This window comes from Monodelphis domestica, chromosome 5 (assembly GCF_027887165.1).
Source record: "Monodelphis domestica isolate mMonDom1 chromosome 5, mMonDom1.pri, whole genome shotgun sequence".
Classification (NCBI taxonomy): domain Eukaryota; kingdom Metazoa; phylum Chordata; class Mammalia; order Didelphimorphia; family Didelphidae; genus Monodelphis; species Monodelphis domestica.
In genome coordinates, this window is record NC_077231.1 from 108,561,220 (window position 1) to 109,137,935 (window position 576,716).

At 38.6% G+C, this 576,716-nt stretch overlaps 5 protein-coding genes, 1 long non-coding RNA gene and 1 pseudogene across 60 annotated transcripts in view; 3 read left to right on the forward strand and 4 right to left on the reverse strand.

The window, feature by feature from the left end:
- The first annotated feature begins 93,432 nt into the window (after positions 1-93,432).
- MICAL3 (microtubule associated monooxygenase, calponin and LIM domain containing 3) lies at positions 93,433-357,897 on the forward strand. 39 transcript variants are annotated; one of them, XM_056799040.1, is made up of 44 exons: positions 93,655-94,109; positions 94,402-94,590; positions 176,068-176,164; positions 205,901-206,231; positions 207,521-207,728; positions 210,610-210,726; positions 211,313-211,414; positions 211,995-212,150; positions 215,259-215,359; positions 217,806-218,063; positions 218,291-218,406; positions 219,809-219,935; positions 220,803-220,899; positions 225,870-226,017; positions 228,105-228,301; positions 229,220-229,326; positions 229,456-229,518; positions 230,023-230,199; positions 231,634-231,717; positions 236,760-236,855; positions 239,478-239,534; positions 242,518-242,625; positions 245,497-245,604; positions 246,266-246,452; positions 255,895-255,983; positions 257,549-257,636; positions 290,066-290,261; positions 296,757-296,998; positions 300,635-300,724; positions 302,846-302,983; positions 305,736-305,798; positions 311,082-311,204; positions 313,373-313,516; positions 315,018-315,097; positions 316,000-317,848; positions 319,958-320,052; positions 330,102-330,152; positions 332,294-332,404; positions 334,283-334,376; positions 338,520-338,570; positions 346,719-346,784; positions 349,556-349,655; positions 349,810-349,883; positions 349,969-357,897. In XM_056799040.1, exons 4-44 carry the CDS (start codon positions 205,968-205,970, stop codon positions 350,151-350,153), a joined length of 6,807 nt encoding a protein of 2,268 aa, XP_056655018.1. In that variant the 5' UTR covers positions 93,655-94,109; positions 94,402-94,590; positions 176,068-176,164; positions 205,901-205,967; the 3' UTR covers positions 350,154-357,897. The 39 variants fall into 39 exon arrangements, with proteins under 39 accessions (XP_056655032.1, XP_056655043.1, XP_056655018.1 ...); XM_056799039.1 differs by lacking the exons at positions 93,655-94,109; positions 94,402-94,590 and adding an exon at positions 124,069-124,194; XM_056799038.1 differs by lacking the exons at positions 93,655-94,109; positions 94,402-94,590 and adding an exon at positions 124,365-124,501.
- A 22,914-nt stretch (positions 357,898-380,811) lies between these two features.
- Positions 380,812-392,527, reverse strand: LOC103101881 (uncharacterized). Its single transcript, XR_472729.3, has 2 exons — positions 392,009-392,527; positions 380,812-381,330 (listed from the first exon to the last, which is right to left on the reverse strand). It is a non-coding gene; the product is annotated as an uncharacterized LOC103101881 (long non-coding RNA).
- On the forward strand, positions 390,737-442,708 carry BID (BH3 interacting domain death agonist). Of its 8 annotated transcripts, none has more exons than XM_056797308.1 (6): positions 390,737-391,425; positions 419,921-420,000; positions 426,788-426,977; positions 430,176-430,321; positions 437,151-437,369; positions 441,864-442,708. In XM_056797308.1, the coding sequence occupies exons 2-6, from the start codon at positions 419,992-419,994 to the stop codon at positions 441,873-441,875; spliced, it is 576 nt and encodes a 191-aa protein (XP_056653286.1). In that variant the 5' UTR covers positions 390,737-391,425; positions 419,921-419,991; the 3' UTR covers positions 441,876-442,708.
- A 455-nt stretch (positions 442,709-443,163) lies between these two features.
- Positions 443,164-546,149, reverse strand: BCL2L13 (BCL2 like 13). 8 transcript variants are annotated; one of them, XM_007503843.3, is made up of 8 exons: positions 546,098-546,149; positions 540,417-540,492; positions 517,932-518,083; positions 496,853-496,960; positions 494,650-494,806; positions 490,805-490,874; positions 461,654-461,797; positions 443,164-451,133 (listed from the first exon to the last, which is right to left on the reverse strand). In XM_007503843.3, exons 3-8 carry the CDS (start codon positions 518,050-518,052, stop codon positions 450,330-450,332), a joined length of 1,404 nt encoding a protein of 467 aa, XP_007503905.1. In that variant the 5' UTR covers positions 518,053-518,083; positions 540,417-540,492; positions 546,098-546,149; the 3' UTR covers positions 443,164-450,329. The 8 variants fall into 8 exon arrangements, 7 of the variants coding, with proteins under 7 accessions (XP_007503905.1, XP_007503904.1, XP_001373888.2 ...); XM_007503842.3 differs by lacking the exons at positions 540,417-540,492; positions 546,098-546,149 and adding an exon at positions 535,014-535,152; XM_001373851.4 differs by lacking the exons at positions 540,417-540,492; positions 546,098-546,149 and adding an exon at positions 534,108-534,188.
- LOC130454549 (centromere protein H-like) lies at positions 529,507-533,741 on the reverse strand (annotated as a pseudogene).
- Positions 546,150-546,197: 48 nt separating the features above from the next.
- On the forward strand, positions 546,198-569,857 carry ATP6V1E1 (ATPase H+ transporting V1 subunit E1). Of its 2 annotated transcripts, XM_003341986.4 has the most exons (9): positions 546,226-546,364; positions 549,275-549,340; positions 552,870-552,979; positions 553,232-553,298; positions 561,508-561,597; positions 562,638-562,706; positions 563,673-563,767; positions 564,887-564,974; positions 569,270-569,857. In XM_003341986.4, exons 1-9 carry the CDS (start codon positions 546,332-546,334, stop codon positions 569,330-569,332), a joined length of 681 nt encoding a protein of 226 aa, XP_003342034.1. In that variant the 5' UTR covers positions 546,226-546,331; the 3' UTR covers positions 569,333-569,857. The 2 variants fall into 2 exon arrangements, with proteins under 2 accessions (XP_056655058.1, XP_003342034.1); XM_056799080.1 differs by lacking the exon at positions 569,270-569,857 and having other exon boundaries at positions 546,198-546,364; positions 564,887-569,259.
- A 503-nt stretch (positions 569,858-570,360) lies between these two features.
- The window catches only part of SLC25A18 (solute carrier family 25 member 18), an 8,712-nt gene continuing 2,356 nt past the window's right edge, over positions 570,361-576,716 (reverse strand). For both annotated transcript variants that reach the window (XM_003341976.4, XM_007503853.3), the window contains 6 exons: positions 575,536-575,626; positions 574,894-575,012; positions 573,156-573,324; positions 572,640-572,794; positions 571,977-572,052; positions 570,361-571,254 (listed from right to left, as the gene is read on the reverse strand). In XM_003341976.4, the coding sequence (XP_003342024.1) occupies positions 571,113-571,254; positions 571,977-572,052; positions 572,640-572,794; positions 573,156-573,324; positions 574,894-575,012; positions 575,536-575,626 (752 nt within the window). In that variant the 3' untranslated portion in view covers positions 570,361-571,112. The remainder of the gene's footprint in view (positions 571,255-571,976; positions 572,053-572,639; positions 572,795-573,155; positions 573,325-574,893; positions 575,013-575,535; positions 575,627-576,716) is intronic.

Here is a 576,716-nt window from a genome sequence, read left to right on the forward strand (position 1 = left end):
GGATTAAGTATAAAAGACTGTTAGGCTTTTAAATCCCCTTATAAACTGACTTTTCCTAACTTTCTAATGTCCTCATACCTTATTACACTAGCCTAGAATCATTACACTTTATTCTGTTCCACATACTTTACTCTGATTTTGGCTTCTGCTGTTCCCTGAACAAGACTGACTCTAGATAGAGAAAAACAAAAACAAAAAAGCAAGGGAGGAAGTAAATAATTTGGAGGGGAAAGTGGTTAATAATCCCAAAGACAACAGATAGGTCAAAGAACTTTACTGAGAAAGGCCATCAATTTAGCAGGCAAGAGAGAACTGTTACAGAAGAGTCACACTGCAAGGGATTAAGAGATGAGTGTGAGGTGAGGAAATGAATGAAAGGGAGGAGAGATAGAGGATTTTGAGGCAATATCAAGGTCAAATGAATGTCTTTTTAAGGATGTTAAAGCATTCAATGTTCGCATTCAATGGGATAGTCAAAAGATAGGAAAAGAATGAAGAGAAGAGGCCTGCCTGGGCAGATGCCCTCTGTTCTCTCAGTTTCGGTTTCTTAAAGATTAATTCTTAGGATACAAGACCTTAGGGTAGACTATGACAGATAACTTACTACTTGTATTTCCTTTTTCATTGAACGAGGAAAGTAGGAAAATCAAAGTTTTACTCCAAATGCCAACTTCTGGGTAACCACGCTTCCTCTCCATAGTGGTCTGGGGATCACCATCCCTAAAGCTCAGGACTTGTTACCTACACCTCCTTGGGATTAGAGGAGTTAAAAAAGGCCCTGGGAGATGGTGTCAGCACTTGTCAGTAGATTGCCTTCTGTGTTTTTGCTGCCATGATGCTCACACTTCTATGCTTTTGTCCCCAGTGAAAACCTTCCTACTTATACTTCTGTGTCTGCTGAACTTTGAATTCCTTGGAAAAAAACATGCCAGAAAAATTCAAGGAAAGCTCAGTCTACCTGTCAGACTCAAGATCTTTTTCTGTGATTGAGGGTTCCCACTCAGGTTGTTTTCACCTTGGGGAATAGGTTTGTGCTACCAGAATGGTAACTAGTGTTATAGGAGAGCTATCTCCTCACTGAGTTCCCATGGTAGGTAACTGCTGCCAAAATATCCTACCACAATGCAGAAATTCTAGAGATAAAAACCTAGATTTTATCATATAAAAATATTTTTAAATGATCATACATACACATATACATATCCAAGCACAGGTTCCAATCTACGAGAACAATAAACTTGAACAATCATTAGCATTCTAGCTAGACTTCTTTTAGGCAACAATTGTGTTAGAATGACAGATAAATAATTCTTTTGCATGTTGTAATCTTGCATATGCCTCTTAGACGATAAAAGTTTAAAAAATATAAATCTATAATCCTAATGCTTCTTTCAATGTCATAGAAGTTGAAAAGCCTTGGTCAGAGAACAGTTATAATGCATAAGGTTAAGATGCATAAGCAATCTATAAACAGACTCTAGAGGTAAACTAAGTCAGATTATAAATTAAACTACATTTAGAGGGTTCACTAATAGGTTGACTGAAGAAGATTTACATGTGTTAAGATTAAAAATCGCCAAACTGTGGCAGGTAAAAATTAGTTTCTCTCTGCTATAAGTATTATATTTTTATGAGGTTTATTAAAGATTAAGAATTTAAGAAATATACAAGTAAGAAAGCACGTGCCTAGGAGGGCCAAAAGGCCCATTCAATTTCACTTACATCATGAGAGACACATCTGCTTGGAAGCGGAAGTAGGAAGAGAGCTCAGTAGGCTTTTACAGCCAGTTAAATAGAAATTTTTGATCCTGCCCAGGTGAAAATTTCAGTGATATTAGAGGGCATCTCGAGAACTAGAGCAAGGACTTCTGGGGATTGAAGTCCGGAGTTCAAATCTCCATTTTTACACATGTCACCAAGGAGTCAGAGTCAGGTAAATCCTTCCCCTCGCTTCTTTTCCAAGCCATGTTTAAGTGCCTCAAATAAATTTACACATCTCATGGGATAGGTTTCAGTCAACTCAACAACCTTGCAATTGGTCTTGACCTTCCCTTAACCTTATTGTTCTTCTTCAGTGAGTAAGGTGAGGTCAATATTAACAGAAGTTAAGGGCAGCTGGGTGTCTCAGTGTATTGAGAGCCAGGCCTAGAGGCAGGAGGTCTTAGGTTCAAATCTGGCAACTTCCTAGCTGTGTGACCCTGAGCAGGTCATGTAATCCCCATTGTCCAGCTTTTACCTCTCATGCATTGGAACCAATATATAGTATTGACTCTTAAGATGGAAGGTAAGGGTTAAAAATACACACACACACATAGAAAAAACTCCACACAAAAAAACAAACAGAAGATAGACCTTTAGTCAACCAAAACTTGATGGAGAATAAAAGTAAATTTAAAAATTCCCTTTATTTTCGGAATATTTTTCCCTCCGATAAAAACATCTGAAGACAGGAAGGGTGTTAGCTGAGCATCGCTGTGGTCAGCAGAAGACTTCAAAAGGGGAGTAACGTTCCCTTTCCATCTTGGAGCAAATCCCCATAGTAGTTACTTCTTTGCTACTGTTAACTTGGGAAAAACACAAAACTATTAAATAGTCAGAAAAACCAAGTCTTTAATCAGGAGAGGGTTAGTGCTCAATATTTAGGCGTCCACACAGAGTCAAGTGCCCAAACCCGCACAGAGCGGAAGGCTCTGGCACTCTGGCTACACTATCCCTGAGAGGATAACCTCCAAAGCACCATAGAATTTGGGGAACTTTTATACCTCCTGACAGGGGAGTATGATTGATTGGCTTTACAATGGCTACAAAGAAATAAGACAGAAGTATCAGGGAGAGGCTGATGCTTTCCAATGGATACAAAAGGGAAAGATCCAGCCAAGGATTGGCTACCTGGGAAAGGACTTTGGCACAATGAGAGAAACTACCAGGGCAAAAGGGTACTTAGCATCTGATTGAGTCTGCTAGCTCCACCTAAGGGGACCACCAAGTACTTTAAGGTTGATCGCTAGTCTGAAATGCTTGAGACAAGGTCAGACTTGGGTCTTCAGATCTCACACTGCTACAAACTTGGGGTTTCTAGATTTCAAGTTGACACTACTTACTTTATTCTCAAAAAGCAAATTCAGGGGGCAGCTGGGCATTGGATTGAGAGCCAGGCCAAGAGATGGTATGTCTTTGGTTCAAATCTGGCCCCAGACACTTCCCAGCTCTGTGACCCTAGGCAATTCACTTGACCCCCATTGCCTAGCCCTTACCACTCTTCTGCCTTGGAGCCAATACACAGTACTGACTCCAAGATGGAAGGTAAGGGTTAAAAAAAAGCAAATTCAGAGACCAGGACTGATGCCCAGAATTGAGGGTAGCCCAGGTACTGGGATTGGCTCCATATGTCAGTGGGAATTTCTGTTCTCTTCCTAACATTCTTGTTGTCATATATGCTACTTTTAAGTCCTTTGAAGCTACATCCTAACTCCCTAATCATTTTTCTACCAAAAAAAACCCCAACAACACTGAAAGCAAATTTTACCATCTCCACCTCCCCACAAATTGTGGTTTGGCATTTGGGCAAGAGTTATGTCTTCATGTGTGCCCCTCTGGAATCAGGAATAAGTACTTATGATAGATTTGTTTTAAGTGAGATAGTTATTAGATTAAAAAAAATTGCATTCTAAACTGTTTAGAACTCGGACCTAGATGTGAATGAATGAAAAAGCATTTATTAAGCATTTAATATGTGTCAAGCACTGTGCTAAACAGCAGTGATACAGGTATAAACACAAATAGCCTCTACCCTCAAAGAATTGATATTCAGTACCCATGAAGGAGGGGAAAGTCATACATTTGGAGAGAAGCTTACAGGAGGGATATTTTGGTCTGGAAAGTCATAGAAATGATGAGTGGCGATATAGGGGAACAGATACAAAAAAGATGCTTCATTATAGAGAGTAAAACAAATGAGACTATCCTCCAGAATTGAATGAATTACTAACTTAAACCTTTCCAGGCCACACAATTCAAACTCAACTCCCTCAAGATTAAGTATGCTGGCCATTGGAATAAATGTTTGTTTAACAACAACAACAACAACAAAAACTCTTCTGGGAGCAGAAGTGTAGCTTGGTTGGAGTCTATATACTAGACTCAGTGGGTAACTGAGGAAACCACTAATCATTGGTTGAAACTTCCCAGGGCAGGAGTTTTAGACTTTGTTAAAAGGAAACGTCTCCCCAGTTATATTGCTCTGAGAAGGGAGGGAAAGAAAATGAACCATGGAAAAATATTCTAAATTAATTAATTAATTAATTAATTAACTTTTTTTAAAAAAGGAAAAGTCTTTATTCAGGTTTTCACTCTGATTAGGGAGGCAAAATTCAGGACAAAGAGAATTAAAAGGAATTTATTAAAAATATATCCAGGTAGCAACACATTGGCAGGCTAATTCCTGGAGATCATCAAGGGATTCAAGATGGAGCTAGCTTTTACTGATAACTTTCGTACTGAGATAAAGGCAATTTAGATAGGTTTAGGTCAGGAAAAGGTGATGTGTCGTTGCATCTAAGTTTCTTCCCACTGTAGAAGATAGAAAGAAAATCAACTTTTACTCTGCCTAGAAAAAAACAAAACAAAAAACCCCTTTATTATTCTCCCCTTCTCCAGTAGATGGAAGCATACTCAAGAAAGAAGCAGAGTCGATTATCTTACTATATCTGATGACGTTTTACAACTAGCTGAGGAAAGGAGAGCAAAAAAGGAAAGGAGAAAGCGAAAACTATATTCAACTGAATTTCAGAGGATAGAGGGAGACATTAGAAGGCTATCTTAAGCGTACAATACAAAGAATTGTATTGTACAATTGTACAAACAAAAAACAAAAAAAAAAACAATAGAATGGGAAAGATGAAGAGATCTTTTCAAGAAATTTTAGAGATCTAGAGGGAATGTTTCATGCAAAAATAGGCATTATTTTAAAATGATAAAGAACTTAACAGAAGAAGAAGAGATTAAGAAGCTTCAAAATATACAGAAGAACAATACAAGAAAGATCTTAATATTACAGATAACCACAATGGTGTGGTTACTGATCTAGAACCAAACATCCTGGAGAATGATGTCAAGTGGACCATAGGAAGGCATTGTTAACAATAAGGGTAGTGAAGGCTACAGAATCCAGCTGAGCTATTTAAAATCATAAAATATGATGCTCTTAATGTGTTACACTCAATATGCTGGCAAATTTGGAGAATTCAACAGTGACCACTGGGTTGGGAAAGATCCGTTTATGTCCCAATCCTAAAGAAGAACAATATCAAAGAATGTTCAAACTACTGAACAAATGTTCTTATTTCACACATCAGCAAGGTTATGCTTAAGGTTCTGAAGATTCTGTAAACTAGGCTTCAACAATATACTAACCAAGAATTACCAGAAGTGCAGGATGGTTTTCAAAGAGGCAGAGGAACCAGAGACCAAATTGCCAACATTCATTGGATTATGGGGAAAGTAAGGGAGTTACAGGAGAACATTTCCTTCTGCTTCATTGACTACACTGATGCCTTTGACTATGTGGATCACAACAAAATGTGGCAAGACATGAAAGAGATGAGAGCAACAGACCACCTTACTTTTCTCTTGAGGAACATGTATGTAGGTCAGTTAGAACTGAACATAGAACAACTGATTGGTTTAAGATTGGGAAAGGAATACAAGGCTGTATATTGTCACCATATTTATTTAATTTACATGCAGAGTGCATCATTCAAAACACCAGACTAGGCAAATCAAAAGACAGAATTAAGGTTGCCAGGAGAAATTTAAATAATCTTAGATATTTGGTGATACCACTCTGACAGCAGAAAGTAAAGGGGATTTAAGAAGTCTCTTAATGAACATGAAAGAGGAGAGTACAAAAACTTGCTTAAATCTTAACATTAAAACAACAACAACAACAACAATAGAGGGGGCACCTGGGTAGCTCAGGGGATTGAGAGCCAGGCCTAGAGACGAGAGGTCCTAGGTTCAAATCTGGCCTCAGATACTTCCTAGCTGTGTGACCCTGGGCAAGTCACTTAACACTGCCTATCCCTTACCACTCTTCTGCCTTGGAACCAATACACAGTATTGATTCCAAGATGGAAGGTAAGGGTTTAAAAAAAAGTAAATCATGGCCATTGGTCCCATCACTTCCTGATAGAGAAGAAGAAATAAAAGAAGTTCCAGATTTATATTCTTCGGCTCAAAGATCACTATAGACAATGACTGCAACCATGAAATTAAAAGATTCCTGCTCCTTGGAAGAAGAGTAATGACAAATCTGACAAGCATACTAAAAAACAGAGACATCACCTTGCTAATAGAAGTCCATAGAGTCAAAGCTATGGTTTTTCCAGCAGTAATATGTGGCTGTGAAAGTTAGACTATAAGGAAAGTCTAGCACCATAAAATTGATGATTTTGAATTGTTGTTATGGAGAAGACTTCTGAGATTCCCTTGGACAGAAAGGAGATCAATTCAGTCAATACTTAAACAGAATTAATTCAGAGTATTCATTAGAAGGTCAAATACTGAAGCTGAAATTTATTTTGGTCACATCACGAGAAGAGAGAACTCATTGAAAAAAGACCCTAATGTTGGGAAAGATTGAAAGCAAAAAGGGAAGGGGGCAGTAGAGGAGGAGATAGATAGTAGCATAAAAGTAATGAATATGAGCTCAGACAGACTGAGAGATAGTAGAGAATAGAGAGGGTTGATGTGCTATGGTCCATGGAGTCTTGAAGACTCAAATACAACTGAACTAATGAACAACAACAACATGTCTTCAGGGATTGTCATCCCTGAAGTTCAGAGAATATATCCCTAGCAATAAAGATCATAGATTTAAAGTTGGAAGAAGACCTTAGAGGTCATTTAGTCCAAAGTCTTCATTTGATAGATGAGAAAAGTGAGAGATCTAGAGAAGTAATTTGCTCAAGGTCATACAGCAAATAAGTGGCAGGTCTGGGATATGAACTCAAGTCCTGTGCCTCCAAATTCAGTATTTTTTCCATTGTACTATGAAGCCCCAATTTCAGTACTCTCAAGTACATGGAGAAACCATGGTATTATTACTAGCATAATCAGAAGCCCAGGGATTCCCAGAAAAGAAGATGCCTAGGCTCATGTGAACCTACAATTTGTGGGGAGAGGGAAACATCTGACCCCAAAGAAGAGTTTCATTTCCAGTTCTTTTTAGCTTATTGCTTGCACTCTACAGTAAAACTTCAGGAAAATTCCTAAAACAAAGCTAAATACATGTCTTCAGTCTTTTTCCTCATGCTTGGAACACTCCCCTTCCTCATTTGTGCCTCTTGGCTTCCTTCAAGTCTCAACTTAAAATGCTCTGTTGATTATTACAGCTTTTTCTATATATACCTTTTTTTGTACAATGTTATTTGTGTATTGTCTCCCACATTAGATTGTGAGCTTCTTAGGAGTTTAAAACTGTCTCTTATCTTTCTTTAATCACCAACACTTAGCACAAAATCTGGCATTTTGTTATTGACTGTCTAAGTGATCAGCAGAGTCCCTTATTAGCAAAGGTATTTCATATACAAAATGGATAAGTGGTAGAAGAAAAACTATGGTTCTTCCACCCCAGAAAATATTTAAGATTCAAAGGAATATATATTCTCATTGCAGGTACTAAAAGATAAGACATTTCAAATAGAACATTACACTCGTTCATTAGACTTCCCTTGGGAGTAAAGACTTTGTGGGACTGCCAGACCAATATTTCACATTCACTTTACTCCTGCCCTGTTCAAGACATTTCCAGAGCTCCATTATCTCCTGGCCTGCTGAGACTTTGCTTTGATATTAAGTCCTTCTCAGTTTCAGAATCCTCCTTGTGGTGGCACTCAAGAATCATGCTCTTATGGCTCTCGCCCACCAGCTGAACTTATTCACAAATTCTTGAACTCATGAGGTAGCCACCAAAGCTGGGAATGTTTATTTTTCTGGATCACTCAGCACTAGCTTATGCTCAGGAAGTCAAGCAGCAAGGCAGAAAAAAACCAACAGGGACTCATTCTCACCTAGGCAAGCATGAGTTCATGTTGTCATGTGCCAGTAGCCAAGGGAGATAGTGATGGAAAATAGTCTCACCAGAGAAAAGACCAAAATACAGTGGGAGGAACAGTTTCCACTCTAGGCAGTTAGAGCCCATCTTCCTGACTGTCAGCAAACCTTTATCTTCAACACAATCTCCCTCTTCTCTCTCCCAGACCCAGGGACTCATGGAGAACAATCAGGAGTTGCCCTGTCACTCCAAAAAAAATGCATGCCCTTCAACAGGAGACCAAGTACACATGTCCAACTCCTAAGGAGGTGCTCCAGGCCAGCAAATCAGGGATATTTCTGATCATTCCTATTACATTTGGCTCATAAGAGCTCATTAGAGTTCATCTACTACAAACTCCTGTGTTCTACAGATGAATGCATTAGAGCCAAACAAGGTCACACAAGTAGTTAATGAGAGAGCTGAGATACAAACCAATCCAGAGATGCAAAAAAGGTGAATGAATTTTTTAAAAAGAAAAAGACATTTATTAAGTACTTATTATGTGCCAAGCACTGTGCTAAGAGCTGGTGCTAAAAATACAAAATATATTCTGAATATAAAATAATATATTATAATATAACTTATAAAATAGTCCTTGCTATCAAGGAGTTCACACACAATAGAAAGTTCGGGTGCTAGGAGGATGGAAAATCCCAGAAGTCCTAAGTGTGTATCCAAAGGGCAGATGGAAAGGTCCAAGACTACTTATATTAAGCCAGTAGTAAGTAGATATGTATAATAATTTAAAATTTAAATAAAGTCAGTAGATCAGCCAACTGGGGTGATGGTCAGCAAGAGTAAAGAGGAAGCATATGGGAAGGCTAGGGGAATCCTAGGAGGCAAAATGTTTGCCCAGGCAAATGGTAAGAAGAAAATAAAGGCATTTCCATTTCTCACTACAAGGAATGGTCCTGGTGATATCTGGTCCAAGTGGTGTCAGTAGTCAAGTAGCCCAGATGAGTTCTAAGTGGGTCCCCAGGAGTTGTAATGAATGTATTGAATTGTGAGAGGTAAATTGTGAGAGCAGGCCTTGACAGGATAGACAAGATGAAGTCTGTCTTTCTCTGAGGAATAATGAATGTGAGCAATTCCCATTGTTGTTGACAGTTTGCATTTATTTGTTTGTAATTCTTTAAAAAAGAATTTAAAGCAGTATGTAGAAAAATATGTGAGTACATGAAGAAAACAAGAGGGAAATGGCCAAAAGGTAGTCACAGAAAATAGATGAAGATGGGGGCGGGGGGAGGAAGAGCAATACAGAAAAATGTAGAACTTATACATCAAAGTGAGACAGAACACTGCCTTAAGCTAAATTCAAAATCTGCAAACATTGAGTCTTCCCACTTTCTAGTTTCTTTTCTGGCTAATCTTTGAACTTCTGTATTGCCTTCAAACTCTGAATAAGCAGAAATAAACTCCCACTCAACATTCATGCCCAAAATCTTATTAGCCAGTGTAGTGGTGAGGGATACTTAGAGAGGGAGACTAGTAAAATGATAACACAGGAAACAGTTGAGGTAAAGGACTGAGTTCAAGGTCACAACTTCCTTCTTGTTTCTCTGTGCTGGACAGCCCTAATAGAGTCTGACCTAACAGATGGTGAGTCACCCCTCCCCAAGCGTTCTCCTTTGAATATTTTAAATTCTCCCTCCTACTACAAAGTTTGAAGATAGTTTTTTATAGTTGAAGGTCTAAAGCCAGGTAAAGGAGGGTAAAAGCCAAACCACTTCTTTAGCCTTATTCCTTTAGAGAGGTTGGCCAGAAAGAAATGAAGTCAAGTGGTGAAGTGACCAGACCAGACCACAGTTCTGGCTAACTGTTCCTCCTCTTGAACCTTCTATGGAATTCTCCCTTCCCCCACTGGGTATGGAGAATTCCATCCATTCTTCCTGAGTTCATCTTCTTTGTATCTCATCTCTTTTCTTCTGTCTTTGTCCATTTCTCTCCATCACACCAACCTAATGAAGTTCTTTTGAGTGTAAAATAAGCAGCCATTTACCTTCTAGTCAGATTACATGAGACAGAGGAGCCCATTGGGTTTGTTCTGGTCCCACTATCTTAAGGCCAGCTAACTCCAGAGGGAATTGTGGTTCTCTTTTTTCTGCCCATATAATTGTATTTTTCCAATTTTAGAGATCAATGGTTTGTACTCCAGTTCTTTTCAATTAATTAACAACAGATTAGCTTTTACAAAAGAATATTTATCCCCATTACAAGTATTACAAAGCTGATGGCTTTAGGTATATACTTATTATTCTGGGGGAGGGGGAATTAAGTTTATTTAATTAATTGTTAATTTAGAATATTTCTCCATGTTTACATGATTCATTTTTTCCCCTTCCCTTCTCCCACCCCCTTCCCATAGCGAACAAGCAATTCCACTGGGTTTTACATGTGTCATTGATCAAGACCTATTTCCATATTATTAATATTTGCCGTAGGCTGATCCTTTAGAATCTACATTCCCAATCATATTCCCATCAAAGCATGTGATCAAGCAGTTGTTTTTCTTCTGTGTTTCTACTCCCACAGTTCTTTCTCTGAATGTGGATAGTGTTCTTTCTTAAATTGTTAAATTTGTTAGCATATAATTGGTCCAAAAAAATAACTCCTAATAATTGCTTTCCATTAGTGGTAAATTTATGCTTTTAATTTTTCATGCTAATGATTTGCTTTCTTTCCTCTTTTTTGAAATCATATTGACAAATTGTTTATTTTCTTGGGTTTTTTCCCATAAAACAATTCATTTTATTTATTAACTCAATGGTTTTCTTACATTCAATTTTATCACCTTTTATTTTTAGGATTTCCAATTTGATACTTTATTTTTTTTTTAGCTTTTTTCATTATATATCTGATTCATTGATCTGTTCTTTAACTATACCATTGATGTAAGTATTTAAAGATATAGATCTTCCTCTAGTTACTGCTTTTGCTGTAGATTTTGGTATGTTTTATCACTATTATAATTTTCTTTAATAAAATTATTTGTTGATTCTGTAACTTGTTCTTTAACCCATTCATTCTTTTAATATTAAGTTAGTCTCCAATTAATTTTTATTCTTTTTTCATGCTCTCTTGTTCAATATAATTTTTATTGCATTAGGATCTGAAAAGGATTAATTATATATTGAGAATTTTGTCAAATATATAGTAGTATGAGCCATTGCCCAATTGATAAAATGGTCAAAAGATATGAAGACAGTTTTTAGATGAAGAAATCAAAGTTAAATATAATTATATGAAAAATGCTCTGAATCATTATTGATTAGAGCAAATCAAACAATTTTGAGATATTATCTCACACCTATCTGATTGGATAAAATGATAAAAATGACAAATGTTGGAGTGGATATGGAAAAATGACTAATATATTGTTGGTGGAACTGTGAACTGATTCAACTATTTTGGAGAGCAATCTGGAAATTATCCTCAAAGAGCTATAAAACTTTGTTATAAAAACTTCTGACCCAGCAATACCACTAATAGGTTTATTTCCTAAGGTGTTCAAGGAAAATAGACAAGGACCTATATCAGTGATAGAGAAGCTATAGCGTGGGTGTCAAAGATGGCACTCAGAGTGCTCTTTGTGGGTATGCAGTCACCCTTATACACACACAAAGTTTGTTACTAGAAAGGCAGAGGGACTTGGGTGGAGCTGCTTCCCTCCCCCTCTCCACTGGTTCATTTAATAAAAAAAGGAAAGAAGAAACTCAAATTAACAGTTTCAAAGATGGAAAGGGTGACCTTACCTCTAATGAAGAGGAAATTAAGTTCATTATTAAGAACTATTTTGCCTAATTATATGGCAATAAATACAGCAATCTAGGTGAAATGGATGGCCAATATGGCAGAAAAGGAAAATAATAAATGTTGGAGGGGATGTGGCAAAATTCAGACACTAATGCATTGCTGGGAGAGTTGTGAATAGATCCAACCATTCTGGAAGGCAATTTGGAATTATGCCCAAAGGGCTTTAAATGACTGCCTGCCCTTTGATCCAGCCATACCACTGCTGGGTTTGTACCCCAAAATGATAATAAGGGAAAATACCTGATCAAAAATATTCATAGCTGCACTCTTTGTGATGGCAAAAAAATTGGAAAATGAGGGAATGCCCTCTGATTGGGGAATGGCTGAACAAATTGTGGTATATGTTGGTGATGGAATACTATTGTGCTCAAAGGAATAATGAACTAGAGAAATTCCATGTGAACTGGAATGACCTCCAGGAATTGATGCAGAGTGAAAGGAGCAGAACCAGGAGAACATTGTACACAGAGACAGATACACTGTGGTATAATCAAATATAATGGACTTCTCTTCTAGCAGCAATGCAATGGCCCAGGACAGTTCTGAGGGACTTATGAGAAAGATGCTATCCACATCCAGAGGAAGAACTGTGAGCATAACAACACAAGAAAAACAACTGCTTGATCACATGGGTTGATGGGGACATAATTGGGGATGTAGATTCTAAATGATCACTCTAGTGCAAATATTAATAATATGGAAATAGGTCTTGATCAATGATACATGTAAAACCCAATTGAATTGCACATTGGCTATGGGAGGATGGGGGAAGAGGGGAGGGAAAGAATAAGAATCATGTAACCAAGGGAAAATATTCTAAATTAAATAAATAAATATTTTTAAAAACATTAAAGAAAACTGTAACTAGTTGGAGAATGGTAATATGGGTAACATTTCACTGTTCCCATAAAACCCAGCTAGGGATTTTGTTTCCAACACAATGTCACCCTCCCTTCATCCATTATTATCCCTACATCACACCTCTCTTGCCCCTAGTCTCTCCTGGTCATGTGACTCCCAATCTCTCCCTCTTTTTCTCTGGTCACAGAGACCTCAAGGCAATTATAACCCAACTATTGTGGATATATTCTTAGCAGCAGCAGTAGCAGCAGCAGCAGCTGTGCAGGCAAAATTTTCCCCAACCCCCAAAATACCCAGATCTTGATTCTCGCAGATCAACTCTGGCTATGGCAGATTTCTTTTGTCAGTCTTTATATTCCTAGGCAATGACTAGTTTAGTAACAGCCTCATCCCACTCCCTTTTTTGTTTTCAGTAGGAAGGCGAGTTGAACGTAGTGAGTAGGGATAGAAGGGTTTCTATTTTCATTGCAGATCTCATCCATCATGCTTTCTTTCCTCCCAAATTCTCTCCTTCCCTCACCTTCCATATTTTTGTTGAGTGCCACTCTCCTTTTGTTACTCAGATTCACAGCTTCAGTGTCATTCTCCTCTCCTTACTTCCCTTCACTCCACACATCCAATCAATTTCTACTCCATAACCTTTCTCCTATTTGATCTCTTCTCTCCAGCCATCCAGCTATCCCTCTCCTTCAGGTTCCCATCACCTCTCCCCTGAACTATTGCAGCTGCCTCCTAATTGGCCTTTCTCTACCTCAGGGTATCTCCTTCTGATCCATCCTTCACTTAGCTACCAAGTTGAATTCTATCTTTGTTTTGATGATATTATTGTTAGTTATTATGGCGTAAGGTCACCACCTTACATAGGCTCCACAATGCTTTTAGATGCTTTCAGGATATCTTTTTTTTTTTTTACTATTTTTGCAGTTAAGTGGCATGGTGGATATAGCATAGGACATGGAATCAGGGCAATGTGGGTTCAAATCTTGCCTCAGACATTTACTAGCTATGTGTTTCATGGCAAGTCACTTAACCTCTCCCAACCTTAGTTTTCTAATCTGTAAAATGAAGATAATAGCACTTACCTTGCATAGTTGTTGCAAAGGTCAAATATCTCATGTTTCAAAATGTTCTCTTTTTGTCTTTGTACATTATATAAGTATAAAAAAGTTAAAAGCTATTGTACATAGGTGCACATGAGGGGGTACTCAAAAATTTTAGTGGGATTCACAATTATAAAAGTTTAGAGACCATTCCCCCAGGAGAATGATTCTCCAGCTCACCTCTATTGGTCTAGTTGTATCTTTCTCATAATTTCTCAAAGGTTCTCATCTTCTATTGACTCTACTTGGCCAGATGACCAAGGAACCCATTCCTGAAATGCAGACCACTAATATCTTAATATGCTATTAATGTACTAATATATTTTCTTTCAAAGGAATGGATGTTTAAATCATTCCAGAGGGTACATTGTATTTTAACTATAGAGTCTGCCATTGTTCACTGGCCTCCTCCTGAATTAACTTTATATAATATCAAAAGATGTTGTGATTCCCCCATTGGATAGCCCTTATCTATTATGAAGCAAAAGAAGTCTTCAGAGTCTCTTACTTGAACTTTGAAGGGAATTCTCTGTTGAATTCTTCCTTTTCTGGTAGCTGAGAGAAATCATCCTCTTCAAATGGATACCAGTTTGACATCTCAGCCTTTGCCTCTTTCTTTCTTCCAACACAATGATCATTTTTTAAAAATCCTTACCTTCAGTCTTAGAATCAATACTGTCAACACTGGTGCCCAGGATCATCCAGCTAGGAAGTATCTGAGGATATATTTGAACCCAAGATCTCCTGTCTCTACACCTGACTCTCAATCCACTGAGCCGCTCAGCTACCACTCCCCCAAACCATCTTTATAATTATAGTATAAAGCAACATGTTTAGGAACATCAGCCCTAAAAACTGGGTTCCTTTTTAAACCCTTATCTTCTCTCTTGGAATCAATTGGTTCCAAGGCAGAAGAGTGGTCAGGGCTAGGCAATGGGGGTTAAGTGACCTGCCCAGGGTCACACATATAGAAAGTGTCTGAGGACAGAATTGAACCCAGGACCTTCCATCTCTAGGCCTGGTTATCAATCCACTGAGCCACCCAGCTGCCCCCTGGTTCCTTTGTTTTTATGAGTATACAGAATGACAGAGAGTCCCCTCATTAGGGTCCTTAACAGCAGGTGCTGCTTTCTCATCTTCACAGTTCAACTCTTCTACCTCCTTGACTGCTAATACTTAAGTAATTTTATATATTATATGTAATACATTCCTTTATATGACTTGTATCTATAGGGTGTTTACATATATGCATGTATATGTTGTACACATGCATGTACCTGTCACAATATTTCAGGTCACAGAATCATAGATCTAGACTTGAGATGGATCTCAGAGGTTATCTAGTCCAATCTCTTCCTCCTTCCCCCTGTCTTACAATTGAGGAAGCAGAGGCCCAAGAACACAAAGTGACTTGTGTCCCAGGTCACACAGGCTATGTCAGAGGTGAGCTTTGAACCCAAGTCTTCTGACTTCTGAGCCAGAGAACCTGCTCACCTCAAATAAAAGTTGACTTCCTCACTTCATCTTCTCAAGAAAGAAACGAATGTCGAAGGTAAATCAGACTTCATTAGCTCCCCTGCTTTTGGCAGAGAGAATGAGAGCTCTGGCAGATATCTATATTGCTACAATCCCAGAATCTCTGGCTTGGAAGGAACTTTTCAAGTCATTCTCCCAACCAATACAGAAGAAGGAATGTTTGTTACAAAATCCTTGGAAGTGGCAAGCATCCAACACCTGCAGAATTATTGGGGAGAAGGGATTATACTCCCCCCCTGAGGAATCCTGTTTCTTTTTTTTTTTTTTTGATTGCTCTGATTATGGGAGTTTTTTCTTATGTTGAGCCCAAATTTGCTTTTCTGCAGATTTTCACTCTTTGCTCATAACTTTCGCTATTTCCCCCCCTGAAACATTATGGTCCCAACCTAAGGTCTCCTCTGGATTGTCAGTTCCCTTTGGAAGATGGATATATACTAGAGTTAAAAACTCTTGAATAGAATATCAGAATGAAATCAGGACAACCTGAGTTCAGATCTCTGCCTCAGACTTTTACTGGCTGTGTGTCCCCTAGCAAGTTGCTTAACCTCTCAGAAAGACTATTGGATCCAATCCTTTGCTTTTTTCCGTTTAAACACCAAATAAAAGTAGTACTTCCACATACAATTTGAATAGTATAGGATTGCATATGAAACTGCTAATCTATTATGTAGAGCTTGCTTTTCTTTTCAAGTATATAATATATTCAACCTGTAGCTTTCAAAGCTGTCCTGCTTGTTTGTGATTCCTTCTGCTCTCTCTCTCTATTTAGTGAAGGGGAGGATGGAGCTATTCCTACCCTCCCTCTTTTCTCCTCCATTGGAGAAAAAAAAGAAAAGAAAGATGGCACAATGGATAGAATACCAGACCTGGAGTCAGAAAGACTCATATTCCTGTCAAACATATACTAATTCTGTGGTCCTGAGCAAGTTATTTAACCCTGTTTGCCTCAGTTTCCCCAATTATACAATGAGCTGGAGAAGGAAATGGAAAACCATTCCAGTATCTTTGCCAAGAAAACACCAAATGGAGGTTGACTCCCAAGTGGAGTCAACAAAGAGCCAGATGTGACTGAACCTTAAAAATGAAATATATATGTAATCTAGCAAAACAAATGCTCACATTGACCATGACCAGAAATGTATGTTTCATCTTCCATCCTGAGTCCATCCCTTCACTGTCAAGAGATGGCTGGCATGTCTCATTATTGGTGCTCTGGAACAGATTTATGGTGAATTGATCTGAGTTCTAAAATCTTTCAAAGTTGTTCATTTCTCTACAGTGTTGTTGCTATTATATAAATTTCCCCCTGAACAACCTCCTCATCTCAGGCCCAGAAAGGGAATATAATTTTCCAATGGTCACACTGGGATGGGGGCAGAGCAATATAATTGGAGACCCAAGTTCCTGTCTTCTAGTCCTCTTGTGACTCTACCCCATAGGAATCTCACATTGAGTCAGTGATACTCAGGGGTGCAACAGAAGCCCTACCGCACAGCCTTGCACTGTGCTAGTGATGGAGACACAATTACAAGTACTCAATTTGGGCCTTGCTTGAGGGACCTCCAGTAACTAGGAGCCTGCTCACTATCTCTCCATTCAGGGTTTTACACCTTTGTAATGGGAACCCTACACTGCCTTCTTAGCCCATATCCCTTTGTAAAATTAACTGCTCTTAATTGGATAAATGATATTGGGGCTCTAATCACTGGCCATCAACATTGGGGAAAACACACTGGAATGGGAGGTCAAGCCAAAGGTATAGAAAGGCATCAAAACCCCACAGAGGGACCCGTGGAACCCTGAGGGGGAGAGGAGCTAGCCTCATCTCTGGGGACCTGACTCATCAGGGAAAGAGTGGAGAGAAGGACCTTAATTTCTTTTAAGGCTGCACTGACATGTTTCAGACTACATTAAAAAATAAACATGTTTCTAACTGAGCACCTGTCAGATATAGCACCATGTACAAGCAACAGGAGGATGAATGAAAAATTATTAAAGTTATTTACTCTCTACTAGGAACTGTGCTAAGAACTAGGGAGACAAGTAGAAAAAGCAAGTCTGTTATCCTTGACCTCAGGGGGCTTCCATTTGAATACATTCTAATAGGGGAACACAACAACTATTGAGGATTGGTGGCCAAAGAAGAGTGTTTTGATCCAGGGAATTACAAGGATGGGGAATAGAGGCTGTGAAGATTCAATTAACTCTCCCCTGATTGTGAAACTGAAAATTTCTCTCCCCATTGCAAAGATTAAATGACCTCTCCCCTGCCCATTTTTAGATTTAGTCATCAGAAGTGTAAACACCCCCCTCACAATTGAGTGGGGGAGGTCTGTGACCCACGTGTGCAGTAGTAGGTGACAAATCAGAATCGACTAACTGCCTTCTGGGCAGTCCTAAGCAAACCTTTAGATGTAATTGGTAGATGTAAAAGTGGAGGAAGGCACAGGAAATGACACAAAAGAAGTGTCTTTAAAAAGGAGTTACAACTTTCTGTAGGGAGTTCTTTTGGAGTTCTGAGTTGCAGGCTGGTGAAGAATTTGCATACTGGACCTGAGACCTTGGACTTGGTGAGTCTGTTCTTAAACCTCTCCCTTTGGACTGACACGTGGTGAGTGAAAAAGGCTGCCTCCTTTCCTTGGATTTTCTGACCCCTCTGGCTAAGGACTAACTAGCCCTGCCTGGGTTGAGCCAGGGCCAGAGCAAAATGCTTAATGCTTAGGTTAGATATTTTACCCTATCTACTCTGATTTTTTTACTTTCACTCTTTCTATATTTTATAAATAAATAAATAAAATAAATCTCTTTGGAATTAATTAAATTCCTGGCAACCCTATTCTTAAATAATCCAGTCCAACCTTCTATAATTAATTCACTAAATGATTAAGAACCATTTATTTCCCCCAAGGCTCACCATCTGGGAGGGGAGACAACAGAGACATATATAATAACACAAAGTGGTATAAAATATACATCAAATGAATGGGAAAGGTAATAAATTACTATTTGAGTTGAGCAATAGCAGGTCAATAAAAGCCAAGGTTCAGGCCAGGGAAGTCAGGGAAGGCTTCCTCAGAAGAGGTAGAATTTGAACTGGGCTTTGAAGGTAGAAATAAGATAGAAAGAGGAGAAGGCAGGGCAGGGGTAAGATGGATCATTCTAGCATCTTCACCCTCCAAATGTTAAGCCACTAAAATAATAGGCTCATTCACAAAATGGCAGATCTCAAAGAGGGACCTTATAGATCAGTGGAGGCCTCCTCATTCTATAGATAAGGAAACTGAGGCCCATATTACTTCCTTTTTTCCCATTTGAATTAGTTTATTTAGTCAATTTAAAACATTATTCCTTGGTTAAAATCATCACATTATTTCTCTCCCTCCCCTCCACCCATCCTTCCCACAACCAACGCGCAATTTCTTTGGGTATTACTTGTGTCCTTGATTAGAACCTATTTCCATGTTGTTGATGTTTGCACTTGATGTTCATTTAGAGTCTACATCCCCAACTATATCCCTTCGATTCATGTATTCAAACAGTTGCTTTTCTTTGGTGTTTCTACTCCCATAGTTTTTCCTCTGAATGAGGATAGTGTTCTTTCTCATAGATTCTTTCAAGTTGTTCAGGGTCACTACATTGCCATTAATGGAGAAGTCCATTACATTCGATTGTACCACAGTTTATCAGTCTCTGTGTACAATGTTCTCCTGGTTCTGCACCTCTCACTCTACATCAATTCCTGGAGGTTGTTCCAGTTCCCATGGAATTCTTCCACTTTATTATTCCTTTGAGCAAAATAGTATTCCATCACCAACATGTACCACAATTTGTTCAGCCATTCCCTAATTGAAGGGCAATCCCTCATTTTCCAATTTTTTGCCACCACAAAGAGCGCAGCTATGAATATTTTTGTACATGTCTTTTTCCTTATTATCTCTTTGGGGTACAAACCCAGCAGTGCTATGGCTGGATCAAAGGGCAGACAGTCTTTTAGCACCCTTTGGGCATAGTTCCAAATTGCCCTCCAGAATGGTTGGATCAATTCTCAACTCCACCAGCAATGCATTAATGTCCTGACTTTGCCACACCCCCTCCAGTATTCATTACTTTCCTTTGCTGTCATGTTAGCCAATCTGCTAGGTGTGAGGTGATACCTCAGAGTTGTTTTGATTTGCATTTCTCTAATTATAAGAGATTTAGAACACTTTTTCATGTGCTTATTAATAGTTTTGATTCCATTAACTGAAAATTGCCTATTCATGTCCCTTACCCATTTATCAATTGGAGAATGGCGTGATTTTTTGTACAATTGATTTAGCTCTTTATAAATTTGAGTAATTAGACCTTTGTCAGAGGTTTTTGTAATGAAGATTGTTTCCCATTTTGTTGCTTCCCTTCTAATTTTGGATGCATTAGTTTTGTTTGTACAAACCCTTTTTAATTTGATGTAATCAAAATTATTGATTTTATATTTTGTGATTTTTTTCTAGCTCTTGCTTGGTTTTAAAGTCTTTCCTTTCCCAAAGATCTGACAAGTATATTATTCTATGTTCACCTAATTTGCTTATAGTTTCCTTGTTTATATTCAAGTCATTCACCCATTCTGAGTTTATCTTGGTGTAGGGTGTGACATGTTGATCCAAACCTAATCTCTCCCATACTGTCTTCCAATTTTCCCAGCAGTTTTTATCAAATAGTGGGTTTTGGTCCCCAAAACTGGGATCTTTGGGCTTATCATAGACTGTCTTGCTGAGGTCATTTACCCCAAGTCTATTCCACTGATCCTCCTTTCTGTCTCAGTCAGTACCAAATTGTTTTGATGACCACTGCTTTATAATATAGTTTGAGATCTAGAACTGCAAGTCCTCCTTCCTTTGGATTTTTTTTTCATTATTTCCCTGGATATCCTTGATCTTTTGTTCTTCCAAATGAACTTTGTTATGTTTTTTTCTAATTCAGTAAAAAAGTTTTTGTTAGTTCAATGGGTATGACACTAAATAAGTAAATCAATTTGGGTAGGATTGTCATTTTTATTATGTTAACTCATCCCACCCATGAGCAATCAATGTTTTTCCAATTGTTTAGATCTAGTTTTAATTGTGTGGAGTGTTTTGTAGTTGTGTTCATATAGTTCCTGTGTTTGTCTCAGCAGATAGATTCCTAAGTATTTTATTTTGTCTAGGGTGATTTTAAATGGAATTTCTCTTTCTAATTCTTGCTGCTGAAATGGGTTGGAGATATATAGAAATGCTGATGACTTATGTGGGTTTATTTTGTATCCTGCTACTTTGCTAAAATTGTTGATTTTTTCCACTAGTTTTTTGGTTGATTTATCTAGGATTCTTTAAGTAAACCATCATATCATCCACAAAGAGTGATAGCTTGGTCTCCTCATTGTCAATTTTAATACCTTCAATTTCTTTTTCTTCTCTAATTGCTATTGCTAGTGTTTCTAGTACAATGTTAAATAATAGAGGTGATAATGGGCATCCTTGTTTCACTCCTGATCTTATTGGGAAGGCTTCGAGTTTATCCCCATTGCAGATGATGTTTGCTGATGGTTTTAGATATATACTGTTTATTATTTTTAGGAAAGGCCCATTCCTATATTTTCTAGTGTTTTCAATAGGAATGGGTGTTGTATTTTATAAAAGGCTTTTTCTGCATCTATTGAGGTAATCATGTAATTTTTGTCGGTTTGCTTGTTAATATGGTCAATTATGTGGATTGTTTTCCTAAGATTGAACCATCCTTGCATTCCTGGTCATAGTGAATAACCCTTGTGATGACTTGCTGGAGTCTTTTTGCTAGTATCCTATTTAAGATTTTTGCATCTATATTCATTAAGGAGATTGGTCTATAGTTTTCTTTCTCTGGTTTTGACCTGCCTGGCTTTGGGATCAGTACCATATTTGTGTCATAAAATGAATTTGATAGAACTCCTTCTTTGCTTATTCTGTCAAATAGTTTGTATAATATTAGGATTAGTTGTTCTTTGAATGTTTGATAGAATTTATTTGTGAATCCATCTGGATATGGGAATATTTTCTTAGGTAGTTCTTTGATGGCCTGTTCAATGTCTTTTTCTGATATGGGGTTGTTTAGGAAATCTATTTCTTCCTTTGATAGTCTAGGCAATTTATATTTTTGTAAGTATTCATCCGTATCACCTACATTGCCATATTTGTTGCCATATAATTGGGCATAATAGTTTTTAATGATTGCCTTAATTTCCTCTTCATTAGAGGTGAGGTCTCTTTTTCATCTTGGATACTGTCAATTTGGTTTTCTTCTTTCCTTTTTTTTTAATTAGACTGACCAGTATTTTGTTTATTTTATTTTTTCAAAGTACCAGCTTCTAGTCTTATTTATTAAATCAACAGTTCTTTGACTTTCAATTTTATTAATTTCTCCTTTGATTTTTTTTAAGTTAAAACCCTTACCTTCCATCTTGGAGTCAATACTGTGTATTGGCTCCAAGGCAGAAGAGTGGTAAGGGCTAGGCAATGGGGGTCAAGTGACTTGCCCAAGGTCACACATCTGGGAAGTTTCTGAGGCCAGATTTGAACTTAAGACCTCCCATCTCTAGGCCTGGCTCTCAATCCACTGAGCTACCCAGCTGCCCCCTCTCCTTTGATTTTTAGGATCTCTAATTTAGTCTTCATCTGAAGATTTTTAATTTGTTCACTTTCTAATTTTTTAATTTGCATGCCCAATTCATTGACCTCTGCCTTCCCTAATTTGTTAATCTATGAACTCAAGGGTATAAATTTCCCCCTGAGTACTGCTTTGGCTTCATCCCATAGGTTTTGAAAGGATGTCTCATCATTGTCATTTTCTTTAATGAAGTTATTAATTGTTTCTATGATTTGTTCTTTAACCAGTTTTGGAGAATCATATTGTTTAATTTCCAATTAATTTTTGATTTACCTCTCCATGTACCCTTATTAATTATTATTTTCATTGCATTGTGATCTGAGAAGTTTGCATTTATTATTTCTGCTCTTTTGTACTTGTTTGCAATGTTTTTATGCCCTAATATGTGATCAATTTTTGTGAATGTACCATGGGCTGCTGAAAAGAAGGTGTATTCCTTTTTGTCCCTTTTAATTTTTCTCCACATATCTACTAACTCTATTTTTTCTAAGATTTCATTAACTTCTCTTACCTCTTTCTTATATATATTTTTGGTTTAATTTATCTAGTTTGGATAGAGGAAGGTTCAGGTCTCCCAGCAGTATAATTTTTCTATCTATTTCATTCTTGAGATCCACTAGTTTCTCCTTTAGAAATTTGGATGCTATGCCATTTGGTGCATACATGTTGAGTCCTGATATTTCCTCATTGTCTATACTGCCTTTTATCAGGATGTAATTACCTTCCCTGTCTCTTTTAACTAGATTTATTTTTACTTTGGCTTTGTCAGATATCATGATTGCGACTCCTGCCTTCTTTTTATCAGTTGATGCCCAATAGATTTGGCTCCATCCTCTTACTTTCACCCTATGCGTATCTACCTTCCTTATATGTGTTTCTTGTAGACAGCATATGGTAGGGTTTTGGATTCTAATCCACTCTGCTATTCTCTTGAGTTTTATGGGTGAGTTCATTCCATTCACATTCAGAGTTATGAATACTGGCTGTGTATTTCCCAGCATTTTGATTTCTACTCCTGGTCCTGCCTTTTCTTCTTTCACTATTTCCTTTATATCAATGCTTGTTTTTAATCAGTCCCACTAGTTCCCACCCTTATTTTACTTCCCTTTCTACCCCCCTCCCTTCTTATTCCCCCCCATATTTTCCCTGCAATCTTTCTAAAACTACCCTCCACCCTCTCCCTCCCTTGTACTGCTTCCCTCCCCACCAGTCCATTTGTTACCCTTCTACTTCCCTATAGGGCGCAAATCGATTCTCTACCCCAATGGATTAGATTGTTCTTCCTCTTTGGGTCAATTTCAATGCACGTAAGAATTGAGTATTTCCTATCTCCAACCTCTTTACCCTTCCAGTGTATTGATATTCTCCCCCCTCCCGCCATGAGCTTCTTTGTGACATATACATTTACCCCCTTTTGTTTCTTTTCCCATTTCTTTTAGTATTAACCTCTTTTTTTAGCTCTAGTTGTATATATATATATATATATATATATATATATATATATATATATATATACAAATGTATATGCATTTATGCATACATATATCTATATACCTATTTATGTCTTGTCCTTTCATCCTATACAGTTTGTCACTGTTCCCTCTAAGTGTAATTCTTCTAGCTGCCCAGGTGATAATAACAATTTTTAAGAGTTACCAATGACCTCTTTTCTTATAGAGATACATAACATTTTAACTTATTGAGTCTCTTTAAAAAAAGTGTTTTTTTGGTCTGTTTTGTTTGTCTTTTTTCCCTCTTTTTAAATTACCTTTTGATGATTCTCTTGAGTTCTGTGCTTGGATATCAAATTTTCTGTTCAGGTATGCTCTTTTTTTTACAAATTCTTGGAATTCTTCTATTTTGTTGAATGACCATACTTCCCCCTGTAAGAATATAGTCAGTTTTGCTGAGTTGTTGATTCTTGGTTGTAGACCTAGTTCCCTTGCTTTCTGGAATATTATATTCCATGCCTTTTGGTCCTTCAGCGTGGATGCAGCCAGATCCTGTGTTATCCTCACTGTGGTTCCATGGTATTTGAATGACTTCTTCTTGGCAGCTTGTAATATCTTTTCTTTGGTCTGATAGTTCTTGAATTTGGCTATAACATTCCTGGGTGTTGTCAGTTAGGGATTAAGTACAGGAGATGATCTGTGGATTCTTTCAATCTCCACTTTTCCCTCTTGTTCTAGAATATCTGGGCAGTTTTCTTGAATAATTTCCTGTACTATGATGTCCAGGCTTTTTCTTTTGTCATGGTCTTCTGGTAGACCAATGATTCTTAAATTGTCTCTCCTTGAACAATTTTCTAAATCCTCTGTTTTGTGAATGAGATGCTTCATATTTTCCTCAATTTTTTCTTTCTTTTGGTTTTGTTTTATAGTGTCCTGCTGCCTTGTGAGGTCACTTAATTCTAGTTGTTATATTCTTGTTCTTAAAGACTGGATTTCATCCCTGGTTTTTTGGTCATCCTTCTCCTTCTGGTCTGATTTTCTTTGGAGGCTGTCTTTCGTCCTCTTTATCTCATCTCTCATCTCTTTTGTCTCATCTTACATCTTCTTTGCCTCATCTTTCATCTCCTTTGCCTCATTTGCAAGCTGGTTGATTTTGGCTTTCCAGACACTATTTTCTGTTTCTAGATGACTTATCTTAGTTTTTTTAATTCTTTCCCCAATTGTCTCCAGCCTCTCTTAATTGTATTTTGAATTGCATTTTGAGTTCTTCCAAAGCCTGTATCCAATTCACTGGGATTTCTGTTTTATTGCTTGCCTCCTCCTCTGTTCCATTTGCTCTTTGTTCGTTGCCTGTACAGAAGCTGTTGATTGTAATTTCTTTCTTCTTTTTCTGTTATTTGCTCATATTTACCCCTTCTTTACTTTCCATATTTGAATGTGTTCTTGCTCCTCTCATTTGTTTGGTTTTGGGGCTTTCTGTCAGTCTCCCCTCTTGGAGCTTTGTCAGATCTCTCAGTGCAGTCTGTGGGGGAGGGGTGTTGGAGTTTGAGCTTCCCTGTCCTCTGGAGGCTTTTGATTAAAGTCCAGTAGTCAGTAAGGGAGGGTTGTTGGAGCTTGGGCTTCCCTGAGCTCTGAAGACTTTTGATGGTATTAAGTTCAGCTGGGTTGGGCTGGATGTGTTATGAGGCCAAAACCTCCTGGAAGGCTGGAGCAATATGGAGGGTCTCCACCGCTCTGACCAGGCTGCCCACTCTGCGCTCCCTCTCCAGCTCCTTCCCCGCCACCTGTGTTCTACACTCTTAGCCTGGCACAGCCCTGCCTGCAAGGTATACCTTCCAGACCAGCACCTTTGCCCGCCCAGAGTTTCCCCCTGCCACTGGAGGTTTAGCACTCTAGGTGGGGGGGGAGGGGCCCTGAGATTTTCCTTCTGCCTTCCCCTTAAACCCAAGTGTTCTCGGATTCTGGCTTTTGGGGGGGGGATACCTTTTGATTTGAGTCCAGCAGGAGGGTTCCTTGGCTATGTCTTGTTGTTAGGTTTGATTTTAATTCTCCTAGGAGCAGTCAGTTTGTGATTGGTAAGGAAGCGTTTTCAGAGGTCTGAACTTTCACTGTTTCTACACCGCCATCTTGATTCCGCCTTCCCCATATTACTTCCAATGCAACTAATTCTTCACTCCATCAAGGAGCTGTGATTTTATCTGTTTGAGAAACTCCTTCCACCACTACCAATTGTTAAACTGTAGAAAATAAAATTAACAGAGAATTCACAAAAAATTATTGTCAAAAAAAACCTTTTTAAGACATCGGAGGAGGGAAAATTAGACACAGTAAGCCAGGGTCATGCAAAGGATTGTTGTTATGCCACGCATACAGCACATCTTGTGAGATGGGATGAGATAAGCTTACCTGCTAGGTCTGGGACTAGAGGACATGACAGCTTAGAAAAAGAGTGAAAGACATCATTAAGGGATTAATTTAAGGATTCTGATATTCCTGACACAATCATCCCCCCTCCAGTTCTGTACATGAATGTCTGTACATGAATGTTTGTTTATGGTAATAATAGTGAATTGAGGGATGGTCCTCCAGAGTTGCTCTGGCTGAAAAAGTCATTTTCACTGTGGACAACCTGGTGATGAAAGACTCCATGCTGTTAACTTAGCTGGTCTTTGGATAGCCAACACAATCTCTTTTAGGCACAATGTTAGTCCTGGAATCAGAAAAATCCAACTTCAAATTTAGCCTTAGATATTTCCTAGCTATGTGACCCTTGAGTTTCCCCCAATCTTAATTGCCTGTGACTAGTACCGTGCCAGAGCTCAGTACCATTCATCAGAGGGACAGATTATAAATGCATGTAAGTCACTTAATCTCTATTGTCCTCAATTTTTTCAACTGCTAAATGGAGATGATAATAACACCTACCTCTGAGGTTTAGAGTGAGGATCAAAATATATTAAAGTGCTCAGCACGGCGCCTGATGCACAGTAGGCTCTGTAAAAATGTTTGTTCTCGTTCCTTCCCCCTCAACTGAATGCACACATTAGGCTATTGCAGCTCATTAAGACTTTTGCAGGGTCTCTATTTCCATATGTGGAACATATTTCCTCCTTACCTCGGCTTCTCTAAATTCCTATTTACCTTCAAAGACTTGCACAAGCTCTTCTTTCTAATTGATCTTTTCTGTTCTCTCTTTTTTCTCCCTCCCTCTACATTCCAACCCCTTGTCAATTCACTCTATTCTTCCCACCCAATTATTTTCTATTTACTTTTTCTTTCATGGCAGTTTATCTGTGTACATCTTATTTCTCCCCAGGAGAACATAGAAAAGCTTCCAGAGGATAGGATCTGCTTCCCTTGTGTCTTATCTATAGCACTTACAGGCCTGACACAACATAGGCACCTAAGATGCTTGAGAGAAGGGTCAGAAGAGACTGGCCAATACAAATACGGACATTTTTTCACATCACCGGCCTCTCTGCCCAGCAGCCCAATGGGAGCTCACAGGGGGTAAGGTGGGCAGCTCACAAGTGGCAGAGCTGGAGGGGAGAGGAGCACTTGTGCCACTCCCCTTCCCCTCTTTGCACTACCAAGGACATTCCTCACTTCACCTGCCCCTCTGCCCAGCAGCCTAATGATAGTGCTTTCTCCCTCCCCTGTTTGGGGTAAGGGAGAAGTGAGGTACACCCAGAACTTGGTAGGAGGGAAAGCCCCACCCTGCACTCCATCTCTAAAAAGTTCACCATCATTGACTGATATGCTCTAAAATATTTATAGCAACTTTCTTTGTGGAGGCAAAGAACCAAAAATGGGAAGAAGATCCATCAATTGGGAAATAGCTAAATGAGTTGTGGAATATGGTTGTGATAGACTACTACTGTATCATTAAAAATGAGCAAGTTAATTTAAAAAAAAGGAAAGACCTACATGAAATTATGAAGAGTGAAATGAGCAGAACCAAGAGAACATTATATACAGCAACAGAAATATTGTTTGAAGAATGACTTGTGTATGTCTACCTCCAAAGAAAGAACTGATAAACAGTAATAAGACATAATTTAAAGATACATATATCTTTTTGTCAAATGATGCCTTCTCTGATGGAGGAGGGGAGAGAGGGAAGAAGTTAATTTGGTACATTAGTGTAGCAAATTAATGAATTTTCAAAGCAAAGAAATATTAACTTCAAAGGTATATGAAGATCAAGAATACACAAGCATGCAAATATTTTCCCCAAGGGATATACCATAAGCTACACCACCTCAGTCTCTGGGGAAGAGAGGGGGATAGTTTCACAATTTAACTTAGTTAACCCAGCTTCTCAGGGTTCACCTGCTAAGCACATCTGACTTAAAATCTTGGGATCCAAGATCCTGTGGCTCAAGCTCCTAGGTCTATACACTTAGAAATGGAAAGGACATAATAAAGTGGAGGAGTTCCATGGAGACTGGAACAACCTCCAGGAAGTGATGCAGAGCCAGAGGAGCAGAACCAGGAGAACATTGTACACAGAGACTGATACATTGTGGTACAATCGAACATAATGGACTTCTCCATTAGTGGCGGTGTAATGTCCCTGAACAACTTGCAGGGATCCAGGAGAAAAAAACACCATTCATAAGCAAAGGATAAACTATGGGAGTGGAAACACCGAGGAAAAGCAACTGCCTGAATATAGAGGTTGAGGGGACATGACAGAGGAGAGACTCTAAATGAACACTCTAATGCAAATACTATCAACAAAGCAATGGGTTCAAATCAAGAAAACATCTAATGCCCAGTGGACTTACGCGTCGGCTATGGGGGGTGGGGGGAGGAAAAGAAAATGATCTATGTCTTTAACGAATAATGCTTGGAAATGATCAAATAAAATATATTAAAAAAAAAAGAAATGGAAAGGACAAATGAAACAGGCTAAAACCCCAAACTATTTCTCAGGACTGCCTGGCCAAGAGGAAGGGGGAAGTAGCCTTCATACTATTATTTTACCCTCTACCATATGATGTTATCTACTGGGAGTAAATGGATCCTTCTGCCTGAACTGGAAATACTGGAGAGTGGATGTATACAGTCAGGTAATTTAAAAGAAAAAGACAGTTGTGGCTACTTGGACAATGATTGAAAGCTCAACACAGAATGTTCATATCTCCCCTAGTCCTCCTGTCTCCCCAAAGCAGGACTCTTACATTGCCTATTGTGGGTACTTCCATATTAGGTGATCCCTGTTATATATTCCTTAGGTAATAAGTTGAGAAATCTGTGTACTCAACACATTTAACCAGGTTTTGGCATTTTGTTTACTCAGTGTCTTGGGTGGTTATTTTTATTGCTGTTTTTTGGTTTGTCTTTTCCCTAGAATATGTGCCACTTATATTTAAAACATAAACTTGATCCCTGTTAAATTCCCGTACCTCCGTGTGTCCCTTCCATTATTTCTGCAGCTTCCTTTTCATATGCCTAGTATTTGAATATTCATTCACATAGTTTTCTAGAGGTAGAGCTGGACCCGGTTCCCAATATCACATCATTGAAATAATTTCCGAATCCTAGATTCATCTCTGGTTTCTTCAAGGATTTAGTTAATAAGAGAGTTCTGTTCTCTCAAGGGTACTGTTTACCTCTATAGACCTTTAGTCATATATGTGTTGTTTTTAGTAATGTATCAATTTGTAGAATGTAAACTCCTTGAAGGGAAAGGTCAATTGGAGTTTTGGTTTGGTTTTCGGTCTTTGTGTCACCATTGCCAAGCACAGCACCTAACACATAATAAGCACTTAATAAACGTTTGGGAAAGTGATTTGGCAAAAACAGCAGATTAAGTGATGTCCATTTTACTCACTGTGAACCATAACCCTTAGTAAGTAAACCGCAATATTTTTCAGCTCAGCAAGCAAATCTCCCAATGCATCTCCTTGTGGATTCCAGTGAAGGCTTGATGTCTTGAATAAAATTTTAATTAGAGCTGTCCAAAAAATTAACTGAGCTGCATGATAGCTTCTCTTTCCTTGGAAGTCTTTATGCAGGAACAAAATAACCATGTCCTGGCTGTGTCATAGTGAAGATTCATTCCTAATAGGGAATTGAATTAAATCATGAAGGTACCTTCCAACTCTCATATTCTATGATGCACCTAACTTTCTAACAGAAATAAAAAACATCCCTATGTGCTTTGTCCAACTCGACCATCATTAATTCAATAATTCATTCTGAATACCTACTATATAGAAGACACTGTCTCAGTATTGAATCCTGGTTATTTCTAAACAGATTCTATTCTTTTGCACCATTGGACAGTAAATGTGATTCTTTTTGCTAATGACAGCTTTCTACCCAGAATCTCTCTAGTGAAATGTTCCTTTCAGAGTGAGGCTAACTTTTCACTAGTTTGTATTACAGAAAGTGTTAAAGGAAACAATAATCGGATATTAAAGAGTACTTTTTGTTGTGATGGCTGAATTTGCTGCTCTAACACCTCATTTTCTCAAGTTGCATGGCATTGCTATTCCAAGGGAAAATTCCTCTTTTAAAGGAATTAGACCAAGAGTTGAGAGTAGAAATAATTCCTTTTAAATGGATGTTCACTACAAAATAGGGCAGAAATCTTACTTTGTTTCTATGTTAATGAATGCAGGAGCCAATCCTCAAAGGGGCTAACAGAAGGGCATGTTGGGAACTTTCTAAATGCTCCCTCTTTATGAATCTTACAAGGTGATTACTGTGAGGCCACACTACTGCCACCTTTCTCTTACTACCAACAGAACCCTAAAGAAGACCAAACAACCCCCTCAAAGCAAGCTGTGCAAATTATATATGATGCCAGGCCACTAGAAAACATTTCCATGGTGAGAAACAAGGGGGGAAACTTCCCCCTACACTGATTCTCCCAGTCTCTTTTTTCAGTATCCTGTGGAAAGAGTTTTACCAACTACTTCCCACACAAATATTGGTATGTGATTGTGATAGGATACTATTATGACATAAGAAATGATGAGCAGGATGCTTTCAGAAAAACCTGGCAAGACTTACATGAACTGATGCAAAGCGAAACGAGCAAACCAGAAGATGCTACACAATGGTAATATTATACAACGATCAACAGTGAATGACTTAGCTATTCTCAACAATACAAAGATTCAAGAAAATACCAAAGGACTCATGATGAAATATGATTCACCTGTAGAGAGAGAACTGCTGGCGTCTGAATGCAGATAGAAGTATACTATTGTAACTTTTTTGTTATTTATTTTTGTCGTCTCTGCCATTTTTTCCACAACATGACTAATATGGAAATATGTTTCGCATGGCTGCACACATAAAACCTATATCAAATTTTTTGCCTTCTCAACAATGGAAGGAGGAAGGGGAGGGAGAGAATTTGGAACTCAAAATTTCTTTAAGTGAATTTTAAAATTTGTTTTTACATGTAACAAGGTAAGGTGGGGGACTTGGTCTGTGGTTAGCAGCAAAATTCTGGGTGTCTTAAATGATGCAAAGTGAAATTGAGCATAAAACCAAAATGTGTCCCTTTTTATTCTTGGTCCCACATGAAAATGGGATTGTTGCTGCTAGAAATTTGAGGACACGCAGTTCCTTCTGAGGGTAAATTTTTGAGTTTAAGGATTCAGGCAGGAGTCTTCCCCAGTTAGATTCATAATATCCAGTTAGATGCCCAATGTTCCGCCTGCTTCCTAGTACTGAGAGCATGCCTGTGCTGGTTTTGCTGGGAAAAAAAATATCACTAATGAAAAGACATGCTGTCACCATCCCTTCTGCTTTGTCTGGGTCTGCCTGGGAGAGCTGTTGCCCTGAATTATCATGTGTGTGTGTGTGTGTGTGTGTGTGTGTGTGTGGTTCTGAAATATAGCAGGCATGACAGAGGCAGATTATAGGTAGGATTACCACACCTCTTCCTTAATCCCTACCAACAAAAGGTGACTGATTATTGAGACTGACTGATTGAAGAGGTGAATGCAGAGCCAGAGTTTAAGGAACAACAATAACAAAAAAAAGAGATGTAGAAAAATAGGAATCACATGATACCATAGCTAATAAGGTAATTCATGTGTTCACAGGCTTCACTGAAACTGCTGTATTATTATTGTTGTTGTTCACAGTATGTAAGTAAACAGAGATGAAAACAAGTGTATCATTCATCTTTTTCTATATGTCAGCCCATCATTTGAGAGACCACATATGCCCTCCCCCTTTTCTTTCTTTTAAAAAAATATATTAATAGGGTAGCTGGATAGCTCAGTGGATTTAGAGACAGAAGGTCCTGGGTTCAAATCTAACCTCAGACACTGTGCTGTGTGACCCTGGGCAAGTCACTTAACCCCCATTACCTAAACCTTTGATTGTAAGACAAATATCTAAAAAAGGGTTAAGGATTTTTAAAAAATATATTAATAACTTTTGTTCTTACATCATCTTTATGCCAAAATATGTCTTTCCCCTCCCCAACCCAATGAGCCATCTCTATATCAAAGAATAAAAGAATTAAAAATTGAGAAGAAAAAGGAACACTTCAATAAAGCTAACCAACATATCAATCTGACAATATTCCAGAGGTCCCCCAACTCAGCAAAAATAGATTTTCTCTTCTCTTCTTATAGGCCAAACTTGATCATTATGATAACTTATCATTCAGCTTCATCTTTTGTTAGTTTCCATTTACAATATTTCAGTCATCAGCCATAATGTTTTACTAGCTCGACTTACTTCATATTGCATAAATTCATATGCCTTCCAATGCTTCTGTTTTACTTATATTCAACATTTCCTTCGGTTTAGTAATATTACATTAAAATGTATGTGTCAAAACTTGTTTAGCCATTGTCATAACAATGGACTTTGTACAAATGGACATCTATTTCAAGTTCTCATTTTAAAAGTGCTGCTATTAACATTTTGGTACATATAGGACCTTCTGGGATATAGTACTAGCATTGGAATCTAGGGGTCAAATGGTCGCATTTTAGATACTTTCTTAGCATAATCCCAAACTGCTTTTCAGAATGGTGGGACCAATTCACAGATGCACCAACAGTGTGTTAGTGTGCCTTTCTTTCCACAACCCCTCCAACATTGACCAGCTTGGGTCATCTTTGACAGTTTGCCAGATATGAGGTAAAATCTCACAGTTTACTTTTTTATAGTGATGGAACATCTGCTATTTTTGATTATGTTGAGGAAATACAGTTAAAATATTTGTTTCCTAACCAATCTATAGTTTTAATACAATACCAATCAATATATGAAAGGTTATTTCTTCTAACATGATAAAATTATAACAAAATTCTTCTAAATAGATGAATAGGTAAGCAAGAATAACATGAGCAGTGGATCTGAAATGAGTAGAGTAGAAAGCACGTTGATCTGAAATCCGAGGACCTAAACTCATTCTGGTTTTACTACATAAAATTGTGTGACCTTAAATAAGTTAAATTAAGTAAATTAAATCTTTGGGCTGCAATTTTCTTATATATAAAGAGAGAAAATTGGATCAGATAATGTCTAGGTCTCATAGTACTAAATCTATGAACCTATGATCCTATAAACTGGCCCTGTAAGGTTACAAAATGTTTCATAAAACAATAATCTTTAAAACTGCTAGTATAGACAGGATACAAAATAAACCCAAGTCATCAGCATTTATTTTTTACCACCCACAAAGTCCAACTGCAAGAGATAAAAAAGAAATTCCATTCAAGATAATTCTAGATATTATAAAATACCTGGGTGTATGCTTACCAAAACAAACTCAGCAACAATAAGAGCACAATTACAAATCATTCTTCACACATATAAAGTCAGAACTAAACAACTGGAAAAATATCAATTGCTCCTGGACAAGACAAGCCAATTTAGTAAAATTGACAATCCTACCTGACTTAATTTATCTATTCAGTGCCATACCAATCAAACTATTCAAAAATTACTTCACAGAGTGAGAAAAAATATCAAAATTCATCTGGAAGAATAAAAGGTCAAAAATGCCAATGGAATTAAGGGGGGGCTCAGGGGAATGAAAGAAGGAAGCCTAACCATACCAGATGTCAAACTATAAAGCAGTAATCATCAAAACAGTCTGATACTGGCTAAGAAAGAGAGTGGTGGACCAATGGAATAGATTAGGTGATCAACACATAATAGTTAACTACCATAGTAACCTAGTGTTTGATAAACCCGAAGATCCAAGCTTTTCAGGAAAGAACTCACTATCTAACAAAAACTGCTGGAAAAACTGGAAAATAGTATGGCAGAAATGAGGTATAGACCAACCTTTCCCACTAACCATCAGAATAAAGCCAAAATGAATACTTGATCTAGAAATTAAGTTCCCCATAGACAAATTAGGGGAACATGGAAACGTTTACCTGTCAGACTTATGGATAAGAGAAGAATTTATGACCAAACAAGACATGGAGAGCAGTATGAAAAATGAAATGGAAAAATTTAATTACATTATATTTAAAAGGTTTTGTGCAAACAAAACCAATGCAACTAAATCTGAATCCTAAAATGCCATAAAACAATAGTCAAAAATTGTTTCTATAGATAATTGAAAAAATAGATAAATGATTTTTTTAAAAAAAACTGCTGGTATAGGGAGCGAGAGAATGGGAATAAAATCAATAGAACAAAATAGAGAGCCCCGGAATAGAACTAAACATATATAAGAAGTTAACATTTGATGAAATGTCTGAAAAATACTCTAGAGAAGAATTAATATGCAATTAAGAACTTAGAAAAATTAGACAACTATCCTTGCCTCATATCTCATGCACATTTATCAGGGTTAATCAAGAGAACTTTCCTGAACTTCTTTTATTTCCCAATATTTATTTTTTTTTCCGTTACATGTGGAAAAAATTTTTGACAATTGTTTTTTAACATTTTAGTATTCAGATTTTCTTCCTCTCTGTCCTCCTCTACCAAAGGAGTGAATAGTATGGTACAGGTTATACCTGTAATTTATATAATACACATTTTTATATTGCTCATGTCAAGAAAGATGACATAACACAGTGAATAAAAATAAAAAATAAAAATCTCACGAGGGAAATATAGTGGAAGATGGCATGCTTTGATCTGTACTCAAACTCTAACAGTTCCTTTTTTGTCTATGGATAACATCTTCATCATGAGTCCCTTTGTGGTTATCTTGGAGACTAATTTTACTGATAATAGTTTAGAGCTTCATAGTTGATCATTATGATATTTCTGTTACTATATACATTGTTCTTCTGATTCTATCACTTTCATTTTGCATTAGTTCATATAAGTTTTTCCAGGTTTTACAACAATATTTGTTCATTTCTCAAGTGATAGACAACCAATCAGTTTCCAATTCTTTGCTACTACAAAAAGAACTGCTAAAAATACTTTTGTACAGGTAGATATTTTCCCTTTATATCTGCTCTCTCTTGTATACAGACCCAGTAGTGGTATTGCTGGGTCAAAGGGTATGAACAGTTTTGTGACCCATTGAGCCTGGTTCCATATTGCTCTTTAGAATAGTTGTATCAGTTCACAATTGCACCAATAGTGTATTAGTGTCCCAATTTTTCCACATCCCCTCCAACATTTATCATTTTCCTGTTTGGTCATATTAGTCAATCTGATAGGTATGAGGTGGTATCTCAAAGTTGTTTTAATTTGCAGTTCTTTAATCAATAGTGATTTGGAGTATTTTTTCATATGACTACAGATAGTTTTAATTTCTTCTCCCGAGAACTGTTCATATCCTTTGACCATTTTGTATTGTATTCTTATAAATTTGACTCAATTCTCTATATATTTGAGAATCAAGGCTTTTGTCAGAGATACAATGCACTTTTTTCCTCCAAAGTTGTTGTTTTCCTTCTAGTCTTGGTTGATTTAGTTTTATTTGTACAAATCTTTTTAATTTAATACAAGCAAAATTATCCATTTAATTTTTCATTGCGCTCTCTATGTCTTCTTTGATCATAAATTCTTTCTTTATCCATAAGTCTGCCAGGTAAGCTTTTCCATGTTCTCCTAATTAGTTTAAGGTATCACCCTTTATTTCTAGATCAAATATCCATTTTGACTTTATCCTGGTATATGGTGAGAGATATGTTGGTTCAAGCCAACTTTGACTTACTATTTTCCAGTTTTCTTAGCAGTTTTTGTCAAATAGTGAGTTCTTTTCCTAAATGCTTGGAACTTTGGGTTTATTGACCACTAAATTGCTATGGGCATTAACTACCATATGTTGATTCCATAATCTATTCTTCTGATTTACCACTCTATTTCTTAGCCAGTACCAGATTGTTTTAATGACTACCACTTTATAGTATAGTTTGACATCTGGTACAGCCAGACCTCCTTCCTTCATATTTTTTCCTTGATATTCTTGGTCGTTTGTTCTTCCAGATGACGTTTATTTTTTTTCTAGTTCTATGAAATATTTTGGGGGTAGTTCATTGGTATGACATTGAATAGGTAAATCAATTTAGGTAGGACTGTCATTTTTACTATATTGACTTAGCCTACCCATGATCAACTAATGTTTTTTCAAATTATTTACATCGTACTTTATTTGTGTGAAGAATGTTTTGTAATTGTGTTCATATCATTGCTGGGTTCTTCCTGAGCTTCTTGAATGAGGCTCTTCCCTTGGATTTGAGGACCCACTGAGATTCCTTTCTGGTAAAAACATTTGTCCTGGGCTCCTTTCAAAAGACAAATATGACCAACAGCTCATGATGGTCCATAGGTCATCATGGTGGTGGTGCTCTATCAAAGATGACTGGCAGTTAGCCAGAAAGAGTCATCCTTTCTGTGAGCCAGAAGGAGAAATAAAAGGTGGTTTAAGGACTTTTCTGAAATAGTCTCATGGAATCACAAAATTTGAGAATTAGGAGACCGTAGCAGTCCAGTTAGACAACCAAGTGTCAACTTTCTCTTAGAATTCCTGCAAAGGGATGTTAGAGGCAAGAATAGAACCCAAGGCTTCTTGACTCCAAAGTCAGAGATTCTATAATAGCTGACTCCTCTCTCCTATTGTCAAATCCAGGAAGTTAGAAGGGGCTCTTCCATAAAGCAGGGAGTTGAACTAAATAACCTCTAAAGAGGGACAGCTGGGTAGCTATAGTGGATTGAGAGCCAGGCCCTGGGTTCAAATCTGACCTCAGATACTTTATAGCTGTGTGACCCTGGGTGAGTCACTTAACCCCATTGCCTAGTCCTTTTGCCTTGGAACCAATGCATAGTATTAATTTTAAGGTGGAAGGTAAGGGTTTAATAAGTAAATAACCTCTAATGTGCCTTATTGCTGTATTATTCTATTCTTCCTTCTGCCTATGAATTTTTGTCCCTTCAATAGGAATAGATATCAGCTTCATTAGGGTTCTTCATGCAGAGAAGGTCCTTTTATAACATCCATACAGAAGCTGGAGGAAGTGAGAAGGAAGGTTGATGATACAAATCAGATCCATTTTCGTAACTTCCTTTTGGGGGGGCACGGGATAATATCATTTGAGTGGAAGGTCAGGTCCTTTTCTTTCAGAAATGAGGAAGCAATCTTGTTACTGGACTTCATGGAAGATGAGAGGTAAGAGATGATTTTTAAAAAATTGGAATGTGATACAGGAAAAGAAAAAACAGTCAAAATAAACATTTTTGTCTTTATTGCCAACTTTTATTTCTAGAATGTAGCTTTCTAGAGATAGTTCAAAGTGTTTAAAGACTGTTAACTATGTGACTCTCCCCTCTTTTTAATAAGATGAGAGGAAGCATAATTGCTCCCATCTTATAGATGGGGGAACAGTGACAAGCAGAGCAATGCATTACTCAGAATTACCCGGAGAAACCAAACCAAAGGCTGTGAATAACATCCACACACACAACTTTCATCCTATATTCTCTCCACCCAGCACCCTGCGAAAAAAGTACTGCTGTCTTGTTACAACAGAATAAAAGAGTCTTTACTTGCCAGAAACTACAGCTCCCAGCAGACTTCAAGAAGAGTGAGGGCTGTACCCTTCCTGCCCAATCCAGATTTCTAAATATGGAAAAAGCCTGGGTTTTGGAAGAGGAGAAGAATGAGGTAAGTTTAGAATATTTAACTCTATCACTTAAGCATGTGCTTAATCTTAACAGTGCTGCAAGGCTAATCAGTCAGTTGTTAGAAAGTCAGAATATGGGAAACTTATTTGTTTCATTTCAAAATTCATTTCCTGGGACCTTATTTGTTGCCTGGGACTTGGAGCTTTAGGGAAGGGATAAGGCATGATAACATGGAGGTACCCAGGGGACCAGAAATACTGTCTCTGATCTCCTTACCCATAATAAGGAGAAAGAGAGGTGAGGAGTTGGGGGGAAGGCAAGGAGGGGAAACTAAGACCAGAGGGTGGAAGGAATCCATCTGAGGAATAGCACTGCTGACCCAAGGACAAGGGGACATGAGACAACATGCCTTCAGAATAGCTGGCTAAGGTGGAAAGAGAGGGGCTGTTGAGAGTAAAGGCTGATAAAGAACAAGGAGTTTAAGTTAAAATCAAACAGGAGAGTTTCGAGGAGCAGCTATGTCAAAGCTGTGTATGAAAAGCTTCATTGAGTAGAAATCAGACTCAGTTAGGGGAAGCAGAAAAGGGTTATAAAAGTGCTTTGTCATATAGAAAGAGATCTTGAGATTTAATTGGACAGTGTAGAATCTTAGTAAATGAAGAGTTACATGGTCTTATTTATCTTTGTCTAGTTTTATTTGCCTTCCCCATAGCTTTGTTGGCTCTGATTTGATTTGGCAATCCTGCTATCTGGATATACTATAAATTTATGCTACATAATCTCAAATGGGCCATCACTGCAGCAAGAGAATCCTTTTACTATTATAACGCTCACCACAGTGACTTGTACAGAATTTTTCATCTTTCCACAACATCCCATGGTTTCCTCTCTCTACTCTCTACCCTATAAAGGAATTAAAAAACCCTTATTGTCCATCTTAGAATCAATACTAAATATCGATTCCAAGAACAACAGCAAAGTCTAAGCAACTGGTGTTAAATGACTTGCCCAGGGTCACACAACTAGGAAGTATCTGAGGCTGGTTTTGAACGTGGGTCCTCCCAACTCCAGGGCTGGTGTTGTATCCATTGAACTGCCAAACTGCCTCCTCACCCTTAACTCTTCATATTTCTTTGAAAAAATTGAAGCCATACACTGAGAACTTCTTCTGCTCCTACACTACCCCTATCCCTGACCTTACATCATTCAGATGCCATCCTACTCTTTCCACCATCACCCCTGTCCAGGGGTATGCTGGTAAATGTTTACCAACTAGCTCTTTGGGGAAGAAAAGGTACACATGATAGACATTTTAAGTTTAATCTACATTATTAACATTTTCTTCATCACATTCTTATTTCTAGACAATCAACAACAAAATGGTAAATAAAGCTCTGAATTGTAGTAGTTCCTGATTTTGAGGTGTAAATGCTCACACTGAAAGTTCAGCAATCATTAGGCCAGTTCAAACTGGTTCCAGCACACACCTCCCCCTGTCTCACATGAAGAACTGGCCCTTCTCTTTGCCAAGGCTAACCCTTGCCAAGGCAAACATGCACAAGTTATCCCATTCCAAACTATCTTTTTCGGCAGATTTCCCCCTCTGTCACCTATCCTCTCATTAATCATCAATCTTTCCTGTCTACTGATACTTTCTCTATTTTCCACATACACATTTGCACCTTTCCTTTTCTCAAAACACTCTTACTTGATCCATCCACTCCTGCTAACCTATATTTCGTCTCCTTTTTGTGACCAAATTCTTTGAAAAGGCCTTCTACAATAGACACTTTACTTCCTTTCCTCCCACTTTCTTCTTAATTCTCTGCAGCCTGGCTTCTAATCTCATCATTCAAATGAAACAGCTGTCTCCAAAATTGCCAGTGATCCCTTATTTGCCAAACCTGATAGCCTTGCACAGGATAACTTACTTCCCAACTCTGGGTATTTTCACAGGCTGTCCTCCCAGATCTGACTCTCTCCTTACTCATCTTTACCCCCTGGCTTCCTTCAAGCTTCTCCTAAGGCCCCACCTTCTGCAAGAAGGTTTACTTATTCCTTAATCTTAATCGGAGATTATTTCTAATTTATTCCACATAGATCTTGTTTGCACTTAATTATTTGCAAGTTGTCTCTCCCATTAGACTGTAAGCTCCTTGAGAAAAGAAATTGTTCTTCCTTTTTGATGTCATCAGATAAAGGAGTAGGAGGGTTTCTTGGCTATCCAATCAAGAAATACCACCAAGTCCATTTTTTTTTCAAAACTTGACAACCGTAATTTTTGGATTTCTTCCAGGACATCAAATCTCTGTAGGTTTATATTTCCTCTGTTTTTAGGTTTGATCCTTGACTAATGTCCTTCTACAATGCCTAAGAGTGACATGAACAGGACCCTGAGTCTCAAGGCAGTGTCAGTGAAACATATGTCCTAGTAGGTCCTACAAAGGTAGAAAGGCTTAGAGTATGGGCACTATGAAGTCTAAATTCAGGGGAACTAACCAGATTATCCAAAGGGTGATTCGTTTTCTTGGCCAAATCTGCTCTCCAAGGCCATCAACTACATTGTAGAGCATTTATAATAGAAATCACTGCACAGATCTTTGAAGTTTTGACATTGAAGTATGGTAATGTATCTAAAAATGATGGACTCTTAGAATTTAGAATAAAGTATAAGCTCTTTCAGTTTATTCCTCACTATCATGTTTAAATTATTTAAAAATTCAGAAAAACCTGGAAAGACATACACAAACTGAAGTAGAATAAAATAAGCAGAACCAGAAGAACATTGTACACAGGGATAAGAATACTGTATCATGAACAGCTACAAATAACTTAGTTATTCACAGCAATACAATGATCTAAAACTATATCAAAGGATTCATGATAAAAAATGCCATCTTCTTCCATAGAAAGAATTGATGGAGTCCGAATCCAAACCAAAGTCAACTTTTTTTAAATTTTGTTTTGGTGCGAGTTTCCTTCCACAAAAGGATTGACATGGAAAAATGTTTTATATGATTGTACATGTAAAAGTTGAATATAAAATTGATTACTATCTCATGGCAGGAGGAGTCAGGAGGGTGGGAAGGAGAGAATTCAATACTCAATATTCTTTGAAAAATATTGGAAACTTTTTTCATGTAATTTTGGGGGAAATAAAATAAGATTAAAAAAAAATTAAATCATGTGCCCACTTTGAAATTTAAAAAATCTTAGATTGGTTCTTCCATAGACAGGTCAGTATCTGTCATCTCCCACTTGGGTTTTGTTGACTCCAACTCACACACTGGGGTTTATACCAATGAATTTTTCCTTGTGATAAATGCTAATCTTCCTCATCCTCATCCTCTCTATTTATCTTAATCCTACCCAATTTTAATTTAGTTGTTCCATTAAACTATTTTAAAAACTAATCTTGTACTGGAGTGTAATCCTTTCTCCACTAACTACTCCAATATAATAATTATGCTCCCTTTCCTCATATATATATGTACATATATACATTTCCCATGTATATTATTCTGGTTAGAGTTTCCTTTTTTTTTTAGCCCTTATCTTCTACCTTAATTACAATTTAAAGACAGAAGAGCCACAAGAGTTAGGCCATTGGATTAAGTGGCTTGCCTAGGGTCACACAAGTAGGAAGTGTCAGAGGTCAAATTTGAATCCAGGTCCTCCCACCTCCAGGACTAGTGCTCTATTTGTTGTTCAATTTTCTGAAAATTGAGGTTCTTCAGGAAATGGGAGGAGAAGAGGTTTTAATTTGTCTGGTCTTGAAAGAACCTTAGGACACAAAGGAAATTCTGTATATGTTCTAATCCATCACCGTATTGTTTGGTAAACCAGTTTGGCACCCAAACCAGTTCATCTAAAGAGGAATTTATTCTACTCTTGAACCCACAGCCTATGACCCAAAATATCCAGGAAAGAAGAGCAAAGAGTTAGTTACATAGAATCCAGGCACCCCTAAAGTCCCTAAAGACCTATAAAGAGTCATAGTCACACATTGGTCTGCCCACCTCTCTTCCTTCCCCTCTTAACCTTTGATGAACCACTTCTACTCTACATTATCCTCTTCTCTCCAGTCCTCTGCCCCCTTCTCCTATCACTGATCTTGTCTGGCCAAAGTCTAGGCTTGGATTATTCTCACCACCTCAGTCGCACCTGGGATGGAATCCTTGGTTTCTAATCTATAACAAGATCATTCCTGTATCACTTACTATGCCGTACCTTTTGGGGGAAAGGCTTCAGTAGCAAGCAAGCCATTTCTCAGATTAGTAGTAGTATCAAGGAAGCTTAGATGAGTAGAAAGAAAGCTACCCAAAGAGGTTGTGAGAAAAGGCTTCAGTCAAAGACTAGATGATTCCTACTCCAAGACTAACCAAACACCAGAAATTTACTATTAGGTATTCATTCTTTGAAATGCAGCAATTTGTAGTTGAAAAAGTCCACAATCAATATGTCTAAAATTCCTGATACTAGCTATGTGACTATGATCAAGTTACTTAATTTCTAGGTATGCATCCCTGTCTAGGTATGCATCTGTCACATGAGAAGAATACCTGTAGCACTTATTCCATTGGACCTTTTGGAGGGATCAAAAGAGATGAGGGCTGTAAATGTTTTGCAAACTTTAAAACTGTTATGTAAATATACTCATTATTGAAGGCTTTTAAGCTGTTGCAAAGAATCCTGGGAGAGATAAGCTTTAGCTATTATCAGTAACACTCAGAAATAATTATTAACCGAGTTGAAGTCTGGGTCCAGAGCTTTGGCGGAAGGGGAGAGGGAAGCACAAAGGGCTAATGGACAAAATATAACTGCAAAGAAGCAAAAGAAAAAGAAAAAAATTGGCAGTTTCACAATTTTGCCTACAGGAAGGGGAGAAAACTGGGGGTGGGAGAGAGGAGTGAAAGAGATCTTTCTAGTAGCTGAGAGTGGGAACCACAGTCCAGTTTCTTATCTGGAAACTGAGGAGGTTGGACAAGAAGATTTGTTAAGTTTCTTTACAGCTCAAACATTCTATAATTGTTCTGTAGACTAGAAGGCTGCTCTGTAACTGGGATCCTCTGTGAAGTAGTAGGTAGCTTGCTCTGCTTCCATGGAAATCGGGGTGGATCTTAGGATGCTGGAAGGCAGTCAAGACTTCCTTCTTCTGATCAAATCAAGGCCCTCCTGCTCCTGAGACAGATGGTCAATGTGGAGCCAGTTACTAAGAACTCCAGACTGAAGGGTCCAAAGTCCACATTCACCATACCTCTGACCTAAGGTATCTAATTCTAGCTCCAAGCCTTCTCTCTGAGAGTAGTACCTTCTTTCTTACATAAAAAATGTAAAGAAATCAAAATTAACTGTAAAAAGAGATTTACTCGTGTGTTGAATATGTACACATTGGTTGGGAAGGGAGAAAGAATAGTAACTGCTATGCCAAGCTTAATCTGTTTGAGGAATTCAGGAAAAAAGAGCTACCATGAACAGTGTTTCTAGTGAGAGGGAAGACTGTTAATATGAAATGGTCCCCAGGGCAGCTGGGTTGCACAATGAAACAGTCCCAGACCTAGAATCAGGGGGTCCTCAGTTCGAATGTAGCCTCAGACACTTCCTGGCTGTGTGACCCTGGGCAAGTCACAACCCCAATTGCCCTAGCCTTTGCTGCTCTTCTAAAATGGATAAGGGTTTTTAAAACAACAACAACAACAACATAAAATTGTCCCCTATCAGATTCCAAGTGGGTCTGATGCCATCTGAAGGCCATGGGTCCTCTGCCCATAAAACAGATCCAGTTCTGACCTTGAGCAGACTAAGCTCAGTTCTGGTTGAAAGTTAATTTTAAAGAGAAGGAGAATCAGGTATGTATATATATATATCTATACATATATATATGTATATGTGTATATATATGAGTGTATATATCTATATATATATATATGGCTCATTATGCCCCCATCCCAGGATTCCAGGGGAAATCACTTTAGTATCTATTCAAAATTCAATATTTTAAATCTAGAATCTCACCAAAGGACCAGAATAGAGTCCTTTCCAGGAAAGTTATTTCATGTAAAGAAGTAATAAATAACAAGTATATGAGAGCTATTTATATTCTCTAGCCCAGAAAGAAATTTTTAAAATGCAAGAAAACCTCATAAGAGTGCATTAACAGTTATGGTTATTAAAACCATGAAATACTAACCCATGCCAAAGAACTCTCAAGAGTCCATAAACAGATACAGAAATTTGTCATTGTTTAGTCGATCAGTTGTGTCCAATTCTTCATGACTCTATTTGAGGTTTTCTTGGCAAAGGTGTCCTGGCTGAGTTAATTATCTTCTTTGGCATAACCTTTTTCATGCACTATCATAAGGACCACAGAACTAATTCAGAACCTCTAATGGCATATGTCTTTTAGTAAGAGGCCAAAATATATTGGTCCCCCAGAATAGTCTAGAAATGGGTCCATCTCCATAAGGGTCCCATAGAATAGTTAGTGTGTGCTATGTTGACATTTAGCATCTATTCCAATACCAATAACATCTCCTTTCCTCTAATTTTTCCTTCTTCCCTTTCATTTGAAATTATATTCTTTCATTTCCTATCCTATGTAAGGATGGAGTCAAAAACCACCCCTATCTCATTTTAGTCTTGATGCTATAACTAGAAAAGAAATTTACTCAATGAAACAATCACTCATAGGCCCTAGAATACGTTGTAGCTTTTTAAAAAAATAACTCTTACCTTCTATCTTAGATGGTTCAGAGTGGTAATGGCTCAGTAATGGCTCGGTAATGGGGGTTAAGTAACTTGCCCAGGGTCATAGAGCTAGGAAGTATCTGAGGCCAGATTCAAACCCAGGACCTTTCATCTCCAGACTTGGCTCTCCATCCACTGATTCACCTAGCTGCCCCTTAAATTAAGTTTTAAAAAGCCTTTGAATTAGAACAAAGCTACCCAAGAATTGAATTTAGATAGACCAAGAAAATTTGCCCATGCCCCAAGGATTGTCTACATATTATCAAGTGATCTGAGAAGAGAGAGATTTCTAGAAATTGTAGCAAATGTGACTTTTGAATACACCACTGAGGAGGAACAACTTTGGTGAAAAGAGGGTTTGGGGGAGACTTTGGTTTTAGCCTTGGCCAGGTTTCCTTCTTTCAGTCCTATTGGCCAGAGGAGGGGAAGACCAACAACCTCCAGAGTATTAGTACTCTCATCTTCCTTTTGGTGTTCTAGCATCAGCAGCCAAGTACAGACAGGACTTATAGCCCTACAAAAAGTCCAGCAAAAAAACTACACTACATATATGTTCTTCTCAAGTACACTACAAAGGGGGTGGGGCAGGGAACAACTTCCAACAATCATCAGCTGTGAATTATTCCTTTGCCACGTGTGTTCTCCAATAATAACATTAATAATAACTAGCATTTATACAGAGCACCTATTATGTGCCAGGCACTTGCTCAGTACTTACAATTATTATCCCATTTGATCCTTACAACAACCCTTGGAGATAGTTATTATTATTTCCCCCATTTTACAGAGTATGAAATTGAGACCTACAACGACTCAAGACTGCTTGGTAAGTATTGGAGGCTAGATATGAACTTGGGTCTTTCTTATTCCAGGCTCCCAGCTCTACCCACTTTTGCTCAAAGCTTGATCAAACTTTGCACTGGATATACTTATGGGAGAATGTGTCACAGATATTTAGTAGGATATTTTATAACAACTGTTCTTATTGTACTCCCTACGTAAATATCCTTTTCTAAAAGATAATTTAAACTGGCTGATTAAATTGATTCTTAATTAATAATCTCAAGATGTGAGGGGAGGGAGCATACTGGTCATGACTTGAACTGATTGATCTTGACCCCTTAGGGCAGTGATGGCAAACCTTTTGGAAATGGAATGTTATGCCCACCCCCTACCCCATGGAGTATTGTGCCCTCCCCTACACTGAGTGCAGGGTCTACACTGCCACCCCCTTATCCTACACAGGGGAGAGAGGAAGCACTCCCATCGGGCAGAGGGGCAGAGGGGCAACTGATGTGAGAAATGTCCTCTGAGAATGTAGAGAGGGGGAAGGGAGTGACTCAAGTGCTCTGCTCCCCTCCAGCTCTGTTACCTGTGAGCTGCCCACCTTATCCCCTGTGCAATCCCATTGGGCTGCTGGGCAAAGGGGTGGGGGTATGTGAAAAAATGTCAAGCACTGTGGAGAGGGAGAGAGGAGCAGTTCCACCAGAGTGTCTCTGCCTTTCTAGTAACAAATTCTGGGTTGGGAGAGGGTGACTGCATGCCACAGAGAGCTCTCTGCCTGCCATCTTTGGGACTCATGCCATAGGTTCACTGCCACTGCTTTAGGGGTACTTCTAGAACACTAAAAGGGAGATGCAGCCCAGGTTCTGGGGACCTGATCCAGTAGTGAGAATAGGAATTGGTCTAGGGTTCCTCAGACTATACATGAGCTATATCTAAATAGAACTGACCAACAACTATGAAAATTGCTGCCATACCATGTTCCACTACAGGTATAGTCAGGGACCAATGGAGAAAGCCCTAAATTAGTTAAATTCTCTCATTGTTAAAATTTGAGAAGTACCTCTGGATCTTTTGATGGTGTCTGTTAAACTTGTCTGTCTGTTTTTCATAGAAGGGCTATTATCAAGAAATATCATGTTAAAGGTGCTGTGTTCTTGATGTCTAGGAACTCTTACTCCTTTATTATTCCCATTATTGTGTGGAGGACTTTGCAGGTAATAGTGGTTCTGGGATTAGATAGCTGATGACTTTGAAATTATGGGTGCAATTGCTCGCTGCAGGCAAATGACTAAGCCCTGTTAGCTGCTGCTTTTCTTTCCCATCCTCTGTACCTTTAACTTTAGTTCTAGAGAAGGTCTTCATCAATCAACCAGTTATTCATCCAGCAAGTATTTATAGAGCATCTTTCTGAGCCCAATTATAAACCATGCAAAAAGCTTTGATTAGATGCCTACTGTGTTTGACGAGGCTGCAAAAACAAAACTCTCAAGTAGCTTGCATTTGCTAGGTGAATATTGCCATTCCCACCAACATGTACATGGTAAATTTTGAGGAAGGAGACAGAGCAAATAGGAAAAATCAAGAAAGGCTTTTCAGCTAAATTCTGACCAAAGCTAGGAATCCTAGACAAGCAGCGGTAAGGAAGAAGTGCATTCTAGGCATGGGAGATAGCCCGTGCCAAGATACCAAAGCAGGAGATAGAATGCCAAATTCAAGAAACAGCAAGTTGGCCAATTTGGCTGAAATTTTGCATGAAAGTGAATAATTTGAAATAAGCCTGATTTGACAGACTAGAGTCAGGCTTTAGATGTCAAACTAAGGAGTTCCTGGTTTATCCTAGTTTTCACTCTGCTTACTGGTGGGCCCACCTTTCCTTCAACACTCCTTTCCAACCACCACCAGCCTTTCAGGAGATGGAAAAGATCCAGACTTAATCTCAGTCTCTTTGCAACACCTGTTAGGGAGTGTGAGCTTTCCCCATCTGTTCTCCACCATGACTTCTATGGCTTCTCCTGTTTTTCTTCCCATCCCTGTAATATCTAATTATTGGCCATTAAAGAGAAAATCACCTCCTGTCCCTTTTTAATTATTTTATCCCTATACCAATTGAACTAACCCCACCTATGTCTCAATCCAATCCTGCTTTCCCCTTTCACTGGGCCCTCTGGAATTCCTGTTGACTAACAACAAACTCCCCTTCATCTTGGACCTCTTTCTACCTAAAGCTTTCACAGACACCTGGTTCTGCTTGGATGAAACGATAATCTATCCCTGGGTATCCTCTCCAGCACTGCCTCTACCTTCTATCAGACTGATCCTTGTTCTCCACCGTCACTTTCAGACTTTCCCTTTGTCTTTCCTCTTTTGAAGATCTCTTTTGAAGTTAATGTTTTCCACCTAATCAAAATTATGGTAGCTTTAGTATACAAACCCTTGATCATGTTTTCTCTTTCTGAAGAAGTTTAGTACCTAGATCACAATCTTCCTCTTCCTCCTGCCCTTCTGCTAGAAAACTAGTATTTATTTAGTTGTTTCCTCTAAATTCCTAATCTCTGATTTCCTCAACCTTGTTAAATCCTGTGATGTACTCCTTCAGTTGACCTCTACCCTTAGGGATGGTTACAAACTAGACATATCCATCAAATTTCCACTTCCCTAATTAGAAATTCTGACCTTCCTTTATCTGGTATCTGGCCATAACCTCCTACATCTTCCTATGCATCCTCCCTCCTACAACTTTTCTTCTGCCTCATTGAAATCTTGTTTCCTTCTACCCTTCAGTATTTTCTTTGACCATTACTCTTGTTCTAATTTCTCTTCTTTCCCACTCCAACCACATCCCAATATTTAGCCTTTTGTATTTTAAATTTAATTTTTTTTTGCCAATTAATAAGCATTTACTTTCTTTCCTTTCACTCTCCCACAATTGAACAAGGAAAGGGAAAGGAAGAAAATGTCTGAAGTCACATTTGAACCCAAGACCTCCCATCTCTGGTTCTGATCCTTAATCCACTGAGCCATCTAGCTGTAGCCCAGTAAGATGGTCTGTCATTCCTTAGCCTTGTTGGTCTATGGGCTATATTTGACCCCAATGACCACCCTTTCTTGCTGAATTCCACCTCTTCTCTCTCTCTCTCTCTCTGTTTTTTTTTTTTTGGTTACACTTCCTCTCTTGGTTCACCTTTTACATGACTGACTACTTATTAGTCTCCTTTGCTGAATCATTATGCCCCCTAACTGTGGATCTTCTCCACAGTTCAGTCTTAGGCCCTTTTCTCCCTCTTTATTCTCACTCTCAGTAACCTCATTGGTTCCCACGGGTTTAAAGAACATGTCCAGGGGAAAGCTGGGTAGCTCAGTGGATTGAAAGTCAGACCTAGAGAAGGGAGGTCCTAGATTCAAATGTGGCCTCAGACACTTCCCAGCTGTGTGACCCTGGGCAAGTCACTTAACCCCCATTGCCTAGCCCTTACCACTCTTCTGCCTTGGAACCAATACACAGTATTGACTCCAAGATGGAAGGTAAGGGTTTAAAAAAAAAAAAGAACATCTCCACATAGATGACTAAATCTATACATGCAGGCCAAATCCTCTCTGAAACTTCAGCCCCACATTACCAACTGACTGTTGTAGGGTGGATATCCTGTAGAAATCTCAAACTCAACACATCTAAAATTTAGCTCTATTTTTTCCAGAAAACCATCTTCTCTTGCAAATTTTCACTATTTCTGTCAAAATCACTAATCCTTCCAGTTCACAACCTCAGTATTATTCTTCACTTCTCATTCTTTCTCACTCCATGTGTCCAATCAGTTGCCAATCTTGCTAATTCTACCTCTGCAATATGTCTCATAGCCAATCTTTTTCCTATTTACACAGTTACTACTTGGGTTCAAGCCTTTATCATCCTTTACTTAGTTTATTGCAATATCCTCTTAATTGGTCTGTCTCTGCCTCCAGCCTCTCACCACTGTAGCTCACTCTCCACATGACAAAGTAATTTTTCTTAAGCAAAGATTTGATGATGTCAGTATCCTTCCCAGCTAATTCCAGTGGCTTCCTATTGCCTTTAGAATAACACATAAAGGGGGCAGTTAGATGTTCTAATAGATTGAGAGCCAGGCCCCAATATAGAAGATACTGAGTTCAAATCTGATCATCCCAATTAAATTACCAAAAACTTATTTCATGAACTAGAAAAAATAACAACAAAATTCATTTGGAAAAACAAAATGTCATTGTACCTCTCAAAAATTACTAGAAATCCAGAATCTAAAAGGTAAGGGAAAAGAACACAAATCAAAACAAACATTTCCTGGTTAAGCACCATGATTCAAGTGTCAGAATCTCCCATGAAGCCATAGAGTTCAGAGGAGTCCAGGAAGAAGAATAAAGGGCAGTTTGGGTCCTATGAATGTGTTTTAGCTGAAAGGAATTAATGGAAAAAAGTGAAAAGGAAAGTGGTCTAGCAGAACCATAATTTGACATATCACAAAGCAGCAATTATCAGAGCTATCTGGTATTGACTAAGAAAAAGAAAAGTATATCAGTGGAATAGAAAAGACATACAACAAATAATTGTAAAAGGTGATAGTACCTCATGTTTGACAAAAGTGAAGATTCAAGTCTTTGGAAAAAGAATTCACTACTTAGCAAAAATTGGGAAAACTGGAAAGCAGAGTGGCAGAAACTAAATAAAGACCAATATCTTATACCATTTACTGAGATAAGCTCAAAATGGATATATGACCCAGGCATAAAGGGAAATATAAATGTATTAGAATAGGAAATAATATCTATCTGATTATAGATAGAAGAAGAATTTATGAATAAATAAGAGAGAAAGAATTGTGAGATGTAAAATGGACAGTTTTGAATGCATTAAACGGAAAAGGTTTTACATAGCCAATATTAGAAATAAGCAGTAAATTGGGGGGGGGGGATTATAGACACATTCTTAGATAGAGGCCTCATATCTAAATTATATTGAGAACTTTGTCAAATATATAAGCATATGAGTCATTTCCCAATTGATAAGTGGTCAAAAGATATAAAGAGATGATTTTTGGATGAAGAAATTGAAGCTATATATATAAGTATATTAAAAATGTTCTAAACTATTATTGATTAGAGAAATGCAAATCAAAACAACTCTGAGATATCATCTCATACCTATGAGATTGGCTAAAATGATAAAAGAGCAAAATGACAAATGTTGGACAGGATGTAGAAAAATGGTACACTAATACACTGTACTGGAACTGTGAATTCATCCAACTATATTGGAGAACAATCTGGAATTTTGTTCAAAGAGTTATAAAATTGTGTATAATTTTTGACCTAACAATACCACTATTAGGCTTATTTCTTAAGGTGATCAGAGAAAATGGAAAAGAACTCTATGCTCTAAAATACCTGAAGCGTCTCTCTTTGTAGTGGCAAAGAATTAGAAATTGAAGGGATGCCCATCAATTGGGAAATGGTTAAACAAGTTGTGGCATATGGTTGTGATGGAATATTACTGTACCATAAGAAATCACAAGCTAGTTAATTTTTGGAAAACATGGAAAGACCTGCATAAAATTATGAAGAGTGAAATGAGCAGACCCAAGAAAACAAAATATACAGCAGCAGGAATATTGTTTGGAGAATGACTTGTACATGTCTCTCTCCAGAGAAAGAACTGATAAATAGAAATAAGGCATAGTTATAGAAATAAATAAGACATAGTTATATATATGTTAACTGTCTTATTTATTACATGCAAAAACAATTCTGAGCTCCCTGCTACACAAAAAATGGAGTCCATTTTTTGGATACCAAAGGGCCATATAGTTTGCTAACTCATAGTATAGAATATGAATTGAAGAAAAGACCAAGGAAAAATCCTGGAATGTTGTCTCTGCATACAATATGTGACAAGGATGTTGATTCAGCAAAAGGAAAGGACCTGAGAAGGGGGCAGCTAGATGGTTCATTAGATAGAGACCCAAATCTGGAGACCTAAAGGCCCTGGGTTCAAATCTAGACTCAGTTACTTCCTAGCTGTGTAACTCTAGGCAAGTCATTTTGCCCCCAAATTACCTAGCCCTTACTATTCTTCTGCCTTGGATTCAATTCTTAATATCAATTTTAAGATAAAGGGTGAGATTTTTTTTTTCTTAAGGAATTGAAGGGGGAAATAGTCAGGCAGGTAAGAAGAAAACCAGGAGAAAAATAATCCATGAAATCTAGGGGAAAGAGAGAGTAGAAAGAAGAAGGGAATAGGCAGCAGTATCACAAGCTCCTGATAGGTCAAAGATAAAGACAAAGAAAAAGGCGATTAGAGTTCTGTCCAAGAAACTTCTGATTCTGAATCACAGGGATTAAAAGAGAAGGAGAAGGAGGGAGGTTGCTAGTCATAAGACAGGAAAGTGCCATTTGGACAAAGTCAGAGCTCAAAGATTATTTAGAGATCATCTAGCCTCAGAATTTTATAGAGGAGAAAACTAAAACCCAGAGAGGTGAACCTGCCTAAGGTCACCATGGCTCATTAGTTCATGATGGATAGTTGGATCAGTTACATTAGTTTACAAGGTATGGTGGGAGTAATATACTTAAACTTTACCCTATGCAGTTTGGTCTAACTTTTCCTTAAAAGGTATTGAAGCTGTCCTTAAGATCTCATTGGCTCAAGGGATTAAAGCATGGGTTGTTGACATAGTTTCCTGGTCACTTGAGTACAAAAATAGCAAGACACAAAAATAATAGCTAGCATTTATGTAGCGCTTTGAGGTTTGCAAAGTACTCTATATATGTTATCTCATTTGATTTTTATAACATCCTTGTGAAGTGGATGCTGTTATTATCCTCACTTTACAGATGAGGAAATTGAGACCGAGAAAAGTGACTTACCTAGGGTCATACATTTTGTAAGTATCCAAAGCCAAATTTGAACTTGGGTCTGCTTGAATCTACGTCCAGTGCTGTATCTAAAGTGTTGCCTTAGGTTTCTGACTGTAGACCAGTAGCATAAACAACACCAGGAGGCTGTGTTCAGTCGAATCAAAGCTTTATCCTTAATGAATATCCTTGATCTCCTCTGAAAGTCCTTTGTCTGTCTGCTATGGCTAACCAAGCCTTTGTTAACTGTTATAAGTACCACAAATGTCTTGTCTCATTCTAATCTCAAACCTAACGTAGCAGTCTCAACTGATGAGGGGTTGACATAAGCCTTGGAGCACAATGACTAGAATGAAGGGACATTATGAGAGATGTTGTGACGACAGAAGTGATGAGGTTCCACAATAGATTGGATCTATGAGTTAAGAAACAATGAAGACTCAAAGATGATCCTTGGTTGTGTGTCAAGGAAACTGAGAGAATGGTGGCACCCTTGATAGTAATACAGAATTTTAAAAGAGGTGAAGCGTTGAGAAAAAGAATCATGAATTCTGTTTTGAACATAGTGAGTTTGAGATGCTTATAGGAAACATCCAGTTAGAGATGTCTCAGAGGCCGTTGGCAATGTGTGACTGTACCTCAGAAGAAAGTCTAGGGCTGGAAATATAGATCTGTGAATCATCTACATAATGAGGATTCCATAAAGACAGAAGAAACTCAGCTTATGTGTTCACCAAATATTATGCCTCACTCCCCTTGCCCATGCTTAGATGTATGCCTATTCTTCCCACAGATGCTGCGTGTTTGTGGGAAAGTGTGTCACAAGTTTAGAGGAAATGTTTTATAGCAACATTCTTACCATGACATCTTAGTAATTCCTTTGCTTTAAGCTAATTGTATCTAATGGCTGACTATTAAAGGTAAGCTCACTGGTGGGGGTTCATGAGCTACGGTTTTAGGGTATAAATCTATAAGAAATCCTAGACTATGTGAAAGTAGAAGGATACTATGTATTATTAACTCTAATTTACAGGTGAGAAAGTGAGCTCAGTGGTTTTCCCAAGATCACACAGTCAGGCTAGTGTCAGAGCTGGAAGTTAAATTCAAGTATCCTTGATTTCAAGACCAGTGATCTTTAGCCCAACCTGCATTTTTCACCCTCTTTTAGGCTGAATTTCTACCTATGAAGGGATGAGTAGACTGCTGGAGGTCCTGCCCAAAGCAGGATTACTGCTTTCTATCCAGGCTACCTCTGAACTAATTAGAAAAGAAAGGAAAAGGATTGCTTCCTGGAGGAGCCAGTTCACAAAATCAGTATGCCCTGAAAAAAAAATAAAATAAGGCATTGCCAGACAGAGTTCAGGGACAAGGGCTGCTTTTGTGGGTGAAGTGGATAATCTCTGAGAACTAAACTACTAGTAGACTGGGAGCAAAGAAGATGTCACTGAGAGACAATCCTCAGAGAATTGCTGTATTTTATTCCAAGAGGTTTTATTCGGGCTTTTCTACTAAAGATAAACTATGTATTAGACTTTACACACCTGAGAAGTAATAGCTTCCTCCTCCTCCTATCTTTTTTTTTTTTTTCTGATACAGCAGCATGTGGTGAGTTAGAGGCCTTGTCACTTTCTTCTCTGAGCACTTTCTTCTCTGAGCTTCAGGCTCCTCTTATGTATCTAGCAGTTTCCTCCCTAGGAAAGGGAAGTTATTGTCAAAGGGTGCCCAGCTGGATGTCAGGAAAAATAATCCCAGATAATTTGAATAAATCCACTTAGTGGGCCCTAAAGGAACTCATGGGGAACCAATCAGAGGGAAAGTAGGGTACTTTGTCAAGCTTTTAGGCTTGTGGGGAATGATGATATGAGTATTAAGGAATCAATAAAGGAGGCAGTGGATTCTCTCCTTCATCCAATCCAGTGTCAATGACAGGGATCTATATAACTATTAGAGGGCTAGTTGTGTAAACTTTTGAGACCAATTGTTGGCAGGAACAGTAGTGCAATGGAGATAGTTCAAAGAGAAGGCACTCAGTGTTTAAGGTTGTTTTTAAAAACACTTACCTTCTGTCAGACTCAATAGTGTATATTGTAGAAGAACAATAAAGACTAGGCAATGAGGGTAAAGTGACATGCCCAGGGTCACATAGCTATGGAGTCTCTGAGGTCAGATTTGAACCCAGATCCTCCTATCTCTAGACCTGGCTCTCAACCCACTGAGCCATGTAGCTGAACCTGTCCTTTAGTTTTAATGTTGCCACCATGAGGAAGCCTTGAAATACTCCCACTTTACTGTATCTTGGTACTAAAACCCAGTCCAGGCAGTGTGAGCTTTCCTCTAGAAAAAGGAGTTACAAATGCCACTTTCTGGGAGGAGCCAAGAAGTACAGGCAGAGTGTTGAGAGCAAATTATGTACCTAAAGAACACAGGAAGGAGAATGATATCACTCTTTACAAAGTATAGAAAGTTATTGTAAGAATTACAGATGTCACTTACTATAAATTAAGGAACAAGAAAAGGCTACTAACCCTATTTCATGTGTGACTATAAACTGAGGCAATAGTGGTCTCCAGGGAAGAGTTTCTGATTAGAAAATATCAATTTTTTTTCTTGAATTCCATTTGTTTTCTTTGAATTTTGTGAGCTATGGGCTTATGGGGTATTCATAACAATCCACCGGGTGATATAATACCCTGAAGTGTCTATAAGCTATGTGACTTAGAAGAGAAAGCCCTGACTTTGGAGTTAAGGAAACCTGTTTCCAACACTTATTAGCTGAGTGACCATGAGTGAGAAATTTAATCTCTCTGAACCTTAAATCCCTCATCTGTAAGATGGGAGTGGAGAGAAAATAGTATCTATAGAACTTACCTCATGGGGTTGTTGGTCAGTCTCAAAAGAAATAACAAATGTAAAGCCCTTTTAAAAGCTTCAAATAGTCTGTCAATCAACAAGCATTTATTAAGCAACAATTATATGCCATTGGGGGGGCAGCTCTGTGACTCATTAGATAGAGTGCTGGACCTAGAGTCAGGAAGACTCATCACCCTAGTTCAAATCTGTCCTCACACACTTTTTAGCTGTGTGAACCTTGGCGAGTTATTTGACCCTGTTTGCCTCTCAGTTCTTCATCTGTAAAATGAACTGGTAATTGCAAACTAGTCTAGCATCTGTGGCATTTAAAAGAGTGGGAGCCATAAACTGTAATAGTTAAAATGGTTGAGGCCGTAAACTGTAGTGATTAAAATAGTGGAAGATATAAATTGTAATAGATATAAGAGTGGGTGAGTAAATTGTGACCGCAGAAAATATGTTTTCACTACAGTGTCTTGTTTTAAATCAAATATAAGGTGGTCACCAGGGAAATATTCCCAATTATGAATATACTCAAGTCAACTGGGTTTTATAGAGAATTTAATTAATAATACAATGAGGAATCAAAGAAAGAGAGAGAGAGAGAGAGAAAGGAATAAATGAGAAAAGAATAGGCCGGCCCAGGCAGCCCTGGCCAACCCAGGCCTAAGCCCTAAAAGAAAAGATCAGTCAGTCCTTAATCACTCACCACAAGATCTGTCCAAGCAAGGATTCTAGTGACACCAGGCCAGCATCATCTCAGCTGCTTTCACCAGTTCAATCCTCAATCTGAATATTTCAGAATGAGTTTCTTGAGCTCCTATCTGAGCTCCTATTTAAAGGGAAATTTCTCCTATGTCACCTCCCCTAAGTCCTTACATCTACCAATCACAGTCACACCTGAGTAGACTAATCCTTTTAGTAATCCACACCTGAGTAGGCTAGAATCTCTGAGTAAATTTCTCACCTCTTTGTCCCATCTAAGTTTACAAGTTGCCTGACCTTTATAGGTACTTAGCACCCCTTTGTATTAATTCTAAAAATAGACATGGCTTAAGTATGGGTTTAAGTATTTTTCATTGTTCAGCAAGGAGTTTTCTCCCCTAAAGCAGTCTTAAGTATGGGTGGAGTAGAGGTCTTCACATTTCTGATCTAAGTAGAGTTCTCACTTTTTAGATCTAAGTAGCTTCACTGTTTAAAATGGGGAATAGTCCCAATAGGGAATTGTCCCAATGACTTTTTTAACATTCATAAGTCTGAGAAATTTCAAGATTCACAATCCCCCCTGATGATCCTTGGGAGACTAGTCTCCCCATTGATCATTTAACATAATCATCTTGTAATCCTAAATGCACTTCTAACTATAGATATACACAATATTCAATTTTCTAAGAGAAATTAGAATAGTGAGGGAGGAAATAGAAAAGAAAAGAAAGCAAAACCAATGTTTTGCTAGACGCATTGACAGAAATCCAAATTAGAGGCAGTCCCTTTCGGCATAAATGTGTACATTTACAATAAATGTTCAATCAAAGTTCAGTTCAATCAACCATATCCAAAGTTCATTCTTGATCTTCTTGATGTAGTGTGTATTTTCTGGCATCTTTCTGCAACAATTCATTCTCTGGATATAGGAGTTTCAAGCTTCTTTCTTGAAGATATTGTCTCGAACAAAATCAAAATTCTTGGATTTTCATAAAAATATAATCTCAAACAAAAAATCAAAATTCTCAGATTTTAAATTAAAATACAATCTTTGCCAAGAAAACCCCAAATGGGGTCACAGAGTCAAACACAATTGAACTGACTGAATGACAGATGTTATACTAAATGCTGAAATTTAAAAAAAGGCAAAAGATAGTCCCTGCTCTCAAGGAATTCATATATCTAATGCCAGATATGTACAATCAAGATATATATACATAGGCTAAATTGTAGATAATAGAAGGAAGGCACTAAAAATAAGGAAAAGTTTCCTGGGGAAGATGGAGTTTAAGTCAGGGTTGTTAATTATTTAGCTAAATTAATAAAGTTAATTCTAAGATAATATGGTGGTTGACGATTTAAAAATATATAGCTCAAGTCAAAATTACCTTTAATAGTTTTCTTTACAAAAATGTGGAAAGAGTGAAAGTAGAGAAATGTAAAAGAGGGTAGAGAAGATGTCTAGCCTATCACACTAAATGTTGCTCTTGTCCCTGACCCAACCCAAGCAGGGCTTATTAACCTCTCTGCTGGAGGACTTGGTGGTGAATTAAACAAGGATTCAACCCACACAGCCTTCTTTCCAAGAAGGAGGGGGGAGGCCTCTCTGAAACCAGTCGCTCTAGAAGCCAGGATAGGAGAGTCAGTTCCTCACTCACCCAAACCAAAGCTCCAGAGGAAAAGATTCAGGAGCAGTCTTATCAGAAGCAGTCTAAGAGCCAGAGTCCAAGATTGAAGTCCCAAGTCATAGCTCCAAGCCACAGTCCCAGTCCAAGATCCTTCAGGCCCAAGATTCAGGCCAAAGAGCCCCTTGGACAGGAAGTTCAGGACTTTCATCGTCCTTTTTCCACATTACTTCCTGTTCCTTCCTCCATTTTATGGGAGGCAATTGAAGTCTTTAAATTTGCTTAGCACTGCCCAGTTGATCCTATTGTCACAATCCCCCCTGTGATTCTTTAGGAGATTAGTCTCCCCAATGAATCATTTAACGTAAGCAGCTTATACCTCTAAATATCTTCTAGCTACAGGTACATACAATATTGCACTTTCTAAGAGGAAACTACAATAGTTAGAGATAAGAGGGAAATAGAAGAGAGAGAGCAAAACCAATGTTTGCTAGGTGCATTGACAAAAAGTCAATTAGGGGGCAGTCCCCTTTGGCATAAAGGTTTACATTCAAAATAAATGTGTTCAACCACCTTCAGTCAATCAATTGCATCCCAAAGTTCAATCTTGATCTTCTGATGCAGTGGAGGTTTCTTTATGGCACTTTCTCCAAACAGTTCATTTTCTTGATTCAAAGAGCTAGCAAGCTTCTTTTTCTGAAAATTTTTTGAAAAAAAAATTTAATCTTGGATTTTATGAAAATTATGAAGGGCTTAAGTGAAGCTAGGGAAGCCATAAGGTAGAGAGGAGGAGAGAGAATATTCCAAGCATGGGTGACAGTCAGTGAAAATGTCCAGAGTCAGGAGATGAAGTATTTTAGTAAAGAAATAACAAGGTCTATGTTACTGGGTCACACAGATTTGTAGAAGAGAGTAGGAAATGAGAAGACTCAAAGGACAAGATGGGGCCAAGTTATAAATGTCAAATAGGATTTTTTAATTTGATCCCAGAGGTGATAGGAAATCCCTAGAGTATACTGAACAGGAGTGATGTGGTCAGAGCCATACAAAAGAAAGACTAATTTGATAGCTGAGTGGAGGATGAACTAGAGAGAGAAGAGACTCAAGTCAGACCAACCAGCAAGCTACTACAATAGTCCAGGTATAAGGTGCTAAGGACTCCAGGTCCAGCACTTCCTACATAATTGGTGGTAGTATCAGAGGAGAGGAGGAGTTTTCAAGAGATACTATAAAGAAGAAAACAACAGGCCTTGACAACATATTGGATATGGGAGGTAAGAAAGAATAAGGAATGAAAGATGACACCTTGTTTGCAAACCTTGGTGACTGATGGGATTGTGGTACCCTTAATAGTAATAGGTAATTGGCAGCTAGATGGCACAGTAGACAGAACACCAGGCCTAGAATCAGGAGAACCTGGGTTCAAATCTGGCTTCAGACACTGCCTAGCTGTGTAACCTTTAGCAAGTTACTTAAATCCCAATTGCCTAGCCATTACCATTTTTCTGTCCTAAAATTCATACAAAGACAGAAGGTAAGGATTTTAAATAAAACATTTAAAAATAGTAATAAGTTAGGAAGGAGGAATATTTGGGGAGGGACAAAAGATAATGAGTACAATTTTGGACATGTTGAGTTTCAGGTGTCCACAGGACATTCAGATGTCTAATAGGCAGTTCAACATGTGACTTTCGAGGTTAGGAGAGAGGTGAGGGCCAGCTAAGTAGATCTGAGAATTATTAGCATAGAGATGATAATTGAAATGATGGGAGTTGATGAGATCACCAAGTGAAATTATATAGAAGGATAAGAGAAGAAGGCATGCATAACCTGGATGAAGAGTCAGCAAAGGAAACTAAGAAGGAATGGGCAGATAGGTAGGAGAAGTAGGACAGAGTAGAGTCAAGGAAATCTAGAGAGAAGAAGATGATATAAAAGACTGCAGGGAATCAAGAAGAATAAGGACTGAACAAAGGTCACTAGCCTTGGCAAGAAATCATTGGTGGGGGCAGCTAGGTAGCTCAGTAGATTGAGAGTCAGGCCCGGAGACAGAAGATTCTAGATTCAAATCTGGTTTAAATACTCCCTAGCTGTGTGATCTTGGGAAAGTCATTTAACTCCTGTTGCCTTGCCCTTACCACTCTTCTGCCTTGGAACCAATATCCAGTATTGATTCCAATATGGAAAGTAAGGTTATTTAAAAATAAATAAATAAAATAAATAAAAAAGGGAGATCATTGGTAATTTTGAGAGGGTAGTTTCAGCTGAATGATGAGATAGGAAGCCAGATTTTAAAAAAATTTTCAAAGAGTAAAAGGAAAGGAAGTGGATGGCCTCAATGAATTTAGCCATGAAAGGGAGGAGAGATATGGGACAAAAACTAGTAAGGATAAATGACTCAAGTGAGTTTTTTTGAGGAGGTTGGCATATTTGTAGGCAGTAGGAAAAGAAACAGTAGACAAGAAGAGATTAAAGATAAGTGAGAGGGGGTAGTAGTAGTAGTAGTAGTAGTAGTAGTAGTAGTAGTAGTAGTAGTAGTAGTAGTAGTAGTAGTAGTAGTAGTAGTAGTAGTTGTTGTTGTTGTTGTAGTGGTAGTGGTAGTGGTGGTGGTAGTAGTATCATCATCATATTCTGTGTGGAATCTAAGCTAAAGAGGTGAGAAATCCCCCAAAGTAGAACCGGGCTTTCTTTTCTCATGTAAAATAAGCCAGAGAGTTGGAATATGATATTCCAGAAGGGAAAGAATATCGGCTTACAATCAAGAATTTAAAAAAAATTGGAAAGGGAAGGAAATAAAAATGCACTGGGTGGAAGGGGGTGGGAATCATCTCACATGATCAGCACATATTTTTATTTAATAGAGGATGAAGAATAAATGAAAAAACCTTTATTAAATATCTACTCTATGCCAAGAACCAGGGATACAATTAAAATGGTGAAGAAAGTTCCTCCTCTGGAGGATTTTACATTCTAATGAGAGATACTATACACACACACATACGCATATGTATATATATGTCTGAATATATGTGTGTGTTTGTAGGAATGGCGTCCAGGTAGAGATATTTTGATCTGGAAAGTTAGAAAGATAATAAGTAATACTATAAGGGAATAGAGTAAGGAATTCTTCCCAGGAGCAATGACTGAGTTAATTTTGATTATGGTCCCAGAACTGGGAAGAAGGGATGGGAAGGAGAGAAGTATTCACTTGGCAGCATGATACCTTATAAGAAAATAGTCCCGGAGGTGAATATTGCTGGGGCTATGCCTAGAGGTGACTGAGACGATCTAGAATCAGGAGAGCACAGAAATACAACAAAAGTTCTGTGGGTGAAGGGTGACATCCTTACCTCATCATTGATAATTAAATGTTTTGTTGCCTAATATCATATAACATGGGTTGTGTAGGGTATGTGCAGATATTTCCTGCCTACTTTCAATGTGAAAAAGCTGCTCTCCTTTTATATTTCTTTTCCCTGAATAGATGATCTCTTAAGTTCAAAAGTCTCAGATGTCTGAGAGTTCAAGAGTGGCAGCCCCCACAGTAGAAGCAGGCTAGCCTCTGTGTCTGCATGAGAGAGAGAGAGTATGAACTGGAAAAAAAAATATTGATCAAGCTTGATTGTTAGACTGGACAATGCTCAAATGAGGTGCAGTATAAATTGCTTGATTAGTAGCATTGCAAAACAGCTTTATGCTTTGATGATGTATTAGCTTCCCAAACAATAGTGTACGTTGCTGGATTCTGTTGTAATAGTTTTGTTAATATGCACTTTGGTTTTTGTTTGTTCGTTTGTTTAGCATTTCTTTTGGTCAGTAGAAACAAATTACCTATCTCATTCCTGGCTCACATTGTACATGGAATGCCTTTGTTACTTTGTTATTTGGGGGGAAATCTCTGGACTTGAGTATCACTTGAGAGCCATAACTAATGTTATTTTGAGGCTGATGTTTATTAATGAGTCAATGAGTGTGAAGAAAAGAGAGGTCCTTCTAACAAGAGCCTAGGATCCCTAAGACTGAATTTGTACCAGCCTGCTATCTATAACTAGGTATAGAACAGGCAAGGCCAGCCAAGTGTTCCAGTCCCTGTAGATACAATGGTCTCTTGACACTAGGATTGAACATTAGTACAACTAGGACAGCTAGACTCATCTTCCTGAGTTCAATTCTGGTCTCAGAAACTTATTAGCTATGAGACCCTAAACAAGTCACTTAACCCTGTTTGCCTCAATTTCCTCATCTGTAAAATGAGCTGGAGAAGGAAATGACAAACCACTCCAGCACCTTTGCCAAGAGAACCACCACAAAGAGTCAGATATGACTAAATGACTCAACAACAACTAAATGTGCTTAGTAACTACTTTGAATCAATCTATTTCAACATATAAATATCATAGTACCTTTTTAGTCATTCCATCTAAGAAACCATCAAGATTATTTGTCCATCCGACCTAATTCATATTTTCTCATGTGGCCATGGTTAGAGTGTATACTCCATTCTTCTGGTTCTATTTCATTCCTGTGCATTATTTCATAAAGGCCCTTCCTTATATCTTTGATTTCACTTATCTTCTGATTCTGCATGGCTCTTGCCCTTCTCTTTGCCCTAGTACCCAGGAGGCCTCTACTCTTTCTCTCTTTTTAAAAACATTATTTCATGGTTACCAGTGTTATTTATCCCTTGCTTTTGCTATGACTGGACTACCTCCTTCCTTCCTGAATCACATATCTCTTTGTGCTCACTTATACCCACAATGTACCTTCCCATTGCCTTTTGGGTCACTTATAATTTTTATTCTTCTGAGTCAGTTTTCCAGGATTGAAAGCCATATAGCCTCATCAGAGTAGTAGAGTTTGGGGGAAAGAGTGGTTTTTGTTGTTGTTTGTTTCCTTCTTTATTTTTTAAGGGAGCTTTTGTCTCAGCAAACGGCTAGAGATCATTGAAAGCATAGTACAACTTCCTATTTGATTTTAGACCTCTTTACAATCTTGTCTGGAATCTTCTTGCCTCTTCCCCATAATTCTCTGGTGGTGACACTAGGGCTCTAGAGCTAAATTTTAACCTATGTTAAATGTTAATTCTATGTGTTAGAATGCCATTCTTCCAGCTATGTCAGTGTCTAGAATAATAGGATGGAAAAGAAAAGGGAGTTAGTAGTGAGGCAAATTGACTTAATCCTCTTAGCTCTACAACTCCCCTCCTGAGCCCCAAGGATAGCCTGATTGGTTAGTGATAAGATTGCTACACCCAGCTTGTATTGGCTTTCAAGAGACAGTTGTAAAATGTTCATAGTCCTACAATTGGGGCTCAGTTTATTGTTTTGTTGATTGCCTAAACTGAAGAAAGTGAAGGAGAAAATGTTAACAAGACAAATTCAATTTGAAAATGTGTGCTGTATACTTTTTGTGGTGGGGAGAGCTAGTTATTAAGCATTTACCAGCACACCTACAAGATGGGGAATTAATAGATGTTTCTTCACCATTCATTCTGTAATGAAGAAAAAGAATATAAGAAAGATACAGGCTCCCCCCAGATAATATAGTGTTTGTTTCACTTAGGTTGGGGGAAGAGGGAGGGCATTATCCTGAGTCCTCATGTAAGTAGGTTCTCCCTTAAGTAAATGATGCTCTAACATCACCTCACAAGAGGCTTATCTTTTCCAGGCACTTGTTTGCCTCAAGGGTTCATATCTATGTAACCCAAGTCTCAAAGTCCACTAGTATGGGGATTACTCCTCAATGGTAGAGATCAACATCCCCTGCTGAATGGGGGGCAGGGCAGAGTTGGTGAGAGCAAGAGGGCTCTTAGTCCCTTCAGTGCTTTTTGAGTCCCTATAGTATCTTTGTGTTCTGCAGTCACTTTGGATACTTCTACTGTCCAGCTTTGAGAGAGAATATGGAAGGTACCAACTTCAGTTCAGATTGCTGAAGGAAAACATTCTAGGAAAAAGTGGACATGAGAGGAGCTGGCAGTCTCCATCATGTCCCCATCCCCAGCTTGCTACACTAGACACTTTGGGGTATCTCTACGTGGGTAAGATTTAGGACTTTTTCTCTTGGTTGTGCTGAGTTACCTCACTCCCAGGGGGAATGTTCCTTCACTCTGTTGTCTGCTAAATATTCTCCCATGTATACTTTCTGTGAAAAGGGAATTACCCTCTCTTTGTTTTCTATTGAAGACCTATTGAGCAGAAAGAACAAAGCCTTTATGGAGTGGCAAAATAACCCAAACTCTGCTCCTAAAAAGGACAGATTCAAGTCTGGCGCAGCGTGAGATCAGGAAGATGCAAGACCGATGGTGGGAAAAAAAAGGCAGAAGAAATCCAGCACTTTGCTGATACAAAAAACTACAAACAATTTTTCAGTGCCCTCAAGACTGTCTATGGGCCATCAAAACCCACCACCACTCCCTTGCTATCCTCTGACGGCGACACTCTCATAAAAGATAAAAAAAGGCATCAGCAACAGGTGGAAAGAACACTTCAGTCAGCTTCTCAAACGACCCTCTTCAGTCGACCAAAGCGCCCTTGACCAGATCTCCCAAAACCGCACCATTGAACAACTTGATGTCCCTCCTTCAATAGAGGAAGTCCAAAAAGCCATTAAACAAATGAGTGCAGGCAAGGCACCCAGTAAAGACGGGATCCCAACCAAGGTGTACAAGGCTTTAAATGGAAAGGTGCTCCAGGCATTCCACATAGTGCTGACCAGCATATGGGAAGAGGAAGCCCTAGAACTCAGAGATGCCTCCATTGTAGCCCTATACAAGAACAAAGGCTCACGAGTAGCCTGTGACAACTACAGAGGCATCTCACTACTCTCCACTGCTGGAAAGATCCTCGCCCATGTTATACTCAACAGACTCCTGTCATCTGTTTCAGAGCAGAACCTGCCTGAATCACAATGTGGCTTCCGACCAGATCGCAGCACCATTGACATGGTCTTCACGGTGAGGCAAATGCAGGAAAAATGCATTGAACAGAACCTAAGACTCTACATTGTCTTCATAGACCTGACAAAGGCGTTTGACACAGTGAACAGGGACGCATTGTGGGTGATCCTCAGCAAGCTCAGTTGCCCAGCAAAATTTGTCAAACTGATCCAGCTCTTTCATGTCGACATGACAGGGGAAGTCCTATCTGGTGGAGAGACTTCTGATTGCTTCAACATCTCCAATGGCGTGAAACAAGGCTGTGTCCTCGCTCCGGTACTATTCAACCTATACTTCACCCAAATATTACGACATGCTGTGATGGATCTAGACCTGGGCGTCTACATTAAATACTGACTGGATGGCTCACTATTCGACCTTTGCCCCCTGACTGCAAAAACAAAGACAACAGAGAGACTCATCCTGGAAGATCTCTTTGCAGATGACTGTGCTCTCATGGCCCACCAAGAAAATCATCTTCAAACTGTCAGCTGGACTCAGGAAACAAGGCCGACCAAAGAAAAGATATAAGGATCAGCTAAAGTCCAACTTGAAGTGGGGTGGCATTACACCAAAGCAACTAGAACTCGCTGCCTCTGACAGAAGCAGCTGACAAACCCACATTAACCATGCTGCCACCACCTTTGAAGATGAACGACGTCGACGTCTTGCCGCTGCGCGTGAACGCCGACATCAGGCCACAACCGCATCTCCAGTAACAACTGGTGTTCCATGTCCATGTGCCACAAACTTTGCACCTCAGTCTTTGGATTCCAAAGCCTTATGAGGGTACACTGTAGATAATAATGCACAAAGACAATTGTCATTCTCGGTCACCGAGAGACTGCCACTATAATCAATCAACGGTCCTTGACCCTTTGATGTAATCAGTCAGGAACTTGAAGATCCTTTATCACTGAGATGTGCGAGGAGATGTGCAAATACACACTCCCAGTGAAAGGAAGTGAACACCTTCAGAGACAGGAAATTGATCCCACAGGCACCACATTCTTGGGCGGTGCCAGGCAAATTGAGGAACTATGATTGGTTCCTGAGATGTGATGCAGGAGAGCTGGTGGGTGGAGAAAACAGCTTATAAAGGTGTGACCAGAAGTCTGAAGACACATTCGTGAGTTGTTGGTGACAGTTTAGCTAAATATCCTAATTGGGTTCTGATGGAATGAAGTTCACCTTTGACTCCTTTAGGTCCAATCTCCAGTCAGAAAAGTGTTAGTTTCTTCAGCAAGAATCACCAATGCAGTAGTGTCTCCATCAAGAGTACCACCAACAACTCAAGAATGTGTCTTCAGACTTCTGGTCATGCCTACCTCTTTCCTACATTTCCCTCTCTTTACTGTCATTATTTTGATATAATAAAGCTATGAGCAACCTCATACATTTACATTTACATTTATATTTCTTTAATTTCTGTTTGGCTATTAACTTAGGTCAATGGATCTCTTTGCTACTTCCTATGTATATTTATTGGGGAACTGGTATTTGGTGTGAAGGGAGTCAAGCCTTAAATATAAAGCTTGGGTTCTTCTTTCCTCAATTAATGAATAGCTATCAAAAACTAGCTTGAAATTCAAAACCACTAGACTAATAACATTTTAAGGGAAAGTAGAATGGCCCCGGCCTTCTATTTCTCTATCTGGTGGGAAATAAAGTCTTCCTTGGAGAAGAGTTGTGGGGAGACGGTAGAGATGTCTACCTCCCTTTGTGTGACACAATATGCTAGATGTGTATTAGGTCTAAGGATTATAAATTATGATTTATCTCTTGACCCAAATAGAGAGAAAGACAGAATATCTTCTAGTTTCTTCCTACAGGTTTGAAAAAGTTGTGTTTTTTTTTAATTACCAAAGTGGTGAATTCTGAGACAGAGACCATTTGATCATTTCTAGAATCTGACATCTCTAGGATAACCCTTAATGGGTATTGGCTTGGGAGTAAAAGGGTTACAATTTATTTACTCATTTTAGGGTTTAATTGTATTTCTTTCTCACTATGTAATGTTATGAGTGATTAGACCACCTTAAAGAGCAATCAGTTATTTGTTCAGTTTTCTATGAGAATGACTTGCTCTTTTCACACTGTCCTAGATGAAGGAAGGGAGCAGCAATCACTTGCCAACCCTGAAAACTTTCTGTCAGCTGTAGACATTAAGAAATATGCCATCTAACCCCTGCCCTTAGGTCACCCTCAGCTGTCAGAATGGGGAACAGAATACCAAATAAACCAGGGAGACAATGAGGAACAGCTCATAAAAAATCAAATTAAAGGGTTTAGTAAAAGTAAATACTGCCTTTTTTTATTACTGGAAATTACAAGATCTTGGTTGGTAAAGGCCCCCGCAGAAGAAAGCTAACAGAAAAAGAATTATTTTTAAATTATTTTAAAAAGTAGAAACCGGGGGCAGCTGGGTAGCTCAGTGGATTGAGAGCTAGCCCTAGAGACGGGAGGTCCTAGGTTCAAATCTGGCCTCAGACACTTCCCAGCTGTGTGACCCTGGGCAAGTCACTTGACCCTCATTGCCTAGCCCTTACCACTCTTCTGCCTTGGAGCTAATACACAGTATTGACTCCAAGACAGAAGGTAAGGGTTTAAAAAAAAAAAAGTAGAAACCAAAGGAGGTTATGAGGAAGAGAAAAAGCTGTCCATCTTCCTCCTAATGCAAGGCTAGATTAAGAAGGGGGGAGGGGAAGATAGTAAGATAATGTTAAGGAAGGGAGCCTAAGGAAGCAGAAAGCATTCTATAAATTCCCCCCCCCCCCCAATTTTGTCTTCACTCTCATAATAGGAAATTTTGGTTTCTTTTTTAATAGTGACTCCTGGCCCACTAGATTGGTTAACACTTCATTTCATTTTTAATAATATGCAGTCCAATCATTGAGAGCTAATATTGTCATCTCAGACACTAATCCTCCATGCCATTCCAACCACCACCACTATCACCATCTTTCATCACTACCCTACTGGATATTTGCTTATCTTATCTTTTGAGAGAGGTAGGATTGCTAAAATGGAAGTAACAGGAAGCCCTGAAGCTAAGGTGGAAGAAGAAAGGCTGGCAGAAAAGCCATTGGACAGAGAAAGAGAGAGAGAGATACTTTGGTCCCATCACCTTCTCTGCTCAAAAAAGGGACTGATTATTCAAATCAAATATTTATAGAACTTGTACTATGTACTCACTACTCTTATGTGCCTTGAGAGACAGAACAAATATAAGACACAGTCCCTGACCTTAAGGAACTTGCTGTTTGACTGGGAAAATAGGCTTTTCACATATGAAACAGTCTGGTAGCTATAAGTGCTACAGAGACAATATATGCTATTATAATTCAGAAAAAGAAAGATATGGTAGAAAGAGGACTGATATTATTAAGGAAGGATTTGTGGAAGAAGTGGGCTAGGATTTGGCTTTGTATAAAGATTAAAATTAATATATTTTATAAAGTTTTATTAATAATAACTAAAGCAAAAGAACTGCCTGAATTCAGCCCAGTCTCAGGTCAAAAAGAGAGCATGGGAGGAGCATGCATCCACTTAAATACCAATAACATGATCTTGCCAATGTGGAGACACAGGAGAGATTATAGGGAATTTTGGGAAATACTAAGGACTTCTGGGGAATGAAATCAAAGGTTCAAAATCTCCATTTATACATACCACCCTGTGATCCTATTGGGAAATCATTTTCCTCAAAAGGATCATGGAAACATAATCAACTTAAAAATTGCAATAATTCGTGGATAAAAGAAAAAAAAAAGAACAAACCCAATGATTACTAGGCTGACAAAAAGCCAATTTGGGGGAGTATACATTCAAATTAAAGGCATTTCAACCCTCTTCCCTTCCCCCCCCCCCAATAGTTTAATTCACATCCCAAAGTTCACTCTGGATCTTCTGGTGCAGCATGTGGTTTCTGCAGGTGTTTATCTTCATGGCACATTCTGGATTCTGGGAGGTAGGAAGTTTCTTATCCTAAAATTGCTCAAATTTAAATCAAAATTAACAACAACAACTTGGCCACCCTGAGATGAATAATAACAAACAGGGATCACTCAGGGATGCATGGCTAAAAATAAAAAACATGAAAAAATCCAAAGAAAAAAGAAAAATAACTTGTGAATGAAATACAAAATGTAAAAGTCGTATGTCTAAAAAAATCTAAGTAAAGGAAAAACAAATCTATAACAGGTCCTTGAATCAAGGCCCAATTAGAATGATCTAAGCAATGATGCATTTACCCAATCAGTAGCCAGAACTATAGAAAGTTTGCCACACCATAAAAGACAGAAAAGGGACTAGATTTCAGCAGCAAATGGGAGCCTAGATAGCAGCGAAAAGGAGGTGCTTGATAGAATGTGGTTCAAGGAAGTCCTGCATTTAACACATGTTAAACAGCCGCAACCTCAAACCCCAAACAAGTTCAAGTCTTCTTGTCTTGGCTCAAAATTACATCAATCCCATTGGGATCTGGTCTCTTTGACCTTGTGCTCCATAGGCACTATGCAGGTGCTCTGTGCTTCTTTAGCACTGTACAGTGACTCTTTTGTATATTCCCTTCTAAACCAGGAGTGCAGGATCAGCTTTAAAAAAAGATCTGCTTGAAAATTAGAGGTGTGAGGCTCTTTCTTGACTATGTCAGGTTAGAAACACACACATGGAGTGTGGAAAGGGATTGGGATGGAAAGATTTTTATACGTCATCCTCTGTGGAAAAGAAAGTGGCTGAGATTGGCAGGCTCTTGTGGTGGATCTGGTCTCAGCAAGAGGCTCCAAGCTGGGTGGAGAGCAGTGAGGAATGCTGGCTCAAGAAAATGGATGGGTAAAACAGCAGGCAGTGGCAGGTGGAAGGGCTGCAAGCACACCTTCCACCGGACCCTCATGGGTCTCCATTTATACACTTGAAAAATGGATTGTAGGATCCCATGGACCCCAAGATCATGTGTCCAGAAGCTGCCCTTATATGTTTTATTACATATAGCCTTTTCTTTCTAATTTGGAGTTTCAATCACCCCTTTTTTCTCTAAAATCATATACAACTAGAACAATGTTTCTCAAACTGTTTCCCTTTTTAATTTTTTGCTTTCTTCTTCTTTGTTGTGAAGAATTATGGAATAATGAACAATTTAGTTGATAGAAAGGATGGAGTTCTAGGAAGTAGAAGCTTCACACCCATTGCCTTAGCCTTAGGATGTATTTGCCCAACCTCCTTACCTTCTTTATATCTCCAAGACTTACAGCATCCTCAATTAAGGCTACAATTTTGACCTTCCCAACACCAAGCTTGGAAGAACTGGAAGAAAACTTCAGCTATGGGTAACAGGCAGGTAGGGTGAGGAGGAGGAATGCAGGGTAGTCCAGTGAGAAGAAACTTTGAAATAAATAAAAGTTCACACCCACTCACAATTCAGAAAGGTGTTTGTTTTTTTGAGCCCTGTTGGTTCATAATGCCAAGAACTGAATTTATGATGATGGCCAAAGCAGGTAGTACAAAATATGAAATTTTCAATGGCTTTATAAAGAACAGAATTTTGTGACCTAACTAGAGAAACTTATACTAAGTCCTGCTAAGGTGCATTGCACGCCCTTTGACAACTGCTGATCTAGTCTCTTAATACACCCCAGAGAAGTCAAAACCTAAACAGTGCAAATGATAAGGAATAGCTAAATTCCCTTCTTGGTCTGACTAGACTGATTCACACGTAGCATCGATAGCAAACATATTTTTCAAAACATTAAAGTTGGGAAGGGTGTTTGCATGTAAACCAAGGGGGGAAAGTTGTTCTCTGAGAGGAAGCTAAAACAACCTTAACTGGGCTCCAGGTTGGAAGAATTCTGGTAAAACCAGAGATATTTCTGATCCCTCAAAAAATAGAGGATTCTTTCAGTCCTACCATTTTTCAGTCTCCTTTCTTCTGACAGGAGGAAAACATATCTTGCCCTATTAACTAATTGAAGAATGGGGTGATCAGTGCCAGTCTTAGTAACATTTGTTGGCAATGATGGAGAAGTAACACTAGGGTCCTCACTACTTTTGATAAAGCCTGACTGTCAAGACTAAGGAAGGTTATGGATGGAGAAGAATTCTACAGAGAGTTCTGAGTTCCAGGCAGGATAAGTAGTGGAAGGCCCTTGTTGGTACGGGTAAAGTTATTTTTGAAACTGGAATTTCTTGTAAGACAGCTTTCCAAAGAGGCAGCTAAACTCCTGCTTTCTCTCTGCCCACCCCCACCCCCATCCCAAGTTATGGCTTTCTGCCACTACTCTAGATTACTTCAGCCCTTCTGGGAGAGCAAAGTTCTCTATCATAACCTTCCTCCTCTCCTCTCTGCCTCCTTCTCATCTATCCTCTGGAGAGGCAGAACCAGGATAGATTGGGAAAAGTTACAAAAGAGCTTTTCTACCAGTACTGGGATATTTCTTCTCTGCCCTTAGCTCACGATTGTGTATTAGGATATAAAATTCCCCTAGCATATAAAGCATATTCTACAATTCATCTCTTCACCATCCTGGGATGATACATCCTGGGATGAAACAGCCCTCCAGAGTTACTCCCAAATTCTCAACAAGGAAAGGTCCACAGGATGTTTTCACACTCCTGGATAGTACTGATTTGTTAGAATTGCACTGGATTATTGCCCAGTTTGGTCGAGGTGCCTTTTATGCTCAAATAGTTCTGATTCTCTCAGTGTAGTTAGTACAGCTATCATAGCCCACAAAAATAACAGGAGGCACAAGGGATTGTGGATCCTGTACTGTCCTGACCTTTGAAAGCCTGGTCTGTGGGAAAAGGATGTTGCCACTTTTGCAGTAACCTTCTGGGGCACACTACCGTTAATTCCAGGCATGTTGAAGAGGGCATAGATGTCCCCAGACCACCCAAAGGGAAATACACCCTTACTATCCACTCTCTGGATGATTCCCTTTTTCTCCCATCCCACAGGATAAACTTCTGTGAACTTCTCTGACTGTATGCTCCTAGGAGGTGCTAGCAAGAAGCATAAAGGTTTCACAAAACCAGTGAAATCATGCAATGGAGGACTGGTTGTGAGATGTGGCAGGTAGTCAAAGCCATTCAAGACAGGAAGATAGAGTAGATAATACTAGAGAGTCAGGACAAGAGATGAGGGGGAGGAAGAAAGGTTAGATAATATGTGATAAAAGGTGCTTGAGATAAAAGCAATAGGGAAAAGACCTCTTTATATGGACATTTCTATTGACTTTAGAGAAAGGGGGCATGGAATCTATTTTTTTTAAATCTCAAGTTTTAAAATATAAAAAAATCTTATATTAAAACCCTCAGTATAGAATTTCACAGTGAGGGAATATGAGCAAGTGGTTAGAGTGCATAATCACCCTGAGTTATTATTCTAGCTTTGCTCCCGATTTCCTGTGTAAGCTCAGGCAAAGTACTTTCCAGATGCCAGTCCTGAGCTGCCTCTCTGGTAAATATGTCATGGGGAGCTGACATTTGTTAAGCAAACTGAGGACCTAGGATAAGAGATACCGTGGAAAATAAATGTTTTGTGGTTTGTTTATTTTATGTAGTTTATTTGCTTTTAATATCTTCAGGTTCATCATTTTATCTATACTTTATCTTCAAATAAAATAATGCAAAATCTTACTCTATAAATGGAACATGTACCAACTCGTGGAAGCTGGTTGGCTTTTCATGAGACATTTATGATGTACATACTATCATTATCATTAAAAACATCAACAAATGAGTGGTAACACTCACTTGCATAAAGTACTTTAAGGACTAATAAAAGCATGTTGTTTTATCCAGAGGGAACAGAGACTATTGGGGGTCATGATAGCTCATATTACTAAGAACTAAGAAAGATCTTTTGGAACATTCCCATTTGGCATTTCATCCAACTTTATGTTGGTCAGTGGTTTGTATCTTCCCCAATAACTTGCTAAGTAGTCTGATTTTGGTCAAGTATAGTACATTTCTTTTTCATTTTTAAACCTTTAGCTCATGTCTTAGTAGCAACTCTAAGATAAAATGACAAGGGATAGGTAAATGAGGTAAAGTGACTTGCCCAGGATCAAATAGCTAGGAAATGTCTAAGACCAAATTCGAACCCAGCTCCTCTTTCCTTCAGGTCTGGCAGTCTATTCACTGTGCCACGTAGCTGTCCCTATGGCACAGTTCTAAAGGATGTCAAGGTGCACCTTTAAAATTATTTGCTTATTGTTCTAATATCTTGAAATGAGGTCTCCATGTCAACTGAATCACTGAGTATTTCAAGTTTATTTGTTGATTCCATTAGAGCATATTGAAGCAAAATTAAACCTCATTGGGGTTGTGTAAAAAAAAATATGCCTCTTTCTGCAACTTGTGTCTGTAACCTTTCTGTCAGGAAGTGGCTTGATATGCTTTATTTTAAGTCCTTGAATCATAGGTAAAGGCATTGATTAGAGATCTTTATTTAGTCTTTCAAAGTTGTTTCCCTTAGTGTGTTGTCCTCATTTAAACTGCTCTCTTGGTTCTGATCACTTCACTTTGTATCAGTACACACAACCCAGGAATAAAATCTTCCTTATCATCACTTCTTTTGGACCAATAATATTCCATTATATTCATAACCACAATTTATTTAGGCATTCCATTCAGCTGGCTAAGAAGCAATCAGAGGCCCATCCTGAGATTTTTCTGTTCTTTGATTTTCTTCTTTCCCCTCTTTGCTTTAAGCCTTCCTTTCAGACTAGGAAGATTGTTTTGTATGCAACTATTCCTTCTCCAGTGTGACCCTCCTCTTTGTCCTCCTCCAGCTCTGCACCCATCTTTATTTATTGTTGAGTGATGTACATATGGGTGTTCAATCCTTCTTTGTAGATTTAGGATAAGAGTGAAGGTCATCTGATGCATACTCCCTGCTTCCCCATATTCATTTACTTTTCTTCTCATGTATCCCAGTCATTAGAAATAAATGCTTTTTTATCTTTGGGTTTTGTAAGCAATTATAATTATTACTACACTTATTTTGGAACCAGAGTGATCTGTGATTATATTAATGTGAGTATTTCTTGGTAGGTGACTTTCTAGGTGATCTTCAAGAATTGCTGCAGTCAAAAAATTCCTCACCTCTGACTAGCCTATTAACCTCTGATAACTTCTCTGGGCTATTTTTTGGACAATAGACATTCCCAGGCCATATTAAAAACCTTTTCATCTCTGGGAGGTCTTGAAAGAAAGAGGTCTCTACTAGATAAGCAAAAACAATCTTTTTACACATTAGTTGACCCATGATATATGACATTTCATAATTGTCCTGAATGAGACCTATAGTACACAGAATTACCAGTATCCTTTTTTCCTCATTTCTTTATTTCCAAAGTGCTTTTTCAGGGCAGCTAGGTGGCTCAGTGGATTGAGAGTCAGGCCTGGAGACAAGGAGGTCCTGGGTTCAAATATGGCCTCAAACCCTGCCTAGGTGTGTGACCTTGGGCAAGTCACTTAGCCCCCATTACCTAGCCCTTACAGACATACTTTTTAATTGATTACTTCATTCCATCCTCATATCATTTGTTAAACAAGTAGGTCAAAGCAATACACCCATTTTGCAAATGGGAAAACTAAGGTCCAAGAAAGTCAAATAACGTGTAGGGTTACACAAAAGTTCATACTGGATTCAGGAGTAGCTCATCTCTTTCTCCCAAAATGACAAGGGTCATTTAGGGACAAGAGGTCTGGATAAGTATGGAGGGAGTCAGTCATGCTATTCTGGTAGTTTCTTTAAGAAAAAGAGAGGAAGAGGTAGAGGTAGGAGACAAATGGAACAAAAGTCAGCTAGAAGAAGGAGAAAGAAAGCCTATTTTAAAAAATACAAAAGGAATGCTTACAATCTCTTTGAAGACTCCCTTATGTTTCCTACTCCAATCAGCATTCATCTAAATTATGATAACTATAGCCTTTTAGGATTTTATAATATTATAGAATATAAGGTAAAATATGATTACATAATAACGTAGCAGAAGCAGATAGCCAACCCTAGGGTTCAATAATAGCTCATATTTATATGGTACTTTATAGTTTGGGGAGAGACAGAGAGGGAGGGGGGAGAGACAGCGAGCAGATTTGTTCCCCAAGCCCTGCTCCTTCACAATTAGGTGCGTGGGGGGATGGGAAGTGAAGGAAGCTGTTTCAGTCTCCCACGTTAAGATGCTGACCCCAACAGCGGGACCAGTAATCTCTGAAACATCTCTCTATTATTTTTCTGTGATGCAGCTGGGGACGGAGGATCCTGGCAGCTGGATCTAATGTTTTGGTCTTTTGTTTCACTGCACTTTTCTCTTGGCACAATTTACAGGCTTTCACTGTTATGCTTTGAGAATCACATGGTAATATCTTTGCATAGCTGCCTGGGGAAAAAGAGAGAGAGAAAAAATGTGCACCTCCCACTCCATCCTTACCATATGTGAAGCTAAAAATGATTCTTGTCATCATCTCTAAAAATCCAGCAAAACGTTGCCTCTCTGACCCTTTACCTCACTTACGAAATTATCTCTTTGCCCTGTTTCTAGAACATCCACACACAAACCATCATCTTGTCCCCTACCCACAAGTGTGCATCTCATACGCGTGCGTGCGTACGCCCACACACACACACACACACACAGAGACCGTACATCTATAAACTATCATGATCACTTAGCAAATAGAGAAAATTTAAGTCAACCCAGCTGTTTAACCGATGTGGTACCAGACACTAAGTCTGAATGTATGTTTGGGGTTTTTCTCCCACTGAATTAAGTGATGGTTATAGTGTCCTGAAGACATTGTGGGCCACCTTAACCTTTTCTTTCTCATACTACCTTAAGGCTTAATAAACTCTCTCTTCAATTCCTCTCTCCACACATACTTGTACCCTCTAGAGTCCTGTTTTCTACTACTGAAATGAGTGACTCCTGGCCCTTCTTTTCTATCTGAAGAGATTTATATGTCCTGATTCAACATAGTCACATGGGTTTTTTAACCACCATCCATATATCTTATCCTTTTCTCTCTAAAATATTGCCCCCCTTGAATGTCCACCTTTTCCTACTGCTGCCATCTGGTATTGCTCTGTAGTTTCATCAATTGCTTCTTTCAGGGTAATTCAAACTGGTGTCTAATAACTTACTTTCCTATATGATCAACAATAATGTAGATATAAAAGGTATGGGTTTGCACTGTAAAGTAGAATCATAAACTTGAAGCTCTGAAAGGGACAGAGCTTGTTATCTTCCCCTTAAAACCCACTTCTCTTCCTCCTTTCCCTTTTTCAGTTGAGGGCACCAGCAGCCTTCCAGTTACATTCACAACCTCAGAGTCCTCCTCAACTCTTCCTTCTGCCTCATCCTATATAGCTAAGAAATTGCCAGGTCTTGCCACTATTCCACTATTGCCATGACTTCCCTCTCACATCATTCTCTTCCCTCCACTCCTTTGACCACTATTCTAATTCAGACCCTCATAATCTCTTGCCTGGACTATTGCAATGGCCTCCCAATAGTTTTCCCTGTTGCCAGTCTCTACCTTCTCTAATCTATCCTGGATACAGCTGACAAAGTCACATTTTTAAAGGTGCCATGACATTACCTTGCACTCCCAGGAAGGCTCTACAGTCAAATACAAACTGCTTTGTTGGATATTTGAAGCCCTTCCCAATCTGGCTCCAGCTGTCCTTCACAGACCTATTAGCTATCTGTAACCCCCCTTCACACGCTCTGCCCAAATTGGCCTGCTTGCTGTCCCTCACACATGATATCCTGACTCCATGCCTAGAATGCACTCCTTCATCACCTTGGGCTACGACTCACAGCCAATCTTATGCTCTAAGGTCCTCCTAAACAAAGCCCTTCCTGATGTCCCCTGAATTAACCTCATATGGACTTTGCCCTTATTTCATATACATTTCCACCAAACTTATAGCCTTCCTCCTTCCTCCCCCAGCAGGATGTTAGCTCCTAAAGATGATTTCATTCTTTGTATTTGCATAAATGTTCATCGATTGATTTATTGGTAGATTGAAGACAAGGACTGTTTCATTACAATATTCATTAAACACTGTGCTAAGTGCTTTACGAACATTATCTCATTTGGTCTTCACAATAACCCTGGGAGGCAGATGATATTATTATCCCTATTTTGCAGCTCAGGAAATGGAGATAAACAGAGGGATTGAGTGACTTGCCCATATCTAATATAATAATATTATATTATATGTATGTATAATATAATAATAATAATGGGTGCTCATATCTGATAAGCACTGGAGACTGCATTTGAACTCATGGTCTTCCTGACTGCAAGTCCAGGGCTCTGTGCTACCTCACTGTTGCTAGCATGAAGGTTAATAATAGCAAGAGCTTAATAAATTATGGTTGATTGATTGATTGATGATTGGGTATGCACAGGTTTTAACATATAATAAATGAATGTCATCATGTAAAACCCAGTGGAATTGTTCATGAGCTACGGGAATGGGGTAGGGGGTGTGGAGAGAAAGAACATGAATCTTGTAGCCATGGAAAAATATTCTAAATTAATTAATTAAATAAAAGTTACAAATAAAAAAATTAATGGATCTCATCAAAGAAGTATATAATTAAAAAAAGAAGATGAGTGAGTCATGGATGTGGTGAAAACAAGAGATAACAATGGACCATTGTGTTCCACTGTTATCTTTAAGGTGTTAGGAGAAATCAAGGGATGTCTCCAGCACATTGGGTGGACCTCCTGTAGGAAACGTGTGAGGACATGGAAGAGGTTATAAAGGATTGGCAATGATGAATGGATTTTCGTTTGCATTATTAAAGGGAATCTTCACATTGATGAGGTCATACATTCACTTATATCTTAGTATGTAATTTCTACATATTAGTTTAGCACAGCACCTGGCATATTGATTGTATAGTCATTTGTATCTGACTCTCCATAACCCCACTGGGGGTTCTCTTGGCAAAGATACTAAAATTGTTGACCATTTCCTTCTCTAGCTCATTTGACAGATGAGTAAGCTGAGGCAAACAGGGTTAAATAACTTGCCCAGGATCACACACCTAGTAAGTATCTGAAGCTAGATTTGAATTCAGAAAGATGAGTCTAGCGGCCCTTGCCTGGCACATAGTAGGCATTTAGTAAATATTTATTGAATTGACTTGAATGTGATACTCTATTGTTGGCCAAATAAAATCTGAGGGAGATCAGAGAATTTTTGAAAGTGTTATTTGAAAGAGTACAGATTAGTGAAAGGTCAAGACAGAATTTAGGTCAGAGAAAGGCATTATTTAGAGTGGCCTAGTAAGAGGCTACTCTGTCCCTGAGTGTGACCTGAGGCAGCTCTATCCCTTTGAGCTATCATTTTTTTCTTCTCTCTTCCTGTCCCTTCTATCTTTCCGTTCCCTCTGCTCCTGATCTCCCACATTCTTCCTTTTTCTTCTCTCTCTCCATCACTGGTGTTCCTTATCTTTTGCTGGAGTTCTATCTGTCCTCCATCTCCACCTCCCAGTGACACATATGAACCTTTTCAGTTTCACTGTCAGTACCAGCACCAGGGAGACTGCTAACCCTCATCGTCTCTCTGGGCCTTCGGGTGTCTTCTTCTGTAGGGGGGGCATAGAAAGCCTGACAAAAGCGAGGAGATATCTTTAGTGATTTATGTTTCACCAGAAAACTCTCCCCAAGACCAGGGCTTGACTACGCAAATGCCTTCTAGCTGTATTGTCCAATGCGCTTCTGATCCTGTGTTCTACAGAACATACCAACAATGAGCCAGGATGAGGAAGGTGGGATTGTTTGAGAACTGTGCCAAGCTGGGGGCTGATTGATCCTGAAGCAAGCAGCTGAGTGCATGGACAAGCTTTCCAGCCGTGGCTGGCATCCAGCCATCTTGGTGACATTAGCTATAATTGCCCTTCTTCCCTGCCTCCCTCTGCCCTGCTCATGAAGTCACTCTGATGAGAATGCTGATGAGTAAGATGCTCCATTAGATACTGTCATTTTTATACCTCCTTGTCTGATTGATGGAGAAGAGGGAAGTCGCTGCACCACAAAGAATGATCTCTCCCAGGAGCATCAGGCAATCTAGCTTCTGAGGAGGCAAAGAGTTTTGCCAGGAAGAGTCCAGGGATAACAGGTTCCATTAGAGAGTTGACCTCTTGACACCTGGGGGTTTTATAACATTTGGTCCTAAAATGTCCATTTCCCAAAGAGTCATTTCTCCCTGAGACCCGTCTTATTGCAAGTAAATATCTTTTTTTAAACCCTTACCTTCTGCTTAGAATCAATACAGTGTATTGGTTCCAAGGCAGAAAAGCAGTAAGGGGTAGGCAATGAGGGCTAAGTGACTTGCTCAGGATCACACAATTAGGAAGTGCATGATGCCAGATTTGAACTCAGTACTTCTGTCTCTAGTCTGGCTCTCAATCCTCTGAGCCACCTAGCTGCCCTATTGCAAATATATCTAATCAGTTCTTACAATGGGAAAGATAAATCCATTTTACCACTACTAAACACTCCCAGGCAAATGTCTGAGAAAAGGGGTAAACTGTTGAAGCAACGAGCTGAAATAACATTTTTAAATTACCCACCAAGTTGACATGCCCATGTTCTCCCATTTTCTTAATGAACTCCAACTTAATTTAGGTGACTTCAGCAGTGACAAGGTCATTCATTCACTACAGTGAATTTCTTCTCCTGTAAAATAAAAAGCCTTTAGCTCTGAGGGACATGGAGTGAGAAATCGCCCCTAGTCACATAACTGGTTAATAGCAGAGCACTTATTTCTCCCTTAAGGACACAAGCTGCATGGTACCCTTGTTTCCACACTTAGACTTGTTCCTCTCCTCTCCTACCCCTTTGGCTGTGACTCTCTCCTTGTTGAGGAGTCGTGTGACTTCCAGAAAGAGACGCTGGCATAATAGGCAAGCCCAGGTGGAGAAGATTATTGGCTTGTTGATTTATTACTTCAATCTCAGGAGCCTCACCCAGTATTCTAATGGAAGACAACAATGGAGAACATTCACTAGCACTGGGGTACACGCAGTTCTAAATATTATGACTGGGGCTGGTGACTAGCCTGATTAAGAATAACGAGAAAGGGCTCCATATCAAAGACTCTGTGGGAAATACGGAATAAAGGAGTTCCAGGTTCCCATAGACATCTCCTCCATACACACCCTTTTTTTCAACCCACAGACTTCTTTGTATCTCACAGAACAGTATAGAAGAGATCCTAGATTTAGCCTCCACTTGGAGAAAGCCTTAGACAGGAATTGAGATGAGCCAAATCTCGCGCAGACTAGACATATAACCTTTAAGAAGCACATATTAATAATCTAATTAGGGGATGGCGAGTGGGCAGCCAGATGACTCAGTGACTTGAGAGCCAGTCTAGAGACAGGTTCTGGGTTCAAATCTGACCTCAGACACTTCCTAGCTTACGACCCTATTGCCTAGCCCTGACCACTCTTCTACCTTGAAACTGATTCACAATATTGATTCTAAGGTAGAAGGTAAAGATTTTTTTTAAAGAATCTAATTATGTATGTTAGTGCAAAGGATGGTTTAGTCTCACATAATTCCAATCTTTTAGGGAGGGGTATTCAACTCCAATAAAAACTAGTCCTCTAGACCACACGTAAGGATCGCTGCAAGTCGCATGTTGACTTGGAAAACTACATATTAATATCATCTATATTCTCTTATGTTTTTTATTTTGTTAAATAGTTCCCAAAACATTTTAATCTGGTTCTGGCCTCACTGGGGAGTGTTTCAGGCTGCACTGCCAGCTCCATGGTGGACACTTCTGTTCTAAGATATCAGTGATTGACCCTCTCATTCTAACAATGTAGAGATATTTTACTTATTAGCAATTAATTTTGCCCCAAATTCTCAGTATGAAACTAATTAATTCTATTTTATTAAACAAATACAAAATGATGAAGAAAAGCGGTGGGGAATAGTGGTGGCAAAGTGAAGCCTTGGAACCAAGAAAACCTGGATTCAAATCCTGTCTCTGGAATCTACTAGCCCTTGATCTTGGATAAATCATTTTCCCTTTCAATCCTAGAAGCATCTCTTGAAGACTTTTAATTGCAGGGAAGATGCCAACCTATACTCATAAAGGGAGTTTCTTCATTTACAAATTCTCAATCCCAGTGAAATTATAGAGCTTAATCCCTATCCTGATAATAATGTATAATTATATAATATATAAATTTGTAATGCAGTCTAATAATAAGATTATTAAAGTTTATGAAGAGGCAGTTACAGTTTAGTACTTAAGAGCACTAAGCCTGGGGTCAAGAAGACCCGAGTTCAAATTCAGATTTAGACATTTCCTAGCTGTGGAGGTCACTTAACTTGGGCAAGTCACTCTCTGTATGCCCGGAAGACAGCTGGGTTGCTCAGTGGATAGAGTGCTGGACCTGGAATCATGAAGACCTGAATTCAAATCTATCCTCAGACACTTCTTAGCTGTGTGATCCCGGGGAAAGTCACTTAACTTTTGATTGTCTGACAAAAGGATTCACTGGATCTACTAGAGCAGTGGTTCTCAACCTTTCTAATGCCGTGACCCCGCAATACAGTTCCTCATGTTGTGGTAACCCCAAATCAAAAAATTATTTTGGTGGCTACTTCAAAACTGTAATTTTGCTACACTTATGATTTTGAATGTAAATACCTGGTATGCATTATATATTCTCATTGCTACAAATGGAGAGGTTGAGAACTGCTGTACTAGAGGGAAATGGCAAACCAGTCCATAGCTTCAACAAGAAAATTCTATGAATACCTATGGTCAATGAGTTCACGAAGAGTCAGCCATGACTGAACAACAAAAGTAAAGGACTTTCCTCACAATGACCCTGTAAAGAAAGTAGTGAAAACATTTATAGATGAATAATATATACTTTGGGTTGTTTGTCAGGCATGTCCAATTCTGCATCATCCCATTCGGGGTTTTCTTGGCAAAGATACTGGAGTAGTCTGACATTTTCTTTCCAACTCATTTTATAGTTGAAGAAACTGAGGCAAACAGGGTTAAGTGACTTAGCCAGGGTCACACCACTAGTAAGTATCTGAGGTCAGATTTGAACTCAGGGAGATGACTCTTCCTGACTCCAGGCTCAGCACTCTATCCATTACACTTGTGATAAGAGCCAGCATTGCATAGTTTATAGAGGGTGGGCCTTGGAGTCCAGAAGGCATGGGTTAAGGTCCCACCTCTGATGGGGAGACCATGGAAAAGTGTCAACCTCAGAGTGCCCTAAGCAAATCAGTAAGACTTTAGGTTATATTCAAATGCTAATCTGCTTTAGTAGAGGGCATCCCCCACACAGATAAAACCACGGATCTGTACCTCCCCTCGCTCCTTCCCACCTAATTCATGTTGTAGAAAATCCATCAGGTACATTACTTTGAGGAGAATGGAGTAGAGGTATTGCTAACTCCAACAAAAATGGTGGCATGCCCCAACTCTGAAAGGCTGAGTCACTCTCTAGAGCTTTACAATCTTCTTTCATGTCACAGCCCTGAAGGAGCCCCCCTGTGAGGAAGCCCAGATTCTGTGGACTTGGGCTAGGGACCAGAAGGGACTGCTTTTCACTAGGGCTCCACTGGACACTGGGGTGGTCTAAATGGGTCACAGAGAGAGGGAAACAAGGAAATCTGATCAACAGCTGATCTTCCCTCAGAGATTTTGTGAGGAGAAAATACTTTCCAGTCCAGTCAGCCAATCGACTGAAAGCAAGACACTGCACTAGGTACCTTGAAGCGTAATAAATGGGAAAATGAGCATCTCTCTTTTTAAAAGGGGGGGAGGGGAGCAGCTAGGTGCCTCAGGGGGTTGAGAGATGCTCTCACACACTTCCTAGCTGGGCAGGGTACTTAACTCCCATTGCCTAGCCCTTACCACTCTTCTGCCTTAGAACAGATACTCAGGAAAGAAAGAAAGGAAAAGAGAGAGACAGACAGCCAACCAGAGAGACAGAGGTAGAGAAAGAGAGAGAAAGACAGATGGAGACAGAGACACAGAAAGAGAGGCAGAGACAAAGAGACAGACAGTCAGAAAGAGAGAGATAAAGAGACAGAGGCAGGAAGAGTGAGGAAGAAAGAGAAAAAAAGAAACAAAAGGAAAATTAATGTCTCTGCCTTTAAGCATTTTATCATCTGCAGCCCCAGCACACTTAAGGAAAATATAAGACATATCTGTGCAAAGAAAAGCAAACGGAAGCAAATTCAGATACAGTTGTGTAAAGTTCTGATAGTCCTAAGTTCTGGTTGGAGAATGAATTACTTTATTTAGCTCTCTAGATAGAACGAATAGCCTGAGTTTGGATAGTTTTCTTAAAGCAGGTCAGGAATAAGATCTTTGTATCAGACGCGAGGCAAAATCACAAAGGGCAATGTTTTATCCTATGTTTTATCAGATAAATTAATTCAATGAACACAGAACAAGTACCTACTACATGGGCAGAAAGGCGGCATACAGCTGTGGAGTCAAAAAGACCATATTTCAAGCCTTTCCTCACGTATGCTGTCAGTGGACAAATTATTGCAGCTTTCAGTGCCCCAGGTAACTTTCTAAGCCAATAAATTGCTCCTATAAATATAGGTACCAATCTATGTAGGAGGAGGGAGTTTTTTACACCAGGAATTGCCTATACTGATGAAATTACAGGTCCAGACACCTGTTCCTACCCACAAAGAACCCACTATATACCTAATCCTGGGGTAGATGCTATGGAAGCCACAAAGAAGTAGAATTTAAATATGATGAATACATACAAGAGTTAAGGAGCAATACAATGTAAAAATTGTCTATCATGGGGGCAGCTGGGTAGCTCAGTGGATTGAGAGCCAGACCTAGAGATGGGAGGTCCTAGGTTCAAATCTGGCCTCAGATACTTCCCAGCTGTGTGACCCTGGGCAAGTCACTTCACCCTTATTGCCTAGCCCTTACCACTCCTCTGCCTTGGAACCAATACACAGTATTGACTCCAAGACAGAAGGTAAGAGTTTAAAAAAAAATTGTCTATCATGAGATAGTCACAGTGTAATAGTATCTTGGGCTTAAAAGGGCTATTTTGAGGTCATATGGCCAACCTTCCCATTCAATAGAAGAATCTCTTTTACAATATTCACAACAGAAGATCATTCAGGATTTTAAAACACTTCCAATAACAGGGAATTCATTATTTCCCCATGTAGCCCATTCTCTTTTTGTTATTGTTGTTGAGTTGTTTCAATAGTGTCCAACTCTGCATGGCTCTATTTGGGGTTTTCTTAGTAAAGATACTCGAGTGGTGCCATTCCCTTCTCCAGCTCATTTTACACTTGAAGAAGCTGAAGAAAACAGGATTAAATTACTTGCCCAGAGTCACACAGCTACAAAGTGTCTGAGATCACATTTGAACCCAGGACCTACTATCTTTAAGCCTGATCATTTGTCCACTGAGCCATCTAGTTGCCAACAATGTCCTTCTTAAAATACAGTTCCCCAAACCAAACACAATACTCCAAATATGGCTTGGTCCAAACAGGACACATTGACCTTTTTATATTCTATGATTGGAGTATGGTACTTCTGTTAATACAATCCAATTTTGCTAACCTTTTTAAAAGCCATGTGCAGCTTGTGGTTAACAAACTAGCCTAGATTTTTTTTTCAGATGAACTGATCCTCATCCAGGTCTCTTAATCCTACCTTTCATAAGAGAAGATTTTGGGAGAAGAAGCAGAAGAAAAGAACAATTTGAGCTTAAATAAAAAGGAGAAGGAATCATATAGATAATTTAGATAGGAAATTGGGGGAAGAACAGATTAGAAATTTGGGAGAAATTGAAGAAAATTTAAAGACCAGAACCATCTTTAGGACTAGATATAATCTAGATTTTACTTCCAATTTGAAAAAGACTATGGTTGAGGACAATTAAGGAAGATATAAAAGGATGTAATAGGTACCCTTTGGACTCGACTGCCATCCCTAGAGATCATGTGGTAACTAAGTAATCAAGAAATAATAAAGATTAGACCTGAAGAGGAATGCACATGAAGGAAAGGGTCAAGGCAAGACGAGGTGCTCAAGAAAACACCTGGGAAAAATTAAAGGTGAAAGAGAATTGATAGAGTAGACTGGTATGTGGGACAAATTGAAGAGACAAATTTGATGTTTATGCAAAACTGAAGTAGAAAGGGCAGTTCAATGATTCAGTGGATAGAGACCCAGACCTATATGACCTCAGACACTTCCTAGCTATGTGACCTTGGGCAAATCACTTAACACCCATTGACTAGCCCTTACCATTCTTCTGCCCTGGGACCCATACCATATGTTTATTTTAAGACACAGGGTAAGAGTTTATTTAAAAATAAATCAATAAATAAATAATTTTAAACTAAATTGGAAGTGGAAGTGACTATAGGGCCATTGTTGAGACTAAGAAAAGGAAGTTGAGAGTATGACAGAGGCTGGCACTAAAGAAAAGTGCCAGGCTGAAGAATGTGTGAAACTGATCACCTTGATGGGGGAGGGGCCCCAGGAGATTGGAATCTTGAGGAGCAGAAGATTCTGGTTGAGAGAGCAACTCAAATTACTTTTTTCTTTTTTTATTAAAATATTTTATTTTTTCCAACTACATGTAGAAAAATTTGACTTTTTAACAAAGTTTTAGTTCCAAATTCTTTTCCTCTCTCTCTTCCTCTTCATTGAGAAGTCAAGCAATTTGATATATGTTGTCACATGCAGTTATGTAAAATACATTTCCAGACATTATGAAAGAAAACAGATAAAAAAATATTAAGTTTTAAAAAATATGTTCTGATTTGTATTGAGACTCCATCAATTCTTTCTCTACAGGTGGACAACATTTTTCATCATCAGTCCTTCAGAATTGTCTTCAGATTATTATATACTGAGAATAGCTAAGTCATTCACAGATGATCATTGTACAATATTACTGTTAATGTGTACAATTTCCCCCTGGTTCTGCTCACTTCACTTTACATCAGTTCATGTAAATTGTGCTAGGTTTTTCTGAAAGCATCTTGTTCATCATTTCTTACAACACAATGGTATTCTATCAGAATCAACTTGTTCAGTCATTCCCTGAGTAATGGGTATCCCCTCAGTTTCCAGTTCTTTGTCAACATAAAAAAGAGCTACTAAAAATATATTTGCACATATAAGCCCTTTTCCATTTTTAAAAATCTCTTTAGGATACAGACCTAGTAATGGTATTGTTAGGTCAAAGGATATGTACAGTTTCATGGCCCTTTGGGTATAATTCCAGATTGCTCTCCAGAATGGTTGGATCAGTTCACATTTCTACCTACAATGCATTAGGGTCCCAACTTTCCTATATCCCCTCCAACAGTTATCATTTTCCCATTTCTGTCACATTAACCAATCTGATAGGTGTGAGGTGGTACCTCATAGCTGTTCAGTTTGCATTTCTTTAATCAATATTGATTTAGAGCATTTTTTCAGATCACTAGAGCTCTTTGATTTCTTCATCTGAAAACTTTCTGTTCATATCTGTTGGTCAGTTATCAATTGGGAAATAATGAAATTATTTTTAAAATTTTCAATCCCAAATTCTTTCCCTCCTTCCAGTCCCTCCACCCACAGAGAAGGGAAATAATATGATAGATGTGAAGTCGCACAAAACATTTCTTTATTAACCATGTTGAAAAAAGCAAGAAAAAGGTGAATAAATATATACATATAAATAAAAATAAAAGTAAATATGTACATTTCAATCTACACCCAGGACTCTCTCTGGAGGTAGATTTTTTTTTCATTTTTAATCATTAGTACTTTGGTATTATTGTACTGTATTTTCCTAGTTTTGCTGATTTCACTTTGCATGAATTAATGTAAGCCTTCCTAGGCATTTTTGAAACAAATACCTTCATCATTCTTACAGCACATTAATATTCCACACCAATCATATATCACAACTTGTTCAGTCATTCCCTAATTGATGGGCATCCCCTTAATTTCCAGTTCTTTGATACCACAAAAAGAGCTGCTATGAGTATTTTTGTATATATGGGTCCTTTATATTTTTCTTTGATTTCTTTTGATACAGACCTAGTATCAGTACTGTTGAGTCAAAGGATATGCACACTATGATAGCCCTTTGAGCATAGCTCCAAATTGTTTTCTGGAATGGGTGCATTAGTTTATAACTCTTCCAACAGTGCATTAGTGTGCCCATTTTCCAACGTTTCCTCTAGGATTTGTCATGAGACATGGAAATTATTAAGAGTTTGGTGATGTTTTTTGTAAAAAAAAAAAATTCACTAGGTACTTAGGATTGAGAACCACAAATATATATATATATATATATATATATATATTTTTTTTTTAAGCCCTTACCTTCCATCTTGGAATCAATACTGTGTATTTGTTCCAAGGCACAAGAGTGGTAAGGGCTAGGCAGTGGGAGTTAAGTGACTTGCCCAGAGTCACACAGCTGGGAAGTGTCTGAGGGCAGATTTGAACCCAGGACCTCCTGTCTCTAGGCCTGGCTCTCTATCCATTGAACTCCCCAGCTGCCTCCCACAAATATATGTATTTTAAAAGCAAAGTTGAAAATCTCAGTAAGTATAGAGTAGAAGATATTGTACAGTGACTTGCATTGTGTAAAATATTTGTATTTCTGCCTTAGCCAAGTGATTGATATCTAGGTTCTAAGTGTAAGCAGATCAACTTCCTGAGAAAGGTTAAAGGTATGGAAAAATGACTTCAAGTTGATGGGGAAGAATAAAATATTTCTAAAGGAAATAAAAGTGATACTTTAATGGGAGGAAAAGTGGATCTCAGCTGGAAGACGTAAGATTTGACCCTTGTTAGGCAGTTTGTGAATAAAAATGGAAAAGGAGAAGAGAAAAGATAGCTGTACTCTTAGAACTTAAAAACACATTTGAGAATCTTCCTGAATATGAGCAGCTGGATACTCTGAGGAGGAAAAACCTGCTTGTTCTCCAAAAATGTGTAGTAATAACAATAGCTAATATTTCTATGGTGTTTTAAGATTTATAAATATTATCTCATGGGATTTGCTGGGTGGCTCAGTGTATTGAGGGGCCAGGCCGGAGACAGGAGGTCCTGTGTTAAAATCTGGCCTCAAATGCTTTCTAGGTGTGTAATGCTAGGCAAGTCACTTAATCCCCCATTGCCTAGCCCTTACTATTCTCCTACCTTGGAATCAATACACAGTATTAATTCTGAGATGGAAAATAAGGGTTGTATATATATATATATAATCTCATTTGAATTATTACAACCATGGGAGATAGGTACTATTATTATTCCCATTTTATAGATGAGGAAACTGAGGCAGACAGAGGTTAAGTGACCTGCCATGGGTCACACAATTAGTATATGTCTGAGGCTGGACTCAAGTCTTCTTCACTCTAGGCCCAGCACTCTATCCATTGTCCCACCTTGCTAAGTCACAGAGGATCAGAAGAAGTGTATAGTAGAAACAGTTTGAGACCTTCAGGAATACTGAGATAGTTATTTATCAGTCCAATACAAAAAAAGAGAGAGAGAGAAGTCTGCTATGTTTCTAGGGCATGTACCCAATATATAACAGAGACCTTAACAAGATTTGTCAAGTGGATAAGTACAACTTCTAATGAGTTGTATGTGTATGAATGATGCCATCAGAAGTAACCTAAAAGATATTTCTCACAATTATTAAGTCTTGTGTAAGAAACTGAAGCCCCAAAGGGCAAAGGTTGTGTTTTCCTCATTGGTGCCTACTGAAGGCAAAGAATAAAGAGAAAATTTAATTTGGGCTTCTGGATCCTAAATTAGATATAGTATCTGTATGTTCTGAAATTCTAATCAAAAAGGTTTTAGACTAAAAAAGAATGAGCAGAAAAAGTCCATATATATCCCCCCCCCCCCCAGCTAGATGCCATAGAGAGTAATCACAATGAAGTCAAGAGTATAGCAGTTGAAATACCCAGAAATCCTGAAAAGGGCCCAGTCAGAAAAGCCAGTATCTCAAACATTTCTATCCCAATGCCCATAGTTTAGGCAACAAACAGGAGTAATCAGGAACCCTAACAAAAGGAGGCCAATTTGACCTTATCACTGAGATTTGGTAAATTGAGGTCTGGGACTGGAAAATGGCTCTGGATTCATACATCATTCAAAAGAAATAGGATAGGTAAAAATGTTGGGGATGGGATATCTTGAGAGAAGAGGCAGTACTGTATATGGAAGATTTTCTCATGTGAAAAAGTTGAGGAGCCAAAGGAGGAAGTATGATGGAGAGTATTTGAGTGAAATTCAGTACAGTAAAGAGAAAAACTGAAATGATTTTGTTATCATAGTGTAATTACAGATCACATGGATAAAAAAAAGAAATATATGAAGAATTTGGGCAACAAATCAGAAGCCTGGCACAGAGGTATGATTTAATAGCGATGGGAGACTTTAGGTATCCAGACATATGTTGGAACTCCCTTTTTGCTCAAAGCAGAAGAACTAATATGTTCTTAAATTATATTAGTTATCATATCAATTCTTTATAAATCTTCAAAGGGAAACTATTCTGTTCTGATTCTTACTAATCAAGAGTAACTGCTTTCTGAGGTAGAAATGAATGGGAATCCTGGTTGGGGGAAGATAAAATGACCACTTCCCCATAGAATTTATGCTAGAGAAGAGAAAATCTAAGCATAGTCTGCTCTTCACCTGGTAGGAGAAGTCAGCCCAGGAAGGATGGGAAAAGCTAAAGTGTGAAGACACACAAGAAACAATTCTAATGAGGAAAAAAAATAGGATTTGTCAGAAGAAATCAAAATGGATGCAGAGGCAATTCACCAAACAATTTAGATCTTAAAAAGAAATGTACAGAAGATAGGAAGCTAGGGAACTAAGGAGTCAAGACCCTGAAAGCCAGTCAATAAAGATGTTTATGTGCTTACTATGTGCCAGGCATTGTGCTACATACAAAGAAAGACAAAAGATAGTCCCTTCCCTCAAGGAGTTCACAGTCTAATAGGGAAGACACTAAACAAAGGAACATATACAGACAAGCTATAGACAAGGTAAATGGGCTTAAAGAGAAAAGGCACTAGAATTAAGAGGAATTGGAAAGGACTTGTAGAAAGTGAGATTTTAGCTGTGACTAAATGGAAATCAGGAAAGCAAGTAAATGAATAAGGAGGGAGAACATTTGAGGCATGAGGAGCAGATCCCAGGAATCATAAGATGGAGTGTCTTGTTTGTAAACTAGCAAGGAGGCCAATGTTACTGTATCTAAGAGTTCATGGTGGGAAACAAGTAACGAGATTAGAAAGATAAGAGGGGGCTAGATTATAAAAGGGCTTTGAACCCTAAAAGAGGATTTTGTAGGTGATCCCAGAGGTGATATTAAACCACTGGAGTTTATTGAGTAGAGGGGTGATTGATATAGGTAGACCTGCACTTTAGGAAAATCATTCTGGTGAATGAATGAAGATTGTATTAGAGTGGGGAGAGACTTGATGGAGGCAGAATCACAAGCAAGCTATTGCAACAATCCAGGCTTGATATGACGTGGATCTAAACCAGAATGCTGACATTGTCAGAAAAGAGAAGGGTTTGTTTGTTTGTTTGTTTTTCAAGAGAAGTTGCAAAAATTAAACCAATAGATTTTGGCAAAAGATTGGAGTTGGGGTGTGAGAGGTAATGAAAACTTGAGGATGATACCTAGGTTGCAAGCCTGAGAGACTGGAAGGGTGGTGTTGCCAACTTCAAAGGGAAAGATGATGAGTTCTGTTTTGGACACGTTGTGTTAAAGATATCTACTGGACATCTGGTTTGAGATGTCTAAAAGGCAGTCAGAGAGCAGTGCACGATAGGTAGATTTGAGAATCATCAGCATGGAGAAAGTCATTAAATCCATGGAAGTTGATGACATCACCAAGTGAAGTAGCATAGAGGGAGAAGAGGAGAGGGCCTAGGATAGAGCCCCGTGGGACACCTATGTTTAGAAGGTATGATTTGGACAAGGATCCAACAAAAGAGACTGAGAAAGAGTGGTTTGGTAGGTAGGAGAACCAGGAAAGAGTGACATCTCAAAAACCTATAGAGAGGGGAGTATCAAGGAGTAGAGGGTGCTCAGTGGTGTTAAAGGCTACAGAGAGTGTCCCCAGAAGGCAAGTCATTATGGTGAAGAGCCTTGAGTTTATGTCATGTATAGATCAGTTGAAGCAAATGGGAATGTTTAGGAGAGAACACCAGAGTGTGTAATACGTGATTTAAAGTATTTTATGGGCTGTCATGGAGTAGAGATTAGAATTGTTCTGTTTGGCATCAGAGGGCAGAACCAAGAGTAATGGCAAGTTGCAAAGAAGCAAAGTTAAGGATAACGTCAGAAAAAATGTTGGGACAATTAAAGTTATTCAAAAGTGGAACGGACTCCCTTGAGTCCTCTCTTTGGAGGTTTCAAACAGAAGCTAGATGTTTATTAGTTAAATATCTTATAGTCAGGGTTCCTTTTGTATATGTGTTGAAGTAGCTGCTAAAATCCCTCCCAGTTCTCGAATTCTGTCACTCTATGATTTTTTATACTTGTATTAATTATTTTTAAAACATATAATTTTGGTGCATTCCTCAAAACCTAAGACAGAGACTCCAATGTGGGAAAAGCCAGGGAGCCATTTCTAGAAAAAGATGTCTTGTATTGAACAACAACAAACGATACCCAAAAAGGAGAGAGTAACTCCACAACTGCAGAAAGAGACTCAAATGAAAAACAAAATGGTTTTTTTTATTAGGACTACAGGAATACTTAGAAGAAATGGAGCAAAAATATTTTTAAAAATGAAATAAACTATCTGGATGGAGGAAATAGAGAAGAAAAGCTTAGAAGTATAAACCTGACCTAAGAAAGAGACTCCCTGAAAACTAGAATAGATCAAAGAGAGATCAACTTCATCAGATAGCAAAAAATATTAGAACAAAATCAAAACATTGAAAAAATAAAGAAAAATCTAAAATACTGGTGCATATTTAAAAAATAACTTAGAAAAAGGTCAAGGAAAGTAAATTTAATAATCACTAATCTCTAAAAAAGCTATTGCCAGTATTTTCTTTTGTTCTATTAAAGACCATTTCACTCTTATCCAATATAGAATTTTGGAGCTATGCTAATGCCTCTTATTCTTATCAATTGGTAAATTGTGTGACTTAAACAAGTAATAAGTGTCTGAGAGAAGATAGTGTTTAAGAGGATTACCTACGAATGTAATGGACTTCTCTATTGGCAGCAATGCAATGATTAAGAACAATTCGGAGGGACTTATGATAAAGATGCTATCCACATTCAGAGGAGGAACTGTGGGAGTAAAAACAGAAGAAAAACAACTGCTTGATCACAAGGGTCGATGGAGATATGATTGGGGATGTAGACTCTATAAACAATTACCCTAGTGCAAATATCAATAAGATGGAAATAGGTCTTGAAAATGGCACATGTAAACCCAGTGGAATTGCACATCAGCTCCAGGAGGAAGTTGGGGGGAGGAGAGGGAAAGAACATAAATCTTGTAACCATGGAAAAATATTCTAAATTAACTAATTAAATAAAAATTTTTTAAAAAGAGGATTACCTAAATCCCATATTCACCTTAGTAATGGTGGGAGAGGGGCTTAATTCTCTCAAATTCACCAAAAGAAATATCGGACTTGAGTGTGAAGAAAAACTCTGCTTGTGCTTTTTATCTACCCTTCCATAATCATAACATCATCATCATCAAACCTAACTTAGAACTTTTCAGTCTCATGAAAACTTTATTCATATTAATTCCTATGGAGCTGAAACAACATGATCAAATCTACTGAATTATTTAGGAAGGAAAAAGTCTACGTTTCTTTGCTCACCACCTGAAATTCCCTCATCGTTTTTCCTGCTTGTCAGTGACTTTTCCTGGTAGATACCACTGGAAAGCAACAGATTTTATACATACATACATACATATGTAGATATAGATATAGAAATATACAACTCGTACCTTCTGTCTTAGTATTAATTCTAAAGCAGAAGGAGCAAGGGCTATCCACTGGGGGCTTAAGTAATTTGCTCAGGGTCCCACAGGCTAGGAAGTGTCTGAGGTCAGATTTGAACACATGTCCTTCCAATTCCAGGCCTGGTTCTCTGTTTTTGAGGAACAATGCCAAGAGGTCATCTGAGGGTGGACAGGCCTAACTGGAAATTGGGGAAATGTCTGATAGCTTGGCAACTGGATCCCTCCAAGGTAATCTGCACAGGCTACACAAGTTTTTGAAACTTACTCTCCTTTTCCATTTACATTTTAAATTTAGAAATTTTATGTTTTAAACTTAGAAAAGTAATGAATTCTCTGTTCTAAGTAGTTCCCCTGAAACAACTTATACTTTTCTGCCTCCACATCTCTACTAAAGCCATTTTCCTGCCTGTTGTAACTTCCCCTCTCTTCTCCATCTCTCCAAATCTTACCTATGTTGTTCAAGTCTCTCCTCCTCTGACTAAATCTCAGATCGCCTGACTTCCAATCAAATAATAATTTCATTGTACTGGGTTATCACTTTAAAATTATTGGGGAATGATTTTGGAAATGCTTCCCTCTATATTTATTTTCTTACTTGTTTTTACACTCCCATCTGTTGTAGAAACTAAAAGGAACAGAGGCATCACTACATTGTAACTTCATGAGGGTAGAGTATCTAAATCTTTGCAATTCCTCCCCTAATATAGTGCCTTGAACATAATAGACACTTTATAAATATTTATTGAATTACATTAACACAGAGGTATTCTCAGGTATTCTGGAGGGTGGGGTTTCATTGAGGGTTTCTCTTTCTGATTTCTGCGTTTGGATGAAATACTAGAAAGCAAAGAGACTAGATGAAATCTAGGCAGGATGAATACATGGATAGTTAGAGAGATCTGAAACTGGTTGAACAACTATACTTAATTAATAAGTGGATCAGTGTGAACCTGGAGGGAAGGAGGTAGTCTGATGACAACGAATGCCCCCAGCAAATTGTGTGGACTTGTGTCTAACTTAAGGAATGATCTGGACAAGTTGCAAAGGATGTCAGCCATGGATGGGTTGTGATTTTCATCGTTGGAAGGACCATGTAAATGAATTAGATCATGAATAGTTTTGAGTTTCTGAGTATGATAATGACAAATCTCAGACACTAAAAGCAGATCCACTCCTGGGACTATAGGAGGCTACCGAATCTAGGTACTAGATTCTTAAGAGAGCTAGGATTTTCCCTCTTAGTCTCATTTACTTGACTTCAAAGAGGTTTTGCCCTCATTGTTTCCTCATTGTCCTCCAGTTCGTCTGTCAGATACAGTTGCCCTGAAAGCCACCTCCTTGTAGAATATGTCTTGCATAGACTTTTCATTTGGCAAAATTCCCTGGAAGCTCAAGATAATGCTGGAATGAATAGCCTATAAGTTGTCTGGGGTGAGGGGGATGGGGGTGGGGAGAAGGAACCAGGAAAAAGGGAATATTGTTTTAGTCTCCAAAGATCATAGGCTCTTGACTGCACAAACCGGGAAGCCAGCCCCTCCTCAGCATCACTATTTCTCTTACCTTTTGGCTGCCTGTGTTAATAAGCTTGCAGGAGGCCCCAGCTCCTGGTTGCCATGACAACCACAAGGAGCCAGCCGTTAGCGCCATTACGCAGGATGCTCAAGCCCCAGCAGAGATGCAGTGAGGAGTGCAGACAGTGAGAGGAAGTCATCCAAGATCTCACTGCCTTCGCTGTAAGCTTCCAAAACAGGCAGATGTAGATGCTGGCGCAAAGAGGAAACAGGGGACCGGAACAAGAGGAGAAAGGGTGAAAAAATCCAGTGATTCAGGGACTCCTGAAGCTTGCCTACTGTGGACTCTGAATTGGAGGATGGGCAGGACATCAATTTGACTGTGTGCAACAACAGCAGCACCTTTACATCAAGGATGGATTGACCCTGGAGGAGGAAGAATTTAACACATAAGAAGCAAATGTTGAAGCCCCACTAGGTGAGTAACTTCTAGTTTTCCCTTCCCTGGAGGAAAAAACCCTCTATAAAATACGGACATAGCTTGACTGGTGCTTTTGTGATGTACTTTATCCTAGGAAGCATTTTACTTTCCTGAAATCCTGTAGTTGTTTCAAGGTATTATTTTATTTCCTTGAAACACTACATTTCACACAATAACACAATGGCTGCAGGTTTTGCCCCTCACAAGCAGAAGACAGGTGAATTAATGGGAACACACAGGGAATGCACATAGAGGGATGTAACAAATCTTAAATGTCTTTGCATTCCAGATTATCCAAGCAGCAGAAGGGCTCGGTTTCCTAGCCTTTTTCATCTATAAGCTTTGGGTTCTTCCCTTGTAGTCAAAGAAAGAATGACTCTAGGTGATCTAATGGACTATCAAGTGGAGAAGATATTGTCGAAAAGGCCTTCAACTGCTTTCTCTGGCTAATGGGTTATGCCCTTCCCTGTGATCTGAAGTAAGCAAAACCACCCTCTGCGTCTGGAGATAGAATTGAACAAAAATATAGTAAATCTTTATTATTCCAGCAGAGGGCACTAGGATTCATGCATATATGTGCGTGTGTAGGCAAACAGAGGCTATCAACGGAGATTGTGGGATGCCTTCTCCAAGATTTTTTTTTTTTTTACCAAAAAATGATTTAAATTGATGGCTTAATTCATGCAGAGGGATGGTCTAAAAATGACCTTTGGAGGGCACCATCTAGTTTTGCAAGTGTACGATTACCATTACTAGATGGTATGTTGAAGACCCCAAATAAAAAGCCTTATTTGACTAGCACTAATATCTTATATTTTACATATTCTTTTTATTTCCTAAAGGATATAAAAGACAGCTTTTCTAGAACGAGGACTTTTAGGATGTGTTCTGGTTGTACAATCATCTCATGCTGTAGTCAATTGGGATGAAATCGAGGTTGGTTTGTGGTTTTTTCTTCAGGTGAATTTAGTGATGATCCTGTCTCAACTACATAGGCTTATGGGGAGGGCAAGACATAAGTATTTATATTTTTGTTAGTACTCAGAGGTTATAGTCATCTTGTGAGCTTGTGAGAATGCTAAGAGAGTTTAAGAATGGAGGTGATGCAGCAGAGAAAGAAGGAACCATCTTCCTAGAAATAGGGGAGGGTGGTTATCACTCAGACTTGATGACCTGAATTCCATGGCAACAGAAGGTGAGAGGTCAAGAGTTACACCACTGTAAGTGTATAGAATAGGAACACGGGAATCGTGTAGATTTATGGATTATATTTCAATTAGTACTAACCAAAATCAGTGAAGGATTAGAAAGAAAGGTAATAATAATAATACTCCCTTAAAATGTATAAGGTTTTATTTTTTCTATTGAACTAAAAGCACATCACAAATGGAAGTCATGTAATCTAATTTCTTAGAGATCTTTAAGAATAGGTTAGTGGGAAATGAATTAATGCACGAGATTGACAATGATTTCCTCCAGAGAGACAAGTGATCCATCCTCATTCTCATCAGGCAAAACATCACCTCTATCACTGAGTGTTGTGAGTGTTCTGACTGATAGATACAGGACAACTGGCATTCAATTCAATCCAAAAAAACATCTTTTAAACCCCTAATAAATACCTTTCTGTTCCCTCAAAACAAAACACAAAACAAAAGAATAGGTTCCTGGGGGCAGCTAGGTGACTCAGTGGATAAAGAACCATGCCTGGCTATGGAAGGTCCTGGGTTCAAATATGATCACAGACCTTTCCTAGCTATGTGACCCTAAGCACGTCACTTAACCCCAATTGCCTAGTCATTTCTGCTTTTCTGCCTTGGAACCTATACTAGAATTGATTCTAAGATAGAAGACAAGGGTTTAAAAAAAAAAAAAGAGATTAGTGACCTATTCCTGAAAGTGTGGATTTCATGATTTCTAGAGTGTTTTCCCAACCTTTGTATACTATGATCACTTCATGAATGCTCAGTGTAATCCTGTGAGTTAAGTGGGAGGCAGAAACTGTACAACTAAGCAATTAGCATGACAGGTCAAAGGCTTCAAAGAAATTAGGTTATGTCAAAAAGCAAAGCAAAGTGAGAGCTTTAACAAAACTTGGCAATGTAACCCACACTAGGCTTCCCAGATTAGTTGCTTTCTATTGTCCTTGCACTAAGTACACACTAGTGAACTGGTAAACATGCTAGTGGCTTAGTTCATTAGTTGGAATCCATAGCAAAAGACTTTTGTTCCCACAATCACACAGCCAGGGACATTGAGGCATTTTCCTAAGATGATATAAGTGAGTAGTAAAGCTGGTATCAGGGTAACTCAGTAAGATAAAGCAACTTGAAAACTGCTCAGAAATTTTTTTCCTCTAATTAACAGAATGAAGCCTTCTGTCTTGCTACTTCCACATATTACTCATCTTTGCATTCCCAGGTACTGGCCTCAACAGTCCTCATTTGGTGTGGCTGTTTATATACTTCCAGCATTCATAGGCAGTTGTAATCATCTCCACCCTACCCTTTGGTCATTATCTTTTCTGAGCTTCACTCATGGGTATGCACAAGCAGCCACAGGCATCAGAGTGTGTTTTTCCTCTTTTCATCTAATTTCATGAAGCAGTGACTCCATTCCCCCTCACTCCCACCCCCAGCAGTGTTAAGCTTCTTAACTCTTATGTTTCTTCAGGCTATCTGCTTGGCACAGGAGGCTGTGGATGCCATTCCTCCAAAAGTGAGTGTGCTTCCTCTCACCTATTCATTTCTTTCCTTCCTTTAGCAGGAGAGAGCTCATCAGCAGTTCTGTTGGACTGGCTCTGTTTGTGTGGTCAGAATTGGCTTCTGATGCCCAGAGTTGGAGTCAGTCCTGCATGAGGTAGTGATATGATATTTGACTGCCCCTGAAGGGAGGTTGGGGATACACAGACTAAACTCTACTTCCCTTTGGAATACTGCAAGGCCACCTCTACAAAGGAGGGCTGCCAAATTCTCATGATGCCAACTCACAAAGCAGGGTTTGAGGACAATTCTGATCCTTGACCATTATTCCCTGTGCCTGGAAAAAATGTTTTAAAAATATAAACTCCCCCAAAGGCTACTCTGAAAATGCCTGATTGCTCTGGTCTAAGACTTGTTGAATAATCTTTTCTATGCCTCTTTCAGCACTTTTCAGTGTCTAAAGTAAGAGGACTATAGCCATCTTTGAGAGAAATGATTAGTAAGAAAAAAAAATTTTAAGCTATTAATGTTACAAATCAGGGAACTATCATATTCCCTATTTACTTTTCTGGATACATTGGTTGTATTTCCCCCCAATCCCTCCAACAGGATGTAAGTTTCTAACCTATCTTCTGAGTTCCATTCTCTCATCTCTAATAACTTTTGTACATTTCATACAGTGCGTTCTGTGGGCATCTTACACTGGATAGGTCCAAAACTGAACTCATCATTCCTCCCCCTGAACCTTCCTCTCTCCTTAACTTCCCTATTATTATCAAGAGCATCATCATCCTCCCAGTTACTCAGTCTCTCAACCTGGGTGGCATCCTGGCAAGGACTTCTGCCATATTCAGTCTGCAGCCTAGACCTGTTGAGTCTACTTTTGCAACAACTCTCATCTCATTTCTAGGAAGTAATGTGGTAGTCTGCTGGTCTACCTCTGCCTCACATCACTCCTATCTCTAATTTATTCACCACTCAGCTGTCAGAGTGATCTTAAAGTTCAAGTCTGTCCATATTGCTTCCCTAGTCAATAAACTCCAGTGACTCCCTACTGTTTCCAAGATCAAATATACAATCCTCTATTGGGCTTTTAAAGTTCTTCATAACCTGGCCGCTTCCAATCTTTCCAGTCTTCTATCCCACTCTCCTCCAGGTACTCCTCAGTCTGATGACACTGGCTCCCTTTTGTTCCTGACACAAGATGCTCCATCTTCAGACTCCATGCATTGACTAATTCATTCCCTCCCTCTCTTCCCTCTTGACTTGCAAGAAGCTCCTGAGATTACATCCAGGTTATCCAGGATCTATTTTAAGTCGTGCATAGTTGGTTGCATATTGTCTCCATCATTAGACTGTCAGCCCCTTTAGGTCAGGGACTGGATTCCCCCTCTTCCCCCCTCTTCTTTGTACCCTCAGAGCCTCACACAGTGCCTGGCACATAGTAGAAGATTAATAAATATTTGTTGACTTTACTTGAATTCTTGAGAACAAGGACTTTTCTTTTTTCTTTGCCTTTGTATAGGTAGCACAGCTAGCATAATATCTTGCAGAGCATATATAAATATCTATTTATTTATAGCTATTTATGTATATGTACATATATATCTATATAATTATTTATAAATGTCCATCAGATTGAAATGAATGGAAGCTGGAAGAGACCTCAGAGATTTTCTGGTTAAATCTTTACTTGGAGGCTAAATCCCTTATACTGTACCAACTCAAGGAGAAGTCACCAAGTTCCTTTCGGAATGCTGGGGGGGGGGGGGTGGCTTACAAGCTCCCATAACAACCTATTCTATTTTTTGGACAGCTCTCATTGTTATGGGGTTTTCCTCATGTAGAACTAAAATGTCTGCAACTTCTACCCCATACTCTAGGTCTTCCTAGAGCCAAGTCAAACAAATCAAATTCTTTTTTTTTTACATGAAATTCCTAACCATTATCATATCATCAAAGTCTTCTTTTGCCTTAGATAAACATGCTCAGATCTTTCAAGCAGTTCTTCCTATGGCATGTCCCCTCACCAATATAATCACCCTCTAGAAGGGCTTGAGGTTACCTTTAAAAAGAATAAAAACCTTTAAATCAGTCAAAAAATTAATATGAATTTATTAAACACTATATGCTAGGCACTGGCAAGAAAAATGAAGCAAATCCTGTCCTCGAGAAGCTTGCATCTTAATGGAGGAGAGAAAACATATATATATATATATATATATATATATGTATATCATCAGAGCATATAAAAATGAATACAAGGTAGTATTAAGGGGAACACTAAGAACAGAGTGGGGCCAGGAAAGGTTTCATGTAGAAAGTGCTACTTGAACTGAATCTCAGAGAACAAAAAGGATTCTAAGGCACTGAGGTGAGGAGGAAGTGTATTCCAGGCATGAGGGGATAGTCAGATCAAAAACATAGAGACCCGAGATGGAGCATTATGGGTAAAGAACAGTAATAAGGCTTATTTGACTAGACTGTAGCATGTGAGATGGGAAATAATATATCATAAAAATAGAAAAGTTGCTTGGAAATGCTACACATCTCTCCCTGTCTACCGGCTGCTTCCCTACTGCCTACAAACATGTCCATGTCTCCTCCATCCTTAAAAAAAAACTTCTTCATTTTATTGCATTCATTCCTGCTAGCTCTTGGTCCCATATTTCTCCTCCCTTTTTGTTAGCTCCTTGAGAAGACCATCTACAAAAATTCCTTTCCTCTTATTCTCTTAACTTTCTATAGTCTGGCTTTGAATTCATCTTTCAAATGAAATCTCTCTCCCCAAAATTATCAATTAGCTTTTATTTGCCAAATCTAATTGCCTTTTCCCAATCCTCATTCTTCTTGACCATTTGGCAGTCTTTAATGATGTCAATCACCCATTTCTCTCTGATGCTCTCTTCTCTAGCTTTTCATGACATTGTTCTCCTTAATCTCTATGGCTTGATTCTCATCAAGGCAGAAAGGTAATGCAGTGGATGGAGTACTGAGTTTGGAGTCAGAAAAACCCAAATTCAAATTGGGTTTCAAACACTTACTAGGTTTATGACCCTGGGCAAGTCATTTAATCTCTGTTTGCTTCAGTTTCCTCAACTATAAAATGGGGAGAATAATGACACTTAACTCACAGGTTTGTTGTAAAGATTAAATGAGATATTTGTAAAGCACTTAGTGTATGGTGCATAGTAGGTGATACATTCTCATCTCCACTTCCCTTCACCCAGGTCATAACCCTTAACATTAGGTGGCCCTCAGAGCTCTGTCCTAGGGTTTTTCTTCTTCCTCATACTCTTTTTACTTGGTGATCCTATTAGTTCCCATGGCTTAAACTATCATTTCTACACTACTGATTTAAAACTCTTCTTATCCAGTCCTAATCTCTCTACTGAACTTGTTTCACCTCTGAGTCAATCATCAATAAACATTTTTTATGCACATTTTCAACTTTCTTTTGGGCTTCTTGACCTGAATGTCTCATAGACATCTCAAACTCATTATGTCCAAAATTGAATTTATCTTCCCTCTAAACTCTTCCCTCTCCTTAACTTCCTTATTCCTGTCAAGAATATCACTCTCTTCCCTACCAATCTTTGTCTCTTGGTTATCTTTGACTCTCTCCCCGACACCCTGCTCACCCATACTCAATCTGTTTCCAAAGCCTGTCAATTTTACCTTTAGAACATCTCTTTTAAATGCCCCCTTGTCTCCTCAGACACTTTTGTCCAGGCACTCATTTCCTCACACCTAGACTATTGCAGTGATCTCCTTGCTTCAAGACTCTCCCCACTCTAATCCATCTTTCATTCAGCTGTCAAACTGATCTTCTAAAACATAAGTCTAATCATATCAGTAAATTCCAGTGGCTCCCTATTACCTCCAAAATCCAATATGAATTATTCTGTTATTTTAAAGTCCTTCATAACCTAGCCCATTCCTACCTTTCCAGTCTTTTAAAATCTTACTAGCCTCCATTTATTCTACTATCCATTGACATAGACTTCCTTACTGTTTCTCACACTAGCCACTCAATTCTCCAACTATGAACATTTTTACTGCATATTTCCTATGTCTTGAATTCTCTCTTTCCTCATCTCTATCTCTTGACTTCCTTCAAGTCTTAGTCCTATCTTCTGTAAAATGTCTTTTCTAGTCCTCTTTCATTTTATAATCTTTGTTGATTATCTTCCATTTATCCTATATATAGTCTGTTTGTACATAGTTGTTTGTATGCTGTCTCCCCCATTGGACTTTGAGTTCCTTGAAAGAAGAGATTTTCTTTTTTGCCTTTTTTTGAATCCCCAGGACTCCTACAGAGTCTGGCACATTGTTGGTGCCCAATAAATGCTTATTGACTTGATTTAAAATGAAAGCATTTATATTTTATCCTCAAGGTGATAAGGAGCTGCTGTAGTTTATTGAGTAGGGAGTGACTTGTTCAGAGCTTGACTTCAAGAAAATCATTTTGGCATCTGGAAGGAAGGTAGATTGAAAAGGGAAGAGATTTGAAGCAGGAAGACCAATAGGAAACTATAGTAATAGTTCAGGTAGGAAATGATAAAGGCCTCAACTAATATGGTGACTTCATGTGTAGTAAAAAGGTATCAAAAACAAGAGATGTAGAAAAGTGGAGAGTGGTTGGGAGAGAGTGTTAAAATGTAATAATTCTATGATTATTATTAATATTAATCTAATACAAATATAATAAATAGCTTCATTTTTATAGTTATTTTCCATTAGAGCATTCTCATCAGCACAACCTTGGTTTTCTTGGTTTCCTCCAAGTCCTAATTAAAATCCTACTTTCTACAGACAGATCCCAATCCGTCTTAAACCTAGGGCCTTCCCTCTGTTAATATCTCCTCTTGATCCTACAAATAACTTGTTTGTATCTATTATTTTGCTTATTGTCTCCCCCATTAGATTGGAAGTCCCTTGAGGATCTTTTGCCCTTTTTTTAGTGCTTTATAAATGCTTATTGACTAAATCAGTAACATAAACCATATAAGAATTATTTTATCCCGGGGCTGCTAGGTAACACAGTGGATAGAGCGGCCCAGGTCTGGAGTCAGGAGAGGACCTGGGTTTAAATATGACTTCAAACACTTCTTAGCTGTGTGACCTTGGACAAAGCACATAATCCTGATTACCTAGCCCTTACTGCTCTTTTGCCTTACAGTTTTGTGAGGGTTTGTGTGTGTGTGTGGGGGGGGTAGTAGTATTTTATTTTTTCTAATTACATGTAGAAACCATTTTAACAGTCATATTTTAACATTTTGCATTCTGAATTCTTTCCTTCACTTATAAGGGTTTTTTTTTTAAAGAATTATTATTTCCATTTTATAGATGAAGGAAACTGGTGCTTATATTAAATGACTCAGTAGTAAAACTGGGACTTAAACCTGGAACTCAAGCTCTGCATGATGCTCCTTGGTCTAAAGTACCATTAAAATGATCTGTAAGATTTTTCTGTGGAATATAGCTAAAACAGGTTCAGGTCTTAATCTTTTTTTTTCCCCCTGGCAATATAATGAGGTCTAATTTTACAAATTTCTAATATGTTCAGAGATACTTCCTACCTCATTTCTGGTATTTTACTTACTTATCAAGCATCTTATAGGAAAGTCTGAACTTATCTCTGGAATAGCATCTCTTTCATTCATTTAGGTAACTATTCCCTTTTATGTTCTCTTAAATGTTAAACAAGGACTTTAATTTTAGAATCATAGGGAATGTTTCTTTGGACACTGTTATTATTATTAAAAGGGATAGAAGTAAGTCAAGACTCTTGGGGAAAATGGGATATGGACTGGGAGGCTGCTGTTGCTCAATTGTGTCTGATTTTTTGTGACCCAGTGGACCATAGCATGCCAATAGTGTCCATGGAGTTTTCTTGGCAAAAAAACATGGAAGGGCTTTGTCATTTCTTTCTTTGACGGATTAAGTCAAACAGAGGTCAAGTGACTTGCACAGGGTAACACGACTAATAAGTATTTGTGTCAGAATTGAACTCAGAGCTTCTAGACTCTATCCACTGAGCTACCTAATTGACTTCTATTGGTAGAAATTCATTTAAAAGGTTTATATTTTTAAATTACAGCTTGAGGCTCTCTCCCAAATTAAACACCAAAATTTGGGGAAATATATTCTCTTTCCTTCAAGCTATCATGTTTACAAATGAAGTAGCTTAGTAGATAATTACTAAATATTAAGAGACAAGAGATCCTGGATATAATTCAGTTTTTATCTTCTCCCTTGCTGTACACCCTCGAGAAAGTCACTTGCTGCCTTTGGACTTCCATAAGAGAAGGGCTTTGAAGCCCTATATAAACATTAGTTATTAATTTCATTGCTTTAATAAAAATGACTATCTTGTTCCCTACTACACAAGGAAATTTTGAGGAAGAATTGAACTACATGCATATCAGTATAAGCAATGGGCATTTTTCCCATTTGAGAGGAAGAGGCAGGAAAAACATGTAAACCCTCCCCTAGCAAGCCACTTAGCAAATAATTTAGTCTACCTAAGGTGATAATAGTATTTTTTAAAATTTATTTTTATTGTCATTCAAAACACACTTCCATATTGGTCATTGTTGTAAAAGCAAACTCATATATAACCAAAACCCCAATATAAGACCAAAGATGCTGATGTGAAAGACGACTCCAACACATCTTTCTCTGGAGGTGGATAGAATTCCCTGTCCTACGACTTTCAGGGATAATAGTATTTTCTATAAAAAAAAAATTTTTTTAACTCCTCTGGATATGTGTATTACCATATTAGCCCAAATATAATACAACCCTGAATATAGTTCGATCCCAAGTATTCTGAAGGGAAACTCAGAAAGAGGAAAAGTACTTGGGTTTGGGAAAAGCCGTTTTTTCAACATGGTCAATATTATTTTCTCTACTCATTGTCAAGAAAATAATAGGCAAATGTTCAGAAATTATAAATACAAGAGCCTTGGTGTAAAAGCTACCCAAACCAAAAAACACTGGCATTAGACCTATCGCCACCACAACACAATGTATGTGTAAAGGACAATTCCCACAAGACAACACGTACATGAAGTTGCAAGATTTAGCCTAAATCTATTTTCAGTGATCTCCTCAAGACGCTTCCAGTACATTTGAACAATGTTGCGTCGTAACATGAATTCTCAATTCATTTACGATGTAGTGATTATAAATAGATGCACTAAAATGCATGCTGAGGCGCACAATACACATCTTATGGTTTCAAGCTGGAAGTGCTCCAATATAGTGTGAATGCGACTTTCAAAGGGGAAAAAACCATCATACTGTATTGGGGCTAATACAGTATAATCGGTGCTTTCTCAGGATTAGTATTATTAGCCTTGCTGTACATTATACTGTATTTTAATACATCAGTGTGTCTGTGATCTCATTGGACATCATCTATCCTCACCTCATCTTGCACGATTCTTGTCCATGGGATATAGATAAAGACTGGCTGTGTGATTTCATTGTGATAGGAGAGGGAGCTCCCTGTACCATGGTAGGGCGGTACTTTTTGTCACTCAGTCTTAGACCTCTTTCTTCACTGAGAGTTTAGTCTTTATTTCCACACATGACCATAGCCAGGCAAGAAGGAGGATCAGCCTTTGTTTTGTAAGGGCAAACACCCTAAAATAGGTCAAAGAAAGAAAAGATCCAATCAGCACCAAACAAGGGTGAGGGTTCCAAGAAAAGAGATTAAAACCTTAGAATTGATTACTTGGGAATACTAGACCATTAGACAAAATGAATGTAAGGAATCCATGGTCCTTAAGGCAAATGTTCTATTCTGCTTAAAAGTAAACTGGGGAGAGGGGCTCAGTGGATAGTCAGGCCTGGATATGGAAGGTCCTGGGTTCAAATCTGGTCTCAGACAATTCCTAGCTGTGTGGTCCTGGGCAAGTCACTTAGACCTCAGTTACCTCTCCTTTACTGCCTGGGAACCAATGTTTTGTAACAATTCTAAGACAGAAGGTAAGGTTTTGTTTTGTTTTGTTTTGTTTTTTAAGCCAGAACCAGTTCTTTTGAGATAATTTTGCAGACATATACATTTGTTGATCTGTTGAATGTCTAAGTATGGGTACTTGTTAAATTACTGAATCATGCAGAAGGATTGATATTGAAGCTGATATGAGAAGTATGGCACTTAGCAGTTTGCCTGGAGCATACTTTAATAACTCATGGATTTCATAGTTTTTTCAATTTACTTTTTTAAAAAGCCTTTTTGTCTTAGTATCAGTTATAATACAGAAGACCAGTAAGGGCTAGGCAAAGGGGATTAAAAAACTTGGCTAGGGTCTTATAGCCAGGAAGTGTCTGAGACCAGATTTGAACCCAGGACTGGTTTTATCCACTAAGCCACCTAGCTCCCTTTTGACTTTTAAGGAGATACACTAGGAACATTGATTGATGTACAATTGTGGAGAAAAGCAAGAGAAGATAAAATGCCTTTTTTTTTCTGATTGATCTAGGGTATCCAGTAATGAAAGTTTAGGTAGAGAATCTCTCTAGAAGGTCCCTCAAAATGCAAAGGGAACAATATATTTGCCAGATGAGACCCCCACAATGTAGTCCATCTAAGATCTGAGGATGATTATCCAAAATCCCATTTAGTGTGATTCCATCTCCCCCTTAGGATTTTAGGTGTGTCCCTGAGGAGTTAGAAGTGATTCTCTAATGCCATCAGTACAAGCCTCCACCAGGGAACTCCCTCCAAGATCATAGATGCCATCACCAATAAATCTACTTTTGTGATTTGAGGAGGTTCTGCTTTATCCTCTTTGGACACCTTCCACAGTGCCTTGTCCTAAAGTGTCTTGGGAAGTCTGTGAGGCACTTCCTAATCAAATCCATCAACAAACATTCTTCTCTTTCCAAAGGATTAAAAACCCTATTGTTTTTAAATTTTGTTTTTATTATCATGAAAAACACTTCTATATTGGCCATTGTTGTAAAAGCACACTCATATAAAACTCAAACCCCAAAATGAAACAATAACTACACTGATGTGAAAGATAATATGCTTTGATCTGCATCCAACCGACTCCAACAGTTCTTCCTCTGGAGGTGGATAGCATTCTCTGTCATGAGTTTTTCAGGATTGTCCCAGATCTTTGCATTGCTGAGAGTAGTCAAGTTTTCAGAGCTGTTCATTGTACAATATTGCTGTTACTGTGTTTAGTGTTCTCCTGGTTCTGCTTATTTTGTTCTACATCCGTTCATTCAGATCTTTCCAGCTCTTTCTGAAATCATCTTGCTTATCATTTCTTATAGCACAATAATATTCCATCACTATCATGTACCACAATTTGTTCAGCCTTTCTCCAACTGATGGACATCCCCTCGATTTCCAATTCTTTGCCACCACAAAAAGAGCTGCTATAAATGAAAACCCTGCTGTTGAAGAAAAAAAATTTCAGGTTCACCAAGTTTGTGGGGAAGTTTCTTAAGTATTCCATGAACAGGAGAAAAAGACTTCCAGCAACTAGAAACTGGAATTTAACCCTTTGTTCATGAACTTTTTACTCCTGAGCTCACTTTTCCCTCGAATCTGTGGAAGAGAGAAAGAGGGAAAGCATGCGACAAGACAGGAGTAATTGAGACTGATGTCCTGCCATTCAAACGAGAATGTTCTTTTGGGAACGTTACAGGTCATCAGTCTCAGCTACTTCTGTCTTGTTGCATGTTTTCCCACTTTCTCTCTTCCACAAATCTGATTATTGGAGACTACATGGCAGACTTTTGATGGAATATTTTGTACTGTTTTTATTTTGCCACCTTGGTAAATAACCCTTTCTAAGAGCTACTGAAAGTTCATTGACTAAAATGATTCTCAGTTGTCAATCTTGAGACAAAGCATACTAGAGGAACTGGAGTCAATGGCATTAGAAAATCATCCTTGATTTTTCAAGGGGTCCCCCTAAATATATCTCCCTCTTATGTTTTGTGGGGGGGGAAATGTATCCTTCTCCTAGGACCGAAGGCTCATATGAGAGATTGAAAATTGGAATAAAGATAATCTAAGGTATCTCTTCAATGCCCTTTCAGTCATCTGCCGTCTAATTTTAATTAACATTTTAGTGTTTGACAATTTATAGCTATATAGCATTTCTAGAAGAACATTAGCATTCAAAAGATGGGTTTCTGTGTCAAGGAGCAATTTGGTGGGAGCTTCCAGGTCATATAAACAATGAGATTGAGGACTAGACATTTTCTCCAATCCCTGTGACCTTTCAAACCTCTCCAAAACAGAAATTATGTGCCAAAGATAAAGCAACTTTAGCTGTCTCCATGGCCTAGTATACCCAGAACCCAAAAGGAAGTTCAAAAACCCAATATGAGTAGACACTCAATGAACCTGAGCCTCCTCAACACCCCTTCTCTACCTCCTAGGTGTGTAGCAAGGTTGCACTAGCAGACCCAAGAATTCAACACAGGTTTACTACAAATCTCATCCCCACACCACAGTCCACCATCTTTCCTTCCAGTGATAGGGCAACCTGGACACCAGGCCACAGCAGTCTGGCCAGACTGAGTTAGAGACAGTGCAGTCAACAGTCCTTAAGGAGCAAAAATCTGCAGGGAGCTGCAACTCCTTGGCACCAGCCAGACAAAGGTCTGAATGAGTGCCTTCCTGGAGAATTAAGTAACAAAGGGAGCAGGACAGGACATAGTATATGTGTTAGGGAGGGCAGCAGCGGGAAGAAGAGGGTGTTGTGGGAATCTGTTCAGCACTCCACTAAACCTGAGTGAAAGAGTATAGCATCCTGGGACAGATAAGTAACACAGTGGATAGTGTCCCAGGCCTGGAGTTGGAAGAGAACTTGGGTTCAAATCTAGTCTTAGACACTTCTTGGTTATAACTCTAGGCAAATCATTTAATCCCAGTTACCTAGCCCTTGCCACACTTGTCTTAGAATTGATAGAAGGTAAGAGGTTGGGGATTTTTTGTGTTTTTTTTTGTTTTTGTTTTTTATTTTTAAAGAATATAGCATCCAGCTAGGACCAGTTCACTAGGTTTTAAACCTTGTACTGCCTACCAGGAGAGGAGACTGGGATATTTTGAGGCTCAGCCTCCAAGGAAACTACTATCAGAGAGGACAGAATCAGAAAGTGAATAAGAAAAATCAGGGGGATAAAAACCTGAAGTTGTCAAAGACCTCAGGAAGAAGAAAACTCAAAGACCTTTAATCGAGCAGATAAATCAAAATATTAACAATGTAAGGAAATATAGCTTTTAGACCTATGAGTGAGGTGCCTATGAATAAATACCATAAAGCAAAGGAAAATGATACAACACTTGATGAGACAAAGGACCTATGAAATGTGAGAACACAGAACTACAACATGCTATTCCCAAATGAATTCCTGAATTCCTCCTAACAAAGAAATGAGAATTATGAGAGGAGAATTTATGGCCTTCACAGAAAATAAAATGATAATAACAGGAAAATTGGAATAGGGGATGACAAATCTCACTAAAGAAATAAAAAGAGAGAACGATAGAGTGAAAATGAATAAATTACCATCTAGAGGAATAGGAGAAAAAATGATGACATTAAAATAAATGTAAAGGAAATATGTTTACTATACAAGCAAAACATAATAGTCTAAAAGACAATATGTACGGAGACATCCTAAGGCTCATAGGTCTGCAAGAAGAACATAACAAGGCAAAAAAAATCTTATCACTGTAATGTAGGAACTAATAGAGAACTATCTAGAACTTCTGAACATTTAAAAGAATTCACAGATCAACTCCCAAAAAAGGAAGAAGAAAAAAAAGCCAAGGCTGCCAACTCCAAGGAAGATTGTAGTTAAATTTAACAATTCATTTCAGGAAGATGTGCTACAGGTGATCAAGAGAAAAACCTTCAAATACAAAGTAAGGAAATTAGAAAAAATGCAAGATTATTCTGTATTCACCAAAAAAAACATGGAAGGGATTGGAATAATGTGTTCCAAAATGCAGTGGAGCTTAGGACACAACCAATCTGAGCTTAACCATATAAGAAAAAGATATATGTTTAATAATATGAAAAAAAAAACAGAATTAAAGAGATTATTTGTTTCTTGACTAAACCAAACAACAGAAATGCAAGTGGAATTGAAAAAAATGCAATAGCATCATGACAGTGGAGAGATGAGTTTAAAACTTCTTTCTAAATATAAATGAGATGAGGTGAAGGTGAGAGTTTGGTGAAGAATGGAGGGGAAAAAAGCATTAGGGAGGAAATCTAGAGATACTCTGCCTAGGTGAATCAGTAATTTTTTTATGGGACTACATTATAACATGGGAGGCCATATGAAAGGGGGAGCAGGAGAGAAGAAAGGTAGTAGGGACAAATGGGTTATGCTGGGTTCCAACCAAGGGCTAGCAATAAGGGGAAGGTGACTGCTATGGTCTCAGAAAGAGAAGAACCTATAGGAAGTGGGTACGAAGGAGGGGGGAAAGATTAAAAAGGCAGGGAGGAGGAAGGAGGTCTTGTTTTGTGGTGGGAGGGCATTTCACTGATGAATGATGAAACTCTTATGGGTGAAGAGAGGTGGTCTATGAAAAGAGAAGGGTACCCTGCATTTGAGGAGACCTAGAGGAATTAAGTGCTTGAACAATCTACTTGTCCTGCCTGGGAAGGGGGAAGTGGATGTGAAGGTGATTGAGACCTAGGAGAGTGGGAGAGAATAGAGGGGGGAAAGGTAATGGGGCAAATTATAGACTAATAGTAGCTCCATAATCAGGGATGTGGCAGAGGAGAGGTGCTACCATGGGGCAGTGTTTTCTCTGACATTATTCTAGGAGTGAATACAGTGGAAAAGGGGCATTCATGGGCAAGCTCTATATGGCAGTAGCAGAAACCATTATGAGGGGAAAGCCTAGAACTGATGCCTTAAAGGTATTTATTACATGAAGAATACAGTGAAACAGAGAGATTCCATAGTTATAGGGGTCATGAATGAGAGGATGAGGATCTAAAAGAGACAGAAAGAGAGGATGGAGAATGAAAAAAGTGGGAGAAATACTTTTTGGAAATGGGCACACACAAAAAAGAAATTTTAAAAAGCAACTATTAATGAACAAGGCTATTTAAAAGGAAAAAGGAAGAGGGAATCTACTTGACTAACAGAGAAAAGCAAAATGGGGGAAATAATTATATTACCAGATAAAAGCAGGAGAGAGAAAAGTAAATAAGTAAAACCTCAAAGAGAATGGGGTAATAACTGAAAAGAGGTTATCTGGGGCTAGGAGAAAAGAATCTGTGGGAAGAGGGCCACCTTAGAAAAAAGATAATGGTGAAGAAATCAAACAAACTTAGTTTGATATAGAAGAAGAGGGAAGAAATCACAACTTGAAAAAAATATTAGAGACAAATGAAGGAAAATATAGACTCAACTCATCTCTTTAAATGTGGATAGTTTAAACAATCTAACAAAATGAAAGACTGACAGATTAAATTTGAAAAACCAAAACTATATTCTGTTATCTACCAGAAATGTATTTTTAAAAAATACTCAAAATAAAAATAAAGAAAATGGGAAAAAATGTACTTTGCGAAAAGTGAGTCCAAAAAAATAGGAATTATGATTATGCTATCTAACAGAGCAAAAACAACATTCAAAAAATGAAAAGGGATAAACAAGAAAATTATGTTATGCTAAATGAAGCATAGAAAACAAACTAAAATCAGTAATAAATGTATATGCTCCAAAAGCCTCTGTATCCTAATTCATAAAAGAGGCATTATCTGAACTACAGGAAGACATAGATGGTAGCACAATAATGATAAGAGACTTCGATATCCCTTCCTCAGTTTTGGATAAGTATAACAGAAAGATGAATAAAAGGAAAAATAGGGAACTGAACAAATTGCAGGAGAAATTCTAGTCAAAGACTAATAACATCTTCTAAATAAAACAGCAAAAGAATATACAAGGGGCAGCTAGGTGACACAGAGGAGAGAACTGAGGCTAAAGATAGGAGATCCTGGATTCAAATATGACCTCATACTTCCTAGCTCGGTGACCCTGGGCAAGTCTCTTGACCCCAATTGCCTAGTTCTTATTACTCTTTTGCCTTTGAACCAATGCATAACATTGATTCTAAGGAAGAAAAGGGTTAAAAAATATATACAGATTTCTCAACACCACATGGAACTTTTACAAAAACTGACTCTGTACCAGGTTGCAAACACATGTTAAGAAGGCAGAAATAATTAGTAAATATTTTCTAAATCATAATGCAAAAATTTTATTTAGTGCAGGAACCACAAATAAAAAATACACATCCATATGTAGACTTAACAATAAATTTTAAAATAATGAATCAAATTACAGATCAAATTATAGAAATGATTAATAATAAGAAAATGATCATGATGAAACAACATACCAAAATTTCTGGGATTGAGCTATAATAGTCTTTGGTAAGACCAGGAAGGATGGTAAGGAAAATCATATCCTTACAACCATACATTAACTAAATAGAAAAACAAAAGATTAATAAACTGAATACTTAAAAACATTAGAAAGCCAAAAATAAACCTAAAAGAGACACAAAAGAGAAGACATTAAAAATAGATAAATTGGAAACAAAAATCATAGGAATGATAAATAAAACTAAAAACTGGATCTTTGAAAATAATACTAAAACTCAATCACTAATAATAGGAGGACAAATCAAAACAACTTTGAGTCTTCATCTCATATACTGCAAACTGGCCAAAATGACCCCAAAATTTTAATAATCAACATTGGAAGACTTGTAGAATGATAGGCACATGAATACATTGTTGGCAGAGCTGTGAAATGGTACAACCATTTTTGAAAGCAATTTGGAATTGTACAAATATAGTGTCCATCCCTTTCAAACCAGAGACTACATTAGTGAGTGTATATCCCAGGGAGACCATCAATAAGAAGAAAATCCCCATATAATTCAAAGTATTTATCACAGCACTTTTCATGATAGCTAAGATTTGGAAATAAGCCAGAAGGTTATAAAGTATATGCTCATCAATTGGGAAATGACTAAACAAATTATGGTACATAAATGTAATGTAATGGTACTATACTATAAGAAGTGATGTGTCTGATGAATACAGAGAAGCATGAAAAGACCTACATGAACTGAGGAAAAGTAAAGTAAGCAGAGCTAAGAAAATAATTTACACAATAACAACTATGTAAATGGTAAGAACAATTATATACCAAAAAATCAAAAGTAAATTAACAAAATTATTAAGATCCAGCAGAACTCAAATGAAAAGATATGAGAGGATACCTTGAACCTACCCCCTTTGTGGAGGTGGGTTTGTAGAGATGTTATACATTACATTTGTTTTCAGACTTTTTAAGTGTATTGATCAATTGTGCTCATTTTTTTCCTCTCTAAAAAATGCTATCTGTTAAATAGGACAGATCTATATGTGAAGGGGAAAAGGAATTCTATAGATAATTATGATCATGTAAGAAACAGAAGATATCAATTAAAAAGCTTTAAGGAGCAGTTTGGCAAAATTGAAAGTGTTGTAAGATTTCTTAGATGAAATCTAGTTCACTCTTTTTTTTCCCTATATTTAATTATGTTCCCATTTGGTCCACCTACAATGCCTATCCCAGAAAGATGCATTGATGGACCCACTCAATACACCATATAAATAACAGCCATTCTTCATCTATTTGATTTTTCCTGTATATCTTGTTGGTCCAAACTTTTTTGAGTGGTCAGGAATTTCATTAAAAGGAATGCTTGTAGTATTGAGGAGCTTGATACAATCAATGCAATGTCATCCACAAACAAGAACATCTGGGGAACTTCCGTCATTTAGTCATGAAACAAAATTGCTTTTAATCTTTCACTAACCTCCTTTGTAATGTTTTCAAATTAACATATTCAAAACCAGTGTTGTCCTTGGGTACCACTTTTCACTGCATGGCAAGGAGAGCAGAAGTTTGATTGAGGAGGTTTGGGGACTCTTTTGGCCTCCTTCTTGTGGTAGTTGTTTAATATTGTGTATAACTGTGGCTGATGCTTTTTTCAAGGTGTGTGTGTGTGTGTGTGTTTGCCTGTGCCTCCACAGAGATTAAGTAGTTAAAATAGGGAAATCTGCTTTCTTTTTTTTAAACTCTTATCTTTTGTCTTAGCATGGATAATAAGTATCCGTTCCAAGGCAGGATCTACTTTCTTTTCCCAGGAAAAGGAAATCTTTTATAAGGCACTACAAGACATCAAAGTTTTGATTTTGTGGATATGGGAACTCACACAACTAATGTAGATGCAACTTTTTTTTGTAGGTTGGTAGATAAATTCTAGAAAGTTGTATGAGACTCAGAAAGATTGTATCTTGTCCATAGTCAGAAAGTTAATAAATATCAGAAGCAAGATTTTGATTCTGTCTCATTGATAATGAGTCACTTAACCTTTCTCTGTTTGCCTCAATCTCCTCAAGTATAAAATGGAGATAGTAAAAGCATTGGATAATTGTGAAGATCAAATGAGAAATTATTTGTTAAAAAGGCACATCGTAGGCGCTCTGTAAATGTTTATTTCCTCCATCTTCCCTGCCCCCTCCCTTCCCAAATCATGCAAAAACAGAAGAGAGTATAGAAAATTGTTTTGAACTTAATTGTACTTCAGTGTAAATCCCTCCCTTTGGGGTGATGGTTTACTTTTAGTAACTATTAGGATATTACAGCAACCTTTTACTTCTATTGAAGTCAGACTAGCAGTAACTAAAAATTCAACAGAAAATTGGATGTGGGGTGTGTGTGTGTGTTTTACTACCCATGGAAATAATGTAGGGAGGTGAGGGGGGTCCATTCTAGAGAGCAGCTGAAGGTAATTATGCCCCAGATTTCTTATATTTAATCCAAAAATATCTAGAAGACTGAGATGGTATTCTATAAAATACAAGAAGCTGTTTGTCTTTTTAGATGATCAATTTTCTGTGTGGGTCTATGTGACTGCTTTAAAATATTGGTTCACCAACTTATCTCAGTGTCAAGCAGCAAGGAGGACACACTACAGAGGGGATATTATAATTTCATACATAGAAAATATACATCTTTATCTTGCACATAGTAGCTAGTCATAAAGTTCTCAGAGATAGAAGGGACCTTGGAGATCATTTAGATTAATAATCCCATTTCCCTTTTTATAATGGAAGAAACTGAGACCCTGAGAAACAAAGTGATTTCCTCTAATTTTTATCATGACCCTGATGGTATCCACTTAGCAAAATTGCAACAGCATTCTTTAGAGCACTTGATATTTAGCCCATTTGATTATTAATCTATTCCAAAAGTTGAGATGAAAAAAAAACAACATTGATATTTGTGATCCATTCCAAAGATTTTTTTGTTTTGTATTATCTATATCATTGTTCCTTTTATCATAAATAATTTAGTTTTGAAAGTATCTTATCAGTAATTGGGGTGTACAGGATGTTCTAGGAGGACTAGCATCTCTGGTGTGAGGGATGCTCATCCACTTTTGGTGCCCACCATTCACTCAGCTCTCATCTATGGCTCCAAGAAGCTGTAGCATATGTAATAGGTTAAACCAAGTTGAGGGTAACCACCAAGCTTCAAACTTATCAGCAATGATTTAGGAGGATGTCTATCACAAGCATGTGAAGACTTTCTCCAGTTGAATGGGTAGAGGACAATTTATTCCAAAAGCCACGAAGGCTACTGAAGCAGAAATTGTAGAAAGCTTAGAACTTGGTCTCACATCAAAGATGGTAAGGCCATTGTTCTGACTTTTATCTTGCCATTGGACTTCTAGGACTAGAAAAGAGAATGAAACTGATGACCTTATGCATCTCTGCCTCACTTAATTAAATCCAATTTATGCACAAGTCAAAAAATTTCCCTGGAATGTCACTGGTACTCTACAAAAGGGAAGGGTGAAGAAAAAACATCAGTAATTATATGGTTGTAAACAATGCTATAATTTAGTAGAGACTGGTTGAATGGAAAGGACTATGGACTGATTAAGAGACAAGTGGGTATAGATCCAACCTTCTGATTTATTAAGTACAGAAAAACCTTCATAATTTGAAGTATTGAAAGAAAGGATTTACCACATAAGAGATAAGAATTTTTTTAGATTTCCTCTGCTGGTCATTAAAAAAAATTAGTTGATTCTTTCTCTTATGTTCATAGGTTTTAGTGTTATGAAGGATCTTGGACATTATCTATTCTAGATAGCACATGTATAACCCAGTAGAATTGCTTGTCCACTCTGGGAGGGAGGGAGGGAAGAAGAAGGGAGACAACATGAATCATGTAACTTTGGAAAACCTATGTGTAAATGTGTTATTGGAATAAAATAAAGGAAAAAAGATAAAGGCAAAAGAAAAAAAAAGAAATTATCCACTCTATTGCCTTCATTTTACAGATGAAGAAATTAAAGCCTAGAGAGCTTGTGACATGTCAAAAAGACACATGAATAATAGGTATCAGAAGAAGATTTGAACCCAGGTCACAAGATCATTGATTTAGAACTAGAAGTAATCTTAGATGTCATCTATTGCAACAGTCTTACTGTAACAGAGGAGGAAATGAGGCTTAGTTAAGGTCAGTTGATCACTTGGTGTCTATAAAATCAATAGAGCTGACTTTTACTGATTCTAAATTCAGAACTCATGTTGTACTATCCCATATGGCTTTTGATTGAGCCCAGATACTCCTGGTGCCTCCTTACCAGCAGTTGGTTCCCCTGTCCCAAGACCTAGGCATACATTTCTGTTAAATTCCCACTCTAGGATGTAGGAATATTTTTATTTGTTCTGGGTTTAAATTCAGAAAAAAATTCTTGAATATTTTTGTATTTTAAGATGCCCAAAGGAAAATGTGGTCAGAAGAAGAAAGAGAAGTTTTGGGGCTTGGGGCAAGCACCACAAATCACTCCAAGCACCATGAAAAACACTCCCAGTGGTAGCATGGGGACATCACTCTAAGGAGAGAAGTCACCTTGGAGCAAGGAGGGAAAGAGGAAGAGTTTATTTTTGTCAACTACACATTAGTGGCAATCCATTCTTAGATGGAGGTGCAAAGTTTATAAAGCACTTTCCTTATAACAACCCTTTGAGGAATTGGTATAAATATCATTATCATTGTATCCAAGTATCTTTCTTGTTAACTGGGTGCTAAGGTCCAGTTATTTGAAGTTGTTTTTGACCTGGGATCCTTGAGTTTAAAAATATTTTGATAGCTATATTTCAATATAATTGGTTCCTTTTGTAATCCTATAAGGCAGTTAGGTACAGAGTGTCCATACAGTATGGACAGAGTGTAGACCTGGAGCCAAGAAGACCTCCGATCAAATCTGACCTCAGATACTTAATAACTGTGTGATCTTAGTCAAGTCATTTAACCTCTGTATGCTTCACTTTCCTTGTTTTTTTTTTTGTTTTTTTTAGATATATTTTATTTGATCATTTCCAAGCATTATTCGTTAAAGACATAGATCATTTTCTTTTCCTCCCCCCCACCCCCCATAGCCGACGCGTAAGTCCACTGGGCATTAGATGTTTTCTTGATTTGAACCCATTGCTTTGTTGATAATATTTGCATTAGAGTGTTCATTTAGAGTCTCTCCTCTGTCATGTCCCCTCAACCTCTGTATTCAGGCAGTTGCTTTTTCTCGGTGTTTCCACTCCCATAGTTTATCCTTTGCTTATGAATGGTGTTTTTTTCTCCTGGATCCCTGCAGATTGTTCAGGGACATTACACCGCCACTAATGGAGAAGTCCATTATGTTCGATTATACCACATTCACTTTCCTTGTTTGTAAAATGGTGATAATAAAAACACCAGAGGTGGTTATGAGGATTAAGTTAAATAATAATTATAAAGCACTGAACATAGTATCTGACACAGAGTAGGCGCCACATGAATCTTAGCTCTTATTATTATTACTTTATGCATTTAAAAACGTAATTTTAAGAAAGGGTTCATAGGCTTCACTAGAGTGCCAAAGGGGTTCATGACACAACAAAGGTTAAACAAAACCCCAGTTCTAGATGCTGATGGTGAGCAGCTCTCTAAATATGATTTCTGAGCTCAAAATGAAAAATACTATCCAGTCATAGAAAGAACTGTCAGAGTCTGAATGCAGATAGAAGCATTTTCTCTTTATTTTTTTCACTTTTTTCCTTTTTTCACTTATTTTCTTCATGAATTTTTTCTTGTATGTGCAAGATATAAATAAATACATTTATCTATCTATCTATCTATCTATCTATCTATCTATCTATCTATCTATCTATCTATCTATATCCTGTTCACAACCTGAGGAATATGAATATATGTGGTACATTTCAGTGCTCGTATAAACCATATCAGATCATTTACCATCTCAGGAGGGAGGAGAAGTGGAGGAGGAAGAGAATTTAGATTTTAAAATGTCAGAAAGTGATTGTTAAAAATTATTTCTACATGTAATTAAAAAAATAAAAGGAAAAGGGGAAAGAATTTGATTTTCTAGAGGAAAGTCTTGACAGATCCATTCTGAAGCTCTGGTTAATTCTTATCATCCTTATTTATTAAGTGTTAGAGAGAAGTGCAACATCTCTAAAAGCACACTGAGCATTTTCCAAAATAGAGTCTAGCTTGTCTTTCCCCCTCCTTTTCAGTTCTGAACCCAACTCCAAAGCCCTCAGCAATGCTCATCTGAGATAAGGCATTATATATGTATAATATATCATGTGGAATATAATATATAACACAATACATAATATATAATAAATATTTTAATATGCTAATCCACTATCTTTGTCATAAGAACCCATCTTTTAGAAACAAATATTCTCCTACTCATGCTATGAGGCCATAAATTAGGAAAAAGGGCCCAAATGGCAATAAAGTAATGCATGATGGATATTAGTGGGTTGCAGGTATTCTAAAAACTAGAATTTAAAAATGAGCAAACAAGTATTTACTGATAATTTTTATTATATAAACATTATATATAAATAAATTATAAAACACAATAGTAAGTAATATAATAATATATAAATATACAGAAATAATTAATGAAGTTTTATTATACTCCAGGCACTGTGCTAAGGTCCAGGGAGCACAAAGAAATGCAAAAACATGCTATGTGCCCTCAAGGATATGTTCCCTTTTGAATGGAAGAGGTAATACACAAACAATTATGGACACACTTGATATGTATATAGTGTAAATGGGAGATAAAATCAGAGAAAAGGCACTAGCTAGGGCCTTGGGATGGCAAGGGGAATCAGGAAAGGCCTTTTTCAGAAGGTGGGATTTGGGCTGAGTCTTGCTAGAGGCTAGGGAAGCCAGAAGATGAAGATGAGGAAGAGAGAACATTGCAGGAATCAGGAATGACCAATGAAAAGGGGTAGAAAGCTATCAGTTGAAATTTTCTTTTCTAAATATCAGCTTTAAGACTTCAGCCTAATTTCAAATACTTGCTAAATGATAATCAGGCAATGGGTACAAATTATATTTTTTAAATTTTGTTTACTTCATTTTTAAACCTTTACCTTCTGTCTTATTATCAATTCTAAAGAGGAGAAAAGGCCAAGCAATTGGGGTTGTGTCTTGCCCAGGGTCACATAGCCAGGATGTGTCTGAGACTGGATTTGAATTTGGGTTCTCCAGATTCTAGACCTGATGTTCTATCCATTGTGCTACCTACCTGCACCAGTGGGTGCAAATTCTAAAGAGAATTTGGGCAGCTGCTAATCCAGGGACACAGAAAAGAATTACTCCTGGACTGGTTGTCCTGCCCAGACCTCCTGTGCTTAGGCAGATGCCTCGCTGAATTCTACCAAAGGGCTACCTAAAGAGGAGCTTGAGTTAACCTTCTGCCTGTCATCCTCTCTTCTCTCCTGCACACTGTGCTGGAACCAAGGAGGAGCTGGGTCTGTAAGGTTGCCTTTCCCACTCTGTGTGACAATCCCTACTTGCCTCTAAGAGATCTCGTCAAGGACATAAACGTTCTGAAAAGGTGAGTAAGTCATGTAGTAAGAGGAATAAATGATAGATGGACACCTTGAGTATGATACTGTCGTCCTGGGATTTATCGACATAAAAAATATTATACCCCATTTATTTTATTTTGTCTTGTTTTGTTTTGTTTAAACCCTGACCTTCCATCTGAGAATCAATACTATGTATGGGTTCCAAGGCAGAAAAGTGGTAAGGGCTACTTAGTTTATTTATTTTTATTTTTTCCTTTTTTTTTTCTTTCAAGATTAATTCTCCCCAGTTCACCAAAGCTGGAAGTGCAGGGGCAGATCACCCAGCAGTTCCAATACTGGCCAGGACAGGAGCTTTGACTTGCTCCTGGACTGCTTTTCTCCTCCTCAGCCAATCTTGTTCTCCTCCTCCTTCCTCACCTCCCCAGGGGAAGTGATGCTGAATTTAGTGTGGATAAGCTAGTTTCTTAAAGCTTAGAACTCTGGAGTTCAAGAGATCACAGGTAGCTGGAATGCTGGTCAGTACTGCCACAACTCAGATGTCCCCCACATTTCATCAGCAACAGAACTCCCACAGGAAATCCCAACTGTAAGATGAATGAAATTAGCACGGCTTTCTACTTATTCTGTGCCAACTATTCACCCTGGGTAAGGAAGCTGAGAAACTCTTTCTGAAGCTGGGTCAGCTCTCTCGTTGTTAGATGTCTCACTCCACAACATCTTGGAAAGTCCCTGATCTTTTTGGAAAGGGTAGTCTCTGGAAGTCAGGCTCCACAGGAATTTTCATTGTCTTGGCTATAGAAGATGCCAGATGCATCAAGGACATGCAAATAACAAGGGACCAAAAGCATCAACTAATATATTCCCCACCACCACCACCCATGCCTTTTTTTTTTTTCAATTCCATGTAGAAACAATTATTCAACAAGTGTTTTCTAAGCTTTTGCAGTCCAAATTCTCTCCAGCCCTTCTCCCCTCCCCAGACTGTAAACAATCTGGTATAGGTTATTCCAGTGTTTTCATACAATACAAATGGCCCTATTCCTCATGGTGAGAAAGAAGACAGATATTGCACATGCAAGAAAAAAATATGAAGGAAATAATATGAAAAAAAGGTATGGCTCAAACTGCTTTCATTCCCTGACAGTTCTTTCTATGGCTTCAAATAATATAAAATAACACAAAGAACTGGCATCTTACACAGGAACTTTCATTTATTGGTTCCTCCCATTTAGTTCTGATCATTCCTTGTACTTGCACTCCCATGTCTTCCCAGTACACTTCTGCAATATTATCTTGTATTTTTGTTCATTCGTTGCTTGTAACAATCTCAAGTTCTTTCTTGTACACTTGCATTGATTTCTCTGAGAGCTGGAACTGTGTATTCTGTTCTCTCCACCCCCTTCCAGGGTTAGGAACACAATAAGCATTCATTAGCTTTTTATGATATGATAAACGAGTAAGTAAATCATGAATATAGTTCCGGATGAAAGGCATTTTAGGGACATAAAGCAAAGGAAAATGCCAATTTGGAGTGTAGGATGGGAGAAATAGCTAGGAGATGTCCATATCCAGAAAAAGTAGGCTCAAAAGATGTTTCATCATTAATTTTCTTTTGAACTATCTAGGAAGGCTTTATGGGGAAATAGAATTTCAGGAATTTTTAGCCCTTGGCACAGTATTTTGTGCTGAGCTGCTGCTTAAATTAGTTTTTAAATGGAAGAACTATTTTATTGATAACTGAAGCTCACAATTATACAGTCTTTTATGATAACAAAGCATTTTTACAAAATTTCAGGGATTGTGAATATTGAAACAAATATTATTACATCCATTTAAAAAAAAAAACTTTTTACTTCTATCTTAGAATCAGTAGTGTTTATTGTTTCCAAGACAGAAGAGCAGTAAGGGCTAGGCAATGGGGGTTAAGTGACTTGCCCAGAGTCACACAGCTAGGAAATGTGTGAGTCCAAATTTGAACTCAGGTCCCCTCGATTCTAGGCCTGGCTCTCTATCACTGAGCCACCTACCTGTCCATTGATATCCATTTAAAAAAACTAATTAATTAATTAAGAATATTTTTCCATGGTTACATGAATCTTGTTCTTTCCCTCCCCTCCTCCCACCCTATCCCATAGCCAGTGACAAATTCCACTGGGTTTTACAAGTATCATTGATCAAAACCTATTTCCATATTATTCATATTTGCAGTAGAGGGATCGCTTACAGTCTACATTCCCCAATCATTTATATCCATTTTAAAGGTGAGAAAACTCCAGCCTAGAGAAGTTAAGTTAGAGGTAGTATGGTATAGCAGGAGATCAGATATTCTAAAGGCATGAGTTTGGGTCCCAACTGCAATACTTTTTAGCTATCCGACTGTAGGCAAATAATTTTATCTCTCTGACCATCAATTTCCTCCTTGTAAAATGAAGATAAGAGTATTTAAACTGCTTATCTCCGAGTTGTTGTGGGGAAAGCTCATTGCTAGGACAAAGCATGTGTATTAATTTGAGTTATTGCCCTAGTTTATGAATGAAACTGAGAAAAGTTAAATGAAAAAATTTTAATGTAAACTTCTTGTAGGCAGAGACTGTGTTGTTCTTAGCAGCTATCATACTGCCTGACACACAGCAGGTGTTTAGTAAATACTTATTGGATTGTGGGGAAAAAATTGTTCAAAGTCTCATAGCTAATATGTGTCAAAACTCTCAGGTCTTCTGACCCCAGGCAAATCCAGGGCTCTTTGAACTAGACCATGAAGATGGCTCGACTGGTTTGAGGTGGAACTAAGCCGGAACAAAGTTTATTTCTGTGCCGTAGACAAAGTCATTTTCACTGAAAGCTAGGAAGTACTCCTGCTAACACTTGTAACCTGCCACAAAATACATCCCTATGAATCATGGAAATGGGCTTTTCTTAGCATTATTTTAAGATTGTTGTGAGGAGTGGTTGTTATATCTCCCATCGCCTAGCACAGCGCTTGGCAGATAGCAGTTCTTTTATCAATACTTGGTGATTAAAATCTGTTCGTTTTCCAAAAATGATGCTATGAATTTTGCATTGTTTGTTCTTTGTTAAGAACTTCTCTCCACACTCCACCCACATCTTCCCCCACTCTGTGGTTTGTGGGTTTGAGGAGAGTGGGGAGAGGGATGTTAAGGAGATTTTTGGTACAATCAGGTGAAAAGGGCCATGAAAGAAGGAACTTGACTCAAATGAGAGAGGAGTGGCTTGAGGTATAGGAGGTAAGAGTGTAGCCCGACTCTGGTGGAAAGCTTTGAAGCAGAGATTAAAGATCTTAGACCAGATATACAGTTTCATGGTAAACCACCAAAAAGACTAGTGGAGGGCAATAGGGAGTAATGCTTTCAAGTTCTCCACCCCAAGACCTTATCTTTGCTCTTGGGTTTTCTTAGACCTTCCCAATGCAGCATCCTTTCTGTGGTGATACTTCTCTTTTGAGAAGTGATGCTGTTGTGGGAATCCTCTACAGTTGGGCAGCTGGCATTGGACTCAGGAGCTCTCAAACTAGCATAGAGACTGGCACATATAATAAATACTGATTGGTGGATTTTTGAGGTAGCCATAATTGCTGGAAGCATGAATTTCTTGGGACTACAGTTTGCTGACCTGCCCTCAGGGAAAGAAAAGAAAGGCAAAAGCATCCAGGAACTCAAGGCTCCCCTTGCCTTGCAGAGCCTGATTGTTCTTGCTATGTGCTCAGCCATTGCTTTGGGGAGGGTTGAGAAAGGGAGGTAAATACTATCTTCCCAGAAGTCTGTGTGAAAATATTAAAAACTACTGTAGGGGTCAGTTAGGTGGTCAGTGGATAGAGAGACTGACCCAAAGACAGAAGGTCCTGAGTAAAAATCTGGCTTCTTAGCTTTATGACCCTGGGCAAGTCATTTAAATCACATTTCCCAACCCTCCTTCCTTGGAACCAATTCATAATATTAATTTTAAAAGGGAAGATGAGTTTTTTTTGTTGTTGTTGTTGTTTTTTAGAACAACTACTGGAAGAGATCTAAAAGACAGTGTTGTTTTCCCTCATTTGTTCTTTATGACCTGAAAAATGGGTGGCTTCTCCTGATATGATGGAAAATCCTATTAGTGAAGCAAATTCCACCACCCTTCATCAATCAGGAGTTACATTTCAGCAAGTCTTTTGGTAAAGAACCTAAGCACATACTCTAAAGAAATGGGCTGCCTGGTTCCATGGGAGCTATCCATGCTGGGTAGATCAGTTGCTCTGATCACCTTTGTTTCATCAGAGAAAGGAGACAAATATTTATTAAGAGCCTACTACATGCCAGGCATTGTCCTAAGCTTTTTTTTTTTTAATGGCTTACTTTTTGTCTTAGAATCAATACTGTGGGCTGTAAGAACTGGACAATGAGGGTTAAGTAGGACTTGCCCAGGATCATATTCTAACCCAGTACCTCTCAGGCTTTGACCTAGGCTTTCTAATCACTGAGCCGCCTAGCTATTCCCTGTGCTAAGCTTTTATAAATATTTCATTCAATCTTTATAACAATCCTGGAAGGTAGACATTATTTTCATTTTTTACAGTTGAAGAAACTGAAGCAGACAGAGGTTTTAAGTTGCTCAGAATCACACAACTAGCAAGAATCTGAGGATGAATTTGAATTCAGGTTTTCCTGATATCTGAATATGCGGACTACGTAAAAAATAAATAGGCACTAGGAGCTGGGGGGGTGGGGGGGTGGGAGGGGGGAGGCGGATCAAGAAGGATGTCCTGGAACATGGGGCTTGAGCTGAAAATGAATGGAAATCAGGCATTCTAAGTAGTGTAGATGAAGAGAAAACGTAGAGACCGTCCAAGCAAAGACATGGTGGACTACAAGAATGTCGGAATCATCGAGAACTGGGAGGTGGTGTTATATGCAGTAGTGAAAAAGAAGTTCCGGGCATCTGTGTGAAGGATTTTAAATGCCAATCATAGGAGTCTATATTTTATTCTCGAGACAATAAGCTAAGACCAGATTTGTGGGGCTGAGTGCAGAGTAGACTGGATGTCAGAGAGCTTAAAGGAAGGCAGAACAATTTGGGAAGCTGCTGATACAGTCTAGGCGCAAGGTGATAGGAACAGCCCATAGGTTGAGGAAGGGGGAAAATCTGCGCGCCCAGCACAAGGTCTCTTTAAACTCATCCTTCCCTCTCCCCACCTGGCAGGCTTTGATCATGCTCCCCGTGCCTTCCCATTGGCCACTTCATGCAGCTCCCCGCCCCATTCTCAGGCTCCCAACCACTCACCTCTTCCCTCTCCCGCTTGTAGAGTAATATTAGGAGCGTACCAAGGGTCCCCGCGGGTTGGAGTAGAGGAAGGGCGTGGCCTTGCTCTGTTCAGTTGCCTTTTGCATGCAGGGAACCGGAACTTTGGTAAGATACTAAGACGAGAAATGGGCATCGGGTCCCTGAGCGAGGTTTCTCCCCCACCTTGGGAGGAACAGTGAGCAAGCCCGGGGGCTTCCGTCCCCCTCCCCATGTGCCAGGCCAGCCCAAGGCGGCTTGCCGCTGCCTCCGCTGCTTCTGCTGCTGCCGCCGCTGCTACTGCCGCTGCCTCCCGTGCTGCAGCCCGCTGTGTTGGCTGGAGCCTTGGCGCTCCGTATCTGCTGCAAGGCTGTGGCGGCGTCCAGCGGCTCCGGCCAGTGGGGCCAAAGGGGACACACACCAGCATGAGGCAGAGGTGAGCGCGGGGCAGTCCCGGGGTAGGTTCCTTCTAACTGTCCCTGGGGTGCTGAACAGACTCCCTGCTGCTGCCGCCTGCCTTCCCGGTTCTCGACGGCAGGCCCTGGCGGCTCTGGAGGAGGACTGGGATCGGGCCGGGGATTTGAGCCAGTGCCTGGAGAGGCGCGCGGGCGCCACCAGCCCCGAGGGCTGGGGAGAGCGCCTGATGTGCCGCCCCCTCCCTTTCCTTCCCCGTGTGCGCCCCGGATCCCGGGTGCAGCCCCCTGCCCTCTCCGGGGCTGTTTTCCCTAGCGTTCGCGCTGGGGGGAGGGGGCTCATTCCCTAGACTCCTCCAGCAGAATTGCTCCTGCACTGGCAGAGATAGATTTCCCTAGGAGCATTTCCTGGTAGGAGGGAGGGTTGAGGAGTGGATTGTTATTTGTTTGGGTTTTTTGGGGGGGAGGGCTAGTAAAGACTCGAGGTGGGGGTGAGGGGCTGGGAGAGCAGAAACACTCAAACCCAATTGCGCTAGAAGCAGACGATTTGGTCACTAATGTACCCCGGTGCTGCTCCTCTGCTCCCTGCTAACAGACCCCTGTCACGCTCAGGGTGGCCCTTCTGCTGGGCGTTTCGAGTATGGAGGTGGGAAAGCTACTCCCACAGGTAGGAGGCTTGAAGACTGCCTGGAGCCTGGGGGAGGCTATGAATGTGCTGAATGCCGGTAGCTAGGAAGAGGGAGAGAACATTGGGTGGAGGTGATTTGAGGGGAGCTGAATTGGGGTGGAATGAATGAAGGGAAGCTTCATCCCTAACCTATCTACTATCCTCTTAGAGTTGCCTTCTCTTCCCCCACCCCCCACTCCCATCCCCCATTTTTAAAGGAATAGTATTATTGGAAGTTGTGTGTCCTGTCTATGTACTAGGAATGTATAGACAATTTTCATATTGCCGGGAGGTGCTTTATGCAAGTCTAGTGGCATTTGTCTAGGTACGGAAATGATAACATGCTTTGATTCTTGGCTGGATCCCGACTTATAAAATAATAATCTTCCAGCCCTTTCAGAATTGTTGGGGTAGAAGAAAGGCTTTTTCAAAGAAAGGCCCTCAGTTCAGTCCCAGACCCATCTCTTGCTTGATCCCTTCATTAGGCTTGAATTCTGGGTAGGTTTTGCCTGGAGTGCAAACTACATTTATGCCATTTTAATGTTGGTGTTTAACGCTTTAATTATGGTTTACATAATGCTATAGGGAGGTAGGAGGTGGCTTGTGGGGACAGTCACTGTTTCTACACACTTGTTTTATTTTTATTTTGAGGAATGCTGGGTGTGGGTGAGGTGGTATTTAAGCATGAAGATATCAGTGCTTGTTTGGTCATTGGGATTTTCAGTGGGCAGCATGGTACAGTAGGAAAAGCATGGCATGCTCTGAAGTCAGAGGATGTGTGTTCAGGACCTATCTGTGTGATCCTGAGTAAGTCACTTAGCCTCCATAAACCTCAGATTCCTTCCTTCCCTCCCTCCCTCCCTCCCTCCTTTTCTTCCCTCCCTCCCTTCCTTTCTTTCCTTTCTTCCCTTCCTTTCTTTCCTTTTCTCCCGCCCTCCCTTCTCTTTTAAAACCTTTATCTTCTGTCTTATCTCTAAGACAGAATCTTCTGTCTTATCTCTAAGACAGAAGAACCCATTGGGGTTAAGTGACTTGCCCTGAGATCAGATTTGAACCCAGATCTCCCCAGTTCCAGACCTGGCACTCTATCTACTGTACTACTTAGCTGTCCCTAGTTTTCTTGTTTGTAAAATGAGACTTGGACTAAGTGACCTCTGAGGTCCCTTCCAGCCCTAGTTCTAGGATTCTCAGGTGACTATAATAACCCAGGAGCTGGAATGAGTTGGGTTTTGTAATGCGAGAAACATCTTATTTGAGGAATGAAATGCTTCTATCCAGCAGGCATGTTTCAGTCTCTCATTACCCAGCATCATAAAGATGATGTCAATTTATTGTTGTGGGCTGGTTGCCTTTTCCTGTGAGCATGCCTGTCATGGGGCCTTTAAGAGGACCTTATAAACCTCCTATGTGATTATCATCATATGTCCTGGGGTCAGAAACTTGGCCTGAATTGTCTTAACCCTAGAATGCAGTTTTCTTTTCACCCTGAGTTGTAAAAATCTTTTAGCTTTTTTTGTTTGTGTCTTAAACAACAAGAGTGGGCAGGCTTCAGATCCTTGTTCCAGGACCATAGGAGAAACATGACAGAATACTATTGAATGAATTCTTGTCTAACCTGAGCCTGTTTCCCCAACTAAGACTCCTTTTGTGTATGAACAGTATATAGAAATATATCTGAAAACAGTGTCCTAAACAAGATTTTTCAGGTTGGTTGTGCTGTGCCTGACATTCCTTTCTTGGGACAATAAACACATGATGCTCTCTGTCTCTAACCAGATTTTAAGAAATTATACCTTCCCTTTTTTCTAATGGTAGGTTGAAAATGAAGCTTATTCATTTTACAAAGGACTAAGGAAGTCAAACAGGACAGGCCAGCTTATGTGTTTTAGTTTATACAATGTAGGATGAATGATGTGATGCTTTAAAGACAAAGCAGTGCAATCAGCAAGATGGGAAATGCATTTAGGGGGTTAATTTGATTTAGAGTTCACTTGCTAGGGAGTGTTTTTTTTGTTGTTGTTCTTTGTTTGTTTTTGTATTAACTTAATGTATTGTCATTGGGCTATATAAGCCTCTCCATTTTTCAAGTGTGTGTTATATTTGAGAAGCAGGGAGGAGAGTGAGCAAAATTCTACTGGCTAGGAGTGGGCTTTGCTTTTGGTGAACCCTCTCATAGATCTATGCTACAGCTATCAATTAAATGTTTAATTTCAGAATTCCATAGCCCATCTAGTCCAACCCCCAAAGACATTCCAGTTAGAGTATAACCAGATTTTGCTTATATACCTCTAAGGGGAATCCACTACCTGCTGGGGCAGTCCATTCCACTCTGATTATTAGGAAGTTTTCCCCAACAAAGTTCTAAAATTTCTTCTTTTCTACTTCCACCCACTGCCCTGGGCTATGTTTTCAAAGGCCAAACAGAATAATCCTTTTTCCACTAGCCTTTCAAGGACTTGAAGACAGCTATTGTGTCTTCCCTGAGTTTTCTCTTCTCCAAATCCTTCACTGATTCTCCCATGGCATAAAATCAAGGGTCTTTGCCATCCTTGTTAAATTATCTCAAGCTTATCAGTGTCTTTTTAAGAAATATGCCAGAACTGAACATGGTAGGTACTTCAGCTGTAGCCTGACCAGAGTAGAGTACTGTGGTATGCTCACCTCCTTATTTGTGGAAGGGATGTCTCTTAGTGCAGCCCAAGATGGCATTCGCTTTTTTTGGCTGCAATATCATTCTGGTGACTCACATTGAACTTGCAGCTAACTAAAAGCTCTAGATATTTTTCAGACAAATCACTGTCTAACCACGTTACCCTACCTTGTACTTGTGAAGTCAGATTTTTGAAACCAAATCTTAAGTCTTTAGATTTATCCCCATGAATTTTTTTCTTATTAGATTTGGGACTTTGTTGAAATCTTTTTGGATTCTCTCATCTGCTCTGTTAGCTACCCTACATAGCTTTTTGTCATCTGCACATTTCAAAAGTTTGCCATTTCTGCCTTTTTTTTTTTAAGTCTTGGAGAAAAAATACTCAACAGAGCCAAGCACAGATCCTTAGGGGCATTCCATTAGCAACCTCTTTCCAAATTAACATGGAATCATTTTGAGTTGGCCTTTCTACCATTTCTAAACTCATCTGATTTTACTATCCTCTCTCCCTCTTTGCTCCCCTTTTTAAAAAATTAACTTTTTAAAATTATTACTACCCTTTTTACAGGAATAGCATGAGACATTTGAGCAAAATCTTGTTAAAAATCTAGCTTGATTTATTTACAGCAGTCAAAAAAGTTTACATTGCCCTGACCTCCTGATGAGTCCACTCTAAGCTCTTTGTGATGAGTGTTTCATTTTCTAGATATTCACTAACCATCTCTTTAATGGTCCATCCTAGAATTTTCCCCAAGAATTGAAGCCAAGCTTACTGGCCTACAGTTTGCAAATTCTATTCTTTTCCCCCTTTTGAAAAATGGGACAGCATTTGCCATTCTTAAATTTGGCAATGCCTGGCCTTTCAGATATTACTGATTATAGCTTTACCAATCCTCTCTCCTAGTTCTTTTGGTACTTGAAGATTTAGTTCATTCGGGCCAGGTAGTTGAATTCATTAAGAGTGGCCAATTTTTGTTAATCCTTGGGCATCAATTCTCTAATCTCCATTTTTGTTTTGTTCTTCCAACTGCAAAGTGTGCTTGCCAGAAAGAACAGAAACAAAATAAAAATCGAGCAGCTCTGCCTTCTCTCTGTTGGCAGTTATCACCATCCTGTCCATGCTGAGAAGTAGGAATACATTTTCTTTGATTCTTCCTTTCCCCCAATATGGCTTAAAAAGAAATGGGGGATGGGAAGGGGTGAAGAGAGGAGGAAAATTGAACCAAAGCACCCTGTGTTTAGAAAAATAAATCTTTAATATTCCATTATAAGGGTAGGTGAAATCTCTAGTAGGTAGGCTCCTGTTAACTTAAGCTGCTCTTGTGTTATTGTCTCTTTGAAATTGTAAATCAGAGGTGCTTGGTCTAAAATCCATTCATTAGATAAGACTCATTTGCTATGTAAGCAGGCGAGGTTAAAGCTCATCTCTTTGGAGGCTAACTTACCTAAATCTCTTCTATCTGGAGACCTCTAGAAAATAGGAGCATCTTTAATTTTCCTGGATGTTTTCTTCCTGCCTCCTTGAGTCTTATTTTCTAGAATTGATTTTGAATAAAGAAGGAGAATTTGACTGTATTTTTAGCCTAACCTTTTTTCCAAGAGATCCAGTTTTCCTTTGAGATTAGGGTGTAAGCTTTGTTTGCTCTGGCTTCTTTTTCATCATTGTTGTAGATAGGAAAGGAAATGTGGTCTATTTCAGTTCTTGCCTTGGAATCAGGAAGACCCAAGTTCAAATCTTGGCTGACCCATGACAAATCATTTAACCTCTTAGTGCCCACAGGCTTTCCATCGAATGAAATCACAGGGCTTTCTGAGAGGCCAGACAGAAGGTCACTTTTTGTGAACCAAGTCACTCCCTAAGGCTTCTTATGGCTTCCAAGAGCAAATACAAAATTCTCTTTTTGTCCTCCAAAGCCCTTCCTAACCTGATGCCCTCCTACCCCTCGGTTGTTCTGCCCCGAGTCCCTGACACCTAACTGGGTGGAAATCCCAGACACTGGCTCTCCCACTGTCTTGACCCACCATCTCTTGGCTCCAGGCATTTTCTCTTTTCCCTGATTTTTCTGATTTCTCCCTTTCTTCCTTTAAGTCCCAACTAAAGTCCCATTATCTCCTGGGGGCTGGCCCTAACCTCTTAATGCCAGTGCCATCCCACTGTTAATTATTTCCTACTTATCTTTTCTCTAGCTTGCTTTGTTCATATTTGTTTGCCTCTTAACACATTGTAAGCTTCCGGTTTTATGCTTCTTTTATGTATTCCCCAGTGCTTTGAGGGATGGAAGGAGCTACTACTCCTTGAGGAAAACAAATACAAAAGTTAAACAATTCTTGCCCTCAAGGAGTTTACTGTTTCCCCCTAGTTATGCACCAAATTGTAATGGGTAGGGTTGTGTATCTCCCGGGGTTGGGGGAGTTGGCTGGTAATTTGGGAATCCCAAAAGACCTTTGAGGAGAGAGGCTGATGGGAGTTATGCGGAGAGGGATGGAGGGGCTGCATCCAGGCTTAGTTAGGGAGCAGCCTGTGGGGGATGGAAATCTTCACTTTAAGGAACCAGAAACAGGATCAGTTTGCTTAGAGCATACTGTGTGTAAGAGGGAACCCCACATAACCCAGGATCCAGGGTTCCATTTGATCCTATGCACAGCAGGAAACCATAGGATCTTCTTAAGCAGCAGGTGAAAGCAATGGTGAGTTACATATTTAGGAATAAGACTTTGACAGCTCAGTGGAAGATGGATTGGAGGAGAGATTGCAGACTGGAAGATCATTTAGGAGGCTGATAACTGTGGTCCAGGTGAGAGATGATTGGCCTCAGCCAGGGTGGTTGTGGTTTGAAGGTAGAGTCAGGGGAAGGATTTCCCCCCCACCCCCCCAAATATAGAACTTTAATTCCTATTTTATTTTGCTTTGACTTTCAAAAAAGAGTTACCGTTCAAAGTTTCTCTTTTTTTGTTTGGTCCTTCACTTTCTCTTTATTCATTGACTTTTGTGTGTTTTAAAATTTATTTTTTATTAATTTCATTAAATATTTACCATTTTCATATGACATTTGTGTAACATTTATTTTTTAAAATGTTAAATACCTGCTTGTCAACTCCAGGAGGGGGGAGGGAGAGAATGAACCGGTCCAAGTTTCATTGGAATCCTTTTAATAATTGTGTAAATACCAATTTACAAAAGGAAAATAGGACAGGAAAATAAGCACACTGAGAGTTGGGAAGGAGGTGAAATGGGTAAGACTTGCCATCTGATTCTGTATGGGAGCTAGTTCTTCTATGCTCAAATCCTTTGACATTAATCCTTATTCTCTCCTCCTTTATTTCAGTTTTTGGAAAGATCACCTTTATCCCCGGGGTCTACTCTTCTATTTGTACCTCTGATCCCTCCCCTGACTGCTCTGAAAGACTGCCCCTAGAATGATGAATTATTCCCCATTGATAGGCTTCTGCCCAGCTACCCACAAACATGGCTAGTCATGGAATCTCCTGATCCCACCATTCCTCAAACTGTGACTTTTCTTTCTTTCTCCTTCAGGGTCCCTCCTTGATAGTTTAATTGCCAGGTGCTTGGAAGGCTGCCTCAGGGGACATTTCTAGAGTCCATTCTCTATCTCCTGGCCCATCCTAATTTAGGCCCTCCTGGACTATTACAATGGCCTCTTAATTGATCTCCTTTCTCCTCTTCATTCCATCTTCTCTGCTGCTGTCAAAGGGATATTCTGAAAGCACAAGAGGAATCACCTCACTCCCCACTATTCAGAACCTCTAGGGACCCTCCTTTGCTTCTAGTTTCCATTCCTAACTCTTCTGCTCAGCACTTACAGCTCTTCCGTGGCTGATTCCAGGATTATTACCCATTGTTTCCCTTGACAAAATGTTCTACTGTCCAGCTAAACTGGTCTATTTGTTATTCTCAGTCCTGGACAATCCATCTTCTTCCTCTCTTTGCACAGGCTACCCTTTGTCTGGAATGCATTCCCTCTTCCCCTTTACCTGCCAGAATACCTAGCATCCTCTCAAGTTGCTTTTTCTAGCATATGAAGACTTTCATGATTTTCCCATCCCCTTAAAAGATTTTATTTTATTTTTCTCAATTATTTTTTATTTTTAAAATTCATTTTGAGGGACAGCTAGGTGACCCATTGGATTAAGAGCCTGGCCTAAAAATGTAAGGTCCAGGGTTCAAAATCTGGCCTCAGACACTTCCTAGCTATGTGACCCTGGGCAAGTCATTTAACTGCCATTGCCACTCTTTTGCTTTGGAACCAATCAATCTAAGGTATAGTTTTTTAAAATTATCTTATTTAAAATTTTTTCTTTTGGTACTTGATAAACACCAGTTAACATGTCCTGGATCCACAATATTTGTTATCTTTTTACTAATATTTCAAGCCGAAATTGGTTCTTCTCTGTTAAGAGTTAGGCTTTTGGGTAGGATGGGGGCCCTTTTTGGTCTTGATCTTTGTTATCTCAGCTGTTGCTGTTAGCTTTCACTTTCAACTTGTGTTCTTAAGGGTCAGAACAGTGCAACTGCCGGAGGGACCTTCAGATCTCTGCTGGCCCCCTTTTCTTTCTGCTCCATCATGAGTGCTTCAGGATCTGGACAGCCTGGAAGTGTTCCTTGTTTGGGTTTGATGACTTCTGAACACTGTGCTCACCTCAATTTTGTTGGTTGGCCCTTTCCTCTTCTTTAGTTTATGCAGGCTTCTGACTGCTCCCTTGTGAAGATCTGGATTGATGAAACTTTCATTTCTCTTTGGATTATTTTGATCACATTTGTCTGATGCTCCCTTTTGGTCTTTGCTGGGATACTTGGATTGGATTGTTGAGTTATTCTACTCCTGTTTACTTGGTCCTCTTTAAGATGAGGCACTATTTACTTTAATGTGAAGGTTTTGTTTGCCTCCTATAGAATGTAAACTCCTGGAGGGCATTCTTTTTTAAATGCCTGTCTAAGAATATACAATTTAGGTTTTTATGCTAATGTGAAAGTTCTAAAGTAATATTGTTGTCCCTGACTTAAAAATATTATAGCTTAAGTCAAAATGACTTTTAGTAGCTTTACAAAGAGGTGGAAAGAATGAAGGGAAAAAACACCCTAAGTGTTGCTCCAGTGCCCAGCTCAGCTGTGTTGGTGGAACCCTTGCTAGTAATTTTCAGCAAGGGTTCCACCAACACAGCTTCCTCCAGGAAAGGAAGGCCTCTCCCGAACCAATCTCTCCAGAAGCCAGGAAGGTGGTAGGCCAGCTACTCACTCAGCTCACCAAAAGTCTTCCTTCAAAGGAGAAGCTTCCCCATCTCAGTTCAGGACTTTTTAGAGTCCTTTTTCCATGTCCCTTCCTGTCCTTTCCTCCATTTTACAGGAACCAATTGCAGACTTTCAATTTGCCTACCACTGCCCAAGGGGGATGGCAGTAGCCTTTGGAGGTGTGAGCTTCCTCTAGTGAGTGACTGGTGAATTCTCTTGCTTAGTGTTAAGTAGGGGTGCTTAAGTTTTTGATTTAATTTAAAAGTTTCTGATTGATAAATAAAGTTTGATTCACTCTTCATACCTGATACATTTAATATATATTTTAAGGTTTTCAAAGTGTTTTAAATATGTTATCTTATTTTTAAGAAACCCTTACTTTCTGCCTTAGTATTAATATCATAATATTAATATTAGTAATTTTTTGAAGTGTTAAGAAGCTTTTTATTGTTAAGTGGTAGCATACATGGTTTAATACAACGAAAACATGTTAAATGAAAAGTAATAAACTGAACGATAAACACTTGAAACAAAATACTTTTCATTGGACATGAGTGAGGATAAGGGGCTTAGTTACTATCTTGCTGCAATTTTCTCATGTTACTAATTAATAATAATAATAATTAACCAATATTAAGTCTTGGTTCCAAGGCAGAAGAACAGTAAGGACTAGGCAATTGGGATTAAGTGACTCGCCCAGGGTCATACAGCTAGGAAGCAGATTTGAAATCAGAAGATGAGTCTTTCTGACTCTCCACTGTGCTTCCAAATCTAGTACTAATAGATACTTAAAGCAGTGCTAGTGGTTGTTTATCCTCTGATATGATTTGTCTCCTACTGGTGGTTTGAATTCATGATTTGTGATCTCATCTTAGACTTACTTATCTTGGGTTTCAGCCCCTTATTAACCATTTTTGTCTTGTTCTTTTTGATTTAAAGATTATTCTTCCTGAGAGAGCAACTTTAATGCTTCAGATATGATCTCATTGATGAAGATATTCCCTCCAATCATGTTTAGGAAAAGTTCTTCTGACTCCAGGTCTGGTGCTCTATCTGTGCCACCTCGCTGCCCCTCTGTGTCTCTCCTTAACGACTTTTATGTCCATCATCTCTATCTCTAACTGTCTGTTGGAATTTTTGAACTAAATGTTCCAGGACATCTCAAACTCAACATAGCCACCAAAAAAATACCTTTCTGCCCCAACCAACCTCCCTTCTGAACCTGTACCAATGGTAGCTTAAGCTTGACTTAGGACAGCCCAGGGGTCTGCCAGCTGTTTCTAATTTGTCATTTGCTAGAACATGTCTATCATAGGCCATCCTCCTAGATACTTAATCCTTAAGTATGGGTGTAGACATTCCTGATTTTGTTAAACTAAGTAGGGTGGAGTAATCTAAAGTTCACACCTGCCTCTTTCTGCCATCTTTTTACTTGCTCAGGTTCACAGCCATGGCATTATTCTGGACTCCCCACTCTTCTCAACCCCACATGCTTCATCATTTGTCAGATCTCATTGCTGTGGCCACCTGTCTTATGTCTGTGTCCATCCCCATCCTTCTCCCGTGACTTCCATCCCCACTCAGCCTCTCATTACCTTTTGCTTAGATATTGAAAGAACTTTCTAATTAGTTTCTCTGCCTCAAGTCTTGCCTTCTACACATGCTCCATGCATGCATGCTTGACCATGTTATTTCCCAACTTGGTATACTCTGGGGCTTCCGTATTGACTTTAGGTTTGAATAGAAATCCTTCTATTTGGCTTTTAAAGTCCTTTTTTGGCTGGTTCCAAACAACCTTTACAACTTTGTGATATATTCCCTTTCCTGCTTTCCAACACTACTGTTGTAGTCACTACTGACCTTGCTGCTCCATCTCTTGTCATTATGTTTTTTACTGGCTCCCCCCTCCCCCCAATATACTCTCTCCTGCCTCTGCTTTTTAAGAGCTTCTTATTTCCTTCCAAACTCAGTGAAGCATTTGAAGTCTTTTCTGGGTTTTGCCCCTCCATTGACTTCATATTTCTTTTTGCATGTATATACACATTTTTTTTCTTTAAATACACACATATACATCTCCCTTGAAAGAGTTAGCCATTCTTTGAGTTTCATTTTTGTATTTATATCTCCAGCACCTGGCAATGGGATTGGCATGTAGCAGTCACTTATATGTTGATTGCTAGCCAACAAAGCCATCTCATTAGAGAAGAAGAGAAGGAGTTTCAAAAAAGGGAGGTTTCACATAGGAGGGACTTCCCACTACTTTCCTGGGAAAGCTAATGTCATCCCAACACTGATTTTGGGGTGGCATGGAGGTATCCTGTCTCTCCCCCTTTCCCCTGTTCCTATATAGTCTCCAAGATAATGGATAACTTGACTTTTCCATGATTTTTTTTCCTTAATGATGTAAAAAATAGACTCGAATACAGGACTACAATCCCCACGAGCCTTAGCTCCACTTCCCCAGAATGCCTTCTCGATCTCGGCCCAGGTGAGATTACAAGGCATTCTGGGGAAATTTTAAGGTTTACAATGAAGTGTTACTGACTTTCCCTTGGAACACTTCTGGCTCATAGGTGTATTGAGCAGGGATCAAAACTATTATCATCTTTCGGCAATCTATGTGGTTGTATTGGTTTTTGAACTTGACAGTGACAGAAAGAAGCAAGAAAGTCTGACAACCACTGAGAGCACTTCTCTGCCTTTTCATGGTACCCTTTTTAGAGGGTGATAGCCAAGACGATCTTTTGCCTAAAAGGAGAGCCCTGCAGCTAAAGGGTAGTAGTTATATTTTTTTTATTAAAATATTTATCAGACTGGAACATTCCCCCTTTCCTTCTTCATTCAGGTCTAATTGAGTAAGTGGGATTGGATGTATAGGAGCTGACACTAGTAAGGGTTATATTAAACAAGATTCTTCCTTCACTTTGTATTTGGAAAACGATCCTCCAAGTTGGATTTCTTCCAGGCTTGGTTGTAATTCAAATATGGATTTTTTAAAAAAAGAAACTTAAAATTAAGGTTCTTTTGTTATTTCTGAGTTAGGGCTTCTCTTCTTCCCTCCTTCCCAAGTATTATAGTTTTTATAAGTTTAGAAAAACAACTTAGATCAGAGAGTTGAAACCAGAAGAAAAAAAGATTTCTGCATGTCTGGTCCTTCCAGGATCTATTTTTAAAGTTGTCTCTTTTACAGCTCCATGGGGAAGGGCAAGAAGGGTAAGATAGGAGAGCTTTTTATGGATAGACCATCAATGGCTGTCAGTTCATTTAGATGTTTTCTGACATGGGAATTTTATTTTTTTTAAGTGTCTTTGCCTGAAGTTGATACACATAGCTATGGTTGGGGCTATTTTTACTTTGGTGGTAACTGCCCTCAGTTCCTGAGCTTTTTTCTATATCTTTTTGAGAAATAGTGAAGACTAGCTCCAATGAGACAGTGTGACTTATTGGATAAGATTCCTGTTCCAGGAGCCAGGAATCGGTCAAACAACAAGAATTCATTAAGCACTTATATATAAAGGATTACACAGGAGACTTTTCAGGTTGATCAGAATCAGTCCCTAGCTGCCCTGAATGCCTCCAGTTTTGAGAACAGTGGGAAATACAAAAGAAGGTCGAAATCAGAGACTCTTTTTCTCAGAAAGCTTACAATCTACTACGGGATTCAAAAGAAAGAACCAGAGGAAAGGTTCTAGAAAGTAGTGAATTTCTGTTATTAAATTCTTATGGAGGGCAGCTAAGTGGCTCAACAATTAGTCTAATCGTTGAGCCACACCTGGAGATGGGAGGTCCTAGGTTCAAATCTGGCCTCAGACACTTCCTAGCTGTGTGACACCGGGCAAGCCACTTAACCCATTGCCTAACCCTTACCACTCTTCTGCATTGGAACCATATTCAGTAATGATTCTTAGACAGAAGTAAGGTTTCTCTGTTGTTTTTTTAAATTCCAATGGAATACAAAGCAAAATAATAATTGTGAGTTGAGATTAATTGGAACACTTTTGGGGGAGGGGAAGCCAGGATGAGTGAGATCTTAGGAAAAATAATGGAAATTGATTGAGAAGGATATAGTCTAAGAAGGAAACTATGAACAAAGGCATGGAGATGGAAGTAGACAAGGTGTGTGCTTTAAGGATGGTAAAGGTCAGGCTGTAATGAGGGAATGCCTAGATAAGACTAATTAGGTATTGGAGGAATAGATAAAATGGAGAACTTTGATTCTGTAATGAGTTTTGATCCAATCAATTAAGGAGCCAATTAATTTCTATTCTTGAAAAAGTATTTGGAAAAATGGCTTGTTTTTTTTTCTTTTTATGGAAAGAGCTAAGTTCTAGGGGCCTCAATATGACTCCTACTGTGTATATTTAGAAATATTATGATATTTAAAAGGGTAGGAATTGGGATGATGAGTATGGATGAGGAAGGGCAGAGGAGGGTGGCAGGTGAAGGGTTGATCCCTATAGGATAGGCAGAAGAAGAGTTCATCTAAAAAAATCCAAATGAGCAGCTTACAGTGCCACAAAAGTAGGGATGGAGGTAGGAAAGGGGAGGAACAAGAATCTTAGACATGGAGTTGGAAGGAGCCTTGGACACTATGTTGATTACCTTACAGCTGACATATTCTCCCTGACAATTGGTCATTTGGCTTGAAGACTGATGAGCTCAGTATTTGCTGTAGTAGCCCATCCAGATTTTGGAAGATTCTAATTCTTAAGAAGCGTTTAGGTAGAGATCCCTGGGTTACTCTTTAGAGAGTCAAATGTTATTGAACCATTCATTGGACTAGTTTTGGGCCCTGGCCATTCACTCAATTCTAAATCTATCACACTGTTTTATTCACAAGATTAATAGAAGAAACTTTTAAATCTGGTAAAATGTATCTGTAGATGTCCCCTAATCTTCTAGTTAAGTAACCTTGTCACAAAGACACCACCTGATAACTACTTCTCTTTCACATTTTTATTGTGCTTTTTTCTTACATCACTTTAGTTTAATCAATATTTTCCTCCCTTCTGCCAAGAAATCCATCCTTTTCCCCTCTTAACCCTTTTTTTCTGCCCCAGTGACATTTCTAAGACAGTAGGGCAAGGGCTAGGCAATTGGGGTTAAGTGAGTTGCCCAGGGCCACACAGCTCAGAAATATCTCAAGGGTGGATTTGAACCCAGGTCCTTCCTGACTACAGTCCTAGCTCTATCTACTGTGCCACCTAGCTGCCCCTGAAATCCATACTTTTGTTTTATTTTGTTGTTTTTGAAAATTTTATTTAATTAGTTAATTTAGAATATTTTTCCATGGTTACATGATTCATGTTCTTTCTCTCACCTCCTCCCATCCCCCTCCTGTAGCCAACAAGCAATTCCACTGGGTTTTTACATGTGTCATTGATCAAGACCTATTTCCATATTAATATTTGCACTAGGGTGATCGTTTATAGAGTCTATACCTCCAATCATATCCCCATTGTCCCATGTGATCAATCCTGTGTTTTTCTTCTGTGTTTCTACTCCCACAGTTTTTTCTCTGGATGTGAACAGTGTTCTTTCTCATAGATCCCTCAGAATTGTCCCGAATCATTGCACTGCTGCTAGTAGAGACTTTCATTACATTTGTGAAATCCATACTTTTAAATGGGATTTAAAAAGAAAAAGGAAAAGATAAAAATTAGTACAATAAACTGAATCTGACCGTAGATAGACCCAGTGATCACACGCATGGTTCCTTCCCCATCTTTGCACAGAAAATGCATTCTCATCTCTCTCCCTTATTTTTTTTTGTCCCTTACCTTCCATCTTAGAATCAGTACTGTGTGTTGGTTCTAAGACAGAAGAGTGGTAAGGACTAGGCAATGGGGGTTAAGTGACTTGTCCAGGGTCACAACTAAGATGTGTCTGAAGCCATAAACCATCTCATCTCTTTTTCAGGGTCAAGCATGGGCATAATGTGTTTTTGTTAATTTTTTATTCTGAATTTCAAGCTCCCCAAAAGGTTATAGAAAAAGAATTGTATGTAATACTGTGAATCTTCCTTTTATAATACTTTCTTTAAAAACAAAACAACCCCCCCCCCCAATAAATAAAATATTTAAGTACAACAGGACCTGGGAAAGAAAAAATCCCTGGGATTTACCTTCCTAGACCTACTAGTGATGGTTAAAATCATGCATATAAGCAAATACCTGCTGACTCCCCTATATGTGCTCTCCCCGCTCCTGCCCCGTACCTCTGCTGTACCCCCCCCCCAAAAAAAAAAACCTTTAAAAAGCAAAATTAGAGCAAAGTGAAAGCAGAGGAGACCACCTCCTCATGGGGCAGATGGCTGGGCATTAAGCCTGCCCTTTACATTTCAGGGTAACTGAATCTGCCTACTGAGAGTGGGTGTCCTGCTCTTGGAGCAAAAGGGAAAATAAGGGGACAGTACTTATATTACTTTCAAAACTGTCTTGCTTATTTGTTTCCTTCTGAAATTCTCTGTATTTTAAAAATACTTAGTGACCCTTCCCCTTTTCTTCTCTCACTTCTGTTAACCTCTCCCCTTTCCATTAAAACAGAAAGGAAAAAACCCTTAGAGCACAGAAGTATGGTCAAGCAAAATGAATTCACCATGTGAATTCAGGCCATGTCTGAAAACATGTGCCTTTTTCTGTACGCTGGGTCTAGCAGAAGACACTTGTTCTTTTTATAGAGTTTTTTCTTTTGCATGAACATAATTCCTCCCACCATATCCTCTATGCCATATAACAAATAATATTTTTAAACCCCCATTCCCCAAAAAATAGGGAAAAGAAAAAATTAGGATAATTGATCGCTACACTGGAGAAGCCTGAAAATATGTTCATTGCTTGTGGATCACACACACACACACACACACACACACACACACACACACACACACACACACGTTCAAAGAAGTGGGGTTAGAACGAGTGTCTTCTCTTTCTCTTTTTTCAAGTCACACTTGTTTTTTAATATTTGATAATATTTGTGTGCCTGCTAACGCCAAGTTATACCTACATTATTGTTATTGTGTGTGTTGTTTTCTCTGTTCTTTCACTTTTCATTGATTCATATAGATCATGCCATGTTCCCCAATAGAATCTTTGGATGCGGATGCGGGAGTGGGAGTGTGGGGGTGGCATTTTAGTCATCTTCCTTGAATAATTCCAAATTGTTTTCCAGAATTATACTCATTCACACTTCCACTAACGGTGTGCCTGTCTCACCATAATTCCCCTCCATCTTTAACTGTTTACATCTTTTGATATGACCTGTTTTTAGGGTTGTTTTTTAACCCTTACCTTCCATCTTATAATCAATACTATGTATTGGTTCCAGGGCAGAAGAGCAATGGGGGTTAAGTGACTTGCCCAGGGTCCCATGGCCAGGAAAAGTGTGAGATCAGATTTTAACCCAGGACTTCCCATCTCCAAGCCTGGCTCTCAATCCACTGAGCCTCGTAGCTGCCTGGTTCTTAAGTAAACTATGTTGTCTCCTTCTCCTCTCTGCTTCTCTTCAAGGTATTCAAAAACACTCACTTTAATAATTTAAAATAGAATTTTGCCAGAAATTGAGGTAAAACTTACTACTGGTCTAAGTATTTGCAGACTCTACTCCCTGCCTATCCTCAACCACTGCCCTTAAAAATTTTTTAACTGAGAGTCTTGTGGGACTTAAGATTTTCCATAGCTCACAAATAATCAGCAGTTCAGTACTTGGAATGTAGTTCATTTGAGCCCTTTGACTAGAACTTGTTAACTATGTGACCCAGGGCAAGTCATGGAACTGTTCTTTGCCTTAGTTTCCTCATATGTAAAATGGGAACTATAAAAGTACCTACTTCTTAGAGTGTCATGAAGATCAAATGAGATCAAATGCTTGTTACAGAGTAGTTGTTATATAAAAATGCTAGATATTTATTAGCATTATTGTTATTATAACTTATCAAGAGTAGCTATACTGTAGTGTAAGATGTTGACCAAAATCTCTTTCCTATCAAATTGCAGGTTCCAATCTTCCTATGTGGTCTTATAGAATAACTAGACCTACCTTTCTAGTAGGTTCTGTTCTTTTTTTAAAAATTGGAGTTGACTTTTAAGTCACATACTAATTTCTTTAGAAAATGACCATTCCTCTACCTGTCATTACTTCTCTTGTACCATGAGAGTTATATTCTTGAGAGCTACCTATTCCTCTTATTATATATGCCCGTTCAGCCTTTTATAGAACTTTAGTCTATAGGATCCTACCTGCCTTTTTTTTTTTTTAAAGAAGTTTAACCCCAGATCTAGGGTGTAGATCATATTTGCTGGCTTTCTTTTTTTTCTTTTTTTCCTATCACATCTTCTATTACCTCAAGTTTCCCATTATTTCTACTTCAGCAACCAATTTCTCCCTGGTTAGTAAGAATCAGAATCAGAATAGAAACTACCTTGTTGCTGTTGGCAGAGGCAATTCCCAAAAATATCCAAATAAATGAAGTTTTCCCCCTCCATCTCTTAATTATATCAAGCCTCTATGCCATTCTTGTGATCTATTTCCCAAATTCCTCATGTTTACTTCATTATGTTGAGGTGGTTTGTAGAGTCCACACCTATGATGACATCACATCTTTTTTGTCTAATGAACCCCTCTAGTTCTTGGACTTTATCAAAAAGTATAGCTTCTTATTATGAACTTCCATCTTATTTTTTCTTTGTGACAGACCCTTTCCAGAGCTCTAGGCTGATCATGGGGCTCTTCCCACTAAATCCAAGTCATACCTATGAAGTCAGATTTGCTTCTTTGTGTTAGGATTTCCAGCTCCTTCCCCATTCTTCGCATTTGTCTCTAGATTTCAGAGACTATGAGTTTTATATGTGTTCTGTTTTATATATTTATGTTTTATAGCTGCCTACCTTCTTGAGTTTTGCTTCCTGTAAATCTTGGAGGCTCTATTATATGCTCTTCTTATGTTATAGATACTCTCGATGGTATGGGCAAGCTCTTTTTCATTCTCTTTTGATTTGATTTGGAAGATTGTAGGAGAATTCATTCTTAACAGCCCTTATTAGGTGCAGTTCATCCCAGATGAGGAACCTCTCTTTACTAAATTTTTTGCTATTCTTCCCAAATCCAAATACTGTTCCAAATACCCTTCCTTTTAAAAAAAAAATTTATTTATTAGGAACTTGAAAAACTTTTAAATCTCAAACTTTTTTCATATACAAACAATAGAGATTGATTATGAAACTTAATACAGCTCATTATTGTTATTATTATTTAAATTTAAACCCTTAATTTCTATCTTGGAATCAATACTGTGTATTGGTTCCAAGACAGAAGAGCAATAAGGGCTAGGCAATCGGGGTTAATCAACTTGCCCAGCTAGGAAGTGTCTGAGGTCAGATTTGAACCCAGGATCTCCTCTTTAGGCAATTGCTCTCAATCAAGCAGCCAGCTGCCCTCTCAGGATTACTTTCTAGATATCTTTTGACAATATCATTTGTGCCCACATGAATCCCTAGAAATGGGTAATAATATTATAATATCTAGTATTTTCATAGTATTAAGTGCTTTACAGATATTCTCATTGAACCTTATAACAATCCTAGGAGGTGAATCGATTTTATATCCAAGACATCTCATTTTGCAGATGAGGAAACTGAAGCAGATAGATGTTATTTCAGACTCACTCAGCTAGAAAGTATGTGAGGTAGGATTTAGGGCTTCTTACCTCACACAATCTTACTGCCTCTGAAGGCATTCAGATTCCTTCCATTATTACTTTCTATTTCTTCTCTGACCCTTAGATGAAGGTACTCATTGATCTGGACCGTGTTTTGATCTTGGCTAAAAAGTGGTGTCTTATCCAGGCACAGCTTCTTCTTTAAAAAATTAGTTCCAAATATTTAGTGGTCCTTCTTCCCTTCATCAGTCTTCAGTCTTCTCATTTCCTGATGGCAGTCTGGAACTCTGCTTTTTTAGATCCCTTTATTTCTTTGTTTTCATTTTGAAGCCCTTTTGTTTCATTCTCCCTGATAATTTGGAAAGTAAACAGGTTTTTCCCCAGTCCCCTTTACCTTCTTTTCTAGGAGAGAGGAAAGTGTTTGGACTTTGATCATTGTTAAAACCCTTGGCCATAATGGATAGATATTGTGAAGTTTGCCTTAATTCTTCTATTCTCCATTCTTGATGGAAGTTCTATATTTTTCTTGCTAGTAGCTTCCCTGGAGAATTTTTTTATGTTTTATGTTTTATGCTTCTATGTATTCATCAAACCATGTTTCAACCCTGGAATGTATTCTCTCCTCTTCTCTGCTTTTCAGACTGCCATGATCTGTTAGGATCAGCTCAGGTGCCTCCTCCTCAGTGAAGCATTCCTGATCCTCTTAGTATTCAAGGATCATTTTGTATTAGATTTACCTGTTCTGTCCCCCTCCAATTTAATATAAGGCCCCCTGAATATTGGGTGGGTTTCTCTCCCCTTCCTCTTCTCCCCCTCCCTCTACTCTCCTCCCCCTCTCCCTTCCCTTCCTTCTCCCTCTCCCTTTCTCCTCCCTCTCTTTCTCCTTCTCCCTCTTCTCTCCCTGCCCCCCTCTCCCTCTCCCTGTTCCTTGCCCCCTCATCCCTCCTCTCCTTCCTCTCTTCGCTCTCCTTCCCCCACCCTCTGTCTTTGTCCCCCCCCCCCAGCTGCCTTTCTCTCTCACACATACATACACACTCTTAGCACCTTAGTCAGTGTCTTGCACACAGTAGGGACTTAAATGTTTGTCAGGTTGAATTAAATAACTTCCTTGTGATTTTTTTTTTAGTTCTAGTTATATTACATTCCATCTTTGAACACTGTGATATACCACTATTTGGATTGTGCTGGCAAACTACCAGTAAAGTAGTCCTGTAAAATCAGCATGAAATGCCTCTCTGACCCTCCCTTTGGCCTCCCCACAAACGTGTAACCAATACTTACTCTCTATAAATGCCATAGGAGTGATTAAACATGATTGACATCAGGGTTTAGCTGAGTCAGCATAAGCAGGAGAACTAGGTTGGAAGTCAAAGAACTTAACTTATGATCTCAACTTGGACAAAAGGTGTTTGACCCTAGAAAAGTCATTTAGCTTTTCCTGAACCTTAAAAAAATGGGGTTTAACATCTTAGAGATGTTATAGGAAAAGCCTTTGTAAACCGTAAATGCTCTCTAAATTCTAGCTATTTTTTTTTTCGACTTTGGAGATATAACATCCATATAGTATGGCAGAGAGGGTTCGCAGTATTCACAGCCATTCTTTGTTGTAGCAAGGATCTAGAAACAAAATTGATACTCGTCCAATGAAGAATGGCCATAAAAATGATGGTCTGTGAATTATAAAAGAACCTTATTAGACTGTCTGCTCTTTGATCCAGCCATATATATCACTGCTGGGTTTGTACCCCAAAGGGATAATAAGGAAAAAGACTTGTACAAGAATATTCATAGCTGCACTCTTTGTGGTGGCAAAAAAAATGGAAAATGAGGGGGTGCCCTTCAATTGGGGAATGGCTGAACAAATTGTGGTACATGTTGGTGATGGAATACTATTGTGCTCAAAGGAATAATAAAGTGGAGGAATTCCATGGAGACTGGAACGACCTCCAGGAAGTGATGCAGAGTGAGAGGAGCAGAACCAGGAAAACATTGTACACAGAGACTGACACATTGTGGTACAATCGAACGTAATGGACTTCTCTACTAGCAACAATGCAGTGATCCAGAACAATTCTGAGGGACTTATGAGAAAGAACACTATCCACATCCAGAGGAAGAACTGTGGGAGCGGAAACACAGAAGGAAAACAACTGCTTGATCACATGGGTCGAGGGGGATATGACTGGGGATATAGACTCTAAGTGATCACTCTAATGCAAATATCAATAGTATGGAAATGGGTCTTGATCAATGACACATGTAAAATTCAGTGGAACTCAGCTCTGGGATCGGGGTGGGGGAAGAGGAGGGAAAGAACATGAGTCTTTGTAACCATGGAAAAATATTCTAGATCATCTAATTAAATAAAATTAAAAAAAAAAAACATATGCAGCTTTTAAAGACAGTTTGAGGAATGTGGCATGACAAGATTTATAGGAACTGAAGCAATAATGAAAATGACAGAGCCACGAATACAGTGTGTACATGCAATGTATGATGATGGATAAAGGCGAAATTCTGAGTAGCTGACAAACAATAAAGGTTTTGGAGACTCCATCATGAAAGATGCTTTCCTCTTCACCTTAGAGAAGCAGGGATGCTACCAGGGAGATATAGTGACCAGATAAGATGTTTCTGCTTTACATTTTCTTTGTCTCAAGGGAAGAGCTCATGGTGGAGAGGGTGGCATTGAAATGGCTGACATAAAGAGAAAAGGCATCAACAGAAAAACAAAAGATATGATATGGGAGTGAAGGAAAGAAAGAGCCAAAAACATGTTGTTGGAAAATGTGCAGAGCCAAGGGATGGCTTTTTTGGGGATCAGTGGCAGTGTCGATCAAGATGGAAGTAGATTAACATTAAGGTTACAATGGGACTTAGTTACAATGTATTAATGATATGTAAATAGATATACAATGTAGAGGAATAAATATAGCATGTTTATATATATTACATAGCATATTTATATGTATTATATAAATATAATAATAATATAGTAAATAACAATGTTGTTATGTGGGATAATACCTGCGTATGTCCTGAAATGACTGCCTTAAAAGATGTTACTTCCTTAGATGTATATGGCTTGGTATGTATCTTTTTAGAAAATAGGATAATTTTTTTATAAGCTATTTCTTCCATGTGACCTTGGTGCAGTTTTAGGCCCCTTAGTACATTAATGATGCCTTCGGTACTCATATTTCCCTTTATCTGCTGATTTTTGAGGACCAAGTTGAACTTAGAAATAAACGGACATCTTAAAATTTAAGGATATTTCCTGTTGTCAATGGATAGAGGGCTGAACCTTCAGTCAAAAAGACTTCAGATGTGGTTCTTTTACACTTACTAGCTGTGTGACCCTAGACAAATCATCTCTAATTTCTCATTTTCCTCATTTGTAAAATAGAGACGAGAATGGCACCCTCCTCCCGAGGATAATTGGAATTAATATTTGGAAAGTACTTTGTAAACTTTAAAGCACTGTGTACTTGCTAGCTATTCACAACAGCCTTGCTGCTAGCAGTTAGACTCCTTAGAGTGACAGTAAATCTCTGCTTCCCCTTCTTCCTTTTTGATTGCCTTTTCTTCTTGAGTTTAATTTCTCTAACACTGGCTAATATTTCTCTTTTAACAAATATTTTGATTTTCAATAAATCTCAAGAACCTACTGTGTGCTACAGACACTGAACAAATGCACACATATCACCACCCTGACTCATTAAATGCTAATGGTTCCCCATCCCCTCCAGGATCAAATTTAAGAATACTTTATTTGGCATTCAAAGCCATTTATGAATAACCTCCCCTTCCTTCCCCCCACCCCACTACCTTTCCAGTCTTCTTCCCACCTAACATTCTTGCCCCCCATACACACTGGTGACACTGACTTCCTGACTTCTCCACGACCAAGATACTATCATCTCTCATCTCTGGGCATTTCCATTGGCCACCCCTAGTACTCAGGATGCTCTCCCTGCTTTACCTCCTCTTCTTGGCTTCCCTGGATTCCTTTAAGTCTCTGCTAAAATCCAACGTTATCATGGAAGTCTTTCCCATTATTTCTTAATTCTCTGAATTATTTTCCTTTTCTCTGAATTATTTCCTCTTTATCCTCTACATAATTCATTTGTACATATTTGCTTGCTTGTTGTCTCCTTCCATTAGATTGTGAATGCAATTTCGCTTGGTCATACATATATTATCTTGGTATCCATTTTAAGATAGAAAAGCAGTAAATGGCTAGGCAGAGTCAGTTAAGTGACTTGTCCAGAGATGCACAGCTAGAAAATATCTTACTGCCTTAGAGCAGAGAAGGTCTTTTGCCTTTCTTTGTATTTTTAGCAGTTAGTACAGTGCTTGGCACATAGTAGGTACTTAATAATAATTATTATAATTAGCATTTTAAGATAGTACCTACTGTGTGCCAGGCACTGTGCTAAAGGCTTTACAAATATTGTCATTTGATCCTCACAACAACACTAGAAAGTAGGTAGTGCTATAATCCCTACTATACATTTTTGCAGAAACTGAAACAGAGGTTAAGTGACTTGCTCAGGGTCACCCAGATACTAAGTATTTGAGGCTGAATTTGAAGTCAAGTTTTTCTGACACCAGGTCCACTACCATCTAGTTGTCAATAAATAATACATTTATTTTGATATAATAATAACATATAATAATATATAACATTATATATTATATTATAATAATATAATATAAAAATAAAATAATTTTGATATAATAATAAAATAATATTTTGATAATTTTGGAAAATAGAAAATACAATTTTCATGAAGCTTTATTTCTTAATAATTTTATGTTTTTAAAAAAATATTAAACCCAGTTGGCAAACCTTTACCGGGCAGTCATCATCTATTAGCTGCTGGTCTTTCATCTTGTATTTTCTTTGCTTTCCAAGTGTTGTCTGGAGATTATTTGGAGAGCCAGTTGTGTCCTTGGCCCTACAGATTATCCAGGCTGTCCAAGGGAGATAAGGTTTCTGGAAGACATTCTTCAGCCAGGTGTTCAGGCCTTGAAAAAGGAGTGAGTGACTCCTTGTCTAGGTCTAAAAGTTCACAAGCTCTCTTTCCTATACTTTCATAAGGGTAGGGAAGAATATCTTAGAGGGCTGAGTTTTTTTTTTTTTAATTTATAGTGGAATCTAGTAACCAGGGCCATGCTTGGCAATTTCTGCCCAAGATCTGTTGTCTGCAGTAGACAGACCCTGCAGAAGATAAGTGGACACACCCTCATCCATCTTTAATTGCCACATCCCTATCCTCATTCTTTCTAACTTCAACACACTCTTCCATGTCCTGCTAAGAGCTGAATCTGTGCTGACTGCAGTGCCTGTCTATGGATGCTCTGGGTCTACCAATTGTTACCTTCCAGACTCCCTCAGGGAGTTAAATTCAAAGGGCGCAAGACCTGACTGGTTTGAAACTAGTAGCTTCAATGGAAATATCTCTGTTCTGGGGATTGAACAAGAATGTCAAGAGTGGAGGATTTGGAGGTTGAAATTTCAAGGTATGAATGTATTATTCTGGGAACCTCTGAATTATTCACTTTATCTATTGGCTAATCACTCACCCAGAATTGTTCCTGCAAAGGGGTAAATGTTATTCATTTCTCTGACAAGGTTCGCTAGGAAAGCTAACTGGTTAATGGATAGCTAGGGGAAAAGCACTTTCTGAATCAGAAGCCTTTCTTAATGAATTTATAATAGATAGATACTAAAATCTCATTTAAAAACAACTTTTTTCTTATTTCTTGTCTTCCTTCCTGTGGCTTTAGCAAGAGGAGGTGGTGACAAGATCAATGATAGTTCCTTTGGAGAATGAATAAGAGTAAATAAAATATTAAATACAGTCATAATAAAATTATTTACATTTCTGTAATAAAATAGAAATTAAATACAAAATTAAAGTAAGAGTAACTTGGAAAAATTGCTTAGGAAACAAAACTTTATTCAGTAAGCATCCCTAAAAAGATAGCATGGCATGATGGATTTGGTGTTGTAAGAGGACTACTGGCTATGTAATCTTAATTAAATCCTCATCTATAAAATGGGAGGTTGGGATTAGATAGCTTCCAAAGTCTATTCCAACTCTAGACCCATGATTCAGTGAGGTCTAATCTCAAGAACTCAGGAAAGCCTGGGTTCATGTCCCATTGGACTCTGCCCAGATATTGGCTGTTTGACCTGGGCAAGCAATTTAACTTTCCAGTGACTTTCCAGCCAACCCTCTATGACTTTTGTAGAAGGAGTTTTAATTTATCAAAATTGCCCAAGTGTTTATTAACCATTACTTATTATGTGTCAGGAACTATGCCAGCCCCTGGGGATACAAAAACAAAAATGAAAAGTCTTGACCCTCAAGGCATTTATATTCTATTGTGGAAAATAATGTGCATATAAAAAATAAAATGCAAAATATTGTCAAAGTCATTTTGGGGTGGTGGGATAGCTATTGACAGCTGGAAAGATTTCTTTGACACTTGACTTGACCTTTGAAAGAATAATGGTCAACAGATATGAATAAACAGTTCTCAAAAGAATTTCATACTTAACCATATGAAAGACTACTTCCATTCACTAATGATAAGAAAAATTCAAATTAAAACAACTGTGAGGTTTCACTTGACACCCAGGAAATGGGCAAAGATGACAAAAGGTGGAAATAATATTGCAGGAGTTGTGGTAATCCAGGCATAGTAATATACTGTTGGTGTTAATTTGTCTAACAATCCTGGAAAATAATTGATAAGATAAAGGTTATCATACACATACCTATTGATCCAGAGATTCAAAGCTAGGCATTTACCTTAAAGAAGTCAAAGATAAAGGGCTAATATAGACCAAATTGTTTATACCTTCACTTTTTCAGTAACAACGAACTGTAGTTCTTTTGTCTGAATGGATAAACAAATTATAGCACATGAATTTTATTGAATATTATGCTATAAGAAATAAATTATGAATATAGGAGAAGCATTAGAAGACTTATATGAACAGATGCAAACCAAATAGAGGAAAATTAGAAAAATCATTTGCACATTGATTATAAAAACAAATGGAAACTGATTGCTAGCAGTTCAATTATAATGACCAATTTGGTCCTGACAAAAAGATAAGAGAAAGCAACTCCTTATTTTCTTTGCAAAGATGGATGACTCCAATGACTGTATAGCAGTGTGTTTATTGTTAGACTTGATTGATGTGTTATTTAGTTTTTCTGAACCACCTTGCATACCTTCCCCTTTTTATTTATTTTATAATAAGGAATGGCTTTGGGTGAGTGAGGGGAAAAGGAGGGGGGTATATAGGGAAATGATGTGATAGATCAATAAAATTTTGTCACCTTTAGAGACAGATTGTTTATGTTTTAAAAGCATTTGCGATGTGGCACACTACCGACAGCCTTATTGCAAAGGTTGAAGAAATACTTGTCTTTATGTAGGAGAAAAATCTAAAAGCATTTGGTTCCATAACTGTTTTAAACACTTTCTCACAAGAACCAGAGAAACTAAGTTCAGAAAATTATGGCATGTAATTTTTCAGAGATATTTTGCTGATTTTGGTAAAATTTGATAAATACTTTGTGGTGAGATGTTTATTTTCTCCTCTATACTTGAATCCAGAACTGTGCAACTGTATCTATTGTATTATGTATCTCTTCTTACACTGCTCTTGCAAAAATATTTCTTGTTCTTCCTAGGTCTTTTATGATTTTGGGGATCCAGTTGGGTTGGTAGGTGTTAAAGTCAAGCAGATGCACTTCTCAGATATGCAGATATGTGCTCATGAATTTGGGAGATCTTTTCCCTGTAAGCATTGTATTATATGCTCTGGGGATAGAAAGACAAAAAATGGAAGTTCTTTCTATCAAGGCAGATAGCTTAAATAAATAGGTATATGCATACTGTATAAAAAAGCAAGGTTTTTTTGAGGACAGTAGGATCTGGGTATCAGGAAACAGTAAATAGAGAAGGTAGTGCTTAAGTTGAGGCTTGAAGGAATTCTGAGAAGCAGAAATGAGGGGAAAGTACAGTCCAGGTTTGGGAACACTTGTTGAATTAATTTGTATAACAGAGAAATAGCAAGAAAATTATTTTGGCTAGACTAGAGAGCATAGAAAGTCAGTAGTATGATAAAAGTAGGTTTGGGTGTTTTGGTGGAATAAAGACACTGAGTAGTTACATCCAGACAATTTATTTAGCAATGTAGTCTAATCCTGTTGCTTTCTCAAAATTCACTACTTCATTGAATTAGAAAACTTTTATGCCTTTGACTTATAATAGTCTTTTGAGGAAATTATCCCAATTTCACCCTGAAAGAATGAAGTACTTCAAGGAGCTAATCTTATACATGAATATATAACTATTAGCAAGTGGATGGCAAGCCCAAGAATTCATTTACTTAGTTTCTTTTGACATAGAATTGACTCTTGCATCCTATTATAGTAACTCAGATGTTTTAGTACTAAAAAACTAATTAATAGATTTAGTATTGCTATGCTAAAACTTCCACTTTTCACCTACCCTGGTTATAGAAATTTGCCATGAAAGAAAAAGGAGGGACATGGTTATGATGATATCAATTCTATTTCCTCAAGGGCACAGATGGATCAGCATAAGCTATAACAGAGGAAAACTCCCTTAGCTCTGAATGCCAGGCAAAAGTCATAGTTAACAGCCAATCATACAGCAAAGTTCTGTGTTATTCACAGGACATCATAGCCAGCCTCAGAATAAACCAGGCAGAAAAATTTCCTCTTCAGAGTCAAGAGAATCCTACTTTTGTCTAGGCCAGGTTGTCCCCTCAACTTTTGCCAAGGACAGATATCCAGCAACTACGGTAATTCTCGAGACTACATTCCCTTTGGGCAGCATGGGACCTTCTTGAATGATAGACAAGACTATTGACTTCATGACCGTTCATACTATCATCTCTGAAATCAAAGTTTACAATAATATCGAAGTACAGTCCCATGAGATTTTATCTCAAATAGCCAAATTTCACTACTCTTGCTTAGGGCTAAGTTATTATTGGGGGTTTTTCTCCCCTCATGTAGTAATAATAGTGGACAGTGAGCACATAAGGACATCTTATTTACCTTTCATTTATAATTTTTAAGTATTTGCATTCTGAGGTTTGACCCATATAGTGAATCATGATGGTTTATTCTAAACCCCTGAAAAATTCTGGCCACACTAAGTCTTCAGATTGACATATCCATATATGCTACATTTGCCAAGGAAGTCCATTAGTAGAAATCTTACTAGAGTGCACTAGAGTGTTCCCTCAGCAAAGGTCTAGTCACTTGGAGACTCACCCCCATCTGGGTAGCCATAACTGATACAATGGAAAAAAGGCACTGAGTAGTTATGGCCAGACAATGATTTACTTAATGTGCATGCAGTTGCAAGAATAAATGGATCCAAGGCTTTTGGTCCACCCAAGGGCCCAGAACTTTTGGTTCTACATAGTTAATATACAGTTAAAGAAGTGAAAAACAAGATGTAGGGATTGAGCCACCTTGTTTCTTATTGGTAGAAAAGTTTGGAAGATACCAAGTTGAAGGGGGGGGGAGGGATAGTCTTGTGTTTTTCCTGTGATCAGGTGACTTAAAAGAAATTGGAACTTATCATGATAAAATGGAGTTACTCATGCTATTTTTAATAAATTGTGGGGGCCAATCATAAAGGACTTTCAATAGGTGTTTACATTTGATTCTAGAGATAATAGGGAGTTATGAAAGTTTAAATAGGGGTCAGATTAGGAAAACCAGTTTGGCTAGCGTATACAGGATGGAGAAAAGGAAGATGGCAGGCCAATTAGAAGGCTGTTACAATAGTCTAGGCTAGGGGTCTCCAAACTATGGTCCACGGGCCACATATAACCTCCTGAGGCCATTTAGCCAGTCCCCACTGCACTTCCAGAAGGGGCACCTCTTTCATTAGTGGTCAGTGAGAGGAGTACTGTAGCGGCAATGCCTTAAAAAAAAAATCATTACTCAAGAACAGTACTACTTCCGGTGACATGATCCTTTGTGTAGAGCCTCCTTCTGAAGTAACTGAAGGAGAAAGAGGCGCTTGCAAAGGATTATGTGGCTGCACAATGGAAGATGTCAGCATGGTGAGCGGCGATCTGGGGGAGGGGATTCCATACTGTGAATACTGCTGCCCTGTATAGTAGTGCAGTGATGGGGCTGTGCAAGGTGTAACAGGGTCATCACAGCCAGCGCTATAGCCTCTGCTATCCCAGACAGTCGTATACAGATTTGTTCATAGGTTGTTTTTTTTTATAGTCCGGCACTCCAACGGTCCGTGGGACAGTGAACTGGCCCCCTGTGTTAAAAGCTTGGGGACTCCTGGTCTAGGTGACATTTGATGGTGGTTTAAATTAAGGTGGTAGCTATGTGTGTAGTAGTAGTAGTCGTGGTGGTGGTGGTGGTACTACAAGAAGAAAGGTGTACAAGAGATGATGTGGGGAAGAAAATCATAAGATTTAGCAACTGATTGGATATTTGGAATAAATGTGAGTGAGAACAAAAGCGTGACCCAGAGGTTTTATACCTGGGTAAAATGAAGGGCACTCCATTTCACAGGAATAAGGACGTTTGGATGAAAAGTTTGTGTAGGAGGGAAGAGAATGAGTTCTGTGATACAGACGGCAAACTAGGCACACTTCTGCTGTGCAACTCATTCCATCCCATTGTAAATGACCACAGGGAGAAGAGCCCTTATTCCTTGGCTGGTGCTGAGGAACATTGGATACTGGTTAAAAGGTTGTACAATGGAAAAAGAGGGTGGAGTGGAAAAGTTTTAGACAATAATAAATGAGGGGAATGGTGAGGCTGGGTTGGCTTTCAAAAGGAGAGTGGGAGGTAGCCTATATCCCCATCCTCCTATTGATCAGTCCTATATCCCAGTGAGGTCATCAAGTGGCTGCTTGAGTTTTGGAGGCTACTTTTCTCCTTTAGGAATTAGGCCAATAAAATAGATGATAATAATAGCTAAAATGTAGATAATGCTTACTAATGAACCAGGTACTGTTGCTAAGCACTTTAGAAGTATTATCTCACTTGATTCGGCAGTCACAAAACCCTGGGAGGTAAGTTATTATTATCCTCATTTTACAGATGAGGATAGTGAGGCAAACAGAGGTGAAGTGACTTCCCCAAAGTCACATAGTAAATGTCTGAATTTGGATTTTAACTTGGGTCTTCCTAACTCCAGATCCAGTGCTCTATCCACTATGATACAGTATCTACTGAGTGTTTATGATGCATGCATGTAACTTTTTTCCCCTTTTAATCAGACCTGTAATTTCATTGGTGTTAAGCAAATCCTTGTGAGGAAACTTATCAATTCAGGATGGCATTTGCTTCCTTACTTGGCAACTTAAGAGTTGCTTGGGAGACCAAGAGGTTACATTCTTGCCCAGAGTCAGACAACCTGTATGTATCAGAGATCAGACGCAGGACTTACATCTTCCTGACTCTGAGAAACTTTATCCACAAGGACATTCCTTCCACATCAATTGGGCTACGAAAGAAAGAGAAGTAGGATACAATAGGAGATACAATGTCAAGTCTTCTCACTAATTTATACTAACTGATGGGAACAGCCAATTCCATAACTTTAGAAAGAAATGTCATTAAATTTCTTTAAGTTACTTTTAAAACTAATGGTCAAGATCTTAAACTCACTTGTGGGCTAGCATTTTGGTTGTATGGAAAAGAGTTCTTAATTTGGTTTCTGAATACCCCATATTATTTATGCTGCTAATTTGAATCGCAAAGTTTAAAAAGAAGATATATTTTTTAAATTATCATAGGACATAGATCTATGTCCTAAGTTAAAAAAAAAACAACTTTGAAGACTCATTCAAACTCCTTATTTTACAAATGAGGCAACTGAGAACCAAGGAGGTTAAGTGACTTGCCAAGGTCATACAAGTCCTAGGATGGGATTTCAAAATAGGTTTTCTGACTCTCAGTTCAACACTTTATCTGCACATCTGTTCTGTTCTATCATGCTGAAAAGAAAGGATAGGCTTCACCCCTCTTCTATCTGGAAGCAATGGCATGTGAGAGATTTCACTTTGAACTTCATTAGAATTCCAGGTTTGTTCCCCAACACCAGGTTGTATCCTCCAAGGACAAATGAGCAAGGACTGAATTTCTGTATCCTGAGGTCTCTGCATAGGACTTAGAGGAGGGAATCCATAAATATTAACCGATTCCGAAAGTTCAGGGCCCAGAACCCAACCAAATCTAAAATGATAATTCTTATTCCCTCTCAAGTTTGCATGTGATTTCTCCCCAGCCCTGGTACCTCTGCTTGGCAGGACCCATGTACTTTTTACCTCTCTTATGCTCTCCGTCTCTTGCCCTGGTTTATGGGTTTTTATGCCCAGATCTCTTTCCTAGTAGGTTGTAGGTTCCATGAGGTTTGAGGATCAAGTGTGCCCAAATGGCTCAGGTTATCCCCATTCTCTCAACTTCCCTGAAGCCAAATTTTGGTTTTATCTCTGTCGTGCTCAGACTGATTAAAGGAATAAAATTAATACTTTTAGTTTCTTACTTATAAAGAAAGTACTTTGTAAAATGTTATATTGGAGGGCAAGCACAGCAGATTGAAAGCCAGGCAGTCCTGGGTTCAAATCTGGCCTCATACTTCCTAGTTGTATGATCCTGAGCAAGTCACCCTAGCCCTAATTGCCTAGCCCTTATGGCTGTTCTGCCTTGGAACTGATACTTAGTATTGATTCTAAGACAGAAGGTAAAGGTTTAAAAAATGCTATATCAGTATGAGATATTTCTGTATTGTCTCCCAGGTATGGATTTTGTCACATTGCATCATTGTCTCTTTAGTGCCTAACATTGTGACTTGTAATAAAATTTAACAAACATTTATTATTCTTGTGTGTGTGTTTTGCCTTTTATTTTAATAACAAGTTTCCACATAAGTTTTCTAAAGTTATATGATTCATGTTGTCCCCCACCCCTTTCCTCCCCACCCCCAGAGCTGACAAGCAATAGAATCTGGGTTATACATATATTATCTCAAAATAGCTTCATATTATTCATTTTTGTAAGTGAATAATCTTATAAAACCCAAATCATATCTGAATAAACAGCTGATAAATCATGTTTTCATCTGCATTTCTATTCCAACAGTTCTTTCTATAGAGGTGGATAACATTCTTTTTTATTAGTCCCAAAGAATTGTCCTGGATCATTGCATTGCTTTAGCAAACATTTATTATTACAGACCTTGCTTTGTTTCTGTCTTAGTAACAATTCTTAGAAGGAAAGACAAAGGCTAGGAAAATAAGTGACTTGCCCAGGGTCACACAGCTAGGAAGGGTCTGAGGTATTTGAACCCAGCACTTCTAGTCTCTAAGCCTGGCTCTCAATCCATTGAGCAACCGGTCTGCCTCCAGGAGTACCTTAATGTTTAGTGAGGAACCGAGAAAATAAGAGAGCAAAGAGGGAGAGCCTAGATCTTCTGTTTTCTTTTCCCTGGTGTAATGAGTTGATTTTAAGGCTAGACAATTCTGTCCTGAGTTGCTAACTACTATCCTTTATTAGTAGGGTGTCGTGCTATCTCTCCTTCTGAGTGATCAAGTAAGGCTTTGGACCTTGCCAGTCAGAATTCCCTGATGGCTTGGGGGGAGAGGGCAGCTTTCCCCGTCTATTGCTCACTACCCACCTTCCCTACAGAAGTGCCACAGAAAGAGACTGTCTGTCTGGGCTGACATAATTCAGTTTCAGTGCCTCTGTTTTTGTTCTAGGTAGTAGATTGGGATTTTGGAAAGGAGTCTGTTGACCTGAGCAAAGCTTAGGACTCGTGCCCGACTCACAAAATGCCTTGTCTGAAGAGTAGGTGGGTGGCAGCAGGCGTATGAGTCCCTTTGGGCTGGTGTACACAGGACGAATTGCTCTGAGTTTGGCAATGCCAACTACTACATACACTGAAGGGTCAGGTTACGGTTGCTGTGGGAACTGTGACCTTTGAATTTCTTGGCATATGTGTGGAATTTCAGTTACTCAACACTAACAACTGGGACTTTTTTCCCTCTTCCCTTTTTGGTATTTAATTTTTTATCTCTATAAATGAGATCTCTTGGTTTTCCTTTGTTGTAAAACAGATGGCTTTCATTCGCTTTCGCTTGCCTGATAGAAGGCAGTGTGAGCTGCGGTTGCCTCTTGACTGGGCTGACTGCTCTGGCTTCCACTCCCCTGGATTCCAGGGTGGGGGGATTTTTGTAGTCTTTTAGTCAAGAGGAGAGAGGGAAGAGGGCCTTCTCCTAGCTGGTAGCATAGTGGAAAGAAAGAGTGCTGGATTTATAGGGCCTGGGTTTGAATTCTAGCTATGACCTTGGATAGGGCACTATAGCTTATGAGAGAAATGGAGTAAATGGCCTGGAAAGTTCCTTTCCAGCCCTAAATGTATGTTGAGGGAAGATCCCCCTTCATTTCCTTCCTTCCTTCTTCTCTCCCTCCCTCCCTCCCTCCCTCCCTTCTTTCCTTCTTCTTCTTTCTCCCTTCCTTTCTTCTTCCTCCCCTCCCTTCCTTCCCTCCCTTCCTCCTTCCCTTTCTCCCTTCCCTTCCTCCTTCTCTTTCTCCCTTCCTTCTTCCTCCCTCCCTTCCTCCTTCCCTTTTCTCCTTCCCTTTCTCCCTTCCTTCTTTCTCCCTCCCTTTCTTCCTTCCTTCTTTCTTCCCTCTCTTCCTTCTTTCCTTCCTTTTTCCTCCCTCCTTTCCTTCCTATCTTTCTTTCTGTCCTTCCTTCCTTTCTAACCCTTTCCTTTTGTCTTAGAATCTATATTAAGTATTGGTCTTAAGCAGAAGAGCAATAAGGTCTAGGCAATGAGGGTTAAATGACTTGCCCAGGATCACACAATAAAAAGTATCTGAGGCCACATTTGAACCCAGAGCTCGTGTTCTATCCCCTCTGCCACCCAGCTGCCCCTCATCCCCATCCCCATCTTCTTGAAATTAATAGTGCCCTAGTTAACTTATTACCACCTAAACACTGTTGTTGCTGCCTCTGTTCCAACTGTTGCAAATATCAAATCCTGCTTCCTCTGTTAAAACTTCTCATGAAGGAAGCCTTAAAGTGATATTCACCTCTTTGGAATTCCTGCAACAACTGTTTTCATAATTCATTTGGTAATTAATCATTTACTACCCTATAATGTCTATTTTTTAAGTTATTTAAATATTATTCTTGTTTAATTTCTCCTTTTTGAGTTTCCTAAATAGGTACGAGGTCCCTTAAGCCACAGCCCATGGCTTTTATATTAGTTTTATCCTCTTGTAGAATAAAAATATATATGTACTGGCATATAATATATATAATTATATATACACAAAATAAGGATAAAAAACCTTTACATAGTATAAAGTAATTTCACAAATGTTTATTAATTTGACAAATTGGTCTGTGAATTTTAAGAATTTTAAATTCTTCTTTAAAAAATTACTATATGCAGGGGGTATAGAGGATAGACAGAAATGTAGTCTGACTTTATATAAGAGACAAGATAAACTTATTATGAAGCAATTAAGGATTTTTCCCAGTATGTGTTTCCTGCAGTTGCATTAGCAATGCTGATGAATGCAGGCTGACTTCTGAGTATTTATTTATGTTAGAGCAGGGAGATTGATGTGAATTAGGTATTTAATGTGCCCTGTGCCACATGGACAGTGAATGTTAGCGGTCAATTATCTTGCTACAAGAGACTCAGAACACTGAGGTTATGTTGATATAATATCCTGCCACTTAGTAGCTTTGTGATCCTAACCAAGTTATCACTTTGTAAACTTTAGGGTACCATATGAATGTCTGTTGTTGTCGTCGTCAACATCATTATCAATTTTATAACTTTCATAGACCGCTCATCTCTAACTTCTGAACCTCCTTGAATGTTGTTTTTACATTCTTTTACCTTCTGTCTTAGAATCAGTACTGTATATTGGTCCCAAGGCAGAAAGGCAGTAAGGGCTAGGCAATGGGGGTTAAGTGACTTGCCCAGGGTCACCCAGCTAGGAAGTGTCTGAGGCTAGACTTGAATCCAGAATCACCCATCTCTCAATCCACTGAGTATTTTGAGAAATAATAGTCCATTGGACAGAATAAAGGTTTTAAAATAAAAATATGACTTCAGTTTCATCTCTTGTATTGATTTACCAGATAACCCCAAGCAATTAATTGTTCTCTTCTTATCTCCAAAATGGGTATCATATATATATATATGTCACACAGATGGAATCTTGTAAATGAAAAAATGAAATAAGTTCAAGGAAGGAATATCTGTGAAAATACTTTGGATAATTAGGGAAAAGGAAGCTCTCAAAAAAAAAACGAAAGAAAGAAACGTTCAGGTATAATTATTAATCAGAATTTCCTCTGGTCTGATTCTGTGCAGTTTGTTGATGAAGAAGCTGCCAGGACTCACATAAGAAATGTAACCGAACCATCCCCAACTGCCCCACTGGCTGTGCTCCTTCCCCCCACCTCCCAACCCTGCCTAGCCTGTAGATAAACAAGAGCTCTGAGCATCATGTCATCCAGTCACTGGGTACCTGTAAACGTCAGCTCATCCATGCTCCCAGGCAGGCTTGTCCTCTCACCGGGCTAACCTCTTCCCAGAATGGTAAGAAGGAGGTGGTTTGCTCCTCTGGCTTCCCCAGAAGCTTTTATTTTGTTCTTTTTATTAAACAAGAGCTAGGAGTGTGCAGTTAAATTCTGACTCTGTTTGTTGATCCATTCTTCAGTGAAAGGTTAAACAACCCAGACATCTAGCTTTTTCGGGGTCCAGCCTGCTCTGACCCTCTCTTCCCAGGCTGTTGACTTTCTGAGCGCTCTACTTGGCATGACAAATAAGGATGCTGTTTCAGAAAGAATAGGGTCCATTTCAGAAATACTGCAAATGATAATATTTAGTTAGTAAACACTAGTTATTTATGAGTGAATAAACTAGGCCCTGGCACATGGGGGGGATTATTCATCCAAAATATGGGGGGGGGCAGGGGAGAGGAAGAGGGAGAGGGAAGGTAAGTGATATAATCTTACAGATATGGAATAAAAGTAGATTGGAGAGAAGCCTATGAAATACAAAGATATGAGAAGCATTTGGAGTAGCCTTCAGAGGCCGACTCAAAAATGATATCACAGATATCTTTGTTTTTCTACTCTTTGTATAAGATGACACCATATCCCAGTAGATAAGTGGTTCAAAGCTATGGAGTACTTTCCTGTTTTATCTTTATTTTAATAGATTTCTGCATACAGTTTTCCAAAGTTATATAATTCATGTTGTCTCCCTCCCTTCCCTCTCCCGGAGTTGATAAGCAATATATATGGAATGCTTTCAAAAGAAAAAAAATGAAATCTATTGAAAACCATCCCAGGGAGGAAAAAAGGCCCCCGAAGTTTATTCTTTTTTTTTTTAAACCCTCACCTTCTGTCTTGGAACCAATGCTTTGTGTTGGTATTAAGGCAGCAGAGTGGGAAGCCCTGGGCAATGGGGGTTAAGTGACTTGCCCAGGGTCACACAGCTAGGAACTGTCTGAGGCCAGATTTGAACCTAGGATCTCCCATCTCTAGGCCTGACTCTCCATCCACTGAGCTCCCCAGCTGCCCCCGAGGTTTATTCTTAAACAAGAGAAAAGTCTTGTTGAAAAGGTGGTGGAAAGAGAAATGTAGTACTCTGCTCTTAGCAGAGCTGTGAATTGGACCAGGCATGCTAGTAAACGATTTGAAATGATTTGAAAAATGAGGCATCGTCAGCTGAGTGCAATTCAGATTGTTGTCCCTAGCCAGGTAGGCTATGCACTAGAGAGCTGGATAGGAAGCCAGGAAGCCAGGAAGACTTAACTTCATTCTGGCTTTAGGTTAAGCTATCATTTTATCTCAAGTCACTTCACTGCTGTCTCTCTTATAATAACTATTATTATATATAATTTAATAACCAAACAATATGCATAATGTAATAATAAAAATTTAAAATATAAATACATGAAAATACCATAATAATAAAAATAATAATAATTAGTAGTATCTCCTCCACAGGGATTTTTTGAGTCTCAAGTCAGATTGTATTTATAATGCCCTTTTTGAAAACATTAAAATGCTAAGTAAAGAGGGCAGCTGGGTGGCTCACTAGATTAAGAGCCAGGCCTAGAGATGGAGGTCCTGGGTTCAAATTTGGATTCAGCCATGTCCTAGCTGTGTGACCCTGGACAAGTCACTTGACCCCCATTGCCTAACCCGTACCACTCTTCTGCCTTGGAACCAATACACAGTATTGATTCTGATGTCTGAGGATAGATTTGAACTCAGAACCTCCTCTCTCTAGACCTGGTTCTCAATCACTGAGCCACCCAGCTCTACCCCTTGTCAGTTCTGTTTAACTTTTTCTTTGTGATATTTATTTATTTTTAACCCTTACTTTCTGTCTTAGTATTCATTCTAAGACAGAATAGTACCAAAGGCTAGACCATTGCAGCTAAGTGACTTGCCCAGGATCACATTGCTAGGAAGTATCAGAAGCTAGATTTGAACCCAAGTCCTCTCCAGACCCTAAGCCTAGCACTCTATCCACCATGCTACCTAACTGTAATCTCTAAAGGGGAGAGGAAGAACCTTTGATGAAATTACACAGAGGGCTTCTCCACTTTGAGGATGAAATGCCTGCCCCCAGAATAAATACATGGTTGGAGAATTGGGCATATGGAGATAATTCCAAAGGAGAGACCTTGGTAATCATGTAGAGCACATTGCTGTTGAGGTACAGGTTAGACTTTAATAGCTTTTCATATTTTTCTGTCCCATAAATTAGAATTTACAAGATCTCTCTGGTGCAATTAACCCAGATGGCAAAACTCTGTGCCTCAGGCATGCTGAAGGAACTGACGGCAATCCAGCGAACCTTTAAGTGCTTTCTGTGCCAGGCACCGGACCCTGGAGATAAAAAGAAAATGGAAAAAAAGACCTTGACGATGACGTCTTTCCAGCTCCCTTAAACTAGAGGATATATGTCAGACTTTGTTTCTTTTTCTATTCTATCACAAATTCTGATAGGAAGTTGTCACTTCCACTGAGGTTTCTTATCATAGTTGGTTCTTCCTTGTTGATCAGAGTAGCATTTCTTCTTCCTAGATGTATGACCCAGGGCAAATCACTTAACCCCAACTACCTAGCCTTGACCACTCTTCTGCCTTAGAACTGATACCTAGTATCAATTTTAAACCAGAGGAAAAGGGTTTGTTTTTTAAAATTGCATTTCTTGTTACTTTTCTACCTTTGTTGTTGGTTAAAATTTTCATTAATGTAAACTCCAAGTGACATCTTGATTTTGGTGGAGAGAAATCTAGTCAATGTCCTGATCATAGGAATCCCCTGTCAATTTCTGGATTATACAACCATGCCAGCTTTAATTGAATTTTCTGTTTCCTCCTTCAGTCGGGGAGGGGGAGGGGGGAATGTACAAGACTGCCAGGACAATACCAATAATATTTCTCCTTCATTGATCTTTATCCAAATACTCTTCCCCATGCTTCAGCCTTCTGACAGTTTCTTGGATTTACTCTTAATGATATAGGCCACTTTAGTGTTTACAAAGCACCTTTCTTCATAACTCCATGAAATACAGAATATAAATATTATCCCCCCTTAAAAGAAAGGTAAGGAAACCGAGGTTCAGAGGGTAAATAACTTCCCCATAGAAGTAGGACTTGATCCATAAACATCCCCAACAAGAAACAAGAGTAGGGAAGGGATAAATTGAAACCAATTTTTATTAAGCTTCTGTATGTGACAGGTACTGTGCTAGGCAGTGGGGATAAAAAATATAAAAATGAAACAGTTCCTGTCTTCAAGGAATCTGCATTCTATCCTAGTAAAGAAGGAAGAGAGATCCTTGAATGAAGGTATTATGGGCAGACCCTGGAAATGACAGTGAGTGCTACTGACTCATCCATATGGTAGAGTGGAAAGAGGACTGTTTGGACTTAGGTTCAAAATCTTGCCCCATTCCCTTACCTTGGGCAGGTTGCTTAACCTTTCTGGATCATGGTTTCCTTGTCTGTAAAATGAAAGGCTTAGAACTGGATGGCCTCAGATCCCTTCCCTTTCTAAATCTATGATCTTGGACTAGGGTGTTGGGAACTAAGAAAAAGCTAAGTAAATGAAGCCCTCTTCGAAAGAACCAGTGGAAAACCACAGGTACTAAAGAGGAGTGGGATTTTCATTTTTTTCAGTTTTTAGGGGAATGCCCGGGTTTCTGTGATTGCAAGGAGATGGGAGTCCTAGGGCGAGAGAAAGTTTTAGAATAAAGGAAGGGAATTTGTTAAAAATAGAATGAGAGATCCATAGCAAAATAGAAGGAAATGGTAAAATGAGACCATATCCCAGGAAGGATTAAGGGTGCTGTGGATAAGTATGAGGAACCAGGGAGTGATGGCCAGGACAGCAACCTTGACTTTGGGTCTAAGAAGCATACAATTCAGATTCACAAAGATTCTTAGTGGAGCTATGGAGCAGTAAATTGTCTGTTGGATCCTTTCTGTTAGTGATGTGAAGATTGATTTGATTCTTATTCTTTGAGGTAAAAAGTGGAAGGCTGTAGTACAATGTGGCAAGATGAACCCCCTGATGAGTTGTCTGCATTAGATAAAGCCTGGTCTAGGACTGAAGGTTTGACTTGCCTGCTACACAAAAGCTAGGGTAGTTTTGCCCCAGGGTGAGCCCCAGACCATCAACAAATTGAAATTTCCCAGTTATATGGTGAGAGCTGTAATAATAGTATTTTACTCTATTTTTGGATAGGCAAAAAGGGAAAGCATTTCAATTGAGGAATAGTTTGAATGAAGGCACAGAAGTAGGAATGAATATTCTCTTTCCTGGAAATTAAGGAGCCTAGCTGTAGTGGAGTGGAGAAGTTGTATGAGGGGTGGTAGAAAATAAGGTTAGGTAGAGCAAGGCCACATCATGAAAGATTCTAGAAGTCAGGAGAATTTAAATCTTGAGCTGTAAGCAGTGAGGAGTGTTTGCATGAAGTTGGACAAGTCATTAAACCTTGATGGGCTTCTGTTTTTCATCCAAGAGTGTTGATCTTAAGTGACTTCTCAGGTTCCTTTCAGATATGTGTGTGCGCGTGCGTGTGTGTAAATCTATGATTCTGAGTCACTAAGGATTTTTTATTAGATTGGGGAGAGCATAAAAGTTGCATTTAAAGGGAAATTAGTTTTATAGTGCTAAGAATGATGGATAGCTTCAGTATCTTCCATAATAGTCTTTGTTTTACAATTTTCTTTCTGAAAAAACTTCCTTTGTCTCTTACCTTTTGATCTGGGGGGAAGGAACCTCCCCTCTCTCTTACCAAGTATTCTGGGTGAACAGTGTGTGTGTGTGTGTGTGTGTGTGTGTGTGTGTGTGTGTGTGTGGCCCTGAAGCACACTGCTCTGTCATGGTAATTGCTACCATTTGTGAGACCTGAAAGTGCATTTATTGATATGAATTACTTTTTCTTCCTCCTTTCTTCTTAACCTAGGTTTGTATCAAATCAGCACTGGTGTCTTGCTTTGAAATTCTAGCCCTGCTATTTCCTCCTTCCTCAGAAACATTGTTTCATTGCTGAAGAATTATTTGTTGAGAATCCACAAGTATAGAGCACTACCAGTGGTATCTGGGATGCATTGGGAAGAACTGATAGACATGCACTTCTCCTCAGAGGACATATACTGTAACAAGGAAACTAAACCTAAATCTGTTTAACATTAATTATGTATAAATGGATAGAATAGTTATAAAGATGATGGTTGGCGGAGGAAAGGGGGGAAATCAGGGATCATATTGACCATCTGGAGGATAGATAGAAGGAACTTTCTGGAGGAAATGGAAGCCTGAGCTGTGATTTTTAAGGTGGCGCAGTACATAGAGTGCCAGGCTTAGTTAGAGCCAGGAAGATTCCTTTTCTTGAGTTCAAATCTGGCCCAAGACGCTAAATGTATGACTTTGGGAAAGTCACTTAACTTTGTATGCTAGTTTCCTCATCTACAAAATGAGCTGGAGAAGGAAATGGCAAACCACTCCAGTATCTTTGCCAAGAAAACTCCAAATGGAGTTGGGAAGAGTTGAACGTGACTGAACAACCACAGCAAAAGATTCAGAGGCACAGAAGGATGATAGTTATATTTAGAGTCTGTTAAAGAGAACCTTGGCTGGAACTCAGAGACTGGCTAGGTGGGATGAGTATGCTGACAACTCAGGGATACAAGTCCATTTGATTAAGTGGGTAATCTGCAGTATATTAATTATGTCGGGTAAGAACAAAAGGAATCTACTGCTTTTGGAAAATGTCAGATTTGCCACCAGGCTTCAGAATCTTTTATTTTGTTTACTTATCTATTTATTCATTTATTTGTTTATTTATTTATTCATTCATTTGTTTGCTTATTTGGATTTTGTGAGTAATTATATTGATTCTACAGATTTACCAATATGGGGAGACCTAAGAGATTATTCAATCCAAACTCCAGACCCCCTTTAGAGCTAGCTTCAGATTTGGGGTTTTTTTTTTTTTGTATTCTCTCTTTCTGTCCAAATCTGCTCCAAAATAAGATTTTGTGTATTCTCTCTTGAGTATTCTTCTTGGATATAGAATCTTTTACTTTTGGAAAGTAGAGATAGGAGGATGATAAGAAAGGAACATAAGTTTATTTCCTTGAAATCCCTGTTTTCTCCCTCCTGTCAAACCTAGATAAATGGGACAAGCTTCCTTTCCCTAGAGTTTGATGATGAAATGCTATTCTGGCACACTTCACATCTGCCTTTGTGCCATTGAGTTATTGCTTTTTTGTTTCAGTCTTTCTTTCTTTTTTTTTTTAAACCCTTACCTTCCATCTTGGAGTCAATACTGCATATTGGCTCCAAGGCAGAAGAGTGGTAAGGGCTAGGCAATAGGGGTCAAGTGACTTGCCCAGGGTCTCAATCCACTGAACTACCCAGCTGCCCCCTCAGTCTTTCTTGAAATCTCAACAGGATATCAGCCACAAATGATTTTACATCTTGCCATTTATAGTAAATTAAGCAGTAATGCTTGAGTCTTGAATTCATCTGTGTGGCAATTTCTTTTTTAATCCAAAAGCACTGAACTTTGTCCTTTTGTAAATGAAGTGAGTTTCATTTTGATGACTGGTTTGTGGCAGAAGCCAGCTGCCTTTAAGCTGTTGCCTATCTTTGAAGGGAAAACTCACGGAGTGTGAGAACAGATTCTTTGCCTAGAACTAAGTGATGTTTCAGTGGTGTCTAAAATGTCTAAAGCTCAAGTCCTTAATAGTAAAAGTTAAAAGGATTGACTGCTTAGGCAGTGATGCTTCATGAGATTTGGGTTAGGAATACCTGTGGGACATTGTTTTAGGATGATTATGTCATACAGGTGTGCACTAGAGGGCCAGCTTTGTGTTAGATAGTAAAACAGAAATGAAGACTTAAAATAGCATCCTTTACAGGTGCTGACAAATAGGATGCTCGAATATGTTGTGGCCTTCAGTAGTTGCTACTTTGTAAGTAGCTGAAAAGTTAGACTTTCTGGATTTGGCCTTCGGCTGGCATGGTAACAAGAGAATCAGAAAGATATGTTCGGAACATTAAAGAGGGATGAAGAACGCAGAGTGACTGAGACTGGGAGGTATAATTTGACTTGCTTTCTGTTTTTTATTTTTATTTCCTGCTTTTCTCTGAGCTAAGGAAAAGCAGATTTGGGGGGGGGCTATTGTCAGGGTCTTCTGTCCATTTTTGTAAGTCCTGGTTTTCTTTTTTGGAGGAAGTTTTATTGGCACATGATTATAACTTCCAATAGCAACAATACTTCGCCAATTCTTGTCCTTTTTTTGTTTTAGTTTGTTTTAGTTTGTTTTGTTTTGGGGGGTATCTTTTCACTAACATAAAAATGATTTGGTGAGGCACAGACTTCAACAACAAAACCCTTGGATCTTTTAAAAAAAATAAAGATATTTTATTTTACCAATGACACAATAACAAATTTCCACATAAGTCTTCCAAAGTTACATGATCCAAATTGTCTCCCTCCCATCCTTCCCTCCCCATTCCTGGAGTTGGTAAGCAAATTGATCTGGGATATACCTATATTGTCATGCAAAACAAATGTCCATAGTGTTCATTTTTATAAGAGGATAATCATATTAACCCCCCCCCCCAAAAAAAAAAAGTTGCATGCTTTGATCTTCATTCCAACTCCAACAGTTCTTTCTCTGGAGGTGGAGAACATTATTTGTCATAAGTCCCTCAGAATTGTCCTGGATCCTCCTATAAAACCAAATTTTACTTAGTGTATTTAATCTCTGATATCTGTCCCTGCTCACTTCACTCTTCATGAATTCATGCAAATCTTCCCGTGTCGTTGAAATGGCCCCTTACAAGTATTTAAGGCCTAATAGTATTTCATCACATTCTTATACTATTTTTATCCAGCCATATTCTAGCTGATGCCATAATTTCCATGTCTGCAGTACAAAAGGAACTACTAAAGTATGTGTACATATAGATTCTTTTCCTCTTTCTTTGATTTATTTGTTTATGTTTTATGGGCCTGGGTCAAGGGTATGCACAGTGAAGTGATTTTTTTTTAATCCTTACCTTCCGTCTTGGAATCTTTGATTCCAAGGTAGACGAGTCCTGAGAACTAGGCAATGCATGTTAAGTGATTAGCCCAGACCCACACGACTAGGAAGTGTCTTGAGGTCACATTTTGAGCCCAGGATCTTCCATCTCCAGCCCTGGTTCTCAAACCACCAGCCCACCTAGCTGATCCCAGTGAAGTGAAGTTTTGGGTATGGTTCCAAATTTCTTTCCAGAATGGCTGGATCAATTCATGGCTCCACCAATAATAATGTGTGTCAGTTCAAAATCTTTATTGAATGCCTGCTAGGTGGCAGGAAATTTATTGCACAGGGAGGATACAAAGAAAAACAAAAGACAGTTTGCTTCAAGATGCTCCTCACTCCAGGGCATCCTCTGCTCAGCTGTCAAAGTGATCTTTCTGGCACACAGGACTGGCCATGTCACCCCCCTCTTCAGTGAGTTCCAGTGGCTCCCTCCAAGATCAAAGATCAAATACTCTGTTTTTCAGAGCCCTTCATAACCTGCTCCCTCCTACTTTTCCAGTCTTCTTGCACCGTCTTCACCCCAAGTCCTTGGCAGTTCGAGAAACACTAGCCTCATTTTAGTTCTTCTCGAGACATTTCCCTCTCCAGGGGGTAGCTGGGCAGCTCAGTGGATTGAGAGCCAGGCCTAGAGATGGGAGGTCCTAGGTTCAAATCTAGCCTCAGCCACTTCCTAGCTGTGTGACCCTGGGCAAGTCACTTAACCCCCATTGCCTAGCCCTTACCACTCTTCTGCTTTGGAGCCAATATGCAGTATTGACTCCAAGATGGAAGGTAAGGATTTAAAAAAAAAAGGCATTCCCTCTCCAGACTGAACATTTATTTTCACATCTGTTTGTTCTTTATGTCTAGCTTGCGCTCCCTCCGTACCTCCTCTACCTTCTTGACTTTAAAATCTCAACATCTAAAACCCCATCTGCTAGGAGAAGCCTTTCCTGATTTCTTCTGAATGCTAGTTCCTTCCTTGTGCCAATTATGTCCAATTTATCGCAATTTATTTATTATGGATATGTTGCTTGTTTGCACATGAAGGAAAGGTCTATTTAGTTTTATGTTTTAGTGTGTGTGTATTGTATGAGTGTTTATTTGTACAGAAATGGGTATTGTATTTTGCTTGAAGGCTTTTTTTTTCTTTCTAAACCTGTTGGAATAAGAAGGGGTTCTGCCCTTATATCTATCGTACCCTGATATAAAAAGGGAACCTCTTCCCATACCCTTAAAACACAAATATGGTCTTGATGTTTAAATCTAGGGAGAGTGAGAACAGAAAAAGAAATCTATAGATCTATAATCTATAAGTGCTTTCCTTTTGCTCTGTCCCAGACCTACCCATATTTTAGGGCCACCACCTCTATGAATTTTCCAGTCAGTTGTAGGGGTCTGAGCAATTCTCTTATTTGGTTGTTACCTTGCTTTTTAAAATCTTCCATTTTCTTTGTTGGAGATCTCTAGAGCTTGCTCATTTTTTTTTAAGTAATGCAAAGTAGTCTGTACAGGAAAGAAACTCCTCATCCTGAATGGAAGTTTGACATTTGTTTGGAGGTCCATTGAGCACTGGATTTGTTACAGGACTGATAAAGTTCTCTAGGAATAGATTCTGTGGGGTGTGAGAATTTGCATCTGGATTATACAAAATGAGATAAGGGATGGAGAGACTAGTTTGGAGCAAACCTCCCCTTTAATACTACCTCGAAGTCTAGTGAGCAAAAGCTGGAAATTGTATCATAATCAGTCTTTCAGAAAGGTTATTCCATAGAGAGAAGCTATGTCCTGAACAGCATTTTTATTGTTTTTGTTTTGCAGCTGCCTTTTGGAATCTTATTACAACACATGTCTACCACTAAGCCTTTAGATAGAACTGTATATATATGAACAAAATTTTTAAACTTTTTAGCTTACAGAACATTTTTTTAAATTCTGAATGTCAAAAATACCCCCAAAGAGATATTTCCATCTACATGGGAGAACACAGAATTCTCTAGGAAACTATTGTATACCGCCTGCTTTTCAAAAAAATCTAATAAATTCTATAGCAACTTAACAATTACAATTTTAAAACTGTCCTTTGTTTCCATCTGACTTTTCTGCTTTCTCTTCTGTATGCTTACAAAAAAGTGTTTGAGTGGACTTCTTTGTTTCTTGGCATCATTAATGCTAAATTTCTCCACTCTTCTACCCTCTCTCCCAATTAACTGAGAAAAAAGAAAAAGGGGCTTGAGGGGGAGCTTATGTCAGATAGATACTCAAGTCAAGTAAAGTAAATATGGCCATTGAAAGTGGCCACGTCCAGAAACAGGTTTCTTTCTTTATTTTGTGTCAACCTCCTCTCTTTCTGGAGGTGGGTAACAGTGTTTCATCATAGATCTTCTGGAGACATGATGGGGAGATGTGGTGATTGGTCAGGCATTGTGTTCATCAGAATTCTCAAGTTTTTCAAAGCTTATTATTCCTTTGTTTCTGTTTACTTTAAGCTGCATCAGTTCATGTTACCCAGAATTCTTTGAAATAATCTCTTTTGTACTATTACTGCACAACAATATTCCATTTTATTCTCATACCACAATTTTTTCAACCATTCCTCTATTGTCTAAGAGGCAATTTAAGGTAACACACGCCCTTAGATTCTAGTTCTTTTCTTTTTTCTCTTCTCCTCCCTTAGGATCAAGTCTTTTCTGTGTGTCTGTTCCTGCCCTGGTATTAACTTTTTTCTTTATACCAACTTCCTTTACTTGTTTCCTCTAAAAGAGTTTGATGCCTTTCTTCACCAAACTCTGTGAAAATGGGTGTGTTCAACCCTCCTTTGTCTGATACAAATAAGAGTGGAGTTCAACTTATGCCTACTATCCCCAATCCTCCTTCTATGCTTGTTTACTTTTTCTCCTACATTATTTATGAGAAATATCAAATCCACTCCATTATTCCTTCTTTGTACACTAACATGACCTGTCTTTTTTACCCTCCCTTCTCTTTCCCCTCAAACCTTTAGAACAGAACCAATGTCTGTTCAGACCTTTGTCTAAAGGATTCTGAGGTCCCTAACACCCTTTCCTGAAACACCAGTGAGAGCCCTGAAGATCTAGCAGTAGGATTAATAAATACCAATTGAGTGCTGTGGTGCTATTTGATGGTTATTGCTGCTGCCCATTGCTGTTCCCTAGTCCTTCCATGGAAGGTCTCACTCTTACTGATTTAAGATAGTCTTCTGTGCTGGTTTGGGACAAGAGGCTCTGTTTCCTATTTCCCAAGAGTTTCAGCCTGACCTCTTGTGCATTTCTGGGATGGAAGAAGTAATTTACTGTAGTTTTGCACTGGATTTCCTTCCCCACCCCCTACCCACCCCAAACCCTTACCTTCTGTCTTAGAACATCATAGCCAACTGGATGGATGGAAGACCTGCAAGAGCTGGGATTATGTAGTATAAAGGGGGGAAAAATTGCATTCCTCTGGTATGCAATTTCGCCTTCTATATGTTGTTGAGGGTTTTTTTTTTTTTGAGAGTTAATGGGGGCAGGGAAAAAGATCCTTTTGTTGGTCATGAAACTAGAAAGGGTTTTAATCATTATTAATCATGCTGTCCTGGTTTTGTGACCTCAGAGCATCTCCCTAATCTATCTGTGGCTTTGCCCAAGTATTGGTACTCAGATGGATCTGTGATTTCATCCTTTTGGAAGTGACTATGAGATGGTAAAGACCTGGTTCATTTTTGAGTGTTTCTCTACTATTAATACCTTAATCAAGGTTGCCTTCAGTTTCTGTATAGATAAGTAAAAGAGCCCTGGGCAGGGGGAAGTACTCAGGTTGTTGTAGGTATTTGAGGACGGAAGAAAAAGTTTGAAATAACTTCTTTGGGGAGTTGGATAGTTAGTTTGTTGTTGTTCAGTCATGTTCATTTTTTTCATGATCCCATTTGGGATTTTCTTGGCATAAATACTGGAGTAATTTGCCATTTCTTTCTCCAGCTCATTTTATGGATGAGAAAAACTGAGGCAAACAGGGTGAAGTGAGTTGTGCAAGATGACAGCTAGTATCTAGGGCCAGATTTGAACTCAGCAAGATGAGTCTTCCTCTTGATTTCAGGGCTGGCACTCTATCCACTGCGTCTCCTCGATGACTCAGAGAAAAAACAGTTAAGGAAGAATAAAGTGATGCCCTGCTGTGGCAAGGGCCAACTTGAAGTTGGATAACATGAATTACCCATTAAGCATGATTTTAGATTATAGGGCTGGAGAGTGGTGATAAGATAAAGGGAAGGAGGGATAGGTTAATGTAGAGCTAGAATAAGGTGAAAATTAGAGCAGGAAGAAATAGCAAAGCAGGACAAATGGTCTAAGAAAGTACTGAGTGATGGAGGGATTAGAGATTTCAGTGAAGCCAAGGGATAAGTTTAGGAAGAATGAAGTATACAGAGGGATAGAGGGATAAGAAATCCATCACACTGGAATAGCTACAAAAGAATTTCAGCTCATTTATTCAAAAAATTTCAAGGTTTGTTCATTTATTTTTGTTCCATACTTAGACTTTCATTGGTGTGTTGGAGTTATCCATGAGGAAATGCCTAGCATTTACTAATTTTAAAGAGTTGCTCAGGATATTTGAAAGTTAGTGAAGTGACTTGTCCATAGTGACCCAAATGGTTCATGTCCTTGGCATGACATGAACCCAAGGCTCTTAACTTTAGAAAGGTTGAATTCTACTCTCTTACACAAAAAACAAACATTTTTTAAAAGCTTAATTAATTAATTAATTTAGAATATTTTCCCATAGTTACATAATTCTTATTATTTCCCTCTCTTCCTCCCTCCTCCCATAGGCAATGAGCAATTCCACTGGGATTTACAAGTATCATTGATCAAGACCTATTTCCATGTTGTTGATGTTTGAATTAGGGTGATTGTTAAGAGTCTACATCACCAATCATATCCCCATCAAACCATGTGATCAAGCAAATGTTTTTCCTCTGTGTTTCTACTCCCACAGTTCTTCCTCTGGATGCTAACACATAGGTTTTAAATGCTTGTTGCTTGACTGTTGCCTCTCTAGAATTTTCAGATTTCTGCGTGTTACTATATCTTTTTAGTTTACAAGTAACTTTATTTGCAATAACAAGAAAACCAAGAACAAAATATGAGTCCAGTTTGGGGGCATATCTGAACAAACTGTGCTTTTGAATGTAATAGAATACTATTTCATCATACAAAATGAAGAATTCAGAGAAATGTGGGAACACTTGCATGAAGGTTTAGACTGAAGAAAGCAGAGCCAAAAGAACAATATAAGGGATGACCACAACAGTGTAAATAAAGACAGTACTAAAAGGCACCCAAACTCTGATCAAATTACAACAATGTTGGTACCAAGAAAGCTATTAAAATTAATTACGATAAGGAGAGAAATAGCCCAAGAACTCTCCTTAATGAATTAGGTCACCAGACCCAGAAGAACTTCTGAGAATGAAAACTAAGGTCAGCAGAAAATATATGTAATATATTTTTTAAGTGACATTAAAGAAGAGATCAATTAAGAGAGAACCAGTCCACCAAATACGAGAGAATCCAGCCAGAAAGCAATTGTTATGTTTTGGACAGTGAATTTGTTCAGTGTTTATTTCCTTTTATTTTCTCTGCCAAAGAGATCTAGATTAGACAGGATAAAATAAAATTAGCTCTTGAAAAGATGAACCCCAAATTAGCAAGATAGTGAGAGGTCTCTGCCCTTATTGTCCTTGTTGGATTTAAGCTAGCAGTTCTAGATAAAATATATCCAAGGATGTTATAGGAATTTGGACATGTGACTACTAAGCCATAATTGGTGATCTCTGAAAGATTTTGCAAAATAGGACAGTTGCCATACATAGTATTGGAGTAAGACAAATGATGCCTCAGTTTACTAAAAAGGGAAACAAATGGTCTCTAATAAACTGTAGGCCAGTGAGCTGAACTTACATTTGTGGCAGAATTTAGAATGTATTGTTAAAGGGATGGCAAATCCCTAGAAAAGAATGATAATTATAGGAAGTCAACATATATTCTTAAGAATCTTAGAGTCTTAAGATTCAAACTTGACTTCATTTTTCATTGATAGTTACTAGACTGATTGGTGGAGTGCTTTAGATACATTTTACCTACTTATTCCCTAAGCATTTAAGAAAATCTCTTGGGCTTTTCTTTCTCTCCCTTTTTTAACCTTTTAAACCTTTACCTAATACAAAATATCCATTCTAAGGCAGAAGAGTAATAAGAGTGAGGCATTGGGGGTTAAGTGGCTTTCCCAGAGTCAAACAACTAGGAAGTGTCTAAGGCCAGATTTGAACCTAGGACTTCCCATCACTAGTCATGAGTTTCTATCCACTGAGCCACTGAGGCAATTTTTTTCCCTTTACTTTTGTCAAAATTATATGTAAGAACAATTTATAACATTTTAAATCTTTTTTAAGTTCCAATTCCCTCCTCCCTTCCCGGAGATAGCAAGCAATTTGATATAGGTTATACATGTACTATCATGGAAAATATTTCCATATTAGCCATGTTGTAAAAAAAAACACACACACACACAGCCCCCCCCCCAAAAAAAATGGAAAAAAGCAAAAAATAGTATGTTTTTATTTGCATTCATATTCCTTCAGTTCTTTCATCATGAGTCAGAATTGTCTTAGATTTTTGTTTGTTAAGAATAGCTAAGTTGATCATCATACAGTATTGTCATTATGTACAATGTTCTGGTTCTGCTCATTTCACTTTGCATCAGTTCATGTAAATTTTTCCAGGTTTTTCAGAAAATGTTGTGCTCTTCATTTCTTATAATACAATAATATCCCATCACAATCATTTCACATTTTGTTCAGCTATTCCCTATTGCTAAGATATTCCCTACAAAAAGGGCCGCTGTAAGTATTTTTCCACATGTAGATTCTTTTCCTTTTTTAAAAGGATATATCTTTGAGATATAGACCCAGCAGTGGTATTCCTAGGTCAAAGGGTATGCCCAGTTTTATATCCCTTTAGGCATAGTTCCAAATTGCTCCAGGATGGTTGGGTCAGTTCACAACTCCACCAATAATGCTTTAGTGTCCCAGTTTTCTCACACTCTCTCTCCAACATTTGTTATTTTCCTTTTCTGCCATATTAGCCAGTCTAACAGGTGTGAGGTATAATATCTCAGAGTTGTTTTAATTTGCATTTTGTTAATCAGTGGTGAAAAGGCAGCAAGGTAGCCAGTAGCTGGGCCTGAAGTCTGAAAGACTTGAGTTTAAATTTGACCTCAAACTCTTACCAACTGTGTTTCCCTGAGCAAATCACAAAACTGTTTGCTTCATTTTCCTCATTTGTTAAATGAGCTGGAGAAAGAAATGCCAAACCACTCCAGTATCTTTCCCAAGAAAAGCCCAAATGGTGTCACAACATTCAAACATAATTGAATGACTAAATAACAGCAATCAATTGTAATTTAGCACATTTTTTTTCATGATTTCTTTTGAAAACTACCTATTCATATCCTTTGACCATTTATCAGTTGGAGAATGACTGCTATTCTTATAAATTTGACTCGATTCTCTATATATTTCAGAAATGAGGTCTAGGCAATTTAATGATTTCTTGAATCATGATACCCAGATTGTTGTTGTTATTGTAGATTCCAGGTAATCCATAGTTCTTAAATTATTGTCCCTTCATTTGTTTTCCAAGCAATTTTTTTTATATGAGATACTACATTTTCCTCTGTTTTCTCAATTTTTGTTTAAATCTTGTTTTCTCAAATCATTTGCTTCAATTTGGATCATTTTGATTTGGGGGGAATTGGTTAGCAAAATTCTTTTTTTTTTTTTTTTTATTTTAATATATTTTTATTTGGTCATTTCCAAGCATTATTCGTTAAAGACATAGATCATTTTCTTTTCCTCCCCCCCCCAACCCCCCATAGCCGACGCGTAAGTCCACTGGGCATTAGATGTTTTCTTGATTTGAACCCATTGCTTTGTTGATAGTATTTGCATTAGAGTGTTCATTTAGAGTCTATCCTCTGTCATGTCCCCTCAATCTTTGTATTCAGGCAGTTGCTTTTTCTCGGTGTTTCCACTCCCATAGTTTATCCTTTGCTTATGAATGGTGTTTTTTTCTCCTGGGTCCCTGCAAGTTGTTCAGGGACATTACACCACCACTAATGGAGAAGTCCATTACGTTCGATGATACCACAGTGTGTTTGTCTCTGTGTACAATGTTCTCCTGGTTCTGCTCCTCTCGCTCTGCATCACTTCCTGGAGGTTGTTCCAGTCTCCATGGAACTTCTCCACTTTATTATTCCTTTTAGCGCAATAGTACTCCATCACCAACATATACCACAGTTTGTTCAGCCATTCCCCAATTGATGGGCATCCCCTCATTTTCCAGTTTTGGGCCACCACAAAGAGCGCAGCTATGAATATTTTTGTACAAGTCTTTGTGTCCATTATCTCTTTGGGGTACAGACCCAGCAGTGCTATGGCTGGGTCAAAGGGTAGATATTCTTTTGTCGCCCTTTGGGCATAGTTCCAAATTGCCCTCCAGAATGGTTGGATCAGTTCACAGCTCCACCAGCAATGAATTAATGTCCCTACTTTGCCACATCCCCTCCAGCATTCATTACTTTCCTTTAGCAAAATTCTTAATAAAGGTTTATTACTTACTCCTAGGAAGAAAATGGAAAGCTTAGGAGATGATAATTGAACTCATGAGCGCTAATGTGATCACCAATCAAGACCGTATAAAAGCAGTGATTCTTATCCTGGGGTATGTAAATGTGATTTTAAAAATTATTTTGATACCTATATTTAATTATAATTTGTTTCTTTTGTGATCTCATGTGTTTTATACATTTTTAAACTTTATTGCTCAACATAGTGGTTCATGGCTATAAATCCAGATACCTGGAGAGGCTGAGACTGACAGATCTCTTGAGCTTGAGAGTTCTGAGCTCCAGTGGGCTGTTGATCCAGTGTCATCACTAAATCTGACATCAATATCCTGAGCCCCTGGCAGTGAGAGGCCACTAGGTTGCCTTCAGGAAAGATAAACTGACCCAAGTTTAAAATGGAGCACCTCTGGTGGGAAAGAATATGAATCATGTAACTATGGGGAAAATCTTCCTAAATAAATAAATTTGGGGGAGAAAGTATATTAAAAGGAAAACTAAATAAATAAAGTGGAGCACCTTCATGCTTGTGGGTTAATCAGTAGCAGGATTGTGCCCAGGAATAGTTCCAACACTTCTAGATTGAGTGAGTTAGGGACATTCAATCTTTCAAAAATAATAATAATATTTTTCGATGAGACTCTAGGATTTGAAAGACTTCCATAATGACATAAAAAAAGATTAAGAATCTTTAGTATAGTCACAGAAGAGAGCCTTCTTCTCTTAAAGCATTCTTAAAATAAATTTAAATGAATTATAATTAATTTTACATATATATTTAAATTAAATTAAATTCTTCTTAAAGCCTTGGAGGACAACCACAGTTAGTGGGTATGGTATGGAAACTGATAAAAAGTGGTCAGATAAGTAAGACAACCAGAAAAGAAACATCCCAGAGAGGGGAGAGTGTCCAGGAGAAGAAAATGATTACACAGAGTTAAAGAACAATTATAGAAGTCAAGAAGGAGGAGGATTAAAAAAAAGTCATTAGATTGGGCAATTAACAGATCACTGGTAACTTTGGGCAACTGTAGTTTGAACTGGAACCAAGTTAGAAGAGGACCTCTTAGTAGGCATCTTCCTCAAGGATTTTATGCACAAAGAGAAAGATAGAGGACAGTAGCTAATAGGGAAGATCTCTGTTTCTAGTCTCCTAAAACAAATAAGCTAACCTGGGAAGGCTTTGTTTTAAAACTTTAGTCCAAGGGAGTTTGGGACAAATGTTACCATCAGATGATGTTCTTTTTTTACAGAGGGCTTTTGGATACTCTCTTCCACAAAAAGCCTTTGGTAATTGTTCTCAGGGATTCCTGGGACCTCTACATGCAGGAACTGGTTTTTATGTAATGATTTCATTAGGTTGTCTTGGCGTGAAGGGCAAAATGATGACTTCAGGGAAGGTGTTAAGCATACAACCTTCCAATTTACCATTCCTTATAAAGGTATCTGAAAAAGCCTGTTAGCAGGGTTTCCTCCAGCATCTCCCAGAGTTTCTACCCAATGAATCAAACCCGTTCAGTCATCTGAGCTGTGGCATTTTGCAGGGGGAATTGTCGGGGGAACACGGACCTTGTCATACCTTTGTTCCCAGCCCGTGGAATTGTTGTGGTGAAACTGGGCTATATTTATCTGTCTTGAGTCGCCAGGGTCTTGATTTGTCATGTGAAAGGAAACTCTGAAGCTGTCCCCGCAACCTCAATCACTCACACCCCATGGCCCTATTTAGCTTGCTTAGACAGAGCTTAATTTTGTGCTTCCCTGAAAACATACAATCACTGGACTATCTTTAGATGGGGTTGTGGTGTAACTTCACCCTAGAAGAGACAGAACATTACAGCTGGTTTACATTTTCCTGTACAGAACATACACTGGCTTTGAGATTAGGCACACCACTTGGTCACGTCTTTGGAACATTACTCAGCTCTTTTTTTGTTGGGACAATTTTCCTGATTTTCTTTTTCTTTTTTAGTGGGTCAATTAAAAAAAGATTGTGAATAGGTTAAAAGATCAGATGGTTGGCATGTACATGGGAATGGTATAGTATGGCAATAATGGAATTTGATATGGTAAATATCCAGGTGTCTCTGTGCTGCCTTTGTAAACCACCTTTTGCTTCCTCCCCAAACCCTGTGCTATGAATTCAATAGCTTATTCTAGAATCAAGCTGAAATACAATTTCTTTTCCTTGTATACTTCCTTCCTAGCAAAATACCATTCCTGTTTTTTACCCCTTCCCTCTTTTATTTAACCTTTTAAGTAAAAAACCTTGAATGATTTTGTTCACATAAGAATATGGGAATTATTCCCTATTAAAAAATAGAGAGATTTAAAAAAAATTATTCCAAAAACAAATAAATAATTAATTTAAGAATTCTTGGCTTAGCAGTTGTTATTCTGGCAGGTTATTAAGTTCTACCTACAATCATTTTCCCATCCACAGCTTAATAGAGAAACTCCACTTGCTACTCGAAAAGCTAAGTTAGCTAGGCTGCAATCAGTCTTTGATGTCAAAGGAGGTTGGCTCCATTTATGCCATTATGCATTTATCATTTTTCCAAGAACAGAAAAAAATCACTATCTAGGGTATAGGCCAGATTATGTTCTTCTACCCACCTGTTCTCTCCCTTGTCTACTAGCTTATCTGCCTTTTTTCCCTTTTTTAAGTGCAAAACTATTTTATTTTACTAAATATGTGTAATAATAATTTTCAACACACATTTTCCAAAGTTATAAGATTCAAACCATCTCCCTCCCTGTCCCCACTTGGAGATGGTAGGCCATTGCTGATATGCCTTTGATTCTCTGCTTTGGAATTGCTATAGTTTTAAGCAGAGGCAGTGGATATGTAACTTTTTTCTTCCCCCTGTGGAGATAGTTTCCAAGTGTGAGTCTATGCACAAGCAGTAAGGTACAGAATAGTCCTTGATTAAATACACCTATAGTCTACTGTAGTTATTTCTGTATGTGGTTGACCAAAGTCATTTCACTGATCAACATTTCCATTTTTAACAAGAACCAAATCCTTTATTTTTTCAATGGGATACTTTTATCTTTTCTTATCTCAACTTTACTTTAATATTTCCAATTGTTTCATTGAGGCATTAACTTTTTTTTGAGTCATTAACTACTAATTTGTTCATTCAAATAATTTAAGAGCCTGATCCTGTACCTTTTGTGCTAAGCTATTAATTCTCCTTCCAAGTCTTTTCTTCCAAAATCTCATTTCTTTTCCAATTCTTTCCTTTAACACTTTCATTTGTAAAATCACTTAACTTTTTTTTAACTCATTTCCTCTAAGAATTTTAGTTGACCCCGTGTCCAAGGTGTATTTCTTTTTCTTAAAACCCTTTCCTTACATCTTAGTATCAGTAATATGTATTGGTTCCAAGGCAGAAGAGCAGTAAGAACTGAACTAAAAAGGTTAAGTGACATGCCCAGAGTCATGCAGAAAAGGAAGTGTCTGAGACCATTCTTCAACCCAGGACCTTCTATCTCCAGATCTGGTTTTCTATCCACTGAGACACCTACCTGCCCCTCTGTATTTTTCTTTAACCTTTTCCTCCTCAATGTTTTATAACCATTTTCTTTTTCTGGGTTTGGGTCCTAGGTGTCCATTTATCCAGTCTTTTTGTTCATTTATTCATTCCAGCTTTTCTTCCTGATTTGGCCAGACTGAATTTCTGAAGGGAATTTCTAAAGCTTATTTATGTTTGATGTGTATCTTCTCCTTCCTACTGTCTCTGTGAATATTGGGTGCTGTGTACTTCAAGGGTAGCTCAGGCTTGGGACCTGCACATTTCAGTGCCCTCAAAGTGGTCTGTCTGACCTAGGAGGAAGTCTTATTGTATCTTCACTTATTTATCTGAGCTTTTCAAGCTTCTGGCTCCAGTTTGGGTGTGGGCAACATGACTGTAGGCTTGCTCCTGCTGCTGTTCTTGTAGACTTCATTTCCCTCTTCAGCTGTTTGGAAAGCTCAAAAAGTTTTAGAATAACTGAACTGTTAGTTCCCCTCCATGCCACCATTCCCCTCCAAGCTCAAAAGGTTTTAGAATAAGAGAACTGAAGGTTCCACCTTGGTTCCCCTCCATGCCACCATTACATTCAGATGCTTTTCTTAGTCCATACTGACCCAGAAATGGGCCAGAAGAGCAGGGCTGCTTTTTGGCTCCTGTTTCTGTTTCCAGCACAACTTCAAGCCCACCTCTTCCAGATCTTTGACCTCTTCTTGCCTTTGTACACATCCTTAGCCCCCCTTCAGTGCTTGAGCTGGCACCTTCCTGGCTAGACTATCCTCCATGCCTATAGACCTCTGACTCCTTAATGCTGATCTGGACTGGAAGAATGACTCACTGCTTGGATTTCCCTATCACTGCTCAGGATAGAACTCTTTTTAGGTTTGAGTTGTAGGGGACAGAGGGGCTTTACTGCATTCTCCATGTTTATCCAATATGCTCTGCCATATTTGCTGATCTTCGTTTATGATGAAGGGAATACAGAAAGTCTGTGGCTTATTATCCAGTGATCTGGGGTAAGTCGGTTATTTTAGTCCTTTCAAGAAAGCACTTGTGAGCTCCCTTGGTAATAATTTATTCATCTTGTTTCAGTATATTTAACGATTGTTTTTCCTCTTCATTTGGACTGTCTAGGAACTTTAGACACTGAATTAGACTGTGTCTAAAGAATGACAATTAATTCACCAACATTTATTGTATCTGCTTTGCCAGGCATTGTGTTCAGCACTGGGGTTCCAAGGCAAAAATGACATAATCTTGACTCTCAAGAAGTTTGCGTTCTATCTGGGGAGACATGTACACATGTAATTTCAGAAGGATGAGTAGTTTAGCAGCTGGAAGTATTAGGAAAGGGCCCAAGAAGCCCTGTCTTCACAATCAAACTTAATTATTAAAAGGAAGGCCAGATGTTGATGAGTGATTGATTGCAGGATCTGTTCTCTGGATATTATTGCCAATAACATTATTTTGTCTAAGTTAGGGAAATTGTTTTAGTAACTTGAAAAGGAGCCTGATTGGCATCAAATAAGGCGTATTTTGTTGAACTCTTTGGGGTCTATATTATCAGTAAGGCGAATTTGGTGCTTCTGTGACTCAGAGGGCTTACAAAAGAGCTCAGATTATCAAGATTGTATACTCTTGTCTAAGACTGTTGATGACACCTTTTTTGTGATGGATGTGTTCAAGGATATTTCTTTAACTTTATTTGCATTTGGCAAAGTACAGACAACAGTCTGTTTCAGTAGAGAATAGGTAAAAACTTCACTTAACCAGACTGAAAACAGTGTGTGAATTTTGCTTTTTGCTTTTTTTTTTCCATTTAAAAGTCCAGGAAACACTTCCTATATACAGCGATTCTCTGTCCCAATTTGCTTATGAAGAACAGTCTTTCCAGTATCATTCTTGTTCCTAAACAAATATTTCTCACCAGTTTCTAACATTTCATCTTGTTCAGCTTTGGAGGTGTCTAAATTGGTAAATTTGGGAAAGTATAGAAGCCCAGTAATTTTTTTTCTTAAATTACAAACTTAACACCAAATAAAATGAGTGTTTCCATATATAGTAGGACAGGAAAAAGAAAAATGTATATGAGCCTATAGATCTCATACTATATACAGCTGGATTTTTAAAAATATGTATTTAACATGTAAATGCTTAACCATGATTCTTTGTGTTGTTTTCTTCTGTGCATTGAAAACAAAACCCTACAATACTTCAGGGACGTTCTTTCTTTTTATTTCTTTTCTTACCCTCTCCCTATGACTTTTCTTCCTCCCATTTTAACTTCAAATGGAGGATGGGAAAGAAGGAAAAAAGAAAAACTTTCCCACATTGTCTATTTCTGAAAACATACCTTATTCTGCATCTTGATACCATCACTTCAAATCAGCAGGATGACAGGCTTCATCATTGCTTGTTTGGAATTATGGGTCATTCAGAGTTCTTAAGTCCTTCAGACAGATTTTTCTTTATAATATTGTTATTATTCTATAAATAGTTCTGGCTCTGCTCATTTGACTCTTATCAATTTATGCAAGGCTCCTAAGTTTCTCTGAAACTGCCCATTTTGTCATTTCTTTATGGCACAATAATTTTTATTACATTTAATTTGTTCAAACATTCACCATTTGATAGGAAGTCTCTCCCCCTGGGTTTCCAATTCTTTGCTACAACAACAAAAAATAACTGCTAGAAACATTGGAGGTTCTTTTTCCTTTTTTTCTAAACCCTTTGGAGTGTAGGCCTACTAGTGATATTTCACTGGAACAAGGAATATGTGCTGTTTAATGATTTTTTTCCCCCTTTAGCATAGTTCTATTGTCAATCCTTTGGAATTATTGTTGGGCACAGGATTGACAAAAGAGTTAACTTGTTCAGTTGTAAAGTTGTCTTTACAGTGTGTTTATACTACCAGTTCTCTAGGTTCCTCTCACTTTACTCCGCATCAATTCATAAATTCTTTTCCAAAGAATTACCCTTTTCTTAAATTTCTTATGGCATAATAATCCTCATCCAATTATAATTTGTTCAGCTATTGCCCATTTGAGAGTTTCCTACTTAATTTCTAGTTCTTTGATATAGCAAAAAGAACTGCTATAAATATTTTTTATGCTTAGGGACTTTTTCTTCTTTCTTTGATCTCTTTATTTTCTATCCCTTGCTGCCTTAATAATTTTAATGGAAAATACTGAATGCAATGGAGATTTCAAGAACAAAGAGACCTATGAAAGACAATACGCTTATCTTCACTGATTCAAGGAGTGGCCTTATCCTGTGATCTGTCCCATCCTGTCTATTAAAATTAGTCATGAAAGCTTCATCCTAGACCAAGGGATTAATAATCCATTTTAACACTCAATTTTTTTTTTGTTTTGTTCATTGTTTTTGGAATCTTCCCTCTGCCAAAATTTATTTTGTGCTATAATGCAGTTAACTCTACTGGGGCAGACAGCACTGAGATAAGATGGGCAAATGTGTTTGTAGGTGCTGTAAAGTTTTCAGTCATAGCTTGACCCTGATCATCTTTGTGGTATAACAAAGCTAGATTAGTGACTAACTTTCTCCTCCCCTTCATTCTTGATCTATTTGTAAATTGGTGTCTAAATATTTTATTTTCCCAGTAGCAGAGTTAGCTGAATGAGAAAAACCAAAACAGTTTTAATTGGATTCCATCCTTGACTTGTTCATATTTATTGTGGTCTTGTATTTTATTATAAAAAGACTCAACATGCAACAATGTGATTTTACTAATTATGTAATCTTTTTAATTGGCCATTTTATGAAAAGACTTGTGGAGCAGTAAAAAGAACACTAAATTTGGCTCTTTAGAAAGAAGCCCAAGGCTTTTTGTAATTCCTCACAAATTTGATTTCTCTAGAATGGTTTTGCCATGCAAATCCCAATTCTTCCATAATTTAAATGGTCTTTGAAAGGAGTTATGGCTGAAACAAATAGCACTCTCTCTTCAGTCATCAGCTTGGTGATGACCCTTCTTGAACTGAGCCAGACCAGGTCCTCAAACCTGTACTCACCCATTTCCAACTTGATATGGGGTTGGCTGCAGCTTTTGTACCATTTTAAAAAATTCAAGGTCATTATTACACTGAGTCATCAGAGGAGGGTTTGGGGGGAGAGCTTCAAGTCTATAAACTTACTGGATATCTGAAGCCATCTACAGGCTATGAATGGGACTAGGGCCACATATTCAATAAGAACCTATAATTTGGGAAAGTGCTAATGTATTATTCCATCTTGTTTTTTGTGAGGTAGATGACTGTAGAGCAGCAATGAGCATTTTTTGACCAAAAAACTAATATCTTCCCACTCTTGTTTCTTTCTGAAGGACTTATAATGATGTCTCTTTATGAAACTTTGGATGTCTAATACATCTACCAATTAATAATACTTTGAGTCATATAATTATTTTTTAGCCTTAGAAGAGACCTTAGAGGGCTTTAGTCTTTACTCCTTCATTTTTAACACATGAAGAAACTGAGACTCAGGGTCATGTAGGTCATTTGTCAAAGTTATATGGGTAATGACAGCAGTGGATTTGAACTGAGGTGTTCATACCACATTTAGGGCTCTTTTTACTGCTCCACAGGTCTCTTCATAAAATGGCCAGTTAAGAAGATTATTCCATAATTAATGAAATCATATTGTTGTATATTGAATCTTTTTACAATAAAATAGGAGACCAGAATAAATATGAAAAAGGTTAAAATGTTTTCTTGTTTTTCTCAAAATAGCTGATGATTTCTAGGAAGGAACTATTTTCTTCTCTCCTACCGTATGTTGGTAGGTGTAATAGTAGGCTATGTGGTAAAGTAGAAAACCAAATGAACTAGAATTTGAGGGCAGTGCTCTCACTTAACTTGGGTGGTGTTCTTAACTTCTCTCTGCTTTGGTTGCATCAGCCCTCCAAAATTGGTTGAATACCAATATTACCTATTTCACAGTGTCCATTGTGAAAACTCAGTAAGTTAACACAACTAAAGCATTTTAAAAAGGATAAAATGACATGTAAAACCCAGTGGAATTGCTTGGCTATGGGAGGGAAGAGGAGGAAAGGAGGGAAAGAACATGAATCATGGAAAAACATTCTAAATTAGTTAATTAAATTAAAAAAATTTTAGGTGGGGAAAATTAAAAAAAAGAAGGATAAAATGATGTTTGGATAGAATGAGAAGAGAGGGAAAGACAGACTCAAAGACAGGGCTTCAGAATTGAATGAATTCTCAGGGAATTAGAAGGATAAGGTCTAAGCCCACAGTTCAGTCTTTTGAATTAGAATACTACACATAGTTTTCTTTGTAAGAAAAGTAACTATAGGGAAAGTATAAACAACCAGTGACTTTATATAGCAAACTGTTTCCCCAAGCATAGTAACTCAAAAGAAGCCTTTCTGAGTGATAAAAAATGAGTAGTCATTTTCTCTAGTATCTAATTGGGAAATCACTTTAAAAGTGAAATTCTTCCAGAGAAGATTTTCATCTGCATGTAGAAAAAGAGACTGCAGAAGTGAGATGGATTGATTGTTAGTAAACTGACTGGGAAGTAATAAATAAGGTCGGTGTTTCTGGGATTATCTGTCCTACTCACATGCAGCGTTTGTTTTAAAATAGAACGGTCATAATTCAAGCTTATATTTGAACTTGCTCAATTTGACTCTTGACTGCCTTCTTCACTTCCTATATCCAGTTATATAGCCTAAGCCATTTCCCCAAATGATGTGGCTCTATTGAATGAGATACTCTTTTTTGGGAAAGAAAACCAGAGCCTAGGGATTACGGAAGACTGTTTCAGGGAGTCTATCTCCCACCAAGTGGCAGGGCATATAGTTCTATGCTATTCAGCATCTCAGACTCTGGTTCAAAGCCTAACCCTATCTGGAGTTGTCTTGCCCATCTTCCAGATTTTGTTTTCTAGTGAGTTCAGAGGTTCTTTAATATTTTCAAAACTTCACTCAACTCATGAGTACTTTGAAACACTCCTAAAAATGTACAGATGTTCTCAAGAATGAAGTTTCTAGGCTTAAACTATATCAAAGTTTTCATCTGTCAGTCACATTGCAAAAAAGACTGGCATAACATATTCCATAATAATGATGCCAGGAAAATACCAGGTATCATGTGTTACACATAGATGTATACATAATTTTAATTTTATTTAATTTATGTATACAAAGGTTTTTTGATAAATGTATACAAATAAATGGGTAAGTATTGTTAAGAACCTTCCTAACTAAATAGTTTGGGAATTGGTAGTTCTACTCCCAGTGTAAAATAACTGCATATACTTTCAGACATAGTCAGTCTGTTTTTGTTCTTTTTTTAATTAATTGATTTACACATAACTGAAAATGATGTTACAGTACAGAAGTTATTTACAACTGCAGTAATGTATTGCAAAATAAATTATCTAGAAGGCAGCAAATGTTAATGCATACAAAAACTGTACAGTGCTTGGAATGCATTTTTATCTGAGTATTGGTTCTGTAGGTCAATTTGTTCAATTTTTTTCTCTTTGTTTTATAATCATTGTTATAATAGATGGTAGATAGGAGAAGAGGGAAAAGTTGCAGTTTGCATGAATGCAGACACAGATTATCCAGTTGGTGGATTATTTGGGTCTCTTGGGTCTCCTGGCTGCTTGGCTTTCTTGTTCCTTTAAAGCCACATTAGAAGATATGAAGGAAAAGGTAGTAAAACTCAAAGCTTTTCATTTAGCTGCTTGTCAGCAGTTTTGAGAAAGATGTAATGAGAGAGTAGGTTGAATCCTGTGATTTAGATAATGATTTTCAGTCGTCTCTGCTATACCCATCCTCTCCACCTTTTCATCTTGACTTTCTTAATGGGTGAGTTGGGGTGTGCTAGGGTGGGGGTGAAGGGAACAACCACAAAGCATCTTCCAAGAATAAAAGGAATATCATGAGAGAAATGATTTATTCCATGTTGTTCCACGGGACAAAACAAAGCCTGATAGTTAGAGGTTGAAGGGGGAGGTGTGGAGCGAAATAGTTAGGTTCAGTAAATGGAAGACGTTTCTGACAGTTAGAACATTCCCAAAATGGAATTGGCTGTGAATTCACCATTCCTGAAAGGAATAAAGCACAGGTTGGGTAGCCTCTCTGGAGGGACCGTAGTTGGGATTTCAGGCAGGCAGGCAGGCATTTGAACTTCATTAGCCCTCATGTAGTTCACTTCTACAAACCTCCTGTATTTAAGGTTCTTTGGGCTTGGGTCCCAGAAATGTGAAGGCAGAAGTGATGGTCCTGCAGGGCTTGAAGAGCTTTATGTCTGTGTTACCAGGACCAGGGAGGACATGTCCACAGGTAGGGGAATATAAGGTAATTGAGGAGGGAGATAGCATTAAGTGGAGGCATAAGGGAAGGCTGCCCAAAGGAGGTAGCCCCTGGGCTTATCCTTGAAGAAAAGCAGGGATTCTGGGAGGTAGAGGTGAGAGCTATTTCAGGTTGGGGGGGATGATCTGTTCAGATGTGCAGAAGAGGAGGATTTTTTTTTAATGTGTTCAGATACATACTTTAATATAATTTTCTGTGGCATTTTTGCAGTAGTAAAATTCAGATGGATAATTACAGATACCAATGCATAGATACTATTTAATATAATAGCAAAAGCAAGTCTTTATGTTGGCACTGTGATAACTATTTACAATAAGATTTTAAAGGGAAAAAAAAATGGAGTAGTACTCTAAAGTCATGAAGAAAATAAGAATGACCATGAATTGGACATGATGATTTTGGGGAATAGCAAGCTACAGGTCTATTTTGGTTGAAATATAAATCTCACAAAGGAGAGTAATTATAAAATGTCTGAAAAGATTGAAGAAATTTGTGCTTTAACCCTTGATGCAGTAGGAAGCCACTGCATTTGAGCATGGGGTGATGGGGTCTGATGTGTGCCTCAGGTAGATTATTTTGGATGCCGTGAGGAAGGAAAAATGGAAGTTTTTGTGTATTTATTTATTTTAACTAACACAGCTAATAATAGGTAGTATTTATTAAGTGCTTCAAGGCTTGTGAAGCACTTTACAATTACTTCCTTTTATCCTCACAGCAATCCTGGGATTTACAGTTTATAGATGGGAAAACTCAGGCAAACAAAGGCTAAGTGACTTGTCCAGGGTCACATAGCTAGGAAGTATCGAGCCATCTAGAGTCTTCCCCCCCCCCCCCCCAAGCTCCCCTCCCCGCCCAGACTACTTAGTTACTTTCTATTAAGCCTCTACCAAGCGTAAAGCACTGTGCTAAGAGTTGGGGATACATGTAGAAAAATAAGACAGTCTTTGGTCAAGGAGCCCATATTCTAATGGGAGAGACAGTACATGTAGATTCAGCTATAAGTAGAGTGGAAAGGTCTTAGGATTTGTGGAATGTAGTCAAGCAGATAGTGATGCCTCTTCAGGAAGGAAGGGACTTAAAAGGAGAGAGAATGGAAGTAGAGAAACCAGTTAGATTCTTAGAATAGGAGAAATGAGAGGTAATGAGTGCATGGACTAGGATAGTTGCCATATGAGTAGAGAAGAAAGGAATGGATGCAAGAACTGTTACACAAATAGAATCAAGAAGACATGACATTAGATTTTTTCAACTCCCACATCACACTGCTTGACTCATAGATTGAGCTTGCCATCCATTTAAATCCTCAGATCCTTTTTTTCAGAGTAACTGTGCCCAAGTGCAAAACTTTTAATTTATTGTTGTTGAATTTTATCTTGCTAGATTCCCATCCATTACTCTAGCCAGGCTCACTCTCAGCTTTGTCAACTGCAAACTTGAGGAGTATACCATCATCAGTCCTGTGAGAATACCACAGTGCCTTTATCCAAGTCACTAAAAATAGAAAAATCTTAAACAGTATGTGGCTGAATAGAGATCTATAGGGTATTCCACTGTAGTCCTTCTGCCATATTGACAGCTCCTCTTGAAACCCTCTATCCAGTCTCTTGTGAATCCATTTGATTGTGTTATTTTCTAATCCTTATCTCTCCATCATGATCATTTTAAATACTTTCAAAAGCTTTCCAAAATCAAGGTAAATGATATACCCAAGATATATACAACTAACTATTTGTATACCTTAATCTATTAGCTAGTAACACTGCCAAAAAAAAAAAAAGAAATGGGATTAATCTGTCATGACTTGCTCTTAATGGGACAATATTTTTTTTTTGTAATTGTTACTTCTCTTTTCTCTAACCTTTTTTAATATTCCTTTCAAGAATTTCCCCAGAAATCAAAGCTCCATCACTTTTGCTTATTTTGTGTTAATTTCATTGTACTGTCATCAAAGGCACTTTTTTCCTTTGACATCTTTCCTTTAGTTCTTCTTAGCATTTCCTTTTCTCGTGGACCCCAATGACTATAAGTTGTGATATCTTTACATACTGGAATGCTATTAAATGGCCACAGTGCCAGTCACTGTGAAACTATGTTTGGAAAACACAGCTTGTGTCAAAACCAGGAGCAATCTAGGGTATTCCAATCCAGAGGGATTGTAGCTTGGATGTGTGCTTCCTTAAAGGCAAGCTACAATAATTTTTTCCCATTTCTTCATAATTTTAATAGCTAAAATTATGGCTTATTTAAACTTGACTTTTAACAGATGATGGGTTCTCCTTATTTCATAGTTAATGAATTGACCGGTCCCATTTCACTGTTTTAATTAGGATGTTGGTTTTCTAAGAACTGGCTAATCTATCTTTCCCTGCTTCTCTCCCTCCTCTGCACATAATCTTTGTATTCTCTTATCACAAGAGAGTGAATAGTGAAATATCCCATAGCACTCTGGCATCCTTTGGTCCTTCTGTTGTCATGCTTGTTTGAAGCTCTTGGCTTATGATAGTTTGGAGACTTTCTCATGCACGTTTTAAAAGGAATTTAGAACCAGACATTTCATGGACCCTTCCATTTTTTTTCCCCTGGAGGTCAGGCTGTGATACTGTATGTAGCATCATATGGTACAGGCATCTGAGTTCCCACCATCTTGACCTTTGTGTGGAAATAATGTAAGATAACCCAGAAATTCAAAATAGAAAGTATTTTTTTGGGTAGATCTTTAACTCTAACCCTCTTCTCCCCCATTATAAGTAAAGACCCTTGGAGTAGTTGATATAAGGGGAAAGGGCAGGCTTGGGGATCCTTATAACCATTCTGGGCAATATACAAGGTAAAAGTAATTTTTCTAATAATATGAACATATTTTCATTTCTAATAGTATAAGTAGAGATAGCTATAACCCACATAAATAAGCAAAACTCTTTGAGGATATCTTAGTATTAATAGAAAAAATAGTTTTGACCTTGTAGACCCCCATGAGATCAAAAAGTTTGAGAATTATTGCTCTAGATACTGAATGAAATCTTTTGTACAGAAACATCTCAGGATTCCCATTATATAAGAGTCTTAGGCTTAAAAGATGGTATTAGACATAAGAGCTAATTGACTTTGACAAGATGGCTTGCAGCATTGCTTCTGGAACTTAGTGCATATGAAAGAAGGTCTTCCTATCAAGTTGGAAAAACCTTGGATTCTTTTCCATACAAGTCTGCTGCCCACTGCTTATGTCTTCCAGATAAGATGCTGGGATTTCCCCTCTAGCATGTTGGGTTCCATACTTGGACAAGGAATATAATTAAGATGTGGGACATTTTTAGGGTTTATTGCCTTTTACTGAGCTATTATACAGTCATCTTTAAGATAGTCAATGCCCTCAAAGCCCCCAGTCTATTCTAAAGTCTTCAGAGGTCATGAAGGGGGAAAGGATATTAATGTCCCACTGACTCCAAGGAAGGAATGGGCATTTGAAAGGGCTTTAAAAGACCGCCTGCCCTTTGGTTCAGCCATACTACTGCTGGGTTTATACCCCAAAGAGATAATAAGGAAAAAGACTTGTTCAAAAATATTCATAGCCTCATTCTTTGTGGTGGCAAAATATTGGAAAATGAGGGGATGCCCTTCAATTGGGGAATGGCTGAACAAATTGTGGTATCTGTTGGTGATGGAATACGACTGTGCTCAAAGGAATAATAAAGTGGAGGAATTCCATGGAGACTGGAACAACCTCCAGGAAGTGATGCAGAGCGAGAGGAGCAGAACCAGGAGAACATTGTACACAGAGACTGATACACTGTGGTACAATCCAAGGTAATGGACTTCTCTACTAGCAGTAATAAAATGACCCAGGACAATTCTGAGGGACTCATGAGAAAGAACACTTTCCACATGCAGAGGAAGAACTGTGGGAGCAGAAACACAGAAGGAAAACAACTGTTTGATCACATGGGTCAAGGAAATATGATCGAGGATGTAGACTCCAAATGATCAAATATTAATAATATGGAAATAGGTCTTGATCAAGGAAACATGTAAAGCCCAGTGGAAATGGGTTGGGGGAGGGGATGGAAAGAACATGAAATCATGTAACCATGGAAAATTTTTCTTAATCGGTTAAATAAAACCTTAAAAACAAATAAATAAATGAATAAAAATAGACATTTGATTAGCAGGGCTTTAATTTGGGAGCATCTTACAAATTTTGAATGAACTTGAGTAATCAGGTAACTGTGAAGGATTGGGCATCATTTTCTGGATTCATCACTTAGCTGTACTAATACTAACACCAGTGTGTTAATGTTAGTATGTCCTTGATGAATAAAAATCACTCATGCAGAGCTCATTTTCTTCCCTAAGGGCCCTCCTGGGTAAATGAATCACATGGAAATTTTAATAACTGAGATAGGAAGAACAAACAAGCTTTCCAGATTTCTTCTTGACTATTGGCCTCAACTCTTAACAGATAGCTTTTGACAAGCTCCATCCAGTCTTGTTATGGAGTCCCTATTTCTAATAATTTAGCAGAGTAGGTGAGTTTAAAATTTTTGTGATTTCTGGATCCAGGATGTCTGATGGCTAAGGTGATAGCCTGCAAGGAAGAATGCAGACAGAGAATTGATGTTCAATATTGTGGGGTGTTTTTGTTTGTTTGTTTGTTTGTTTGTTTGTTTGTTTGTTTGTTTTTTTAAACCCTGACCTAATATCTTAGAGTCAATATTGTGTATTGGCTCCAAGGCAGAAGAGTGGTAAGGGCTAGGCAATGGGGGTCAAGTGACTTGCCCAGGGTCACACAGCTGGGAAGTGTCTGAGGCCACATTTGAACCTAGGACCTCCCATCTCTCTAGGTCTAGCTCTCAATCCACTGAGCTACCGAGCTGCCCCCTTCAGTATTGTTTTTGTTTATCTAGGGAAACCTTTATGAAACTAGACTGATATTTCTTCCATACCTGAGAGGGCTGGTTCAAAATAGCAGTGATAGAGAATCCCCTCACTATGTTGCATAGAACTTAATGGAAATCTCTTTTCCCTTCCCTTCCCTCTCCTTTCGCCCTTTACTCTCCATCCAAGAATCAATACTGTATTGATTCCTAGGCAGAATAGTAATAAGAGTTAGGCAATGTGGGTTAAGCGACATGTCCAGGGTCACTCAACTAGGAAGTGTCTGAGGCCAGATTTGAACCCCAAAACTTCTATCTTGAGGCCTGGCTCTCTGTCCACTAAGCCACCTAACTGCCCCATGCTATTTGAAGCAGCTACTCCTAGCACTGCGAGAATTTGTTTGTTCTTTGTGTTTGTTTGATATTCTCTCAAGGAGTGTTCTTACAAACAAAACTTCCCAGGCTTTTTTTTTCCCCCTCTTGTTTTTGTTTTACCAGGAATGTATTTGAACAGCATTAAAATAGATCTTGGCTTTTTTGTTGTTCTTATTGTTTGTTATTGTTATTGTTGTTATTGTCCTCAAGTCTTCATCAACACACACTCCAGAACAGGGATTCTTACCTTGGTAGTAATGAGCTTCAGAAGATTCTATGATAGATTTTATGGGGTCTATGAACTTCAATGGGGGGAAAAATATATCTTGATTTTATTTAAAATTTAGCATTTACTTCAACTGTGGATATAGGCTTTACCAGAATGTCCTTGTACGTTGTATGAAAGGAAAGTGTATAGGAGGAAGGGGAAACAGGAACAAGATATATACCGGATTTATATTTTATAAAGCATAAAACCCAGTATATATTTAATATTGTAGTCATGATTCATGTGGATGGGTATTATCATTAAGGTCAATTAATGTTAAGTGATTACTGGGTGGACAGCTCTGAACTGAGTATTTTGCTGCTAAGTGATTTAATTGCCTGGACTTAAGCCCACCAAGGGAATTTCTGGGAATGATCAGGGTATTAAGGAAAAAGGATGGTTATAATTGGAAAGTACTCTTAAGATATAGGATATTAAAATTTGTTTTTTAAAATCAATTCATTAAACTTATATCAAAGTTTATGTGAAACCCTGTTACCTTTCTACATATATATTAAATTCAACATAATACCACCTTGCTTGTCTGTAATTCTCTTTAAATTTCCTTCTGCTCTCTTTTTGTATTTGTTGACATTTCATTGATTTTTGATATTAATATCACTATCCACCCACTGCCATGCCCTCTCCTAAAAAAGTTCTCCCAAAAAACAAGTATAGTCAAGCAAAAAAAAAATTATACATTGAAAAATGTTTTCAGACCTCCTTGATCTTTAACTGTAGTCCATTACTTTTCTACCAAAAGGGAAAAGGCATTCTTCATCATAATCTTTCTAGTCTTAATTGGTGATTATATTGATAAGAACTCATAAGTCTTCCAATGTTGTTTACAATACTGTAGCCATTGTATTGTTTTCCCAGTTCTATTCACTCATTTTCTCCATCACCATGTCTTCCCAGATTTCTCTGACTCCTTCATTTTTCTTCTTGAATAGTAATATTCCAACTATAATTTGGTTAGCCCTTCCCAAACCGATGAGCACCCACTTTGTTTCCAGTTTTTTGTTACAACAAAAGCGTTTCTCTAAATATTTTTACATGCATTGGCACTTTCCATCTCTTGATCTCTTCCATGTGTGTGGCTAGTACTGCTGGGTCAAAGAGTATGCATAGTTTAATGATTTGGGGGGGTATAATTTCTGATTGCTTTCTAGAATGGTTGTACCAATGTACAGCTCCATCAACAGTGCCTCAGTGTACTTGTATACTACCTTTTAGGGTTGGGGCGAGTTTTAGGGCCATATTTGTTAATGTGTCCTACACATTTATATTACTTAAACTTAACTTGGCCCTCACTGCTGCATAGACAGTCTTTTTCCCTAATTGACTCTCAGTTGCTCATTTCCCAACAGCTTTTCCAAATCTCTTTTTTATCAGACATCCCACCCTACTACTTTTTTCTCTTCTCTTAGAGGATCACTCTTTCATTGTACTGTGAAAACAAAGACTGTCCTGAGCACCTTTTTCTCTCTGTTTTAAATCTCAAAATCCTTCTTCAAAGATTTCCCCATTCTTTTCCCTGCTTGCAATCTCTTGACATAAAGATAACCACAACTATTTAGGGAACAGCAAATAGAGCAGTCAGAATTTATACAAAACCAATAGCCAGGGCCAAGAGCTATTTTTGTATTCTATCTCCTGCAGGAGAATACCCTTTGAGAGTACCCAACCTCTCTCCCATCTTTAAGTTCCTTTCATCCACTCTCTCCTTCCTATAGATATTGCCAGTTCTCCCCAGTCCCTGAACAAAAGAAAACCTTTGCATACTGTCTCTTCAGTCTATCATGCTATATTCTCCTTATTCTTGCAGACAAATTCTTAGATAAAAGATATCTACACTTGTCCCTCTATTTCTTTACCTCCCATTCACTTCTCAGTCCCTTTGTGTAGCTTGTGATTTTACCACTTTTAGTAAAACTCTTCTCTCCAAATGATTAATGATTTCTCATAATTCTCATTTCCCATTGATCTTTGTTCTTAGTGAAGTCTCTGAAGCTTTTAACCTTGTATATTCTCCTTTAGCCTTTTGTGATATTGTTCTTTCCTGCTTCTCTTTTTACATTTCCTCTTTCCACCCTCCTTCAGATCTTCCTGCCTCTGTGGAAGGCAGAATTTATAACCATATAATTATCCTTGGCTCTTCATTCTCTTTATCCTCTTTACTCTGCCCCTTCTCATGTCAAATCAGTTGCCAAGTCTTGTCATTTTTCTCTCCACAACATCTCTTGCATCTGTCCTTTTCTTGATAGTCCGCATCCCCAAATGTGAGGCTCTTTTGTCTAAACTATTATGATAGTTTCCTAATTGGTTTCTCACGTTTCTAATCTGTATTCCACAGAGCTGCCAAAACAATCTTCCTAAAACATAAATTGACCATATTATCTGTCTTTATCATTTATCATACCATTTATTTTCCAGTGGCTTGCTATTCTAGGATCAAATACAAATACAAAATTCCATAATTGGGTTGGGAGAGGGCTTTCCTTTCCTTTTTGGATTTCCACACCACTTCTGACACTGACAAGTTTTAGACAAACTAGTCTATTTGCTGTTCCCTAAACTGTTCCTTCTCCTGCCTCCATAGAATGTACTTATTTCTCATCTCTTCCCTTTGGCTTCCTTCATAGCTCAGTACAGGTGACATGACTGTACAAAACCTTTCTTGTTCCCCCTAGTTGTTGGGGTTCTTTCCTTCCTCTATATTATATTTGCTTATCTGCTTGCATGATGTTTCTTCCAATAGAACATAAGCATCTTAAAGATCGGGAGTGTCATTTGGGGGACGTTTTTTTGACTTTGTACCCCCAGGGCTTTGCAGTATTAGCCACTTAATAAATGCCTGTTGAATTTGATTAAATTTCCTTAGGGATAAAAAAGTGTCAGACTTGTAAATTGATCTGCCTGGAGAGATACTTGGAAGCCTCATGAAACCATCATAATCTTTAGGAAGTTACAATAAATTTAAGATAAGACAAGCCAGAAAGCAAGGAGAAAAGGTCATCAGGACTCCCAACTTCAGCAGTATTTATGATTTACTTTCGTTTGTTTGTTTTTTTCATATAACCCTCTCAAACCCTTAGTATGTTCATTTATAAATCACAATAACCAAAGGGGAAAGCTGTGAGAATTCAAGGCACCATGGATGTCCAAATCAGAATTCTCCGGACACATCCTTTAAGTTCCTTCCCAATTAGGTTTCTGAGCATCGTTTCCAACTCTAATTGAGATCTGTTTAGACCAGTTATATTCCTGACTGATTGAGATGTGGGGAAAAGCATTTCATAAGTTCCTTTGAGAGTCTCAGTTCTGCACAGATCCTGAGAATTGCACATCTGTTCATGATTAAATAACCCTGAATATTAATGTTACAGTGACTGGGGAGGAAATGCTTCTTAAATTTATTGACTGGCTCTGGAGAGTCAAATTCTGTTTTGACTATATATGTGTATACTTCTTTGGGGAGTGCAAATGTATGTGTGTATATTTTAGTTTTCAACATAATAAGTTCCTTTCCTGCCCACCCCAGGAACTAGAGAGTGAGTGTACCAGCCGTGAGTCAGGGACATTATTATCGTAAATAGAAACAAACTCTGTTCTTGCATGTACCTTGCACTTCTTATGTGTCTCTCCAGCAGTTCTCTGAGCCAGCCAAAGAATGTTCAAGGTTTCTGAGTCAGCAGTCAGCTGCCACGAGACAAAACATGCAGGATGTTGTCTCCCGGCAGAAATACCAGGTGCATGCATGGATCTCCTTGAGAGCTAGCATAACCAATTCGTCTTTTCTTCTCTGGCTTCTTCATCTCTCTTCCCCAACCTTCTCCCCTCTCTGATCCTAACCGTCACTTTTGCATTTCCAGGATTTCTGGCTCTTTCCCTTACAGTCTTCTATAAAGAATGCAGAATTTTTATAGGGTGCATTTAGGGTCAGCTAGGCATGAAGACTCAGAGAAAGACCATAAAAAGGAGCCTATGAGTTTTTTACTTTAGGAATAAACAGAGTACTTATTATCCATCATAAAATGTGAATGGGATGACACAGTGGCGATGACACAGCTCTCTTCTCCGTTGTGTGTCAGCACATGATTTGAGTTCGACTCCTGTGTATAACAAGACACATATTCAAGAAAGTCATAGCTTAGCTAAATTGGAAGGGATTTCAGACCAGCTTATCCCCAACCAGCATCTTCTCTACAATATACACAATAACTGACGATCCAGCCTTTGCTTGAAGACTTTGAGCATGGGAGTGAACTGGTGAGGACTGGGCATCCACTTTGGGATCACCCAAACTCATTTGGAAGTTTTTTCCATTACATTCGGCTTCCATCTGGTCTTTGAAACTTATGCCTATTATTCCCACGCTCTTGGTCTAAGCAGAACAAGTATAATTTTCATTTACTGTCCTTGCATAGTTGGAAACAGTCATTCCCCTCTAAAACACCTGGATAAACCTCCCCTATTCCTTCCAGTCATCCTCAGATCATTATTTCAAGGGAACATGGTGGAGTGGATAGAATGCTGAACTTGGTGTTAGGAACAGTAAATTTAAATGCAGTCTCTAATACTTAAAACCTGTGAAACCCCAGGCAAGTCACTTTTCCAAAGCTTACCTTCCTTAAATGTGGAACAGCATAATCCCGAAATAGATTTATTATGAGGCTCCCATTAGATAATCTATGTAAAGCACTTTGCAAACCTCAAAGTATTCATTGAATATTAGTCATCATCATCATCATCATTATCATCATTATCCTTGATGACCTCCTTTGAATGCTTTCATGTTTATCAGTGCTCGTCCTAAAATGTGGTATCTAGAACCAAGCCCAATTTTCCACATGTGTTCTGATCAGGGCAGAGTCCAGTGGACATTATACTTCTCCTAATGTAGCTTGACTGCCTTTGGGGGGGCACCAGTATTGATTGGACTTAAGAGTGCACTCAAACTCCCAGATATTTTTCAGACAAAGTACTACCTCACCACTAGTAACTTTCTAGAACTAAATATGCTTTGGCTTGCCAGTTAGACAGACACTCCAGTGCTTCTGCATTCTTCCTTCTACAGTCATTTGGCTTGCAAAGTAGGAAATGTGAGGCAGCCCAGGAGAATTAGTCTTGTGTAGTTTTACACTCGGTGGCTGTCACATTATTCTAGGAATCAACCTAACTCTTTATCTCTTGTCACTGGTAACCTGCAGGTCTCAATCTCTTGCACTGTGTGCTTAGTCTTTGTTCAAGAGCTGTGGGTGAAATTTATTGGGGAATTTTGGCTTGAAAGGGCCCCCAATAATGCCTGAGCAGGATAGGCTGACACTAATATAAGCATTCTGCTGTGGTGGAGTTTGGATCGAAAGCTCATTGGCAAATATTTTGGAAGCAATTGTAGATTTCTAGCTGGGTTCAGTGCCCCAGTGCTCCTGTTGTCAAGGAGTTAATTTAACAACTTGTGTGATCAAAAAAAGGTTATTTGATTCTAAATTAATTAAATATTTTTTTAGAAAAAGGCTATTTGAAAAATAATAGGCTACTTTTTGGCTGTACTGATCATGACATATCAATAAATGTTAATCACTTAAAAGTTTTCATCAGGAATGTTAGCAAATGGGAACTTTTCATCAGAAGAAATATTGTAAAATGAACCACAAAAAATGGATAGTATTGATAGGAATGGCACTGATAACCAGTTGAGTGAAAGACTAAATTTTAAGCTATTTTCTAACAAAGGAATGAGATCTCAGTGGGCTTTTAAATATGGCATTATTCAGAATCTCACTTGAAAATATTCTCTTGCTCATTTGGGATAGCATTGTAAGCTTTAGAGAACCTAGAAGAAATAAGAATGGTAATGTTTGAATTAGATTTGCAAATGAGAAAACAAAGCAGAAGTGATGAATTTTCTTCACCCACTTCTACCCCAATTTCTGCAGTTCCTGTCCTTAGTCCCTCCAGTTTTTTAAAAATAAATCCTACAGGATTTTTAGTATGTCAGTTTCAGCAGGATCTGAATGTTATCATGAATCTTCTTGGCACGGAGAAGGAATAAATTGCTATTTGGGTACAAAGGAAAACCATTTTCTTCTTTGATAAAAGACAAAACCAGATAACACCAGGTATACTCCAAACATTTATTGTCTACCAGAATCAGTGAAGAAAACAGTGTGGTTGCAGTCTTTGTATGGTTGCCAGAAACAAGTCAAGTCTTGGAAATTCCCCACAAATACCTCACAGGGCAAAGTGAATCTTTGACTCACTGATGAGCTTGTTTCTTCTCCTTTTTTTCAAGCTCTTCTAACTCCCTCATATTTTTGTCTTTGAGTTGTTGAACACACACACACCAGTCTTTTCCCCTCTTTCATACACCATTATTCAACAGACTGCTATTTTTAAGAAAGCTTTGGGTTATAATAAAAAAAAAAAACTTAGGTAGGTTCTTTTTAGAAATTATGCTGCTTTGAACAAATGTGTAATGAGGAAGCAGCAAAAGAACCAAAGTTACTTCCAAGGAGCATCCTTTCTTATCATCTTGTTCACTTTGGGTTTGGAAAGAAAAGACTTTTATTGGTTTTTCAGGGTAAGGAGGCAAAGGGAACAAGGATTTGTTTAGTTGAGACTGGAGAACAGATAGATATAAGTCAAATGAAACATCTAAACCACTAGCAATATAGTAAATACATATAGATAGCTGCATGCTTTTTTAGAGTGAGACATAAAGAGAAAATCTAAACATGACATTATTCAGAATCTCATTTGAAATTATTCTCATGCTCATTTGGAATAATACTGTAAGCTATAAAGACCTTGGAAGAATTTGATAATTTTCTCATAAGGAGTTTACCATTAACTAGCATTACGTGTGACATGTCCAACATTTATTATGATCCTATTTTTTTGTTTTGTTTTGTTTCTGAACCCTCACCTTCTATCTAAAAATCAATACTGTGTATTGGTTCCCAGGGCAAAAGGGTGATAAGGGCTAGGCAATGGGGATTAAGTGACTTGCCCAGGGCCACACAGCTAGGAAGTGTCTGAGGCTCCATTTGAACCCAAGACTTGCCGGCTCCTGACCTGACTATTCCTTGAGCTGAATTCAGAACTAGAAGATGACCTCAGAACGCTACAAATCAAAACAAGAGAGCTAGAAGGCTCAGCTCAAGTCCATATGAGAATTAGTGGTTTCCCATAAAAATATGAATATGAAATTTTCTCAAAATGAAAAATATGAAGGAGCAAAGTATCAAGGAAATGATCTAAGAAAACAGTTCAGAAGTACTGGACAGTGACCCTCTTTCAACCTTAGTTCCCTTATCTATAAGCCAAAAATAATAATAGCACCCACCTTTTAGTGGCTCTTTGTGAAGATCAAATGAGATTGCAAACCTTTGTTGTATGCTAGCTGTTTCTAGGGTAAAGGTGGGAGTAGGAAGAGGAATTGTTGGTCCTCTGGAACCAAGATTAGTCAGTGAATTTAAAAAACCAGTTAAATGTGGGCATCTAGAGGACTCAGTGGATAGTTCATATTTGGCCTCAGATACTTCCAAGCTATGTGATTCTGGGCAAGCCATTTAATACCCCCATTGCCTATCCCTTACTATTCTTCTGCCTTAGAACCAATACTTAATATTGATAAGACAGAAGGTAAGAGTTTAAAAAAATAATTTAAAACAAAAGTTGAATGGCCAAGGGATTCCTCTGTTAAATATACCCCTAGGTCAATGACCAAAATAAAGGTCCCATATACATTACAATATTGTAGAGCACCAATCTTTGTAGTAGCAAAGAACTGGAACCAAAGGGGGGGGGGGTGACTAGATAAGGTGGGGTGTAAAAATGTAATGGAACATTACTGTCCAGTAAGAAATGATGAACATGATGAATGTAGAGAAACCTGGGAGGACTTAGGAGTTGATATAAACTGAAATAAAGCAACAAGATAATATGGTTATAAGTAATGTATAAATGAAAAGGACAAGAAGGCAGTCAAAACTGCTGCACAATTATAAAGACAAGTTTGGGTCCAAATAATACTCATGAGAAGGTGCCTTCTCTCTTTCTCTTTAGAGGCCAGAATATGTGGAAAATGCTGCATACAATGTTAGATTTCTTGATATAGATAGATAGATAGATAGATAGATAGATAGATAGATAGATAGATAGATAGATAGATAGATGTTTTGCTGAGCTTTTTCTTAACATAGTTTTTATTTTACAGCTGGTAGGTGAAGAATAATTAGGGAAGTGTACATGATATCAAAAGAAAAGATTTTATTTTCTAAATTTTTCAACAGCTTTTAATTTAGAGTGTATTGTCCAGGACCTAATTTTCTTCACCTCACTTCAGTTCATATAAGTTATAGAAGCATAGATTTTTATAACAGAAGGGATGTTAGAGGATGTGTAGCTTGAACACTCACCAAATTTTTCCTCTTTTCTTTGAATTCCTCCTGTTCACCTGCCTCAAATTATTCCACCATATCCTCAAGTAAGGAATATACATTTTTGGGGGGGTTCTACTAAAAGTGCTGCTCTTAATATTTTTGTTACATGTGGGACTTTTATTTTTGTCATTGAACTTCTTGGTGTATACATCCATAGCTGTCCAATAAACTTAATATGTATCATACTTGTGGAATCCATGGCCTTTGACCAAAGCTCCTGGTTTATAACAAGCCAAGATTAACCTAGGAGCCCTCTCAAAAATATTGCTCTAGAACAGAAAAGAGCTTCAGGCTATCTATCCTGAATATTGGACCATTTTTATTTAATCAGATGGAAAATTAAGAGCTTCAGGCTATCTACCCTGAATATTGGACCAGTTTTATTTAATCAGATGGAAAATTCAGATTTATACTTGAATCCATAAAGTCATGGCAACCATCCTTTTCTTTCTTTTTTCTTTTTTTTTTTTAACCCTTACCTTCCATATTGGCTCCAAGGCAGAGTGGTAAGGGCTAGGCAATGGGGGTTAAGTGACTTGCCCAGGGTCACACAGCTGGGAAGTATCTGAGGCCAGATTTGAACCTAGGACCTCCCATCTCTAGGCCTGACTCTCAATCCACTGAGCTACCCAGCTGCCCCCCTATCCTTTTCTTTCTTAAAGGTCTCACTTTGCCCAGAGACCTATAGAGTCCTCCAGACTCATAGTACTTCCTTGATATTGAGCCTACTCTTCAAGGGGAAAATACTAAGAAGTCAAGCAACCCACCCTTTCAGAGTTCCACTCCATAGGGAACATAGCATTAGCTGATTTTTTTTTAAATTTCTGTTTTTAAACCCTTAGTTTCTGTCTAAAAATTGATACTAAGTATTAGTTTCAAGGTAGAAGAGCCCAGGGAGCTTATTGTTTATTACTATTTTTTTTAACACTTACCTTCTGTCTTAGAATCGACACTAGCATCTCACACACATACCTGAGATCTTTATAGATCATTTATCAGTTATCAGTGACTGTCAGGTCTCTTGGTTGTCTCCTATGTTCTCTCCCATGCTACCCTCCAGATCATAGTTCCATTTTGGTCCAGTAACTTTTGCTACAGTTCCATTGCTAACAGCTGTATGTTTTGTTTCAACACATTATATAAATTGTATTCTCAATTGAATTTCTTAGCAGTTACACTTTCTTAAAGCAGGTAAGCATAAAACATAATATATTCAATCTTTTTTTATTTAACACTTTTTAAAAATAGCATATTTCCTAATTTAGTACCATACATTATCCATGTTTAAAATTATTAATTTTTATCAGATTACAAGTTATGTGTATAATACTATACATACTATATATCATATACATATTTAGCTTTGCTTTGTTCATTCTGTATCAGTTCATGTCAGTCTTCTATATTTTTTAAAAATACTGAAATTTTTTTAAAGAATCAAAATTTAAGTATTTATTAAAAAACTTAACATTAAACACTAATATAACCAACTGAACTTGTTTAATAGCTATTTAAATGCACTGCATGTAGGATCATAATTTTTTAGTTAAACCTCTCATCAGGATTATTTGCCAATTATTATTCATTTTTCCTCTTAAAGCATCCCATTTTACATGCATGCACTCTATTTTCTGGATCTGATTCCTTACTTTGCATTATTCAATAATGGGCTTTCTAGATTTCTTTATTTTCCTTATTCTTGTTGGGCTTCATTATATCACAATATTGCCTTAATGAACCACAATTTATTTAGCTATGCCCTATTAGACAATATTAGGTTCTGAAATATGATTAAGTATAAAGATACTATGAAAATCCAAACAGAGCTTTTTGATTATACTTTTAGGGTGTATTTCCCTTATTTCTTGAGCTTATTTTTATTAGTCATTCCTTATGGGTTAGTAATATTCTATTATATTTATATACTACCCTTTGTTTAGCCATTCTTTTTCCCCCAATTTTTGTTGTTGTTATTACAAAGTGTTACTGTGAAGACGCTCATACAATTAGGTCTTTCTTTGTTGTCATTAACTTCCTTGGAAGCATAAACCTCTGCAGTGGGAGTACTGGGGCAAAGGGTATGAAGAGTTTGTAACTTATCTTTTTTAATCCTAAATTGTTTTTCAAAATAGTTTTTTCAGCAGTGAATTAAATGTACTTGTTTTTCTACATCATCCAAACCATGGAAATTCAATATTTCACAATTTTTGTCAGTTTGATAGGTACAAATTCCTCCTAAAGAGTTGTTTTAATTTACCTTTATCTAATTATTAGATATCATTAGCTGTTATCTTTTTTGATTATTAGCACTTTTATAATAGTTGCTGATAGTTTACATTTCTTTTAAGAACTGTTTGTTGAGGGGGCAGCTGAGTGGCTAATAGATTGAGATCCAAGCCCAGAGATGAGAGGTCCTGGGTTCAAAACTGGCTTCAGATACTTCCTAGCCATGTGACCCTGGGCAAGTCACTTAACCACCATTGCTCTTCTGCGTTGGAGTCAATACATAGTATTGATTATAAGACGGAAGATAAGGGTTTTTAAAAAAATCTCTTGGGGTTTTAAAAAAAATCTCTTCATTGGGTATTGTCAACAACTTATCTGTGGGTAAATAGCTCTTAAACTGTAGATTACTGAACAGAATCTTAAAGATTTTGGATATCAGTTTGCCAGAGATATTTCTTGAAAATATTTATTCTTAATCTGTATCTTTTCCCCTTTTCTGGCTTCATCATTTTTTTTGCAAGTCTTTTTCCTTATATATAAATTAGAGTAGTCTAGTCTTGTCTTCTAGATTTTCACTTCCTTCTTTTTCCAGTACTTCTGAACTGTTTTCTTAGATCATTTCCTTGATACTTTCTTTGCTCCTTCATATTTTTCATTTTGAGAAAATTTCATATTCATATTTTTATGGGAAACCACTAATTCTCATATGGACTTGAGCTGAGCCTTCTAGCTCTCTTGTTTTGATTTGTAGCGTTCTGAGGTCATCTTCTAGTTCTGAATTCAGCTCTGTTGTTCATCTTTTTTGTTGTTATTATTTTGCCTAAAGAGTCCATGACTTCATTCAGATTTCCTATCTTCCTTATTTAATTCTTTTAAAATTCTTTCCTCTGAGATCTTAATGCCAGATCTTCCTTTTTCCCATATTCTTGTTCGAAGATTCTCATAATGTGTCCAAATTTTGTCTTTTAGAGGTGTGACTGAGATTACAGTCTCATTTTCTTTTGTAGATTTCTCCTTTCTTTAACCTTTACAATTTATTAATTTTAATGGCATTTAACCCTTCCCTTTTTCAGTTTTTCTTGTTAGTTTTCCTGTAGAATATTTTTTGTCCCCCGTCCCCACCCCCTTTCTCTTTTTGGTTGTTCTTTTTTTTTTATTTGGCCTCCATCTGCCTTTTCTTTTGAGGTGGTGCTGCAGAAGAATTGTCAGTCACTCCACCATCTTGCAGGAGGATCTGGCTTGTATTTCACCCTGACTTGGGTGAGCCAGGTGCATCTATCCTCACTGCATGCATCTCTATAGCTCTTGGATTTTTGTTTGTTTAAAGCCTTACCTTCTAACATATTATGTATGAGTTCCAAGAGTGATCAGGATTAGGAAATGGGGGTTAAGTGACTTGCCCAGGGTCACATAGCTAGGAAGTATCTTGATACCAGTTTTGAACCCAGGACTTTCTGTCTCTAGGAATGGCTCTCTATCCATTGAGCCCCCTACCTGCCTCTCTCTCATTTTTCTGTGCTCTCCTTAAGGCCAAGTCCAAAAGTATAATCCATTCGTATATTCTAGCTATGAATGTTGCTCACATGGACTTCCCTTGTCAAGAAAATTTAACTGATCAAGGGAGGCAATAGAGATTTAGGAAGACCTTCTGAAGACTCTTCCTGGACACACCTTTTACCTTTGGTTAATTGGTGAACCATCTGTAGCAAATTGTTCTGACAGGGCAGTGTTGGGGCCATTTTGTGATGATGAAAGCACTTTAGTTCCTGTGTTAAGAGCATTTTCAGGTAACAGGGACTTGGTCCATTTCCCAACACCAATTCTCACTGATATATCATATAATGTTTTATACAACACTAAAAGCTTGTTGCTATTAGAATCACTCTTAATTCTTATTAGAGACAATACTCTTTAGAAGATAAAGAAGATGAATCCAAGGATGTGGTGGGGAGGGGAGAGAGATTCATGTTGTCTCCCTCTCCTCTTCCCTCCCCTGTCCTGGAGCTAAGGAGCAATTGCAATTGCACTGGGTTATATTATACATGTATTCAATACCTATTTCCATATTATTTATTTTTGTAATAATCTTTTAAAATAAAAATGTGAGGATTATTTTTAAAATAATTGATTTATTATATAAATTAGTTGGAGAAATCATCACTATTTAATGTTCTAGTGGACAGAATAGAATACCTTTAGGAAATATTTAGTCTCTTTCTTTTAGCGATTTAAGAATTACATTGTCAAAAAATAGAACTGGCTCCATAATATGCCAAAATACTCATGTAAGGAAAAAAAAAACCCAAACCAGTTAAAATGAAGTGGGTATTTCCATTGATTGTAAAATGGCTTAACATTGTAGTTCATGAATATAGTGGAAACAAAACCAGGAGAACAATATACAAAGTGACTGCAAACTTAACAAAAAAAAGGAAAAGAAAAGAAAGTGGGGTTCTGAACAATTGATAGTGACTAATCTTGGACATAGAATAGAAAATGAAGCACCTCCCTACTTTCTGTGGAGAGGGGAGCAATGATAGCTGCCAAATGTTACTTTTTTGGTTGATTGTGTCTAATTCTCACAAAGGAAGACATCGTGTAGGCGATGGAATTATATACAGAAATGACTAATATAGAACAAGACAAAAATAAATAAAAAGTACTCTTTTAAGAAATTAATTATTTAAAACCCGAACTGCCTCCTAGAAAACATTGGAAAATTCAGGTTTATTGACCATTTCTTCCTTTTTTCTCCTTTGATTTTGCTAGATTAATGTAGGTATCAGGAGAAGACAACTGTCCCCTCTCCTTATGCAGGGGTTACCAAGAGTAAAGCATGGAGGAAAGTCGAAATGAGAAGATGAACGAAGCTCATATCCTTTTTGACCGATTTGTCCAGGCCAGCACCTGCAAAGGAACACTGAAAGCTTTCCAAGAGCTTTGTGACTATCTAGAGTTAAAACCCAAGGACTATCGGTCCTTCTACCACAAGCTCAAGTCCAAGCTTAACTACTGGAAAGCCAAAGCCCTCTGGGCAAAACTGGATAAACGGGGCAGCCACAAAGACTACAGAAAGGGAAAAGTGTGCACTAACACCAAGGTAAGAGTTGTCTTGCTGTACCAGTATCCTGGGTCTACAGATTTAGGACAGGGTCCACAGGGAAGAATCAGTGTTGGAAGGCTATATGAGATCTGCATAGATTTCAGCAACAACCCAGAATGGAAAAAGAGACTATTTCCTTCTTCAAAAGCTATGTGTCTGTTAGATGTGTTCACAAAGACGTTATATTAATAGTGTCATGAAAGCCTCAGTTATCCAAGGTGACAACTCAAAAAGGGCAGCAGTTCAGGGAGAATTAGAAATAAAAATAGCATCTCACATGAAGATGTGAGATTTTGTGAGATATGAGAAAATGTCATTTTCAAATATTTATTCAAGTACTAAAGCAAATTTTAAAAAAATGGAATTCTTTCAAAGTCAAAGGAATAAAAAACCACACACCCATTGCCCATATCTATTGTCTTGCATTTGTTTGGGGCTTATACGTAGAAATAGTCAACAAACAGGCCTTTTGAGACCCCCTTTTTAAAAAACATTCAACACTAGCCTTGCACCCATCTTTTAAAGATGCTTTATTCTGACCTAGGTGTGGTCACAAGTATTTATTAAAGGGTTGAATTCTGAGGAAATCTTGCTCTAAATGGGTATGTCCTAAGGATTTATTTCAGACAAAGACAATGGTCTTCTCTCCCCGTTGGGGGGAAAAATATATATATATAATTTTTTTTTAATGCATTAAAGCAAACAAAAGCAATGGCTAATAGGACAGCTTTGAAAGTTATATGTAGGGTCCGCTAGGTAGCACAGTGGAGAGAGGACCAGGCTTGGAATTGAGAGGACCCGGGTTCAAATTTGACCTCAGACACTTCCCAACTGTGTGACCCAAGCAAATCCCATTTGCCTAGCCCTTACTCTTCTGTCTTAAACATTGTTCTAAGACAGAAAGGGAATTTTTTTGAAGTTAATATATACTTAGGTGGTTTTTTTTTTGCAATTTTATTATTTATTGTTATTTTATTTTATTATAAATTAAATAAATTAAAATTTTATTTTATTATCCTATACTTAAAGAAAAAGTTACCTTTATTTTAGAAAGATTCATAGTTTCAAGTTAAAAGTTTCAAGTTACAATCTTGTTTTTCTCTTCTACTTTGTATATGGAAATACTCATTTTGTTTGATTTTTATGTTCAGAATGAAAGAGGAGAAGCAGGAGAAGCAAATGGGAAGAGTACTTTGGGTGGGAGTTGTGAAATGATGAATCTGTACACAAATGTGGATTATCTCTCAAGGTGCTTTTCTTGCCCTAACAATAGCTGTGTGTTTCAGTGTCTCATCATCGGAGCTGGACCTTGTGGCCTTCGCACAGCCATTGACTTGTCCTTACTGGGAGCCAAGGTGGTGGTCATTGAGAAGCGGGATGCCTTCTCCCGCAACAACGTTCTACACCTCTGGCCATTTACCATACATGACCTGCGGGGTCTGGGTGCCAAGAAGTTCTACGGCAAGTTCTGCGCTGGGGCCATTGACCACATCAGTAAGTGACATAGAGTCTCCAGAACATGTCTTCCAAGAGCTTCCATTTTGTTTTGGTAGGAAGGAGCAGGTGGCACTTGGAAGAATTCTACCTTGTAGCCCACTTGGGTCTATGGTGGTGGTAATCATTAATCTAGACGAATTCTAATTGTGTTTTCTCCAGATCCCTGGAACTATGTTTTAGACTTAAGTTTCCACAAGGTAGTTGCACCTTGATACAAGACTGGCATTACTTCCATAGGTGAAAGTAGCCCATTTGGAGTAATGAAAAATTGAATATACAATAATTTCAAATATATTTTATAAGATTTATTAATAATCACTAGAAGTAACAAAATAAAAAGTTAAAGAAATAAAACCATGTTCCCATGGCTAATCTACCTGCTCAAACAGCTTGCTCCACCAGTGTCCCGACCCAGGAAGGAAAGAAGGTTAGCCATGGACCACCCTATTGATCCCCTGTCTATATCAGCACATATCGACAGGAAGTCAGTGGGCTCCTGGGAAATGTAGTTCAAAGGAACACGATTTCTAATTACACAGTAATTTGGAACCAGATGAGATGTTAAATAATGGTCTTGATTCTGAGGTAGTTTTATTAAGGAGCCCATATCCCAAGTGTCCCCCAAATTTTTCCTTTTCTTTCTTTTAGACTCCAGCAGCAGGGATAGTTGTGACTTTAAACCCTTGTACAATTTTGTACAACATTGTCTTGCACCCACTGTCTTCCTCTAGTTAAAGAAATTATTTCTTCCTTCATTAAACTAAAATTTGTAAAGTGTTTGTGGTATATATAGTGGTTTACAAATAAAATGTAAAATAATAGGGAACAAAATGATGACCTTCTTTGGAGAGATTAATTATTCCAGAGGGTGACAGTTTTGGGCAACTGAAAAGAAAAACTAAGATTTGTAGTAAGAGTCTATCAGATATTCTGTTTTGGTTTTAGAAAAGGACCTAAGCTACTTTAATTCAACAGATCTTATTATCTATAGTTTTATTTCAGAAGCAGTCCTCAAAAGAGAAAGACCTAGCTCAAATATTAACTTAATAATTCTGTGACCATGGACAAGTCTTATGAATCTCTCCTGGTTTCATTTCTCTCATCTTGAAATTTGAGATAATTATAGTTAATACTATTATGACAGGATTATTTTTAAAACATGTTTATTAGACCATAAGATGCTAGATAAGGAGTTTCATTTCAACTTAAACACCATTAGCTTTTTCAGGCTGGTGTTATTTAAAATTTACTTTCCCAAGTCTTTTGGGAAACCCTACTTTCTTGTCACGTAATCAATCTAAGTAGCATCATTATTAAGCAATACCTGGGTAAGGATTTTAGGAATAGTATGGTATATAATGGAAGGAGCTTGGAACTGAGATTTTACCAAATTATTGTCCCAACTTTGCCATTAACTATCTCTGTGACCTTTGGTACTATATACCTTTCTCATCTGGGAAATTCAAGTGACCTTCCTTAGAAGTAGGTCAAACAAATATTGATAAAATAAGAAAAATTATAAAGGAAGGCACTTTTCAAAAATAAATGTCTGGTGGTATTGTTTTGGAGAATTAATGAGATCATTTCATGCCTGGTGGTGGTGGTGGTGGTGGTGGTGGTGGTGGTGGTGGTGGTGGTGGTGGTGGTGGTGGTGGTGGTGGTGGAGGAGGAGGAGGAGGAATTGTACTTTGTGGCAAGGCTGGCCAAGATCAACTCCAAAATTGCTGATTGTTACCACTGATAACTTTTATTTATTAATGCTTCACAGAGTAACATTATACACATTTTTTTTAATTTAAAATTTAAAAACAAATCCCATTAAGTAGGCAAGAACTGTAATCCCATGTTATATTTTAGGAAACTGAGGCTAATGGCAGATTAATCTTTAAAATTAATTTAATTAGTTAAAGATTAAACTTGCTCAGAATCCTATCACTAATAATGACAAAGCTAAGCCCTATAAATTTCTCAGTCCTTCTGGCTCCTGTCTTTCACTGTGTTACCTTTTCTTTGCAAGGAACTTTGGTAGGTGTTATTAGAAACAGAAAGGAGTATAGAACATTGTTCTTGACCTGAGAAATTCATAATGATTTTTCTTGGTCATCTACTTTTCTTTCTTAAAGCTTTCTCTCATTATATACACTATTGGGAAAAACAATGGACAGGGAACCAGCTTTTCATCTCAGATGCGTCAGTCTATGGGACCCTGAGTAAATGATTTAATTTTATAAGCCATTGGTGCAGGGTTATTGGGTCCTCTTGGCAAAATTTGGAATGAAATTATGCCTCTCATTTTATAGGAATGTTGTAAGGACAAATGAGGTCATGGCATCATATGTAAACCTTTTCAAAAGAAAGTGCTCTGGAATTCTATTGGAGTATAATAGTTGTTTTCTTTTCCTTAATGCTTTTTATGTGTGAATATAAACACACATATTGTCCCTCTTGCCCTACTCAGGTGTGGCATTCTTCTCATTGTGCCAGACTAAGAAATAAAAGTTTCCAGTTTTTCTCTACATTTTATTTGTAGAAAGAAGGTGAGATAGGAAATCTGGCTGTGCCTGCTGGCCTTATCTTTACCCATCCTATAAAAGAGGGGAGTAGCTTTGAGTCTGTCTGGAGGGCAGACACAAATGTATCTCCCCATAGTCTGTATTTGCTCTTTAAACAAAAACAAACAACCAAACAACAAAAAACAGTTACAGTGTTTGACTTAGAAAATGTTTCTTGCCAGTGGAGGCGTTGAGAATGTGAAGAAGCCAAGAGGGGGTGGATGGGTGGGGAGACTCATAGAGACATTTTTTAATGGTTCCCCCTTTTCTGTAGTGCTTTCCTTAAAGCTGTTCCTGGGTCTATCCCTATCCTCCTTATCCTATAGGCATCCGGCAGCTCCAGCTGATTCTTTTGAAGGTTGCCTTAATTCTTGGCATTGAAATCCATGTCAACGTGGAATTCCAGGGACTCGTCTACCCCCCTGAGGACCAAGAGAATGAACGTAAGTTGGAACAAAACTCTTGGGAGCTGCAGAGAGTAGAAGAATGAATAAGAAGGGATGGAGGCAAAGGGAAAAGTTTTGCAACATTATAGTTTGGTTTTAGAGTAAACATTTTTTGGTTCCTCACATCTACTGCCCTTTGGACTGAGAAAAAGGGAATGGTATTCTTTAAGACTTTGTAAACATTAATCATGTAACTATGATTAATGGTTACATGATCCTTAATTAATTAATCTTGATTAATTATTCTCATAATTAAATTTATTTTATTCATAATTATTCATTTTTAATTCTTAATTAAATTTCCTGTTCTTTTCTTATTTAATATTCTTAATTAATTTTATTTTGAAAGAAGACTTTGGAAACATTTCTGGTGGGAAATCTCTTCCTTTGCAAGTCTTCTTAAGGACTTCTCTCCTAGAATTTGCAACTCATGAGTCTTCAACGTTGATTTAAATATTGTCTATTTTCTTTGATATAGTCCCTGTCTTGAATACTCAGAAATTTGCTCCTCTATAGGAATTTTGTAGCCTTGCTTGTGTGATACAAGTCTGAGGGGCAACCTTTGTTTGTGTTTGCTCCACAGGAATAGGTTGGCGGGCACAGGTACACCCCAAAACACACCCTGTATCAGAGTATGAATTTGAAGTGATCATTGGAGGGGATGGACGGAGGAACACCTTGGAAGGTACCCTTTGGTGTATATATACACTTTGGCTTGAGCATATTAGAAAGGAGGTGGCTGTTGGCACACTGGGCTTTTTCAGATGCTCGCCATGGTTATAAATGTTTTAAATGCCTTCATGGTGGGAGAGTTGGTTATGCCTCCTCATGATACCTGCTAGCTGCTTTGAAGTTTAATTGAATTACATTCCATAATAGCTGTTTGATTTCCCTTTCCTTACCCTTCTCCCCACTCCAACCACCCATGAATGCCTTTGGGGTATTATCTCTTTCAGGTCAGGTAGAAGAGGGCAGGCATCTTTGCTCATCTCTGTAGCAATAGCACGACACTTTCAAGTCATAGTTCAAAATATTGGGATTAAAATCATACTATAAACAAGGTAGCATCTCATCCGCAGTGGATGCTTTTGTCCTAAACGATGGGTGATGCTTTGCTGGGTCTTCTCTAGTTGGAAGGAAGGCATGACGTTTTCAAGCTTTTCTCCCTTCTCCTTCCCCCGGACTCTGATCCACTTGTATCTTATTTCTCTCATTCGAATGATCGTTCTAGCAAAACTTCTCTGGGAAACTTTATTTTTCTCTAGGGTTTCGTCGGAAAGAATTTAGAGGCAAGTTGGCCATTGCCATCACAGCGAACTTCATCAACCGCCATACCACCGCAGAAGCCAAAGTAGAAGAGATCAGCGGTGTGGCCTTCATATTCAATCAGAAGTTCTTCCAAGAACTTCGGGAAGCTACAGGTTGGTGGTTCTCCTTGACAGGGTTGGTTAGGTGTGGAAATAAGCAAGAAACATGGAGGGTAGTTGGGTCAAACAAGTAGGCTCCTAATTAGACATTTTCCACCATTATTTCTCTTGAGCTGTTTCTCAGTGGTCTGTCCTTTTCAGAGAAAAAGGGTTATATAGTATGTTAAGTTTTAGGCTCTCTTTTTCCCCCACAAATTTGGGTGATGAGAAAAAAAAATTCCCATTAATATTGCTTCCAGGTTTTCAAAGCAGTTTACACATATTAACTAATTTGATCCCCACAGCCACTCAGAGTTAAATGATCTTGTTATTTCTGATTCTGCAAATGATTGCCCAGGCACGTGTTGAAGCACAGTTTGAACTCATGTCATCTTGACTCCAAATTTAGCATTCCTGGCAAGATGCTGAGTGTTTTCTTATTATGAGTTAAAGTGTTTGATGTGTGTTGATAGACATTCATTCTCTTATTTTTCATTTGGGTCAGTGAAATGTCATTTAAGGATATGGTTATGGGGCAGTTAAGTGGCTCGGTTTTTTCAATCCTCTGAGCCACCTAGAGTGGTTGTTTTTTGTTTTTGTTTTGTTTTTAATTTAAGAATAAAAAGGATATGATCTTATTTAGGTTGCATGGCTCTTGTCTTGACAGTAAAGGGCCTCAGGTTCTAATCTTAGTCCTACCACAAAGTTTCTGGGTAAGTCACTTGTCCTTTTCATTGATAAAGTTAGTTTAAACCCTCTTTAAATTTCCATGATTCCAGTCTTCTAAAGCCCAACTCAAATGCCCCCTTTTCTATGAATCTTCCCTTAATTCTACCTTCATTAATAACCTTTTCTCCCTTACTCCTTTACTTTTGTTTTACAACTTTGTGATCCCTTTGTATTTGCTCTTTCCTACCTTATCACTTGGCTGACCTACTCAGCTCCCCTGGGTATCTTTGTGCAGATGACTCCTAGTCTCTACTGAACTGTGCTCATGAATCATCTGCTGCTCATTTCAAGCCAAGTGGCTCCTGGACATCCCAAACTCAGCCCATGCCTAGCAGAGCTCATGAACTTTATCCCAGGAGCACACCTCTCTTTTGAAATTCCTTATTTCTGCTGAGACCAGCCACCATCCCAGGCTCACAGTCTTGGAATTACCATCAACCCCTCACTTTTCCTCACCCCACAATCAGGGAGTTGTGAAATGATATTATTTTTACAGCCACATCGCTCTGTCCCCTTCTCCCTAGTCACCCAGCCACTACATTAGTTCAGGTTCTAATTCTTTCTTAGGCAATTTCAGTGGCCTCCTAATTAGCTTCCCAGCTTCCAGCCTCTTCCTGTTTTAATCTATCCTTCCCACAAATCCCAGTGTGATTTTTCTTGAGCACCCCCCTCATCCTGTCACTACATTTTTGCTCAGTGTTGCCTCTTGGTTAAATATCAACCCCCTTTTGCCTTTTATTAAAAGTTTATTTATTTATTTAACCTATTTATTTATTGTTAGTAAATGTATTGGTATAATTTTAAATAAAAATTAAAATATTTATATTTTATTTTCACAAACTTTATCCCAAAAATATAATTTATATGTGATGGATATTGATGTTATATAAATTATTAATTATCCCTTGGTTGGTAGATTATTAATATAATAATTAATTATAATTAATACCAAAACATTAGCCCCTGTTTGTCTTTAAATCCTTCACAGTCTGGCCCCTACCTGCGTTTTCAATTTCCATTACTCTGCTACCTGTGCTCAAACGACTTTATATTTATTGTGTATATACTTAATTTATACATAATTCTCTATGACCTCTTCCCACCCATGGGATTGTTTCAGGGTTATTTAAGACCAAGGACTGTTTTAAATTTATATGGGAATCAAATGAAACAGAATACGTAAAGGATTTTGGAAACCTTAAAATCCTATATAAATTTTAGCTATTCGTAGGATTTATTTCTTTATTTGGATCTGAAGCCCTAGGACTATGTCTGGCATGTAGTAGATGTTTAATAAATCCATATCAATTTATTGATCATCTAGAACATCTAGAACAGAGGAGTCAAGCAATCTCTGTGGGCTATATGAGTTAGTTTTCAAATGAAATATTATCTTATATTATTGTATCTGTATTTTGTTAAATGTTTCTCACTTATGTTTTAATCTAGTTTCATACCCGTATTTGGGAGAGTTGCAGGCCATATGTTAGACACCGCTAGTCTTTAAACTTCATGATATTTGGGATTTTGTTCTCCTTTGGTACTTGGAGCAATAATAGAATAGGCAGCTGACAAAGATTTGTTGGATTGAATTGATTTTAGATAGATAAAGTATGGTTTGTTTGTTGTTTTTTTGTTTTTTGTTATCTTTCTTCTTTCTTCCCTGTCTTAAACTCTCTAGCACCTGTCTTCATTAAATTACTGTACTAAAGGACAGCTAGGTGGCTCAGTGCATTGAAAGCCAGGCTTTGAAAATAGGATGTCCTGGGTTCAAATCTGGCCTCACACTTCCTAGCTATGTTGGCTAGCCCTGACCACTCTTCTGCCTTGGAACCCCAATACATAGTATTGATTCTAAGACACAAAGTAACTTAAAAAAAATTACTTGCATATCAAAGTATACTGTTCACTTTAGTTTATTTGGGGATTTTGGTTTTATATTCTATTACAAAAATGAACAATAGAGAAATATGTTTTGCATGATAATACATATATAACCCAGATCAAATTGCTTACTATTTCCAGGAAGGAGATGGGGGGGAGAGGAGGGAGGAAAGGAGATAGTTTGTGGAAAATTGTTATTACAGGTAATTGGTAAAATGAAATATTTTTTATGGAAAAAACCTGTTCTAAAAGGGGATCTAACCTTGCCAGCTAGCACTCAGAAATGTTCATTTCTCCTAACTAGATATTTATTGAAAAAAGATTTATTGAAATCTTTTTGTTCCATTCAAAACCTTCACACAGTTTTAAACTATTACTTCATTATTTTTCCTAAAGCTCTATTTGTTTTATTTTTATACTCAGTTCTCCTCGGTTTTGTGGACACATATTCAGTCATGTTAATGATGTTTGGGAAAGCACAAAATTTATGCATTTGTCTTCTGGCTACAGGTATTGATTTGGAGAACATTGTCTACTACAAAGATGACACTCACTACTTTGTCATGACAGCCAAAAAGCAAAGTTTACTAGAGAAAGGAGTAATATTGCACGTGAGTTGGGTTTCCTTTAAAACATTTTACTTTTATATTGAGTACTTTTCTGGCAATATTTACCAAGAAGTTAAATATGGACTAAATTTGGTTTCTCCATCTCTTTATTTCTTCCAAGAAAAATAACAAAGCAATCCCATCCTTATCACTTGGAAAAAGGAGAGCTTCTTTTAGAGGTGTGTTAACAACAGTGGTAAGCTGTTGAGCATTCAGAGGCTGGATGATGACTTCATTTGAAGTTGTAGAGAATTCTACATTATGGGGCACAGCAGAGTTGGCAGGATTTGGAAGCATCTGTTGACCTGTAACTGTCTTGTTAGTAACGTGGGTGGTGTTCTGTGCTCATTACATATGTGTTGATCCAGAAAACCCTTGGGCAACAGGCCAGGTAATGATAAATTAAACTCAAGCCAAATTGCCTCAGTCTTACTCAAGAATAACCACCCTGGGTATATCTTCCTATCTCTAGTCTCCTGTATTCCCAGCCTCTTGTCCAGATGATTAATTTTATGATTCTTGCCCTAGGATGATATTTAACATATAAAATTATCAGGTCCCATTTGGCTTGAATAGTTGATGTCCTCTTATTAATAACCTTAGCACTAAAGCAGAATTGTACAAAAGGAAATCTTCCCTGAGAGTCTAAGAATCCTAGGGATTCACTATTGCTGGGTTGGTGGGAGATGGAGAGAGAGAGAGAGAGAAGAGAGGGAGAGGGAGAGAGAGATGGAAAAGATGCCAGGGTTAATACAGATCTGTTCTAGACTTCTGTTCTCACTAGAAGATGTTTTTTTTTTAAGCTAATTTTACAAATTTTTTTTTTAAGGTAGTAGGAACTAATTTTAGGTAGTATTTGTGGGATGAAAGTAGATGATGAATTTCAGTTTAGTTTTAGGGATTCTACTATTTCCTTATCTGAGGACAAAGGTTAAAAACAAATAGGCACGAACACACAGCATTATTGTTCCCTTTTGCCCCTAAATCTGGCCCATGGTTAACCTAGCTTTCTTTCTGCCTAATGGGTCAAACAGTTTGACATAAGCAGTATACATCCTGTTGTTGTTTCAAAAAATTGGATTTTAAATTTTAATTAAGATTAATTTTATTATATATTATATATAATGAAAATATATAATATAAATCATTAGCATATATTATAAATCCTATATTATTTATATAATATATCATAAATAATTATTATTCTACAAAAAATAAAATTAAAAAAAATTTTTAAATCATTGCACTATTATCCATGTCATCAGTATCCATCAAACTGGCATACTGAAGGGACCAAGGCTAATTTCAAATCTCCCACCTTTGATAGACCATATTCAGTGAAAGGAAATATGTGGGAACAATTGGAGAATTTAAGACCTGATTTACTTTCCCTTTTTTAATTTCTTTTCCTAGAGGGCAGCAGGGATTATGCTATAGGTTTATCCTAACAAGCCTCTGGCAGGTGCTCTTTCATTAGTGAGCAAACATTGTTTCCAGGACAAACTTGAATGTTTCTGTTTTGGCTTTTAAAGTCTTGTAAATAAATGTTTTCACTAGTCCTTTGCACCTTTAGGCTCTACTTGAATGAAATAGGAAATATCAGTGCTACTATTCAAATCCTGTGGCTTCATCATAAGAGAAGGAATGTCTCATGCCATTTTACAGAAACCTTGTTCTGTTGCCATTGTTTCCCTTTGAAGATCCTCTGGATCCTCTGGATCCTTTCACAATCTAATTTTCATTTAATGTGTTGAATACATTTCCTGTTTGCAATATATTTCTTCTCCCTAACCTCCTGGATTACTGTTGTTGTCCACCTAACACTGAAACTTTCATCTTTCTTTTAGGGTGTATTCAAGATAGAAGGGACACTTGGTGATGGTTTAGATGGTTTTAATTGCTGAGTAATGTCCTATTTTTGAGCTTTAGCTTTTGTAAGCTAAAGGAATTAGAAATATCCAATTAAAGCATTTTACGATACCTTCTGTTTTGATATCAAAGATATGTTTTTATATATCTTTTCCCCTTCTGACCCAGGGAGCCATCCCCTCTAACAGAATACAATTGAGTCTCCTGGAATAGGCAGTGTATCAGTGTATCTTCCATGCCCTTCATCCTTTTTCTCCCTGCCTCTCCCAAAAAGAAAGGAGGGAGCTGCATTTTGTCATCAGTTCATAGAGGTGGAGCTTAGTCATAATTACACAGTATTCACTTGGGGGAGTTTTGTTGTTGTCATTGTTTTTGCATATATTATTTACTTAGTGTTTTTTTTAATCCATTCACACCTTCTCATTCTCTGGATTTTCCATGTTCTTTGCTTCTTACATTATAATAGAATTCCATTATTTTTCAGGTATCACGATTTTAAGCATTTTAAGTTTTTATTTTTTAAAGAATTTTAAGTTTTTAACTGAATTCTTCTATGATGAACTTCTCTATTCGGAAACAGGACTATGCTGACACAGAACTCTTGCTCTCTCGGGAGAATGTGGACCAGGAGGCTCTCCTCAGCTATGCCAGGGAAGCAGCCGACTTCTCTACCAATCAGCAGCTGCCATCGTTGGACTTTGCCATCAATCACTATGGGCAACCAGACGTGGCCATGTTTGACTTTACCTGCATGTATGCCTCAGAGAATGCAGCCCTGGTACGGGAACAGAATGGCCATCAGTTACTAGTGGCCCTGGTTGGGGATAGCCTGCTTGAGGTGAGTATGAAGAAAAGAGGGTGTCATTTTAGAGGGGAGGGATGTATTAATGTTAGAGTATCTGCTACCAAAAGAGCCACAGCTAGACTTTGTTTAAATATATCATTGTTATTTACTATAGCTAAACTCCATAGAATGTCATGCTCTTTAGAGTTCATTTTCCCCCTTTAACTTATTTTGCTCTTTTTCTCTTCTTCTTCACATCCCCCACCCAAATTTTTATGTAGCCTTTTTGGCCAATGGGAACTGGAATAGCCCGAGGTTTTCTGGCTGCTATGGACTCCGCCTGGATGGTCCGAAGCTGGTCTCTAGGAATTAGTCCCCTCGAGGTTCTAGCAGAAAGGTAATGGAAATGGGTACACTCCTGTTTGAAAACTGAAAATGTGATTTTTTTGTGTTACTTCTTTCTTGGCAACTTCAGTAGCTTCCATGAATTTAACTCTCCCCTCTAAGATGACTCCCACGTCTATATCCAGCCCCTGTCTTTTCCCTGAACTTATCCTATATCATTGATTGTTTCCAACTACATGTCTGATCAAATTTCATCTCTTTCCTAAAAACTTTCCCTCTTTTTCCCCATTTTTGTCAAAGACACCACTGTCCTTCCAGTATCTCACATTCTGTAAATTTGGCATTATTGTTGACTCGCATCCTATCACCCCAAATTTCTGCCTGTACAGCATCTCTCGTAGCAGACCCTTTTCTCTGCTCATACACCTAACCTTCTGAGTTCACCTCCTCATTACCTCTTGCTTGAATTATTACAGTACTTTCCTGATTGGTCTCCCAGTCTGAAGTCTCTCCTAATCTCATTCCTTTCTTCACTCTGCTTCCAAAATAATTTTACTTATGCAGATGTGACCGTGTCAATACTCTACTCAGCTAATTCCAATGTCTTCAAAGCAACAGCTTTGAAAATAAATGCCTCTGTTTAGGTTTTAAAGCCCAACACAATCTAGCCCCAAACTACTTTTTTAACCCCATTAGACATCACCACCACTAGAAAATAAACACATATACTTCTCTTCTCTCCTCTCCTTCCATCCCCTCCCCTCTCTTCTCCTCTCTTTCTCTCATGCACATATTAACTTTATTTTTGCCGTATATATTTTTGCATGTACTTGTCTTCTCCATTTGAATAGAAGCTCACTGGAAGTAAGCAAGTATTTTTTGTACTTATATCTTCAGATCTTATATTATCTGGTATAATGCAGCACATAAATATTAAATTGACTTTCTTGGGTTCTGATGTCTGTCATTTAATTTTGTTTGTCATTTTGTTTAATTTTTTCCTATAACCCAAAGGGAAAAAAGTTATTTTGTAAGGTCTTAGAATTGGAAGAAACCTTAAAAATGGCCCTGTATATACCTGGAATTTTTGTTCATAGATCAGTATTAAAGGATAATAATTCTACTTTATTATTAACAGGTGGTACCTGGTTATTCTAAGATAACAATTTAAAAGTTTAATAAGTTTGTCTTTATCATTAGAATCAGGATCTCATTCTTGCCCTAAATAGTGGAATCTATCCTTTTTCTCACTGGTCATCAGCCAGTCTCTTCCCTGTGTCACCATTTCAGTGAGTTAGAAAAACAAGAATTACATGATTTGTCACAAGTAGATAAGAATAGAGCTTTTTTGCTCTGTCCTTCAGATGTCATATATCTTTTATATATTAGAAAAGTAAAAAGGTAGCACTGATATTTGTCAGGTCTTTGAGCGATATCGGTATGTGTTGTTGCAGGGAAAGTATTTATAGGTTGCTGCCTCAGACTACTCCTGAGAATGTGAGTAAAAACTTCAGTCGTTACAGCATCGACCCCGTCACCAGGTATCCCAATATCAATGTCAACTTCCTACGTCCAAACCAGGTAAGGTCCATTTAGTAAGCCATCACCTGATTCAGTTTTAGTATAACCTTGATTTTCTCTGTTCTCATGTAGTTAGAGGAAGGATTAATTTCATTAAAATATAATAAATTTTTTTTTTTGTCATGGACCTTCGATCTCACCACGTAGGGAGCCAATGATGTGGAAATACCCTCCATTTGTAAAACACTTCTTAGAATCTTAAAAGTTTTGTATCATATCTCCCACTGCCTCACAATATTCTTGTAGGATTAGGAATGGTGGATGGAATTTTCATTTGGCAGATGGAATATCCAAGGCATTGCTTATGGTGGTTCCAAGACTAATCCAGGTCTATCTGATTTAGTCCCTTGCTTTGTCATTTCTCATTATCTATAAAGTAGTATTAATGCTTGGGGCAGGAATCTGGATTTTTCAAAGTAGAAATACTTTCCTTCTACCCCAAGTTTAAATTTTAGGATCTCTCTACCTTTTATGTTGGGAAGTGAGTCTCCTACAGAAGGAAAGGAGTTTCATTCATCAGTTGATGGGAGCCTAAGTTGTGTAAAGTATCTCCTATTGGCACCATCACTCTTCTGTGTCCCGATTAAGGGTTATAGATTTTAATTGCTCTAAGTAGTGTTAAATGGTCCATTGGAGCCCTTCTCTATTCTTCTCAAGAACTAATGTTTTTGTCTTGTTTTGTTTTTTCAAAATAAAATTGTTGATCTTCAACATATTCAGCCTTGAGACAGTTAAGGGGTGCTTACTAAGAAGTGTGATTTTCACATTTCTCACAGTCTCTTCCTAAAAAACTTCTTGTGTTAATAACTTGAGATTTCCTAGTGAGGCACATTGCACAATCACTTTTAACCCACAATTCTTCTTCAGGTGCTTCATTTATATGACACAGGAGAAATGAAAGATGTTCACTTAGAAATGGAGAACCTGGTGAACTCTCAAGTAACACCAAAGCTCACCCGAAATGGTAAGTTGAAGCAATGGTTTCCCCAAGTGGTATTTATTAAGTTCAAGTATTCTTTGGTGGTATGGCACATTAGATAAAGAACTGGCTTTGGAGTCAGAAAGACCTTGATTCTAGTCCTGCCTCTTACGCATACTAGTTATATGATACTGAGCAAGTCATTGAATCTTTGGGTCTTTGGCAACACTTTTAGACAATAAAAATTTACAATGAAATTTAAAATTTAGACAATAAAATTGCAGATCTCCACTTGTAAAAGGAGTTTCTTTATTGGATCCCCTTTTAAACAACTAAAATGACAAATTTGGGGGGGGGAAGGTCATCCCAAAGGGATGATCCTGTGGTGTGATCTATGGGAGTAACATTTCTACTTTGAAAAGCACTGAATGAAAACAGATCATCTACTTGTAATTAATATTACTATGTGGATAAGATACTTGTGACCTCCCTTAAGTTACTGGATAGGCTTTGCGTGGGAATATATAGTGTTGATGACTTTCTACAAAGCATTTAAATTTAGGACTACAAGAGCAAAACAAAAAAAAATCAATTTTCCTTTAAAATTTTTTATTTATATACACTTGAAAAACAATGGAAAGATTTCCATATTCAAGGAAGAGCAGAAAAGGAGGATTGTATATTACATACAGATTATTTTAAGAATATATTAAACTTAGTATGTTAATTTCATCATGGTTGCTTGTCCTTTTCCAAACTTTTTCTTTTTTAAAATGTTCCTTTGATTCCCTTTTCTCCCTGCTTCTTGGTTTGTTTTTTTTCCTTTGGTTTGTTTTGCAGGGGACAGGGCAGGGTTAATATTGATTCTTAAGAGAGTTGCTTTTTATAAAAGCAAATTAATGTGCCCTGTTATAAAATGTACTCTTTGGCAACCATTTGCCAGTGATGTTGGTTTCCTTCCTAAAGTGTGGGGTATTTTTTGAGATCCTGAGGTTGAGATACACTGACTTTTAGCAGTATTTCTCAGGCACCTGGGAGATGCATCCCAACCCCTCCACTGCTCACTCTGCTTTTGGCCTATCACTTTATTCTTTCTCTCTCTGGTTTCAAAGGAAATCTTGAGGCCTTCTCTGGTATTGGTTTATAAATTCTCCAAAATATAAAAACTCTCTCAAATCATCTCTTTTCCCATTGCTGGTATATATAAAGTCCAGTAAATCTCTTTTGCTAATTTTATTTCAAATCTTGAACTTAAAGGTTATAATACTGTCTAGCCCTGAGATTTATTAACAATATCATAATAAAGAAGTATAGATTCTTGAACAATTTATTCAACTGTGTTGGATGATCATAGGCATATTCACATCTGTGAAAAGAGAAAGAGGAAGCTACTCATTGGATTGCTTTCTCCAGCTGCTGGTTCAGCCGTATCCCTATTCCAGTTATTCCCAACATTCACTTTTCTCATCCATTTATATCTGGACAAGTCTTTTCCTCCAAAAATGCCTCATCAGTTCCTTTCAGAATGTATTTCTATATGTATAACCCAGTGGAATTGCTTATCAGCTCTGGGAAGGGGGAGGGAAAGAACATGGATCTTGTAACCATGGAAAAATAATCTAAATAAATATTTTTTTAAATTTAATTAAAAAAAAAAAAGAATGTAGTTCCATCAAAATGCCCCTCAGGATTTTCCCAATTTCAACTAGGTCTCTACTGAGCTAAATCTGCCCTTTTTTTTATGATTCTCCTAAAGATAAACACATTCACTATGGAAGGGGCAATTAAACTGAGATTACTCTGCAAAAAATACATTTCTCAGTTTTATCAGCCTTCCTAGAGTTTTCCCTCCTTTTAATATTATTATTCCAAATAGGGCTTTTTTCTGTATTTTTATTTCTATTATACAAAAATGTGATGCTGGAACTTTTGGGCACCGCTTTTTTTAAAAAATAAAGCAATTGCTAGTTAAAATGGGTCTTTGGAAATTCATGGATTCCTTTCTTTTTTTAAAACCTTTCTGTCTTAAAATCAATACTGTGTTTTGGTTCCAAAGCAAAAGAGCAGTAAGGGCTAGGCAATGGGGGTTATTAGTGACTTGCCCAGGGTCACCCAGGTAGGAAATGTGTGAGGCCAGATTTGAACCCAGGACCTCCCATCTCTAGCCCTGATTCTCAACCCACCAAGCCACCCAGCTGTCTCAAGATACTCATATAGTCTTTATTGTATTTGAGTAAAGGATTTCCTTTTTGAGTGCAGTCATCAGTAGATCCACAAAACATCTGTGAGAAAATTATTGATGTTGAGTTATTGATGGCTCAGTAGTTCCTATCTTCCATTTCAGCTTTTTTTTTTTTAACTTTCTTTTAAACTGTTACTACATATTGGTTCTAAGGCAAAAGAGAATTAAGGGCTAGGCAGTTGGGGTTAAGTGACTTACTCAGGGCCACACAGCTAGGGAATGGAGTGATTGTCTTTTTATAAAGTATTTGTGCAAATGAGCAAAGAAAAAAAAACATCAGTTTATACAATGATTACAGTATGTTACAGGAAAATAGTTTTTAAAGTTTAAGGACAATGAACAAAGACTTCAAAGTAATGACCAATCTCTTTAGATGAATGAATGATGATAAATCACAATTCCCACCTTTTGGCAGAAGCATGATAGACCACAGGCCCAAAGAAGGAGACACAGTGTGTGAATTCATTTTGTCTCTCCTTATACTCAGATGTTACAAAGAAGGTCTTTTATTTTTTGTTACTGTTAAGGATTATGAAAGGAGAAGAATGGTAATAGTAATGCCAGAACACAAGAGAGCTAAAAGTTCAGATGGGGACACAGACGAGCCAGTGTTGGATCTACCATGTTAATTTGAATTTATTAATTTTAATTAATTATTTATGTAATGTGAATAATAATTAATTAAATTTAATAAATGGATTTTAAAAGACAAGAGAGGCTCAATAGAGATTCATGGAATATACACACATCCAGTCTTCCATCTCTGTTCTTTGAGGAGTGAGGGAAGGAGTAGAATTTGTCTCTACATGTATCAGCATTAACAGGGAGTACGGGGTCACTCGTTCTTCCAAGTGCTGGAAAAGTTCTCCTATTTAATCTTATTATCTTAAGCTCTAGGGTAAATCGGATATAGTTTATATTTCTTTATTACTAAATAAAATTTCACTATATGTCTTCATCATCTCAACCTAGAACCTCTACCTCTTCAAGCTCTTCAAGTATTATTTATTTAAAAAACTGGAGAAACTTCCTTTCCCAATAGTAGTTACTCATATCTTTCCAAATGTGAAACCTCATAATAACCTACGATTAAATCAATTTTAAGGTTTCTTGATCTGGAATCTTAGCTATGAATTCATAATGAAACAAAAACATAATTATAATATTTTAGCAGTGAAAATGATCATAGCCAAAGCCACCTCTGATGTTCACAGATGACTTTATTTCAGTTATGAAAAGAGTTTCACACACTTTAAGTTGATCAAGATAACACATAAATTTTGTTTGTGAGATAAAGATTACAGCACTTTCATAAAGAAACAAGCCATCTTTGTCTTCCATGTCTGTCTTCAGCCTATGTTCTAGCCATGATGGGAAAACAATCTCTTCAGCTTTCTCAAGCCCCTCACCATAAATTTTTTCCCCAATGTTTCTTTATTAAATTACATTTAGGGGACTGTTAGGTGGCTCAGTGTCTAGAGAACCAGACCTGGAGATAGGAAGTTTGGGGTTCAAATGTGGCCTTAAAGAAGTCCTAGCTCTGTGATTCTGGGCAAGCTGCTTAACCCCCATTACCTAGCCTTTATTATTCTTTTGCCTTGAAACCAATATACAGTTTTGTTTCTAAAATGCAAAGTAAGGGGTTTTTTTGTTATTGTTGTTTTTTGTTTTCAAACCCTTATCTTCCGTCTTGGAATCAATACTATGGATTGGTTCCAAGGCAGAAGAGTGGTAAGGGCTAGGCAATGGGGGTCAAGGGACTTGCCCAGGGTCACACAGCTGGGAAGTGTCTGAGGCCAGATTTGAACCTAGGACCTCCCATCTCTAGGCCTGGCTCTCAATCCACTGAGCTACCCAGCTGCCCCCCAAAGTAAGGTTTTTTTATTAAAAAAAGTAACAATAGAATATAACATGGTATAATTGAATAGAATATGGTATAATAGAACATGATAGAATAGAATATGGTATAATAAAATATAACATGGTATAATTGAATATAAAATACGGTATGATAGCACATGATAGAACATAAATATAACATCATAATTACTAGAATACAAAATATCGTATGATAGAATAGAATATGGCATAATAGAATATGATAGACTATACATGTTATAATAGAATATAATATGGTATAATATGATATAAAAATAACTCATACTGCTGGAATACTTAGTATCAGTTCTAAGATAGAAGCCAAGGGGTTTTAACAAATAATACTAATTCTAATATGAAAAAAGTTTCTTGCCTTTTTTCTCTCTTCTACATTTCCCACATACTTTCCAGGCCTCTAAGAAAAGCACCTAAAAATGATGAGAGTTACAACAATCCCCATCTTCCCTTCTCTTGGAAAGAACAGCCACAATTTCTACAGTCTCCATAGGAGAGACTTTTGAAACAAAGATTACATTTGTATATAGAAATGGAAAATTGGTTGATGTTTGTTTAATTTAGAATAAAAAGAAAAGGAAAAAGAAAAACCAGGCGCAGACCAGTTCTTTCTTATCACTAATTGAGGGGAAGTAGCTTTGACCCCCTGAGCTAGAATGGAAGCAGAACAACAGTTTCTGATCTACCCCCCACATTCCTCCTGTCATCCTTCAAAGTTATTATTCCTCGTCGGCTTCTTTTGAGAACAGATGATTCTTATACTTCCTCTCCATAGACAAGCTTAACAGACCCATTTGTATATTGTACACTGTCTTTATAGGATTCCTTAACTACCCTGCTAAGTGACTGCTGACTGCTATGACTTTCTCTGTATTTTTAGAGTCTGTAGCTCGTTCCAGCAAACTGCTGGGCTGGTGCCAAAGGCAGACAGATGGTTATGCTGGAGTGAATGTGACCGATCTTACCATGTCCTGGAAAAGTGGCCTGGCCCTTTGTGCAATTATCCATAGATACCGCCCTGATCTCATGTAAGTGGTGGTAAACTATATTTATCGTTTTCTTCCTCAAGAATCTCCCAGTGTCCTGCCAGGGGTTAGCTATATGTTTTTCTTTTCCTTGGGTAAAGTACAGGGTAAAGCAGTTTATCTCAATGACAATAATTCCTATGCAGCCAGTTATAATTAAACATCATATCCTGGGCATTATACAAGCTCAGTTTAGGAGCAGTTAGCTGTGTTCGACACAGTTTAGAAGCCCCCAAACCCTTTTGTGTTGACCTACTTTCTTCACACATAGAAAAGTTTATTATTGTCCTTGAAGAGACAACTAAGAGTATTGATAATTATTGTCCTTCAAGAGACAACTAAGAGTATTGATAATTATTGTCCTTGAAGAGACAACTAAGAGTATTGATAATTATTGTCCTTGAAGAGACAACCAAGAGTATTGATAATTATTGTCCTTGAAGAGACAACCAAGAGTATTGATAATTATTGTCCTTGAAGAGACAACTAAGAGTATTGATAATTATTGTCCTTGAAGAGACAACTAAGAGTATTGATAATTATTGTCCTTGAAGAGACAACCAAGAGTATTGATAATTATTGTCCTTGAAGAGACAACTAAGAGTATTGATAATTATTGTCCTTGAAGAGACAACTAAGAGTATTGATAATTATTGTCCTTGAAGAGACAACTAAGAGTATTGATAATTATTGTCCTTGAAGAGACAACTAAGAGTATTGATAATTGGTCAGTGGTATTAGCTCCTCCTAATTGTCCCATTACATGAAATAATTTTAAGTATCTACTTTTGCCCCCACACAGAATTCCATAAGACAGATTCACATGGAAGTGATACTTTTTACAGAAGAGTCACTATACAATACCATTGTGCCAACTGGTTTTTTCTCTCCTTTGGTTTTATTTTTATAGCTAATTTAGGGATATTTAAAAAGCATTCTGGGGAACGACACATTTTCAAAATGCTTTAAAGCTAGAAATTTCTACCTTTCTTTCATAAGATAAATTAAAGTATTTTACCACTTGCCTCACTTGGTAGATGCTATGAAATGGCTTGAGGCAGAACTTTCTAGGGGATAGGAAGAGGGAATAAAGCTAAGCTTGAGGTGGATTTTGAATAAAAGAGATTGGGTAACTACATTTGGGACATAGAAGTCAGTTCTCTGCAAAGGTTGTGTCCAAGAAGAAAGCATAAGGAAGATGTAGAAAAACAGAACAAGGAAGACTCTTGCTGTTATAAAATGTCAAATGCTGCCTTGGTTGGTTCTAGCCGAGTTAGTTGTTTTCTAGTGGCAAAACAAAAGACACTGAGGTCATTTGGCATTGCTTAGACCTCATTCACATACTTGAATCAGTTTGGGGCCCCATGTTTTGAAAGGCTGAATCTGTTGACAAAAGGAATTTTTTTAAAAAAATCACATTAAAAAATATAACTTCTGAGATCTGGAGGGTAATATAAGAATAGAGACTGCTTAGTGAGCACTAAAACACATACAGAGGAGTCTGTATCCATTTTCCCTCAGATTAAACAACAAGGAACTTCAAGTTCAGTGGGGTAATGTTCTCGAGTACTTTGGAAAACTCAGGAAATTTAGCAATGGAAAAAAATCTTCCAAGGAAAGTTGTGGAATTTCCCTTGGAAGAGTAATGCTGATTTAAGAATTACCAGAGCTTGCTTAGAAAAACAAAACCTTATTACAGAGAGAAGGTATACCAAATGGGTTTTAGTCCCATTTGAGAAATCTGATCTAAGTCTGATTGTTATTATTTAGTATATCCTCAGAGCCTATGAGATATTAGTCAGCCTAGGACATGTAAAGTTGAAGTCTGCCCGTGAACTTCTATTTTAATAAGGAAATAAAAAATTTGTAGGTAGGCAAATACAGTTTTCTAGTTTTACTCACTTGCTTCCTTATCATAGATCCTTCCACAAGGATTTACTTAGAAAATGCTTTACATTTTTTAAATCAAAGGAGAAAAAGAGAGTGTCAGGTAACATGCAAGTTTTCTGCTTTCAGATCCAGTAGATTGACATTTCCTGATTTGTATCTTTAAGAAATTAACACCTTTTTTTTTTAACCTCACATTCCAGAGATTTTGATTCTTTAGACGAGCATAACACCGAAAAGAATAATCAGCTGGCATTTGATATTGCTGAAAAGGAATTAGGAATTTCTCCCATCATGACAGGCAAGGAAATGGCTTCAGTTGGGGAACCAGACAAGCTCTCCATGGTGATGTACCTGACCCAGTTCTACGAGATGTTCAAGGACTCCATCCCCTCCAGTGGTAAGAAATCTAGGACAAAAGTCTTTTATAAGTGGCAAATGCTATAAAATGCCTTCATTTCCTGTTTGTCTGACTTTCTTCCTCCCCCACCCCACCCTTCCAGCCACATCCTTCATCTGCACCACCAAAAGCAAATTCCAACAGAGAAGTCCGTGATTGAATAGAACTTTGTCTTCTTGGTCATGGAAACATGTATTTTTCATGGAAAACCTGCACAGCCTCACTGAATCGAAAACTAGAGTCTGCTGGCAGGCATGTAGAAAAGTCAGTGTTTGGTGGAAATCTGAAGAGGCTGGTAACTCCTCACATGACACCCAGCCCTTCTTCTTGAGTCCAGCCAGACTGACTTTTCTGCTGCTGTCCAGACTGGATATTCTGCCTCTGGCCCATTGCACAAACTGTCCCCTCTACCTGGAATCTCTCCTACGGGAGATCTTTTCTGATTTCTGACCGCTCTGCCCCCAACACCATCCCACCTCCCTATTAATATCTTCCTTAAAATGACTTTTTGTCTTGTATTCACCCAAATATCTCCATTTCTCCCATTTATCCAATTGAGCTGGTGACATTTTTTTAATCAGATCTTCAAGTGGAGGGACTATTCATTTTTTATCTTTATATTCAATCAGTAAATAAATAATAACGGTCTACTGGGTGCCAGTAAGTGGCTCGTGTGCTGCATGTACAAAGAAAGGCATAAGACAGCTTTAGCTCTCCAGGAACTCCCAGTCTTAATGGGGAAAATTTATTACATGCAAGCACCTGGGTACAAACAAGCTAAATTGGGATCAGTCAGAACAGGAGGGTTTTACTGGGTATTGCACCTCATGTTTAATGTTTTTGGTTGATAATCAAAAAATAGGCAGGGTCAATGCTGACTATCATGGAAGTTTCTGACTCAGACCTTTGTGCTCACAGTTACCTTGGATGCTGAAGAGAAAGCAGTCTTGATTGCTAGTACCAAATCCCCCATCTCTTTCCTCAGCAAACTTGGGCAGAGCATCTCCCGAAAGCGTACTCCCAAGGTAAAGAGGACATTTTTTTCCTGTTTTTTAAAACCGATCACCTGGGGAAGGGATGTCTGACCAGGTAGATTAATGAGAATTAATGTTTTCTCTTCCTTCCCCTCCCCTAACCTCCCCATTTTGGCACAGGACAAGAAGGAGAAAGACTTGGATGGTGTGGGGAAGAGGAGGAAAACCAGTCAGTCAGAGGAGGTGAGAATCAATTGGAAAGATTATTGAATATATTAAATTGAATTATCTTTATGTTCTCTGAATTCTTCTCTATCCCTAGGACTTGTAGTCCTTTCTAGCTACCCTAACACTGAACTTTATTTGGCTTGTTATCTATCCCAATTTGAGTAGGAGCTCCTTGAGGCAAGAAGCCCAGTTTTTCAATTTGTATTTTTATCATTTAACTGTGTGTGTGTGTGTGTGTGTGTGTGTGTGTGTGTGTGTGTGTGTGTGTGTGTGTGTGTGACATATTAAATGTTTAATAACAATGCCTTTTCATTCATTCCATCAAAGGGATCCTTTCCCCCTGGCACACTAGTAACATCATCAGAACTATATCATCTCCCTTCCCAAGTTCTAAAAGAAGATAGAACTTGACTTACTGGCCCAACAGAAATAAAAATGGAAACTCTCTTTTAAGGAAAAGACATTGGGGAGAGCTCTGTTATGACTGAGTGTTTGGGTTCTTGGCTTTTGCTCTCTTAGGAGGAGCCACCTCGAGGTTACAGGGAAGAGAGGCCCACCCTGGTAAGCGCCTTAACAGAGAGGAGGATCGACGTTGCTATTGGCAACCAGAACAAAGTGAAGTCCATGGCTACCCAGTTACTGGCAAAATTTGAGGAGAATGCACCACTACAATCCACTGGTAGCATCAGGAGACAGGTAAGACACAGAATCATACTCAGGAGAAGAAAAGTTATTTGGTTTTTTAAAAATATGAATTCTAATTTATTTTCAGACTAATTCTCAACTCCACCACTAGTGTATTATTAGTGTGCTCATCATTCAATAGATGAGGAGTTTCTGAATCTTGAGGTTGATCATGTCCTTGATGGTGCTGGAAGCATCTCTGTTGTGTGAGCCTAAAGTGCTGGCCATGTGGCCCGAGTGAGATGACATCCAGTCATGGATGGACTTGAGGGAGTGGTGATGGGTATTCCTTGGTTGATGTACGTGGGTTCCCCTAAAGTCACTGGTAAACTTCAGGAGGAGTCTGAGCCCACTATGGCTCATAGCTGGCCACAGATCTTGGGTAATCAAATTTCTTTGTCTCTAGATGTCCCAGTGCCCTTCTCAAATTCATGGCAGACTAGAGTTTGGCCAGAATATAAATCCATTTAGGGGTTAGGGCCCAAATCTTCTTAAGACAAATCCAATGTTTTTTTTCCCACTGTTCTGGGACTTGTTCTCTCTGAATCTTATCAATGTGTTTCCTATAACACCAGGAAAATGTCTCATGATTTAATCAACAAGCCCTTTCCCATCCCAAAATCCTATATAAAGGTCTGAAAAGGTTTTGACTTATAAAGAGCGGTATCTTTACCAGTCATGACTCTTCTCTTTTTCTAATCTTCATAGACATTTTTTAAGATAGTTTTTTAGAATCCTTTTTTTTTATGGGCCTCTTTATAGTTTTTGTATTATCCAATTACCCTCTATATTCTTCCTCACATCCCCTTTTCCCAGAGTGCCATCCTAGTTATTTTAGAATCTTAAGAAAAATTCCTATTTTTCCAAAATGACTGTAACCTAAGGTGACTTCTAAAGGTGATGCCATCCGCTTAATCTTTCTTTTTTGTTTCTTTATGGTGAAGATTCTTTGTTTTGTTCTCACCACTCCAGATATCCTATGTAGTTCCTAGCTTATCAGAACTGACTTTATTTTCAGGAGCAGCAGCCTAGCCAGCTCTTCTTTTCTCACTTGATATTAAAAGGAAAACTGAGTTTAGTTAACCTGAGATCTCATTCTCGGCGAGTAGTTTGATTTTCTAACCTGAAAAAGACCAAGCAAGAGAAAATATTGAATCTGGAAAAGGAAAAGCCAAAGTCAGATGCACTCCCATTTTCCTGTTTTGATTTTTCTTTGATTTGTTTTTCCTTTTGTTATGATTGTGACTTTCCTAGGTATTCCATTCTTAGTAAGAATTATTTTTACCAAGAATTTTTTTTTAGTTCATAAATATGTGTTCAGTATTACGTCTCAGAGTTCTCCCCACCTTCTGTCATCAATTTCCTTAAAATTCTCCTGCATTTTATTTTATTCTATTTTATCTCTTTGTCCTAACTTCCCACCTACTTTTAATCTGTATGTGACAGCCAATCCAAGAGCGTTGTATCAGCCAGCCGTCCCGCAGACAGCCTGAGCAGGGCCGCCCTGCTCCGATCCCTCAATGGAAACAGGTAAAGGAATTATCTAGTGAGTAGGATCTTTGTTGTCTTCTATGGTTTCTTCTCCTTCTCTTCCTCTTGAACAAGAGAAAGGTGAAGCCTGAAATCTTTTAGTTTGTGCTTCTTTTTGGAATAACTATTTAAATTTCCAGCAACACTGAAAATAGTTATTTGTTAGATCAGAACAGGAAAAGAATAAAAAATGCTCATTTATTTTACTAGTTGTAGACTTCCTTATAATAAACCATTTTAAAGACTTGTAGACTACCAGCTTTTTTGTCTTCATGAATGTATGTTTGGTAGGTAAAGTACTTCTTTGGCTTTAGGTATTTGTCTTATTTAAGTAAATACTTTTAACTTTAAATTCTATGAACTCTCACTTCCCAAGATCTGGTTACCAGAAGAGTTATACAAGGGAAGAAGCTAAATTTTTTAGCCCTGAAAATAGTGATAACTTGGTCTTTCATTTCAGACCAGGGAAATTGCATATAAGTGAATGCTGTGAAAATTATCTTCTAGTTTTAAAAAAATTCTAACAGAGCTACTCCCTGGGCATGTCCCTAGGGTTCTGTCCATAAATTTAATCTTCTCCTAGGAAAGACTGTGAAAGCTGAGCAGGGTTAGGCATCTACTCTTGGAGAAAAGCCATTGCTAAGCAGCAATAGAGTACAGGAAAGGGGGGTGGAGGAGGGTGTCTTTTTAAATGTGGCAACTGTAAGAAGCAGAAAATCCACAGGTGGGGTTTGGTTGCTTTTCTTCTTAACTTTCTCATATATCATCATTAAACCTACCTCATTAGTTCCATAAGACGACAAGATGGCCCCCAAATTGGTTTTATTCTAAACTCTAAAGAAATAAAAGTGAGCAACTCACCTCTAAAATGAACCATCGTTCATTTCATTGGTTGAACTTACAAGTGGGAATATGGCTTCCATCGGTTTTAGGGAAAAACTTTCTTCCTAGCCCTGATTCTTGTCCTACCAAATTCCAAACAAAATGTTGGCTGGAGCACAACCTTGGTGTGAGACCATGACTGAGAGGAGAATCCAATCTGATGTTTCAGTGGCAATTCTAAGTTTGGAGAAGTCTCTGAAGAACTTTGCATTTTGTTTGTGATCTGGCCTGTCGGATTCCAATTTTGAAGAGAAATGCTTTTTAAGGGGTGCAGATGTGAGAAGTCTTTTAAAAAGGAGAAAAGACCATCTATCAAATCCCTATGCCTTTTAGATGCCTTTCTTAAAAGGCCTCAGAAATGAGGATATCACCATGTTTGGAGGGACTTTGAAATAATGATTTGTGGGGGTGAGAAAGGAACCTACTATAAATACCATCTGCTTGGGGCAGTTTCAGACGGGCTCGCTAGGCAATCTGAACAACCAAATATAAGAATAACCAAGATTCTTTAGTTAAAAAGTGTTTTTTTTTTTAAACCCCTACCTTCCGTCTTGGAGTCAATACTGTGTATTGGCTCCAAGGCAGAAGAGTGGTAAGAGCTAGGCAATGGGGGTTAAGTGACTTGCCCAGGGTCACACATCTAGGAAGTATCTGAGGCCAGATTTTAACCTAGGACCTCCCATCTCTAGGCCTAGCTCTCAATCCACTGAGCTACCCAGCTACCCCCTAAAAAGTGGTTTTTCCTTTTAAATCTATAATAAACAGTAAGTGGAGCACTGAATTTGGAGTTATGAAGACCTAAATTCAAATGCAACTTGGAACACCTACAGCTGTGTAATCCTGGGCAATTCACTTAATCTCTGTCTGCCTGAGTTTCCTCATCTGTAAAATGCGGATAATAACAGCACCTATTTCTCAGGGTTGTTGTGAGGATGAAATGAAATCACATCAGTAAATTGTTTTCCAAACCTTAGAACATTCTATCAATGCTAGTGATTTCTATCATTGACTTTCAATCAGTAAACATTTTTAAGCATCTTCTATGTACCATACACTGTACTAAGTGCTGGGGTTACAAAGAGAGGGCAAAGATAGTCCTGCCTTCAAGGAATTTATAATCTATCATCCTCCTTTTCCATTTCCGTTATTATTAACATCAGGGAAGTTGATAAATTAGGGAGAACTGTCCAAAAGATACAAGTCTACTTCTAGTTCTTTTTGTCATTCTTGTTGGTTTGCATGTTATTTTGTCTTGTTTTGTTATTTCATAAAGCATTTGTGAGGTGCTTCATTTGTTGGTGTCCTTGTGTAGGGTGCCATCTTGATTATCTCAGGCAACACTAAGTTGGGTGCCATCTTGATTGTCTCAGCCAACTCTTGAGTTGGAAGCACACATTTAGGGAATACTGAACACAGTGTAAAAATGAATGAACACCCTAAGGGAATTAGGGGAAGATAACTGCAAAGAGTATTCCTTCAAATTCCATAGCCCAACTAGATGGAGAAGACATGGCTTTGTTTCGATTTTTTTTTTAAACAATTCCTTGGCAAGAAAAGGTGCAAGAAAACCTACTTGCTCTAGTTTATTCTCATATGCAACATTTTTCTTTGAGAATGGTATTACATGGTTGCAAAGAAATATTCATGAAAAAGACTAAAGCTCTTTTCTCACATGTGCACAAAGATGTGCTCTTTAGGTAAAATTTACTTACTTATTTTTGGGGGAAGAAAAGCAAAGGATGGGCTCTTGAGTCTTGACCTAGAATTATCATGTGAAAAAGCACAGGATAGAGTAATAGTGTTTTCAGTACCACAGAAGCTTTTTTGTACTATAGAAGATCTCCTTTCTTATCTGGCTCCTTCCTCCCAGTACTTGTCTACATCCATGTCCCACTACAGATGTGGGACTGACAACAGGTCATTATGACTTATGTATGGTATGTTATTCTCTTTCTAGGTAGCTCTGATGGCAGGGAGGGGGCAGTGGAAAGCATCACTGTGTTGACTAAGACCCAAGGAGCAGTTTCTCTTTTTGGGTTATTCAGTGGAAGGAAGAAGTAAATGACCATGTTTAAACATTATGGCTCTTCTTTACATCCTTTTGGATCTTTACCTCAGAAATATATCCTCTATGTACACACTATATGTGATATGGACTTGGAACTTTTTTTCTGGAACTTGCACTTCTCACACACTGTTCTTTTCACCAGAATCAGGCACTTTAAGCAAGGCAATAATATCTGTCTCATGGCAGAACCCCACATAATCATTTTCCGTATCAAAAAGATTCTTCCTCACCTCCCCACCCCCCACCCCCACCCCCACCAAAAAAACCCTATCAGATTCTCAGAAAGATCACTAGAAAATGTAAATACAAAAAGGAGACAGCAAATGTCTTGGAACCAGTCAAGAGTTCTTGCAGGAAATGACTAAAAAGAAGGGAATTGGGAAAGGACAGGATGTCCAAGGTATTCAGGTTGGTGAAATGTGATTTTGTTTTTACATCCTCCTTCCCATACTCCATTGTAGTCCTTTGGCAGAAATCCCAGAATTCTTATGAATATATAGAAAGGGCCACATGGCAAAATGGTAGCATGGATGGTTTCTGAGTCTCCACTTTGCTAATGATTGTCATTCCTACATTAGTTGATCCTTAATCTTTTTTGTGTTCTGGTCCCCTCTAGTATTCTGGTGAAGTTTGTGAACCCCTTATCACAATAATGTTTCCAAATGCATAAAACAAAATATATAATACTATAAATAAATATATCATATATTATATTGAAATACATCAATATTATATATCATTATATTATCATATACTATATTGAGATATATCAATTTACTACATGGAAATATGGTTAATCAATTTTTTTTTTAAGGTTCAAAGGGATCTTGAGTTAAGAATCCCCAATCTAGAGGCCAATGAGAAGTTGGTGTTTTGTTTTGTTTTCAAATTTTGGTCATGGTGATTTAACAACTTATAGTCACTTTTTTTTTCCCTACCTAGGCCAGTTTCTAATATTTTATTAAGGACAAACAAGTAATAATAGCTTATATTTAGTGGTTTCCTTTATACATATTATCTTATTTCAAGTGTGATAATATATACAAACCACCTTACAGACCATAACCACATATAACTGTTAGCTGTCATTATTCTTTCATCCTCACAGCTGGTTGCCATTGAGTATTACAAATGTTGTCATTCTTACATGATGGATGGGGAAAATTAGAATTAGAGAGATTAAGTGACTTGGCAGGGGTCACACAGCTAGGAAGGAGCAGAGCCAAGGTTTAAACAGGTCTTTTGATGATGATCCTACGGGCCATGCTAAAAGCTAGAAATACAAATAGAGGAAAATCTTTGCCCTCCAGGAACTTAATATTGGAATGAGGGACGAAGACAGCATATACCATGTCATATATTGGCGTGACTCAGAAATGGCCAAGATGTGATTTGAAAACCTAGTTCCAAGATAAGGGCAAAAACTCACTTTCCTGAATCCAAAATGGTAGAATCCACTGTTTAAAATCAGTGGAGGAAGAGGAGGGCCAGAGACATAGTTCTGAAGTGACCAAATCAAGTGTTTTCCCACAACACCATTTCTGCCAGAAAATAATACTTGCAGTAGAAGCATTGTGATTTAGAAAGCACTATACTAAAATAGCACCGGGGAGTTTGTTCGTTTTGTCCTCATATTTGCTTTTAGTATGAACCTGACAGTCATGAATAACCATGAATGTTTCTAAACAGAACAGAAAAACTGGATTGTGTGCTAAAATTTGAATTTATTAATGTGTAGATTGGGTTTTTTTAAGTACATATTAAATTTATTTTTGTGTTACCCTTACTACCATGATTGTTTTCATTACATTCTGAATGCACAGTACATTTTGATTGAAATTTCCTCTATACTGGATAGCCTGTGTGAGTTAACCCTCTTTGGAAATGCACATTTGATGGGGGAAGAGGGGATGTTGAGAAGAAAAGCCAGCTTCTCTTCTTGACCACTCCGTGATTTCTTAGAGGAAGAAGGAACCCCTTCTTGGTGATCTGTCAGAGGCTGCCCCTTAGCCTTTCCAAAGCCATCCTGTGTTTTCCAACCAGCCTCAATGTTTTTTTTTCCCCCTCTTTGTGTGTCTTGTTAATGTAAAAGCAACGGCGAAAGGAGTGTTCTCGGACATGCCCGAAAAAAGTGATTACACTTACTCCTCCCTCCATTCCACCTTCTCGGTCATATTGCAGTCAACAGGTGATCCTTTTCTGCATGGCTTTTTTTCCTTTTTTCTTGTCTTCCTCACCTGAACAGGTGGCTAGAGTAGTGACCAAATCAGTGGTCCCTCTTATTAATGAAAACTTAAAAAAAAAATCCTCAAGATCCTAATCTTCATTGCTATAAACAATGTGATTCCCAACTGTTCAGACTCTGATTCCTTTTTTCCCCCCAGAAAATTAATATCAAAATCCATAGTTCTGTGAAAATGAATTCAAAGGAGATGAATGTCACCAAACTGGGGCACAAAGTCCCTAGCAAAGGAATTCCTCTAAGAATGCAACTATTCATTTTACATTACATACCTGTCCCAAACGAATATTTTTCTGTATAAGCTTATATGTTATAGCCATACTTTAAGGTAAAGTTTTGCAACCATGAGACCCTGGATGATTATTCTATTTTGTTAACTGTCCCCATAACATCTTTTGTCCCAAAGTTATCTTGAACTAATTAACACTAGGTGAGGTATACCTGCATATAACTTGGGTCAGAGTTGTCATTTCTTTATAGTCTGCCTCTAAGTGGAATAAAGTCAGATGGGCATTTCCAAAGTTTGCAGAGCATCTTTTTCTTGCTGGGGTCATGAAAACCCCTGGATCTGTCTACTTCCTGTTTATCCACTGAATGGTCCACTTTCCACATTCCACAGACTCAGGGCAGGCAGTGTTGTATAATGAATTTAGAATGATAAGAGCAATAAAGCTTGTGCCAAGGGTTTATTTCTCAGAGCAACTTTTTAAAAAGTATGTTTACAGCTGGGATTTTTCTGACCTTTCAGAGTAACACCTAAAGAATCCTGTAAGTTCAGTGATTCTGAAGGAAGTTGTTGCCTCATCTAAGATGGCCTGTTTAAATGACATACAGTTTTAAACCCTTTGAATCTGTTATCTTACTACCTGTAAGATAATGCACAAGTTCTTTTATTTTGGCACTAAGATAATTTCAGACTAACAACTTCCTCCTTACCTCAATTGCATAAAATTAGAGGATCCCTTATCAGCTTGTCAATTATGCAGTTTGATTCTGACATAATCTGCTTGAACACATTTAATACCACTTGTGTATTTGGATCCAAGAATTTAATTTAGATAGATGGATAGATAGATCGATGGATAGAAGGAAAGATATAAATAGATAAATGAATGGGTGAATGGATTGGAAGATAGACTGACAGAAAAATAGCTAGGGATAGATAAGTAGAGATGGAAAAAAGATGGATGGATGGATTGGAAGAATAGATTGATAGAAAAATAGATAGGGATGGATGGAAAGAACGATCTATAGATAGGTGGATGGATAGATATATAAATGGATAAATGAATAGGTAAATTGGAAGGTAGATTGGAAAAATAGGGATGGATAAGTAAAGATTGATGGGAAGATAGATGTATAGGTGAATAGATAAAGACTAAATTGATGGAAATAGATAAGTATATAATTGATAGAAATGGATAAGTAGATAGAGGTGGATGGAATGATAGATGGAAACATAGATATGTAGGGTAGATAGAAGATGGAAAGATGGATGGATAAATGAAAAGAAAAACAGGTGGATGTTTAGATGGATGAGTAGAAGGATAGGTGGATAGATGTGTATGTTTTATTTATTTTTAAACCCTTACCTTTTGCCTTAGAATCAATACTGTGTATTGGTTGCAAGGCAAAAACAGTAGTAAGGGCTAGGCAACTGGGTTAAGTGACCTGCTCAGGGTCACATAGTCGAGAATTATCTGAGGTCAGATATGAACCTAAGATCTCCCATCTCTAGCCCTAGCTCTCTATCCACTGAGCCACCCAGCTGCTCTGACAAGAACAGAATCTTTAAAAGAACTAATGAATATATTGTGTCTTCTCCTTTTTACATCTTGCTGAGTTATATGGCTATGTGCCTAGGAATTTCATGTAGCAGCAACTGAAACACTTCTTCAGCCATTATTTAATTTTACATTAAATTCTCAGTCTCCTGAAGGCTTTTAGCCATAGAATATTATTTCCCCAACCCCCAATCTTCCATGTTTGTGTCAGTTGCTTCCTTAATTAAACTGTGCCAATTGAATGTTTCTCTTTATCATTCACTCCCCCCTTCCTCAGTGATAAAACCCTATCGCCATCTGCCCTTGAATAAACTAAACGTTTTGGCCCTGTGTTCTTATGCAGGGATCACTCCCCACCCTGGAGTTTCCTCTGGACTATTTGTAGCGGTCATTTATTCTAGCCAGTTTCCAACTCACTGCTTTTTCCTTTCTAATTTCTGGTTTGGAAAACTTCACCCATCTAATCTGGCTCTTTTTTTTAACCCTTCTGTCTAACTTCTTTGCTGTCCTACCACTGTGAAAGATATGAGTTTGTTCCACCTTTGTACTAACTCTAGCTTCATTTATCTACCTGACCTACAGTTGGACGCCCTGGCCACATACACAATTTTGTGCTCGTGTGGGGGATTTTGAGGTTTGGGGGCCGAGGAAGCCTTGGGAAGAGGGCACAGATATGTTTGAAATTAACATTGTGAATTTTTTCTAGGCTCGTTTCTCACTGTTGTTTAGTACATCCAAATAAAGCCTTTGGCTGGTGCTTAAGTTTATACTTTGTTGTCTACAGATGTACAGGGACCTTGATGCTGACAACCGCGGCAAGCGGAGTCCCCTCTCTGAAAGGGTAAAAAAAAGCATGAACCCATCCGCATGGGGTGCTGTGAGGGTGTACACGTTGGGTGCCAGATGTTGGGAAGGCACTGGGGATGGTAAAATGCCCTCTTGGTTGCTTCTTGCACTCTTGCTACTCAAACCAAAAACAGATTTCATTTGGAATTTGTTAAATGTGGAAGATTCAGCACAGATCCTACTCCTAGGACAGCACGGCACTTCAGACTATGCTGATGAGAATATATTTTTCTACTGCTATACAGAATCTTGGTGGCCTTTTTTCTGTCTGTCCATCTCCTCTTAGGATCATCTCTCTCTCTCTTAGTCTTTGCATCTCATAAATGTAACAAATGATTAATTCTGCGGGTGAGCTGTTGAGAGCAAGTTGATTAAGCAAATGTCATTCACCTTGCCTTTTTGATGGTTGTGTTTTCTTGGGGATGGAGACACGGAGAGGTATTAAAAAAGCCAGACCTTTCATTCTTGTTGAGCATTTTAATATTAAGAAGATGGGAAGTGAAAGAATACTAGGGAAAAATGCAGGCTGTTCACTGGTTATCTGAATGGTGTCAGCAAATCAGAACTCAAACACAGAACCTTCCCATTGGATAATTTGACTAATGAAATGATATATAATGAATACAGGAACATACTTAATTGGTCATTAGTGGAAAATCATGCCATTCAGCCTGAGCGTATAAGATTCTATTCTACACTACAGAGAAGGAAAAGAACGATCATTTCCTATTGAGTTTATGCCACAAAGTCTTTCCTTTCTTTACTTGCTTTTTTTCTTGACATATAAGAATACAGTTAGGGCTGGTAGTTCATATCTATAGAAGAAAACTAGTCTTATGCCTCAGCCTCTTCTTCCAATCAGGAGAAAAAAAGCTAGACGTACATAGCTGAGCTGTCATGAATAACGATTGGGTGTATGGTTGATGATGAAATGGGGACTGAAACACATCATCTTCCTAGCCTGTGGGCTCTAGCTCCCTTTACGTTTCCCTTTCTATGAAGTACTTTACACAATCAGTTTTTTCTGTTTAGATATTAGTCCAGGCTGGCATTCTTTAAAAAAAAAAAGTTAATTCATTGAGAATGGGGTTCCCTATATCTGAGAGAAACTTGAGGTTTCTTTTTGGTCATTTGAGTTTAGTGGTGTTTGAATTCAGAGATGAAAAGGTGAAAGGTAGAGAGAAGACATATTTTGGGAGATGAATGAGTTTTTCATTTCTTTGAGGAAAAAGCTAATTCTTTGGTTCCATTAATGTGCTGGGCAGTAGTCCAGTCACTTTGGAGGGACCTCATTTTCAGTGACTCTTCAAGCCCTGTTCATGATCTTCCTTGTGACCTTGCTTTCTTTCACATCTCCTTTCCCTTCACCAAATAATGTTACCCTTGCCTGGTCTGCTTCCAGGGGAATCTTTTTTTTTTTTCCTGTTTCTTTTCTTATTGTACTGCTACTTCTGCAGTGATCTCACCAAGTATTTTCTGATGGTCTTTTAGTCGAAGCTAGCCCAAATATTAAGCACAGAGAATGTCAGTTTCCCATGCTTCTGGAGCAAAGGCCAAGGAAGCCAGTATTGTTCTCATCCATTTATCTATTGATATTGTTGTGGTCTATATTGATCATGTTCTTGTCTATTCATTAAAGTCAATGCCCTACATGGGGGTAAGGCGGATGGGTCTGCTTTGAGCTGCAGGAGCAAAAGGCATATTCCCCTTTAATGAAATCTAATGTTCAACCCACCCCAGATCTTAAAGCTCTAAGAATCAATCACTTATCAGGGGATTACAAAGGCTTGAAAATTTCCAGATTTAGCTAACCACACCATTAAAATAGCAAACCTTTGGTTGGGATATTTCAACATATTTTGTAAAGTATGTAATGGGGTCAGTGGCTTGGTTTTTTTATCCTGGTTTTTTCTTCAGACTTCAGTTGGCTTTTGAAAAGCATAATTATTGGTCTGATTCTTTTATAGATTAACAGAAAATAGAAAAGCATCCGCAGGTGCTAGCCCTTACTTCTCTCTGTAAAGTCAGTGGGAGAAGCCCCACTGTCTAGTGTAGAAAATGACCCAACTGTCTAGTGTAGAAATTCTTCCCAATGGGTAAGTGGGCTCGAGAGTAGGTGCCACCTCTTCCCTTCATTTGCCTCTGTGTTACTCTCCTGTGCCACAAGAGTACCAGCCAAGAGGAGGAATGGGCACATGGAGATGATTATGTTTAATTCTAGGCCTCCTTTTCTAGGAAGAACAATGATAATAATGATAAAGGCTATCCAAAGGACAGCTATCAGGTTATTATCATTCCATAAAAAGAATCATTTGAAGAGCCTGGCACTTTCTTATTTAGAATGAGAGATATCCTCAGGTTTTTGAAGGGCAGTTACATGGAAGAATAATTTGACTTGTTCTGCTTGGCCTCTGAAGTCAGAATTGGAAGCAGTGAGTCTGTAAATGGTAGATTTGAGCCCAACAGAGGGACAAACTTCTAGCCATCATAGCTGTCTAAGAGTAAATCTTGGAACTCATCTTCAGAAAAGATTTTAAGTGAAGGGCTAGAATGTTGGATTTGTGTTCAAAGGAGCCAAGGTGGCTCAAGAGCCTCAACATGGACAAGTAAGGGGGCTCTCCCACTGAACAAGAACAGATTGAACTAGCGAGCCTTTGAACAGTCTTTTCACTCTGAGATTACTGATACTTTAGACACAGAACCCTTTTATAGGTGGCTTATTGCCTCTGCTCTCTGGCTAGATTCAAGAGGAATGTTGTAGAGCAAATAACAGGAAAGGGAGAGAATAGAACTATGACAACCTGAAGTCATTTAAGTTTATCCTGCTTTCCAGAAGCCAAGGGTGCTTCTCTCCTACTTCTGTCATTTAAAGGTTATTCTGAGGCTGAAGGATTTCAGGTTAGAGGTTTCTCCTGTCCTTTTCTGCATTTAACACTTCCTTTGATTTTTCTCCATCTTTTTATTTATTTATTTTTTAGCAAGAAACTGAACCTTCTCGTCGATTTTTTGTTGAGCAATGGGAGCTTTCCCTTAGCCTCCGTTCCTCCAACCGCCCCGCTTCACCCTCCTCTGACTCCCTTCGACAGGTAGCATGCCTGAGTTTTGGGAAAAGCACAATTCCATGTATGATCCTTGCTTACCTCACACCAACTAATGCAGTCACTAGAGGTCTCTGTCCCTGGGGGAGTTGACAGAATCTCTGACTCGGGTTTATCTCCTTTTTAAGGGTGTGTGTGTGTGTGTGTGTGTGTGTGCATAAATCAATGAAATAAGCTGCTAACCTTGGCATATTCTGGTCATTCTATATTTAAGATGTCATAGACTCAGAAAGTGATTACCTTTCATTGCCTTAGGATTCTGTTTTAGCAAGTGTTTATCAGAAACCAGCCCAGCTTAAGGACTGGGAAATTTTTCCATAAAGAGAAATTTATGTGATATTCATTGTAATGGAATTCAAATTATAGTGAATGGTGCATGTTTGTGGGCGGGTGTATACGGATGTTTGCATATGTTAGGCTATATCTGATTTTGATTCAGAAGGAATCGATCCTTCCATTCCCCAAAGTAGAATTCATCCCATCATGGGATGATTTACAGGAAAATTATTTCATAATTTAAAATTATTTGTTTTCTCCTCATTTGTATCAAATTACTCTGTGTGTGTGTGTATGCATGCATGTGTGTAATCTTAAATATCTCTATTGTAAATGTTCCCTAATAGCAAAGTAAAGAAAATTGGCTGTTTTTGCCATAAATAATAGAATTTGAGTTTCTACCACTTCCCCAGAAATGCTTGTCATTTTGAACACGTTACTGCTATTGAAATGAACCCAACGAAAGCACAAGGACAGGCTTGGACTATAATCATATCCTGCTGGTCAGGATGTTAGTACTGTGGCCAGACCTAAAAAGGTCCCAAATCTTTGAGGAAAGCTTACTTAATTTCCTAGGCCAATGTTTTTGGTTTCTGATTTTGTCTGCTATGAAATGAAAGATAATATGATTATTTACTATTTCTGTTTTCATTATTGTACTACTTTGGCATTTGTATTTGTTCTTTGTCCTTCCCAGGCCCAAGTTTCTCCATTGTCTCTTATTTCAAACACTTTGGATTTGGTAGCCATTCTTTTTTTCCCCTTTATTTCTAATAGAAACAATGTCATTAATGGGTTAATGACACCAGTCCTTTGAAATGTACACATGCATTAAGATTGAAAATTGCAATGATTTCCTCAATCCCAACTAAATTGTGTTTATTTCTGATTATCTGGCAATCATGTCCTTAAAGTTGGCTGTTTGAGGCAGCTGAGTGGCTCAGTTATTTCAGGGGGCAGCTGGGTGGCTCAGTGGATGGAGAGCCAGGCCTAGAGATGGGAGGTCCTGGGTTCAAATTTGACCTCAGATGTTTTCTAACTGTATGACTCTGGGCAAGTCACTTAACTCCCGTTGCCTAGCCCTTACCACTCTTCTGCCTTGGAACCAATATGGCAGTATTGAGTCTAAAATGGAAGGTAAAGGTTTTCTTTTTTAAATAAAAATGAAATAAAGTTAGCTCTTTCCCAGAATGAGCACTTCCTTTGTTTGTCCTCAGTTCACCCAGGTTTTCATATCAAACTATATATTCTTTTGCCTTCAAAGAATTGCTAAGTTAAGAGTAACCTAAGTAAGACAACTGTTTCTGGATGGCATTTGAAATTCGACCTCTAGTTCTTGGCATAAACACCACTGATTGGAGCTCTCTGCTTTTAAGTGAGGCATAGCAGTAATATTATGTGTCAGGATCTAGGTATTATCCTCTGAACACAAAGAAATCAGAAGGCAATGTCCAGCATCTTGTATCCATACAATGAGGAAAATAAATGTTCAGAATGAGACTGTAATGACTATGCAGTTCTTCAACCAACCTCCAAGAGATGTAAGCAGGAAATTTGGTGCTAAAATCTGGTAGAATTTCCTGTATTTCTTTCTTTTTTTGCCCCAAAATAATAAATTGATTCAATACTCTTTCACACTTTTGTCCTAAACTAGAAATATCCCAAATTTGAACTAATTGAACAAATGGTTATATATGCTCTAGCATCCAGTTGGGATTTCCATTCCAGCTAGAGAAGCTTTGACTATGGTACCTTGGTGGGAAAGTGTGTTTGTGTGGATGGATTTTTCATAAGTATAAGCATAAATCAGTTGTGGTGGTTCCTCCACATAAAAACTGGGAGTATTTGCAGTTTGGAACAGATCTTGAGGCTTCCACTAAGGAAGAGAAGGGAGCATGATGCAGTTTTTAAAAAACACTGGCCTGGGAAGCAGTAGCCTTGGATTCTCATTCTGTTCCTGGTGTGCTCTTGGGCAAAGCACTTCACTTATCAGGATCTTAGTTTATTCATTTGTAAAATGAGATGAGTTTGACCAAATAAACTCTAGAAATCCCTTCAAGTATTAATTGAAGGTATTAAATCACTATGATCATGATTGAAGATGGTCACCTACTTTCTAAATATGGAAAGAGTTTTTAAGGAGTCCTGAAAGGAGTGATATGGTGCAGAGAAACTCTCCAAACGAGGAACTATCTGTCTGGATGGGACAGAGTCCTCTTGACATCTGTATATAATTCCCATCATTATTAGATTCCTTTTTTATTCCCTTATGTCTTTTGTTTATCCCCTCTGCAAGTGCTGAAATTATCTAAAAAGAGTGATTTCCAGCTTCTGGTGTAGTTAACATAATTCTTGATGCTTTTTTGACAGCTGTGCTAAAATTAGCCTTTATGTTGTCACTGACACCAGTTTCCTTCTTACCACCCAATTATCCTGCTTCGAGGCACTTTGCTGGCATGGTTTGTCTGCTGCACTTTTTTCTCACTTTATATCTTTTTAAATCTTATTTCCTATCTTCTTAATTTATGTTTTTTTTCTCATTTTCCTTCATTTCCTGGTTATTTTATGTTCTCCAACCAATAGAAGTATATAAAGATGTACACAGGCGGCGTGAGCTCATTGGCTGAGCAGATAGCCAATCAGCTTCAAAGGAAAGAACAGCCCAAAACCCTTCTAGACAAGAAGGAACTGGTAAGAGATGCTCCGAGGGCACTGTGTGTTTAGACATAACATAAAGATGTGGTGAAAATGAGCTGGTTAGTTGTCCTCATATATTTATGATTCTATAGGCTGCCAAAAGCCTAGCATGGTGATTATTTTTTTAAAATAAAGGATATTTGAACATCGACAAGTAAATAAGTATATAAGCTGAAAATACTTAGAATAATGGGTGAAAATGAAAGTCTTGGGTGCCCAAAACCATGAGAAATGTATGAGTATTGAAAATAGGAGATTGTCGTCCTAGGAAAGCGTTTTCTCTTCACAAATTTCTATTCATGAAAGAATACAAGTACAGGAGCGTTCATCAGAAAGTGACTGTCCTCCTCAATGGTTTGATATTTTTGGACCCATTTCTCACATCCCAGGGACGTGATTCTGTGCCTTGGGGCCCCAACCATCAATGACTGTTTCCCTAGTAAATGGATGCCCCTTGGTCTTTGGGGAGCCAAGACTCCTATTGAATGATGCTTTCATCATTTGGTTGCCTCCACTCTCATGGTGGCTTCATCGCTTAGAGTTGTTTAGTGGTACAGAGGACAATGTGCATCTGCTGAGATCCCTCTCTGGAGTAACCATCATCATGAGAGCCCCTGACTGACTTCTTGTCTTTTTCTCTTCCTGTTTCCCACAGGGGTCATTGAAGAAGGAGTTCCCCCAGAATATAGGAGGTAGTGATATTTGTTATTTCTGCCATAAGCGAGTCTACGTGATGGAAAGGCTGAGTGCCGAAGGAAAGTTCTTCCACCGAAGCTGCTTTAAGTGCGAGTACTGTTCCACCACCCTGCGCCTGTCTTGCTATGCATACGACATCGAGGATGGTAAGAAACAACTTCCTTCTTCTCCAGTTTTGGCCATTAGAAGTCCATTATCCATATCATACCTCCTGACTGTGGATGGCCCCCAAGGCTGTCCTAACTCTGAATGTGATGGCATTTTCCTGTAATACCAGTCCAGTCAATCGAGAGCATCGTTGGGATGATGGTAGTCATGATGGTAGTCATGGTGATGGTCCACTATGCTAAGTGCTTTAAAAATATCATCTCATATAGGCCAATTAAGTATTTATAGTGTCTGGCATGAACATGGTAAACCTCTAGGAGTGGAAGGCCACCTAAAGAGTAGCCTAAAGAGTGGTGGATCCATTGATCTAAATCTAATCACTCCTATACTGGTTTCCAATTTTCCCAGCAGTTTTTGTCCCCAAAGCTGGAATTTTGGGGTTTATTGTACACTATCTTGCCTTATCATAGCTTATCATAGACTATCTTGCTGAGGTCACTTACCCCAAGTCTATTCCATTGATCCTTCCTTCTGTCTCTTAGCCAGTACCATATTGTTTTGATGATCTCTGCTTTTTAGTACAGTTTAAGGTCTGATACTGCTAGGCCCCCATCCTTAACATTTTATTTTTTTCATTGGCAAATCCATTGGATTGTGTAAGTGTTAAAAATTAGTGATTTGGCTACATATGTGAAAAGTATAAATCTTTTATTTATAAAAGAAATGGTAAGAGTGAAAGCAGAGGAATACAAAAGGAAGAGAAAACATTAACCTATCTAACTAAATATTGTTCTAGTGTTTGACTCAGCCAGGACTTGTTATTGATTTGATCTTGCTGGCTCCTCACCTAGGGCTAGGTAGGGTGTAAATTCACTAAGTGGTTTGTGAGCTCTTCCACCTAGTTCAAGCTTGTGTTGATTCAATCAAATGGTGTATTAACTCAAAATAAGCAAAGGATTCCCTTTTACATGTGTGAACTCAGACTAGGCAAGGAGAAGGAAGAATTTTCACAATTGGAAATACAGATCAAAGCTTCCATGCAGATCAACAGTTGTACTGGGGGCTTCTCAAGCCCCTGTACTTCTAGCCTGAATAGAGTTTGGAGGATACAGAGTTTAAGAAAAACAAAAAACTAATTTTCCTAAGCCTTTACAGTCCTTCTCTTAGGGACCTCCTCAACTCCTGTAGATTTAATTATCACTGTGTATCAAATGTATGAAATGAGCTGCACTCGCCTCCTATGTCCATTTCAAATCAAGAACTGACTATTGGATATTTCAAACCTGATGATCCAGAGACGTCTCAAACTCAATATACCAAAAATATAACTTATTCTTTTTCCAGATTTTCCTTTTTCTGTTGAAGGCTGTACCCTCCTTTGAGTCCTTAAACTTGACCTTACCCTCAATATCCACATATCCAGCCTCTTTTCCAAATCTCGTCCTTTTTACCTCTATGATGCCTTTCATCTCTAGTCTCTTCCCTGCTCACAAAATCACCACCTCAGTTCAGGCCTTCATTACCTCTCTCCTGGATCATTGCAATGCCCTCTTAATTGTTCTCTCTGCCTTCAGTTTCTTGTCAGTCTAGTCCATCCTTCTTCACACAGGTACCAAAGTGTTGGGTGTTTTTATTGTTTGTTTGTTGTTTTGTTTTAGTTTTTTTGGAAGTTAAGGATCGTAGCACATCCCCTCTTACTCAATAAATTCATTTATGTCCCTGTCATCTGGAATAAAATCTAAACAACTTTATTTTACAAAGTCTACTGCCTCCAGGAGCAAATATAAACTGTTTTGTTTGGCATTCAAGGACCTTCAAAATCTAGCTTCTTCCTACCTTTCCAGGCCACTTATACCTTACATATTTACAGTAGGTACTTTTCAGTCCAGTGGCACTGGTCTCCATAATGATCCATGAACAAGACACTCACAACTATGGGCATTTTCTGACTATCCTGCATGCCTAGAATTCTATTCCTCTCTACTGCAACTATCAAAGTCCCAGGATTCCTTTAAATCCCAACTAAAAACCTACCTTCTACAGGAAGTCTTAATTCCAAAATCTTTCCCTCTGTGAATTATTTTCTATTTATGCCACACATGGCCCATTTGTAAATTGGCATGTTGTCTTCCCAATGGATCACAAGCTCCCTAAGGGTAGCCAACCATCTTTTGCTTCTTTTTTATTCCCAGCACTTAATGCAGTTTCTGGACCTTAGAAGGGGATTACAGATGTTGACGGACTAAATGTTGACCTATCTTTTTCACCTCATTATACCTTATCTCCCTTCCCAAATTCTTAAGACCCAGTCAAAATGGCCTTCACTTTTTTCTTCCCCTTTCCATCTTCTTTCTCCAGGCTTTTACATTTGCTATTTATTTATTATTTATTTTATTCAGTTTATTTATTATTTATTATTTGCTTTTTATTTATAAAACTGCATATTCTGTTTATTGCCCCAGGCCCAGGGTGAGATTTTCCTGCTACCTCCCAAGTGCCAGTGCCATCTTTAACTACCTCATTTACTTTATATTGATTCTGTGTGTATTTATATGCTTATGTTTTTCTAGTGAAATGTGAGGATCTAGAAAGTAGAAACTTTCATTTTGGCGTTTCTGTATCTCTAAGACCTAGCACAGTGTCAGGCAAAAGTGCTTATAATTCAATACCTTTCAATTCTTCTTGCCTCCACGTTGCCTCTGAAGACATCTGAGAATGAAAGTATTTAGGCTTCACCAACAGCCTTAGGGATCAGTTTATTGCAGGATATGCTTGTTGGAAAGGGGATACAAGAAGAAGAATTAGTTTACCCCACCAGAAAATTTGGAGCTCCTGATACTGATATGGTCAGATTTGCTTATAAGCAGGTCCCAGAGGTTTTTAGATTTGTGAATATGCTAAACAGGGATTAGAATGAGATGACAAGTTTAATTTAGAAGAATAGGAAATAGAGCAGCGCTCGCTCTCTCTCTGTCTCTCTGTCTCTCTGTCTCTCTGTCTCTCTGTCTCTCTGTCTCTCTCTCTCTCTCTCTCTCTCTCTCTCTCTCTCTCTTTGTGCTTTTAAATCATTGCCACCTCTTACACTGCACTTTGACATGAAAGAGATTCTCGGAGCATAGAACTTTGCTTTTTATCAGTCAATCATTCAGCAATATTTACTGAGCTCTCATAATAATCATTATAATTATAATAAATATATATAATATTATTATGATATATTATAATTATAATATACAATAACCATATTATATATTAAATATATAATAAAACAGTATAATAATAACATGTATAATAATAGCTAATATTTATATAATATTTACTATGGGCCAGGCACAGTGACCATAGTAAATGCTATATAAATATTAACTGTTATTATATATTATTATTATATTAATTATATTACAGTTGTCTCCTTTGAATTATTATCTCTACTTTCTGGGTGGGGAAACTGAGGCAAACGGAAAGTTATTTGCCTGGAGCCACACAACTAGTAAGTAACTGGGGCCAGATTTTGACTCCAGCCCCAGATTTCTATAAGTGGCGACACCATTTATATACCAACACTATGCCTAGGCTCTATGAAAAATAGAAAAAGGGAAAATCATAGGCTCTTCTTGTTAGAAGGGGCCTCAGTCAGAATCTAGTCCCATTAAAGAATTGATAGTCTAGGGAAATATTGATAGTCAAGGTGAAACATTTTTAAAAAAACTTTGTCATTAAATAAAATACAGATTCTTAGAGCTAATCGTATTTCAGAAATGAGGAGCAGCTAGGTGGTTCAGTGGATAGAAAGCCAAGTCTGGAGATGGGAGGTCTTAGATTCAAATTTGACCTGGTGTCACTTCCCAGCTGTTTGACCCTAGGAAAATTACTTCATCCCAACTGCCTCACCATTGTGGTTCCTCTGTCACTGAATTGATTCTAAGACAGATGATAAGAGTTAAAAAAAATTTTTTTTTAAATAAAAATAAAAATCAGATGAGGTACTGGTGTGGTAACATTTAGGATGGCTCAAAGAAGCCTTAAGAAAACATGTTCTTCATCAGAGGTTGTAACATGTTGCAGAGCTTGGCCTGGATTCTGGATTCTCTTGTGTCCTCAGGACTGCTTTGGTGACCTCATCAGGGCTGCCAAGTGGTTGTTGTTTAATCAATTCAGTCTTGTCTGAGTCTTTGACCCCATTTGGACTTTTCTTGGCAAAGAGGATAGAATGTTTTGGCCTTTTCTTCTCTGCCACATTTTACAGGTGAGGAAACTGAGTAAATTACCCAGGGTCACACAGCTAGTAAGTATCTGAGGCCAGATTTGAACTCTGAAGATGAGTTCCTAACTCCAAGTCTGATGCTCTATCCACCATGCTACCTAGTACTGCCAAGAGCTTTTTGCCCTAGAGGTGCCAAACTTGATGCCTAGGGGAAAGCTGGACCAGGCTTTGGCTTCTGGCTACTGAAATAGCTCTTGTCTCTTAGACTATATCCCCTTTGTAGGTAGGGATGCGATGTTTCATCTTTTTTTCTCTCTGAAAGAAAATATTCTTGAGTTCCTTTCTTATTCCGTGCATAAACCTCTCTTCTTTGGCCTCATTGTAGCCAGTGTCAGGGCTGATACCTCAAGATTGTAGAGGAATTAGGAGGAAATTCACTCATGTCATTGTTGAGGAATTCTTGCCTCAGGCTTTTAGTGCCCTATTTATCAGTAGCAAGTTCTCCCTTTGGACCAAAATGTCTGGCACAATTCTCTGCCTTGGTATTTTTCTGCATGAATCTTTAATTTAAAGGACCATTCATCAGTTTCAGTCTCAGATAATATGGCTCCTCTGGTTTTCAGAGATTATAAGAAAACATGTTCTTGCTTGTTCCTTCTTTTTTAATACAGAGGGAAAAAAGAAGGGAGTGTGGTTTGGGTAAGATGTAGCTAGAAGGGTTGGAGCTTTTTTGGTTGCTAAGGAATTATAATTCAATATATAAGTCAATAATCTTATGTTAAAAACATCATTGAGATTTTAAAGCAACTTATTCTAACATTTTGAAAGAGACAAGGTAGTTTAGAATGACATGGGGAGTCTCAGAGACCAGATCTGGAGTCACAGACATCCTGGGTTCAAAAGCTAATTTTATTACTACCTACATATAACCTTGGGCAAGGTTAACTTAATCCCTACAAGTTCTCAGTTTCCTCAACTCTAATGTGAGGGGGTTGGGCTCTGACCTAGAAGGTCCAGTCCATACCATGCCTGTCAGTTACATGGAAAGGGGATGGGACTTTGTCTGTGCAATGAAGAGCTGGGACAAATAGGTAGAAGCTATCAGTAGACAAATTTTGACTCAGCATAAGAAAGACCTTTTTCATAATTAGAATGATCTAAAAATCAATTTGGGCTACCTTTTTTTGAGAAGGATTTCCCTCTCCCTGAATAGTTTCTTTTTTCATGGATAATTTTTCTTTTATTTTTCAGTACGTTATTTTTTCCCCAATTACTTGTAAAAACAATTAGTTTTCTAAAATTCTTGAGATCCAAATTCTGTTCCATCTTCCCTTCTGCCTCCCTCTTCCTTGAGAAGGTAAATATTCCGATACAGATTATATCTACAATATCATGCAAAACGTATTTTGTATCGGTCATGATCCTCACTGAATATTTTCAAGTAGAGATTGAATGAAGGTTTTAGAGGAAATTATTTATTTTGAACAAGATGGAATTTCTCCAAGATTCTGCTGTGACTGATTTTGCCTCCATCGTTAATACCAAACTGATGAACTAATCACATGGGCTTCAGAGGTTCACTGTGGTGCCCATGCCCCTGATGTTCCTCCATTCTTTTCCAGGATAACTTTTCACAGGAATACAGCTGCTTTTTTTTTAAAGGAATAACCATTACATTTCTCGCCAAAAGCTAGTTCATTTCCACTTGTTGCCAACTCTTGAGACTAAGACTCCAGCTTAGACAGTACGTCATGTCTTTTCTCTGTTATCTGGACAGCTGTAGTCTTACAATTGTGTCTTGAGGATGTTGTTGTATTTGGAATTGCTGAAGAGAAAGCATACACTGGAATGTGGCCACCTCAACTTAGGAAGGAAGGCCTTGCTTTGTCCTCCTCTTTGGCCTCCTCTTTAGCTGCCATTTATTTTCTCACCAACTTTGATATTCTAAACTTACTTTAACTAACTTTCCTTACTTAGTCTATTTAAACATTTCATGTGTATGTGTATACGATTTAAGTTCTTTAACTATTGAACTCAAACAGAAGTAGTGATAAAACTTATCTTTTCCTGAATTCTTATTCATGTCCAAGAATTTATGAATAAGTAGTATTCAAATGGGGCTAGATTTTCAGATAGAGTATTTCTAAAGTATTTACTATGTTCCAAGTACTGGGCAGTGTGCTGAGAGTACAAGTAGAAGCAAAAAAACACTTCTTGTCTTGGAGTACCATACTTTTTTTTTAACCCATACTTTCTGTTGTAATATCAATTCTAACTAGATAGTTGGGGTTAAATGGCTTGCCCACAGTCAAATCTGAGGCCTGATTTGAACCCATGTTCTCCTGGCTTAGCTATGCTCCCCTGAGTAGTTTGCATTCTATCTCATCCACACTCCTTAACCCTTCTCCATCATGCCCACAAGAACCTCATCATCTTACAAGAAGGCATCACCCATGGTACTTGTACCACATCAGTGCTCTCTGAGTGAAGCACAGAGCCATGAGCTCCTCCAGAAATCTCCACTTAAGAAGTCATTTAATAAGTGTTACTTGTCTCATAACAGTCAGTGAACTGGTATTTATTAGACTTTTTGCTAAGTGCTGGAAATACAGAGAAAGGGGAAAAAAAGGAAGGAAGGAAGTACTACTCTCAAGAAGCTTACAGTCTAATAAAAGAGACAAAATGCAAACAAGATATCTCTAAGTCATGGGCAGTCTCTGAAGGAAGGAGCTAGATTTAAAATGTTTAGAGTTAGAATATCTTGGGTGTGAAGAACAGCAAAGAGGGCAGTGTCACTGACTTGCAGACTATCTGAAGGGAATATATACATATAACCCAGTGAAATTATTTGTCATCTCTGGGATGGAAAAGGGAAGGGAGACAGACAACAAGAATCATGTAACCATGGGGAAAAAAATTAAATACTGAAGGGAGGAGAGAGGTGTAAGAAGGCTAGAAAGAGAGGAAAGAGCTAGATGATGTAGGGTTTTGCTAGCCTAACAGAAGGTCTTCTATTTAATCCTGGAATATGGAGAATTGGAATTTATTGAAGATGCAGAGGGTGGGCTCAGAGGGGGTGGCAAGCCTGAGTAACTGGGAAGGTTGAGAAAATGGTACCCCAATGGTAAATGGGAAGTTAGGAAGGTAGGAAAGTTGGGGTTGGAGAGAAGATCATGAGTTCAGTTTTGTCTGTAAGACATCCATTAATGAGATGTTCAAAATGACTAATAAGTAAAGATAGACTGCCATCAGGGATAGACAAGTAGATGTGAGAATCTTGTATAGAAATAACACATAAAAAGTAATTGACTAATGGGGTGATGTATGTTAGGTGGGAAGGGATTGGGAGGGGGACAAGGTGAAGTCATGGGTAGAGCCAGATTTGAAGTGAGCATGGCAGACATGTGTGCTTCGTCAGACAGAGATTCTGGGGAAGAACATGCCAATTTAAAAATTACTACCAAAAAAAGGCCCATCAGGTTGATGAGCTATAAAAAGGGGCAAATTCTTTGGAATTGAATTATCATTAGTAGTTCTAGAACCCCTAGAAAAAGAAATGATAGTCTTTTTTTTTTCTTTTAATATAACCTTAGTGACCCAGCAAGGTAATGTTTTTAGGGCCTTTGCAAGTTTCTTTGCCTCTTTTTATAGACTTTATATGCTTTCTTTTATAGCATTCTTTCACCCCCTGTCAGAAATGAACTCTGGTATTTGAAGTCTTTCAAAATGGGCATCATATTAGCAAAGTGAAAAAATTATGATTATGACTCATGCCCTTTTTACCATTTGACCCATATATTGACAAAATACAATTACTGACTTAATGCTTAAAGGAATGAAATTAGACTAGTAGAATATATTCCCCTCTTCTAATTCCTCTAGTTCTTAATGCTGTCCTCATTAAAATTTTCTTTGTATATCCTTACCTTTGGGCCGGTTGCCCCAGGTAAAATCTCGGATCCTTGAAGGCAGAGACTGGTTTGTTTCTGCCTCGGTAAGTCCAGCACATGTAGGCCCTTAATAAATGCTTGAGAATAACCAATGAGTTCAATAAAAGGCATAAACCTTTATAATCATCAAACATGTTTTTTCATGCCTCTCACTCTCCTGGGAATATTAACAAACCTTTGGAGAAGTCAAGTAACTTACTCCTCATCCTTAAGGAGGCTGGTGGCCAATCTGAAAGTAGGATCCGTGTTTCCTCCTAACATAGTCAAATCAAATAAGCAGAGGCCCAGAGCTTATAAGTCCTAGTATGACCAAGTAAAATATTTACAACCAAAAATTACAAGCTATAATATTGTTATTCTTTTAAACTACTAATGATCCCTGACAACAGATGCATCATCTCCATGACACTAGTTGAATTGGCAAGAACTAATGGAAAATTTGTGAGCTGGGAAAATATTCTATGGGCATGAATATTTTTTAAACCCAACTCTAAAGCTGTTGTAAAGTGTGCTCCCTTCCACTAGACCTGTTTGGGGTCAGTGAAAGGGGAAGGGGAAGGGGAAGGGGAAGAAAAAATGGTCTAGATGAAGGATAAAAGGAGACAGAGACACACACACCCTCCAAAGTTGAAAGCATTCCAATCTATTTTGTTTCTCCCTGGTGTTTAAGATGATCTCATTTTCACTTTGAGAGGAAAACATTTTTCAGAGGAAGATAGCCAGTTTATCAAGTCTTTTTCCAGGACTATTGCAAGAAGTGTTGAGATTGGGGAGCTGTTGGCCCTTTGAGGAGATTTCAAACTTGCTGCCCTAAAAGAACCCAAAGGGAAATGCTCATCTATTTCAGAAAATTCACCTTCTCCCTTTTTGAGGAGCTTCAGCCGCCATCAGTTCCTCTGAAAATGGTCCTTTCTGCATTCCTGCTTAGCCCTGCCCCCAGCCTCCTAGTTATACTCATTACTGCTTTCCCCAGAAATGCAACTTCCAGCTTTTCATGTGATCCAATCTTTGTTCTTTATACACTGTCGCTTTGTTTGCGGATGATGCCAGGCAAGCCAGGCATCTCTGCTCTGCGAACTGATTGGGCTTTGGCTCAGTGACTTTGCGATGCCAAATGAACTAGGCCCCTGCTTCAGGCAGAAGGGGACAGAGCAGCTTGTGTAGGTTTGGAGGGACCGATGGGCTCCTTGAGATTAACGACAGTGATCCGGAAGGAGTCTTGGGAACTGAGTGGGCATAAAAGAGAAGCAGGACTATCTGGGTGCAGCGTGGCACAGATCTCAAGTCAGTAACAAGTTTGTTTCTTTCCTTCCTTACTGCCCACAGGTAAATTCTACTGTAAACCTCACTACTGTTATCGACTCTCTGGATATGCACAGAGGAAGAGACCGGCAGCGGCTCCTCTGTCTGGGAAGGTAACGTCCCCTTCTGATTGACTGCTTATCCGGGAGGCAGAAGGGAGAGAACCGACGAGTACTGGTTAGGGGGGAGGATGAAAGTAGGTATTAGAATAAAGGAATACTACTTTGAATATCATAGAGCCGCTTGAATAGCTGTTGTAAAAGCATAGACAACTTTTAAGAATAGACAGGAATGGGTACAGCAGGGTGACTGGATGGAGAACCAAGCCCGGAGATCCAGGGTTCAAATGTGGCCTCAGACATTTCCTGGCTACATGAATTTGGGCAAGACACTTAACCCCCATCTCCTAGCCCTTAATGCTCTTCTGCCTTGGAACCAATACACAATATTGATTCTAAGAGAGAAGGTAATAAGAGTTAAAAAAAGAATAGTCAGGAACTTCAGAAAAATCTAGACAGGCCTCTGTCTCAATTAAAAAAAAATAGACCTAAAGTCCATTTTTAAACGATTTTTTGGAGGGGAAACCCAGCTTTTTAAAGACATTCCAATTCTGTGGGTTTAGTATTTGAGTTCTGTAAGTCTAACTTCCTAGGTAAGGTTTGGGGGGATTAGATGGATACTCCAGGCTTTACAGTTCTAGTTCCCTTAATAATATTTATGACTTAATACAGAACCCATTTAGTATAGATTCTCCACTTCTGATAGGATGAGGTTCTCCTTAGAATTGTAATCGGAGTCTTGAGGTCTCCCTGCATCTCTGTCTTATTCAAGGATGTGCCCAAGTGGAGAAGAGACTCTGTCTTTCTGTCTGTCTGTCTCCATATATATATATATATATATATATATATATATATATATATATATATATATATATATATATATATATATATAATAAAATATTTAGTGCATTATATATAACAAAATAAATTTTATTTATTCATGAATTATATATTTAAATACATTTATATTTTAGAAATATATATTTGTATATTTTATTGTATGTAAATATAATAAAATTATTTAGAATATATTATTAATATTACTTCTATATGGAGTCTCTTCTCCAAACCTTGCCTATATTATTAATATTATATATTAGAGAGAGAAGAGACTAGGCAATGAGAGTTAAGTGATTTACCCAAGGTTACTTAGCTCGAAAGTATCTAAGACCATAGTTAAACCCAGGACCACCCGTCTCTAGGCCTGGCTTTCTTGAGGCAATTAAGCTTCCCTGAGTTTGTCAACTTTATATTGCAGGTCCAAGATGGAGTGATGTTGATTGTCATTGATTTTCATGGAGAAAAGCTAGTGGGGATGCATACTTAGATGAGACCAAAAATTAATTCCTGGTTACTTCCAGGATGAGTCTGGCCCAGATAAAAGATCATATCTAGTAATCTTTAGTGTCTTGATATATTTAGGGCATGTGTATCCTTATGAGATGTGGAGAAATCCCATAGCAGTACCAGCCAGAGGTTGGAGGGCTAGTTAAAGAGAAATCAACATGGCGGGCTGCATTTCCTTTGTAGTCTGGATCCCATTTGAAATATATGTTATTCTTTCCTGGAACCTAAAACCAGCCCCTCTTGACTTTCTTACCCCTTTCTTTGTTTCCCAGGAGACTAAAGGACCCCTACAAGAAGGCACCACAGCAGACAGAACTGGACGGTCCAACTCTACTACCAGCTCAGTGGAGAGGACTCCAGGTAGCCTCGCTTCCTTGTTTGGCTGGGTGGTGCAGTACTCTCTTGGCCTCTATGACAAGGCCAAGGGGATGAGCCATCGACTCCAAAGCACCATTTCCTCGCTTGGGCACCAGGTAGCCCAGAACCCTTTGGACTCCTTTTTCATGTGTCAGCTGCTCGCTTTTGCAGTCCCCTTTCTCTATGTATTATACATATTACTCGTACAGATTGTGGGGGAATTTCGCTGGCAGGCTGCTAGCCCATAGAGAAGCAATTTGGAGAGCTATTACTAATTGCTGCTAAAATAATTCTGGAGTCTGATTCCATCCATCCATCTTCCATCCATCTCATCAGGGAAATTGTGCCAATCTCCTCCAAGCATGCACAGGGTTACAAGACAGATTTCCTGTGTCATTGACCCCAGATGAGAGAGCTGGAGTTTCAAAGTTTTCCTGTAGTGGACAGTTTTGGACTCCATTATTATAGGAATTATTTTGGAATTGAGAAGAGAAGCCTCACAATCTGAATTTTTTGTTTGTTGTTTGTTTGTTTTTACTTAAATTCTAGAGATCTCTCTATCCTTATCTTTTCGTTAAGCATCTGGATAAGATGCTGATGCTGTATTTGGTTCATAGCCTTTAAAGAACACACTTGACTCCTATCTTCTTTGGTGGTCAGGCGTGCTTCTTAAAGTGACCAAACCTTTAATTGCTGAGAATCATTGGCCATTCCTAACCACGTCGGCATGCTAATGCTACCATCATTCCCTAAAGAGATACTTATCTGAACTAGTGCAGAGGGAAAATATGGATGGTGACCAGAATGGGGATGAAGTGAGAGGGGAAGAAAGGTTTGTCCTTAGCTAGATAACCCTATTGTTGTAATTATGGGGTTTTATTCTAAAAATTACTTTTTGTTATATGAATTAAAGCTATGACTATGTTTGCATAGAAGAGTTTAATTGCCTATCAATTAAAAAATCTCATAAAGAGATTTAATTGTTAATTGCAAATCTCTTTATTATACAAATATAGATCATCATATTTCTCTCTTTAAAAAAAGAAGAGAAGGGAAAATATCTTCCAAGTAGACGTTTGAAGAATATGTGGGTTTCAAAGGGATAAAGAAGGCTTTAGCTTTTGATCAGGAAATTGGGTTCCAAAGCTAGAGTGTGATATTAGCAAATATTCCGGACTGTGGTCTAATTGGTAATAGAGGTGCAGAGGGAGAATCAGCAAAGACTTGTTCCTCTCTACAGTCTCCCTACTCCCCAGTCATCTTCCCAGATATGACTCCTTACTGTACCTCAAAGGTTATAGAAATCATTCTTTGGAAAGTACCAGGTGCTTCTGGCTCTGGGCTGGGCAAGAATGGCAAGGGGGGTGACCAGGATATTGAACCAGAAATTGATCTGTTGTCATTGAGCCAGGCCACAATCTTGGCTTCTTGCCATCAGTGTGCCCATCCTATAGATTCCATTTGCTCTCTTTGGAGACCAACATTTTGTATAGTAAGCCAAAAGTAATATTTAACCCTTCCTAGATAGAGTCCTGCTAGTTCTCCACAGTTGACACTCAGGAGATATCAAGGAAAGTATTATTTCTGTGGGAGGAAGATTATTAGGAAGGAATCTTGGTAGAATTTTTCCTTCTTGAGTCCTTGAAGATATGTTTGACTAAGTAAGAAGGCTAACTTGTACTGTTCAGGAAGCTTTTCATGGAGAGGTCTGTTTTCTATCAGTGAAAAAATATTGAGATACTGAACTCACAAGGATATCTTTGAAATGAGTGGAACTGAATATTAAATTCAGATCATTCCTGACCGTATCAAAGCATATTTTGATTTTGCCCATCTGATTTTGATTTCTCTTCTTGCCTCCACTAGTTGAGAAAATGGTAAATTTTAGGTTTGCAGTTTCTTCCATTCTTTTAAGCCTCTATCTTTTACTTGTGCTCCCTATATTAACTGCTGTTTTTACTGCATTGTAGTCTATAAAGGAAATGTTTAGTAATTCTACTTTTGAACATTTTTTACAATTTCTTTTTGTCCTATCAGAAAAATATCCAAGCATTTTGATAAAAGACATACACATTTATAGTGAGTACATACTCTCAATATATGTATGTTTATAAATTATATCTATGTGCTATTATAGATTGATTTGGAAGCATTGGCAGAAAGGTTTCAGCTTTTGCTGCTACTGAGCTGTCATCTTCAAACTATATGCTATTATAAAATGTGCACTAAACATAAAAATTATAAAAGAACAAGAAAGATTTTTTTAGCTTTTTATTAATTATACAAAACCCCTTTTTGCTCATACTAAAAATTATAAATAATTTTTAATGAATGCAGTATCATTGAAAAAACGATTTTTTAAAATCTTAATTTAACACTTGATGATCCGGAAATCAGAGGTCCCATTCTAAGCATATTTTATTTTCATGCTTGATTTGAATGACTATCACAGCTGTTAGAGTTCACAGAGACAGCTAGCTCTAAATGAAAGAAGTATATCTCTGCCTGATCTTATTAAATCACAACATAGATTTTTCTTTCCCATTCATCAATTATTCAAAGATTTTTTTTAAATCAGGATAGTAAATTTCCTTCTTTAATGCCATCAAATTTTTTCATACTAATAGTGTTACATTTTAATATTCAATATTTTTAATAAATAGGTTCAAAACCTACTCTTCATTTAGAAGTTTTAAAACAGATTCAGAAACTCTTTCCCAATGTGAATGCACAGATTTAAAGTTATTATAGATAACCTCCAAAAAATCTTATAGTTTTTAAAAGTCTCAGTAATTACAGCAGATTAATTAGTTAATATTTCAAGGTACTCAACTTAGGTTGAGGTTCATTTTTAACAAGAGTAAATGTAAATCTCTATGTAAATCCTCCTGGTAATTTCTATTTTTTTTTTTTACTATTTGCCAGATTTTTTTTTTTAATAAGCATCATATTTTTACCTTAAAGCATGGTTGATAAAGAACATGTTTTATGAGAGATATTAGTTAGCTCTAACATTTTCTTCTTTACTTGTTTCCACATTATTAGAATTATTTTTAATCTGTGCTTTATAGGAATGTTTTCAAAATATTTGTTTATCTTGTAAGGATTGGTTTACTTAAACTTAATTAACATAATTCAAAAATCCTCTTAACCAGACCTGAGTATTCTGCAATATGTCACAATACATTGAAAACAAAACAAATGAGGGCACCACTATAAACCTTTCTCATTATGGAACTTTCTAACAGTCTTCCCTCAGAATGGTTTCTATGTGACACAACTCTGACATATAATCCCATTGAGGGTTCCATTGTTTATCTACATAGTCAATATTGGTATAACTCAATTTCTTATTTTTTTTTATTTTTTATTTTTTTTATTTTTTTTTTTAAACCCTTACCTTCTGTCTTGGAGTCAATACTGTGTATTGGCTCCAAGGCAGAAAGAGTGGTAAGGGCTAGGCAATGGGGGTCAAGTGACTTGCCCTGGGTCACACAGCTGGGAAGTGTCTGAGGCCAGATTTGAACCTAGGACCTCCCGTCTCTAGGCCTGGCTCTCAATCCACTGAGCTACCCAGCTGCCCCCTCAATTTCTTATTTTTTAAAACAAAAAATAAATAGTAATAGAAGTTGTAATCTTCCTTTACCCCAGTAGATCATTTTTCATCCCCTCCCCTTTTGAGACCTAGAAAATTGTCTGTTTTTTAAAAGTATTATGTGGTGCTATGAGGCACTATAAGCCTTTAGATCTGATACTTTAAATGTTTCAGTCCTATTTCTTTTTAGATTTTTTTAGATTTAGATTTAGATTTAGATTTAGGTTTTTAGATGTGTTTCTTATATGAAGCAAATTTTTTTATCCATTCTGCCATTCTTCCATTTTATTGGCCTCTTTATCCCACTTAACATATATTCTCCTTTGTTTTCATTAGATTATTAAACCTAATTTTTATTAGATTTGACTAGCTCTGAGAAAGAAAGATAAAAATTTCCTAAATTATTTGTTGCACTTTACCTTCTTTGCAGTTCAGCTAACTTCTTTTTTTTTTTTTTGTTAGATACTTTGTCATTTTGCTTAAACATATATGGTTGGGTTGTTTTTTTGTTTTTGTTTTTTTAGTTTTTTTTAGCATTTCTCTGTCTAGGATACTTTTATCCACAATATTTCCTTGATCATCCATCTTGGAATTATGAATTTTAAGCTTTTTGCTTTGTCTGATAAAGATTGACTCCTTTTGGAGTCAACCTGATGCATAGGAAAATTATTTCCAACTTTATGTTACAATAATAATAGTATTATACCTATTATTATTTTAATTTTGTATATGTCTGGTTTTTAGATGTGTTTCTTATATGAAGCAAATTGTTTTATCCATTCTGCCATTCTTCCATTTTATTGGCCTCTTTATCCCACTTAACATTTGAAATTACAATTGTTGACGTTTACATTTTCTTTTGTGTGTGTGAGTTTCATTATCTTTCTCTTTTAATATAGCACTTTATCTCTGCAATTAGATTTGCTTACACTACTTTGATACTATTCTATTCCCTTACTCCCTTTTACCTACCTTTTCTCAAATTCTTTGACTTTACTTAAATTATACTTTATTTTGGTTATTTGTGTTTCTCCTCTTCCCATGACCCTTTCTTACTTGAGTATGGTTTAAAATCTTCCCTTCTCCCACCCTTTCCTCTTGAACCTTTTAGGTGAAATAAAAGTCTTTTACTACATCCTTTCCCAAGAAATTTTCTTTTGTTATGATCTCATTATTATTCCTCTTTTCCAGTTTGTTCTAAATGCTAGATTCATGAATTACACCCTTACTTATTATTTCTTTATTCTTTCTCCATCCCCTATGAGAGTACAACATCTGGAGTACCGAATTGGAACTCTATCCTTTTTCTATTATTGTATTTTCAGATTTAACCCATCCTTGCTTTGCTTTTAGAAATATCTATTCATGAAAAAAGCAACGTTTTTCTTCTAAATATTGAGACCCATTCTTACATCCAACCCTTAGCATCATCCCTCTCTAATCACAAACACAAATTATCCTATCCCTGGTTCTTTGCTCTCCCTGTCTCTAAACCCTGGCTACCTTTGCAGACTTATACTTACCCATTTCTTAAAAGGATCACAATCCTGAGAAGTGCAACACTTTCTCAGAAAAGGTAGTTTCCTAATATGCAAACCTCCTCCCCACCCCCCAAATCCTATTCCTAAATCCTCTTCTCTTACAACAACTATGCAAAACCCCCCAAAACCCCCCTCTCTCCATGTAAATAGTATTTACCTCTTTAGTTAGACTTCTTCCTTCCCTTCTCAGTAATTCTCTTTTATCATGCCTTTCCACTCCATTGCTTTTAGCCTATTCTCCCATAATCCACAGATTTACTGAGCCTTCTGTGGACTGGGGACAGGTTTATTCACAGCTTCCCCCCCTTCTCTTACCTTCTACATTCCTATAAATGTTATCTTTACTATATTTACTTCTTGTAAATAATAGAATTTAGTCAATAAGCGAATGGGAAAAAGCACTTAATTAGTGCTTTTTATGTCAAAGCACTGTGGATACAAGTAGAACAGTAATTCCTCATCTCATTTAAGATTAATTTATATTGAACTCTTCCATCTTTCCTTCTTGGTTTCTTTGTTTCATTTAAATCTTTAGCCGATTAGATTCTCTTTGTCCCATAATGATGATCCTTTTTACTTTGATACTCCCTTAGTTCAGTTTCTATTCCTTTTTTTTTCTTTTTCTTAAACCCTTACCTTCCATCATGTAATCAATACTAAATACTGGTTCCAAGGCAAAAGAGCACGTAAGGGCTGGGCAATGGGGGTTAAGTGACTTGCCCAGGGTTACACAGCTAGGAAGTGTCGGAGGCCAGATTTGAGCCCTGGACCCTTTGGGCCTGGCTCTCAATCCACTGAGGCACCTTAGCTGCCCAGTTTCTTTTCTTTTTTTAAATGATTGCATGTAAATAAGAGACCATGTAGAATTTTCTTGATAATTGTACTTATTTCCTTGCTTGTGTCTTATTTAAGAAGTTTGCTCCTCAAATATTCTTCTAGTATTTTGTTTTTTGCAGGAATGCCTCTTTGCCTCTTTTCTTGAAGGCTCAGCTTAATATGTGCTTTGGGCTTACAGCTTTACTTTTTGGAATGTATTTTCTCCAATTTACTGTGACTACAGAATAATCCAGGTTTATTCAAATTAGTGTTCTTCACAATTGAATATCCTTTTTTCTGACTGCTTGCATAGTTTGCTACTGTAACTTCAATATTTAAGCACTATATGCCTTAGAGTTTCAAACATGGGTTTTCCCCCCTTCCTCTGATGATAATCTGTGGATTCAATTATTTAGTGTTTCATGTTCTGTTTAAAAGTTTTGAAGAATTTCTTTTTTTCCCCACAGTATAGTATTAGGATTTTTGATTTGTCATATTCTCTTAAAAGATCTGTAATATCACTGCCTTTTTCCTCTTATTCTACCAAATTTTCTTCTTCTCTGTTTTTGTTTTCTAAATCTGTTGTTCCCTCTTATTTAGAGAAATTCTCCATCATTTCTTTTAAGGCCTGCCTTCTACATTTTGTATAATTTAACTCCATATTAAGAATTTCTCATCTGATTTTATTCCAAATTTCTTCTTCAAAAGTTTGTTTTCTTTTTGAAACATTCTGTAATTTCTTATTGTTTCATCATCTCTAGGGAATATAAAAACTATTTTTGGTCAAAGAGTTTTGCTTCATTTTCTTTCATTGTATTTGACCTCATTCTGGCCTCAAGTTTTGCTCATTTTTTATTTTGTCCTTATAAACATTTCTATTGGTTTATCTATTTGGCAGCTGACTTTTTATTTGGGGCCTTTCTTATAGCTTTTTGGTCTTTCAACCTCTTTCTTATGTTCTCAATCATGTGTCTCTGGTTTCCCTGCACACATCCTTTGGCCTCTGCCATGAGGACTGTAGACCCCTTTCCCCATCCAGAGTGGGATATTTCAGCCTTCTCAGTTGAGAGTGCCCAGGGTTCTACCTCAGTGCTGCTGTCTGTAGTAAACTCTAGAGAGAAACTGTCTCCACCTTGGGCTTCCCAGCTCTCCCTTGGCCACCGAAGGTGAATAAAGCACCAGGTTGGTTTTGTTTTTTGTTTTTTTTTTTAATCCAGCCTTAGACACTTACTCTGTGTCCCTAAGTAAATCACCTAACCGTTTGCCTCAGTTTCTTCATCTATTAAATGAGTAAAATGTTTCCCAACCAATCTATAGTCTTGGTAAAATAGCAATCAATATACCAAAAGATTATTTCTTATTGTAAAATTTTAATAATAATAAAATAATGAAAATTTAAAAATAAAGTAATTTAATGAAAAGGGGGTCATAAAGAGTTAGACATGGCTGAAAAATAGTAAAAAACAATAATTCCATCTTGCTGGTCACACAATTTGCCAGATTCTAAAGCCATTTCTTACATATACATATGTTGTGTTTGGTTTTTTTTTTTTTTAAGATCTTTGGATCCTAAAGATAGAAAAAAGACACCCTCTCCAATTAGAGAGACACTAAATTTAGTAGTGTTATAAAATGATTTAAACAACAAAATAAAAGACTCAAAGGCATTTCCATACTCAGAATTCTTGAGTCTAACTGGAAAGGCTATAGGGTTAGGTTTTGCCCCCTCAATGCTGGTGAATTTAAAAAACAATCATTTGGAAACCCTAAAAGTAATAAATTGAAATCTTTAATGAACTCAATCTATATCAAAAACAGAAAGCCAACTCCATTTTTCAAGGTTCCATCTTTCTAGATTAAATTATGGTATAATAATCACACAATACAGAGGGCTTGGAAATGATAGTATGTTTTCTGGAGCTCATAGTCTTTGGTGATTAGGGCTATGCTTTTGAGCAACTAAATGTGGGTAGCATTTTTTTTTTTATACGTGTGGGTATTGTCAGTAAAGGGAATTACTAGTAAGAAAATTTGATGAAGTCACCAATGAAGATTATTGGTGACTGTTAAGAAAACTTAGGTATTTTGAAAGTTGCCTGGATAGTGAAAAGTTTAAGTATCTAACCCAAGTTCACACTATGTTATATTGTCTCTCTGGTGACTTTATATTAGCATGACATATATTTTATATCTTTTAAGATTTCCTTCCCTAAGTCTCAAAGTAAAACTGTCATTAATTAACTCAAGAGTTTTTATAATTGAAAGGCCTTTAAATAAATAGGTCTTGTGTTTGGAAATCTTTAAAGCATATACCACATACATTTACATACGTATATTTCCCTATCCTACTTGTTCTTACCCCTCCATCCCACTATTGCTAAGACTTCATTATATTGGTACAAATAAGATTAAAATAGGTAAATGCTTTAACTTTAATGTTTGACCCTGTTGTGCTTGTGGTAAACTCTGAACCATCTTTATATTTTGTCATCTTCCTTCTCTATTTTAATGTTCTTTTCTCCTTGTGCCAAAATTGTTCCCCCACCCCAGAAAAGGAGAAAACTCCCAACAAAAACAAACCCACAAGCAGCTTAAAAGAACCTCTTCCCCCAAGCCTCCTTTGAATTGCTATCTGCCGTGGGTAACACATTTTCTAACCACAGTCTAATTTAGTGTTGGGTGGACATTGTTTACAATATTTGGGGTTAGTAATTTGCTTTTAAGATAGAAATTCTGTTTTCTATTCTTGAAATTGATTATTTATTTCTAAGCCTCCTACACTCTACAACAGATCAGTGTACTTGAGATTTTCTTGCCCTGGCCTACCTGTTCTGACTCCTTTGAGGAGAATAGTAGATAATTAAAAAGCCATTAAAAAGGGTCTTTCAAAAAAAGGGGTCTTCCCATATAGTTATATATGGGAAAGTTGGATAGATAGGTCTCTTCTCTAAGAGGAATTGTATGGAAGAGAATAGATATGGGAGGTATTAGAGTTGGGGATTAGGAGGGGGGAGGGGATGTATGTGTGAGTATGTGTGAGTATGGTTGTATGTATATATTGCATTTATATGTATATATCTGTACACATATTCAGTGTATATATAATGAAAAGATGGGCTCAGGGAAAAAGCAGGATTCTTCCATTTTCATGATAAATCTATGAGGTTTTGATACAGCCAAACTCTGTGTGTGTGTGTGTGTGTGTGTGTGTGTGTGTGTGTGTGTGTGTGTGTGTGTGTGTGTGTGATGTCATGTCATCATTATCCATCATGATAACTTGTGGTGGCACGTGTCCCTTCGTCGCTTAAGTGTTAGTATCCATACTTTAGATGCTAGATGAACTATTTTGGAAATCCAGTACTACCACCTTTTTTTGGTGGAAGGAGCTGCTTTTATGGTACAAGGTGCTTCAGTAAGGTCTTTCAGGCAGAAGGAGATCAGGAACTCTCTTATTCTCAATTTCTGATTCCTTCAAGATATCATGAAGAAATCTTTTCTTAAGGGAAAAAAAAAGAATTTTGAATCCTTAAGAAAAATTTTGTTGAAGCTTTTTATGTTTACATCAGACATATCTATCGTTCCCTGCAGATTGTATCTCTTCTTGTAATTTTTTCCCCTAAAAACATAATAAAGCAACTATATATGAAATAAATTCACCATTCTATCTTAGCAATCCCCCACCTCTCTGCTATATGGAGAGCATATGTTTCATAATCTTCTCTTTGGGAGTTACCCTTGTTTTTCAGTTTCTCAGATTTGAACATCCTTTTGGTGATCTTTTCATTCACATTGTTGTTGTTTTATATATTGTTTTCTTGGTTCTGTTTCTTTTATTCTTCATCCGTTCAAACAAATCTTCCTATGTTTCTTTGAATGCCTCGTGTTTCTGCCATAAGTAATGACAACATTCCATTACATCCATTTATTATAGCTTTTTCATTTTTTCCTCAATTGATGAATATCCATTATTGGACATCTGTCCCTAATACATTAAAGAGATTTAATTGGTGGGGATGTGTTTATGTCCAGTTTTATATGTGTGTGTGTATATATAGGTATATGTTTACAACTATGGCTTGAAAGTAATAGCATCTGGCTAAGTATTTATATGCCCTTTGATTCTGGAAATCTATGGGATTTTCACATTAAGGGACCATGCTTCTGCCTCTGGATTAACTCTTTTCTGGTGCCATCATGGTTAATGATTCCTACTCTAGCTTAGTCTCTCTGTCTTGATTTTGCAGAAGGGGTTGAGTATTCCTTTCTTCTCCCAGACATAGTTCCAACAAGGGCATTATGTCCTAGCATGGAGAAGGGAAAAAGATGCTTAGGGTGGCATCTTGCAAAAAAGTGCCAATATCATTCCCCTTTCAACAACTTTCTTCTACAATAAAAGCCTCAACCAAGTAACACTCCCCAGAGAGAGCAGTCTGCCCTAATTATAAGGATCAAGTCTTCTAGAGTACATTTGGGCTGGGGAAAAACTTGCCCACCATTCTACTGGCATTGCTTCATTTTATTCCTTCAGAATTCTTTTTCATCAGGAAGTTTTGCTTCATTCCAATAGAATGTGAGTGAGTGAGAGAGAGAGAGAGAGAGAGTGTGTGTGTGTGTGTGTGTGTGTGTGTGTGTGTTTTGAAGGCCTATGTAAGGTTTTTTAGCCATTTTTCAGAAAGGCCTTAAAATAATCTTGAATGTCTGACAGAGGCCAACACTTGAATCTGGTGTTATCTTTATTTCTACCTTATCTAGCTGGGAAATAGCTAACTGATGAAATTAGTGGGTTTCTTCTGAGTAGAATAGAGAGAAAGGGTAGCTGAGAATTTAATGCCAGTAACATTGTTAAGAATCTTTAAGGGTCAGCTGTGTTGAGGTTAGCATTTTAGGTCCCCTTCTGCCCTTTCCTGAAGCCATTATCCCCCCCTCCTTGTGCCCTTCTTGTTGTTTTTTAACCTGTGCTGTTGTGAGCTTTTGGTGTTGTGTTCTTTTGTGAGGGTGGGTTTGTTTTTTGTTGTTTTCGGTGGGGGGGGGGGTGACAGGTAATTCTGTAATGTTTGCTTTTTTTCGTTACTGTGAAATTAAGGTGTTGTTTTGTTGTTGTTTATAACTAAATGTTATCTCTCTCGTTTGAGAATAAATTCCGAACAATCTTCAGGTTTCTGAGTTTTTCTTTTCTACCCCTTTTCCTTAACTGGTGGGTGGGGAAAGGGGAGATCAAGATGAGCTCAGTTCACAGCTTTTGGGGAGGAGGCATAAAACATAGAGGGGAAAAAACCTGATAGTTTGAAATAAGGAATCAGTCTTACATTAATGGAAAGAAGGATCTCTAAGCAGGAATGATGAGAATTTTATATCAGCTCACCATTTTTTTTAGCTCTCCCAGAAGGAAAAGGGAGAAACTTCCAAAATTCCAGAATCCCTGACTTGAAAATTCAGATATATCTGTCCAATGGAAAAATATATAGCATCCTGGGGAGAATTGCTAAAAGGCTACTCATTTCCTACTGATAGCAAGCTTGCTACCTACTTGGGGCAGGAGGGCAGGTGCTTTTCTCCTCTTGTTTCCTGCTCCATCAAGTTGCTATTTATGGACTAGAGAAAAGAGAACTTTTTTTTTTCATTTCTCTTTTGAGGGGGCTTTTTTGAAGGGGGCTTGCTGACCTTGACTGCCATGCATTTGATCTTACGAATTCTGTTCTCTTCTCTGCCTGGTGTCACTGCTGTTCTTCTGTCTTTGCAATGACCTAGGCACAGAGCTAAGATATCGAGTTCTATTTTGCTGCTCTCAAGCCTGGAGGGATTAACCTATATTAAGAAGCCAAGCTGTCCTGTTTTCACTCCTCCTGCTGCTGCTGACATCAGCAGGCTTCTACCCTGTTAGCCTGAAGACTATGGAAGGCCCAGGCCCAGCCACAGAGCTGAGTTGAGCTGAAAGAGGTCACCTTGGTGGAGGAAGTATTGTAAATGAGTCCTGAAAATCTTGCAGAACCAAATAATCCAGCATCTCACCTGCTGAGACTTTTCCCTCCCCTGCGCTCTAGGAAATGTGTGTTCCTACAGAAATTGGATGTTCTTGGCCTTTCAGCATATGGAGCAGCTCCTGTGGGATTTTATTTTTCTGTCCTGTCACTACACTAGGCAGATGTGGTCTGAAGCTTGGCTGGAGAGATGAGCAGAGCAGAACCTTCTTCCCACTCTCTAAGAACAGGGCTCAGACTTCTACCAGGCAATATCTGGCTTCTGTCATTTCTGCTCCTATGTTAATTAGCTTATTTGAAGCAGATGCTGATTTCCCCCCTCCCCTGTGTTCCTCGAATTTAGTGGAATTCATGGGCCTGCGGAGAATTTACTATCCTTAATAGGATTGTGAACTAACCTTGTGGTTCCCCTTTCTGAGTTCTTCTTTTCTGCCCCTTTTCCTTAACTGGTAGTTTGGGAAAAAAGGAAGCTCAGAGCACAGCTTTTGGGGAAGAGGCATAAAAAACTGATATTTTGCACCAAGGAATCAGTCTTACATAAATGGAAAGAAATATCTCTAATGAGTATGGGTTCCAGTTTACTGAGAATATATTAGACCAGAAAGCCAGGGTGGGGTGTCAAGAAATGGGAACTTTTTAAATTGACAAAGAATTTACATGGATGTATGTAAAAGTTTGTGTAGTTATACTTAATATCTTCCATTTAAAATATATCTTTTATATAGATGAATAAATAGTAAATATTAATATATAGTTAATGTACAATATAGAATTGTGTTATAGTTATAATTATTATATGTGATTAATATATAATTTATAAAACTACCCATTTAGAGTACCTGAGAAAATCTTATAGCATATAACATTTTATTTTCAACCCTTACCTTCCATCTTAGAATCAATACTGTGTATTAGTTCCAAGGCAGAAGTAGAGTAAGGATTAGACAGTGACTTGCCCAGGGGCACACAGCTAGTCTTTTTGCCTGGATTTCTTCATCTATAAAAATGAGAATTATTATAGTAATGCCTGTTTCCCAGGTTTGTTGTGAGGATACATGAGATAATAAATAATAACAGTGCTGGGTGGAGTAAAGGCTTATATATTATTTATATATATATATGTATACATATATCATAAATATTAGCCACTAATTTCTATTTTCACACTGAGAGAACTAATAGGACAGATCTTAAGACCCATAACTGTCAAATGGAAGGTAGAGACTTAAAAGATGATCTTTTGAACAAGCTAGCCAGAAAGAGTTTGAAGAAGGATTATATCTTACCACACTGAGCCCTGGGACTTACACAGCTCCTAAAACTGCCTCATGAATTCAAAGCCAACTTTGACTGACTCAGCTTTTGTCCTCCACCTCAGATCATGCCAGGCTTCCTGGCAGGTACCAGCAAGCAGATTACACATCATGAAATGAAAAGAGGCAAATTGGCATTCATTGCCCTGCTTAGGTCATGGGGCCAGTCTTCTCTTCTCTGATTGTGGGGGTGTAGGGAAGGGGAAGCTGATGCATCTTTCTCCATAATTACTCCTGCACTTTGGAGAAGAGGTTAATCCCTGGAATATCCCCAAAGAATAGTCTTCATATTCCTTAAGGGGGAAATGGAGCCCTATAGATGCTTCTTCCCACTCTCATGAAGATTTCATAGTCCACTACAAAGGCGTTTTTCATGTCCTGTGGATTTGTCTTTATATTTCTATCTGTCAAAACACTCCACATTTATAAAAATGGACTATTTCCAAGGCACCTCAAAGAGTCTTCAAGAAAAGAGCTAACAAACGGATCCTCTGGTCTGCTCAGTTCAAGTTTGCCCTGCTGCCTAAAATTAATGCTATTGTCAGTTCTTGTCAATGAATCTAGCCTATCCTGGATATAAGACCAGGAGGAAGCATTTGCAACCACAATGACAGTGTTGAAAAAGATGGGGAAAGCAAGTGAGGTGGTTCAAAGGATAGAAATGGAAGGTCCTGGTTTCAAATGTGACTTTAGATACTTCCTAGGTAAGTGACCCTACGTGAGTCACTTAATAACCCATTTCCCCTTAATGTTCTTCTGCCTCAGAATCATTATTTAGTATCCATTCTAAGACAGAAAGTAAAAATTTTAAAATAAATTTTTAATTTTTTAAGATAACTTGGCTTCCCTACAATACCATTATTAATAAATGGTGTCTATTATATATAAATATATAATATGATATATTACATATTTACTTTTGTTAATTTTTTATTTACACATAAATAAAAAATTAATAAAAGCAGTCCAAAATATCCAATAGGAGTGGCCCCAAACCTAGCCTCTAAAAGGATCCCTGGACAGGGTCTCTGTCTTAGCTTGAAAGAGTCTCGCCATGGGCAGAGGCATCTCCTGGGAGACAGAGCCCTTTGTTAGGACTATTTGCTCAGTCTGATGAGATCAGTGATATTTCTCAAATCCTTAGAGCCAGGTTCAAACAATTATATCATCTCTGCATTTTTCATGAACTGATGCAAGTCTTAACAGACATCTTCTGGTGGTGCTTCATGAATAACAGCCTGAATAAATACAAGGTGTAGCTCTGAAATAACGAGTGATTTCCTAAGCAGCCCTGGAAAGTGCTGTATTAGTGATTCAGCAGTGTTAGTGCTGTGAACTCCTTTGAAGCGTTGTCATGTCAAGAATGTCAATTCCTTGAGGGCAAGTTGGTTTTAATTTCTCATCTTATCCCCAGCGCCTAGCACAGAGTTTTTACATTTAATAATTTTGTGGCAATGGCTGAGAGAGGGATTAGACCTATTCTTCTTGGCCCCAAAGTTACAGGAAGTAAATTTCAGTGGAGTACCCCAGGAAATCTTGTGACCATTAGATCTACCCCAAATGTAATAAACTGCCTCAGACATGGGAATTTTAGCAAGAGTTCAATCTAAAGGGTGTTATAGAGAGAGTTCGTGCCTTAAGAGGAAGTTGAACTAAATAAATCCTCCCATCCTTTCCAACTCTTAAGATTTTGTCATTCTACTTTTTTTTTTAATTAAGCAAGAAAAAAGACCAAGAAAAGAGAATGGCTTTTGTTTTAATGCCTAATATAGTTTTGGTTGTAGAGACAATACAGGAAAAGGAAACGTTTTCATTCCTGCCAATGTAGCCAACGTGAATCATTGAGGAAAAACCATGTAACTGGAAGAAACGAATAAAAATCCTCTTCCTGGTTCACTGGCTCTTAAGAGATGTGATCATCAGGCCAACGTTTCTTTCTTATCAGCCTTCCTCAAGCCATTACCAAACAAAGTCAAACTGTTAAAAAATAATAAGCATAACCTGCTTTCTTTTAAATTAAAATTAAAAACTGCCCAAGACCCTTAAAGTAACTGAGGAAAAGTCTTATATGTTACGTATGTGTTCTGTGCCATTGTGTGTCTTTTGACGAGATTTCTCTTCCTTCTACCATTTTGTGGGTGAGGTCCAAGATCTAGCTAAAATCAGTTATTATAGTTATTATATGTAAATATAATAACTCTAGTTATTTTAGAGGTCATTCTTCCATTTTTTTGCGTTTCAAACTCCCCCCCCCCAATTTTTAATGAACATTTCCATATACAAAGTAAAACCCAAAAGTTTATTTATGAAACTGCAACTTGATACATTCAGTTTGCTTTCCTTTTGAAATATATAATAAATACAACTTGTTACTTTCAAAGCTCTCTTGCTTGTCTGTGTTTCCTACTTTCTTCTTTTCTCACCTATACTTTCTTTAAAAATGATTTAATGAATGGGGCACCTAGGGGGCTGCTCAGTGGATGGAGAGCCAGGCCTAGAGACGGGAGATCCTAAGTTCAAATCTGGCCTCAGATGTTTCCTAGTTGTGTGACCCTGAGCAAGTCACCTAAACCTAGCCCTTAGTGCTCTTCTGCCTTGTAACCAATATGTAGTATTGGTTCTGAGATGGAAGGCAAGGATTGTTTGCTTTGAAAGCTTTAATGATCCTCTTCTCTTTCTTTTCCTCTATTTGTTTTTGGCTACACTATCTCTATCTTATTACCCTTTCCCTCATAAATCTACCCCCTCCCATACAAGAAAAGAGTAACAATCTTTCTTGCAAATAATTATAATCAATACAAATTATATTTGACACATCCAAAAATGTATGTCTTGTTCTATACCTTGAGTCTATTGCGTACCTTCAAGTCCTCTCAAGTCACAAGTGGTCATTGCATTGACCAGAATTCTTAAGTCTTTCAAGGTTGTTTTCCTTTATAATATTTTTTGTTACCATATACATTGTTTTCCTGGTTCTGCTGATTTAAGGTTCTTCCATTTGAATTCTCCTTTTACAATAACTTTTCACATTTCCTAGAAGACACCAGACACAGAAGTTAGGAAAGCGAGCTCTTTCTGATTTTTTGTTTTAAATCATTAGAAATAGATTGTGGAGAGGAGAGGAATATGGAAGTCTTTTATTAGCAGTTCTTCCCCTATCTTTGCCTTTAGGATTAGCTAATTAATGTAGAATGGTTGATTTTTAGCCTAAGGCAAAATAGGCTAAATTTTTTTCTAAAAAGGAATTTCAGCTGTTGTGAGAAAATTTGTTTTTGGAAAATGAGCCACAAGGATGTTTCAATAAGTATATTGAGTATGAGTCACAATCTTGCCCTAAATGTCAGGAAAAAAAATTGCTCTAATAGCCCTGAGAGCCTGTAGCTATAAGATTAAAGATGAGAAAAATTAAAATTAAAATACAGAACAGCAAATCTGGGTACTTTTCCAGCCTCCCAACCCAACAAAAATGCCCTGGCTCTAGAAAACAGCCCAGAAGGCAGGAAACAAGTGAATTAACCCATTAAACTGCTTCCCTAACTCCTAACAAGTTGCACTTAAGGTTCATTAAGCACTTAACTGACAACAACCATGTGAAATAAACAATGCAAGCCTTATTATTCCCATTTTGAAAAAAAAGTTAAAGATAGTGGTTGGAATGCCAGACTTGGAATAAGATAGAGCTGATGCCAGCCCTGATGAAATCATCACTGTGTGACCACAAACAAATCATTCTGCCTTCCTGAGTCTTCTTGTCCTCTTTGTCATTGGAGATAATAATAACTGCTGTCACAGAGAAGCATAAATCTATGGAAAGCACTATATATGTGTGTGTGTATGTACATATATATATGTTCATTTTTATGATCATTGACTCACACAGGGTCTCATAGTAAATAAATACAAGACTAGTGATCAAGGTAGATAGTAGAGATGGAGAACTTCACATGTAGAGAAGGCAAGAAGAAAAATTACCTTGAGTTTCCACATTGAATGGCATTATCTAGGGAGAGTCAGAATGAGAGAGGGAGGGAGGGAGGGAGGGAGGGAGGAAAGAAGGAAGGAAGGAAGGAAGGAAGGAAGGAAGGAAGGAAGGAAGGAAGGAAGGAAGGAAGGAAGGAAGGAAGGAAGGAAAAAGAGGAGAGGAGGATCCTCATAACAACCCAGAAAGAAAGAAAGAAAAAGAGAGGGAAAGGAAAAAGGAGAGGAGGATCCTCATAACCCTCCGACATAAGTGTGGTCATTATCCCTGTTTTACAAGTGAGGAAAATGAGGTCTAGTGATTCCCCCAGGATCACATAGGCTAGTGTTTGGGATAAAATTTTACTTCAGATCTTCCTAACTCGAGACCCAATACTCTATCCACTGCATCACCTAGTTGCCAGCATTTCGAATGCAACAAAATGTTGCAACATCCTTCTGTCTCATGAAGATCTAGGGCCATCACTTCATATAACAGCATTCATGATGCATTAGGAAAAAAACAATTGGGAAAAAATCTTTCTATATCTAGTCTCTATCACTTCTTAGCTGTAATTAGCAGTAAGATAGCAATAAAATAGGTTGGGTTTTTTTTTTTTCAAGTCTGACACTAAAATCCTTAAGAAATTCCATTACTTTAAAAATTCAGTGGCCTTTCCCAGTAGATTAGTGGCCAAAGAAAAAGAAAAAAGACTATTAACAACCATGTAAAAAATGTTCTAAACCACTAATTATATAAATTACAATAATTGTCAAAGATGGTTAAAGATAGAAAGAGTATAAGAAAACAGGCACATTTAATATATTGCAGGTGGAGTTCTGAATTGCCACAATTGATCTAGAAAGCAATTTACAGTTCAATTTCATTAAACCTTCCCACACTTTGATCCAGTAATCTCACTATTGAATATTACTTCCAAGTTGGCCATTGTCAATGAAAGGTCTCTTCATCAAAGACTAAAGAGGGCCTCCACCTTCATGGTTCCAAGGTACAGAATGGACCTACATCTTTGAACATGCCCAATATATGGATTGGTGTGGCTTGACTATATTTGTTACAAGGGCTGGGTTTTCTTTTCTTCTTGGGAGGATAAAAGCCTTGTTTAGAACATATCAATGAGGAAGTTGCTGACCCATCTGGGACATGTGAATCTTTTGCCCAGAGACATTTGCTTTGAGCAGACACTCCCAGAGCATCTCAGAATCTCTTCTATGTCCCCATTTAGATCTTAGAAGAGTCTATAAAAATACTTGTTAGGGATTGGGGTGAGGAAGAGTCATAGGACCTGTGTCAATCTGGGCCTCAGATGCTTCCTTATTCGTAGACTTCAAGGTCCTTTCAAGCTCCAGATGCATGACCTTAAGTCCCTTAACCCTTTTTGGCATCAGTTTCCTTATCTGTAAAATGACAATAATAATACTTTTATTTATTTATTCTAATCCTTACCTTCTGTCTTAGAATCAATACTGTATATTGGTTCCAAGGCAGAAGAGTGATAAAGGCTAGGCAATGGGGGTTAAGTGACTTGCCCAGGGTCACACAGCTAGGAAGTGTCTGAGGCCAGATTTAAATCTAGGACCTCCCCTCTAGACCTGGCCATTCACTAAGCAAGGGTGAACTTTGCCTACGGCAAGCCACTGAGCTGCCCCTTTTTTTATTTTATCTATTTTTTAAAAATAATACTTTTGGCAACTACTCCATAGGGTTTTTTTTTTAATCAAAGACGTTAGTCTACATAAAACACTTTATTGAACTATAAAGTGACATCTAAATTTCTGCTGTTATCATTGTTGATAGATCTAGGTCGAAGACCACTGTTACGATGTCTCAGGTTCCTATGATTATTGGATTAAAATGGAGAGCAGCCTTGGATGCCTCTATATTTGGCCTTCATACCCTTAGTTTAAGATGCTTTTATTACAGATGAAGATGAGTCATTTAAGTAGATTTCTATTGGGGGTAGGGAGGTTTGAGAAGGGAAATTAAGAGAGGTAGACGAAAGCACTCAAAGGAAGATTCTTGATTTTTTTTTTTCCTTTGGACATGGAAGAGTAGCAGTTTAATGAAACCTTTGGGCCCTTCTCCAAATAATTTCTAAATTAACAAAATAAAATACATAGGATTATAAATGTTAAAAAAATTAAAAACCAAATTCATGGGTTTTAAGATAAGAATAACTAGAAGAAATAATCATCCCTGGGCTGTGCATAGGTCAACATGGGTAAGTATATACAGAATGAATACAGGGTCATTTTGGAAGGGAATATGCTAGCCACTGTCAGGGAGGAGAGATTGAGGATGAGACTTCCCATAAAAGGTGGTACATTTTTTTCAAAATGAATTTTGAAGGAAACTGAGGCAAAGAAGATAATATACCCTGACGGTATTTCAGAATCTGAGATGGCCATGCCTCCATGGCAAGCTCTCAAAATAGGGTAATAAAAGTGAGGGGAAATCCCATGAAAGGCATAGAGGAGCTTCACATCTATAAAAAAAATTTTAATGAAAATAAAAAAAGATAAATAACTGCCCCCCCCCCCAAAAAAAAGAAAAACAAACTAAAGGGAAAGGACTGTCTGCTGCTGCCTGGCTGCTTTCCATCAGTCCTTCAAGCACTCTCTCTCCCTTTGTGTGGTTCTCCTCCAAACTGGTTCTATAGGAAACGGGCCTGTTTCAGCATGAAACATGTAAAAACAGGAAGAGAAGTCATGAAGGGCTCCACTGGTTCTGGCTTACAGAAAACAGAAATAGGGTGACCGAAATTTACCTGGGTGACGAGCCAGCTGTTTGGAAATGACTACAGATGCTTGGCCACCTTTGAGATTGCTCTTTTCCCCAGGCTTCAGGGATGGGATAAATGTGTCATCGAAGTCCAGGACACCTTGTAGTCTTCAGAGTAGTCATAACTAGACAAATAAATGGTCATAAATGAGCTTTCCGTTACATTTCATCTTAGGGAAGACAGGTGGGGTTTTTTTAATAGGACTGGCTAGAAGCATCTCAGTCTGATGATGTGAGCTCTAATAAGAGGCATAATGTTACCTGCTAGTCCTTTAATATCACTTGGATGTAATATCACTCAGCTTGCTGGGCCAGGCCTGGAGACAGAAGGTCCTAGATTCAAATCTGGAATAGGACCTACTTTCCAGGGTTATCATCAGGGTGAATTGAGATTTTTGTAAAGTGCTTAGACATAGTAAGCAATATATATATATTATGTTAGCTATTATATATTATTTTATATTATATACATATTTGATTATTTTATATTATAATTGTTATATTATTTATATTTTATAGTCTATTCATATTTGTGTTATAATATATAGTATATTATTTCTATATTATATACAATATATATGATAATATATAAATAACATAATAGATACTATTATCTATTATTTTATAATCATAGTGTATTCATATATCATATACTAAGAAATAATATTTATTATATTGCTTAAATGATATATTACTTATTATTTTATATTATTTGTTATATAATTGTTTTATTATTTTCTATTCTATTATATTTTATTCTTTTTCTATTTATTTTATATTATGATTATTTTGTTATATATCCTTTATTATTAGGTTTTATTATATCATATTTATTTGTGTAATATATTTTATATTGTGTTATTGTATTATATAGTATTTATTATATATTATACTATCATTTAATATTTATTTTTACATTATATAGTATTTATTACTACATTCTGTGTTATTATATGGGGGGAGAGGGAGGTATGCTAGCAGTCAGGAGTTCATTGGGGGGAATCATTTTTGGAACGTTAGGCTAGCGCCATCTTGTAAAGGCCTCTTAGTTACCATCAGAAGGGATTGTATTTGATCTTTGAGGTAATGACATGTCATTGTCATATGTCATAATGACAACGTATTGACACAGGACGGTGGTGCGGCTAGGTCTGTGCTTTAGGACAGTCTGTTTATCTGCTGGGTGAAGGAGGACCTAGAGGGGAGAGGCTCGAGGCAGGGGGATCCATTAGGAGGCTGGTGCCATCACCCTTTCCAGGGGCAAAGGGGGGAGCCTGAGCTGAGGTGGCAGCTTTGAGTAGAGAAAAAGAGGGCTGAGATAGAAACAATGAAATGCATCCACTGATCGGATTTGTGAATAAGGAAAGACAAGGAGTGGTTATATGAAATGCAAAGAGACTTTTGCTGTGGCACAGTTAAGATGTTGGCTTCCATTGAGTGATCTTTGCTGCCAAATAAATAAATAAGGCAATCAGAACTTTTATAATAATTAATACCCACATGGGGTGTTTTTATTTTTTTTACCTTTCTCCCTTAGTAGGAATTCTAAGACAGAAGAGTGGTATGGGTTGCACAGTAAGTGTTTATGGACTTGACCAGGGTCACACAACTAGGAAGATTTGAACCCTGATCCTCCTCACTCCAGGCCTGGTGGCTCTATTCACTGTGCCACCTATTTACCCCTAAAGTGTAGTTTTGATCAGTGAGGCAGTCGGTACTTCTGGGGAAATGGTATGTTTACGAAAATGTTTGATATGAAAATTTTACATATTTGGAAGAAACAAACAGAAATCATTTGGATTCCCATTTTGCACAGCTATTTATATTTTCTAATAAAATCCCAACCTTTTTGTTTCTTCCCTCCATGTCCCTGACTTCCTTATTTAATTATACGTTTGTACCTATTTCTGCCTCTAGTTGTGGGCTGTACCAGGAAGTATTTTAAATTACCTCCATCATCCTTCATTTCTATGGTTGGAGGCTATTTTATTACTTTGTTCTTTTCTCATCAAATAGATGAGATGGTTAATACTCGATTGAGTCCCCCTGGGTAGCCCGAAATAAGTCCATGTGTTCCCTCTGGGCTCCCTGAATATGAAGTTCCTAATTCATTTGAAGTTTTAGTTTGCTTTTGGCATACCGTTGAACTATATCGTCATGCTTTTTGCCCTGGAAAAAAAGGGCGAGGAACAATTTAAAAAATAAATCTGGCAACTGAAAAAGAATCGAGCAAACAGACATTTACTACGTCTAGGAACTGTCGATACAAAGGGCTTTGAATGCCAAACCTAGGAGTTTTTATTTGATCCTATGATAATATTAATAACAATAATAACTAACGTTTATTTAGCACTTACAGAGTGCCAGCCACTGTGCTAAGCAGTAATGATGAGCCAGTGGAATTTGAGTAGAGAAGTGACCTAATCAAAATTTTTAGAAATATCACTTTGGCATCAGTGGGAAGAATGGATTAAAGTAGGGAAAAACAGGAGACAAGGACACCCATTGGAAATTGGACCACCATGCCATGAAAGCCTGGGAGTATGCTTAGGTAGAAACTGGAAGCCCAATGCTAGATCGTGCTTTCAGCTAAAATGAAAACTGTGGGGAAAAAAAACAATAAAATAGATGTTATTTTTAAAATTTATTTATTTAAAAAATAACAACTTATCTATTTCATTTTTTTTCCATAAAACCAGCTCCTAGCCTTATTTATTCAATGTTTTTCTTTCACTTTTATTCATCTCTCCTTTGATTTTAAATATTTATATTTTGTATTTAATGGGGAATTTTTTTATTTTTCTAGGTACTTTTAAAAAACATGTTTTTAATTATATGCCTAATTCATTGATCTCCTTTTTAATTTTTATTTATGTAAGCCCTTAAAGATATAAATTTCCACTTACATATTGATTTGGGCATCCCCAAAATTTTGTATGTTGTCTCCTTGTCATTCTATTTAATAATTTTTTATTGTTAAACAAAAAAATGAAAAATGGGTAAAGGAAGATACTTTTAGAATACAAGAATTTTGAGAAATCCACCTTCAAGCCTGAATGCTTTAAATTTCCTGGCATAGTACTGTACCATTTGGCTCTTGGATAGCCTTTTTTTAAATTTATTTTCTAAAATCCTTACCTTCCGTGTTGGAGTCAATACTGTGTATTCTGCTCCAAGGCAGAAGAGTGGTAAGGGCTAGGCAATGGGGGTCAAGTGACTTGCCCTGGGTCACACAGCTGGGAAGTGTCTGAGGCCAGATTTGAACCTAGGACCTCCCGTCTCTGGGCCTGGTTCTCAATCCACTGAGCTACCCAGCTGCCCCCTAGATATCCTTTTCTTGACATCTTCTTTTCTTTTTTAACCCTTACCTTCCAACTGAAAATCAATACCAAATATTGGTTCCAGGACAGACATATAGTAAGGGCTAGGCAATTGGGGTTAGGTGATATGCCCAGGGTCACACAGGCTAGGATGTATCTGAGGTCAGCTTTGAACTCAGGATCTCCAGTCTCTAGGAACGGCTCTCTATCCACCAAGTCACCTAGCTACCCCTCCTTGATATCTTTTATCAAATGTTTAACTCAGAACTTTTGCCAAACTTTTCTCTTGGATAAAGATTATAGCAATTATAATAATATATATTATAAGATAATAGTAAAATTAGTTTAAAAAAGAGTAAAAATAGTAAAAAATAAGAAAATAGTCAAATTAGTAAAATAAGATAAAAAGCTATAGTAAAACAATTATAATATAAAAATATATGTAAATTATAACATAAAATGGCCAAATTAACCCGTTAGCCCAATATCACTTCATTTGTACTCAGTGAAAAATAAATAATTGATGGCATTCCTATTCCTTAGGGGGGAAATTACTGGTTCCATAATTTCTATTACCATTCTAGAGGAAGAATGTCTTTGGTCTTCGTGTTGTATGATTATACCAAAAAAAATTAATTCATCTTGTACATTAATGGGTTACCACAGAGAAAACTTATTATAGCATCAGATGTAAAAGGGGCAAGGATCCCTTTAGCCCAGCAACATTGCAAAAGTTTGTTTTTCTGGTCTCCTAAACAAGAGGAGCCCTCCCTAAAGTCACCGCACTCCTGGATTGAGAAAATCGCTGTAAAAGGCATAAAAATGTGAGGCAGGACTCGTCCCATCTACCCTGTTAAATAAGCAGAGGAGGGGGCGGAAAGCAAATGTTTGTGATGATGGTATCTTTACAATAAGCAAAAGAAGATTCCGTGTAAACTAAAGAACTTTATAACCAGCACTCGGTAAATCTTTTCTCCCAAAGTTCTAAATTGGAAGCTATTTTTCTCTTCCTAAAAATAGCTGAATATCCCCCCATTCACAGCCTCACTGTTAGCATATTTGGTCACTGAAACAAGGGTTATCTCAGAGTCAAATAGCAACCGATGGGTCCATTAGAAGAAGATAATCATTTCTGGTGACTCACTTCAGACTTAGAAACTAATCATAGGTGTCAGTTACTGAAAAGGCTGAGTGGCCTCTTTGAGTACAGACTGTGGGACTGACTGCTTAACCTCCTTCCATCTCAGTTTCTACTTTTGTAAAATGGGGGTGACAGTACCTAGAGCACACACAGAGTTGTAAGATGCAAACGAAAACCTTTGTGAATAACTCCACTAAGCTTAAAGAGCAGGATAAATGTCAGTTATTGTTTCTATTATTTTCACTTTTATCAATTGACTAGTTCATGGTTTTTTCCCCCAGAAAATCTTTAAAGATTAGGAGGAAAGGAGAATACATGAAGAATTGTAAGAATGAACAATATTGTGGCAGAACTCAGGTAGATTCATTAAGGGAAGACATAACATGGGCTAACCTGCCATTCCCACAGCCCTTCTTAAAGGAAAAAAATGCACCCCCCAAAAAGTGGGGGGAGACGTGGAAATCTAGGAGGTCCAAGAAGGAAGGGAAATCCTGGAGTACCCTTGATAATATTTCTAAGGATGGTAATCAGCAGGGACCAGAAGGGAAAAAGGTCTTTCCCTTCCCAAATATGTGATTAGAATTTAAACTTATAGTTTGGTCTAATGACTTGTTCTGTCTGATAGGTTTTGTCTTCTGTCTTGGGCTTTAGGCTGCTACTTTACTTAGGGAAAGGATTCGGTAGACAGGCTTTGTGATAAAGGAAGGAAGAAACATCTTAAAGTAACTTTCGTTTATTTCCACTAAAGAAATACACATGGGAACCACTAAGTAGCCCAGTGGAAAGTGCCAGACCCAGAGTCAGGACCTGGGTTCTAGTTCTGTGACACTCTGGTAGCTCTTACCACTCTTCTGCCTTGTATCCATTCTAAGACAGAAGGTACATTTTTTTTGTTGTTTTTTTTTAATAAAATAAAATATATGAATACCAGGTTACACAATGGATAGAGAGCTGGATCCAGATTTGGGAAGACTCACATTCAAATTTGGCCTTGGACATTTTCCTAGCTTTGTGATCTTAGGCAAGTCACTTTAGCCTGATTGTCTAGCCTTCTTCTGTCTTAGAATTGATACTAAGACAGAAGGGAGAGAAAGAGAAAATATACTAAATATATATACATATATGTGTGTGTATTTAAATTTATATATAAATGCTTATATTTATATATAATTATATATTATATATTATACAAATATAATATAAATGATGTAACTGTATTATCTATTTTATATAATGTATATATAAACATATTTAAATATCAAATTTATATTAAATATAAATATAATTATTTAAGTATAAATGTGTGAAATATTTATACATTTAAACATAAATATATAAATATATATTTTAAAACTCCTACCTTCTGCCTAGTATTTTTGAATACTTTAAAATATATTTAGTATATTTGTATTTTAAATATATTTATCATATATAATTCTATATGATATAATATATTTATTGCAATTTATTAATATTTAAATATATTTTGTTTAAATATAAATAAACTAAAAATACTAAGCAGAAGTTAAGAGTTTTTAAATAAATAAAATTAAAATTATGCATACTGGCTATATGACCTTGTACAAGTCCCTTCTCAGTAATCCACATATCTCTCCAAGACACTAAGCTACAAATCATATCAGTAGCAAGCAGGATTTTGTACCCAGGGAATTCTCAGAACCAGAAAATCACAAGTCTTAAACCCTCCCTTGCTCCACCCCCAAAATAGAATCATCTTTTATAATTATGGAATCCTATTCCTGTTAGGTGATAGCTCACAGATGGTCCATTGCACCATTCCTTTCTTCCAGCCAGGAGGACCGTGCACTCCTGCAATCACACCTGTCTCTGCAAGTGTGGAGTGTTAGGTAAAAATTATTGACATCTCTGAGTCAGGCTCCATATCAGCTTGCCAGCATGTCACACTAAGGCAATCTCAACTCATTCACCCCCTGACTGAGATAGAAAAGGAATAGAGAAACTGCCCAAAGGTGAGTATGCAACAAAACTCAAAGGGACTTACCCCATGGGCCAGATGTGTGGCTAGATGGTGTCATATCAGTCCTCTTAGCTTCTGACCCCACTCAGCATCATGTTTCAGTGCATCCCTGGCTCCCGCTGTAGAAAGAAAAGGGAGAAGAGACAGAATGTGTGCACAGAGCAGCCAGATAAAGGGCATCATTGCTTAATGTTCTCTCTGGCTCTCAGATGTCTTAGTCAGAGTCAAACTGGGATAAAGAAAGGCATCTGCAAGCTTTTATTAGCTAAAAGCAGGTTGTTCTTTTAGAGAAAATGAATAAATTAATGCTCCTGTTAGGATGGTGTGGGCTGTTACTTTTCCAAAACAGAGGCATTGAATCAGGTCTCAGGACATTTTTCTTGTTTAGAATGAGGTCTGTGTCCTGTTTGATGCTTCCTTTTCGTTTTTACTTGATACTAGCTCTACTTTGATGCTTCAAAATTCTGTAGAGGTAGCCAGTGGTTCAACAAGCTATTCTAGAAAGTCTCTGAATAAAGGATGGGGTGATGCATTTGCTTTCTGAAAACTAGCCCAAGTGTGGAGAAGCTCATCACTTGCAGACTGCCCACTAGGTGATAAATTCTTTGGTCATGGCAACCAAACCAAACAGTTATCCTCACAGTGGCATGACTTATCCAAGAATCAGTTTCAAAAATAGAGCAATCCTTTCTCCTGCTTTCAGACATGAGGTCTCCATATAAATATTATCATACCCTTTGGGAGATACTGGAACAGATGGGTCACTGACCAACTGTTCTGACCCAGACAGTTTTCCTTTGGCTCTCTGAAACAATAACTACCCACCAATTCTTTCTCCTTGTTGGCACCTTCACTCCCCAGCTCCTCCCTGGGCTGACTTTTCTAACATCAGCTAGAGGGTGACCCCCAGTGGTAGGTGTCTATGTATAAAATGACATTTCTGACTTAATTGTATCATTTGTTTATGTCTCAGTTACAATTATGACATCCATTTAGGCTTGCAAATAGTAAAGGATTCTAATTTTATTTTTGTTCTTAGCTGTATTTTGAAATTATTTGGGTGCTGATAGATTCTTGGTACTTGCTGCTAACAAAACTTTTTTATGTCATTAGTGGCCACAGCCTTTTCTAGGACTTGTTTCATATTTTTATTTTTTAAAACCCTTACCTTCTGTTTTAGAATCAATACTATGTATTGGTTCCATCGCAGAAGAACTGTCAGAGCTAGGCAATTGGGGATAAGTGACTTGTCCAGGGTCACACAGCTAGGAAGTGTCCAAGGCCAGATTTGAACCTCCCATCTCTGGGTCTGGCTCTCCATCCACTGAGCCACCTAACTACTCTCCTGGTTTCATATTTTTAGACCCCGTTCCTGGCACCCTCCCCAACCCCAATACCCTCGTCATACAGAAGGGATCAGAATACTTCTGGATCTCCATGACCATTTCCAGACTCTTCCTCTACTGTCATCACTCAGCAACCTCTCCTCTCTTGAGATTTACTCTATCCAAATTTATCACCCCCTCCAGATCCTGGTAGATGATATTATTCAAGGTGGGGAGGGAGGGAAGGGAAGAGACAGACAGAGACAGGGGAGAGAGACAGACAGACAGACACAGGAGAGACAGAGCAGAGACAGAGATAGAGACAGAGACTTTAGAAGTAATTGATTTCCCCCACTGGAGTCATGGGGAAAGGGCTGAACAAGCCTTGTGATGTATGTCACAGGGAGGATTCTTGGTCAGCTATGGGTTAAACTACTGTCCTTTCCCATTCTGGATTCTGTAACCCTGAGCTTGTGCCCCTGAATAGGACAATCTATGTTCAGCTGTCCTGATTTTTTTCTTAAATACAATGAGACAGTTCTTAATGCTTCTGAACTATGGATTGTAACCATATCCCCTTAGGGAAGTAATGTATGAATGAACCCAACAGCTTGGAGCATCTCCGGTTTCTTTTTTGGTTCTTAAAGCCAAACCCTAATTAAATCAACATTTCTTCTCCCTTAAGCGGGATGGTATTTCACTGTCGCCAATTTTCCTTGCTTGATGATATATTAGTCAGTGGTGCTTGTAAACACTAGAAAAATAATACCAGAAAGAAGGAAGAATGTCACTGAAACAGATTTGACAGAATTTTTACTTCCAGTCTTATTGTGGGAAAAATCCTTGGATTGTTCCAGAAAATATAAAGAGAAATCTGATTGTTTGGTGAAGGACCATCATGACCTGGCTCTACCTTTTATAGAACAACATTCTTTCATTTCCTCTGCTGGCCCATGATTCACTGGCATGCAGCAGCAGATCTTTCTGATCTTTTCTCCCTTTTTCCAAACACTACTTTGTTTCCTCAAGTTAAATTTGTTCAGCCCCAACTCATATCACAGTAGATGTGATTCTCTCTGATAGCTCTGCCTCAAAGACAATCATACATAACTTACTCTTTCTCTTCCTCTCTTTCCCCATCTTTCTTTCCTTCCATTTATTATACAAACAAGAGTATAGGAAAACCTAGAAGATTACTTGGTTGAAGGATTACTGCTTTTTAATAATTTAGTTAGTTGTTCATTTCTACCAGCAGCAAATATTTGCTCTGTCTAAAATAAATGGTTGCTTTTTTTGCCTTGTTCATCAAATTCAAGAAAAGTTTGTAGTTGAGTAACAACTTTCTCTCTCTAACATTCTTTTTCTCCCTCTGTTCCCCTTTAATCTTGTCTTGTAAGGCTAGTTGCCAAAATATGAACTAAGAAGGAAATAATCAGATGTCTTAGATAACAGCTTTCTTTTTTATTGAGTCTAGAGAGGGGAAGGGAATATAAGTTGGAACATGGAAAAGAGGGGCAAGATGAATTATTCTTAACTTTGTAACCTTTAATACTGTCAATTCGTACAAAGTCTTTCCCTGTAGCACCACAACTGCACAGTTGGTAAATGTTGAAAAAAGAACATAATGAAAAACCTGGCCTAGTCAAGGGTCAGGAGCAATTTAGGATAACATGGGGGGACCATGCTGTCTGTTGTGCCTCCTCCTTTTTACTCTTATTTAAGATCCACATATTCTGTGTCCCACTAAATATCATCATTTTTAGATTGGTTCCCTTGGTGCTATGAGCTCAGGACTGAAAATAAAACAGTGATTGCAAAAATAACTCTAGCATGGGTGTACATACTGAAAAGTAAGGATATTTGAGGGAGAAACACAGCAGGAGATGCACACACACAACTCCACATATCTCTATCCCTTCTTATGCTCAGACAGATTTTCCTTGCCAATATAGATCAGTAAATCATCTTCTGCAGAGTTGAGAGACCTCATTTGTGGACTTCTCTTGCCAAATTCCAAATTTCCTTGGTAATTCAAATGTCCCCAAGAGGCTTTTAAGCAGCTAAACATCTAGCTCCAAAATATTACTTAGTCCAACCTTGGAGACAGGCTCAAGAAATGAGAGGCTACAAAAATAATCCTCAGTCCATGAAATATGTGACCCATTTACATATGTTGCCTAATGCCTTTTCCCCTGATGAACTCTTGCAAAGAGTTTGTCAGGAGATATTCAAAAGGTTTCTAAGAAACCTTAGCAGAATAGAGAAAGAAAAAAGATAAAGCATATAATCCATTTATTTTAGGCCTGATTTCCTTTAACCTTGGTCAAATGTTGACTTTTGTGGTGATCGTAATTCTCTGAGAAAAAAAATTTAGTTTTGACTCACAACACTATACCTGAATTCCACATTGAATGGTATGGTCAGTTTCTTAAAAGAACTGTATGACAGTATGATAACTCCAGCAGGAAACACCATAAAAGCAGAATCAGTGACTAGATTTAGTGGTTTCTGCATCACAGAGAGGGATGTGGGAAGCTGATACTTAAATTATGATCTAAAGGAACTTAGCAAAGAGACCCTTTTGTTCTTATCAGAGACCAAACAGATTAGAGTAGAGTGGCTATTTATTGCATGATTACAGAAAGGGCATGTAGTCAACTTATTTAAATAGAACTGTGGTGTAAAGCCCATTGGAATTGTGCATAGGCTACGGGGGGGGGGGGGGGGGGTAGGGGAAGAACATGAATCTTGTAACCATGGAAAAATATCCTAAATTAATTTAATGAATTTTTCAAAGTTTCAAAAAACTTGTAGCCCAAATGAATAAATGACAAATAAATGAATGAATAAATAAATAAAGCTGTGGGAATAGAAACAGAATAAAAACAACTGTTTGATCACATGGTTTGATGGGGATATTATTGGGGATATAGACTCTAAACCAGGGGGTCTCCAAACTTTTTACACAGGGGGCCTCAGACCCCTGGAGGGCCAGACTATAAAAAAAACTATGAACAAATCTGTATACTGCTGTCTGGGATAGCAGAGGCTGCAGCACTGGCTGTGATGGGCCTGTCACACCTTGTACAGCCCCATCACTGCCACCACTATACAGGGCAGCAGGATACACAGTGAGGAATACCCTCCCCCAGATCGCCGCTCACCATGCTGACGTCTTCCATTGTGCAGCCACATAATCCTTTGCATGGTGCCTCGTTCTCCTTCAGTTACTCTCAGAACAAGGCGCCATGCAAAGGATTATGTCACCAGAAGTAGTACTGTACATAAGCGACACCTTACTTTGCAGTGCCACCACATCCAGTGCTCCTCTCACTGACCACCAATGAAAGAGGTGCTCCTTCCAGAAATGAGGTGGGGGCCGAATAAGTGGCCTCAGGGGGCCACATAGTTTGGGGACCCCTGCTCTAGATGATCACCCTAGTGCAAATATTAATAATATGGAAATAGGTCTTGATCAGTGATATATGCAAAACCCAGTGGAATTGCTTGTTGGCTACAGGACAGGGGAGGGAAGAAAAATATGAATCATGAAACCAAGGGAAACTGCCCTGAATTAATTAAATAAATGAATCCCAATCAATCAGTCATTTAAATAAATAAATAAATAAATGAATGAATAGAGGCTACTTAGTTGTAAGGACTCAACATGGCCAGTTAAATAAAACTGAGAAGACTCAGAGATAGTAAGCTTTTTTTAAAAAACTCATAAGATTGGGCTTAAAAATCAGACTGCCCATGGACTTTAGATATCTTCCTGCCCGTGGATCAGAAGTGCAAGATTGTAGAGTCTTTCTCAGATCCCTTTTCAGATTCTTCCTTCATATCCACCAAGGAAGTCAAGAGATTAAAGAAATATAATGAGATCTCTGCAAATAGATGAACAAGTAAGGGGTGGGGGAAGGCTAAATCTAATTGGATAATTCATTTTTTGCGGCTCCTCTTTATTAGAACAGTGAGATAAAGCTTATTGCCATTTAAAGGTAGCTGAGCCTTTTCTCCCATTTTGAGGAAAGATGAAGTCTACTGTAAGTTAAACCTCACTCCAGACTTAGCAAGCAGGTATGGCATTGAGTCAGTTTACCACTGTAACTCATGAGGGTTAATAACCAGAAAGAATAAAAGATTGAGGGTCTATCTTCCATGCAGGCTTAGGGAGTTTGTGACACACTACCGTGACTGCAGAGGGTGTTCATTGTGGTTCTTCCTGTACCAAGTAACAACTGAGCATATTCAAAGGGGAAGTTGAAAGGACTGGAAAGCGCATTTCTACTCCTAAAAAAACTCTTACTCAGCCAGTAAGCATTTATCAGGTATCTACTGTATATACAAAGTATATCCTTTTGTGTGTGTGTGTGTGTGTGTGTGTGTGTGTGTGTGTGTGTGTGTGTGTGTACCTGAAAGGCAAAAGACAGTCCTTGCTTTGCAGGAGATCCATCTAATGGGAGAAAAAATGCAAACAACTATGTATAAACAGGATAAATGGGGCATAATTATTACAGGGAAGGCATTCACTTTAAGGGATATCAGAAAAGTTTTCCTATAGGAAGTGAGGTTTTAGCTGAAACTTGAAGGAAACCATTTGAATTCAAATCTCAGTCCCTTGTTTCCTGATTTGTGTTCCAGGTTCAAGTGTAAATGGCTTGGAGGAGCCCAGCCTTGCCAAGAGATTGAAGGGTACCCCAGAAAGGATCGAGCTTGAGAATTACAGACTTTCCATGAAACAGGCAGAAGAACTGGAAGAGGTTCCTGAAGAAACCCTAGCAGAACACAATTTGAGCAGCGTATTAGACAAAGGGACCGAAGAGGACGCGGCAAGCAGGTTATTATGTACTATATGTGCCTATTTCAAACAATATCATCCTTTGGATTTCCTCATGCCTTGGATCATCCTCTAAAGGGAAAAAAGAGAACAATGAGTAACATTCTCTCTCTCACACACACACACCGCATCTTCCACACACTATATCTCATTTAATTCTCAAAAGAAACCTATGAAGGAGGTATTATAAATATTATCCCTATTTTAAAACTGAGTCATCGAGACACAGTGAGGTGGGATGAATTATACCCATCCTCACCTAATGAAGAAGCAGAAAAGTTGATCTTCAGCAGCTTTCATACTTCAAAACCATTGCTCATTCCTGTGCCCTGTGCCCTTTTCCACTATCTTTTTGTATTTCCTGAAAGATCTGAACCGCTGACCTGTCCACCATTTAATTCAAGAACGCAGCCACTATTTAATACATTCGTGGTACCTAGCATTTACCTGGTCACTGAGAATACTACAACAAAGAGCTGTATGAGTTATTTACAAAGTCCTCTTTTAAAAATCTCTTCTTCCCGCGGGATAAATAGTTACATTCACCCCAGGACCTTATTTAGGGTTTAACCTTTAATGATTCCTTCCTTCAAGTACATTATCCATGGAGTAGGACAAAACCATGGAAGACTCTATTTCTCAATTCCCCATGACACTATGCCTGCATTCCTTGAACAAGCACTCGTGATGAAATCTCTGTAATCATTGGAAGAAACCAAATTACCCAAAGTAAGGAAGGTCCCTGCTTCTTATATTGAACTTTGCAAAGCTTCCCCTATGAAGTATGTGCTCATACTAATGACAGCTTTTAAAGTGCTCTCCTGAAGTGTGACATCATCTCTGAAGAATAACCCTGTGACATTACCAAGGGACAACTTAATAGATTTGGCAAAATCATAACAGAATTTAATTGGAGAAACAAAGGGGTCTAAAATCTTAAGGGGAATAACGGGGAATAAGGAGGAATGAAAGGGAAATAATACTTCTCAAAGTTGAAATATAATATACAGTAGTAATCATGAAGACTAGTACTATCTTTTTAAAAGTAGGTCAGTGAAACAGCCTAGCAAAGGAGAAATCAAACGATAGAATTCAATACCCAAGAGTACTAATTAAATTCAGGACCACAAATTAATGGTAACAAACTCCCAATTTGATAGAAACTGCTGGGGATTTTATTTTATTTATTTATTTTGAAGCCCAGCATTTTAGATGAAATTAAAGTTGGATCAACATCTTAAGCTGTATGGTACAAATAAAAAAAATTAGAAAACCATTTATAATTATGGCTAGAAGAATTCCTAACCAAACAAGTAATAGAAGCAATCACAAAAAATAAGTAAATTCTATTTACATGAAATTTAAAAGCTTTTGCAATAACAAAACTAGTGTGACTAGAATAAGGGAATCTGTTCATTAGGGGGGGGGAATCTTTCTATAAGGATCTGCTATCCAGGTTCTACCACAAAGAGTCCAAGAGTCATTCCTTAATGGACAAGTGGTTAAAAAATATGACCAGACTATTGCAAATTACAAACAACCATTGAAAAAAATGCTCTAGATTACTACTAATAAAAATAATTTAGATCAAAACAACACACATGACATCAAATCAAAAGAGTAATCAAATAAAAATAAACAATCAAATAAAAATATAAAACAAATCAAATCATACCCAGTAAATAAGCAAAGATGACAAAAGATGTAATTAATATAAAAGCAGGTACATTGGCTGACTGTTGCTATAGGTGTAAATTGGTTGGACTGTACTGGAAAGCAGTTTTGAAATTATGTTAAGAAAAGTGTCTATATCCTTGGATGCAGAGCCTCCTCTGCTAGTCTTCAGCCCCAAAAGAAAGGTCCCCAGAATATCATCATATTTCTAGCAGCACTTCTGGTAGACAAGAAATGGAAACAAAGTATATCTCCATCCATTGGGGAATGTCTAGACAAATTGGGAGTACATGAATCTAATGGAATATTATTGTTCTGTAAGATTATGATGATATTGAAAAGCATCAGAAGATTTATGAATTAATGTTTAATAATTTTTTTAATTATGTGGTATATAGTATGTATGTACAGTGATAGTAACATAGAAATTGAAAGGATGAAAAAAACCAATCTAAACATAATGTAATGTAATTCTGTTGATCAGGGGGGGGGGATGCACCCAGCTCTTGTCCTTGGGGGAATGGGGGTGTAGCAGGGAGGGACACCCCAAATGTGTGCAGTGTGGAACAGTGCATGTACTGTCACACTGAGTGGGTGTGTTGTTTACTGAATTGCTTTTTTTTTTTTTCAAGATGGTTCCCTTAGAAGGGGAGAGGCTAAGGAATATATTTGGAGGCAAAGGTGATGTTAGGTGGTGCAGTGGATAGAACACTGGGTCTACTGTTAGGAAACCTTTATCTTCACAAGTTCAAATCTAACCTCAGACACTTACTATATGTGTGACCCTGAGCAAATCACATATTTGTCTCAGTGTTCTCTTCTTTAAAATGAGCTGGAGGAGGAAATGGCCAACCACTTCCAGTATCTTTACTAAGAAAACTCCAAATGGGGTCATGAAGTGGGGAGGGGGAAACTGAATAGTAAAGCTAAAGACAAAAGATAGCTATTAAAATTGCATTTAAAGAACAGTATTGTGAGGTAAGCCTGGAATTGGCATTATTTTTCAAGTAGTAAAATTTAAACAAAAAGATATTGGATACCCAGAACATCAGTGAGCCCGCTGACTATAGAATGTGATTTCCATCACACGATATCAAATCCTTCCAACTTAGAAGACCCTTACCCAAAGTAATTCATTTCCAAGTGAGATATAAGAGTATCATGTCTCATGTTTTTTGTTTGTTTTTTAAAGAAAAAGTCAATCAGTAGCTATTTCTGAAATGGAACTCTTAGGGACCCAGCCCAGAGGGAAGGAGTGGAAAGGACCTTCTTAGAAAGATCTGTGTAATTTTGTATCGTTCCCACTGTTTTGGCCAAACCTTGAGGAAACATCTTCTGCCTATACAAATCAGCATCTGCTCCACAACTTAGAAGATTCGAGATTTAACTGGGGAATAGAAATTAAATGACTTCATTGCCTAAGATCACACAAACGTTAGATGTTAAAATCAGAATTTGAGAGGCAGCTAAGTGGCATAATGGCTAAGAGCACCAAGTCTGGAGTCAAGAGGCTCTAATCTGACCTCAGATACTTCCTAGCTGGGTGACCCTGGACAAGTCACTTAACCCCAACTGCCTAGCCTGTACCCTTCTGTCTTAGAGCTACTACTGAGACAGAAAATAAGAGCTTAAACAAAAAAGGCAGAACTTGAACCTAAAATTCCCCCTCTCTTCTTCTCTGAGCACAATATTGTGATGTCTTATGCCTTGAGGAATATCTAATGCTTTCTATAACTAGTTTGACTTGTGCCTGTTCCTTAAGCCTCTGGTTGTGGTTTACATGCACCTGATAGAAAAGAATAACATTTTTCTCCTGATTTAAAAAAATAGTTCACTACACCATTCTTCCTCTGTTGCTTTCCAGAGTAATTTTCTGATGCTAGAATCCTGACTCTTCCAACCTCTCCTAAAATATGGTTCTAGTTGCAGATGAGTACTAAGGGATAATCTGTCATGCCAACCTTTTTCAGGTTATTTCGTTAGTCCTGAATTCCTAATGTATGGAGAAGCTGATTTTCCCTGTTGTGCTTTGGTGGATTCACTGGCTTTCCAGGTCTGCCAGGACACAGGATTCCAGGCCATGTAACAAGAGGAGGAGCTGCCCAGCAGTCCTGCTTCCTTTCTTCTCCCCAACCCTTCCTGTGGGCTCTTCAAAGGTCAGGCCCCCAGAGTCCAGCACAGATGAGGGCCAGGGAAAGTAAAGCGAGCCTCGAGATGCTGGTTGACTGACTCCAGTTGGTATCTTCATATAAGTAAAGCAGATGGAGCACCCTGAGTGTGACTCTTTGTCCTGCTGTATTTGTAGTAAGCTGGCATCCTCGGTACCCTGTTGATCAGCATCCCGAAGTTCACTCTAAAAAAATTAAAAACAATAACAGCATACACGTTTCTCCCAACCTGACTAAGCACACATTTCTTACTTCATGTCATCAATATAAATAGGGTCACTTCATATTTCACTTTATGAGGCTATGAAAAAAGAAAAGAAAAGAAAAGAAAAGAAAAGAAAAGAAAAGAAAAGAAAAGAAAAGAAAAGGTTTCCTACCATTTGGGGTGGAGATGGAAAGGATTTATTTTCTCAGGGCAGGAAATTCCACAAAGTTTGAAGGTAGCCTGGGTTTTATTGAAATTCTACCTTTCACACTGCTAATCCCATGAAAGAAAAAAACACTTTGGAATATTATTGAACAATTAATCGTGTATTTATTATGTGCCTACTTCATGCAGGCACTGGGGATACAAATGTAGAAATTAAACCCTTCCTATCCACAAATGGCTCTTATTCATCGGATTCAGCATTCGTGTTCTTATAGAGAATGGTGATGCATGCTTCTGTCCCTGAATATGTCATGTATTTGGTCAGATAAGTGCTGTTTATTGTTATTTTTCCAAATTCTGAGCAGCAATATGGACTGAGATCAGAACTTGTCAACAAGGCTATAACACCAGGTGTTGGGATGTTATTTTCCATTTATTTCCCATAGATCATGAGCTCTGTACTTTTCCAGTAAGATGAACCTCGTTTATTTTTATTATTCTGCCTTCATTGGCTCTGTTGCCTGTTTCTTTTTGTAGAAACAACCCCCCCCCCCCCAATCCTTTCCTCTCTTCCTTCATCCTTTTTGCCAGCTTATTCCACAGTGAAGAACCCTGTGTGGCTCTGACAATCCTCTCCTTTCCCATCACACAATATATTCCTTCTTTAGGATCCTCATTGATCATTCTCACTTTGGAAATACTTTATTTTGTGTGTCCATAGAAGGTAGTTGGGGGGGGGGCACTAGAAAGGCAGAAGATTGTGGCTGAATCACATCTTAAAGATGGGAACTTCGTGAGGTGGAAGTTTAGAACGGATTTGGGAGACAACCAGTGCAAAGGCATGGCAGGTTGTGGATGAGGAACAGAAAGAAAGCCATTTGGACCAGATCTCAGAACAGGATCCATGAAAGATCTGAGCCTGAAAGAGCCTGAAAATGTAGGCGAGGACCCACTCACGTAGGACCTTAAAAACAACAGAGGAGTTTCTATTTTATTCTAAAGGCAAACAGAAAACCACTAGAGTTGGTTAAGAAAGTTACCGACATTCAGGTTATATCTACACTAAAGGAAAAGTATTTTGGTAGACATGTATAGGATGGATTGGTGTGGTAAGGTTTGAATCTGAGAGACCAGTGAGGAGCATGTTGCTATAAAGCAGCACCTATGAAAATAATAAAATATACAAATTAATATATGTTAATATATAACTAAGCAAAAGCAGTTTGTGTGATCAATGAAAAAGAAAGGAAAGAAATGTTTATTAAGCACCTACTATGTGTCTAGCTATTTCATTTGATCCTCAGAACAAATCTGGGAGATTTTACAGTTAAGGAAACCAAGGCAGAAAGAAGTCAAGTGACTTGCCCAGAGTCTCACCACTACCATATGTCTGAAGTTGAATTTAAATTGGGGTCTTCCTGATTTCAGACCCAGCTTTCTTATCTATTCTGATAAAAGAAAAAGAGGCATGAGAGGAGAGAGTATGATTACATATTTGGGGTGAGGGAGAGTAAGAAGTTGAAGATAAATCTGAGATTAGGAACCAGCGACATTAGATCAAGTAAAACTAAAAATCCCACAAACTAAATTATGATCAGGAGAAGGGAAAATCTGCCATTTCCCAGATTTCCAAGATACTGAGTTTGCATCTAAAAAGTTTGTGGAAAATAAAATTTTCCTGTCCCTACTTGTTCCCTTTGTGTATCCCATATAAACTTCATCCCTGGCAATCCTAAACTGTGTTGATGTATGATTTACTGTCAGTTGCTTTTCTAATAGATTTTACATGAGTGTAAAAATGTGCAGTTGCCATGCACACCTCCTTCAAACTTTTACATAATGTATCTATCACTTGAAACTAATTCTTTTTAGTTTCCTAATAAATGGATACTATATATAATATATATTACATGGATATTGTACATTTCATATACATTATATGGAAATTATATATAATTTAATTATGGAGTATATAATTTATATTATGTTGATGTTGTATATAATTTATATTACGTGGATATGTTAATATCCAATATGGTAGGAAGCTGACCACCTTCACAACTTCCTTCTGAAAAGAGGAGCTGACTCTATGCTTTCCCTGCAAAATTCTCAGAGTAAAGGCTTTGCCACCTTGCTACTCCCTGCTCATTTTTTTAAATCAATGACACTTCTTCCCCCTCCACCCCTCCACCCTTCCCACCCCCTGAATATATGGTCTTCCCTTGACGAGTTATTTGCTGTTTCTTAACTCTGGTTGTTTCTTCTCTTCTGGTTTCTCTGTAGCAGTTCAGAGTCTGAGATGGAGGAGGAAGATGAGGAAGAAGAAGAAGAGGAATCCCATCTTCCCCCTTCTGACCTGGGAGGTGTACCTTGGAAGGAAGCTGTTCGGATCCATGCTCTTCTAAAAGGGAAGAGTGAGGAGGAGCTGGAGGCCACAAAAAACCATGAGCCTGGGAATGAAGAAGAGGAGGAGGACGAAGAAGAAGAGGAAGAAGAGGAGGAGGAGGAGGAAGAATCTAGTGAAGGTTAGGAAAACTATGTCTAATCAAATCCCAAGCAGTTCCCTACCAAAAATGTTATTATGCAATTTTGTTTATACGGTTTGAAAAACAAAGACACACAAAAGAGATCCATTCCTAGCTCAAAATGTGGATTTTTCTCTTGCTTCAAACTCTTAGAAGAAAACAAGTATCCACATAGAGAGCACACAGTGGTCACAGATCAACAGATTCAAAAAGATATTTCTTACAAGGATTCATATTCTGATTTTCTGTACTACTTTTGAGCATGCATCAGTAATAGGGGATTAATAAATTTCATAAGAGCTTGTGAAACTAGTAGGAGGCAAATTTGTGCTTCCCAGGGTGTTATGAACTTTATTCCTAACTAATTTTCTTACTTCTTTTCATTTTTGGTTAAGAGCAGTTAATTTCTCTTTGGAGTACTCTGATTCAACCTAGAAGTTATTGTGACCTGAAAGCATCTTTTCAACTCAGAGTCATCATCATCATCATTGATTGGATGACTATTAATTGGATCAGCTATCTCACTGGATACAATGAGATGAATATCTCTAAAGGATATTTCTTTTTCTACTTCACAAACTCTTTCATTATCCATACTTAATACTTTTTCTTACTAATACCCAGGATTTTATCTCTGCATCCTTTCTTGGTTTTTGTCTCCTTTGAATTTCTGCTAGTCTTCTTCCAACAGTATATAGCTCAGTGCTATCTGATTTGGTAGCTATATATGAAGTCAATTTCCCCCACTTCTTCTCTATGCCTGGCCAGGAATAAGTCATTCTTATTCTGAAAGCTTTGATGCAGAAATATAAACCTTGCTTTCAAATTGTATCTACTTAACTAGCAGGTCAAATTCCAAATTTGCTTTTCTCTTCTGGATCCCTTGCCTTTGACTAGCAGAAGTGATGAAAATGCCACCTGTGCCCTTAAAATCTCATAAAATTATTTTGTAATTTTCAGCAATGCTTTCTAGATTCTTTCTTGCAATATTACTTGTCCCCACATAATCATGGTAAGTGGGTGGTAGTTACCAAGCGTTGAGAAGATCTCTGCAATCTACCTGGCTCCAGGAGATGGCAAGCTTCTCTAGGGTGATTATCATGTCCAAAAATAGCCTCTTGGGTCCCCATCTACCATTATTTATATCTCCTTCCTGATGACACCTGAGGATCAATATTCTATTTTGCTGGTAGATCTTTCATCTCAGGATTCCCCTCCCATGTTCATATCTGTTACTTAGACTCAGGTATTCCTCATCCAGTGGTTCCTCTTCCTTTCCACTTAGTGAGTCAGGACCCTTCTTTGTCCCTTAAGATACTTTTTCATCTGTATTTTCACATTGAACTTTTTCTCCCTGTTTAAAAAAAAAGAAAAAGAAAGAATTCATTGGTCCTGATAATTGATAGAATTAAGAAGTGTTGCTCAGGGGCCTTTTCCTTTGCTTCCAGGACAGAAACCAACTGCACTAAGCAAAAATAAGCCCTCACTTTAGTACTTTGGAAATAAAAAATCATTCTTTGTAGATCAATGCACAATACTCCTTAGTTTCTCAGGACGTTGCAAATCTGACGAGTACCTCTCCTACAAAATGTATCTGGCACCCTTCTCTGGGAGAGCGTAGACTTCAGAATTGTCATGATTTTACATGACTCATTAGCTCTTTTTTTCATTTCATTAACATTTGGAGTATTAGCTATATCCATCTTTCTGTCTCTTGTTTTAACCTTGTTCCTTGTCTTCCTCAAGTCTTCCTCCTTCCTCTCTATTTTTTTTTCCCTTATGCTCTGACTTATTCTTTTCATGCTCAGGTCCTCCATGTTATTTCTTTTTTCTTTTAAACCCTTATTTTCCATCTTAGAATCATTACTGTGGATTGGTTCCAAGGCAGAAGAGTGGTACAGGTTACATAATTGGGGTTAAGTGACTTGCCCTGAGTCACATAGCTAGGAAGTGACTGAGGCCAGATTTGAACACAGGATATCTCATCTCTAGGCCTGGCCGCCTAGCTGCCCCTATTCCTTTTCTCTTTCAGTGCCAGCTATGCTCCTTCTCCTTTCCCTTCCTCTCCCTTAGTTTCTCTTCAAATCCTCCAAAAAAGAAGAATATGTAGGAGCTGAAGACCCAAAACCAAATGCAAACTAGAAGCTATTTTTATCTTGGATTTAGGGATTTTAGTTTCTTGTCTTGGCACTATCTTCAGTCCTTTTTAACCTTGTCTCTTCATGACCATTCTTTAACTTCTCTCTCCTGATATTTACATATATGAAAAGCAGATGGTAATCCTTACCTCCCACCATCACTTCTACCTCACACAAATGAAATGTGATGAACAGAAATGAGGTATGGCTCTTGGAATTCCTCCAAAAGAAGATGCTATCCAAACTTAAGTTAATGACATCATCCTAGAAATGTGTAGGCTGGAGGAAGCAAGAGGCTGCTTCTGCATTGACACCCAGTTTTCAGTTGTAGCGCCAGCCAAAATTCTTAATAGCCCCCTAATAATCAGCACGAGATAAAGATGCTGCCTGTCGTGCTTTGTCTCCTTCTCTCAGGAATTAGAAGTGCTACTGTTCTCAACTGGTCCATTCCTTCTGGACCCAAAGCAAAGAACAGAGGCCAAGTACTTCAGTACTTCCTGCATGCAGTGTGTCCAAAAAATCTTCATTCAGCTAATCTATTAAATCTTAAAAGTACACCAAGGCTCTTGGGACACCTTGTATACATGTCTCTCATTATTCAGCCCATCTTCCAGAGCTGCTGACTGTCTAGGGACAGAAATTTGCTGTGATACAGGATGCCAGTGAGGCGTAGGATGAGCAAGAGAAGGGAAAAGCCAAGAGAACTTTCTGAATCTTTTTTTTTTTTGCTTTCTGTATTGGAGATGAAAAGTAAAGAGCTTCCAACTTCCCTTCTTAGCTCCTGGACCCACTAACATTTGTGCTTTTCCATATCTGTATTTCTAAATCAGCATCTGGCTACTCTTTGAGGATATAGACACCCCAGTCATGTGCATCTTAGTATTCTTCCCTATGAAGATTAACTGATTTCATGAGAAAAATTCAAGGAGTCAGGAAAAGTGGAAACTCGAGCCCTTGGGAGTGACAGATACCTTCCTAGATACTGCCTCTTATTCCTTGGGTAGCAGTTGCCATAGTAACTGCCTCCACTTCTGGTCTATGAGACTAGGAGGGATCATCTCCATGGCAGAAGAAAAGTGCTAGGTAAATACGATAGGACTCATTATCTTGGTCTGGTGATGGTTCTAGACTACTTGGCTTTTGTGCAGCTTAGAGTACAGTCAACTCTTGCTTTTTCATTCAGAATCTGGATCCCCTGGACAAGACAAGGATGTAAGAGGTAGAATTGGGGAGTGATATTTTCTTTGCAGCCAAACAAGTACTTAACATTGAACTTGGCCAGATCCTGAAGTACGTACCTGGAAACAAAACTTCTTGCCTGTACCAGGAAATTTCTCTTTGACACAATGGACTTAGACAAATTTGTAGACATTGACAGGAGGTCTTATTGCCTTTCAACTGAGGATAACTTCTGTCTCTCCTCTTCTCTCCTGATCCTCTCTCCATTTATCCTTATGCCTTTTTCTTTATGCTTAATGTTTCGCTCCCCTTGCTGTAGAGGGAGAGTATTGCCCCTGGAACAGAGAGCTCCAGCAAGACCACTGGCTCCAACATAACTCAAAAGAAGAGGATACGGGTACATTTAAAGGTACCCACTTTGCCCCTACCCTGTCCACCCTCCTACCCCCATCCTTCCCAGACAGCTGCCCAAAAAATGCCCTGAAGAGCAGGTCCCACGTGAAAAGATATTTTGAATCAAATCTTAGAGACCAGCTCTGGCCCATTGCCTGACAACTCTGCTCCCTGTCTCTGGCACCAGGACACCTTGACAGCCTTGGGACCATGTCATAGGATATGTAAGGAAAAAACATAAGTTAGAAAAGAATTCCACACGTGACCTGATCTATTCTTATTCTACACCTTGACCCAAAGTTTCTCTTCGAGCTCAGGACACATATCTTTTCCCAATTAAATTCCCTTTGGAACAGGAAGCCTGATGACAGATGTAAATATTTGTGTCTTGAAGGTGACGGGAAATGTCTTCTGCCACCGCCATATATGTACTTGGGCACGTCACACTAAAGTGTGTCCACATTCATTGTATGTGAGCTTTTTAAAGATTTGTTGGATATACTTGGCAGCAGAAAGTAAAATGTTAACCGTGAGAAATGTCTTCCCTCTGCTACTTAGAGGAAAAGAATGGGATTCACCATTTTTTCTTCCCACTTGGCTGCCTCTTCTCTTTACTTAGCACATCTAAGGCCACTTGTAACTTACCCTAGGATGATTCGGGCCCCTAAAGGAAATAACTTCCTTTTCTTTTTTTATTTAAACCCTTACCTTCCATCTTGGAGTCAATACTGTGTATTGGTTCCAAGGCAGAAGAGGGGTAAGGACTAGGCAATGGGGGTCAAGTGACTTACCCAGGGTCACACAGCTGGAAAGTATCTGAGGTCAGATTTGAACCCAGGACCTCCTGTCTCTAGGCCTGGCTCTCCATCCACTGAGCCACCCAGCTGCCCCCTGAAATAACTTACAATTGACTGAGGCTCCATAGAGAAGGACAGCTGGGCCAGAGGAGCTGGCCAAGGCCGTAAACCATTTGGTAGTTTTTGTGTTTGCATTCAATGCTTTCTTTCCAAGCTCGAAGCCCTTGCCTACCAAAGTGAAGCCACAAGGACTGAAATCACAACCAGGTCAGCCAATTAGATTGCCAAGTGAAACAGTCAGGCATGGAGGTAGCCTTAAAAGTACTTCTGGTCAGGTGGTACCTGCTCTCCTTGAACCCTCCCCAGTGTCCCACTTCAGTTGCTTACTGTCCCTGATATTTTAACTCATCTGTGTGGCATGATACAGACACTAATTCTGGAGAATCCATGCAGTGACGAACAGCATGGAAATGCTTTTGCTACAGCTTGCAAGCTCTTGTGTTACCTTGAACCCAGGACCTGTCTCATTGGAGAAAATAAAGGTCACCACAGTGGATTTCAAGGATTTGACTCTAGAGAAAGGAGATGAGAATTTATCTCCATCCCCTCATTTCCACTCCTGAGTTATCAAAGCTTCAGCTTTTGGGGGGGCAGCTCCCCACTCTTTCTGAACCTCCCTTCATACCATTCCAATCCTTTGATGCCCATCCTCACCAACTAGTGCGGCATGCAGCATGGGACAGGAGAGCTTCTCAGCCTTGACGGTAGCAACAAGAGTAAATGCTGCCAAAGTGGCATACCTTTCTCCCTCTCATTGCCTGGCCTCTTAAAGCACAAGAGTTCAACTTGCCTCATGGCTTGGTAGTGGTAAGTGCCTTGTTTGAGGGGGACTCAAGAGTATTTAATGGGGGAGTTGCTAGAATGCTGCTTATACTCTGTGATAAGTCTCTTCACAGAACTGGGTTTGATTCTGAGAAGGGAAGGTAAAAGTGAAGTTGGTACACCAAGCTGCCATCTTGGAAGAAAAAAGCATCAGAAGGAAATGGAGTGGCATTGCTGAGATTGGCCAACACTAACCAACACTAAATGTTCACTTCTTGAAATGACTAAATCCAACTGGGTGAATCTTGGGAGAGTTTGTGTGCTTATATGTGTATTTTCAAATTTCACTTCTGTATGCTCTCTTGGAAAATCGTGTAATTTTTCTTTTCTCTCTGTTTCTCTTCCTGTGATGTCTTCTCCTTGTTTTTCCTTCCCTGACTGTGGCTTTTCCCTTTCCTTACTTCCTCCCAACCCTTCCTGCCTCCCATTTCCCTTCCACCCTGTCCTTGCTATGGCAGCCGGGAATCTGAAGCTACAACAGATTGTAAATCTAGTTGATCCCCTGGAGATCCAGGCAGATGTACACTGGACACACATTCGTGAAAAAGAGGAGGAGGATAAAATGGTGTCTACTTCCAAGTCCTCCAGTTCCAGAGGTAACTGCCCCAAGGTCCAAGATCCTTTGTCACACCGTCTTAGGGGAAAAAAACCATCGAATCACTTAAGAGGAAGGCCAACATTGTTTATTACCCTTGGATCCTTTTGAAGGGTATGGAAAGTTTTCCATGGATTTAAGCCCTTTGACCCTAGACTCTTTAATGTAAAACAAGAGACAAGCTTTACTCTTAAAAAATCTAAGATTGGTTTCCTTAGCTGTGTGACCCTGAGCAAGTCACTTAACCCCCATTGTCTAGCCCTACCAGTCTTCTACCTTGGAACTAACGCACAGTTGTTGATTCTAAGATAGAATGTAGGGTTTAAAAAAAAAATCCAAAGTTGTTTTTCCTATGGTCATTACCCCAGCCTTTCTACAGTTCCTGAATTCTGCTGGCATTTTTCTGATGGAATGCGTGCTGTATACATGTAAATAAATATGTGTGTATTCATATTTATATATTTTTACATATCCACATATATATGTAAATATACGTGAGTTTTTGCATATGGAGGGTGAAATTTGTAAAAGCTTAGAGATGCATGTTTTGTAGATTTCTAGAGAAGAAAAATTAGGCTAAAGGGATTCTAGAAGTGTTCCAGAAGAAAATCCAGTTTTCAAAGGATGAATTTCCTTTCTTTTTGCAAGTAACCTCATTTCTCCAAGTTGTTCTTAAGGGAACTAAAAACTAAGAGACAAAAAAGGAGGTTATTGAGACTTTCAGTTTCTGTTGTCCCATCACTTTCTTCTCTACTCATCAGCATGTATTTTTACAATATATTTTTATTGAAAAGTTTTTTGAATTTTTTCCCATTATCTTTCTCTTTCCCTCTCCCAGAAAGCTGTCCCATATAACAAATAATATATTTAGAAGGCAGAAAGAGAAAGGAAGAGCAAAAATCACCAAGTCTAATCAGTGCATTGAAAAAGTCTGAAAATTTATGCAGGATTCCATAGTCATGGGCCTCCCTCCTCTGCAAAGGAATGGGTTAGGGTTATTGTATTTTCATATCTCTTTCTAGGGCAATGTTTGTTCTTTGTAATTGGCATCATTCCCTTTTGATTATCTTGTGGTTATCCTTTCCATTTACCATGTTGTAGTCATTGTGCATATTGTTTTCTTGCCATCACTTCCTGTGGATTTTTCATTGCTTTTCTGCATTCATCATTTCTTACAGTAATAATCCTTTTACCATAATTTGTCAAGTCAACAAACATTTATTATGTGTTAGTTTTTCATAATTCCCTAATTGTTATTGTTAAAATAATCCTTTATTTCCAATTTTTTGAGCTATTTTTGTTTTTGTTTTATTTCAAACCCTTACCTCCTATCTTGGAATTGAGACCAAATATCAGGTCCAAAGTGGAAAAACAGCAAGGGTTAGGCAATTGTGGTTAAATGACTTGTCCAGGGTCACACAGCTAGGAAGTGTCTGAGACCAGATTTTAACGCAAAGGTCTTCCCAACTTTAAGGTTGACTCTCTGTCCACTGTACTGCCTCCCTGAGATTCATCAAAGCAAGGGGAGGGGAGAAGAGGGAGGGGGAGGGGTCAAATGAGCTGGAGTCACAGTCAGACACAATTGAAAGTGAGTAAATGATGATTGTGGGCAAAATAGGGGAGAAGATAGGATGACTTTCCCCCCCTCCCCAAGCTCAAATCCCAACTTTGGAGCTCCTGCTTTGAACCTTTGATGAGTTTCTTCAGCAGTCATATTCATCTCAATACTCAGAAATGTTTGGTGATGTAGCAAAGGCCTTCTCTGTTCTTTTCTGTCCTCCCTGTGTGGGGATCCAGAGATAGATGTTTCTCCCCCATGAAAGACCAGTGATCGTAGATGATGGGCAGCCACACTGATTGTCTTTGAGGTTTCAGATGTGAGTGAAGGCTCTGTGAGAGAGGATTTGTTCTGGAGAGGACGTGGGACACTAGGAAAGAAGAAGACTCATTCAAATGAATGAAGAAACCCATAGATGAATTAATTAATTAATTCACAGCAAAACAATGTTACAGAAACTCCTCTTCTGTGCTTAGGGTAAAGTTAAAATTGAGAAGCGAGACTCAGAAGGACAGCATGTCAGGACCTCTACTCCAGAAGGCCCTCACAACATATAGTCATCCTCTCTTTGCTGTGAGGAGAAGCCCACCACCTCCACGGCAACCCATTCCAACTCTTGTTAGGGAAAAAATGAGCAGACTTTTTCTGACATCAAACCTTAATTTACCTCTTTGAACCTTCTTTGCATTCTTCCTTGTTTTCTATTCTATGGGGCCAAAAAGAACAACTCAACGTTTCAACTACTTGAAGATAACTGTTGTGTCTCCTTGAACTCCTTTAAATTTCTTCAAGCTTATCATCATCACCAGTGACTTTAACAATCTTCATTCAGCATGATCTAAGCTTCTTCACCCTCCTACAAAATCTGCAACGTATCAATATCTCTTAAAAAAGTATTTATTACCCAGAACTTAGTCTCCCATCAAGATCTCAGCCCTTTAAAGCCTTCCCTTCCAGAACCTCCATTCATACAGACTTTTGTTGGTTGCTCTCTTCCCTCTTGCCCTTTGTTATGAACAAGGCCCTGAAATGCCTGAAATGTGCTCCTCCAAGGGAGCATCTTCTCCTGTTCTCCAACTTCAAATATCTTGCAAGGTTCCCTTCTATTCTTGGTTTCTCGGAGTGACCTCGTTCCTCAGCATCAGAAGTGCATACCGGAATGTAACTTTGCATTTATCATTTGTTTTAAATTCAGTGCCTGACCTTCCTTCCATACGCCACGCAGCAGTGCAGGCCTGGCTGGAGACGGTCTCTGGAGGTAGTCTGGTGATGTTTCTTCTCTACCGATTCACAATAACCGCTCCTTAAGCTCAGCCATTCAGCTGGTATCTTAACAGAATTCTGGCCCTGTTGCTCCTGCATGCTCAGGATAAGGCGGGATGGAGGGAGGGAGGGAGGGATCGTGCATTGCATGCCTTGCTCAGACAGCCATTCTTTGCATGAACCAGACACTCATCTTAACCCTTGCAGGGCAGAGCCAAAGAAAAGTGATGTTTTAAATAGGCTGGAGGTCCAAGAGTTGGGTCTGGGGATCTGAGTAAGTGCCAGGACAGTGAAGAATCCTATTTTTAGCATTGGGGTTTGAACTAAAGTCTTTCGAAGAAATTTGAAGGAATTCCACAAAACCACTGAGGACTCCCAGAAGAGGAAACAGGAGGAAACATTCAGAGTTTTTTTATGGATTGAAATGATCACTACAAGATTGAAAAAGAGCAGGAATGGTGCATGTTGTTTAAGTGAGCCACCTAGTAACAGCTATAAGTAGAAACAGAAATATCAGCTTGTTTTACAAGCTACAAGCTGTTGTTGGAGCCTTATCAGGTCAACTGTCCATCCTAGATGAAGAGCTCTTCTGGGATAAGGAATAACAGAATTATCTTTCCTCCCCACTTCATGCCCTACCTTCCCCCATATTTTTTAACTGGAAGTAGAGGGGAAAAGTTGGGAGTCCCAGTGGTTCAGGACCATTAAATCAAGAAGAAATTTCATCCACTCTCGAGTTCAGATAGAGAGGACATTGCTGCAATGAGCATAGTGAGCCCCTGGACCACTTCATTGTGTCTGTTTGCATCTGGAAATGATTTGACAAGGCTGAAGTCTCAGAAGCTGTGAGTCACTCAGGTCCCTGCTGGCGTTTGATTCAGATGAAGTGCTAAACATCAGGGATGTCTGGCTTTCACTCCACCATGGCTCATTGATTTGTGCGGCAGCTTCTGGCACCTCGCTCTCCATCCTAACCCCAGTTCAGCCCCTCACCCCCTTGGCCCAAGCTGTATCCTTCACATTAGCCGCTGGTGCAATATTATCTTCCATTTGCTTGTTCATCTTTGGCATATGTGACTGAATTTTTTCCCTAAAGGTATCCTCAGAAAATTTTAATGTCTTCTTCCTCTAACGCTATAAGAGAAACTTCTTTACTGTAAAGTACAAATAGGAAAGATTTGATCAAGGACCAGGAGACCAGACAAGTCATCTGGTAAACTAGACTTTGCTTGGTTGGGAAAAGTTTGTCTAATGATCTCCTGTGCTTCCCCAGTCCACTTTTCAACTTTCCACGCTAGTCCACAGCGTTATCATCTTCCTGGCTGATAAGTATTCACATCAACTCTGGAATAATTATTTAGAGTAATAGGGACTATTTGATGTAAGAGAGCCATGTTCTGGTCTTTTATTTCTCCCGTCTGTCAAGAGTCTTGAACAGGGACAGTTGGTTTGAAAATTAGTTGGACTTCTAGGGCTCCATAACATTCCCCAGTTTGGTGGTTTGGGGGGGAATCATGGATTACCAGAATTGGAGTGCCTCAGAAAAAGATATCTTAAGATACTACAGTCAGGAAAAGGAGACTAGTTTCTTTCGAGATAAAACGGTGAAATATTGAAATCTAGCTGAAAATAATCCTACGTCAGAAGAAGAGTCCAAGAAATCCCATGTAATTATAAGGCATTTAAGCCTTAAGTCCTGACCTTTAAAAAAATTAAACTTCCCAAAGAAGCTAAATATTATATGCAGTGAGGTGTTTCCTTTGCCTATCTGAAGTATCCCCATCAGTTGTTGCTTTTGCTTTTTTGGGGAAACCAATGACGAAATGGGAAACTTGAAATGGTATGGAAAGTAACATGAAGGACAGAAGAAGAGTTGAGACCATGTTTTTTTTTTTTTGTAGGATAGTTTTTATTTTGTTTTGTTTTACCATCCATAGGCTGGAGAGAACAGGGAAAATTGAGAAATTTTCATTTCTATTCTAAAATTGTCATTTTAGCATTGGCAACAACTTCCAATATATCTGGGGGGATTTTTTTTTTAAGCCCTTACCTTCCATCTTGGAGTTAATCTTGGAGTTAATCTAATTTGGACTTGTACTTTCCTTATTTTGAGGCGGTTTTAAGGGAGAGTTCCTACACACTCACATTGAGTCCCCACAGGGAGCCCGGAGATACAGATATGTTAGTCAGCAGTGTCCAGAGAGATGCCATCTAGTTTCAGAAACTGGGGCGTCTTCTTGCCTCACTTTCCTGTACATCTCTCAGGAATCCTAGTCAAATGTTGTGTGTTACCTGCTCCTTGGACTTGGATCCACAAACTAGGTTTAATTAATAGCAAGTCAGAACATGAGCCCCATTTTGGAAATGAAAAATGCCTTTGAATTCTTTGATTGTTGAGATCTCTGAAACAAAAACGGAAAAAAGTAGCCATTGGTCTTGGTCAGTCCTTTGCAAAGCGGAGAGGAAAATGGCAGGAGGTGCTAATTGGTTTTTTGGCATTAATTCACTGAGCAGACATTAATATGACTTTAAATGACAGCCCTTTGTCCAGTGATCATTGAATCATCCTGTTAAAAAGAGCTGGACCACATTAATACTGACTTTTGTGAAATCAATTAAAGCAGAAGACAAAATGGATTTGTAACTTAAAGGAAAGGATGAATGGCTCACAATCTTTCCTTAGGCAGATGGAGGGTTTGGTTTATTCCCTCAAAGACAATAAGAAAGATCATTTCATTAGATACTTCATCATCTCATCTTATAGTATTTGTGGTTTAGAAAATGAAGAAGGGGACAAAGCACTTGAATAAAATCTACTAGATCAAATCAACGTGTTGTTTCAATTCAGCCTAATGTTGATTTATTAATTACCAACTCTGTGTGACAAGGAGCTTGCATTCTGCTGGAAAGGTATGACATGTACATAGAAAAGTATTTTACAAGAAAAATGAAGAAAGCACAACCACAGAGGTGGGATATAGGAGTGGAGCATCAGAGCAAGGAGCAGCAAGGTTCTAAGAAGGTATCTCAGAGAAGCAACCCATGAAATGGAGGCTTTAAGGGGAAAAATGAAAGAAAAAAAAACCCAGAAATGAGAGAATGCATGGTAGAGCTGCAAGACAGTTTATGTGAAAAGACAAAGGCAAGGAATGAAGTCATCTAGTTGGCTTGAATGTTGACTTTCTAAAAGGGGAAAAGTCAGATAAGAAAAGAAAGTGGAAGCCAGCTTGTAAAGGAACTTAAATGTTGCCAATTAAGCTTATATTTTATCCCAATCATAGGCAAAGAAAGAACCAATGAAGACTTCTTTATGCATATATCTTGGGGAAATTATTTTGGTGGCTGTTTGGAGGATGGATTGGAAAGGGGAGAGACTTGGAGGCAAAGAAGCCCAACTAGCAGACTATTGTGGGAATCTGGGGGAGAAGGGTTGAGGACTAGAATTCATGTGGTAGCTATATAAGTGGAAAAGAAGGTACAGAGGAATGCAAAAAATTCTTTGATACTTGGTCACTTCAATAGGAAGTTGAGCACAAGCAAGGATGTTATAAAGTACATAGAAGAATATAGTTAAGAAATGAAAGAAGCTACAAGCCTACCTTCATGCCTATATTTCACAAATAACTTCAAAAAGAGAGAAGATGCTAGACAAGGTGAATTCTAGAAATTGTCACCAAAAAAAAAAACACTTTTTCCTTATAAGCATAAAATTACTAATGATTGTAGAAGTTACATCAAAAATAATCAGGTATCAGGGATAGCTAGGTATCACAGTGGTTAGTGCCAAGTGAAGGCAAAGATTAAATAAAAAAGGAAGAATCAAGTGTTTCTTTGTAGTCAAACAATCAACTAGTTAGAGCAAACTTAAAAATTGACATCAGATTAAAAAGAAGGATAATATGAGAAGACCTGAATATATTTAAAATCTAGTTACACATTATATCATTGATCCCTAAAAATGGGCTGTGGAAAAAAGGCAAAGATCAGTTTTCATCACCATTGACAATAGGCTAGACCTTAAGAGATATAAGAAGAAAGTAAAGGTCTCACACAAAAATATTCTTTTTCTTGGGATGAAAAAAAAGGTGAAAACTAAAGGACACCCATCAGTTGCAGAATGGCTGGACAAATTATAGTGTATAAATGTAATGGAATAAATACTTTGGGGCTATAAGAAGTGAGGGAGATTGGAGAAAAAAGACCATGCACTATAACAGAAACCAAACATGAATAGAAAATATTCAGAAGAGTTTCTGATCAGTTTATAATCTAATAGCAGTGATTAGACACTTAGACAAATACAACTTTTCATATTTAATAATAAAGATGAAGTTGGGTATATTGCATAAAAGAATTGTGTCCACAGCATCAGAATACTTTAGAAACAAAACAGGACAAGAACTAAACAAGGTCTTTCACTGGATTTTGTGCATTAGTTGGTTATTGGTGGAAACTATGTGTATGAGTGAAAGGAAAAAGAATGGAATATAGGATGCTTTTTTTGACCATTTTGGCAATAAATGAAAGGATATGGGAGGTAGTTTGAAAAGGAATTGGGGTCAAAAGGTTTTTGTTTCAAATAGGGAAGTTAAGTGTATGTATATGGATAGGCTCATTTAACCTTGGAAAAATGAGGATGATTAATGCCTTGTCTCACATTTGCTGTACTTAAAAGGTCTTGTTGAATCCAAAATGTGGGCTTTGTATTAATTACCACCACCACCCTTCTCCTTTGGCTTTTCCTTTCTAAGAGTGTTGATCCAAGTCCCTTAAACAAAACTATAGCTTCTGCTGCAAAAATCTGGGAGAAGTTAGGCCAACTATTCAGAGCCTCCATGGAGTCTGATGACTTGTTTCTTTCCATAGTATTACAGTAGAACCACATGAATCAGTCTAAACCAAATGCTAAACTGAGCACAACAAAAGCTCAATTCTCCCAGAGTAAAAATGCCATTATTGCTCTTGGTTCATGCCCTTTCCACCCACGTTGAACTTTAGCCCTTTATAGAACTTGGGCAAAGAAAAGAAAGATAACGTTGGCCTCAGTGGATATTGAGCTTGTCTCTTTCACATCACTCTAGAATTTTTGGCAAAATCGCCACTTGGGCAAGATCTGATGCAAAATCTGGTCCTATTCAGACCCTTCTGCCTTTCCCCATACAGGCCTCAGCTGAACATGGAGAACCTCCCCATCCCTCCATTTGTTCAGAGTAATTCTCCCCACTTTCTCCTCCCTGGAAACAGTCTCTTTCCTTCTCTTAACCTTTCTGTGTTGCAGCCCCATTTGATGAAAATGATCTGGAGGAAGACGTGGACACAGAGCCTGCAGAAATGGAGGGAGAAGCAGCCGAGGATGGGGACACAGGGGACACCGGGGACACCGGGGCAGAACTGGATGATGGTAAGAGAATACCGGAGGAGGAAAGGGGGCCGAATTGAGAAGACACTGACTGGGGAGGTTGGGGAAAAGGAGAGAAAAAACCAAAACAAGCAACCTAAAACCCAACCAACCCAGAAAATGACTCACCGGGTCATAGGAGGGAATAAATGGAAAGCATAGGATTAGAGAGCTTGTCTATTTATTTCCTTCCTGGATCAGCTGATAGGAATGTACCTCAATATACACACCTGCAATGGGAAGCCAATTTGAAATTCCCTTGGATTACCAAGTTGAGGGTTAAGGACATGATCTTCATTGACTTTATGAAATAGCCTTTATTTTTAGCTATTCAATATCTATTTTTATTTTTTTATTTGTTTCCTATTACATGTAATAATCAATTTCCACACAAGTTTTCCCAAATTATTTGATTGAATTTATCTCCCTCTCTCCCTTCCCTCCCCTGCAATTCAATCTGGGCTATACATATTATAAATATTGTGCATTATCATGCAAAACATGTTTTATATTGTTGCAATATTCTTTATATTAGAAGGGTCAAAACTAGTGTACCCTAAACCAGAATAAAGGGTAGTTGAGGAAAAAATTTAGCAAAATAAATAAAAATATAATATAATGTAGCTAATATTACAGTTCAAACTAATAAATAAGCATTTTACAGGGATCCTTATGTTCAAATGAGCAGCCCTTGTTTCTATTTGAGTTGCTCTAAACTAGAAGATGTCATTTCGATGGCAACCTGAATTCAGGAAGAACTGAGTTCAGATCTGGCCTCTCTCATTTACTGGCTCAGTCACCCTATTTTTGCCTCAGTTTTCTTGTCTATAAAGTGAATTAGAAAAAGAAATGGCAAACCTCTCTAGTATCTTTGCCAAGAAAACTGTAAGTGGGGCACAAATAGTCCCACAACTAAAACTACTAAACAACAAAGACTAGAAAATATTGCCCCCGGGGGCAGTGAGATGATTCAGTGTATTGAGAGCCAGATCTAGAGTCCAGTGTTCAAATGTGGCCAAGTCACTTAACTCCCATTATCAAGCCCTTTCTGTTCTTTTGCTTTAGAACCAATACACTATATTGATTCTAAGATGAAAGGTAAGGTTTAAGATTTAAAAAGAAGAAGATATTGCCCCCAGGAATACACTGAGAACTAGGAAATAGAGAAAATATGACCTAGTTCTATTCAACAAGAATATTTTATTGATCCCAGTTGTATGCACGGTACAGTGTTTATGAGGCTCTAGAAATATAAAGAAATAAAAACCAAAAATATTTTTTTAAATAAAAGCAAAACAGAATTCCATAAAGCAGATGACCATGTGTCCTAAAATATGTACCCATACGTCATGAATTCCTGAGACTGTATCTGTGCCATACTAAATTCGACATGGCTAGCATTAATATATTAATTGTTCATTTAAAAATTAATATTAAATTAAATATTTAAAAATATATTGCTTTTAAGTTTTGCAAAGCAAAACATTATCATGGATTCCTATAACAACCCTATTAATTTAAATTAATTTAAAAATTAATATTTAATTAAATATTTTATATATTACTTTTAAGGTTTGCAAAGCAAAACATTATGTCATGGATTCCTGCAACAAACCTATGAAATAAGTTCTATTATTAGTATATCATATTAGTGTAATATTAATCTGTTATTCGTCTAGAATACCAGTGTTGGTACTGGGCATACTCCAAAGAATTTAAAATTAATATCACCCAACAAACAATGGTAAATATAACTAGAGTAAAGGCCTCCGCCAAAGTGGTATGTGATCAGAAAAGATGGTGGACAAGTCCCATGGCAAGAGTGAGGAAAACCTGATGTTCTCCACTGGTATTCTCCTGATGCCAACAGAAAACAAGGAAGAGATATGTTAGGTAGACCCTCTTTTACAGAGGAAATAAAGGTTGAGAGAAGGTCAAGTAATTTGCCCAGAGTCACAGAGTTGTTATCTGAGACAGGATTTAAACTCGAGTCTTCCTGGTTCTAATTCCAATCCCTGAACCTACCATACTACCTCAGTGTGATTAATGATTAGATGTAGCCCCCTGATGTCTGTTAGGGATTGCTGCAACCCCAGAAGTTAGGAGGACTTGGAAAGGAAACACAATATAAATTTGTATCCCGGAATACTTTCCCGACTTCCTTCTCTCAGATCAGCGCTGGTCTGATGACATCCCTTCTGAAGCTGAAGGCGTGTTGGGATTACAATGCCAGGAAGCAATAAAAAGAGAGCTGAAACTAGAAGTGTCCGAGAAGGAAGAGGAGCAGCCAACCTCCCCACCACAGCAAGGAAAAGGTAATCCTAACAAGAGAAATTACTTCATATCAATCACTGGACATCTAGGCAGGAATTATGGGGAATCCTCTAGTGAAAAAAATATTCTGCCTAGAGCCTCTGAATAAACAGATCATATCCAGGGGAGTTGGGGAAATATAAAGATCTAGAAACAATTGATAGGGAGGGAAAAGTGACTGATTTGGCTGCCCTCCCACCTTCTGTCATTTTTATCTGCCCATCCCTAAATTTTCAATGACTCTCCTGCTCCTCCTGTTGCAGGTCTAACCAGGCTTCCCTTTTCTTCTTTGCTGGATCATCCCCTGTATCATGACCATTAACTGAAGACATAATTAAAAGATCTCTTCCTTCATTCTGTACATGCTCTTATGTTGATGACCTTGTTTGTTCCCAAAAGTTTAGTGTCTATCTCCATGCAGATATCTCCTAGATCTCTATTTCCAGTCCGAGTATGTCCCTAGAACAGGAGTCCCCAAACTTTTTACACAGGGGGCTACTTCACCGTCCCTCAGAGCGTTGGAGGGCCGGACTATAAAAACCTAACCCTAACCGGGCAGCAGTATACACAGTGTGGAACCACCTCCCCCAGATCGCCACTCACCATGCTGACGTCTTCCATTGTGCAGCCACATAATCCTTTGCATGGCGCCTCATTCTAAGGTGTCATGCAAAGGATTATGTCACCGGAAGTAGTACTATACTGAGCGATGCTTTGTGGCACCACCACTTACAGTGCTCCTCTCACTGACCATCAATGAAAAAGATGTCCCTTCCAGAAGTGTGGTCACTAGGGCCAGATACATGGCCTCAGGAGGCTGCATGTGGCCTGCAGGCTGTAGTTTGGGGACCCCTGACCTAGAGCTCTAGGCCAATATCACCAGCTTCCTAGAGGACATTTCAAAATGGTGGCCCATAGATGTCTCCAACACAACATATCCAAAACTGACATTCTCCCTAAACCAACCCCTTTTCCAAATTCCCCTGTTTCTTTTGAGGGGCTCTTATATCCTTCCAGTCTTCCAGGTTCTCAACCTTGTCATCCTCAGTTCTTCACTTTATCTCATTGTCAAATGTCATAGCCAAATTTTGCTATTGCTGTATCTGTAATATCTCTCATCCATTCCCTTCCCCCTATTCACACAGTTGCCATCTAAGTTTTAAGTTCAGACCCTCAGCACTTTTCATCTCGACTCCTGAAATAGCCTCCTAACTGGTCCCCCTGTTAGGAAGCCTTTCCTTAGGCCTCTTCTTTCTCTTAGTTTCCCTGGCTTCCTTCAAGACTCCACTCAAATTCCAACTTTTCCCTTTCCAAATTTATTTTTCCCTTATCTAATCTATGTCTTTAATGAATATATAGGCAAGAAGGGGACAGAAAGACATAGATGAGTTGCAATCGCATGTATGATAAGCAAGACTGTCCACATTCATATTCAAATTCCAGATTCATTTGAGTAATTTGTCCTCTTCCATCATATCTTACTGTCATTTCTTTTCCTCTAAGGTCCCTCCTTGCCCCCCAGCCCTAGCAAGTCTCTTCTAGAAAGAACTGACCTACTTTCCCCAGTAAAAGCAAAAGCAGAGGTAAGTTTTTTATGGTTTGGGAGGCCAGGTTCAAGAAAGCCAAGGGGTTGGTGTACCTAGATGGCAGCTTTCATCTTGCTCAAGGAACTATCCATCAAAGATGAGGGTGCTGGGGGCAGCAAGGCGTCTCAATGGATTGAGGACCAAGCCTTGGAGACAGGAGGTCCAGATGTGACCTCAGACACTTCCTAGCTGTGTGAAACTGGGCAAGTCACTTAACCCCCATTGCCTAGCCCTTACTGCTCTTCTGCCTTGGAACCAAAAACACAATATTGATTCTAAAATGGAAGGTGAGAGTTTTTAAAGAAATAGAAATTTTTAAAAGATGAAAGTGCTCTCAGCTTGTTGTTGTCATTCTAAGGAAATTTAAACTTTCTTTGTTCTCTGCAACAGAGTTGCCAAAGACTTAACAGAAACTACTGGTATATTCTGACCAAATCACCTTGTTTGGGAAGCAGCATTGTGTAGGACAAAGGTCAACAATGGGCCAGAGTTCTAATCCAAAGTCTTTTTCTGATTTGCTGTGGTTCCTCAGAAAGCACACAACCATTTAACACCTCAGTTATCTCACTATAAAGTAAAGATAACACTGTAATTACCTTACATAATATAATATGAAGATCAGCAAAATAACATCTGTATAAAGTTTTGGACTCCTGGAAAATCTCATTTTGGAAAAAAAAATTAAGAGAATGATCTATCTCAATGAAAATAAAAGCACAAATATTGTTAATTCTGGTGGTAGTCCATACAGCATTACTATGCATAGCAACATGCCTTAAAACTTCGGAGTTTTGTTAGATGACAGCTGAGTTCCAGTTTGTATATCCTTTTTTGCCGGTAGAAATTGAATGAAAAATTAAATCATCCTAAATAATTTCTACTCATCCTCCTTTTTGTAGGACATCCAAGTTCCCTTCTCTTCAGTTTTCAATAAAGAAAAATCTCCGGAGGAGCATATTTTCCCAGATACGTTCCTCATCAAAGAAAAGCCAGAAGGTGAAATCCCCATCGACCAGAAGGTTTTGAATACTTCTGGGACATTGTCTCCCATCCGATCGCAGCCAGCAGCACTGCCAGAAGCCATCGTGACCACTTCCCCCGTTGTGTCTCGCCCTGTGTCTCCTTCGGTGTCTTCTTCCTCACCTTCCGCACAACTTCCCATCTGCTCTCAGCCCCAGCCTTCTTCTGAAACATCCATTCCATCCCCAACAGAGTCTCCCATATGTTTCCAACCCAGTCCAATAATAACCTCCACTCCCCTGGTCTCCCTCTCCCGAAAAGACAAGGACGACACGGTGGAAAAGCCTTCCAGCCCGGTGGCCACTGATGAACCCATCAAACGGAACGACCTCGTGGAGGAATTCTGGTTAAAGAGCGCTGAAATACGCAGGAGCCTCGGGCTCACCCCAATAGATAGAAAAAAGAGTACTGAACCCAGTTTCACTCTGCCCAGCCTTGATTCTGTGTCCCTGAAATCCTATTCAATCAAGAAAGTGTCTCAAGATGAAGAAATCCATCTCTTGAAACCACAGCCTTCCCCTCGAAGGCCAGGCATGCCAAAGTTAGAGAGCGATCCGCCATCCCTGCTGACTCCCAAGTCACCATCTGAGAAAGAACTGAAAAGCTTGATTCATGAGGAGAGGAAAGATTTGTCCAGCAGCTCTGGCCTGGGTCTCCATGGAAGCTCTTCCAACATGAGGACTTTGGCCAGTCAGAGCTTCAACACCTCGGACTCGACCATGCTCACGCCTCCTTCGAGCCCTCCTCCTCCCCCTCCGCCCGATGAGAAACCGGCGACTCTTCGAAGAAAGAAACAGGCTTCTTGGCAGAAGGACGCCGAGCTCAAGCCCTCGTCTGCCCCCATCATGCGGTCCCACCCAGAGCCAGCCCAACCATCCAGAGAGGAGGTGCGGAAGTCATTTGTGGAAAGCGTTGATGAGATTCCTTTCGCTGATGATGTCGAGGACACCTATGATGAGAAGACAGAGGACACGAGCTTCCAGGAGAAGTTCTTCACTCCCCCCAGCTGCTGGCCCTCCTCGGAAAAAGCTCTCTGCCCACCTTTGGTCAAAGAGAATGGCAGGTTGCCTACTTTGGAAGGCGAGTCCCAGCAACAAAAAAGGGAGCTGCCCATGGTGTCTGCAGAAGCCAAGGAACTGGCCAAAGAGCGGATGAGAGCTAGAGAGAAATCTGTGAAGAGCCAGGCATTGCGAGATGCCATGGCCAAGCAGTTAAAGAAAATGAAAGAGATGGAAATGACGGCGGCGGCAGCTGGAACCTCTAGAATCTCATCCAAAGTAGCTTCCTTGCCTTCCAAGACGAAAGAGCAGCTGGGCTTGGAACCCCTAAAGCATTCGGCTCTCAGGAGATCCGAAATTCCCACCCTGAAGCACGAAGCAACCAGCGAGGATTTCTTTTCCCCGGCATCTGATTCAGGGGGACCTGATGGCTCTGTCACATCCTCTGAGGGGTCGAGTGGGAAAAGCAAGAAAAGATCTTCCCTCTTCTCCCCCCGAAGGAGTAAAAAAGAGAAGAAGTCCAAGAATGAGGGCCGGACAGTAGAAAAGCCCAGTGGGAATCTCCTGGAAGAATCAGCCGCCAAGCCTAAATCTTTGTGGAAATCGGTATTCTCAGGGTACAAGAAGGACAAGAAGAAGAAGGTAGACAATAAATCCTGCCCCAGTACTCCATCCAGTGGTGCCACAGTAGACTCTGGGAAGCATAAGATGTCTCCTATGGTGAGAACAGGTATGATAATGGAGAGAAGGACCTCTCTGTGGATATCAATTTGGACTTTTACTCATGAATTCTTATCATGATAGCCACTTGTATGTCTCTTCATCCTTCTACTCATTATTTCTTTCTTTGTAATAAATAAGACAGAGAAAGGGAACCAGTAAAAGTTAGGTAACATTCATATCCTCCCCCTTCCTCCAGTGGTTCCTCCTTATTTAAAATGCTTTCCAGTATGCTTAAATTACTTATAGAATGTTATTGGTTAGATTATTTTTGTTTGGGGAGTGGGGGTTGACTATTTCTTTTTTTTATTTTAATTTATTTAATTAGATGATTTAGAATATTTTTCCATGGTTACAAGACTCATAATCTTTCCCTCCCCTTCCTGTATCTGACACATGATTCCACTGGGTTTAACATGTGTCATTCATCAAGATCCATTTCCATATTATTAATATTTGCACTAGGGTGATCTTTTAGAGTCCACTTTCCCAGTCATAGCCCCACCAACCCATGTGATCAAGCAGTTGTTTTTCTTCTGTGTTTCTTTTCCCACAGTTTTTCCTCTGGATGTGGATAGTGTTCTTTCTCATATGTCCCTCCAAATAGTTCTGGATCATTGTATTGCTACTAGTAAAGTCCATTACATTTTATTGTGCCACAGTGTATCAGTCTCTGTGTACAATGTTCTCCTGGTTCTGCTCCTCTCTGCATTACTTCCTGGAGGTCGTTCCAGTCTCCATGGAATTCCTCCATTTTATTATTCCTTTGAGCACAATAGTATTCCATCACCAAAATATACCACAATTTGTTCAGCCATTCCCCAATTGAAGGGCATCCCCTCATTTTCCAATTTTTATCTCCACAAAGAGTATAGCTATGAATATTCTTATACAAGGGTTGACTATATTTCTTGACAAATAATAGTAGCCAAGTTATCAGGGTCCACTGCTATGGAGAGAGACAGGCTGACAAAGTATGGGATTTAGGTCACTTTTTAGTTTTTTTTTTTACTTTTAAACATTATTTTATTTGGTCATTTTCAAACATTATTAATTGGAAACAAAGATTATTTTCTTTTTCTCCCCCCCTCCCCCAACCCTTCCCATAGCTGACCCTTGATTCCACTGGGTATCACATCTGTCCTTGCTCCAAACCCATTTCCATGTTGTTGGTATTTGCATTAGGGTGTTCATTTAGAGTCTCTCCTCAATCATATTCCCTCCACCCCTGTAATCAAGCTGTTGCCTTTCCTTGGTGTGTTTACTCCCACAGTTTGACCTCTGCTTGAGGAAAGTGTTTTTTTCTCCTTGGTCTCTGCAGATTGTTCAGGGACATTGCATTGCCACTAATGGAGAAGTCCATTACGTTTGATTGTACCACAGTGTATCCATCTCTGTGTACAACATTCTGGATCTGCTCCTTTCGCTCTGCATCACTTCCTGGAGGTTGTTCCAGTTTCCATGGAATTCCTCCACTTTATTATTCCTTTAAGCATAATAGTATTCCATCACCAACATATACCACAATTTGTTCAGCCATTCCCCAATTGAAGGGCATCCCCTCATTTTCCAATTTTTGGCCATCACAAAGAGAGCAGCTATGAATATTCTTGTACAAGTCTTTTTCCTTATTATCTCTTTGGGGTACAAACCCAGCAGTGCTATGGCTGGATCAAAGGGCAGACAGTCTTTTAGTGCCCTTTGGGCATAGTTCCAAATTGCCCTCCAGAATGGTTGGATCAATTCACGACTCCAGCAGCAATGCATTAATGTCCCAATTTTGCCACACCCCCTCCAGCATTCATTACTTTCCTTTGTTGTCATGTTGGCCAATCTGCTACGTGTGAGGTGATACCTCAGAGTTGTTTTGATTTGCATCTCTCCGATTATAAGAGATGTAGAACATTTTCTCATGTGCTTATTAATAGTTTTGATTTCTTTAACTGAAAACTGCCTATTCATGTTCCTTGCCCATTTTTCAATTGGAGAATGGCTTGATTTTTTTGTACAACTGGTTTAGCTCTTTATAAATGTGAGTAATTAGACCTTTGTCAGAGGTTTTTGTTATGATTGTTTCCCAATTATGTCACTTTTTAAACCTTGTTCCTTCTTTTCTTAGAGCTGCAACTACGTCGACACCTGAGTTTCTCAGAGGACTCTGATCTCTCCAGTGATGATGTCCTAGAGAGGTCCTCCCAGAAGTCCAAGCGAGAGGTAAATAGAGACAAATAATCATTAGTGGCATCAGAAAAAAAAAAGATGGTTCCCAAAGTCTCCTACCAAATTCATTTTTGGTGCTTGATGGGGAAGAGAGGAATGTTTTCTAAGACACAGAAAAAAAACTTAGGTACACTTGTTGAATTTTCCCTTCAAGAAAGCCAGAAAGAACTGATCTATTTCTTGGATGAAGATGCTGCTGTCTCTACAGAAAAACATATTTGGATTGAGTTCAGTTAGCCAGTCTTGATAGGTCCTTGTTAAATGTTTCAATGGGCACTTTGAGGTTATATATTTTTATGATGACAGTTTGAGTATTCATGAAATGAAAAAGGGCCAGTTCTAAATTGGAGATGATGGTGCCAGCAGTACAGTGGGGAGCCCCTTTGTTTCTAAAAGAGCCCATCCTTCTAAAGTCTAAACTGTAAAGTGACTCAGAGAGGGATGCCTGAGCAACTGACTGGCCTTTGGCATACATTGAAGGGTAATCAAGGCAAATAAAATTCATTACCATCAGGGAAGCCATATCTCATCAGTTCACCTACCCTCTAGCAAGATTTTTTCAAGCATCACCTGTAGCTATGATTCTTTTCACATCTGGATGATGTGATCTATGTAAGGACTCCTTCCCTTTGAGCAAAAATTATAGCTGATTCTTCTTGGACTCACCCTGTGAGATTTAAAATGGTTGAGGTCTTAAACTGTAGTGATTAAAATAGTGGAAGATATAAATTGTGATAGATATAAGAGAGGGTGAGTAAATTTGACCGCAAAAATATGTTTCACTACAGTGTCTTGGGTTTTAAAATCAAATATAAGGTGGTCGCCAGGGAAATATTCCCAATTATTCAAATACCCAAGTCAATTGGATTTTATAGAGATTTTAATTAACAATACAATGAGTAATCAAAGAAAAAGAGAGAGAGTAAGAAAGGAATAAGTATGAAGGGCCTCAAGCCAATATGGCCTAGACCTGAGCCTTAAGAGAGGAATCAGTCAGTTTTTTAACACTCACCACAAGGTCTGACTAAACAAGGATTTTAGTGACACCAGGCCAGTGTCCTTCCTCAAAGAGTCTTCCAGCCAGAGATTGCTTCAAAGGGCCTCTCTCAAGAACCTCCAGAGCTCCTACCCCAGAGGGACAGAGTCCCTCAGAGGAGCTCCTCAAGGAACTTCTCTGAGCTCTTATTTTTAAGGGCAAAATCTCCTATGTCACCTCCCCTAAATCCTTACATCTACCAATCACTGTAGATGTTTCTAAAGGACTGCCCATTTTGAATTCACAGCTGAGTAATTTTAATCTCTTTAGTAAGTCAGAAAAAAATGCTGCTGTGTAAACAAATTTCATTAAGAAAAAACCTCTGAATAAGTTATCACCCTTTTAGGTTTAAGTAGTTTACAAGTTCTCCCCCTTTATAGGTACTTAGTATCCCATTGTATCAATTCTAAAACAGTCATGACTCAAAGAACTTCCTGTCCTTTCCATAAGCATGGGTTAAAGCACTTTTCATTGTTCTCAAGGAGCTCTCTGTCCTAAAGCAATCCTAAGTAGGGTGGAGTAGGGAAATTCCCAAGGCAAGGAGCCCTCACATTCAAGTAGAATTCTCTCTATCTGCTAGGGAATTTTTTTTAAGTAGAAGATTCCCCAATGGGGGAAACCCCTAACATTCATAAGTCTGAGAAACTTTGAGGTTTACAACCCCCAGAATATTTTTAGCCTGTGGCCCCAGACATGTCTGGACTTCCACTTGCATAGTGATTGTAGAAATCCGATAAAGTGTTGTCACCTCTCTGTTCAAGAACTGCCTGTAGAAATCATTGGAATTCTTCATGGTGATAAAAGCATACCACACACTTCTAGAGTTGAAAGTACTACCCTTACTAAGAAGAGTGGCACATTTTGGGGTGAGTTTGTAGAGAGATAAGCAACAAGTGTAGATAGCCTTGAGGATAGGCATTTTTGCATGTTTTACCTATCTGCCTGTGCAGGTGGATTTTTCAGTATTTAGGAAAATCCAGTGGAATGATGAAAATGGTTTTGACTCTGGACTTTTGGCTTGGCTCCACACATTTCTCCTGGTATCAGAAGATACAGTTAGTCTTCTCTTCTGGGAAGCAAAAGGGCTATATATCTCTGAAATAATACACTTCTACCATTTTTCTTTGGTTTATTTGGTACTGTGTAACATTTAAAATGGAGGAGGAAGGAGCAAAGAGCAGAGATCAGTAAAAGGGAAAGAGCATAGGCCCTCAAATGCACAAAAGGCCTTCATACAGACATATTGACCCTAGCTCTGAATTCTGCCACTGGACAAGGGATAGGAGGACTTTTATAAGTACCTTGCATCCCCTTCTAGAAAAGTGGGGCTTACTCTCTTTGGAGAGATAAGCAATTTCTATCATCTCTTCACTTATTTTTTCACATTGAACTGAAATAATTTTCTTAAAGAAAAAAAATACTACACATCATACTCTCAAAAATTTGAATTGGGCTGTGCCTTCATAACAGACTCTCAGTGAGACAGACCAATCTGATGGCTAATTAGAGGAGTCAGGTCAAGGGAAAGGAATGTAGGCAAGATAGAAATGAAGCTTGGGCCCATTAGTCATAGGCCACCATTATAGTGTAGTTGGCACAAATAGTTGATTTTGGCCTTTAACACCATTTGTAGTGACTGACCATATCTCTTGAAGAAACATCCTAGATTCAATCTTAGATTGAATAAAAATTAGTCAGAATTTAGATGACTTTCCTATTTTTTGACTCTTCCCCCCCCCCCCCAAGTCTTTGCCAGCTTGGCATCTATCAAGACCAGATATCGAAATGATTAAAATAAGAAAAACTCTTTTTTATATTATTAACTTTATTAAAGCAAGAAATACCCGAATGTCTTCCCCTCTCCGCCCCCAATTAACTAATTCCCTAAACCTTGAATCTTCTCAGATTCAAAGTTCCCTCCTAGGCGTAGGATTGGTCCTTATATAGACCAATCCTGCGAAGTGGAAGTGGGGGTGGGGGTGGCCCCTCCCTAGCATGGGATTGTTCCAATTTAAGACCATTCCCATGCCAGGAAGTAAGGACTATGGTCCCTCCCCCAGCATGGGATTGGTCCATTCACAGCCAATCCCATGCCAGGAAGTAGTAGGGGGACCATTGGGGCACACTGAAATATGCAGTTTTCGTCCCCCCACTTCCGCCACAACCCTTTAAAACTCACAATATCTTCTCTTCAAACTCAACCCAATCATATGGCTTCTTAATCTGTGTCTGAACCAAGATAAAGTGCCTTAGGAAATAAGGAATTCTTAGAAAGGGGGCAACTCTGCACCTTTATGCTTCACAATGAAAGACATGATGGATGTGATTCTCAACTAGTCTCTCCACATCATAGCGCAGATGATGAATTGCAATGGCCTGTGGAATCTTATTGGAACCCCAAGATTAAGAAGGTTAGAGTAACTGGTTAAACAGATTCATTCTAGCTGTTCTTTACTCTTGTCAGACCATATCCAGATGTTGTGTTCAGTTTTGGGTGCTATATTTTAGGACAGATTTAATTTATCTGGGATAGTATCCAGACCAGTATCACTAAAATGGTGAAGGTGGTCCTTTAGTGTATTCTATAGGAGGAAGGTCTGAAGGAACTGGGAGAAGAAGGGGCAAAGTATTGGAAGGGTTATGAGGAATTCAACATGTTTTGTTTGACTCTAGAAGACAAGTTACAAAGAGGAAAATATAGGCATGAGGTAAGGGAAAAGTTCCAACAATTTAAGCCCTCTCCAAAGTGTAAATCAATCAGTTACCATTTAATAAACAATTACAGACCAGGTATTATGGTAGGCACTGGGGACACCAACCAAAAATGAGACAGGCCTGCCTTCAGGGAGTTTACATTTGTAAAAAAGAGAATATGTACATATTTAAGAATATGTACCCAAAAATACATGAATCTGGGATCTCCTAGTTCCCTTCAGTGATACAAAGCACACTATCCATACCTACGCAACCAGTGTGACATTTTTCCATATCCTCCTATAAGTTTTCTAGAAGGGTTCCAGTCATTATTCTAAAGGCTTTTCTTGCTTTCCCCTGACATCACAAGGGTTTGTTCACTTACCCTCCCTCACCCTTGACATGGGACCAGCCTATCTTTTCTTCCTATCTTACATGTCTTTAATGACATCCTTTATTCCCCATTTGGTAGCCTATTTACAGCTACCATGAATCTATCTCTTCATAACTTTCTGTGTTATGTTCATTTTTAATTGTCCAGAGACTGTTGTATTCCACCTTATTCCATATAGAAATATAGACTTCACCGTGGACTTTTTTTTCTTTTTCTTTTTTTTTAAACCCTTACCTTCCATCTTGGAGTCAATACTGTGTATTGGCTCCAAGGCAGAAGAGTGGTAAGGGCTAGGCAATGGGGGTCAAGTGACTTGCCCAGGGTCACTCAGCTGGGAAGTGTCTGAGGCCAGATTTGAACCTAGGACCTCCCATCTCTAGGCCTGGCTCTCAATCCACTGAGATACCCAGCTGCCCCGAAATATTGATATTTTTAAAAATTAATTAAATTTCCCTTTGGAAACTCAAAAGATCTTTGCAGTTTCCCAAAGGCCATCTAGCCCACTTCTTCCTAACCAGTTCCTAACCCAATTAGTTTCCTATCAGTACCATTTCCCAGTTATTAGATTGGTGAACAAGTTCTATAAGTTGACCATCCAAATGGCTAACATTTTCTGGCAAATGGGTATTCTTTCTCCTGTTGGCCTTTCCTGTGTGGAGGGGCAGGATAAACTCTTTTTAGTGGTTACCAGTCTCTTTCCGAGAGGCTTGACAATATTCCAGGACTTTATGCAGCCAGAACAATTTAACCTGTGAGCAGTAACATCTGGAGGACCTTAATGTAAGGGGTAAATTTAGGGGTTTTGACTAATATATTATCCTTATGGTTTCCAGGTATTAATTTAAATCCCAATAAAAATACTCAAGTCAGTTTGGGAATTTTATGTTGGTTTAATTAATATAGAGGGAAGGAATTAAGAAGAAGAGAGAGGGAAAAGGGAAGGGTATAAGATTTCTCCGGTCTAGCCTGAGACAAGGGAAGTTCAGAGACCTTCCAGCCACAAGGCCTCCTCCGAGATGAGGGGCCTCCTAGGAGGATGGCATTTTTAGGAAAGGTAAAGGAAAAAAAGGAATCAGCCTAAACTCCAAGAGAGCTCAGGGAAGATGCCTCACCTGACCCATGATATTAAGCTTCTCCCAGTTACTGTATCAAGGACGCTCATCGCCAAACTCGGACAATAGCTGCAGCCACAACAAGATGCCAAGACACCCAGCACGCTACCACCAGCCACCTCTCCTCCAAAAAGAGGCCAGAGAGAGGAAGTGACACAAAATATATAGACTGTTTTTTACATCACTTCTTGAGTCTCATATGTACCAATGGTAGCTTAAACTTGACTTAGGACAGCCCAGGGGGTCTGAGAGTTGTTTCTGATTTGTCATTTGCTAGCACATGTCTGTCATAGGCCATCCTTCTCAGCCTTTAATCTTTAAGTAGGAGTGTAGACATTCCTGTTTTGTTAGACTAAGCAGGGTGGAGTAAATCTAAAATTCACACTTACCATCCACAATTTGGACTCTGCACTGTATCTCCTCCATAGCCATGGCAGACACATTGGCAAGCATGTATCCTTCCTTTATCTTGCAGAATGTTTATGATCCCAATGTTATTGAATAGGGTTATTTCTATTGACATATGTTGGGAACTAGCCAAATGGCACAGTGAATAGAACAGTGGACCTGGAATCCAAAAGATCTGAATTCAAAAATGGCCTTAGACACTTGAGAGTTATATGATCGTGGGAAAATCACTTAACTGATAACTTCCTCAATTTCCTCAACTGTAAAATGGAGGCTGTTATAGCACCTACCTCTGAGAATTGTTCTGAGTAAGAAATTACATGATATTTTTAAAGTACTTTGCAAACCTTAAAACATTATCAAAGGGGGCAGCTAGATGGATCAGTGGATTGAGAGCCAGGCCTACAGGTCCTTGGTTCAAATATGACCTCAGACACACTTCTTAGCCGTGCAACCCTAGGCAAGTCTCTTAGCCTCCATTGCCTGACCCCTACTGCTCTTCTTTGGAACCAATACACAATATTGATTCTAAGATGGAAGGTAAAGTTGGTTTGTTTGTTTTTTTTAACTATGTAAGTTCTAGCTATTGTTACTATATCTTTTTTTTTTATCTTGAATTATTTTGATGTATGGATAAGAGATACATTGTTGGAAAGAGCCTTTAAGATGGCATTTTGCTCTACAATCTCGAATGCTTTTTCATGATCAACAAAGAATAAGCACAATGAAATTTTATATTCCCTCCATCTTTCTGTTGATTGAAAAATAGTAAAGATGTAGTCTCATAACATTTTTGTCTTGGCATCTCCAGTGCAGAGCACATAGAAAGCACTTCATAAATGCTTGTGTATTGATTATAAGTCTCTACAAAATAAATATAAGCATATTTCAATGAAAATAACCTATATATGAGTGAGACACTAGTGGAGTGAAGCACTGGGATCCAGGAGGCCCAGGTAAGTAAATAAGTGAATCTCCTCAGTTTCCTGATACCATAAAGTAAAAGAATTGTAGATTACCTTTAAGGTCCCTCCTAGCTCTTAAATCATTGATCATTATGATCTCTTGTGAAAGCCTGCTCATTGTTTCCCATTCATACCCTCATCAAGGATAGCCTTACTTCGTTTCTAAATTTGCCCATCATATATGGGAGAGTAGAAGTATGTCAGCATTTGGTATTTTCTATTGCCTTTGGGTTTTTTGTTTTGTTTTGTTTTGGTATTAATAAGGGCTGAGATTTTATCCTTTCCTTTTTCATCTTTCTGTTCTTTGGATAACCATCATATATTATTCCCTTACCATTGTGAGGCCTTCTCTACATAAATTGATCCAAACCATTTGCTTTTCCTATCTGTGTTCTCCTTATACCCATTTCTATCTCTTCTATAAGCATATGGAAGAAATATAATATCAAGGTATAAGTCTAGTGGGTCTATTGTCCTTGATGATGAAAAGTTTGTTCTGGTAATCTTTACAGATCTTTTCCTTTTTTTTCTTCATTGTGTTGGGCTCTTAGTTTCATCTTTAAGTGCCCTGGGGATCACTTTGCTCATTTGGATATCTTGCCAAGCTGTCTTCCAACTGGTTGTGCTTGCCAACTGCTTCTCTTTGCATTGTCAAATGGTTCAACATCAGAAACAGATATGTTATTATCAATCAGAATGACATTAAAGAAGAATTATCATCTGTTTTGCCAGTGAATCTCAAGGACTATTGGGCTTTTTCAACTTACTTGTAGCTGAAACTGGCTACATGCATTGCTTTTCCCTCTCAGAATATTCCTTGAAAACAGTGATTATAATTGTTTTGCTACATTTATCTACAGTTCTTTGCATATAGTAAATGTTTAATACTTTTTCATTCATGCATTCTCTGCTTTATGAGAAAATATTGCTTATACTTGCCCATCATCCTTCTTTGTAAAACTTTATAAACAAGTTTATATTCTAACCAAAGACATCAGATACCACATCACTCTGGGGATAAGGCCTAAACCAGATTAAAATATAATTGGGAAACACTTAATGAAAATTTTTAAAATATAGTAGAATGTAGAAAATTTTATCATTTGGTTTTCTAAATTAATATGCAACCTATCGGATCCTTACATAAAATTTAGTGGCCCTGTTCTGGTTGTCTTTGGCCACCATCTTCTTCACTTGGCAAATAAGTTAAATGTTTACTAAAGTCATCTTCTGTGCACTTTTTACATTTCATTTTGGTGATAGGGAGGTCTATATAAAATTGTTATAACAAGTGACAATATAATTTTTATTGTCCATTTCCCTTTTTTATTGCTAATTACTCAAGTGAAGTTCAAGATTGTGTGGTTTCCATTCTACACCATATACTTTTTCATTATTACTGTTTTTGATTTGTTGGTTTTACTAATTCTGATCTTTGCCTTAAGAAACTGCTATTCTGACTGGTCACAAACAGTTAATGTAAGAATAACTCTCCAATCAATAACAAGTCTTAATGTGTTGAAGTGAGCAGAGGCTTGAAACTCACAATAGTTAAATTAGATCATTTCAAAAGGCCTTTCCAATTCTAAATCCCATTAAGTCAGAGTGATATGATGACTAACTCCACTGTGGTCTAGTGTGTTTGAAATAAAGACTACTGATCTTCATGTTATAAGATCATAAATCGAAAGCTAAAAGAAATCTTAGTAGCTGTCTGGTACAACTCCCATCATTTTTCCCATGATGAACTGAGGCTGAGAGAGTTTAAATGACTTGCCTGAAATCCCAAAACTAGAATGTGAACATAGGAACATGGGCGCCAAACCCAGCACCATCATTCCTCTGTGCATCCTTAGAATCAGAGAACCTAAATCGGAGTCTTAAGAGTTACTAACTGTACAACTCTGGGCAAATAATATTTCTGCAAATCACATTTTTCTCAGCTATAAAATGAGCAAAGCCCTATTTGCACTGCTTCCCTCTCCCAGAGGATGACTGCTACCTTTCGTTAAGATGCCAACCTGCTGGGTCCACATTCCAAAAACCATAGCTTAGATGCACCCCTGGCAAACTCCCCTTTGATCATGAGCCAGTAGAACTATTAACTGTACACAGAGGCATTTACTAAAATCAGTTAAGAACAGTGTCTACAAAATATCTCACCCTTCCCCTAATAAACATTGAGTACAAATACACCATGGGAAGAATAGATAAAAACTTGGTGTGCTATCATGGAGGACACATGTGTAGGACAACTCGTGTCTCTGGTTCTGCAGGGCATCCACGTCCTTTTTGTAGTGTCTTCCTTCTTCTTCCCCCTCATTGTAGCATCTCTGCAGAGTGGATCTTCCAGCTGGGGTCCCTGGTCCTCTCTATGGCTCATCTCCCAAAGGTCAGGACCAGGGCTTCCTTGAATTCATGGTTGGCTCTCTTCTCTGTTGTCTATATCTGTCTTTCTGGAGAGTATGTTTCTGCTCTCTGCCTCTAACTATTTAACTCTGAACGACCCTTTGCCGAATACAACTTCTCAATCCACAAGACTACTTCCTGCCTCATATTCTGGAACCATTCCAAGATTGGCAGGCTTTTTAAGGATTACCATGAAGAAGCCAATCTTTATTCAACCAGTGGTTTCCCTTCCAATTCAGAGGGCTTTTTCGTACTTTAGAAATGGATAACAGAGTATAGATAGTTCATATTAATGACTCTTTCCCTTTCTTAATGACTAATTATTTTATTACATGAACTAGGGAAACCAGTGTCCCTCACTAGAGGAGAAAAATGCTTTATAAGCCTTTCAACATGCCATTATGTGCTTATTTTTGTCATTGTTGTTTTGTTAATAATAATCGACAATGTTTAATATGAATTGGCTCACACCACTTTGGTGGAAATTTTTCAGATTTCCTATCAGCACTCTCCTGTGTCTTCCTCCCTGCATCCATAGGATAATAAGCTTTGGTATTCTGGAGGAAAAAAATTCTGCCAAATTCAGATGTTTTAGTGAGCATTCCTAAGTATATTTGTTGTCATATATGTAATAATTTATGTAGTTAACCTAACATAGATGTTAAAAGGAAGAGAAGACATATGTAGAGTCACCTAAACAGAATTTTCTGAAAAATAGGTTTATTATCTTGGTAAGGAAGGGATTAAAGTGAAAGAGAAAATCTTTTGGCAAAACTAGAGTTCCTACTGATGCTAATCCAATGGCCTTTGGAATTGATAGCTTCCACTGGGTTTTTTTATACTCTACCATACCAAGTTCATTGTTCATGAAGTCTTGTGTAACATTTTTTTAAATTAATTTTAGTCCTGTGTATGTTTTAAGCATCTAACTGATTTTGCTCCATTTGTGTGTTCTTTTAAAATTATTTTATTTCTAATCATTGTTATTGTTGCTGTTTTGTTTGTTTTCTGTATTCCATTTAAAGTCGATTTATGTACCACACGTCTTGGCATTCAAGAGATCATATTCATCAAAGGTAGTATCTCCATTCCCATCGGCTGGCCATTGCATGCATCTCTGTTATTAACCAGTCCAGCCCACTATGCCTGACTCAACAACCACATCTTCACTAACCCTGACCATATGTGCATGGAATTCTAGCCAACCAAGGCAGCAGAATTTCCTATCGATACATCATTTAAAAAACAAGTAGAATTGTACTGTTTGGCTGATGAAAATGCATGTGATTATTTAGCTCTAAGACTCAGAGGGGGAAATATAGCCCTCTGTGCACATCTGCAAAAGCATAAACCATGACTGATATCCATCTCGGTGATTTTAAACCCCATTGTGAATTGATAAGACATGGGCTATTTCAAATGACTATAATTGATAGCATTACTTCAGTGCTACCTAATGTCAATCTCATAGAGAAAAGAGTATATAACTGATATGGTAATTTAGGTTTCTTAAATTTTAAAATTCCTTTTCTTTTCTTCTCTTTCCCTCTCATTTTGCTTTCTGAAATGTTATTACAGGAGGGCATTCTAAATAAAACTCTGCAACATGCAACATAGCTCTTTGGGTCACTTGGCTTCTATACTTGTTGAAGGGTTGATTCAACCATCTTTGAATCCCACTTTACCCCCAGTAACCTGTATCTGTAGACCAACATTTTAAGTTCCACCAATATAGTTCCTTTGGGATGAGAGGGTTCCCCTTTCCCCTTTCTCATCCCTTCTCGTAGCCATTTCAGGATCATATAAGAAAAAGCAACTTCATATTATGACCTCGGTGTAAACTCTAAACTTAAACCCCAAACAACTCTAGTTCTTTTTTGAAACCATAATTGACTCGACTCTAAAGAAAGTCTTAGCAAGACTAATATTTTTCCAGCCACCTCAGAAATGAATCCCCTTAAAACAAATTTTAAAAGACTATTCCTCTTGTGCAATTAAATTTAGAAACCAGATAGTAAAGGTTCTCAATGATAGGTGGCTGCATGAATTAAGGGAACCAGCCTCAGAATCAGGAAGACCTGGGTGATATTGCAAATTGCCTAAACACTCAGTGCCTTCAGGCAACTCCAAGTTGCAGAGGAAGTGCCAGTCTGCTTTGCTAGAGGTAGTTTCCATCTTGTGTTCCCTTTGCAAATGAAATCATAATTCTAATCCCCCCAAAAAATAAGGATACAGATTTTCATTTTTATCATCTCGGGATACTTCCTTTGATAAGGTATACTAGAAAAACATTGTACCAAATTGTGTGTGTTCACATATATGCACACACATGCACACACACATATACACAACTGTGTGCACATACATATGTACAATATATGTAAGGTTATATTTAAAGAATTCCTTAAGATGTGTAGACATATGTAAATAGATTTCTCCTTTAGTAAAAGAATGTCCCTTTATTTCTCTCTTTGTTCACTGTCCTTATGTTATATATATATATAAAATTTTTATTATATATAATTTATTATATAGTATTTATCATAAATATATTTAAATGATATTTCTATTGTGTGTCATAAATATATTTAAATTATATAATTATATAGAAGTATATAGGATTATATTTTATATAATTATGATATATATTTATATAATTCTAATATATTGTTATTGCACATATTATACATATATTTATATTATAAACAATATATTTATGGAATTATATAGGATTATATTTTACATAATTACTATTCTGTTATATAGTTATATAATTCTATATAATTATGTTATTAAATATATGTTTATTACCTTATAAACATTTATTATTTTGTTATGTATTATATATTCTATTATAAATATATAATATATTCATTGTATATTATTATATGATATATGTTTATAATCATATTATTACATATATATATAAGATATATAATCTATAAATCCTCAAGGACCATGTAGCAACTGGAACAAGAGGACAATTTTATTTAGGAATCTGCCTCACCTGCCTTCTGCCTGTCTGAGAAAGCATCACCCCTTGCACCGCGAGCACCTTTGTGGAAAGACGATTGTTTGTCCCCCAAGGTTCCCACGAGGAAAGACTCAGTCCTTAGGTCTGAGGTCTCCCCACCTCCTCTCCTCAGCTGTCTGCCTGCCTTCCCTGACCTAGATCTATGTTCCCCCAGTTAAAAAGCTCTCTTTCATTTCCTTGCAGCAGAGGACATACACAGAGGAGGAGCTCAATGCCAAACTGACCAGGCGGGTCCAGAAGGCTGCTCGGAGACAGGCTAAGCAAGAGGAACTCAAGCGATTGCACAGAGCCCAGGTAACATCCTTCAGCTCAGTTATGACCAACAGAGCCCAGCCTAGCGCCTCTTTGTCCATCATTGTGGGATCTCTAGAGTAGCGGGAAGGTGAGGAATAGACGGTGGGAGAGGAGCCGCCATACTGTGGGGACTCACAAGTCAGGGGGACGTGACAGCTTCAAACCCTCCGGCATGAGCTGGGTGTGTAGCCCTGACCCAGTCATTTAACCCCTAAAGGTCCCAGCTCTAAAATCATTGCAGAACATTTAATGATCTCTATTCACAGAGAAAGTCCCCTCTTGGAGAGCTCTTTACACCAGTGAAATCATGTCTGAAATGAAACAACAAACGATAGAGAGCAGAAAGAGCTACAGTCACTCAATCCCTGTTTTTTGGGGGGATGTTTTGTTTTGTTTGTTTTTCAGTCATTTGAGAGAGAACCCCACAAGTACTGTTTGCATTCATTAGAAAACTGACTTTGTGGCACTATTAAGAATAGAGAGCCAAGTCTGAGGTTTCATAAAGTCCTCGACATGGCTGGATCATTGAGAAGCTGGCAGGGTTTGTACCATAAGAATTGCCTTACCTGTGGAATTTGATTAGTGAGCTAGTAACCAACCTATAAAAACCCAGTATTGGAAACATCCTGCCCCAGTTTTGCTGAACAAATAAGAAATGTTGTTCATTCCCATTATTTTTCACTTACGTATCTCAAATGAGTTGGGTAGCTAATGAAATTTTAAAATGATGGGTTGTCATTTTTTTCTTTATTTTCCTTCTACTTATTGGTATCTGGACTTTAACTAGGGGCAGATAGAGAATTATGCCTGGAGATGGGACATCCTGGGTTCAATTATGGCCTGAGATACTTCCTAGCTATGTGACCCTGGGCAAGTCACTTAACCCCCATTGCCTAGCCCTTACCATTCTTCTGCCTTGGAATTGATACACAGTATTGACTCTAAGACAGAAAGTAAGGGTGGCTTTTTATTTATTTATTTAATGGGGTAGGGGAGGGGGGTTAAAATAAAAATTTTTTTTTTCTTTTCAAAAAACCACTTAGTGTTCTCCACACTAAATAACTCTAATTCCTTTGATTGTTGCTTTTTGGTTAAGTTTTTTTCCTAACACCAAATAAATTTTTTTCTCCCTTCTTTTAGTTCTCATTTTGTGGTGCTTAAGCCAAACAGGACCTATTCTAAACAAAATTGAGTAATTTATTATTTTTTTTAAAACCCTTCTCTTCCATCTTAGAATCAACATTGTGTACTGGTTCTAAGGCAGAAAAGCAGTAAGGTCTAGGCAATGGGGGTTAAGTGACTTGTCCAGGGTCAACACAGCTAGGAAGTGTCTGAGGTCAAATTTCAACCTAGGACCTCTCATCTCCAGAGCTGGCTCTCAAGCCACTGGGCTACCATCTACCTACAAGTAATTAATTTTTGCTATGTTGCTTTTTCCAAATTCCAATAGTAATTTAAATTCTGTAAAACATTGGCAGATAGGATAGTTAATTCTATCAAAATAAAAACATAATGTTCTGGATAGGAGTACTAAGTTCATGACATTTTTAAACACCTTTACCTTTCACCTTAGAATCAATATAATATATTGGTTCTAAAAGTTATGAAGGCCAGGCATTGGGGGTTAAATGACTTACCCAGGGTTCACAGAGTTAGGAAATGCCTGAGGCCACTTGAGTTAATGGCAGTTTTGCAAAACAGCCTTGGTGATGGCAAACTCACGTCAAAATGCTGTCCTCGTTACCATAAGATCCTTTTCTTTCCCATTTTCCTAGCTAATTTATTCCTCATTTTCTGTTGATGCAATTCGACTTTCTCCTTTGGTACTAGGAGAAAGGAAAGAAAGGTCCCTTCTGATTCATTCTTGGGTCTTGGCAGATTATCCAGCGACAACTGGAGCAGGTGGAAGAAAAGCAGAGGCAGCTAGAGGAGAGAGGAGTTGCCGTGGAAAAGGCTCTCCGTGGAGAAGCAGGTACCATCTTGGTTTGGGTTGGGTGTTTGTTTTGTAAAATATCTCTTCCCCTTTTCCCCCAACAGTGTCAATCTCTGGTGTTGTTTTACATGGGACATTAGCACCATTGGAAGAAATCTCCTCCTGTGATGACAGGATAGTTTCCCCTTAGCTGGAACTCAGTTTTATTTCCCAGTAGAATTCCCTAGGTCTCTTTATCCCCAAATTTCTGTCACTTCTTGCTTGTTCAGGTCAGAGAAGTATCCTTTTCTTGGCCTTCCCCAAGGAAAGGACCTTTTTTTATTGGTCCCAGTGCAAAGCTTCCCAGTCTCTGGAGAGTGAAGGCAAACACATTTCACCTACTCATGGGTGAGCACTAATCTTTACCAGGGTATCCTGTTCTTTCTCAGCTCATGGTTTTGAAAAGGAGGTACCATAAAATGAGGCTGACTTATTTTTTCTGGTGTGCCAAGGGAGACTTTCCCACAAGGAACCATCACAGAACTGGCCCACAAAGGTGCCCCCCCATCCTTTCTTCTCAGTAGCCCTGCCCTCCAGCTGTGCCAAGCTTGTGCCCCCAGAGCTGCCTCTGCTGTTAGCCTGCAAAGCCCCTTCTTAGAGCAAATCCAGGTCCCGTTGTCAGCCTTGGCCGTGACATTGACTAGAGAGGAAATCCATCCCCTCAAACGTGCCCTGGATTTTCCTACTAGATCCACTATCATTTGTCTGCAGAGGGAATTCTTGCTGGTTAGAGAACCTGGACCTAGTGGCCAAGCCCAGGTGTCTGACATCACCATTTCTGATCACTCAGAGAGGGAAGAGGAGAGCCAGGAGGGAACACGTGGACAGTATGTAGGTAGCAGAACCATAGCCGTTCCAGAGGAGCTGGAGGAGAAAATCAGAAATAAGCAGCAGAGTGGCTTCTGTTCCTAGCACTTCCCTGAGCCTTTAGAGCATCGCTAACCAGAGACAGGAAATGCTGCAGAGGCCCCAGATGGCCATCTTGCTTGAGGATGTTCCTAGGTGTCTTCTTATCTATTCTTTAAGTAATCTTCCCACTGGTTGGGATTGTCTGAAATGAGGGATCGAGTTGCTGCGGGTGTCTGTGCCGCCCTACAAAGTGGCAAACCTTCCTTTGCCAGGAGGCAGAAGGGCCCAGGAATGGGCAGCTTTATACTCCAAAGTCTGGTCCCCATCCCCTTTGGAGGGTGTGAGGATGGAAGAACATAATCAGGGCTCTTCCTGGTCTTTTCCAGTGCAGTGACTCAGAGGTTAAAGCTCCAGTTTCCAAAGAAGGCACGAAGCTTCTGACCCGGAGGCACTCTGCCCTATAGCAAGGTTTAGAGAGTCTCTCAGATAGACAAGGTCTGTCCCAATTGGGAGAGTAAATGCTAATGCAGGCTTTCCATGAAAAGAAGTCGTGGGCTCCTCCTTTGAGCCTGGTGCCCTTGTTGCCCTCTGCTTCGGCTTCGGTCTCTCATTCTTTCTTGGCTTCCTGGACAAAAATCTGCTTCTCTGCTCTGTAAGGGTGATGGAGCCAAACCATCACTTCCTCTGTCATGCTGCAATTTTTTGCTCCGTCCAGCAGAGGATAAAAGGACCCCCTGTCCCCTTTTTCCCCTCACTTCCTCGTGCAGATTCCTTCTATCAAGATGAAATAGGGTTGGTAGATTTGCCAGTGAATCATCAGAATGAGTAACTTAAGAGTCAGGATTTACATCTCATGGTTTATTCCTCTAGCCAAGGATATTCCTTCTTTGGTCAAAAAATTCTGAGACCTCTTGTTTAAGTATTAATGTGTTACCACCTTCCTTTAAAGCCACTGGTCTTTGCATTATAATTATAATATATAATTTAAATAATGTTCTACTTAACCTTTTCAGCTTTTCATTTGCTTTATATGTTATCCTTGGCCCATCCAAGGATCAAGGAAAATAAAATTTCTAAGGATTCTCATTGAAATTTTCCTATAACTATTCTTTCTAATAATGTATCCACTTTAGTTTTCATAAACTTGGACATTTGGAAAGACCTCTTAAACCAGAGAGACACAAATATGTTCTCTTTTTTAAAGCCCCTCATTTTCATATTTCTGATGGGTTCACTACCAACACGAGTAAGTTTTCAAATGCACTCTAAATTCCAAATACTCAGCTCTTTTTTTCCCTATCTCATTTTAAATCCATTGTTTCTGAAGCTGAACTTTTTGCTAAAATTCCGAAACTATATGCTTGTTGACTTCCTTTCTTATTCCTCTATCTCATTCTTTTTTTTTAATCGCTCTTGTTGCTCATTTGAGCTCTGCCTAGTTTGTCTCTATCTTTCCTGCAGGAAGATGCTTTTAACGTAGTGTGATTAATTGGGGCATCAAAGAGTAAGACCTCGCTCACCTCCATCCCCTGAGGCGTTGTGCTAGATTGAACATAGCTATATATCATGTCATATCTAATACACTATTGTTTCCCAAGATTGCCTAGGATCAAACCTTTTTTAATCTGATCTGCACTGCCAGAGAAAAGGAACAAGTAAGTATCCACTAACCTAACGAGCAATAGAACGTAAATGAGGGAAACCATTGGGCATTTCACTGCATGTTGAAGGCTCATTTGCATTTGGATATAGAGAAGTGTAGTCTTGGGAATATCAATGGGTATCTTAGATCATCCTTGACTCTGGAGTGTTGAGCCTGGTCCGGATCTGAAAGCACTGGATAAAACTTGGACATGGAACAAGTGAACCGTCACTCAGTTGACTACATTGTGTTCTCTCATATTTCATTGCATCTGCCTAGTGTTTGAAGCGGAGACCTCTTACTCAGGAGACAATAAGAATGGCATAATCCAAATTAGGACACTGAAGAGGGGAGGTGAGAGGTTGAAGTTGGATGGTGTTATTTTGGTCTGATCCATCTTCTGTCATAATTTGGGGCGAGGGAGACAACCTCAGCAGCCAAGCCTCTAGAGTCTTCCTTTGGCTCCTTTCTCCAGCCAATTCTTTCTTCTTGGATATATGAGAAATTGAAATCCAGGACTATACAACACCTGCCAGTGTGTGGTGATGAAAATGCCCATGGAAGCCACATGCATTGTGGAAGAAGATATTTTGGAGAGCAACACCAGTTGCATCAAAGCAAACAGGATTTGGATGCTGTGGTTGCACCGAGAAAACCTATAGTCCATTTCAGAATGAACAGAGAATCTAAGGAGAAGGCAAGCAGTTTTATAGATAATGGCCCCATTCTTAAACCAGAGATCATGGCTTTGTCTCAAGATTTTAAAAAATCTCCTTAGCTCCAGATCTGTCTAAAAAAAAATAAATTCCACAAAGAATTGAGTTTTTAACCAAAGTGTTATGGAACTGCTTGGGGTAATCAATTTCTTCTTATTAAACACTACAGACTGGTGGCCTTGCAGGATTTTATAATACCTCTTCCTTTATCACCTCGCCATCAGGCCTAGACTAATCTTCAATATTCATTCACTTCAATAGATAATTATTGAGTACCTTCTGTATGCAAGGTATCTATCCTTGTTTTTTCCTAAATCTCTCATAGTTTGAGCATTTTGTGAAGGATCCTTGGGGTTGGGCCCTGGGGAAAATGGTAGACTGAACAGATAGATCTTGGTAATATTTTCTTCCTAACAGAAGATCCACAGTCTAGGGACTTTGAGAAATCTTTCCCTAGCAAGTTCAACTCCAACTTTCACAACTCTTAGTGGTCACAAGTAACTCTCCACGATAGTTTCTTCCAGCTGGTGTGCCTATATACCCTTTCTCCCTCTCTCCCTCTCTCTCTCCCTCTCTCTCCCTCCCTCTCGTAGAGGCTCTTGAAATTCCAGGATGCTACAGATTGTTCTGACCTAGACCTTAACATTTAAAAAGAAAGTATTTTCTTCACGAAGTATTACAAAGCAATAAAACCTATTTGCTGCATATTATGAATGACCATGGCTAAAGATTGCCTTTCCCTAGTTCTCCAATGTATGCTATTGGAATGTATGTAAATAAACATATAGAGATTTATAATTCCGTGCTGTTACTCTGTCCCTCCTGCTCTGTGTGTGTGGTGTGTGTGTGTGTCTTTGTGTTACGTTGATTTATGGGTGGGAGGGCAGGAGGGTTATCTGATCCAGTAATTCTCTCTTCACCAATTCCTTATTATAGACTATTGGGGAGAGTCTTATTACAGTGACATCATCGACTTGCATCTGGGTGGTATGTATAGCAGCATTCCTTGCTGGCACTAACCCCGCTGACATCCCTTCCCTATCCTCTCTCCCCATCCCTTGCTGACAAACAAGGAGAAATAAGCCTTATAACCAAATGTCAAATGCACAGGCCCTTTTCCAGCTCAAATGAGCAACATTATATTCCAGGCACTCCTTTGGACACAGATACTGTAGCAGAGAATTTTTTTAAGTGGTTCATTCTGCTCAGTTTTTCAAACCAAAATCTGACCTCCCTTAATCTGTCTATCAGTATAGTAGCCGGATCTTCATCCTCCCAGTTCTATCATACATCAAAAGAAATGTTTGTTTTGATATTTTTTTTCCTACCCTAAAGTGAGGTCCTCTAGATATCCTACAAGCTTTATCTTCCTTATAATAGCTCACTGTAATTTTTTTTAGGATCTAATTTCTGAGATAGTATATCCTCAAAGCCTTTTTAAGTAGAATATTCTTAATTAGAATTATTAGACTCTATTCTCATTCTTCCTAAAGTAGATTAGCACAAAATTCCCAAAGGTGAATTTCAGATATACCAAAGGTATGTGGGATCCCCTTCCCATTGACTTCTATGTATGTGCCTTTCCCTTAAACACAAAAAGACTCTGTTATGTACCAAAGTGACAGAGTTGCCCCTTAGTGTCACCTGTGTTCATTCAAATATTTCAAGCATTTTTCCATTTCAATCTCTAAATCCCCTCATTTTCATTAACTTAAAGAAATTTTGAGCCCAAATGTTGTTAGGTTTTGAATAATCTTTAACTAAGAGCTTCCCAGCAAGACATTCAGATGGCTAATGGCCAAATTAATCCTGTAGGAATTCTAGCAAATTTTTATTCCTCAATCTTCAATTAGGTCCTTATCATCCTCCCTTTACAGATTTTATGCCCAAAGTTCAAGGAAGAATTTACAGGAAAAAAAGGCCAAGGAAGATAATTTTACTCACCTTCCTTCTCCCCCAAGCCCCATTCTCCAAGATGATCTCCTCTGATTTTTTTCATTTAAAAAAAATCATTCTGGGGGGCAGCTGGGTAGCTCAGTGGATTGAGAGCTAGCCCTAGAGATGGGAGGTCCTAGGTTCAAATCTGACCTCAGACACTTCCCAGCTGTGTGACCCTGGGAAAGTCACTTAACCCCCACTGCCTAGCCCTTACCACTCTTCTGCCTTGGAGCGAATACACAGTATTGACTCCAAGATGGATGGTAAGGGTTTAAAAAGAAAAATCATTCTGTTGTTCTCATTACAATGTCACATGGTCCCTCTCCTCCTCAATGAGATGCTAAAGAATATCCATAACAATCCAAAATACTCTTCTTTGTAAATTGAAGAGTCTCTTGTTGTTGTTGATTGGTCCAGGTGTGTGAGTAGTACCCTGCCTCTCTGGGAGCCAGCCCATCCTCCAGTTAATAAAGAACATTCTGGGAGGTCATCCCTGGCTGTCTGGACTTTTTAGCACTGTAGATCCTTTGCTCTCTTTGGGAACATCAGGGTCCTTGTTAACTAGATGCTGTAAAAGGGCTGATGCTAAACTTCCAGTTAACATATCCCATTCCCTGTCTAATATCCTTATCAGTCCTTTCTCCTTCTAACACTCAGGGGGACGGGAATGGGTGGAAAAAAATACTTCCCAAATCAAAACTGAGGGATGAAACAAAGTGTTTGAAAAGTCCCTGTAAAATCAATGTTTAAAATAAAGCCCTCAGCCAGTGTGACCTTTATTTCAAGCTTTTTGGATTACCATCATCTTCCACAATGGACAACCATCTATAAAAATAACATTGCCACTATGTCCAACATCCCTTCCCTTCTCTTGTTTAAAAGGTCCTACTCTCATCCCATTATGATTTTTGTTTTCCCTTTGTGATACTCATCAACCCTATGGATGATCCTGGACCGTTCCAGATCTATGAGGATGTACTGTCACTTACCCCAACCCAACAACAAAAGAAATATGGTTTCAATACCATTCCAAGTTGCCTTCTAAGGTGACTATCTAGATACCACTAACCCAGAAGGATCAGGTCAATTTGCAATTGCCTCAGTCATTTCAAACTGGGAATATGTTGTAATTCTCTATTGCCTCAGAAGTCCCTTGTGCCCTGAAATCTACTGTAGAATTGAAGAACCTGATTCCACCCCTATTCTTACATTTTTACCAGGATGGTCAAAGCATCATTTGGTAATCAGCAGGAATATGAATCCTTTAGGTAGCAGCCAATGATGCTGAGTTGGCATCCTAGGGAAGAATTGCTAAAAATAATACCTAACTTTTAGTAGTATGGCATTGATCATCAAAATCTGTTCTGAAAGAAGACCAATTATAGTTGAACTCACTGAGTTATAACACATTGAAACTTCCTTTACCAAAAGACTAAAAGTAGTGGCAAAAAAATAAATGCTTTGAGAGTACAAACACTCACCCCAAGAAGGAAGAGATGAGCACAGAAACTCTCAAACACATTTCCTCTTCTACCCCAAGGCATTATTTCTTGTTTTCACTCAATAGTAAGGTGACATCCCCCAGCCTTTGTTAGATGAAGCCAGTAAGCAAGCTCTCCCAAGGAAAGCCTTCCCATGGAACTTTGGGTAGCAGGATCCAGCTCCTCAGGTATTTGTAACCCACACATCATCCCAATTCCAAAGATCCCGGTTCTCTGGGATTGGTCCACCTGGATGTGAAACTGGAAAGACAAAATTAGTATAGAGATATTCTTAAAGGACTGGGAAACATTGTCAAAAGTTCCTGATAAGTGCTGTTCTTCTATCCTCCTCTGTATGAGAGTGTGCGCACACTTCTTTGCTCTTTGTTCTCTTTGCTTTTCTCTCCTTATATCTTGGCTTTCCTTCTCTAAGTAACGAACAGATTCTAATTTATTAGAAAACAGCACTTCTTAAAGGCTTCCCAGTTCCCTTATATTCTCTCTCTCTCTTTCTCTCTTTGAAAATCCACTTTGCACCCATTTTTTCCCCTTTCCATTTTTTGCTAAGCAATCTCTTCTCTATAAAAGCCATCATTTTGGGTATAGCTTGGGCATGTCTTGCCAGGTACCTTCCCCCTAAACCACCAGATGTTGCATCATGGTAACTCCCTTTTCCCTTGAAACATTGTAAAATTGGTTCTTTCACTTTGTGCCAAGATAGCATTGGGTTTGTTTTTCCTGTGCTTTCTTCTTGATAATATTTTGATTTTCTTAGCCATACCTTGAAAGAGTTTAATTTATTGTCAAATACATATAAAAGCAAATTCCACTGGAAGTTGGGACAGTTTTTTTTGAGGAATTAGAAATGTTTAGTTTAGACTCCTGGATAAGTGCATAAAATGTTCCAACCCAAACAAAAAGAGAAGAAAAAATATTTTGTCAGTCCAGCCTCTTTTTATTCCATATAACCTATACAGCATAAAGAAAATAAATGGAAGCTACATTCTTTAATATTATAACAGCAGAGGTTTTTCCCATCCCTTGTCACATTACTATTTATAGGTCTGTAGCTGATAGTGACGAGACCTGATTTCCAATGATTCACAATGTGAATTTCTCCTGTCTTCTCTTCTCCAGATATGTGTGTGTGTGTGTGTAGATAGACAGACAGACAGACAGACAGACAGACAGACAGATAGATAGATAGATAGATAGATAGATAGATAGATAGATAGATAGATGGACAGGCAGAGACAGACAGAAAGATAGACAGATAGATAGACAGACAGACAGATGGACAGGCAGGCAGACAGGCAGAGACAGACAGAAAGATAGACAGACAGGCAGAGAGAGAGAGAAAGAGAGAAAGATGGATAGATAGATTTTTTTGTAACCCTTACCTTCTCTTAGAATCAATACAGGGTATTGGTTCCAAGGTAGAAAAGCAGTAAAAGCTAGGTAGTTGGGGTGACTTGCCCAGGCCATACTACTTGAAAATATCCAAGGCCAGATTTGAACACCTTATTTTATACCATTGTCGACTGGGAAACTGTATACTCTAAATAATTCCCATTTAAAGTTTGGCTTCCCTACCATTTAGAGAAAAATTATCCCATCCTCTATGGCAAGGATTCTAGGATATAGTACTTTTCCCACACCATCTCCAAACTCATAGAGGGGGAAACCTAGTACACAGAAAGACAAAAGGACAGGTTCCCATCCTTTCCTGCTCACTATGCTGCTACTATTACCATTTTGCCATTCCAACAACTTCCTTTAGATCCAAATGGAGGCAGATGAAGCAGAATGATCCAGGGGGTGGGACATGAAATTTCAGTGCACCCCACTGAAAAGTGGTTGAAGATATTGAATCATCAGCATCCTATGTCTGTTTATCATTCAATATCTCTTATCTCCCATGCCTCTAGAATGACAGAGAAATGAAGCAAAAGTTATTATAGGAAATACAGTGAGGAAAAAGCTTATTCTCTCCTCCTCCCCTCTCCAGAGAAAGAAGCAAACAAATCCTGAGAATACTGAAGGGGTCAGAAGTGATTCAGCTCAGACCTCTAGAAAGAATAAGGTGGAAGGAGATGACAGAGATTCAGGCTAGGCTTCTGACACAGCTGAGAAATAGTGACAAGGTTTGTGGATGTAGAATGTAGGGGACAAAGCTACTTCAACAAGCATTTATTAATTTCTACTCGAGACAAGCCCCATGTGAGATACTAATAGAGTCAGAAGATTTAGAAAAGGTCCTCAGCTTCATGGAGCTACAATTCAAAAGAAGGATAAGATTCCTTTAGTCAAGCCAGCATTTAAAGTGCCTGCTCTTTGCCAATCTTTGCTAAGTATTTTTGATACAAAGGCAAAAGTGAAATAATCCCTGCCCTTGGAGGAGCTTCCAGTTCTAACAAGAATATATAAATATAAAAGAAGTCAATAAAAGGTCATCTGATTCCATGAAAAGAGTTCTGTTTCCTTCATGTACTGAATGCCTCTTACTCTTGTGTCAACAACAAAAAAAAAAAGCACACCTCTCCTTTTTCCCAAAAAAAAAATTCTTTACTCCATCTAAGCTTCGTATATGTGTATCATGTTACCCCACTATTTTCTGATTCCCTTCCCTACATCACCCTTCTACCACTTCCTCTCTCAATGTTTGACCTACTCGTAGAGTCTTCCCATTCCCAACTCCTAATCACCCCAGCACAAGGGGTACAGTACACTGACTTTCTCATGGCTATAAAATATCACCATCCACCCTACCTCTATCTTCCTCCCTTTGGACTCATTTCAGAATCAAATCTAAAATATCAGGACTTCTATTCTCTCTCCTATCTCCTTTCCCATTCCCACTGCTCCCACTTAAGCTTTTCCTCATCTCTGATCTGGACTGATATTTTAACTCTTTAATTGGTATTCTAGTCTCCAGGCTCACTTCTCCCTCCCTGCAGCATCCAGTTTTTTTTTTCCTTTTTTGCTCTACAACTAAAATGCAAACTCTAGATTTCTCATCTATAAAATTAAGAGGTTGAATTAGATGATTTTTTTAATGTCCTTCCAAATCTAAATCCTCTGATCCTTCGCCTGGCATTCTTGGCTGTCCATCTCTAGCTCCAACCTACCTTATGCCATATTTGTCTTCTCCACACACACTACAATCTAACCAAACTGAACTGCTCAGACTTTTAGTCTCTTCCCTGGTCTCTCCTGCTTTCCTGTGTTTGCCCATGCCATTTCCCACACCTAGAATGAACCCTTACTAGATTACCTGTTATAAAATCCTCATCCCTCACAGATACAATCTCCTCTATTAAACCACCCCTGATTCTCCCTCCTCTCCCTGCTCCCTCTGCCCTAATCCCATTCTCTTTGACCTCTCCTCTGCTTCTAATCATATTCTAATCTTTTGGTATATGATGTAATTATATTAATTTGTATATAATACAATAATTTGACTAATTCCTCACTAGTATTGTGATTTCTCAAAGACAGAGATTATTTCATTTTTCTCCAATTCTTTTAAAGTGCTTTCCTCATGTCTCCCTTTTTTTCTTTCCCCCTAACCCATAGATCCAAGAGCTTCTTTCTCTGTAGCACCCATCATTTATTGTCACTTAATGCTGTACTCTCTGCCTGAATATTTGTTTTCCTAATTTCACCTCTCAGCTTCTCTACCTATTTATTCCATGTCTGCTTTTGTCATTTAAGAAATATTTGTATATCGTGTCAGTATTTTATAGGGTGTGTTTTGTCAAAAGGGTGGCATTTTTGTGTGTCTGAGAATGGAGATATTCATCCTGTACTTGTACAGTTAGGAAAGCGTCTTAATTACAGTTGCGTGTTGGTTGTGTGCTGGTTTCCTCTGCTCTCGCCTATGAATTTGAACCCTATTCTAATTCTCATTAAGACCTTTTCTTCTGTGCCTTAAAAAGACCCAAAAGTTTGTTATATTTGAACAGGAATTCAACTACTTTTTTTAACCATTAATACACGTTACATTCCTAAAAGAGCAAGGCTGAAAATTATCTCAGCCAGGAGACTGGGTAACTTTTTATGGAAATACTCCCAAGTGTCTATTCATCAGCTTTTGAAATTAGCCATCCAGAGCTCATTTCATCTGAAGTACAGCATAATCTATAGTAGCATTTACATTTAACAGTAGATTTTAACCCAAAAAGATCAAAAGAAGTTATCCTTGAAAACACACTATGTTCAGAATATTGTTAAAGGCCAAAAGGAAGAAGACTATTAAAAAAAAAAGAAGGAAAAAGAATAATGTCCCTGCCCTAAGGGAACTTAGTCTAATTTGAACTCTTTCCCAGTCATCAGAGGGAAACTTAAAAGGCTGAAATGTTGGAGAAATCCCCTTCTCTTCAGAGTGTCAAACATCACTACGTTTTCTGAAAAACTTTCAGATTTAAATTGTTAGGCCCAGATTTGTACAGTTGGGTTCATTTAAAATGAGACACATTCTTGAATCTTCTGCTCAGAAGAACTCAGCCCTGAGTGATCCCTCAGAAATGGTGTTCTCTACCTGTAAAGACCATGATGCCATCTTCAGAAGTGAATCTATCCTGAACTGTATGTTGTCTCCCTTTTGTGCTCCTGGAGTTCTGTGATGGTCCCTTGCCAATTCCCCCCCTTTCGGCAACCATCCGGGTCTCTCCCCTCAAAGTTGTCTCTCTCCGTACCATCCCCTCTCAGCTGCCCTGTGCCTCTCCTTGGCATGTTAGTTTCTGTCGTGTTGTCAGCTTACATCCTTGTTTCAGTCCAACAGTCCAAATTCTAACAGTCTTCCCCTAGCTTTGGAAATAAAGCTCCCTTCCCACAATGGAAAGCAGCTTTTAAAGGGTCAAACAGGAAGAGATGCTGACATTCTCCTCTGACATCAGAGTATTTGCTGGGGAAGCTGGCTGTGTTAGATCTAGCTCAAAGCAATTTTAACTTCAGACCCCTGCGTGCCACCAAAAAGATTTGGGTGGTACCCCTGCTGACCTACTGAGTTCTTCTCAGTAGGAACATTATTAAACTTCTCTCTTACCTCTGACACACATCATGCTGAGATCTTTGGATCCAGATTTAAATGTATATCTAGTTTGCTGGGGTTTGACTGTTACTTCAACCTGCAGAATCAGAGATCTTTCCCAGATTATTAATTTTATCTGTCCCAAACACTCCTCACCCAGATAGACTCAAAAGTGCACAATCCTACCCAAAACATGGGTACATGAGAAACAAAAGCTCAGCACAGTATTTGAGGCCTGACAACCCTTGGTATTGTAACATCTAAAATCATCAACATTATTGTAGAAGGATTAGAAACTACCCTGTCACAATGGAGGGAATGTGTGTGTTCTTTGGGAACAAATCTCCCGTTCCATTTCTAAGTATATGTATACTCACTTCAAAGAATGTTCTGCCTGACCCCTTGGTCTACTCTTGTCTGGTTTCTTTGCTGCTTTAAAAAAAAAAGGAAAAAAATAAAGGACTTAATTCATTTGTAGACTTGTTTCCCTTGTTTCTGCTTCTCCATTTTTCGTATTTTTTCTTTTCTTCTTATTGTTCCTTTCTTTCTCACTTGTATGCTTTTTGTCCTCTGCTTGTCTTTTATTTCACCTTTTCCCTATTCCTCTCCATTTCCAAATTCCTCTTTTTTTCTACTTTTCCTGCTCCTTGTCTTTCTCCTCCTTCTTGTTTGGTCCTTTTGAAGTTGAGCCCAGTGGCGGGACACCACGTCGTAGACCTCCCTCCTTCTGCCCTTGCTGTGTCCATGAAGGTAATGTAACATGATACAATCCCATCCCCACATCCACAGAGAGGGTCATAGCAATCTTAGTCAACCACTGGCCCAATCCTCAGATGTTTCTCTTTCATTTCCCTTTCCCTTAAATCCCAGTAATGACCCTCTGTTGCAACTTTTTATGACTGTGGTAATTTCTGACAAGGTACAGTATCCCTTTGACAATTTGGGGGAGAGCACTAGAATTTGGGCATGGAGGTCTAGTCTTGTTTGGGGAAATGACTGTGGCTGCTCTAAAAAACACCTCCAGTGTATGCTGGGGCATTTGATTTCTCTGATCTTTCTGAGGAAATGGGAATAGTGGGGAGAGAATCTCTCCCCTGTATGACTGTGATTTGCATTGCTGAAGTAAAGGAATACTGTGTCCTTACAAAGACTGGTTTGCATAAACATCCTTAAGGTCTTTAAGAAAAACAACAACCAACTTTGTACCCCGTGTCTTGCTGAGTGTATTTTTGAATTTGTCTAATTTGGCGTCTGTTGTGATAATTGTCATTGCAAAGGCATGAGGGGAGGGAAAGGGGAGAATGTGATCATGACTAACCTCGCTAACCTCTTACTCTGCTTTCCATGGCTCTCACATTGACTTTCATCCACCCTATTATTTCTCATTGGCTGTGAACAATCTCGACTCTAGTTCATGAGGAGTGTCCACTTTTCACTCAGTTATTTCTCTGTATTGGGGAGATGGGAAAGGAGACTTCTCCTGTACTTTCTCATGACTCTGCCACACTCTCTTCAGAGCTTGCATGCCTCAAGGTCCCATCTCCCTGTGGCTCGATGGGCATATTGTGCAGAGATGCCCAGAAAGGAATGCTTGGAACTGAGCACGTGGCTAGATTAAAAGCCAATAGCCAAGTCTATTGGGTTGGGTGAGGAGGGCATTATTCCCCCAAAGACTTGGCCTTGTACTATATCAAGCATCGAGGGTATGTAAACATGGTGGGAGCATTAGTCTTTTAGAATGGGAATCAAGGGTAGGACTTGACCCTGGGAGCAGAGTTGCATGTGCAAGGGAGCAGAGCATGGACGCTAACTCTAACCACTTGTGGGACTGCAATAGTAGACTTCTGCTGCCTTTCCAGAGTTTAGCCACCAAGTAAAGATCTGGCTATGACATCTTTTGCATCAAGAAAACAAACAACAAAAAAAATGTTTTTGAATGGTGTGCCTAGAAAGTTATACTTGGAGAGTCTAGGAAAGCAAGCAAGAGAGTTCAAATACATTATTGTGCACTTGGGAAGAAGTACGTGTTGATCAGAGGAGAAAAGAGATCTCTTTCTAAGAGATCACTGAATAGTTCACAGAACAGGTTAAAATGTGTATTGGTTATCACTAAGATGACAGTATAATTTTTCTATAAAGGGTAATAGCCATCCAGGTGAGCCATAGGATAGGTGAAATGGTGAAAAAAAGACGCTCTCACTTTGATCTCTCTAAAACTTTATTTAAAGAAAAAACACTGGAGTTTCCCTAGCCTGAAAATGACTATCCCTAATCTAGTCAGATTCAAAGGTCCCTCCTTGGTGCAGGATTGGTCCTTATGTAGCCAATCCCATGTCTGCAAGTAGGGGGGCGTGGCCCCTCCCTAGCACTGGATTGGTCCATTAGGGACCAATCCCACACCAGGATGTGGGGGGGGGGGACCCCTTGGGCTAGGGACTAGAACTCTGATTTCATTGGTACAGAGAACTCCCAAAGGAGGAAATTTCTTTTATCAATACAGGTTAGAAAGCATAGCCAAGAACAGTGTTCATTGGTTCATCTGTAGGCAGGACTAGAAACCAGATCTTCTTGGTCTCAGCATAGCTTTATGCGTTCTATCACAATGCCTACTGAATCAAAGTTTTAGATGAAGCAATTCCAGTGTTTAATAAGCCTGACAGGTCAGCTTACCTTTCCCATACTTTATACCTGAGGTCTAAAGTGCTTCCCTGTCAAAAAACTCTTCCTTAAAGCCTTCAACTACAATTAAAACCCATTAAAATTGGAGGTTTAACTGAATAGGATCTAGGATGGCTATCCTATGTCAAAGACACATTAGTTCTCAAAAAGAAAATGTACAAACTGAACTTAGAATTGGATTCTGGATGGTCCTTTCATCCATCTCTAATACCTGCCAAAATTTCCGTGCACTTTGTGATAGTATTGCTAAGGTGTTAGCCAAACCTGGACAGGCAAAGTACCCTATGGTGGGAGAAGTTGGGAAAACAGTCAACAGCAAAAGTAATCCTGTGCAAGAAAAGCCATCTGTCGATATTAGGGTGTCTGCGTGGGTGACTCAAAGAGATAGGCAGAACAGGGAAGATTTGGCTTTTTCTTTGTTGTTGTTGGGGCTGGGGGTGGGGGTGGGGAGATATTTTGTTTGGTTTGTATTTTTGCTGGATTTTTTTTTTAAGGAAATTAAAGAGGAAACCCTTGAGCTGGGTTGGGACCAACAGAGATGCACAAATAAATTAACAAATGCTAGATTGGTGGTCAGAAGGTCTATCAAGTGAAAATAAAAGAATATGGGGGGGGGGACAGATGTCAGAGGCAGTCTCAGATTGGTTGAAGGACTAAGGGATGGGCTCAGTGTTTCTACAGTTCTTCTCATCCTGTGTGTTGTAGGTAAACTTAACAGATCTGGCTTGGAAGTGTTCCAGCAGCTCCTGCTTGGCTCTCTTTGCACATTGGCCTCTATGTTGTAATTCCCCCAAGCCAGACTTACAGGGACGTGGCAGCTGATTCCTTGTGTCTTTTGACAGGCATGGGAAAGAAGGATGATCCGAAGCTAATGCAAGAGTGGTTCAAGCTGGTACAGGAGAAAAATGCATTGGTGCGCTATGAATCGGAGCTTATGATATTGTGAGTGACCAGGGTCCGTACACATTGTTTCAGGGGGCAGCGGGAAGAGTGGTCTGTTGAGAGCTAGTCTCAGCTGCCTACTACAGAAAAAAAAAAGAGATCCTTCCCCAAAAATGTCACTATTTTGTCTTTGTTCCTCTAACCTGCTTTTCAGTGCCCGGGAACTAGAGCTTGAGGACCGACAGAGTCGATTACAGCAAGAGCTCCGGGAGCGAATGGCTATAGAAGGTAAAAAAGCAGCTGAGTTCTTGGCAGGTGGGCTCATTCTTCCCCTAGCCCTCTATTTATATAGGGTCTCTGGCTTCCTCTGCAGATCACTTAAAGACAGATGAAGAACTGTTGGAAGAGAAGAGGATTCTGAATGAGATGCTAGAGGTGGTAGAGCAGAGGGACTCCCTGGTGGCCTTGCTCGAGGAGCAGAGGCTTCGAGAAAAAGAAGAAGACAAGGACCTGGAGGCCGTCATGCTGTCCAAAGGCTTCAACATGAACTGGTCTTGAGTATCTTCTCACTCTTGCTGGTCTGTCTTTCCTAGCCATTTGGCCTGGGCTGGGCTCTTCCAGAACCCCCTAGCTTGAGAGATCTGAGAAGGTCTGGCATTTTCTGAGAGCATCCTTTCAGGGATCCACGTGCCTCTTCATCAGTGGAAAGGAGCCTCATGTGTTTTGGGGGGGAAACCCCAAGCAAAGTTGATTTACCTGAGGCAGTTCAGCCACCCTAGAGGATCTGGCTCAAGGGGCCCATCTGAGAAATATGCTCGGGGAAAAGGAAGAGCGTGAGGTGATTGACATTTGTTTTGAAAAACCCTTTGTCCTCCCCAATGGACCACAATCGATCCTTTTTCCACTTCCTCTACTAACCTGTTCAATTAGAGAAAGAAGCAAAGAGACTCCTTTGCTGGCATCACTTCTGCTGTTGCAGGGGGATCTAAGCAGCCAAAGGGAGCAGTGGTTTTAGCCATTCGTCCTGTCACCCCATGAACGAAACCTAAAAAACACCTCTAAATCCAGATCTGAAAATGCCTGGGGTTTAGCCATCCCTCCTGGAGACTGAGAGCTCTCTTGAAGGAAGGAATCCTCCAGAGGTAGCTGTTCGAGGGATGAGGCTCCAAACAGCCCTACACTACACAATTCAGAGAACGTTCCTTTAGCGTGTGTGGCCCGAGCGTGCCCCCAACCCAGGCACTTTCCTGGGACAAAGACCCCCCGGCCTGGGCATCGCTGCCTCTTTGTTTTGAATTGCAACTATTTTGACACTGGAAAAGACTGACTTTGAGGGATGGAAGGAGTCCAGGCCCAGGTTTCAAACTGCAATTGAGGGCTGCCTCAGGACAGAAAGTTATTGACACTGTTCAGTACTTTTAAGTTGGCAAAGGAGAATATGTTTTCCTTAAATTTTTTCCTGTGTTTGCACAATGAAAATGAAGCAAAAAGACCTGACAGGACCCTCAGTCACTTTGAACCCTTCTTTTTTTTGTGGTCAATTAACTTATTTTTTTTTAATACTTGAAAAGAGCAAGTTTGCTTTTTATATCTTTACAAGGAACACAAATCATCCAGTGCTCGAAGGAGGGAGGGCCAGACGTCTGTCTTACATCATTCGTCATCTGAGCAGCAACTGGCCGAAGTCTTGGTTACGTGCATCTATTTATTGCTGTCCTTCATGATGTTTCTAGCCTGTTATTCTGGTTGGCTTCGGGGAATAGAACATGACCCTGTTGTGACCTCGTTTTTTTCTTGTTTTATCTGATGGCTTGTTCCGTGCCCTTGTGTGTGTCCCATCTTGGACCCATGCCTCCTCCTCTGCCTTGGAGAATAGCACGTGTCCAGGACCCAGCTTTCCCTTTCCCTCCATGCTTCAGACTGGCAAGTGGGCAATAGTCATGTGTCACAATATATTTCAGTGAATATTCAAGATGCAAAGCCAAGATTGTGGCACCAGCCTTCCATCCCCTAGCCCTTCCCATTGTGAGGTCCTGACTGAAGAAAGCTGCTCTTCTCCTAGCTGACACCAAGGGTTCCTCCTCCAAAAAATACCCTTATAAAAGAAGGTAGTGGAGTGAACCGACTGGGCTGATTGACATGGATGCATCTTAATCCAATGGGTAAGACCCTCACTAGAGAGAGTTCCTCCGACCAACCCCATCCTAAAGAAATGCACTCGGTACAACAGGACTTGGCTGGTAGCTTTGGGCAGACTTTCCAGGCAAAGAGACGAACCCAATGTGCTCGTCTCTTTTCTAGAATGGCAGAAGGGAAGCAAGCCTTAGAATCCTAGCGTTGATCAATTAGCAGCTTAAACCGAGATCCCTCCAGTTTACCGGAGTTCCCCCGGAAGTTAGCTTCTCCAAGTTCCCACTTCACTAGCTTAGACGAACCCTGGAGTCTAATTGCTGTCACCAGGAGTATGGTGAACTCAGGAAAGATGCCATCTTTGCCAGACCAGGGGGGCTCCCTCCAGCTCTTGACTAGGCTGAATGATGTCCCTAGAGAACGAAAGACTCAGCACCTCTCCAAAGCCACCTCTGGATAAGGCGAGAGTCAGGTCTGACCTTGAGATTTCTGTGGGGAATCATTTTGTGCCTCAGCCATAACATCCTCCTTGGATCTCAGTTTCCTCATCTGTAAAATGAGGGGGATGGACTAGCTGGCCTCCGAGATCCCTTCCAGCTCTAAAGAGATGAGCCTTTTAACAATAAAGGAGCAAAGATTTTGTCCCTTAATTCTTTCTGTGTCTAAAAGCTGCCATCTTTCTTATGAAACTCCCCATTTCAAGCTGCTGGCTTAGTTAGGCAAGCTCTGGCTTTTCTCCCTGTCTCCCATATTTCTAGTAGCACAGTCTTCATTTTTGTTCCCTTTCTCCAAAAAGAAAGATGTTTGGTACCCTGCCTTTGAGTCCCCCAACTTTCCATGAAATGGGGACCCCCCAACCCCAACCTGTAGTGTATTGAATGCTACGCTACTACTGACCCTGTGGCCTTCTTGCCAACACCACCCCATTGGTCAGGAGTTAAGGATCAATGCAGGGTTAAATCCTTAATCACATAAAAGGATATCACAGTGGTGGTGATGATGTGCTTCAAGTAGTCTAACTTAGCAGCTCTCTCAGATTTATTTTTCTCTTTTTCCTGCTCTTACTGCTTCCACGAATGTGAAAATTCACACTACTGCATCCTACCAAATGACAGGCTGCTACAATCTCCGACAGGGGAAAGTGGTGGGCTAAACAGAATTTGCACATAAATAGGGGCTTAATAAATGCTTATTGAGTTCAATTTGTAGAAAGAGTATATTTTAGGGGAAAAAAAACTGCAAGCCTGCAAAACGTTCCCTAGTTCTTCCAGTCAACAGTATTATGGCTTTAGTGTGGTCAGTGGCAGGAAACTTATCGATGTACCTGCCAAAATGTGATGTTTTATATTTCCTATCTTTATTCAGTCTTACTTAGTTAATCCTTACAAAAGAACCCGAGCTCCATCCTGATATTTTTCAGAGAGAAGTGGATTTTTTTTAAGCTCCTGTTTTTGTAAACCACTATTTTGCAGATTATCTTAGTACCCTAGCCACATGAGTAGCATTAAAAGTTTCCCAGCTCTGGAAACGTCATATCCTCTAGCCAGGTTTTGTTTCTGAGATCTTAATTCCAGAAAAACAAGACCCCTGGTTCTTCTAAGCTTTTAGTGAGCACAAGCACAAAAAGACATAACCAACCACCTAACATGGGGTGACAGGGTCCCCATTGCCTAAAAGGAAAGCTCTTTGCTTCCGAGTCTCACAGACCATTTAGCAATATGGTTGGGTACCTCTTGGTCTGTGATCCTATCCGTGCTCACACTGGTACCATTACTCTGTGACAGCACCATGAGTTTGCAGTCTAACTTTGGTACCTTGCCCCCACACTGATTCTAACCAGCACCCATGGAACAATCATCTACTCTTGTCAAACAGAAGAAGTATTTTTGCAGAAAGATGGGAGGGGGAGAGTAGAAAAGGGAAGACATTGGACCTACCTGACCGAGAAAAAATGGGTCCATTTTATGCACAATAAAAGTTTTAGAAAGAAATACATGGTGTATTTTTAGGTATTTTAGTGCCTATAGTTAACCACTCTGCATTTCCTTCACTGCAGTACCTTATTCAAGCAAGCAGGCATCACTGTCTGGTTAAGAAAAACCCATATTCATTCACATATTTTATATATATATATGCATATATCCATATATGTACATATGTGCATATATTGGAAAATATATGTTTTGTAAAGAGCATAACTTTTATTGGCATTTGTTCCTTTAGTCTTTCTATAAAATTCCCTTCTCCATCCCTTGAACTCCCACACAAGGCAGTTAAAGTTCATCTTGGCCAAAAACAATCATGTTGAGTAGGACCACATAGCATAGTTCATTGGTGAACAGAGATTCTCCCTGAAGTTAAATCATTGATTTTGTCCTAGATCCCTTCCCAGAGTTGTATCCAACCTAATTAGGTCCAGATCTAAGAAGCATCTTCAGGGGGAAATGGCCCAAGCTCCAGACATTGGTCCACCATCTTTAGCACAACCAAGCAACAAAGCTGCTCCCCCAGAGTTTCAGAACACATTCAGCAGATACAGATTATTAAATGAGCCCTTAGGATGGGCTAGACTAACCATCCTTGGCTGGAAGTCAGTCCAAATAGAAATGAAAGGAATTCCAAAGATTTCTCACCTGAGACTCTACACCTTTTTTCATTGATACCCCTGGTATGAAATAAGATGTTATCACCTCTCAACTCTATTCAGCACACTCCTGGTAAATCAAGACTCCTCTCCAGCTTGCTTCTCTGAAACATAGTTCATTCCATGATCACCAGCAAAATGAGACACAAAAACCTGTTTTTCGTTTGCAACTGAAGAATAAGATGTAGCCATGTATGACAAAATGGAGACAAGCCTAGAAAGGGTAGGTTAGATCATCCCCATGAGTGCATTCTGGAAGCTAGGACGGCTGGTTGTCCAAGGTCTTTGCCTCCAAGGGAAGAAAATCTACCAGCTATTCCAGAAATGGTGGCAGAGGAGGAGGAGGTGACGGTCTTACAATGGAAAACAAAGAAAATAGTGGATGTATTTGAATAGGCAAAGAAAAGTTCTGGCATGCTGCTATTCATCTGTAGGATTTTGTTACCCAGCCTAGCTTTTTATTTCCAACCTCTATGTTTAAAATAAGTAGATTTCTAGGAGTCAATCAACCTAGTATTGTCATGGAGGCAATAGGGACACTGCAGTAGCCAGGTAAAAAGGAAGGAATTCCTTAGCCCAGGGTGAATACCACCTAATAGCATCCATGGGCTGCCACGCTGAGGAAGAGAAATAGCCACTATGGTCTAGTGCCAAACTTCCCCTCTTACCTCCACTCCCGGGCTCTCCTGGTCATCACACCCAGTTCAAAGAAGTCACTTGTCAAGGACTTGTCAGGAAGTCACAAAAAAGGAACAAGGGTAAAGAGAGCATGACCTTTTTTTTCCCCTTTTGTACCATTTTACTAGTTTTAATCATCACTGCCTTGGGGCAAATGGATTCTGTCTCCTCTGCCAAGGTTGTCCAAAATAGCACAGAGCTTCCTCAGTGCTATCTCAGGAGGATGGAGAGGAGGAGGAAAGCAACATCTTCTGCTCCAAACACTGGTCCTCCTCTTAACTAGACGCCACATTTTGTGGGTAGCAGCAAATTGCCACAACTGCCTTGATGATAGCCACTCAGTGTGTTTTCATGGAAACCCAGAAAGCTGCCCCAAAACTTTGTTACATCTGAGTTCCATCCAGCCTCTGACCTACATACAGCCCTGAAGAGGCTCCCTTCTTGACACCCTGGATGAGATAACCCAGCTCCCTTGCCTATAGCTGGGACTTGAAAAGGAACAGGAACTGTCCATGCAGTACTTCCCACAGACATGTACGTACCAGCTGCTGCAGCCTTGGAGTGGTTCTTTATAAGATGCTATTTTTCCTCAGCACCCATCGCTTTCAGTCCAGGCATGACTTTCCTAAACAAGGAGTTGTCGTCATATTTTACAAGATTCAGGATCCCCAACCTCAGACCCTTCCAAATAGCCAACTAGAGAATATCTCAGCATCCAAGAATAAAAATCAGTTGGCTTTAAAGTAGGATGTCTGGCTCCACATGATTCTCGCAGGGAATCACTTAGTCGCCCTCCATCTAGGATCCTATGAACCAAGTCTTAGTAGCCGCTAGATTTCCCCAAAATAGTCAAGTTGCTGGCCTCAGGTCCTAGGCAGTATTCCCTTTGCAAATAATCCCTGCCTTCTATGAGGTAGCCCTCCATACAATAGTACCAAAAATAAAGGTGTTTGTGAAAGGAAGAAAGAAAACAGGAAGCTATGTGGGTAGAATCATGACAAGAAGCATTAGATCAAAGTTAACATTCTGAATTCGCTTCCTGCTTTTGTACCAACTTAGTATGTGATGTTAGGCAGGTCATGGATTCTGATTAAAATGGGAATGATGACACCAGCTCACAGGAATGTTGTGAGGCATGAGGACTTATAAAGTGATTTGTTGTCCTAAGGTGGAAGGAGCCACATAGTTTTGCCCTCCGGATATTCCTGTTACCTGAATGAACTTTTCCTTCCTCTGGAGACTGGTCTCGAGTATACCCCTAAGGAAACCCAACAGAGCTCTGAAGGGAGCTACTCTTCCAAAAGTTGTCTTATTTGAAAGCAATCACAGATTCTATTTTAAGATTATTTTTGTGTCCATATCTGGCTCTTCTCTTTCTGCTTGTTGGATGTTGGCTGCTAGATTAGCAATAAGGAAGACAACATGAAGCGCCCTCTACTCTTTTGCATTCCAATTGTCCAACACATCTCTAAAATGTGCTGAAGCCAGTCATTGTTCCCATATTCCAACTCCAAATAAACTTGTGTTCTCTCCAACTCGGTGTTCTGAAAATGGAATTGAGTTAAGTGTACAGGGGTGTAATAATTGCCCTCCATGATATCCTCTACAAGGGTCAAGAATGTACCCAGAACTATAATGTTTGGGTGGCTGAGCAGGATCCAAGAGGGCAAGACCTCAGGGACCACCAAAAAACTGGAGACTTTCTAGTGATGGTATTTTGGGTGGTCAGGAGAGAGGAGCCCACCTTGTTAAATTACGAGCACACCTAGAAAAACAGACATACAACAGATGCTCCCCTCCTAGAACCTGGGGAAAATCACTGATGTGCTCAGCCCATATTAGTCCTGCTCCAGGAGCCTGTCCTCCTGGATAAAGATAAGGAGAAACGTTTAACTGCCTTCATTTCCAAAAGGAAAAAATTCTTCTCTAAAGAAGTCATTATTCACACACACTTTTTTTTTTTTAATTACTCCTCACCAGCCTCACTTTGGAACACAGGATAAGATTTCCAGAGCAAAAAATAAAGGCGTTAGGCTGTTTAAAGAAAGCCCTCTTTGTGTTTACACACTATTTATCCAAAGATTAGAGAATGGTCTGAGAGCATGTGTCTACACATCCTACAGACCCAGCTGTCCAAAGCGCTTTGTGGTCCTAATCAGTGGGCAGTTATAAGAGACGTGAAGGAAGTACACCTGAGGACACTCCTCACCTTTTCCCTTCAATATCTTCACAGAGAGTGAAATCAAGCATCCTGCCAGCCTACACTGCATGACCTACATCACTGCTGGTTCAAGAATTAACTCCATGTTTACATATAACTGCAGGCTGAGAAAGGGAAAAATAATAGCCAGCCATGATCTGGCCTAGATTAGGAATGGGTCAAGCCCTGGGCACAGACAAATAGAAAGAGATGGAATTCTTCTGTCAAAACTGATAAGGGAGGAGAAGTAGCCCAGGAAGCTATCTGACAGGAATTCACAGAGAATTAGCTAGTGGGGTGGGGTGGGGGGGCAGGGAAGCTTTCTGAGTCTAGATGTAAAAGATGAAAGGATGGCCCATTGGAATGGCATTGCAGTAATTTAAATAATATGTACCTACAAGCCAAATGCATCCTAAATGAAGGGATTTGCCTCTTGCACCTTCTTCCAGGTAGGAGAATTCTGATATTCAGACTGATTAAGGTTTTTCTAGCTTGTGTGTGGAGTATGACAGTCAATTTAGAGTATCTTCTGTGTAGAAATAAACAACATTTCCATCTGCTGAGTTTGGTTTTGGTGTACATTTGCTCTCTAGACGTTTATGCCCTTCAAATGGCCAACAGCTAAAATAAAGTCTGTCGTTATTTTTTTCTTCGGTGTGTTGGAAGCTGATTTTGTCTCAAGCAAATACACTCACGGCTGCCATGAATGGACTCCAGCTTGGGGTGGCCATGTTTTTCAGCGGTGGACTAGACCAGATGATCAGAAATTTGTACGTGCGGTCCATGTAAATGCAATGATCAGTAATCGCACTAAGATTCACTTACGGTCGTTGATCCAAACCTAGTAGCATGGTGCCAGGCCATAGGGATGGTGGTTAGAATCAACCAGCCAACAAGTGTACTGGCCAATTAGTTTTTTTTTTTTAATTAGGGATAAGGGAGGGGGTATGCAAAGTAGCCAGAAAACAAATCACCAAAAAAAAAAATGAAAAGTGAACCTGGAGGTTCTTTGTAGAAGAATGAATCCTAAGGCAATAAGGTCAAATTCATCAAACTCCCATGATTGAGGCCATTGAAAAGCTATATGGCGGGGGCACTCTTCTGCCTTGGAACCAATACACAGTATTGACTCCAAGAAGAAGGTATGGGTTTAAAAAAAAAAAAAGCTATATGGCAAGTAGGGACAGCTTTGGGTTGGAGACGGGGTCAATAACGGCTTGGTTCTAGCTCCGTGGTTTTGATACATACACTTTTCCCCACAAGGGTTGCCAAAATTCTTCCTTCACATAGTCCTTAACACCTTTCCCCCCAAACCAAACTTTGGAAAGTTGTATCATGATCAGCTACTCAGAATGCATTAGTTTAGATCTTCCTCATAACAACCTGGCAGATTCTGAAAGTAGAGGAGCTTTAAGTTGGAAGTTAAGATGGAAGACACCAGATCATTACGATCAGGTAGTGCTCCAGTCATCTTTATTGTATTATTGATGTTTTTGTAAGAATACTATCCCTTCCCAGTACAGCTGCCGAGGATTCACTAGTGTCACAAAGAAAAGTTTTGCAAAATAGTTATGTCAAACAAGCCTACGCATGCATGTGCCTTATTCAGCCCCTGTAGAAATCTGATATATTTTAGCATTTCCTTTTAAATTATTGTGGTCATCATGGATGTTGTTCTCTTGATTCTACTTACTTCACTCTGCATAAAGTCATAAAATGCTCCTCAAGCATCTCCTATTTCTCCATTGACATTGTTTCTAAAGAGCAAAACAATATTCTATTATGGTCATATGCTGTAGTTTGTTCAACCATTCCCCAATTAATGGGCATGCACTTTGCTTAGTTTTTTTGCAAACACAAAAAAAAATGTTTCTATGAATATTTTATTGTATAGAGGCCCTTTATTTCCATCACTAAGTCCCTTGAGTTATTTTCCCAATAGTGGGATTACTGGGGTAAAGGATATTAGTAGTTTAATTTCCCAACAGCTCCACTAATAATTATAATAATTATATAAGTGTATTGCTTCTTGGTCTTTGGACTAAGATCAAGTGTAGCATAATTATATTAGTGTGCCCATATTCTTCTTTCCAGTCTTCTTGATCCCTTCAGAACTCCTCCCCAGAATTAGAAACGGGCATAACTTGATAAATTCCATAACACCCACCCCTCCCCTTTTCTAACTCTCCAAATGAAAATGTCCTCTGAGAATAGGAAATTGCTTCTTTTGGCTTGTTCTTTACATTTGAGGGTATGCCTTGCTCCATCACCTCTTTTCTGGGGGGGGGGGGAATGAAAAAAATAAGTCAAGGAATTTGTACTGAAAATTTGTGGTTGGATATTATTGTCTATAACTAGAATTGCCAGAGGAAAGGAAGGCTAGATAATGTTGGGGTTTAATAGGTACTGATGTATTTACTCCCACCTCAAAGCAGAAAACTTCCCCACAATTAGTTTAAGCCCCAACATATGATGAACAATCTATAAATTTCTGTTTATCCTAATGCTTATTTTCCAGCCCTAATTCAGAACCCCAAAATTGATAAATGAGTATAGTTTGGGGGGCCTACAGCCATCAAAGCAAGCCCCACCAACAGACATCCCTCATGAATGAAAGATTAGGTTTTTTCCTAACTTAAAGCCAATAACAAGCACAATTCTCTATGCACCTATTAGATATAGCCTTAAATATTCACATCTATAATCTGGAGAACTGACTTCCATTATTATCCATGCCTAAATGAGATATCTTCTCTACGTTCTGATAAGATGATCAGTTCCTCACACTAGTGTTTGTCGATTTGTTTTTGTGGAAAGGTATGCTAGGAAACTTGTTCTATTTCCCCAAACAAAACTGTAGTAATAAAAATCAAGAAAGGCAGTCATATGTTTCTTGAGAGCAAACAAGAGGGGTTGGTTGAAATATATGTGATATATTTTTTAAATAAAAAAATAACTGGAGGGAAGGAAGAATAAAGGTGCTAGTAGCTAGAATATTAGGGAAAGCTCCATATAGGAAGTAATTCATCAGATGACTTCTTAGGGAAGTTAAGAATTCTAAAAGGCAATGCTGAAAAGAAAGTGTATTTCAGGCATGAGGGATGAATTGTACAAAGAAAGGCACAATCAGCAAATAAGAGAATGGTGGGTAAAGAACAGCTGGAAGACCAGTTTGGCTTTCTCAGCAAAAGAAAAGGATATGTAAAAAAAGAGGTGGTTCTGCTTTCAATAAAACAAATGTTCAAAGCCCAAGAGAAAGACAAAGATGAATTGTCCTGAGCCTAAAGTCTAATGGAATTGATACAAAATGCAAATAGATACCTATAATAAAAGTTAAGATGATATTTGAGTTTCATGAGAAAAGGCAGGTCACATTTAATTAGAAAAACATCAGAAAAGGCTTGAAATGAAAGAAGTATTCAAGCTGGACTTTGGAGAATGAGGAGAACAAAGGTCGGGAAGGTATTCTGAGCAGAAGGAATAACAGGACCAAAAACATGAAGGTGGAAAATGAGGAATGTGTTCAGAGAGCAGTGAGTTTGCTTGAAACATAATATGTATAGGGAAATGATGAGAAATAAAGCAGAAAAATATATTGGGACTACATTTGGGAAGGGCCTTAGTTGACAAGCTAAGGACTTGAAACTGGTCCAAAAGCTCCTGAAAGTCATTAGAGCTTTTTGAGCAGAGGGGGCAAAGTAAGAGTGGAACTTTAAGAAAATGAATCTGGCAATCATGTGTAGCATGAATTTGAGGAATAAAAGACAAACTAAAGCCTATTTCAATAATCAATAAAAGAGATCTTGACTAGTTTATAGATTATAATGGAAATACAAAGGAGAGGAGGAATATAAGAGATACTTTAGATATAGAATATACCAGACTCATCAATTAATTGGATTGAGGTAAATGGAAGGGAACAAAAAGAGAGAAGAATCAAAAATGGCAGGAAGGTTCATAGTCTGGGTGAATAAGAGTTTGGGGTTAGACAGTGAGCTGTGTGAAGTGTTTGAATTTGAGGTTTTGATGAGACTTCCAGTTGGAGATGTCTAGCACCCATTTGGAAATGTTGGACTAGAATTTAGAAGATTAGATCAGGGCTAAAAACATGCAGTCATGCCCCCAAACCCCCAAGAGGGGATTATTGAAGCCAATTCAGTGAATGAGACTTTCAAAGAAGTAGAAAGAAAAAGAGAGAGGAAATGGAATATTAGAGAATATCTAGATTTAGAAGCAAGAGAATAAAAAGGATCCATCTGAGAAAGAACAGGAATTCAGACAATTCAGAAGTAGAGGAGTACAATGTCATAGAAACAAAAGGAAGAGACATTTCCAAATAGGGAATAGTCAACAGTCTCTGTTTTGGAGAAATTGAAGAGTTTAAGACCTAAGAAAAAGCCTTGTACTTAGCCATCAAAAGGGCAGATGCCAAAAATGTGCATTTGTTGCAAGTAAGGCCTTCCTGAAACACTGTTATCTTACAATGCCCTAAATGGGAACCATTTCCTTAAGCACTTAATAAATGTGAAAATGCTGACTTATTCAACAACATTGAAATTGTCAAATCCAGGAGCAAAGCAACTGTAGCCTAGAAGATGAAGGCAGGGTATCTCTCTATTTGTCTCTCTTCCTTGGATTCAGTGGAAATGAAAAGGAGTGAAGGATGACTTTTCTGGGAAGAAGCAGGGAACCAGTGCTACTTCTTATGGTTGAGAAAAGGAAGAAAACAAAGACAGTTCCACCAAATTACACTAGAGGGCAAGTATGTCCACCTAGTAGGAGTCCCTTCTCTTTTGCTACCATACTGCAAATTTCATTACCATACCAGTTTAGAGGAGGAGGTTTTAATCTTTTTTGAGTGTGTCATTTTCTGTTTGTGGAAGCCTTCTGAAGCCCACAGAGCTCTTTTCAAAATATTTTTACAAGTATGAAATAAATTCATGTGGTTATAAAGGAAATCAATTATGTGGAAATACAGTTATCAAAATAGAAAATAAATTTATTGACCGCTGGTTAAGAATCTCAGAAACCTGCATCAGAGAAAATCCCCAGTTCTCTAACCAGATCAATGGAAAAGAGGTAAAGAAACTGGGAGATTAAATCACTGAGGGAAAGAGACCTGACACTGACTCTCAAGAAGCAGGTGTTAGGGTCCCGGTTTTCGCCCACCACCACAGAAGACCAATAGACAAAGCAATTAAGCAAAAGGGTCATTTATTGCTCTGGTGCACACCAGGGGAGCTCAGCAAAGGAGTTCCAATTGTAACTCCTGGATGCTGAGATATATATACCCACCAGCATGTATGGCCCCCCACCCCTTATCTGGTACATACCACTGTTGGAACTTTGACATAGTGTTGCCAGCATGTATGGCCCCCCAATTCTTATCTGGTACATACTATTCTTGGAATTTTGACATGTTAATGTTGCTGGGTCCCCTAAGTTCTTATCTGGTGCATACTGCTGCTGGGACCTTGACATATTTATGTTTCTGAACTTCCAAGGCCAAGCAGTTTCCTGCTCAGGCCTCCCTCACAGGGCCCCTAGATTTCTGCCACTGTGCCACTAAATAATGCTGCTGAAAATAAAGGAGTATCCCCAAGAACCTGAGCAGAGTAGATAGCCCAAGAGATACTACCTGATTAAAGACATGACTTGAATTCAGGTCTTTCTGACTCTGAGTTCCACTATAGCACCTAGCTGCCTGTAGATCTAATATTCTATCTTATTAAATGATCATTTCATCCTTCAAAAGGTGAAGGAGGGAGCAAAGCAAAATGCTATTCTGAAAAGAGAGAGAAAGGAAGGAAGGAAGGAAGGGAGGAAGGGAGGAAGGAAGGAAGGAAGGAAGGGAGGGAGGAAGGAAGGAAGGGAGGGAGGAAGGGAGGAAGGGAGGGAGGGAGGGAGGGAGGAAGGGAGGAAGGGAGGAAGGAAGGAAGGAAGGAAGGAAGGAAGGAAGGAAGGAAGGAAGGAAGGAAGGAAGGAAGGAAGGAAGGAAGGAAGGAAGGAAGGAAGAAAAAATTGGTCACTGAAGTGGAAATCATTAGCACCATGATCACTTGTTCTTAGAATTTATAATAAAAAAGTAAAAGAAACCTAGGCATAATCTGGTGTGATATATATCCTTTAATTGGCGAGAGAGAGGGAACAGAAAGGAGATCAGCACTAGAAGACAAGCCCAGGAGTTATGCTAATTTATCAAGAATAAAATTCTGAAAAAGCAAAGATAAGCTATTCCAAAGAAGAAAGGGAGGAGTTGACTAAAGTGATCAATGTAGGAGCAAAAACTTTTTAAATTTAAAATTTTAAATGGAGTTATCCTGAGGTGGAAACAGAACAGACAAAAGAGATGAATTCAAAAGTGCAGTACAGTACTGCTGGAATGGTGTCAGGGGAGCTAAAGCTTAGGATGAACTAAAGCTGACAAGGAGAGCTAAGGATAATGAAACAGGGCAAAAGGATTGAATGATTGGACCATATTGAGGAAGAGGATAAAAAAACAATAGAACCACTGCTCAAGATGGATGGGATGATGATTACAGAAAGGAGAAAGGAGACTGGCAAGTCCTGTCTTGTTTCCATTTTCCCTGTAGTGATGGTGGCCAAGTAATGGGAGAGGAGACAAAGTAGGCTAAGGATCACCACCTGTAGTTTGCCAACAAACTTTAATCTGTTACTATTTTAAATGTGTCCCCTGGATATTTCTGGAGAGGAAAAAAAGGAAGAAGAGGAAGAACAAGAAGAAGGAAGAAGAGGAAGGAGAAAGAGAAGGAGGAGGAGGAAATTATGATGATGACAATGTTATGGGGTTCAGATGTGTACCCCTGGGGTTCAGGAAGGATACCTTTTGCAAGAATGCAAGACTCCAAAACTTAGCTTAAAACAAAAAGAGACCCAGCTGTGTGACCCTGGGCAAGTCACTTGACCCCCATTGCCTAGCCCTTACCACTCTTCTACCTTGGAGCCAATACACAGTGTTGATTCCAAGACAGAAGGTAAGGGTTAAAAATAAAGAGAGAAATTTATTAATTTAGAAAGTAATGTTGAGAATGGCCAGGAGGATAGCAAGGTGGAACAGCAAGATGGGGAGCAGTTCCTGGGAGGACAGCATGAATGGAAAGGCTGTCCCCCAGATGACATCAGTTCTGGGGATTTTATACTCTTTACAACAGATGCTATGTCATGGTGTGGAGTGACCTACACAGTGTTAGTCCCTCAGGCATTTGGTGGGGTGAGGTGGTCAACTGACTGGGGTCTGCCTGGAGGCATAAATATTCATCTCTTTGTCCATCTTAAATCTAGAGGACTATCAAAGAGGATAAATATCTCAGGACCCTAGGGGGGTCATTGGGTGTTTCTAGGATGCAAAGGCAAGGGAGTTTCCCTGATAATAGTTCCCCTGGGTTTCTGGGGGTACAGCGCCCATGTCAACAACGACAATGATAATGAAGAAGATGATGATGATGATGATGATTGTAGCTAGGAGTTTGTGGAGTGTGTTTCATCATACACCCAAAAGATACAAGAAATATTTTTTCACAAGATACTTGGTCATCACTTATTCTCCTACTAATAGCAAGTATTTGCAAAAGGACCACAAAAATAATTGCACCAACATTTGTTGCTGAGGACAGAGAGAAATTCTAGGAAGAACTTCATAAATCAATATACATTTTGTACATAACTTCCATGCAAAAGCAGTAAGGATAGGAAAACTTGGTTTGGGAGAAAGAAATGAGGCTTGTAGATTATGCGGAAGTATCACACACCTATATCACAAACACTTTCTTCAAAAAAATGAGATGGTAGGTACTAGAGTAAATGGTGAACATCAAAAATTACAAGGAATAAAACTAACTACATTTTCATAGATAGGAAGGCATTACTGATGAAGCTCACATCCATGGGATGACTGAGTGGTCAGAAATGATAAGAAATGAGGAGATCCATTGATTTGTTTGATCCTGATTACAATGATTTTGCCCTACTAACTAAAGAACTTTTGATAAAAAGGAAAAGGAACAAGTTCATAGATGAAACTAGGCAGGTTCCCTTATTAACACCATGGCTGGAACATTATAATGACACAGACATGAACAACAAAGCCCAATATGACAGGGTGAAGGAAACCAGACAAGCAACATTAGAGGTTATGGGTAGATATACTAAGAGAATAAATGCATGGTCTAAGTTTGAAGGTATAAAGTAAAAAGCAACTGAAACACCAACTTTATTCCTTGACCTTATCACTGAAGCTGCCAAGACATACTTGGAACATGGATATTCTGGAAGAGTGGACAATAGCACATATAAAAAAAAGATTTGTGAAAAAATACTATCCCTAAAATAAAATTATTCCTTAAAAACAATTATCCAGATTGGGAGGAGATGGAACTAGAGGATATTAAAAGGAAGGCAACATACTTATACAATAGAATTGGGTATTTTGTTAGGGAATGCAGATTCTGAGGTCAGTTTTCCAGACAATTGAACAGCTATGGAGAATTTAGTAGGCAAAATAATTGGAATAACAACAATAATAACTGGAACAATAATAGCTGGAATAACTACTCAAAAAGGAATAATGGAAATATATGTCAGAATGCCTGTTGTCAGGGACCTCAAGCACTAAATCTAAACACCAAGCAGGACTGGGTTAAGTCTGGAGCAAGGCCTAAATATAGTGAGGTTGTTAAGGGTGATCAAAACAAAGAGGCTTGTTCCTTATGGTTTACCCAGTATTCTTCTGTATGTGAATCAAGGGAAAATGGATTGATAATAAATGAAAATGAGTGTCATGGTAATAAGGTTAATGAAAATATAGATGATGTGATTGAATCAAAGGATAATGTAGTTAGTGTTAGTAAATGTAAGGAAAAAAAATATTGTAATGTAAAAGTAGTCGAAAATTCTAATGATTATAAAATAATAGAAAATAGTAAAGAATGTAAAATAGATAATGATAATGTGATTGTAAATGAGAGCAATGATACCAAGGTAGAGAGAATGAGGACCAAATGGAGGAGTGATAAAGCTGATGATGGTGTTAAAGATGCAAAATCCTGGGAATATCATGTAGTTCAAGCAGATGTAAATATGGATGGACAGGAAATGACTGAGCTTTGTACTGATGTTACTGAGTTAGCACCAGTATTGGAAACATTTCAACCTCCAAACAGTCCAGAACCATATGTATCTGTCTGTCACTATCGGTAATCAGATATATGATCTTTTAGTTGATACTGGAGCCAGTAAGTCAGTTTTGCAAAGTCTTCCTAAGAATTATGGAATGGTTGGTACAATGGAAGTTATAGGAGCTACTGGTAAACCAGAGAGAGTAGCATTAACAACCTAAAATGATTACTTTAGGTTGTTTATCTGTGGAGCATGCATTTCTTTGTATGATAGACTGTCCCATGAATCTTTTAGGTAGGGATTTGTTATGTAAATTATGAGCAACAATACAATGTACTGATACTGGTGATATATCATTACATCTACCAGAAGAATCTCTGAAAGCTTTTTCATTGCTGTTCTTAGATTCAGTCAGTACAGAGGATGACTTGAATTCAATGTATCCTATACCTGAGAATATCCCTGAAGGTTTATGGTCAAAGTCTTCCACAGATGTGGGTCTACTGAAATCAGCTACTCCTGTAAGGGTGAGGACTAAAGAACAGTTCCTTGTGTACCTCAATATCACTTAAGTAAAGAAGCAATAGAGGGTATCAGACCAATCATTGAATCCCTAATCCAACAAGGAATCATAATACCTTGCTTCTTAGAATATAATACACCTATTCTTCCAATCAAGAAGCCAAAGCTAGATCAAAATGACAAAGCGGTATATAGATTTATACAGGATTTAAGAGCGGTAAATGATTATGTGATAAAGACATACCCAACTGTACCAAGTCCAGTTTCTATAATTTCTTCTATTTCAAGTCAGGGAAGATATTTCACTGTGGTAGATTTATGCTCAGCATTTTTCTCTATTCCAATTCACAAGGATTCTCAAAAGATCTTTGCTTTTACATGGGAAAAAAACCTAGTAGACAAGGACTAATATTTCCCAAGGGTATACCAATTCACTGAGCCAGTTTTCACAAAATTTAAATAGAGATCTAAAAACCATCACATTCAAGGAAAGTAAAATCATACATTTTGTGGAGGATATTCTCCTTGCATCCCCAAATGCTAAAATATGTCTAAGAGATAGCAAGATTCTTTTAATAGAATTATATAAGCATGGGCATAAAATCTCCAAGGCAAAATTACAGTGGGTTTTGCCTCTAGTGCAATATCTTGGATTTGTGTTATCAAAGGGTTCCAGAAGTATCACACAGAAAAGAATAACAGATATGCAGAAACTGAGTGCTCCTAAGACCAAAAAGCAACTCAGAGCTGTTCTTGGAACAACTGGTTTCTGTAGGCAATGGATACCTGGGTATAGTGAATTAACACAGTGTCTAACAGATTTAACCAGGAATACAGAACCAGAATCTCTGAAACTAAAACCTGAACATCTGCAAGCCTTAAGTAAGCTTAAAGAAGCCATTTTATCTGCTCCTACTTTGGGTGTCCTGGACTATACAAAACCATTTCAACTTTTTGTAAATGAAACTAAGGGTATTGCTTCTGGTGTACTGACACAGACTTTAGGACAAAGTTATCGTCCATTTGGATATTATAGTTGTCAGCTTGATTCAATAGCTGCTGATACAGTTTCTTGTCTAAGGGGTGTAGCAGCTGTAGCTGTGTTAATCCTGAAGTTAGCAGATTTAGTTTTGGAATGTCCATTGACTGTATATTGTTCACATCAAATAGAAACACTAATGAGGAAATTTTGTGCTCAAGCTTATTCAGATCAACAAATATCTAAGTATGAAATTATACTCCTAGATAGTGAGAACAACCAGTTAAAGAGATATAGCGTATTAAATCCAGCTATTCTTCTTCCTGATTTGCCAAAGAATGGTGAACCATTACATGAGTGTATAGAAGTAGTAGATCTAGTGGATATACCTAGGATGGATTTAAAAGACACTCCAATTGAAAATCCAGATTTGGTGTTATTCACAGATGGATCTTCATATTTTGTGTAATGGAATTAGATGTATAGGTGCTGCTGTGGTCACAGAATTTGAGACACTGTGGTATGGCTCATTACTTAGTAACCTTAGTGCTCAAGGGGAAGAGTTGGTCGCTTTGAAGCAAGCATGTCTTCTAGCTGAGGGTAAAAGTGTAGATATTTATATAGACACATGTTATGCATTTTCTGTATGTCATGCTACAGGAAAGATATGGAAACAACGAGGTTTTATTACTGCATTGGGAAAACCAATTGCTCATGCAGAAATAATAACTGAGTTGTTGGATGCTATCCAAAAACCTAAACAGCTAGTGGTGATCCATTGTAGAAGTCATACTTATGGCAGAGATTCAGTCTCTAAAGAGAATCATAGAGCTGATATAACTGCAAAATTTGCTGCCAGGAATGCTTGTGTATGTAATGAATTTGTCAACTATTGAATCTGATGATGTAGAAAAAGCTTATGTAGACTCAGAAATTCAGAAGTGGAAAGAGAAATTTGGAGCAAGGAAAGACATGGAATATGGATTTCAGACACTGGAAAATCACTGTTACCAAAAGATTTGTATATGTATTTGTGGCAAGCCATCCACACAAAAGGTCATTTTGGTACTCAAGCTGTAGTAGGCTCTGTAAAGAGGCAATGAGTAGCTCCTGGAATAAATATTGTAGCAAATAAGATCTATACAAATTGTTCTGTTTGCCAAAAATTTATTCAAGGGGCATTCAGACTGAAAGGTTTAGGTGGTAGATCTTTAGCATATTGTCCATTGGAGAGTCTGCAAAGTGATTACATCAGCATGCCAAAAGCTAGAAGATACAAGTTTTGTCTGCTAATTGTGAACAGATTGACTAAGTGGCCTGAAGCATTTACATCAAATACAAATACAGCTAGCCTTGGGGTAAAAGTGTTGACTAAGGAAATTATTCCTAGATTTGGAGTACCACTTACCATAGACTCTGACAAAGGATCTCATTTCGCCCAAGATATCCTAAAAAGAGTCCATGAGAATCTAGGAATAACACCCAAATATCATGTTCCTTATCACCCACGAAGTTCAGGTCAAGTGGAGCATATAAATAGTAAACTCAAGACTATGGTGGAGAAAATCTGTGCTGAAACACATCTAAAATGGCTAGATACCATAGCACTGCTGGGTTTGTACCCCAAAGAGATAAGGAAAAAGACATGATGTACAAAAATATTCATAGCTGTGCTCTTTGTGGTGGCAAAAAAAGTGGAAAATGAGGGGATGCCCTTCAATTGGGGAATGGCTGAACAAATTGTGGTATATGTTGGTAATGGAATACTATTATGCTCAAAGGAATAATAAAGTGGAAGAATTCCATGGGTACTGGAACATCTCCAGGAAGTGATGCAGAGTGAGAGGAGCAGAACCAGGAAAATATCGTACACAGAAACTGATACACTGTGGTACAATCGAATGTAACAGACTTCTCCATTAGTGGCAATGCAATTGACATGGGCACTGTACCCCAGAAACCCAGGGAAACTATTATCAGGGAAAAATCCTTTGCCCTTGCATCCTTGTGACTCTTAACCTAGAAAAACCCAATGACCCCACCCAGGGTCCTGAGATGTTTACCCTCTTTTGTCCTCTAGATTTAAGGTGGACAAAGAAATGAATCTTTATGCCTCCAGGCAGACCCCAGTCAGATGACCACCCCACTCCACCAAATGCCTGAGGGACTAACATTCTGGTGTAATGATAGAAATTTTAGGCTTCTGGGAGAGATTATAATATTGTAATGGTTACAAATGTGGCTACAGGATTTATGTAATATTGAACAATGGCCGCCAAGGAATTTACTTATGAAATTCCTAAAATGAAACACTCAAGTCAGAATGGAGTTTATGGAGGTTTAATCACACTGGGAGTAGGGAAAGGAGAGGGAGAGAAGGAGAGAAGAGAAAAGGGAAAGGGGCTACTCAACCTCTGACCAAGGCAGAGGGAGTTTTAGGCCCAAAGGCCCAGGTGGAAAGAATCAGTCCTTAACTCACGTGACCACTCTGAAGGAAAGCTGTCTGCGGGCGTCCTCTCTGTCCAAGCTCCTAACACCCACACCTCCTCTCCCTTTCTCCACAGGAAGTCAGCCAATTCCAGAGGCTGTTCCCTACCTCACTTCCTGTGTCTCACAAATCCAATGGTTGGCTCTAGCTTGGCTTAGGACAGCCCAGGTGGGCAGTTAGTTATTTCTGATTTGTCATTGACTAGCACATGCCCGTGTAGTGTGGGTGTGCACAATTTTTGGGTGCTAGACCAAGATGGAGACTTTTAAAATTCACACTGGTCAAGTCCACACCAGGACATCGTATCTAAAGAGTATATAAACCCCTGAACTGATGTCATCTAGGGGACAGCCTCTCCATCCAGGTTGTCCCCATGGAGGAACAGTCTTTCCTTACATGCTGGCCTCCCAGGGAACTGCTCCCCACCTTGCTGTTCTACCTTGCTATCCTCCTGGCCACTCTCAACATTACTTCCTAAATTAATAAATCTCTTTTTTGTTTTTAAGCTAAGTTTAGAGTCATTGCATGCTTGCAAAAGATATCCTTCCCAAACCTAAAAGGGGATCCTTCCATGCCCTGACTAGACACAATGACCCTGAACAACTCGGAGGAACCTAGGAGAAAAAACACTATCCACATCCAGAGGAAATACTGCTGGAGTAAAAACACTGAAGAAAAACAACTGCTTGAATACATGGGTCAAAGGGATATGGTTGGGGATGTAGACTCTAAATGAATATCCTAGTGTAAACAACAACATGGAAATAGGTTCTGACCAAGGACACAAGTAATATCCAATGAAATTGCTTGTTGGCTGTGGGAAGAGTGGGTGAAGGGGAGGGAGGGAAATAATGTGATTATTGTAACCAAGGAAAAATGTTCTAAATTGACTAAATAAACTTATTCAAATGGGGAAAATAAATTAAATAAAATGGCTAGGTATTTTTCCCCTAGCTTTGTTTCACCTACCTATAAGACCAAGAGCAGATTAACATATATCATCCTATGAAATTATCTTTGGACATGCTCCACTACAGGCAAAAACTTGTAAGACAGTCTGTACATCTCTCTTAGGAAAAGATTGTCAACTTGCTTCATAAGTGCTTTACAACAACATCTTAAAGAATTACATGATATGGAAGTATTGATCTATTGGATTATTCTCTTCATAATTTCAAACCAGGTGATATGGTATATGTTAGAAATTTTGCTAAAACATCAGCAACACAAGAGAGTTGAGTAGGTCTTTAAACAATTGTGTTAGAGACCTCAGACTGGTGTGGAGATGGCAATGCTAAAAATCTTCAAGTCTGTGCTCAGATTGAGATGGTAGTGTTATGTGGTAAATAATCAACTGACCCTCACTCTGAATGGGGCAACAGATTGTTCCGTGCAACATCCCAGGAATTACGGGGCACCTGGGTATAATAACAATCACCCACCTTTCATGTCTGTCCAACATCACCCACCTGTGATGTCTATCTGCTGACCTAGCCAAAATAATTAACAGAATGTTCCAGGAAATATTGTCTCCCATCAACTGTGACTCCTTTAACCTAAATAAACTCCACTCTGACTATGCTCCCCTTGGTGTGCTAGTAATAAAGACTTCCCCTTGCCTGAATTGCATTGTCCTGTGTGCTCCTGGGGGTGGTCGTCCACTCAGACCCTAATAGTAGTGTGGCAGGTCTTTCCAGATTGTAGTGAGGGGAGCTAATTATCATCCAGTCATAATGAAAGGAGGGGAAAAGCTAGAAAGAGAATTTTTCTGAGGATCCCTCATAGTTCATAGGGAGGGATGTTTACTTTCCAGAATAATACAGCACAACTTGTTTTATCCCTAAAGCAGCAACTAAGGGAGAAGGGCAGAGATTAGATGGTGGAATAGCAGCACAAAAAGCTGGAACCACTCTGAGAATCTCTAACCAGCCTTAAGAAATACATCTCAAACTCTGAGGTATCACCTCACACCTAGCAGATTGGCTAATATGACAGCAAAGGAAAGTAATGAATGCTGGAGGGGATGTGCTGGTGTGGTTGTGAGTTGATTCAACCATTCTGGAGGGCAGTTTGGAACTATGCCCAAAGGGCGATAAAAGACTGTCTGCCCTTTGATCCAGCCATAGCACTGCTGGGTTTGTACCCCAAAGAGATAATAAGGAAAAAGACATGTACAAGAATATTCATAGCTGTGCTCTGTAAAAAATAGACTCGAATACAGGACTACAATCCCCATGAGCCTTTGCTCCACTTCCCCAGAATGCCTTGTAATCTCACCTGGGCCGAGATCGAGAAGATATTTAAGCAAAGGCTTTTGAAGGGCTCGGCCCTTTTGGACTTCCGTTTTTGGAGCAGAGGCGTCTCTTCCATGATGTGAGGTTATTTTGTCTAGGCCTCTGGCCTAGGCACATGTTTCTTACTTGTATATTCTTAATCTTTAACTTTAATAAACCTCTAAAAAATATATATTCCTTGCAGAGAGAAACTAATTTCTACCTGCCTCAGTCTCCCCCTCTCCCCTAAATTTTAATCTTTACAGTTTTTGGCGACCACTAGATTGGATGAGAACTTCTCAAAAAATGTTTTTAGCCTAGAGAATTTTTTTAAAGCCACGATTCTCCAAGATACTCTTTAGAAAACCATCTTGATCGGTTCCTGTTTCTGCTCCTGGCCTCTCACCTGGTGCCCGAGCTGCGCTCCGGCTCCCGGCCCGACCCACCCCGGCGGTCTGTCTCTCACCCATCTGGCCTCCGACCCAGACAGCTCATCACCCCAGCCCCAGACCCACAAGCGCTACCCAGCCGGCTCATCACCCAGATCCTCGGAGCAGATTGCTGAGGACTCATTGCGACCAGCTGGTAACAGTATTGGCCATGTGGGCGGAGGGGAGAGACCAGAGGGAAAGGAGACCGGGCAATTTTCCCTTAGGCTAAGCCTCCACGTGGCTGGGGGTATTGGCCACAGGGGGATCAGAGAGGGGAAAGACAGAAAAGACTAAGAGATCAGAAACAGACTTTTCAAACAGAAACCTAAAAAGCAATGGGCTGTTTAAAAGGATTTTTGACTCTTCTGGCAATTTCATTGATTTTGCCTGCCTGTCTGGGAGCAGACTCAGCCCAAAGATTCAACTTTGAATTTGCGAATGGGTGGCCCAGCGAACTGGAAGCCAGGCCCAGAGATGGGAGGTCTCTAGTTAAAATCTGGCCTCCGATGCTTCCCAGCTATGGGGCCCTGGACGGATCCCTTGAACCCCATAGCCTAGCCTTTACTACTCTACCTTCGGACAATAGACATTTAAATGGATAATGAAAAACAAACAAACAAACAAAAAAAAAAACCCCAAGGAACTTTGAAGAGACTAAAGGCTATATTCTAAGGCATTTCAGACTCCAATGGTTTATAAAAAAAATCTCTGTATTCTATTGCATTTTTTGTTTAAGGTTTAACTTTGTGATTTTAAGTTCATATATTACTGGATTCAATACTATTCTGCTTGAACTGAAGGTTGATTGAATTTATTTTGAATGTACTGAGTTTTGAAATTCTGTTGTTTTTCCCCTATAACTGTGTTGAAAAAATATTATTGTGAATAAGCCCATATATGAAAAAAAACAGCCTTTTTCTATTTTGCTGAGGATAGATGGACTTCAGAACTGGTTATAATTGTATTAACAACCTTTGGAATTTTAATGTGCTAAATACCTCAAATGATTTGATTTTAAGGGTTTTTAAATATGATTTTGGAATTTTTTTTAACAGTCTGGTTATTTTTGCCTGCCCCTACCACGAGGTAAGGCCCATTCTAGTAGCTGAAGTGAAATGTATTTTATAACCCCCAACCTTCCCACATGTGAATGGAAGTTGGACAGTTAATTTCAGGGCATTTGTACCCTTGGGAAAAGCCTCCAAAAGGAGCACCCTTTATTTATACTCTTCAGCTCACTACTTTACTTGCACCAGAATGATATATAGATTTCTTGATTATGTTCTTAACCCTAGATGAGTTTTACTTTGTTTAAAAAAAAAAATATGTTTAAATACCAAGGTTGAAAGATTGCTATGTTTGTAAAAATTGTGACAAATGTCCATCAATTCATAGGTTTTAAAAATGTCATACAGCAACTTATGTGAAATATGAAAGTGTGTTTGTTTGCTATTGTAATTAATTGGGCTATTGAGAATTTTGGGGATTTTGATATCTACATATTTGTACTACTGTATTTTTAAAGATGAAAAAATTGTTAACCTTGTTCAATTCATTTGCCTTCTACTCACAGTGATCATGGCCAGATACAAAGAGGAAATGGATCTCATTTTTTGGTGAGAAAGCCTTGTATTTTATATTTTCTTAACTGACACAGAGTGTCAATGGTTATAAGCTATATTTTTGAATTTTTTAAAGCTCTTTTATTATTATATTTTTCTTGCATGTGCAATATACTTTTTCAGTTTTTTTTATTATTTTTTCTTTCCTTTTTATATTTGAAGCACGTCACCAGTATTAAGATTTTCTTTAACCTTTTGATTTTCAGTGCTACAAGTTTAAGATACATTTTCTAATGCATGCCCTAAAAAGCTTGTGACTATGAAAATGATTCCACTAATTATTTAAATAAATTATGGGACTTTGCTTAATGATTCTGTCTGATTCCAGGACAAGAGCTACACACAAGAGCCATTTCATAGGGCCAAAGAAAGGCCAATCTAGGATGGATTGATGCACTTCTAGGCCAATACAAAGGTCTTGAACCTAGTGTGAAGACTCGAGGTTACTATGTTTAACATGTGTTAAGACATAGGCTTTCCTTGTATCTACACTCACTCTGAAAATACTCACAAATGAGTATCCCCAAAACCTTGGCTCCTACTTGGCTTCTATAATCTGGTCCCTTTCTTTTCTGCCTCTCATAGTGTGGTACCTTTCTGTAGTCCTGGCACTGACTGGGTAAATGCATCATTACTTAGATCATTTTGATTGGGCCCTGATTGAAGGACCTGTTATAGATTTATTTTTCTTCTACTTGGAATTTTTACACATAAGACTTTGATAGTCTATATTTTCATCCAGAAATTTTTCTTTTCTTTTGGATTTTCTGGTGTCTTTTTAATATCTCTTGCCAATTGATTCATATACCTCATACCTCAGCCATGCATCCCTAACTGATTCTGAATCTTTCAATCACCCACAACACGGGGGAATGTAAAAATATCATTATTTAAATTGCAAAGTTTAAATTCCTTTTGAGAAGAATTTTAGGTGAAGAAGATGCTACCTCTCTGAATCCAGAACTGAACTGTTGGAGAAGCCACCATGAAGAAGCCTCCAGACCACAAGTTGCACAAAATTGAACTTTGGGTGTGGTTGATTGAACATTTATTTGTATGTATACTTTTATGCCAAAGGGGACTGCCCCCTAACGGCTTTTTGTCAATGTGTTCAGAAATTATTGGTTTTATTCTTTTTTCTCTTATCCTCACACTATTGTAATCTTTTAAGTTTATTATGTTTTTATGATCCTTTTGGGGAAAAATTAATTTTTCCACAAATGATCACACGGGGGGATGTAAAAAATAGACTCGAATACAGGACTACAATCCCCATGAGCCTTTGCTCCACTTCCCCAGAATGCCTTGTAATCTCACCTGGGCCGAGATCGAGAAGATATTTAAGCAAAGGCTTTTGAAGGGCTCGGCCCTTTTGGACTTCCGTTTTTGGAGCAGAGGCGTCTCTTCCATGATGTGAGGTTATTTTGTCTAGGCCTCTGGCCTAGGCACATGTTTCTTACTTGTATATTCTTAATCTTTAACTTTAATAAACCTCTAAAAAATATATATTCCTTGCAGAGAGAAACTAATTTCTACCTGCCTCAGTCTCCCCCTCTCCCCTAAATTTTAATCCTTACAGCTCTTTGTGGTGGCGAAAAATTGGAAAATGAGGGGATGCCCTTCAATTGGGGAATGGCTGAACAAATTGTGGTATATGTTGGTGATGGAATACTATTGTGCTAAAAGGAATATCAAAGTGGAGGAATTCCATGGTGACTGGAACAACCTCCAGGAAGTGATGCAGAGTGAGAGGAGCAGAACCAGGAGAACATTGTACACAGAGACTGACACACTGTGGTACAAGAGAACATAATAGACTTCTCCATTAGTGTCAATACAATGTCCCTGAACATTCTGCAGGGATCCAGGAGAAAAAAAACACTATCCACAAGCAAAGGACAAATGGTGGGAGTAAAAACACTGAAGATAAGCAACTGCTTGACTACAGGGGTGAAAGGGACAGGAATGAGGAGAAACTCCAAATGAACACCCTAATACAAATACCAAAAACATGGTAATGGGTTTGAAGCAAGGACACATGTGGAATCGTGTGTTGGCTAGGGGAGGGACAGTGGAAGGGGGGGAGGATAAGAAAAGAATCTTTGTTTCCAAGGAATATTGTTTGAAAATAACCAAATAATGTTTAAATTGGGAAAAAAAAGAAATACATCTCAAAAGGACAATGAGAGTGACATAACCAATAAGAGGGTGGAATAATTCTCCTGCAGAAAACCATTTGAAAGGTTGGCAGATTTGGTCTATTTCCAAGGGGTGAGAGAGCTGGAAGCAAAGCCAAACACCAAGGAGTACAAGTCACCCACCCCACACCTACTGCTCCGGATTCCAAAAAAGTACACAAGGCAACTTTGAGACCCCAGGACCCTGCCTAGGCCAGTTGCAGAGCACCTCACACCCACCCCTTGAAGTTCTAATCCTTAGCACAAGCCTGCAGTGAGGCCCCAAGCTCCAACACAGGGCAGTCCAGAGTGTACCAGGCTGTCATAATTCCAGAGTGAGACTCTGAGCTTTTTCCCAAGCTAGCAGGGAAGACCTGACCACCAACACAACCCCAGTACAAGGCAGTCCTAGCCTGGCTGGAGTTTGTCTAAGGGAAGGTCCAGAGCCCTGCCCAAGTTTGAACTGAGGCCCCAGGGCAAGGCAGCCTGCAGTGTGCCTGGCCTATATAATCTCAGAGAAAGGCCGAGGATTGAAGGGGAGCCTTGAGCCCCAGCATAAAGAGCTCACAGTACCCAGAATCCTGTAAGACATCAGCAATCCCAGGGGGAGATTGAATCAGCAGGGGGAGGTGGCTTTCAAGGCTCCCAGCCCCCACAGGCCATCCTTGGAAGGATAAAACTTGCAGAATCCAAGAACAAGAGCTGAGGACAGCAGCAAGGAAAAACTGAAGTTTAAGAGAGTGCCTTGTCTTTAACATAAAAGTTAAAGTTAAAAAAACCAAATCAAAACATCCCTATAGACACCAGAGATAGGATTATTTTTTGGAGTTGAAGTTCAGAGTGGTTACTCCTGTGTGTTGGGGTTGAAATGTTGTGTACAAGCCCAGCTAAGTGTCAGGGGGGTTGTAGCTCCTCACCCTGGGGAAGACTGAGAAACCACAGTGAATGCTCAACAGCCAAGTGAAGCAATGGAAAATGTTAATGGAGAACAGAGCTTGGGCTGGGGGACTCAGTTGTCACAGGGAAGTCATTGGACTGCGCTGGTAATGACATTAAGTGTAGAGACTGACTTGAGCCATCAAACTGACCTTCTTAATGAGTATAGGTCTTACCACATTGACCCCCTACTCAGTAAACTCCAGGGCTCCCTAACAGTCCCAGGATCCAATAGAAAATCCTTTACATACACACACACACACCCCTTCCATTCTTTTTCTCTCTCTTTTCTTCCTCCCTTCCTTCTTTCTTTCTTTCACCTTGATTTCTATCTTAGAATTAACACTAAGGATCAGTTCCCAGGCAGAAGAATGATAAGGGCAATAGGGGTTAAGTGACTTGCCCAGGGTTACACAGCTAGGTAGAGGCCAAATTTGAACCTAGGACCTCCTCTCCCTTGGGGCCTGGCTTTCTATCCACTGAACCAACTATCTGCTCCTCCACCCCTATGTTGTTATTCATTTTTCAGTTGTGTCTAACTCTTCATGACTTCATTTAGGATTTTCTTAGCAAAGATACTGAAGTACTTTACCATTTCCTTCTCTGGGTCATTTTATAGATGAGGAAACTGAGGCAAACCAGGCCAAGGCTCATACAACTAGGGTTTGAGGCTAGATTTGAACTAGGGGAGATGAGACTTCCTGACTCCAGGCCAAGTACTCAATCTACTGTGCCACCTAGTTGCCCTTCAGTCTTCTTATACCTTACACAACCCCTACCACTACCACCACCACCAATTTTGCTGTCTGGTGACACTGGCTTCCTTGCTATTAAAAAAACAACTCCATCTCTTGATTCTGGGCATTTTCGCTGACTGTCTCCCAAGCCTGGAGTGTCTTCCCTCCTCATCTTCATCTCTTGCTTTCCTGGCTTCCTTCATGACCCAGCTGAATTCCTCCATCCTAAGGATGCCTTTCCTGATTTCTCTTCCTTCTAATGCCTTCTCTCTGTTGATATTTTACTATTTATCCTGTATAGAGCTTCTTTATACAGAGTCAACTGTATGTTGTCTCCCCAATTAAGCTGAAGGCTCCTTGAGAGCAAGGACTGTCTTTTGGCTTTCTTTGTATTGTTGGGGCTTAGCACACTGCCTGACACATGGCTTAAGGAATGTTTATTGACTGACTGCATTGTGGAATCATTCGCCTCTCCAGGGTGTTGGGAGTTTTCCTTGTTCTGCTCATCTCAGCAGCTTCAGGATCTTGGTTGGGATATTCACTCTAACAACGCTATGACTATAGTCAAGACAGATTAGGAAGGTCAAGACAAACTAAGAGATGGCTGGAATAAATGGAAAACTGTGCTTTCAGCAGGATCTACAATGGAGTGGCATAGGGGCAGGGGCTGTCTGGTGGCCAAGTCAAGGTCCCTTCTTCAAATGACTCTGAGGCTTTTCTGCCTGAAAACTCTCTCTTGCTCCAGGGCACCAGGACCTTCCCCTGAACTGGGTTCTTCTCTCCAGATGCTAGAATCAGAGAGTTAATAAATACCACATTCAGGTTCTAGTCGAGGGTTCCAGAAATGTCTTAGCCTAGGCTTTTCCCATTCTCCAGCTTCTAGATTCAGGCCACTTAGTGTGTCGGGAGATATCTCTAGGAGATTTCTGTTGCTGCCCTGCTGATGAAGTTCCTGAGTTAATCTTTATCTAAAGCATTTCTCCTAATTCTGTGCTTGCACTAATAGTGCTGTAGGAAATCTTACCTGGGGTTTTCTCCCTCCACTAGGCTTGATGCAACTGGTGCCAAATAGACACCACTCCAGGGGATTTGCTCCACCTTCCACCCATATAGGTTGATCTTAGGGTCTCTGCAGAATTTTGAAGGTTCTGCTAATTTCAGGGATGGCTAGAAGACTCTACAGGCGATTCTTCTTTTTTTAAACCCTTAATTTCTGCCTCAGGATCAACACAAAGTTATCAGTTCAAGATAGAAGAGTGGTAAGGGCTAGGCAATGGGGGTTAAGTGACTCACCCAGGGTCACACAACTAGGAAGTGTCGAAGGCCAGATTTGAAGGCAGGACCTCCCATCTCTAGGTCTGGCTCTCAATCCACTGAGCTACCCAGCTGCCCCCTTTTTTCTTTTCTTTTCTTTTTTTTTTTAAACTGGTGCAGTTCTAAGTTCCACAGGGATGTTTACAAGGCATCTGGACTTACTAATGTCATAGCACACTGCCATCTTCCCATAATCCCTCCTTCAAATTTCTTCTTTAAATCATGCTTGTTTGTTTTTTAACCCTTACCTTTTGTCTTAGAATCAATACTGTGTATTGGTTTCAAGGCAGAAGAGTGGTCAGGGCCAGGCACCTGAGCCATCTGCCCCCAAAGCATATGTTCTTAATACCCAAACCACAGAGACATAGCAAAGAAAACTAAAGACACATTTCTCATAAATATAGATGGAAAAAATGTTAAATAAAATTCTCCTTGTCTGGATTCAGAAGGAAAACATCATATCGATACCCCAGCCCCTGCCTCTTTTGCTCTCTGGGGCTTGCTTTTGTTCCAGGCCTTCCATGTTTTGGCCACATCTAGCTCTGCTCTGCCTGGGAAAGCATGTCAGGTTCATACTCAGTCTTTTGGTCTAGTCATTTGCTCCTCACTGCCCATATATTTTGGCAAGCAAGGAGGAGTTCTGGTCACAATAGAAGCCACCAAGTTAGACTCCTAGAGGTGTCTATTGCCATGGTCGCTTCCACTTCAAGTCTTTTCAGGGTTAAAAACCAAGGAATTTGGAGAACTCTAGGAAATGCTCATCCATCCAAGAAGAGATGCTTCTGGCTCCCCAGGTTTCTATGATAACACCTATAGGGGTGGGGGTAGAGGGCAGGTAAGAAACTGTGAGCCTCACCAAGACCTGCACAAGCTAATATGAACTCACACTCACACACACAGACACACACACACTAAACATAGAAGGCAGTGAAGGATTTTGTAATGAGCAGTACGGTTAGGACTTTAGAAGTTCAAAGAGATCACAGTGGGCTAAAGTAGTCAGGGAAGGATTCACAGATGGGGACAACTGATCTAATACCTTTAGGTTTCCTTTCTTCCTTTTCAGTTTCTCTCCTTGCTTTCAAGTTCATGGTATAGGACAGCTTAGGTAGATATCCAGCTTAAATTCGATTTCAAATTCAGATATGGAAACCCTCAAAATACCACCTAAAGAGATAACGGGTCTAATTACATCTTCAGGCAGGAAGGGCAAGGAGAAACTGTGTGACTGGCTTTCCCCTTTGCCTGGATCCCTAATAGGGAGGAAATGGGAGTAGGTGGTAAAAGCAGGAAATAGAGAAGAGGTAATAAAAGAAGAATGAATCTCTCTTCTCTTCTGGAAGAAGCAGGAACCTCAAGCTTGATTCCCCAAGAGGCATCCATTTCTGTGTGCCTGTTCTCAGCTTCTATGGCTCCTCTTCACCCTTGATTAGGGAATTTGGAAACATTCATCCTGAAGATCAATCTGCCTTGAAAAGTGCAACATAGAGGATTAGTACATCCACCATTCTCCATTGCCCTGAAGGTCATAATCTCCTCCGGGAACAAGAGGAAAATGGACAAAAGTCACTAGTGATCTCTTACTCCCAGACCTCTGATCTTTATTGGTCTCTCAGAAGAACGCTATATAAAAATAAGATGCAGAGCAGGAGAGACACAACTAGAGGACGGTTTATTTGAAAAGGAGCTGCAGGCCTATTCAATAGGATTCAGAAATGTAGAGCAGGGGCTCCAGATCCCAACAATGTACTCTTGGGCCACAGTTTAAAAAAAAAAAGATGCAGCTTCCAGGAATAAGGAAGTGATACTATGACTGCACTCTGCCCTTGTCAAACCACATCTGAAGTATTAGATTCATTAATAAACAACTGAGTTTATGAAGAACATTGAAAAGGTAGAGGAGGTCAAGCAAGAAGGGGAAGAGTTTTGAGTCCATGTTATATGACAAGTTCCTGAAGGAACTGGAGATGTATAGAGAAAAGAAAATTCAGAAGGAACATGATAACTACTCAAGTATTTAAAGAAATCTCATTGGAAGATGGATTAGTTTTGTTCTATTTGGCAGCTAGGTGATGCAGAGGATACAGCTCTGGGCTTTATCAAGAATCAGGAAGACCTGAGTTCAAATCCCACATGGGACATCTGACCATGGACAAGTCTCTTAACCTCTGGTTGCCTCTGTTTCTTCATCTGTAAAATGGGGATATAATAGTACTTACCTCCCAGATTGTTGTGAAGATCAAATGAGATAATAATTGCAAAGTGCCTAGCACAGTGCTCTGAACAGAGTAAGCACTATAGAAATATTATTTTGTTCTTGTTATTGTTGCTATGATTGGTCCTTTGGGGAAGAATCTGGAGAAATTGGTGAAAATCACCAAAAGGCAAATGTGGGATTGGTGTGAATAAAATTTTTCTGACAATTAGACTTATCCCAAAGGGAGTAGGCTGTTTTGGAAAGTAGTGGGTTCCCTATCCTTGTACCTTATTGGGTAAATTATACCAGCATGAGTTGGGTTATATGGCTTCTTAGGTCCCTTCCAACTCTGAAATTCTGAGGTTCCATATTTCTGCTTTATCTCTCCCTAGATAATAGAATGTCTTAACTAAATTAGAGTCAGTATGATTCTACATAAAGTGCCCACGATGCCACACACTATATTGGACACTGTGGGGAATGTGGAACTTAGACCTGGCCCTTGACCTCAAGGACTTCCCCTTTCTCATAAGAATGATGAGACAGATAAGCAAATAACAGTAGCTCAGAGCAGAAACCTGAGCACATTAGGAGAGACATAAAGAAAGTTGTGAGAGAGTTCAGAGGACATATTATTTCTGACAGAGAGGATCAGGGAAGATTTCCTGGAGGAAGACTATTCCTGTCCTTCATTCCCTGGCACTTATTCCTAACTGCTGTTACCAGATTATAGAATCACAGATTTAGAACTAGAAGAGAGCTTAGATGAGATTGACTACAACTCCTTGATTTTACAGATGAGAAAATGGGTTGCAGCGATGTTCAATGATGCATCCAGCACGATATACCTAATATTAAATCAGATATTAATCTGAAGCAGTATTTGAATTCCAATCTTCTTGACTATAAGTCCAGCCCTCTACCTACAGTACTACTTAGCTAACAATAACAGCAACACCTCAGGCTTTCATCTAGTTATTAATTCTGTTTAACTTGTGTAATTATTTATGTGCTAGTACATAATATACTCAGACACAAAAACAGAGAGAAATCGTGTTGTGCTTACTCTACACCAGGCACTGTGCTGAGCCCTGGCAAAACAAGTACAAAGAAAAAAGAAGAGAATCTCTGCTCTCAAAGAGCTTACATTCTAATGAAAGGAGTTGGAGGAAGGGTGTCCCAAGGTCCAGAAGGGCTCCAGGGAATTATGGATTGAATTAGATTCATAGTAAACATAGGTACTGAAGGATAAAGGTGCTTCCCAAGGGTGAAATGAGACTTAAATGAGATGATTAATGTAAAGCACTTTACAAACCTTAAAGCACTATATAATAAATGCCAATTGTTTTCATTATTATTAGCCTACAGTCACTAGGGATCCAGCCTAGTGGTGATTTCATTCATCCCCTGAGCCTTCTACTGCATTCCTACTGAGAACAAGCAATGTTTCTAGAGCAATACAGAAGTGTGCTGATTGATGGATGATGATCAATCAACCAGTCTGTCCAGGAAAATAAAATGTATGCATACACATTTTAAGTTTGATCTGCATTATTTATACTTTCTTAAGGCTAGACAATCAACAGAATAATAAACCAAATAGGTGATTTCCTAGGTAGAAATGCTGACACTGGAAATTGAACAATTTTATAAGCTGATTAGAGCTGTCTTTTGCACACTCCCAGTGCTTTTTCAAATGGAGGACTGGGGACAAACTCATCAATCAGAAGAGTCTCAAGACTTGAAAGGAAGAGGCCTTTCTACCGCAAAGAAAGCTTCTGGGGTTGATGTCTACAAGGAGTTCGGAAGTCACAGGCCAAATGAGGTCTGGAATAAACATCATTTAATTAAGCATTAAATAATTAAGTAAACATTATATGTAAAGGTTACTAGATTCATTAATTAGATTCTGGAACAGCTTTGATTATGTGGCTATTTCTGCCTCAAGCTGGATCTAGTAGAGCAGTCCAGGAAGGGTGTCAGAAAAGGTTGTATTGCTCCAAGATGCCCACTGAATGCTAGTATTTCATATAGTGCTAGAAATGCTAGTTATATCAGCTAAAGTAAAAGGAATTGAAGGAGTGATAGAGGAAGCAATTTTTTTTATGTTTTTATGCAGATTGAGGATTTATTTAAACCCCACACAGAAGCAATGAAAAAATTTAATTTAGATAATAGCTTAACTAAAGAGTTCCTACCTTACCCCTTGGGTCTAATCTTTCCTTAGCTGCCATCAACTGATCTAACACACTAAAGGAAAATAGGAAGTTCAAAATCCTTCTGACTTCCGAAACTCACAGTCTTCCTCTGGTCAAAGGGGAGGTGGGAAATAACACCCCGGGCCAAAACTAAAGTCTCTCCTCCTTCCTCTTCTGGTGGTCCTTTCCTGGAGATTTTACTGGAATATCAGGTTGCATTCATTTCTCGAATGATCCTAGTTCTAACTAGTTTGATAATTTTTAGTTAATCTCTGAGGTATGGCCAGGTTTTCCTCAGATCATCTTTTCAGTTGCAAGGATTTTTCAAAATTAGTCTAAAGTCCATATTTGATTAATTGATTGAGACATCTCACCTAGTTAAACTATCACAGCTAAAATGAGGTTAGATGATTTCAATCCTACCTCTAAATATCTAAATTTTCTTTCTTTTTAAAAAAATGTTATGTCTTCTATTTTTCCATTCCCCGAATCCCTTTCCTTGCCCTCCTAGATAGCCATCCCATGTAATGAATAACGTTTTTTTATTTGAAATTTTTTATTTAATTGATTTAGAATATTTTCCCATGGTCACATGATTCATGTTCTTTCCCTCCCCTCCCCCTAGCCCCCTTCCTTAGCCAACAAGCAGTTCCATTGGGTTTTACATGTGTCAATTGAACAACATTTTTAAATACAAAAAGAAAAGAAAAATCAGCACAAATGAGCTGAAAAAGTCTGAAAAGACATGCAATGTGCAATACCTATGAACCTCTTGTTTCTGAAAGGGTGTGTTGTGAATGTCCTCTCTCATCTCTCCCTTTGAATCATGCTTGATCTTTATAATTTTGTTACATTCACTTCTGATTTGTCTGTAGTTGTTCTTTCCATTTACATTGTTGTTCAGTATGTTATTTTCAAAACTATTCAGACAGTTCCTATACGAGTTTCCTATTGACCTTTGTTCTGTTCTCTTCTCTGCATTTCACAAAATGCTTCAATACTCTTTTTCTTAATTTTCCTCTCTTCAAAAGTGCTCTTCTATCCTTCTCAGTCCCTGCCCCCAGATTTAAAGAAGGAAAGATAATATCCTTGTATAAAATATATATGGTCAACCAAACAAATCTCCACATTGGCCATGTGTAAAAATTTATGTCTTTTTTTCTAACTTGAGATGATCACTTCTCTGTCAACAAATTAGTAGCATGTTTCCTCTCCAGTTTTCTGGAATCATAGTAGGTAATTTTATCAGTCAGTTTTGAAGTCCTTCAAATTTGTTTGTCTTTGCAATGTTACTGAATAAGGCAGATAGCTTAGTGGATAGAGAACTAGAGGTCTGGAGATAGGAAGGTCCTGGGTTCAAATTTGACCCCACACTCTATAGCTCTATGACCTTGGGCAAATTACTTAACTCCAATTACCTAGCCTTTATCACTCTTTTGCCTTGGAACCAATACTTAGTATTGATTTTAAGGCAGAAGGTAAAGTTGTTGGAGGCTTTTATTTTTTATTTTTTAATTTAAATTAATTTAGTCAATTTAGAACATTATTCCTTGGTTACAAGAATCATATTCTTTCCCGCCCTCCCCTCCCCCCATCCTTCCCTTAGCTGACTTGCAATTCCATTGGGTTTTACATGTGTCCTTGATCAAAACCTATTTCCATATTGTTGCTATTTGCACTAGAATGTTCATTTAGAGTCTACATCCCCAACCATATCCCCATTGACCCATGTATTCAAGCAGTTGTTTTTCTTCTGTGTTTCCACTCCCACAGTTTTTCTCACAGCTCCTTCCAGGTTGTTCAGGATCACTGCATTGCTGCTAGTAGAGAAGTCCATATGTACAATGTTCTCCTGGTTCTGTTCCTCTCACTCTGCTTCCGTTCCTTTAGGTCATTCCAGTTCCCATGGAATTCCTGCAGTTTATTATTCCTTTGAGCATAATAGTATTCCATCACTAACATATACCACAATTTGTTCAGCCATTCCCCAATTGTTGGAGGTTTTTAAACAATGCTATTGAATAAATGGTTCTCTGGGTTTTGCTCATTTCACTCTGCATCAGTTCATATGAGTTTTCCTAACTTTGTCTTGTTATGTTTACAGCAGTGGAGGGGGGAGAAGGGAATAAAGGGATGATGAGAGAGAGAGAGAAAGTGAGACACTGTGCTTCTGACATTCCAAATGGTCCCTCTCTGTGCTAAGCTCATCCCTGCAGTCTGAAACCTTCCACTTTCATCATTTCTTACTATATTCCATTCGCATTCCATAATTTTGTTCAGCCATTCCTCAAATAATAGACTTCCTTCATATTATAGTTTCTCCAGTACAAAAAAAAAAATTGCTGTCAATAGTTTTGTACATAAGTTCCACACCCCCCTTTTCTCATTGGGATACAGATCTAGTAATGGTATTGCTGGATCAAAGATTATGCATAATTTAGTAAATTTGGGGGTATAGTTCCAAATTGCTTTACAGAATGACAAGATCAATTAATCACTCAACCTGCAGTGCCTTAATAAGCCTGTTTTCCCATTGCATAACCACTCCACCAATAATCATTTTCCTTTTTGTCATCTTTGTCAATCTGAAGGATATGAGGTAGAAACTCAGTAACTTTTATTTTCATTTCTCTAGAAGTGATTTTGAGCATTTCCCCAAATATCTATTGGTATCTTGGATTTGTTTAAGAACTACCTGTTATTACCCTTTAGCTACTGATAAGTGGTTATTATATTGGGGAATACTAGGGTATAGCTCTTACTCATATATTTGAATAAATTCCTTACTTATCTTAGAAATTAGAGCTTTTCAGAGAAATTTGCTGTATAGTTCTCCATTTCCCCAGTTAACTTAGTCCCTCATATCCCAGTTAAATTCCCCCCTTTGAATTTTAACTGCCTCTAATTCATTTGAGTCAAACTTTTTCAGTTTTATGTTTTTTTAAACTGTCTTATTTATCTTCTATGATCTTCACTTTCTCTTTTTTAGTCATGAACTCTTAACCATAGTTGCATCGGGTATTTCCTTTTTTACTCATCTAATTTGTTTAAGATGTGATGTTAGTTTTGTATCTAAATTACTCATCTCAATATGTCCATTTGTAACTTATTTTAGCCCATGGGAAGGAGATGTTGGTCTAAAACTTAATTTTTGCCACAATGTTTCCAGTTTTCTAAGCACTTTCTGTTGAATAACAGCCATCTTAGCCTTTATCAAATACTATGTTACTATGCTTATTTACTCTTATGTATTGCCTACCCAATCAATCCCATAGATCAACTTTCCCATTTTTTAACTAGTTTTCTAAATAATTCTGATTACTACTTTGTTGTATAGTCTGAGATCTGGTACTGCTAGCTCAACTATTTCCCTCTCATTATTTCTCTTGAGATTCTTGATCTTTTGTTTCTCCAAATGGATTTTGTTGAGTGGTAAGGGATTTCACCATAGACAATAATGAAGAGTCAGAATGGCTATCAGCTCAAGATGGGAAGGAAGGAAAGAGAAGTTGGAACAGGGGATGTGGATGAAGTGAGTGGAACCCTCAGGCTTAAGAGAAATGAGATAGAGATGAATGCTTATATTCTATGGGTCAGACGCATATCTGAGTTTCTAAGTTAAAGTAGCAGAAGATTATGGGTGAAAGACACACATTTTATGTGTGACCAACCCTCAGCGTGGATAAGGTAGTGAAAAGTAGACTGTAATTTAAGGAATCGGAAGAATTTATGGAATTTGAGGAAGCATAAATATGATTTTTTTTAAAGGAGGGAGAATGACATGGGGGCTGATATACAATAGCCACCAAAATTTTTGATTTAATGGATTTTAAAGGGAAAAGGTTGCTAAGTGTTATAGGTAAATGGAGAGTTGAAGTGAAGCACTTTGCTTCTGCCTCTAGGACCATTGTTAGAAGGGGGTAGACTGAAGGGAAAGCTAGTCTGGGAGAAAATGTACATGAATGAAGTGTCATTAAGAAGAGTTAGGCCTCACCCAGGATGAATAGGTAGAAAGATAATGAAAGGAAGAGGTTCAGGGCAAAGGGGAGTCTTTAAAATTGTGGAATCAGGATTCTATAGGGCATTATAAGTAGGGTGGTAGTGGGCCCTGGATAGGCAGGGTTAAGTAGATTGGGGATGAGAGAAAAGGAAGTGGGGATTGAAGACAGTACAGAAATAGGGAGAAAAACAGGAAGTGAGAGACTGTTAAGCCTGTGGGGCAAGTGGTTGCTGGCAGATGTGTAAGAATGATCACAATTCTAAGGCTAGTAGAGCTAGCATTTATATAGGACTTGAAGGTTTACAAAACGTTTTCCATAATATTAACTCATTTTTTCCTCATAGGTGCTCTGGTAGATACTATTTCTATCTAATTTTGCAAATGAAGTAACTGAGGCAGATAGAGATTAAATGGCTTGCCCAGGGTTACCCAGCTTGAAAGTATATGAGGCTGTATTTGAACTCAGGTTTTTCTGATTCCAAGCCAATCAGTACCTCAAGGTAGCCTAGATTCATGGTATTGTGCCATGGAATTAAATTCCTCTTAATAAATAGGTTTCTTAAAAACAACCCCCCAAAAAGACACTATTTCATTTGGTTTGAAAAATCATCTTCACAATTTTTGAAGACAGAGACTTCTCTGTCTTCAAATACTTCTCAGAGTATTTTAAGGCAAAATAATGATAAGCAATGCATTGCATAATTAAGCTAGAGTGTAAGTTCTTCCAAGGAACTGGAATCTTAATAGAGAATCCAAATGACTTTAAAAAACGTTTAATTAATTTATTTGTTACATTAAAATACCCAGTTGATCTCCTCCCTCTCCACCCCTACCCCACTCCCATTAAAGAAGGCATCATTTGACAAAAGATGTGTAAATAGCTTTGACCACAGCCAACAGTAATGGCTATAAGGTATATTCTTGTGAAAAGACAACAGTTTTTCCTTGACATTTAACTTATATACAAATATTTGCCTAAATTTTAGGAGGGAGAATAAGACATTTCAAAATCCTAGTATTAGGGAGAAAGGGGTCTTTTGCAGAAATGTGTGTGTATTCATTCTTTATCAAGCAATATCAATTCTTTTACATTTGCAAGGGAAAATGGTATTTGCAGTTACAAAATCCCTCAGTAGAAAATATTTTTATACACATTATAAAAAGGGGCATAGCATCTCCCAACTAGAAATCATGGTCTGCATCTATGCCTGCTATAATTTAGTTGGCACTAACACTTCCCTTCTTTCACTTCCTCCTAACAAACACCTGATAAAGTGACCACATCTGACCATGTTTACAGCATTCAAAGTCGTCACTTTAGGATGTTGCCATTACTTAAAACAAACAGGGGGCAGCTGGGTAGCTCAGTGGATTGAGAACCAGGCCTAGAGATGGGAGGTCCTAGGTTCAAATATGGCCTCAGCCACTTCCTAGCTGTGTGACCCTGGGCAAGTCACTTGACCCCCATTGCCTAGCCCTTACCACTCTTCTGCCTTGGAGCCAATACACAGTATTGATTCCAAGATGGAAGGTAAGGGTTAAAAAAAAAATCATCCTAAAGTGACTGCTTTGAATGGAATAGCATTCATTTAGCTGGCAAATAAATTCTAGTAAGTTTACTTCAGCCCTAAAAGTGTTTCTAATTTTCTTGGTGAGGGCACCGCCTCTAGAGATGGAGAACAATAACCTCTTCTGGACTTTAGTAGGGGATCCTAGAAGCACAACATTTAGAGCTGGAAAGGACAAGCTTAGCAGTCATCTTGTCCAAAGCCCTCATTTTGGCATGGGCCTTGTACCCCCAGAAACTCAGACAAACTATTATCAGGGAAATTCCTTTGCTCCCTTCTATCCTTGTGATTCCTAACCCCAAACATCTGATAACTCCTACAAGACCCTGAGAGAATTATCCTCCTCGGATAGTCTTTTAGATTTAAGATGGACAGAGAGATGCACCACCAGGCTACACCTTGATACCATCGAGCTGTATCTCAGACATCCATCAGTCCCCTAAATTATGAGGATCATCCCCTATGTCTCCAGGCAGACCCGGTCAGTTGACCAAACCCCACACTGAAAGCCTAGTCACCACAACAGCATCAGAGTTGTAAAGAGTATAAAATCCCCAGAATTGATGTGGTCTGGTGAGGGAGGCCAGAGCAGGAAATTGCCCAGCCTTGGAAGAACTATAAAAAATGCCAAAGTCCCAGCTGGAATGGGTAACAGATAAAACTTGGGGGGGGGGGGACCCTGGAACATAAAAAATGCCAAGGCCCCAGCTGGAATGGGTAACAGATAAACTTCGGGGCCGAAAAGACCCTGTGACATGAAAATGTCAAGGTACCAAGAACAGTATGTAGCAGATAAGGGCTGAACATACTGGCAACATTCCAACAAGGATATGCAACAGATAACGGACTGGAAGGAGGAAGGGAGGGGAGCCTACATGCTGAAAGATACTTAAGGCCCAGCCTTAAGGAGGGAACTCAGAACTCTTTTGGCAGGGTTTCCACTGATGTGCATCAGTAAAATAAACGGCCCTTTCTTTGCCTGATAGCATTGTCTTCCTTGGTGGTGGGTGAAATCCCAGACCTTAACATTGGGGGACAGCTTTTCCATCCATGCTGTCTTCCCAAGGAATGACTCCCCAACTTGTTGTTCCACTTTGCTAATCTCCTGGCCATTCTCAACATTACTTTCTAAATTAAATTTCTCTTTTTATTTTTAAGCTCAGTTTCCTAGTCTTGCATTTTTGCAAAAGGTACCCTTCCCGAACCAGGAGGTTCACCTCTGCATCCCACAACAATGTGACAAGAGGAAACAAATCTAAAGATTTTGTCACTGCTAAGGAACACACAAGTTGAAAGTAGGAGGGTGACCCTCTTGAGTTACCCTTTGATAGATCGTATAAAACAGCAACTAAGTAAACTGGACAACCGATTTGCACTTTTTTTCCCAAGAGTTTTCCTTCTTTTTTGATAGGTATCCACTAGTGTGGGTTCCTACTCCTAGGTCAGCTTTGGGGAAAAGCCAGTAAGATCTCCAATACCAAACAACAGGAGCAGACTACAAGCACTAAGAGAGGACTTCAGAGGCGCCTCTATCCTGGAGGCTTCCAACAGACTGACAACTTGGGAGTGATGTCCTTCCGGGCAGTGAGGGGCCAGAAAAGGTAAAACCCCTGAGGAGACGGAGACTTTCGTTTTGGGTCTCTTGCTCCGTTCCTGGCACACAGACATTTTGCTTACTTACACGAAATTGAAGCCCTTCTCTCCCCACTTAGTGATTTCCGTCACTCTGTAATGCTACTTGGAGAAAGCAAGTAGCTGGAGCTCAAGAATCTCGGTTCGAATCCCAGCTCAGCCACCAGGTAATGGTATAAGAACCACCTTGGCATGTTTTAGATAAAGAACTTCACCTGGGGAGGCTAATAGGCAAAGCTGAGGGAGTCTTGGAAATCCAGGGTCTTTCGCCTTTAAGTGCTAGTAAGGGACTGGCCTGGTGGGAGGGGTCTAAAGTTGGATGAAGGAAGAAGGAAGAGTAAAAGGACGAGGAACTTCCGCGAAGCTGTGGTCCAGTCTTCTTCAGCCATTTAGAAGCTCCCGGGGACGGCCGGCATCTCCCAGCTTCCCTGGTCCCTCAGCTTGTGGCAGCCGGAGCAGTAAGTATCCTCTCCTGCGGGGAATCCTCGGGGCCAGCCCAGGCAGGAGCTCCAGTTTCTGAGCGCACCTCAGAATTCCCCCTCCCCGACTTACCTGTAGGTCTTCCGTTGCTTGCCCCGGGTGGGGGTAGGGAAGGAAAGAGGATGGGGACTGGCTGGGAAAGAGGGTAGGAGTGAAGGTGGGGGCCAAGCCCCGGTTTTCCCCATCCAATCCAGTCCCGCTTTGTTCTTGTGGCCAGTCCTCCTCCCTAGGATGAGCTCTTCCCGCGCTTTTGTGTCCTGAATTCTCCCGCTCCTCATCCTCTTCTGTCCCTAGCTGACTAGGGAGATCAATTGTTAGCAAGCATTTATTAAACGCCCATTATGTGCCAAGCACTGGTTAAGCCCTGTGCATACAAAAATAGCCCTTGGTTTTCAAGGGCTCACATGTTAATGGAGAAGATATCATAAATAGCTCAGTAAACAGAAAAGATTACACTAAGAAAAAGAATCTCAAAGGAAAGGCTCTATTAAAGGGATGGGGGACAGGAAAGGCTTCCTGCAGAAGGTGGGATTTAAATGGAATCTTTTTTTGAAAAATTTATTTAGTCAATTTAGAACATCATTCCTTGGTTACAAGAATCATATTCTTTCCCTCCCTCCCCCACCCCCACCCTTTCCCTTAGCCGACGCGCAATTCCACTGAGTTTAAATGGAATCTTGAAAGAAGCCGGGGAACCAGAGGGGAGGGGAATAAGTTTACAAACGTGGGGGAAAGCTGGTGCCAAGGGAGATGGCACGTCGCTTGAAAATAGCAAATAGGGCAGTGGAACTGAGTCGTAGAGTCTTTGGAAGGGAGTGAAATATAAAAAGATTGGGAAAATGGGAAGGGAACAGCCTGTGGAGGGCTTTAAATGCTAAAGGGAACATTTTCTATTTGATCTGGCGGTAGGGAGAGCCTGGAGTTTGCTGAGTAGTGGTCACTTTGGCGGCTAAATAGAACTCCTATTGGAGTAGGAAGAGACTTGAACCAAGGAGACCAATTAGAAAGCTATTCGGGCAAAAAGAAGTATTGAGATCTTGTACTAAGAAGGTAGCTGTGTAAGTGTAGAGGGAGAGTCAATTCAATAAATATTAAGCACCTACTATGTGCCAAGCACTGCTAAGCCTTGGACATATAGGGAAAATGTTATGCTGGTAGAAAGGACAAAATTTGGTAACTGATTAACTGAGGTGAAAGAGGAAATGGTGGTTCTCTCAACTGTTATAGAGAATTTGGGAAGAGAAGAGGGTTTGGGGGGGAAAGATATGCTTTCCCCATCGAGCTCTTTTGGATACATTGTTATACTGTGAGACATTCAATAATCACTTGGTGATATGAGTCTGGAGGAGAGGAGAAAAGGGACTGGAGTTTAAAATCTCAAATGAAATGATATTTGAACCCAGGGGAGCTGATGAGATCACCAAGGGAAAGAATATATAAAGAAAAGAGGGCTCAGGACAGAACTTTGGGGTATACCTAAAGTTAGTGTACATGACCTGAATGAAAATCCAGCAAAGGAGACCAAAGAAAGGCAGAGAAGTGCAGGGAAAAAGCACTGTCATATAAATCGAGAGGACAGGATATCCAGAAGGAAAGGATGATCAGCATTGTCCAGAGGACTACAGACAGCTCAATAAAAGGCCATTAGATCCTTGCTAACCTTGGAGAGGATAGTTTCAGTTGATCAGACTGCAAGTGGCTTAGAAGTGAAAGGAGAAACCAGGTGGGGAAAATTTCCCAAATCACAAATAGTGAGAGAAGAGTACATCAAAACAACTCTGACGTTTCATTGTATGCCCAGCAAATTGGCAAAAATTACAAAAAATAGCAGTTTTTGTAGATCTTCAGACTCAGTATTTTTTAATCTGGTAGCCTTGGGCCATAACTGCTATGCCCTCTTGGACTCTTAAGGAAGATTAGGCATGATTTGGAGTCCTCCTATATTAAGGAAGTAGGAGCCACCATTTTCTCATGTGTAGAGTAGGCATTAAGACAAGGCATGCCACCTGGTGGCAGTGGGGACGACTTCAGCCAAAACAACATTCAGGATCTAGGACTTAGTGTCACTAAGTCAAAGAGAATGATGGAGTAGTTCTTTAGCATGCTACTGCAAGAAAGAGTTGATGTCAGAGACCATATTCGGGGACAACTTGACCTGAAACAAGATTTAAGATCTTAGGGAAACTGAACAAACAAGTTACCTCCCAGGCGTCGCCAAGACCAACAGCCACAAAACATAACAATAACCATTCTTCATGTTCCCTCCTGGTACAAGCAGTCTTTAATCACCACCACCACCCCCCCTTTACCTCAAGCATATATATTCTGCCTTGCACCTGCAATAAACGGAGCCTTGACACTACCAGATTGACTCTGTCTCTCTATTACGTGCTTGGTCTCCCCCTCTCTCCCCCTATGGTCTCTTTTTAGGTGGCTGCTCCCCGGACCCCACCGTTGCAGTCCGGCAGGCCCGGATAAGTTGACATGCCATAAATATGGCCCCACATACTGTTGTATGACAGACTACTGGCCATTATAGTGATAAGGTCCACTCTTCCTGATAATGAGGTCTAATTTGATAGCTTCTGCCATGCATCCCATGTCCATGAAGCTAGTCTGCATCTGGGCCAAGCCTGGCAATTATAAAATCTGGGACATGATGGTCAACAATAAGGAAGAATCCATCAGGTGCTAGGTCAATGCTCATACAGACAACAATGCCACAGCAGTGGTGGCCATGTTTGTGGACAATGAAGCTCCAGCAGCTGACCTTGCCTTTCTCCTTTTGAAGACCGACTGCTCATATTACTTGTCCATTTATCTATTGGGGATTTTCCTGCTCTCCATTTTTGCCAGGGGGGGTGGTTTTTCAGTGTTAAAGGAGAGAACCAAGCATATACAAGAGATATTTTTAAGGTAGGATCAACTGTTCTTGGCAACTGATTGGATATGAGAGGGTTGGCACCTAGATTTTGAGCATGGATGACTGGGGGTTAGTATTACTCTTGATAATATTAATATCATAAAAGTAAGGAACAGGGGCTGGGGCTGGAGGAAAAGATAGCAAATTCCGTTTTGGACATGTCTATAGGACATTCAGTTTGAGACCTCCAGTAGTTACTTAGAGATGTGAGAGTGGAGGTCAAGAAAGACATTAGGGTCTGGATGAGTAGATTGTGAATTATCAATGATGATCATCAAATCCATTGGAAATTATTAGTTCACCAAATGAAAAGATATAGGAGAAGAGAAAGAAGTCCAGGACAGAATCATGGTGGCATGACCTGGATGCAGCAAAGTATGACTGAAGGAAGAGTCAGAAAGGCAGGAGGAAAATCAAGAGAAAGGCAATGTCACCAAAATCCAGAGTATCAGAGCGAAGAGGGTGATGATGGACAGTGTCAAAGGCTACAAGGATGTCAAGAAGGATGAGGATGGAGGAAAGACCATTAAATTTGGTAATCAATAAGAGATCATTGGTAATTTGGAGAGAGAAGTTTCCATTGAAAAGATCAGAAGATAAACTGTAGAGTTAAGAATGAGAAGAAAGGGAGTGCTAGGAATGCAAAGACAAGACAGTTCTTGCCCAAATGGAACTTGTTTCTGCTTGGGGGGGTGGGATCCAAAATGTCCACAGATAAATAAATATAAAGAAGCTACAAAATATGTTAAAAATAATTTTAGGAAAGGTGAGAGGGAAATCAAAATACCTTGTTTAGGAATAGATTTTCCCTGAGCAGAGCCTTGAAGAAAGCTGGGTTGTTTTGTTTTTTTAAACCATTATGTTCCAAGAAAGAAGAGAAGCTGCCAGGGCTAGGAAATCAGGGTGAAGTGACTTGCCCAGAGTCACACAGCTAGAAAGTGTTTGAGGCTAGATCTGGACCCACATCCTCCCAACTCCAGGCCTGGCATTCTATCCACTGTGCTACCTAACTGCCTTCAAAAGCTGGGATTCTAAAAGACAGAAGAGTCAAAGGTGTGTACTTCAGAAAGGGAAGGTAACCTGTGTAAAGGCGAATTGGTGGGAGATGGGTGCCATATGTAACAATTTATAGGGAAGAACAAGTTGAGGTTGGAGTAGCAGAATCAATCTGCTATGGTAGGCAAGAAGCAGATTGTGAAAGTAATAGAGGAGTTATGTTTTCCTAGAAACAATATGCAATCATTGATGTTTCTCGATCAGGAGAGCGATGTAGTTAGTCCTGTGCTTTATTTTGGCAGCTCTGAGTAAGATGGGTCAGAAAGGGAGAGATTAGTCAGAGAGGCCATTTAGAAGGATGTCCAGATAAGGACCTGAATGAGGGTAGTGCTCATAGAAATGCTGAAAAGGAATAAAAGTTGGAGCTGATGTGAAAGCAAGATTGTTGAATATGGCTTCAGGGTTATAAAATTGATTAACTGGAAGGTTTCTTGTATTCCTATTTGAATTAGGGAAGATAGGAATGGAGGTGTGTACTTAGGGGGAAATATGCTGAATTTTGTTTTTTTAATTTTAAGTTTTGAGTCATTTTGGGGACATTAAGGTAGAAATGTACAATAGGCTCTTTGTGGTAAGGGATTGGAGCTCCAGAAACAGGTAAAGTGACCATTGAGCCGATGGACCTGTTATGAGAGCTGTTATTTTTTATTGTTCCTAATCTAAATTTTCTTGCTTTATCTCCTTCCCATTGCTTTTGGTTTTGCCCTCTTGTGTCCAAGCTAAACAAGTCTTAGCCCTTTCCACAGGAAAGAAAGCCCTTTATATATAGGACAGCTATCATGTCCCCCTAGGTCTTTGATTTCACATCCTAAGCATCCCCAGTTGCTTTGAACAATTTTCATCTAACAGAATTTCCAATTCTGTCACCATCCCCATTGCTTTCCTCTTCAAGTTTTCCAGCATCCTTTCTCAGATGTGGTCCACAATTCTGTAGCTTTGATTAAGTTAGTCAACCTTTGACAAATCAAAATCATAGTCTCCTCCTTTGGGAGACAAAAGGCTTGATTAGATGATTTCCCCCAATGAAACGGAGATAGCCTTTCTCCTGCCTATCTCTTCTATGAGGGCAGTATAGCCAGCTATATGGAATGCATGTTAAGAATGGGAATTTCTCCCAGAACACGGTCATAAGAATGTAGAAGGAAAAAATGTCTAATATGAGATCTTCATTTCTGTTTTAGGAACCTGGTTTCATGTTTTCATGTTTCTTGGGGTGTTTGCACTTTTAAAATTGGAAAATATTTTCATAATTGCACAAAAGTATTTTTAGAATTATTTTTTTCTAGGTCATATATAACAGAATATCAGATTAGAGCAAAGTAAAGATCGGTTTATGTTTATGACCAGAAATACCTTTGGATCATACTTGATAAATCAATCAACTCAAATCTGCTCATTCAGTTTTTCATACCTGCCATTAGGAGGAGCTGGCCATGTAGAGCAGTATTCTCAGAAACCAAAGATCTTACCACTTGCATTAAGGCAGAAGTCTCACTCTTCTGGAAGGTGGGAGAATTGGTAAATAAGAAATCTAATTCTTTGCTCCTAGTGGGTAAGATACAAAGATCAGTTCACTAGTAAAACTACTTTAAGTACATGACATTAGTCTTGAGGGTATGAAATGCCTCTAGAATAAAGAGAAATTAAAGAAATATTGGATAAGACATAAGACAACCAAGTAATTTTTAAGCTGTGCCTTCTATCCATTAAATTTATCTACAGAAAAATTAGCCAAATCAAATGATCCTGTTCCCTGAGAGGTTTTTTTGGTGTACAAAAGATGTCCAAGTGAAGAACTCTGTTTATATTTTTCTCTGTGCCCTAGTCCAAATAAATAGTAGTATGAAACCTGAAACCAACTTAATAGCCATGCATTAACGTTTCATTCTAACATTTGTGTCGCTGAATTTTTTTTCTTCTGCAATTCTTGATAATTATTAATATACATTCATTAGATTAAAAAAATGAAATGTTGGAGTAGATAAAAATTTCCTACCAATAAAAAAGACGTTAACTTTAGTTCAACATAGTTAAATATTCCACTTTGTTATTCAGTACAATAAATAATTATGAGATGTAGGAAATAAAAGTATTTGCTTATAAAAGAATATATTATTGTGAGACGTATAAGACCTAAACATATTATTTGCAAGAAAAAAAAGAATGTAGAAGGAAAACAAATGAGAATAGAAACCTGGAAAGAAGCTTTCGGGTTATAAAAACCATATATGGCTTAGGAGGGCAGACAGGGAGACTGGGCAGAAGGAAAAAGATGGCCGTTGTTTCCTGATCATTAGAGTTGTAGAGTTATATTTTTCCTATATAAAATAATATCTAATTGGTTCAAATTTGCAAGATTACTATTAAAATGCTAATCAAGGGGTTTGTGTTATATGTCTTAACATTTGTGTGATTCAGTTAAAAATAAGATTAGACCAAAGTCCAAAGGCACAATTATCATAATCATATCAAGTAGAAAGAACTGTGTAAAATGAACATATAGGCATGGCCCTAAATAACTCTATCTGCGGTATAAAGAATATGAATGCTTCATTAATAATTGGTTTCTTGGAGGGCAGGTAGGTAGCTTAGTGAGTTGAGAGCCAAGTGTAGAGATGGGAGATCCTGGGTTCAAATGTAGCCTCAGATGCATCCTCGCTGGGTGACCCTGGGCAAGTCACTAAATCTCCATTGCTTAACCCTTACTGCTCTTGTGCCTTGAAATCAATACACAATAGTGATCCCAAGGCAAAAGGTAAGGGTTTTCTTTTAAAAATTGAGTTCTTTATTGCTAACAAAGAGACTTCATACGATGTTATGGGAGAAAAAAAACATACAAACAAATATATGGGATAACAATAAATGGGAAATAATTAAGAGAGATAAGGCACTGGAATTAAGAGGGGTTGGGTAAGGCTTCCTGTAGAAGATAGACTTTTACTTGGGACTTAAAGGAATCCAGGGAGGTTGGTAGTTGGAGTAGAGGTGAGAGAGTGTTCTAATCACACAGGACAGCCAGAGAAAATGCAAGGAAGCTAGTGTCTTTGAGTAAGTTTAAAAAGACTGAGAAGGTAAGAAGGGGCTAGCTTACAAAGGGCTTTGAATACTGTAACAACCAGCCAAAAAATGAAATAACTGAACAAAGTTTGATCTTCTGAGCATATCAATTTATTAAGCAATGCTTGCCAATTGCCCAACAAATTGAGACCTAGCCCCTTCCTCAGTTTAGGGTTGGACTCGGACTTCAGGAGGGAGACAGACTTTTATATAGACAATCAAGTAAAGACCAATTAATTAAAAGGAAACAACCCAACATCAGGTAATCTGATTTCTAAGTGGAGGAAAGATTAAGGACCTTCCAAGTTGGGAGGGAGAGCATGAACAGGTACAATTTCCTGAACTCAGGAAAAGAGGTATCCCACTCCTCACATATCTATAAACGACCAAAGGAACATGGAAACTATAACTAATTGATCTGTTAAGGGGCCATTTTTTAGATAAGACTTATGGGTTGCTTAAGATGTACAGTTAATGAGAAAACTCTTTACATGAAATCTTAAGATCTGACTGTTTCTGGTCAAGGTGCTTGGTCTCTAAACAGCAGATACAGGAGGTTTCCCTGGACAAAAGGCTCTGTTCAAACAATACAATAAGGTTTTCTCCCAATTCTCAAAATTAAATACATTTTTCTCACAAGACAGAATTTGAACTAGGCTCGTAGTTCAAATAGAATAGAAAGGGGACTAAACTAGCTTTAGAATTTAGCCACAAGATGGAGTCATTGTGGTGGACTCAGTTCCCACAATTAACCACTTGCCCTAATCCTCTCAGTTCCCCAAATTTTCTCACCAAACAGAACATTTTGTCCTTATTCTTGGAGGCAATAGGAAAGCTCTGGAGTTTATTGAGTGAGTACATGGGGAGTCAAAGATATGATCAGACCTGTGTTTTAGGAAGATCACTATAGTGGCTGAATGGAGAATGGATTAGAGGAGAGAGACTTGAGGCAGGTGTCCCATTAGCAGTCTGTTGCAATAATCGAGGCAAGAGGTGATGAGTGATAGTATCAGAAGACAGAGAGGAAAATGTTCAAGACATGTTGCAAGAGTGGTAACAGCTTGGATTTGGAGGAGATGATGAAGTGGAAAGTCCAGGATGACTGCTAGAGTAGTGTTGCCCTTTAGAGTAATAGGGGAAAGTAGGAAGTGAGGAGGACTTCGGGGAAAAGATAATGAGTTTCATTTTGGACATATATCTACTGGATATTTAGTTCAAAATGTCTGAAAGGCAGCTCAAAATGGAAGATGGGAGGTCAACAGAGAGGTTGGAGCAGGAACAGTAGATTTGTGACTCATCATCATAGAGATGGTAATTAAATCTGTGAGCTGATGAAGTCCCCAAAGAAAGTGGTATAGAGGAAGAAGAGAAGAGAATCCCAGCCAGAATCCCACAAGCCACCTACTGTTAGAGAGGGCATGATATGGAGAAAGACCCAGCAAAGGAGTTATTGGTTTGGTAGAAGGAAAAATCAGGAGAGGGTGGTATCCCTAAAACTTAGAGAGAAGAGAGTGTCAAGGAAGAGAGAGTGTTCAGTAGTGCCAAAGGCTGCCGAGAGGTCAAAGAGAGTGAAGATTTGGAAAAAGCCATTGGATTTTGCAGCCAAGAGATCTTCAGCAATTTTGGAGAGGGCAGTTTCAGTGAAATGATAAGATTGGAAGCCTGATTGTAAAGGGTTAAGGACAAAATGGAGGTACTATTATAAATGGCTTCAATTTTTATTTTATTTTATTTTATTTTGCTATAGAGGGGCAGAAGAAGCAGAAGAAGAAGATATAAGATAGGGATGGAAGAATCAAATTAGAAATTTTTTGAGGATGGGGAGCTATGAACCTATTTGTAGACAATAGGAAATGAGCCATTAGAGAGGGAAAGACTGAAAATAAATGAAAGAGGGGGCAGTTAGGTGACTCAGTGGATTGAGAGTCAGGCCTAGAGACAGGAGGTCTTGGGTTCAAATTTGACCTCAGACACTTCCTAGCTGTGTGACAAGTCACTTAACCCCCATTGTCTAGCCTTTACTGCTCTTCTGCTTTGGAACCAATACACAGTGCTGATTATAAGATGGAAAGTAAAGGTGTTTAAAAATTATAAAAAGAACTAGAGGAGGATTTTCAGTAAGTCATGTAGTAGATTCTTTCTCAAACCCTTATGTAAGAAACAGATAAAAAAATAAAACAGTCCCTACTCTCAGAGTTTATATTCAAGTAGGAAGGGGATAAGGGTGTGTGGAGAACTAGTGCATCATAAGGATCTGTTTATTGCTAGGACCAATCTGAGAGAAGTTATTATGATAGACTGATCTATATACCACAAAGTTCCTTCCTATCCAACAGCTGATTTGTTATCAGTAAATTATTTTCTCATAATGTCCAATTCTCTGTGGCCCTGTTTTGGGTTTTTTTGGGAGCAGAGATCCTGAGAGTTTTGCCATTTCCTTCTCTAGCTCATTTTACACACGAGGAAACTGAGGCAAACAAGATCAAGTGACTTGCCCAGGTTCACACAGTAAGTATCTGATGTTGGATTTGAATTCAGGTCTTCCAGATTCCAGACCTGGCATTCTGTCCACTTCATCACCTCACTGCCCAACAACGGGTTTAGTCAGCTACATTTAGGAATGCAGACTTAGCAAACTATTAGGTTAGCAAACTTTATTTAGTCCAAGCTTGTGAGGTTAGCAAACTTACGGATCACGTTGTCCTTGGGGCTCATAAGGGAGGGGATGATTAACTGCTCCTAAAGTCCCCCCCCCCACACTTAGTACCTGTGAACCTGCCGAGCATCAAGAGAACCAGACAGAAGGGCAGCGACCCAGAAGACCAGGGCTCACAGGCTGCCATGGATCTGTAGAGTGAGGGAGCCACACACACTCTTTTACATGTCGTGAGTAAAAGACTGCCTGACTCATAATCCTTTGAACGATGATACTCTTTCTTCTATTCCCTCATATACCTATTTAAGAATAATTTGGGATTGTACTTCTCTTCTTCCTCTACACTACTTCCCTTGGTGATCTCGTCAGCGCTCACAGATTTAATTACTTTATGAGAATCCTCTAGTTAAGTCCCAGCTTTCCTAAAGCACAGGTTACATGGGGGTCTTCCCTTCCTCAAGAAATTTCGATAACTCCCTAGTTTCTCCAGGAGACATAGTGAGGCATTCGAAGCCTCCCACACTCCTGGTCTGACTGACGACAACCTCTTGGACCCAGAAGGCTTCCCTTCCAACTAGCTAGAAGCCTCGTCTTTACCTTGATCCTACGTTCACTGACACAAGAGATATTGCTCTGTTGATCTACCCCACTGCATGGGGATGAGGCAAGGCTCCCGTCTGAACTACTTTTCCCTGTATGAAATTAAACCCCTGGTGGTTTTATCGACTTGGGCTGGCGTGCCTGCTAAAGCCAATGACTTTAAAAATACCTCCATACAGATATTCATACTTACAGTGTAGTTAGGGAAGATGTAGAGGAAGGGAAGGCGCTGAAATTTAAAGAGATCAGAAAAGTCTACTGGCAGAAGATGGTATTTAACCGCAACTTGGAGGAAGAGAGGAACGTTGGGGGGGTGGGGTCAGAATATAGGGGTTGTCCATTCTCAGCAAGGAGGATGACTGATGTACAGGTGTAAAGCTTGAATGACCGAAGGACTCCCCCCAACAGGGTGGATCCGTGACCTAACCCTACCCGGGGTCTCCCCACTGTTCTGAGAAGATAAACAGAACTAGGCATCACACCGCAAGTACCTAACCCCACTCAGTGTTTCCCAACTGTTCCAATAAGATATCCTGTTATCCTGCGCTGTGACTCCACCCTACCCAACATCCTCCTCCCTTCCCTTCGTCCAGGTTCCCGTCTGCCTTGGAGGCGGCGGGACCCGAGCTCGAGCTTGCAATAAAGCAGTGCCTCTTGCTTTTATGTTATCCGGTGTGCCTCCTGATTGGGAAACCACAACCGGGGCGAACATTTTGGGGCTCGTCCGGGATTTCCTGACTAGACTGCGCACGGGTAGAGGTACTGGTTCGGAGGGCGAAAGGGCCAGAGAACGTGTGGGTGATGTGTGACTGTGGCTGACGGGGAGCCGATCATGGGGTTAGGACATACGACTAAGTGGCCCAGCTAGTCCCACCGGCTCCGTGGATTATAAGGAGAGGGCCTATTGTTAAGTCCAGTCCCATTAAGTGATTCCGTTCTGCCTGTTTGAGTGTGGACCGGCCTAATATGCTTCTCTCAGACTTCGTGAGAAGCTGAGCCAGAACAGCCAAGAAGCGTTTGGTTATTTAAAAAAAAAAAAAAGGCGAACGTGAATTGACCCTTTCAATCATCCGAGCAGAAGAGACTCACTTCGAGGGGCTGGAGGCCCTTCGCCCAGAGTCCTGGGGACCTGGGACAGACTAGGTCTCTGCAGCAGAGGTTAGAGTCCTCTGAGGCTGTGGGGCCTGAAAGGTGGCACTGGTAGATGCGCCAAGGGGTTTCCAAGAACGGAAATCAAGATATTCACTCTTTGGGAATTTAGGGGGAGGGCGCGCCATATTGTCCTCTGGAATCGTCGTAGAGAGTAATTTTAGTGCCTTCGTTTAGTTACCATCCCGTCCTGTTTGCATGGTTGGCTGTGCCTTTGTCCTATCGTTGGTATTGTAATTTTGGGGGGCCTCTGAGATCTTGGCATTTCCATTTGGAAACTATGGGGCAGACAGAGTCTACTCCATTGGCTCTTATTCTTTCCCACTTCCAAATTTTCAAGGCCCGCACTCACAATCTCCTTTTGCAAGTCAAAAGAGGGAAGTTAGTGACCTTCTGTGACTCCGAGTGGCCCACCTTCAACCTCCGGTAGCCTAAGGGCGGTACCCTCCGCCGAGACATTATTTCCAAAGTCTGTACCAAAATCCTTGACCCTGGCCCAGAGGGCCATTCTGATCAAATCCCTTCTATTCTTACTTGGCAAGACCTAGTCTTGAACCCCCCTTTTTGGCTGCAGCCATATGTTTTCTCAGAATCAGAGAACCCCTTCAGGCCTTAGCTCTGAAAGATAAAATGGAAGGGGCGGGGAAGCCCCAGGGTCCTTCAGCACCACTGCTTCTGCCAGACTGATAGCATCCCTCCTGATTTTCCCATACCACCACCCCCATATGCTCCCTTGTACCTTCCCTTAGACCATATGGGGGACAGGCGGAGGCAGATGAAGCCACCCCACCACCGGCTCACCACACTCATGGTCGGGGCCAGATCCCCTCACCAGAACCTGGACCTCTATCTTCCACCATGACCCTTCTTGTCTGTACTGTGGGCCCCCTTGTCCCCGGAGGACCATGAGTCTACCAATATTGGCCCTTCTCCTTCGGTGACCTCTATAATTGGAAGACCCAGAATCCTTCTTTCTCTGACCAACCTCAGAAACTTATTGATCTTATAGAATCCATTCTTTTTACCCACAATCCCACTCAGGACGATTGCCAGCAGTTATTACAGGTTCTTTTTATGACCGAGGAGAGGGAGCGAATCCTCCTGGAAGCCAGAAAACATGTCCCCGGTGTGGATGGTCACCCCACTGCCCAGCCCAGTCTCATCGAAGATGCTTTCCCGCTGTCACGTCCCGATTGGGACTTTGACCAACCCGAAGGTAGGGAGCGTCTCCATGTCTATCGCCAGACTCTAATGGCCGGTCTCCGAGCTGCGGCCCATAAGCCCACCAATTTGGCCAAAGTAAGTTTAGTCAGACAGGGACCCGATGAAAGCCCAGCGGCATTCCTAGAGTGCCTCCAAGAGGCTTTTTGGTTATACACCCCTATGGACCCTTAGGCTGATACCAGTAAGGCGGCCACACTGTTGGCATTTGTCAATCAGGCAGCCCCAGAAATCAGGAAGAAGCTCCAGAAGGTGGACAACTTTGTCAACCACTCTGTTAGTGAACTCCTGAAAGTGACCAAATGGGTGTACAACACCCGCAAGACCCCTGAAGAAAAAGCTGAGAGGTTGCATAAGGAGGATCAGGAGACATTTGACAGGTTGTGCCTTGAGGACTGCCATCAGGATAGAAAATATCAGAGGGAAATAACTAGACTATTGGCGGCCATCATTGTGGCCCCTCTAACCCCTGGACCCACCCTGGGGTCAATCCCTTCCTTTGACAACAAAGGATGCTGACAGCCAGCCTTTATGGATAGACAGGCCTCCATTCGATGCTTCTATTGCAAAGAAGAGGGTCATTGGAAGCACAACTGCCCTTATCTGCGTCCCCCGAGACATCAGTTGGGGGATAGTGGCTGACCCCCTAGGAACCACCCTGTGAAGACATAGTTAGTCACTGGTGATAGTGACTGATGGGGATGGGACCATGTCCCCTCCTTGAGTCCTGGGTAATAGCGAAGATAGAGGGGAAATCCGTGAACTTTCTGGTGGACACGGGCGCTGTTTTCTGTCCTAAAAGTGCCCGTGGGTGAGATCCAAAAAAACAAGCTGGGTTCAAGGGGCAACAGGCACTCGCCAATACAGCTGGACCACCACTCGGACAGTGAATTTGGGTACCTATCAAATCACACACTCTTTCCTAGTTATCCCCGAGAGTCCAGCCCCACTTCTCGGCCGGGACCTACTTCATAAAGTAGGGGCCCACATTCACTTCCAGGACATGGAGATATATGTCACGGACAAAGAAGGGCCCCCCCCTACAGGTCCTTACACTGTCCCTTCAGGACGAATATCACTTCTATACCCTTCCTCTTCCTGCCGGTATACGTGCTCCTCTGGATGGACAAGGCCCCTGGGGTCTGGGCTGAAATGGCGGGGATAGGGTTGGCTGTCTGCCAACCTCCTGTCATTGTAACCCTCAAGCCTAGATCAAGCAATACCCAATGTCTCTGGAGTCCCGAAGGAGCATACGATAGACTGAAAACAGCTGGAATCTTAATCCCCTGTCACTCCATGGAATATCCCACTCCTGCCCAACCAGAAGCCGGGGGGGGGGGGGGGGGTTGGTGTAAGGACTATAGGCCTGTCCAGGACTTAAGAGAAGTCAACATCTGGGTAGAGGATATACACCCCACAGTCCCCAACCCATCCATATATACTCTCTTAAGTACCTTAACACCTCATCTTGGCTGGTATACTACTCTGGACTTAAAAGATGCTTTCTTTACGGTTCCCCTTGCACTGCTTAGCCAGCCCCTATTTGCTTTTGAATGGTATGATGAGGACACCCAGGCTACTGTAAGATCATGTGGACAAGGTTACCACAAGGATTTAAGAACAGCCCAACCATTTTCAGGGAAGCCCTGGCCGCAGATTTGCGAGATTTTTGCATTGACCACCCCCAAGTTACGCTTCTACAGTACGTGGACAACCTCCTCCTCACCGCCTCGTCAGGAGCTGAGTGTGAGTCCGCCACTCTGTCTCTCCTGATCACCCTGAATGAACTTGGCTACAAGGTTAGTGGAAAGAAGGCGTCTATTGCTCAGCAAGAGGTCACCTACTTGGGATATAAACTCAAGGGAGGCCAATGGTGGCTCACCCAGGCTATGAAGGACACTATCCTCAATACCCTCCCCCCAAAATCCCAGGCAGGTCTGGAATTCCTGGGGTCCATAGGGAACTGCAGGCTGTGGATCCCTGGGTTTACAGAACTGGCCCAGCCCTTCTATAAGGGGTCTTGTGAATCCACAGACGGAATGGAATCCTGAAATGAACTCTGCCTTTGAACTTCTTCGTTTACCCTCCCTAACCCAGAAAAACCTTTTCAATTGTTCATTGAAGAAAGAAAGGGGATATCAAAAGGGGTTTTGACACAGTGTTTTGGGCCATGGGACCGTCCAGTCACATATCTGTTGAAACGACTGGATCCCGTGGCAGCAGGATGGCCTCCTTGCCTGCGAATCACTGCCCTACAGCACTCCTAGTAAAAGACGTAGACAATCTCACGTACAGACATTATCAGGCCCTGCTTTTGAATGCCTCCCACGTGTCTTTCAAAATCACCTCCTCCCTTAACCCTGCCACTCTGTTGCCCAACCCCTCCTCCACTCCCTTGCCATGATCCTTGCCAAGGCCACCACTGCCCGACTAGACCTCAAAGACACCCCACTGACCAACCACGACTCTGGCAGCAGCTTTATCGAAGGAGGCCACCGAAGGGCAAGATCAGTGGTTGTTGACGCCTCCGGATCTCTGGTCTGGGCTGCCTCACTCCCAGATGGCACATCAGCTCAGATGGCCGAGCTGATTGCTCTGGCGGAAGCCTTGAGGAAGGCTGAAGGGAAGCGCCTGATAGTGTACACTGAAAGCCGCTATGCCTTTGCTACCCTGCATGTGCATGCACCCATATACCAGGAACGCGGATATCTCACCTCAGGTGGGAAGCCTATCAGTAGCCTACCAGAGATACAGGGGCTCCTATCGGTGGTATGGAAGCCTAAAGCTACGGCTGTAGTCCATACACCCGGCCACCAGAAAGGAGAATCCCTAGAAGCTTGCAGAAATTGGGCTGTGGACCAAGCAGCTCGTGAAGCTATGGTATCTGCTCCTCCCTTAATCCTTCCAGCCGTCATACCACCACCTCCTGAAGGGGAGCCTCAATACACCAAAGAAGATCGAGCCTGGGTTGAGAGGCACCAGGGACATCCCGATGGACCCTGGTATCGGGATCAGGAAGGGCACCTTCTACCACCCCAAGCCCTAGGCCAACTTCTTTCCACCCACCTATATCACCTATCTTATCTGGGATAAAAGAAACTCACCCATTTACTGGATAAAGGGAGGCTTCGCTTCAAGGGCCCGTAGTAGATTTCTTCAATGGTTAGTGACCTCATGCCAAGCCTGCCTACTCATGAAAGTGGCTAAGCCAGGCAATCATCATGGACATAGGGTTTGGGGTCAGCGGCCCTGTCAGAACTAATAAGTAGATTTTACTGAAATCAAGCCAAGTAAATTTGGCTTCAAGTACCTCCTCGTCCTAGTGGATACCTTCTCAGGCTGGCCAGAGGCATTCCTCACCACATCTGAAATGGCTCTAGTAGTAGCCAAGAAATTCCTTGAAAAATCATCCCTAGGTTTGGGTTCCCTGAGACGTTGGGATCCGACAATGGACCAGCCTTTGTAAGTAGGGTGTCTCGAGGAGTTGCTGCAGCTTTGGGGATCAATTGGAAGTTAAACTGTAAGTATAACCCCCAAAGTTCTGGCCAGGTAGAGAGAATGAGTAGGACAATTAAGGAGACCTTATCTAAATTGGTCCAAGAGACTGGCGTGGACTGGGTGACCCTCCTTCCCTTGGCCTTGTTCTGTGCCTGGAACACCCCTGGCCCACATTCTCTTACCCCTTATGAAATCCTTTATGGCTCCCTTCCTCTTATCTTCCCTCCCATTCCCCAAGCTATTGAGGGCACCAATACTCCAGCTGAGTTGAGGCCCATGTTGTTGGGGTTAGCCAATGCCCAACAAGATATCTGGCCTTGAGTTAAGGAGATCTTCCAACTGGAACTTCACTCCCTGCATGAGTACAATCCAGGGGATTGGGTTTGGGTAAAGAGTCATCAGAAGGGCTCCCTGCAGCCCCAATGGAAGGGTCTTCACGTTGTTTTGTTCATTACCCCTTCTGTCCTCAAGGTTGACGGCATCGGGCCTTGGGTCTACCAGTCCCACGTCCAAAAAGCAGAACCTTCTGATCTACAATCTTTGGAGCCAGACTGGCGTCACGCGTCATCCAGCAAACCCCCTGAAGCTCCGCCTGACCCAACATCATGAACCTGATCCTTCTTCCCAACCCTCTTCCAACCCTAACCCTAATCCCGCTCTTCCTCTGGCTATCCCCTAGTGGTTGCTCTGCTTCAAATTCACCTCAACTGTGGAAGTGGCTCTTCCTGCGGTGGGAAGATGGCCAGGTCGTGCATTCAGTCATCACAGCGGGAGCACCCACCTTTAATTTCAGCGCCTGTGACTTATTTGCCACGATGAAAGAGGTCCCCCCTGCCACCCACTCCCTTTGCAGGGATAACCCTGACCTTTACTTCTGCCCTTCCTCGAACCCTGGGAAGTCCTATTGTGACCACCCGGGTCACTATTTTTGCTATTCCTGGGGATGTGAAACCCTAGCCAGTGGTTGGACCCCCGCTACCGCAGACCCCCACCTGGCTCTCGTCCGGAACTCGGACTGGCCTCCTTACACTTTAACCGTTAGGTCTCCAAGTGATTTGGGGTGGCTGTTGGGACGTATGTGGGGGGCCCGCATGTTTATCTCCGGCCCCGACTTCGGCATGCTCCTGATGATTAAGAAGGAGGCATTCCCCGCCCCAATCAAAAGCTCTATGGGACCGAATGGAGTCCTTGCCCCAGTCACTCCTCTAATCCCCCCCTCTGTTACCATCCCGCAAGCCGCGCCCCTTCCTCCCAACCCTGACCTCTCTACCCCGTCCGTATCCCCAACCCCAGGTCCGTCTTTCGGTCTGGCCCCCCTGTGGCCCCTGGTACAGGCCTCCTACCTCTTGCTGAACCAATCCTTCCCCAACCTGACCGAGAGCTGCTGGCTCTGCCTAGATGCCAGACCCCCGTACTTTGACGCTATAGCACTGAATGCTTCCTACTCTACCTCCAACGAGGACAACCCCCCCGAGTGTGACTGGAAGGACAGGAAGACGGGCCTCACCTTTCAGGCCGTCTCGGGCTCTGGCCGGTGTATAGGGACCATCTCCAAACCCCTAGCCCAGCTGTGTGACAGCGTGTCCTCGAGTCCAGACAAGTTCTACATCCCCCCTCAGGGCGCCATGTGGCTGTGCTCCACCTCGGGCCTGACGTCCTGTGTGGCACAGGCCGCCCTGTCCTCCACGGCCGAGATGTGCCTCCTCGTCATCGTCTTGCCCCACATCCTTTACTACCCGGGGGAAGAGCTCTACCGCTACTGGGAAGCTCGCTCCCTCCCTCCCCTCAGGGTGAAGCGGGAACCCGTCACCGCCTTCACCCTGGCAACCATCTTTGGCGGAGCGGACGAAGGGACGGGGGGAGCCTCCCTGAGCCTTCACCGTGGAGGCCTCTCAGCCCTCGGAGCTGCGGCGGATGAGGACTTGGCCAGGATGGAGACCTCCATCCCCCGCATCAAAAGGTCCTTCACCTCTCTGTCCGAGGTAGTCATCCAGAATCGCCGGAGCCTGGACCTCCTTACACTCCATCAGAGAGGCCTCTGTGCGATGCATGGGATGGAGTGCTGCTTCTACTCCGATCACCTCGGGGCCGTGCGCGAATCCATGGCCAAGCTCCGAGAAGGCCTCGCGGCCCGGCAGCGGGAGCGAGAGGCCCGGGAGCGGAGGTTCGGGCACATTTTCGACCAGTCCCCGTGGCTCTCCGTCCTCATTTCCACCCTGTTGGGCCTCATCCTCGTTCTCCTCCTCCTTCTCATCTTCAGCCCCTACGTTATCAACCGTGTGGTGGCTTTAGTGAAAGATCACGTTAGCAGCGCCCAGCTCCTGGCCCTGAGGCAACAATACCAGTCCGTTCCTAGCCACACGGACGCTCCCTGTGATGATGCTCACACCCCTGTTTGAGAGAGACTTCTCAAAGGGCCCGTAGAAGAAGCGGAGATTGCGAGGCCGGAAGGACCCCTCCCCCCCGGACTGTGGCTCCGTGACCTAACTCCACCCTACCCTACATCCTCTCCCCCTTCGTTCAGGCTCCCGTCTGCCTTGGAGGCGGCGGGACCCGAGCTCGAGCTTGTAATAAAGCAGTGCCTCTTGCTTTTACATTATCCCGTGTGCCTCCTGATTGGGAAACCAGAACCGGGGCGAACAAAGGGAAGGCAGGTCACCCAAGAGGAACAGGAAAAGGGCCGTTTGCTTGGACTGGGGGGCGCTCCGAGATACAGCGAGGTTGAAGAGCTTTAAAAGCTCAGCAGGAGGATTGACACTTGATCCTAAAGCCACGTGGAAAATCACCTAGAATACAGAGAGATTGGCAGCAAAGAGACCGGTTAGGAGAAGAACCTGGGAAACTTGTTGAACCCATCTTCTCTGTGGAAGATTTATGCAAAGATAAGATAGTTAGATTGTAATCGGCGCTGGTGCAGATGTTCCTTATTCATAGACCGCTTGTGATCTAATCCAACCAATGAAGAAAATGAGGTGATGAAAGGTTCAATAACTTTCCTAAGATCAAGCAATCAGGGGCAGCTAGGTAGCCTATGGATAGAGTGCCAGGAGTCAGGTGGACCTGGGTTCAAATCTGACCTGGGACTCATCCTAGCTGCGTAACTCTGGGCAAGTCATATAACTGTTTGCCTAGCTCTCACCACTCTTAGAATTGATACTAAGAAAGGGGGGAAAAATAAGACTAAACAGTGGCAGAGCCAGGACTAGGACCGATGACTCAATTTCCAGTCCAACGATTTGTCCGTTCTTTAAAAACTTTTAATGACGTTCAATATAACTCCTGTTTCATATGTGTTCATTTAGTTTCCCCAACATGATTTTTTTTTACACCTCTACCTTTCATCTTTGCATCAATACTCCATATTGGTTCCAAGGCAGAAGAGAGCTAAGGACTAGGCAGTGGGGTTAAGTGATTTGCCAGGCATCACCTAACTTGATTTTAAAGCTCCAGAAAGGACTATGTTGGTGCAAGAAGAGGAGACAGAGTAAGAAGGAACAGTCTCTTGGAGTAAGCTGAGACTACCAAAAATGCCCTCGCTCAAGCCTTTCTCCTCTGCATTCCTCATAGAAGATTCATGAGGTTAATAGAAGAATTGAATCTCTTTAATCATTTTGACATGAGCTGATGTACTTTAGTCAAATCGAGCCCCAGCAGGTCTGTCTGCAGTGAGTGGGAATCTTGATTAGAACAAGAGAAGGGAAGGAAGGCAACGATGTTGTTATGATTCAGGCAGATCCTCTCTTGACCTTCCTCTTGGTTGTCTTCTGAGTACTTTTCAATCCTGAAAATGCCTTCCTCTTTAAGGATGCTTATAATTTTCCGTATTCTGGAAGGACTTCTAAAATCTATTCTTGGAAAATGTAAAGGGCCTCTTCTTTTAGAAAAAGATTTAGAATGGGCTAAATGTTAAACTATAATTATCATCAGAAACTGTCAACTCCTGGTTTATTTTCCTGGCATTTTTAAATTTTAGGAAGTTAAAATTTTTTTCAATTTTATTCTAAAATCAACTTAAAGACTTTGTTTTATGTAACAGAAAACTTTAATGTAGAAGAACATTTATAAGTATATAAGGGAAACTAAGCAGATACACCGGGACACATCCTAGCTGTGTAACTCTGGGCAAGTCACATAACAGATAGAGACCCAGGCCTGGTGTCTAGAGGACTTGGATTTATATCTGGCCTCAGATATGTCCTAGCTATGTGACCCTGGGCAAGAGTAGCATAATATTGTCATTATCCAAGAGGCTCATTCTAGTCAATTCTTTATAGTTGCAAATCTATGAAAAATATTTACTACTTGGTATAAGGAGAGAACTGGTTCTCCTGTGCCCCCCCCAAACCCATTTGATATGATCACCAAAGTAGATAACAAAGGGTTAATGTGTAAAAAAAAATACAAAGACATATCTATCACCCATTATCCTTTTATGACATTTGAAGGGCTTCTAGATAAAATGGAAAGGGTAGCTTGATTATTGACTGGTCAAAAACTGACAGTGGGTCACTTGGCCTTTTTACTTTCTATCTTAGCAACACCTCTAAGACAGAAGGGCAAGGGCTACGTAAATGGAGTTAAGTGACTTGTCCAGGATCACCCAGCTAGGAAGGGTCTGAGGTCTGATTTGAACCTTGAACTTTCCAACTCCAGACCTGGTGCTCTATCCACTGAGCCACCTAGCTGCTCTCCATTGAACCTTTAAAATACTAAGTTTAATCTACATGTAGAGAAAGAACTGTGGGAGTAGAAATGCAGAAGAAAAACATAGGATTTGTTACTTGTTTATATGGGTATATGATTTGGAGTTTGGGTTTTAAAAAACTTATAAAAATGAAAAATATGGAAAAGATTTTGAGTAATAATACATATATAACCCAGTGGAATTGCTTGTCAGCTCTGGGAGAGGGGAGGGAAGAGAGGAGGGAGAGAAAATAAATCATGACCATGGGAAAACATTTTAAAAATAAAATAAAATACTAAGCTTGCAATATTAAAGGCAAAGTGTATCTTTAAAGTGCATGGTCCCAGGTAGCAGAGAAGAAGACCCGCCAGGGGTTTAAGGTTTGAAGCTTTCCAGGAAGACTAGACAGTGATTTGCCTAGCAAAAATCATGGTCCCACAAGAGAAGAATTAGGACAAGAAGAGACACAAGTTACCCTGGTCACCTATGTTTCTTACAAGCGTGCTTCATTACCAGAGCCTGTCTTATCAGTGGCACTTGGTTTGTGGTTGGTGGGCATGATGGTGACCTTGGATGATGGGCTCCTTTTCCACTGCTCCCTTGGATGATGGCCACAGGACCTAGGCAGAAGTGAGCCTAGTAGTCTGGAGGCTACTGTTATTCCCAGGACCCCTGAGCTGACCTGCCTGTGGGTGGCAATTAGTTAGCAGTTAGAGGTGGAAATTGTGGGCTTCTTCTCCAGAAAGAGACAGGAACATATAACCAAGGTACATGAATGAAGCAGCACACAAGGAGAGATCACCGGAGATCAGTGTACACAATCTGTCAATCAAACATTTAGTAAGTTGGCACTAGTGCCAGATATTATGCTAAGACCTGGAGGATGCAGAGACAAAAGTAAAACACTTCCTCATTGGCTGATAGATTTAAAATGAAGAGAACTCAAGGTATCAGGTGTAATCCCTTCATTTTATAAATGAAGAATCTTGAGTCATTGGGAAGTTAAGTGATTGGTTTAGTCACCCAGGCAGGTAGAGTCAGAATTAGGATTAGAACCCAGTTCCTCTGATTTGAAATCCTGTGCCCTTTTGTCTATACAATACCACTTTCTCTGCTGTCAAAGAACTTATGTTCTAATTGGGGATATATTAGAATTATTATAATATAATATTTATATTTATATGTGGTATATATCTACATATAGACTACATATTATATTAAACATAGAACATATATAATACATACAAAAGTGGCTACAGAGTAGAGGAAGCTAGTAGCAGAAAGAATCAGAAAAGACTTCACACAGAATGAAAAGTATTAAGTATCACTATGTGTCACTGTCCTGAGTGTTGAGGATACAAATAAAAAAGGAGAAAGTATCTGCCTTCAAAAGAAAAGAAAAGGCTTGACTTGGAAGGCAGCACTTGAACTGAGTCTCGAGGAAACGATGATTTCCAAGAAGAGAAAGTGAGAAGGGGAGCACATTCAAAGTGTTCTGGACAGCTACAGCAAAGTCATAGAATTGGAGATGGAGTCCCATATTTGTAGAGCGGCTGTAGGTTGGTCTAGTTGCATTAGAGAATATCAGGAGGGGGAACAAAGCAGGGGAAAAGGACTCAAAGGGATAGCAAAAGAATTGATTGCCAAATGGAGAAGTTCCTATTGATTCTAGAAGGAAGAGGGAGTTACTAGAGTTTGGAGTAGGCAGTCCATGATCAGACCTGCCATTTAGGGAAATAACTTTGGTGGCATTGTGGAAGATGGAATTGAGTGGAGTCAGGCCAAGAGGCCTATCCAGGTCCAGCCGGATACAACTGTGGGGTCCGTGAAGCAGCCACCTAAAAGACCATAGGGGGAGAGAGGGGAGACCAAGCACGCAAGAAAGACAGTCTGTCTAATAGTGTCAAGGCTCGTTTATTGTAGGCGCAAGGTAAGAATATATACACTTGAGGTGGGGGGGGGGGGTGATTAAGGACAGGTTGTAACAGGAGGGAATGTGAAGAATTTTTATGATTTGTGGCCGTTGGTCTAACGATGCCAGTTTCCAGGTGGTAACTTGTTTGTTCAGATTCTCAGAAACCCTTATCTTATTCCTGGTCATAAGTTTTTCCCCACACATGGTCTCTGACAGAGGCCAAATGGTGATTGCAGTAGTCCAGGAGGGCTGAGGGTCTGAACAAGAATAGTGGCTATGTGAATATTCAAAAGATGGCAGAGACTGAAGGATTTGGCAAATGACTGGATATGTTGTTAAGGAGTGAGAATAAGGAGCTGACGATGATTCTGAGGCTGTGAATCTGAATGATGAGGAAGATGGTGGTACGCAAGATGATGATAGGGAAGTCCAGATGGAAATGGCTAACATGCAGGTACAGGGCTAGATATATAGCTCTGGGAGTCATCTGTCTTGGGGTACTCCCAGAGTTACGTGGTCTGATGTGAATGATGAATCAGCTAAGGAGACTGAGAATCATCAGTTAGAAAGGAAGTAGGAGAACCAGGAGAGAGCTGTGTCCCAAAAATACAAAGAGGAGAATATACAGAAGAAGGTAGTGATCAATGATGTCCAATATTGCAGAGGTCAAGGCCTGTGAGGATTGAGAAGAAAACATTACATTTGGCAAAGATGAGATTATTATTCTTAACTTTGGAGAAAAGAATTTCAGTTGATTATTGCAAGGGATTAACAAGATAGAGAGGACAGGAAGTGGCAATATGGATAGAAATGGCCTTTTTACAGAGAGGGAGATTTCAACATGTTTGTAGTAGACAAGGAAGGAAGCAGGAGAAGGAAAAGTATTAAAGATTGCAAAGAAAAGGGGGATGAAATAAAAATGAGATATGATCAAGGGGGCATGTAGGAGGATTGGCATTCCCAAGGCAATGGGCACCCCAGATAAAGGAATAAGGGAGGAAATAGTGGGAGATAAAAGTCAAGAGATGGTAAAATGAAGAGGAAAGGACAAGAGAAAGATTTTTAATGGATGGTCTCCATTTTTTTAAAATTAAAGTATGATATGAAGGCCTCAGTGAAGGGAGTGTTGAGAGGAGGTACTGTTAGAAAATTTGAGCAGAGAAGATTTGGAATACTCATTGTGATGAGTGGGATAGAGAATCAAGTAGTAAGTTAGCCAACAAACATTTATTAAGCATCTACTATGTACCAGGCACTATGCTAAATGTAGCTAGGTGACATAGTAGATCAAGCCTTGGTCTTTGAATCAGGAAGACCTGAATTCAGATTTGACCTCAGACACTTATTAGCTATGTGACTCTGGGCATGTCATTTGCCCTTAATTTGCCTCAGTTTCCTCATCTATAAAATGGGAAGACTGCCGCTATGAGAGAGGGCTTACTTGGTAGATAGTAAGGCAAAAACAAGAAAGCAGCAATGAAAATATTAATAATATACCAGAGTCCAAAAGGAAGTTTAGAAGGTAACAGATAAAGCTGGACATTTTATTACTACTGTATTAAATTTTAATACATACTTTTAAAACTCTTTAACACAAGTTTGATATTTCATATATAATCTTTTTTTGTTCTTTATATCTTACAATGTCCATATATATGGATATTTACATTTATAATAAGGGCATCTAAATAGACTTGCCTTCCTGAATTCAAATCTGGCTTCAAACACTTAACCAGCTATGTGACCCTGAATAAATCATTTAGCCCTGTTTGACTCAGTTTCTTCATCTTTAAAATGAGTTAGAGGGGGCAGCTGGGTGGCTCAGTGTATTGAGAGTCAGGCCCAGAGATGGGAGGTCCTGGGTTCAAATTTGACCTCAGACACTTCCTAGCTCTGTGACCCTGAGCAAGTCACTTGACCCCCCCATTGCCTAGCCCTTACCACTCTTCTGCCTTGGAACCAATACACAGTATTAACTCTAAGACGGAAGGTAAGAGTTTAAAAAAAAATAATAATAAATTAAGTAAAATGAGTTAGAAAAAGAAATGGCTAACTACTTACTCCAACATCTTCCCTGGGAAAACCCCAAATGGGGTCACACAGAGTTGGACACAACTTGAAACAACTGAACAACAAAGTTTATAATTATAGAGAAAATCTTTTAAATGATTGATGTTATTATTACTAAAACATGATCAAGAAAAAATTACCTGCCAATTTTCCCATCTCTATAAAATCTTTATGAGAATCAACAATCCATGTATTAGGGACATCTTTAATTGAAAGAAGGTTTTTAAAAGGTCAGAAGTAGGCTTTCACAAGTGATGGTCTACATCATACCACATTTTTAAAGTCACTTACAATTTACTGAAAGGTATAAAGAAAGCGAGACCCCACTGTGCTTGGTGTTTGACCTGGTGAGCCAAAAGACACCTTAAGGCTCTCTTCCATATGGATATTAAAGGCACACAAGATTACTTGACAAATGAAACAACTGTAACAAGTTCACTCAAAGACCTTCTGATTATTTTTTTTAAACCTTCACCTTCCATCTTGGAATGGATACCGTGTATTGGTTCCACGACAGAAGAGCAGTAAGGCTAATAAGCTGCCCCTATGACCTTCTGATTATTAATGGCAACTGAGGAATAAAAACAGAAAGCTGTAGGCTCAGCACAGATTTTGCCATTCTCATGGAGAATGTCCAGTTCAGGGTTCATATATTGTGAGGTCTTCTAGATGCTTTTTTTTTCAAATGACACCCTGGTCACTGCATCAAAACCCCTAGAATACTGTAGGCTTCATAAATGAGATCCGTAATGATTCATAGGAATGTGTTCTTCTGGGCAAAAAAAAAACACAAAAAAACCAAGCCTATAAGGAATGTCAGGATCATGATAATGCAATTGGGTGCACAGTTCATAGTTTCATCAAAACAAGGTTTGGTTTTGTTTTTTACCCTTCCATTCTGTCTTTGTATCAATTCTAAGACAAAAGAGTAGCAACGGCAAGGCAATTGGGGTTAAGTGACTTGCCCAGGGTCACATAGCTGGGAAGTGTCTATGACCAGATTTGAACCCAGGTCCTCCCAGCTCCGGGCCTGGCACTCTACCCACTATGCTACATAGCTGCCCCACAAAACATGTATCTTGGATTGTCACTGTGGATGGACAGTGAATGGGTCTGGAATAGAACGGGATTACTTTTGCTTTTGTCATCTTAAATTTCCTGGTCTCCCAATTCATAAATCCCCTCCTGGCCTGTCTGTATTTTTATTCCACCTTATCCATAGAGATGGCCCTATTGGTGATCTCGTCATCATCCATATATATGTGTTCTCGGTCCAAGATCCAGACCTCCAGAATTCATCTATCTGACCACAGGCTCCTCCCTCCTTCTCTGCTTGTTCTTTTCTTTTCCAAAATTTACTTTTCCTCCTTCCAAAATCACAAGTCATCTACACCTTCCTCTTCTCCCAGTCCCAGCTTCACTTCCTGTTGTAATCTTGACCTTATCCGCTCCCTCCCCTGCCCCCCCCCAAAAAACACCAAAAAGTACCCTTTCAATTTCTTGCTCAATGAACTTCTCCCAGTTGGCCTTTGCCAAATGCCAATCCTGGTTCAATGCCCACCATCCATTAAAGGAAATCACACATCTGTAACAACTAGGTCCACAATAAATGTGTATTACTTAAAGTCAACTGGACCTCTTTAATGCATGGCAATCCTTTTATTCTCCTCTAATTGATTTTTTTTAATTGGACCTTCAGGAGGTCCTGGGTTCAAGTGTGACCTCAGACACTTCCTAGCTGTGTGACCCTGGGCAAGTCACTTAACCTCCATTGCCTAGCCCTTATCACTCTTCACCTTAGTGTGGATTCCAGGGTAAGGGTTAAAGAAAAAAAGAGTGTGTGAGTAGTAGCAAAGAAGTTGGGGGGGGGGGGCTACTAGAGGATTGTGGTTTGGCAAGGCAAGACCCGTAAGACAAAGAGAGAAGGAAATTGGGAGGGCAGTGTGTAGTTGAAGTTTTTAACTATAGGATTGAGTTTGGGAAGTGATGAAAGCCAAGTCAGTGGAGCAGGGATAATGTTCTGAGAAAGTACTGTGGCGTGGTGGGGTGGGAGATCTTGGTGAGACCAAAGAATACAGGTAGGAGGGGTAAAGCATAGGGAGAGAAGGGGTAGCTCAGAGTTTTGAGCCTGGAGTCAAGAAAGGAAGATTCCAAATATTTGTGTGACTTTGGACAAGTCACTTAACCTCTATCTGCCTCAGTTTCCTCATCTGTAAAACGAGGATAATAATAGCAGCCATTTCCTAGGGTTGTTGTAAGGATCAAATGAGAATGTACTTGTAAAATGCATAGCAGAGTACCTGGCATATAGAAATGCTAGCAATTATTATTATGACTATTATTAATATATTACAATCAGAAAATAAATTCAATGCTTAGTTCGCAGGATTGCTTTGAGAATCAAATGTGGTAATAGATGTGAAAGTTAATTGAATATGGTGCAAAGCACTAAAACTATGTAAAATGTTATATTTATATAACACTATAAAATATAAATGTAGGAAGAAGAAAAAGTTCTCCTGAGTAACACTTTTATTAACCCAGTCTAATTTCCTACTGGCATTTTATTATTTTTTAAACACTTAATTTCCACATTTGAGTCAATATTAAGTATTTGGTTCCAAGGCAGAAGAGGGGTAAAGGCTAGGCAATGTGGGGTATCATGCAACTAGGAAGTGTCTGAGGTCAGATTTGAACCCAAGAGCTCCCATCTCTAGGCCTGGTTCTCAATCCACTGAACCACCTAGCTGTCCCTCTATTGGTATTTTAAAGTAAAAAAATTACATTTCTTTATAAGCATCCTATATATAATTCAGTACTTCAGAAATCCAAACTATGTTCTCCATCCCTCCTCTCAATCTAAATTATTTAGGGTTGGGTTTTTGTTTTTTAATGAACTGTAATGGGAATTTGGCTGATATTCAAGATGTTCTTACAGAGGATGGGGGAAACAAAAATTCAGTTTGATGATTGTACATTTATAGCTCAAGAAAGAGAGAGAAGGGGGAAAAGGAAAGGGGGAAAATGAATGGGAAATTATACTGATGTATTCAGATAAGTCCCCCCTTGACTGGGGAAGGTGAGTGAGTCTCCTCGCCAATGGATCAAAGCCCTACTCACTTCTGTGTATATATATGTGCACTTTTCTCTTTCAGCCTATCCTGTCATCCAGAAGGCCACGCTGAGGGGTTCCACTGAGGCACTGCTGTCCAGAAGAGACTTTGCAATGGATCAGGTTAGAGTCAAGAAGGTCTTCCCAAACTGGATGCTAGTTTAGGAATTTGATGAGTCAAAAAGGGAAAGAAAGAAGGCATTCATAGATGGAAAAAGATGGGCAGAGATGGCTTCCTATTTTATACAGATCTTTAGAGCACCAAAGGCCCAAGGACTGACTTATGAAAGTCCATACCCCTCCAAGGGGATATATATGTCCCAGGCAAGGAAAATGGCATTAAACAAACGATCTTTGCTAGTGGAAAAACAGCACTTTGTTTGGGGCACTTAGCAAATAAGATGAAATTCTAAAAAAAAAATTTTTTTACTTCCCAAATTAATCAGGAGGCTTTTGGGTGTTTTTAAAAAAGCTGGTAAATTCTTGATGTCTATTTCAAAGCTGTTACCTGAATTAAGTGGGATGGGAAAATATGATTTCCCTTATTTATTGTGAGGTAAAACAGCTAAGTGGTGCTGGAGTGGATAGAGCAATGACCCTAGATTCAAGCAGACTCATTTTTGTGAGTTCAAATCCAGTCCCAGATATATAACTATGTTTGCCTCAGTTTCCTTATGTGTAAAATGAGCTGGAGAAGGAAATGGCAAATCACTCTAGTATCTTTGCCAAGAAAATCCCAAATGGGGACAGGAAGCACAACAGACAGCTTAAGATGCTTCCAATTGAGAATGCGTTCAGAAGATATCTATATAGAAACAATTTAATGTAATGGAAATGGTACTAAAGACCAGAATTTTGATTTCACCTAAATCACTAGTTTTGTGAACTAGGGTAAAGCTTTTCATCTCTTAAGGCCTCATAAAACGAGAATCTGGAGTAAACTGAGCTTCTAGATTTTTTTATCTGAGAAAATTCAGGGACTGTTTGATAATCCAAGATTGGTCACAGTTTGACCTCCTCCCAGATGTCTGGTGTTTGTTGTCATTAATAAGAGAGTTATTACATCCACCAAAAGTTCTCTTTGAAGAAGATTGAAGTGTTGTGTTAGAGGAATAGAAAAGTAGGCCATTGTAGGAAGTAGAGTGCACAGAGGAGAATAAAGGTTAAGAAGAATGGAAGAGAGATACTTCCTAGCTGTGTGACCCTGGGCAAATCACTTAATCCCCCTTGTCTACAGTACTGATTCTAAGATGGAAAGTAAGGGTTTTTAAAAAGAAGAAGAAGAGGAAGAAGAAGAAAAAAGGAAGAGGAAGAAGAAGGAGGAAGAGGAGGAAGAAGAGGAAGAGGAAGAAGAAGAAGAGGAAGAGGAAGAAGAAAGAAGAAGAGGAAGAGGAAAAAGAAGGAAGAGGAAGAAGAAGGAAGAAGAGGAAGAAGAAGAAGAGGAAGAAGAAGAAGAAGAAGGAGAAGGAGAAGAAGAAGGAGAAGAAGAAGGAGAAGGAGAAGGAGAGGGAGAAGGAGAAGGAGAAGGAGAAGAAGAAAGAGAAGAAGAAGGAGAAGAAGAAGGAGAAGGAGAAGGAGAAGAAGAAAGAGAAGAAGAAGAAGAGGGAGAAGAAGAAGGAGAAGGAGAAGGAGAAGGAGAAGAAAGAGAAGAAGAAGAAGAAGAAGGAGAAGGAGAAGAAGAAAGAGAAGAAGAAGAGGGAGAAGAAGGAGAAGGAGAAGAAGAAAGAGAAGAAGAAGAAGAAGAAGAAGAAGAAGGAGAAGGAGAAGAAGGAGAAAGAGAAGAAGGAGGAGAAGGAGAAGAAGAAAGAGGAGGAGAAGAAGAATGGAAAGGTTCAAAAGGGTCAAGCAATGAAAAGCAAAATTTAAAGCTGTATAATTCTGGAAAGTGATTGAATCCTAGCATGGATCTTTATATTCTATAACCTCATCTGGGACCTCACTAATCAGGAAATTCTTTTACAATTTCCTTAATTAACACACTAACTCACTCACCACAGTGACACTTCCAGACCTTTTCATCCCTCCTCAGATGGCCCACAGCTTCATCTCCTCACCATCTCAGCTCAGAACCCATCTCATATTTTACTGAAAAAAATTAAGGCCATCACTGAGAACTTCATCTTCTTCCCTCTCCTTCATCTTCCCTCTCTCATATATCTTTTCCCCTGACATGGAGGAAGAGCTGACTCTTCTTGCCAAAGCCAACTTTTCTACATGCACAAGGGATCCCATCCCATTCATGAGCAGATTATCCCTTCTTTCATCCCCCTCCTCTCATTTATCTTCATTTATTCTTTATCCACTGGCTGCTTCCCTACTACCTACAAACACACCCACAACTCCCCCATCCTTTTGAAAACTGTCATTTAATCTATCTCCATTAACTATTGTCCCATATCCCTTTTGTGTTTTTGTATCTAAAATCTTTTAGAAGGCTTCCAACAATAAGTGCTTCTACTTCCTCTCCTCCCTCTCTCTTCTTAACTCTACAGTCTGGTTTCCTAAACTACACTCTCTGAAGGTACCAATCTCAATCACCAACCCCAGTGGCTTATTCTCCATCCTCATCTTTTCTGACCTCTCTCTAGCCTTTGACAATTGCTGACCACCCTCTGGAGACATTTACTGCCTCCTACTCAATTGACTGCTCCTTCCCAGTCTCCCTTGCTGTATCTTCATCCAGGTCAAGCCTTAGTGTGGGTGTCCTTCAGTACTGTGCTGAGCTCTCTTCTCTTTTCCCTCTGTGTGATTTCACTTGCTGATTGATCTATCTCCTCAGCTCCCATTGTATTCCACTATCCTCCCCCTATTAATGATTCTTGCAATTAAAGAGTTTTATCCTCTTGGATGACCTCTAGTCTCACATCCACATTTTCCTATTAGATATTTCAAACTGAATGTCTAATAATAATAATAATAGCATTTTTATGTTCCTAAAGCTTTATAGGGCATTTACTATCTGCTAAATCCTTTACGATGATCTCATATGATTTTCCCAATAACCCTAGGAGGTTAGGTGCTATTATTATCCCCATTTTACAGATGAGAAAACAGGGGTAAAAGGAAATTAATGACTTGCCCAGTCACATAGCTAGTAAGTATCTGAGGCCACATTCTAGACCCAGCACTCTACCCACTATACCACCTAACTTAGTCTAAGTGCCCCAAACTAAACTCATTCTCTTTCCCCTTTATGAGTCCCCACTTCCAAACTTCCTTAGTACTGTTATACTCCCAGCCTCCTAGACATCATCGTCAGCTCTTTACAATCTCTTTCCTCCCTGTATACAGCTGATTTTGCCTGCATAACATTTCTCAAATATGCCCCCTTCTCAGACTCACACCTAATCATGCCTAGACTGTTGCTAGGACCTACTAGTTGGTTTCCCTTGCACAAGTTTTTCCCCTCCAGCACATCCACTCAAAAGTTATCTTCCTGAAACACAGACAGTTCCTCCCATGTTAGCCCCCTACTCGCTAAACTCCAGAGACTTCCTGTTACCTCCAGAACCAAATACAAAATCTTCCATTTGGTGTTCAAAGCCTTTTGTCACCGAGCCCTTCTACTGTAGAGCCCCTGCCCCATAGTCTTCAATCCAGTGGCAGTGGTTTGTTTGGTTTTTTTTTTGTCGTAATATTATTATTTTTTCCTTTTTTTTAAATTTTATAATATTTTATTTGATCATTTCCAAGCATTATTCGTTAAAGACAAAGATAATTTTCTTCCCACCCCCACCCCCCATAGCCGACGCGTGATTCCACTGGGTATCACATGTGTTCTTGATTCGAACCCATTGCCATGTTGTTAGTATTTGCATTAGAGTTTCGTTTAGAGTCTCTCCTCTGTCATGTCCCCTCAACCGCTGTAGTCAGGCAGTTGCTTTTCCTCGGTGTTTCTACTCCCACAGTTTATCCTCTGCTTATGAATAGTGTTTTTTCTCCTAGATCCCTGCAGATTATTCAGGGACATTACACCGCCACTAATGGAGAAGTCCATTACGTTCGATTATACCACAGTGTATTAGTCTCTGTGTACAATGTTCTCCTGGTTCTGCTCCTCTCGCCCTGCATCACTTCCTGGAGGTTGTTCCAGTCTCCATGGAATTCCTCCACTTTATTGTTCCTTTGAGCACAATAGTATTCCATCACCAACATATACCACAATTTGCTCAGCCATTCCCCAATTGAGGGGCATCCCCTCGTTTTCCAATTTTTGGCCACCACAAAGAGCGCAGCTATGAATATTTTTGTACAAGTCTTTTTGTCCATTATCTCTTTGGGGTACAGACCCAGCAGTGCTATGGCTGGATCAAAGGGTAGACATTCTTTTGTCGCAGTGGCAGTGGTTTTGCTTGGCTATATGAAAATTGATGACAAGAATTTTGTTTTTCTTCTCTTGCATGGGGGAGGAGGGGATGGAAGGGATAAAAAGTAGATTTTTTTTATAAAGTTTAATTTTAAAAAAATCTAGTAGTAGAGGCAAATGTCCTTTAAGTGTAGACCAGAATCCTGCAGATCTTCTGAGTGGAGATGACGCTAGGGGGAGCCAAAAGCCAGACAGGTAAAAGGGGTTGCAATCTCAGCCCTGGTCTGGTAGAGCTATGGCTTGGCATGTAGCCACCCTGACTGCGGCTCAGAGAGGGAAGACAGCGCCTAGTGATGCCCAGCTGCCTTGGGGATCTCCAAGAGGTCTATTCTACTTAGTGTTTCTCTCAAAGCTACTTTAGGAGAGAAGGCCAGCTCCTAGAGGGTGACTGCCCAAGATGGGAGACAGTGCCTAGGAAGGGGCAGAGGATTTAATTTAGTAGAGTCAAACCAGTACTTTGAGGAAGTCCACGACCAGTAAGTTCTTTGATATGCAGCAGGAGGCTCTCAGGGGATGGTGGCAGTTGGGAAAGGGGAGAAAAGATCAAAGAGTGGGCTAAAGTCAGCACTCCTGCTCTTGGAGTATTAGAGTGTGAAGGAGGTGAAAGCACCATATAGGATCACAGAGTCTTGCCCATCAAAGCAAAATGGCCTGATGCTGAGGGTGCTTTGTCTGCCCAGACATTCTCTTCTTGAAACCACTGCTTTCCTGTGATCATCCGTAAGGATGACAGCGGGCTGTGGTATTGCACTGTATTTTGGGCTAGGATCAAACACCTCTTCATCTTCTTTCCATGCCTTTCCTTGTGGGTAAATGGGCTGATCCATGCGACCCTGAAACCTGTTGAGGTCCTCTTTCTGCCTATGGTCTATTTTGGAGGTATGTTGGCAGATCAGCTCAGCAAAGGAAAGGAGATGTCCTCCTCCTTTAGTTTTTTGAAGCACATCAGATCATGGGAGATCTCGTCTGTGAAGTTCTAGCCTGGACATGAGCTTCACTGTAGATGACCTTTGCATCCTGAAAAGAAGGGATTAGGAAGAGCACGTTGAGCCTAAAGTAGTGACTTTTCCCTTATCACTGAGAGTTCTCTGGGAGCTTCCCCTATAAACCTGTAACCCCAAGCTCCACAGCAGCATAGACACAGGCACTTGGAGGAAGAGTCATACATCTTCTCCCCAGGCTATGCAATCTGAAGAGAGACAGCCTTCCTATCAAGCCAAGTTTTCCAGATCCTCATTCTTTAATCATTCACACAACTTTTTCCAAATGGGAAGCAGTCCTTGGAGGTCCCCCAAACCAGGTTTACAGTGCCAGCTGAATGGGAATCCAGGCTGGAAGAAGCCTGTTCAATCTTCCTTGCTCCCTGTAGCAGCACAGTGGGCCTCAAGTCTCTCGTTCCTCAATATCTTCCCACTACCCCCACCCCCAAGCTGAGCCCTGGAGAGATCAAAGCCATGAAGGCCCTCACGTAGTGGGATCTCCCCCCCAGATCCTCTTAGGGAGTCTCTTGCCATGACTTGGCAGCCCACAAGAATGTGCCCAAGCTGTGGGCTGTCTGCAAAACTGTACACCTCTGACTGTGACCACTATCCTCTCTTCTTTTTTGGTATTCCTCCACCTTCCCCCCCTCCCCAGTTCTGTCCAGCTTCAGCCTAGTTCATCCCTTCACCACTGGATACTCTAGTGCTCTGAGAGGAGGCTGGATTTCTGGGAGGGGGAGCTCCCTTTTGTTTTTATTATTGTGGCAGGGGTAGGAGAAGGCATTATTTGCATTGAAGAGGAAATAATGGTGATACAAAGAATAAAAATGTTGGAAACAGTGGGGGGGGGGCATTCAAAAATTGTTCAACAACTTTTTTTATTACTAGGTAGATGTGTTCAAAAAATTTGGAGACCACTGGGTTTTGCAGCAAGAAATGAAAGCCTGAATCGAGGTAGCTGAAGAAAAGGGAGAAAAGGGAATAAATGGGAGAGATTGTGGACTTGGCAGTTGATTGAATGTGAAGGCTAAGGAAAAGGGAAGGATCTGAGATGAAAAACTTCTATGACCCTGAGAATGGTGGTTCCATCAATAGAACTAGATAAGTTAGAAGGAGAGAGAAGGTATGGTATGCTGTTGACATTTTTCCTTGATAGGGTATAGGTTAGTGCTAGGAGTTAAGGAGGTGAGTCCTCAAGATTTACTTAGGCAAAGAAATATAGTAGTAGCCTATGCCTATACAAGTTGGGACCTAAAAAACCTTTCTGGCACCCAGATAATTTCATTGTATTGTGTAAAGGGAACCCCTTCCTCCCAGGATCGTGAAGCCAGCCCTAGGAGGGGGACCTGGAAAATAGGGTTACGAGTCCGAGTCCTGCTCCTAGGACTGGCTCGGACAAGCAGAAAGTTCACAATCTTGGGAGGAAGGGGTTCCCTTTCCACAGTATATATTGAGTAAGCTCAACAGATCCAACTGTCGAAGAACTTACACAATTTGTCCCCAAACTCAAAAACACTGTCCCAGTGCCTGACCAGTGGCTAATTGGTTTCTGTGTTGCTCCCAGGACAATCGAAAGACCAGCTTGCTGCTCTTCAACTTCCTACAATGTTCCAGTAACTCCTTTTTCCAAACGGAGCTGAAGGAGCTGGGCCAGGAGCTGAACAGGCCACCCCATTTTCAAGGGGGTGGTTTGGAGGACAACTATGAGCTGCAGACAGATGGCAATCGGAGCTGCCATTTTGAAGAGGAGGAAGGTAAGCTTCTTGCTCTGGTTCCTTTTCTCAGGCTGCTCAGAGAGCAGCTGAGTTCCTGATTGTCTGTTTTACAAAACTTTGCCCCACTTTTGTATGACATTTTTGTATACGTTTCCTTCTTGGGTCCCACAAGAACTCAGACTGAAAAAGAGGACAAATAGTAGTATTCCTATTTTACAGATGAGGAAAGAGTTCCAGGAAGGTTAACAGACTTACATATAAGCTGTCTGAGTGCGGGACTTGTTTCAGGCTTTGTATTTAAGTGTCGTACAGGAGGTGCTGACCAAATACTCATGGACAATACATAGTTGTAGTCAGTGAGAGGGGCAGCTAGGTGGTGCAGTGGAGAGAGCCCCAGACACGGAGTCAGGAAGAGGAGAATTCAATCTGGCCTCAGATTCTAGTTCTGAGACCCTGGGCAAGTCATTTAACCCTATTACTCCTTATTTGTAATTTTGTAACTTTTGTTACAATTTGTAACCATTATTCCTTATCAATAAAATGGGCTAGAGAAGGAAATGGTAAACCACTCCAGTATCTTTGCCAAGAAAACCCCAAATGGAATTATAAGACATGACTAAAAAATAACAACAAAGACTAATGAGAGGTGGGTCTTTTAACTCCTTCCTTGTTCAGCTGTTCCCAAATTTTCTCTACTTTTTTTAAATTTTATTTAATTAATTAATTTAGGATATTTTTCCATGGTTACATTTTTTTTACTTTAAAAAGGAAAAACAGGAATAAAAAAATCAATATTCTTCCTCTGATCCTGAGGGTTAACCTCCCAAACTCTTGTTTTTCATGCTTCTAAATGTCCTATTCCTAGCCCAATGACCAGAAACAGGATGATGGAAGACTTTTGGAGAGAAGAAAGGAGAGGTTCTTGTCCATTATTTTTCTTTTAAGTTTCAAACATTATTTTCCCAATTTTTGTCTCTAGATCTTAAAACAGTATGGAGTCCTTCACATATTCACTCTGAATGTCCTCAGGAATAAATCATTCGTCACTTTTTATATATAATTGTCTATTTGACATTGCAGAGTACAGCATTAAGTGTATGATGGGCTGGGGAGAAGACCTAGTTATCAGCCTTATGGCTCAGACTATCTGTGAGTGAGACTAGATGTTCCAGAACCATCTCAGGATGCCTCATCCAGGTCTAAGAACTGCCTTGGCACTTGGTTTTTGAACAATGGTGTAGTGGTTAGGACAGCAGATTAGGGTTCAGAAGACTAGGAGAAGGCTTAGGAGAGGGGGGAAGCAGCTAGGTAGCTCAGTGGATAGAGGGTCAGGCCTGGAATCAAAAGGATCTGGGTTCAAATCTACCTCAGACACTTCCTAGCAGTGGGATCCTAGGCAAGTCATTTAACCCTAATTGGCAAGCCTTTGCCACTCTCCTATCTTAGAATTAATACTAAAACAGAAAATAAGGGTTATAAAAGAAAAAAAGGAGGACACCTGGGTTCCCATAAAGAATTTGTCATTTATTAGACATGAGACTGAACAAATCAGTTAAGTCAGTTAAATTTTGTACACCTCAGAACTCTCACCTCTTAAAAAGTTGGCCCACTAATTGTTTCATAGTATTATCGGGACAATAAATTAAAAAGGTTTTGTATAAATAAAACCAATGCAACCAAAATTAGAAGAGAAGCAACAAAGTGGGGAAAAAATTTTATAATCAAAAACCTCTGACAAAGGTCTAATTTCTCCTTTATAAGGAACTAAGTCAAATGTACAAGAAATCAAGCTATTTCCCCAACTGACAAATGGTCCAGGGACAGGAACAGGCAGTTTTCAGATGAAGAAATCAAAACTATCAATAATCATGTGAAAAAGTGTTCATAGTATTATTGGGAGCAAAAGTACATTAACACTGTGAGCTGTGTATCTAGATGAACTGAGCGAATCTCCCTTCCCTAACCTGCCTCTCTTTGACCTCAGGGACCTAAAGTATCTGGCTCCCCAAGTTCATTGCAATACCGACTATGAGTCTGCAGGAAGTCTCATATCCTAAAGCCAATTGTCGCTTCATTTTGGAAAGGGCCAGAACATAATGAGCAACTTTCTTCTACCTGTTTCTCTAAAAAGGGATAGTTGTTCTCAGGGCATTCTGGGTCTAGGAAATGGTAGCTCTTCTATTCAGAAAGGACTTGGGCTTGGTTTCCCTTACTATCTAAAAATAGGAGAAGATTAAAATATTGCTCTACTCCAAATATGAATAATATGGAAATAGGTTTTGAACAATGATACATGTATGACAGACTTTTATATAATATGCATATTAAATAAATATATGATATATAATAAACAGTGGAATTGCTTGTCCACTCTAGGAGGGGAGTGTAGAGAGGAGGGAAGGAACATGAATCATGTAACCATGGAAAAATAGTCTAAATAAATAAATAAATAATTAAAAATAAAATAAAAATAGGGAAAGAGCATTGTTCTCCTTATGAGATTCTTCTTCCCTCATTAGCTGGGTCTGCTCTACATTCTGAACTATTAGTTTTTTCTCCTCTTTCTATGTGGCTACAAACTAAGCTGTATCCTCACTTCTGTACAACAGTTCTGACTCAAGTCAAGCTTGGCCCAGGGTATACTTGGAAAGGGGCTTGGTGGAGTTGATGCCTGGCTTCACCAGTCCTATTTCTGATCTGGTGAGGTAGATAGGAATCTGCTGACATTAGGGACACAGCCAGAAATGCTTGTGAAGTCATGTGAAAGGGAAAGGGATGGGGTGGAGATGGGGGAAGAAAAATGCTTATACACCCCAAAACTGCTACGCTGGTAGGAGCTGGACTTAACCTGCGTCAGTAGTCAGGATGAAAAGTCCATATTGCACCTCTCCCCAGACAGTCGAAATGCTAGGATCTCCTCTTCTACTTTCCCCATGTTATGTTCATCATCTGATCCTGCCCAAATTCAGGAAGAGGTTCCCCTTCCTAGTCTCGTTTCTTCTCTAGACCCTTCCTCACATTCAGGTCATTTCTGTAGACCCAGTACCTTCTCCTGGGCTCCTCAATTGGTACCCAACCCTGTGTAGGTCCCACTACCTCGTCCTGGGTCTTATCCTTTGTGTAATGCTGCGGAGGACATAGAAATAGGGAGCTGAGTCTGGTACAAACAAGGAAAGCTTTTTGTGGATGACAAAACTGTCTCTCTAATTTGGCTCTCTCCTATATGACTATTTGTAGAGTCAGATTCAGAAAGCCAAGAGGAAATTATCCAGCGCATAGCAATGCAGCTTGCTAAGATTGGGGACAACATAGAAAATAGCATCCAGCCCAGAGTGGTAGACGAACTGGTCCAGTGGCTCAGGAATGTGAATCTGTCAACTCAGGTAAGGGAATAAAAACCTTTATGTTCCTCAGTGAAAACATTCTGACTGTTCACCATGATTAGTTCTAAGAAATCAAGATTGCCTTATAAGGCTTTGCTTATTAATCTTCAAATGAACCAGCCTGTACTGCCTACATTCTGTTGATGGGTACAGATGAAGTTCAGGCTGCAATACTTGAGATTGAGAGATATGGGAAAGATGAACTATTCCTTCAGTTGATCCTTAGGGAGCGTGGGATCTAATGACCCCTCACCATCTTGGTTGCCTTTTTTTTTTGAGGGTCCCGGTTTATCAATCTCCTTCCCAATATGGGGCCTCTAAAATAGAACCCTATAATCTAAATGCAGTCCTCCTCAGACAAAAAATAGCAAAACTATTACTTCTCAGAGTAATGAAAACAACTACATTATTAATAGCCAATATTGATATACAGTTTACTGTGTGCCAGGCACTGTGCTAAGCATTTTATAAACTTTATCTTAACTGAACTCAGGATACCGTGGCACTCAGTATGGTCTAAATCCAGCATTGATGTTTTCGTCAGCTATTTCAAACTGTTGGTTCATACTGAGCTACTCTGAGATATTTTGTAAATGAACTGCTCTCTAGGCATGATTTCTTTCCCCCCTCCCATTTTGCATTTTGAAGATGACTTCTTGAACCCAAGTATAAGCTTTTACATTTGTATTTATTAAATTTTATCTTCTTAGTATTTGAGGATTCCAGTCATCCAATATTTAGTTACCCCATCCTAACTTTGTTAGCTGCAAATTTGATAGAGATGCCATCAGTTCCCTTTTCCAAAACATTGTTGAGAAATGTGAAACAGCACATGGCTGATGAGATGTCCCTGGGGCACTCCATGTTTCTCTATGCTGACCTTACACCACTGATGACTACTCTTTAGGACTGGCTAGCCAACCAGCTCTGCCTCCACAGACCTATATTGCCACGTGGCACTCATCTTTCCATTTTCCCGCAAGAATAGCATTGAGCCTTTGGAGCCTTTACATTTGTAACATCCTGATGTAGCAAGCTAGTAACCCTGCCATAAAGGGAATTAAGGTTAGGTCAGCAGCACCTTTTCTTGATTAAGTCATGCTGGCTCTTCTTTGATCATTTCTTCCTTGTTTAGTTTTTTATTAATCATTTACTTTTATAGTTTACTAATCATTCCCACAATAATAGTTTTGCTGGCAATTAAAATAAAGCTCAGTGGCCTAGAAAGTTCACAGAATACACCTTTTGCCTTTTTGGAAAATCTAGACATTTGCCTTTTTTCCATCTTGCAGTGCCTCTCCTACTCTCTGCAGTCTTTCAGAGATCACTGATAGCAATTCAGTGATCACTTCTGTCATTTCTTCAGTTTAGCAGAGATGCAGTTTATTGGTTGACCTGAACTCAGCAGGAGTAGCCTAAGTGATCTCTTACTCATCTTGGCCACTTTTATTGTAGTTATCTCAGTGGACTCTAACAACAACCCTTGGAGGTGGGAGCTATTATTTTTTTTAATTTGGAAATTTTTATTTAATTAGTTAATTTAGAATATTTTTCCATGGTTATGAGATTCATGTTCTTTCCCTCCCCTCCTCCCCATAACTGATGCGCCATTCCGCTGGGTTTTACAGACCCATTTCCATACCATTGATATTTGTACCAGGGTGATCATTTAGAGTCTGCCTCCCCAATCATGTCCTCATCAACCCATGTGATCAAGTAGTCGCTTTTTCTTCTGTGTTTCTGCTCTCACAGTTCTTCTTCTGAATGTGGATAGTGTTCTTTCTCATATGTCCCTCTGAGTTGTTCTGGATCATTGCATTGCTACTAATAGAGAAGCCCATTACATTTGATTGTGCCACAGTGTATCAGTTCCTGTGTACAATGTTTTCCTGGTTCTGCTCCTCTCGCTCTGCATCAATTCCTGGAGGTTGTTCCAGTTCCCATGGAATTCTTCCACTTTATTGTTCCTTTGAGCACAATACTATTCCATCACCAACATATACCACAGTTTGTTCAGCCATTCCCCAATTGAAGGGCATCCCCTCATTTTCCAATTTTTTGACACCACAAAGAGCGCAGCTATGAATATTCTTGTATAAGTCTTTTTCCTTATCATCTCTTTGGGGTATAAACCCAGCAGTGGTGTGGCTGGATCAAAGGGCAGGCAGTCATTTAGTGCCCTTTGGGCATAGTGGTGGGAGCTATTATTACCCCCATTTTATAGGTGAGGAAACTGAGGCTGAGAATGGTTAGGTAAGTTGCCCAGTTAAGTATCTGAGGCTGGATTTGAACTCAGGTCTTCTTGACTACAAACTTAACTCTTTTACCCACTGGGCCACCTGGCTGGAAGAACAGGCAGATGCAAACCAAACAGCTCTGCCTTCTCTCTATTGCCAGTTACCATTATCCCTTATCCCTGAACTGAGGCCTCATCCATTCTCTAAGTCTGTGATCCATGATCTCAGGAAGGCAGGCTGCTCAGCTTGGATAGAAAGAAATCTCAGAAAGAAGCTCCTCTTATTTAGAGTGGAGTGCAAGTGGTGGGCAGTGGAGCCTGGGGGGTGGGAAGACCTATTGCACTTTTATCTTTGCCAAGAAAACCCCAAAGGGGTTAAAAGAGTTGGACACAACTGACACAACAGACCAACCACAAATGCTTTAAAGAAAACTGTTCGTTCTTAATATGGAAGCAAAAAGGGTTAAAACAAACCATACTTAATTTTAAAAGTTCCTTGTACTTAGGAGTCTCCCAAAATAGGGGTTGCACTTATAGGAACAGTGACAATAATAACAAAATAACAATAGTAATCACACTGGCTTGAGCCATTCTTTTGCTTCATTTCTATAGGCAGAAATTTATACCTCATTAATATAAACTGTGAGACAGATCACCAGAGCGGAAAAAAAAGGCACTGGGTGGGCGACAGGGGAAAAAAGCAATAAAGGACATGGTTTCTCTCTTGTTACAGATTTTTAAACATAGTAGTCATTTACACTCTACCGCCCATAATTTCCACTTCAGTAACCAGTTTTTCATTGCTGATGAAAATCAAATACACAATAACAGTTATTTATCTTTGAAAGAATGAATTCATTATTAAGGCAAACGAATTATTAATTAAGGGGATAACCATTCATTGGGAAACGACTTAACAAGTTGTGGCATATGATCTCGTGATGGAATACTACTATACCATGAGAAATGTCGAGCAGCTTAATTTTAGGAAAACATGGAAAGACCTCCATGAAATTATGGAGTGAAACATCAAAAGAACATTCTATATGGCAACAGAAATAATGTTTGAAGAATGATTTGTGTGTGTTCCTCTCCAGAGAAAAGAACTGATAAATGGAAACAAGCAATACATAATTTTATATACATGTGTATCTTTTTGTTAATGCCTTCTGTAGTGTGGGAAGGGAAGAGAGTGGGAGTGGAAGATTCCTGGTAAATTCAATGTAACAAAAAAAGGCAAGCTTAGAAATTGTTATCTGATGGGGGGGGGGGGGAAGACCTCTAATTAGCAAACTCTCCATTTATACTTTTTTTTCCCAGTAGTAAAGGGGGGCAGCTGTGTAGCTCTGTGGATTGAGAGACAGGAGGTCCTAGGTTCAAATGTGACCTCAGATACTTCCCAGCTATGTAACACTGGGCAAGTCATTTAACCCCCATTACCTAGTCCTTACTACTCTTCTGCCTTGGAACCAATACATAGTATTGATTCTAAGATGGAAAGTGAGGGCTTTAAAAAAAAAGTGGTAAAAACTTGGGGGGAAGAGGGGAGAAGGTCAAAAGACTTGCCCAGGATCACACACCTAGGGAATATCTAAAGCTAGATTTGAATCCAAGATCTCCCATCCTCTAGGCTTGACTATCCAAATGGACCACCTAGCTGCCCCTAGCCTTTTAGGAAAAAAGATCACTTTGTTAGGGAAGGGATGGGAAAAACTTGAGGGGAGATGGACCAAGCAGCAGAATTTTGCTGTAACCTTCTGATTGCTCTCCTTATGTCATGTGGCCCTTCTCCAGTCTATCTTCCACTCAGCTGTCAAAGAAATCTTACTAAAGAACAGATCTGAAGATGTCTCCTCCCTATTCAGTAAACTCCAGGGGTTCCTTGTTATCTCTAGGTTTAAATATAAAATCTTTTGTTTCACATTCAAAACTCTTCAGGACTTCTAGGCTTCTTGTAGCATACACCCCTGCACCTACCTGCTCTGTAATCCAGCACCACTAGATCCTTTGCTGTTCCTTGAACAAGCCACACCATCTCCAGACTCCTGGTGTTTTCACTGTCTAATCCTTGTACCTGGGATGTTCTCTCTCTTCATCTCTACCTCCTGGCTTCCTCCAAATCCCAGCTACAAGAAGCCTTTCCTGTTCCCTCTTTTGTCATCTTTGCCATTCTGATGGATGTAAGGTGAAACCTCAGTTAATTCAGATTTTATTGGTATTTGGAGCACTCTTTCCTATAGTTGTTGATAGTTTCAAGTTCTACCTTTGAACATACTTGTTCAGATAAAATGAAACTGAACTCTTTGTACTTATGATGAAGCTTGACCCTGGAAGAGTTGAGAAAACAGGCTTTTTTGCCTTCTTTGCAGAAGTGAAAGATCATAGGCATGGAATATTGCACACATGATTGGATTTGGTTGATGTGTTGTTTGCTACACTTGCTTCTCTTTTCTTTTACTCTGTTACAAGAAGGCCTGGATGAGTGGGTCAGAGGAGAAATATAATATTGGGAAATGAAAGTGATGTTAAGACCAATTATTTTAAATTTAAAACAAGAAAAAGAAAACTGCCTGTTTGTACCATTGTCTGACCTATTAGGGAATGTTTTCCTTATCTTAAGTATTTGTATCAGTTCTCTGTTTTGGGGATTATGATATGAAAATTTCCTAATTTACATCTCTTCTTATTCTAGATAATTGATTTTGTTCATGCAAAAGCCTTCTAGTTTTATGTACTCAAAATTGTCTTCTCTATTATGATCATTGCTAGCCCTAGCCGTGGATCTGAAAGGTGCCTGCTCTTCATTCTCCTTTAATTTTTTTATATGACCTCCAGATGGAGAACTCATGAATTTAGAGTAGATTTTGAAGCATGTTTTTTCTTTTCTTTTTTTCTTTCTTGGATTTGGCTAATATAAAAATATTTTGTATGACTCTATACATCTGTAATGGATTTTGTTTTTTGGGGTTTTTTTTTTGGACTTCTCTATAGATGGAAGAGAAGGGAAGGAGGAAATTCAGAATTGAATATAAAATTAATAAATTAGTGGAATTTTTTTTTTCCATTCGCTTTTAGATTTTTATGTGCCCTGCGTTAAGGTAACCCATCTATTTGGAGCCATTTTTTTTTTTGAAAATTTTATTTAGTCATTTTAGAACATTATTCTTTGGTTATAAGAATCATATTCTTTTCCACCCTCCCCCACCCCTTCCCATAGCCAATGAGGAATTCCACTGGGTTTTACATGTGTCCTTGATCAGAACCTATTTCCATGTTGTTGTTTGCACTAGGATGATCATTTAGAATCTACATCCCCAATCATATCCCCTCGACCCATGTATTCAAGCAGTTGTTTTTTTTTTTTAAGGTTAATCAAGGAACTCATTTACTAAAAGAACACTGTTTACAATTTTATTAAACCCTAAGAACAGCATTTGATAAAGTGAAGAATGCTTTGCTTAAACTCTGTCAGCAAATCTGGCATTTTCAGAAGATGATTTAAGGTTCCTTGTAAACACTATCAACCTGCTATCTCTGACAAATGGTTGCAAACAGACCTTCAAAAATAGGCAAGAGACTAAAATAAATGTCTATACAAAAAATGTCAGTTCAGGACAAGGTATATAATAATATCGTATAAACTCTCCCAGGAGAAAGGTGCTATACAAACCCAAAAGGAAAATATTCAATGGAGTAACTTTCTTGTAGGTGCTACCATTACTTGATAACCTTCATGTAAATATTAACTTCCTCATTAGAATGTAAGCTCCTTGAGGTCAGATACTGTTTTTGTCAAGCAGTTGTTTTTCTTCGGTGTTTCTGCTTCCATAGTTTTTCCTATGCTTGTGGATAATGTTTTTTCTCATAGATCCCTGAAGATTGTTCAGGGACATTGCATTACCACCAATGAAGAAGTCCATTACATTTGATTGTGCCACAGTGTATCAGTCTGTGTACAGTGTTTTCCTGGTTCTGCTCCTCTCACTCTGCATCACTTCCTGGAGGTTGTTCCAGTCTCCATGGAATTCCTCCAGTTCATTATTCCTTTGACCACAATAATATTCCATCATATTTGGAGCCAATTTTGACATGTTGCCTAAGGTTTTGGTTAAAGGCTAATTTCTGTGACATTTCCTTCCAGCTTTTTAGAGCTTCTTTTCCAGTTTCTCACAACCTTTAATAGCCCTTTCTATTTGGGGAAAGATGGGTGGCTCAGAGGATTGAGAGCTAGATCTAGAGATGGGGGGTTCTGGGTTCAAATATGGCCTCTAATACTCCTTAGCTATGTGACCCTGGGCAAGTCATTTAACCCCCATTGCCTAACCCATACCAGTCTCCTGCCTTGGAAGCAATACACAGTATTGATTCTAAGATGGAAAGTGAGGGTTTAAAAAAAATTAGTCCTTGCAATGATTGAAGTGCTCCGATTCTTGCTTTTTAAATTTATTTTCAATTTTTTAAAATTTAGAATATTTTCCCAGATTCTTGCTTTTGAGATACCTATTCAGAATACTTTGTGCCTTCTTGAGGAAAACAATGTTGGTTAAAGAAGTTCTTAACTTTTTTCTACCTTTCTTCTCCTTTCTCCCTCAGGAAAAGAAAAAGTATCTGGCTGCCACTATGGAAAAAGTGATGGACATGCAAACAATTTCTTTGGACATTGGACAAGAGAAGGCTACACTGCTGTTAACAATGCTGTTGGCTAAAAAAGTTATGACTCATGCCCCACCCTTGTTCAGAAGCGTCTTTCAACTCACCGTAGATTACATTAATCAGAACCTCCGCACTTACATGAGGAACTTAACCAGAAATGTAAGCCAAGGATGTCACCTGTCTCAGAATGCTGTGGGTCATCTCACATTTACTTCCCATTTTCATGAATCTCCTAAGAACTACAGAACCAAATGATAGGTCAAACTGGAGCAGATTACTCTCATTCCTTAAAAATAACAGCCTAGTTTTCTATTGGTTTAGAGGAATGAATGCACAAATGATTGAACGAATGAATGAAAATGTATTTATTAAGCATTGACCATGTGGCAATCTGGCAATAGATGCTCATTAAGATCCATATTAAGTGTTAGGGCTACAAAGAAAAGCAAAAACCGTTCCTGTCACTCCTGAGGGGAGAAATTGATGTGTATTTAGGTAGGGGCAAGATAAATCTAGACACGGTGGAGGATAAGCTTGAGGAGGAATGTTATGGAGGGGCCTGGGAAAGCTCCCTTTCAGAAAGAATTTTGAGCTAAATCCTGAAGGAAGCCAGGGATCCCAGAAAATGGAGATGAGGAAGGGTATGGAAGACAACGAGTACAAAAATAGAAAACTGGAAGATGGCATGGTCCTTGCAAGGACCAGTCAATAGTCCATTAAAATTGGATCTTGCAGTGATATAAGCGTAAGATTGGAAAGGTTGGAAGGGGCCTCATTGTACAGCTTGTGCTTTAAATGCCAAATATAGAACTTTCCATTGATCCTGGAAATAAAAGGGGCTCACTAGAGTTTATTGAATCCAGGAGGTGATTCAGTCATTTATGTCCAAAACAGACTCATTATCTCTTCTCCCTAAACCCTTCCCTCTCCTAAATTCCTTTTTACTGTAGAGGGCAACGTCCTCCCAGACCTCAGGGCTGGAAGTCATCCTGGTCTCCTCCCTAACTCTTACCTCACCATATCCAAGCTGTTGATTTTGCCTTTGCAACATTGCCCAAACACAGCCCTTCTCTTCCAGCTTAAGCCCTCATCATCTCACACCTGCCTTACTCCAATCGCCTCCCTCCAGGCTCTCCCCACTCCAGGCCATCATCCATTCAGTCACTGCCCTGATTTTACTGAAGCTAAGGGCCAATCCTGCTGCTTCCTCCTCCCCACCTCACTTGATAAACACCGGTGCCTCCCTGTTGCCTCCATAATGCAGCCCTTTCCTACCCTGATAGCCTTCTTGCACCTTACTCCCCACCCCATACTCTTCCATCCAGGGACACCAGCCTCCTGACTATTTCATGAGTAAGACACCGAGTCTCTGGACTTTGGGCATTTTCTCTGGTTGTCCCCCATGCCTAAAAGCTCTCACTCCTCCATTCTGACTACTGATCTCCCCAACTTCCCTCAAGTCCCAACTAAAATCCCACTTTCTCCTTTTGGGTCTTAATTCCAGTGCTTTCCCTCTTTTATTCCCTCTTTATCCCGTTTATAGCTTGTTTTGTATTGATTTGTTTGTAGACTATAAGCTCTTTGAGGAGAGGAATTTTTAGCCTCTTTTTGTACCTCTAATGTTTAGCACAATGCCCAGATACATATCTTGATATATTTCATTCATTGATGACCCTGTATTTTATTTTATTTATTTTTAAGCCCTCACCTTCCATCTTGGAGTCAATACTGTGTATTGGTTCCAAGGCAGAAGAGTGGTAAGGGCTAGGCAATGGGGGTGAAGTGACTTGCCCAGGGTCACACAGCTGGGAAGTATCTGAGGCCAGATTTGAACCTACTACCTCCCGTCTCCATGCCTGGCTTTCCATTCACTGGGCTATCCAGATGACTCCAATGGCCCTGTATTTTAGGACAATCACTTTGGCAGCTGAGTGGAGAATGGACTGGAGTAAAGGGAGACTCAAGGAAAAGAGGCCAATTAGACCTAATAACCTTTCTGGTATTTTACTGCCCAGGTAGTGACTATATGAGTAAAGAAAAGGGAATGCGTATAGCCACTGCGGACTTAGAAAGTACAAGATTTAGTAGCTCCCTTGGGAAAAGACAATGGCATTGTTATCAGAAGTAACAGGCCAGTTGGGAAGGGGACAGGGAGTTTGGGGACATGTTTGAGATAGCCACAGGACCTCTAGTTTGAGCTGTGCCTGGGAATCAATCAGCGATGTGGGAATGGAGCTCAGAAGAGAGGCTATCACTAGATACAAAGATCGGAGAATGAATCAACTCTATGGATTTGATCAACTGAAATAAAGGAGGGACAGATTCTTGAAGGGCATGACGTGGACACCCTGGAAGCTGAGGAGCATTCCCAGAGGAGGAGAACCAAGAGAATCCAGTGACCTGAAAATCTAGAGAGGGGAGAATATCTAGGAATAGGTATGGAGGATGGAGAGGTCAAAAAAGGATGAAAACTGAGATTTGGCCACCTAAAAGTCAGGAGTCACTTCAGTTTCTGTTGAATGATTGGAGAAGCCAAGTTCAGAGGGCTTATAAGAGGACAGGAAAAGGAGACAGTGAACCTGGGCTATCTGATGCGCTGTGTGAAGCTTTTATTCTAACAGGAGAGAACACAAATAGAGGGGTGGCAGTGAGGGAAAGGACTTTTGGTCTAGGAAGTTGTAAGGAATCGCCTTTCTCAAAAGCAGTGGCACATTGATTTGATTCTTGTTTTCAGAGCAGGGGGAAGAGGTGTGTGTGTGATGGGGAGGGACAGGGGAAGAGGAGAAAGTTAGATATATGGCAGCACAGATTATTATAGGACAACTCGGGTAGATGGACTGAAGAATGGTCTAGGCCAGTCTGATAGAGGTTAGGGGTTTGGCATTTGCCAGTCAAGACACTTCAGCCCATTTGAGAGTTTTTGAAAGCTGAGATGGGAATAATGATTGCTCAGACCAGGTCACGGAGCACCTGTGTACAATATTCCCTTCCCTATCAATGGTTCTCATCGCCTAATGAAAAAGAAAATTGATGCAAATAAACTCAATTCTCAGGAAATAGGGCATTTTTAGAGGTTTGTTATCATCTGGGAAGGAATTGTGGGAAATTATTTTGAACTGAAGTTCAAGGCTTCTCTCCCCTCTGACTTTTTGAGGTTTTTGGCAACCATTTGTGTTATTATCAGAGACAAAAATGGGAGCTGTGTCATGCATCTGGTAGAATAAATAATGCGGTTTCTCAGGCATAGGTAAAGATGGCCAGGACCTTTTTTTAAAAATTCTTTAACTTCCTGAAAAGTTCGTGTATTTTCATATCCAGCCTCAGACCCTTCCTCAATGTGTGACCCTGGGCAAGTCACTTAACTCCCACTGCCTAGCCATCACCACTCTTCTGCCTTGGAACCAAAACACTAATTGATTCTAAGATGGAAGGGAGGGGTTTAAAATAATTGGTGTATTTTAAAACCATGTTATCTGAAAGCAAAGTAGAGAGGGGAAAGTATCTAAAGAACAATATAAAATCTTCCTCGTACCAGAGGACCTCCTTTCCATATTCAAATCCCTGAAAATTTTCTGAGGTACCCATCCTTCCCATCTGTTGCCAGGATTCCAGGCTATTTTCTAAGTTATGAATCAGTGTAGAAGTTGCAGGTGGACACATCTTCCCTGAGGACTTCATCTGAATGGAAGGTTCAGTGAATATCTGAATTATTTCTAAAACAGACATCCTGAGGGGTTTTACAGTTTCTACGTGAACAAGCTGACTTCCCACCACTTCCTAATATTCACTAGTGATCTCTCAAATTCACTGCTCTATTATCTATACTAATGTCCATTTAAAGTAGAGCCAGGCTGTAATAAACAATGTCGAACCTCAAAGGTCAAAGGAAATGGAGCTTTTAAGAGGTGATAAATCCCCCTCCTTGTACCACTGCTTTCAGCAGCAGCTCCTAAGTCGGTCGAGTTAAATGGGAATGATCGCAATAGTTGAAAGATTTTGGTGAAGGCCCTTGAGGTTTTCGATTCCTGCCTGTCTTACCAAAGAAGCTGAGGGGCGGTTTATTCAATAAATAAGTCTTTAAGTCAAAGTGCTTTAAAACTTTTAGTCTTACTAACAAACACCTGGCAGAGGCGATAGAGAATGGCTGTCAGATGTGGCCAGGATGTTTCTACACGTACCTCATGTGTATCAGTGTAGGTCTAGGAAGCCTAAGAGGGCTGAAGGGAAATTAACTCCCTCAGTTATCCTTAAGGAACAGGTGAACTTGAGAATGTTATAATGACGGGGCCGTGAGAGGCTTTGACTGTAGCAGCCACGTACATGGGAGCTTTCTCTTTTAGTCTGTGACATTTGAAAAAAAAATTTTTTTAGCTGTGTTGCTCTTACGTAGGTCCTGTGGCATCTGGGGTCACACCAGCCATCATGGAACCTTAAAACACTAAGCGATGAGGGTGGTGGAGCAGGAAAGAGTGCTTGCGGGCTTTTGGGGCAATGGACCTGGATTCAAATGGCAGCACAGCCCCCTGCTGTGTCATCTTGGGTACCACACGGTAGAAGGAGATTAAACTACAGGACCTCTAAGGTGTTGTTCTTGCTTAAAGGACTACTTTATTAGATTCTTTCTAACTCTTGTTTTTGTTCCTTTTTCTCTAGGAGATGGAATGAATGAATTACCTTGCAAAGGTCATCTAATTTACCCAAACATTTGGAATGTTTAAAACTTGCTTTGGGGAAAGCAGGCCAATTTCTGAAGGGAGAGAAAAACGAGATATTTTTAGATGTTGTTTCACAAGAATAAAGACATTAGAAATGGAGATAAAAATGCCATGCTATTTGTTTTCCTGTATGTTTAAAAAAAACCAAAAAACAGAACTTTCAATTTGGTGACTTAGTGAAGAACAGAAGTGATTGTTCTCTGTACCCCTGAACAAAGAGCCCTCTCTGTTAGAATGCTAAGTCATCTGTTCTGAATTCCTGACCCGGCAGAACCAAAGCTATGTCATTCAATTCTTGACAGAGAGTGGAGCAGAGGGGTCAAACACAGGGGGCCACATTGGGACTCCCGAGGGTGGCCCAAACGAAACGAAAATGTAGCTGGGAAATATTGAACTAAATAAAAAGAGAACAAATAATGTTAGTAATTTGAACTCAATAATGCTGCCAAGAGGGATCCTTGTGTCCAGTTTAGTGACACAATTTGTATTGGAGTTTGACACCACTGGCATAGAGTTTGCTTTTATCCAGGTATCTATTTTATATATGTTTACTCTCAAAGGAGGTGTATAAGAATGGAGAGAAAAGATCAACGTTCCAGGGCTAAATTTCAGCTTTATACTTGAAATTTTATTTGATAACTTGAATGCAATAGTAACAGATCTATTGTGATTGATTTCATTTTCTAGAACAAGTGGTAAAGATTTTATGTAACTTAATCCTATTTCAGTTTTGCTGTGTGTTGATGCTTTTTGTAATTTGAAATAAAATTTAAAATTTGTCAATGTGTGTGAAAATCATGGTGAAGAGAGCAATGTGGGAAAGTTGGATAGTCACCTTAAAAGACTGCAAGTACTGGATGGATTGGAATTTATACTACAATTAAATTAATTCTATTTGAAAAAAATTTTAAACCTTAACATTCCATCTTAGAATCAATATTGTGTATTGATTCCAAGGCAGAAGATCGGGAAGGGCTAAGCAGTGAGGGTTAAGTGACTTGCCTAAGGTCACCCAGCTGGGAAGTGTGTGAGACCACATTTGAACCTAGGACCTCCCATCTCTAAATCCACTGAGCCACTTAACTTGCTCCTTAAATTTATTTTAACTTAAAAACCTTCATGAAATAACTCACCACTTGTGTTGAAAACTGGCCCAGCCAAAATGGTACATGTGGCTAGTTTCCCTGAGTCAGTAACCATTAAAATACGTAATTAGAATAAGAAAAAAATGGACACACTTTAAAAAAGAATTTTATTGTTTATTAAAGTGCAACCTTCAGTATGGTCTTACAGCAAGCAGTACTCCCTCTAAAGGGGAGGGGAGGGGAAAGATGCACATACCCTGTAGAAGCTAAGTATAATTCACTAGACAGAAAATGTCTTAACACTGAAAAAAGTAAATATTCTTCCAGTTTAAAAAAAACAAACCCATGGCACGAATGGCTTTGAAATTTCAAACCTCACTCTCAAACCACGGATCGGCCGTAACACCCAACTCCAACTAGGACATAGTGAGAACGGGTGATGACGGGTAAGGAGGTTATTTCCGTTTTCACTTGGTGACCAGGAAAAGGTTGTCCCCCGGGTCGGCGCGCTTTGAGACACGTGATCGCCCCCCTCTTTGCTTATCCCCGGGGGCTAGAGTGGCCGGAGACAGAGAGAGCTGCGGGCCATCTGCCCCTTCCTTCCTAATCCCCGACGCCAAACGAGGCTGCAGAGAGAGGGAAAAATAGCCCCGCGGCTGCTGAGGGTAGGGAGGACGAGGGCTCTTCGAAGGGGAGACAGAGTGGCCGCGTCTGCATTAGTGCTCACACACCTCCGCCTGGTCTAGGGGGCCCCAGCGGGCCAAAGGAAGCCTTTCGGAGTGGGCAGCCCGGAAAAGCTGGTGGGCTTCTCATTCATTGTGAAAGGGACACGAAGTGCGCTTCCATCCAAGCCCACACGTGCGCTTTGAGATCACTGATCCACACGGGGAATCCTTTTTTTCCTTTTTGTCTACCACAACATTAAACGATATTTAAAAGGAATAAGCTCCAGTCTAACAGCTTACGGAGGACGTGGAATAGGTTGTCGCTAAAACAAGTGGTTGGAAACCAAGCAAGCCGGAGAGTTACCTGCAAAGTCTAGTAACAGAACTTGTGCCGAGAAAAGACCCACAAGGGCAAGCTCGGGCTAGCACTCTCCGGACCCCGTTCCCTTATCCATCCATTGGGGCTGCTACATGTGATTGTCAGAAGAGCATCTCAAGAGCTCGCAAATCCCATTAGGAACCCTCATAGGAATAGGAGGTTCAAGAATTTAAGGCAATGGAGGTCATCTTCAGGGCTCAAATGAAGTTGAAGAGCTAGAATGTTACAGAAAAAATAGAAGTTCCCATCTTCAGCCCTGGTTGAGCAAACAGATCCCAAAGTGAATAGAGCTCCCTAAAATGAATAGTGTCACCAGATTGAAAAGACACAGAACGTTGAACTGAGAACTGCTTCTTGGGTTTTAAACACTAGACCCAGGAAAAAGTAATTTATTGATGAAAATAAATCAGTATATGTCAAGATGAGGGACTCAGGCTGTTCACATTTGCTTTGTTCATTTTCTATGCATTATGTAGTCATACAATAAAGTTCTTCAATTGGGGAAATGGTAAAGAAATTTTCAGAGAAAAAAAGATTAAAATATAAGTTGTCAACCATAAACTGCCAGTGATAGTCATGGGTGGTGATTTTAAATAATTCAAAATAGAAATTGATTCAAATAACTTTTACAATAGATCTCGTTTCCCAAGATGTTTTGTTTCAGTTAAGTGAGGATTCAACCACCAAATACAATGATTACACAGACATAAATAGAACTATAAAATAGATAAATAATTTTAAAAATCTAATGCAACATAGTGAGCCTGTAACAGTCATTAGTCTTGTTCCCGACTACCATTATAAAAGCATCAAAATCAGTTTTCGAGATGAGTTCACACCAGATAGCAGCACTTCACTCAGATGAGCTGGAGGATTTTTAATTGGCCATCAATGATCCAAATGTAGACAAGTGAAGGTTGGCTTATCAAATTCAGAGAATAGCTTTTCATTTGTCTCTAGTGAAAAAGGTAAAAAGCTCTTTCCTCCAAAGACATCGGGCTTCTGGATGCCAGATGATGGATTTGGAATCACAAATCTTTCCAACCTGCCATCTCAGTTGCTAAGGGGTGTTCAGGTACAAGAGCCCTTCCCAGAGTCTGGCTTTGGGGGATGGCCAATTTAGAGATCTTTGTACTGACTGGGGTCTAGTGCCGCAAATTCTCTATGGGTCATAGAAACTGAGAGATGTCCCTAACGCTTCAGTTGGTCATTAGTCCTAAACTGCCCGCCCACAAATCCTTTGTTAATAAATGAAACCAACTGATTTTTTGTTTCTGGTTTTTGACCCCTTTACATAGCAAGGGGAGAAATGGCCAAAAGACAAGCAACAGGAAAGAAGAAGAAAAATAAAGAACCATGTATAAAGTAGATAAACTGGATGCTGGAATAATGTGAATGCAGACTGTGGTATAAATAGGAAAAGAACAAGCAAGATTGTGAGATTTCATACTCACTAAATTCTCATTGAATTCTAGTGTCTGAGATGAGAACATAATGAAGACAAAACCAGTTGGGAAACTGGTTAGACAGGAAGTGAGGCACTTAATCTGAAGGAAGAAAGAGGAAAAAAAAATAGACAAGAGCAACAAAACACAGATCTAGAAAGAACTGATCAAAAAATTCCCTTCAAAGCTCATTGCTTCTACTAGAAGGTACCAGGAACAATTCTATTAGTTCACAAAATGACATGCTCATTTTCCTCCTTGCCCCAAGGGAAGGAAGAAGCCAGATACCTTAAATATGAACAATTTTACTCTAAACAGAAAAGTTTTTAGTTAGCTCTCCCTCTTCCCAGCAATACAGAGGGAGTTTATAAATGATAAGTGGTCATCACGAATGATCCTCTCTGCTATAGTGAAACAAGGGGAAAAAAAGCAGCTGTAAGCCTTCTCCATTTTCTGGTCTACTGCAATGCCTAGCAGACGTCCCTGAGCATAATTTCAACCTGAGCTCTACATATTAAGAAGCCACAGGACTGTGGCTATATGTAGTGTAAACATAAGGGTCCAGCGATTTCCAGTTACTGACAACAGCCATCTCCGTCTAGGCTAGAATCACCCAATAGTCAGAAAAAGGAGTGAGAGGAGCTGCATTTCACTGCTTTGAAGCCTCATGGAGTGGGCTGGCTCTTCTGGTTCAGATAAGGAGAGGCAGGAATGGAAGCCCCTTATGAAAAAGCCTACCAACCTACATATTTCTCTTTAATGAGTGACATCAAAAGGTAATAAGTTTTGGCTTCTCAAAATAGGTATTCACCCTTTAGCCATGATTCATCCTTTTATCTTACTATAGTCCCAGGTTACCTGGCAATAGGTCATCCTCCCAGGTTTGTGCAAGAGAATCAACACTGAATCAAAGTTCTGACAAATGTCAGACACTGGCCCAACATATACCTAACCCAACTTTCTTGACTGAGTTAAGATGGAAATTAAAAAACTAAGTTACTTATGTGACAGCAGGCACTGACTCCACTTGGGCTAAGAAGTGGTGACAGGTTCCCTCAGTTGACTTGTGAATTGTGGAAGAAAAAAAACAAAAAGGAGAGAACAGTGAGTTCAAAGAAAGGTGCGAGAATGATGGCATGATCCCTACTCCCCAAAACTGTAAGCTCCTAAAATACATATAAAAACACTTAAAATTTAAGGTCATTATTTTTCTAATAACTAATAAAAAGATGGGTAGTGGTGAGAACTATTTTTCTAACTTATAAAACTAATGAAAGATGGGTACACTACTTTCCTACACTAGCAAATTTTAAATGATCTCCTGATGTTTCTCCCAGGATTTAATAAACTCCACCATAAGATCGAAGAGGTCAGAGCTAGAAGGGATGTCAGCGATCATCTAGACCAGGACCTTTATTTGAAAGATGAAAACTCTCTCCCTGATAATACACAAAATTTCAGAGCAGTTCCTTTAAAAGCCAAACAAAAATGTATCACCCCCTAATGTTTTCTACTGCTTCATTTCTAAGAGAAGTCCTTGATCCTATGAGGTTTTTGATGGAGATAACCAAAATCTTGAATAACTGTGGAGAAAAAAAAGCTTCACAGCCTCCCTCATTAACTCCGGGCCAGTGTTAATTTAGTCATGAACATGGACATGCTCACAACCTTGTATAAAATTCTCACCTGGAAATAAGTATATCCTAAATTTAGGTCAATCACATCAGAGATCAACTTTCTCAGTGAAGATTGGCAGGGAGGGGAAGAATTTCACATGATACTCCAAGGGAAAGGAGAGAATATTTTCCTAATGACAATTATGTAAAGGGAAAATACCCGCAAAGTTTAAATGTTTCACAAAAATCATAAGCTGCAAACAAATAGTTTCTCTAGTAAAAGAGTGCTCAACTCCACAGGCCACCCTTTTGGGGTCTCAGAGTTTATAGTTGTCATCATCAATTCAAGTTCTTTGTAGATTCTTACATGGTGACTAAGAGAAAAAACTCATGAGGGTGGCTATCGCAGAATGAAACAAGGGAAAGATAATCTATCAATAATCCCTTTCCTTTTGGAGAATTTCTGACCAAAAATGCTAGAAATTTCTTAAGGTATTATGTTACTTCATAATCACCTTCAGAAAATAGACAAGAATCAACTATTAAGTTTACTTCACTAAAGAGGAAATTATAGCATCAACCAGTGAAATTATACAGTAAGTCAGCAGTAGAACACAGACTACACCCGTACCAAGGCTGCTGACTATGTCCATTGATTATTTCTCTATCAACAAGAAGAAGAAAAAAAAAACACCCAAATCTATAGCAGTCAGTGTCTGAACTTTCCAGGATTGTGTTAAAAATAAAGGGTGCAGGGAAGATACCTAAGGTTCAAAGATGCCTCAGGGTGAAAATTGTGTAAAAGAAATGATTAACACTTGCACCTTTCCCCCAGAAGTGTCTCTTTTCCTAGTTATCAACTACAATTAATTTAGCACCCACAGAATACCCTGCATTATGGCAGGGGGAAGGCTCTGGGGAAGAAAATGTTAATTTACCTTAACATAGAAACAAGGATCAAATTCTTATTTCTAGATTTGCGGCCTGGCTCTTTGCTAAGTGTTAAAATAAGCTGTTAAGGAGATAAATACCCCATTCAAACCATGCAATAGAAAACAGAATAAAAAAAAATGTATTCTTCAGTATTCCAAAGAATGGAAGCACCCTTTTTTCTACACAAGCAAACAAGAGGAGATGTCTGAAGATTAAAAAGGTGATTTCCAGAAACAAATGAAATCTGTCTTGAATCTTCACTTTAATTTTGACTTCTTAGGGAGTTAGAAAGGCAATGTAGACAATGCACACGACCCAAGAACCAAAAAACAGTCTTCGAAAGCTAAGGGGAGGGAAAGAAACTGCTACTTAACTTATACAGCAGATTTGGCAAAAAATAGGTTGAGTTCAACAGAAGGAAAAGCCAACATAAACTCATCCTATTTGAGCTAAAACAATCACTACGTAGGTTAGTCCCCTCTCTTTTCTTATCCTTTTCTTCAAGGGAAAAAGCAAGCAAGCCAACACACACACACAGAGTCAAAATTCCACTAATTAACAACTAAAAAACCTGGTCTTGCCTTTATTAGTGCTTTTTTAATGTATTCAGCACCTGCTGAAGCCCAGGATTTGAAAATATGACCATAGAGAATTTTATTTTATTATTTTAAAAAGATAAACTAACCAGTTCTCTTCATTCTTATTTTAGTCACCAGTGATATATGAATAAAAAGACAAACTCAAGATGCAAAAATTAAAATGCATACAAACTAAATCTGACTGCCATTATCTCAAAAGAACAGCATTCAAGGAGTTTTCTGGTTTTTAATTAATTTGAAATTGTGCTGATTCTAGCTATTGCTTGAGCTACACTAAAACCCAGAGAACACAAAACCCTTAGCAATTTCCTACAGCAAACCTCAGAAATGGCGACATACAATGTGTCTATAGAACTACAGAAGCTAAACAAACACATTTTTAGTTATTTTCTTGGCCAACTAAGAAATAGTATTGCTCCAGAAAGAATTTTTTTAAGTGAAAAAAAAAATGCAAAAACAAAGTACACATAAAACACAAAGGTTTATGTGATCCGTTTAGGTAGATGTTTTTTAAAGTAATTTTATTACAAATTACACGATCAAAAAAAGTAATTTACATTTTCTGATGAGTGTGAGATAGCTTTCTGTATTAGGCATGTGCCACCTCCATAATGACACTGTGACCTTAAAAGCATAAAATGACATTATTCTACCCCTCTTTTGGGGAAGGAATTTAAAACTGCCAAAGAGATGGGAGAGAGATTATGTAGAATGGAAACTATACTGGCTGGGATCCATTGCTTTGATGACCTTTTGGTTTATCACTGTACTTTGTAGCAAGAAGCATGAAGAAACCAAGACGAAAGCGACCCCATCCTGGAAGGACCAGGCCTAACTAACACCTCAGAGTAGGCCTTAGTCTTTCACTTTAGAGGTCCCCCAGGTTCTTGGCTTGACTTCAACAGATTTGGATGACTTTCTGTACTTAACGACAGTTGTCAGCTGGCTCCATAAACAATGGGAATGTCCCACTGGATTGTGACCTGCCAGGGGCTGGACAATCAGCAAATGTCCCAGACAAGTGATCCTGCCCCTGAGGGAAAGGAGGAAAAGTGAAAAGGATGATCCTAAAAAGGGACCGCGGCAGGTCACCTGGTCTGCCCTTCGGCCTCCAAGAGAGACAAACTCCTCCTTCGGATGGGTAGTGACTTGCCCTGTGCTCGGCCTGCTTAAGAAAGCCTGGGTTGTCTCTGGTCTGGGGGAGTTTTCAGAGTTCTAAAGGCAGCATCTTGACAAGGCAGAGCTGTAGAAAGCTTTGGGGACTTGCCTGGTAAGAGCAGAGGTATAGAGCAAGCACTCTCCCATGGGGACTGAGAAGAAACTCGGGGATGGAAAGGAGCAGTGCAGAACCTGAGAGGCAGCTAAAACACCAGGGAGCTCCCCCACACCACAGGACAGAGAGGAGGGGAAGGAGAAGGGAGGGCTGCTGTGGCGGCGACCACAGACAGGACCTTAAGAAAACCAGAAATTCCAGGGGGGAAATGACAGACAGGTCAGTTGCTCGAGCCGTCTGCCACTAATTCTTTCCCTCCCAGGAATTTCCAACCGATTCCACTAAGTTAACCCTTCTCTCTCATGCTTCCAGTGTCTGAATCCACAGGATGAACACATGCCTGCGGACTTTTGCGTTAGTAATGTCTCTCCAAGTCATCCTTGTGCTTTCCTTCCCTTTGGATAATCCGCTATTTCTTTCTCAGTGCCAGAGCCACGCCAACCGCCACTGCCAACATGGCGACCGCAGCAGCGCCGCCATACAGCAAGATGGACTTGCCCTCTGGCAGCAGAAGATGCTTCTCTTCCCCGGCTGGGGAGAGGTCTTCAGAGAGACCCTCCTTCCTTATTGTTATCTCTCCTTCCTGAGGCAGTATTTTCTTCAGCTCTGGGGGAGGAAGCGCTTCATCAGCTTTGGGGGTTGGTTTCAGCAGGGGCTGACTGGGCTTCTCCTTTGCTGCTCGGAGCTCCTCTTCCTCAAGTTCTACAAAGGACAATGTGGCAGGGCTGGTTTTCTCCAGGGCAACAGTGTCTGGGGCCCGTCCCAAGGAAGTGGCAGTGATGTCTGGGAGCAAGGGGGCGGGGGCATCCGGGAAGTGCTCGGGAACCTGCAGTGGCCCAGCCGCAGCGGCCCCTTCGATTCCCTCTGGTATTTCCTCTTTCTCCACGTGCACGATGTCAGAATTGGAAGAGTTGTTCTCACTTCTCTCTTCCCCGCCACCATTACTATCCAAACTCTTCACCTCTTCGGGATCCATGGCGATCTGCTGCCAGGACTCGGGCCCCAAAGACACGGGCAGGTTCTCGGTATGCCAGCTCTGGCTCGCTGAAAGAGAGACGGGCAAGCTTTCTGACTGCCACGAGGAGCTCACCATCGGAGACTCGGGAGGAGTGACCTGCGTAGAATTGTCGCTGGTGAGGATGTAGATGTCATTGCTGTCCTCTGCAATCATTCCAGGGTCCTCCTCTTCGGACTCCAGGTTAAAGATAGTGCCCTGAGGAAGAAGAATCAGCAGCCGAGTTAGCCAAGATTAAAAGGAATCTCTCCTATTTCCTTCCTAAATTCCAAGCAGCCTTGTGGAGCGCAACGTTAGATGGCATTTAAGGCCTGTGACACATTTTACATGTTCATCTCATTTGATCTTCACAGGAACCTGGTTTTTACAGAGGAGACAGCGCTGGTGAGAAGAGTCTGAAGCGGAACCCAAGCCCTCCTGACCACAAGCCCAACGCTCAGGGCCTCTCCTAGTTAGCCCACATTCCATCAAAGTCCAAGTCAGTCAAGAGAGATCCCATGACGCAGTCAGGAGCTGGGGCCATTTGCCCTTGCTTTCCTCTCCCTCATCCCCCGGCTCCCCCCAGCTGCCCAGTCCTTAGCAGAAATGCGAATGAGAAGTGACAGTATGATTTATACCACTTGCATGACGAGTCACTAATTCTAATCCTTCCAAGTGACATGGAAAAACATTTGTTTTTCTCATCCGCCCTGTCACGTGAGGTCATCTGGGCCTTATATCCTAGCCTTCTTGCTAATACTATAAAATATGTGCCTCTGCTTGGCATGTAAAACCCTTTGCTAGTTCCAGGCTACCTTTCCAGGTTTAATGTCGATTATTCCCCTTTATGTGAACTCCAGATGAACCAGCCTTATCTACTACACCTCATATTCAACATTTCAGCTCCTGTCTAATGCCTTTCCACTAGCTGTCCCCCCAGGCCTAGAATATACTCTCTTCTAACTGCTGCCTCTCAGAATGCCAAGATTTCTTCAAGTAGAATGCTAATGCACTGCTGGTAGAGCTATGAATTGGTTCAACCACTCTGGAGAGCTATTTGGAACTATGTCCAAAGGGCTTTAAAAGACTGCCTGCCCTTTGATCCAGCCAAAGCACTGCTGGGTTTGTACCCCAAAGAGATAATGAAAAATATTTGTATAGCCGCTCTTTGTAGTAGCAAAAAGTTGGAAAATGAAGGGGAAAATGTATTTTTATTTACTCCATATTATATATATATATAATTTGGAAGCACCATAGTAGAGTAAAAGAGCATCAAATCTGGAGTCTGAAGATCTGAGTTCAAATCCCAACTCTGGCACAAGATGGCAGACTAGACAATGTCTCAAATCTCTATTCACAACCTCTGAAACCTTTCCAAAACAGAAATCATGCACCAAAGATAAAGCAGCTCCAGTTGCTTCCATGGCCTAGAACACCCACAACCCAAAATAAAGTTGAAAAAAATCCCCCCAAACCCTGGAACTGATGCTCACCAATCCTGGTCTTACTTAGTACCACTTACCATGTTACAGACATCAAGACTGTACTCACAGACACATCAAAATCCACCCTTGCACACTGGTTGTCCCTCCATTTTCCCCCCAGAACCCCAGCTCCATGGAAGTCTGCTTGGGTCTTGGGTTTCAATAGCCAGCGTGGCCACAGCCCCTCAGGAGCAAAAGCCTACTGGAGACAACCCAGAAACACCAGCACTTTGCTGTACTGAACTGCTAATCCTCAGAAAAATAGACCCTGAACTGGCTGGGTTAGGTTGGAGAAAGTGGGACAGGTCACCAAGACAGGTCATTGTGTGTGGGAGAAGCTGAGCAGCACTCCTCCAGGCCTGAGGGAAACAGCACAGCACCCAGATGTGGCTACTTCTGACAATCCAGAAGTCAGCTGGGGTAGAGAACTAGGCTTTCCCCATGTGGAAGAAGGCAGAGATGTTCTAACATCTAGCCCTCAAGCCACAAGCAGAAAGGAGAGATTTAAGAAGTGATGGATAAGGAAAAGAAGAGGCTGAAAATACCAAAGATTTCAGAAAGAAGAAATCACAAAGACCTTGACCAAAACTAAGTCAACAAATAGGAAAAGCAATAACAACAGGAAAAAATATGTCTTCCAGTTCAGGCACTATGAATAAATACTACAAAATAAAAAGAACTGATTCAACACTTGATAAGAGAACCTGTGAAATTCACAACACACTGTTCCAAAGTGATTCTTAAGAGAATTCTTAAGCAGAATTTAAGCTGTACAGCAAAAATGAGCAAAATAGTGAGGAAATTCAATTATTTTATATCATTTAATAATTAATTCTGTCCTGTGGCTGATCCTATTTTGTATTCTCCCAATTTGCCAACCCACTTTTCTGTTCTTGAGTTAAGCTCAGGAATGTACTTTTCCCTCAGGGTTACTTTAAAGATGTGTTTGAAAGGAAAAAGTGTTATCATTAATGCCTGTTAGCTCCTGGGAGATCCGTTTGCTGTCTGTAAGCCCCAACCTGTTTACCCTGCTGTCATCTTCCCAAAGTGTTTTCAGTCCTTGTCTGTTCTTATATAATCAGTGAAGGTTTTGATCTCTTCCAAGGAGACAGTAAACCTGGTGATACTGATCACCTACCTACTCACTCCCCTTCTTCCCTCCATCTTTCTAGTCTTCTACTTGCCTGCTCCAAGCATATGACATAGTAAATTCCTCCTCTCCCACTTTCTTCTCCAGCATATCCTTTTCCCTCTCTTTCTGTTATCTGAGGATCAAAACATTATAAAACCACTCTCTGGTCCTCTGTCTTATATAAATCAGTTTCTCACCCATACAGATATTATAGTTGAGAGATGCACCTGTTTCTTCACCCTCTATGAAAATGTAAATACTTCTTCCTTTATAAATGCCCTACCAATTCTCGTGTATTCACCTTTTTGTTTCTCTTCATTGCTATGTTTGTATTTAAAGTTTCTATTCATCTCTGGTCTCTTTACCAGGAATGCTTAGAAGAACTCTTATTTCCTTAAAGTTCCATTTCCTTTCCTCACAGTCCTTTTCCCTCTGCCATAGGACAACTCTGTTTTTACAAGTAAGTTATTCTTCCTTATAAACCCCTATCTTGTGCCTTTTGGAGCATCACATTCCAAGATCTTGCCTTCTTAAGAGTAGCAGCTGCTAAATTTTGTGATGATCATGACTCTGCTTCCTTAAGAGTTAAATTTTGTTTTTAGATGCTTGCATTATTTTTTTTTCTTTGACTTCAAAGGTCTCCTTTTTGGCTATGACCTTCCTGAGTTTTCATTTAAAAGTTTCTTTTAAAAGGCAACTAATTACTTGTTTCTATCATCACTCTAGCCTATGGTTCTAATGGAGGTTTGAAAAAAGTCTTCATTCATGATTTCTTAAAATATGGTACCCAGGTTCGATTTTTTGGTGGTTTTCAGGTATTTCAGTAATTCAGTTTTTCTTCATTTATTTTCTAGGTCAGTTTTTTTTTTTTAAACCTTTACCTTCCCTCTACCTTACCTTACCAATACTGGGTATTGGTTCCAAGGCAGAAGAGTGGTAAGGGCTAGGCAATGGGAGTTAAGTGACTTGCCCAGGGTCACACAGCTAGGAGGTATCTGAGGCCAGATTTGAACCTAGGACCTCCTGTCTCTAGGCCTGGCTCTCCATCCAGAGCTACCCAGCTGCCTCCTAGATCCGTTTTAAAAAAATGTTAATATTTTGTACTTTCTTCTACCTTTCCCCACCCCCCCTCAGATGTTTAACTTGAATATTTCTTGCCTCTTAGAGTCATTCATTTTTGTTTTTATCTATTCTAATTTTCAGGGAATCTATGAGTAAATTTTTGGACTTTTTGTGCAAATCTTGTCCCTTGCTTACTTCCAAATCTTTCCTCTAGCAGCCTCATTCTTTTTCACACTTCATTTATAATACAATTTTTAAACGAATCATTTCTCCAAGGAATTCTAATTTACTTTGTGTACAAGTTGTGGTTTTTTTTGGTTTGTTTCAAAAGTTTTTCTTATAGATGCTGTGTCCTAGTCATCCCTGTTTTAAAAATATCTCTTTATTTGGGGAGGTCTTTGAGTTTTGTTATTCTTTATTCCAGGCTTACTTCCCAAATTAGAATTCTGAGTTAGTGGCAAGGCTCTGTGCCCTTTTGGAGAGAATGTCAGGGTCTTGTTAGGTAATGTTCAATATTCTCTTGGGTCCCGCTGCTTTCTCTGGGTACCAAGTATTGTGTTTTTCAAGGATCTTGGACAGTTCATGACAAGGACCTGTAAACTTTCAAGGTGCCTCAGGCAGTTTGATCTAAGACTGTTATTATTACCCTCATAGTCCGATTTTTGTGGGTCAAGGTGACACAAATGCACTTATTCCTGGTTGGATCCCCAAAGAAATGGCTAGTGAAGTAATCCACTGTCAGTTATCTTATCTAGAAGGCTTTGCAGATTCAGAACAACAAAACTTCAGGCTCATCAATCTCAGTTGCTTGCCCTGGTTACTCTTCAGTAGGCTCCAGGTTTAATTTGTAAAGTCATCCAGATTCAGAGACATGGCTGCTGCTTGGTTTTATTCTGGTGGTTGCCCAGTACACAGCTTCAAGTTCACATTATGCAGGCTCTGCAACTACTCCTTTATTCCAAACTGGATCCTTGACCTAGTTCTGAAGTCAGAGGACACCAATACCATCTGACTCTTACAGAGCCAGAGGCCCTTTCAGGCTGGATTCAAGACACTGTTCTGAGATAGGATCGTGCAGACCCTCACACAATTGCCATGCTGGCATCTCTGTATGGAACTTCCTGGCTTTGTGGCCCCTATTCAGTGCCTGCAGATTCCAGCTATTTTCTTATGCTAATTTTGATTGGGAAAATGACTCACTGTAATTTCTCCTTAGATTTCTTGATTGCTACTTGGTCTGGTATTCTTCCTTGATGTTTTTTGGGAGTAGCTGTGGTAGAGAGCTGCTTCATCCTTCACTGTCTTTGCTGGCGATACAAGAGAACAAATCTACTTTCTTTCCTGCAAGAGAGTCCTTAAACTTTGAGTTCTCCTTGGGTAATGCCCTTCACTGTGAGAAGCAAGAGTCTATGAAATATTTCCCCGACCCTTTCCTTTGTAATGTGATCTGGGGAAATGAGATACGTTATTTAATGGTTGATACAATGCTGGAATTCTAAAAATATATAACCAAAAGCTAAATAAATACAAATATGCATTTCTGAAATATACCATGGGAAGGTAAAAAAAAAAAGATCCTTATTATTACCATCACATTTCCCAGAATTAATTTACAAATCATTTGATCTATTTTTTTACATGGATCAGGAGGAAAGTTAAGGTACATGGGTTTGTAAGGTGTAAACATCCAATTCCATAAACAAAAAGCACCTACTATGTGTCAGGCACTGCTAAGTGGTAGGGATGCAATTAATAAAGCCAATTTCTACCCTCAAGGAGTTTACAATCTAATGTAGAGAGACAACACACAAAAGGCAGCAAGAAAAGGGCAGGTTTCAGGCAGGGCAGTAGAGTGAATGAGCCAAATTTAGGCTCTCCAAAAAAGAAGGCATCAGAAGAGTTTTGTACTCTATTCTCCAGTCTTCCAACCAGAAGGGAGAGGAGGCTGAGGGACGTGCTATCAATCAAGGCTTGAGTTAGCAGCATGGAGGTAAAATGAGGAGTGATGAATTTATTCTGGGAAGGGCACTTTGTTCTAGGCAGAGTAGTAGATAGAGGCAGACAGACAGACAGACAGACAGATAGAGATATAACTTGTTGACAATTCATAAAAAAAACCTAATGGGCATGGAATTATGAGAGTCATGGATTCAAATTCCCCCTTGAAATTTAACTCTCTGCATCACTAGGCTACCTACTGGTTCCAAGTGTTAGTTTCATAGGGATATTTGTGAGGCTTGAGTGAAAAAACTGATCTCTTTTCTAAACCTTAAAAGTACTCTTATCCTTAGTAGCAGCATTATCCATCACCAGGTGATCAAGTAGGCACTGAGCAAAAGTGGAAACTGAACAACAGCTTACTAGAGTGGAAAAGAACATTGGGGTTAGAGCCAGGAGACCCTGGCTAACTCCTGCCTCTGCTACTTATAACCTGAGTAATTTGGAGGCAACTCACTTCATCTCTGCAGGCCACATCTTCTTCATTAAATCCACCACTTGATTCTATTAATATTAATAATTTCTACAATGGTGGGCAGTCACACATTTAGCAAGAAGGGTTTCATTATCTCTTTATCTATTTCTTTTCTTTAAATAATTTTTTAAACTCTTACTTTCCATCTTGGAATCAACACTTTGTATTGGTTCCAAGGCAAGAAAGCCATAAAGGCTAGGCAAAGGGGGTTAAAGTGACTTGCCCAGGGTCACACAACTAGGAACCACCTGAGGCCAAATTTGACCCAGGACCTCTCATCTCCACACCTGGCTATTAGCTACTCTCTATCTTCCTTAACTATTTAATAGGTGTTAGGGGAAGGAACTATTCCTTGGAGTTTCTAAGAACAAAAGAATGCATACAAAGGTAAATTATTAAGGTCTCTAATTCAAAACTCAGAAATAGAAATGATTCAGTATGTATCAAAAATAAATTCTCTCAATAGCCATCACAAAATAAGCCTCAAATAGTTTGCATCACAGTTACCTGTGTGTAATTGGAAATCTTGTGTCTTTGAACTTTGAAGTATAATGACTTCCTGTCATTAGATGCTGACAAACAGGAGGATAATTTGGTGGGGTTCCTGATCTTGTTCTCTTTGCTTCCTGTTGCAACTGTGGTGGAGTGGGCTTTTTGAACAAGTAGATTAACCATGGGCACATGGTTTTATTTGTTACTTCTAGTGATCATTAATAAATCTTATAAAATATATTTGAAATTATTGCATATTAATTTTAATTTTTATACCTGATTAAGAGGATCAGAGTACAAACTATTCTAAAAGAACTAAAGGAAATACTAGTCTTATTTTTAAACCAGGTAAACTAAGAATGAACCTACACTAATGTCATCTCTCTAGCTCATATAAAGTATTCAAATCTTGAACAAAGAATAAATTGTTTGTTTTTGTAACCTGTTTTTTATTCATTAAAATCATATTGAGTTATTTTTGCTAATTCTGTATTCAATTACTTACAGCTGGTACCATAATTTCTCCCCAGAACAAAAATAAAGAAATAAATGAGTGTTTTGACAGATAGAGGAACATGACCCAATATTTTTCAACACACTTCCATTTTGTTACTGGATGCCTAAGTGCCCTGGACAATTTGACAGAAATTGACAAAGCTTATGTGGTAGGAGAAATATCTACCAGTGACAAAAGTGCCAGGTGAATAATATGTATAGTCTTTAATGATCCCATTCAGAAAGTACCATAAACTCTTAAGCTCCAAATTCTCCAAAATTTGTTCAGTTCTATATATTTCCCTTTAGATTATCTTTCCATTAGATCTCTTAAGCTCAGAAAGGTACATTAAAATCTATTATTATACATAACAATGTTTTTAAATTTTAATTCATTTTTCCTTTAAGAATGTAAAAGGGAAGGGGGCAGCTGAGTAGCTCAGTGGATTGAGAGCCAGGCCTAGAGATGGGAGGTGTCCTAGGTTCAAATCCGACCTCAGATATTTCTCAGCTTTGTGACCCTAGACAAGTCACTTAACCCCATTGCCTAGTACTTACCACTCTTCTACCTTAGAACCAACACACAGTATTGATTCTAAGATTGAAAGGGTTTAAAAAAAATAGTAAAAGTTACACCTTTTGGTGCATATAAATTAATGCTGATATTGGTTAACTATCTATGATTCTTTTAAGCATAATGTAATGTACTTGTTTGTGAATTTTTATTTTTGCTTTATTTTAAACTAGGAGGGCAACCCATACTTTTCTGGATTCATCTAATATATAAAAAACTACAAGTTGTCTTTCTATAAAGTATATAATGGTTTGAATATAACAGTAATAAAACTGACTTGTTTGTGCCCTCTTCTGAATGCTTTTCAGTGTATTTTTTAAATGATTTTTTTTTTGTATTTCAATTCACTTCAATAGAAATATAACTTTAACAGCACATCCAAGCAAAACAAATCAATACACTGGCAATACCACAAAATAATTGTTTCATTATATGCATCTAGTCCAACTCAAATAGAAACAGATACTTGTGAGTCTCATATTGGTTTAGAAAACCACAAATTAACATTATCCATATTGTATTTTTATTTTGTTAAACATTTCCCAATTACATTTTAATTTGTTTTGGACTATACTTCGGTGTTTTGCAGGGAGCTTGCAACTATGGCAATGAGTTTGACACCTCTCATCTAGTCCAATGCCTCTTTGTCAAAAGGCAGGCAGTACATTTCATCATTAGATTTCTGAAGCTAAGATTGGTCAGGGGAATCATCAATTCAATAGTTCATGTTATTTTTCTTTCTATTACTATAGTCAAATACATTGTTCTCCTCGTTCTGCTTATCTCATTCTGTATTAATTCCTATAGGTTTTTCTGATTGCATAATTTCTTACAATGCAACGATATTACACTACATTCACATACTACAATTTGCTTAGCCATTTTTCAACTGATGGGCACACTGTTCTCCCACAACTCCTGAGCCTTCCGTTTTCATCTTTTGACACTGTTGCCAATCTGAGGGTGAACTGTGGATGAACTTCAGAGATGTTTTGGTTTGCAGTTCTCTTAATACTAGTGATTTGGAACATTTTATCATCTATGATTACTTCTATACCTTGTTTAGTTAAGATTTCTCTGGTTAGTACAAAATATCAACAGTATCTTATTTCCTTCAGTGGCCATATGTACAAGCCTGGACAACTCACATGATCTCTTGGTAATTCTCAAAGACTCAAAATTTCACAGAAAGTGTTGATCATTACTGCTGTGGAGAATTTCTCACTAGAATTTTCCTTCAATGGTGAAATTCCAGATACAGTAAGGAAAAAGTGATTTTTATTTAGATCATTTATCCATTTGGAGTTTATTGTGCTACATGGAGTAAACTATAGATCTAAACTTCATTTCTATCAGACTGCTTTCTAGAATTCCTAGCAGTTTTGACACACACAGAGTCTATCAGAGTGTGGTCACTAATTGAGAATGCTAAATGAGAGTAACCTTAGTACCTGGTGAGCTTAAATTTTTAAAACACTGTTATGTTTGATTGCTTTGGGGTCTCATTTATTCCACCTGTTCCATCTCACTAATCAACTTTTCTATTTTTCTAACTAGCATTATAATAGTTTTAAGGATTATTGCTTTACTGACTCTTGAACTTTTGTGAGTTTAAATGAATCCATTTAATTAATGCAGATTGTAAGGTCTTTATTTCACCAGAAAAAATCTGCTGCAATATATGAATATTCATTCAACTGCTGCTCTATTTGGGGTCTATGGGTAGTGAAAAGTGCAGGCACCTTGGGTAGATAGAAATCAGCCTTTGTGCTCACAGGTCTTCAGTGGCATAATTTGTACTTTACTTCCTCAGTTGGGACAATGAATCACAAGGTGGTCCATGATATTATCGACCAGATAGAAATGCTCATCAATCTTCTCAATGCTGATGACATCCAGGAAGCAAGCAAAAGTAGGACATGTCCATGTGGCCCTGGTCATTCACCTTGAAGAACCAATACATGCATATCTTTATCTCACCCCCCCTATCAGGGTGCACCTGAGTCAGTTTTGGAAGAAGATAATGAGTGGGAGGTACTTCCTCAGCTTGTGAGAGCCTATGGATGGCCTGAGAGCAAATATCTCAATTAGCTTGTGAAGCATCCAATACTTGTAGAGTAGTCATCTGCTTCAGGTGCTTCTTGAACATGTAAGGCATACTTTTAGCATGCTAGGGGAAAGAGTAACTCCTTTTTTCATAGACAGTGTAGATTTCAATCCAACCTTTATCCTACTTTATCTTCAACTTATGAGATTTTACCATATTTCCCACAATCATTCAGTATGAATATATAAGAAGTCTGTTCTTTCAGAATTTGATAACCCAGGCAAGTAATGGAAATCTACCAGGAGCAGTAAACAAAAGAGTAGACTTCCCAAAGGTATTAAAAAAACGTATTTGTCTAGGATTATTGACTAGTTCCCAATTAAGACATAACAGATTTTAATACATATACTTCACATATAATCCTTTAATATTAATATAATCCTTTAATAACCAACCCATAAGAATCTAAGTCATTATTATCAAGACCCCAGGGCCAAATTCTAATCTACTAGTAATGCACATATAGCATATGAAGGAAAAAAACATCTCTTGGATACAATTAACTGGATATATTTCATTAAAAGGAAAGCTAAGGAAAAGTCCTGTGGAATTGTAAACAGTACCTAAATGGGAAGGAAGCAACAGTGGATGGGTATTTTTAGTAGGCTAGGGTATCAATTATCTACAAACTCAAAGGAGAATCCCAGCAGATCTGCTCTCTAGGCCATCTTGGGGCAAAAATGCTTGTTGAACTTCACCTTACAAAATTGTCAGATCAAACAAGAAGGATCTCCCTAGCCATCTAGACTTCCAATGGAAAAGTGGAATAGTTATTTATTATGTTCACAGGAAACTAGAGCAATCTTTCAATTCCATTGCTAAGTGACTAACAAAAAAGATGAGAATAGAGGGAAGAATCAAGTTATGAGAAATATTTAAACTACTCTTGAGGAAAACAGCAACCATGGCCCAATCCTTACCCATCCTCCTTGTTGGATTATATGATTTGCAGCATAGTCCTCCAGATATGTCACACCAAACTGTATCAATGCACTAAGAGGCTCCTGCCCTCGTCTTGTCAATTCCATCAGCATTTGCTGTAGCAGAATTAGAGGCACCAAAACCTTCAAGAAAAAGAGGAAGATGGGAAAATAAAATTTTAAATTAAAAAATAATTTTTTTGTAGTGTTAACTGTAAAAGGGAGAAACACAGGGAAGAACTGACTTGTGACAAGGAAATCACTTTAAAAGACTGATATATATTAATTTAAGGTCGCTAAGGAATTCAGCTATGTAATTCCTAAATGAAAACTCAAGTCAGCAGTCAACCTTTTATGGAGTTTAATTACAAACAGGATGAAGAAAGGTATTAGAGATAGAGAGAGAGAGGGAGAGAGAAAGGGGAGAGAAGGGAATAGGGCTTAAATACCCCTTCTGTTTAGGCTGGGCCAAAAGGCCCAAGCCCTTAGATAGCTGAGGCAAAGAAAAGAGATCAGTCCCTATCACTCAGGTGACCAAAATGGAGAAACAGTCTCAGGGGCCTCCACCTCCAGCTTCCTTCAGAGCAAGCTTCTCAGAGCACCACCTCTCAGAGCAAAACCTCTCCAACCAACCCCCCTAGTCCTCAGACCCCGCTCTCTTTAAGGAAACCATCCAAGTTCCCTCCCCTCAGTCCTCACATCTACCAATCACTGTCCATGTCTTCCCTGTGCCAATGGTGGCTCTAGCTTAACCTAGGACCGCCCAGAGGTCTGTGGCTTTGCACATGTCTGTTGAAGGTCATATTCTCAAATCATTAAATCTTGATCCTTTGCTGAAGCCCTTCCTAAATCCTGTTACCCTGAGTAGGGTGGAGATTGGAATAATTAAATTTTGATCTATGCTGCAGCCCTTTCCATTGTTCAGCAAAAGGTTTCTGTCCTAAAGTAATCTTAAGAAGGGAGGAGGAACCTCCCTTGCCAATGGGGTTCACATTCCAATAGAGTTCCCACTATCAGTATGAAATTCCCTACAAGCATGAAACCTTCCAATGGTGAAATTTCCAACATTCACAAGTCTAAGAAATTTTAAGGTTTACAACTTGAGTAGTACAGATAAGAGTAATTTTCTCTACAACAAATGAAACAGGCTAGTAATCTCCAAAATACGTAGATTTCAAAAATAATTAGGCACACACACGTGTGGACTTATATATGATTTACCAAAAAAAAATTGTACTGATAATAGGACAGCAACAACTTGAAGGCAAGCAATGATTTGTTTTTATTTTTATATCCCTCAGCACCAAGTCCAGTATAAACTCCACATGAGCAAGGATATCCTTTTCCTCAGGGATTGTTTCTCTTTAAAAATCTCCACTGAAAACTGGGGTGCCTCCTGAACTTGTTCAGGGAAGGGACCCCACTATAAGAGTCTGCCAGGATGCAGGAGCCTTTTAATATATTTGACTTCATCACCTTCTAAGTCACTGACTTGGGAATATGAACTCTGATCCCCTCACAGTCTGGCAGATAGAACAGTAGTAGCCTTAAAGAACACCAACTATCTCACCTTAGGAGAATCCATATGAAGAGACTCAGGTCTGGAGACAAAAGACTTGAGCAACCTGCAATGACCAAGCAGGGTGAAGGGGCTTCTGGAGATGTTCTAAGTTTGGGCCGAGGAGAAGAACCTTTATACAATTCTACTAATAACTCCATCAGAGGCTGATGATCACTCATCTTCTTGACTCTGTTACAGGCAGTAATATCATCACTCTGTGGTCAACTAACATGAATGCAAGCACAGACTCTGTTCCCATCTTCTTAGAACTTTTGTGTGAGCAAGCACATTGACCCCATCAGACTAGAAATGTCCCAACATCCCAACCAAATTTCACATGATGGTCTATTTGTTAATCTGGTATGGATGGTCACAGCTAAAGTTCGAAACACTGCAGAGGAGTTCCATACAGGAGGTGGGATCTAATTACTCCTGCCGCAGGCTGGGGAAAAGTGGAATGAGGAAGCCACAAAATTTCAGTAGACCAAAGGTATCCCTTTTAGGAACTTTACTACTTTTCTGGCTGATAACCATTGGGGAAATGACAATGTTAAGAATTCCTCTTATGGGGGCTAGGTATGCAACTGATTTAAATGGGTTTGGAAAAGCAAATCTTTTGTGAATTCCCTCAACTATTTGAACTCTGAAGCCCCACTGGACTGCATTTTTATCAACTAGATTGTTGTCTCATCAATAAGCATTATTACTAAGTATAAAAAAGGTAGGACAAGTCCCCATCCTCACAAAAGTCACAATCAAATGGGAAATATTTATTGTGTGCCTCCTATGGGAACTGTGCTAAGTGCTTTACAAATATTATCTCCTTTGTCCTCACAACAACCCTGGGAGGGAAGTAACTTCATTTTCACTTTGAAGAAACTGAGTCTAAGAAGTAAGTGGTCCCTGAATGAAAATGAAAATATATAACTAACATTTCTATAATGCTTACTCTGTGCCAGGTATTAGAGTTGAAATACTTTATAATTATTATATCACTTGATCCTCATAAAAACTCTAGGAGGTAGGTGCTACTTTATTATCCTTATTTTTTCAGATGAGGAAACTGAGGGAAAGAGGTTAAATGACTTGTCCAAGAGTTACCTATATGCTACTGTTACTAGCTACTTTTACCTTCAAGGAATGGTCATTAAAACCAAAAGCATTTAACCCCAGTCTCCAAATGCAGACAATTTTGTTTTCATTTTCCTTAAGCTACTGATTCAACTTTTCTAAAACTGTTGACAAGAGCTAATAGATATTGGTTTCATTATTTTCATTTTTTAAAAATCCCTTCCTCTTGTCTTAGAATCAGTTCCAAGGCAGAAGGGCAAGGCAACAGAGGTTAAGTGCTTTGCCCAGATCACACAAATAGGAAGAGCTGAGACCAGATTTAGATACCAGTATTAATAATTTTTTACTCTACATGTCAAATTCCTAAAGCACCCACTGTGTTAATATCGTGGGGATCCCTTCCTTATTCTATTTCAACCCATGAGCTAAAGATCTCTATAGCTAAGGTCATCAGACACAGGCCATACAATTATGGAAGCTTTTGTTTCCACATAACCTTTCTCATTTCAACTACAGTCACTGTAATCCAACCCTGATCATGTTAAATATTCTGGATCAAACCTTACTCTGGGTCAATGATTCAGGCTGAAAACTGAAATGTAATGAAACAATGGGGAGCCATAAAATGTAATGAAAAAACTTATTAATAAAGACTTAAAATTACTTTATAGAAATGCTGTTCCCCTCCACCTTTGCCTGCCTTTGCCAGGATCAAAAGGACAATATGTAGATAAGTGGGAAATTCTACCAGAATTTAATTCTGAGAGGCTGATTTTTTTTTTTATGTCCACTACTCCAGATCAACCAAATTCAGAGTTTGGTCACAGGTGTCCATAAAGGGAAACCATCCCAGCCTATGCCAAATGTATCTGTTCCTACATGTGTGATAATGGAAAGTTTAGACTTGGATTCAACTTTAAATTCGGACTCTGCTTCAGCCACATTGCCTTAGGCAAAGAACTTCTTTAGGGTCAGGTTTTCTCATGTTACAAAAGGAAGGGGTTAGATGTAGATGATCTTCTAGTTCTAGATTCTATTATGAGAAAAAACATCAATTTAAGAACTTCTGTAGTTACATATTTTATTACTAATAACAGCTAGCATTTATGGGGCACTTAAAGGTTTTTCAAAGTGCTCTACATGTTTTCATTTGATCCTTATGACTCTATGAAGGAAATACTATTATCAACATTTTGCAGATAAGAAAACTAAGGCTGAGAGAAGTTACGTGATTTGCCACTTAAGAGAAGTTAATTCACATAGCCATCGAGTGTCTTTGGTAGGATTTGAGCTCGGGTCCTTCTGGCATGAGGTTCAACAATTTATCCACTGGACTACTCAACTGCCTTGGCTTTTAGAAAAAGAAAATAATCATTTTTTTAAAAATCCAAATATGAATTAAGATTGTCCAATTGAAGAGATTTTTAAATAGACATTTGTTTCAACTATAGTATCATAAATAAAAGAAATAGAATCGGAGAATCTTCAATTTGTAGAAGACCTAAGGATCCTAGATTTAGAATTGAAGAGGAAAGTCAGAAATAATTTAATTCAACCTCTTCTATATTGTCTCCCACATTAGAAGAAGCTAAGTAACACAAGCACAGTGGATAAGAGTGCCAGGCCTGGAATCTGGAAGGCTCGAGCTCAAATCTGAACCTGGGCAAGTCACAATTCTATTTGTTTCAGTTTCCTCATCTATAACATGAGCTAGAGAAGAAAATGGCAAACCATTACCTTTGCTGAGAAAACTCCAAATGGGATTATGAAGAATAGGGGACATCTGGCTAACAATGACTAAACTTTGATTTTACAAATGAGGAAACTCAAATCCAGGGAGGTTAAGCAATCTGCAAAGGTCACAAAGGGGCAGCTAGGTGGCACAATGAATAAAGTGCCAAGCCTGCAAGTAGGAAGACTCATCTCCCTGAGTCCAAATCTGAACTCAATCGTTTATAGCTAAGTGACCTTAGGCAAGTTGCTTAACTCTGCCTAAGTTTCCTCATCTATAAAATGAGCTGGAGGAAGAAATGGCAAACCACTCCAGTCTTCCTGACAATAAGACCACAAATGAGGTCACAAAGACAGACAAGATTAAAAACAACTGAACAACAAAAAGTCAAGAAAATGGTAAAGCGAAGATTTAAACATATATCCTGAGCAAAAATCCAACACACTTTCTACTCTACCATATCTAAGAGTCTTTAGAGGTTATCTCACTCTAAGTATGAATTCTTCCCTCTAAAGATCATCTACTTTTAGAAACATTCTGTCCATTCTTATCACAGGAATCACCTCCAATAAATTAAACTTATCTCTACCCAGATCACAGCCAAATCTACCTAGCCAGCCCACATGTCTATCCAGACCTCCAGTCGTTTATGATAATGCCACATGAATGTACCAAACACACTTCAAACTCATCATTTTCAAAACAACTTAGTCCTGTCCCCCTAAGAATCAACTCCTCTCACCACTGTTATTGTGGTTGGAATCCCGACCATTTTTCAAGTATCCCAGGTAATCCTCAAATCCTCATTCTCCTCATCCCACATATGCAATCTGTTGCCACATCTTTTTTGTTTCTCTCTTCCATGAGAACACGCAAATCCACCTTTTCATTACTCATACTATCAACAACTTGACTGTCTCTCACTACTACTTGCATGAACTATTGAAATTACCTTCTAACTAGTGTTCCTGCTTCAAGCCTCCCCACTCCAATCCATCCTCTACACAGATGCCAAAGTGGAAAGGGACAGACCATATTACTCTTTACTGAGTAAATTCTGGTGACTTCCTATGAACCTATGATAAAATATAAACTCTTTTGTTTGATTTTTATTTAATTTTTTAAGAACCCTTACCTTCTATCTTAGGATAAATAGTATGTGTGTGTGACATGGGCACTGTACCCCCAGAAACCCAGGTGAACTATTATCAGGGAAACTTCCTTGCCTTTGCATCCTCCTGACTCTTAACCTATAAACACCCAATGACCCCACCTAGGGTCCTGAGATGTTTATCCTCCTTAATTGTCCTCTAGATTTAAAATGGACAAAGAGATGAATCTTTATGCCTCCAGGCAGACCCCAGTCAGATGACCACATCACCCTACCAAATGCCTGAGGGACTAACACTCTATAGGTCCACACCATGACATAGCATCTCTTGTAAAAAGTATAACATCCCCAGAACTGATGTTGTCTGGGGGACAGCCTTTCCATTCATGCTGTCCTCCCAGGAACTGCTCCCCATCTTGCTGTTCCACCTTGCTATCCTCCTGGCCATTCTCAACATTACTTTCTAAATTAATAAATTTCTCTTTTTGTTTTTAAGCTAAGTTTTGGAGTCTTGCATTCTTGCAAAAGGTATCCTTCCTGCCCATAACGTGTATTAATTCCAAGGCAGAAGAGTGGTAAGGGCTAGGCAGTAGGGGTTAAGTGTCTTGCTCAGGATCACACAGCTAGGAAGTGTCTGAGGCCAGACTTGAACCCAGGACTTCCCAACTCCAAGCGTGGCTCTTTATCAAATGAACTACTTAGCTGCCTCCTGTTTGACTTTTATAAGCCTCTCATAACCAAATAATCTTTCCAACCTTATTATACATTGCTGCCCTTCCTACATATCACAATCTGACCTCCCATGCAGGATCCCATGTCCCTTTTCCATGTTATTGTGCTGTCTTGTTACAGATAAAAGAGTGGTTGCCTTAAACTGTGACTGTGAAAATATGGTTTCAAGACTTCGAATTTCCAAACTGTAAAGATAATTTTTGTGTCTTTATTTTCTATTAAAAATAAAGTGGTCACCATGGGAAAAATTCCCAAATATGAAATACCCAAGTCAGCTGGGTTTTATGGAGATTTTAATTAATACAAATTAAGGAATTAATGAAAGGGAGAGAGAAAGAGGAAATAATGGGAAAAGGCCTAGGCCAGCCTAGGCTTAAGCCTTAAGAGAGACCAGTCAGTCTTTAATCCACTCACCACAAGATTTGTCCCAAGCAAGATTCTAGTGTTCAGAGAGACCCAGCTACTCCAACTAGTCCAAGCTCCAACTCAGCTACCAAAGCTGAATTAACCTTTTTTCAGAGCCTTCCAGCTCCCTCCTTTTAAAGAAAAATTTCTCCTATGTCACCTCCCCTAAATTTCTACGTCTACCAATCACAGTAGATGTTTTCCAAAGGACTGACCTAAATTCTTAATTCACACCTGAATAGACTAAAACTTTTAAGTAATTTACACCTGAGTAGACTAATCTTGTCCTTTGCAAGTTGCCTGATTAATTTGATCTTCATAGTTCTTAGCACCACCCCTTTGTATTAGATCTAAAAATAAACCTAGCTTAATGGTTCTTGCTTCACTTTAAATATGGGTTGGGGACTTTTCATTGTTCAATCAGGAGTTTTACAACTTTATCTTCCCCTAAAGTATGCCTAAGTATGGGTGGAGTATATTCCTGACCAAAGTCCCTTCATTGTTTTAAAATGGGGAATGGTCCTAACCAAATGTTCTAAGGTAGAGTCTGAGAATTTTTAAGATTCACAAGTCTGAGAAATTTTAAGATTCACAGTCTCAAAGTACTCTGTCCTCATTTCACCCTGTAGCAGCATCCCTTACTTCCTTTAAGGCATCAGCCTTCCCTAATCTCCCTAACTTCTGATGCTGTCACTTCCTAAACTATCTCATTTTTATTCTGTATTTTTTCCACATATGTCCATGTTTTCTCTTCTGAGAGAATGTAAGCTCACTCACAGCAGGGACTCATTTCCGGCTTTGTAGCCTAAAGCACAACAGAGTATCTGGCTTTTATTTTTTTAATGCTTCTTTATTGGGTGATTAAATCAACAATTTATCTTGTCCTTCTGAAGCTCTGATACTGGGAATAAGCAGGAGGGCAATTCAGTAGTTAAAGGGTCAACAACTTTAAAGAAAAAAAGCTTTGGAATCATAAAATGCATTCCAAGCAATAGCCATCCATCTTATAAATTCAATAGGTGGACAACTACTAAACCCAACTCACTGCCACTATAGTGAATTCTGTTTTTGTTGGATCACTCTTTATACTGTGTTTTGGTTCAAAGCCTACAGCAATCCTTACCATGATATCTACTTAACTAACTTGCCACAGCTGACACATAATTACTTACATCTACCCCAGGCTCAGGTGGTGCTCATACCTACACATGAGAAAGTTAAGGATAAAAGACTAGATGGGAGACCATCAGCCCAAGGCAAAAATGGTATGGGCAAAGTTGTAGCATAGAGGAAAAGAGAAAAAACTGTGGCTTACTGACTACTTAATGTATGAACAGCTGGGGCTTCCAAACTCAACTTTTAGGTCATAGAAGGAAACTTCCACAAGAGAAGTAAAGAAATAACTTTCACAGGGAGGAAAGGAAGAGTGTTGATCATAGAATATAAAATGTCCAAGTTGACTATACAAAATTGAAAAGTTCTTGTAAAAGCAAAATCAGTGCATTCATAAAGGAAAGGAAACTGAGTCTGAGGGAAAAAAAGATTTTAATTTCCCTGATAAAAATCTGATATATGAGATATAAAAAGATATTCACTTAAATATATAAGAACAAGAGCCACTCCACAATAGGTAAATTGCCAAAGGCTCTAACAGGCAAGTTTCAAAAGAAGAAGTGAAACCTACCAAAAATAATTTAGCTATGCTGACCTGCTGAGAAATAGAACTGCTTTGAGATTATAGTATTTCCCAAATGGAATGCTGCAATGCAGACTTGTACCATCTAACAAAAAATTAAGAACATTTTCCAAATTGAAAATAAACAAGCTTCAGTAACTTGAGAACTGGTCTGATTTAAACCACTATAAAAATCCATTGGTTTCAATCAAGATTTTTAAAATAAGATAATGTCAAAAGTAAACTAAGCATCCGAGGCGATAAGTATAGTTTCATGATTAAGTTCATGTCAAAATTTTATAGACTCAATGGCAAATAATGTAGAAGAAATTTGGAATGTTTTTTGTAAAAATTAAGAAAATTATAAGATTTATTATACAAATTATTTTGTTTTGTCCTAGTTACCAGTATAAGAGACAAACTTGGTATTAGCTAAAACATTCTTTTCTACTCTGTGACTTTAAAAAAAAAAGCTCTTTAAAGACAGTGATCCATATCTATATCTATTTTGGAATAAATGTAAAGGGGAAAGTGTGACAGTTTCTAACTTTTTCCTTGGCCTTCTTCAAGACTCTAGAAAAGAACTCAATTTTAAATTCTGCATCTACTTTGCAGAAGACTCCTCAAAAAGGAAGCAGATCCATTCAAAGAGAAAAGGAAATGCAAGAGGAAATTAAAGCAATTTCAATTCACTGCCCCAATTGCTGAGGTATTTTCTGAGGAATGACAAAACATGTCTGCATCAGCTAAGACAAGGACAAAGGGCAAGGAATCTACATGTTAAATAACTTCTTTGGTTTTCTAGATTCCCCTAACTAAGACAGTATTGTAGTAACCCAAGATTATAATCTAAAAGATAAATCAGGTTATTTTTGACATTGTGAAAGCAATCTAGGCAAATAAAGATTTTCACATAATTGGAGCCCATGGCTATTGTCATGGAAATCTAGAGATTCTCAGTTTATTTAGTTTGAGGGTAGAAACCCCAGGTTTTGACCTTGTCACAGGAGAGGTTTCCCCCTGAGGGAAGGTCCCACTTCACGAGACAATGGACATCCTGGTAGTTTGGGTGGGAGCAGATAATCCTATCCAATATTAAGTATCTCTTTTGTCCCTATGATTTCTCCCCCTAGGCTAAGGTCCATTACCAAGGGGCCAGACCTGGGCTGTCTTCCCTTTTGTGTCCATAGTAGGGCATCAGCCCCTCACTGTTATTCCTGTCTGGAACTCCTCATTTTCCTTTCTTACCATTGTAAAGTCACTCAACTGTTCCTCTCACCCTAAGCCCCCAGGTCATCTAGAGTGGTATATAGGTTCCCCAAATTCTTTTGTAATTCTTTTGTTCCTCGGAGTCCATCCTGAGTCAGTGGCACTCACAGGGGTCAGTGACCAGAACAGCCAGAGTTCAATCGGGACTCTGTGCAGTCACGAGGAATGAGCAGCTCTGTTGTCATGGCCTATTAGCACTGAGGTCTTTTAGTGCTGAACCCCTTTAGCCCTTGATTAAAGAGTGATTTTGACTATTTAATAGTTCTGTGTTTTTTCTAATTGACACTATCAACTGCTAGGTGAGATTTTTTTTATTTAGAGCTATGATTTCATTAGACATTTAAAGTCCTTCACAATCTTATTCTTTCCTACCTTTGTAAATTTCTCCTATTTTATTCCCCTCTGTCAACATGGAAATATAGAAATCCCCAGTTTACTTAGTTTAAAGGTCCCTCTTCGCCAGACAATGGACATCCACTTCAGGTGGGGAGGTAAATCCCATCTGAAGTCAAGTAGCTCTTTTGTCTCCAGAAGCCTTTCCCAGTATATCACACCCTCCTTCGGAGGATGGAACTTGGGACCTTCAGCTTGCAAGACTGATGGGCTACCTACTGCTCCAAAGCTAAAGTGGATGTCTATTGTCTGGTGAAGTGAGACCTTCCCTCAGGGGGAAACCTCTCCTGTGACAAGGTCAAAACCTGGGGTTTATACCCTTAAACTAAGTAAACTGGGGATTTCTATATTTCCATGTTGACACCTCACATAATCTACCACCAAGTAATACTACTAGCCTTTTATTCCTAGAACAGATACTCAATCTGCATGTTCAATGACCATCTTTCAGATGGTGAAGTATTCCACCTGCCCTCACCAGCTTCCTTCAAAAGCAGGTCAAATCCTCCCTTCTGAAGGCCTTTCCCACTTTCCCCTCCAAAGCCACCACCACTACACCTGCTCTCTGCTCACCATATATTTCCTGTATGGAGATAGCTAGGAGATAGTTAGTAAATGAATGAATGAAAGAGTGAAGCATTTATTCAATGCTTACTATATGCAAAAAAATTGTACTAAGTGCTGAGGATACAAATAGAAAAGTAAGATTGCTCTCAAAGGGCTCAGTTTCTATTGGGGGAGATGGCCCATAAAGGTTTCTGATGCAAGTCAGATGGAAAGGCCCTTATGGCCCTTAGGGTGAAGCATAGCAGAGATTAAGGCCTCTTCTTTAATATCTTCCACTGATAAAAGCATATCCATATCTCATATTGAACCATTTGTCAAAAGCAAAAACTTTTTTTTCCGAGTTTAAAAAAATGGGGCTATGACAAGTTCAGGAGCAGTTGCTAAGCTGTCTCTGCAGGGGTTGCTTCCCAGGATAATGAGAATAGGCAGTGGGCTGTAAACAGCGATTCCACAGGCTCTCAGCAGTTTTTCCTAGGCAGTTTGCACTGGGGTCCCAGGAGGAAGGGCAGTTGTGATGTCAGGAAGGTGATGGTGCTGCCTCCCACCACTCAGGGTATCTTGCTGCTTCAGGTTGGCTGCACTGTCTGACCTAGGAAAGGCTTGGTCATAACCTAAGGAACTTGTATAAAAAGAGCTATCTCAGAGTCAAATTGGGGAAACCAAGGGTCTGGAAGCAAAGAAGATTGAGAAGAATCAGAGAGAGATGAGCCAGGAAATCCAAAGGCAACCAGCACAAGGAGAACAAGGGACATAAGAGATATAAAGGAGGGTCATTGGCTCCAAGAAGCATTTCAAATGCAAAAGCCTCAGGCTGGTGCCATCAGTTATAATCATCTATTCAAGGAGAAAGGAAGTTCCAAGAAAAAGGTCTGTTCTTCCCCCAACTTTCCCTTCTGGTGCCTGTCTAGTCAGACACACCATAATATAATCTGTTGCTTGTTAACGAAATGTTTCCAGCGACCTGAATCTTGCCTCAACCTCCAAGTGGCCAGGAGTTAACTAGAAATGGATAAAAATGTAAATTAGAGCAGAGAGCCAAACCTGAGAGTAAATGTTAATAATTTTCCTAACAAGGCTTGAAGCAATTTTAATGTGCTAATAAAGAAGAAAAATGAAACTTTAGGTATGTAGTGTATATACTTGCTAAACATCAGAATGATGTGGGTAGAATAAAATCAGTGGCATTGGTAAAGATTGAAGATGGGGATGGTGTTCCTCCTAAAATAATCTCAGTACAAATTAAGCAGAGAAGACATATAAGGCATAAACAGCTTATTGGAACAAGGAATTTTAAGACCTACAGTGTCTGAAATTAATAGTCTAATTTTGGCTATTAAGAAAAACAAAGTTAATGAAGATGGAAAACAATGTTGGAGATCTGTAATGGATCTTAGAGCAGTGAATAACTTTATAAAAAAGACATACATAGTAACACCTTCACCAAACGATATTATCACACAGATACCACCAGGTGCCTGGTGGTACACAGTGTTAGATTTAAGCAATGCATATTTTATTATACCATTGCACCCTGACTCCCAGAACATTTTTGCTTTCCAATGGGGACAAAATCAACTTTGTTATACTAGATTAGTACAAGGATGTTGTGAAGCAGCCTCTATATTTTGTCAACTTTTTCAAAGAGATCTAGCTAACATCACTTTCAAGCATAGCAAACTAGTACACTATGTAGATGACTTACTGTTAACATCACCTGGCCCAAAGACGTGCTTGGAAGATTCAAAGAAGTTATTAATAGAGCTTTATTAGAGAGGACACAAAGTCTCTAAAAAGAAAACCCAGTGGGTACTCCCAAAAGTCAACTATCTCAGATTTATCCTGGAGGGGGGCACCAGGAAAATAGCAAGTAAAAGGATAACAGATATACAGAAGCACTTGGTACCTAGTACCTAGTACCAAGAAACAACTCAGAGCATTTCTAGGAGTTGTTGGTTTCTCAAGACAGTATATCATAGGGTATCCCCATATTTCCAAGTTTTTGACTGACTTGACAAAGAAAGAAGTTAAAGAGCCTTTGAAATTAAATAAAGAACATCTACATGTTTTGTCAAAGTTACAAGAATCCATTTTGACAGCTCTGGCATTGGGGATACATGATTACAAAAAGGAGTTCCATTTGTATGTCCATGAAGCCAAGGGCATCACTTCTAGAATGTTAGCACAAAATTTGGGGCTGGATTTAAGGGCTGTTGCATTTTACAGTTCTAGCCTTAATCCCATCACACAAGGAATGGTGCATTGCCTGAGAAGCACTGTTGCAAATGCACTCATGGTGAAGAAAGCATATGATATTGTACTGGGATTCAAGTTACATGTGCATTCTGCACATCAAATTGAAAAACTATTACGATCACAAAATATGCATTCTTTTACAAATGCAAGAATATCTCAGTATGAAATAATTTTGCTAGAAAATGACAATATCACCATTCACAGATGTTCACCATTGAACCTGGCTACTCTAATTCCATATTTGCCATTAAGTGGAGAACCACTACATGACTGCAACCAAATTGTGGAAATGATGTATAAACCTAGAGAAGATCTTAAAGACACACCTCTTAGTGATCTTGATATGGAGTTATACACTCATGGATCCTCATACATTCATTGAGCTCACAGGGTCATGGGGGCTGCTGTAGTTAACAACAACAAAATGCTTTGTCATGCATCATTACCAAGTCATGTTAGTGCCCAGGGTTCCAAGTTAAAAGCTTTGCTCAAAGCCCTGAAGTTTGCAAGAGGCAAAAGAGTGAACATTTATGTAGATTCGTCTTATCTTTTTACAACCATTCATTCATCTGGATTTATTTGGAAGAATAGCGGGTACATAACATCAGCTGGGAAACCAATTGCATATGGCAACCTAATAGACCATCTTATAAAAGCTGTAGAACTTCCAAAAGAGGTGGCCATAATCTAATGCAAGGCACATACTCATGGAAAAGACAGAATATCCCTGGGGAATGAAAGAGCAGACATTACAGTGAAATATGCCACAAGTTTTGGTTTCTACCATGTGCTAAATTTCTCTCTGGTGGACAGGCATGATATTATTGAAGCTTACCGTGTAGATGAAGTTTAGTCATGGAAAGAGCAACTCAGTGCTAAATTAATCAAAGGCATTTGGGTGGCTCAAGGGGGTAAACTGATTCTTCCAAGAAAATTATATCAACATCTTTGCACTGTGATCCATTCAAAAGGACATTATGGGGGTGCAAGTCATTTTGGATACAATACAACGTTTCTGGACGGCATCAGGGATAACAATAAATGCCATTAGAACTTGTCAGGCCTGTGAAATATGTAGAAAATACAATCAAGGATATTTTAAGAACATAGCATTTGGAGGCAGACCTCTAAGTTATATGCCTTTTAAATGTATACAGATAGATTATATTAACATGCCTAAAGACAAGGAATACAAGTATGCTTTGGTTATTGTGGATAGACTGATGAAATGGGTTGAAGCATATCCAGCTAAGAAAAATGATACAGCCACAGTAGTGAGATCTCTACTGAAAGAAATTATTCCTAGGTATGGCATTCCCAATACCATAGACTCGGATAGAGGATCGCATTTTACTTCCCAAATTTGGCAAGAAATATACAAGAATCTGAGTTATCAAATGCAGTTTACACAATGTTTATAGGCCTCAAAGTTCAGGCAAAGTGGAAAGAATGAACAAAGAGTTAAAAACACTAATAGGAAAACTCTGTTCAGAAACACACTTGAAATGGACTTATTCCTCTTACATTGTTTCAAATAAGAACAAGACCCAGAGGTGACTTGCATGTATCTCCATTCGAGATGTTATATGGTCAACAACTATGGCATGGAAGAACAGCAAAACCACCATATCTATAAATGTTAAAAGGGGAAGTGTTCTTCATGAATATTTAAAGGAAATACAAAACAGGCTGGAAAAATTAAGAAGGCTAGGATTACTAATACAAAGAATACCATTGGATTTTTCATTGCATAAGATAAAACCAGGAGACAAAGAATATGTCAAGAATTTTAATAGAGAATCTCCTACAGAACCAAGATGGATGGGTCCCTGGAATGTTGTCATGGTATGAATCTTAAAATTGCTCAGACTATACCTTAGAAGATTTGATTAAGGTATTCCCCATTTTCTACAATGTAGGTACTTGGTCAGGAATATATTGATAACTTTTAAAATTACTCCACCCTGCTCAGACAGTGCCTTTGGGGAAGATAAAGTTGTAAACTCCTTATTGAACAATGAAAAGTCCCCAACTCATACTTATAGTGAATCAAAAACCCTAAGCTAGGTGGTCTATTTTTAGATCTAATACAAAAGGGTGCTAAGTACCTATAAACGTTAAATTAATCACTAAAAGGTCAAGCAACTTACAAAGGGCTAGCTTAGCAAAGAGATGTGAAATACTTAGAAGATATAATCTAATCAGAGAAGGTGATAACAAAAGAAGATGTGAACTAAGAATGGACAGTTCTGGGGAAAAGCATCTAATGTGATTAGTAGATGTCAAAATTTAGGGGAGGTGACATAAGAGAAAATTCTCTTTAAAAAGAGGTCAGGAGTTCAGAGGGTGGTCTCTGAACTTAGTTGGAGTTTGGAGTTAGTTTGGAGGAGCTGGCTTTCTGAACTTAGTTGGAGTTTGGAGTTAGTTTGGAGGATCTGGCTCTCTGAACTGATACAGGAGTTGAGGATTTCAGTGAAGGACTGGAGTTTTGCTTTAGGACGATCTTGTGGTGAGTGATAAAAGACTGACTAGTCTGTCTTAAGGCTCACACCTAGGCCATTTGGCCTAGGCCCTTCCTACTACTTTCTCTTTCTCTCTCTCTCTCTCTCCCTTCCCTTAAATTCCTTCATTTGTATTAATTAAAATCTTCATAAAACCCAGCAGACTTGGATATTTTCATATTTGGGAATTTTTCCCATGGTGACCACTTATTTTTGATTTAAATCAAGACACTAAAAATTATCTTTACAGTTTGGGCAATTTACAGTCTTGAAACCCACATTTTCGTGGTTACAATGGTAAGTCCTACATCTATAAAGGAAGAAGGCAAAGATCCATGATTTAATGCTTCAATGTAAAACTACATTATGTTATCATTACCAGCAATGAAGATGAATAAAGTAACAATAGCCCTAGCAATATTTAACAACAGTCCCTAAGAAATGGAAAGCTATAAATTAAAAGACAAGAAGAACAAATATGAAAGCATTGCATATAATAACATAAAGAAAAGACATGAGAGTAGAAATTGCAACAGAAACAAGCACTGCAAAAGTAATGATGAAATAGCCCCATACATACACATTAGGATTATAGCTCCGATGAAAAATGATCTCTGCTTGCAACAACAATGAAAATGAAAGAAAGTTATTTGACTAAGAAGCCACATTTCTGCACAACATATCATATCACGTATCATTCTATCTATAGCAATAAGAACACAGAAACCCATAGGCTAAAAGAAAATTCTATCTTCAAGAAAAATTCAAAAGTCAAGAGAATCTCTTAATATGAACATCTTAAGGAAGCAATCTACACAAAATGAAACCCCCTTGTGATAGCAAACATCAAATAATATAAGACAATATCATATTTCAAAGTCATACAACATCCTGAAAAAATTTTATACAGTTCAACATACTACATACACCTACACATGAGGATTATCATAAGGAAAAGCATACTTCCACATATGAAGAATCAACTCATGAACACTGACAGGCATGGATGAAGAATTCGAACTTACTTCCATGCACAAGCAAACAAAAATTAATCTTACATACTTGCATATGAAAAGCTTACACTCATATATGTTCCTGTATGTTAAAGAACACAGGACTTCAATCAAGGTGCGACGACAGACATGTGTATGTTGCACAGAGGAAAAACCCAAGACGTAAGTTTCTATAATCAACACCAAAGACATGGAAAGACTTTGAAATCTTGAACTGATGGTGATGAGGTCACGTAAGAATGTGTCATACATAGTTAACATATATGTTAACTTCATATATAGGTACATACACATATATACAATTATAAGAAAACATGTGGAAAGGAGTCTCATGGATTGGGTAAGTATACAAAACATTGCATAGTAACACATACACAAAAATTCATATTGATATACTTGTGAATTTCTGTGGAAAATTCAAACAGGCAAAGAAAATTTTCTTATATGCATGATTTTACACAGAAATCACACACAAAATTGTATTATAACTGTACATATGTAAAATCTGTATAGATAAAAACTATGTACATTTGTAAATACTAATGAACTAACAGACTAACAATGTTAGGGTAAATTACTGACATTCTAATTACTAACACATAAGGCAAGATTTAGAAAAGTAGTTCAGATTTTTAGATGACTTAGGGACAGATATATGGCATAATTAATATAAGTTAAGTTTCATAATAAGATTAGTAACAGTTGTTCATAGAAACTTTTACTTAGAACAAATTATAGTCATTAGGATATAAGAAAGTTACATTGTCAAAATACTGTTTAAATGTTTTCATTGTTTACCATTATGTTCAAAACCATATTTCTGGATTGCATGTCTATGACCTACACCACTTTCCTACACCCAAACCTTAGAATAGAAATAGTCAGAATAATGAAGATGGGGTAGGATTATTTTTTTATTTTGGGGGAGAGTGGAATATTTTAACATAGTATAGGTTAAGGCTTAGACAGTTAGGAATTCTTCACGATTCAATTGAAAGGTAAGTACTGTTGATACATGTGTTCTGTGCAAAAGTAAAAGGGGAATTTTGTGAAGACCTGATTACTGCTACAGAAAGACTTGCAAGCAAATGCAAGAATAGAAGTTTGAAGATCTGTCAAGAAGATGCCAAAGAAGAATGTGGCCCGGAAGAAGGCAGTTTGAATAAGCTGACACAAAAACTGATTTTCTCTCTTCTTCCTTGAGATTCTGAGGAAAAAGCTGACAGAGAAGATTTACTCTGAACTTCTGGCTATTGGTTTCTCCTTGAAAGATTTGGGGCATAGCTCTTAGGATCTTTTCAAGTCATTAACAATATCCCCTTAAATGAGGGGATGCCCTTCAATGGGGGAATGGCTGAACAAATTGTGGTATATGTTGGTGATGGAATACTATTGTGCTCAAAGGAATAATAAAGTGGAGGAATTCCATGGAGACTGGAACAACCTCCAGGAAGTGATGCAGAGCGAAAGGAGCAGAGCCAGGAGAACAATGTACACAGAGGTTGATACACTGTGGTACAATTGAACTTAATGGACTTCTCTATTAGTGTCAATGCAATGTCCCTAAACAATCTACAGAGATCTATGAGAAAAAACACTATCCACAAGCAGAGGACAAACTGTGGGAGTAAAAACACCGAGGAAAAGCAACTGCTTGACTACAGGGGTTGAGGGGATATGATTGAGGAGAGACTCTAAATGAACACCCTAATGCAAATACCAACAACATGGAAATGGGTTTGGATCAAGGACACATGTGATACCCAGTGGAATTGCGCGTCAGTTATGGGAGGGGTGGTGGAAGTGGGGGGGAGGAAAAGAAAATGATCTTTTTTCCCCAATGAATAATGTTTGAAAATGACCAAATAAAATAATGTTTAAAAGGGAAAAAAATAAAATAAAGACATAATTTTTCTTCCCCCCCCAAAAAAACAAACAAAAAAAACAATATCCCCTTAAAGACAATTCAACCTTTACTTTCTTTATAGTGAATTTATAATAGATTAGGGAAACCATAAATCCCTTCTACCCTATCTCAACTCCCTACCTTTTCTTCCTTCAAAATAAATCCCTTTTTTCAGTGTTTTAAAGTGAAATTAGTCTGTTGAAAATGGCTGTCAACTTACCAACGCAGAATAGCCATTAAGACCAACAGAAGAACAAGAAGGGGGGGGAGGAGGAGGAGTGAGAATTCAGTCTCTCCTTTAGCCTTATTTCTTGGTGTTAATGTTCCGGCCCTTTCCTTTACCTTAAATAACCTAATTAAAGGAGCCTCTAATACAATAGCAAGCAGTATGAAATGAAGAGTGAATTTCCCCTATAATCCTCTTTTGAATTATATTATACATATATATATATAACTTATATATTATATATATCATATAATATTATATATTATATATATTATACATATATATGTATATAACTGTTCTTTTTTGATGTTTGTTCAGAAGAAAAAAAATTTAATCATTAAAAAAATTGGGGAAAAGAGATGATTTTAGAGAATTCTGAGATGTATAAATTGATGCAGAGGGAAGTAAAATAGGAAAAGCAACTTTGTAAAGAAAAACAACTTTTAAAGAGTTGATCAAATTCATGATCAACCACATCTCCAGAGAACCTATAATAAAGAATGCTGTTACCTTCTAATAAAAAATAAGAAATGTAATTTTTAAGGCTTGACTACTGGGTGGTTTTGTTTAGAAAAAGATTTTCTTAAATTAGATAAAGTTATCTAGAGAGGGCTTCTGGGTGGGCTCAGGGGATTGAGAGCCAGGCTTTGAGACTGGAGGTCTTGGGTTCTATCAATGTGAATTTTTGGATGACTCAGTTTGCCTTTTACTTTGGAGAAACCCCAGTACTAAGCACACTTATTTTGATTTAAATGTTAAGCACCATTTTTTTTGTTATGAAGGCTTCTCTATTGGTTGAAAATTTCTTCTTAGGAAGCCAGTTCCTGAGTTTGAGCTTTATCTTTAATTTGTTACAGCTGACCATTTTCTAATGTCATAGCTGTTGAGTGTTTGGAGGTTTATGCAGCTGTTTGTAGTTAAGTCTTTGTAGGCTTCCCAAAGGTATCAAGACTCTCAGATCCAGTATCTCTTTAGAGTTGGCACTAAGAGCTGTGTCTTCTCCCAGGGATATGGTTCCCAGAGTCTCAGAGCCTTTGGTTCTGTATGGAATTTGATTTGTGACTCAGTGTGGTGCCCAGATTAATGAGCCTATCCCTATTTCTTTTCTATTTTTTTTTTAAACCCTTACCTTCCATCTTAGAATCAATACTGTGTATTGGTTCCGGCAGAAGAGTGGGAAGGGCTAGGCAATGGGGGTGAAGTGACTTGCCCAGGGTCACACAGCTAGGAAGTGGCTGAGGCCAGATTTGAACCTAGGACCTCCCGTCTCTAGGCCTGGTTCTCAATCCACTGAGCTACCCAGATGCCCCTCCCCCCATCTCTATTTCTGATTAAAAAGTGGGTTTTCTGACTCCTTGGAAGTTCTGTATTTATTTCCAAGTTAACAGTTCAAATTTAGCCTCAGCTACTTTCTAACTGTGTGACCCTAGGCAAGTCACTGAACCCCCACTGCTTATTGATTCTAAGATGGAAAGGTAGGGGAAAGATAGGGGAAAAAAGAAATCTAACAAGAGTGCTGCCAAAAGAAAAAAAGGAACATGGAAACAATTATAAAAACACACAGAAGGGAGTTAAGAAGGAAACAGACAGCCTTGAAAATAAATTGTTTATTATATGTATATTTTATAAAAACCAAGCTATATGAAAGATACAATTTCACATACAATCCTTTTTTTACATTCTATTTTGTAAGTGAAAATGATTTTTTAAATGTTTCTTATGTTCAGAAAAAAAAAAAGCAATGAATCTGTCTTTGAGACTAACTGGTCCAAAAGATTATAGCTTGAAACCACTGATATAGCTTCTTGGTTACCTAAGGATAAAAGCAAAGGATCTGGGAAAATTCAGTCAAGAAAACTACACACAACTGAATCATATCTTTGTTAAATATAGTTTCCATGAAATTAAGTAAACAACAGTTTGTTAAATGTTAGATGGTCTACCAATGTTTCATTTTGTACCTATCAGTAGCCATTGTAAGTTAGGGCAAGCCTAGAAAAGGAGGTTATTGTAACATTTCAAGCAAGATGTTCCTAAAATACAATGGCAAAGTGAGAAAGAGAACAGAGTGCAAATGCAAGAGATGTTTTGGAGGTAGAAACAAGATTTAGCAACTGATTAAATATCTGGGATGAACTTGAGTAAGTTCTGGATGACACTAAATTGTAAACCCCCTTGGATGAGGATAGTCTCAATAGTAATAAAAATTCAAAAGAGATGGTTTTAGAGAGAAAAGTCCCATGTTGCAACCTATCACTGCCTCTCTTGAGTGACTTATTCCACCCCTCTGAAAATTTAAGGAAGCCAAGTACAGCTTGAGAGAATGCAGGGTTTTCCCAATGTAATCTACATTGTTGCTGAAGTGGTCTCAAGTTACAAACTCTCTGAGAAGCTAACACCTGGCACAGGAGAGAAGAGGCTGGAAGGGAGCTGAATGGGAAAGTAGTAGTGATGCAGGTAAACTGGGCACTAGTGTTCCAGCACTGGCTGGGGAGTGGGGCATGGAGCAGGGATGGGTGACTCATCTTCTCACTTCATCACTCCTTAGGGAGTGCACAGTCTCACTCTGAAGATCACCAGTTAGAGGAATTGTAGAGGTTACCTGTTGGTGAGGCTGAAATCAAGGCTAGGACTCCAACTGCCACATCTACCCTATTAGCCCGAATATAAATAAGACACCGAATAGAGTGCAATCCTCAAGTATTTTGAAGGGTACTTCAGAAGGAGGAAACACTACATTTGCTTCTGGAACACTGTACTTTTTTTAAAAATTGGTATATTTATTTAATTGATTAATTTAGAATATTTTTCCATGGTTACATGATTCATGTTCTTTCCCTCCTCTCCTCCCACTCCCCTCCCATAGCCAATGAGCAATTCAACTGGGTTTTACATGTGTCCTTGATCAAGACCTATTTCCATATTATTGATAATTGCATTAGGGTGATCATTTAGAGTCTACACCCCAGTCATATCCCCTCGACCCATGTGATCAAGCAGTTGTTTTTCTTTTGCATTTCTGTTCCCACAGTTCTTTCTCTAGGTGTGGATAGCATCTTTCTCATAAGTTCCACAGAATTGTCCTGGATCATTGCATTGCTGCTAGTAGAGAAGTCCATTACATTTGATCGTACCACAGTGTATCAGTCTCTGTGTACAATGTTCTCCTGATTCTGCTCCTCTCACTCTGCATCAATTCCTGGAGGTCGTTACAGTTCACATGGAATTCCTCCAGTTCATTATTCCTTTGAGCACAATAGTATTCCATTATCAACATATACCACAATTTGTTCAGCCATTCCCCAATTGAAGGGCATCCCCCCATTTTCCAATTTTTGCCACCACAAAGAGCGCAGCTATGAATATCCTTGTACAAGTCTTTTTCCTTATTATCTCTTTGGGGTACAAACCCAGCAGTGTTATGGCTGGATCAAAGGGCAGGCAGTCTTTTAAAGCCCTTTGGGCACATTTCCAAATTGCCTGGAACTTCTTCTAAGCTTGAATGTTGTTTGTATTGTCTGCCTCCTGAGCCACAAGGATTTTATTTTTTTTTTATTTTTTTTATTTTTATTTGGTCATTTCCAAACATTATTCATTGGAAACAAAGATCATTTTCTTTTCTTCCACCTCTCCCACAGCCGACGCATGAGTCCACTGGGTATCACATGTGTTCTTGATTCAAACCCATTTCCATGTTGTTGGTATTTGCATTAGAGTGTTCATTTAGAGTCTCTCCTCAGTCATATCCCCTCCACCCCTGTAGTCAAGCAGTTGCTTTTCATCGGTATTTTTGCTCCCACAGTTTATCTTCTGCTTGTGGATAGTATTTTTTAGATCCCTGCAGATTGTTCAGGGACACTGCATTGACACTAATGGAGAAGTCCATTCCATTCAATTGTACCACAATGTATCAGTCTCTGTGTACAATGTTTTCCTGGTTCTGCTCCTTTCGCTCTGCATCACTTCCTGGAGGTTGTTCCAGTCTCCATGGAATTCCTCCACTTTATTATTCCTTTGAGCACAATAGTATTCCATCACCAACAGATACCACAATTTGTTCAGCCATTCCCCAATTGAAGGGCATCCCCTCATTTTCCAATTTTTGGCCACCACAAAGAGTGCAGCTATGAATATCCTTGTACAAGTCTTTTTCCTTATTATCTCTTTGGGGTACAAGCCCAGTAGTGCTATGGCTGGATCAAAGGGCAGACAGTCTTTTATCGCTCTTTGGGCATAGTTCCAAATTGCCCTCCAGAATGGTTGGATCAGTTCACAACTCCACCAGCAATGAATCAATGTCCCTACTTTGCCACATCCCCTCCAGCATTCATTACTTTCCATAGCTGTCATGTTAGCCAATCTGCTAGGTGTGAGGTGATACCTCAGAGTTGTTTTGATTTGCATCTCTCTGATTATAAGAGATGTAGAACACTTTTTCATGTGCTTATTAATAGTTTTGATTTCTTTGGCTGAGAACTGCCTGTCCATGTCCCTTGCCCATTTATCAATTGGAGAATGGCTTGATTTTTTGTACAATTGATTTAGCTCTTTGTAAATTTGAGTAATTAAACCTTTGTCAGAGGTTTTTATGAAGATTGTTTTTGAAGATTGTTTATGAAGATTGAATTTGTTGCTACCCTTCTGATTTTAGTTACATTGGTTTTGTTTGTACAAAAACTTTTTAATTTGATGTAGTCAAAATTATTTATTTTACATTTTGTGACTCTTTCTAAGTCTTGCTTGGTTTTAAAATCTTTCCCTTCCCAAAGGTCTAACAGGTATACTATTCTGTGTTCACCTAATTTACTTATAGTTTCCTTCTTTATGTTCAAGTCATTCACCCATTCTGAATTTATCTTGGTGTAAGGTGTGAGGTGTTGATCCAAATCTAATCTCTCCCACACTGTCTTCCAATTTTCCCAGCAGTTTTTATCAAATAATGGATTTTTGTCCCAAAAGCTGGGGTCTTTGGGTTTGTCATAAACTGTCTTGCTGAGATCATTTAAACCAAGTCTATTCCACTGATCCTCCTTTCTGTCTCTTAGCCAGGACCAAATTGTTTTGATAACCACTGCTTTATAGTAGAGTTTGAGATCTGGGACTGTAAGTCCTCCTTCCTTTGCATTTTTTTTCATGATTTCCCTGGATATCCTTGATCCTTTGTTCTTCCAAATGAACTTAGTTATGTTTTTTTCTAATTCAGTAAAGAAGTTTTTTGGTAGTTCAATGGGTATGGCACTAAATAAGTAAATTAATCTGGGTAGGATTGTCATTTTTATTATGTTAGCTCGTCCCACCCATGAGCAATCAATGTTTTTCCAATTGTTTAGATCTAGTTTTAGCTGTGTGGAAAGTGTTTTGTAGTTGTGTTCATATAGTTCCTGTGTTTGTCTCGGCAGATAGATTCCTAAGTATTTTATATTGTCTAGGGTGATTTTGAATGGCCACAAGGATTTTAAAGTTCACATCATGACTTCATTGGATTCCTTTATTAACTTGGGTTTTGGTTCAAGAAGCCTTTTTTTAACATGGTTAATATTATTTTCTCTACCCATCATCAAATAAATAATGGGTAAATGTTCAGAAATCATAAATACAAGAGCCTTGGCATAAGAGCTACCAAAACCAAAAACAATGGCATTAGATCTATTGCCACCAAGATTTAGCCTAAATCTATTTTCAGTGATCTCCTTAATACCCTTCCAGTACATTTGAACAATGTTGCATTCTAACATAAATTCTCAATTCATTTAAGATGTAGTGATTATAAATAGATGCACTAAAATGCATGCTGAGGCACACAATACACATCTTATGGTTTCAAGCTGGAAGTGCTCCAATATAGTGCGAATGCGACTTTCAAAGGTATATATTGGGGGGAAAATCATCTTTATTTGGGTTAATATGGTATGTGTGACTAAGGTTGAATGTAAATCATGGAGGTTGGAGAACTGGGAAGCAAGAGTGATTTAAAATGTAATCTGAAGAATCCACATCTAAGGGTTGGGATTCTCTTACAGAAGAAAACTGGTGCAGATAATGATCTCCTTGAGAAGGAAAAAAACCTTAAAGGCAATAGAGAACAGCTACCAGGACCTGGATAGGATGATATATCTAGATGCAATGAACCTCAACAAGAAGTGGCCAAGAGAATAGTCAGGAAGTGGCAATGAGAAATAAGCATGGCTGCCCTACCTGATCCAGTGAATTTCTGGAGTGGGGGAGGCAGTGCTGAGAGGAAAGGAGGGGAATAAGTCAAAATGAATGCTGTAATATTTAAACTCTGGTCCTTAATTTCCATAGTTTATTAATATTTATTCAGACAGGAAAGGGCAAACAGCGTGGGAAAAAAACTAGTTTTATCCTGCCATGTGACCAATCTCCCCAAGAACCCCTTAATCACCTTCCTTTAGCTGCACACATCTGAGAAAATTGAGAGGGCCTACTTCCTGGAACTCCCTCCCAGGATCATACATTGGGGCCCTACCTGTGTCTCTGAGATCCGAGAGAATAGAGCCAGGGACATGGGTCACGGGGCAGTGACCTAGGCACCTGAGCTGGAAATGATTGGGAAATTGATCTGGGGGTAAAAGGGAAGGAATAAAAGAGGGGGTTCTAGAAGTAGGCTCTCTATTCTCTCGGCTATGTGGCTAAAGGAAGATGGCTAAGGGGTCCACAATGCAGAACCAGAAAAGGGAACCCAGAATACAGCTATATAACTGACAGAAGATGGAAGTAGCTTAAAAGGAATAGGCCCCAAATTAGGATTTACTTATTAACATATTCCATAAGTCAGACAATGGAAAGTGAAGCTAGAACTGCAAGAGATAGGAATGACATGCAGTGATAACAGAAAGACACTATATCTGGCCATCTAAAATTTTTTTCAAATTACAAAAATATAAGAAAAAGGATCATTTTCTAATGAATGGTCAAAGGATACAGCAGGTAGCCTATAAAAGAAGAAATGCAAGCTATCTACAACTATATGAAAAATGCTCCAAATCTCTCATATGAGAAATGAAAAACAAAACAACTCTCAGGGAACTGAAAACTAGAAGTGGAACTAGCCCAATGTCTCCCTATTGTTTTCTTGTTGTTGTTATTATTATTGTTTTAAACCCTTACCTTCCATCTTAGAATCAATACTGTGTATTAGTTCCAAGGCAGAAGAGTGGGAAGGGCTAGGCCCAGGGTCACACAGCCAGGAAGTGTCCGAGGCCAGATTTCAGCCCAGGTTCTTTTGTCTCTAGGCCTGGCTCTTTATCCACTGAGCCACCCAACTGCCCCCTCCCTATTGTTGAACGCAGAACTCCAATATGACCTAAGATTCTCTAATGCTAAATTGAGAAGTCTATCTAAGATACCACTCTGCTTCACAAATCCCAGGCTAAAGTCAAGAGAGGTGCTGTCAGACTGATCTCTCTCTGTCAAGCCTTGGTCTGGTCTGCTCTAACTGAAATCTCTACAAACAAAAAAATAATCCAGTAGTTATCAGTGGACACAGTATCTACTAGTCTTCACCTTTAGGACTTTCCTTCAGATACTACCTCAAAGCCAGTTAGCTTTGTAAAATGATAACTACAGTGAAGGTGAGAGAGAGACAATGAAGAAGAGAAAAACAGGGAAAAGTGGAGAGCCATAGGGAAGTGATAAAGGGATGGAAATCAATAGTTGAGGTCACTCCCAAAAAGGAATGACCAGAGCAGAAGTATAGGCTAACTAGACTATAGTCAAAGAGCAAGATTAATAAGAAGAGAATACAAAGGCTTGAAAGTTTGTGATATTAGTACCTAAATTTTTGTTCATCAACTTACCTAATTACCAAGTAGTTTAAATATAAAACAAGTCAATTTTATTTTAATACTTCAAGAGTCCATAGTTCCATCAATGTGACTGCTCCTTGCATTCATAGAGATCTCTACTTCTCCATGACTTAGCAAATGGCCAAAAAAAAACCTCATCAATCTTGTACTCAACCTGGTCAAACAAAAATCTGTTGCTGGTAATATACCTGAAATCTCTTCATTTTGACAGTACCTGTCAAAGTTTGCACTTTCAGAATGTAGAATCACCTCTAAACTATGATTAGGTGGCAACATTAGTGGAGGACTTTCATGGAATTAATCTTATCACATACCTTTATAATTATAAAAGTTATAAAATCTATCCTAAATATTCACATATGATAGTATTTTCCTTTTTCAAAAGAACTCAATGGAAGCAAAAGCGGGCATATAACACAACAAAATCCATTTATGTATAATATCTAACAGAGAATGAAATAATGATGGGGCTGGGGAACTAAAATATCGCTTTAGAAAACTTATATATAAAAGCAATTAAAACACTGAGTGATTTAGAACCAGAAGACCTGCATTTCAGTCCCAACTCTTGCAAGTCACTTAAACTTATGAAGCCGAATCTCAGTGTCTTCATCTACCACACAAGGAGAGTGAGAGAGTCTAATGAGGTATGCCTTATAACCTTAATACACTAAGTAAGTATAAATTATTTTTTGGTCTAGACCTATGATTTTATTAGTGTAGAGCAATCTTAGTGAGGAAACTCCTTATATCAGATAAAACTTAGTGCCCTGGGACACTGCAAGGTTAATGATTTGAAGATCACAAAGTTATTACAGGTATACCTCATTTTATTATGCTTCACAGATAATGCGTTTTTTAATAAAATGAAGATTTGTGGTCTAACAGTGCATGCTCACATCATGTCTGTGATACAATTTGGTAATTCTCACAATATTTCAATCTTTTTCATTATTATTATATCTGTCATGGTGATCAGTAATCTTTGATGTTACTGTTATAATTGTTTTGGGAGACCCATGAACCCCCAAGCCCATATAAGCCAGCAAACTTAGCTGATAAATGTTTGTTCTAATTATTCCATCAACCCATCTCTCTTCCTCTCTTCTTTGGCCTCCCTATTGACTGAGACACAACAATATTGAAATTAGGCCAATTAATAACCCTGCAATGGCCTGCAGGTGTTCAAGTGAAAGGAAGAGTACATAGAAATGATAGACATCAATGCTGTCTTATTTTAAAAATTGCCAGTATAAGCCCAACTTTTAGCAACCACTGCCCTGATAAGCCAGCAGCCATCAACATCAGGGCAAGATCCTCCACCAGAAAAAAAGATATGACTTGCTGAGGGGCTTGGTGCTAGTTAGCATTATTTTTAGCAATATTTTTTAGTTTTTTAAAACACTGTTTTTTAGACATAATACTATTGCACTTAATAGACTACAGCATTGTATAAACAATTTTATATGCACTGGGAAACCAAAAAATTCATGTAACTCACTTTATTATAATATTTGCTTTACTGTGGTGGTCTGGAACTGAACCCACATCTTGGAGGTATGCCTATGTTAGGGGCAGGACATGAACCCAGGTCTTCTGACTCCTAAATCAATTCTTTAGTCACTACCTTCTTTCCCCATTCCAAACATCCTAATTTTCTAAGTATTACCTTAAGAAAATGGGAAAACTGAAACCATCAATGATATGTATGCTCACTCTCAAGTGTTAATTAGAACTATATAAATGTAAACTATTACTATTCAGGGGATATAATTTAGCCTAAAGCAAAAAAAGGTTCTAGGGTAGAAGGGGATTTTTAGAGAATTACTGTTATTGGATGTAATCTACATGGTGATAACCAAAAACTGTATTATTACCTATTATACTAATTTTCCTATATATAGCACAGCAACTTTTATTAAACAAATCTTCAAAGCTCTCCTTTTTTCTGTAACTTCTCTTCACTCAGATGCCCACTGTATGGGTATCTCTGGCAATCACCAGAGACTGCCCTCTCTGGCTTATCTCAGTGGCAATTCTCCCACCATCTTTTCCTCTTCAACAAATCTTATGAAATTCAGTGCTTTAGGTATTTGTGATAATAATGAAAAATTATGATAAAACTAGTATGCAATGTTGGGCAGTGAGATGATAGAGTGGATAGAGTGACAGGCCTGGAGTCAGAAAGACTCTGCTTCCTGACTTCAAATCTGGTCTCAGATACTTACCAGCTTGTGACCCTGGGTAAGTCAATTGACCCTGTTTCCCTCAGTTTCCTCATCTATAAAATGAGCTGGAGAAGGAAATGACAAATCACTCCAGTATTTATACCAAAAAAAAAAAAAAACTCAAATGGGGTCACAAAAAGTCAAATATGATTGAACAACAACAAGTGTAGAATGATAGTAAAAGAGAAGGCAATCCATCTACTGAGGCCTGATTTCCCCATCCATGTAATATATAAATGATTGTAAATTTTGGAGAAAATGTTGCCTGCTTAATCCAAGTGAGTGAACCTAGTGGTAGAAATTTCAGGTCAACCACAAGAGGAGTGTGGTTAGAAACCCTCTTTTAATAAAAGATTGGAGATGGGAAGTCCTGGTTTCAAATCTGGCCTCAGATACTTCCTAGCTGTGTGACCCTGGGCAAGACACTTAATCACACTTAACTACTCTTCTTCCTTAGGACCAATACATAGTATTGATTCTAAGATGGAAGGTAAGGGTGGGGGAAAAAAATATGGGGGCTTTACAATCATACCCTATATACAGGGCTGCCTGCCTATAAGGCCAGCCTTGATTTTTCTATAAGTACTAAGCTATAAGAAATCTGTTAATGCTGAGAACTATATAATATATAATATCAACATGTTAAAAAACCTTTAAACACACACAATAATTTGTATAGTACCTTATTCCAGCCGCTGGCAAGAGCTGCAGTGTCCTGTGTACATTCCCGAAATGCCTGATAGCTCACTGGCCTGTAGAAATTTTTTTTAAAAGTCTGAGTCAAAGAAGGAAAACTAATAAATGTTGCGATGACTATACAAATACAAACACATGAAACACGATTCACCCTCTCTACCATTAGACTAATACTCTATTTGGGCCCTTAAAATAATAATAATAATAATCAAGGAAAAGCATAACTTCACACTGATAGCTTCCACCATTCTTAGAACACTAAGTTAATATAAAATATTTTGAATTACATAGTCAATTTTCCAGAACAATTTATGTCCAGTTAAATTTGTAGCTATTGTTAAATATTTTTTAAGTTTTCTGAATTAACCTAATATAACCTTTGTATCACAATCTGGTTCATTATAGGACCAAAGAATAATGGGATAAAGGAAAACCAAAAAACTGTCATTCAGCACAGTTCTAAAAACGAACCACAATATAACTGATGTTTATATCAACTGGTAAGATTTTTCATGTTTAAAGGAGTAGATCATATTTGTATATCAAAATTCCAGAATACTAATTCTTTAAAGTCTGGAAAGAACTTTTTCTTATTTTTTTCTCTAATAATTAGAGTACTAGACTTACTATTCAAATAATTGGGTAGTAAAAATAAATGATAAATTAGGTCACTTATTAATTTGCTCCAAGTTTTAAATTCTGTGCCTTGGTTTCCTCATCTACTTGGTATCATTTTAAAATATGAGAACAGCAATTCACTACATGAAAATAATTGTATTTTAAACTGACAAGGTTTAAACCTATATAATAGATGATAAAAGTACTCATTTTTTTAGGACTTGAATCTCTTCTTAAAATAACTTTCTCATCCACTAATGGTCCCAGAAAGCAATTCAGTATAGTAGAAAGCCCAATGAACTGGAATTCTGGATGCTTAGGTCAGTTTCAAGCTCTGATTTTTACTAATTATTGATATCTGACCTTAAGCAAGTCACTAAACTTCTCTGGGCTTCATCAAAGAAATGGGTTTGATGATCTCTAAATTTCTTTTCTGCTCTAATTTCTTTTGATTCTAAATCACCAAATTTATGCTGCTAAAAAGAAAAAGGAGAGTCCAAGGAAGAGGGGGTAAATTTCGTAAAACTTACTTTCCCTCTGGGATATTATTTTCTTACATATTCACTAGCTCTTACCTCCCCCAGCTACTTTAAGAGTAAAAGGAAGTGACAGAAAATTAAAAGATGGATCCTCTCAGGGAACATAATTTAACCTATAGCAAAATAGTATCTGTGTTATAGGAGGTTTGGGACAATCTCTGAAAAAGCTGGGTTAAGGGAGCATTTAGTTGAATATGATTTCAAAACATTATTTTTTAAAAGTGTCTTTATAGAATGTTGGGTATAGACCTATAAAATCCAACACACCACTGACATATGCTTTGGAAGGCTAAAAATATGTGTAACTTTTAAAAACCACATATGCAAAAATTATACCTATATATGGAATTATAGATTTGTAAATAATATTTCTAATTTCAGGAAAGAGCCTAATCATCTAAATATGAAAACTATGGAAGACAGTTCTTTATAGTCCATGTTGGAATTTAATTTGATTTAAACAAGTACAACTGTTCCTAGGCAAACTTTAGCAATCATATCACATTTAGTTTGGACTCATGCTAATTACACCTACACAATATGGACATTTGGAAGATGACAGCTGAGTGAAATATTCAAAAGAAACCTAATGCATAGCCAAGCCAAAGAAGTTCACTGGCCATCTCTAAATAAAACTGTTGACGAGGCTCTTCTAAAAAGTCCAGAATTAGTTTCTTACTCTTACTTAAAGCAGTTCTGAGGATAAGGTACTATATTCAACTTAAAAACACCACAGAGGAAGGTTATCTGTGAAAACTTGGCGACTCTCAGCAACACAATGATCTGAGACATGATGAGGAATGGTGTCCACCTCCTGAGAAAGAACTGTTGGAGTTGTCTTTCACATCTAAGTATTTTTGGTTTTATTTTAGGGTTTTGGTTATGTTTGACTTTGCTCTTACAAAGATGACCAATATGGAAGTGTTTTGCATGACAAAAATAAATTTTAATCTATTAATTAAAAGTGCCCCCCCCAAAAAAAATCCACAGTTGGAAGTGTATGTAGATAAAGTTTTTTGTATTATGACTTGCTAAGATATTATAACACAAATTTGATTAGCTTTTGAAATAATCACAGTCAGAAAATAAATCATAACTTTTCTATAAAAGAGGTGGTTGAAAAGAAAAAACAATCTTTAGACTTTGGTTTTAGTCTTGATTCTGAATAAACTATTAAAAAAATTCTGGTAAACAAATAAAAAGGCAACTCTTAAGAGGCTGCAAGGTTATGAATTATTAGCAAATACTTAACCCTGCCCCATTCATTGCAAGTCAATTATACATAAGGAACTATTATTATATCTCCTCCATCCAAAACTATCTTTCAAAGTGGGGGGGGGGGGAAATCACATTTGTGAAGGAATGTGAATTGTAATCTTTAACAAGAGGTACAAATTTCAAAATATATCATAACATCTAGGACTCTGAGGGAAAAAAAAAGATAAGGGAGGAAATGGCCATTTATTTAGGAGGGAGATTAAAAATATATAAATAGATTACTAACAGACCAGGGGAGAAATTAAGACTATGTTGCCTAGAAAATATTTCTCTTTGTGGAACTCAAGACATGTTAAAAATCACTATTCAATTCTTGCTCCTAACATATCAGTTGGATCTGAGAGAAATGGAAACTAAGAGAAATTAAGTTATTCACAAGGCCATAAAGTAAAAATTCAAAATAAAGAATCTTTGTCTTTTGTTTTTCACTTATTCTTCTATCCCATATTCTCCATTCAAATGTCTTTTCCCCCAACCCCTATATTTATTTGTACTTCTTGTTCTTTCCACAGAATAGGATTCAAAAAAACCCAAAATGAGTTTTTAAAACTCCCATAATACAGAATGATACATAAAATCCTGACTTACTCAAATCTAGTATTATCCAAGATTCAGTTACTCAAAATGCAGAGAAAATGAATTAAGTTCATCTATAACCCCAACTACAGCATTTAAGAAATAATAGACTTTGTCCACTTGAATTCAAGAACTTTCTACCACATTAACTGAGCACCTAAATTGTGGATCTTGGAACAGAAGCTGTATTCTGTAAACTGGTATTCTCATCTGCTTTCAAAAGTGTATGTGTCAGTCAAATAATATTTCAAATTCATGTCAATTTAAATGAAGATTTACAGCAAATAGTTTGGATCTATTTAAATATACCTTCACTATTACTTCCTATTTGTCTCTAGTCTTAACACCAGAAACACGATTGAGAGAGAGCTAAAGTTTAAAAAAATGGGAAAATAGTTCCATGGGCTGATGTATAATTCCAAGTTGGCAGTACTTGGAATCCCTAAAATGGAGATGATATAACCTTATCTTACAATGCAATATCCAAACCTTAGCATTTAGGTATGAGCCTGTGCAGTAGTGGGAATGGGAGATCAAGACAATGAAATGAGCTGTTCTTAACCACCCAAGAAATGCATTTGTTATTCTTGACAGAATAAATAAGAAGGTACTGTGTCTATGCTAAAACATCTGAAATAATGCCTATTAGCTGAACACAAAGGGCATATGATATCTGGGGAAGATTTTTTTTTTAAGTGTTAAGGGGGAGAAAATAAATGATACAGGTTCTCATAAAAACAAAGTCTCAGTCCTTCCATTTTTAAGAGAAGGATGAGGACACTGAGGGGAAGCATACTCGGACTTGGCAATGGTGACTCACTGGCTGAGCAGAGTCTGCAATGCTTCTTGCATGTGTTCTTTCAGTTCCAGTGACACCTTCTGTCCAAGATGGGCCAAGCAGTCTTCTATTGAGCTCTCTGGATTAACAGGACTGAATACTGGAGACGTGTGGCAGTCAAAGCCTGTGCTGGTGAAAGCTGAAGAATCAGATCAAAAGAAAAACCCAACTTAAATGACATCTACAGGTACATATATTATGCAAGTCTACCCCTAATAACATATCATTAGGTGTGGCAAAATAAAAAAAAAAACAGATAACATTGAAGTTGTTTAAGATAATGGAATGATAAAGATATTGATAATAGCTTAATTATCAGGGAGAGGTCAATGAAATGCCTTGGCTTAAGAAGAATAGACAAGAAGGCTGTACTGTAGTAATACTTGTCTGTATTCTTTAAGACATATTAAATGCTTCTGTATCTTCATAGCAAAGACAATGTGTGGTTTTATTTTACAGATAACTCTTGGCTCTGTTATATCTTATCTTCAGTTTCATTTTGTTTTTCTCATAGTATTAATTTTAGGCTTGATCCTGAATAGTCATAAGAGATAGGAGGAGAGCCTGATTTAGCATCCTGGGAATCCCCACTCCTTTGTAACCTCAGATAAGAAAGTTTTGTGTTGTTTTGTTTTGTTTTAGTTCAAGTAAAAAAGGGATCCTCTCTGAATATTATAGTTCATGTGTAAAATAGAGATCATAACTGTGCCTTCTAAAGAAAATATTTTATAATCAGAAAGTGCTACATAAGTAGGAGATATTGTTGTTATTATTTGCCACCTGTACAACTGCAGTTCAAAACCACTTTCTTCCAGTTACACTGGACTTCTGATTATGGGCTAATCCAGTTAGTGGATTATATATCTAGGCTTTTTCTTTTCTTCTTTCCATAAATTGAGGCTATAAAAAATGAGGTCTGGACAAACTGATACTTGCTTTTGCACTCCTTTACCTAGGCTGCCCACATCACTGGAAATCAGTTTCCATTAAAGGTTCAGGTCTGATGCCAACATCCTAAAGAAAACTTTTCCTAAGCCTCCTAATTTTTAGAGATTTCTCTTCCAATTATTTTATATTTACTTGTCTTCCCATATGTTTTATTTCCAAGTAGAATGGAAGCTTCTTGAGAGTTGGACTTGTTTTTCACTTTTATCTTTGCATCCTCAGAGCCCTGCTGTGCCTTACACATAGTAGGTACTTAATTATTTTATAAATTAAAAATTAATGTCTAGAAAGTTAAAGCTACATTAATCTTAATTTTTATTAATGATCACTTCCAGATAGCATGTTAAGAATTCAGATTTTTTGTTTGCATTAAAAATCTAAAAAAAAAACCCACCAGATAATAATTGTAGATCAAACTACCAAGAGCTGGAAAAAAAAGTAGAACTAGCAATGGATGGGAGTTGCAAAGAAGATAATTTCAACTTGATGTCAGAAAAAAAACGTCCTAACAACTAGAGCTATCCAAAAGTGAAATGGCTTGCCTTGAGAGAGAATGGGTTTTCCTTCCTTGGAGGTCTTCAAGCAGAACTGTAAAACCAACCATTTACCAGGCATTGTTATAGTGGGGATTCATTCATGTATAAGCTGGGTTAGATAGCTACTTCTCAAATTCTATGATTTTTATAATTAACATTAAATAGTGATTCAATTTATAACTTAATACTACCAGAAACAATTATTCACAGGTCATTTAATATGATTAGGATTCTATTTCAAAAGGGTTTGTAAAAATGCAGGATTCTACTGGCTTTTAAAAATTTTGTTCAATTTAACTTATTTACTGGTTACAGAAAGGCATGTAATTTGCTAAAACTACCATAAAGATGTACTTTCACAAGGAAATTTCTTATGAATATGTGATGATATACACATCTTTAATAAATTCAAACAGAGAGAACTCTGTTCAATGAATTTGTGATAAGAAGTCTTCAAGTAAAGATTTGTTAGGCATGCAGAAGAGAGATTCTTGTACGAGTAGGTAACATGTTACCTTCTATAAACGTTGAGGACCAGTGGTTCAGGATATATGAAAAGAAACAGAAGAAAAAGAAAGCCCTTCCAATGAAATGTTTACTATTTTATGTGAGCATATATTATTTTTAAAATAAACTAAAACAAATTATCAAGTAATTTTTTTTTAAAACCAGAATGAAGTATAGCTAGAATAAGATGAACAAACCTTCAGAAATATCTTCATTCAGAGATCTCAGCTCTTCTTCAATTTCAGTCTTAATTTTCAAAAGAAGCTCTTGGTTCAAAGGTTGTAAAGATGCAGATAGCTGGACCCCTGAAATAAATCAAAAAGCTCAACATACATATAAAGAGAAAGACACAGCAGAAGAAAGATAAACAATAGGCATCAAAAAACAATATGCAAAAATTCAAGACCTTTGTTGAAAAATCAAGTCCATTTGGGTCTGTTATAAAGACCCTTTGTTGAAAGTATTTGGGCCTACTGAGGAAGGTAAAGCCTAGTGGGAATTAAAGGAAATTAAGTAAAAAGAAAATTGACTTGAGATCCCTTTGTCCCAGATATTTCTGATGGAGAGGGAAAATGAAAGTGTAACATTCAGAAACTTCTATGTCTTAAATCCTGTCATTCAGAGTCATGTTCTGCCAAGATGTAAACTCCCTTCTCCATTGGTGCCTTTCTTCCCTCATTTTCATACCTATCAAGCTTAGCTATATTTTATTTATTTATTTTTTTAACCCTTACCTTCCATCTTGGAGTCAATACTGTGTATTGGCTCCAAGGCAGAAGTGTGGTAAGGGCTAGGCAATGGGGGTCAAGTGACTTGCCCAGGGTCACACAGCTGGGAAGTGTCTGGGGTCAGATTTGAACCTAGGACCTCCCGTCTCTAGGCCTAGCTCTCAACACACTGAGCTACCCAGCTGCCCCCTATTTTATTTATTTTTAAAATTTTATTTAGAATATTTTTCCATGATTACATGATTCCTCCCTTTCCCTCCCCCCCCCCAGCTGACAAGCAATTCCACTGGGTTATACATTGTGACAAGGAAATCACTTTTAAAAGATTGATATATATTAATTTAAGGTCGCCAAGGAATTCAGCTATGTAATTCCTTAATGAAAACTCAAGTCAGCCGTCAACCTTTTATGGAGTTTTAATTACAAACAGGAGGAAGAAAGGAATTAGAGATAGAGAGATAGAGGGAGAGAGAAAGGGGAGAGAAGGGAATAGGGCTTAAATACCCCTACTGTTTAGGCTGGGCCAAAAGACCCAAGCCCTTAGATAGCTGGGGCAATGAAAGGAGATCAGTCCCTATTACTCACGTGACCAAAAATGGAGAAACAGTCTCCGGGGGGCCCCCACCTTCAGCTTCCTTCAGCGCAAGCTTCTCAGAGCACACCGCAACCACTTCGACAAACTCCTCAACCCCCTCCAGTCTCCAGACCCCCCTATCCTTAAGGAAACCATCCAAGTTTCCTCCCCTCAGTCCTCACATCTACCAATCACCTGTCCATCAATTTCCCTGTGCCAATGGAAGCTCTAGCTTAACCCAGGACCGCCCAGAGGTCTCTGGCTTTGCACATGTCTGTTGAAGTTCATATTTTCAAATAATTAAATCTTTGATCCTTTGCTACAGCCCTTTCTAAATCCTGTTAACCTGAGTAGGGTAGAGATTGGAATCCAAGTATCTCCACTGTATTACTAAAATTAATCATGACTCAAAGAAATTCCTGTTCTATGCTTAAGCATAGGTCAAAGTCCTTTCCATTGTTCAGCAAAAGGTTTCTGTCCTAAAGTAATCTTAAGAAGGGAGGAGAAGGAACCTCCCATGCCAATGGAGTTCACATTCCAATAGTCAAGACCCACTATCAATAGGAAATTTTTTCAAGTATGAAATTTCCCAATGGTGAAATTTCCAACATTTATAAGTCTAAGAAATTTTGAGGTTTACAACATGTATCATTATTCAAAACTTTTCCACATTATTCATATATGCAGTAGAGTTATCTTTTAACATCAAAACCCTAATCATATCCCCATCAAACCATGTGATCAGCCATATATTTTTCTTCTGTATTTTTGTTCCCTCAGTTCTTCCTCTGGATGTGGAGAGCATCTTTCTCATAAGTTCCACAGAATTGTCCTGGATCATTGCATTGCTGCTAGTAGAGAAGTCCATTACATTTGATTGTGCTACAGCGTATTAGTCTCTGTGTACAATGTTCTGGTTCTGCTCCTTTCGCTCTGAATCAATTCCTGGAGGTCATTCTATTAGCTATACTTTATTAACAAAATCTACTTCATCCTAAACCTCTTGCTATCACTACTTCCATTTTTGGGGGCTAAAATAAACAAGACTCTCTCTTGAAATGTCAAGCAATGCCAATCTCCAGTACTAGACATCTATACTATTCTATACTATATACTCATAGTACAGGACCAAAAGAAATCACACACATAGTCTTTGCTTCCTATCATCACATCCAGATGCTGTCTCTTCTACTCTTACTCAGCAACTTTTCCTCTCATGAAATTCATATTTTATCAGTAACACCTGACTGTCAAGATTCTTGGGGAAGGGGGGCAGCTGGGTAGCTCAGTGGATTGAGAACCAGGCCTAGAGATGGGAGGTCCTAGGTTCAAATCTGGCCTCAGCCACTTCCTAGCTGTGTGACCCTGGGCAAGTCACTTGACCCCCATTGCCTAGCCCTTACCACTCTTCTGCCTTGGAGCCAATACACAGTATTGACTCCAAGACAGAAGGTAAGGGTTTAAAAAAAAAAAAGAAAAAGATTCTTGGGGAAGTCATCTATTCACTTCTAGGTCCTTCTCCATTCTTTTTCAAGTATTCTCAAGCTGTATTTGGCTTATCATCTTCATCTTCATCTCTGGCTTCACCTTTTTTTTTTTACTGGCTTCACCTTTTAAAATACAATATTAAATATTTTAAAAAATACAATATTAATACTGATGATTCAACACACTAGCCTTTCTATTTCCTCAACCTCCCTTCTTATGACTTCCATTTCTATCATCACTCTACTTCAGCAATCCAGAGGTATTTATATGTTAAATCTAACTATCACCCAAAACTGTCACCTTGAATTCTGAAATTATTACCAGTTCTTCCACCTCTCCTTCTGAATCACTTCTAAGCCTCTTCTTTATCCTTACTATAGCTTCTTGATCCATCACATTGTTCCAATCTATCACCCATATTTTATCTTGCCCTTAAGGGTGACCAGTTTAACTATGTACATTGAAACCTCTGTCCTTTTATTCTTTCATCATTCAATACTAATTGCTAATACAAATTCATATTAATTTACAAGGTAGTAACAAAATTGACCTGTTTGTGCCCTCTTATGAACTTTGGTTTTTCTTCTGTGTACTTTTTTTTTAAAAAATATATTTTATTTGATCATTTCCAAGCATTATTCGTTAAAGACATAGATCATTTTCTTTTCCTCCCCCCCACCCCCCATAGCCGACGCGTAAGTCCACTGGGCATTAGATGTTTTCTTGATTTGAACCCATTGCTTTGTTGATAGTATTTGCATTAGAGTGTTCATTTAGAGTCTATCCTCTGTCATGTCCCCTCAACCTCTGTATTCAGGCAGTTGCTTTTTCTCGGTGTTTCCACTCCCATAGTTTATCCTTTGCTTATGAATGGTGTTTTTTTCTCCTGGATCCCTGCAAGTTGTTCAGGGACATTACACCGCCACTAATGGAGAAGTCCATTACGTTCGATTATACCACAGTGTATTAGTCTCTGTGTACAATGTTCTCCTGGTTCTGCTCCTCTCGCTCTGCATCACTTCCTGGAGGTTGTTCCAGTCTCCATGGAACTTCTCCACTTTATTATTCCTTTTAGCACAATAGTACTCCATCACCAACATATACCACAGTTTGTTCAGCCATTCCCCAATTGATGGGCATCCCCTCGTTTTCCAGTTTTGGGCCACCACAAAGAGCGCAGCTATGAATATTTTTGTACAAGTCTTTGTGTCCATTATCTCTTTGGGGTACAGACCCAGCAGTGCTATGGCTGGGTCAAAGGGTAGATATTCTTTTGTCGCCCTTTGGGCATAGTTCCAAATTGCCCTCCAGAATGGTTGGATCAATTCACAACTCCACCAGCAATGAATTAGTGTCCCTACTTTGCCACATCCCCTCCAGCATTCATTACTTTCCTTTGCTGTAATGTTAGCCAATCTGCTAGGTGTGAGGTGATACCTCAGAGTTGTTTTGATTTGCATCTCTCTGATTATAAGAGATGTAGAGCACTTCTTCATGTGCTTGTTAATAGTTTTGATTTCTTTATCTGAGAACTGCCTATCCATTTCCCTTGCCCATTTATCAATTGGAGAATGGCTTGATTTTTTGTACAATTGATTTAGCTCATTATAAATATGAGTAATTAAACCTTTGTCAGAGGTTTCTATGAAGATTTTTTCCCAATTTGTTGTTTCCCTTCTGATTTTAGTTATATTGGTTTTGTTTGTACAAAAGCTTTTTAGTTTGATGTAGTCAAAATTGTTTATTTTACATTTTGTGATTCTTTCTATATCTTGCTTGGTTTTAAAGCCTTTCCCCTCCCAAAGGTCTGACATGTATACTATTCTGTGTTTACCCAATTTACTTATGGTTTCCTTCTTTATGTTTAAGTCACTCACCCATTTTGAATTTATCTTGGTGTAGGGTGTGAGGTGTTGATCTATTCCTAGTCTCTCCCACACTGTCTTCCAATTTTCCCAGCAGTTTTTATCGAATAGTGGATTTTTGTTCCAAAAGCTGGGATCTTTGGGTTTATCGTATACTGTCTTGCTGAGGTCGCTTTCCCCCAGTCTATTCCACTGATCTTCCTTTCTGTTTCTTAGCCAGTACCAAATTGTTTTGATGACTGCTGCTTTGTAATATAGTTTTAGGTCAGGGACTGCAAGGCCCCCATCGTATGTGTTTTTTTTCATTATTTCCCTGGATATCCTTGATCTTTTGTTCTTCCAAATGAACTTTGTTATGGTTTTTTCTAAATCAGTGAAGAAGTATTTTGGTAGTTCAATGGGTATGGCACTAAATAGATAAATAAGTTTGGGTAGGATGGTCATTTTTATTATATTGGCTCGTCCTATCCATGAGCAGTTAATGTTTTTCCATTTGTTCAGGTCTTCTGTGTACTTTTAAATAAAAGTTTTTACTGTATTTTTATTCTTTCTTGACTATCAAAGCTCTTCCCAGAAGTAACTGAAAGATTTCTCTCTCTCTTCAAGCTCCCAAAGTCATCCAAACATCTTTTAGATGATCTTGCCTCCAACTTTATGGAGAAAACATAAGCTATCATAAATGGTCACCTATTTCAAATCACAAAATCTCTATACCTTTACTCATCTCTTCTTCTGCTTCAACCACTGAGAAATAAGTAGCATTCTCTTTTCCAATACCAATACCTCAAAACATTTCAAAACCTCGAAAAATTTATCTTCAACATCTCCTATCTCTTTCATGAGTTTATCCCATCAATCATTTCCTCCACTCTAGTAACATATCTCCATCTGCTGGTTCCTTCTCCATTGCCTAAAAACGTGCTCAGATCACCCACCCAAACTAAAAAAAAAAAAATCTTCCCTTACCACTGTCTTTTTTTTACTGGTAAACTAGAAAGAATCACTTATATTCTCTGCCTCCACACTTCCTTACCATCCATTCAAATCTCAATCCCTAGTAATCTTGACTTTTAAACTCAACTCTATTGGAACAGCTTTTTTTTTTAAGTTGCTCCTCTCTAAACTGCTAAATCTAATGTAATGGCCTTTGCTCTAATCTCTTTGTAGCCTTGAACATTGGTGAATATGTCACCCTGGCCTCTCTTAGTTTTCTAAGATGATATTTTATCTTGGTTCTCTTTTGACTCATTTCCTTCTGCTTCTCCTCCTCACAGAATCTCTCTCTTCCTTTAAGATGCAACTTGAACACCAGTTTCTAAATAAAGCCTTGATTAATCACCTCAACTGCTGGTACTCAGACTGCCAAACTCCTAAACTACCTTGCATTTAATATTTTGTGTTTATTCATACTTATTGTGCATATAATATTTATTGTGCACATACTTATATAAATGCTTTCTCCCCCATTAGAAGATATGTGTAAGCTCCTTCATGTTTCACTGCATTGTTTCATCCATTGTTATCTGTATCCCCAGAAGCAGAGTGCCTAGTACACAGTAGACATCAATATTTGCTGACTAATTGATCTGTGTCTGATAGATGCTTCTCAATTTCCTTTATTAATCACCGATCTCTTGTTCATTAAGAACAGTTATCTGCCAAAGCTGGGCCCTCTTCTAGTTCTATATTCTCTTCCTTAGTGACCTGTCCTACACCCCGATTTAATTATCCCTTCTCTATGATATGTATACACACAAATATCTTCACTCCATATCTTCAACTGCTAGCTGATTTGGTTGTCTCCATATCTATGTCTATAAACCTCCTCTGAATTTCCCAATTTTTACTAAAGGTAATCCTTCCTGAGGGTCACCCAGGTTACAAATATTATAGCTGAATTTCAATCTTTCCTTTCCTCCCCATGACTTTGCTGTATTAATTCTCTCTAACTTCTCCTATAATTTATCAGTAATGCTAATATAGAAATCTCAGTATCTTCTTCTAACCCATCCAAATTCAGATGCTCACCAGCTTTCATCTGAACTACTAAAATAGCCTTTTAATTAACTGGTCTCCCATTTTCCTCCCCTTCCCATACCCCCCCCCCCATTTCCCCAATCTAATCTTAATATTGATGTCAAAATATCATTCAGGACTGAACAGAAGGCTGAGCCAAGAAGGCAGAGTAGAGACACAGAAGTCCTAACCTCTCCAAAAATCTTCTCTAACCAATCTTAAAATAACTTTTCAACACAAACACTGGATTGGCAAAACCAACAAAGGCAGGGGTGAAGCAATCTTCCCTCTAAAGACAACTTGGAAGGTAGACAAAGCAGAAAAGATTGGGTTTCCTGGGGTGAGAGGGCAGTATAGCCAGAAGTGAGGCTATAGTAAGGATCTGGGAACAAGTGAACAGCAAGGCACATACCACATATGTCCTCCCCTGCTAGAGGGTCTAAGTCACCCTAAGCCAACAGCGAAGCACCTCCACATTCATCCCTTGAGGTTCCAGCCCCAGGCTCTTTCCCCCAAACCTCAGGGCAAGGCAGCCCACAGGGTCCAGGGCAGGTACACACTAATAGCAGGCCTTGGGGGAGCCTGAATCAGCAGCAGAAAGCAGCTTCTAGAACTCTCAGCCCACAGGCAGGAAGGGGATCTAAAAACTGGTTAGAAGGAGATTCTGGGTGACCCTTTCCTGGAAATGGGTGTGAGACTATTGTACAGCCCATAAGAGGTTCCCGGTTACAGGCCCAGGGAAAGGGTGAAGACTAGCAGGAGCAGGGACTCCAGTCACAAATCGAGGTGAAAGGAGTGCCTGTGGTGGGTTATAGAGCACAGCACAAACCCAGAGAGCACTGACTACAACTCTCCTTAGATCAGATCTCTTGGGAAGAACAGAAACTTGCAGACACCAGGAACTAGCTCTTAGGGTAGCTAAAGCTTAGGGGAGTGTCCCCTCCACCCTGGGAACAGACCCCAACTTTAATATAAAAATAAAGTTTCAAGAAAAAGGCTGGGAAATGGTCAAACATCAAAAACAAGTCCCTAATAATAGAAAATTATTATGGAGGTAGTAGAAGGTACAAATTCAAAAGAAGTCATTGAGATCAAAGCAGCTACAAATGAAACCTCAAAGAAAAATGGCACTGGGGAGCAGCTAGGTGGCTTGGTAGATAGAGAGCTAATCCTGGAGTTGGGGAAATCAGGATTCAAATCTAGTCTTAGATACTTCCTAGCTGTATGACCCTGAGCAAGTCACTTAACCTCAATTGCCTAGCTTTTGTTGCTCTTTTGTCTTAGAACTAATACTAAGAAGGAATGTAAAGGTTTTAAAAAAGAAAGGATTTGTAAAATCAAATAAGAGAGGCTTGTGAGAAAGGGAGAAAAAAATAAAGGTAAAAAAGACTGAACAGTTTGGTAAAGGAGGTATAAAAGAAATGGAAGGAAATAACACTTTAAGAACAGAACAGGCCAAATAGTTAAAAAGCCTCCCCCTCCCCCCCCAAAAAACTAAAGAGAATTAGTTAAAAAAACAGAATTGACCAAACAGAAAAGGAAGTACAAAAATCTACTCAAGAAAAGAATTCCTTTAAAAAATAGTCAGTGTTCTCAGGGAAGGGGGAAAAGAGTGTAGAAAGAAGGAGGAAGAGAATTTGGAACTCAAAATTTATTTTTCCCTTCAACAATGTTTTAGTCTTTCCCAATCATATATGAAAACAATTTTTGGCACTCATTTTCTAACATTTTGAGTAAAACTAATTTTTTATTAGAAATTGTTTTTTATATAAAACTAGGGAAAAAATAAAACATCATTTTTTTAAAAAACAAGATAAATTGTTGATCACCTCAGTCCTAAGGCACTGGCTTAAAGAAGGATTGGGAAAAGCTTTTATCAGAAAGTGAGATTTATAATGACATGTAAAACCCAGTGGAATTCCTTGTTGGCTGGGTGGGGAGGGGAAGAGAGGAGAGGGAAAGAACATGAATCATGTAACCATGGGAAAATATTCTAAATTAACTAATTAAATAAAAATTTTCAATTCAAAAAAGAAAGAAAGATTTAAATTAAAACTTTAAAGGATGCCCAGAGGAGAAAGGAGGAAGAAGGGAATTCCATACCTGGGAGACATCCAAGGAAAATACATGAAGTCAAGAGATGGAGAACTTTGTTTGATACTAGTAAGAAAGCTAATGTCAGTGGATTGTAAAATACATAGAAGAGAATAAGGTATAAGAAGTCTGAAAAGGTAGGAAAGGGCCAGATTAGGAAGTTGAATAGTGAGTTGCCACAGTCAGGTTAATGAATAGGAAAGGACTAAGGGGAAAGAAAGTAAGTTCAATCTTGGACATTCTGAGTTTAGGTATATTAATAAGGCATCAGTTCAACGTGTCCAATAGGACTGGAGATGGGAAACTGGAAGGCACAATATGTAGATATGAGACTATGAGGATAGAGATGATTATTGAAACCTGGGATCTCATAAAATCTTATCATATGAAATAATCTAGAGAGAAAAAGGCCCAGTATAAGGTTCATTCCTGGATGTGACCTGGATGAAGATCTAGCAAAGGAGACAGACACAGAAAGGAGATGAAGTAGAGTGAGAAAACAAGGTCAGGAAAGTATCAAGAAGTATCAAGAAGAGGATGATGGACAATGTCAAAGGCTGCATAGAAGTCAGGAAGAATGACTGAGAAAAGATCATTAGATTTGACAATAGATTGTTGGTAACTTTGGATAGAAGAGTTGTAGGTACCCACTTCTATCATTTTTCAGTAAAATATAAGATGAGATCACAACAAGGAGCCTTAGTAAGTTTGAGAAGTGAAAAGGTTTCAAAAAACTATTATGGGGGGAAATTGGGTGGTTCAGTGAATTGAGGGCCAGGTTCAGGGACAGAAGGTCCTGGATTCGAATTTGGCCTCAATACTTCCTAGCTATGGGACCCTGGCCAAGTCACTTAAACACCATTGCCTACTATGTTAAATGTATTTTGTGGTTGGACTCAGAATATTTATATATGTGGTACCAGGGATTTAATTTCTAAATACCAAAATGAATTACTAAAGTAAATGGAATTTATTGTAGTTTATTTACAATAGAAGGAAGATGTTAAGGAATGAGAGAGAGAGAGAAAACTTTGGCTGCTTCTGATACCAGTTAGAATCTCTAAACCCCAGCCAGGGGAAGAGAGTCTCATGAAGATGGGCCTTACCTGGAGGCTTCACGCCTCCAGAAAGGCAGGGTCACCAAGTCAGATTTTTACTCACCAATGGTGACACTCTAAAAGAAGTCTAAATGTCTAACTCCCGGTCACTCCTTAAGGACTGTCTGTCATCCAGTCACTCCTCCTAGTCAGTGCCCGAATCTCCGAACAACTGTGTTAATGAATCCAAATGATCCGAATGACTGAATCTGAATGATCATCTAATCTCCTTTTGCCTTTTGGTCCTCTCTTTTTTTTTACATTATTTTATTTGGTCATTTCCAAACATTATTCATTGGAGACAAAGACCATTTTCTTCCCCCCCTCAGCCCCTCACCTCTCCCATAGCCGACACAGGATTCCACTGGGTATCACATGTGTTCTTGATTTGAACCCATTTCCATTAGGGTGTTCATTTAAGAGTCTCTCCTCAATCATATCACCTCAACCCCTGTAGTCAAGCAGTTGCTTTTCCTCGGTGTTTTTACTCCCACAGTTTGTCCTCTGCTTGTGGATAGTTTTTTCTCCTAGACCCCTGCAGATTGTTGGTCCTCTTTTTAAAGATCTTTTTCTCTAGTGTCACCTCCCCTAAATTTCACATCTACCAATCACAGCAGACACTTTTCTCCAGGACTGCCCATTCTTTAGTTCTCACCTTCTTTCATTAGATTTTATCTTTTTGGGCTACTTAACATTTCTTTTGGTAAGTTCACCTTATGTAGTTACTTAACACCTTTTTGTGGTTAATTTACCTTTTGTAGTTACTTAACATCTTTTTGTAGTTAAAATCTAAAAATAGATTGTAGCTTACAATTTGAGCTTCACTATAAAGGAAGAGCTAAGAACCTTCATTGTTACAATCAGGAGATTACAATTTTATCTTCACAATAAAGAAAGAGCCAAGTATCTTCATTGTTATAATCAGGAGATAGCTAAATCCAATCTTCACACTACCCTTTACCACTCTTCCACCTTAGAACCAAAAAGGGGCAAAATAAATGTTGACCTGCTGGCAAGAGCCATTCTCCAATAAATAAATGACCAAAGGATCTAAAAAGGCAGTTTTAATGAAAAAAATGTTTGTTTTTCAGTCAACAATAATCTGATTTCTTTCCTGCCTACCTTAAACTCCCTTCCCCAACACAGGAGATAACTAATAGCATTATTCCTCTGGAGTTACATCAGTCTTCTGGAATCACTGACCAGAGTCTGTAAAATGGAGATTTGAACCCCAGACTTCAATCCCCAGAAGTCCTTGGTACTTCCCAGAATTCCCTATAATCTCACCTGAGTCCCCACCTGGGCGAGATCACAATTTGTATTTAAACTGGCTGTAACGCCTACTTTGGCCTCTCTTCCTCTACTCGGAGATGGCATGATGTGAGTAAAATGTGAATGGGCTAATCAGTCCTAGGCATGTGGGTTTATTGATTTCTAATAATCTTAATAAACCTCATAAAATATAATACTTCTGTTACTAGAAACTAATTTAACTTTTACAAGTCCCTCCTAATCTTTCAAAGTTGTTTTTATCTTTACTGTCACCTTTGTATAAATCATTCTCCTATTCTGTTCACCTCTCTGTACATCAGTTCATACAAATATTCCCAGGTTTCTCTGGAACAATTCCTTCCTTATTTCTTACAACAAAACAGTATTCTATCAAATCTCTGAACCATGACCTGTTCAGCACTTCCTCAGGTTCTCATTACTTGCCACATCAAAGAGCTATATTTTTCTAAATTCTTAGTTTGTTTGCTTTGGACTAATCCATTAATTTATACTTGCTTTAATTCCCTCTTGCCCCTTTCCCTCCTTTTTCCTTGTTGAATAAAATATCTATACTAACTTGTGTATATTTTTGTATAAGGGTGTGTATATTCTTTGATTTAATCAGTTCAGATGAGAATGAGATTCACCTGTCAGAAGCTCCTCCATCCCTTCTTCTTTATAGACTTTGGCTTTTGCACACCCTGATTTTGAGGTAATTTCTCCTCATCTTTCACTCCCCACAAAATGTGGTGTAGTCTTTTTCCACTGTTAGTTCATTCTTCTCAAGATCATACAGTCATAACAGAACACTTTCAGACTTTCTGTCTAATTTGACTCTATGACTCCCTAATGATAGGGTTGAGAGGAGGATGCATGTGTCTTCTCCAATATTTGAATATAAGTAGTTTATCTTTGTTTATTTCTTTCTGATTGTTCATTCTTTTTAACCTTTCTATGTTTTGCCTGTGATTTAACTCCAAAGCCACTCCGCAGCTCTGGTCTTTTCATGAGGAATGCTTGAAAGTTCTCAATTTTATTAAATATTTACACACACACACCCCAATAGGATCATACTAATTTTACTAGGTAAGCTATTCCTGGCTTCAAGCCTAAATATTCCTTACCTTCTGTAATGTTGTATTTTAAGGTCTCCTTTACTTTATAGTAGTGGTTGCTACATTTGAGTGTATTCCTGACTATGGGTTCTTGGTACCTGAATTTTATTTTCTGTCAGGCTGCTAGCAGTACTTTTTCCTTTAAAGTGGAAATTCTAAAATTTGGTTAGGTTTCTTAAAGTTTTTCCTTTTTTTTTTTAAGCAAATGTGACTAGATTTTTTTCTATTTTCATTTTGCCCTTTGATTCTAAAACATATGGGCATTTTAAGATTTCTTGAAATATTATTTTTTAGACATAGTGGATAGAGTTGGGAGAACCTCTGGAGTTGGGAGAACATGGGTTCAAATTTGACCTCAGATACTACCTAGCTGTGGGACCCTGGGCAAATCACTTAATCCTAATTGCCTAGTCTTTGTAGCTCTTCTATCTTAGACTTGGTACTAAATAAAAGGGAAAGGGTTTTAAAAAATATGATTTATATTTTCTTTTTGGTTATGGCATTCAGGTAGTCTAGTGATTTTCCCCCCTCTCTCTGATCTATTTTCCAGATTGCTTTTTGCTATGAAATGCACCTTTTCTATTTTTTTCAGCCTTTTGATTTTGTCAAGTTTTCTATTACTTCTTTGTTTTAATTCTTGTTTCAAAAAATTATTGTCTTTAATTTGGTCCATCCTCATTTTTAGAAAGTTTGTTGCTTGGCCAAAATTTATCTTATGTCAAACTACTAATTCCCTTCCCAATTCTTTCTTCCACAGTTCTTATTTCTTTTCTAATTTTTTCCTCTAATGCTGTGATTTATTTAAAAAAAAAAAACATTTTAATCCTTTTAATAATTCTTGTTTTATCTCTTTCCAGAAATCCTAGTTCAATTTGTGCCCAAGCTGTGTTTTTTTATTTGAAACTTTGCTTTTAGAATTATTCTCTTCTCCTGGGTTTGGATCATAAACATCCCAGTCAACATAACAGCTCTTTATGGTGGGATTCTTTCTTTGTTTGCTCTTCCGGGTCTGATTTTGGACCTAATATTGAAGTCACACTCTGTGTTACTTCTTGAAGGGAGATGGGGACTGGTTGGTTGTTCCTTTCTTGGAGTACTGAAGTGTTGAGTTATTCCTGGATCTCTTGGATAGCTCAGGTTCTGCAAGATTTTAATGTTCCCAAAATGGCCTAATCCCAGGACAGTCTAAATTTTGGTCCCCTTAGTCTGAGTTCTACAAATTCCAGACCTAGTTTTGGGTTTGAGCAACAGCTCAACAGATTATTATAGGACTCATCCACCATCAATCATCTGGAAAGTTCTGCTATTCAGACTGACAAAACCACAGGATCCCCTTTTGTCTGGGAATCCTGCCCTGATTATTGTAATGCAAATTGCTCTGCTTCAGATAGGGCTAAGAGATGCCACTTTTGTGATTAGTACAGAAATAAATAGATTGAGATAGTATTTTTTTTTATCATGTTGGTTTATATTATTGATGGGCAATGAATGTTTCTCCAAATATTTAGATCTGCAAAAAGTGTCTTATGGTTAGATTCACAGAGTAACTGAGTGAATTTTGATAAAAACACTCCCAAATATTTTATAGCTTCTGAAGTGATTATGAATAGAATTTCTCTTTTTAGGTCTTCCTGCTGGTTTTTCTTGGTGACACATAAGATAAAATTTAGCTTATATTTTGCATTTTTATTTATGAAAATATTTATAGTAGCTCTTTTTGCAGTGGCAAAGAAATGGAAATTAATGGAATATAATTGTATTATATTGTACAATTGTAGTTGTAAAAATTTGTCAAATTCAGAGAAATCTGGGGAAATTTGTATGAACTGAATTTATTCAATAACTAAAGTTGAAAATTTTTTGAAAGACTTAAGAATTCTGATTAGCACAATGACCAGCCATGTATCCAAAGGATCAAAGATGCTATTCACAATCTATCACAAAATTAAAGACACAAGGGCATAATAGATGAATATAAACATTTTCAAACATGGTCAATATATGTATGAATTTGTTTTTCCTGATTATTGCTTTTTGCAAGGGAAAGTCTAGGTATTTTTGCAGTTTGGGTTTCTTTTGTTTTGTTTTGTTTTTTGCATGAGAATAGTCAAAGGAAGCTAGAGACACCAAAAAAACAAACAAAAAAACCCAGATAAAAGAAAAGTGGGCCATTCAGTCAGTCAATAAGTATTTATTAAATAAATGTTATCAGGTGCAAAAGAGTCCCCATCCTCAAAGAGGTTACAATCTAATGGAGCAGACAACAAATAGACACAAATTATATAAAAGATAAATAGGAAATTAACAAAAGGAAGTCACTAGTATTAAGAGGTTGCAAAATGTTTTTTGGAGAAGGTGGGATCTTAATTATGACTTGAAGGAAGTCAGAGAAACCAGCAAGTGAATGAAGGGAATGAAGAGAATTGCGAGCATAAAAGAAAGCCAGATAAAATGTGAAGAGCTGAGAGTAGTACCTCTTTCTTCATTTACTGATAAACATAAATGAGAATGAAAATTTAGAAGAACATAGAGACAAGTAGAACAACTTTGAAACTAACAATGATTTTATTACATTCTTTTTAAAATGTAAGCTGATGGAAGATTCCTAAATAATCAGGGATTTTTTTTTGTCATGTTGGTTTATATTACTGATGAGCAATGAATGTTTCTCCAAATATTTAGATCTGCAAAAAGTGTCTTATGGTTAGGTTCACAGAGTAACTGAGCGAATTTTGATAAAAACACTCCCAAATATTTTATAGCTTCTGAAGTGATTGTGAATAGAATTTCTCTTTTTAGCATAAAATAGATCATTTAGATTATACAGAAATGTTTTTGTATATATAAAACTAACACATGTGGGATAATAAAGGGAAAACTTGATGAAATCTTATTATCAAATATCTCTAGGAAGGGTTTGGAATACAAAATATGTAACTGAAAGAAATATGTAAGACTAAAATACTGTGTATTGGTTCCAAGGCAGAAGAGTGGTAAGGGCTAGGCAATGGGGGTCAGCCCAGGGTCACACAGCTGGAAAGTGTCTGAGGCTGGATTTGAACCTAGGACTTCCCCTCTCTAAGCCTGGCTCTCAATCTACTGAGCTACCCAGCTGCCCCCCAAACTGAAAGCTTTTAACAAACATTTAAAGAATAAATAGAAATCAAAACAACTGAGGTTCTTCTTACCTATAATATGACACATATGTCAAGAAAGGGAAATAATCAACACTGTGGGAGCTGTAGAAAGCTGGTAGAAATGGGAATTAGTACGACCATTCTAGAGAATACATTCCACTTCTAGGATTATACTCCAAGCAAGTCTCTGCATACCTGAAAATATTGATAGCAGCATTTTTTTTTGTGGTAGCAGGGAAGGAAAGAAACAAGTATTTATTAAACACCTACAATGTGACAGGCACTATACAAATATTCTCTCATTTGATTCTCACAATAACTTTCAAGGTTGGAGCTATTATTATCCCCATTTTACAATTGAGAAAACTGAAGCAAACAGAGGTTGATTGACTCATCCACAGTCACATAACTATTAAGAGTTGCAAGGATAGATTTAAATTTGTCTTCCTGACTCTAGGCTCAGTTCTCTATCTACTGCACCATCTCGCTGCCTCAGAACTGAAAATGGAAACAAGACAGAAGCCCACCAACTAGGGCATAACGAATCTAAGGTACATGGATATATAATGGACTATTATAATGTGGTAAGAAATTATGAAATAGTCAATTTTCAGATTAAAAAAAATCAAAACTATTAATAAGCACATGAAAAAGTGTTCTAAATCTCTCATAATTAGAGAAATGCAAATCAAAACAACTCTGAGGCACCACCTCACACTTAGCAGACTGGCTAATATGACAGCAAAAGAACGTAATAAATGGTGGAGGGGATGTGGTAAAATTGGGACATTAATGGTGGAGTTGTGAATTGAGTCAACCATTTTGGAGAGCAATTTGGAACTATGCTCAAAAGGCGCTAAAAGACTGACTGCCCTTTGATCCAGCCATAGCACTGCTGCGTTTGTACCCCAAAGAGATCATAAGGAAAAAGACCTGTACAAGAATATTCATAGCTGCGCTCTCTGTGGTGGCCAAAAATTGGAAAATGAGGGGATGCCCTTCAATTGGGGAATGACTGAACAAATTGTGGTATATGTTGGTGATGCAATACTATTGTGCTTCAAAGGAATAATAAAGTGGAGGAATTCCATGTGAACTGAACGACCTCCAGGAACTGATGCAGAGTAAAAGGAGCAGAACCAGAACATTGTACACAGAGACTGATACACTGTGGCACAAGCAAATGTAATGATCCAGGACAATTCTGAGGGACTTAGGAAAAAGAACACTATCCACATCCAGAGAAAGAAATTAGGAGTAGAAATGCAGAAGAAAAACTTTTCCTTGATAACATGATTTGATGGGGATATGTTTGGGAATATAAACTAAATAAATTGCAAATATTAATAATATGGAAATAGGTCTTGATCACTGATATATGTTAAAACCCAGTGAAATTCCTCATTGACTATGGGAGGTGGGGTAGAAAGAAGGGAGGGAAAGAACATGAATCATGTAACCAAGGGAAAATATTCTTAATTTTTCAGAGAAATTATGAATATGATGATTACATGGTTATATGTAAAGACACACAACCTGATGCAAAATGAAACAAGCAGAGCCAGGAAACATACATAAATAGAAAGAACAACAAAACAATTATCCCCAATGTTGCAAAAGTATAAAGAACAAATCAAACTCCCAAAGAAGAGAGATGAAAAAACAGCCTTCTACTCCACCAGAAGACTCCTCTGCAGAGTGGGGAATCCAGAGCATTACATATGTCAAATTTTTTTCAATGTGTTGACCAGTATTGCTAATGTTCTTTTTTTATCTTTTTCTTTTTTATTAAAAATTCTTTATAAATAAGGGCTCTTTAGGAGGAGTAAGAAGAAATACAGGAGGAATCCAGGTAATACACAAACAAAAAATATAAATAAAAATGTTTTTAAAAATTCAAATTGTAACAAAAACTTTTGGTTCCAAATACAACCCTTTCTGTTTTTCTGCAAGCAAAACTATTTACATTTGATGTTTTACAAATACAAAATAATTTGACATTTATTTCATTTTTTATTTAAATATATAAAAGGTATTTCCACATATAAAGAACACAGAATAGAATTGTATATGAAAACTGTGTATCTTTTCCATATGCTTACTTTTTTTAAAAAAAGTATATAATAGGGGACAGCTGGGTGACTCAGTGAATTGAGAGTCAGGCCCAGAGATGGGAGGCCCTGGGTTCAAATCTGGCCTCAGACACTTCCCAGCTGTGTGACCCTGGACAAGTCACTTAAACCCCCATTGCCTAGCCCTTACCACTCTTCTGACTTAGAAACAATACCCAGTATTGATTCTAAGATGGAAGGTAAGTATTTAAAAAAAAAAGTATATAATAAATTCCACAGGGTACTTGTAAAATAATAAAGCTACTTTGTGCTTCCTTTTGAATTCCTTCTGTTCCCTGACCACTTATAAAAATGTTTCAGTGGCCCTTCTAATTTTCTTTTCTTTCTGAAATCAATATTAGGGAGAAAGCATGGAAAGCTGAGATATGCTTAAATAGTTCCAAAAGTTATATATCCTGAAGCATAAAAGCTTATCCTTTAATCTGGGATAGATATCAGGGTAATTAAGAAGCAAAAAGCTTTTTTTGCCCTAAGCATAATTATTTGTTCATTTTTATTTTGTTATTTCTTAAATTTTATACAGATTTGATTAATTTATTAATATTTTAAAATACTCTTCAGTGAATAAAGCATATAAAAATATTTTGGTGGAGGAAAAGGAGACCCTTGTAATAAAAATAAGCATTTCCCAATAAAACCAACTGAGAATAGTGTGACAGAGGCGGCACTAAAGAAAAAGTGTCAGGCTGAAGAGTGGGTGAAACTGATCCCCTCGATGGGGGAGGGGCCCCAGGAGATTGGAATCTGAAGGAGGAGAAGACTCTGGCTGGTAAAGGAGTTGGTTTCTCTCAGTCTTGAGAAGCCAGAAGGTAAGGGTTTAAAAGAAAAAACAAAAACAACCTGTGTACATATATATGATTTATATTATGGAATTCATAATTAAAGTCAAGGAAATTTAGTAATAATATTAATACTTAACAAACTAATATGCAGATTGACCACACCACCAATCAAAATACCAGCCCAGGGTCACTCAAGTGTATAAGGCTAGATTTGAACTCCAGGTCCAAGGCTCTATCCACTGTGCTGCCATTAGTTCAATCAAAAAGAATAAAATTTATTTAGGACATTCATATATATTCAACAAAAAAGTAAGCTGAATTTCACTGTATTTAATATTTTAAAATTCATTCATTGTAAATAGAGTATTACTGATTAAAAGGATTTCAAAAAAGGGGCAGCTGGGTGGCTCGGTAGTTAACAGTCAGGACTAGAGATGGGAGGTCCTAGGTTCAGATCTGGCCTCTGATACTTCCCAGCTGTGTGTCCCTGGACAAGTCACATAAACCCCATTTCCCAGTCCTTACCACTGTTCTGTCCTGGGACCAGTACATAGAAGGTGTGGGTTTAAAAAAAGGAATTTCAAAAGAAAGAATTAATTCCATTCTATAAATCATATATATGTATACATATACACTCCTTTATTTTAGCCTTCCAGGGTACAATAATCCTTGCCTTTTCATTTTCTCTCAAGCTCAGTACTCAAGTTACTAAGTCTTATCAATTCTACTTCTATCACTTTTAAATCTGTCCTTTCTAGTCGGTTGGTTCTCCTTATACCTCATTTGGAATTATTTTATTTTTTCCCCTTTTTTTAAACATTATTTTATTTGGTCATTTCCAAACATTATTCACTGGAAACAAAGATCATTTTCTTCCCCCTCCCCCCCCCCACCTCTCCCATAGCCAACACGCGATTCCACATGTGTCCTTGATTCGAACCCATTTCCATGTTGTTAGTATTTGCATTAGAGTGTTCATTTAGAGTCTCTCCTCAGTCATATCCCCTCAACTCCTGTAGTCAAGCAGTTGCTTTTCTTTGGTATTTTTACTCCCACAGTTTGTCCTCTGCTTGTGGATAGTGTTTTTTCTCGTAGATCCCTGCAGATTGTTTAGGGACATTGCATTGACACTAATGGAGAAGTCCATTACGTTCAATTGTACCACAGTGTATTCACCTCTGTGTACATTGTTCTCCTGGCTCTGCTCCTTTCGCTCTGCATCACTTCCTGGAGGTTGTTCCAGTCTCCATGGAATTCCTCCACTTTATTATTCCTTTTAGCACAATAGTATTCCATCACCAACATATACCATAATTTGTTCAGCCATTCCCCAATTGAAGGGCATCCCCTCATTTTCCAATTTTTTGCCACCACAAAGAGCGCAGCTATGAATATTCTTGTACAAGTCTTTTTCCTTTTTATCTCTTTGGGGTACAAACCCAGCAATGTTATGACTGGATCAAAGGGCAGACATTCTTTTATCGCCCTTTGAGCATAGTTCCAAATTGCCCTCCAGAATGGTTGGATCAATTCACAACTCCACCAGCAATGAATTAATGTCCCTACTTTGCCACATCCCCTCCAGCATTCATTTTGGAATTATTTTTAAAAGCTCCAGGTTTATCTTTTTTTCCCTTTTCATTCCATTCTCTACATATTGCCAAAATAATCTTTCTAAAATACAAGTCTGATCATGATTCTCCCTTATTTAAAACCCTTACTAGTTCTCCGTTGTTACTATGACAAAATATAAACATCTTAGCTTGATCAGTACAAGTTTCAGTCATATTTCCAGCTTTATTTCATATTGCTTTTCTCCATTCAACGTAAAGAAAACAATTAAGGTAGCTAATCATAAAAATAAAAACTACATGATTATTCCAATAAATACAGAAAAAGACTGACAAAAACTCATTCATGTTTAAAAAAAAAAACAAGTATATATTGGTGTGGAAGACTTCTCACTATGCCCAAAATCATATATGAAGATTAAGCATTAGCATTGTTTCAACTGTATAAAAACACTAGAAGCTTTCCCAACATAAAAAGGTAGTAAAGCAAAGATGTTCCCTTTCTCCACTACAAAAAATAAAGTTTTAGAAATGCTAGCTATAGCAATAACACAAAAGAACAAAATCAAAAAGTAAGAACACTAACCAAAGGGAAGAGAAAACTATTTCTATTAGAAGATGACATGATGGTATAATTCCCATAGGATTCAATGAAGAAACTAAATCAATAACTTCATAAGATCAAAATCATTAGCATTTCTATATTAGCATTTCTAAACTTTAAAAAATGAGGAAAAAGTTATAAGATAAATTTTGAAAATAATCAATAAAAAACACAAATGCACATATCAAACACACCAAAACACACAAAATTTATATAAATACAACTACAAATTACTTCTTAAAGATAAAAAGAAAAACCTAAAATGGAGAAAGACTTGATGCTCTTGGTTCACCTATGCCATTATAAGAAGAAGAAAAACAAAAAGGCAATATTACTCCCTTACTAGCCTACCTGTAGTCTCTAAACTTAGCATGGTATCTCCTAACTCCAACCCTTTTAGCTACTTATTGCACATGCCTGAAATGCATTCCCTCCTTGACTTTGCCTCCCACAGTTACCTTCAAGACTCATCTCAGATGCCAACTCTTCCAAAAAACCTTTTGTGAGCCACCTAAGTTGTTCATTTTTCTCCCTTCTCATAGTATATTGTTTTGATTTACTTTAATGATATATTGTTGCTACAGAAAAATAATTTAAGCCATTTGAAGGCAGGGACCTTTTTTTTAAAAAATATTTTCATCCCCTTAGCACAATGCTTTGCACACAGTACATGGTTACATAAATGTCTGAATTGAACAGAATTAGATTTATAACTACTACTATGGTCTACTATCTACTATTATTATCAAGTGCTGTAAAAAAATCACTAGTGTCACAAGCCAAAATTATTACAACTATTACCTTGAGCTGAGAGAGGATCCTGTTCTTGTGGTTTCTCCCTTGAAAGGAGTCCCAGGTAACTAAGAACAACATATTTTGTTTCATAGTGAAATCCTACAGGCACAGCAACAGAAGATGCCATTAGGATGGCCAACCAAGTTCCACAAAGTTCTCTGAAAGACAGAAAAGTGGTTTTCTAAGTGTTGAACTCTACTAAATCATACCAGTTGAAAGTTTCTCATCATTAATATCACTATTAACCTCACCCTTCTCCCCAAAAAAGGACATTTAACCCTATATTCAGTTTGTTTACAAGTGGAGACTTTATATATTCAAATTTTGGTTCTAATGCAAATTTTTCTTTCCAGTTTCTCCCCTTTTACTTTTTTTTTCTTTTGAGGAAAAATGAAATATTTATTAGTTGTTTAAAATGATGACAAAAAGGAGTAATTTGCCCAAGAACTGACAGCAGGGAAAAGCCACCACAGCTGAGACCTGAACCCTTATCTCAGGTTTCCTTTCTATCATACCAAGCTGCTTCCAACAAAATAGCTATTCTATTATTTTGTTTCTTTAAATAATCTTGTTTCCATTCAAAACACAAAACAAAATAACATGCTTTATTTAAGATTTTAGAGGACATTCAGTAGGACAAAGAAAAGCCCCAAACAACTAAAGCTAGGTATGGTGGGTAAAGAGAGCCAATGTGATTAAATTTTAAGATTCGCTGTAAATAAAAACTAATGTGATCTTATGATTCAAGACTTCAAAGAGTACTGTTGCTTTGGAACTAGTATCAAACATTATCTCAGTACCTAAACAAATCAAGTACTGTACTAGACAACCTACCCAGTTTTCAACTTTAACAAATGATATGAGGAATTAGCCACATAAGAATCTCCACATTAAAAGAGCCTATGTTGTATTTGATGAAGGAAAGGGATAAATATCCAATCTATCTAAACAGGGAAAGGCAATTTGTCAACTTTACACAAAAATTCTATACAATAGGAAAACGGTATTGCCTTTTATAGATTTTTAAAAGAAACTATACAAAGTTTAGATGATTAAAAAAAATTGATGCCTTCTGTTTTTACATCATATTATTTCTCAATACTGCCCTCCCTCCTTGTCCCCACAAAGGCTTCCTATATAACAAGTTGGGTTGTTTTTTGAGCTAAAAGGCAATTCAGCAAACCCAATCAAGTCCAACAGTCTGTGAAGAATTCCACACTCAGTCTCTCACCTCCATAATGAAGAGAGATATATTGTCAACTTTTCTCTTTTTGTCTAATTTGGTCATAATAATTATATAACATTTAGTTCTGTTTTATTTTTCTTTTCATTTATACTGCTGGAATCAGTGCACAGGGGGTCACAAAAATCTGAGTGCAATGTTAAGTTTTTATAATTTGAGAAATATAAATGCTACAAAGTTAAAAAAAACTTCATCTAAAAGTTTACCTATATTTCTTTTATATTTATGAATTATGAATATTAAATAATAAATGTTTTAGTTTAATAAGACGGTGATCCTTATCATTATGCACTTCAGTGCAACCATTTCTGGATGGCACTTTCTCAGACCAGAGGAGGTTCTCTTGCTCTGCCACCTCAAATCTGCCAGATTTGAACCTAGGATTTCCCATCTCTAGGCCTGACTCTCAATCCACTGAGCTACCCAGCTGCCCCCCGCACCCCCTCTTTTTTAAACCCTTACCTTCTGTCTTGGAGTTAATATGTTGTATTGGTTCCAAGGCAGAAGAGTGGTAAGGGCTAGGCAATGGGGGTTAAGTGACTTGCCCAGGGTCACACAGCTGGGAAATGTCTTGAGGCAAGATATGAACCTAGGACCTCCCATCTCTAGGCCTGACTCTCAATCCACTGAGATCACCTATCACCTGATCTGACTCCCATTCCTAACCTATCATGTGAACCAATATCTCACACTCCATATGAAGATAAGGTCAAAATGGGTATATGATTTAGACATAAAGGGTGATACTATAAATAAATTGGGGGAACATAGAATAGTTTACCTATCAGATCTATGGAGAAAGGAAGAATTTATGACCAAACAAGAGAGAGAACATCACAAGATATAAAATGAATAATTTGGCTACATTAAATTTAAAAGTTTTTGTAAAAATAAAACCAATGTAGCCAATATTAGAAAGGAAACAAAATGGGGGGGGGGTGATTTATAATGAATTTCTCTGATAAAGGTATAATTTCTCAAATATATCAAGAACTAAGTCAAATTTATAGGGGGAAAAAAGCAGTTCCCCACCTAACAAATAGTTAAATGATATGAATAGGCACTTTCAGATGAAGAAATCAAAGCTATCAATAATCATATGAAAAAATTTTCTAAATCACTCTTGATAGAAATGCAAATTAAAACAACTATCTCACACCTAGCAGAGTGGCCAATGTGACAGTAAAGGAAAGTGATAAATGCTGGAGGGGATGTGGCAAAATTGAGACACCAATGCATTGCTGGTGTAGTTGTGAACTAGTAGTGATATTACTGGATCAAAGGGTATACACAGTTTTATAGCCCTTTGATCATCATTCCAAATTATACTCCAAAGGGCTATAAAACTGTGCATGCCTTTTGGTTCACTAATAACACTGCTAGGTTTGTATCCCAAAGAGATTTTTTTTAAAGGAGGAAAGACCGACTTGTACAAAAATATTTATAGCTCCTCTTTTTGTGGTGACAAAGAATTGGAAATTGAAGGGATATCTATCAATTGAGGAATGGCTGAACAAATTGTGGAGTAAGATGATGATGGACACTATTGTGCTGTAAGAGATGTTGAACAGGATGATTTCAGAAAGAGCTGGAAAGACCTACGTGAACTCATGCAGAGTGAAATAAGCAGAACCAAAAGAACATTGCATACAATACTAGCAATATTGTAGGATGACCAATTGTATTTAGCTACTCTCAACAATACAATGATTCAGGACAATTTTGAGGGACTTATGACAGAGAAGGCTATCTACCTGCAGAGAAAGAATGATGGAGTTGGAAAACAGAACAAAGCATACAATTTTTCACTTATCATTTTATTTGGGTTTTTATTCTGGGATTTTGGCTTTATATGATTATTCTCTTACAAAAATGACCAATATAGATGTATGTTTTACATGATAACACATGAACAACCCAGATCAATTCGCTCATCAGCTCCAGGAAGGGTGAGGGAAACAAAGGAGGGAGAGAATTTGGATCATATAATTTCAGAAAACATATATGAAAAATTATTACATTTAATTGGTAAAACATAATATCTTTATATGCAAAAGAAGATCCTATCATATGAGGTCATGATAAAACTGTTATGTATGCATCAAAACCTCATTCTTTGGGGGCAGCTAGGTGACTAAGTGGATAGAGTGCCTGGATTCAAGTCTGACCTCAGACACTTCCTAGCCATGTGACCCTAGGCAAGTCACTTAACCCCCCATACCTAGCCCTTACCACTCTTCTACTTTGGAACCGAAACACAATATTGATTCTAAGACAGAAGGAAAGGGTTAACCTCCATCTTTGGAAAATTTTAAAGCTAAGATTTAAAATGCAATTTCCAGTCAATGTGCAGTAGTTTTTAAGTCTGAAAATTGATTTAGAGCATTATGTAGCATATGATGATAGCTATATTAAATTCTTATAAGAAACATCCAATATTTTAAAATTTTAAAATATTTTGTTAAAGTTGTAGTATTTGTACTTGAGTTTGACACTGCACTAAGACTTTGGGTAGATCTATTATTTTTCAAGTCCTACTTACTTTATTCCTAAAGCATCTCATTGCCAAAGGAAGAATATTAATACTATTACTGTACTCTGGGATTCAAGTTTAGGTCTATACAATTAAAAGAACAAGACTAAAGAAATATTTCTATTAATAATGATTTAAAGAAACTCAAGTTATCCTATAATCTGCTATGATTAAATTAAATTCCTTAGAAATACCAAGTTCCTATCTTACTGGTGATACGTACCCATATCTTACTCTCTAAAGTCAACTGTAAGACAATCTTCCTAAATATCAATTTCATTCTAGCTTATCTCCTCTTCAAATCTTTCTCATGGTTCTAAATTACCCAACCAAACTAGTTACTATGTAATTATTTTGAAAGGGATTCAAACAAGTACAAAGACAATGAAATGTTCTAGACCTAAGTCAAGGTTAAGTCTAGTGGTTCAGATTTAGGGTCAAATTGCAGTGAAATTTTCATTGACCATAAAATATTTAACTAAGAAATGTATTGAATTGTAAAAAAAGGATCATAAGGTCATAACACTGATTCAGGATGAGATTTCCCTTTGGGTCTACATCTGTAATTGCAACTCTCAGAAAGGTGTATTTGTTCTGGCAGCACTGGAGATTCCATGAGGCCTAAGGATCCCTGATTATTTGCAGATAGGACTTTTTATATCTCAGATGACCGGAAGCCAAATCAACATTAAGTCTCATAGCTTCCTTGCCCCTTTACAAAGTAGAGTGCAGTCTACATAAAATAAATGCTGCCACAAAAAGATCAGATTCTGATTAGTATAAATCATGAATAAGCCTATGAAGTAGTCACATTATTAAAATTAGCATTATTCAAAGTTATAATTATAGGCAAAAATATGGTCAGTTTCCAAACCAATAGAAATATGCAATAAAAAATATTTAATGCTTTATCTGTTTATTTAACAAGTTTAATAGCATAAGGAATAAAAATACATTTTTGATTCAAGTTCATTATGAAGTAATAGAGTAGCTATAGAAAGGAAATTTAAAAAAATTTTTAAACAAAATTACTCAATACCATACCTAAAAATAAGCCTACATGGATGATAGGATAAAAAGATCATTATTATCATTTAAAATAACTTAACAATGTATACTGAACTGTGGGGGGTTTTTTCCTTTAAACCATCATCCATATGCTGGTGAATGCAGAAAGCTTTATCCACATCTCAGTAAATTTGTATGCTCATATACTCACACTCTAAAACGAGTGAAATTGGATGACCAATGACATTATCTAAAATCAGCAATACAAAACCATGATACAGTCCTTGTTATGTTTTTTAATTTGTTGTTCAGTTATGTCCAACTCTGTGACTCCATGAACTATAGCTATCCAAGGGATTTTCTTGGCAAGGATACTAGAGTGGTTTGCCATTTCTTTCTCCAATGGATATTTCAGTCAGAAGATCAGACACTAAGTAACTTGTGTGATATTGAAATCATTTTAAAAGACTGATATATATTAATATAAGGTCGCCAAGGAATTCACTTATGAAATTCCTAAATCAAACACTCAAGTCAGAATGAAGCTTTATGGTAGTTTAATTACAATGGAAGTAAGAAAGGAGAGGGAGAGATGGAAAGAAAGGGAAAAGGAAAGAGGTTAACTCAACCTTCTGGCAGAGCCAGAGGGAATTTAGGCCTAGGAAGGCCAAGGCAAGGAAGGAAATCAGTCCTTCACTCACATGACTGATCCGAAGGAAAGCTGCCTTCGGGCCTCCTCCCTGCTCAAGCTCCTAGAACGAACCACCGCCTAGCCCTGTCCACAGGAAGTGAGCGAACTCCAGAGGCTGTTCTCTACCTCACTTCCTATGCCTCACATGTGCCAATGGTGGCTCAAGCTTGGCTTAGGACAACCCAGGTAGGCAGTTATTTCTGATTTGTCATTGACTAGCACATGCCCGTGTAGTGTGGGTGTGCACAATTTTGGATGCTAGTCCAAGCAAGATGGAAGAGATTTAAAAATCATACTTGCCCAGAGTTACATAGCTAAGAATGTCTAAGGCCATATTTGAACTCAGCTCTTCCTGATTCCAAATACAGCACTCTATCCACTGAGCCACCTACCTACCTTCTAGGTAAACAGAAGTTAAGTGACTTGCTCAAGGTCACAGCTAGGTAGTATCTGTGGCTGAATTTTAACTTGGGCCTTTCTGACTCCAGGCCTAGTGCTCTTGACCACTGAGCAAAGGCTGCCTCTAATATTTTTCAATAGTTAGGCTAAAATAATTTGAAAAATAATCTTCAAAAATAGCTTTCATGTTTTCTTATTTGCCAAATCTAGATCTAGAAAACACACCAGGTCAAGTCTTGATGGGGAAATCCAAGAAAAAGGCACAGTAAGGTATTTGTCCACTTCAAGGAAACCCTGGGAAACAGAGAAGGAGGTACACACTGGAGACAGCATTTGACAAAGAGCACACCATGTAGATAACACCAGAGCACAGGGACAGGTAGTACATGAGGGCAAGATGTCCAAGACCCATACTATGACATATCAACATTGCCCAGTGTGATAACAGGTACCAACTGGCAGTTTGTCATGCATTACCCAGTTCTGAGCAGATCCAAGGTAGACAGAGAAGGCCCCAGAAATACCTGTCCAGAGTATGGAACAGTCACAGGTCTAAGGTACTATAATGAAAGATGAATAAGTTCAGAATGAAGAAGAAACTTGTGTCATTCAACCCCGGAGTAAAACAGGGTCTCTGTTCCATCTTCTACCCTAGGAGAGCCCATAGTTCTGTCACTCTGCACCCACAGCATTTTCCAAAAGGCTGACAGTGGCTAAGACTAGCAACATTCTAGTGCTCAGATCAAAGGGATTGTACTCAAACTCTTCCCTGGATCAAACCACTGAGAACACTAAAAGCTTGCACACCTGAGCTGTCTTGTAGATCTCAGAATAACACAATACTCAGTATTCCCAAGAAAGGGGTCCAGAACCAGTCCCCACTTACCCTTAAGAAGTACAAAGGGATCAGTCCCAGTATCAAATCTAAAGTCAGGAAAAAGGCTGAAAAAAAAAAGAATAAACCCAAAAAAATCCCACCATAAAAATCTACTTCAGTGAGAGATGCTAAAGACATAAACACAGAAGAGAATGACTCCTAAACTCCTCCAAGAAAACTTCAAAACAAAAAACAAAAAACTTGGGCTTGGGCACAAGTACAACTAGAATTCCAGGAAGAAATGAAGCAAGAATTTTTTAAAAAGTTTTTAAGAGTTTTTTTTTAAGTTTTAGAAAATGCCTTTTATAAATGAGAGCACTAGAAGAATAACTGGAAAAAAAGCAGAAATTATGGAAGAAATGGAAAGGCAATTAGTAGCCTGCCCAAGCAACAAACTTTGCAAAAATTAAAATAAACTAAATAGAAGTCAATCATTCTGTGAGACAAGAAATATTAAAATTAATCAAAAGGTTAAAAAAATTAGAAAAAATATAAGACATTTCATAGCAAAAAAAAACTGTTTAGGAAAACAGATGGAGAAAAAAACTTAAGAATCATTACACAATCTGAATTCCACAATCAAAATTAAAAGGATCTATGAATCATATTTTAAGAAATCCTAAACTGTCCAGATCTCTTATAAGCAATAAAATCTACTACTTTCTGAAAGAAACCCTAGAAGGAAAATTCCCAGGAACATTTTGATGAAATTCTAAAGTTTCTAAGTCAAAGAAAAAGTATTTAAAAAGCGAGAAAAAGAAGCCACAGTTAAAATTACATAGAAGTGGAGAGCTTAGAAGACAATATTTCAGAAAGCAAAGGATGTAGGCTTAGAGGCAAGAATAATTTACACAGCACTACAGATATAATCCTATAGGGGGAAAAAATAGAGCTTTAATAGAGAACTTCCAAGCATTCTTCATGACAAGATCAGAGCTACTACACAAATGCTTTGAAGTTCAAACACAAGAGAAGCACAGAAAAATAAATAAGAATAATCAAAAGGGAACAAGTAAGAATATACTGCTTATAGTCAAATATGGAGAGATGATTCATATGTACCCTTTGAACCCTATCATCATTAGAGGTCAAGAGGAAATCTAATTAGACAATGCCTAGAAGTGGTCCAATTATATTTTGATGAACTTAAGACCAGAAGGGGGGGCAAGGGAAGAGGAATTTTTGAAGCATGGGGGTGGGGGGTTATAAAGGAAGGTTTGAAAAGTTATCTCATGTAAATAGGATATATAACTAGAATTCTATAAAAACAAGGAAGAAAGGGTTGGGGGAGCACTCAAGCCTCACTCTCATCTGAACTGTCAAAGAAGAATACAAATAACATTCACATGTATACATGCTTAGATGGGTAAAGAAACACATTTCACTCAACATTTAAATAAGAGGGAAAGGGGAGCATTAGATGGAAAGCAGATCATGGGTGGGAGTATTTCTGAGTAAAACAAACTCTAAGGATATAAAAAGTATAGAACTTGAGATGGCAAGAATGGGAATATGAGGGAGTAACCATCAAATGGGAATAAATTTTAGCATATAAATGTGATGGAATATTCTTGTGTGGAATATTCCTAACTGTTTGCCTCAGTTCCTCATCTGTAAAAAGAGATGGGGAGGGGGCAGCTGGGTAGCTCAGTGGATTGAGAGCCAGGCCTAGAGATGGGAGGTCCTAGGTTCAAATCTGGCCTCAGTCATTTCCCAGCTGTGTGACCCTGGGCAAGTCACTTGACCCCCATTGCCTACCCTTACCATTCTTCTGCCTTGGACCCAATACACAGTATTGACTCCAAGACGGAAGGTAAGGGTTTAAAAAAAAAAAAAGAGATGGGGAAGAAAATGGCAAACCACTCCAGGATCTTTGCCAAGAAAATCCCAAATAGGGTCATTAAGAGTCAGACACAACTGAAGCAAATAAACAACAATTCTCATGGTATATGAAATTATGAAAGAAATGGTTTTAGGGAAGCCTGAAAAGAGTGAACAGAACTGGAAGAATGATTTTTACAGTGATAATAATATTATAAAACACAAACAACTTAGAATTAGGAACACTAATTAGCATTAATGACCAACTGTAATTTCAGGGGACTAATAATGAAACATGTTCCTACCTCCTGATACAAAAATGAAAAGCTGATACTACAGAATGGAGAGAGAGAGAGAGAAACAGATTTACATTAATATAAATGCACATTACATAAATTTATTTGTCTTTTAGACATGCCCAATGTACAAATTGATCTTGCTCAACTTTACATATCTTTATTCTCATATTTGTTTTTATTATGAAAATATTTTATTTTACCAATTAAATATAATAAATTTTCCAAAGTTATATGATCTAAATTGTCTCTCTCTCCCCCTTCTCTCCCCATTTCTGGAGCTGGCAAGCAATTCAATCTAGGCTACACATGTATTATCATGCAAAACATATTTCCATAGTGATCATTTTTAACTTTCCATGTCTTTAACAGAAGTTTTGTTTTTCTTTCATTCTCAGTTGGCAGAAGAAAGGATTTAGGGTGAGAGAGAAGGCAGATTTTTGCTGATTGAAAAAATACATAATTTTCTAAAAAAGAAAAAAGATACATAATGACATAAACACTATACCTATTTCTCATCCCCGCCCCTCAATTAGATATTAGACACTCAGTAAGCATTTATTAAGTATCTACTACATATATGCCAGGTGCTATGCCAAGTGCTGAGGGTATTAGGGCAAAACTGAAAGTCTCTAACCTCAAGGAGTTTACATTCTAATGGGGAAGAAAACATGTACATATATAAGCAGAAGATAATTCAGTCTTAAAGAAAGGCAAGAATCAAAAAAGGAAATTAAGAAAGGTTAATGGTTAGAGATTCCAAAAGACAGATGTGAGGAGGGAAAATGTTCAAGGCATGGAAAATGGCCAATATAATAACAAAATAGGAAGTAGAGGGTTTTATGTAAAGAATAACAAGTAAGGGGGGCAGCTGGGTGGCTTAGTGGACTGAGAGTCAGGCCCAGAGATGGGAGGTCCTGGGTTCAAATCTGACCTCATACACTTCCCAGCTATGTGACCCTGGGTCAGTCACTTAACCCCCATTGCCTAACCCTTATCACTCTTCTGCCTTAGAACGAATACCCAGTATTGATTCTAAGACAGAAGGTAAGGGCTAAAAAAAGAAAAAGAAAAAAAGAAGGAAAAGAATAACAAGGGGGCAGCTGGGTAGTTCAGTGGATTGAGAACCAGGTCTAGAGATGGGAGGTCCTAGGTTCAAATTTGGCCTCAGACACTTCCCAGCTGTGTGACCCTGGGCAAGTCACTTGACCCCCATTGCCTAGCCCTTCCCACTCTTCTGCCTTGGAGCTAATACACAGTATTAACTCCAAGTAAGGGTTTAAAAAAAAAAAAGAATAACAAGTAAGCCATTATAATTGGACAGTAGAGGAACAATGTGTAAGAAGACTGAAAAGAAAGGAAGAAGACAAATTATGGAAAGCCTTTGATGTAAAAAAAAAAAAGAGCAGTTTATATTTAATGTTAGAAATAACAGACTGGAGTTTTGCTATATGAGTGGAGAAAGGGAGGGGGGGGAAAGCAAGGAACCTTGTAGATGCAACATGTTATGGATATGACAGTTTGGATATGTGGGATGAAAAAAATGAGCTGACAATGAGGTTACAAATTTGCATAATGAGGATGATAGTACTAGGGAAGTGTGGAGGAAGAGATATTGAGTTATTTTAGACATGAAGACTTTGTGATGCTCAGAGGTCAGCTAGTATGATGTTCACTCATTAGTTTATGGTGTGTGACTGGAATTTCAGAAAGAGACACAAGGGTGGGACATATGGAGATCTGGAAGGTTTCATTGAAAAGGTGACATTTGAGTTGAGGTTAGTAGGAATTCATAAAGGAATAGTAAGAATGCATCAAGCAATGATGGAAAGACATAACAAGCATAGGGAATATACAAGACTTTCAGGATATAGTACCTCAGTTTGCATACTTCTTTTACATCAACCTACCAACCAAACCATGGCTGGTGACTACTTTTACTGGCAACATTAAAGCTAAAAATGCCTTTCATTTGCATAACATTGCAAAAACAATTTTGCAAAAAACAGAATTTACATGGCAATTTAAAGTTTATAAAGCACTTCACCTTAAACTTCACAACAGCCCTAATAAGGTGCTATTAGTGTCCCCATTTTACAAAGAAGGAAACAGACAAAAACAGTTATTTTTTCTACTAATAATGTCTGTGGCAAAATTTGAACTCCGTCTTTCTTACTCCAGCCCTGTGTAATATCTACTACATAATACAAAGAACACTGGATTTGGAATTAGAATCCTTAGTCTTGAATATAGACCTACTACTTTAGTTAAGTCACTTGGCTTTTCTAGATCTATTTTTTCAGCCTTAAAAAGGAGGAGGAGGTAAGTGAGTTTTCTAACTCGATCAAGAGGAAACTAATTAGACACACACCGTGAAACTTAAAAAATTATACCTGGCCAATGTGTGGATGTGTTTTGCTTGATTATGCTTATTTGTTACATAAGAAGGGTTTTTTTGAGGGAAAGGGGGAAGAGTTGGTCAAAAGGAAAGGAAACTGATTATAGCGATATCAAAAAAGGAAAAGATAAATTTAAACAATTTTAAAATTAAAATTTTCCTAAAATTAGAATCTAACCTAAAATTATTAACACTACTGTAAGAGTTAGACTAACACATCTTAATTCCATTTCATAAAAAATGGAGATCACAGAAAATCAAAAATCATCTTAATCTTCTCCATAATTTAAAACAATCTGAAAAGTTCTCAAAGCCATTGATGTCAGCAGCAATTTTATTTATTTATATGTTGTTGTTTTTTTAAAAGCCTCAAAACCTTCCGTTTTGGAATCAATACTGTGTATTGGTTCCAAGGCAGAAGAGTGGTAAGGGCTAGGCAATGGGGGTCAAGAGACTTGCCCAGGGTCACACAGCTGGGAAGTGTCTGAGGCCAAATTTGAACCTAGGACCTCCCATTTCTAGACCTGACTCTCAATTCACTGAGCTACCTAGCTCAGCAGCAATTTTAGCATAAATTTTCATCAACAATCTGAACAATGCAATATTTTACTTTGTATTTATTTATATCATATATTTAGAGCTGGAAAGGACCAAAGAGATGAATGAATCAATAAAAGGAGAGAAAAACTATTTCAAGCATTTACTAAGTGCCAAGGGTTAAGGATTATAGGACTCAAGAGAAGTCAAGGAGCTTATGGGAGTGGGAGAAAGGGAGAGTACTTTGTTTTGGAAAGTTGTGGGGTAAATAGACTAAAGGGTCAAGGACAGAGCTGACTGGATTATGAATCAAGGGGGCCAAAGCCTAGGAGATAAGAGTGTGTAGGCAACAGCAATGACTACTAATTTTTTTTCTTTTGAAATTTACTATTTAATTGCATGTAAACAAGCAGGATTGTTCAAACCAAACTTAAGTTGTTCTCAAGCTGTAAAACAAGGGCCTTTAAGGCTGGATCCGAAGCCCATTCGAGATCTTCCTTGCTATAATGACATGCTAAAAAACATCTAACTGCATCTTTGTAGGTTTTTCTTCATTTTACTTAACATGGCATTATCTTCCAAGAGTTCTAATTTTTCTTTTTTTTTCTTTTTATCCTCAGCTTTTCCTCTCCATCTTAAGTCTTAATCTCTTTTTCTTAACTTCAAGCAGTTTCTCCTCCAGGTCATGAGTTTCCTGCTGTGCTTTCAGTACTGAACTATTAAAAGTTAAAATGTTCTTCAAAATTGCCAGGAGGAATTGAGATTCACTGTCCTTTGATTCCAGTTTTTTTCTGAAGGGCATATGCAATCTGGACCCTTTTTGAAGCTAGAGCTTTCATTTCAACATTGATCTTCACCCCTTCCAACTTCTTTTCTAGATCTTTAATCATTTGAAGTAAGCCTTCTGCGAATTCATCTGGAGGACTCTTTACTTGCTTCAATTTCTGCTTTTTATTCCAGGGGCTGTTGTCTAATCTGACCCTTTATTCTAAGCATCAGCTGGATCAAGCCCAAGTCTTCATCTTCCTTCCTTCTCTCTTCTCTAATCTCTCTCCAATGGGAAGCAGTTAGAGGAGTCACCTCTCCACTCCTACTGGGTTCCTGATGCTGTAGTACCAACTCCTCCTCTGAGTTGTGGGATGAGCCAGAAGACACTTTGTCTGCAGCTGTGCGGCAAATAGCCTCCATGGCCCCAGAGTGTAGCACCACCTCATCCTCTCCTCAAACCACTTTCTGGCCTCTGGCAGACACCTTCTGCTTCAGGAACGTGGTGCTCAATCTGAGCCTCTCTTTCTCCCGGGCTTTCACATCCCTGCTAGTGCTGGGCACAGGCACAGCCTCCTTCTCCTTCTGTGCACTCTTACCTGTGCTGCCTTCGGCTCCTCGAGCCCAGGGACCTGGTACTCTGCACCTCCTCCTGTTCTTTTCACCATTTTAAATCCCTAACAGTACTGCTCTTGAGGTGCAGAGTCCTCCTTACCTCCACCTGGTCATTCTGGTCAAGGGAGTAGGACTTGGTCCTCTGGGATGCAGAGCTTCTCACATTCTCCTGGACCCTTCCTTGTGTATTCCTGCCGGGGTGACACTCCTCATGCGTTCTGACAGACACTGCCAGTGGCATGTTGGGACTGGGTGCTCTGCAGTTCCTTCTCCTTGGTGGACTTGGTAGAGCTGAGCCTGAGGCACCAAGAGTGGGTGCCCTGTACCCCAACTTCTTCAAACTCCATATGTTTCTTAGATCTACGCAGCAATGACTATTAATGACAGGGTGCAGCTAGGTAGTTCAATGGATGATAACAGTGCCAGACCTAGAACCAGGAAGATCTGAGATCAAATCCAGTCTCAGACACTTACTGTGTGTTCCTGGGCAAGTCACTTAACATTATTTGCTTTAGTTTCCTCATCTGTAAAATGATCTAGAAAAAGAAATGGCAAACCATTCCCATATCATGGCCAAGAAAACCTCAAAAGGGGTCATGAAGTGTCAGATATGACTAAATCCACTGTCTGACTGAAAAATATCCAACAGGTACAGGGGGACTTCAAGCAGTCTTCTGAAAGTGAAAAAGTTAAGTCCTAAGGGCAAGGCTTCCAGTTCAAATGGCACAGCAGCTGGTGACAAGATGACATGGAAATGAAATAAAGCCCAGGGCTAGTTGTAGTGGGGACTGGGGTATCAGTAAGGGTGAAAAGATTAAATTGGGGGGGGGGGGTCACTTCAATAAATTGTGTAGAATTTTGTTGGTATAGTCAATTGTGGTACACACTTCCTTGAAGTTTTATGTCTTTAGATCTCCTTCAGGAATAAAAATGAAGATGCTTAATATAAATCGTGAACTTGCAAACATTCCTTCAACATGAAAAATATTGCCAGTCAAGACATGCTTTGTTTAAAACCTGAACAGACAAGAAGTACGGTATCTGTTGAGCTCAAAAGCATGTTTATCTAGCTGAAGCATAATGGTTAAAACTTTATAATAATTGTCCAAGAATATTTATATTCATTGACTGGCATTCCCTTATGCTTTGTTTCTCATCTCCACTCCAAGTATAACTTTTTAAGGCTCCACTTTTCAAAATAATTAAGCTTCCCTAAGATTACCTGTAAATAAGTGATGAATGATAAATACTAGTACAAAAAAATTCAATTACTGAAAAATGTAATATCTTATTAAGAAAGGAGGAAGGGAAAGCAGGTACTCCCAGAAGGAAATTCTGTCTACCAAGGCAGATAAGTCACTCCAATTAACAGTCAGAAAGCAGCAAACAGCACTCAAAACTTAAATGACTCACACAAAAAGTATATATAATGATCTCAAGTCTTTCGTAATGGAAAAAATCTCTTTAACTATCAAGTCCCACTCCTACTTATTGCTCATCTTTCACGGCACTTTTTGTCTTCAACACAACCAGCCCAATGAATTAAAATGAAATATGTGTAAAGGACTAAATGGCAGTCACTTTGCTTGGCTGGGCAACATTTTTTTTAAAAGGCTTTATTCTTAATTTGTTAAATATTATAAACACAGGGAAACAACATCATACTCTAAATTGAGGATCTTTAACTTTTTTGTGTGTCATGGACAGAGAGCGAGTCAATCCTTCTCAAAATGTTTTTAAATGCATAGAATAAAAATCATAAGATTACAAAGGATACCAATTACATTGAAATAGTTATTAAAATAAGTTCAAGGACTCCAGGTTAAGAACCCCTGCTCTAAAGGCTTACTATGAAAGGTATTCAACAACTATTTGTTAACTCAATTTTCTAATAAACATTAACTTCTAGCTTACATAATCTACTAAAACATGATCTAACACATCACTCAAAATGGACAAGAATTAGGTTTAGTATCTTCAACTTATCAAACAAACTCCTTTCTCTTTCTCTAATGTATTTTAGTTTCAACTATCCCTGGAAACTGGGCTTTCATAAGTGAGTTCTCCCTAACCTTGCCCCAAACAACTTTTCCACAATGTTTCTGGGCCATCTCTACTATGGGTATTTATTATCTGCCTGAAAGATGGAATGGCTCCCCCTATAACTAGTCCAACAAAAATCTATGAAGTGTATCAGATTGGGGGGGGGGGGGGGAATCTCTACCAAGGGAGGGGTTGGAATCATTTGACCCTCACTTTCATCAGAAACTGGTTAAAGCAGGGTCGAACTCTCACAAGTGAGTTTAATATAGAAATGCATTCAACTCAACAGGAAAAGAGCAGGGAACAGTGTAGAAGAGAAATCAGTAAGAGGTAAAACAAAGCTCAGGGGGATAACTGGGAGGAAAGGTTTAAAAGAAATAAAGGGTAAAAAGCTATGATTTAGGAAAGAGATTCAATGGAGCACCAAGCCCCCAGCTAGCCGGCTGCATAGATAATTATATTTTACACTAGAAGCAACAGGAAGATAATAAATAAAGGTTGCCAAGCAATGTAGACTTAGGAATATTATTAGGTAGCAGTGAGGAGGGTGGGTGTTGGGGACCTGGAGAAACTGCTAGCAAGCTGCCCAATTAGAAGCCAATTACAATCGCTGTGCAAGAAGTGAAGCAGGCCAAGTGAATGGAAAAAAAAATGGCCTTCTGTGACATGTTTCTGAGGTAAGAGAGCTGTCAAGTTAAAATTCTAAATTCCTTAAAAGCAGGGACTGTATTTGTTTTCAGCTTTGCATTTTCCGGACCAAATACATCTGTGACAGAACAGGTTCTTAATAAATGTTCGAAAAAAACATAATAGTTAGCCTCAAAATTTCACTTATTCCTACATATCTCCAGATTAAGATTAATTAGCAGGATCTACATTGGGATAATTTCTGATCCTATTTGCTTTGCTTTCATATTGCTAAACAAAGATTGCTTCATATTGTTTTAAATACTCACAATGCCCAAGGCACATATAACCAAGAATTCTGGAACATTTCACAGGCACAAACATCACCAGTATATAAGTACTTGCTCAATTCTCTGGAGAAAAAAATACCAGAAGGAAATGTGTACTTATCCAAAGTTTAAAAATATAAAACTGACTTTCTGGTACTACATTTTCTCTCAAATAAGCAGTGGAAACAAGAACTTTTTTCAACTGGCCATTTTCCCCTTTTTGATGAAAAGAAAACTCCCAAGATTTAAAGAATCGGCTAGGTTTAATAAGTCTGAATAGGGAAAGTGGAACTACCACTTTGGATAAATAACATTTGCAAAGCGCTTTGTATACGCTAAATTCATTTGATCCTCACCAAAAACAAAAACAACAAAACCACACCCAGAGAGATGAGGGGCTGTCGCCGACCACTGCATTTCAGTGAGTTAATTAACACGGAGTTACATTAACTAGAGTCCAAGTCAGGATTCCTACACAAGTCCCCTAGCTGCATGGTGAGTAGCCCAGGTAAAATCATAGCAAGAGTTACTTGTAATTACTTCTAATTCTATTATTCGATTTGTTCTTCAGTAAAATAGTTATCAGTTATTATCAGCTCTCTGGTTTTCAACTACATGCAAGCCGCAAGTTTTGGACCTGCAATGGAAGCGCCCCCATTCCTCTTTCCAGTGTAAAACTTGTTACTGTAAAGGGAGAGAGACTTCGGCAAGGTTTGAGGCAAGAGACCAGTGTATGTATCTTCACCCCAAATACGTGGGGTGGGGAGTTGAGGGCACGAAAGCCACCTGGGTTTGGGTGGCTGGGAAGAAGCCGAGATACGGCACCCGAGCTCCCGGCCCCAGCCCCCGCCTCCTCGGCTTGGTCCGGCCCGGCCCTGGCTGCCCGGCCCTTGTCCCCCTCGTCACCTGGCTCCGGGAGAAGAAGAGAAGAAGGAGCGGAAGGAGGAAGAGGAGGAGGAGGGAGAGGCGGCGGTGTAGGCAGCGGCTGCGGCGGTGGGTCCTTCACACAATCCCGCAGCAGCGACAGCGAATGGCTAGACCCACGACCCTAATCTACTGCCGCGACCATGATGGAGGCGGAGGTCACCCGTGCGTAGTGACGTCACCACCAACGTCGAGGCGACAGAGAAGGGGTGGGCAGCAGGAGGAGTGGGGGAGGGCCAGAGCCAACCAGAACCCCTCCCTCAGACGGGGAGGTGTCCCAGAATTTGGGCGAGTGATCTCGGGGCTGACTCCCACTAGAAAGAGTCTGCAGAGTCAGCATAATCCCCTGGCTCAGCGCATTCTGATTCTTCTAGTTTTCCTTGGGGAGGAAGCGACGTATATTTGACTCACTTCCGGTCATGGCTACTGATAGATGTGGGTGGGGGGCCGGGAGAGAATTGGAGAAGCGGGAGAAGACGGGGCACGGAGAGGAAGGGAGGGGAAGGAAGTGAAAGGCATGTTTTTATAAATCTCCTCTCTAACTAGGCCAGGAAGAGGAGGTAAAGGTTTACTCTGAAGCTCTTGCTGCGAAGTGGCGTCGTTACGTAGTAGGGTGGAGCTAGTGGGGTCGTTACATCGAAAGGAGTCCGAAATTAGGCGGGAAGGCAGTAGTTTTCCTAGTTGTATGGCGAGATCGCTGGCCCCAAAGCCAGGAACTCTAGGTTCGAGGCACGCTTCTGACACCTACTGGTGATATCAGTTTCTGGTTAAAGTTAATTAACCTCCGTAGGGTTTAGTTTTAGGAAGTTCTCGCACCTTGGGCCTAGCAGTTTCTTAAACAATTCAGAACCTAGGCAATAATAAGGACCAGAATTTTAGACAACTTATAATTGATACATTTTATTATAATTGTATGTAACTTATAAAATATTCCTTTTTTATTTACCCAAGACTTTAAAATGGAGATAAGATCAATATTTTTAGTTCAATGTAAAATTAGAATAACTGCTTGTAATTACCTTTAAGCAAAAAAAAAAGATTATAGGATGAGGTTTTTTTATTTCAAAAAAAATTGGGAATTTTGCTTGTAATTATTTGTATTTAAATGGTATTTGGGGACAGCTAGGTAGCACAGTGGATATAGAGTGCCAGGCCTGGAATCAAGAAGACCAGGCTTCAAATGTGACTTCAAACATTTCTTGTGACTGGGTGTAGGGCAAGTCACTGAACCCTGTTTGCCTAGCCCTTATGTCTCAGAGATATTACTAAATCAGAAGATAAGGGTTTAAAAAAAAATAAAGTACATTTGCACAGAGAGGAGAAACTAGAGTAAAATTGTGTGTGTGTGTGTGTATTCTTCACTGGTCCTTCTAGTGTTAAGTGATTACTTATTATATAATGGGCCAAACTTGGGCTTAATATTTCACAAAGCCCTATACATTGCACTCCACTGCATGGGCTCCTCAAATGCATTTGGAAAAACCAAGCTTATGGCTTTAGCCTGCTTTTATCCCCCATGCTTGACAAGCCCTCCTTCCTCTGACTTCAAGTCTATAAAATTTCACCTTCTACAAGAAGCCATTGAGGGGCTCCTCCCCACATTTCTTCTATTTAGATTACCTCCCATTTACAATGTATATATCATATACATATATGTTTATATGTATACAGTCCTTTAAGTTTAGAATTTAATTCCCTTATGGCAGGTACCCTGTTTTGCTTTGTTTTATTTTTTAGTGTTCTTTTTATCCCCAACACTTAACAGTATCTGGCAAATAGTAAAGCTTGTTGATTTATCCCTAAGGCCAAACTCAAGATACTAAGTAGCAGTTCGTGAATATTCACAGGATTCCTCTTGACCAGCCCAAGTCTACAACCCCCATTGCCTAACCCTTACCACTCCTGTAGTTCAAGGACAGAACTCAGGACATCAGAGAGAGGCTATCTTTCTACCTAGGGTTGAGGGGAGCAGGGGCTGGTTCATTGACTAGGAGCCCAGGCAGCTAATGGGCTTTACAAAGGACAATGGTGCATGGGGAATTATGAAAAAAGAAGGGATATCCATTTCCCGTAGGCCATTTAATCTGTCTGTCATATCTTGGGGGTCTGAGGTAGATTTCAGTGATCTGGGCCTTCTGGAAATCTCTGTGATAGCTTCTCAGAAATTTCCTTGTTGAAAAGAATTTATGAGAAATTTACAACCAAACTCTTAAAAGGAGCAGATGACTCTGGGGATCTGCTCATGCAGCATTCTGAACTGATTGAAATGTTCTGATGGCTTTTAAATCATTTGATATTGGTTCTTTGAATAGCAGTGAAAGATAACCTTATTAGCTATCTTTTAGCAGCATTTTGCTGTATTTTTATTAGAATTCTCTTATAGCAAGTAGACATAGATATGGCATATATATGTATATATAAGCCACACTTGCTATGAAAATACATTTTGCCTAAAAATACCATACCATAATAATAGCATAATTAAAGCAGTATTTAAAAAGTAGATAAATGCTAACCTGAAAAAAAATGACAAAAGCTAAAAACAGAATACAAGTTAACAAAGTTCTACTTGTCAATGAAACAAAGTACCATTAATAGAAGGAAACAAAAAAGGAGATATCAGATAATACTAAGTTAAAATGCTACTGAATATCCTATTATAAAACAGAACAATCTTAAAAGTACTTACTCAGGCATATCAAATAAGTATCCACAGAACCATCATAAAAAGAACTCATATAAAAATCTTCAAATTCAAAATTCTCATTTCCCCCTGAGGAAAATGAGATGCTGCTAGCAAATTAATAATAACATCCTTTCCAAGTCATATGAATGAATTCACTGAAAAGATGCTTATTTTAACAAAGACTGTGGTAGAATGCCTGAATAAAGAGTTCTATATCATTCACAAACTTTTTTCCAAATTAAACCATACCTACTCCCTTGTATTCTTAAATTTCATCTCTTTGCCTCTTAAAGCCTGGAGAGAGCTAAAAAAAGAGTAGCACTTTCCAATTCTTAACACCATATCTTAAGATATCAATGTACATTTTAATCATTAATGGCTAATGTACTAAACTGATGGTATTCATGGCCACTATGAAGAAATTCCAAGTATATATTAAAGATACAATATGGGCAAAACCCATAAATTCTTATGTTCTATAAATAAAAGCTTTCTACAAACTATTATTACAAAGAATTTTAAGCTTTGACATTTTGTATTACAGGGAATTTTCCTCTATTTTACTCTGATTAAATCTTTTTTTTTTTAAAACCCTCACCTTCCATCTTGATCTTGGAATCAATACTGTGTATTGGTTCCAAGGCAGAAGAGTGGTAAGGACTAGGCAATGGGGGTCAAGTGACTTGCCCATGTTCACATAGCTAGGAAGTGTCTGCGGCCATATTTGAACCTAGGACCTCCCATCTCTAGGCCTGGCTCTCAATCCACTGAGCCATCCCCAGCTGCCCCCTACTCTGATTAAATCTTAATTACTTTTTTATTGGTCCTGACAGTTTCCCAGACTTTAATCTACAAATTTTAATTTTGTAGTTCAGTTTAACCTGGATTTACATTCTGCTGTACTCAAGATCAATTTCAAATTAAAGCTTTATTTAATGTACAATCTCATTCTTTCTTGATGCTACTTTAACTCCCCTTTTTTTGTACCACAAAAGTACTACACAAAACATTGAAGATCATGAAGGTTGTAGCATACCAGGCATATTGGCATTTGGGAAGTATGACTGATGTACTGATATTGTACTACCAGACACATGGTCAGACCTCTTGATGTTAAAGGGACAGTCCAAAGTACTAGCAACGGAAGGGCAAATTCTTGGGCTTGGAGTACAAAACTCCGTACTCTCCCTGGGAGCACTGTCATTAACACAGCGCAGTTCTATTAGGGCTTTGCTTGGCTCAGGCTACACACATTAGCAAAGCCCGGGATGGATTAAACTCCACCTCTTTGATCTTGTCATTGTCAATTCAAGCAATGTTAAAACCTATGTCACTTTTAAGTTCCTAAAACCCTCAATAAATACTGGAGAGCCAGCACAAAACTCGTCTCTTTCTAACCCCTCTCTTACTCTCACTTACTGGCTCTCGCTCTTCACTGCCTCTCTCGCTCTCTCCTTTACCCTCCTCTCCTCTTGCCACTCTTGCTTCTCTGTATCTCTTTCCTCTGAATCTCTTTTCCTGGTCACCCCCAGTGCCTCCTATTGCGATAGGAGGCACCAATGAGTTGACTCCCACCTTTTCTAGTGCCGCAGTCTCCCCCAAAGCTTCTTATTGATGTTCAGACTCTCTTGTTTATAGGAGTATCAAGGGGTTGATACTCCCCACCTATTCTCTTATTTCTCTTACTTCCTTGGAGTTCTCCTGTTACCCCCCATATATTTCTACTTTTGTCTTTGAGTCATTATTATTCTCCCATTTCCTTAGCCCCCTCTTTCCACCTCAGGTCATTACCTACAGATAAATGTTATAGGACTCCCAAGGGGGGTTGCTATAAAGGTTAAGATTCAGAAGGACTTGGGATCAGGGATCACAGGTGTTCTAAGGATGTTGCAAAAGTTGATCTTTGCTGAGGAGCCACCCTGTCTTGGCAAGGAGCCACCCTTCCTCTTCTCCCTACCTCATTTTTCTAATAGGGAGAGATGGAGTAGGAAAGGGCCCTTGCTTCAAGGTAACCTATTCTGTGGCTTACATTGTAACTTTGGACACTACCTCTACCAATGGCCTAATTTCTTGCAATAGACACATATTATCTTCCTGGGGGTTGGGGATTCCTGTGGAGAGGGGAAAAGTCTATGGGCAGAGGAGGGAGTAAAGATTTGTCTTCAGTAGCTGTTGTAGTTGACTTTCAGTTTGTTCTTTTTCCTCTAATTTGGAGACTTCCTTTTGGAGGATATGAATTTTATTTTCAACCTTCCTTTTTACTGTTTTCAATTTCTCTATATTTTCTTGAAGAAAAGTGAATCCAAACTTGGATTCTCAACTGGTTATCTTAAGGAACCATTTTGAAAAAGGTTTCCTACTCAGGGCCCTCAGTCTTGGGGCAAGTGGAATCATGAGTAAAATGCAAAAAAATTAATTTTGTTACAGTAAAAACCGTCATGTTTTGTGTCATAATTAGTTAAATTCTGTTAGTTAATTAGTTAAGTTAAATAAAGATTTTAGAAACGCACAGCTAGTATCTGGCCTTTCAGGAAAACATGTTGGAAAGGACCTAAAGTTGCTCAGATGACTTAATCAGAAACCACCAATTAAAGAGCCAAACAAGAACACAAATCCAAAAGAGATAAGCTCAGAAATTCAAGAATTTGTTTATCTAGATAGATGTACCAATCAAATCAAGACTGAAATATAAAGGGTACCTGCTGATGCCATGTGTCCAGGGTCAAACCTGGGTCCGAGACTTCTAATTTTGGTATTATTTCCAAATATGACAACCTGGAAAAAAAAAACAACAGAAAACAACCAAAGTAGTTATAATAAAGTGTAGTCTGAGTTCTCCCATAACACGAATGAGACATCATGGTACGGGGGTCTCCAGTGAGAAACAGAGGAACAGCTGGTTAAATAATCTTTTGGAGGGAGTGGGGAAACAGCCTGTCTACTTGAAGTCACAGAAGCTTTGGCAAAAGGACACTGGTCAGAGGCTAGGGTGGCTAGGAATGGGCTTTTAGTTTTTTAGATTTAATTGCCTTCTTTTAAATATAGTCCTCTGGCAAAGGGGTTGTTTGGAAAAGAGTCAGTTAGAAGAGACTTTGCAACTAAAGTTTACCTATCTGCAAAATGCTTATGACTTGTTTCTGTTCTACTTTTTTTTGGTTATGATCTTTAAAATTCAGATTCTGTATCCATTTCGAATGTATTGTGGAATAAAGTAGTAGACTTTGGACTAAGCCTACTTTCTGTCAAATAGTTTTCTAGTTTTACCAGTAACTCATTTTAAACAAGGAGTTCTTTCTTAATGTTTTCAGATTTATCAAACACTGTATTATTGAATTCCATTATTTCCAATTATGTTTTGTTCCTTTCTATTGATCTACTTTCCTAATTTTCAAGCATTATTAAATGGTTTTGATGAATGCTCATTCTTAATAATATAATTTGAGGTCTAGAAATGCTATTCTCCCTTCGTTCCTACATTTTTCAATATTTCCTTTCATGTTTTAAAATCTTTCTTTTCCCCTCCAAATTAATAGTAGTTGAGAATCTTAAATATAGAAATTAACTTTACCAATTTTGTCATTTTTATTAATTAGAATAGCATAGTTGCAAGCATTGTCTATTCCTCTGGCTATTTAGGTAGTTCTTTATTTCTTTAAGGAATATTTTGTAAGTATTGAGTGTACTTTTCTGGCTTGACACTCAAAACAGGCATTTTGTAGTTGTTTTGAATCAAATTTCATATCCTACTATTGTTTCTCGATTTTGTTACTATACAGAAGTGCTATGTTTTTGTAGGCTTGCATTTTATAGCCTCCAATTTTTACTGAAGATACTCTCAGTTTCTTTACTGATTATCTAGGATTTAAAAAGTAAATTATCATAACATTAGCAAATCGGAAGTTTTGTTTTCTTTTGCCTATATTTAGTTTTTAATTCAGTTTTTTTATATTTTTGAAAATAATAATCCTCTATTTTGTGTTAGCAGTTTTGCTGGCATGTAACTGCATAATAAGTTCTGATAGAATGTAACCTTCTTGAGAGGAGAAACTATTTTTTGGTATGTCTAGGGCTTTGCTCTTAGTAGGCATTTATATTTAATTTTATTGAATATGTGAGAAATACTATGCTAGGTGCTAGAGATATAAAGATTGTAAACAGATCAGTTCTCAATGAGCCTGCAATATAATGGAGCTCATTCTAGCTAAGCAGCTAATTATAAAGCTTTTCTTTCACTTGGAATCAGTTCATGTAAACCTTTCCATACCTCAGTTTTCATTATGTTTGTTGTTTGTTTACAGTACATTGATATTCCTGGACATTCCTATACCTGTAATATTCCTAATATATATTTTGCCATTCCCCAATCAATGGGCTTCCACTTTGTTTCCAATTCTTTGCTACTACAATTAAATTCTGCTATAAATATTTTAGTTTATATAGGACTTTTTGGCATATATGTCAAGTTCACAGATAGTAACTATGATATAAGGATATCGCTCTTTGAGGCCAGATTTTACTATGAATCAATAACTGTACTAAACAGTCAGAGTACAACTATAAGCAAAAAGAAACACAATCCTTCCCCTAAGGATCTTATGTTCTAAAGGAGGGAGATAACACAGAAGAAAAAAAAACCTTACAATTCTGATTATGTAAATAAAACAAATTTTTGTACAAATGGAATTAAAGTAGTAAATATCAGAAAGGAAGCAATTAACTACAAAACAGTCCTTGTAATAAATTTCTCCCATAAAGGCTGGATTTTTAATAAATGTATTGAATATATATTTTCTTTTTTTTAAATTTAGAATATTTTTCCATAGTTACATGATTCATGATTTTTCCTACCTCTCTTCTCTCCTTCCTCCCGGTGCTGAAAAGCAATTCCACTGGGTTATACATGTATCATTGTACAAATCCTATTTCCATGTTGTTCATATTTGCAGTAGAGTGATCTTTTAACATGAAAATGCTTATCATATCCCCATCAAACTATGTGATTGATCATATGTTTTTCTTCTGTGTTTCCACTCCCACAGTTCTTTTTCTGGATGTGGATAATGTTCTTTCTAATAAGTCCCTCAGACTTGTCCTGGATCATTGCATTGCTGCTATTAGAAAAATCAATTTACATTCGATTGTGCCATAATGTCTCTGTGTACAATGTTCTTCTGGTTCTGCTCCTTTCACTCTGCATCAATTCCTGGAGGTCTTCCCATTTCTCATAGAATTCCTTCAGTTCATTATTCCTTTCAGCACAATAGTATTCCATCACCAACAGATATCACAATTTGTTTCAGCCATTCCCCAATCAAAGGACACCCTCTCGTTTTCCAATTTTTTGCCACCACAAAGAGCGCAGCTATAAATATTGTTATACACACATTTTTCCTTATTATCTCTTTGGGGTACAAACCCAGCAGTGCTATGGCTGGATCAAAGGGCAGACAGCCTTATAGTGCCCTTTGGGCATAGTTCAAAGTTTCCCTCCAGAATGGTTAGATCAGTTCACAACTCCACCTGCAGTGCATTAATGTCCCAACTTTGCCATATCCCCTCCAACATTTATCACTTTCCTTTGCTTCCATATTGGCTAGTCTGCTAGGTATAAGGTAGTACCTCAGAGTTGTTTTAATTTGCATTCCTCTAATCAGGAGGGATTGAGAACACTTTTTCATATGCTTATTGATAGTTTTGATTTCTTCTTGTGAAAACTGCCTATTCATGTCCCTTGACTATACAAATATATATTTAGAGAGAGATCATTCATCTTTTGGGGAGTAGCTACTATTTTATGATTTTTTTTAACCCTTACCTTCTGTCCTAGGATCAATACTATGTATGGGCTCCAAGGCAGAAGAGTGGTAAGGGCTGGAAATGGGGGTTAAGTGACTTGCCCAGCATCACACAGCTGGGAAGTGTCTGAGGCTATATTTGAACCCAAGACCTCCCATCTCTGGTCCTGGATCTCAATCCACTGAGCCACCCAGCTGCCCCCTTTTATGTGTTTTAATCAAGTACACATCTAAGTATATATTGTAGATGTATATGTTTGTATACATATGCACAAATAATCTATAAGTGTGATATACATGTGTATGATACATATGATACATACATATGAATACATACACACATATATGGAGTTGATTAAAACATATAAGAACAATAGCCATTTCCAGTAGATTAATGATTAAAGGTCATTGTAGGGAGGGAAATAACAGGGTACAAAGAGTTTTGAATGACAAGTCCTCAAGACTCAGAATTCTCCCAGGGCTGACAGGAAAAGTTCCAAATTATTGAAGACACAGTTCTCCAACTGACAGTCGGGAGCTAGGAAGTGAAGTCTGAAGGGTGCAGATCTGATCTCTCCTGGTCTCCCTTGGACTTCTTGGAAGCAGCCTCTTCGAATACCATCAAGCAAGAGTGAGCAGGAGTTTCCCCAATACCCTCTGGTGGACAGAAAGGAAAACTGGAGGAAATCAGTCTCTCTTTTGGACATCTGAGGTCTCAGCTGAATTCCTGTACCAGACCTATCAAAGGAATCTCTGAGTGTGAGAAATCTGGTTACCTGTTGGACTTGCCTTTAGGAATTTATGTAATTAGTTAAGGTAGTTAAACAATGAGTTTAATTAGAGGGTAAAGCAGATTTCCCTTCTCCCATTTTCCTTCCTCCCTTCATCCCTTCTCTTTTAATAAATTCAATATTATTTATATATTCTGTTTTCCCTTTGTATTACCTTCCTTTCCCCCTTTCCAAACTATAGATTTAACAATATAAATAGCCAGTTTTCAAAGGAAGAAATCTAAGCTAAGAATAATCATTTAAAAAAAATGTTCCAAATCACTAATAAGAAAAATACAAATTAAAATAACTTTAAGGTTTCACCTCACTCCCATCAAGTTGGCAAAGATGACCAAAAGGGAAATGATAATTGTAGGATGGCATGTGGGAAGACAGGCAGACAAATATATTGTTGGTGGAACTCTGAATTGATAATAATAATCCTAGAGAGCAATTTGAAACTAGACCTCAAAAGTCACCAAATTCGGCATAATTTTCAATTCAGTGATGCCACCACTAGACATATACACCAAAGAGATAAAATTAAAAAGAAAAGGCACAGTCACAATATTTATAGAAAGTCTTTTTGCTTTAGCAAAGAATTGCAAATTATGGGGTCACAGAAGCAAATAAGCACAATATGCTAGTTTTTAATAACGATCCCAGTTATTGGGGCAGGAATTCAGCAAAATGTGTTGGGGAAATTGTTTAACAGGAACTAGGTATAGGTCAATATCTCAAATAAAAGCTCAAAATGAGTATATGGTTTAAACATAAAGGGCAACATCATAAGCAAATTAGAGGAGCATAGAAGGAATTACTTTGCCAGTTCTTAATGGTCCAAAGATTTTGGGAGACCGGCAAAGAGAACTGGAGTCCTGTGCCCAGAATGGCAGTGGTCAACAGTAGGGCAAAGTATCTTTCCTGGAAATGGAGAGATACCCCTAGGATAGATAAATGTAGGGAATGTGATCCTTCATGGTGAAGAGAACTGCCAGTTATACACTCAAGAAAGGCACAGAACCTTGGAGCCAGACTGAGCTACTCAATCTACTGGGAAATTTGCCAAGGTAAGGGGGAAAGCATATTGGATCATAGGAGCTTTTACTCCTTTGTCACATGTATTCCTTACATATATGTGTCACTACTCTATTCGAATCCAAAATTCTTGAGGATATTGTATGAGACATTCTCAAATATGAGATGGGGGTAGGGGTAGGAAGGGATATTTTAAAATAATTGCTTTAGTAAGAGGCCATTGCTAAAGGCTTATTAAGGCAAATGGACAATTTAATAATCAGCACTGAAGATTGGGGCTCAGGAAATGCAGAAGGTGTAACCCCCGAAACCCAAATGGATGACTGAGATCTTTGTTCTAAGCTATGGTTCTCTGGATAGGAGAGGGAAAAGGGATATTATTCAGAAATGGAAATGCGGTAAAATAAGAAGATAACAATAAAAACATGTTTTTAAAATAGGTCGAGGTTTCTATAGTGTTTCTCTTTACATAAAATTGAGACTTGAAGTACCCCACCCTCATTCCCCTCCCAAAATAGGCTGACTTAAATAGATTAGCTCCTAGAATAATTCAACTAATTCATTTTTGTTTCTGCCAAAGGACAGGAATAGAAATAGTCTCGGGATATGAAGAAATCTACAGGGCTAGGGAGTCGCTTCCGTATACAACACTGGGTAGGTCCCTCGAAAAGGAGAAGCTCGGTTCCACGAAAGGAAAAAGTCTAGGTGTAGAAGAGCCAGAAGGTAGGGTGGGGACGGGGGTGGGGTGAGGGAGGGGGAAGGAATCATCAGACTCACGATTTATTCCGCAGTAAGGGGGCGGGGAGAATGGGTGGGGATTTTCCGACGTCCCCCGGTTGGCAGCCGGGAAAGGAGGCGGAGCGAGGCCTGTCACCTGGTGGAGTAGCTGACCGGAACCGGAAGCTGAGCTTGTAAAGTGAAGAAAAACCGGAGCGCTTGGCGTCTCTCGTCGCTTCCTCCTCTGCCATCCTCAGAGGTTGTCACCTCTGTGTAGGAGTTGCTGCTGTCACCATGGCCCTCAGCGATGCCGACGTCCAAAAGCAGGTGAGGGGGCCCAGACTCGGAGCCAATTCTCGTCCGAAATTGATGGGCCCAGAGATAAGTTGTGCTAACGCGAGGGGGATGGGACCCGTATAGCCTCCTTGGCCTGTTTCCCCAAGGCCCTTGGGATCTCCTGTGGGTGGGAGAAGAACTGGGCCGTGTATCGCAATTCAGTTTGTCTCAGACAGCTGTAATTCCCCTGTCTCGTATGGCCTCGTCCTGATGCTGCCCGAGGACCTGAGCCTTTGAGATCGAAGACTACTCTTTCCTTCCCGGTGACAGCCGAGCCCCTTTTTCTTGCCTGATTCTGCGGGAGTTTGCTCAGTGGGGAGGTGGGGGGTGGGGGGTTGGAAGGATGGAAGGATGAAAGGGTGTTTTCTTGAGGGTTTAGAAATTGGCTTTTATCTCCGATTGAGTTTTTACCTTTGCTGGGTCCTTTAAGTGTGATTCTTTGAAATCTAGTGTGCACATTTGTAGCGTTACCCGGGAGAGGAAACCTAAGTGTTCATTTCCCCGTCACCTACACACGCAGTAAAAAGAATGTATTGTAGATAGAGCCCCGACTGGGAGTCCGGAGGCCTGGGTTCTGTTTTTGACCCTCGGGCCGCTTTGGCTTTTGGGGAAAATACTTCCCCTTCTAGGACTATTTCCTATTCAGTCCTCTGTGAGGATTGGTTTAGATCGAGGATTCGTAACTTTAATAATAATTGGTTCCATTTGTAATTCTACGAGTTTTAAAACATTAATACAAGAACGATCTTTAGGCTTTGCTGGACTACCAAAGGGCACAAAAAAAGATAAAGGACCCCAAGAAGATCTCCAAGGTGCCTTCTATCTATAACATTCTCCGATTGTATTAAAACCTACCTTGTGAGTTAAAAAAGCACTTTAGAATGTTTGCTGGTATCATTTGGTAATTTCTTATGAAGAATCTTTGAATAAAGAGTGGTGATAGACATATATAATTCCCATCTGAATTTCACAGCGATGAAGTAACTTATCCAAAAGGGTTTTACAAACTGGAAAGCTAAGGTCATATTGGCAGGTAAATAGCAGAAACAAATTTAGAGCTAAACCCTTTAAGTTACCATATTTTGAAGTAGCTGGAAAATTATCTGACAATATCCACAGATGAATCTGCTGGATGAGGAATGGGATAAAACCACATTGAAATGTAGATTTTCTCTCAGTCTTGAAAAGGACACCCATAATATATTCTTTTTCTTTATACAATCTTGTTGATTATTCCATTTAGAAAGTCAAACACATCTTTTTAAAAGCTTTAACTGCTGCTGACTCATAATTTAAAACTTAGTTAAATACTGCTATGCATTGAAAATGAATAATAACTCTTTGGATGGGTAAAAGTAACAAAGGGAATGTTTTCTCCTTGATTCCTGAAGATAGTATCTTCACTACCCGAGAATTGGAGAAATATTCAAAGAATCATTTCATTTTCCTCTTTGTTTCTGCTGACAGGTGTTGAAATATAGATATTTAGGTACAAAGAAATCTAGTCAGTTGTCTATAAACTAAATTGTTTTATTATTGGGGAGGAAGTGGGGAAGGTGTGCCTATTATGTAGGCACAGTGCTTAGCACTTTAGAAATATTTCATTTGATCTTATATATTAAATTATTCATAAGTCAGCCAACATTTATAATTTATTGGTGTTTAAATTTATATTTTAGTTATGTGATTTTTTTAGTAACTTATTTATTTAGAAATTTAAAAAATAATTTCATATGAAAATACTTTTATTAAAGTACAATAAATTCTATTTTACATATTTCATTTAGATAGTCTATTTTTGCTTAGGAAAATGTCTGTTGTCTAGATTTATTCTACAGCGGATTTACATTTATGTAGAGGGGAGGGGATTGGTATTTTTCCTAAGGACTGCATTTTTTGCTTTGGGACTAGAATGTACTCAACCCTTGGGCAAAACTTTTTCTTTACTACAAATCTCTGACACCGAACTCTCTGTCCTCATTGGCTGTCCACCCAGCTCTTAAGAGATCTGCATTGATCTAGTCAGAACTAGTTGTAGAGTCCCTCTGGAGTATTAAAGGCAGATAATGCAGGTTTGAGCCAGGGACCTGTATTATGTTAAACAAGGTTTTTGTAGCATTTATAAATACCTACTTTTTTTTTTCTTTTTAACTGTTTTAGTTAAGGTCATTTAAAATCTGAGGAATTATAACAGACTGAACAAATTGTTTCAAATTGAAAAGCACCAATCAGATCCCCAGGTTTCCAGAGTCCCTCTTAGTGGTGACAGTATTTTTCCACAAGTATAATAAACTTATGAGTAATTATAGCATGACCCTGAAAATTCCAACATTTGAAACTTAGTGTTTTGTTCATGTATAAGTGTCCTAATTATATATAGATGTTTACTTATTTATAGATGTTTTTAGATTTAATAAGTCTAGCCATTATGAATTAAGATTAAAAAAAAACCCCTGCTTTTGAAGATCTTAAAGACTTAGCATATCTTGGGTAATGTTCCTTATCAGTTTCAATAAAAGGAATGTTAGTATATTCAGAAAAATAGAATATTTTCATAATGTATTATTTGTAGAATGGACCATAAGAAATAAGTAGTGTGACACTACTTCCAAAGGGTTCTCGGGTCATCTGGCACTTCTACGAAGTGTTTATGTTATGGGACATAATCTAGGGGGGAAAGTAGTTAATAGATAATTTCTTTTTAATATTTAATTTACCAGTTGTTAATTTTTTTGTCAAAGGAAACCTGTTTTCTATTTTGTTACCAATAAATTTGATTATATGGCTTAGGCTAGAGTCTTAACCCAAGAAGAGTTGCATATTTGGATGTGAAAAGAAAGGTGTCATACTATAAAGTTTTTCTAAAACCAAAAGAAAATTGACTTATTTTTCTTCTTACAGATCAAACACATGATGGCTTTCATTGAACAGGAAGCAAATGAGAAGGCCGAAGAAATAGATGCAAAGGTAAAATTAATGATCTTTAGCTTAATATTAGTGCATCATTATGCTATGTATGACTAGTTTAAGAGGAAATGAGCATTTACTCTGTTGGTATCAATGTAGCCTAGTAATCAATTTACTAGAAATTCTCAGTTGCAAATGTTCTCTGACAAGCACATCAGAGAGAAATAATTTATCTATGAAAACTTGGAATTTACAGCACATAACCTATTATCATAAGCCCAGGATGGTATTTAATTCCAGAAAACAATCAGTTTTGTAAGCATTGTGATGCTTTTTTCTTAAAAATTATTTGTAGCCTTTAAGAACAACCTCAGAGTTCCTCTAATAGATAATAGATTTTTCACATCTGAAAACCAGAAATGAACAGTCATGCTCTTGTAGTATGAATAATATTTTATTTCTCCTTCAATAGAATTGGTTTCCTTTATGATACTATGAAGCTTATTGAAATTACTTTTTCCCCAAGTCAAACCTATATTAAGAACATGAATAATGCACAAAAGTTCCCTATGGGGGGGCAATTGGGTAGCTCAGTGGATTGAGATCCAGGCCTAGAGGTCCTAGGTTCAAATCTGGCCTCGGACACTTCCCAGCTGTGTCTGTGTGACTGGGCAAGTCACTTGACCCCCATTGCCTAGCCCTTACCACTCTTCTGCCTTCGAGCCAATACACAGTATTGACTCCAGAAGGTAAGGGTTTAAAAAAAAAAAAGTTCCATATGGAAAGCACCCAAATAAAAATGGCCGATAAATATTGTGTAATTAATTAGTAGCATTAAAAAACTGACCCTTTTTTCCTGTTGCAAACAACAAACATCTGAAACTAAATTGCCATGATAAGGACTTATTAAAAAACAAAAATCTCCCCAAACATTCTGAGAAAGGGTTCTTGGGCTTCGACAGCTTACCAAGAGAATCCATGAGAAGTATTTACATGCTAAGTGCTAAGACGTTACAAAGAAAAAGCAAAAAAGATTCTTATGTTCTCAAGGAGTTTATATTCTAAATGAGGGAAATAATATATGTAAATGGAAACATACAAAATAAATATATAGTAGATGGATGCTAAGAAGGGGATACCATTAGTAGCTGGGGGGACCAGAATAGTTCTCCTGGGGTAGCCCTCAGATTATGAGAGTCACATGTGAGAAACATCAAGTAAGTCAGTAAGACTAAATAGTAGTTTATGGAGGGGAATAGAATATTAGGGAAATTAGAAAAATAAAAAGGGGCCAGTTTATAAAGAGCTTTCAATGCCACACAAAGGGCTTTATATTTGGTCCTGGAGATAGTAGGAAGCAACTGGAGTTTATTGTTGAGGGTTGGGGGAGGGAGGACATGTTCAGATCTATACTTTAGAAAAATAGCTTTTAGTACCTAGGTGGAGAATAGCTTCGAGAGGGGGAAAAGTTGAAGCAGGGAATTCAATTAGAAGACTACTGTTATAGGTGACTTAAGAACTGTTATGACCCTATACTAGATAGAGTAGTAGACATTGTGAGTGGAAAGTCTGGCACATTTTCAAGAGGTGTTATAAAGGTAGAAAGATTTAGCTATGAATTCTGAGGTAAGGAGAAGTGAACAGTTGAGAAGACAACTAATGGTAATTGGGGGAGAAAAAAAAAGGGCTGGGTTCTGGTAATCATGTTTGGAGATGGAACAATGGAAAGTGATTAGATTAGTGAGATAACACTGAAAGAAAAGAGGGGAGAGCTCTATTTAGACCTGCCCAATGCTGGCCATTTACTAAGTTACTTACAAAATTGACCTTATTTGATCTTTATAACCATGGGCTGTTTTTACCACCATTTTGCTATTGAGATACCAACATTTAGTAAGTATAATGGATGATAGTGAGGAATAGAGAAGGAATGGTCAGATAGGAGAGTAGAGAATAGTGTCAAAAACTCAAGACTGTAGAAAGTGTCTAGGAACTGAAGATGGTTTATAGCATCAAATAAATTGCAGAGAAGAATGGGAATTAAGAAATCATTCTGTATATCAGTTAAAAGATCAGTGGTAATTTTGGAGAGTGCAATTTCAGTTGAAGTCAGAAGCCAGAGCTTAGAAGTAAGAGAAAGGAGATTGTAGAGGCACTGATAATAGGTTGTTTTTTCAAGGACTTTGAGGAGGAAAGATTGATGGCTAACTGGTAGTGGGTGTGATCAGATTTAGAGTGTTTTGAAGGTAGGGAAAGATGCTATATCCAGAGAAACTGAAAATAAGAATAATAGATAAAATAGAAGATAATGTAGGCAGTTGGCTGAAGAAGACAAGAAAGGATAGGATCAAAGATACTTGCAAGGGACCTTGGCATTAAGTAACGTTAACTTCCCATTATTTTTTGTGTTCGAGGAATTCCTGCTGCAAATTTTGTAAATTAGTTTTAGAATGTTGCCTAGAACTTTAAGCTTATGTGCCACAGATCACATATGTGTATATATGTGTTTTTAGGACATAAATCTTACCAGCTCTGAGGCCAGCCGTTGACTACATCAGCCATATCACTGGCTCATCATACAGTTGTGGTCTTAAAATTGAACCTGTTAGGTATTATAAACACAGGAAAAAGAAAAGTAGTCTAAAACTTAGTGACACATTTGACTAACTCAATAGTACAATTTTAGGGGAAGGTTTTTTTGTTTTTTTGTGTGTGTGTTTTGATTATCATAAATGTTATAGCTTTTTATGTTAGTGATTACTATACATCTAATTTCTGTGTTTGTCATATATAGAAATCACAGAATCATCTGTAACATCCTCAGGAAATAAGTTTTTAAGTTTTGTTTTTTCAGAATATGTAGACTCAGTTACTATTTTAAGATACTAAACTGTTTTTAACTAAAACTTTAGGTCATTTTTTCAAATGCACAGTTTCAGTTGTTAATCAAGAACTATAGATATACAGAAAGTGGGGTGGGGCTCATCAAAATTTCATGTCCTTATATGAGAAAAATACATCTGAATTCAGACTTTTTAACATTTATTTTTCTTGAGAAAAAAATTCATTTCTTTTCTGGAGAGAATATTTTACAGCCTAATTTGCATAGACATATTTTTAATTTATCAAGGTCAGTTAATCTTCAGTCTTAATGGTAACTAACACTTACATATCATCATAAGGCTTGAAAGGGACTAGACATGCTTTTAAAAAAAATTTTGATCCTCACAGTTTTATAAGGTAAGTACTTATAAACGTTATTGTCTTATTTTATAGATGTGGAAACTAAGAAGCAGGATTTGAATCCAAGTTTTGCCTAATTCCAAGTTGAATGTTTCTTCCTACTTCACTCTTTCTTTCCTATATGTACTTGGAAATTATCTTTCTCTTTATTTTCCAGATATTAAAGCCCAAAGCAAATTTTAAAGACATGAGGCAGAGTAAATATCAAATTTCCTAAATCAAATGACATAGTTATGACAAAACATATATCACCCCAGAGTGTAGACAGTGAGCTGGCTGGTAGTTTCTTACTTTTTTTGATCAGTAATTAGTGCCTCTTATTAGAATGTAAATTGGTTCCCTAAAGGCAGAAGAAGAATTCAACATTGAGAAGGGTCGTCTTGTACAAACACAGAGACTGAAGATAATGGAGTATTATGAGAAGAAGGAGAAACACATTGAGCAGCAAAAGAAAATGTGAGTATTTCTGCCCTGTAGTTCTTTGAGTAAACTTTCCCACTGTTGAATAAAGAACTTTAGTAAAGGCACTCACTAGAATCATTGGCTAAAAAAAATAGGTAAATTTGTTTATCTCAGTGGAGCTTAGGTTGGTCTTTAGCGAGAAAAACATTTACTTTTAAAGTTGAGTTTTGTCCAGAATGTATAGCAGTCTCTCCTGCTGTTGTTAAAAGCACTCTGTATGATTCTTTGTTTCCATTCAACTTACAGTCAGATGTCCAACTTGATGAATCAGGCAAGACTGAGAGTCCTCAAAGCCAGGGACGACCTTATCTCAGTGAGTATCTAGCTCCTCCTTTAGTATTTTTTTCTTTAATAATATTTTACTTTGATAGGGAATGACTTGACACAGTTTATTTCATTAAATGATCGATGGTTTGATTTTTTTAAACAGATGAAATGTGAAGTGTATTTAGTTCAAATATAACTTAGCAAAAGAATTTCTCTAATTGCTATTTAAATTATAGGAAACCACTCTCAAATTAGGATCTTTTTTACTGGCTTGCTGACCATTGCTTAATTTGGATGATAAATCCTTTATGTTGCTGAGCCCAGAGAATGGGAATGAATTTAGTTTGTCGATTGGGATGGGAACACAAAATGATCTTAGCTTCAAACATTTCATATGTTGAGTAATTTTGAGCCTTCTGTGAACAATTATGGTTTCCCCCTGGGAAAGACTTCTTTTGTCAATCGAGATTAATTGACTCATCTAGTCTGCTAACAATTCCAAAGAATAGCAATCATTTTTTATTATAATTGACCAGTTACAATATTCGCCAGTAGCACAAAAGGGGTAACTTTATTACAAGTGCCATTTATAAAATTCAGGATGTTCGAGGTTTGTGAATTATAACAAATGTACCAGCAAAAATGGTTAGTCATGTAGCAAGAGTAAGGAATAACATGAATAGCCCGAATATTTCATTGGTGTCCATGCATTATCAAGAGACATAGAGGAAGTCACCTAGCACATCAAGAGAAAATCAATGGGACTATTGCAAGATGAGATGGCATGGATGGTGTGCACTTTGCCGTATTAGAGAAAGAACTCACACTCATGAGATTACATACCTGTAAAAATATCAAAAAGTTTTATGATGTGAATGTCATAAAAGTGTTTAGTAATTGGGCCAAATGTTTAACCACATGTATATAATCATGATCAAATTTGTTTTTATTGAACACAATTCTTTTAGAAATGGAAAATGCCAAGAGTACATTTAGCTTATATATCTTTTAACAGTTTAGCTCTTTTAGATGGTAGAGTTAATGGTCTTAACTTTTTTTGTTATATATGTAAATTCCTTCTCCATTTTGTTCATATAGACATTCTCTTCAATTTGTACTTCCAAAATCCTAATTACATAGAAAGATAGAAAGTTTTGAATATCTCCTTTCTCAAACTAAAATGGAACTTTCTTTTTCTTAGGTGTTTTTGAGGTAGCAAGTTAGAATCTCACAGAAGTAATTCACTTAAAAGCAGCTTCACATATTTGGCTTTCAATTAAAAAATTAATGTAGACATAGATTAGGTACACAAGACCCAGAAGTAGTCAAATAATATAGTCATATATATATATATACACACATACACACATATATAAGAGTCTTAGATAAACCCAAGCACCTAGACTAGTGGGACTAAAAAAAATTTGCTGAAAAAATTGGAAAGCATTCTCTCAGAAATTAAATTTAGACTAACAGTTCATATTATATGTTAAAATAAACTCTAAATGGATATGTAGTCTTGATATAAAAGATCACATAAATTAGAAGAGAGGAGAAGATGATACTTTTTTACACTTATGTATAGAGGAAAAGCTTTTGATGAGGAACAGAGAATCACAGGAAAATGGGCAATCCTTACACAAAATAAATGCAAATAGAATTATAAGAGAACATTGATTCTGGAGAGGAAAATTGAAGCAATTTTTTCCAATAAAGATTGATAGTCAAAATATATATGGAATCAATTTAAGATATATGTATCTTAATATATATGCATATATCCTACATATATGCTATATATAATAAATATATTTAAAATATATACACACACTATATAAAATATTTTCTGAGTAGATTTAAATGATATGAGCAAAGAGTTTTAAGAAGAAGAAAGGCAAGGTATATCAGTAACCCTAGAAAAATGTTCCAAATTACTAGTAAGAGATACACAAATTGGAATATGTTCCAAAAATCTTTAAATTGTACATGCCTTTTGACCCAATGATACCCCTACTTGTTGCCTAACTCAAAGAGGAGATTTATGTGTGTGTTTATTCCGGTAATACACCAGTATGCCTATTTTCCTACAACTCTCTTCAATGTTGGCTATTCCCATTTAATTAAAATTTTTTTCAATAATTAATTTAATTTAATAATTTGTTTATTTAATTATTACTTAATTTATTTAATGTTAATATTCCTAGGTATCAGCCTTTTCTCCTCCCCCCCCCCCCCACTCTCTGCACTATAGAAGGTATCATCTGATAAAAAGATATGCTTATATAGATTGTATCTTTTTCAGTTTATTTTCTGGAGGTGGACACGTTCACAAGTTATTCTTCAAATATTAATTCTATAGCTATGTATAATGTTCTCAGTTCTGCTTATTTAATTTTGCATTACTTTTCATTACAATACTGTGTATTGGTTCCAAGGCAGAAGAGTGGTAAGAGCTAGGCAATGGGGGTTAAGTGACTTGCTTAGGGTCACACAGCTGGGAAGTGTCTGAGGCCAGATTTGAACCTATGACCTCCCATCTCTAGTCCTGGTCCTCAATCCACTAAGCCACCTAGCTGTTCCCCTGTAGATCATTTCTTACGATGCACCAATATTCCATCACAATCATATACCATGATTTCTCCAGCCATTCCTCAATTTATGGCATCCCTGCAATTTTCAGTTCTTGCCACTGGAATGAGAACTGCTATTAGCATTTTGGAACATATAGGTTCTTTTTGTCTCTCCCTGATCTTGGAAAACAGATCCAGCAATGGTATTACTGGTTCTAAGAATATACACAGTTTTAAATTTTAATTTAAAATTCTGTGGACATAATTTCAAATTGCTCTCACATGTTTGGAAAAGTTTGCAGTTCTACCAACAGTGTCTGTTTTTTCATATCCTTTCTAACACTTGTCATTTTGCCCTTTTATCATTTTGGCCTATCTGATAGATGTGGGATATCTTAGAATTGTTATGACTTGAATTTCTCTAAATCCTCATCTTTATCATAAGTGCTTATACTATGTGCCAGGCACTATGCTAATTGATAAGAATATAAAGACAAAAGAGTTCTGCTCTCCAAGAACTCACAGTCTAATGGTGGAAGAAAAACACAAATAACTAAGATATATAAGATATGTAGAAGATAAACTGGAGATAATTAGCAGAGGCGAGGTGTGTGCATTAAGGGGGATTAGGAAAAGCTTCTTTTAGAAAATGGAATTTTAGCTGGTTCTTGAAGGAAACCAACAGACAGGATGAGGAAAGAGCAAAGACCTGGCAACATTGAGCGAACTCACCAAATGAAGGATGACTCATTAAGTTATGGGATAAGAATGTAGTGGCATGTTATTACTGTGTGGCAAGAAATGATAAAAAGAATGTCAAATTTAAGGGACAAAGAATAAAATGAGCATAACCTCCAGAACAGTGATTAAAATACATTTGTAAAGGAAAACAACCAAGAAAGATTTAAGAATTCTTACAAGTGTAGTGTCCAATCTCTATTCCAGAGGAGCTGGTGAAACATGCTTCTCATTTCTTGACAATGAGAAATGGGGCTATAGGTGCAAATTTGTTTGATTTCACTGTACTTCATGGAAACACTTTTATTTTGAGAGGAGAAATTTGTGAGACAAAGGAATGGGTAATAATGAAGATGATGCAAAAATCAAGTATCAGTGAAATATTAAATACATAAAAGAGTTTAGAACAGAACACAAGACTGTCGAGACAATGTAGGTATTGTCTTAAATTCAAAATATACTTTTAAAAAAGATATACTTTTAAAAGAACAAAATATGTGTAATAGAAACTCATATTGTATGTCCAATCCTTTTTTCCTGTTCTCTATATATGGAAATATTTATGATTCTCCTTAAGTTCTTAATTTAAAAAAAATTAGTGTCAAGAGAGGAGGGCAATGGCAGTTCACTATACTCTGTCTTGACTATCTGGTATATTGTGTTCAGTTCTGGTTTCCATGTTTTAGGATGTAAATTGGTATGTTGGAGATCATCTAAAAAAAGGTGGCCTTGTGAGAATGTGTGTATGGGGGAATACAGGGGGTGGGGTGACCTGAAGAAGAGAAGCTTTTGGTGAAAGAGAGAGGAGACACATACAAAGCATTGTCCTGTCATTTAGAAGAGCAATTATACTTGTTTTACTTGCTCCTAGAGGGCAAAACTAAGAGCAGTAGGTTCAAGTTGAAGAGAAATTTAGAAGCACTCCCAACTGCTGTGGACGATAGTATATTTAATTCAGTCCAACAAGAATTTGTTAAATTACTCTGTATAAGGCACTATCCCCTAGTTCCTGGAAATACAAAGAAAAAAATGAAAAAACATCTCTTATGCAACTTACATTCTACTGTATGGTTACAAACAAACAAATGGATAAATACAAGAAATTTTGAGAAGAGAACATGAAGTTAGGAATTTTAGGGTAAAGACAAATCCATTCTAAGTATCAGTGACAAGGTTGTACACAAGCATGGAAATGAGAGATTAAATGTCAAATTCGGGTAACAGCAGGAAGGCAAGAATATGAGGAGTGATATGAAACAAATAGGAAAGATTATTTGCAGTCCAATTGTGAAGAGATTTAGAAATCTATATTTTTATCTTAGAGGCAATTACGGATCCACTAAAGATTCTTGTGCAGAAGAATAACATAACCATTTGGCAATTGATTGATTGTGAGGAATGAAAAAGAAGGAAGAGTTTAAGATGTCTGAGGTTACAAACTTGAGTGAGTTTTTTGCTATTGTTCAATTGTCCAACTCTTCCTGACTTTATTTGGGGTTTTCTTGGCAAAGATACTGGAGTAGTTTGCCATTTCCTTCTCCACTTCATTTACATATGAGGAGTCTGAGAGGGTTAAATGAATTGCACTTGGTCACACAGCTACTAAGTATTTGAGATTAGGCTAGAACTAGATTTTTCAGACTCCAGGCCCAGTACTCAACCCACTGCCCTTTAAAGCTAGTGGTACTCTCAGTACTATGGAAGTATGGTAGAGGACTACAATGGAATAAGTGAGTTCCATTTTGGGTATGTTGAAATTGAGATGTCTGTAGGACTATGCTAAAGAAAGCCAATTATATTGAAATAGTTTAAAAAAAACTTAAAAAGGTCAGTCTTCAGGACAAGAATCTGTAGGCCAATAGAAAAAAAGATAAAATTGGGGGCATTCACATAAAATCGTTTTCTTTACAAAAGAAATTGTTACCTTTCTTTCATCAGTAAATTCTTTAGTAAGTAATAATATATTGTACTGTTTGGGAAATTTTTATTTTACTGTGTAACTTTTTAGGAATATAGCTATTGCTATGTGTTCAGGACTTTAGCTGAAACATAACTGAAGGATTATTAGAGACTGAACAAAACTGAATGTATGCTTTCTTTCAAAGGAGTTTAATTTGTGGCCTTTGTGGCAATAATGTTGAGAAGCCTTAGCATCTGCAGCACTGGTGACCTCTGTCTAAATGCTATATATCACAAGCACCTTGGTTGTTGGGCATTTTGACTTTTTTAACATCATTGTATAGGACCTTTGAAGTGACTTTACTTAAGAAGATAAGACAAAAGATAAGCAAGAAAATTAGATAAAGCTTAAAAGACATACTGGATAAGGAATTATAGTTAATATAGAAATAAATAGTAAAGCTCTAAGAGGGGTACTTCTTTCAGACTTAGATAAATCTAACCAAAAGATAAAATTAGCAGTACAATGATCCAAGACAATCTCCAAGGACTCATGAAGATGCCATGTACTTCTAGAGAAAGAACTAATGCAGTCTACATGCAGTCCAAAAATATTTCATGAATCTTAATTTTTTCTATTTTTTTTAAGTTCTCTTCTACAAAATGATTAATATGGTGAAAGACTTTATATTATTGTATATGTAAAATCTGTATCAAATTGCTTGCTTTCTCAGGGAATGGGAGGAAGAGGGAAATAAGGAGAAAATTTGGCTCAACCTAATTTTTATCCTCATCTATTTTTTGTAAATTTTCAGTGTAAACAGGGAGGGGGGGGGCAAGATTATTTTTTTAAATGATCAAAAAGAAAGAAGTTAAGGACCTTAATAGAACTTTAGAATAATTAAATATTATTTGCTGCTTATATAATGGGACTAGAAAGGAATTTACAATGTGTTTAAGCTGTACATGGCACATTTACAAAAATTGTCAATGTATTAGAGCATGAAATTGTTTGGTCTTTTCAGCTGAGTTAGACTCTTCCTGACCCCACTTAAGATTTTCTTGGCAATGATCCTAGAGTGCCGTTTTCCTTTTCCAGCTCATTTTACAGATGAGGAACTAAGGCAAACAGTTAAGTTTCTTGCCCAGGATGACATAATTAATAAGTGTCTGAGGTCCGATTTGAACTGGTCTTCCTGACTCCAAATTCGCCATCTACCTGTTCCCTTAAAGACCTCATGAAAAATATGGAAAAGCAGAAAAACTAAAGCCATCATTTACTTAGGTAATAAAATCATATTCCGCCAAATGCCCATTAAGAAAGAATTAAAAAGGAATTGGAGACTAAACATAATTCTAAACAACTGGCGAATTAAGTATAGAAACAATAGAAAATTTCATCAAATAATATGTCAATAAGGCACACTAGATATATAATGCTAAAGCAATTATTAGAAGAAAGTGTTATCTCAAGCATTTATAAACAAAAGAAAGAACATGATCATGTCAGGCATAAAATTTTTAAAAACATGAATAATGTAAAAAAATCCTCAACTAAATACAAAGTAAATCTGAAAGTTTTACTGAAAGTGTTTAATAAATCTGAAAGCAAAAAATTCATTGAACTGAATAAAAGTGGGAACTTCTTTTTGTAGAGAGAAAACTATAAAATAGATAAGCAGTTATTCAATGTGATTTAAGAAAAGAAAGCTATTTTTCATATCAAAAATGAGAACTTAAAATCATTAAGGAGGAAGAAACAAATTATTTTGCTCTGTAATGTGCCATTAAGTTTGATAACCTAGAGGAAATAGATGAATATTCAGATATTCAGCAAAAGACAAAATATATTATTTAAATTATCCCAAATAAATCAAATGAGCCATAAATAAATCCCAGAGGAAAAAATTCAAAAACAGATGGATTTATAAGTGATTATTAGAAATTCAGAGAACTGATTCTAATGCTAAATAAGCCATTTATAATAGTAAGAAAATAAGGCAGCTTTCCATAATACAGATATGGTCTTGATACAGAAGATAGACAAAAAATAGAAAACTGGTCTAGTATCTTCAAAGAACACTGCAAAAATTTTCAAATAAAATATTAGTAAATAGGCTGTGACAACATATTAGAAAGATTATTTACTGTGACAAGGTTTGATTTATATCATGACTACCCTTCCTGGTTGGTTTAATATAAGGAAGACTATAAATATGATGAACTATGTTAATAGCATAAATAATTTTAAAAAAACATGATTATACCAATAGAAATGAAAAGACTTGACAAAATTCACCATTTGTTCCTAGAAAACAGGAATAAAAAGGTGTTTCTATAGTGAATATTTTTTATCTAAATAGAAAAACGTATATGTAGTACGAGTAAAATTAGAGACTTTTCCAGGAAGATATCACTCCTACTAGTTAAGATAGTTCTAGAAATGCTAACTCTAGCAATTAACAAAAATAAAGGGAATAAGCATAGGTAAAGAAGAAACTAAATTGAGATGATATACTTAAAGAACTCTAGAGTTAGCTAAACATGAATTGAAATAATAATTTTTAGCAAAGTTGTAAGATATGTGATAAATCCACATAAAACATCAGCATAACTATATATAAAAAACAAAACTCAGCAGGAAGAGCTAGAAAGAGAAATTCCATTCAAAATAATAAAGACTATAAAAAATGTTTGTATCCACCAGGATTCATTCAGGTTATATGAACTTAACTCTGCACTCTGCAAAATTAAAGTTTATATGAATGAATCCTGGTGGATACACTCAAACATTTTTTTATAGTCTTTATTATTGGGCAATAACAATTAGGTCAAGCAAATATAATAAAAATAACCTTGCTTCCTAAATTGATTTATTTAATCTTTTCTGAATCAAACTTCTTATAGAGCTAGAAAAAGTAAAATGTGGAAGAACAAAATACTTAAGAGAGGATTGAGAAATGATTAGGCTTATTAACTGTTTTGCATGTGGATTTTTTTTCTGAATCTAAAAATAGATTTCCCCTTTCCTCCATCCTTTTTCTTCAGGACTTAATAAAGGAAGCAAAGGAGAGACTCGCCAGTATTGTGAAAGATACACCCAAGTACCAGGTGCTTTTGGATGGTCTTGTCCTTCAGGTAATTTTTCATACTATATAATATAGCCAGAGGCCCACTCTTTCTAATAAACATTTTCTAGAAATTTTTACTGACTATTTACTACATTCTTTCTTTAGTATTGGAATAATTTTTCTTAGTCCAAAGGATTTCTATTATTTTTTTTCTATCAACTTTTTTAACCCTTATGTTCCATCTTAGACAGAAGAGTGTGATAAGGGCTAGGCAGTGAGGGTTAAGTGATTTGCTCAGGGTCACAAATCTAGGAAGTATGAGGCTAGATTTGAACCCAGGACCTCCCATCTCTATACTCAGCTTCCCCACTAAACTTAGCTGTCCTCTTTAACTTTTTTTTTAACCCTTACCTTCCATCTTGGAATCAATACTATGTACTGGTTCCAAGGCAGAAGAGTGGTAAGGACTAGGCAATGGGGGGGGGGGGGTCAAGTGACTTGCCCAGGGTCACACAGCTGGGAAGTGTCTGAGGCCAGCTTTGAACCCAGGACCTCCTGTCTCTAGGCCTGGCTCTCCACTGCACTACCCATCTGCCCCCTAACTTTCTTTTAATAAAGCTTTCCTTTAATTCTTTTCTCTTTTCCTTGTCTAATACGGAAATATGTATTATCTAAGCCTAACAAACTGATCCTGATGGCATTTTTCTACCAGTTCATCCTAAATAACTCAAGTAAAATTTACTTTCAACGAATGTTGACTATTGACTTGTGATGGTTTGACCAAAGAACTTTTGGGCTCATCCATCATCTGACACTGTATCTCATAGCTTAAGTAATATCTTAAGTTATCTTAATTATAGGAAGACTTTCTCTTTGCCTCTCTAGCCAATAAAAAACAAAAATTGGGTTTCATTTTAACTTGCCATTCTTGTTTGCATTTTTATGTTCCCCAATAAAACAATCAACTTCACTTTTATTGATTATGTAAATACTGTTATCTTTGGAAACTTTATATTGATCTTTTTCCTTAAGCTGTATGAAATAATAGCCAGAAAGTGTTGATTCTGCTTTTGTATTTCCCTCCACTTCTATCCTTGTTTTGCACAGGGTTTATACCAATTACTGGAGCCCCAAATGATCGTCCGTTGCAAGAAAGATGATCTCCCTCTGGTCACGGTAACGAATATGATGTTTAATAATAGAAGAAAACCTTATTCTTTAAGAGGAAATTGTTGAAACTCCTGGCTATTCTTGAATCAGGGGAGCTAAAAAATGGCATGTAGTTAGCATTTGTATTGTCATCACTTGGGGGAAAACTAGAGCATCTAAAATTTCTTAAGGGATCATAGTTAATAGATTACTAATTATTATAAGTGATTGGCCCTTTAAGATGGGTTAACATAGCAGTTGGATTGAGTCAGTGTTAAAAAAAAATGAAGGTTTGTTGGAAGAAAGTATTCTCTATTAATAAACTGTTTTGATACCCTAACTGTAGTGGTACAAAAAAACCCAACTACATATTGATCTCTTACTCTTTGCTACCTTTTTTCCCTGCAAAATGCAGACTAATAAAAATAAACAATATATATGAATAAATATAAAATCAACAAAAATATATTGCAAAAATTTATATCATTATTCCATAATTAATAACTGAAGTTTCAATTATCAAAATAGAATGATAAAATCTCTTCACACCTCTTAACCTAGTCCAGTGTTTACTTCTTTTTTTTTTTTAAGCCCTTACCTTCTGTCTTATAGTTAATACTGTGTATTGGCTCCAAGGCAGAAGAATGGTAAGGGCTAGGCAATGGGGGTCAAGTGACTTGCCCAGGGTCACACAGCTGGGAAGTGTTTGAGGCCAGATTTGAACCTAGGACCTCCCATCTCTAGGCCTGGCTCTCAATCCACTGAGCTACCCAGCTGCCCCTTTACTTAATTCTTAAAGGAAATAAGAGATATTACTTGATTAGGAGTGTTTCTACTGTGTTTCTGGCACTTCGTTGAATTTTTGGTGTGTAATAAGAATAGCTTATCTTTATTGAGTACTTTTAATCATAGTGAATATTCACATATATTCTTTGTACATTCTCCAAATTTGCTACCAAAATCTTTAATCAATATTTTGTTTATATTTTACAGGCTGCAGTGCAAAAAGCAATCCCTTTGTACAAGCTTGCAGCCAAAAGAGATCTTAATGTTCAAGTTGATCAGAAAACATTCCTGCCCGCAGAGATGTAAGGAACATTATTGCTTTTAATATCTAGCTTCTTAGTTTGAATATTAAGGACAAGTCCTTGTACTTAACATTTATTGTGGTATTTCTCTAAGTCATTTTCTTTCAAAAGTCAGCTTCCCAGAAAATAAATTGTGGATATTATTCTTCAGAGAACTGGGTGTCAGGAAGCTAGCTCCAAATAGAAGTAGAAATCTGCAGCTATTATGTGTCAGATGTTAATCCTATGTACACAAGTTGCTAGATGGAATAGAAAAGAAATAACATAAGCTCTGCCCTTGAGGAATTTATCAAAAAGACAATCCAGGTCACTGATCACTCTAGCAAATGAGAAGGTTTTTCAGCAAAATTCCAGAATAGTTAGAATAGACAACAATGAGTATCTCACTGTAGACAGTGGAGCCTGATTCAGTAGGTACTGACCAGTCATGGACAGTTTTGAGGTGTAGCCAGCATTGTGATCCCCACTGTAGTAAAAGCAGATCTCATTCCACATGCTTTTGTCACAACTGTCTCTGCCCTGACAAATGAGATCCTCCCATTATTTAAATAAAAATAGAGAAGATATATCCCTTTTCTTCTGGGAAGGTAATCCAAGCAGAGAGACCAAATGCACGTGAATTAAATAAGTAGAGTACAATTAGAGGACAATGGATAAACATTTTCAAGATAACAGTCATACTAAATTCCATTAAAACATAATCATTACAAAATAAATACTTATAAATGAAAAATTTCCAAGTCACAACTGATATTTGATACTAATGAACTTTTGTGCTCCAAGAGAATTCTTGCCCTTGTGTTTCCTTATAACAAGATTTGACTCCAGTCTATGAGGGGAAGCCTTCAGGTCCTGAAGCTGAGTAGTCACAGTGGAATGTTAGGGGAGGAGGTAATTTTTTTTTTTAAGTCAAGAGTTAATCACTGGGCCCTCCATATTCCATTGGCTTAGCAATGGACAACATTATCTTCACTAAATTCGGTGTTAAATTATCAAGTGAAATATTTATTGCTTGGAAGAGTAGGCTTCTGTTAAATTGCTGGTGTTTTTGTGTCCAAGTATTGCCCTGTCAAGGATGTCTTTGTACTTTCTGAATTGGAAAATTTTTATTCTTTCTAGATCTGGAGGTATTGAGATCTATAATGGAAATGGTAAAATAAAAGTTTCTAATACCCTAGAAAGTAGATTGGATCTTATAGCGCAACAGGTAAGTGGGGGAGTTATTGATGTTCGTTTTCCATTATTTATCCCATGCAAGCTTTTGTGGGGAAGGATCTAGAGAACAGTGTCTTTGGCTTGTTGGAAATGAGGGACTCTGATATTTGGGATTTTATTATTTTGTTTCTAGAAGGTTCTGTGGAGCTGTGTCAAGATAGTGATCAGTGATCTTGAAGAGAATCATTATCAGGCACTGGGTCCCATGTACTGAGGTGATACTTTGAACATAAAAGAGAATTAGAGGTCAAAATAAGAACTCTCTTGAGAGTATTTTGCCATGTGTAACACATCAATCTCTTGTAGAAATGAGAGGGAATTAGGTAATATTCTTTTAAGAGTGGTCACTCTACTCATTGTATTGAGGAATTTTTTTTTTAAACCCCTAACCTTCTGCCTTGGAATCAACACTGTGTTATAGTTCCAAAGCAGAAGAATGGTAAAGGCTAGGCAGTTGGGGTTAAGTGACTTGCCCAGGGTCACAAAGTTAGTTTCCCCTATCTCCAGACCTGACTCTGTCCACTGAACCACCCAGCTACCCCAGGAGTTTTGATTAATTGTTCAAGAAAGGGATTTGTTTGGGAAGTATCTGTTTTCAGAAAATTTAATTTTAACAAGTGACTGCAAGGCCAAAGTATTCAGTCTTTAATGATCACTGCAAAACAGGTTGGGAATGTCTCTGTACTCCTGAGTACTCCACAGTACTCAGTCTCAGAAGAGTAATGGCTGAGGCCTATTCCTCATCCAGGAGTGAAAGTTGCCCTTTAGGCAAATACTTGTCCTATTCACTCTGGGGAGCAACTCCAGATTTTTAATGGGTGTAACTTGACCAGATCAGTTCCATTCAACTGAACAGGTATTTTATTTGTTAAACACTAAACCCTGAGATAAGGGAGATTAGTCTGAAAGTGGAAGGGGAAAAGATTGAGGGAGAAAAGTTTATTAACAATTTACTGTTGTAGTCTAAGAGTGTAGTAAGAAGCTGAGAAAACAAGAGTGAGAAAGATGAGTTTAACCCTTTGAAAATGTAAGTACTTCTCTAAAGGTTTCTTAAAAGGAGTTAGACTATCCTGCACATTAAATCTTCTAACACTTGTAAGCACTTGTAAGGTGATCCAAGCTTACAGCCAGAAAGTTTTCTGGTAAGAGAATAGTCCAAACTTTTCTAATGAAGTCTTTCTTGTGATAATGGATATTTAAAACACTTTGCTGAATTATGATGTATAGAATGTTAAGACCTACTAAGGGGAATGGGGTGACTGAGAAAAAGAATTTAAGATTTGGAAGAGACCTCTTTGGCCATGTGTTCAGTCATCTGTTAAAGGAATGCACACCATTTGATAAATGATCATGTAGCCTCTGATTGAAGACTTAAAGAAAAATGGGAACCTATCCACTACTTCTCCACTGTATTCCTTTTGGATAGCTCTGATTGTTAGAAAGTTTTCCCTAACATCAAATAGAACCAAACAGTAACCAGAGAGTTTATTAAAATTGCCTGTCACTCATTGCCTCTGGTTCAGACTGTTAACCTACTTATTTCTTGAAATTATGCCCCTCAGTGCAACCCAACATCTCATTAGCTTTTTTTGCCTGCCATATCATTTTGCTGACTCATTGAGCTTTCAGTCCACTTAACCCCAGTATCTTTTCAGAACAGCTGCCCATCAGGGACAAGAACAAATCCTTTAGGTACTCCCCTGGAGATGACCAACCATGTTTACATTGAACCATTTGTTCTGGCAATCCAACTGGTCCTATCATTTCTTTCCATATTCTCCTCAAGAATAGTTTGAGGAACTTTATCAAAAGCTTTTCTGAACTATCCATAGCATCCCTCTCATTTACTAGTTTTGCAATTCTTTCCAAAAAGGAAATGAGGTTTAGTTTGGCATGATTTGTTTTTGAAGATGCCATACTGGCAAGTTTTTGTTTTTTAAGTTTCTTGTGGAACATCTTTTTCTTTTGAGCAACTTTTTAGTTTAGAAACAGGTTCATTTTCATTAAGTATAATCTCAATATGACAAACTCATATATGTTTGATTTGGCCATGGACTCTTATAAGTAGGCCTGCTCATTTTGGGAATTAGAGTAACCAGAGAGTGTATTATCCTTGGTATGGGGATAACTGACCTAATTGGTTTAGGGTGACCAAAGAATCGCCTAATTTTTTTCTCATCTTTCCTGATACAAGGGTTATGGAATAAGGTCTTGCCTCCAATGGACTGAGACATAGATTCTTAGATCAGGCTGGGATAATTAGTTCCTTTAGGTGGCCCACAGGAGACTCAGCTGGCTATGGATAATTATTGCTTCTTTTTCTAAAGGTTTGCTAAAAAAAAAAAATCAAGTTCACTGACCTGTATTGGGTATACATTTTGTTCTCTTCCTGTTTTTGAAAACTAGGATATGTACCCCCTCTTAAATGTTGAGTACCTTTTCTATTTCCCATGATCTTTTGACAGTCACTAAAATGGCTTATCAGACACATCTCCACTTCTTTCAGAACACAGTGATATAGTTTTTGAGCCAGATGGCTTGGATTCAGGCTAGAAGCCTTTAGCTAGAGGAAACTACCTGCTAGTCCTATTTTTTGTCTTTTCCATGGTAAAGATCCTTCTCCTTGGTTGAGAAAAATGAAAGAAAGAATTGAATAGGGTTTTTTTTTTCCTTTCTGTTGTCTGTATCTTATTTAACCCAAATAAGAGTTCAGCCCCACCTAGTTTTAAAGCCTGTTAGGACATCTTTGTTTTGTTAAAATATTCAGTGTACTTTTTTAATGTTCATTCATTGTTATCACCTCACTCTTTCTGGGTCAACCACTCCCTGCCAAGTCTTTTAGAGGTGGCTGAGGTTTTGTTGTTGTTGTTGTTTTTAGGGTCTCTTCCTTGCAAATTATGCCTTCCTCTTCCCTTTTCCTCCATTCAGTTCCAGCCTTTACCATCTCTTGTCTGAACTATTGTTATAGCTTCCTAATTGGTTCTGCCTCTATTCTCTACCTTCTTCAATTCATTTCTCACACAGCTACCAAAGCAATTTATTAAATATTCCTAAAACAAATATGGCTTGATCAATGTCACATGTAAAACCCAGTGGAATTGCACATTGGCTATGGGAGGGGCGAAAGGGGAGGGAAAGAATATGAATCATGTAACCATGGGAAAATTTTCTTAAGTAATCAATAAAATAAAATTTTAAAAGGGAAAAAAAATTTTCCTAAAACAAACTTCACCATGTCACTCCTGTAAAAATTTCCAATGACTTTCCCCATTGTCTGTAGGCCAAATGCTAACTCTAGCCATTAAAGCCTTTTATAGTATGTCTCTAACCAATCATTTTAAGCTTATTACACACAATTTTCTTTTAGACATTCTCTTTCATCCATTCCCTTGGCTATAAAACGCTCATCTTCTTTTAGAATCTTCCTTCAAAGCTCAGCTGAAGTGCCACTTCCCAAAAGAAGCCTCCTGATTTCCCTGAGCAGCGCCCTCTCTCCCCTTTCCAAGTTTGTTACTGTCCCCAGCCACCTAAAATCGTTCAGTTTCATTCCTGTCTAACTCATGGCCCCATTTGGAGTTTTCCGGTTTTTTCCAGTTACATGTAGAAATGATTTTTGATGATTGCTTTTTTCACATTATAGAATTCTCCCTTCCCAAGGCAGTGAATAGTCTGATATAGGTTATAGCCATACTTAACTGTAATACATTTTTCCATATTGCTCATGTCATAATAGAAGTCACATATCACACATTCAGTAGAAATCTCATGAGAAAATATAGTGAAAGAAGGCATCCTTTGATGTTCATTTAGACTCTAAACAAGCAGTTCCTTCTTTGTGGGTAACATTTTCATCATGAATCACTTGTGGTTATCTTGGAGGCTTGCTGTGCTGATCCATTTGGGGTTTTCTTCGCAAATATAAAGGAATGATTTGCTATTTTCTTCTCCAGCTCATTTTACAGATGAAGACTTGTGGTGAAAAGGGTTAAGTGACTTGTATAGGGTCATATAGCTCCTGTCTAAGGCCATATTTGAACTGGGGAAGATGAGTCTAATAACAAGCCCAGTGCACCACCACTGTGCCTCCTTGTTGCTCCCTTTCCATCTAAAATTACTTTGTATTATTTATATGTTAACATATTTTCCTCTGGGCACTGTTTAATATTTGCTGTCCAGCTCACATATGGTTGGTAGGCACTGAAAAGTAGTTATTGAATGTTGTGAATTAACTAACTGGCTCTAACCAATAAAGGGGAAAAAAAAGCCAACTATTCTTTCTCTTCACAGATGATGCCAGAAGTTCGTGTGGCCTTGTTTGGGACTAATAACAACAGGAAATTTTTGGACTAAGCCTCTGGTGAGGTTGGATCCATTCCATCTGCTGTATCAATGAGCTATAAAAGTGTCTAAAAATCAAGAAACCAATTATCAATGTTCCTTCTTTTTGATGCTCTGACACTGTCCTGTGTTCTTCAGTGGAATAACTTGTATAGAATGCCATCAGCCTAAGTGTTAACTTTGGGACTTAATGTTAACTTATGGACTTAACTGTCAAGAAGTAACCTAGTTCATCCACATGTTCTGATCTCCTCTACATTCTAGGGATAAGGGAATACGTATCAGTTGCATGGTTTTCACTGAGAATCCTATTTCTGTGATCTGCCTTAGATTGGAGTGAGCTGTGTGAGGTATCTCATAGCCTCTGTATTTGATTTCTATAGGTTACTTTAAGGAGCATGCATTCATGCCAGCATTAATAGTATTACTCCTGTTAACTCTTTGGGCTTAGAGACTTTCCTCAGTTATGTCTGTGATTCAAAAACCCAACCTATGTGAATATGCTTTATTAAAATAAAAAATATGTGGTTCAAACTACAGTAATCTCTTAATCAGGACATTCCAGATTTAAGAGGTGAGGGGAGGAAGGGTTTAGGTTGGATGTAGGAAAGAATAACTTTCTACCTACTGTGGGAACATTTTTTTTTAAGCTGTACCTGGCCTCCCTCTTACTTTCTGATAATACACTATAATAATATGGCATATCCATTCCATTTAGTGATTCTGGAACAGTAGGTAGGAAAATATTTTCATTTGAATTTAAATTGTGAGTTATGGTGGATTGGGAGATAACAGCTGTCAACACCAAGTCTTCTACAATCTTTCTCCTGTGACAATAGCCTTGGTGGATGAGGAAGACTTGGCTTTTTTAGCCTTCATTTTTGGAAAATGAAAACATATAAACTATATTTTTCTTACATAGCAGCGAATTCTTAATAGTTCTGAGTAGGGTAAAACTAAATGAGTTCTCCAAGACCTCCTCTGCACTGGTAGAAGCAGGACAACTAAAGTAGCACTCATTAAAAATCCACAACAGAGCTTAGTTCTGGTGTTTGTTTTAATGTTTATCTCCTTCAGATAAGATACAAGAATTGTTGGCTTTATTTTAAAGGGTGTGGAGTATTAAATGACTTGCCCAGGGTCACACAGCTAGGCAGTCTGAGGCCTCATTTGAACCTAAGACCTCCCATCTCTGGGCCTGGCATTTATTGGCTTTTTAAAAAAATGACAGTATCCCCTCTGTCTTTTTCTCTCAAACTTTTCATAGAATCATATGAAATCTTTTACCTCTTCATTTTAATTATTAAGATTGCCCAGACTAGATCTCAGTGGCTGCTTTAAGCAAGATTGTCATGTAGATACATTGAGCTGCCTCATTATCTGTAGTCACCCTGATCCTTGAACTGGCCATGGCAATTATACCAACTTTTAGTTGGTATAATTGGGTACAGAGGATCCTATAATTCTCTCTTAAACTTCTGATTTTTCTTTCCCCAATGTCTTAAATTAACTCCCTAACATCATAACTAAGAATTAATGTGACTAGATCCATTGCTTAATGGTTAACGGCTAATAAGTGTGGTATTATGTCTCCTGAAGAGTCCTACAAGCACATTTCAGGGGTAGTAGTGCACATAAACTATTTAAATATTGGGCGAATTTATTCTCAGGCTGAAATCACTCAGACTACGTAAAGAACTGGACAATGTGGTTGGGCCACTTTTCCCCTACTGTCTTAACCTAGTCAGTGGGACTGCTCAAGGGGTAGCAAATAAATGAACTTTATTTAACTTCAAAGAAAAATGTTAAGGATCTTTTCTCCAATACTCATGAAATAGACAGCTTGGGCAATACCAAAAAGAGGTGCAATGACTAGGGCCCGGCAACCAGCTCCTTTCATGAAGGCAGCTGGTCCTTCCTGAGTCCAGATTTTCCTGGAGAGAAAGAAGACTTTGGTAAACTGAGGAGCAAAAAGCAGGATGCAAGCAGAATACATATCCCTGGGCTACTGTTTGTCTGTGGTAGGTCATTTCCATTGGGTTAGGAGGAGCCTAAGTAGGAAACTTTGTTCCATATCAGCAAACTGGCAACTCAACTGGCCATACTCTATTTACTTGTGGTCATCCTGAATCCCTGGTTGGAGGAAACTGGTTAAAAGGAGCTTCCCACTGACCATTGTTTTCCTGCCCTGGAGCTGGAAGAGAGAAGTAGTAGAGTAGATAGGTCCCAGCATTTTTTTTTAACTCTTTACCTTCCATTTTAGAATCAATACCATGTATTGGTTCCAGGGCAGAAGAGCAGTATAGGGCTAGGCCATCAGGATTAAGTGACTTGCTCAGGGTCACCCAGCTAGGAAGAGTCTGAGGCCAGATTTGAATCTAGGATCTCCTGTCTCTAGGTCTGGCTCAATCCACTGAGCTACCCAGCTACGCCCAGGTAGGGGGGAATGAGGAAATGCTAAGGCAAAGGGCAAAGCAGTGAATGAATAGTCTTCCATACAGTTATGTGTTTAAGCAGTAGTTATTACATGCAAGGCATTGTGCTAGATAAGAGGGAGATAAAGATGGAAAGTGACAAGATTAGCATGCTTCCCTGGGGGTAAGATGGGCCCCACTTAGAATCTAAGCTGCAGGCTCTCAAGAAAGCCAATTCTCACCTGGCACAGTCTACGATCCCGTTATAGTTTTCATCTCCCAGACTTTTCCTGAGAGTCTGAATTCGTGTTTTCAAGACTAAAACAAGTAGAAAAGTTAAAAAAAAAAGTTTTAATTTCTTGCCTCTGATATCTTTTAAGTTGTGTTTCCTGAACCCATGCTCTGATGAACAAGAAAAAGTCATCATAATGCTGGGACAGTGACCCAAGGTAAAAGAATAGGCATAACCAGGCAGTCCTAAAGTGGGAGCAGGGCAGGGGGAAGCAATGCTAGAAACCCATTATTTAAACTAGTTACATTGACCACAAACTAAAAATTAGATTTTTTTTTCTCCTGGTATATCCTAGATTATTGGAAGATAAGTTGATGAAACCAAAGCAGGAAAGGACCTGTCATTGGTTGAAAGTAAAACGTTAGTAATTCCAGTGCCTAACTTGAGTCCCTCCAGTGATTCTAAATAGGGCACTGATGGTAGCCTTTATGGAGTGGGGAAGAACTACATCTGTGTATATTCTCTAATTTTGGGGTACCTTTCTCCTAATCTGATGCTGTAGAACTAGGCTGGTCAGCACTGTTACTCTAAAAATAATGTATGTTCAATTTGATAAAGCCTTCACCCCAGATGGATGTACTTCTTGTCTCAAACCACTAGCCCAGATTCTTACCATCGAAGGGTGTCACCACAATAGCCGCCACGGATCCTGCTAGACAACCAGAGGCAAATGAGAATATAAAGGAGGCCTTCCCAGTAGCTTCATTGAGCCCCAGATTATTGAGGTTGGCAAACAAAGGAAAATAGATGACTGAGAAAGGAATATCCCTAGTGGAAAGGGGAAGAAATTACTCAATTAAGCATCATACAGACCTTATGCCATAAACTAAAAAGACCCGACACCCTGGCAAAATATAGGCCCGGTCAGTTGGAAGAGGTTCTTTCAATTTTCTTGGGGTCCTAGGGTAGGATCTTAGCAAAATCTAACTTTGGCAAACAGATGCAGCATAAGGACAGTTAGCCATCCTAGCATCCAACTGGAACTAAGGGATATGGAGCAAAAATACTGGATGTAGCCTGCCAAAGGCTTTTTTGAATGACCCCCCCCCCCCCCCTTTCTAATCAGGTCAGTCACTGGGAACTTGAGACTAATTGCATTGTAGAGAAAGAAGCCAGCTTCAATCCTTACCTCATCAGAGTGGCACCAAAACCTCTATAGAGGCCCCTCAGGCCTTGGGCACGATAGACTTCCCAGGTGATGACGATGGCAGAAGGATGCTTAGTAGTGGAGATGGAGCCCGTGATATAGGGCCTGATAAGGGAAGCTGCTGATGTGAATGACCTCTGTTGGTTCATGGCTGGAAAAGATGCAGGTAGGCCTTTTTCTCTGTGCCTGTCTTCCCTTCCCATTCATGCTCACCATCCTCTCAAGTTCCTCAGTGACGGTATAGGAATAAGAATGGCCACACTGAACTCTAAGACTTCACTGAAGCAATTATTCCATATTTGATGAGATATTTTCCAAAAGAGAGCACTGGGGAATTCTTTCATAACTGACTGCTCTCTGCAATCATTCATTCATTCATCATTTTCAGCTGGTATAATCTTTCATACATTTACTATTTACTAAGTAATGTTCCCTTTTATTCTAAAACTCTCAGTCTTCATCCTTCCGTGCTCGAGAGTGCTATACCTATTTTTTTAAAGTCGTTCATAATCAGCCCTCTCTCCCCTTTACCATTTTAGTGGTCCTCTTCACCAACTCCATTTTCTTTGGTAGGAAACACTATTCCAGGTGCAGGTATATCTTAATTCCCGATCTTTTTTATTGTTTCTAATATCCTTCACGTGTAATGCCTAACATTTGCTGGTATTTTTCAGTCAGCACAGTAAATTGAAATTTTTCATGGAAATCATTAGATGACAGTGCCAGCCAGGTCACTTTCCTAAGTCACAACTAGTCATCTAGAACCCTGAGAGCATAGTTTAGGTAGAAGTAGTTTGGACAATTTCCCTTAATACACAAGGTTTGCCACTGAAATTAATTTGCTGGTTTTCTGCCCCCTCCTACAGCCTTGTGAGGTATCACAAGCTTTGTCTCGGTTTATCCCTGACAACCTGGCATCCTGCTACCTACAAGAATTGTCACCTGCAACGTAAGGGATTTCATTATGCATTTCCTTTTCCAGATGATGTCTAAGTGCCCTGACTTGTGCCCCTGACTTGAAATATGAAGGCTCCCTCTTTGGTACCTATATTCCACCTATTTTAAATTGGGCAAGTTTATTAGAAGGTCCTGAGCTGAACTGTTCCATTAATGAACAACAAGCATTTATTATTTTAAACATATGTAGGAAAATACCCAATAATGACCACAACAGATCATCAAGAAAAATTATGATGTCAACTGGTTTTGTCAAGCCTCTCAAGTTTTGCTTATGAGTTCCTAGTAAAAAATTGAATTTCACAGGTTGTTTGGGTTCAAAATGTCAGGTCCCAAATGATTTACTTTGAGAATAAAGGTGAATCCAAAAGCAGAATTACTACTATGACCTTTACAGTATAAATAATGTATTCATAACTTATAATGTTCAAAGTCAAAGTACTGGGAAGTCTCCCAGTTTAGTTAGAACTGTATAGAACGCTAAAATCACGTTTCTGATTTGTTAAGTCAGACAGGTTTGAATCGGTCTGGAAGCAAAAAAAACAGCTTGTTGAATTCTTGTTAGGCAATCCAAGGATCAAATCCTCCAAGAGGAAGAAGATGCTCTTCTGTGTTCCCTGGTTCCTTTTTTCTAGCCCGCTTTCCTTAGGCGTGGGGAGTCTAGCTTTGTGTGTCTGAATAGGCCGAGATAGACTAATCTTTTCCACCTGCCATAAGCCCATGAACACCCCAGTCATTTCCTCTTCCCCTAGCCAAGCCTCACCCAGTCGTCCAGCATCCTGCAGCTGAATCTTCAGCATTTCCATGGGAGAGGTAATGACAGCTTGGCATATCCCAGCTCCACAGCCAGCCAGCATCTCCTTCAGCAGATTCTTTTTCGACCTGCAGGGCCAGCCAAGAAGGAGTGGACACAAGCCCCAGAGAGATGAGATGGACAGTCAGTATGTAGCCTTTATCGTATATAGCCATTTTCCTCACCTTTTGAAAGGGGTACATGAAAATGGTGAATGTCCAAAATGCAGAAGTCTATTCGGTTCTTCCCCCAAGGCCTACCCCTCACAACAAAATCAACACCAGCACCAGCCCATGGAGGACAGGGGCCCCCTGGGGCCAAATCCAAAAGAAATTAGAAAGTTAAGATAAAAATTTTTAATTGAAGTTGAAGCCACTTGGACAGTTTGGGTTTTTTTTCCGAGTGCTTGAGAATCCATAACTAGGAAGAAAAAGGAAGTGTAGAATTTGTTTTTTTAGGAAATTTCAGGGCTGGTAGACATTATCCTAGAATAGAATCCTTCTCATTTCATTCCTCCCCAACACTTCTCTAACCCCTAGCCATGTGTGCAAACATAGGAACAGCCAGACACACACACCAAAGAGTTATTCAAGTCCTCCTTTTGCCCATTACCCGTCTACGAAGAGTAGCTCTCGAAAGGAGTCATTGGCTGCCAGCTTGATGCCTTTCTCCAGGGTGACTAAGGCTAGGTTCACTGCTACTCCTGGGAATTGATACAGGAAAATAAAAGATTGATTCAGCACCAGAGGTAATAAACAGCAGAAACCATCGTGCATAAAACTGATTAGATACATAACTTATTATTAGACCTATCCAATTACTACATGAATTCTTGGATAAGTGGACAGGGTGAGTTGGCTTCTTGGGTAGGAAAGTAACCATTGTCCAAGGGAATTCCGGTATCATCCATTTTTTAAAAATCTGGAGTCATTCAATGTTGTTCCTGTTTTCTACCAGTTCTTTGTTCTTGTTTCTATTGCATTTTAGCGGGGGAGAAACCCTAGAGGAGAGGGAATGTCTGTAATTTGTTATGGCTTTTAGGCATTTGTTTTATATTTTTTCATGCCAGGGTGTTCTCTGCCCATTCTGGTCTGGACTCCAAAGAAGGATCTAGTGTATTGGTGACTGATTTTCCCAGTGCTGATCAGAGATAAAGTAATCCAGGATAGCTGCTTAATCAGAAAGGAGTGAGGTCCAGAAAGAGGCTGGAAAGGTACATGAGGAGTGCCAGGTAGATCCAGTTATGATTTATAATTCTGAATTCACATTAAAGACTGAACTGGGATATTTCATGGGATCCCGTAGACTACCCTCTAGACTAAAAAACGAATTTCAGTGGGTGAAAAATAATGCTACAGATCTATAGATGAGTTTCTGAGAAACCCTTAAAATTAAAAACCACTTTAGTCCATATACTGTTTTTAGCTTTTTTCAAAAGGCCACGTTATTTAATCTCATGATACTTTGTATGCACACTCTACCCTTGAACCTGGCTTCCTGGTCCTGAAGCCCATGGATGGAGAGCTGGCCTTGGAACCAGGAAGACCTGGGTTCAAGTCCCACCTTTGACATACTGGCCTTGGGATTCCGGGCACTTCTCAGTGCACAAAGAAGGTGCTGCACCTGTACTGGCAGAAAGAGTTTTCTTATCTGGGAATTCCCTAGAACAGTGAAAATATGCCTTCCTTTCCCATCCTAATACCATGTAATTAGAAATAATAAACTCATTCCATAATACCCTCTAATTGTCTAAATTACATATGGGGCTTTAAAAAATAGAAAGCCTTTTATAA

Bases quoted from the DNA above. Each gene is read 5' to 3' on its own strand.
- MICAL3 (XM_056799040.1), top strand. From the start codon at position 205,968: ATGGAGGAAAGTCGAAATGAGAAGATGAACGAAGCTCATATCCTTTTT. The intron at 212,151-215,258 runs GTTGGTGGTTCT...TTCTGGCTACAG, and splicing joins AGAACTTCGGGAAGCTACAG to GTATTGATTTGGAGAACATT. The intron at 349,656-349,809 runs GTGAGTGACCAG...CCTGCTTTTCAG, and splicing joins GAATCGGAGCTTATGATATT to TGCCCGGGAACTAGAGCTTG.
- ATP6V1E1 (XM_056799080.1), top strand. From the start codon at position 546,332: ATGGCCCTCAGCGATGCCGACGTCCAAAAGCAG. The intron at 553,299-561,507 runs GTGAGTATCTAG...CTTTTTCTTCAG, and splicing joins CCAGGGACGACCTTATCTCA to GACTTAATAAAGGAAGCAAA. The intron at 562,707-563,672 runs GTAACGAATATG...TATATTTTACAG, and splicing joins ATGATCTCCCTCTGGTCACG to GCTGCAGTGCAAAAAGCAAT.
- BID (XM_056797304.1), top strand. From the start codon at position 408,702: ATGAACCTGATCCTTCTTCCCAACCCTCTTCCAACCCTAACCCTAATC.
- BCL2L13 (XM_001373851.4), bottom strand. From the start codon at position 534,145: ATGTTCCAGAATTCTTGGTTATATGTGCCTTGGGCATT. The intron at 494,807-496,852 runs GTTTGTTCATCT...CTGATTCTTCAG, and splicing joins GAATGAAGATATTTCTGAAG to CTTTCACCAGCACAGGCTTT. The intron at 451,134-461,653 runs GTAAGGATTGGG...CTTCTTCCTCAG, and splicing joins TAATCCAACAAGGAGGATGG to GGCACTATCTTTAACCTGGA.